Here is a 434,750-nt window from a genome sequence, read left to right as displayed (position 1 = left end):
TGGATGACGCCGGGGCCGTTCCAACCGTACCGGTTGGAACAGAATCCAGAACCCACCACTGGGACAGATCCTCATGGAGAAAATCGATCTGTGGTTACTAAGAGTTGACATGGTGGTACATAATCAAAGAACTCCAATCAATTCTGGGCACATAATAAAGATATACATATATGAATGTAGGTACACACACACATACACACACACACACACCACACACACTTCCATCTTTCAGGATTTTACTCCATGCAGTTGATGAATGGGACTGTACCTGCAAACATTTGTACCTTAATAAATGAGTTAGCTTTTAAACTGCCATAAAATTCTTTGTTACCTTTTCCGGATAATTTGTTCCTCATGAAACAATACGCATAAGGCTGCCTTCTAAATGTTATCCTCTATCTCTTTCCATTAATTTAAATGTGAAACAGCCTCATTTCTGTTCATTTCAAATTTAGCAGTCTCAATGGATCATACATCAAGGTAAAACGTAATGTGGTTTATCTGGTTTGGGTTAAATGTCACCCAGTCTTTTGCAGCTTATTCAAAAACCATGATTAAATTGAATTAGTATATGTGACTACATACGCAGTTCATCTGTCATTAGAAAATTATGTGTTTCAATACTAGAAGACTTAATTTTTAATAAGCCATAAGTACCTGAAAATATAATGGATGTTGAAAATTTAGTAATGGATGTTAAAAGTGTTTGTGAGGTGATGCAAATATATGACTCACAAGTGTAGATAGATTTTTAGGTGACTAAATACAACTGCAGATTTGTTCTTATTTGATTAAATTACAAGTTAGTGTTTCAGTTCTTTCAGTGATTCCATTCTAGTACTTTCAGAAATAGCAGTGTTCCAATATCTCAGGGTTTGCCACAAAGAAGAGGGAGTCAAACTATTTTCCAAGGTACCTGAGGGTAGAACAAGAAGCAATGGGTGGAAACTAATCAAGGAGAGAAGCAACTTAGAACTGAGGAGAAATTTCCTGACAGTTAGAACAATTAATCAGTAGAACAGCTTGCCTCCAGAAGTTGTGAATGCCCCAATACTGGAAGTCTTTAAGAAGATGTTGGATAGCCATTTGTCTGAAATGGTAAAGGGTTTCCTGCCTAGGCAGGGGGATGGACTAGAAGACCTCCAAGGTCCCTTCCAACTCTGCTATTGTATTGTATCTAAATGTAGGGGAATTTCTAAAAATATGGTAAATAAAGATAGAGATTGATTTCTGGGATACTGTGGTGCAGGGGTATCAAACTCAATTTCATTGAAGGCCACATCAGGGTTGTGTTTGACCTCTGGGAGCCAGGGTGGGTGTGGCCAAGGTGGGCATCACCAGCTTGACATCACTTGTGTCAGGATTGCCTATGGCGGTCCAAGTGCTCTGCAAGCGAAAATGGGCTCCCGAGCTCCGTTTTCAGCTGCCACAGCCTCCTGCAACCCTCTTTCAGCAAAAATGGAGCTCCGGAGGACCACACGTGGCCCTCCCAAGTTCCATTTTTGATGGCTGAAGCATCGTGGGCCGGTCCTTTGCTGTTTCCAGGGTGACCCGCGAGCCAGGTATAAATATTCTGCGGGCCAGATCTGGCCCCCGGCCCTTCAGTCTGACACCCTTGCTGTAATGCATAAATGTTGCAGGGAAATACATTTTTTGAGGGGACCCCTAGTGATAAAGCTAATAAGTTTCACCTTGTGGCAATTCTAGTTTGGGTTTATTACAAAACAGTTTACAGAGGCAAGATTTTAAAAAATTGTACATTTACCGCTACATTTATGTAGCTTTAACATACATGATTGCTCTTGATGGGAAGTTCCAAGCTCAAGGAATGTAAATAAATGTGAGAATTATTGTGCATCAAAGTAATGTAAATACGTTATATCAGGTTATTTATTCAGTGGTTTAAATAGAATAATACTAACATGCTTAGGAATAATGCTGTGAAAAACATAATTGTATATGTGCTTGTGTATCCTGTACTAAGCTTCCATTATGAAATAATGCCACATTAATTTTACAGAGTCCAAACACAACTCTAGTTTTAACTTTCCTATACTTTTGCAATTTGTGTGTTTTTTTTTTAATTTCAAGGGGGAAAAGGATAAAAACTTCTTATTGGTACTAGAAACTATTTACATAGAAGTAGCTACTTAAGAAAAAGAACTACCCATGTGTAACCACTGTTTGAAAGAGGAACAGACTTTAGGTCTAGTTTTTATAGCAGGGATAAAGGAAAGCATGTCCTTTGGAGAAGGAAACCACAAACCCTTGAGGAAGTAATAAAATCATTTTAATTTCCTCTCAATCATCTGATAAGTACTGCTATTAGCACTAATAACAGTTTTTCTAGTTCATAGTCTTGTTCTTCTATAACAAGATTTCCAAACATTTACAAGCTAAAAATTCAACGTTATTAATGTGTAACTGTTGGTGGGCCAATTTATAAATAGAGTTCATATGATATGCTATGATAGAATATGCAGTTAATTAATTTGTACCATCTTATCCCACAGAGTTGATTTATTATTTGTCCAAATGTGGAATAGTGGCCATTAGATTCATTTAATAAAACACTACAATTTAATCAAGACATCTGATTATTGTCTTAAAATCAATTGTTTAAAACTCTGTATACAACATTCATGTCACACCTGTATGGTGTATTGTTTAGCCTACTACATGACATTGCAGTCTCCTTCTCTGAGGACACTTAACAAGAGACTGCTAACTCATGAAAGGAACTAGCCTCCAGGCCCCCAAAGGTTTTCCCTCTGATCACTTGGCTGGGAACATCAAAGGTTTCTGTGTCCTATTTCATTTCTTTATTATCTCAAGCTGAGAACAGCAGGGCTGGTGACAACCCTATTTCCTTTACAGGCTTGCAACTAGGGAAGAGGCAATAAAGATTATAACCCTTGTTCATGTTTTCACAAAATACTTACCATGTAGTAAATGGCCTTTGTTACTTAGGGAGTTCACATGCTGCTTTGGAAAACGGCAGAATAAAGGGTCATTTGCTTACAAATTTGTAATATTTCTTTTTCTGTTATCAAGTGTAGATGAACAGAGTTTTACTTATTCATTTATTAAATATATATCCCATGGTAATAACAGAACTAGGATACAGTTGTTTATTTTAATGTTCAGTCTAAGGATTGTCATTCCCCGTTGGGAAAAAAGCAATTAGTATTATGTGTCATTATTTTAGATTTGCTGTACTATAAACAAAAACAAATCACATAATCAATATGATTATCTAATAAATTATTGGCTCTTTAATCTTTTCTTATCTTTATCAAAGTGGAAAAGTTGGGTTCACTGCTTGGCGGGGGGGGAATCTTCCAGTGAAATAGATACAGTTAGTGGAGAAGAAGTAGTGAAATATTATCTCTGATTGCTATTAGCTATATTATATTTAAAAAGTCAAATATTCAGCAAGGAAATATTTTGAATTCTATGTAAAGAGGAGAAATGGGCTTTTGATCTCAGAGCAATTGATGTAAAGGCCTTTCTTACAAAGGTAGTATGTACTGTAGAAGGAAAGGTGGCCGAAAGCAGGAGTTTCATTTTTTCAGCCCATGGAACCTGCTAATGGAAAAACATTCCTAGAAACCCTCATCAAGAGACAAAGCTGTACTGACCAAAAAATGGCTTTGTGGGAGTATACTTTTCCTTGTCCTTGGAGTCTAAAAGGTTTCCTACTCGTCCAAAAAACTTCTACAGTTTCTTTAAGTTTCTTCAAGAACTGAAGAAACTTCTTGGATGAGAAGCAAAACATTTTCAAATAAAAACCCAAGAAAATCCAGTTGCCTTTTGGAAAGGAACACCTTTGGGTTTCCCCTTATTTCTTTCACTCAGCTGCATCAAGTTCTTACAGAATTGTATGGTTCCATGGAACACAGTTTGAAGAACTCTGGTCCAAGGCAGCTTCTGCTATTCAAATTGTTCAGTTGGACTATACTGCAGTAACCTTTAGCCATAGTCATCCTGCCCATTCTGTTGTATTTGATAATAATGAGAAGTAAAATCTCTGTGTTTAAAGAACTTTAGAGTTTCAAAGGCACTTTGGTCAACTCTGTGTTTTGTAAGATCTATTAATTTTCATTCATATTAGTTTTGTCCTCAGATATGTCTGTCTTGGATTGGAATACACTAAGCCGGATGATGGTAATTCTATATAAGCATTCTGTTCTCTAAGCCAGATAATTTAATGCAATTTGCTACTATGGTTAATTTTTTTCTCTTTCAAGAGACAAATCATTCACTCTGAAAGTAAAAATTTCTTGAAAAATCTATGATTTTCATTCCAACATTTTAATTCAATGGATGACAGTTATTTGTTCTCTTAGAATGTTTTAGTAACAGAAGTCATCAATAATGCTTTTGTTTCCATCTTCCACTGTAATGCCGTGTTGAAATAGGTGTAAGAGTGCAACGAAAGGGTGAAATTAAAGTCAATGCTTCACAAGCCAAAGTCTTGATTCCTCTTCCTTCCAGAACACTACAATTTAGAATTTCACACTAATATGTCAAAAACTTGGAAATTACTGTTGAATCCCTTTACTTCTCTTTCACATAATAAAGAACAAATGTACACTATCCTTAGTTAGATCTTATAAAATGTAAATAGGAAATAAGGGCATTTTGTAAGCTGAAGTTTCTTTTTCCAGAGTTTTTTTTTAAAGGGATTTATGAAGACATTGAGTTTGCTAAAGGTAAGAAGAACCTGTTAAATTTTTCTCACGTATATAAGGGTTATAGATGGTTAAATGCCAATTATACAGTATATCATTTGGAAGTTCTGTGCTGCGGTTAGGAAACTATCAATGATTGTGGAAATCTATAGCTGCAATGAAAATAAAGGATACACAACTCAAACATTTAAAAAGGACTTCCAGTTAATGGGCTTTAGACAAATACAAACCATTTCTTCCCTTGCCAAGAAAACTACAGGGATTTGTCTAGTCAGTCTCCAAGAATTTAGAATTGCAGCCAGTGAGAAGAGACAGACAAATGACCTAGAGCCAAAGGACTGTTCACTAATTCAGAATAATCAGACACATCTTGGACTGGTTTGAGTTATAGCAGGAGGTGGATTTTGTCAAATGTTTTAATCCTGCACTATATAGTGTTATTCCAGCTGCTATTGAATATGTAGTTATGCTTAACTGCATTTTTATTTCTAATTGCTGAACTCAAAATAGTGACATGAACTTGGTTTTTCTACAAACATATATGTTGTTTGCATGAAAAAATGAACCCCAAATCAGTCAGCTACATTGTATATGTGTCTACTGTATATACAGTGTATACAGATAATAGTGTATATCCTAGTATATTTTGCAAACTGAATCCTTGTAATTAACTTATAGTTTAGGGCAGTAATGGCAATTATTTCAGGCACGGCAGTTAGGAAAATGCCTAACTTAATTTGGCTGGCATATCAACTTCCCACCAAACAAGAGAAACAATTTTCTATCTTATCCCAAAGGTACTTTTTTCCAGAGGCAACTGGACTTTCTGGGGTTTTTTTGAAGATGTTTTACTTCTCATCCAAGAAGCTCCCTCAACTCTGGATGAGAAGCGAAACGTCTTCAAAGCAAAATCAGAAAGTCCAGTTGCCTCTGGAAAAAAGTACCTTTGGGACAGGGGTGGGTTTCTCGCCCCGTTCCAACCGGTTTGGTTGAAACGGGGCCGGCGGCATCCTCGTGCACGCGCGCGGCGCATGCATGCGTACTAGCGTCTGTGCGATGCTCCAGCTGCTCCTGGAGGATCGCGCAGGCGCTGTATGCGTCCTGCGCATGCGTGGAAGCGCAGAACTCGTCAAAACCGGGTAAGGAGCGTGGGCGGGCGGGTGGGCCAGTCGCCGTTCCTGGAAGTTACTTACTTCCGGGTTCGCCGACCAACCGGTTCGCAGGGACCGCCGTGAGCCGGTTGAAACCCACCCCTGCTTTGGGACAGCCATGACATGGATGACTGAGAATCTCCCTAGGCAATGTTATATCTTCCTGCCATCAAGGCCACTTGGAACAGTGGCACTCGGTAGCAGCACTGAGGCTGGGCCTGAAGTTGAGGACTAGACCTTGATTTCAGCCCAAGTGCCATCATCAGGTACTTGGGGAATGGTGCAAATGACCCCATGGCCCAGCGGTCCCCAGGTTATGCTGTGCTCCACTGATCTTCAGGCAGCGTGCTCTTAAATTGTGGAAAGCATGCTCTGTTCCCATGAGATTTTCAGAGGTTCCGGGGTCCAGAGAACAAGGCCCTCACATACAACTTCTGGAGGCTGCGTGAGAGCATACCCCATTCTTGTGCAACCTCCAATGAAAAAGGGGCATACTATCAAGAATAGTTGTTGGGTGTTTGTGAATACTGGTGTATCACCAAAAAGGTTGCGGCTTGTGACCTTTGACATGCATGTCATAGGTTTGCCATCACTAGTTTAGTGTTTCATATGTACTAAAATAATTCTTCCATTAAGATTTATCTAAAATCATAGACCTAAAAATCTTGAAATAATCCATATATTTTACTCATCTAAAACAAACAGATAATTCTTGGATTATTTCATTGTTTTTGCTAAGTATCTTTGGTATTTGCTAATACAGCAAAAGCATTTATTTTCTGCATTTTGTATGCATTGTTGCTTTCAGTATAATCCCAACCTATCTTACTACTCCCTTCTGTATTTGCAAAATGCATGTTTCTACTGTTTCCTTTTCCATTCCTGTTAGATCATCATTTAAACAAATGCATTTTCTCTGAAATACCTGATTAGTCTCTGAAAGGCCCCTGAGCATTTTTAAATATTGCACTTCTAAAAGTTTTTTAAATTGTATTTTAAAAATAAAACTTTGCTGTTTTGCTGTAAATGGCAAAATGATCAGGGTTTATTAAATCCATGTTATACCACAGCCAGATAAGCAGAGGATACTTTATCACCAAAGAATTATAGATATTGCTGATTTATAGCTGCACAGTATTAAATTAATTAAATGAAAGTGATAGAATATGTACTAATTTCTGCAACTGTGAATATCTGTATAATACAACTAAAATTAAGTTATAGTTTCTAAAAATATAAAACATGTTCATTTACACTGAGGGAAGTACCATAAATTGAATTTGAAGCCTTATGGAGTGGGAAGTTACACAGATCAGTGGCTACTGTATATGGATTATGCCGGTAGATGAATAGAAGATATAGTACATTTTATCATCCTTGATGACAGAAAGAGTTCCACTATATCTAGTTAGATCTCATCTGATTTCCACTAGAGATATGTAAGAAGTCAAGAGACATTCTAAGTAGTTTTCAGAAATATAGCCATTTAAAAAGACAGTTACAATATAAAATCTGTGTTCCTGTTCCAAACATCATTTGTTCTTTATATAACAACTATTTCTGTACTTTAAAAAATAGACTGTGAAGTCTAGTCTACTGACTTTGAACCTGCCACGTCTCTTAGATCAACCCACCTCATAGGGTTGTTATGGGGGAAAGAAGAGAAAGAAGGTGTATTATGTATATTACCTCTCTTATTTATAAAGGTGAGATAAAAATCTAATAACATCAGATGCCATGTAACTCAATAAGAAGCATCAGAGGGGTTTGAGCTAGATTTTATTTCATAATTGCTCTGTGCTATTTATCCTCCTTCAGAGAAGACAGCAACTTTCTTGGTCATAAAATCAACCAATCACAATAGTGCAATGTAACAATGCAGCCAATTATAACTTCCAATAAATATATGGCTCACTCAATGGGCACCTTGCAAAATGATGGGATGCTTTTAGATATGGCCTTTATTTTGCAATTACCTTGTTCATTAAGAGAATAAAAAGAAGTCTAGGGTCCATATAATCAAGTTTTTCATTGATAAGTGTCCTAAATCTTTTCACTGTAGCTTCCATTTACTTCTATTAATAGAAAAATGTATATGAAGGAGGGAAAAATGAAAGCAGTAATCAGTCTAGAAGCATCCATGGATACAATTCCAGTTGGTAGTGAGGTCACAGAGGGACAGGTGTTATACCACTCTTGAAAAACAGAAGAGGATTTCTCTGATCTCTAATTCTCAGATCTTCTCTTCAGGGGGGATTGTTCCTGGGAGGGGCTTTGTAGGATATATTCAAATCAACCCAGTTAAGAAAGGCTGAAATTATTCCACATCAAGCTGGAACAGAGGTGATTAAAAGTATCTCATATACATGGTTAAAGATATAGCGTCTTGCCCAGAAATTAAATTCTCTCTCTAAGTAAGTAAAACTATGAGCTATGCCCCCATCCAGCTACAGACTGACATTCCAAATTCATTTCCAGAAGAATTCAGAATGTTTGAAATACCAGATGTGGATTGCTGAACAGTTGCAATTTCTGATACATTCTGACTCAACACCGCATAGACAAATTTCAAAGTCAATGAAGCAGATATCCATCGATTCTTCCAGTGCCAGCTCCCTCCAGGACCATTAGAAAGCCATACTATTTTTCCATGGTCTTGTTTCCCCCCGTTTCTGAACTCATAGGAGGGAACACAATTCCTTAATGCCCTCAAGGAAAAGGAATGGGTCATCAGGTCAGTTCTAGAGTAAGTTGGGAAGTGCATTTGTCTCCTTCAGGCTAGAACTGTCATCTAAACTGAATTCACTGGATTACAAACTTGTCAGAAATCCATGATGCTTTCAGTCTGTTTTCCGGATAAACCATATCTCATTGCGACGATTAGGTATACTAGGGTTCTGATATGCTGCCACCAAGTACATTTCACGGAGCACATTATCTGTCGAGCCCAGTAACTCCCAAAGAAAGTGAATCTCTCGCAGGATTGTCTCCTCAGTAGTTGGCCCATAAAACTCCCTTTACAAAAAGTTAACAACAAAACAATAACAACAAAACATAAATATATTGTATTTAATGTCTTGCTCCCTTCCCCTCTATCCACCAATCACCACCCACCTACCTACCCATCAAATCAATGCATGGTTCATAATCTTTTTTTTAAATATGGGGAAAACTGGCCTAAGAAAGAACCAGTCTCTCCACAAGATCCTTTCCCTTTTCTATTATATAACCAGAGGCATATTTTCTTTTACTTAGAAACTATTTTCCCAGGCATGCATACTTTCTTTCCTACCTAAGAATAAAAAGCAAATTGATTCCTGCTCTACTTAAAAGGCTGTTCGGATCTAAAGCATAGCCCAAGTCCATCAGGACTCACCTGGTGATAACCTGAAGTGGTGATCTTTCTAGGATTTGGATTTCTGGATCTATGGGGAGAGGAGGATTAAGCTGAAATTCCTGAGGAAGATAATAAGCGGTGATGACTTCTGGGACCAATTCAGTATTCTCCTTATTCAGGTGGATCTCATTAATCACTGGTACTGTCATCCCCAAGTGCTGGCCTGGATAAAAATATAGGTAGAAATACTAGTTACGAAAGGTAAACCTAGGTAAATCCATTCCTTGTTTTTCCAAACCCCATTAATCCTGTCATGTAAACTTCTACATCTCCCCATGCAGAATAGAGTAGAGTAGAGTAGAGTAGAGTAAAATTGAATAGAGTAGAATAGAATAGTTGGAAGGGACCTTGGAGGTCTTCTAGTCCAATCCCCTGATTAGGCAGGAAACCACTTCAGACAAATGGTTATCTAATCTCTTCTTAAAAACTTCCAGTGTTGGAGCATTTACAACTTCTGGAGGCAAGTTGTTCCACTGATTAATTGTTCTAATTAATCTGATTAACTAGTTTGTACATACCTAGGGAATTCTCTTTGCAGATGTATCTTATAAGTTTCATGAAACCCAATGAGGTACTCTGCTCATACTTGGGTTCTCCTTTGGTAATGCATGCCCATTTCCCAGCAGGGTATAAGCGTTCCTCATATGTTGTTTCCTCGCACTGAACCAAGAAGGAAGAGAAGTGATTTACTGCCCGGGGAAGAAATATCAACAGTATAACAAGGTTTATGAGTTTTAAAATCTAGATAATTACATTATTGGAGTCAAATTTGATATCTTTACAAGTGATATAATTTTTTTAGGAAATGTTGATGTTATGTGAATAAAATCTGCTTTTTCACATTTTTTAAAAAATAAATACAAATTTGGAGAAATATTTATATGTAATGTTACTATTCCAATACACATAACTGATGTAAATGGTTTAAGTAAAATCTGTGTGTGTTTGTGTGCATGCATGTTTGCATCTATGTGTGTATCTATTTTATTGTGCAAATTAAATGCAAAACATATCTTTCCTAATACTTCATTTTAATTTTTATCAGTATAAGCTGAAATTTCAAAGCATCTAAAAGCAGAGACTGCTTATTTTTTGTTTTTCATTAGTCCCTTTTAAAATGTTTTTGAGGGGTTCATGCTTGGCCATAATCTACACTGCACATTTGGTCCAGAAGAATCCCAAAAGGCACCATGTGTTCTTAATATAAACAGACTGAAACAAAGTTAACACAGGCTACAAATATAACTGGTTTAAAAACATTGCCATCATTAAAATTGAAATAGTAAACAGTAAAAAAAGTGGATTTCTGGGAAAGAGATCATCTTTTGGGCTCCAATCCTAATAAATCTTTCCAAATGGTCAAACAAACTGTCAGGATTTGAATTCTGAAAATTATTAGGCTATCTTACTCTGGAATAATTTGCATGGTAGGTTATTTAGGCTGTAGTTCTCTATTGTTTTACTGCAGGTGATGAGGTTTACTTTTGAGCAGAAATATAATAGGATGTATCCTCAGACAAATTTGGTAGAAACTTAATGATGGCTAAAACTAGTTTGGGTGAAATCATGGACACTTAAGGAAACCAGGAACATTGTATGATTTTATTCAACAATTCTTCCTCTTTATATCCAAAAATATGACAGTCGGCTGTATACATATGTTACATTATTCAGAAACAGCAGTTTATGCCTGTTAGGTAATAAATATTTACATGAATATGATTGCTTACTTTCTCATGCTGTGATAAAATAGTGTAGGGCACAGGCTCTCGCACTTGGTTGTGGTGAGTCATCTGTACTATTGGAGCTGCCATGTCTATTGAAACAGAGAAAATTGGGAAAAGTTAACAACTGCATTTCCAAATAATCTTCGACTGTACTTTTATTTATTAAGGGTACTCCACTGTGAAAAGTAATGCACAGGTGGCGGTTCCTATTTGTGGCCCTCCATTTGTTATGCCTCCAACCATGCATAACGAAGTGGTTGAGACTTTAGAGGCTCTGGGAATTGGGGGGAAGGGGCAGTGCTAAATTATGGAGGCAGAAAAATTGCTTTAAAAAAACCTGTGGGGCAGAGTAGAAATAAGCATGCTGGACTTTGTCTATCTCACATTGTCCATTTTTCTTTACCTGGAGTGGCAACAGCGAAAGTCAAAATAAAGAAACATTGAAGTTCCTTTATTCCATTCTAGAGTTCACAGCACTATTTCTCTTGGTCTTTGGTCTGCCGCAACAAAAATCAATTTTTTCTTCTTCAAGGTAATTAAAGAATAGTAGTAGTAAAATAGAAGTAGTAATTTTTAGTGTCTACAGTCTTTAGTGCTTATAGCTAAACACAATACAGGTAAATAATCTTGTATAGGATTGTTTAGCACCAATGATGTTTTCTGATGACAACTCCACAGCTGTGCTGATAGCTATAATTACCATTTCAAAGTAGCTGACTTATTCATAATGGTGTCGCAAAGCAGCCTGCATTTGCCTTTTGAACTGATGTTGTTGCTCAGCAGGGAATCAAGTTCAAGCACCCTGTCACTAAGGCATGCCACAGCTGCAGGATCTTAAACTTGCTTTGAAGGATAAGATCTCTTACAATTCTTCCTCTATCAGCTGCTCCTAATAGAATTAAAGGAATTCTTCCAAGTTTGTGCTTTAAAGTTTTAATTCCACTAGAAATCCACGCATGGTTGGATATCCTCTGCAATTTATTTGATTTTCACAAATAAAATTGAGGAAACAACTAGAGAAGATGAATAGATGACTACCTACAATGCAGTTGCAAAATGGAGCTCCTCCAGCATTTGCTGATGTTTAGGCATTACTGGGTTTTTAAAATTATTTAATTATTTCATAGATTATAATGAGATTAACAAACAAAAATTAATAGTAATATAATGAACATTTGTATAAACATGAAAGAGGGAAAAATAAAAAGGTAAAACCATATAGGATATTGTATTAATAATGAGCTCAGTACTATAAGAAAAAATGTACTGATATCTTCTAATTTTACAATGTATTTCAAAAATCAACACAGAATACATTGTTTTAATCTTGAAACCAGAAGATAACTGTAACAAAATAGGATCAAATCATATAAGCCAGTCCTCAAATTCTTTAAAAAAAGGGGGGGGGGTGAATGCAGTGGAATAAAGAGCTGGTGTTAGTGGAGAGGCTCTGAAGACTTCAAAGACTGGCTCTTCATAATTCCTCTCAGGACAAAGAGAGGACTTAAGATCACCCACAAGTGTTCCATACAACTGCTCCTTGCAAGGAGACTCCTCAGCAGGTTCAGACCTCTAGGAGACAAGGGAATAGCTATCTTTTTGCTCAAATTGTGGTTGGCACTTTTATAGGTCAGTGAATTTATTACTGTACTTCTTTTTATTATGACTTTCAGAAAATGTTATGTTTTTCAGTTACTATGAAGTTTTGGATTAACAAGTTTTACAGAATTGAATTCCCTTCAATCCTTACAAAACAAGTTTTAAATTTAAATGTTAAGTACTTCAAAATATTTTGAAATAAACAGCAAAAGGCTGATTAAAATTTTGATTCTGGTAAGTTATGAATGAATTTGAAATAAGATTTTGCAATTATTTAATTAATATCATGAGAAATCTTTTGTTCGAAATTTTCTTTAAAAAAAAAGTAGATTGAAGCTGAAGACATTAGAGGAAACCAGAAGGAACTAAACACATTAGAATTAAAGGATAAGAATATTTAAAGTTGATTAATACAGAATGGAGAAAATTATTTTAACATATCTAACTGGACATGTTGAAGGATATTTTGAACAGTTAACTTTCAACTCTTTAATTTTAAGAGTGTCTATCTCTATAGATATACTGTGTTTAAAAGATGGAAGATGTTTATTGGACAAGTCTGAGACTCATCTGAAAGTGGATTTAAAAATGACAGACTACAAGAATGACATGAAAAATAATGCTGCACTAGATATACAAAAGAAACTAGCTGATGACAATAATTAAAACGTATACGAAAAACAAATCAAAAGAGTGATCTGAATAATTTTCCTATATTGGATTTACAAAAAATTGTAAAGCTTTTATAAGTACTATGGTTGTTTTTAAAATTTTGAAGAATTTTATGAGAAGGGATGAAGAAAAAAATAAAATAAAGTTCTAAGACACTCTTAGAACAGACTAAAGATAGAATTGTTAATAGTTAAAAGAAAGAATATAAAGTTGGTTGATTTGGTCAAAGTTAAAATATGTTATTTTCTATTAAATTATATTAAAATATGTTATTTCTGGTAACCCTTAATGGACTTTTGCTGACCAGATCCAAATGATGAGACTTTAGGGATTTGTTTATAGATGAGAGGTAGGACATGGTTAAACAAGATCATTTGTTGTATAAGAGGTGATAAGTTACTAAAATTGTTTAATTCTTATTGTAATGAAGGGGAATTCATTTCTTTATATATTTCTTTTCTTTACTAAATTTATATAAATTCTTTATTTTCTATTTTTTTATTTTTTCTGCATTTTCTATTTGCTTACTTTCTTGGTATCCATTAGGGAATGGGACTTTTCATGGGTTATTCCTATTTTGTGGATTTTTTTTTGCACCCTATGTTTATCTTTTCAAGTTTAATGTCATTACTTGGTTTTCCCCCAGTCTATTTTTGTAATTGATTCTCAAAGCTTTCGATTAATGTCTTAAATCAGCAGTTCTTAACCTGTGGTCTGAGGACGGGGAGGGGGGAAATGCAATGTTGTCATAGGAGGTCTGCAAAGGCATGAAGAAATGTTATGCCCTGTAGGTGAAAAATTTCTACCTTCTCTCTACTTTGCAAGTAAAGTATATCAATATGCAGTTACTAAAAAGTTAAGTCATTTTTTTGCCTTGAGGAAGTATCACTTGATGAGTGTTGGCTACTGTTTCCCACATAGAAAACAGCCTGTTTTGTTCTGTTTCATCTTGTTCTTGTTCTTCATCCTGGATCTCATCATCCATTTCATTTAGTTCTTCAAGTGTAATACGAGCCATATTAACACCTCAGCTTCTGCACACACACAAAAAATACAAATTGTATTCTCTTAATTGTTCATGCTAGCAAAGCAATGGTTTCATATCATTTGTAGAGAAAACACAGTATGGAGGGCAACTTCCTGCTTGCTTGTGAGATTGGTAGGTGCTATAAAGATATTGGAACATGGGGATTAATACAGAAATACTTTTCAAAAAATAAAAAAAGGAACTAGTATAAATGTCAAATAGTAGGAAACCTAAGGTACATAGGCTAAATGAATGTTTTCAAAATCTTAGGAACCCAGACAGCCTTCTACTCAATCTTCTTACAGAGCCGAGGTGGCGCAGTGGTTAAATGGAGCACTGCAGGCTACTTCAGCTGACTGCAGTTCTGCAGTTCAAATCTCACCGGCTCAGGGTTGACTCAGCCTTCCATCCTTCTGAGGTGGGTAAAATGAGGACCCGGATTGTTGTTGGGGGCAATATACTGACTCTGTAAACCGCTTAGAGAGGGCTGAAAGCCCTATGAAGCGGTATATAAGTCTAACTGCTATTGCTATTGCTGTTCTTGTTAAATCTAAACCCAAAGTGAAAGATATGTGCCTCTCCTTTTTCTAGATATCAATTATTGTACAATTATTTATAAATGATTTGAGACAAAAATATATTATTTAATTTGCACAGATAGAATAACAATCTTTGAGGATAATTTAATAATCTGAAGGTCTATGTATTATGGACCTGTTTTATTTTATTTATTTTTTTATAAGATGATTTTAGTCTGGACTGTCTGATTTATTGTTTTATGTTTTATATATTTTCCAGTTTTGTACAAACCCAGAATCAATTGGAATTGGGCAGCAAATAAATTGAGATTGGATGGATGGATGGATAATCAATCCTGGTGTGAAATAGTTGGGACACTGGGTAAATTTAGCCAGGAAAAGACAAGTGTAGACACATGATACAGTAATTGTTTTCAAGTGTCTGAGGTGCTCTAAGACTGAACAGAATTGCTCGAGTTGTTGAATGAGTTGTTTGAGAAGTCAGGACAAGAAACAGTGAGTTAAATTGTTCTCACAGTTAGGAAAATTCTCCTTAGTTCTAGATGGCTTCTCTCCTTGATTAGTTTCCATCCATTGTTTCTTGTCTTGCCTTCTGAAGCTTTAGAAAATAAGTTGACCCCCTCTTCTTTGTGGCAGCTCCTCAAATTTAGTTTGCTTAATTTGATTAATTATCTCTGATTAGATTATTATTTCTTATGCTTTGGAAAATCAAGTTATAGACTTCTCATTAGACTTACAATCTTAGGCTATGCTCCAGTGACTCTAACTATAATAGCAATAGCAGTAATAGCACTTAGATTATATATTGCTTCACTGTGCTTTACAGCCCTCTCTAAGCGATTTACCCCCCAAAAATCTGGTCCTTATTTTACCGATCTTGGAAGAATGGAAGGCTAAGTCGAGCCGGTGATATTCAAACTGCTGAAGTGCTGGTAGTTGGCAGTCAGAAGAATTAACCTGCAATACTGCATTGTAACCACTGCACCACCACAGTTTAACAATTATAAATTAGCCAATTCTAGATGGCATTAAATCAGTGGTGACATTCAAATTGTTTTACTACCAGTTCTGTGGGCGTGGTTTGCTGGGCATGGCAGGGGGAGAATAGTGCAAAATCTCCATTCACTCTGGGGCCAGCCAGAGGGTATTTGTTGTTTCTCAGAACTACTCAAAATTTCCGCTACCAGTTCTTCAGAACCTGTCAGAACGGGCTGAATTTCATCCCTGCATTAAATATTTTAATATTTCTCTCTAAAGAGATTTTCTTTTTGTGAAATATATTAAGAAGGAAATCTATTCTTTCCTTGAAATAACTCAGGGCTCTACTAATACATTAACTCTCTGGGATGCATTTAAGATAACCATTATGAATTCTATAAGTGCTTTTGCCTCAGCAAAAGAGAAACTCAAGAGTCTATAATTTTATATAGTTACAGAAGGTAGTTAAAGATCCACAATTATTAATACCACTAATGAATTATATCAAGCATTTACAGCAGCAAACCTAAATTGGAGCTCAACACAGAATAGTTTGAATACTTTGAAAAACATTAATCAGAAAATATTGAAATGAAAGCTAAAAAGGTTATTGCGTTGTCATCTGAAACACACACGAAATTCAGGCCAATGATGGACAGAATCTCGGTTTTAGGATTTTTATATTCAGTTAATGAAGGACTCATGTAACTGAATTATTAATCTTCTGATACCGCATAAAAAGGTCACTGACATGACACATTGCCGTCTATGAAACTAGTCAAGCCCAAAGAACCAAGAAGGTTACAAGGAGTTACTTCCAAGAATTTTATTCATTGTTGCCCATCTGTAGTTAGAAATCTTGCCAGACTAAGGAATCTATCTGCATAACTACCACATATAGGCTGTGAACAGCTAGAGGGAGTCTGTCTTTGTTCATTCTGCATACCAAAGATTCCAACTTCTTTGTCTCTATGCTAATAATCCATCCTGTGATTCTGACCTTTATTCCACCATAGGCACAGAACTTTTACTGACTTATTAGCACCCATATTGTTAGAATCATTTAATTTTTCCATTTTTTTTAATTTCACAAAGCTTTATATTATAGTTATGCTAAAGCCTCAGAAAAATCTCACAAGCTGTAGATTTTGTGCTTTCTTCTGTTACTATGGGTGCAAAAGTATTAATTGCGGTAATAGCCAGGAAGCTACAGTACAGAAAATAATACCATCTATAATTCAGTATTTCAATCTGGATGTGTTAAATAGACGAACATTTAACAGTATCTACCTGGTGATGAATGTTATGACTATTATATATGAATATTACATCTAATTAATGTATCTTGTAAGAGGGATTCCAATCATAACTCCTATTATATAATTAAATAAAACAAAAAATATCTGAAAATAGTTTATTTTCCACATTTATTTTGAAGCAATATTGTTTTACCTTTTAATTGTACTGCATAAATGGGCATGTGTATATAATTAAGTGAATGTGCAAATACTCTTAAGAAGCAAGCACCATTAACTTGCTCACAATTTATTTTCATTTTGCTTGTGAAAGAACAAGCTGCTGCAAAATGGTCAGCATCCTGGGCTGCTGGTGTCCTGTCCCTTTAAGACCTCTCTCTAGCCAGCCCAGAAACCGGTGGATATAAAAGCTGAGCAGAGAGGGAGCTGGGGATGGTGGTTTATGTTCCTGTGAGAAATTAAAACAAGCAGCCTAAGGCAAATGGAAGAGTGACTGTTCTCCAGAAGTAGGACTCACAAAGAGGAGTACAGGTAATCCTTGACGTATGGCCACAACTGAGTCTAAAATTTCCAATGCTGAGGAAGACACTGGTTAAGTGAATTTTGCCACATTTTACAACCTTTCTTACAACATTTTTTAAAGTGAATCACTGAAGTTGTTGTTAGTAACACAGTGGTTAAATGAATCTGAGTTCCCCATTGACTTAAGTGGTTAGAAAGTCACAAAAGAGGATAAATTGACCTGGGATACTGCAACCATCATAAATACATGATAGTTGCCAACGGTCAATTGCCAATTCTGATCGTGTGCCCATGAGGATGCGGCAATGGGTGTAAGTGTGTAAAATGGTCATAAATCATTTTTTTCAGTGCTGATCTAATTTTTAATCATCAAATGACCATTGAGCTGCAATGGTTAGAGTGCAGTACTGCAGGTTACTTCTGCTGCTTGCCAGCTGCCATCAGTTTGGCAGATCGAATCTCACCAGGCTCAAAGCTGACTCAGCCTTCCATCCTTCCGAGATTGGTAAAATGAGATTGTTGGGGGTAATATGCTGACTCTATAAACCGCTTAGAGAGGGCTGTAAAGCACTGTGAAACAATATATAAGTCTAAGTGCTATTGCTATTAAATATATGGCTGTGAGTTGAAGACTGTCTGTAGTAGAGGAACAGGAACTGTGGTAGAATTGGGGAAGAGCAATATAGTAAACAGTGAGTACTAGCCTTTGAGTACTTGTGGATATGTTGTCTCAAGGCCAGATGTGCTTGTGTTGGCCCTCAGGGTTTTGGAGTCCACTAACCTGAGTGTACATAAAAGAAGCAGCAACATTTTTTATTTTTCATTTCATAAGAGGGAAACACATACACTATGTATAATATGAACAAATAACTTATTTACTGATAAATTATACATCTGTACTCTTTCTAGTAATATCAAAATACTTACAGTGTACTGAATATCAAATACACTAAGCATGTTTCTGAATTTCAGTTGGTCAACTTCCCAAGTAAGCATGCCCTGAATTCCAGCCTTAACTGTTTCAGAATATTTTACATATGTGTACATAATAAGAAATATCTACCTTAGATATTCAGCATATACAACTTCATATAGCACTTACTAATTCTGTATTGATTTTTAATCTAAAACCAAAACTACTATATAGCTGAGTGTATATATAAATGTGTATCTGTGTGTGTTTGTATATATTGTATATGTTTTCTAAAAACATAAATGCATACTAATTGAAGAGAATATTGTACTTTTAAAATCTATCAATACATGAGCCATCAGTATTCATGAACTGGTTAGGAATTAAAACTTTTCATTGGATCTAGTCCAACTAACTCTTGCCATACAAATGCTAGCTAGATTTCTCTGACAAGTTGAGCAGAACATGAAGACAATAGGTACGACAAACTGTTGTACCATATAAATAATTTTCAGAAAAAAGTTGCAGTTGATTCTGAAATTGTATTTACTCATCCTGAGTACTAAATATTGTACATTATTTTAAACTCAAAATTATTACAGCATACGTACAATTGCTACTCTCCTGCTGTTCACTTGCTTTGAGAAAAACCTTATTGCTAATTCATGTCAAACAAATATTTTAGGCTCAATTTTAGCAAAGATGTTTGAAGAATCTTTTTTGAAATTTCCTATTTCATGTTACTTTGTAATTTCCTATCCTACTGACCTAAGAATAAACTTTTTGTTGTTAATTATTTAAGATCATTTCCAAATGAATTGTTTTAAAATATTTTTATATAAACAAATGTTTTGGAAAATTGGGAAGACCTTAAAAATTCTAATAGTGAAATAGACAACATTGTTATATATAGTTCTTTCTGTATAGTAAAATAATATTTATAATTGTAATTTAAAAATTCATCTAATTATAACTATTACCAACTATTAATTTACCTTTTACAGTTCTTTTTTTATGTGCCCTTAGAAATTATTGCAGTGGGCCTGCTTGATTCAGCTTTGTAGCATATCCTCCTATTTATATAGTATATTTAGATCAGAGGGGTCAGGCATAGGTAAATGGTTATAACTAAGGTAAGACATAGGTAAATACTGTAACTAAACTTCAAACTTTCTGCCATACTGTTCTTTTTTTTAAGCCACATTTTTAATGTTCTCTGAAACCTAGATTTCTACTTCAAGTAACAGAATGAATGAAATCTCAACTAGCAGGAACCGAGACTCCTTTATGGAGTAAAGAATCTATCTCATTGGCATTTGGGAATACTATGGTGACATGTGCAAGATTTTTTTAAAATTACCTTTTTCCCCCCCTTCTAACCAATTACCTCCTGTGTTAACAGGCAGTTTCAACAGGTAAAGGGGCTAAGCAGATTTGAGTAATGGGGAAGCTACGCCTGGGGTGAATTGGCTCCTGACGGCTTGCGCAGGAAAAGAGAGGGGTCGGTAAGCTTTTCTTTTAAGCCACAGCTCCTCGGCCGAGGTGACAAGACGGTCCGTTCCGACAACCGGGGCTGGAACGGCAGAAGCACAAGCACCTTTAATCGCGGGGGCAAGGAGGGGGAAGCTTGGCGAAGCACCGGTCGATCCCCTCGAAAGGGCAGAGCCAGGCGCGAGCACGGCGAGGCCCCGATGCAGAGCCGAGAAAAAGTCAACCACGATAAAACGCGACTTGGGATTGGAGGTGGGGGGGGGACACACCGGTAAGTCGGGCGCTGAGGGAATCCAACCCAAGACGAAGGTTACGACCGACCAGGGAGGGGAACTTGACACCAGGCCCCGCCCCGGCTCCGCCCAGAGAGGGAGCGCGCCCAACGCCAAAGGGGAAAGGGGACGGGGTCCGCGCTCCACTCCTCTTTATGGGGAGGGGGTGTAGAGAAAGGCGGAGGAAAAGAGGGTTACCTGGCACTTCCGGTACCTTTTCCGACCCGGAATGGATTCCGCCTGCTCGGCGGGGGCGGCGGGGGGGGGAGGGGAGCGGCGGAAGACCAAGCAGAAAAGGCTCGGAAAGGGATGACGTCACGGCCGGGTGGATTGAAGTTTGGGCCTTCCGCCAATGGTTCTTGTTTCGGTCAGTGGGGCAAGTCGTGGTTCCGATCGAAGCCTCCCAGGGCAGGGTCCCCTCCCAGGGCTGAAGCGATAGAAAGGGTCGACCCAGAAGGGCAGCCGTGTTAGTTTCTTGAATCAAAATCTACGAAGAATTTAAGGAATTAACTGGAACGCAAGTGTGTGTTCTAGATTTCTTTGGGTAACGGAACAGTGTTTTCAAGTAAGCATAGTATCTAAACTATAGATATAGAACTTTATAGACTATAAAGTTTAGGGGAAAAGAAGAGCAATGTGGTTTTTTTTTTTAAAAAAATAGATAATCTGGTATAATTCCCCGAAGGTGCTTTTTGGTACTTCAAAACAAGCAGTAAAATCAAATGGATCTGTAGTCCATAATAGGACTTGGGCCACCAAAATTTCACCGCTATCTTACAAAAATGTTAATAACTGCTTAGATTTTGGTGCTTTCCATATTCTCTATTTCATTATAAAGGGATAAAAATTCAGTTGATACACCTGATTGGTATCTAATCATTAAATAGTAATGCCTACCTCATTTTTTATTTGGTTGTAGGGACTTTTCTTAATCACAACTCTGCAAAACAGTGCAAAGCAAGACCTGTCTCGATAGTACTCTTTGGCAGTAGGCAAGGCCCAAAGTTGTGGCAGAAACCATGACTAATTTGTGTTAGCCACCTCATAAAACTCACAATGAATCACGGCCACATTTTAAAATTGGTTAACCAATTTAACTTATGTCTGGATTGTCTGTAGAGATTCTCAGTCATCCAAGTCATGGTTGTCCCAAAGGTGCTTTTTTCAAGAGGCGACTGGACTTTCTGGTTTTTCTTGGAAGACTTTCACTTCTCATTCAGCTCAGAGCTGAAGAAGCTTCTTGGATGAGAAGTGAAATATCTTCAAAGAAAAACCAGAAAGTCCTGTTGCCTCCTGAAAAAAAGCACCTTTGGGATGGTATGTCTGGATTGCAAGAATTCAGTTAACTGCTACTGTAGATGGCACAATGCAATAGAGAAAACCCTAACTCATTGCTGCGCCCTACTAGTCATTTATACTTTTATGACTTAGATAAGATAGCTTTAGCCAGGGTGAGATTATTTTTATATTCAACAGTATGAAATCACAGGTGCATATTCTTTAGCTAGTGTTAGCCTTTATATGCATGAAGTTCTTCCCAAGAAGTTAAGATGCTGTAATATATCATGGCCTTTTGTAATTGACAGATGGAAAGTTTGTCAATGTACAAATTTTCTAAGTGCGGCCCAAGTTCTTTTGATATGGCACCTAAATCAATAACTACTAGGATCATTGCAGTTGATTTATATCATTGATCTTCAACTTCGATTTTCAGATGCTTTGTGATCTTGATACTTTGTGATCTTTTCCAATTCTTTGTCTTCTATTCCCTGGTATTGCTACATCAACTACACACCTTCTTTTCAACAATTAAATCTGGCGTTATATACCAAGATTTAATAAGTTTGTATTTAGAAGTTCCATAGTATTTTAATCTGCTCATTTTTTATAAGTTTTTCAACTCTGCCTTCCAAATTATTCATTAATAGCAGATAATTTTTATAGCTGTATCAGTGAATCATTTTGGCAACACTTATGTGGTTTATAATCAGTTTGTGCAATCTTCTTGCACTAGCTGAGTGTATGACTACTATTTCTTCTGCTTCTTCGAACAGATTAGATTAGATTAGATTGCTTTTATTTATAGGCCGCCCTTTTCCCTGAGGGGACTCAGGGCGGCTTACAACCTATAGGGAGGGGGTACACGTAATGACATATACAGACAATACACAATTAAAAATAGAAGCAACATTCATTCATCATTCGGGTGGGGACGGATCCCAATCTTTAACCCCAGGCCTGGCGGGATAGCCAGATCTTAAGGGCTGTGCGGAAGGTCTGGAGGGTGGTGAGGGTACGAATCTCCACGGGGAGGTCGTTCCAAAGGGTCGGAGCTACTACTGAAAAGGCTCTCCTCCGCGTAGTTGCCAGTCGGCACTGGCTGGCAGATGGAACTCGGAGGAGGCCTAATCTGTGTGATCTAATCGGTTCGCTCGATCGAACAATCTACATTTTGAATCGTTTGATGATTTTTAAGTTTTGGCTTTGATTGCATTAATTCAAATAGCTGGCCCTTGAGCAGCCAAAATCAAGGTGCCATTTTTTCAAGTAATTTTTCAGTTGTAAGTCATTGTTTTAACTTCATCAATTTTCCCTTTGATTTTTTTGTAGAAACAGACATATGTTTTTCCTTGCCAGCAATTTATTCATATTTTTATTATGTTATTTCATTATTTATGTTTTGTTTCCTGCACATTTAGTAAATTCCAATTTTTAACTTACATCAGTGCTTGTTCTTAGGTGTTTTTATATAATCAACCAATGCATGCATTTCTTCAACAGTTTGACTTGAAAGTAAACCTCTACCTCCAGTTCTGCATGGAAAGTATAATCTATCAAAATCACTAGAGATATAATGCATAGTGAATAGTCATTTGCTTTCTTGTTTTTCAGTCCTAATTATCCAACTCTGCTTGTGTGCAATTAATAATTCCAGCAGAGTATCATATCCAGATATGACCCAGGTATTAATGACACTATTGTTTTCCACCATTCACTTTTGCTTTAGAAATTTTCTCTTTAGATGTATTGTTTACTAATCACATTTTTAATTTGTCCATCCTTGATGTTATCCAACTGTAGAAAGCCCTAAAGAGGCTTTAAAATGATGGCTCCTGATAGCTTGTCCATTTGGCATTTAAATTCTATTACTATTCATGTTTTACCCTGGTTTATTGCACATATCTCTACAGCAAATTCCGTTGCTATTTCTGTGCTAAAAATTCTTATAGTATTTGTCAATGGCCATATTTCAATTTCTGTTTTTTCCATAAAACTTCAGTGTATCATTATTATTATGTATGTAAAATATGAAATCATGGCTTCTCATTCTTTAACTGATGCTGACTTTCATTTGCACTTAGTTCTTCCTCAGGGCCTAAGGTACTCTCTTGGTGTAATATATACTCAGAGTAGCCTTTTGTAATTGATAGATAAAAATTTTGTGAATGCAGAGTTATATGTGTTATTATCATTAGATTTTTATCTTACCTTTTAAATATGCATTTTGGTCAGATCAAGGCAATAAACATGCCTCATAATCCTGCATCCTGTTTTCCCCACAACATTCCTAAGAGATGGGTTGTACTGAGAGTGTGACTGGCCAAAAGTCACTCTCTCATATAGGTGTAATTATGACTTGTGTTCAACAGTGCAATGTTTGTTCTTACTCTTCTTAAGAAAATGGTAAAGTACCCCCACTTTTTCTGCTACAATTATGACCATTTTTGTCTGCTCTTTCTCTTGTTCTATTGTCATAGCTGTTATTCAGTGAAGATAGAAGTTCAAGACAAATGAAATGAATTGGAAACATTTGGCAAGTTTGTTTCTTGTGATCATTTCTTGTGATCATTTCTTGTGATCATTTTATTAAATTAAAACAACAACAATCAGAAGTGAATCAAGGGCAACGTATGTCCATTGTTCATTTGAAGACAGACATCACTAATGAGTCAAAATGCAGACAGGCTTGTAGAAAGGAGAGTGAACATATACTTAACCTCTGTAGAATCTACATGCCTCTTCATACTTCGACTTTATCCCTTACATAAAGTAATTACCCACAAAACTGAACAAGCCAACTTCCTGCCTGCTTCAGAAATTCAGGAGCAACTATTTTGATTTGGAAAGGTTTTCATCATAAAAGGCTGCAGGATGAAGATAAGGGTCATTAGAGTGCAAACATAAATTCAACTAAATCCTATCAAAGTCAAGCCTAGAGGTAGGCACTGAAGGAATAGGTCAGGCATTAGAATCCAGCTGGAGATATACTTCTCCCAGCAGTACTGTGTAGTGGAAATGCAGCTCTTCTTAAGGGAGAGCTATGTCTTTGCACTTCAGAGAGCCAATACTTACAATATGTAAGAGCTCTTGGAGCACACTCTGTGCAATCATCAAAATACAACTTGGAAAGTGCATTCAGCCAGGGTGCAAAGTCCATGACAAATTACTGAAGAGAGCTTCCTTATCTCATCTGGCAGTGGCTCCACATTAGTTAGTGCCATCCAGGGTGAGAGCTCTGTCAACACATAGCTACTCATCAACATGAGAAAATGGTAACTTGTGAGGAGGTTGCAACTGACATATCCAAATAATAAGTGAAGCAGGTAATATCTGAGATGGCAACAGGGTAGACTCAGTTAGAGGTGTGAGAGGAAAGATCCACACTGCTTGCACTGAAGCCTCTACTCTCCGCTCGAAGATGTTGAGAACCCTGAAAAACAAATTAAAAATGATCTAGTGCATGCTCAGATTTATATCCAGAAAGAAGTATATTAGACTGTAAATCCTGTATTTCACAAACATGGTAAAGTGGGGGGGGGATCCTTGCTTCACAATGTCATATCACCCCAAATCATCACTCATCTAATACAACATAATCCTAGGTGACTATCAGCAGTAAAAACAATTTAAAAAATGGTAGGAAAAACAAACAAACCTAAAGCCTCCTAGTGTCCCCAACCACAACACATTTCCACATATCCACAAGGCATGTTTCTGGGTCCAGCCTCACACATTTGGAGAAAAACCCAAGTCTTTAAGGTTTTTCAGAAAGCTGGGCAAGTAGGAGTGGTCCGTTAGATCAGGGGTCTCCAACCTTGGCAACTTTAAGACTTGGGGACTTCAACTCCCAAAATTTCTAAGCCAGCAAAGCAGAAAAACTGGGTGAGGAATCTGGGAGTTGAAATCCACAAGTTGTAAAGTTGCCACTGTAAAGTTGCGTTAGATCTCAGGAGGGTGTTCCAAAGGACAGGGATGGCTATAAGAAGGCACATTGAACTAGATCCCCCCCCCCCCCCCGACATGGTAATATTTAAGGGAAAGGACTCTGATGGTCTTGCAAATAATTTGGCCTTGTATCATTCAGGGCTTTAAAAATTGTGATCAGCAACCTGAATTGCACTGTAAAGGAATAGCAGGGATTTAACATCCACGAAGCAACATTTCTGAATGTTCTTCAAGAGCAGCCCCATGTAAACCATGTTGCAATAAACCAAAAAGGATTTGAAAAGATTTGAACAAAAGATATGAATCTTTGAGACAAGTTCCTTTCTCCTCTTTCCCTGTCTTATGCATTCCCTGTCTTCATTTCCTATGTTTTATTTTATGTACTCCTCTAGCATTATGCCATATCTTTGCATAATCCAGAATACAACAGCGCTTTTGTGGAGGAGAATGACAGTTGTTCAAGCTACTTTGATTATCATCTCAGAAACAATCACTTGGAAATTTGTCCACAAATTCACTCATTTTGTAATTGTATCTTGAAAAGGGGAGCATCAAAACAAATTATATGAAGAAATGAAATACAAAGAAATGTTCACAACTAAAAACCACATCCAGCCCTTAACTGAACATGTCTCCCTTTTATATCCATTTTCTTCCCTATTCCTTCTCACTCTGGGGTTAGCAGGACAATAATGCAGAAAGTATTCATTGTTACTATTTAAGAAATAAGGCAAACGATGCTCTTACCTGGAAAGTATCCTCACTGGATTTATTCAGGTAGTTCAACGAAACAGCTCGTTTCATGCTAGTAAAGTAGGGAGAAAAAAAATATTTTTACTGTGCTGTCTCCAGATTTACTTTTGCTTTGATCCAGATTAATAAATAAGCAAAAAATCAAAACTTGTTTTAGTGAAAGGGAAAAAACAGAAGAGAATATTTAAGATTACATGTCTAAAGCTGAAAATTGATTTCTTGATTGAATCAATAAAAATTTGGAATGGCATCTTTATTAATACTTGAAATGAATGAATATATGATGATTTTAGAAGCTAGTATCATCTTGTCAGAAATGACTTTGAGAAATAGGAACTTCTCAATAGACATGCTGGGATAATCATGATGGTGGAAGCATTGTAATTTAATCCATCTAAAGAATATTAAGATTGGAAAAGGTACCTTAATGGCAAATGGGAACTAAGAATGGTGATGCCATTTTTCTATAGAATGGTATCCCCATTGTAAAAAAACAAAACATTGGATCTATGTGGTTCATAGTCTCATCATGTCATGTCTTTAAGCAAGGACACATTGAGAAGTCTCAGAAATGTGCCTTTGCTTAATAAATCTAAAACATTCTAGTACAGCATAAAAGTTAAAGCACTGCAATCAGCCTATCATCCATTATGACATGATGAGACATAGGCCATCTAGAATTGTTAGATTATGTGTGTCACAAATACATTAAGTAGAAACTAAAATTGTTTTTATTTTCAATTAAAGATGAGTTATGCAGTCTATGGTAAGGAAAGGGGCAGGTCTGACAGGCAACAGATACATATGAGCCCAAGAAGTGCCTCCTACTTAGTACTACGTGGGTCTAATGGGCCATTCCCTTGAAGTTTCTTCACCAGAATTTCACTGCTTCTTCTTAGCACATCTCGAATCTTTCCTAGTGAACCAGTGCGTTGAAGAGCACCAGTACCATCCTGGAAAGGAAGATAAAAATATGACAAGAGATGGTGGATGAAGCCTTCATATTCCAGAATACAGAATTCCAAGTTAGACTGTAGTAATAGCAATATACTGATAGTTTTGCCATTTAAAAAAAATAGGAAGCAATCCTACCAAACAAATATAGGTATACATCTCCGTTTTTATTAAACTCTAAATTAGTTTATACACTAAAGCTTGATTATACCAGGTGTTTAAGTAGGAAATGCACTTTTCAGTGCTTGCTTTCTCATAAAAAGTCCTTCCACTTAAAACCAATGGGGAAAGCAAGCAATCCTTTTTTTCTCCTTTTTTCTTTGTGTTGAAATTTTCTTCTTTTTGAGGACAATATTTTTTTTTAAATGTGATTTCTTCCAATAACCTGAAATATAATTCGCTAAAGATTTTCTCCCTTGACTCTACTGATGGATAATGTGGTCTTCAGATTTGCATACCACATACTGGTAATACTGGGATGCTTTTTTAAAGAGACCTTCCTCCCACATACATCTATAGAAGAATGATACGTTTATATGCTTCTATTAATATAAATATATTCTGGGGGAAGGGGAAATGGAGATAGCTTTAAGGTCAGTCAAGAAATTTATGTTTATATATGTATGTGTATATGAGTTTTCTAAAAGTAAAAACCAGGTCACAAAAATTTAAGGCTATCTATACTGCTATGTGAGATTAAATTTGTATCTCTCCAGAAATATGATTTTCAATCACCCAGATTCCTAGTGAGATGCTACAACCAGCAAGTTTTAACTGAAACCAAACAGGTGTAATCTAGGTATCTATAAGTCTGTGGAGATTCTCAGTCATAGTTGTCCCAAAGGTGTTTTTTCAGGAGGCAACTGGACTTTCTTGCTTTTTCTTTGAAGACATGTCACTTCGCATCCAAGAAGCTTCTTCAGCTCTGACTGGATGGTGGGGAATGGAAGGATTTATATTGCTTGCAGATAGCTGGTCATTTGCATTCTTTTAAAGAGTCATTGAGGCCACTTGGAGGTTTATCTGTGTCCTCAGGGACGCATGAGTAGTGCAAATGGGTGTGGAGCCTTCTTGGCTGCAGAAAGTTTTCTGCCCTGTGTCCCTTCACTGTTGAAGACAGGCGCAGGCTGTCTTGGCTTGAATGAGAAACGAAATGTCTTTAAAGAAAAAACAAGAAAGTCCAGTTGCCTCCTGAAAAAGCACCTTTGGGACAAGGTCTCTGTAGTCTTTTCATTGGTTACAACTACTACTGTGAGAATGTAATTTAAAAAGAAAAAGCAATCTGGAAGCCTCTTATTGGCTCCAAATTATTCAAAAAACTATTTCAATTATTAGTTTGTTTTTCTGGCATCTAATGGTTGATACAAAATATGACAACACTTCCTACAAAAAGAATAAGCTGTCTTTAGTGAGTTTTTTGAAAGGGATTTACCAGAGAATAAGGTGGTCAATAGCTATGAGTCATTATGTTGTATATTGCGATCATTGGGTAACATTAGTTGCTAGGGAACACCATCAACAGGAAGCAGTTGGGCTCATGCCCCAAATCTTTCTTAGTATTAGATAACCAGGAATGTTAAGAAATAGGATGCAAGACTAGATTTTGTCAGTTCCAACATGGTTTTCACTTTATATTACTTTTCTACATTTTCTACAATATTTTATATTACTTTTTGATACCATATATTATACATTTTGTTTGACTTTTTCTCTGTGGTTTCATGAAGGTTGAACATAAATCTTGTAGTGGAAAAGACAGGAAGTATTATGGATTTTTAGATCTAGTAATTAGATTTCCAACTGAGAGAAGATGAAGTTTCTATTCTTTCCCAAAAGATTCCTTACACCTCATGTCAAGAGTGAGCAGCGATCTCATTTCTATGAATACCAATCTGTACAGTGTATGGATTTCTCAGTGTATGGAAACCTATGAGGTTTCTGGTCCCATTTGATTTTTAATTAAAATTACAAGAGTTAAAAGATGCAAAACACGGGCTTTCAGCTAAAACTTTATTTCCAAGAATGCCTCTGAACACATAGGTTCTTTTTTTCAGGACAGTAAAAAAATCACAGTATGCATAAGTCCACTCCAGACAAAAACAAAATGTAAACTCTGTGATAAGAAGCATGGAAGACAAGATAAGAGAGAAGGGGAGCACATTCACTTGCTAGCTTTTTCTAGATAGATAGCTGTGGCAGACATATTTTGTGAAAACTCAAATACAAAGGACACATGCTTTCAAAATGCTGTGTGCCCATCAGCCCTATAAGACAGTCCACTTCTGCATAGTGGAGAGATTCCAATATTGCATCCCTATTAAGCTAAATCAACCACATCTTCCAAGTCCTGAAGTGGAAACAGTAAGAATTCTCAATATAAAAACCCCTGTTCAGAATGAAAAAATTCTGTACAACTATCACCTTCCAGAATACCAGAGGAAGTGAAATGCTTCTAAAACAGGTTTCTCTCTTTTGAATTTTAAAAAGCAAAACATGCCACATCAGTCCTATTCTTGGTGTTTGTCTTGATTACACAGAAGGCTAAAGGGCTGGAGATAGATTCAGGCCACTATTCTTTTCCAGTTAAGCTTTTTAAACACTGTGTTCTCAGTGTGGGAAAAACATAAATTCGTAGTCATGAGCTGAAATGTTGAAGAATTATGCTGTATATTCTAGAACTCATGCCCATGTCATACTATGGTATGAGTCAAGCATAAGGAATGCTAAGAGTTGTAGTTCAACATCTAAAAGGCCAGCAATTCCCTGTGTGCTTTGCAGTATACAATGCAAGAGTTAATACATTATACAGCCGGGTGGCAATTTCAGTGTGAAGGCCATTTGGACTCCAGTAGGCTTACATGAGGATGATGGGGCATCAATAATCTATTCTTTAAGGGTTTTTTTATCCCACCTTTGCTACGTTTATAAGTAACTCAAGATGGTAAAACATAACTAATACTACTCCTCCCCTTTTCCCCACAACAACTCAGTGAGGTGAGGTGAGCTGAGAGACACTGGTCCAAAGTCACCCAAATGGCTTTCATGCCTAAGGCAGGACTAGAACTCAGTTTCCTGCTTTCTATCCTAGTGCTTTAATTATTAGGCCAGACTGGCTCTCGTGGTAATTATTGCCCAGAATACTGGAATCTTTTCAATTTGATACACTCTTCAAACCCATGATTATTCTAATAGTCCAGAATGTGGGAAAAGCACCAAGTTACAAATGACTGCTGTTCTGGTAGGAATGGATCCTAATGGATCCTAGTTGCTCATGTTGGATCCTGTTGGAATTATAGCAGCAGCTGTGAATAGGCTTAAACTAATTTGTACAGTTACCCATTCAAATCAGAAGCTCCTGAGAGAGATGAGATTGGCTAGGTCACATATGTCTAAATATGTGAGCCCAGTCCATGGTTTATTCAACCAAGCAAGGTTTAGCACAGTGTAAAAACTTGGCCATGGAATTCACAGTGTGATCTACCGTATTTAATCTGTGTTGTTTCATTTAAAAAGGCATCCCAATACTTGAGCTTTTGAAGCACATGCCACTTAAGAAATATCAGTTGTGCAGAATTATTGTTTGTGCTTGGAGAGGTGTTACATGAAGAAAATACCATTACAGATATTCCATTCAGTTTATAGACTACCAAATGCATTCAATACAAAATAATTCTTCATGGCTAAATGTTGATGCTTTGATGAAGCAACTATGTAACTGTATAATTAATCATAACTAAGCTGCATGGTTTAGATGATGTCTTTATTTTTCAACAATTTATTGCATTGGAAGAATTCAAATATTTTTTGTGTGCCACCCAGAGCCATGTGCAATGGACGGCTATGTAAATTGTACAAATACATTTCTACATTTTAGCAGATTCAGTATTTCACATCAACTATGCATCTCTTAAAAATATGTTTTATATTTTTATATCCCAGATGTGACATGTGAAACAAAAAATGGAGTTGTGAAAATCCCTTTTCTTCTGAAAATATTGGTTTGTTTCTGTTGAATTAATGTGGATAGCAACAGGCATTCTACAATATTTGGGAAAATGTTCTAAAGCAGAGGTGTCAAACTGGTGGCCTGCGTGTGGAATGCATCACACGCAGGCCACGTCTACCCCAGCTCCAGAAAGGCAAAAACATGGTACATTACGATACATCATGTGATGCAATCGAGTTCGGCACCCGTGTTCTACAGAGATGAGCAGTAGCTTTAGAGGACAAAGCCTGAGTACTGTATAGCTTTTAATGACTCTAGTGTCAAAATACTGTTTCTTAAATGCTCCCCATTGTTTGGAATGCAAAGGAGCATCGTAGAGGGGGGAAAAGATGCTAGCAAAATTAATTCTACACAACAATGTGTTCATATGAGAGCCCTGTGAATCAAGGTTCATTTTTAGGGTATCTTTACCTTTTTACCTGCCATGGAATTTTTTTTTGTTTTTGCTCCCGTATGCATACAGATCTAGAGAACCAGTTTTGTATAATGGTTAAGGCACCATGCTAGGGTGAGTTCTAGTTCTGCCTGGGTGACCTTGGGTCAGTCTCTCTCTGTTCTAGGAAGGAGGCAAACCACTGCTGAAAACCTTGCCAAGCCCATGTAGTCACCAGGAGTAAAAAACTGACCTGAATCCTTAAAAAAAATACACAAAGACTAATCAAATGGACCAGATAATGAAAGGCTACAGGAGACAAAAAAATTAGGATTCCCTTTTATTTTGACTGATTTCATCCTCTGCAGTTGAAATATCGTAGATGATGTTCTTAATATACCAGCATGACAATACAGTTGGTACATATCTAGACATAAACATTTTGGCAAGTAGGACTTTCAAGGAAAAAGCAAGGTGTTTTACTGCATGGGGAAAATGCTTTATTCAGAATAAGAGACTTCTGAAACCTTGACCACTCTCTTAATAAAATTAACCTAGGTGTAGCTTTCACAGGAAAGCTACTTGTTTTGAGATAAGACTGTGAAGAAAGTCATGGAAATAGCATTTGTGTTTTGATCTTTTCAACTTGTTTCCAACACTAATCATCATACAAAGATTACATAAGTGATCTTAGGTAGTGATGTGTTGATAAAAATTCAATAGCAATAGCAACAGCAATAGCAGTTAAGACTTATATACCGCTTCATAGGGCTTTCAGCCCTCTCTAAGCGGTTTACAGAGTCAGCATATCGCCCCCACAGTCTGGGTCCTCATTTCACCCACCTCGGAAGGATGGAAGTCTGAGTCAACCTTGAGCCGGTGAGATTAGAACCGCTGAACTGCAGATAACAGTCAGCTGAAGTGGCCAGCAGTACTGCACCCTAACTACTGCGCCACCTCGGCTCATTTCAAGTGGTTCAAGTGGTTTTTTTAATCATATTTTTAGCAACTGCAATGATCGGTCTAAAGTAATCATGGGTGTAAAGGCAACAAAGTTGTATAGCTATTATATTCCTAAAATAAGATGTAGATTAGTTCTAAAAAACACTGATCGATTAAAAGTGGTCGGTTCACACAAAATACAGGTGGTAGTCCTCGACCTCGACCACAATTGAACCCACAATTTCTTTTGTTAAGTGAGAATTTGTTAAGTGAATTTTGCCCTATTTTACCACCATTCTTGCCACAATTGTTAAGTGAATCATTGCAGTTGTTAAGTTAGTAACCTGGTTGTTAAGTGAGTCTGGCTTCCCCATTGACTTTGCTTGTCAAATTGTTGTAAAAAGTAATCACATGCTCAAGACACAGGAATGGTCATAAGTATGAACCAGTTGCCAACCACCCGAATTTTGATCTCATGATCGTGGGGATGCTACAAAGGTTGTAGCTGTGAAAAGTGGTCATAAATCACTTTTTTCCAGTTTTTTCCATTGTAACTTTGAACGGTCACTAAAGGAACTATTGTAAGACGAGGACTACCTGTAATTCAAGGACAACCTTCCCAACTTTGTATTTTTCAGATGTATTACTACATATTCCAAATCCATCAAAATAGCCAAATAAGATAGTGATTATAATAGTACACTCCATGAAGAAACCACACCAAAAAAAGCTCAGTTATGGTAAATGACTGCAAATGTTTGACCAATTCCTTTCTTTGCTTGATACCATTAGATAAATGCTTAAAATTTCTCTCATACAATTAGGTGACTGCTTGAAATTTATTTCAACAGACTCCTACAACCAACCTTAAAAGTTATATTAGTTCTACTGGTGACTGCTATAGTTACCATTTAATAAATAAGACTATGCATACATAAATACATCAGACAAACCAGTTCCACTATTCCTTTTAGAGTAAGCAACGTCATGTAGATAGCAGAAAAGGAGTAAGAAATAGGATGCCAAAGCAAAAATTAGAAAATTAAACAATTCAAACTTGTTTATACAACCAGCATCCACTATGCTTTTCCATATTGTTCTATCCTTGCAAACAGTCCTTGCTTCTATCACATCAATAACCAATTCCTGCACTGCTTTTTATTCATTAAAATTCTCATCTCTCCCTTTTTCAAGATCTCAAATCATTCTGGAGCTTGGTGGCGCTTAAAAAAATTAACAACTCCGTACAATCACTAATTCCTTGGACTACCTCCCATTTTTCTTAGCCCACTTCCTTCCCATATTTGATTTGTAACTCAATACTCATTTTCCACATGAACTACTGAACTATCTCAATATACTATTTTCATACTGGTTACTCACTGTTAGAAAGGGAATCCACATCCCTTCACATTCATTGACTTTTCTTGTTTTACAGCAGACAGCTGTAAAAGTACAACTATTTCTACTATAATCAACTCATAGGTTTCTCCAGGATACCTAACTCACTTCCATATAATGAAGGGGCAGAAACACATTGTTATACACAATTCTTTTTGCTCCTTTCAGCAAACCTTCATTCCTTGAAACAAAGTACACACTATCTACTACTCTTCTAAATGTATTTACGTGTCTTAAAATTTCTCCACTTATTTTTCCATCTTAATAACAAGTATAACAAAGTGTAAAAGTTCATCTACTTGTTCTAGTTTTCCACCACCTATGTTTAACTTCACTGTTACAAATCTTAGGTTTGTAGAAAACTGCACTTTACATTTTAGAAGGAATTAGACATTTTGCAAGAAAAAGATGCATCTGGCTTTTATATACAAATCTCTTAATTATAAAAATTAGGTGTGCAGTTGTAGTTTTACATAATTTTCCAATTATAAATGCATTTCAATTACACAGCTAGGAGAAAATAAACATTAGCCTGTGCATTATTGCTAAGATTTGGTTTGCTGGGGGAAGAAGCAGAACAAGAAATTTGGAGATACAATGTAATCAACTTTCCGATTCTGATACCCTCCAAATGTATTGGATATAAACTTCCACAAGCCGTAGCAAGCAGAATCACCGATTACCTAAGTATCTGGGAACTCAAAGTCCAACATATCTGGACTTTAGGAAGGCAAAATGGATATGTAGAAAAAGGGACGTGATTTATGTTATTGTCTCTTGAAGGGCTGTTTAGCAGCATTTTCTCCTAGAAGACTAGAATCGCAGACCCTAAAAACTTCCTTCACAGACACAGCTTTCAAGACACATCTTTTTAAACTTTCTGTGTTTCCTTTCAGTTTAGAGAGTTATTAAAATTTAAGCTACTCTATATAAACAATGACTTTCTTCTAAGGGCGTTTCATTTCTGCACCATTGCCATACAAAGCATTCATATTTTAAATACAAACACACATGCACACCTGTTTTCTGATTTTCTAGGGAACCAAAAAGGAAAACACCCAGATGATTTGTAGTGTATACTAATGTAAATATTTGTGTTTGATGAAAATAAATTGGTTCAAAAAAAAAAAAAAGACAGCATATGAAAAAGAGGCACAAGGAAGCAAAGATTCAGGTCCTTCTGCCTTTAATCAGAGGTAAACGAGTTCACAGCGACAAGGAAAGTACCATGTAGGTCTCAAAGGCAGAGAGTAGAACACAGAATTTCAGCCCCTTCTAGACAGTGTGATAAAAAGACTTGCAGATAGGCCATTTCAACATAGAAAGTCGTGCGGGAATGAGAGAGCTGGTCGTATTTTATGAGGAAAATGCAAGAGCAGCGTGTGGATTCACCTCCGGGGCTTCTTCCTTGGAACCTCTGACACTTTTCCTTCTTGGGCAAGGCAGAGTCATAACAGCCAATGAAAGTGGGGGAGGATTTTCAATAACAGATCACAAATATTGCCCACCTCAGCCATAGGGCAAGAGAGAAGCTGCCCTGATTCAGGTATACTTGAACATTCTTTCCTGAAGGACATAGCCAAAAGCAAAGGTTTCATCACAGCTCCACAAAATTTCCCAAAGGAGTTGCATAAAAAATATTTCAAATTGCCTGGGGCAAAACTCCACCTGAGTACAACCCTCCTGGGTTGAATGAATAGTCTGGTTTGTTGCAAGAGGCAGGCAGTGGGTACTTCAAAAAGCCACACAAAATCATCATGCCATACTTTTATTATTCAGTTCCATTTTCCAGCACTCACAGCTTCAAAAACTTTTTCTTATCTAATGCCTAGCCTAATTTGTAAACTCAGCTAATCTTTTCTTATTTTTAGAAACCAGCTGTATTCACAACTATATTAACCTACATTAACCCCCTCCCCATCACATGCATACAGCCTAAAACTATGGTATGATCAGCAGATAGGCTGAAAAAAGTCTTCCCTCACATATGCTTGTCCTGGTGATGGATTAAAGCATCAGGCTATCCTGTCAGAAATGAAACCCCACCACCATATTTAGCACCAGTGTAAATATTAAAAAAACCTCACTATCTTAGAAACTAGATTCATAGCCTAAAAATCTTAACGTCCACTTTTCTCTGGGTGAAAGAAAAGGCTTCTTTCAATATATCCCCAGATCTCTAAAATGGTTGCTTTCCTATTTTGCTATATAAAACATGTCACTACTTTGTTCCGATTAGAATATTATCAGGGGTTTTTTTTCCTCCCTTTCTCAACAATTTTAGATCAATGCATCCTGTTTGTATTTTGGAGTCATATCTCCACCCTATAAAAATATTATAGCCTAATTCCTGAGGGAATCAGCCTTTTTTTTCCTGCCCAGAACACCTGTCTTAACTCACTCTATGGCAACATGCTCATTCAAGGAGAACTTCTACCAGGATGATAATCCCAGACCTGGGAGGAAACAGAATTAAATGTAGTTGATTTATTTGTAAGAAAATACAAACAGGAAGGCACTGTCTACTGAAAATCCATTTCTACCAGAGCCTTTCTTCGTCTGTAAAATTCCTCCAGAGCTCAATCTCAGTGGGACAACCTATTCCCACTTTAAAACATCTGCCTTCTATTGTCTCTGTTCCTTCTTCTTGCATGCAAGATTCCTTGCTCATCATTCTCTTACAAGACGTGCAAATTGCTACTTTCTTTTCTGCTCACTTGACATGCTTATAAATAAGCAGCAGCTATAGGCTACATTACCATTTAACACACCAATCTTCTATGACGGGCTTGCTTTGTGGCATTTGGCTGAGACCACATGCAATGCATTGTTAAAAATTTACATTAATGAGAATTAATTTGGAGATGAAACTCCATCAACTATCCCACCCCTCTTGCTCTGTGGGCAGAAGAGTAAGGAAAAAGTGACAGTCTGGCCATCTTTTTCAGCAATTACTATTCCTACTATGAGAAAGGAACTGTGGGAGAAAAAAATATTCCCAAGGTTGTGATATTAGAAAAGCCTTTTCTTGTGAAATGCTAGCATTCTGAAGTGTAACAGGCAAAGCAAGTGCAGACTGGGATTAATCAGTCAAAGACTTAATGTTAGCTCTCTGAATGCCACCGTCTGCTGTTGTTGTCTTTCCATTTCTAATGCCTTTGTTTATATTATTTTCATTTCTGTGAAAGCAAGATTTTAGAGAAGGCACAGCACAAGCTTTTGTCTCTTTTCACATCTTGAAGCTAAAGGGCCTCAGATACTAGAGAATACAGATGAACTGTTTATTATCTTTCTTTAAGGGTCTCTGGACTTAAACACTGCTGAAGGTAGAAACCAGGCTTGTACAATAGCAGCAATGGGCATTCAAACCATTTTACCATCAATTAAGAGCATGATTTATTCAGCCCATTTATCCTTATCTACAATTTAAAGATGGGATGGGGAGAGATATTAGAGTATTTGTTTCTATCTCTTAATTCTGTACTTTGTGCCATGGAAGCAAGAGGAAGAAAAGGGAAGCAGCATGAAAGATCAGGAACGGGCATATTGTTCAAATGAAAGCAGCAAAATGGAAAGGCAAGTTATAGGAAAATGGGCAAATGTGAATGTAGTGTCCCCAGAGTAGGGAACAAGGTCATTCTCAAACATCAACCTCTTCCCCCCTGATTAAGGTACAGGAAAGAGAACAAAGGAAGCCACAGAGAATCCTGGAAAAGTTCTGTTTGGTGGACAAAGGAAGTGGGGAGAGGCCACCTCGTAGAGTTTCTTCCTGTTCTCTTGCTGATTGATGCTGTAGTAGAGCCGTGTGCAGCCAGTTGAATATTCTTCTGCTGTGTTCCTTGGTGCTGACTTTGGATGGAAGGTTGGTTTGGGACGGGTGTGGAGTCCTTGACGTGGAAAGCAGGAACAGTGGAAGGAGGGGAATGGTTTGGAAGAAAAAGTCGAAAGAAGCTGCACAAGCATCCAGATGATTGTGTTGGAAGGGAGGGGGGAGGTCTCAGGAGGCACTTAAGCCTAGTGCACAGAGAGGAGAAAGACACAATGTACAAGGCCACGGTGAGGATGCATAGTATCCTGAAGAGTGACAGCGAGGGAATAGTGCTATATGCTAACAGTATAGACGAGGTCAAAGAATTATGGAGGGGTAGAAAGTCTTATAGAAGATCTTAACAGAGGATTTACAAATTCCTTTAACTAATGTGAAAAATGCTTTGAAAATTTCAAAATACAAACTTTGTTTAGTCATGCTTTTGTGTAGAAGCACCACTATTTGACCAGCACAATTTTGGGTAAGAATTAGATCTATTTAATTACAAGGTCCAATGCACAGTATGGCCATGTAAGGGAAGGCTCCTTCATCTATTCCATGGTCCCACTGCTTCAACCAATCTAATATGGTGTGGAAGAGGTAGAAGAGAAAAGAAAGAAAATTAGTGGCAAACAATAAAAGGATAAAATGTATCCCATCTCCACAATCTCAGCAACTAAAATGGATAATTTGGCATAGGGAAAAATGTATTCAAGTAAGAAAAAGAAACCAGGCATACTCTACACAAGCAGCATTATGAAAAAGCATGATGCTGCTTCAGACAACAAAAATTATACCAAAACTGGTAGAATTAGACTTTCAAATTCCAGGAAGAAGAAAAAAATTAGTCAAGGAATAAAAAGAAAATCTCTCCACACCAGCAGCCTGAAAGAGTCCTATATAGTCTTGATGCATGTGTAGTGTATGCCTTAAGTTAGTTCTCAAAAATTTATTTATTTTATTATTTATTTTATTATTTATTTATTTATTTATATTTATTTATTTATTTAGTAGATTTATAGGCCGCCCAATCCCGGAGGACTCCGGGCGGCTTACAAAGCGAAAAGAAGAGTAACTAATAAAAAATAAAGGTAAACAATTTAAAACATCACCCATGCACCCCATCTGATTGGGGCTGGACCTCAGCAATGAGGTCAACAGCCCCAGGCCTGCCGGAATAGCCAGGTTTTAACAGCTTTTCGGAAGGCCATGAGAGTGGGCAAGGTCCGGATCTCTGGGGGTAGTTCGTTCCAAAGGGTCGGAGCAACCACAGAGAAGGCCCTCCTCCGGGGAGCCGCCAGCTGACACTGTCTGACGGCATCTGAAGGAGGCACACCCTGTGGGATCTCACCGGCCGTTGGAGGTATGTCGCAGTAGGCGATCTCGCAGGTATCCTGGTCCTAAGCCATGTAGGGCTTTAAAGGTAATAACCAGCACCTTGAATTGCGTCCGGAGACCAATAGGAAGCCAGTGCAGCTCGCGGAGGATAGATGTAACATGTGTGTATCTTGGTACACCCAATATCACTCGCGCGGCTGCGTTCTGGACTAGTTGCAGTCTCTAATACAATCTAGACTGAGGTCACCTTAAAATACTAGTGAAATATGAGTTGTGTGGTTTCCCATATTCAAATAAGAATACAGCACAGGAGAAGAATGTTAATTAACATTTTCCCTTGGAACGATTCCTAAATAAAAATAATTTTCCAGAGCAGTTATTGAGAGACAATTATTTCCCACTGCTGCAGTTCCAATCCAGGATCTGGAGAAACAACTGTTTCCTAACATGTTAATTCAAATATACATGAAAACTGGAAAAATGCAGTGCATGAAAAGTGGATTATTAACATAAACGTTTAATGAGTTTAATGGTTAAGGTCACAGAATTTATTTGTTTCCCTCTTTTATGTTCTGCTTATTTTATGGGAAGATATTTTTTAACAACACAATAGAACCTTTCTCCTAGTCACAGTGGGCCAATTTGTAGGTTGTGAGACTTGCTTTTTTCTTCCTGAAAGAGCATCTTACTCCCAAACAAAACAAAACAGGGAAAAAACCCTCCAATAGTAAGTATTCATTAGCAAAATGAAGCTGGAGATGGTAAATTGGCAATAATACATAACAGCTTGCTTCTTGGCAAATGGCAACTTCATTAAGCATAATAGGATCTTTCATGGGCAAGCTGTCAGAATAGGGCAAGGGGAGCTATTTGCATACATGAAATGGCATAATATTAAATTGTTATATTATTATATTGTTTTACCTAGCTCATAGCTATCTGGTTCCAGATTTCAGCTATTTAAGAATATTTTACTGAATACATTGAGAGTTGGGCCCTATACTTTCATGCATTAAAATCTTCCTCAGACTGTTGGAAAATATAGGCAAGGGTTGGTAAGATTCAACAGTTTTAGCTGGGGACTTTTAAAATCTGAGAGTATCAATGAAATTTGAACCAGCTGGGAAAAGAGAATAAGATGCCAATATAAGAGCTCTATAAGTAGATTTAACTGTACAGGGAACAGACAGGACAAACAAGTGAGAGATTAAGATTAAATTGAAATCTACAGCCTGAGGTTCAAGCTAATGTCTTTATACTTTAAATATCATGGGCTTATGGGAAAAGTAAGTCAGGATTTAAGAATTCCTATAATTAAAACGGTACTGAGCTGTAATGATAGAGAGCCATTTGTCCACGCTGAGTCATGGCCACACTATAATTTCTGCTGGTGCTGAACATTCTGAGAAATACTCAATTTACTGGGGGAAATGCTATAGGATCTCAGCATTTTGCTATTCCAGTTAAAAGTGTGATTACAGGAAATGCATTTTAGGGGTGACTGGAAAGAGTGAGAAAGATTTTTTTGGGGTAATTTTCTTATCTCTGTGTAGAATCTTGACAAACTTAAAAAAAAACAGGTTTTCTAAACACGGTTTGAAAATAATTGGATTAGAGGCAGATACATGGCAGATACATAGAAGGAACTTTTTTAATTCCTCTTGAAGACTTGGGAGAGTCTGGAACAGTTTAAACTCACATTTGTGCATTGTATGGATAAGATAACAGGTCATTTTTAGATGTTGCAGGCCATAATATAGCATAGATAGCTCTCATATTGCTGTTACCCTTTCATATGAGGGAATGTTCTAGCATATCCATAGCCTTATCATCCTTTGAGCTCAATCTAAACAAGAAGCTTTGAAATGAGGATTCCTGGAACAAGATTATAGCCTGCAGTAAATAAAGTGGCCAAGAACATGGGATGTAGTATGGACACTACATCAATTGAAGAGGAAATTATCTTAAATTACTTGCTTTTTTTAAACTAGGGATCATATCTACCCTGAATCCTGAAAAAAGCAAACTATATAAGATGGATGCAGATAATCCTTCTTTATTCACGCATAGAATAACTAAGATGAATGACACTAATTAAAGCAGATAAGGGACACTAATCAAAGATTCAAGAAATGAAACATTTAAAAGAAGAGAGTAGTTGAAAACTGTTATCTCTACATTATATGTAAATTGTATATTTTGTGTATCTTGGGGCAAATAAAATACTGTTTTTTCAGTTTGAAAACTACTAATAGATATGGCTTTGTCAGTACTTCCTATTTATTTATTTTATTTATCAAATTTAGAAACCACTCTTTTCCTCACACTTTTATCAGAAAAAGAAGAAAATATTATATACTTGCATTTAAATGTTTTTCAAAGATCTTAGAATAAGGGAAAGCTAAAACTGGTTCATTCATCTGGGTAATATATATCATTTAGGTTTTCAGTCTAATTTGAAAGTACCCTTTATGAAGGAAGCAAAGGATAAATCCTTAGGGTCTGGAATGTCATATATTGCTGTTTTGCATAATTCTAGGAGCTCAGGTATTCTTTATAGCAAGTTTTTAGAATGTGTTTCTGCTAGGTACAATCCACAATCAAGACTGCAAGACACCTAGATGCTGATTGGCTGTCATGGCAATTTGCTTATGATAGATGGAGAATGGAGAAGCACATGCAGGTAAGGGATCAGTAGAGTAGAGGGTGAAGAGTTAAGGAGAAATCAAGCAAGTGTTTGTTAGTATGACCAAAGAACAGAAACAATGGATGGCCCCTTACCACCATCCCTCCCAAAATTATTTGAGACCAAATTATTTGCTGCTCAATCTATTTTAGAATAATACCTAGAAAAAACATATCACAGGTGTTAACATGTGGTTAATGCCTACTCTTTCCTCCCAAATCAGGTTTTTGGTTCCAAAATGTTAATCAAAACATCCATCTCTGAATTTGAAGGGCTGAACAGACTTTGGGGGGAGAGAAAAGTAGTAAACAAATGTAGTTTTTCATCCAAAATCTAAATTTATACAGATTGATTTTTCCCCAATCAAAATCTGGCTTCCTCATTTATGAACTGGGTGTAATGTTACGACACTGGAAATGAGACAATTATTTTTCAAGGACTGAAAACTTTATTGAAATATTCTGAGCCAGCTCTATAATAGTCTTCCTTACTCAGTTTTGCAACATTTTGCTGTAATGAAAGAAGCTAATCATCACACTAGAAAGGGCAGCAAAGAAGCGTAAAGGAGAGTGACATCTACTTTAGCAACTGTTCTCCTGTAACAAATGCAGAAAAGTGTTTCTCCATGTGTATAACGTATGTATCAATGAGTATATGAATAAGATACAGGTAGCCATTTACTATTTTGAAAAAAAAAATTCACCCATTCATTCCACCCCTTCTCAATATCCTTCAATCATTCATGCATACATCTACAGACACTTCTGTCCCTACCCTTGTACTAATTTCCTAAAGTATCACTCTGTCACACTAAAGTATCACCCTATCTGTAATCCAGGTCATGCTATAAGTACTTCCTCAGACTTTAAAACGATCTCTATTACTTCTTTCACTTTCCCTCCCCATTCCCTACTGTGAAACCATAGTACAGAAGATCAAACTGCCTAAGATTAGTTGCTTTTTGTTCTTTCATTGTCATCATCATCTTCTAAATATTCAGCACTTCTGAATTATTGGGGGAAAAAACCACAGAGAAACTAGGCAGGACATTTCCTGATTCTACCTAAGTGACAATAAGAGGAATGGGCAGAGATCATGCAGAAGAATGAATGAAGGTGGGCATGCCACGACAGGCTATCAGCTCCCTGAGATGCCAGAGGGAAGCACAGAATTCAGGGAGTTACTGCCCCCTGCTTCTCTTGGCTGGATTAGGTGGCTCTTGATGGTGGACTTGTACTTACCCCATTCCATTCCACGCCCATACTCACTTCCTCATTACCATCTGTGGTATTCTCATATTTGATGCTGGCCACCAGGCTATCTCGGCTCCTCCTCCTCTCAGAGCCATCGCCCTCTTTGAGAATTTCCACCACTTTAGTCTGGTTAATGGGGTCAATACCCTGCAAAGGGGGGGGGAACAATAAGAAATCAATAATACTCTGGATATGATTTTGGCAAGAAAACAAAGAATATTTTCTGAGAGTTTCGAGAGAACAAAGAGAGCCAATTTGATCTTTGATGGGCAGGATTGCGACAGTTAAGACACATGTACTACCGAATTATTATTTTTTTGTTTCAAACGTCACCAACTAAATTGGACAAAGAAATTTTTAAATCCTTGGAGACAATAGTGGCTCGATTTATATGGCAAGGCAAGAAAGCATGAATCAAAGCCCAAATGTTGCAAAAACGTAAAGAACTGGGAGGCTTCGGAGTACCCAACTGGGAAGCATATTATAATGCAGCAATTATGACATGGGTGAAGGATTGGGTGACGTTCAGTAGAAGGTGCCTATTGGCTATAGAGGGACACGACCTCCCCCAGGGATGGCACGCCTCCCTCTGGCAAGAAAGAGATACCCCCCATAGGTACTTCATGGGACATTAGATTTGGAAGATTTTGAAGGGGGTCTGGGAAAAGATGAGGAAAAAATACTATCTTAGGGTTCCGTGCTGGTTGGCACCGTTAGAGGCCTTAACGCATCCCAGTGTATTTAATTGGACAAGAAACATAACATATAAAGACATTATGACAGAAGATGGCAACATGAAAACCAAGATGGAATTAGAGCAGCAGGGCAGGAATCTGGAATGGTGGGAATATTTACAGATTAGAAATAGGTTTAAAAGCGATAAGGTACGGTTTGGGATCTACCCAAACCCTCAGGGGCTAGATAAGATTTTGTTTGGTGGAAATAAGAAAATGTTATCGAAGATTTATCAGTTTTTGACCTGTCAAGATGCTAAAGAAGAGATGGATAAAAGCCTTCTAATAACATGGGAGAGAAACTTTGGTTATGAGATTGAAAGGGGCAAATGGTGTGATCTATGGAGTAAGTCTATTAAACTTACAATATCTACAGCATTTAAAGAAAACATATACAAGATGGCTTATAGTCCTGGGTTATCTCCACTGTGTTGGAAATGTGGAAGAAAGGATGGCACATTCTACCATATTTGGTGGTCCTGTACTGAGGCCACGAAATACTGGAGAAGGATTCAAAAATGGCTAAAAGAGGTTACCGGGGCAAGCATGGAATGGAAACCCGAGAATCTTCTACTAAGCATTAAACCAGAAAACATGAGCAATTCAATATGGCATTTGAGCCTACATATAATTGTGGCCGCAAGAATAACTTATGCTCAATTTTGGAAATCCACTACCATACCGTCGGAAGATGCTATAATTAAAAAGATCTATGAATGTGCAGAAATGGACAGAATGACGGGTTGGCTGAGGGACAAAGGAGAAACGGAACATTATCTTAGCTTATCTTAGCTGGAACCTATGATATATGTGGGCGACAAGGAGAACAGCAGGGACTTAAAACGGGGAAAGTTAAATAGCAGTTGTTAACAATGGGAACTAAAAGTGAACATGGGTATTGTAATAGATCCCTGAATTTTGTAATGAGAAGATGTGGTTTAGAGACCTAACAATGAGGAAGGAAAAAAAAAGTTGGTCTGTGAATGACTGTCACCACGGGGGTGGGGGGATTTGTAAGTTTAAAATTGTATTTGTATTTGTATGTTTTACTCTTTAAAAAATGTATAACTAATAAAGATTACTTTAAAAAAAAAGATGGCTTATAGATGGCACCTCCCCCCAACGAGGTTAGCCAAAATGTTTCCTGGGTTATCTCCACTGTGTTGGAAATGTGGAAGAAGGGATGGCACATTCTACCATATTTGGTGGTCTTGTACTGAGGCCACGAAATACTGGAGAAGGATTCAAAAATGGTTAAAAGAGATTACTGGGGCAAGCATGGAATGGAAACCTGAGAATTTTTTACTAAGCATACAACCAGAAAACATGAGTAAATCTATACGGTATTTGAGCCTACATATAATTGTGGCTGCAAGAATAACCTATGCACAATTTTGGAAATCTACTACCAGAAGATGCCATAATTAAGGGACAAAGGAGAAACAGGACATTATCTTAGCTGGAACCTATGGTATATGTGGGTGACAAGGAGAACAGCAGGGACTTAAAATGGGGAAAGTTAAATAGCAGTTGTTAACAATGGGAACTAAAAGTGAACATGGGTATTGTAATAGATCCCTGAACTTTGTAAAGATAAGATGTTGCTTAGAGACTAAACAATGAGGAAGAAAAAAAAAGTTGGGCTGTGAATGACTGTCACCGCGGGGGAAGAGGGGGGGGCTGTATGTTTAAAACTGTATTTGTATTTGTATGTTTTATCCTTAAAAAAATGTATAACTAATAAAGACTATTAAAAAAAAAGAGAGAGCCAATTTGGAAAGAAGCCAAACCAGTTGGGTGTGACTGTGTCTGGTCACTTTTTCCTTAGTGTGAGGGGGGAGGCAATGGCAAATCACTTCTAAAAAACTTTGCCAAGAAAACTACAGGGACTTGTCCAGGCAGTCTATGAAAATCACATCTGAATGAATGAATGAATGAAAGAAGAAGAAGAAAAAAGAGAGAACATCCAGTTATCTGCACTTGTGTATGCTACTTTAATCTTGTTCTAACATTTTCTTTTTTAAAGCTGTAGTCATTACTTACTGTTATGTCCAAAACTGTGAAATAAGAATAGCTTCTAAAAAAGGGATACTGGAAAACATGGTTTAAAATTAAGTTGTTTCCTGGCTTGTTTTGAAAGTCATTAACAGTTATTATGATGTTAATTGATGTTTCTTTTCCCATGTAGAAAAGAAATGAAGCTAAAAGAAAGGGGCAGTTTTTGGTTATATTTGAAACTTGTACATATCTGGGCTTAATAAGCCTATTTGGGCTCTTAGCCTATTTAATCCATTAAGACATGAACACAATGTGTGGAAATTGTTATAATCATTTCGGTATCTAGAAATTTTCTTAAAATAGAGTTTGCTTTGAAAAAATAAAAATAAGAAAAATCATAATATTAAGAATTCCAATTCAGAAAATCTCCCTTGAAATATATAGAAATCATCTGATATCCTGGAAATATAGGAAATGACTATCAAGAAGAAGAGTAGGCAGTATCTAACTAGCTGCAGAAAAACATTACAGCATCAATGAGGTTCTTCATCTCATATCCACTACAGAGATTTCTTATTTTGATGCGCTGAGGACCTTAGAGTTTTATTTTGAGGTTCTTAATTGTTTTTGCAGTTTTTAGCTTTATGAAAGTTAGAAGATTCCCTATTTTGTAGTGTTTTATGCTATTATTTTACATTTTATCACTATTTATTATAAATTGTTCAAAGTTTGGAGACAAGGGTAGAAAACAGAGAAAGGTGGTTTCTCTCAATATTAGTTATACCAGTTAGCAGGCTAAATCTTTGCCAGCTGGCTTCTTTCAAACCAGCCAAAAAACAAAACAAAACAAAATCATTGAGCAAACAACTTTGTCTAGGCTCTGTGATTTTTGCTGACTCAAGGGAAGAACTGCTTTTAAGTTAAGCAGTTGCAACTTTCCAGAAAAAAGATCACACTAAGTACATTTAACCACACCACTGTGGTTATTATCAAGAAAATCTCTAATAGCATTTTACAGTTACAATTTCACCAGCATTTCAGGCTCTTTCAAGATGCTTTGAAGCTACCATTAAAATCTGAATTATTCAGCCTGTCTGTCTGCCTGCCTTCCTCTTTCCCTCCCTCACCTGCTGGATTCTCACACGATCTTTGATAGCTTCACAAGATTACAAACAAATAATAAAATATCCAAGATTCAATAAGATTTTTTTTTTAATTCACAAAAGAATAGGAAAAATCAACCCAGAAAAGCAGGCACTAAGTCCCAAATGCTCAACAGTAAAAATGGTTTTCAACTGCTATGAAAGGTGGCAACAATTAGAGCTAATCTAATTTCCATGTTTGATTCAAGATTATACATATAAATGCAACTTTTATTTTCTCTGGAATTTCTATTAAATGGAGTATAAAATAACTTTTATTTGAAAGGCTACCTGTTCTCTACTTTACACAATGCCAGCATTTTTTTCTGGGTCACTAGAGTAAGGTTCTACATTTAGACAAGAAAAACGAAATGCACAGGTACAGTATAGGTGGTACCTTCCTCAATAGTAGTAACTGTGAGAGGTATCTTGGAGTCCTAGTGGACAACCATTTAAATATGAACAAGCAGTGTGCAGCAGCTGCCAAAAAAGCCAACACAGTTCTAGGCTGCATAAACAGAGGGATAGAATCAAGTTCACGTGAAGTGTTAATACCACTTTATAATGCCTTGGTAAGGCCACCCTTGGAATACTGCATTCAATTTTGGTCACCCACAATGTAGAAAAGATGTGGAGACTCTAGAAAGAGTGCAGAGAAGAGCAACAAAGATGATTAGGGGACTGGAGACTAAAACATATGAAGAACGGTTGCAGGAACTGGGTATGTCTAGTTTAATAGAAAGAAGGACTAGGGGAGACATGATAGCAGTGTTCCAATATCTCAGGGGTTGCCACAAAGAAGAGGGAGCCAAACTATTCTCCAAAGCACCTGAGGGTAGAACATGAAGCAATGGGTGGAAACTAATCAAGGAGAGAAACAACTTAGAACTGAGGAGAAATTTCCTGACAGAACAATTAATCAGTGGAATAGCTTGCCTCCAGAAGTTGTGAATGCCCCAACACTGGAAGTCTTTAAGAAGATGTTGGATAGCCATTTGTCTGAAATGGTATAGGGTTTCCTGCCTAGGCAGGGGATTGGACTAGAAGATCTCCAAGGTCCCTTCCAACTCTGCTATTGTATTATATATCTTGACTCTAAGATGTACAAGACAATGATCCCACCTGTTGCACTATTGGCCTTACCTGTCTCCTAGAACGCAGTGCACACTCTTCTAAAGTTTCTGCAGCCTCCAGTTTGCCCTGACGCCTGTATAACGCACCCAGGTTCCGCAGAGTGGTATTCACTGTAGGGCTGAGGGGCATTCAAGAAAAAGTGCAAAACTGAAATTAACAATCATTCTTTACCTTTGGAGTAACTTGATCACTAAAGCCCAAGTTATCTTTGATGAAAGAATATGCCAGTCTATAGCGTTTCTACAATTATATTATTTTTATTGCAGACAAAATGTAATACAGAATGCATGTGAGCTTATACATATTGAGGATTCTATAAGAACAGCATCTTTCCCTGTACCCAATAGCTACCCAGGTAATCACTTTTGTTTCGTAGAACCAAGATGTGAAGTTGAGGTTTGCAAAAATTAAGAATTACTGTGATAATTTCATTTAAGGAACTTGATACAACTCCATTACATCCCCAGCCTACAGTGGGGATATGGTTCATGAAGTGGACAGGAGGGGATCTACTGAGCTCCCACTGACTACTTAAGATTACTGTGGTCACCCTGCCCCATAGCTTAGGTACTAGACATTCATTTCAGCATGGGCTGCAAGAGGCACTAAGCACGTGGCATTCATAGAGCAGGCCTGTCATAGTTTATTTTTTTGGTCAGCCCGTCACAAACAATCTGACCTATTTGGAGGTCATAGAAAGTGTGTAAGGGAAGACGTTGGAAGGAGCTCCATCTCAAATGATTTTTTATTTATTTTTTAATGCCTAAGAGAGCAACAGTCCTATATTTTTTTAAAAACACCCCTCCCAATATCAGTATAATATAGAGGAGGCATGACATAAAGTAGAATGAAGAAGAATTCATGCAGCCTATCCTAAGGGTTTTTTTTTTACATTCCTTTTGAACTCAGGATTCTCTGATTCAAATGGCCTTACAAAGCAGTTCATCCCCACCCCCAGCTCTGAATCAGGATTTAAACCCATGCATGCATGTCAGAGAGGATATATCAGACAGGCAGCACCTGAAAGGGGAGGGAGTGGGGTGAGGACAAAGGCTGCTCTATAAAGCAGCTTTACTAGGCACCCTTTGTCATCCCCCCCCCACCTTTCAGTCATTTGCGGACAAATGAAATAGAGCATTCCCATCTTCGTAAGCCTGTAAATATTTTTCCCCACCTTCACATTCCTTGTCACTTTTGCACATTCCTTTGGTGAACTAATGTGGAGCTCACAAAGGATTCTGTAACCTCTACAAGAACCATAAATTGAATAACATGAAAAGATTTAGTAATATAAGCAAACACCACGCCTTACCTGCTGACCTTGCAGGCCTTGTACCAGCCACCATACTCTGCATAGGAGATGTTTTCTCCATGTTTACTCTGGAAAAGAATTTGGCAAGAGGGAAAGATTTCTTAGAACAATCGAAGCAAGAGTTTCTGTTTCTGTTAGCATGCATGAGAGAAATAAAAAACAATAATGCACTTGTTTAACACTTGGCAGAAATATAGGTTCCTCTAACTTCCCAACTATAAGGAGAAGTCTTTCATTTTCTAGAGCCCTCTGCTGTGCTAGACTTCACCTGTCATAATCCAAAGCCAGTGTGGGTGGCAATTATGGGAATTGAGATCTAACACATATGAAAGAAATCAGGTTGAGGATCATGCTAATAGATTCGTACAAGCATGATGGTATAAATATGCCCCAAGGATGGGCTCCATCTTGACCTCATAAGAAAAAAGTCATCTGCAGGTTAGTTTTCCTATGATTTGATCAAGTAGATAAGGAACATCTTCCTGACATACTTAGTGCTCCACAGCAAGAGTTCCTCGGCATCTTAATGCCAAATAGTATAAAAGCATTCTCCATTCTTCAGAGGTCAGTATGGCAGGATATAAATTTCTCCCCAGATTTCCTATGAGATACTACAAATATTGATTTGTAGCAAAGTTCCAATTATGAAAACGGACATGCAAAGTTAAAAATAGGTGTGGCAAAGAATTTGATCAATAAGCTCATGTATTATAGGAATGCATTTGAGAGCAGATACTGCCTAACAAGTTCCCCGGCCTTAAATTAGAAGATTGTGTGGCATAAATTGATATTTAAAACAAAGATAGTTCTCTTAGCTTCTGCATATAAAACATTTATCAGACACTTATGCAGTTGGTTGAGAAACTTGTGGGATTATAAGCTAAAGACACAGCTTCATGTAAGTGAACTCTGGGCATAAGAATCCTATCATGCAACTTTCCACTGAAATTATGCCTGAATCACTGAGTGTTTTTTGGTGCCCTTAGCATTTTCTGAAAGGACTCCAATTCAGTCATAAATTCCATAGCTTACAACTTTGATTTTTAAAATGCCCTCAGGCAAGGTGATTTCCTAATAACTGGATGGTTCTTAGCCTGTTAAGAGTAACACTGAAATGTCAAGTATTGGGCAGATAAGTTAGAAACACAGGCAGTTGCCATATAGATCTATCTAATAGTTATTTACTACAGTTGTTCAGGGTGTCCTGTATGGAGTTGCTAGGGACTGGATTTGGGAAGTTATGTAATATATCTACTCTGAAATACATGTATTATGAAAATGTAATCAGGTTTTGTCAGGAAGCCAACATGTAAGATTCCATTTTTGAACCCTGCTTCAAACCCAATAGTAACAGGACCCAGGTAGTTCATAATATGTCCTCCCACTTGCTGGGACAATAATAATAATAATGAAGAGTGGACGCTACCTTTATTGTGTCATGTTTTATTCTCATTGGAAGCCTGCAATTAACTCTATATATGTTTCACTTTGCTGCTTTCTGAGTCTTCAGGACAAGCAACATCTTTCATCCAGAATCTAATATTTTATTTTGATGATGTATAATATATTAACATTTTTATGTACACACAATTTAAATAAGTTCTCACATCCTTCCCTCATAAAGTAACTTGATGTTCAGCCATCCTCTGTAGGCCAAGCAGTATAGTGGCAAAGGCAGATCAGTGCCTATATATTTCTACACAGCACACCAAAATATATTTGCAGCTCTATATGTGTTATTTAAAAATTTCCAGAATAGATTGGAAGGAAAGGTATTTGAGGGGGAAAAAACTATGGTTATCAACAATACTCAGCCTTATTCATTGCGGATTTGGGACACAAGGTCAGAACATTGCACAGAGAGGGCAAGGAGTTGACACCCATTATATATTTGCAATACAGGTAATTTTTCTCCTCAAGTTGATTTCTGTTGTCCATCTTAGTAGCTTCCCAATACCAACAATCTTCCAAGATTATAAATGTAATAATTACAGTTATCTCCCCAAAAATTTTTTATGTATGACTCAGAACCAGAGTGAATTAAAGACTGTATGATTAAATGGATGCAGAATCTAGACAGAGTAATTCATATGTAACAATGGAAATTCCAGTGGGGAAAAAGTACTATAAGTTTACTGAATAATATACTTAAGAGAAATTAGTTTAGGGCATTTTATCTTGATACACAATTCTAATCTCAATAACTAAAATGGATAGTTCCTTCTTTAGAAATTATTGGAAATTTAACAGCCAGGTCAGATCACTTTTTCATATTGGGTGGTTATGTTGTAAAGCACAACAATTTTGGTGAATAATTTATACCAGAATGAAACAAATTCTAAAACATGAATTTCCTTTCAATCTATTTTACATTTTTAAAATCAAATATCATTAATCTTATATTTCCAAAATATTCAGAAGTTGCATTGTACATGTAAGTGCTGCAAAAATACTCTCTACTCCAACTAAAAAATACAATTTCCTCTGCAGAATGGCTAATTAAATTGTGAGAGTATGCTTCAATGTCCAAATAACTTTGTAATTTCAAAAATAAATCTCTGAATTTCACTCAAATTGGAAACTGCTCTAAGTATAATTCTATATATGGGTCTGTGCCATATCTGAAATTAGAGTTTCTCTTAACAGAGCATTCAAATTGTAACTCTAAGTTCTTAAACTAGAACAGATCTTCAGTAGCTTAGATAAAAGTTTATTGTGATTTTTTATTTTAATTTTAATTTTATACTGTGTTGACCACTGCTGTTGATATTTATACACTGTTAAGATTATAAAATGACTTATTTTCCAAACAACATATTCCATTATTTAAAGCCAGTAAATGACATTTTAAAAAAGATAACCTAATTCTACAATACTTGTAAATTCTATGTTTATTCACTATATATTTACTCCTCTTAAAAAAGCTGAATAAAATGTAATTCGAAAAACCCACCAGGTCTATTTATGCTATTGAAGATCATTCCAACAGGAATGGTAGCTAGCAATTCTGAATCTATTTTTACAATCTCCATATTTCCTATAGGAATGAAATGAACAGAAGTCCAATCTTTTCGCACTTATTCCATAAGTGTAAATTCCATATGTTTGATGGAATGTGGTTGTTTGGAACTGCATCATATTTATAACATTACTTAAGCTATATAGATTAAATGTGACAAAAGCAATGCTCTAGTAAAATGGTTTTTATGCCCTTTAATAGTATGAAATAAACAAAAAAAATCAGATAGTCTAGTGGGAGAAGACATTTAAGACAATGGAAACTGAATAAATACATTACTAAAATAATTCCCTATTATTCCAATAACAACATATAATCTAATTTCTTTCCACTGCTTGGAAATACACTATATTGCCAAAAGTATTCGCTCACCCATCCACATAATCAAAATCAGTTGTGAGTGAATACTTTTGGCAATATAGTGTATCTTTTGTGATGTCAAGCTGAAGTGCTCTGGCTCACTTCTGTGTTTAAGAAAAAGTGATATAACTTAGCTGTTAAGAGTTATTAGGTGGAAAGTTCATTGTTTGCATCACATAGGGGTTCTGATTTACATAGACAAATGGATGAATATTAAACACTGAATATTTTGCATTTCTTTGTCTAGGTTTTCCTAAATATTTCTCAGAAATATTTTCTAGCAAGATAAATACTTGAAAATCATAAATCTAACTGGCGTTGTTCCTCTAATTGCTAAATATTTTTCATCTGCCACCTTCTTCCCAAGGATTGATTCATTTGGCATTAAGCTTCAACAAATGAGAACCTAAATTCACTTTTGACAATCGGTGAGTCTGCCTTTTGCATTGATAACTGCCTTGCCTTTTCCTCTCCTTATTAAATTATCCAATTTGCTTTCTGGATGACATACAATTGCAAATCCCATTAGCTGTATTCAGGAAGAAGTTGTCAATATCACGTTTCATGTAGGCATCTTTTTCCATGTGTTTGAAAAATATGACATGAAAGTTTGGTAGAAGCAAAAGTACCCAAGTACCTTAAAACGATTAGAAGATAAACTGATGGTTGCTAGTATAAAACAACAAATGTATAAAATCACACAACACAAAAGAGTCCAAACCAATCCCTTGAACTTAGAAGGCTTCTGATTTAATGCTGTCATTTTTTTTTTTGTATCAAGAAAATTCTCACATGCTATAAATGCAGAGATTTTTTTCAAGGGAAAAATTCAGGGTTCAAAACTAGTTCAAAACTAACAGTCTTTCATGAAGAGTTCTTAATTCAGAGACTTCTCAGCATGATCGTATGGGTACAGGTCATTTTTTGTATCCAAGTCAGCAGATGGGATATATCCAAGTTAACAAATGTAACCAGTGAGTAGTTACAATGCACTGCTAGGCAAAAATTAAGAACAGCTGACACATGTTAACTAGTACCTCTTCGCACATGTATGCACATTCATGTCCTTTTCACCCCTTTTAAACCAGCTATTTGACAGAAAAGCATTGTGCATGAAGACGTATGGATAGCAATAAGATAAACAGTGCTAATTCCTTTTAGCAGCGATAGCAATGAATTGGGAATCTAAGTACTGTAAAGTGCTAAAATCCAGGAAATAGATATCTATTTTTATCTACTACTGGAAGCAGCTATCAATCACCAGATTAGATGAACCAAAAAAAAATTCCAATAGCTTTCGCAAGACAAAAACAGAATGAAGCCATCCTGCTTGAGAACTCCTATGATGCGTTCAGTACTTTAGCCCAAAATGTCCCGGAAGTTTACCAAATTTCTATTCTTAGTAATGTTTCATAGATTGTACAGATTTTTTCAAAAGAGTGAGGTGCAGAAGTTCAAAGCCAAGGACTTTGGATTTGTTGTAGTTCTAGTATGCAGAGACTTTTCAACTTAACTCTCTCTCCTCCCAATTTAGGGAAATATTAATAATTAACTTTGCTAAATCTGAGAGGTTTAAACATGGCCCTTTAAAACAGCAAACTTTAGCATTCTGGTTCTGAAATGTCTGTGGCCCAGAACCTGCTGAAATCTCTCCATTGTCCATTTTCTAGTACGTCCTAAAGCAGGGGTCAGCAACCTGCGGCTCTGGAGCCGCATGTGGCTCTTCCATCCCTCTGCTGCAGTTCCCTGTTGCTGGTCGGCTCCACAATTGATAGGGCTTTCCGTTAGGACAGGTAGAGGAGAAAGGACACCGCACTAGGAGGAGACTCTATGATGGAATCAGACTTTCGGTCGGGGGGCTTCCAGTTAGGACCCTTGCGGCTCTTTGAGTGTTTAAGGTTGCCGACCCCTGTCCTAAGGAATCCACTATAACAAAGAAAAAATATGCAAGGCATGGGAAGAATAGGACAAACGTTTCCAGTTCACACTGTAGAACCTTGAAAAACATAGGATCTTCATTCAGATCGAAGGCTTGTATAGCACAGCATTTAGTTCCCACAATCTGATGCCTATGAGAATACCTTCACAAAAGGGAAAGAAGAATACTATTTTTATCATTTGCTTACCAAGAACTGGTTCTTGGCCCTGATCCTGATGTTAACTTATATCCATTATTATTAACAGTTACATTATCTATGAATTTGTACAACCTTCTCAAAAACCATCCTATTTGCTGATTTGCTGATACTCTATTTTATGACACTTATATTTAATTATTAAATATACATTTTACACATTTTAAAAAATATATATAATGTTGAGACCTTTTTCAAAGAAAAACAAAAATCATAGGTCCTCCTACTCATCAGGCAGTACATTCCAACGACCTGGAATAAATTTAGCCATCAAATACACAATTCAACAATTGATGAATTATTTTTTTTGAAGGATAAGGAATCCTGTAAAAAAGAAGTATTCTCCCCAATAACCTAGACCCAAGCAATAAAGGTCGAGAAACAACTGGCATTTCATGTTTCACTTGGAAATAAACTGACAAGACTGTGCAACACTTCAGACACAAGGGTAACATGCAATCTTGGAAAGGTCTTTCATAGATCAATTTGACTGCTGAGCTAGTTTTCCCCCCAGGAAGGGATGCAGTTGCCATATCAACTAAAACTGACAAAAGGCATACATGTGACCCAATTTAGAAGAGAAAGTTCTACAGTCCCACTAGAATAGAGACTCTTAACAGCAAGGTTACCTAAGCACAATGGAAAGGAAAGTGATTATTTTTATCTGTCTTGTACCTAATTCAGTTTACCTGGATAACCCTGGGCTCCTGTGTGTTTTGAGAGGGTTTTTGTCTCTCTCTACATTATACATCATTTAGATTGTGTCCCTCTTTTCAGTTAGTTTTTTTTCTAATCTATAATTATTCCCAAATATCATTCAGAAGTTCCTTCAGCTACTTGATGGTTTAGGATGGCACTGCAATGCCTGTGAGAGCACTGATCTCATCCTCACCTTGCTCATTTTCTCCCTTTCTTCTGCATGCATCCATATAGGCTTGTGTTCATCTGTAGAGAAAAGATAAGAGGAGGGGGAAAAGGTCTCTGTATACATTATAATGGTATTTTTAGAGGAACCTCTAATATATTGGCTTTCAGATCCCTTTCCCCTTGTTCATAGATAAATAAGCAAACACTTGATAAGCAAGCTACAAGAGATTAGACAATGTAAACTTCACCGCTAATGAAAAGTCTTTACAGATTGTGTATCATTTACTTATCAAAATGTGGCCAATGGAAAAATAGGCTCTTTTCCACACATATCTGTCCTAACAATATGGAATGTTCGAGAAACCTTCACAATTAACATGCAAGAGTTTCGATCTCCTTCTAAGGCCTGGTCTCTTTCCGCATGTTGCCTCCTCCTTCTTTGATGTACATACCATCAACAGTGCCAAATTCTTTCACATGGGCACGGGTGAGAATTTCCTTGTAGAGGGTCTCGGCATCCTTGTATTTGGCTTGTTTCAGGTAGCAAGAAGCCTAGCAGAGTACAAGGGACATTGTTATAAAAGTATGAAAAAAAAAACATTCCATAGCCAGTCACCCCTCAGCTCAGATAATCATTTGTCTCCATAGTTCTCATATCAACAAATAGACCCACCAGATTGTTCTTTGTTTTAGCAACATTTGGATCATCAGGCCCTAGGCGGGATTCGTAGATCTCCAGTGCTCGGCGATAGTAATATTCTACTTCTTCATACTTGCCCTGATTCTGGCATAGTAAAGCCAAGTTATTTAACTGTTTGGCCACATCTGGGTGATCTTTGCCAAGAACCTGAAAATGAAGCAGGTAAGAATAATTTATAAAATTCTGGGAATTCTGCAATTTATAAAATACTGGGAACTTTTCTTTCCCTGGGAAAACTGCATCATAAATACCATTAAAACTTGAATTTTGTACATACATAGGTTCATATTATATGCATATTAGCCTCATTATTGATATAGTTCATCCAAAATATATTTCTCTTCCGAAATAGGCTTCTATTGTAGGAATCGCAAGCAGCAGACTTGGTTGTCACAAACTGTAACTACCGATTCGCCCAGAACCAAAAATATGTGCGGGACTGCTGTCCATGCATGCACACGGCATTGAAAAAAATGGTGATTATATAGGATATGATAGCGCCAGGGTGGGTGGGTGGGCCCAGCTGCTTATTGGAACTACCGGTTTGCCCAAATTGGTTCAAACTGGCAGCAGCCCACCTCTGGCAAGCAGTGAAATTTGTTGTATAGACTCAGTAATGAGTGGCCCCATAGCCTAAACCTTCTTCTTTCAAGCTTCTGAAAGAAAAATACCTTTTCCCGGATTTCCAGTGCCCTCTTGCATAATGGTTCTGCCTCCTTGTATTTCCCTCTTTTGCCATACAGAACAGCTAGATTGTTTAGGGTTGCAGCAACCTGCAGAGAGATGTGGAAACAACTGCATGAGAACTAAGGAAAAATCGATACACACACACACACACACACAAACAAAAATACTGGGCATTAAAAATGATACTCCATAGAGAGCCCATTTGTTATAACTGGCAACATTAACAGTAACTGGATATTTGAAACAGGGCCCAAATTGTGTCACCATTTCTCAGCAGGATACGATTTCAAGAAATCACATTGTTCTATTCAGTCACATATTTCTTTTGCCAACAATCTGTAAAGCAACATATGTATTGATATTCTAAGTATTAAATAAAGCAATTACTGTATATATGAATGTGGGCCCAAATGTCACTACCATAATCACATGCTTAGATTTCCTTACAAAGCTACCTGCCCAATGTTGCCTCACTGCTTAGGAAACAAAGGCGTGGACAGGTAGACTTTTGATTCAGATTGCTCTATCTCAGTGAAAAGTCAAAGATATTTCTTCATTTGTCCTGCTTTCTTTCTTAATGCTGTGCTTTTTCATTAATGCCTCTTATAGGGATATATACTCCATTAGTGGTTGGTCAGATTCCCTTCCTTGTGGTTTATTTATTAGGTTTATTTTGTGTGTGTGTTTGTGTGTAGAAGAAGCTTTCTTCAATCTGGTGCCCTCCAGATACATCGTTTTGATCATCCTCAATTACCACAACTAAAATATGGATTAGCCTGGGAATCAGAAGAATTGATCAGGCAATGACCCAATTACTTTTCAGTTACTATATATTTGGATCCTCCTTCTTGAAGTGAAAGAAATAATAGCCACTTACTGCAGGGTGATCTTTGCCAAGAGTTTTCTCTCTAATAGACAATGCATCATTTAACAGGTGAGCGGCTTCTTTATATTTATTTTGATCCCTGTAACAAAACGTTAGATGCAGAACTGTTTAAAAATATAACAATTTATATAAACATAACAGAAACATAGAGATTACATTGCACAGACATAACATCCCGCCTTAATAGAGGTTGCCACAATAGGGATTGACTACACCACCCTCCCTCATGCGCCCTCTTTCATTTCTGTTCCTGACATGCTGTTCCATCTCCACAAGCAGGTACCTTCTATCTCTCTATTCCTCACCTATATACTAAGGCCAAGATGTTGAGCATGGTGGCTACATCAGGGTGATCGTGTCCTGAAGTCTTCTCCAAGTCCTCCAGGGCCTGCTTGCAAAGAGGCACAGCCACCTCATAACGTCCCTGTGATGCATACTGGATCACCAGATTATGTAGTGTACGCAAGCGTGCTGGGATCTCATAACCACCTTGCTGAGCAGCTGCTACAGCACTGCTGTGTTGATGAGGCACTGCAAATACATATCACATCAATAAATAAAGAAGCACAGCATGCAATGCTATATTATGGTTTATTCATACAAGTAAGAATTGTCACTCCTTTGTGTCTTTAATTTTTCAATCAGATGGAATATTTGGAGGCTGTCAAGTTCAACAGCACTTCATACAGTATTTGTGTCTGGTCTCCCCATAAGAAGAATGAAAGAATGAAACTTACACCCTGGCCCCTGATCCTCTTCCTCATTTGGAAACAAGTCATCCAAAGAATCCTTTGTGGAATCACCTTCCTTCTCCTCCTGAAATTTTAATATAGAAAAGCACCAACAGAAATGGGTAGAAAGAGATAATTATGTATTAGTACTGCAAGGTTTTTATGCCCAACACTGATGCAAATGATAAAATGTTATTTTTCTCAGGAAGATAATTCAAGATAGTAATTACAAGGGTAGGTTACCTGTGCCTGTTATAGATAGTAGAGACAAACTGAAAGTATTAGATAGGAACTCTGAGAAAGCTATTACTAGCTTATTTTGGATGCAGAATCTTCCAGTAAGCACAGATGCTCTACACCAGTGGTTCTCAACCTGTGGGTCGGGACCCCTTTGGGGGTCGAACGACCCTTTCACAGGGATTGCCTAAGACCATTGGAAAACACTTATTTTTGAAAAAATACAGAAAACATAAAATAATTTTATGGTTGGGGGTTACCACAACATGAGGAACTGTATTAAAGGGTCGCAGCATTAGGAAGGTTGAGACCCACTGCTCTACACTATAGATTCTCACCGTTGGGGATACATCTTCATCATATTTCTTCAGCTGGTTCATGAATTCCAAGTGTTTTTTTTCTTCCTCAAGCTGTGCCACAGTTTGTTCACTGCGCTGCAACTTCTGCTGAGTGTTTGCTAGTTCATCTCGTAGCCACTGATTCTCCTGGCATAGCCTGCGCACCTGGGCCCGCAATTTCTGCTTTTCGGACTCCACAGCATTCAGGTGGTTTGACAGAGCCATCATGACCTGGTCCAAGAGAAAAAAGGAGAAATATCTGTCTTGAGAAATGACTCTTTTATCAAACTTCCCAATCTTAAAGGAAAAGAGAACATATACATCACCAAACAGAATTCCAAGACTTGTCAGAAAATTAGCATATTTCTTATGGTCTTGGAACAAGCCAAGGACAGAACTGAACAAAGAACTGGTTTTTAAGCACTACAAAATAACGAAAGTTTGGACTATAAATCAGTGTTGTGTAACATAAATTATCTTAGATGCTTGTTCCATTTTTTTTTGGGGGGGGGGTTGGAAAAAGAGAGAAGAACCACATTGCCAGGAAGGAGGAAAAGGAACAACAAATATAATTGGCTACGCCATCTCAATCTTATCAGCTTTGTAAGTCCTGCATTGTACATGGGTGGCTAAAGGTGTGTCATCTACATTTGCAAACCCTGATATACTGATGTCCTTAATTTGAAGATACATATATTTGCTATTCTGAACACTTAATCTCATTTTTCCTCAATCAAAAGAAAAAACTGTGACTGTGTTTGGTTGCTTTTTTTGATTCCTATACAAAACTGCAGCTGACCTGAGCTTCTCCAAGTCCCAACTCAATCATTTCCACTGATTTGCGCAGCAGGTTGGCTTTCTCGTGTACTAGATTGGCTTCTTCATCCTTCTTCAGACACTTGATAGTCTCCAGTAGGCTGTGCAAGATCGAGTTATGCTCATTTTTAAGGGCCTCCAGCCCTTGCATCACCAGCTTAGTGTTGGAAATAATCTCTTCTTGGGTTAGCTTGTCCATTTTCTCTTCCCTGGGGTACACCATAGTGGACATAATCTTTCAGTATTACCTCCATTTAAAGAAGAAAAAACAAAAAGGTTAGTACACGCCACAAGTTACTTAAACAATAGATTCTGAAAGTTAAAACCAAGGAAGTGATATTAGGAATAAAGATCTTATTCCTATTTTCATTTGTAAAGTGGGCATGAAGGAAATTCCCACCATATTTGAACACTGTACATCCTTGTAAAAATGACAATATGGTGCACAGCATGTTACTGGAAAGAGCAGATGGAGATAAAAATGGCAGTTACATCAAAATTGACATTCTCTTATTGCCCCCGTAACCCTAGGAATCTAGAAGGCTGATTTAACTGTCATTTAAAAACCACAAGAAAAACTATAAGGAATTAAGACTTCCTTAGGGATCCAGAATGAACAAACAGGAATAGGAATGTATGTTTCCAGTAAAGTAATAGAAAGTAGAGGGATTTTTTTCTCTTTTGTTTACAATCTCTACATTAGAGAGCCTTTCTGAGATTAAATAAATAGAAGTACAATTTAGGGGGGGAAAGGGAAGGCGAGAAGTAGCAGCCAAAAACAAGCAGGAATATTACTCACTGAGGAGCAGACGATTTGGAGGCAAATCCTTAACATTAAGATTTGTGATAGTTAATTGTTCAACATGCTTAAAAATATAAGGATCCTGCTTGCAATCTAGACTCTGTCATTAACAGGCATCTTTATGAACATCTTTGAAAAACATAATTGCTAGCTCTTACTACAAAATAACAGGGTTTTAAAAAGTATTATCCATGTGAAAGCATATTTAACTCTATTTATATATGCCTGAAATCTAAAGCAAGCTTTGAAGAGAGTGACGCAAGGAAAACAAGCCGGAAATATATCATTCAGCAAATAAAAACTGGTAAACTTTCACAAACACATCTAATACAACATATGAAACGTATGTGCAAATAAAGTTTGCAAATGAAGATTCAAAGGAAAGAATTACAGCCACTGCAAGCCTTATTCAGTCTCACCAAGCCTTCTATTCTTTGTTATTAAAATCACAAACAAATCAGACTGCTTTTCCACTGCCAATCCATTGCCGGTTCAGTGACAAAGACACAGCAATTATCCAACTCAAACCCCAGGCTGACCGATTCATCCACACCCCAAAGAAAAGACACTCCAACACACAAAGCACCTACATGTTTTAGCAAGGAACTTACCTCATAACAGCGGTGCAACCTGCCCTGTTGCTGCAGATACAAAGGGGACAAGTTGGGCCACGTGATCCGTTGGCAGCAGGCCAAGCTATTACTGGGAGCAGCCGGACCAGTAAGGAGGAGAAAAAGAGAAGAAAGAGGAAGATATCAGCAGATCTGCCTTTGTTCTCCGGTAGTCCCACCTCTGTGTATTCAGGGTTCTTTGCTAGGCAACAGCCACCGCCCCCTCATGGGAGGGACCAACAGAAAATCCCCCTCAACAATAACAAACCCAACCCACTTAAGGATAATTGGAGCCCCCTTAGCACAGAAGCTGCTCAGAAGAGGCCAGAGCAATTCTATAAGGAAGTGGATGGAGGTGCTCTGGGTATTTTGTTTTGCCCCAAGAGGAAGAAAGGTGTGTGTGTATTTCTGTGTGTGTACTCATGAAAATGAACCTGGATGACATTTTGAGGAAAGGGGAAAAAAAAAACCCTTTCTTTGGTGAAAGTGGAGTACTGATGGGATTCATGCAAGCAACCAAAGTAGATTAAAATGTAATTAAAATTAAATTTTAATTAAAAACTAAGCAATCATATTAAGCCTTCATATGATTTATTTGTTTAGAAACAGCTTGTTGAGTACAGTAACCATAGATCAGTGTTTCTCAACCTTGGTGACTTTAAGTCCTGTGGACTTCAACTCCCAGAATTCCCCAGTCAGCTGGCTGGGGGATTCTGGGAGTTGAAGTCCACAGGACTTAAAGTCGCCAAGGTTGAGAAACACTGCCATAGATTGTTAGCCTGGTGGTTCTGGGTTCAGAATTCTGCATGTACACAGCCAATAGGCGGTACTGTAAGTTCCCTGGGAATCTTCCATGTACAACACCGAACAACATTCAAATTAACAGCTGAATTTGTTATTTGAGAACAATGACACCCAATCTTAATTGGGCTACTGTGGATACATTTGCATTATGAGGATATGGCACTTTCCTAAATTAGCTGTCATTGGACTGATGGAGGAGGGATTTGTACATTCCAAAAGTGCATGCCACAGTGGCCATGGATAATCACAAAACAGACATCTGCCAGAAGGCAAACTGCTGAGGTTTTATTTCTCAATATCCCATCTGGCTGCTCTTCCTGCAGAATGCTTTCTAACACTCCAGCTTACTTTATATATGTATTTTAGAATCAAACACAACAGTGGGTGTTAGTCACCCACCATGTTTATGTTCCAAGAATACTTAAGGGTCCCTATAGGCAGCCTATTCTTGGAACTGAAAATTACGCTGGGTGTTATTTTGTGACGACCTTTAGAAGCTGACTACCTTTACAATAAATTAGAAATTCTAAACAAGTTAGGAAAAACATGCAGAGCATGGCTTCTGGAAACCTCTCCAACCCCTTAAGACAAGCTCTATCTATTCTGGGTCACATTACAAGAAGAGAACAGTGTTTAAGAATGGAGCAATCAGATGCCTTGCAAGTTATTGCCTAAATGCCTCTTCCTTAGGGACGCATTGGGAATTTTTTTCTGATTTTTTTTCCTCCCCAGATCCTGATTGGATCCAGCTCAATTTCAAATTCAAGCTTTCTTTTGCTGGTTTCTCCTGTCACACCAGATTTGGTCCCATTCTATCAGGTTTGACAGTTTCCTGCTGATGAGCAGCCAGATGGGCAGAGGCCTGACGCCCTTTGCATAATTTATTTTCAATGTTCCATTTGGGTAGGAAACAGTAAAAAAAAGGCACAAACTTTTGACCTAATGCCAATGCAGGTATCCATGCATTATCCATATATTTCCATCTCATATTCTAAAAAATAGGAAATCAGCCATTGTAGATTTTTCTCTTCCTCCTAGCATTTATTGGGAGGCTCCTAAAAGCAAGCTGAATGTATTCTAGCAGAACCTAATATGAATGTCTGCAAAATGTCTGCAATCTGCTCTTACATCTTGCTTTAAATACAGAGACATCAATATGTGCACTTTTTCTACTTCCCCTCCTAACATTTAATTTATCATCAGTTCTCATGAGATATGGAAATCTGGAAATGTTTCCAGATTTTGGTAACTTTTGGATCTGCCTTAGAAAAGGCAATAAAAGTGGCCAGAGCAAGAAACTTTGCAACAGAAGGTAGGATTATCAGAAAATAATAGGGAAAAACCTGAATGCTGCAAAATGGATATTCACAAAAGAAGAAGAAATAGAAGATTATCTTCCTAAATTCATGTGAAGATCGATCCAAATGTTTGTACAGACGTAATAGATTTTCAGAAGCATTCTTTAATATAACTTTCCCTACTATGGGTATTCCAACACGTTTGGCAGCTCCTTTTCAAGGCTGGGCTCAAATAAAATAGGCACAAAATAATTCAGGAATGTCGGATAAGTAATTTATCTAATCTATTTATTTATTTTCTACAGCACTTAAATTCCAGCCATTGTATATCAAGAGCAAGATTCAAGCCTAGCCCAAGAACAACATAGAAAAATTCAGCCAAAGTTCAGTTTTTTATTTGTTGATACCAAATATACAGAATTTTGCCAGATTAAATCTGTACTATTCTCACCCAGTTGGATATACCCTGAGGTGTTCTGGGAAGTGGTTGTTCTTTCTTCTTCTGTCTTATATCCAACTCCAGACTGAGTTGCCTCTTGTCTTGTCCCCCTCCTAGGAATGTGTTCCCTTCTTTCTGGGAAACTACTACTTCTCTGAGGTCTATCACACCACCTCCTCCTCTATAGGCACTATCCCTCATATCAGGAAGCATTTACAGTAAAATCAAACTCCTCCTGCCTGAGCTATCTAAATTGGTAAGAGCAGCAGTCCCCAACCTTTCCAGTTTGGCAACCCAGCCTGGCCCGTGTGTGTGTGTGTGTGTGTGTGTGTGTGTGTGTGTGATGTGAGTGACAGGCACACAGCTCCATGTGTACAAGCAGTGGGTATGCGTGCCCTCCACTCGTGCGGAGCTTCGCCTGCAAGCAAGTTAGAAGACTTGTGCTCATAAGTGAAGCTCCACTTGCCTGAGAGGCAGTCACTTTTGCACTCATGTGTGAAGCTCTGCTTGCTTGAAGCTCCGCTCATGTGAGCACCCTCCAATCGTGTGAGCGGAACTTCATGCGCATGCACTTGCCTATCTCTCCCATGGCCCGGCTTCGAATAGGCCATGGTCCAGTAGTGGGCCGTGACCTGGTGGTTGGGGACCCCTATGTTATAGTACTCTCTATGGGTGGGAGGCCTAAGTTCTATTTATATATTTAAAGATAGATTTGACATTAGATTTCTTTCCTCTAACCGTTTGAGAACTATTGGACAACATAAGATCATAAACCTGCCTTATGTGTAGTTCTTTTGAGACTTTGAGTCAATTTTGACTCCTAATGAATGTCTGAACAAGTGCTTATAGTTTTCTTGACAAGGTTTGGCAAGAAGTGATTTTGCTCCTGCCTTCTTCCTAAGGCTGAGAGAAAATTCTATTGAATCCAAAATTCTATTGAAAGTATGATTCAGGAGCGATTGTAGGCAAAATGTTAATTCCATTCACTATCAAACCTAAGAGATGCCCCCTACATAAAGGTAAAGGTTCCCCTCGCACATAAGTGTTAGTTGTTCCCGACTTTAGGGAATGGTGCTCATCTCTGTTTCAAAGCCGAAGAGCCAGCGCTGTCCAAAGACGTCTCCGCGGTCATGTGGCCGGCATGACTAAATGCCGAAGGCGCACGGAATGCTATTACTTCCCATCAAAGGTGGTCCCTATTTTTCTACTTGCATTTTTACATGCTTTCAAACTGCTAAGTTGGCAGAAGCTGGGACAAGTAATGGGAGCTCACTGTATTACACAGCACTAGGGATTTAAACCGCCAAACTGCCTACCTTTCTGATCAACAAGCTCAGCGTCTTAGCCACTGAGCCACCGCGTCCCTGCCACCTACATATAACTGCTTAAAGTGTAAGAAATATTCACAGCAAGCTGAACTGAAAATGTTTTCCACGACTGCTTGTAAAGTGTTCTACTATATATTAGACTGGAGATAGCAAATCGGTATTTTGTATTATGCATGGTACAAGCTTCTTGGTTAGAATTTGATCTCCAAACATTAAAAAAATATAAATGGCAAGTAAAACATTGTCTTGACTTTAAAAACTATTTTACTTCATTGCATGGTTTTAAAAGTTAAGTTAGCAAGCCAGCTTGGTGTAGTGATTAAGGCATCAGGCTAGAAACTGAAAGACTGAATTCTGTTCCTATCAGTGGTGAGTTCATATCAGTTCAGACTGGTTTGGCTGAACCGGAAGTGTTTTGGTGGCCTGGGTCGCTGCGAACTGGTTCCCCGGGCAGCACCGTCAGCTTCTTTTTTAGTTCTGTGTATGCGCAGAACAATTTTAATTGTACTGGGCATGCACTTGCAATTATTAACTCTCTTAATAAATTGGAACTTTGAACAATACTTTGCCTTGGACTCTGATTTAATTTTGGATGTTATTTGGAACCTTGACATGGAGGTATGCCTGCCAGAACCCACCCCTGACTCCTACCTTTGACAAAAAGCCAGCTAAGTGACCCTGGGCCAGTCTTTTCTCTCAGCCCTAAAAAGGGGACAATGCAAAACTATTTCTAAAAAATCTTGCAAAGAAAACTGCAGGGACATATCCAAGACATGATTGAAGGTGGGGGGGAATCTTATAGTTTTATTACTATAACTAATTGGAATGTATTTATTTTTAAAGTCTCTTCTTGAAGGCTTACTGATACTCTGAATGATCTGGATCAGTGGTGGGTTATGACCGGTTTGCCCCAGTACGGGCGTATCGGTGCCTGCTGAGAGCACCAGATCCGGTACGGTGCTCCGGAGGGCCCACCCACCATCCTTACCTCTATTTGAGCCGACTGGGACATTTGCGCAGGCACACACGGAATGTATGGCACCTATGCGATGCTCCGCTAAACAGCTGGAGCGGGCAGTGGATACACATGCACATGGTGGACGCCTGACCCCGTTGCAGCATACCGCTTGCAACAGGATCCAGAACCCACCGTTGATCTGGATTCATATGACATTCATTTTTTCTTAATACTCAATGAATCATATTAAAATAGGCTTATTATATAATGTTGCACAATCCAGTCAAACAAAATGTTTATGGATCCTTCCTTTTTAAATAATAAACTAGTCTATACAAGTTTCAATAAAGGTTATTTGAATTCCAATTTAGTTCTGCACCCTTGGGCTATCAATTCCTATGATTAAAGCATAGGTATGGAAAGGGGAAAAGACATGTTCACATTTTGTAAAGCAGGTCTATAAAATATATGTCCTCCATCCTTATTTCTGTAGATACGTTGGCTAGGGAAGAATCATCAAGATAAAATAGAGAAGTAGTAATGTATACAATTTAATTAGTGTGCAAAGTTTTTGAGATTCCCTCATCATCATATATATGGGAATTACCATCTCAAAATATAGGAAAGCCCCTGTCTTAAGTTTATTTTCAAGCTCAGCCAACTGTTGTCCAGAAACTCCATCACTTTGTGACAGATCCTGGTGGTGGCTCTGAACATTGTTGCTATCCCCCTGGCAAACCAGATCTTCAACCTGAGAGTCCCCTTGGATTCAAACTCTTGCTGGATAAGAAGGTGGTGTTAGGAAGTTAGCATCCACGCCTCTCCTATAAGAATGAAATATCCTAGGTCTAGGAAATATTAAAAAGGCAGAATATTATATTTCCATGAGTGTGAAAATGGAGAAACATGTTTTTAAAGACAAAGTAGCTCCCTGCAGCTTCCTGCTGCTGCCCCCCCCCGCCCTTGTCAATAAGACATTGGGGCCTGGACCAGTCTATTCTATATAACAAATGTAGGATTAGCCTTCTACCCATCTCACCTGGGAGGACTGCATCAGCCAGCAGGACAAACAGGCTTGGGTCTCAGGATAGCCTACAAAGTTGCCCCTGCACCACCCCCTGGGAGTCTCACCACCAATCAGAATGCATTTCTTACACAGGAACGGGAAGCTCTGGGGTGGGGCCCAACAGAGGGCATAAAACCAGGCACTTTCAGCATCTCTGCCTCCTTTTCTTCTTCACCCAACATCTTGAAGCATGTGATCCTGTTCAGGAACTCAAGCCATGTGATCCTATCCACCATGTGATCCTGTCCACCATTAAACCATCTTTCCAAGCAGCCTCCGTGTTTCCAGTGTCTTTTTCCCCACTTGGAACTGAACCCAGGACATTTCTTCCAACAGTGGAAACCATGATCTGGAGGCCCTTTCCTGCTGGTGAGCCAGTTGCAGTTCTATTTGAAGCCTCAGTAACTATAATTCACACCCTGATTGCCACATGTTTAGAATCTTGGAATGCACTTTACATGGAGAGATACTTCTGAAAATGAATTAGAATTTATAGTCGGTAAGAATGTGGTAGCCAACATGCTAACAGGTTAAGATGTACTATGTAAGCATAAATTGATTCTCTAGTGATTATTGAATGCTGGTAGACCTTGAAGTCCAAGCAAGTGCTGATTTTGACCTATAAAGCTCATTTCCAGGGTGCTTTAGAGCAGTTTCCCAACCTTTCTAGCTTTGCGGACTGCTTGGGAAGGGGGGCACTCTGTGTGAGAAGCGGGTAAGCGCATGCCCGGGCAGCTCCATTTGCGCAAGTGGCGGACATATGTGCCTTCATCAGAAGCTGATATTATAGTCCCAGTGAAACACAACACTCACAAAATTGTAACAAGTTGTATTGTTCCAGGGAGATAAGCAAAGTGGCCACCATAAGTGGACTCGTACTTTAAAGCAGATATTATATAGCAAACAGATAATGCAAGACCATTTTCTACCATTGTTAGTCATGTCTATGCATCCTAATGCAAAGCACCTTTTGCCTCTTACCAATTTGTTTGTTTTTACAGCAACTGCTCCCTTTTGCTTGCCTTGGGGTACTATTAGTGCAACTACATCCTTATTTACTAATGAAGCGACTAAGGGAATCTGAACTTTGTTTAGTCTATTCCAGCTTAATATTTGAAGTTGTGAAAAAACTAGTCTGATCATGCATACTTTTCTGCCACCATTAGCTGTTCCACCTTTTGATTCCTGCAAAGTGCTCCATTTATTTTCCCTGTAAAAGTAAGTTAAGCCCTCTAGGTACTTTGTCAAAAAGAATGGACAGCCTCTTATTTTTAATCCAACAGCTCTCAGTGCTGACATATCCACCCAAGAGCATCTCACTGTATATCAGACTTGATTTCCATAAAAATATCCTTGAACAAATTGATGCTTCAGGAACTGCAAGGTAAATAAATATTTATAGAAAAGAGGAAAAACAACAGGGCAGCAATCTGTGTTCCTTCCCCATCAGAGACAGAATTACTATCCACAGGGTGATTCACCTCTACAGCACTAATAGCAGCAGGAAAAATATGAAAATAGACTGCCAAGAAACAATGGATGTTCTCCTATATGCCCAAATAAATACTGGTACTAATCTCTATAATAGCAAGGAAAACTAAGGAGCAGAAATCAGCATCCTTTCAGGCTGCTAATCCTGTATCTACCATCAAGTTCATCCTTGCCTCTTCAAAGCTATCTTCCTTTCTTCCGGAAGAGGCCATTTATAGTTCTTCAAAGCCCATTTCAGTATGTTATTCAACGCTCCATTCATCAAAAATCTCATTGCAAAGCAAGTACTTTGAGCAAAACAACAACCTTTCAGGGATCTATTTGGGATTGTAATCAGTCTTTGTTTATAGCAGAGTCCCCTGCATGATGCCTTTCACCCATTGTTTGGATACTCAGCATAATTGTTTATCCCTTGATGTATAGATACTAATAGATACTAATACATCTAACCACAAGCCTTGGCAATATCTAATATCTTTTTTCTAATATGATGCTTTTGCCTCTTTCTCATCCCTGTGTTAGTAACATTTATCCAAGGCAGCATAATTTGCTTTATCATCTATTATCTTGGGGGGGAAAGAGGTGAGTACAGTGACTTGAAACAAAGAAAACAAAAAGAGGATAATGATCAGCAACCAGAACAGTAATCGTCATCCCTGGAAATTGTATATTTTCTTTTCTTTCTTTCAGTTCAAAGATTGCTGGATTCAACTTCCAACTAAGCTTTGTGGGGGGTGGGGGGATTCATCAATCATCCAAAGATCTAAACTTAAATCCTTCATGCAATACAAGACCACAGAAAATTTCTTAATGGGGCAATACTCATGAAGGAATCTAAACACTTTAATTTCTATTTGATATGTACAAATGATCATTCCTCATTATACCCTATTCCTGATCACAGGCTTAAAATTTCTGGTACACTGTTTATGAATATATTTTTATTATGACTCAGTTGCCCAAACTGGCTATTTTGCAAAATGCCAACGACTGCTAATTTAAGAAACTGATCACAGAAGCCATTTTGCTCATTAGAGAAAAGATGGGGTATATAAATTACCAGTAAGAAGATGGGCACAGAGTCTTGAAATCTATTGTTCAATCCTGTACAAAAATACCCATTGCTCAACTAAAATGAGAAAGGGGACCTACTAGCTAATGCAGCATTAATAAGACATATCACATTTCCAGTTCCAAATGCACATAAATGAAAGTAATTTCATGGAATCTGATTTAAAGAACCTGAAGATTGTTGTGGGAATTAGTTTGCAAACAAAATCAGCTTTTGGTCAATATCTAAAAACTAAAAAAGAGGCAAAAAAGAGAAATTCTGTAAAACATGTTTGGATATTTTGAATTCAGATGAATATCTTGTTCCTTGGACCTCTGAGATTTGAAAAAAGGAACAGGCTTTGGGGCATAATGTCCTTGCAAGAATTATGTTGGCAGAACGATTCCCACAAGACTCTTTGCTGCTAATCTGTCATGCTTGGGATAGAAGACATGCTATTACTCCTAGAATAGTTAAACTGTAGTCCTACTATTTATTTTATGTGATATTTTAATTATTTTATCAGTTACTCTGCTAAGTTCCTTGTGGTTCTGTGAGAAGATTATTTGCAGTCTTCCAGATGTTACAGTAATGTCTTTTTAATTGCAATGCAATCTAGACCTGCCTCTGGTCATTGTTCTATCTCTGTCTACCGTGAGAAGAACTTCCATCTTCTTATAAAGCAAGATCTCATCATCCCTTATTTTTCTTGATACAATCATGAACTAAAAAGAAATCCATGAAGCCTCAGCCTCAAATCTGAAGGCATGACAAGACCAACACACACATATGTCAGTCTTCTACTGCTGTCACTTTCTAACATATAAACACATCTTCAGGTGATAAGCAGGGTTATGATATATTTTGATGAAATATAGGCACAACCAAAGCTTTAAGAAGTTGAAGGCAGAGCTAGACTTTGCTCCAAGTAGTAGATTGGTTACTATAACATCCAAGTATAAGGAAGCCTTGTTTGTTGGTTATATGAATTGAGTGGAAATGTTAAGACTTCTATTCTATTGCTGGGTATATATTAACTCTGCCCTCTCATATCAAAGATGGCTTAGTTCCAACCACACCCAACTGCTAATGCATTTTTGCTTTCTCTAGCTAGCTGCATGCTGAACTGCAGGAGGTTATATTAATGGATATTAAAATTTAAATGTGGGCTGAGAGCAAAGGGAGAAGGAAAGCTAATGTTGCACGTAAGTGCAAGCTGGCCAAAGCTATCTATATACTATTAAAACTCTCCTGTCTATTTGTAATCCTCAGTTAATGGGGCATCACAGCACAATTTTTAAAAAATTCAAGTACCTCAAATCTGTTAAAGAAAGTGTACAAATCCAGGACCCAATACTCCCGTGTTATTGACATTTCCAGGATCTTCATAACAGTTGCATTCAGAAAATTGTGGCTGCTGCAACATTGCTGCGGTTATCCGCAGTCATGTGATTGTGATTTCTGATGCTCTCTGCCGATTTTTAATGAGCAAAGTCAATGGGAAGTTGGCAGAAAGTGGGAAGTTGCTTTCACTCCGCATTTTTGCCACCTGACCATCCAAAGGAAACATTTCTGAAAGAATGACCTAATGGGTTGTGGGTTGTTTAGTATTCCTCTAATCACTAGCCTCCAGAAGTTATGGGTGCTCCAACACTGGAGGTTTTTAAGAAGACACTGGACAACTATTTGACTGAAATGGTATAGCAGGGGTTTGAGCAGGGAGTTATTTAGAAGACTTCCAAGTTTCCTTTCAACTCTGTTACTCTTTTATTCTGTTACCATTACTAAGTTTTCTCCAGTTAATATCCATAGGATCAATCAGAAAATGCAGTAACCATCTTTTTTAGTATAAAGATAAGTACTATTTTAATAACCTACTTTTCAGATAAATGGACTCAAGTTATTTATAACAATTAACATTTATTACATAAATACTAAACAGGGCTGCATAGAAATCTGGGTTCAAAGGGCCAAATGGGATTTGGAACACATGTGTGTGCACAACACAGCAATTAGGAACACCTTAAAGAAGACAGACCTTTTCTTTGGACTGAAGAACATATCCCCAAAACTGGCAAGCAATTTTGGGAAAAGACATTTGGTTAAAGGGTTCCTGCAGATTATGCATCCACACAAATATATATATATACTCCAAATAACACTTTGCCCTTTGAATCTGAATCCTGCCCAGCCCTGCTATTAAGAATGTTTGATAAGAATGGAAGTAGGAGGTGAACTAGCATAAAAGAAAGTTATATATTGTTTGTGACATTTATGTTAATATTTCATTGTTCTTCTTGACAATACATTTCATGACAAGCATAATATCAAATTGAGGTAAGGAATGGATCAACTCAGCTGTTATGTCATCTTTTCCTGAATAGTTAAAAGCTAAGGTGCACATTTTCCCTTACCACAGTAACTGAAAACTACTATTTGCAAGTCACGTGCTTATTATCAAATTCCAGTTGCAGTTAAGAACACGATTCTCAAGAAGAAAGGTGATCTCTAGTAGTGAGGCACCTTACATGGGCTATGTCTAAGACAGCTTGCTACCATATATGGTGGACTTGGAAAAGAAATGAAACAAATACATGTGATTACAGAATTTAGAAGATAAATACTGAGATGAGACCAGAACTTTTTAAATAGATACTTATGGGTAATCAAATAGAAAATAATATGGAAGATTGATTTTATACATGGTAACTGCAGCAAGGTTATTAAATGCACAAAGGTGGAAAAATACTGAAATAGTCACAATGGAGGAATGGACTGCAAAGATATGCAGAACTAGGAAAGATGATAAATCTGACCTGCCTGGTCAGAGACAAGATAATAAGTACTTTTATAAAAGACTGGGAACTGGACTTTCTGCTGTAAATGGGGGAAAAGTAAAAGGGTGATTTTTGGATTTGATGATTGAAAAAATATTAAATAAAGTGCTGAAGTGATTATTGTAATGTTAAAGAGAAAGATGAAATGATGATGCTTTTAATTCTGTATAGAAGAATGAAAGTCACTTCTTCAACTATTTTTTTCTTTTTTCCCTTTTCTTTAACTCTAGTTTTTTTGCACCTTTTCTTTTGCATGTATATGTGACTGTATTTATTTATTTACTTATTTCTGTGTTTAATTTTGAGCTATGAACATGAAACGAAACAAAACAAAAGAAATGGAAGAAAAGGGGAGTGTGGGTAGAAAAATTCCTGTATGAATCTTCTATGTGAAAATAAGAAAATAAACACCTAATAGAATAAATGAAAAATGGCTCTATGTGGAAATATTTAGACACTGATATAAAGAATTATGTTATAAGGTGCCAAAGAAGCTTGTGAAATTAGATTAACACAAGGTATGAAAAAGGACACTTAAGGACATAGTAATCAGTATGTAGGATAGGCAGAGTGAACTCTGGGCGAAAGACACAATGAAACCTCCTTAATCTCACAACACATGAACAGATTCAGCCAGTCTCAAGTGGGAAATTGTGAGCATTCTGGACCAAGCCAAATACAAAAATGCTAGGAAATTCTTGGCGTCATTAATAGATGCATAGAAATAAAACACATTTACACACCATTCTAAAGAGACAACAAAACATTAAGAAAGAAATTTAAAAAAAAGACCACATGCTGTCCTACACCCACACCCACATAAGTGGGGATTAACACCAGACAAACAATCAAACAGAAAACAATGACATAATCAAGAACTACCAAGGAGGAAACTACAGCTCATCAATATTAGCCAGGCAAACTATTGTATATAAATAGAGAGCAAAGTCCACATTCACTAGTGCTGATGATGTTACCTATTCAGGTAAAGAACAAGCAAACAACCAAGCTCAGAGAGAACCAAGAACTCCATAAGAGAATAACTACTGGGGGGGGGGGGGGAATAAAAGAATGACATAGAAATGTGCATAGTGTGGGGGGAAAACAGTTGGAGAGAAAATGGGTCAAAAACAGAAATAAACATAAAGTAGTCTGTCTACTTGAAAGAAAATGTAGGGTAATTTTGATACATTTTTTTAAAAAAAATGGAAAGGTAAAAAAGACTTAGTGAGGAGTCAGTCATCAGCAGAATGAATAGAATTAAAAGTATTAAAAATAATTGGGATCAAACTGAAAGAAGTAAAAAAGGGGAAAGGGATAGAAATGGTTTAGAGATTTGTATGGAAAGAAAAGTAATATGCTGTAATAAAATTGAAACAAACCTTTTAACTATTAGTGTCAAAGGAGGAAAAATCAATTTTTTACAGCAATTATAAGACCAATTGTAAATGCACCTCTTTAATGACTCATGTTCTTTTAATAATCTATCCCCGTGATGGCGAACCTATAGCACGTGTGCCACAGGTGGCATGCAGAGCCCTCTCTGCAAGCATGTGAGCCATTGCCCCAACTCAGCTCCACCGCGCATGTACATGCGCCTCCCGCTGGCCAGCTGATTTTTGGGTCTATGTCATGCATGCATGAGGAAGTATTCTGTCTGATTTAATGCCTTGAATGGATTCAGGATCAGATGCAATGATAAATGATAAACTGTCTGTTCCTCTCAAGTTTTGTCTACTATTGCATTGTGCTAGGCTTTCATCTGCCATCTGCCTTAAATATGTAGCATGATATATTTCCAGGCCATCTGCACTTTCAAAAGCCCAAATGATGCTCTGTTATCTTAGAGAGATAACATGTGCAAACCACATTTATTCCTCAACCAAGCAACATGGTGCTCCCCATAGAACAAAGATTTGTTTTCCTCCTGTCCCTGTTACAAACTCAGTTGCCATACAAGATGGAGAAAGTGTTTCTCAACTTTGGCAGCTTTAAGATGTGAGAATCTCAATGCCCAGAATTCCCCAGCCAGCTATGGAACACTGAGATAGCCTGAAATTAGAGTGGGTAGGCAATCTTAAGATGCTTTTATGCAAGGAAAAAGCCTAAATTGCTCTTTTAAATCTTGCCAGACAAGTTCAGAACAGGGGAGACTGTTCCAATAAGTCTGGGAAATCTCTCAAAAGTACAAAGAGGATATTTTATTGTTATTGTTTATGTTGCCCATTTTCCACACAAAACTTATTCATGCTGACCATACAGATCTCCACAGCTTGATACAGAAGAAATGCCTCTAATCTACACAGAACAATAGTAGCTCTGTTGTTAGGCCGGAATAGGCACCCACATGCTGTCAGCACCAAACCAACCTGCATCAACAATTCCTATTAAAACATGGGAAATACTGCAATCCTTTGGCTGTGAAGTAGTTATGCCACTGGGAAAACAGTTTTAACAGTAATCTGGGAAAATGTTATTCAGATAAACAAAGATATGCTCAATCAACTATGCAATGCAAAAAAATGAAAAGCCAAAATACACCACAAGATTACTGCACAATGATCCATTCATGGCACCCTGCAGCAAGTTGGAACAGCCAGTATCACATGAAAGGGAACCAGTGGTTTAGCCACACTTTGTACCTATACCGAGGTAGGTCTCATTTAAATTGCCTGTTTCTCCTCCAAGCTAGTTAAATAATAGACCACAGAAACTCTAGAGAGTCACTGTATACATTCTAAAAGACAAACCAACTGCTGCAGTTTGGCATTAGCCATATGAAATACCAAGAATAAGGAAGAACAGAAATTACCCCTAATTGCATCAGCAATGGGAGATGAGTTAGGTGATACTGCTGAAGAAGAGCCATGAGGAAATTATTCTACCACCTGCCTGGATATGGATATGCTACCACTATCGGGGAATGGCCAGCAAGATAAAATGGAAATATAAGCTAATTAAGTTGTCAACCATAATAGATACAGCAATCTGAGCATCTTCAAATACTACTATCATCCAATGAAACCGCTATCAGTCATCAGTCAGCAATTTTCTTTCACCCTTTTTTAATTCTACCAGCTTATGTCACTCACTCACTCTCTCTCTCACACACCCACACACAAATATTAAGTGCTATGTCGCCTTGAGTACTGCCCATCAAAAATAATCCAACTTCTTTATAAATTAGTTGGAGACATCCTTCCAACAACACAAACTTGTCATTTAGTCAGTATTTCTAGCAAGTCTCCCTGTCTCTCTATAATCCAGCAGGAAATGGTTACTCCTCCTTCTGGTTGTTCAGAATTTAAGGAAAAATTCTAAATTTGTGTACACTACCAAATCACCTTTGCTTCAATGTTATTGCTTCAATGTTGCTTCAATGTTATAAAAGATACTAAATAAATAGTTTCGTAGCTGTTTTAGAATCTAAAAACAGAAGGATAGCACAGGGCAAACCAATCTGCAAATTGTAAAAATTCTCAAAATATAGCCTCTATTTTTTGACAACTGTTATGTTGAAATATTTGGATGATAAATTATTTCTAAAAATAACATTTGAATGGAAGAAAAAAGGTCATAACCATTTGCAAATTCTTAATGTGAATTGTAATCAAATTGATTTTGCATATATGGGTATTGCTTTATAATACAAAGACTAATTATTACCCTTACAGTATTAATTTTTTTAAATGCCTAAAATTTAAAACCTAGAAATGTGCATCTAAAATCAAGTATTTCACAAATCTCTTGGAATTGTGTGCTATAATGTCATTTGATAATAGTGTCTCTTGAAATCTAATTCAGTAAATGATTGTCAATCTGCTGTCTTCGTTCTAATTCCAATAAAGAAATTACAATGGATTGAATGGTAGAATATAAAGCAATGCTTAAATCAATTGAATACTTTGAATTCTTTCTTTTATATAGGCAGCTTTTGTTTTATAACAGAAATTCTCAGGATTAAAAAAAAATCTCAGGAGAAAACACTGGGGAAACATTCGATCAGTGTGCTTGACTTGCAAATTAAAGCATTAATGACCCCTCTTGCTCTCATCTTAAATAAGAATCTTCTGTACAAAGACCATGAGTACAAATACACTTTTTCACAAACAATTTACTATTTATTTGGTAGTACACTAAAACCTTGAGAAAGTTTGAGATTTTCTAATGTTTCCTCCTCCCCCGCCCATTTCCTATTGTAAGATCTCTTATTTAATCTCATTTTGGCCTTTCTATAGTAATTATTCAAAGCTCCTTGGGAAGGTTGGCCCCTGAGCTTTTGGAAACATGAATTTACAGGAGTCCAAACGCTTTGTGCTTGTGCGCCAATTTAACTAGCAGACTAGTTCCTTTTATGAATCTGGGCTTATCTTACATTAAACAACCTGGGTATCATATTCTAGAAGATATCAGAGGAGATTGATATGTGCCACAGAGTTTGTTTTATTCCTCCTAAACTATCCTAAAGTATAGTACAGTACATTAACTCATCAACATTGAAGAATAGTATTTTTCCCCTTCTGTTCAATTATGTCCAATTCTTACAGACTGCTTGAACAGGTTGTTGCAATTTCCTTGACAGGGTTTTTCAAAAGTGGTTTACCACATTGTTCTTGAAGTAATATTGATACAGAGAAACCTCCAAGTGCTTCAACTACCCACTAAAAGGATGCAAATTACCAGCTTTCTGCAAGGAATATAAATCCTTCCATTCCCCACTATGCTGTCAGAGCTGAAGAAGCTTCTTGGATGACAAGCAAAACTAAGGACTGCAACCTTGGTAATAATCAATATTTTGAAATATTAATGTTTATTTTAAAATTCAAATCTTATCTTTCTTTCCTTTGAAGCAAGCTAAAATAAGTAATGCTTAGTAATCTAACTTATATGTTTATTTCTTCAAATAGAGGATAAAACATATGATAAGTGATATATTTAAAAGTATATATATTTATCCAAGTTCATCTCTTTATCCTTTTTGTAGGCCAATATACCTGAAAGTCAATTTCTATAAGTGCAGGAAATAACACCATGATACCAATATAGAACCTATACAGAAAAAGAGTCATAGTAATCACTTTGTGGAGAGATTGGTGGCAAACAAATGTAATAAATAATAAATGTGGCAGAAGCATCTAGCCAGCTGGAGTTGGGAGACAATTCTTGCTTAGATGGCAAAACTGATCATCATTGCCACTTCCATCTTCTGTTAAATGTAACAAAAAGTTACACTGAAGATCAAACAGAAGTATGTTTTGTTTTGATATCTCATTAAAAAAAGACTTTAAAAAGATGAAAACTTTCATTATATGTAATATAAACTGCACACATCTAATTCTGAATATAACTACATCTGAAAGTAATTATTTTTAAAAGGCTGCCTAAAGTTTTAGAAATGAAAGAATCCATTAAACTTCCATTCTTCAGGATGGCACAGCCCACAGCTACCGAAATGCAATAGCATCATGATTATATATATAGAAAGTGCCACATACACATGGAACCTTGTAATTAAGCATGCCAGCTCCTCCCAAAACTGGTTTCAAAGATCAAAAATTTCAGCCATCAGACTGATTAATAAAAGAGTGAACTGTAACAGAAGTCCATACAAAAGATTATCACATAGCCCTGAATTATGTATATAAAGGAAATAAAAAATGATAATAGAGTTATAAAAATATTACATCACAGGATTCACTTTACCACATTGTAGCTATAGAAAATATAGCAGATACATTAAAGGATTGTCTTGCATCAAAGAAGGGAATGGGGAAGGGAAACGCCTAAACAAGAACTTGTAGTTATTACTTCCAGAGTAATGATCTCTAACCCATCATTTTATCCCTGGTTCTAAATACTTCAACTTTTACAGTGCAAATTTGATGGGAAATATTGCAACAACAACAAAACAAAAACAAAAAATACAGATCAGACTGATTCTAAACTCATTCACTGGTAGAGTTCAGACGTGATAATATTCCAAAAGGATAAAGGTCTGTGATATTAGAAGGTACATCACCCTTATCCAACATCCCTAAAGGAATCCAAAACCTAGCCTAGTAGCAGCTGTTTTGAATCATTTTCTTAGACAGTAGAGAAGACAGCCGGATCGGCTCCTCCTATCTCACAAATTAGGCAACCGCTGTCAGCAAAGGAGCAGCACCTGCCCCATAGCCCGGAGACCTGCCTTTTGCTGTGCCAGCAGTGCAGAGACACACCCTTCCAGAAGGAAACACAATGACAACTGAAGCACAAATAAGGAGTTGGCCACAGGGATTGTGCGCATGTGGGGTGGTGGCGGCGGTGGTGAGTAGAAAAGGCAGGATTTGAGACATGATTCTCAATGTCTAATCATGTGCCTCCAGGCTAAATGTACGGCCGGATTCACTCTAAGCACCCAATTGAATCTGCAACGGCAAAAAAAATCAGGGTCCTCCTAATTCCCCCATATAGGAATGAAAAGGAGGGTTTTCAAATGCAGATGGATTAGCCTGATCGCTTAAATTGTATTTACTTCCATAAAATATGTCTATGGAGATTCTCTTCCACAAAACATCCAACGCCAGGGTAAAATTACACAAACGCCTATGGAAAAACCGCTATTTTCAGCCAGTTATTGCAGCTCACCCGCCTCTGCCCGGGGGTACTCTGGGGCCATCCCCCATCTACCACCACAGTCTCCCTAACCGACGTTAAGCTCGTCTGTCAGACAGGCTAGCCGCTAGCTGCTTCTCGGGCCAAGATGAGCGCTTTCCACGAGGATAACTCACCATGTCCCCGCCTCCGTAAGAGAGAAAGAGGCACGGAGAAGCTCCTACCTGGGCCTCCTTCGGGTCTCTTAAGAAAAAGAGTCAGAGGATGGAGGAGAAAGCGCGCATGCGCTTAATAGACTCCCGATCTCCCGAAGCCGCTCCGGCCGCCCCTGAAAGAAGAAAAACAGTTCCCACTCTGGCTCCTCCCCATTTTGCCGCAGCCCCTTTAAGTCCAATATGGCCGCCAGGCGATAGCCAGACGCGTCCCGAAATGCATCTGGATCGCTGATTTTTCCCTTTAAGGGTGGAGACAGGGGGAGAGGGGACGGAACGGTACGTCATGTAATTAATACGCTTAGTTGAGTGATTTTTGAGCTGTGGCAATTTTAATAGCCACACTTTTTAAAATTGCCAAAGTTGAAAAACACCGAGCTAGGCTTTGATTAATTGTCCCAAAGGGGCTTTTTTTCAGGAGGAAACTGGACTTTGGATTTTCTTTTGAAGACGTTTCGCTTCTCATTCAAGAAGCTTCTTCAGCCAAGAAGCTTCTTCATTCAGCTTGGATGAGAAGCGAAACGTCTTCAGAAGAAAAAAAAAAGTCCAGTTGCCTCCTGAAAAAAGCACCTTTGGGACAACCATGACCTGGATGACTGAGAATCTCTACAGGCTTTTAGCTATACAATTTGAGATGAACACCCTTTGAATGGTGTAGGAGTAGGAATAGATTTCCAGATGAAAAATTGCAGACTACAGTAACCAGGAGCACTACTCAAGTGACCCTGATGACACAGATAAACCTCCAAGTGCTTCAACGACCCTCTGAAAGGATACAGATTATCAGCTGTCTGCAAGGAATATAAATCCTTCCATTCCCTACTATTCTGTCAGTGCTGAAGAAGCTTCTTGGATGAGAAGTGAAAGGAAAAAAACAAGGATGTCCAGTTGCCTCTGGAAAAAAAGCACCTTTGGGACAACAGACCTGGATGACTCTACAGACTTTGATTAATTGATTGTGTGCCATTAATTCGCTGTCTACTCTTCGCGATCACACGATAGACTTCGAACCTGTCCTTTATCAAGGTTGGTAACGTGGTCTGTGATTCCAATTACTGGCTCCGGGCTGCAAAACTCCGTACAGCTCGTAGAGCGTAGCAATGCGCTGGGATTTGGCAAATGGATTTGCCGCTATCTAGCGTTTGCGAGGACTTTTGCAACTCATCTTCGGTAGCGCCCTACTCCTGCCGTTAAAAGTTGGTTTAGGGGGGAAAAGAATTGGCTACTTTTGGGGGGCGTGGGGGGGCATGAACTGTACTGCCAAAGGAGCCAGAGCGGGCTCAATGAAGCCTAGCCTCGATTGAAGATCATATTGTCAAGCGACTATCTACCAAGGAGAATCTATCGAATGGATTACGATGTTTTTTAATTGCAACAAATTAAAGCCAGGCTGTTTCCGATCTAGATCGGAAACTTCACTTCCGAAAATCCTGTCCGCCAAACTTTTAAAGGCAGAGGAACTCTACGCCGGAGAACAACAAACAACAAACATCAAAGCAAATAAGGTTTAATAAACCGAATAGTTCTGGGTAGATCGCCAGAAGATTATGCCGCTGTTTTTTCTTTCCCAAACAAGCATGTTTGAACAAGAAAAGACCCAACCCATTTTGAATCGAGATTCTACATTTCTTGAACGTGCATTTTGAGGGGGAGGGTGGCAAGTTGTGACTCTTGTGTATAGTAACGGAAAAGATTAAGCAGCTCCTCTCTAAGTGGGACTTTAGTTCCCACCATTCCGACTATTGCTTTCATGGCAGGGACGATGAGAACTGCAACCCAGCCGCATCTGGGAATCGAGCTGATGAAAGCCAGATCCCTTCTACATGAAAACCAGGGATGTCCTCAACGCTTTCCGCTTTCTTCATATTGTACTTCCGGCTCAGAATGCGCATGCTCCGGTTTGGGGTGGCGGAACGAGATCGCGATATGGCTACGCTGTGAAGTGTAATTGTGAGTAGGTGCAGGCGGATCGGGACACACTTCGTTCCTCCAACGAAAAATATTATTACCGGAATATCCCTTCTGTATGCCAAAGGAGACTCTGTAACATTTTCAAGTTATAAAAACAGCCTCGCTCAATTCATTCTGTGTGTGATCTTAGGGGAGAGGGAGAAATTAATACTAAGTCAGTGGGACTCAAATGATCTATGACTATAAAGAGAAATCATGTCCCCTGATTTCAGCTAAATAAAGTGAGAAAGATGGCAGCGAAATGTGTTTTTGCAAATATGACCGAGATCCTCTGCAAAGGATTAAGGATAAGCCTGTTATTTCAAATCTGCCTTTTACAGTACAATGCAGTTCCATCCTCTGCAATTGGGCTGCAGGGCAATCTGTCAAACAGAAATATTATAAATATAAGATATATTTCCCCTGCTTATGCACTAATAATACAATTCTTTGGGAATTCATTCATTAACAACCCTGTCTGCTAGTTCCAGCTGCCTATGTGTTCTGTATCAAACTAAGAGAAAGGGGGAAGACTGTGATAGACTTGAATAAAAGTAGTCTGATCATGTAAAGACCATGAATATATGGGAGGAATTGAAGATGTAGATTTGCTTATGAAAGAAAGGGTTAAGATGTATGTGTTAACTCTAATGGTCATTGTCTTATTTCTGTCTACAGCAGAAAGCAAGTAGTTATTCCTAATGGCAATATCAAACTTGATCCAGAAATTTGGTTCCCTGCTGCTGTCTTCAAGTCATCATCTTCCACAGGTATATTTACTTTGCTGTTTTGGCCAAATGGATTATAAATTATCCAGGATTCTGGATCTTTTTGTAGTAGTGTTCTTCCAAGCAAATATCTCTGATATAATTTGTATATGAGCTCAAAGCACCTATATAAATTGATAGAGAAAAAAAATGGATAGGAACATAATACTATCTTTTTATTCTGCTTTTATTCTTTCTGAGTAGAATTATTTAGTGGACTTAACCATCTTAATTATTTTTCTGCTATATTAAGGCCTGAACCTTTAACTTTCAAGGCCCAGTCTTTCAGTGAGATCCATATTTTAGAGATTCTGTTTACCTAACAGTGTGTGTAATTATTTCTAGACATTTGTAGATGCCTTTCCTCCTCTAATGTAAAATAAATGCTCCCGATTCAAACATGTAAATAGGGTGAGCATCTTAATTAATGTTAATGATTTTAATAATCAGGTATCTATTTTGATTGCAACATTTTTAGTTTTGAATATTCTTACTTATTATATGCCATTAATTTTTAGATGAAGCAGCTTGTCTTTCACAGGAAACCTGCAAAAATGGCTTCATATTTAACATGTAATAGCAAAATGTTTTAAAACTGCTAAATGTTTTAGCAGTTTTTGCTGCTAAATTGTCACTGTATTTGAAGGTATGTTTTCTAAAACATTAAATAACAAAGATGAAAACTTTTTATTCATGTTATATCCAGTTATACCCCTGCAGTTAAAATTTTACCATTCATATCCTATTGTTTGCTTGTTTTGCCTTTACTAGATCTCTGCATCTTTCCAACCGCTTTATCTGGTTAGCCAACTTGGTGCATCCCGTGAAATCAGTACTTCTACCTGGGTCTTAACTAGTGATCCTTTGTGGAAATGCAGGACAAAGTATACCATTAAGCCCATTCCCAAACCAAAGACAGGAGGTCGCGATCACACAGGTACATTCTGAACTGCAATTCTGTCCTGTAAGGTTTTTTCACTTCATCAGATACAGAGGAGTGACTAGATTGTAGGATTTAAACTGGGAGAAGGGAAAGGAGAAGAGGGCAGAAGAAAGGATGGTTATGCTGATGCCAGTTACATTGGAAAAAGTATTGTATCAATTAATTATAATATATTAAAAATTCATTGTTTGTTGAAACATTTTAAGATGTCCTGAAACTTCCTGTTGTATGTGAACAATCTTTTGCTTGATTGAACTTGTGAAATTTTTTGTATCCAAAATGAGTACTTTGATATTTGGAATGGAATGTCTAAAAGTTTGAAACGCCCAACTATTACTTTGTTCCTATTTTGATGTCTTGAGTATTATTTTGTGCAAAGCATTGCTTGTTTGGTCCTATATTGAATCCAGAAGGGCACTGCAAATAATGGTATTTATTACACTAGAAGACAAGCATGTGAAGGAGTCTCTTATGTATGTGAAGTTGGTGGGATTTATGATTTATGGTAATGCTGGGGGCAAAATAGATATCTTGATTTGTTGCAAGATCTTGTTCTTTGTTAGTATCATTATGCTATTTCTTGTTCCATTGAGAATTTGCTGCAGGTTTGGTGGTTATCTGTATGTATGGGCTTGACATCTAATGTCTGACAAAATACAGTCTCTTTGCCAAGTATTGGTTATAGCTGCTTAATAATGTGTGTGACTTTAGCTATGAACTCTAGATAGCACACAATGGAATTTCTGGGGAGATTTGTAAATCCTCCATAAGAATTGATCCAAGTCTGTTGATTTATCTGTTGATCTCAATAGGTGGATAGTTCAGCCTAATTTAATTCTATCAGTTGAGCATTTCTGGCGTTCTATGGAGTTATGTTTGTATCAGTGTGCCACTGATTTGCAAGCATATGTTATGAGTGAGTTACAAAAACCATGGCCAGGAGTGCTATGTGAACATAAGTGACAATGTTCTTGATGACTTAAAATCCCTCTTTACAAGGGATGTTGTGTGTAGTGCCATAGTGCCACGACATTCACAATATGGTATGTTTAGAATTAATATACTACAGTACTATATGTTCTATGAGTATTCTATAGAAACCCTCATGGAATGCCATCTATAGGTCCTCCAAATTAATTAATTAAAAGTGAAATGCTAAATTCTTGTAAAATCGCCAAATGTTGTGAAATTAAAATTCTTGCTTGAATATCTTATGAGAGCTCAGTGATAACAATGAATTCCCATTTCATGCACTTTTGAGATTTGTAACATTTTTAAAAAAATCTTGCAGTTGGAATATAGTTTCAGTGCAATACATGATGGTTTAAAAGTACTATTTCCACCATAAGGTCGTGTCCGTGTGAATGGAATTGGAGGAGGAAATAAACAATGCTACCGTATGATTGATTTCCAAAGACTGCGTTATTCAAATGAAGCAGAGCCTAGTCCATTTGAGGAAAAAGTGCTTTTGGTCCGATATGATCCATGTAGGTAAGTAATAGGCAACTGAGTTGACAAGCAGATTGAAGGTTTGTTGAGTTTCAATTTCATCTTAGTTTTGTAAATACTATTGCTTGACAGCAACTTAAGGGAAATATCCGCAGATTCGGAGCAACTTGATAGTCTTAAAAACACCATATACAGAATTCTTAGTATGAAAAAGTCCTGGAGAAAAGATAATTCCCTGAAAAGAATGCTATCAAGATTGAGTTCGTTAAGTAACATTGGAAAAGTAACTGATCACTATAAGAAAAACAAATTACTATAGAAACACTAATGAAATGGAGTATTAGGAAAAGACAGCTGGTGGAAGACGACATGCAGTTTTAAAAGCTCTTTTGTCTAAATAGATCATTCTCTGGTTCACATCAAGAAGCTATTTTTCACTTTGCATCTATTGTCTAAATAGGTCTTTCCATGGTTCATATCAAGAAGTTATTTTTCATTGTGTTCAGGGAATGGAAGTCAGAGCAGCCTATATAAATGAAAGGTCTTGATATAACGGATTGGGTAGCAGCTGTCTCTCCAAAATCCCACTGAGAAGCAAGCAATTTTCATGATTAACTCAGAATGCTGATAGATTTCTATCTTTGAACAGTTGTACAAAAATGTTTTGACATTATCTTTCTTGCCCCAGCTGGTTTACTTTTTATTCTGAGTAAAGCCAATCCTTTGAACTGTTCATCTTTTATTGATTTATTTTGTTCCCTTTGAAGATCAGGTCATATAGCTCTAGTGGCTGGAGACAAACGGAAACGCTGGATCATTGCAACTGAAAACATGGCGGTTGGTGACATCATCAAAACTTCAGGAAAAATAGAAAGGATGGCAGGTAATGTTTGAAATGCTACTTAAGCTACTAAAGATGTAAATGGCTAGATTTCAAGATGTATTACTTCCTCCAAACCTAAAGCTAAGCAAAGAAGAATTTTGAGGCAGACTTTTTGCATCATATCGCAAGCTGATTATTAGTATTAATATTAAAGACTACACTTTTCTAAGGAATGATGTAGGCAAATAGAAAAAAAATTACGTAACTTAGGGTTGTGTGTGCTGCAGTGATGCCATGTAGTCATAACAGTCTTTTTGTAGTTTCTGACATGTTTATAAAGTGTTATCCTTTTTATAGTTTGTGTTGGTTGTGCTATATTGGGTTGAGTGTTCAGGCACTTTTTGATAAACTTTCATGGTTTTGCATTTATTTGAAGATATTGTGTAGACATCTTTATAGATGGTCTAATTCCAATTGCTGGTATTCTGGGTTGCTGCATTATGTTTGTCCTTGTTTGAATAATGTTTTTCCACAGCACCTCTTGTGAGAGTGTGGGTTCTTATGTTGGTAATGGAGCATTAATGTGGATTGTGTTTGATAAGATTTGAATTTCTAATTTGCTATCATTTCCTTTGCTGAGGATATGTAGAAAAAATTGTGTGCTTTTTTGTCATATTTCTTTGAAGATGTTGTTGATTGTCTCATGTTGTTCCTTTGTTATTATGACAAAGTATTGTCTACATATTAGATCCATAATTTTGGTTTTGTGTGTGAGAGTGCTGTAATTTCTAAATGCTACATTACGGTCTATGCCAAGGGTCACCAAACTTTCAGACCTCAGGGACTACTAAATTCATAATTTTAAATCCTGTGGACCACTAATATAATTTTTAAAAAAAGATAAATAGTATTTAGTGCAATATAAAAAATGCAAATAATTTTTCTCACGGACCACCAGTTGGTGACCACTGATCTACGCTATGAATTTTGAGAATGGTAATTCTACTGGGCTTCCTGAGAGTTGTTGGTATATTTGCCTATCAAATTGAAAATACATTGTGAGGCAGAGGTTGATGGGTTCCATGAGTCTGGATATTTCAATCATAGTGTATTTGTCTAGGCCAGGGTGTTGTGTAGCACTGCTGTAATGGATTCTTTGGTTAGTTCTGGATTTAGGAATGGATATGTTGGGCTTGTATAAATTTATTAAATTTATATGCATCAATAAGGTGAATCTGGATAGCTTACAAATCAGAAAAATAAAAATAAAAAAGCAATTTAAAATTATGCACATTAAAAATGTAAAAGTATGCAAAAAAGCAGAACCAAGAAGACAAATGGCAATGAGATGAAGTCTTATTATCCCATCAACTACCTCCAATGGCAAGCAGCCAATAAACAAATCCAGGTTTTAATATCCTTCCAAAATATCCTGCCACTGTTCTTTGGTGATTTGACATTTCTTGGTTAAGTTATCCAGTTTCTGGATTGAGTTGGTGTTTATGGGATGTAGGTTTATTTGTCCTCCAGTAGTTCTTTGGCTTTCTATAAGTATTGTGTTCTGTCAACGATAACCTTAGTATGGCCTTTGTCTGATGAGAGGATGATGATGGTTTTGGTCATTCTGTACATTTTTGAGTGCTGCTTTGTCCTGCCTCAAAGTGCTGTTTTGAGTTAATTCTGATTCTGTTTTCTTCTGGTCTGTAGTATGATGTTTTCCATATGTTTTCTTACTGAGAATATTTGTAGCTCAGAGTTGAACTGTGGAGTTCTTGGTGCTTTCTGAACTTGGTTATTTTCTTGCAGATGTTTCATTATCAAACTAGGTAGCATCACCAGTGCTAGATGTTTTCTTAAATCATTATGGCAAGTCCTTCCCAGGCTGCAAAGAATTCTAACTGATTGACATCCTCTGTCTTATAGTTCAGATATTTCTGGAGTATATTGGGTTCTGTGGTGGATATTGGGTGGCTGAACATGTTAATTACCAAACTCTGCTTCTGGCATTTAGCTTCCTCAATTTGGTTTGGAGTTTTGTTTTCCTTTTGTCAACTTGTCTTAGAGGTGTAGTTTTGATAAAGGTGTTGTCAGAATCTTTCTGTGTTCTAGGAGAAACTATATAATCAGGGAGCAAACCTACACTTACTTGCACTGAGTTAGATAATGAAATGTCTGCACACAAAAACCAAACTCAGAAATCATGAAGGACTCCATTGTAAGCCCAAAATATTTATTTGAGAGTATTGTGACTTTTAAAAAAAATAAGTGGTTCTGTCTTATTCTTAAGGTTGTCTATTTGAGCCTAAACTATGCATCTCTCCTTAAAAATGTGCATGAATGGATACACATTTGGATGCAGCACCCTTCTCCCCCTTCTGCTAGTACTTAGCTCCTACACGAGAGCTAAGTTCATTTCTTCCTCTCAATGTTTTTGCAGAGATTTTATTTATTTTCCCGTGGTATACTACTTTTTACTAGCCACGTTTATTTGTTGTATTTATGTTCAATGTCCTTATTTTTTTTGTCTTTCAGTCTCTGCTAATGATGGGGATGCATATCCAGTTGGAGCTCTACCACTTGGAACCCTCATAAATAACTTGGAGAGTCATCCTGGGAAAGGAGCACAGTATATCCGAGCAGCAGGTCAGGATCTAGTAGAAGCCAGAAACAGTTTGGAAGGATGAAGCAAATCTGGATAGTCAGAAGCAAAGCAGTTTGGGAGTCCTTGGCTTCTTTCCAGCCCAATTTACCAAAATTTTTGATGTTTTTGTGTTTTGAGTCCATTTCTCAAAGTTGCATACAATGTCTCCTTCCCTGTTTTGACTTCCCTGTTTTAGAAGGTATTCTGAAGGTCGTTCAATAGAATTGTACTTTTGTACATTGATTTTGAAATCTGCAACAGAATACTAACAGTTTCTTAAGAGTTATATTATTCTCCCTATTTAGCAATTTATGTTTAAATAATATTTACTCGTACTGTGTTGGCTGTTGAGCAATTATGTTTGACGAAAGCAAACAAAACTGCATCTGGTAAGTGTTAGATGGTAAAATGAAACCTAGGGTAGTTAAAGGTCCCTTCAACCACACTTCCTTAGCTTAACTCATGCTTAGATGCCTAATAAAAAGTGGTAAAAAATACCGCATATTCCAGAATGGGATCGGATAAACTCTCGTAGATAGATCAGCATGAATCCTTCCTAAATCATTTTGTTCAATTAATGTGGAATCTTCACACAGTCAGCAAATAAGTTACAATCAGGACTCATGCTAGTCATTCTAATTATGTTAATTAAAAAGATGAACTATCTCCAGCATTAGGTATTGTAGAACATTATCTTCAGAATATGTTTTAGATTGTAAATCTATGCTGATGATAATGCTGGAAACCAAGAGATGATGTTTAATAGAGGTCCAATGCAGGCAGCAAGAGTATTAATTTGATGCTTTGTTCAGTCTAGTTTCAGATTATCATCCAAATGTATTCATAGTCAACACAATGGACTGGATTCAAAAAATTAAGTAATGACTCCAAATGCTAAGGGGTTGATGCCAGATACTAACTTTGTATAATGGCTGCCAACGCAGCTTTAGGATATCACATTAGGCAAAACTGGCCTATAGCAGATCCTGGATTTATGTTTCTATTGGAACAGGCTGAAAATGTTTGTGGTTGGATGATTTCTGTTGGCCTAATTCAGTATTTGGTCAGAATATTGCAGTCTTGCTGACACTTTCTTTTTTAGGCACCTGTGGGGTAATACTGAGGAAAATGAGTGGAACAGCCATTATACAGTTGCCCTCCAAGAGGCAAATACAGGTAAGCCCTTTAGAGATCAGGAGTATTAGTGAAGATAAAAGGCAAGGCTCCTTTAACACCTAGAATTGTCTTGATGGGGAAGAGCATCATCTATTTTGTTTTTTGTTTTTCATCAGTGCTTCCCTACAAGCAATGCCTCTTTTGGGATATGCCAACACATATAGAAAAGGGATTGGCGCGAGGGGGAGGGGGGGCTTGTATGGTGATCCTGCAGTGTTGCTTGTATCACTCTGCCTCCCTCGCTCCATTGCTGATGCCTCTAGTGAGGAGATTTATGTGGGGTCATCATTTGAATATTTCTGTGTTGAATCAAATTGTTCAGAACTTGCTTTCAAAACTGAAGAGGTTGATGCTATGATTATATAAAACTAGGTTTCTTCTCATAGGGAGGATGGTAATAAATGGCACTTGGTTAGAAGGGGATAGTTCAGTTGGAGTGGGCCTCAAGGCAGTCGTCTTCTCTCTCTCCTATGATCTTGAACATTTAAAAGCTATTGAAAGCACAAAAAATATAATTGTGTCTGGTGCCTGCAAATATCTGGAATATTTTGCTTCCTCTTTTACTCTTATAGGTGCTGGAAACATGCATGGCTACAGTGGGACGAGTTTCCAATGTTGAGCATAACCAACGCGACCTTGGGAAAGCTGGTCGGAACCGGTGGCTGGGAAAGCGACCAGATAGCGGCTTATGGCAGCGGAAAGGGGGATGGGCTGGACGCAAGATCAGGCCCCTCCCAGCGATAAAAAGTTATGTGAACCTGCCGGTGCCAGCCTCATAAGGCTGACATTAGTAGCACTTTAGAATTCTGTTAAATAAAGTGTATTTTCGCCTACAACCTGCAAAGCTGCTGTTTTTTTTCCTTTTATTTGTATTAATGAATTCTCTTGAGAAAACCGCTTACTTAGTATGAAGCTGGTACAGTTATAGTCCAACTCTACTTAGAGTTAGTGGGCTTTTACATTGTTTTTAGACTTCTTAAAAGTTCTCTAGGAAGATGCCCCTTAGTCTGATGTCTAACATAGTTTCAGAGAAATTCTTTCAATTTGATAACGGGACCACTATCTTAATATGATCCTAAAGAGTTAATCCTTTCCAGTTATTGAGAAACAATGTAACTCTATTACTATACACAAAGGGAGTTTCTGAATGTCCTAAAACAGATTGCCCTTGTTTTGTAGTCCATTTTAGAAAAATTGTTCTGTTTTATGGCTTTTTGTATTTTCTCATTAAACTGGCTATACATTGTCAAACTCACGAAGAAAACAACTGTCAAACAGATATAACAGTAAATATATTTTATATAGAATAATAGAACAGAAGAACAGAGTTGGAAAAGACCTTAGACGCATTTTAGTTCAACCCCCTGCTCAAGCAGGAAACCCTATACTATGTTAGACAAATGGTTGTCCAATCTTTTCTTTAAAACCTCCAATGTAAGAGCACTCTGGAAGCTATGGGGGGGGGCCATTGGATCTTCCAGCCTGCCAAATTTAGTGCTGTGGAAAATAGGGAGGGGGGATTATATGGAGCTGGGGAGATATATAGTCATAATAACATTCCTTTCTGAGACTCAAGGACATTCTGCCCTGCACCTTGAGGGGTGCAACTGGGAAGCATCTCCAGTTGGGATGGTGCTTTGATTGGGCCATGTGATGGACATGTGGGGACTGGGTAGGGGCTTGGACTTCCTATTGGGTGGGGAAAACCTGGAAGCTTTCAGATTCGGTTTTTCCCAGTTGTGCCAATCTGACATCTCTAATAAAATGGAAGTTTGAGGAACTTCAAGCCTTGGAGACTTCTTTCGTTGGGTGCTGAACTGTCAAAATTTAGAACAAAATTTTAGAACACAGAACATAGAATAACAAAGTTCGGTGCCTTGGAAGTCATTTAGTCCAACCCCTTGCTTAAGCAGGATACCTACATTCCAGACAAGTGGGTGTCCAATCTCTTCTTAAAAGCTTCTAGCCATGGGGCACCCACAACTTCTGAAGGCAAAGCATTCCACTGGTTAATTGTTCTCACCATGAGAAATTTCTCCTTAGTTCTAGGTTGCTTCTCTCCTTGTTTCCACCCATTGTTTCATGTCTTCTAGTTCTTTGATAAAAGTATATTAACATCATTACCGTAGCACATCAGCATGCAGTAAATGCAAATTGGTGAACTTGGGGGGGGGGAGATAATGCATAACCGGTGGGGGGGGGGAAATGATTCCACACTCCCAGAAAGTATTCGACGTTCGTTCCTAAAGAAGAATACGGAAACACCTAATCTCTTTCCAAGAATTTGGGTTTAACAGCCCGATTTGAAAAACGATTATAGCATAATTCTGTCCTGTCTGAGGACCCGTAACTATTTTAATAATAAGCAGCATGCGCAGAACAAGCGGATGAGACAGCGACTGGGCAGGGTAAATAAATGGCAGTTGTTAAGCAAGGCTTGCCGGCGGTTTGCTGCTTTGACTACTAAGTTTTGGAGCCGCGTTTAAGGTAAGGCTGAAGCTCGAGACTTTCAGGCCCTGCTACCATTGCACGGAGGCCTCCCGTTCCGGGTGGGAGAGAATCCCGCAGGGTGCCTTGTTCATTCCAAGGAAGGGCGACGCGCCCTAAGCTCCGCCCCCAGGACTTGCCTTCCTCGGTTTCCGATAGGCTCGAGCCGGTGCGCAATTCTGGGAGCTCTTTTGGGCGTGAGGCGGCTGGAGCCTCGAACAGGTGGGGAACTGTGGCCCCTTTATGACTTGTGGACTTCAACTCCCAGAATTCCTGAGCCAGCATGGCTGGCTCAGGAATTATGGAACTTGAAGTCCACAAGTCATAAAGGGGGGTAGTGGTTCCCTGGTCCTAAAAAAGAAAAAAAAAATCAATTCAAGAGGAAACGGGGCGAGCAATAGCGCCTTCCCCCCTTTATAATCACACCTCATGCATAAAAGACTGGCGTTTGGTTACTTGAGACTATGTGCACTTTTCATCAGGCCACCACCTCTGCCTGCGGCTGCAACCATTATTTTAGCGTAGCTACCGTGTTGTGTGAACTCAGCATTAAGAATTTTAAAGACCCCATAAAATCTGAAGTAAAAACATGTTAATGCTGCACAGATAAATATGGCCACCGCTCAGGACATTACACGTTTTCATGCTTCTTGACTAAAAACTGTCTTGGGACTAAACTAGACTGGTGTCCTCTAACATCTCATTATGGACGATAAAAATAGCAGTCCCTCAAGCCTGGACAGAATTAATAGAATAGAACAGAATTCTTTATTGGTCAAGTGTGATTGGACACACAAGGGATTTGTCTTTGGAGCATATGCTCTCAGTGTACATAAAAGAAAAGATACATTTGTCATGAATCATAGGATACAAATAAGCAATCAAATCAGGAAACTAGGAAACAATCAATATAAATCGTAAGGATGCAAGCAACAAGTTACAGTCATAGAGTCGCTAGTGGGAGGAGATGGATGATAGGAATTATGAGAAGATTAATAGTAATAGTAATGCAGCCTTAGTGAATAGTTTGACAGTGTTGAGGGAATTATTTGTTTAGCAGAGTGATGGCGTTTGGGAAAAACTGTCCTTGTGTCTCGTTGTTCTGGTGTGCAGTGGTCTATAGTGTCGTTTTGAGAGTAGGAGTTGAAATAGTTTATGTCCAGGATGTGAGGGGTCTGTAAATATTTTCACAACCCCACACTAAATTGTTTCTTGCATTGTATCATAATGTGAAGTGCTCATAACTATTCAGATGCTGCCCTTTCTGGTTAAAATTAGATATAGGGATTGTATAAATAGCATCAGATACGCATTGTTGAATCTTAGAAAAAATGCCTTGTGTCCATTTTTCATGTTACTGCACGTCATAATTTTTCCAGAAATGTTTTTAAAAAATAATAATTTATATAGTCCTTTAAACCTACCAGAGCTACAGTTACCAATATTGAAGGTGCTCTTTTTTGATTATGTGTATCCATTCTTTTTGTATCTAGATGCACAATTTCTTTATAATAAATGTGGTACTATAAAAAATAATAATCTGTCATCTAGAGTAAAGAAAGCTGTTTTCTGCCAAAGTTCTCTCTTTAATGGAACACCAAGCTTTTACCTTATATTTGTACATCCTTTTATGACATCTGTTTTAAGCAACTTTAAAAGTGATGTTACTTATTAAAAAGCATCAAATAAGTAAAATTTATTCATTTAGTCTTTATGTTTAAAAAGAATACTGGCCCTAAGTTGCTTGCCTATTGACCTAATGGATAAGTCTATTCTGATTCCAACAGAAATAATTACTTGATGAACTTTCTCTTAACTGGGCAAGTTTTCTTATAGCAATCTATAGTTATGCCAAAGTAAGTATTCCTGCACTTTTCTTCTCAGGGCTCCTAGACTGAAAGCCTTTTTGGTTTTTCTTCATGACATAATCTGCCTTTTATCACACCAGCAGATACATTCCCTGTCATGAGGATTAAAAGGCAAAATGGGGATGTGCTGGTGCAACTTGGACCCAAATGTCAAGCCTATCCTGAGGAGTTAATTCGGCAACGTCGTGGTCACAATGGGTGTAGTGAGTACTTGATCCGCTGGAACATCCTTTGCTTGGATAATGATACAGAAAACAGTGTCGAAGCTTCTTCAGTTGAAGGTAAAAAACAGACAATCTTGATGTGGATGTCGTCAGAGGATATATATGCCAACTGTCCAACATTACTAGGCAAGAGGAAGCCCAAGGAACAAGTGATAGAACAGAATGTATCTAACTTATTCCCTCCTGAAGACACTTTAGATGAAGCTTCTCTTACAGAGATGAAAGCTGATGTCAGGAACCTGGTGCAGCGAGCTTCCTGGCAACTAGCAAGCATCCCTGTTCCACAGTCATCTATACTGAATACCATCCATATACTTAGTGCTTATGCCAGTATTGGCAAATTGATGACTATCTTCAAGGAGACCGGGGCCCTTACTCTTCTGATGAAGATGCTGTGTAATGAGGAAAAGCATATCCGTTGTAGTGCTGGGAAGATGCTGAGAGCTTTGGCTTGTCATGATGCAGGTATGACATCCTAGGAGATGCCCACAACTAATATAACATTTCTGCCTGAGGTATTAGAAGTATTTAGATATGCTTACTTGAAAGTCACATTTGGTAATACAGAAAGTCAGTGCTAACCCATTATTCTTACTGATTTGAATAGACCTTCAATCCCATCCTTAATAGAATTAGAAATATTAACTAGTTAGATGTTGATAAATACTTCAAAGTGATGATTGAGCCATTGGGGCAAATTTTTAGTAACTCTTGCCTATTAAAAGTTAATTTATAGTTGATGAACATACACCAAAGTTTTCAGTTATGTCCCTCCCCTCCCCCACACTTCATTTTTACTTCTAGAATGAAGTTGATAGTCAATTCAGATTAAAATTCTACAAATCGTAGTTTGTTTTAATTTTAAAAGAACCGCTTCTGTTTGGTTCAGAGCAAGTAAAGCATTCTTAATTGTTATAAAGAGGGCATGAGATTACTAAGTCTCTGTGCAGCCAAATTGATCAGAAGCATCTTCCCAAAGAATCAATAGCATTGACCCTAACAGCTTCTTGATTTTGCAGAAGGGGTGGATAAGTGTCTCCATTGCTTGAACAGAATTACTAAAACTCTATGCCGATAAAGATATGTCAGTGACTGAAGTGCTGATTTATAATCCCAATGGTACCAATGGGGTCTTGGAGTCCTAGTGGACAATCAGTTAAATATGAGCCAGCAGTGTGCTTCAGCTGCCAAAAAGCCAACATAGTCCTAGACTGCATTAACAAATGGATAGAATCAAGATCTCATGAAGTGTTAGTACCACTTTATAATGCCTTGGTAAGAGCACACTTGGAATATTGCATCCAGGTTCCGTTTCCACAATATTAAAAAAGTTGTTGAGAGTTTAGAAAGAGTGCAGAGAAGAGTAACTAAAATAATTAGGGGGCTGAAAGCTAAAAAGTATGAAGAATGGTTGCAGGAATTGGGTATGTCAAAATTAATGAAAAGAAGGACTTTGGGAAGACATGATTGCAGTGTTCCAATATCTCAGGGGCTGCCACAAAGATGAGTGGGTCAAGCTATTCCACAAAGCACCTGAAGGCAGAACAAGAAGCAATGGGTGGAAACTAATCAAAGAAAAAACCAAACTACAAATATGTCCCAAAGGTGCTTTGTAAAAAGGTGCTTTGCCAGTTGTAAAAAGCACCTTTGAGACAACCATGACCTGGATGACTGAAAATCTCCATAGCAAACTAGAAATAAGCAGAAATTTCCCTACAGAACAATCAATAATTGGAATGACTTGCCTTCAGAAGTTCAATGGAAGTTTATAAGAACAGATTAGATAACCATTTGTCTCAAATGGTATGAGGTTTCCTGCTTGATCAGGGGGTTGGACTAGAAGACTTCCAAAGCCCCTTCAACTTTATTATTCTGTTATTCTGTCCTAAATTGCAAGTCACCCTGTTTAAATTTGTTTATAGTGTGAGGCTTTGTTCATGGATTAATTGATACCTCTCTGTGAGCTAAAAAAAAGTTGCTTCTACCCTGTTATAGGATTAGATTTTTAAGACTGTTGGAGAGCAAGTAAGTAAGGAGCTATGTAAGTTTTTCTTTTTTAGGAAGCAGAGCCTATGTTCTTCTGTCCCTGAGCCAGCAAGATGGTATTGAACAACACATGGACTTTGATAGTCGCTATACCCTCCTTGAGCTGTTTGCAGAAACAACATCCTCTGAAGAGCATTACATATCTTTTGAAGGGATTCCTCTTCCTCAGGTACTAACTGACAAAATATTTTGGCAAAGGAGTGCTGCTCTCTTTATTGATGAGGCATTTTCAGTTTAAAACCTGAATTATAAAGGATTCTGAGTCAGCTGTGAAGAGAATGTAATCTTCAGCATCTGGTGATAAATTTAGAAGCTGTGCTTATCTTACCTTTCAATTGGCAAGCTTAATGTGGCTACCTAAATCAGTTTTGATAAAGAAATGACACAATTTTATCTCTGAATTTTCATTACCTATAATGAGTGGTATCCATTCTCTGATTGAAAATAAATGGCCGGCACTTACTTCTGCTGCTAGCATCTTGTTGATGTCAAAAAGTACTGATAAATGACATTTAATTAGAAAGCTACTGGAACTCAATAAAGTGTCAGATACATATTAAAAAGTAAGAGTTTTTATGGAGTGAGCTATAAGCTATGCTGCCTTGAGTCAATAGCAGAATTATTGGCAGTGGACAGATATGGTCTTCTTGTTTCAGATTCCAGGAAAACTGCTGTTTTCTCTAGTAAAGCGTTATCTATGTGCTACCTCTCTCATGGACAAACTCAACAACATCACAGAGTGGGGAGATGAACAGGACCATTGCATGCCCTCCAGTACAGATTCAAAGAGAAAGAAGAGAATGCAATGTGAATTTGACTTCAGCATGGCTATGGCCCACTTCATTTCAGAGTTAATCCAGGTTATGGGATGGAATCAGAATCAAGAGCTTCACTCACACAGACAAAAGAAACGATGTCAGTCAATCTTCCAGCCCCAAATTCCAACCATCCCATCAGCTGCAGAGATTCCCCAGAAAGAAAACTGTGCTTTCAAGTTGTCCTCAGCCTTTCCTAGTCGTAAGAGCTATGTGGAATATGTGCGAGATACATTGGTACGTGGCATGCATGTGCGTATGCTGGAAAATTATGAGAAAGTCTCTGCAGGAGATGAAGGCGAGTTTCTTCAGAGCAATAATGGCACACCACCTGTACAGGTACTACAGTTGGGGGGAGGGGAGGGATATCCTGCTGATGATATGATGGTAAAGGAGTGATATAAACATTTGATTTTTAGGAATCCTATTGAGTTCCTCAAACTATTGTGCTTCCTAGATTGGCACAAGAAGTGCATCTATATTCAAAGAAAGCTTGTGGCTTGGTTGATAATTGTTGTATAAGGCATTTGGCATATTAGCCCTTGTTTATAGGAGAAGAATTTTTGTGTATTGTGGAGTTTATGATTCTAGATCGGATCATAAAGGAAGTGATCTGTAAGCACACTGAAAACAATTCAGTTGTTTCCAGATTTGTGGCATTTTATAACTCTATAATTTTCCAGGTTCATTGGGAGTCTCTGGGCCGCACGTACTGGGTTCCTTGGCACATGGTTGAGATTGTTGGTTCATCAAGAAATGTAGAGCAGAAAGCCCAGGAAAAGGTATCAACTCTTAGAGAGCTTCTGAGACAAAACACAGGTAAGATTCTGCTGGGCTTTTAGATACCCTTTCACTCCGTTGCTAAGTTACTTTAGGGGTGTTCAATGCTTCTGAGCTTCAGTTTTGTTATTTAGGCCAAGCTTGTAGACTGATTTCAGTTTTCTCCATGCTTACTTTCCTGTTTAAGTAGATGAAATGCTGAAATATTGTTTCTTGTCAGTCTCCCATTATTGGGAGGAATCATGGTTTAGTGATAGAACATGTGTTTTGCATGTAACAAGTGCAGCATATATGTGCAAATTAAAAAGAGAGTAGGTTACAGATGATAGTGGCAGAGTTTTCCCATCACATCTATCTGGGCTTCTTACTTGGAGATGTATGATGAGGTTTCAGCTTTTCCTTGGGAAATAGACCAAATTTAAAATAAATGAATAACAGCAAAACAGAATCCTTTAAACAGAATTTTCAATGTCATAAAGATAAAAACAATGGGTCTTACACAGCACCATGCATCATAAATTAAAATTCTACAGCTAGACATTTAGGCTAGGGTATTTATCTGTTTCTTCCCAAAACAACAGGCTTTCTGAAGCAAAAATATATATTTTCCTTTTCTTTCTGGTTTTCCCTTTTTTCCTGGAAATGCCACTTTTACCTGAAGCTATGAGGAAGTCAATTATCTTCTCAGCCTCCATTCCCTGCTGAGATGAGAAAATGTATTTTCTTTGTTTGAGCTGACATAGTAAAATTAATTAATTTTACTTTCTGGCCAGAAAGTTAACGGCACAATATTAATAACTTTGGGAAGTAGTTTAGACTTAGTTATTAAGTTCAATGAACTTATCTAATATAGACAAAGTTCTGTTTGGTGGCACCATTTAACTTGAGTGCCTCAAGAAACCATATATAGCATCTTAGTAATTTTGTGTTTATTTCCAGTTAACCAGCCAAGATATTGCCAACCGCTCAAAGAATTATATACTTTACCAAGCCTTACGGATCATTTGAATAAAGACTGTGGTACTCTAAGTCAAGCTGAATGGTGGGAGCTACTTTTCTTCATTAACAAGCTAGAACTCCATAAGCATCAAGAAGTTGTTCATTTCATCCAGCAGAATCAGAAGGTAAAGCACAGAGAAGAATCAGTCCAACCAGAAAGGGTTTTCAGGCTAATTCCCAGTTGCTTAATTTGATGTGAGACAGTGCTTAATATACTGTCTAGGCTGCATTGTTCGTTAAAAAAACAATTGCATTACAAGATCAGATGCATCTTATCTGAAAAGTATTTCTGTGTCCCTGGATTACATTATGTAATCAGAAAGATAGTTACGGGACTCTAAATCTTTAATATTCAAGATAAGCCCTAAAACAAACTGGATCTGTGTGGATAGATCCAGAGTCAGTGAAGTTAAATTAAGAAACCAGCTCCAAATTATTTGCATACAGTTTTGAATTTTGTAAAGGTTCAGTTTTCAGACAATTGCTTGAGAATGTAGGAATTGAAGTTCAAAATAATTGCTGATATTAGGTTGCCTACCTCCAAATGTAATCCAAATTGGAAAATCATATATAACCTTGGTGCTGTAGACTCAGGGGCAAATTTCCAAGCTGGATTAGTGAACTCTCCCAATCTGATTTTGTGGGCTTTTGGTGTGGTTCTAGGTAACTCTGGTAATAAACTGCAAAAGGAACACTGTGCTTTTATTCTCTCTGCATTTCAAGCTATCAAGACTAAATGAAGAGGATCTGATCCAGATGTGTGTTTCAGTAGAGTTGGCTCAGAAAATACTGCAGCTCCTGAACAAGCATTGTCAGGGCACCACTCAAATTGATCTGCAGAACTCCCATGTCTATTTCAAATATTTCTTTAGCAAGGGAGGTACAGAGCAGAACTGCCCAAATGCAGAAATGCTCTCTGCAAATTACGGTGACCTTTCTGAAGCCCTGAAGCCCAAAAAAACAAAAGAAGATACACTGCCTGATAGAGTGTCTTCTCCAACTCCATTTGCAGCAAAGGAAAGTGACAGACGGCTGAGTAACACATTTCCCAAACTAGAAGGGCTCTTATTTCCAGACACATTGGATGAGAAAGTCAAAGGTAAGTGTCAGGCAGTATCACTCATATTAATTGATTAGAGGAACATCAGAACTTAACTGCACTAAGAATCCCTAACTGTCTCTCTCTCATATACTGTATCTATGCTTTGAACTTGAAAATGAAATGATTCAGCATATAGATTTCCATTTTATAGCCAAGTTTGCTGTTAGAAGTTGATTTGATATATCAGGACTCATGGCTATTAGCAGCCAATGAAACATGTTTTGTACAATATTCTGTACTTCCGACTTCTGCTCCACATTATTGGCTGCAAGTAACAAAAAGTAACAATGATTGATATCAGATTTCTCTTGTGGTAAGATAGTCAGCAAGCAAAATTATAAATGAAATAAAATCAATAAAAAATGTTATCCCACTACAAAATAACTATTATTAGATTTATGGAGTTAGAGAGATCCTAAATAAACTTCAGTTTGTTTCCTGTAATGCAAGGGTGCCCAACCCCCAGTCTGTGGACCAGGTCTGATCTGTGACATTGCCAGATACCGCTGAGCAAACAAGTGAAGCCTCCGCTGTGGAATGCAGGCAGCATGCAAAACCACGTCCCTTTCAATCCATGGAAAAACCTTTCTCCACGGAACCAGTCCCTGGTGCCCCAAAGCCATTGTTGTAGTGTGTGCATAGTTTTAGAGCAGACTGAAAATGTGCAACAATTACTTTAAAGCACATTTAAAATTTTGAGAACATGTTATGAGCTGTCAAGCAAATTCTCTGCTGGGGCTGAGCTTCCCACTTCACAAAATGTCTGACATACCTGATTTAGCCAGTTATGAAGCCCCATTTATCATAATGGTGCTTCAAGCTTTCTTGAGACCTCCCTCCATCCCATGGCCATTAGAGAGTCATGTGGGGCATGGACTATAGTAGAAGGAAAGAAGGTGTCCTTAGGCATACTGGCATTCCCTCAGTGCTGATTCAGATTGCAGTTTTAGAAACTCCATTAATAACCACAACAATAACGTATTAAATGTATAGCCATCCGAGTCCTAGCAATTCTGGATGATTTACAAATTATTAAAAACATTTAAAAACAAGGAACAATATAAACAAACTCAAGATGGCAGAGGAAACAAACATTGCAGGAAAAGCAATAGGTTGGTGAAGTAAATTAGGAAGTGTTATTTAATTAGCAGTAAGAAATGCTATGACTACAAAATACAAACTGTCCTGCTGTAAATACTGTTTGCGTATTTCAAGAAGGTGACGTAGCATTTATATCTGTTTGAAGATCAGTAATAATATTGTTTTAAATAATAGAGATCTCAATGGGGTGCATGTTAAATCTAGTTTTTGTCTCGGGACAATTGCAGTGTGTTATGATGTTGAAAGGCATTGCCATCAGTTCATTGCCATGGGCAGGTCATTCTGGTTGCTCTTTGGCTTACTGGCACATATGTGGGAAGATAATTTTTGTTACATTGGCCCACCTCAGGTGTCTGTTGGGCTTATTTAAGTTCCAGAGAAAGCTTTGGGTTTTCCCTGAAGGTCTGTCAGGCAGTTCAGTTGAAGCTTTAATTGCAGCCTGGATTAGGCAGGTGACAGGATCTGGACTGGATTGCTTCTATTCAGCCTCTCTCTGTGCACCGATTCCTTGGTCCTTCAAGGAGCTCCAGAAGGTGAAGGGAAAGAAGTGTGCCTAGAGTGTCTGAAGAAAGACAAAGAGTGAATCCAACCAAACATGAGTGAGAGCCCATTTGTGGACCTATAATCATGGCAAGAAAGGCGGTAAAATGTGATTATTCCACTGCACTTATTGAATTATACCAGTAGCTGCTCAGTGGTCCTGTCCAGAATAACATGCTCCCTGTTTGGTGGAGGGGAGAGCTGCAGGATCATCTACGGAACCATGGTGATGAATATTCATGCTGTCTGGTGGCTAAAGTCACTCAGATTTGCTTGGATTTGAACTCTAGCTGGACAAGTCCATCTGAGTTGCCCATGGTACAGTCTTGTGAGGTTACTTGAGAGACCGCCTGCTGCCAATTACCTCCCAAAGACCCATTAGATCACACAGAGTAGGCCTCCTCCGGGTTCCGTCTACCAGCCAATGTCATCTGGCCACTACCCGGGGGAGGGCCTTCTCTGTGGCGGCTCTGGCCCTATGAAACGAACTCCCCCAGAGATTCGGACCCTCACCTCTCTCCAGGCCTTCTGAAAAGCCGTTAAAACCTGGCTGTGTCGGCAGGCCTGGGGTCGATGAGTTCCCTTCCCCTCTCGAATCGTGTGGTGGTTGGTTGTTTTTTAAATGCCCTGTACTTTTGTAGTTTTTGTGTTTTTCCCTTCCCCTCCTTGGGTTTGTGCGCCGCCCTGAGTCCCGCCGGGAATAGGGCGGCATATAAATAAAATGAAACTCGAAACTCGAAACTTATCCAGACTGAGTCTGATTCTGTGTCGCACAAGGAAATGGACAAAATTCTCCAGTCTGTTAGTACAGCCACTAGTCTGTTAAATCCTGCCCCTCTTGAGTTGTTAAGGTGACTCAGGAGGCAACCAAGGGATGGATCCATCCGGTGGGATCTGCCTCTTTGAGAGAAGAGATGATCCTACCAACTTTGAAATGAGTGGTAATACACCCCTCCTCAAGAGGTCATCACCTAATTATTAAATTAACTTTTGAAATTGGAAGGATTTGTTTGGCATTCAGACCTATTGTCTTATAGTATTCCTCGTTGATACTTGAGTGAATGTTGAGAGAGATACAAAGTTTTGGTTCTTGCACTTCTTATTGCTTCAACCATTTTGTTATTTGATGCTGCTGCAGCTTGTCTTTGATGTTGTCTTTCCATCATCTTCTGGATCTACCCCGTGCAATTTAACCTTCTCTTTTTACAGTATGTATGCCTCATATGGTATGAAATCCCCAGAGATTCTATCCAGATATCCAGTATACAGAAAAGGTTGCTAAGAAAAGGCTAACATACCTGTATTGGGATTTGTATTATGGTTGACTGGGTGAATAGCAAGTAGATATGAGGAGGCTACTTTTGGGAAACTGATGGCAAAATTGTGCTGATATATCTGTTGCTCAGCTTTCTGCAGTGTGAAGGTGGCCAGAAAGAAAAGCACCCTGGAGCAGCTGGAGGATACCATGGAGATGATCCAGAAGTCCAGCTGTGACATTGAGCTAAAGCTGGCAGGTCTTAAATTTATCATTACGATTTTGGAGGAAGAAGAGGAATCTGGGCAAGGGAGACAGATTGCCACAGCAGAGAGTGAATTTGCCATTAGGTTAGCTTTTTTTCATTAGATCCTGTTATTGTTATGGCATGTTTTGAACAACAGAAGGAATATCGAAGAATGGTTTTAAGTAGCCTTTAAGTAAATTCTTATTACAATAGCATGCCAAACCAAAATACGTATGTGGGCTTGGACTAAAACACCTCCAAGGTCCCTTTCAACACTGCTATTCTGTTATATGTCAAAAAGAAGATACACACCCATTTGTCTTCTTGAAAGATCAGAATGAATTGAATTCTAAATAAATAAAATGTAAAACCTGTGGTGGTGATGCTGTGTATGCAAACACAGATATCAGCATGTTTTCATTTAGAGCGTTTTGCTTCCACTGATCCTTAGATATTGCTTGGCACATTTTTGTTCAAGCTTACAATGTTCTATAGACAAGAGATTACAATTATATAACTTTTGAAACTTTTTTTTCTTTTTAAATAACACTAGAATTTTTGGAAAAGTTGAAATAATTTTTGGAACAACTTTTACAAATTTTTGAAACATCTTTTAAAAAACCTTTTACATCTTTTGCATTATGTATGATTTGGTTTGTTCATAGTTGAAACATTTTATAGTTGATAGGTGATCATAGTTGAAATATTATGTTTAAAATGTGATTGAATCCTAAATTTCCATATTTAGCTAGATGGATGGTTTTGCACCAAAAATTCAATTAACAGGAATGAAATCATAATTCATATTTTAATGGAAATAAGTCAATTATATAAATTAAACATTGTAATTCAGAACTTTCTATCCAATATATATATTTCCCCAAAAAAACCTCTATATGCAATTTTTTATTTTGTAAAATCTTTGCACTTACAACACATATAATTTAATAGATAACATTTCTAAAAAAATTTAAAATTTTGGTAGGGTAGTTGGTGTTTAAGTCTTTCACTGATGATGAAAACTTTCTAAACTATGGAAGTTCACTGAATCCAAGTGGGCAGATTGTTTCGTATTCTGATCCCCATAGCATCATTGTCCTGCACCATTATGAATTGAACATCAGCAATCTCTAGATCAGTGGTTCTCAACCTGTGGGTCAGGACCCCTTTGGACGTTGAACGACCCTTTCATGGGGGTCGCCTAAGACCATCGGAAAACACATATTTTCGATGGTCTTAGGAACCAAGACAGCAATTTTATGGTTGGGAGTCACCACAACATGAGGAACTGTATTAAAGGGTCACGGCATTGGAAAGGTTGAGAACCACTGCCCTAGATCATTCTTTTAAAATGATCTTTCCGAAAGAAAATGTTTTACAATCCAGTAGTTTACTATTTTTCTCTGAAAGGACTTGGAAAAGTAATAGAGTGCGGTGGATAAATATGTTTCCCCCCGCCTAAATTTTTCCAGTTTATTTCCTGGGATGAGATGCCTTCACATCTCTAGTCTTATGTGATTTGTCAGCTAATCATCTTCAATGGCCCTCAAGGTGTGGTCTTGCCTCTTTTCTACCTGCAGGGAGAGAATTGTGAAGATACTGATGGACCTGCTGAGCCACCATGTAAAGGAAAACCTGCTTACAGTATTGGGGTTCCAAGTGCTATATCTGCTCATGGCAGAATATGATTGGCAGATGCTCATTGCAACCAAAGGGGGGCTGCATCGTGTGCTGCACTGCATGAAGGAGAACTCCACATCTGTGCTGGTTCAGCAGGCTGGTCTAGCAGTAAGTAGAATATAGAGATTCCTTGGAATCACATTGCTGGGGAATGCTTGTTTATTTCTTTAAAAAAAAACATTTCTACTTTTTTCAGAATAACATAGTCACAAGGCAATTTACAATCAGAAGTTTAAAACAATGTAATTAAATAAGTGATTTAAAACTGAGCAGCAATCAAAATAAGAAGCATAAAATACTAAAAGGATAAACAAAGCTTATTGTTTTGTTTTATTGAAAACCACACTTGAGATATTTGAACCAAAGCTCCAGAGAGGGATTTTTAGATATGGGCCATTTTCTGAAGAAAAAAAACGCTATCCCTTGTAGAGTTGCAAGGCCTGCTTCACAGTCCAGATCCAAGCTGCAAAGATATCTAACTGCAGTGGGTAATCAGCAGTCATTGCTTCATTTTTATTTTTATTTTTTGCCTTGAGGAAACCCGAAACAGCATCTTTCCTTCCATCTTTCAGATTTGATAGGGCCATTATCAGAAGCTAATAACTTCCAAGTATATGAGTATAAAGGGTGAAATATTACCTGTATCTACTTTGCTTTTTGTGAATGAAGAGAACTGTTGGAGATTTTGATCCCAATCTACATCTTGTCCTGTTTTCTTTCTTGTTTTTGAGCTGCTGTATTTGACTCTCAGGTACTGAAGATCCTGTTGGATGTGGAGAACTATAAGTTACCAAGGGCCTGTGGGAAGCTCCAACCTTTGGACAACTCAGGATTCCAGACAATGCAACAGGTCTTGGTCAGCACTGATTCTGCTTCTAGCAAGGACATTGGCAACTTACTATGTGTCATTCCTGCTGCACTTGAGAAGATGTTGGGCACACCTGGGTAAGCTCAAGTGAGAATCTTAGTGAAACAAAGAGTTATAACTCTATGGCAGCTAAAGGCCACAAAGCACTATGGAGAAAATGTTTTTGAGCTTTGGAGGCAAGGATTTCAATTCCTCTTTTGTTAAAAAAAAATCACTCTAGCAAATTCTGTATTGACTGCTATCTAATAATTAGCCTTCATTGCCTGGAAAATGAATTTTACTATACTCTCTTCTGCTTTCTGTTCCTCTCAGCACAGGCTGATTTAAGATCAAGTGTTAATCCTTACCCTTCTTACCCAGAGCCTCAGCAGCAGTTCAGGATGGGCTTCTAGTGCTCAGCAAGTTGCTTGATTATGATAAGACCCTGGCACAGAAACTAGAAAACGCTACTCTTCGTAGTGCCCTTTGGAACTTCTGTCACTCGGGCCAAAGCTCAGACACAGCCATGGCTCACAAGATGCTCACCCGTCTGCCTGAACATAAGCCGCCCCTGAATAAACAGGATGCAGGTATGAAACATCCCAGTCTTTAGCGCAAATCCTTCTCGGTAACTATGAATATTGTGATATCTGAACACTCCTTTGCATTCTAAAGACCATTGTGATTGGCAAGTTGTCATTTCCCTTTTCACAGATGTAGTGCAATTCTTTAGAAGGTCTAACAAATATCACTAGTACTTTGGGGGGTACTTTGAGAAGTGAATGAGATTCCCCCCTTCCCAATATTTTCTAAAATAAAGTTTCTAGACCAGGAAGCATTTCATTCCTTCCAATGTTTTACCTCCCCAACCAGACTCTGCAGCCTTCTTTAATCTTCATGATACGAACATCACAAAGCTACTGAGTAGTATGCAGACAAACAGTGTTTGGAAGGAGATGGCAGTGATGCTGCAGTGCTTCCTCTCTGACAAAGATACCTTTTTTGAGGAAACCAGCCATGAATTTCAGGCAAATGTGCCAATTCAGAAAGACTTGACAAAGCAGGATTCTGAAAAAGAAATACAACTGGGAATGTTAAGGTAAGGCTACTACATTTCAGTAATAGTGTATATGTTTTAAGTGTATATGTTGGAATTCAAGCAGCATAGCCAATGATAAAAGATTATGGAAGTGATAATCTAACAACAATTGTACTGTAGTACAATTATAGCAATCAGATTAATTACAGATATCAGTACAGGGTATCTTAGATTCCAACTAGTTTAGTGTTCTTACCCTGGCAGTTTTCTTCAGAAAGGGAGGTGACTTGTTGCCTTGCAGATGTTGGACTATAACTCCCACACCTTTGGCTATGCTGATTGAAATTGAAGACTGGGATATTAGGATTGTTGAGATATAAGCAGGGGTGGGTTCCTGCCAGTTCTAACCTCTTCTTTAGAAGAAGTTCCACAAATCTACAGTGCCATTTAGAACCGGTTCCAGCTCCCTCCCCCCGCCCGTCCGCACATCATCAAGATGAAGAGTGAGAGGAGAAATTCTGGGAGTTGAAGTCCACAAGTCTTAAAGCTGTCAAGTTTGAACACCCCTGGGGTTTTTTTTCTAAAGGGTTAGGGGTGCAAGGGTCTTGTAACTTGATAGCTTTAAGACTTGCGTGCTTCAAATGCCAGTTTCTGAGCCAACATTTTGGTTGCTAAGCAAGAGCGTTGTTAAGTGAGTTTCACCACATTTTACAAGTTGGCCACGCCCACCCAGTCACAAGGCTGGCAAGCCACTCCCATCTGGTCACGTGGCCGGCAAGCCACTCCCACAAAGCAGGCCACACCCACAGAAGAGGTTCTAAAAATTTTTGAAACCCACCACCGGACATAAGGTATGTTCATTTGCTAGTAAGCACATTTAGAATTATGTTACTCAGTAAATTAATGTATCATGAGAGTTTTTCAAATGAACTGGCAGTTCTCTGATTTAGGCTGCAATTTAAATCTACAGAAGGAATAATAGTAATAGCATTTAGACTTATATATTGCTTCACAGTGCTTTAACAGCCCTTTCAGCATATTGCCTCCAACTATCTGGGTCTTCATTTTACTAGTCTTGGAAGGATGGAAGGTTGAGTCAACCTTGAGCCGGTGAGAATCGAACTGTTGGCAGGCAGCAGAATTAGCTTGCAGTACTTCATTCTAATGTACTGTAGCATTATGGTTCTAATCAAGTTCTTTCCTATGGACTTGCCTCCAGACATTGTGGGTGCTCCAACCCTGGACATTTTTAAGAAGAGATTGGACAACCATTTGTCTGAAATGGTATAGGGTTTCCTGCCTGAGAAAGGGGTTGAAGACCTCCAAGGTCCCTTCCAACTCTGTTATTCTATATTTATCAGGAAAGCTTCCATCATGCAAATATGGTGAGAATGACTTTTACAAAATGCAAACCATTTTAGAGCATGAATAAAGGAAATTAATCTTTTGGAACAATCTGGAAACCAACAAAAAAAGGGGGGAAGCCCATCCAACCAATGTAAATTTGGCTGAATTTTGCTTTTCCCACCTTTTGCAATTCTAAAGAGCAGTGCAAAAATGCCCAGATGTGTCAAAACGTCTGGAGACAGAAAAATGCTTTTTAGTGGCTACAAGACTACTTGCACATTTCAGTTAGATTATAAGGTGATTAGTATAACTATCAGTCACTTTTGTTGTATGTATGTATGTATGTATGTATGTATGTATGTATGTATGTATGTATGTATGTATGTATGTATGTATGTATGTATTTTCAAAGTTCTTTTTCTGAAAGAAGCTACTTTTCTTTTTTGATCCAGGCTTTTGAGCAAGTGTTTGGATAGTTCATGGAAGGATGTAGTTTCCTGGCATAAGTGCATTGAGCCTTGCTTGTCTTCCATAAATAGCCACATAAATGATCGAGAGGTGAGACAGTGGAAAACTAGGCGTACCAACCAGAATCCACATATATTATATGGTCTCATAGCTGGACCATTATCTGCTAGTTTTTCCAAGCATTTGAATGCATGTCTTTTTCACCAAAGAAGAGGTGCATCATGCATTTTCTTTGTCCTTGTTCCAATCTTTTGCAAACAGTGGGAGTGTTTTTTTATGTGCTGAAAACTAATACTCTTTGCTTGCTTTTATTGTATTTATTGCTGAAGTTGCTTTTCTGCTTGTTTTGCTCCTGCAGTTTTTTTTCTTTTATATTTTAAATGGGTTTTTGTTAAGGTTCATAATTGCCAGTTCTACAGCACATACATTCCATCCCCCAAGAATGGGTTGGGGAAAGAGGCACTAAAGCCACAAAGAAAACCTTCATGCTTTTGTGTTTGCAGATTGTTCAAGAGTTCATTAAATTCTTATACCGTCTGGCCTTCGTCAACAAAGACTGTGCTGTTGTAATGTGCTCTTCCGGCATTAAGGAAGCCTTGAGCAAAGCTGTGGAGAAACACAGCTCCAACCTTTCTCAAGTGACAGAACTGAAGGACCTCATGAGTAACTGTGAGAAGCCTGCTAGCCTCTATCAGAAGTTGACAGCCACCATCCTGGCTGGTTGCATCCAGGTAAAAAAAATTTCTTCTTCGGCAGATAATGTCTAACTTCAGGGAGCAGGCTGAGGATCAGAGTTTCTTGGTAAAATGGTGCTCAGATGTACTTTTATCCGAAGGAAATCTAAAACAATCTCACAGTGCCTTCAGATACCCTTATTCAACTGGATACTCTTCATATAAATCAGATTACAGGGAATGATGGGCTGTGAAGTCCAATATTTCTGAAAGTCCAACAATCCAGAAAGCATCGCCTTTTAGTCTAAATAGGGGATTCTTTTTTCTGTGCTGTATTGTTTAGCCAACCTAACTCTTTACCTTAGCTTTATTTTGTTTTGTCTCCTCTCCAACATACTTTACAGATGGTTCTAAATCAGATAGAAGAACACAGGCATAGCCATCAGCCAATCAACGTTCCATTTTTTGATGCATTTCTGCATTATCTTTGTCATGGTGAGCATATTGTTAGTATTGGAGTTTTAGATAACTCATTCCTTCAGAGGCTCTTCCAGCTTCTCCCCCGCTTGGATTTCTTCAATGTTTTTTTTCTGTATAGGCTGCAGCAATGAAGTAAAGGAAGACAAGTGTTGGGAAAGAGTAGAAGTCTCCTCCAATTCTCAACTGGCCGATAAGTTAGTGGATGGAAATGTCAAAACCTACTGGGAGTCAGATGGCATCACTGGATCCCACTACATCAATGTTTATATGCATCAGGGTGTCATAATCCAGTGAGTGTATGCATGAACCAGAAAGAAGGCTTTGAAGCAAGGAGATTTGGGTAATGGGTTTTTTTCTGCCCCTGAACTGTACTTTGTGGGCATAATAAGAAAAATCATTTCTGTGATATTGCCTATATCCTTTAAGAGGAAAGAGTACACCAAAAGTGAACTAAAAGTGAAATATCTAATAGGTCCTGGATCTCAAAAATATCATGATGGCTCAGATGCCAAATGGAATTATGGTTTTCCTGTTTAGCCAAACCTGGGCAAATGGGTGGCTCACATAGCATAAGAAAGGTGTGCCTTTAAATTGTGAGAAAGATGGGCTTTTCAGCTGGGGTTTGGTTCTTAACTCTGAAACTGTTATTCTTCGCTTGTGCAGGCAGATGTCACTACTGGTGGCCAGCGAGGATTCGAGCTACATGCCCGCCCGGATTACAGTTATGGCAGGAGAGAGCAGTTCCAGCATCAACACCAAGCTCAATATGGTCAGTCCTGTGGACTTCTCCAATAACCTAGGCTTCCGCATGAAGCTATTCAGCCTGCCTTGTAAGGATTCCCACTATGAAGAATACTTTTCAGGAGAAAGGCTGTAGTTTTGCATGAAACTTGCAGAAAGGTCCTGATTCATTCATTCATTCATTATATCGATATCCCATATAGCTTGTATTATCATTATATCATTTTATATCTTGAGTATTTGAGGGACAGCCAATCTGTTCATCACTTCTACCTACCTGGTAAGAGCTAGCAGAATTGGGTGCTATGGATACTTTCAATTAAACAATATCATTTATTGGGGCACAAGCCATCTCTCTCATGGCATCTGCGCTCTGGAATGAGATCCTCAGAGATTCATGTGACTCCCATTCTGATGGTGTTTCCAAAAGCTTTGAAAACCTGGTTGTTTTTATGGGTCTTGTGTAGAGCCAAATCAGATGGGCTTTTGGATTTAGAGTGTGTTGTCTGGATGGCTGATGTTCTTTGGAATATTTTCTATGCAACATTTTGTATATTATTGTTTATTTTAAATTGTGAACCACCAGAATCATGTTCAGGCATCTAATCTAAATGTCCAAGATGGAAGGTATAACTCTGTAACAGTGTAAATTACTTGTAATAATTTGTCAACGATTGAAAATAATGCAGAGATCTGGACCTTCCCAGATTCAGACTAAGCTACCAATCGTTTAACAGGAACAAATAGCAGTTTGATGGAGGACCATTGCCTGATAAAAGATTTGTAGTGTTTTTGTCTCATGACCATAGCTGACATTTTCTAAAAATGCTAAAAACTACAAAATGACTGCCAGGATTATGTAACCACTTATAACACTTACGCTGTCTTTATTTGTGATGCTGTGCTCTAGTATGATTCACTTAGGTTTGCCTTTATTTTTGTACAGCTCCAGGTAGTATTGCAACCATGATTCATTCTTTAAGCAATGTATAAATTCATTTACTAAAGCTTGGTCAAAAAACTATGATTAAAGCTATCAACTCACCTAAAATATAAGTTTCCCAGAAGGAAGGAGAAGTAAATAGAATATATATATGTAAGTGAAGTGAGAATACATTTTCTTCTGAACATTCAAGTATAAAATGTTGATTTCTCTATCTCTGTATGTGGGGAACAGAGAAAGTTGTGAGAAATGCTCCTACTATTTCTCCAGGTGGACTTCCATACCCCCCAGCTGCTTTTCATGGGGCAGCTTGTTTTTTTCTCTTCTGCAAGCTAGTGATTACTGTTATTCATTGTTGCTCATGGAAAAAGAACCTTGACTTTGGCAGTGAGGCTCAATGGCAAAAATTGAATCTGTTTAGTTGCTTTAAATACACCTTGAGAGATTAGCAGGAAGTGTGAACAGAGTCCCTCTGGATCAGGCATAGACCTACCTTTTCCCAAATGGCCAGCTGACTGCCAGAAGAAAGCTGACAAGCAGAGTATGAAAGCCTAGCATCTTTCAGTTCATGTTTCCCAGCAACTGGTAAAAAGCAAATTGCTACTGCCTTTGTTAATGGTAACTATGGATAGCTTTATCCTCTGTAGGTTTGTCTAATCCCCCTTCAAAATAATCAGGCAGTAGCAATTTATTATGTGATTTCTCCCTGTTATCTGTGCTGAGTCATTTGGAACATTGATCCTGAGTTTGAGTATATTTGTTGTCTCCATTTTTGTCCTTAACCTACTATCTTTTTATAGGTTGTTCCCTTCCTTCCTGGTTTATTTATTTTAATTAACCTTTGTGTCTTATACCCTTTGGAGGGATACAATCAGAGCAGTTAAATTATGCATTTATGGGGAGACTATATATTGACACTCCTAGTTTTGATTATGTCCAGCACAAAAGTTTTGCTTTTATGTGTCTTGAATTGATACTGCCAATAAACTGCTCACCATAACTTATGATGCCATTAACCACTCTCTCAGATATCATCAGTAGCTGTACACAGCTAGAATGTTCAGCCGTCATTCCACAGATGAGGTGAGAGAAAGCAAGAACCAGCCATTTCCAGATATAGAGAACCAGTCTTTAAAACAGTTTGGCTGTCTCCCAAGTCCAGCTATACCACAACCAAATATCCTTTAATTTTTGAGGGCAAGGAAAGCATTCTACAGGTTAAACGCTGGAACGCAATCATATAGATACGCTATGAAGATTCTCAATCATCCAGGTCATCATTTTTCCCTCAGAAAAATCAGCCCAGTTGCCTTTTCAAAATAAAAGCCACTTTTGATATAAATAAGCTCTGATTTCCTTGCAGAAGGCAAATCATGTTGTATATAATATTTATTCCAGTCTGTGGGGTAGATTTTAATTTAGTCAAATCCAGATGGAGAATCTTCTCCCAAAATAAACAACCTGTTCACTAGCAGCTTGTGTTTGAAGAGCTGGGATTCACTGCTCTGCCCTAGTGTGAAGTCTGACGAATGGAATCACATTTAGTTTTTTAAAACCCGTGCTCTAAGTTTGAGGAGACTGGAGTTTGGAGTTCTGTTCCTTTCGATAAAATAATTTGATATCTTCAGTAAAGTTATCCATCTCACTGCTTATTTAACTTCAGATGTAATTCATTTAAATACAATTGATGATCAGTCAGCTTGCATTTCTATGACCTTTTATTTTTATTTAATCAGCCTTTGGGGGATATTGAGATACTCAAAATGCTCAAAATGTTGTGTTTGTAGAAATGTCCCTGATGCCATATCTACAACTTCAGATTTTTGAAGTTCTTCTTCAGTCAAAGAAAGTGGCTTTTTGTTTTTACTCTGAAAGTCCTGTTTGTTAAAGGCTTTTGTGAATGGACATTTTGTTCATATATTTCAGTCAAGAGTTCTTTCTTTTCTACCTGAAGAATAGGAATTTTCATCATATCATCAAAGTTTCATTAACATAGTTGACATTCTTTCTCTTTTCTCCACAAAGGTAAATGTCCCACCTTTATCTACCAGAGTGATCCTGTTGGAGAACATGACCCGCTTCTGGCCTATCATACAGATCAAGATTAAGCGTTGCCTACAGGTAGGTAGGTGTGCTTTCCTTCTGTTTCAACAGTGAGAGCAACTGTCTAGTTGGGAAGGAAGCAGACATGATGCACGAGGAGTGTACCAGGTTGGAAGTCTGATTTAGAGCAGTACTGTGTGTTATCCACAGGGTGGCATTGACACACGTGTGCGTGGCATCGAAGTGATGGGCCCCAAGCCCACCTTCTGGCCCATCTTCAGGGAGCAGCTGTGCCAGCGCACACACCTCTTCTATGCTACCAAAGCACACACTTGGTATCAAGAAATTTCAGCAGACCAGATGCAGTTGCTGCAACTTTTTAACAGGTCAGGCTTTTCCTAATGGAATATTTTTGTCCTTTGGAGGTGGGGACTTGGCCTGGGGCAGAAGGGGGGGGGTGCTCAGCAAAGAGTCTGTCTCAAAGCACATTTCCTAGATCACAAACTTTCTATGGCCTTGAATTTTTATTTAACCAGCCTGCTGGGGTATTCAGATACATTGGAACATGCTCAAAGTGTTGCGTTTGTACAAATGCCTCTGATACCATATCATTCTACAAACTCAGATTTTTTATGGTCTCTTCAAATTTCTGTCATAGAAACTGATAGAAGTGACTAGTGGGAGAGCATCACTATTCTCAGGATATCTTTTTCTTTCCTTATCCTGTTTATTAATATCCCTCATATTGTCCAAACTCCATCTTCTCCCTTTACTTGCTTTATTGAATCTATATGTACCCATTCTTGGTTGTCGTCCCCCCCACCAAATAAAAAGCTCAGTCTGTACCCGCTTCCGAATGCAGGTTGAACAGTGCCTTGTGTCACGAGCAAGTATTTGCCGATCGCTTCCTTCCTGATGACGAGGCTGCCCAGTTTCTAGGCAAGACCTGTTGGGAGGCCCTAATCACTCCCTTGGTGCAGAGAATCACTTCTCCAGGTATGGGCTCCCTCTCCTCTCACAAGTCTTGGCAGCCTTTCCTCTTTCTCAGCAATCTTATGGATTGTTCTCTCTCCCCCACTCCCCTCTGTTTTTCCAGGCCCCGATGGTACCAGCCCCCTGACTTGGCTCCTAAGCCAATACTTGGAAAACCTGGAGGCAGCCACAAGCCAGAATATTTCCTTTAATTCCCGTGTTCGACGTTTGAGCCATCTGCTGGTACATGTAGATCCCAGGGGCCCTGAGCCCGAAGAACTGATGTCTCCTATTCAATGCAGTGAGTCCTCTTCCATGGAACAAATAGAAGTATGAAATGGGCTGATGATCCTCACAAAGCTAAGAGAGGGATGATGACAAATATGGGAATTCCATGAATATGTTGTGCAGTCATACTGGCAAAGCAAGAACAGGAAGCAGAATAAAGTGGGAAAGGACTGTGGTGGGATGGAGGAGTAGCAAGCCATTCTTGATCAGAGGAAAACTTTAAAGGACTCAGAAAATTGGAGAGTATTACTTGGCCCTTTATTCTCTGTCCCAGAAGCCTTCCTAAATGCTGTATAAATTTCCTTTTGCAGATAGGAAGAATACCAAGTATAAGGAGTTCAGGTCAGCAACTCTAAAGGTGACCGTGAAAAAATCCACCAGTTTGATAAGCATCACACAGTGCTGGAAAGATGTTGTGCAGCAGCAGGTAAGGTGGCTGAAAGTTGATCTTCTTCAGCAACAAAAACAGAACAGAGCAGAATAACAGACTTGTAAGGGACCTTAGAGGTCTTCTAATCCAACCCCCTGCTTAGACAGGAAGCCCTATACCATTTCAGACAAATGGTTGTCCAATCTCTTCTTAAAAACATCCAGTGTTGGAGCATTCACAACTTCTGGAGGCAAGTTGTTCCACTGATTGTTCTGTCAGAAAATATCTCCTTAGTTCTAGGTTGCTTCTCTCTCTGATTAGTTTCCATCCATTGCTTCTTGTTCTACGCTCAGGTGCCTTGGAGAATAGTTTGACTCCCTCTTCTTTGTGGCAACCCCTGAGATATTGGAACACTGCTATCGTGTCTCCCCTAGTCCTTCTTTTCATAAGACTAGACATATCCAGTTCCTTCTTTATGTTTTAGCCTCTAGTCGCCTAATCATCGTTGTTGCTCTTCTCTGCACTCTTTCTAGAGTCTCAATTCAGCAAGTTCTGACCAGTTCTGGAGAACCAGTAAATATCACCTCTGACTGGCCCCGCCCCCATCTATTCTCTGCCTCCCGAGTCCCAGCTGATTGGGAGGGAATGGAGATTTTACAGTATCCTTCCCCTGCTTTGCCCACCAAGCCATGGCCACAGAACCGGTAGTAAAAAAAATTGAATCCCACCACTGGTCTCAACATCTTTTTTACATCGTGGTGACCAAAACTGGATGCAATACTCCAAGTGTGGCCTTACCAAGCGTGGTCTCATAGATGGTGATTCTATGTATCAAGAAGGATGATGTGATACAGGGCTTTTGTGCCTACTGAGGCAAACTGGGCTTTGCATGACATTATACAGTCAAGCAATTGATGTATATTTAATGTTTATTTATAGTGCATGTGTGTGTGTGCTGTTGAAAGTGAAGAACTTCTTAGGTCTCTACATCAGAATCCAGAGACTTCTAAGAAAGGCTGGTTGAACACCAAATTTTCAGAGAAAAAGTGTGTGTCTGCTTTAGGCTCTGTCATCTACTAAGTTAGGTGGTTTTATTTTTATTGTGAAATGAAAACCCAGTGAATTCCTTAGGCCTTTGGGTTTATAGAAATATAGAAAATTAGACATGTTGGTAAAACAGCAGTCAGCTGTAAAAAAAAAATCATTTGTGCGTGAAAAAAAGATTTGGCACTGCAAAAGGCTACCTTAACTTTGGTTCTATTGAACCGGATACAAAAGTTATGATTTTAAAATACTACATATGTTTCGGTTCCAGGTGAAACAGTTCTTGAAGTCCTTTTGGAAGGCCCCTGACTTTGTGGAGCGATACCGTAACATCTACCAGCACCTCCGTACAGCCATGGAGGAGTTGTTTGGGCAGAAGATGTCCTTCTTGTTGGCCTTGCGCAATGGCTTCTCTGAAGGATTGGTACAGCTGCCCTTCTCGTCAGCTGCCCATGTGAGTAAGGGATGAATGGTTGGGAACTAAGGTGTCTCCCTAGAATGGAGGTAGGAAACCTGAGGCCCAAGGCCAGATCTGCTCCCTGAAAAGAATTACAGAGTATATTTTGGATTTTAAATAAACCTTCCTGAACAGCTGTGTATCTCTGCCATTTTAAATACAACTGTTTACCTTTAACATAAACTGTGAGACAGGATGATTGACTGAAACACAATTCTATTATATGTTAAAATGGAGAAAAATAATTTCAGAAATGTATAAAGTTTATTTTGAATGTACCATGCTCGTATATAACCAGTGTGGTTTTTTTAAATAAGGAATATAAATTATTTACTGTAACTCTAAACCACACACGAACAAGGAGGAGTTGAGGAAAACTCATTTAGGAAAACAAGGTAGCTTGTTCTTATTTCTATTTTACAGTCTTCCCAATCTCATAATGACTAAACTGTTCATATCTCATCCTTGACAAACCTTTACGAATGGATAGCTTGAGATAGCATCATTTTCTTTCAAATTCTTATATAAAAATATTTATCAGTTTAATTTTTTTTTCCTGAGACAATTTTATATAGGGAAGATGACAATCCCAGTATCTGTTCACTGTCTTTCTTAACAGCTTTCTGCCTATTTTAAGAATCAAACATTTTTGTACTTTTAACAAACCACATTTTATAGGTCTTCCTTGCTCCATGTTCCATTGATACAAGATATCAGTTATACTCAGTGTATGGTATGTTCTGTAAAATTAGCTATCAGATGCTGCTTTTAAGAATTGTGTGACAAAAAGCTTTTTCTTGAAGTTTTTTTTATATCGGTTTGCCTACAAATGAAATGATACAGGTGATGCTTTTCTTATCAAATTTAAATTGTAACTTTTAATGTGACCCAAAGAAAACTATGGTAATTCTTGACTTATGACCTGATGGTACAAAGTTAGAAAAAGTCACTTACAACCTATCCGTGAAGTTGCAACCATGACACCAGCCCCTGGTCACATGATCACAATTTGGGTGCTTGCCAACTTACGATAGTTTTAGCATCTTGCGATAAAATGATCACAATGGGCTACTTCCCAGTCTGCTTCTGATAGGCAAAGCCAATTGGACAAGCCAGAATTGCTTAATGACTGCATGGTTCACTTAGTGACCATATGAATTGCTTAATGACTGTGATAAAAATTGTTGTAAAATTGGGTCTAGTCATGTGTGACTTATTTAATAGCTACATTACTTAGCGACCGATACTTGGCACCTCCTTTTCTATGACTTCAGGTGAGCAAGAAGTTTGCCCAATACATTGACCAATGGATCCGAGACAGCTGGACAGACTCAACTAACACAGAAAATGTGCAGCGTCTGCAACAGAGCCTTGAGCCCATCAGTTTCCTGGCAGAATTGGAATTGGCCAACATTTTTGAACACTTCTATCGGTGAGGGAAAGGAAAGGAAAGAGGAGTTTGCTGCACCTGCAAACAAAGGAGATTGATCTCATGCTGCAAGCTCCTTGCCAGTAGTGGTTAAGCACTTTAGTCTACATGAAACCATTCTCAGTACTAGATTTTGTTCTGAGGGTTAATGGGGCCAGATGGGCAGATTAGTCTGAACAGAATGGGAATGACCAGCTGTCTGCAAGGAGTATCTTCCATTCCCCCCCATCCAGTCGGAGCTGAAAAAGCTTCTTGGATGAGAAGCGAAACGTCTTCAAAGAAAAAATAAGAAGGTCTAGTTGCTTCCTGAAAAAGCACCTTTGGGACAACCATGAACTGGATTACTGAGAATCTCCATAGACATATAGATAAGCCTATATCTCAGAAGCAAGGTGTCAGTAGGGGCACGGGAATGAGTGTAGGCTGATGGGAGAGCTCTAGGTTTTTGTTTTTTTTAATTTCACCCAGATTTCCTTGTCTCTTCAGTTTCTATCTAGGAGATCGTCTTCTGTCTCAAGGGAAGACGTGGCTGGAATCTGCTGTAGTGGAGCAAATTGGACTCTGCTTCCCCAGCCGTTACCCTCAGCAGATGCTGAAGAACTTGAGTGAGCTGGAGCAGCAGCAGCAGGAGTTCCACCTTTTTCAGCTCCAGCAGCTTGACAAACAATTTCTGGAAGTTGATCAGCAAGGAAGATTGAAAGAAGAGGGAGATAGAGAGGTGAGCTGGATAGGAATGCTTCTTCTAGGGCTAAAATCTCCAAAGTCAAGGCATTTTTCCCTCTCACATTTTTTTCCCCAGTTGTAAATTACTAGAATGTTCTGCTGTCCTTCAGAAACCATAAACCTGATACTAGATATGTTTTGCTCACAAACAATGCAGGAGAAGTCATTCTCACTGGAGGAAGAAGCAGAGGTGAAGGTATTGCTCTTATCTTCCTTCTGCTGGACCATCCCTCCACTGTGCTACCTGAAAGACCCTATTAGGTTTTTCCCCTCGTCTCTCAGTCAGCACCTGAGGAAGTTTGCAGATTTCTACATCCAGAGTGAGTATGACACTGTCTTCAGCCCAGATTTTGTTCAGTCCCTTCTATTTCTTTCTGGCTTAGTTGATAGTAAGCAAATCAATATCACTTTACCCAAAGATGAAAAGACCGAGTTGGGGCAGATTTTTAGAGATCCAAGCAAACATCAGTGTGCCATAGATTTGCCATCACGGGCCTAGTCCCCAATTCCCAGTATATCAAATCAATGTAGGGTGTTGGTATGCCTGCCAGCACATTCCCTCTACTGAATTCTGTGCCCTAATCTCTTTTTAAAAATTGTTCTTAATTAAAGAAAAGGAAAGTACGTACATTACGTAGACTTTTATTTCAAACTACATCTCTGGGTAATACAATATAATATGCCATGTAGTAGAAGTCTACTGTTCTTAGAAGATCAAGTGGAGGCTGGCTGTAATTTATTGCTTTACTTTCCATGTTGTGAGAGGGTTTATAATATGGACTCAACATTCTGAACGTTCCAATTGAGTCAAAAGGTTGGGAACTCCTGAACTAACTCTTTGATTACCTGAAAGCTGCACATGTGGATGAAATTGCCCAGCTGTTATGAAACTATTTAAATGTCCCAGAGATGCTTTTTCAAGAGGCAACTGGACTTTCTGGACTTTTTTGAAGACATTTTGCTTCTCATCCAAGAAGCTTCTTCAGTTCTCCCAGAGCCGAAGAAGCTTCCTGGAGGAGAAGCGAAACGTCTTCAAAGAAAAACCAGAAAGTCCAGTTGTCTCTTGAAAAAGAACCTTTGGGACAAGCATGACATGGATGATTGAGAATCTCTATAGACATTTTAAAGGTTAGGCTTCTGTCCTTGATGAGCCATTTCAGTATGCTTGAGATTGATATTGCCGACCTTGCTGGTGTATCTTGGTCACTAATTCCCTCATCTCTTGCAGGTCAGAGCTGCTTCGGGTTGGAGCATACAAAGCCACCACGCTTACAGTGGACTTGGTTGGGCCATGCAGAGCTGGATTACCAAGGCTGTATCCTGCAGGTGTCCACCCTGCAAATGTACATTCTTCTGTGTTTCAATAGTGCTCAGGTCCTGACTAATGTTCCCTCTTAATTTTTCACTTTGCATGTGTAGGGAAAAAAATGTTTTATGCAGCTTTTCTCAAACCAAGTAGAAATGCACCACAATATGAGTATAGAAATAAATTCCAAATTCATGAGTTAAATGCCACCTTAGGTGTGAAACCACCTGGATGACCTTGGGCCAGTCAACTTCTCTCAGCTGTAGGAAGAAGGTGATGGCAAACCAAATGTTGCCAAGAAAACTGCAAGGGACTAGTGCAAGCAACCACCAGGAGTTACACACACAAAGGAAGCAGTTGTAAATTGGTTCCGAATTGTACTCCAATTTGAGGGAATTTCTGTATTATGTATAGTTTCTCCTTTTTATAAGCGAAGAAAGTTCTGTCCCTAATGATGAGAAGTAACTTGTATTTGACCAGATGATTTGCTTGAGTCTTATTTTATAGCTGTTCCCCAAATTAATTGAAAATGTTTAGATTCACAAAACCAATTTTATTGAGAGTTTGTCTATTCTGAGACAATTAAGAATCCTGAAATGTTCTACTATCTTAACCATCTCGGCATGATCTGCAGTTTGAGGTTTAAAAGTGTTAATCTGAATTGTATATTATTTTTTAAAATCTTGGCTGTGTTGGGAATCCTTTTGTCAGGATTTACTGCACTAATCAGTCTTGAAAGTGGGAATTTCATTGCACTTACAATCTCTCTCAGAATAGACTTAAAGACTACATGTCACAGCATTCTCCTATCTCTTTCTGCATACTCAACTATTTTTTCTTCTATTGGTTTCAGGAAGTTTCTGTGGAGACACTATTAGAAGTCACAGGTCTCTCCCGTGTCTTCCTAGGTCATGCACTGAAACCCCTGACAAAGAAGAATGGGATCCTCTCCCAGAGACAGAGTAAGTGGGGAGGAATATTCTGTAAGAAGGAGAGGATTTTGTCCTTTTGGAAGATTAACTCTAGTATGTTGGGTGGAAATCTTGACTTTGGGCTGCACCTATGGAGCATTTGGTTTACCAGCTTCTGTTATGAAACCAGAGAGCTTTCTGGCTAGTTATTCTGCTCCTCTAAGGCTGAGTCTTCTTTGCTAGGTATTTTAAGACTGAATGAGGAGGTACTAGGCCACATGTCTGGTCAGCGCCTGTGCCTCTTGCCCAAAACGATGTACCTGAATGTGGAAGAAAAAGTATGCCCTGCTTTGGAGGAAAAAAGGAACTTCATCTGCTGCCTCCTCAACCAGATCCTGAAGGAGGAGAAGGAGATGCATATCAACAGCCTGGTATTCAAGGTATAGATTGCAAGGATTCCACCCTTTTAGTCATCCCAGCTGGTAATCCAAAGATACACTATAACCGGCAACTGAGTTTGGAATTTTCATTGCAAAGTGATATGTTGATAAAGTGCAGTGTCACATGACATTGCTTAGTGATGGCAATGGCAGCAATTCCGGTTGCCAATGTAACCCCAGGCCAGGGGTGGGTTTCAACCGGTTCGCGGCGGTCCCTGCGAACCGGTTGGTCGCTGAACCCGAAAGTAAGTAACTTCCGGGAACGGCGAAGGGTGCGCCCGCCCGCGGTCCTTACCCGGTTTTGACGAGTTCTGCGCTTCCACGCATGCGCATGACGCATACAGCGCCTGCGCGATCGTCCAGGAGCAGCTGGAGCATCGCGCAGACGCTAGTACGCATGCGTGCACCGCGCGCGTGCACAAGGACGCCACCAGCCCCGTTCCAACCGAACCGGTTGGAACAGGGCGAGAAACCCACCCCTGCCCCAGGCCCTTGCAGGATGTTAACTGAGGACCTCATGTGATCGCAACATGGGAAGAGGTGGGAATCCTAGGCAAGCGGGCCAGGGTGGGAGTTGCTGGCAGCGGAGGAGGGGCCGTGGGCAGGTGCTGTAGGAGGCAGAGTGGGTGCCAAGGGTAGGTGTACTATGGAGTGCTGGTGGGCAGTTGAAAAAGGGGCGAGAGCAACTTGCAACCTCCTGCCAGCTTTTCCCTCGACTTTGCTTGTGGGAAGCCAGGAGGGGTAGTTGGAAATGGTGGATCATGTGATTGCAGGATGTTACACAATTGTTGTAATTGTGAGCTGGTTGCCAAGCACCTAATTCACTTAACATTTGATTATGAGAACATTGCAACAGCTGCAGTTCGTGTTCAGTCACCCTGGTTCAAAGCCATCATAATTTTGAATGTCGCTAAGTGAGTGGTCATAACCCAACGATTACCTGTAATTCCATTCATGCTTTTTGCCTCTTCCAGGTAATCGATGCCTTCCACAAACAGAGGCATGGATCACCTCCAGACTTCTCGGGAAACGTCTGCAGCAGTGCGGATGTCCTCGCTTGTATCTTGTATTTGCTAAATCAGGGCTTTGTCCAGCGCCAAGAAAATTTCCCACAATTTTTACAATATGTATGTGTGGATAGTCCAACCCCAGCGGTGCCAAAGAACCAGCCTCAAGTAGTATTTCAGACTGTGCAAATCAAAAAAGTGCCCAGTATGCCTTGTATGGAGAAGAAACAGACATTTTCTACATTTAGATAAAATTGGTGTGGGTGTGTGACAAGCTAAGAAGGTAAGCCTAAAAGCTGTTCGTAAAAGCACTGGTTTGTGGTTAATACGGCTGTAGGGAGTGTCTTGTGTTTTGTCCTTCCTGCTGGTTTTCCACATGTAGAACTGAATGCTCCAACATTAAAAGCTGGGGGAAAAAACTGAACCAAGTGTTGCACAGAGACGTTTTCCAGTAATAATTTTTCCCCTCTTCCTGAAAAGAACTAGCTCTGTTCTTCCACTGCCTGGCTGCAGTTGGGGGACATGACCTCAGGAATAATTCAACACATATATTTTCTCTACAGCTTGAGCAAGGTGGCTCCATTCTAAAGCCAGACAGTTCAAAACATTCTCCCCCTCCACCACCCACCCATGTGTATCTGCCTATTTTCAGACTGCCACAGGACGTAGTTGAAACCTCCTTCTGATATACGATGGATGGTTGGTATCCATCCATCCTCTTTATAGAGTCATTAATGCATGACTCTTACTTTAAGGCAGGGGTGTCAAACTCAAGGCCCCAGAATTGTGCATCCGGCCTGCGGGATACTTAGATGTGGCCTGCGTGGCCGCCCTGGAAACAGCAAAGGACTGGTCCACGGTGCTTCTGCCAGCAAAAATGGGCCCCCGAGCTCTGTTTTCGGCTGCCACAGCCTCCTGCAACCCTCTGGCAGTCCTCCCGAGCTCTGTTTTTACTGCCAGAGATTGCAGGAGGCTGTGGCAGCTGAAAATGGAGCTCTGGAGCATATTTTCGCTGGCATAGTGCTTGGGCCACCATGGGTGCCCCTGACAGGAGTGACATTGAACTGGCCACACCCACTCTCGCCCCACGAGGTCAAACACAATTCTGATGCGGCCCTCAATGAAATCAAATTTGACACCCCTGCCTTAAGGCAGCAAACTTTTTCTATTTATTTGCAGTCCTTCTCTACTTTACAACACCGAGTGTGTTTTTGTAACCCATGTTCATTTACCTAGAAAAAACACTCTTCGGTCCTTAGTAAAGAATAAGCTTTTGGCATTTTTATTATCACCTGGGTTTCTTATTTAGACCCTTGCATCCCTGCCCAATAATAGTTGATAAAGATTGGGTGAAAGGAAGTTTTAGATCCAAGTAAAAAATGATGTACCTGTTCCATTTCCTTAACCTTGAAGTTAAGAAAATTATTCATTTTTTATTATTTTATTTGAGGCATACAATTTCAGATGATTTACCTACTTGCATTTTGCACATTATGAGCAAGTAGTTGCTTATTTCACTATGGCAACTGATTGGTTGGGGACTCTTTATTTTCCCCCCTATAGCAGTAGATTGCTTGAGATGTAAAAATGAGAAATGCAAGTTCCTGCTCAGCAATATTTCTGATGCTAACATTTCCATGGTTTATATTTTGAGCTACCTAGTTACCTAACGCAGCTGCCTTCCACTTCAATTCTTTTCTATATCTTATCCAAAATCTTGGAAGAGCATCAATTGCCAAATTCCAAATAAAGACAAATTTGGCAATATACAGAATGTGGCTTTTTGAATTACAGCCAGAATTGTGCATGAAATAGCATAAACTAGTGGCTCTGGCTCACAAACCCAACAGCCCCACTCCCACCTTCAATAAATTAAAAACAATAGGATCTGCTTTACTTTGTATGCTCTGGGAAACCTTTTGCACATATTCCCATTTTCCACAATCACAGAATAGAAAGAGAATTCTTTAGTTGGTAGAAGAACTGTAAGTATTTAACATTTATGAAAAGCAACTTTTAGCTGTGCATATATGGTTAATTCTTTTATGGCCAACAGACCTTTTTCATTTTGTATCTTCCCACTCAAGTTGTTCTTTTCTTGACATACTTTTCTTTCCTTTGCAAATATTTTTTAGTAATATGCAGTTCCACCACAGAATAGGATTGGGCTAAGAGGAAGCAAAAAGGGACTACAGGTGATTGAATTGGAGAGTATGATGATTTAGTGTAAAAGACCAAACCTCTGGCCTTGGTGACCAACCCAGATTGGATCCTGCAACATTATTATATTTGCCTTCATTTGTAATGCAAAATCCTCCAGGATTTAATTTTAAAAAGAAAATACTGTAGGCTTTCCTTCAAAACATTTCCTACCTCCCTTGCCACACAAATCATATTCTGTGTGCAAGGGGTGAAATTTAAATATCAGATATGTGTTTTAATTACCTTGTATTTTTACATCAATAAAGATAGCAGAAATAGGCTGCATTTTTCCCCAAGAAGGACTGCATTCATTTGGCAACAGAATCATAATTGTGCAGGCAATGTGCAATCAAAAGATTGGAACATCCTGCTCCATCCTTCTTTCTTCCCTTTCTCTCTTTCTCTCCTCCCTGCCCAGATAGATAGACTGCTATCCCAACAGTTTGAGGACAGTCAATTATGAAAGGAGGCGAATATATCTCCATAGTCACCGATTGTCTACAATTGATGCAATGATTTCATTATGCTTTTCACTATTGTGCAAAACTTAAGATTATTATTATTCATGAAAGTTATACGCTGATTCCTAGTGATGCTCGATGATTTTATAGAGCTACAATTGTATGTAAGCCTGAATCTACTGAGCTTCATAAAAAGGTTTTTCTTTAGCTCTTAAGAGTCCATTCAAAAATGTTGAATTGTAATTTTAAAGGTAAAGAATATTCATTAAAACATGGGAAGCAGCCACATTAATTGTAATTCTTATCCTGATCTTGCCATGTCTTGGCAAAGAGTTCAAGACTAAATGCCCTCAAAAAGATCATGTCATCTTGGTTCATAAACAAGCAGACAAGGAAATATAATGGGGTAAATATAGTCATTCACTTCTGTCAAGAGCTGCTAGGATAACTGGCCATATTTTTACTGTGTTCCCAGTCAATGAATAGGGATGCCAACATAGGCACAGTAGGTGGACAGTAGAGTTGCTTAACTGCACACAAAAGACCTGAAGCTGCCAGTTGAATTGTGCTGTTTTCTTCTGGTTGACACCCCCACCCCTTTCATGTCTGTTTCTTAAGTTCACCATACTTTTAAAGATTATTTCAGGTGGGGCGAGGGAGCCTCAAGTATTCAAGCCAATCCAAAACTAAGAACCTCTTAACTTGTGAAATCCTTTGACTGGTGCTTTGCGCCTCTAAATCACAAAGAAGATGCAATTCCAAGCAGAATAAAATCAAGTTGATGCTCTCAGTCACAATGGTACCAGCATTAATTTATTAAAATTAATCCAGAAAGCAACCTTACATTAACAAAAATAGAATCTTGTAAAAAATGGGATTTACCCACCATCCCTGCTCTCCTAACCACGAGCAGCTGCATTCGCCAGGCAGGCGCAATACCACAGTTTAGGTCTCTTAAGTTCGGTAGGACACACTTTCAAGGCAGGGGACGTTGGTTTGGCAGTTCTAGTGACACAAGCTCCAGGAAGGTAGAGGTCCTGGCCTTCGGAGCCTGCATGATTTAGGGATAAGAGAATGGATGGGGACATTTGTGAATCCAGTTAGGGAAGGAAAGGAGGCACTAGTAGCTGCCTTCTGACACTTACTGTGTTTTTCCAAACTTGCTTGTTCGATCTCCCCTGATCAATCTAAGCATTTCTAAAGGTCTGTGACTATCCCCCACACCCCTGCATATCCTTGCACCTGACCTTGCCAGTGGATCTCATACTTGCCAGCTTCATCAGTCTACCAGTGCCACAGATCTATTACAACAACACAGCAAAGGTGGAACTGGATACAACTTGTGGATGTAGTAACTACCCTGAGACCTGTCCAGGCAAAGTGCTGATCTGGGGAAAGGGGGAAGGGAGCACTCTTACTGGCTACAAATGGAGTGTGTTTGATTCATAAGCCGGTTCCATCACACGAGAGCACCTTTTTCTTCGTCTGAATAGAGGTGGGAGGGGCCCAGCTTGCCCCACCACTTCCATGAGCTTTAGATATTAGTACTTGACCTTACCTATACAGCAGGGCACAGCAGTGTGGTACAGGCAAAGAAAACAAATATGCAACATTTACGCAGAGCTAAAATACTTCTGGGGAGAAAATGGCCTAATCTCCTCCCTCGAGATACATTTCCTTACTCTGAAGAAGGACTTAAGCCTCCCTGCCCCATTCCCTCTTCCCCTCCCCAATACTGCTTAGCAAAGGTTTTTCTCCTCTATTTTATTGAAAGGGTGTTCATTCAGAATCTATTCTACGATTCTTCCCTTTACTTGGCTGGAAAAAGAATACTCTTGCCTGATGGTTCATGGCACAGGCTGGACCATTTTCTCCTTGCAGCTTTGTGCCATCTCTTTCTGTTGTGCTCACAGCTGATGAATGGAGGAAAGAGTTCCTCTAGCTGCTTCCTTGAAAACAGTTTGAGCAAGGGAAGTACAACACAAAATGGCTCGTATACCACCTCCTGTTAAGCAGCCTCTGGAGCAGATGCAGAAATCATGCTCGTCTTCAGTTGTCAACCCCTTAGTCTTGTGTTAGATACTCTGCTCTACACATTCCGATTGTGTGAGAAGTCAAGCGATGCCAGCTCCACTCCAAATAAGAGGAGAGACAGGGAAAAGTGGCTTCATGTTAAAAAGAAACTGCAAGATGCCGTAGCCCTCGGTGAATTCTGAGACAGAGGACTGCCAATTGGCACTTGTGGGCAGAGGTCAACTGGTCCAGGACATTTTTGGGCAAGCCTGGCTAAGCAATTCTAGGAAAAGGGTCTTAACACACATTTTTCCCCATTAGAGATTTACAAGGTAGCAGCAAGTTAAAAGAAGACCTGCCTTCCCATTTCTTGCCCAAGCCAGCTAGACAAGGCATGGAAAGGAACTCTGTCCCACCTTCCACAAGCAACTTGGGAAGCTAGTCAACCCTGCTCAGCCTCTTTCATTCCTGATGTCACCTGAACAGAGAAGACAGGCCTGATATTCTAGTCTCAAGAGTCTGTGGTGAAAAGCCATTTCTCTCTTGTGTTTTTGTGTGTGCACCTGTCTTCCTTCCCTTTCCTACAACCCAAGTTCACGTTAAACTAAAAAACTCATGGGTGAGACATAAAGCAAATCGGGATGCTCCCTGCACGGAACAAATGGAGCAAGTAGAGCCCTTGACAGAGTCGGCTCTGTATGGGCAGTCAGTCTTCAGAAGCAAAGGAATGCTCCTCCTCCTCCTGGTCTATCTGGCAGAGCCCGGACTCTTCCATACGGCTTGTTTCATATCAAACACTCTTTGAGTAGCCAAAGATGCCAATTGGAAAATGTTTGACGTGCGTTGGCCACTGTGCAGCCAGCTGGAAAAACTTCACATCATTCCACTCCACACCATCAATACAAACTGTAAGAAAGATGACAGACCACGATCATTCTAGGAGCGGTAAAGGCAGGATAAATATCTAGGTCAAACTCTGGGGCATGTGTGAAGGGAGAAAAGAGCCATATTATATAAACACACTGCATGATGGTGCTGGTGAAGGATTTCAATCCGAGCTTTTTTGTGAAGTATCTTCCTCAAACTGAGAGATAGATATATGGAGACTGGAATCCATCTGGAGGTCACCAGATTGGGGAAACCAGGGGAAAAAACTTGGCAGAGCCACATGGAGACCTGTTCTCTGACCTTGTCAAGTAGAAGGAGAACTCTGCCATGATAGGTCCCAATCTGGAAAACTTTGAGCTGACCCACTTACCACGCAACATGGTGTTTTGATGCTTGGCTGTGCAGATCAAGCGGGTGATCCCTTCGATCACTTGGCTTTTGGGTTCCAAATCCTTCTCCTTAGGTTTCTTGCTCAGGAACATCACTGCCAAGAAAAGATGATGACTCAACAGAGCTGCCGAATTTTTCGGAGTATAAGACGCACCTTTTCCCCTCAAAAAAAAAAAAAAGGCTGAAAATCTGAGTCTTATACACTGAATGCAGCATTTTTTGCCTCCCAAAACCCCACCCCCTTCACCAAAATGGCCGTGCAGAGCCTGTAGAAGGCTTTCAGAGAGCTCCTGGGGGCCAGAGAGGGCAGAAATGAGTGAAAAGCAGGCCATTTTTTGCTCAATTTTGCCCCCCCAGCCCCCAGCAGTAATTTAATTTAATTAATTTAATTTAATTTATTAGATTTATAGGCTGCCCAATCCCGGAGGACTCCGAGCGGCTTACACAGAACAAGAAAAGAAAAACAAAAATAAAAATTTAAAAATTCTCCAACACGCATACGTTCAGATTGGGGCTGGACCCCTACATAATAAGGTCAACAGCCCCAGGCCTGCCGGAACAGCCAGGGTTTAACAGTTTTTCTGAAGGCCATGAGGGTGGGTGAGGTCCGGACCTCTGGGGGTAGCTGATTCCACAGGGTCGGAGCAGCCACAGAGAAGACCCTCCTCCGAGGCCCTGCCAGCCGACACTGTCCGGCTGACGGCGCCCTAAGGTGGCCCACCCTGTGGGATCTTATTGGCCATTGGGAGGTATGTGGCAGTAGGCGGTCTCGCAAATACGCTGGTCCTGAGCCATGTAGGGCTTTAAAGGTAATGACCAACCTTGAATTGCGTTCGGAGACCAATTGGCAGCCAGTGCAGCTCGCGGACGATAGGTGTGATATGGGTGTATGTTGGTACACCCAATATCGCTCGCACGGCTGCATTCTGGACTAGCTGTAGTCTCCGAACGCTTTTCAGGGGTAGCCCCATGTAGAGCGCATTGCAATAATCCAGCCTTGAGGTGACAAGGGCGTGAGTGACTGTTTGAAGTGCATCCCGATCCAAGTAGGGCCGCAATTGATGCACCAGGCGAACCTGGGCAAAGGCCCCCCTGGTCACAGCCGACAAGTGGTGTTCCAGTGTCAGCTGTGAATCCAGGAGGACCCCCAAATTGCGGCTTTCTAAAGGCTATGCATGCAAGTTTTTTTGACAAAAACGGGCCCATATTCTTGAAAAACAAGCTGTTTTTTGCTCGTTTTGGGGGGAGCACCTCCCAGGAGCACTCTGCAAGCCCCCTAAAGGCTATTAATGCCTTTGGGGGGGGGAAATGGGCCAATTTTCCCGAAAAACAGACCATTTTGGGGAGGTTTGCAGAATACAAAAACTTCGCCTCTTCAAAACCTTGGTGCATCTTATACTCTGAAAAATACGGTAAGTCCAAACATAGTTAGTAATTTAGTAATTTAATAAATTTATATGCCACCCAATCCCATAGGACTCCGGGATTGTTAAACCACTAATGGGCAAAGTAGCTAATCCCTGAGTCTACGTCCAACCACAAACATTTTTTGTTTATGAATTATGTTAATTTATACCCATAGGGCACTCAGTGTGACTAAAGGCAAACAATGTGAGACAACCCGAGGGGGGGGGGGGAAATGTTCCTTAGGTGATTTGGTTACCTTTTTTGTTTTTTTCCTTGGTGACCACAGTCATGGCCATGGTGTTAGGTGGGGTGAGCTCTCCTGGACTAGGGATGCGGCTGACCTGCAGGGAGCGGAAGTTGCTTTTCAGGGTGTTCTTGATGCCTATTTCCCGCTTTTCAGCCTCTTTTCTCTTCTCTGTCCCCTGGGCTGTCCAGTAGTCCACCTGCAGACCCATCACCTCCACACCAGGGCTCAAATTGCTGAAAGAAAAGAAAAAGAAAACCCATCTGAATGAAGTTGTGCCCTCCGCAGGAATAGATGGCACTGAACCACTCCAGCCTATAATAGAAGAAGAGATCAACATGCTATCATTTAGCTAAATTCTGAGGTGTTCTGATCTCTCATGCGCTGTTAATGTTGCTTTTTCACTTTTATTGGACAGTGTTTTTCTGTTGAGCAAAAAGGCTGCTATTCGTGTACCTTTATAAATCAAATGACTTGCCCCCATTTATTCAAGTCATTGTTTTACAGTCCAGTGTCACTGTAAAGTCTTTGACATGATCACATGCCTTTAATGGTCTCCAGTCGTTCAATAGTTGAATTTTCTTGATAGATATTCTTTTCTCATGGAGCCACATTCCTGTGCCAATATTGTTACGGTCCCCAAACAAAGAATTCTGGCAATACCTCCAGCATTTCTACAGTAAGAATCAACTCACTGGATAAGTACATTCTTTTGCTCATCTGTTCCTGTCATGACTCCTTGAAATCATTCAATCTTCTCAGGAGAACTGAATTAGCTCAGAGGTGCAAAACATGGGCTCATATCCTTTTGAAATCTCTTGAGCCTCCTTAAGAATGGTGGAATTGAGTTTGCTCTTCTCCTCTGTCCTTCCCTCACCCCCCACCCCGTTTATGCTGGGGGTGGTGGTGTTCCAAGAAAGATTATGGAGTGCAATGGTGCTTTAAGCATTGTAAAGGCTAACACCTCTTTATGCCCTCACCAAAATGGGAATCTGGTAGTGTAACACTACACAAGCCCTGGGGCAGTCTGCTAGCCAAAGTAATCACGCCAACCTAAACATGTTAAACGCAAGGCCTCTATCCAGTTAATATTATCACAAAACACCCATAAGTAAATTGATAAGTGCTTACCCGGTTCCTGAGAGCCCACTGCTGACAGAGGGAGAGGGCGGAGGGGTTCCTATAGCTTCCTTGGTATAAGGGATCCCTCCACCAGATGGAGACGATGAGCTCAGCAGTGAGGTGGAGCAGATGGTAGCATCATCAGAATCAACTAGGGAAAATTGTGAGAAAGCACCTGATTATATGTCTTGTTTGTCCAGAGCACTTGCTTGGGGAGGGGGCGGGGGGGACGGCGACGTGGCTGTCTGGAATGAAGTGCAAAAGGAGATTTCTATCTGCTATCAGAACTGGGCTGTTTCCATACGGCTTGCCCTTCCGAACTTACCAAGGTAGTTACTATGGAAGGAACAAGGAAAGGACAGAGGCACTAGCTGGATTTGCACACAAGATACATCACAATGTGATTTCAGCTTAGTCCATTGTGTCAACCCAACCACTGTGGTTTGAAAACAGTTTTTCAACAGTTATGTGGGTAAGTTTCCCAGACAATTCAGCAAAAGAAACCATGGCATGGGGTTGGCAGTTTGCTTTTCCCCACATTGGAACCAAAACAGCCTTGTGTCTTGAGACTCCTGATTGCCCTGCTGTCTACTAGCTAGCTTGAAGCATTTTCTGTAGTTTCAGTACATAGGACTCCAGTGAATCTCTTCCTGCTTGAAACCCCCACCCCCACCCAAATATTCTTCCACTTTCTATGCTTCGTTTTCAGTCTTTTTTTCTGTCTGGTCTATCAAGATACGAACTACTGAATGCGCTATTATTATTAGACATGATTGATGTACATGATTTATTTTATGCTTAATTACACTTGGTATTTTCCAAATGAACTGTAATTGAATTCATGCAACTGGGCACATTTGATATAGTGATATTTATATTTGAACAAGTATTTTCAGCACAATATCTTGGTAAAAAATGTGCTGCACAGATAAATTGGCTGCACCTCTGCCCTAGAGCCACAATAGCTACCAAGTGTTATTATTTGATTCCTATTCCATTATCAGAAAGAAGGGAGGGAGAATGCAGGGAGAGGCATTTAATTTTACTCGGTAACAATACACACTTGCTCTTTTCGGTCTTCTCAAAGACAAATGTCAAAACAACACTTTTTCTCCCATAGTACGACACCTCTTCTCTTGATCTATACTTCACACAAGTCACAAGACAATCTCTTTTAAAACAAAAACTGTAGTCTCTGTAATGGCAACCTGGAATTCCATTGTATTTTAAGGAGTCGAGCGACATGTTTTGATTTCTTATTAAGAAAAGTTTAAAAGTTTAGAGCTCATTTTGAGCTAACCTATTTGCTTTACACTCCTGCTGAATAAAGCAGTGGGGGAGCGTCTTCATATGACTGCAAAGCTTTCCTTATCTATGAAAATTCCAGACTCCTCAATTTGAAATCTTAATGGCATCAGGAAAATGTTGAAAAGGAAGCTGTTTCTGCATGCAGTAACTAGGTGTGGATGAACGCTTCTCTTGGAGGGCATTTGATGTTCAGGTGTTGGCTTGAACACCCAAAAATAAGATAGAGGAACACCAGCCTATCTACATTTCTCTCCCCAACCTCCTTGTCTATCCTCAGTGTTACATGATGGGTTTAGTAAGGAAGGAGAGATGTAATCAGTCATCTGAAGACTGTAGCTTTCGGCAGACTCAAAAAACAAATGAAACAACAGATGCAGCCATAACAACTCCCCTCCAGACCTCCGGGCTAAATGGATGGTGGTTGAGGAGTGAGATTGACAGAATGTGAGGACAAAGGGAGAAGGGTCCCAACTCTCCTCAATTTGAAATCTTAATGGCATCAGGAAAACTTTGAAAAGGACAAGTGGGCTTAAAGAGGAGAGTCCCAAATTTCAATAGAATCAAAGATGAGAAATGCCATGATTCTACTGAAGTATGATCAGGTCTGGATTCATTTTGCATGCTGGTTTTTGTTGTCCTCAAAAGCCTCAGCCTCACTGATGTGCAAAACCAGGAGAGGTTATAGTTGAGGCAGGTTGCCACAGCATGACTTCATCTCTCCGGCCCATAACTACCCCACGTTTTCCCTGGTCTGCAGGGGCACAAAACAGGAGTAAAAACAGAGCAAGGCTGCTGCCTCAAGGACCCAACTGTTACCACCAACCGTGCCCATCTCTCACCTGAAGTGCTGAAGGACTGCTCCACAAGTCCCACTTTCACCACCTGTGTGGGAGGAAAAATTGCTCAAAGCCAAGAAATTGCAACAGGCAATATTCCACCACCCTGACAGAGAGATCTGGGAGGGTGTGTTTACGGAGATCCACAGTGTGGGGTTCAAAAAGTCACAGAAACTGTCTGGTTTGTTTGTTTTTAATGTGCACCGCAGATGGAAATTTAATTGCTCCATTGTGTCTGCCATCTTGACTTTTTTGGCCACACCCTGAGAACCTCCCGGATGGGCCCACCCACACCTTCACAGCAACAATTTAAAAAAAACAACTTGCAACAGACCACTTCATGCAAGGCATATACACTCAATTTCTCCCGCAGGCATCTCTCCAGAAGCAAAGAAAACGGCTGGGGAATTCTGGAAGTTGAAGTCCACACATTTTAAAGTTCCCAAGGTTGGAAAACTGCTCTAACAATTACTGGCCAATGCACTCCAACGCACTTACCCCAACAAACGGCACAAATTTCTGGCAGGAATCCTCATCCGGGCTGTAAAAACGGAACAGAGGCAATTACAAATAGCAAGCCCCTGCAGAGTTCTCTACCTGCAAAGGCCACCTGTGAAGTGGAGCTCACCCAAAGCTTTGCCTCCCATCGTCCTTCGCTGGTCACGTTACCAACCGCTGTCAAATAGCTCTGGCCCCTCCCCTTGCAGTGCCGTTGGACACAAGCAGAAAGGGCAGCTCTGGGAGAAATGGACTGACTCCAGGACTTGGCCAGGCAACCCCAGCAAAAGCCTGATGTAATAAACAAGCAGCTATCGCAGAGGCAAGCAATGGTGTCTCTTTCTTGGGAAGGTGGAAGGAAGCGGGATGGTTCCCTCGCTCTCACGTAGCATAGCAAACTCCGCCCTCCCTCCCTCCCCGGCACAACCCCAATGCTGAGCACAGGATCACAGTGCGCGGGAAAGATGGGAAGGCAAAGGGACAAACGCAGAAGAGACTCGAGAGGAAGGCAGACAGGCCAGCTTCCTTCTCTGCAACTTCCACAGGCGGGAGTTCTCACATGCAACCAGGGACAGCCAGCAGCCTGGCCTCAGGCAAAGACAGGCAGGGAAGCACTCATTCTGTTCCTAGACAAAGAGATGAGACGGATGGACACAGAAGAGAAAGGCAACACTGCAGCAAGCCACAGTCCAATACCTGATATAAAAATCAAAATAGAGGCTTCTTTTCCTTGAATGCCAAAAACCAAGAAGAGGGACAGGAGTCAGCACCCCTTGAATACAAGCCGTTAGACACTGGCGCTGGGAGACAACACACAGTGCCTATCTCACTTGGCAAGGCTGAGCCATCAGTGCTATATTGTACTCAATGTGTGGAAGGGAGAGAAGAAAGGCCCAGTGCCTCATGGCCCTTGAATGAGTGGTTAGAGAGTGGTTACATTTAGAATAGAATAACAGAGTTGGAAGGGACCTTGGAGGTCTTCTAGTCCAACCCTCTGCCTAGGTAGGAAGCCCTACACCACTTCAGACAAATGGTTATCCAACATCTTCTTAAAAACATCCAGTGTTGGAGCATTCACAACTTCTGGTGGCAAGTTGTTCCACTGATTAATTGTTCTAACTGTCAGGAAATGTCTCCTTAGTTCTAAGTTGCTTCTCTCCTTGATTAGTTTCTTGTCCTACCCTCAGGTGCCTTGGAGAATAGCTTGACTCCCTCTTCTTTGTGGCAACCCCTGCGATATTGGTACACTGCTATCATGTCTCCCCTAGTCTTTCTTTTCATTAAACTAGACATATCCAGTTCTAGCAACCGTTCTTTATATGTTTTAGCCTCCAGTCCCCTAATCACCTTTGTTGCTCTTCTCTGCACTCTTTCTAGCGTCTCCACATCTTTTTTACATTGTGGCGACCAAAACTGAATACAGTATTCCAAGTGTGGCCTTACCAAGGCATTATAAAGTGGTATTAACACTTCACGTGATCTTGATTCTATCCCTCTGTTTATGTAGCCTAGAACTGTGTTGGCTTTTTTGTCAGCTGCTGCACACTGCTGGCTCATATTTAAATGGTTGTCCACTAGGACTCCAAGATCCCTCTCACAGTTACTACTATTGAGCAAGGTACCACCTATACTGTACCTGTGCATCTCGTTTTTCTTGCCTAAATGTAGAACCTTACTCTTTTCACCATTGAATTTCATTTTGTTAGATAGAGCCCAATATTCAAGTTTGTCAAGATCCTTCTGTATCTTAAGCGTATCTTCTGGAGTGTTGGCTATTCCTGCTAGCTTGGTGTCATCTGCAAATTTGATGAGTTCCCCATTTATCCCCATGTCCAAATCATTGATGAAGATGTTGAAGATGTTGAAGAGTACTGGGCCTAAAACAGAGCCTTGGGGTACTCCACTGCATACTTCCCTAGGCCACCCTTCCAAGGTGTTCCTGGTTAGCTTTCAGCAAAAGACAACTAAAATTCCACAAAGAGGATCAGGAAGATTTCAAATGTTTTCAACAATTTCCCACTTAACATACTTACCGGGCTTCGCATTATTGATGTTGCAGGTGCTCACAACATGTCTCAGAGAAAGAGGGAGCTGCCCTACAAAACATTGGTACTAGCACTGGCTCCAAATCTGGTGGAGCCTTGGATATGATAGCCTGGGTGCATCACCTGCCCTGTCACCTGGCCCATATGCCTGCCCTTTCCCAGAGGCCCAAAAGCCAGTTCTTTTTGGATGTTATAAGTCACAATCAGAACGCAAAGAGAATGTAAAATCTGGCAGAATTCAAACAAGGCAGAAATAGAGAATGATAATAAGAGAAAAAGAGAGAGAGAAGCGAAAGGGAGAGTTTGCTGGGATACAGGAGTGAGGATACCAAACTAGCAGAAGTGAAGAAGAGGCCAATCCCTTTAAAGATTAAAAACAGACTATTCCATTCAAATAAACCTATTGCCACCAGGGAATTAAACAGAATGACTTCTTTAAAAATGTGTTTTCTGCCCAAGAGAGGCCTTTTTTGTCATCCACAACAGATCTCCTGCCTGGCATAGACCACAGCCAAAGAGGGACATGTCAACTTCTTCATTAATTTTGCGTGGTTGTAGTGTTGATGCCCTCACATACCTAGCCATCTTCATTTGGCGTGAATGCTCATGTCCTCTCCATTCAGAAAGCAAACATGAAAAAAGTGCAAATCATTGCCACTGCTCTTACATTATTTTTAACTGTTTTTCCTCACAACAAGAGAGTATCTGAAGTGACCTGGAACTCCATGCATTGCAAACAATTCACCAGAGGCACCACTAGTGCCTTCTCTGCTCAACTGGGATGTTGTCTGGGTTCTGTCCCCACACATTTACTGAATGTGCATCCAATGCCACACCCCACGTCTCCCTATGGCTCTGCATTATGAGGTGAGATGTGCTAACACAGCTGGCTGGGGAATTCTGGGAGTTGAAGTGCACAGGACTTAAAGTCGCCAAGGTTGAGAAAAACTGTGCTAACAGAATACATGCACTCTCTGAGGAACGGGTGTCAAAGAAGTCCCAGAAGAAATACAAATGTATGAATGGTATACTAAGGCCAAAGACAGGTTCTCTCCACCTGCTATGTACTTTGGAGTATTGGAAAGACCCCATTCTGTTTTTTAGAACATTTAGGGGGGAAAAGATAGACACAATTTATTCAAAGCTCTTTAGTATTAGAAAATGCCAACATTTCATCATTTTAGCTTTTGACTTGAATACCAGTGTACTTTAATAATGGAGAATATTTTAAAATACATATGTAGGCTTTGTCCCCCTGCCCATAGTTCGATTTCTTTGCCTTTGGTTATCTGAGTAGTGAATTCCTTGAATTACACAGCACCATCTCCCCGCCACCTATTCCTCTCTTTGACAGTTAAAGCCATCGGGGACACAGAGTGACAACGAGGGAGAGAATTTTAATAGCCTTTTTTTAAAAACGTAAAATAGGTGCATTCCAATCTACTAGAAGCTTAAAGCACCTCTTTTGTTGCTTTCTATAATTAAAAAATGATATTGTATAAACTGACAGTTCATAGCTAAATTTCAATGACACATTATTGGGATCTCCAAGAGTCCCCCAAAAAGAGATTCAGGGCCATTTTTAGGCAGCAGGCTTCCTTCTTCGCAGTAACTTCAGATTCTGCAATGCCAAGGACTTGCTCAACTCCAGACTGATTTTTAATGCTGGAATTTCTAGATCTATTTACACAACAATAAGCAACGTAGTCATTCTGGGGAATGTGTGTGCGTGTTATGCTGCAGCTGGCGGGTGGCAAGCTAGGTGAAGACACGTCACCTACATGCAGTCCAGGTGCTCTGGGCAGAAGCCACCACTGCAAACGCCTACGAAGCATTTCCAGAAGACAAGTCCTGTACGTGGCAATAGGGGCAGGGCAGGAAGCCACCTCATCAAAGTCTTGTACTCACAACTGTCATCTCTCCAGATAACTACCGTATTTTTTTGGAGTATAAGATGCACCGGAGTATAAGATGAACCAAGATTTTGAAGAGGTAAATTTTTAAAAAAAGTTTTTGCACTCTGCAGGCCTCCCAAACCCTCTGCATGGCTCATTTTTTGTGAAAAATGCAGAGAGTTTGAAAGGCCTGCAAAGTGTTCCTGGGTGCTGGGGAGGCAAAAATGAGCAAAAAACGGCCTATTTTTTTGCCAAAAAAGGGCATGCATAGCCTTTAGGAGACTTGTAGAGTGCTCCTGGGGGCTGGGGGGAGGGGGGCAAAAACAAGCAAAAGTGTAGCCCATTTTTTGCTCATTTTTGCCCTCTCCAGCCTCCAGGAGCACTTTGCAGGCCTCCCAAACCCTCTGCACAGCCATTTTTGTGAAGGGGTGGGATTTCAAGAAGCCCAAAATGCTGTATTCAGCGTATAAGACGCACCCAGATTGTCACCCTCTTTTGGGGGGCAAAAGATGCGTCTTATACTCCAAAAAATATGGTAAGTCAGTTTTTTATGACCTACAGCCCTGCCCCACCCTTCTCCCACCCACTCACAGAGCCACTGGGAAGGTTTCTTCTCCTGGCACATGCTCTGCTATAGTGGGGCTTTAGCACAGAGTTGCTCTTCAGGGCAAATCAGAAGAGGTTAAATTACAGCAAGGCACCCTCAGCGTCTGGAGACTGGAGGGAAAACTTTAACAGAGAATCTGTTAGAGAGAAAACATCACCAGGAAGCAAACCGGTGAGGTTGTCCCCTGCTACCTTCTCTAGCCTCCCAGGACACCCTCTGCCTTTTTTTCTGGGCAAACCTAAAATGAAGGTCTGCATTGGTGGTCTGTGAAAACATCTGTGGGTCCTATGTGGAAGCTGAAGGCATCTTTGGAAATAGAGGTGATTTTGAAGGCCGGTGCTTTGCTTTGAGACATGCAACTTTCTTTCTAATAGTGTTTAAAATGGCTCATAGAAATGAAAACATCACCGAGTCTCCAATTCAATAACAAGTCTGTTTGGGGAGGACACAGCTTCCCTCAGTCCAGGAATGTCCCAGCAAAAAGCAGAGTCCTTTCGCGAATTCCCCCAGAAGCCTCTCCTCCCTTTGAGTACAGCAAGCCAAAGCTGTACATACTGTGTGTCAGTCTCCCTTGGCTGCAGGGAAACGCAGAGAACAGTGAGGCCTGATGTACCCCACACACTTGAACTGTGGTGGGAGGAAAGACACAAACAGCACTGGCAAATCCCAAAATGACTGTCCAGGCCAGCCTTTATCCTGGGGCAAAAGCAGAAAAAACGGCCCATCTATTCTGCTTTCTCCTGGCTGCCCTGTCCTTTAAGAGCTGTATGAGGGTCACACAGCAAAACCTGATTGTGTTCCCTGGAAACACACGGAAAAAAGATCATGTGAAGTAGAAACAACAACTGCCTGGTGCTCCCAGAAGGATATTATTTGGAGGGAGGGGGAGGCAGGGAGATATCGGCTCATAATGGGTAGGCTAACAATGTCAAGTAGATAAGAGCTGTGTCACACATCTGGGCACGTACAGTTTTTTTTTTCTGGTTTGGCAGCATCCCAGAGATTATCCTGTTTTTAAACATCTAAGGCCTATTTTAGAGCATTCACTACAGTATGTTTTGCGTGCGTGTGTCTTATCTCAACCTGGCAGAAAACAAACCAATGCTTTCCTCCTCTTTTCAGTCCTCACTGACCAGCCCAGTGTACCACCTCCCACACACCAAGAGATATGGGGATGCAGCCCTGCACCACGAAAGACGGACTCTCTGTTGTGTGGGCTCAAATCAGTCATTCTGTTACTGAGTGAGGCCTGTAAGAGAACGAAAGGAAGGAGAGATGAAATGAAAGAAGGAAGGCTGCAAGCTGTCCTACCTCTTCTGTTTGTAGGTCAACATGGCCTCTGAAATGGGTAGCTGGTGAGATACATTGGCACCTGTAATGAACTGAGCAACTCGGCCAGGGATGTCCACAGTATCTGGAAAGAGATGGAGAGAAGGGGTTGGGAAGAGGCGCGCAGAGCACCAGTGAGGTCCAACAGCTCCTTAAGATCAGATATCCCATTACTGGTCTGCATTGCTTCAGCCAATTCTAGCTCTTACCTGTACTAGGGGCTTCAACTCTGCTAAAGAGCTCTCTCCAGGCAGCATCCAGAAACAGAGTGCTGTATCTATTATCAACTGAACCGAGATACTTGGCCAGCGGGTGAGAGCCTGGGAAGGATACAGAGCATTGAAACAGAGGGAAGAAAAAGCGGAGGACAGAAACAGAATAATTTCCTCATCCTCTCCTTACAAAGTTGAGCCAAAGGTCTGAACAAATTGCCTCACCTCCATATTTCTCTAGCCCATGTTTCCTTTTCCTGGTTGGCATAGCTGCTTTGGCATGCTTAACAAAAAGGAAGGAAGGCTCCCCTGGTTTAGAATACGCCACAGCTTTTCAGAACAGGCGCCAGCGGGCAAGACTCTTACCCAAGGGCACCACGAGAAAACGGAGGTAGTTCAGCCAATCAGGAGTCTTGCTGGCTAGCTGCTCCACAAAAAAGCGCAGGACGATGCTCAGGTAGCTCTGGTCCCCTGCCACAGCCACTTTCACTGGGGGAGGCATGTGGGAGTTACAGTTACAGCTGCGGAGGAAGAGAAATTCTGAGAGGCTGCAGGTCCAGGAGAGCAACAACAAACCTCCCCCCATTACCTCCTGCTAGCACTCCCTCTAGTTTAAAGGTAAAGGTTCCCCTCACACATATGTGCTAGTCATTCCTGACTCTAGGGGACAGTGCTCATCTCTGTTTCAAAGCCAAAGAGCCAGCACTGCCCGAAGACGTCTCTGTGGTCAGGTGGCCAGCATGACTAAACGCCAAAAGTGCATGGAACACTGTTAGCTTCCCACAAAAGGTGGTCCCTATTTTTCTACTTGCATTTTTACATGCTTTCGAACTGCTAGGTTGGCAGAAGCTGGGACAAGTAACGGGAGCTCACTCCGTTATGTGGTGCTAGAGATTCAAACCGCTGATCTGCCGACCTTCTGATTGACAAGCTCAGTGTCTTAGCCACTGAGTCACTGCGTCCCTCTAGTTTAATACCCCCACCCCACCCCAATTGGAAGGTCCTAGCCTTCCTAACTAGCCAACAGTCTTTCAGTTGGAGATAATGGGAAGCTGTGCCTCGTTGCCTTGGAAAGCAGTGGGCCGTGGAAAGCTGGACCAAAAGAAAAGGAACCCCCATCTCTGAAGCTACAACCAGGGTGGCTTCATGGCCCACTTAGCCAAATACCAAAGTTCTCAGGCACATGGATAACTTGGGAAACCAAGTCGGCTGACTATACTCACAATCTCTGAATACGAGAAACAATTGTGTTGAAGGCAGCCTGGACATCTGCCATGGAGCAGGTGGAGACCATGGGTTGCTTGTGTTCTTGGAGCTGATCACACAGGTACTGCCAACATAAAACAGGAAACATAGAGAAAAGCAGCTAAAACAAACACGCAGCATCTCCGGTGTTTCCAAAGTTCTCCTCCTATTCTTGGCTCTGTGGTTTGAATGGGAGGAGACCTGTTCCTGAGCTAACAAGAAGGACGTATTTGGGATTCCACTTTAAATCTGGTATGATGCTTTTCAAGGCAAAATTGTGCCGAGGAAAGTCATATTGAATTTACACGAATGTTTGGCACATTTAGATCAGTGACGTGCGGTGAGGTTGATACCTGGTGAGGCTCAGCAGGGCAGCGGTCGGCCTCCGTGGGGGGAATTTGCATCGCGGGAGCAACCAAGCGCCCGGGTCTGCAGCAAAGGCGCTTGGTGGCTCCCGCGATGCAAAGTGCCCCGCTGCCCCCCCGCTGTCCCGGCCTGCGTCCGCTGCTTCTCCAAGCTCCGCCGCTGGAAGTCCCGGATCGCCTCTGGGGGAAGGCTGAGTGAAAAACGGAGCGAAGCTTCTCTGCGGCTTCCCGGCGCTGCCCAGAGGCTCTTGCAGGAGCACGTGTCAGCGGCCGGCGGCCTGGAGCGGCCCTGGCTGTGAGACAAGGGAGCACTTAAAGTAGCCGCTGCCGCTGCCGCCACCACCGCCCCACCGGGCGAAGGAGGGGCGGTGGCGGCGGCGGCTGCTTTAAGTGCTCCCTTGTCTCACAGCCGGGGCCGCTCCAGGCCGCCAGCCGCTGACACGTGCTCCTGCAAGAGCCTCTGGGCAGCGCCGGGAGGCCGCAGAGAAGCTTTGCTCCGCTTCTCACCCAGCCTTCCCCCAGAGGCGATCCGGGACTTCCAGCGGCGGAGCCTGGAGAAGCAGGCCGGGGCAGAGGGCGGCAGCATCGGGGATGGTGGGGCACTTTGCATCGCAGGAGCCGCCAAGCGCCCAGGTCTGCAGCAAAGAGGCAGCCTCCTCCTTCTCACCCACTCCTCTCTCCTCTGAAGCACGCCCCGCCCAACGTAAGCATGCTCAAGAAGACACGATTGGCTGCTTCCAAATCAGGAGGCGGGAGAATTAGTGCCTCTTTTCCATCTGAACTTCTTTGCCTTTTAACTCTTTATTAACTTTTAGAAGGCGAAAAATTCCTTATGGAAAAGAGGCCCCGAATTCTCTCGCCTCCTGCTTTGGTTAACACTAAGCAGACACCAAGCCACTGTGAGCTGGAATCTGGTAGCAACTATCTTGGCTTTAATTATTTAAAAAAATATATTTAAATTTCTTTCTTTTTCCTGAGGAGACTGGTGAGGCTCCGCCCCCCCTTGCCTCTAGTGACTGCACGTCCCTTATTTAGATTATTACATTGCCTTACTCTTACACTCATTTGATACCATATAATTCCTTAATCTGCAGAGTTATTTATACATATGATCTGGTATACTCCTCTGTAGATTTAATTGTTTTAATGTACATTTAATTGTTTTAAATGCTTTGCCCCCCCCTTTTTTTGGGGGGGGAGCAATGTGCTCTGTAAAGCCATGAACTGCTTTTCACAAGTTTCCCTTCACTTTCAGAGCGGTGGGTTTAGTTAAACGCAACCCTTGTGCAAACAGTCACCTTCAGGGCTTCCTCACCTGGCCTTGCCACTCTGTGATGTTCACCAGGATGATGCTCTCAGGCAACTGCTCATCTGAAACCAGGATCTGGTTGAGCTGATCATACACCGATTTCCGGGGCACCTGCAGCAGCAATGGAAAAACACTTTCAGGACAAACGTCTATGGAGATTCTCAGTCATCCAAGTCATGGTTGTCCCAAAGGTGCTTTTTTTTAAAGAGGCAACTGGACTTTCTGGTTTTTCTTTGAAGATGTTTCAATCAGACTCTTGGAGGAAAAGTGAAATGTCTTGAAAGAAAAATCAGAAAGTCCAATTGCCTCTTGAAAAAGCCCCCTTGGGGAAGATATGGAACCCAGATGACACACCATTAAGTAGAAAAGTGGGGGGGGATAGGGAAGAAAATAACAATATATAAGTATATATTCAAAAGTAAGGTACAAAGGGGAGGGGGACCATAATCAGGATAGATTTGAGAAGGAAAGGGAACAAGAAATGATATTTAATTATTTTTGGGGTTGCAGAAATACCACGCCAAGAAAATAAAAATTAAGAGCTGGAAGAGACACCTACAACAATAGAAAAAGAAAGGACGAGAGGAGGAGAGGAGAGGAGGAAGAGGGAAGGAAGGTAGAGGTGAGGAGAGGAAGATGGAAGGGAAAAGGAGAGAAGGAGAGAGGGTAGGAAGGGGAAGAGGAAGAGAGGAGTAGGGGAGAGGTAAGGGAAGAAGGAAGGGAAAGGAGAGAGGTAAGGGAAGAAGGAAGGGAAAGGAGAGAGGAAGGAAGAAAGTAGAGAATGGAGGGAGGGAGAAAATAAAGGAAAAAGAAGGTGGTGTCAAAACAGGCGAGGGATGGTAAACAAAGCAAACCAAATGGTAAGCTATAACCCTGTAAATGGAATGACAAATGTATAAGAACGATGAATGTAAAAAAGAATAACAACTATGTGAATGTATACCTATAATTGTATATAGAGAAGAAAAATAAAAATAAAAACTTTTCAAAAGAGAAAAAGCCCCCTTGGGACAACCACGTCAAGGACAGTTCCCATCCCTGCATCTTCAAAGACCAGAAAGGTAGCAGAGACTTTGGCTGTCTTGGGAAAGCTCCAAATGTCTCTATTGCTTTGATTTTGTTTCTCCACTCCCCATTTAAGGCATTTCTCTCCCTCTCCCTCCCTTCCCATCCCGGTGGCAAGAAAGAGCCTTTCTCGCACCACCAGCCAGCACCCCGCTCACCACTGCCTCACCTGGCTGTTCTGCCGGGAATCTGGGGAGCCCTCACTGTCCAGGCTACCGGTTCGGTCACTGTGGCCCTTCGAGTTTTGCCGATCCTTGACTGACATACTGCGAGGTCGCCAGAGCTGCTTGTTCTCAGCTTTGCTGAAAGACAAACAGCAGGCGATCAGCACAGGTTGGGGAAGGACAGCCAGGCCTCAGGTGCCCAAAGGAAGTCCCTGCGGCGCTACTGAGCAAATGCCGTGAGCAGCCAGAGCTTCTAAGTCATCAATGGCTGTCAAGACCCAAAGGTAAAGACTGAAGAGGGGGAGGGGAGGCTAAGAGGTTCACACTTGCAACAGGAATTAATTGGACATTATAAACAACAATACTGTTTGTCAAAGTCTATAAAAATCTGACCAAGTGTACCACCACCTATGCTTTGATTATTTATATGCGATGCCAATTTAGAGTTGAAAGGGTTATCTGGGAAAGCATCTTAGGTTTTTGAAGTATTTATTGATTCAATTGCCTCAAGAAATCTTAGGCCAAGAATCCATGCCTGAGCCACAGCAGACTTAGGGGGTGTCTCTACTTGAATATTGGACCCAGGGGGGGGAAGAACCTTTTTTATACTCTTAAAAACCTCCTCTGCATGGGCAACATAGCTGCTACCTAGGCAAGATCAGCTGCCCGTTGCCGACGAGACCTTTCTTACCTGGGGGAAACAGTGGCTGGGAACTCCGGCTTGCTTACATTGCTCAGTTGGGCAAGCCTGTCCATGCTGCTCTCCTTCAACACCGTCTCAGCTGCTCCTCCTGGACAGGAATCGTTTGCCTCCAGCTCCTGAGATCATGTGGTGATTATATTTCCAACATGCCCAATAACCAAAGAAATGACGATGCACAGAAAGCATTGGAAAGTTTGTTTGTGGATGTGTTTTGCTTTGGAGCCCCAGAAGAATGTCAAATGGAATGGCTTGATTGGCATGCCTCTTACCCACCGGTTACAACCTCTTCCTACACCTCAATTCACTAGTCCACATTTCTATTCCCACTGCTACTACATCATTACGGCCATCTCTGTAGCTCACCCCAGCCAAACAGACAGAAGCAGAAAGAATGCTAACAGGAAGGTTGAATTATGAGTTGTTCCATAACTTTCAAAAAAGAGCCAAATTTAATTTCCATGATTCTAGAACACTGTTTCTCAACCTTGGCGACTTTAAGTCCTGTGGACTTCAACTCCCAGAATTCCCCAGCCAGGCTAGGGGAATTCTGCCAAGGTTGCCAAGGTTGAGAAACACTGTTCTAGAAGGTGGGGAGAAAATCCTCGACTGTGCCTGCAAAGCTGCAAGTAGTCCTTGACTTAACAACCGCAACGGTTAACCAGAATCTTAGTTGTTGAGCAAAGCGGTTGTCAAAGTGAGATGTCACCTGACTGCTTCACTCAATGACCACAATTCTGGCGTTCCCGAGTGAGGTCGCTAAGCAATCTCACAGATCATAAAGCAGAGGGAATCCCATATAAGGAGCACAGGGTGTCTCGGAGGAGGGGAGACCTTGGGCGTCCTGGCATCTCTCTGCTCAGGAACTGAAAATCCTCCTTGCCAAAAATCAAGCAGGATTTTCAGCCCCTGAGCAGAGAGATGCTCACATGCAGCTTTACCATGTCTCTAAAGGCCTTCCTCCCTCGGCCCTTATGCTCCTTACGTTACTGCACTTCCTCTCTGTTCAGGGGCTGAAATCCCTACTTGGATTTTGGTTCCCTTTGTCTCTGGGGGCTGGTTGAAAGAGCTCCCTGCAGAAGGATTTCAAGTCCATGTCTGCTTGGATTTCAGTAGAGTCTCCCTTTGGATTTGGATGTGGATTTCAACAATCCAAGCAAACATGGAGCTGAAATCCTTTGGCAGCAAACGTGGAGCTGAAATCCTTTGGCAGGGAGCTCTTTCAGCCAATCCTCAGAGATGAGAAAGAGTCCTCTTAGCAGGCTTGCAGGTTTTCCCGCACTGACTTTCTGGGGAAGACTGCAAATGGCAGTCATAGGATTCTTTGTAAGTGCAAACTGGTTGTTGAGAAGCCAGATGACTCTCACGAGACTGGTAGCGCAATATTCTGCAAAAGTGCTTTACAGGCCACACGGCACCCTTTCCAAAACCATCATTAATTCAAACCATCATTAAGCAAGCGGTCGTAAGTCAAGGACTACCTGTACAAATAAAGAATATGTGATTCCACTGTGCATTGAGATGGTGGGATGAATCAAGCACTGAACTGGCCAGCAGAATGTAGCCCTTGAGAACACAGCATCAACCCAACAGAGCTATGGACAACCGTTGTGTTTTCAAAACTCCCTTCATCATGGCGCTTCCTCAATTCCCCTCATTCCACCCACCACTACTCCAGTAGGTAGAAATGCCAGCAAGAGCTACAAAGATTTCAGTACCCACAGAGACTGTGGATGCTTACAGAGTAGAAGAAAGCACAGGGTACTCTTCTTCATGCGAATGCAGTATTGGGAGTAGTACCCAGAATTTACAGAGTGGGTGACTAGTGGATCTAGCACTGATAAAGGAAGATTAATGCTAGAATTTCCCCAAAGATTGCCAATGTATCTCAAGGGCTCCTTGAGTCATTTTCTCCCACCACCTCTAAAGCTGCTGCTCACACAGACATTAGAACAGATTGAAGCAGGAAGATGCTCAGACCAACCACTTACAAACGCTTCGTTTATGGAAGATCTCAGTTTACTGCTCTAAAAATTCCCCAAATAGTTTGTATAGTCCCCATACATGTGGTTCCTCATGAGAAGCAATATAACAAATCACCCAGAGGAAGCATCTCTTTGTTGTGAGCTAATGAGCTTGATGGGTCAAAGCAAAAAAAAATCACTGCTGTTGTGGGACCACAGGCAGAAGGGCCCCATGAGTATAAGTGGCAACGGTCGGGCACATCTACACAGCGAGTGCCAACCAGAATCCCTGCAGCAGGAGAGATGGCAAGTTTGTTTTATCTTACCGTGTTTTCCCGAAAATAAGACAGGGTCTTATTTTCTCTTGACCCCCAAAATAAGCATTTGGCCTTATTTTCGGGGAGGTCTTGTTATTTTTGAGGTACAGAAGGCGGCGAGCGTGGTCACCTCACGGCTGCTGCTGTGTTGCAATATTTTTGGGGAGGGCTTATTTTAGTTCATGCGCTCAAAAGCCCAATTGGGCTTATTATCCAGGGAGGTCTTACTTTCAGGGAAACAGGATAGGAACACTCAACTGTACAATATTTGGAAATCTGGACCCAAAGACTGTTCTGTTCCCAATGGGAATAGGTATCATTTGCCCAGATTCAGTGTCAAACCGATGGCCATTGACAATCGGAATCAGATGAGCAACGTGTAGTCAACCATTTGCTAATTTGGATGAACTGCCAGATCAGATGGGAGGGTGGCAGAAACGTCATAAAACAGCCAGGAAAGGAGAGGACTCACCATAGCTGCATTTTCCACAGCAGCCTCATCTTGGGTGCGTGGGACACCCACTTTCCACTTCTCTGCTTCTCCCTAGGAGAGTGGGCAGAGAGCAAGCAGGCATGGGGGAGGGAAGAAGAAGACGGATGAGTAGTGACAACTTTGGATCCATGAAATCTTAGGAAAGGAGCAGAAGCAGGGCTATTCCAGACGTAGGAAGAACAAGCACACATCAAAATACAGGGTGCTTTCTCATTGTCCAGGATATTGGAAAGAAAAGAAGTCGGAGAGGAAAATAGCCACCCTCCCTTTCAATTGGCCACTGCAGGAACCCTGGGGGCCCAGCTAAGTAAGTCTGGTTGGCTTGCTCCTATCCTACTTCTTCTACATTGGGGGGGAAAAGAAGCTCATTAAGGAAGACAGAAGAAAGAAAAGCAAATGTGTGTAGCAGGAATTGTTATTAAAGCACAGAGTTTCTGGAGGAGCAAACTGGAAAGTCGGGGGAAGGAAGGAAGGATGGAGAAAGGAAGGAAGGTAGGAAGGAGGGAGGGAGGGAGGGAGGGAGGGAAGGAAGGAAGGAAGGAAGGAAGGAAGGAAGGAAGGAAGGAAGGAAGGAAGGAAGGAAGGAAGGAAAAACAACTCACAGGGCTGCCCGACTCTCGCTCCTGCCCTTTTTGGCTGTGCAGACTGCTGATCTCAGTCTGGGAACCAGAGTGAGAGACGCCCTCAAAGAAGCGCCTGCAGAAGAAACAGACAGACAGACAGACAGACAGAGAGACAGACAGAAAGAGAAATGAGGGAGAAGTGAAGTCACCATAACCCAAGCTTGAATTCCACCCCATTCTCTATCCCCACTGAGCACCACAAGCAAACCCATCACCAAAGCCCTGGCCTTTCAGCAACACAAAAAGATAGTGGATCGGAGGGCCCCCGATCCTTGTGAGCAAAGGGGTTTTGAAGTATCACTTTCAACAGAGAAGGAATCAAATAGAGCAAAGCACTTCTACTTCCAGCTAGAACAAGTATACTCTCCCCAACCAACTAGATTCTCTCAAGTAACTGAACCTACAGAAGAAAACCTATTGTTAGGATTGAAATGGCTGAGGGGGGAAATCAAAAGCAAAACTGAAAGGTAACTGTTACTTATGATTTCTATTCTAGGAAGAGAAACTAAGTGAGTCTGCTTTGGCTCAAGCTTGCTACTTTATTTTGTAAGAAATATGCCCCAGCAGCACAGCTAAAGGATAAGATATCTACATTACAGGATGGTCTAACTCCTGGCTATTGCTCAGCATTAAAACATATTGCTGGGTTCAGGTAAGACTGAGTTGCATGATTTCTATCGGAAGACAAATAAGAGTTGGGAGATACGGAGATTTACTCAAATCTACCTGCAAGAACTCAGATTACACGATTCTTTGTAAAGATCTTGCATTTCCAAGATCTGAAAAGGAGCAGTATAAAGTGTCTGTTGAACACAGGGTCTGCTTCCACAAAGTGGAATCACCCACTTTGAGCTAAGATTTTTTCCCCCCAGATTTCACATGATACAAATCAATAATGATTAAAATGTAAAAGGAGATGAGTTCCTTACAAAAGTCAGACTTTTGCAAAAAAACTTGTCTCCTTTTACATTTTAACCTTTATATTTTGTTTCTATGTTTTAATAATTTACTGTAAACTGCCCAGAGTTTCTCTGTGATGGGGATGGCAAAATGTGATAAATAAATAAAAATAAAACGAATAGCAATAGCACTTTAGACTTATATATCACTTTACGGTGCTTTACAGCTCTCTCTAAGCGATTTACAGAATCAGCATTTTGCCCCAAACAGTCTGGGTCCTCATTTTACCGACCTCGGAAGGATGGACGGCTGATTCAACCTTGAGCCTAGTGGGATTTGAACTGCCAAATTGCAGCCAGCCGGCAGATAGCATAAGTAGCCTGCAATACTGCACTCTAATCACTGCGGCTCTAATGGGATGTGCATGTTTATGCATGTATGTCTGCATAACCCCTCTACAATACTATGCAATGTCAGGGAATACCTGCAAAGGACCATAACCTCAAGGCAAGCTCTACTGAAAGACCAATCTTAGTGTAAAACAGAAGAAAGCTATTCCCATATGCTTCTAACTACCCTAACATTAACTCACTCAGATCAGACCGACGGTTCTTCAAAGATGGAAACATCCATCTGGGCAAATAGATTTCTGATGGAGCTAATTTCAAGGATATTGTCTTAAAAGTGTCATCTCAAGTACACAAAAGCCAATCTTGGGGCTTATAAAAAAAAGCATTACTATATCACTAAATGTACTGAACAGAGAATTTTTCTCAATGGAAAATACCTTCCCCCTTTTCTCAAGTCACGGATGAACTGCAGAACATTCTCAAACTTACAGGACAAACACAACCTTCTTTGTGGATTAATCTCCAAGGCCATTTTCCTGGAGATTTGAGGTGTTCATTATGTACCTCCATTATCTATGCTTCAAATGTGATACAGATAAGAATATTCCTAGCGATTTATCTACCATTAATGAAATAAATTTACAGGAAGTTGTGCAGATATGACCTTCAGGAACGAGGATAACCTTTTCTAAAATGTTTGCTGCCTTGGAAGAAACAGGCATGGCACAACTGGAGTGTTGTGGCCAGTGGCCAGTGGCCAGTGGAGCTGGCAGCAAATTCAGACAGTGAGGAGGTTGGGGAGGAACATGGGCTAGTCCTGGGGTCTGGGGAAGGCTCTGATGAGGGCTCTGTGTCGGAGGCAGAGAGGGGGCCAGTTATCAGCTGTTGTCAGAGTCAGACAGCATTGAGGCAGATGAACAGCTGGAGCCTGTTCCCAGTGTGCGCATGCACAGAGTTGCCAGACGAAGGGAACAGCTAAAGAACAGGGGTTGACTTGGGAGTAAGGCCATAGGTGGACGATGAATAGCCCCTCCCAGAGGAAATAAAAGAGGAGCAGAAGGGGAGTTGAGTTTGCAGGAGACAATTAGTTCGTTTAATTGGTTCATGGCTCTCCCAGACTCCTTGCCAAGTTTTGCAGATATCGGCCTGGCAGCTCTCCAAGCCAGATAAGGTCTGTGATTGTAAATCCTCCCTTGAAAGACTTTGTTAAATGTGAATGAGAAGAATTCACAGTAAATTAATAAAAGGGTTTTTTGTCTCGACAAGGAGTTTGCTTTATGCTCTTGGGAAGCCTAGGTTAGAATATGGAGAAGCTCCAAGGAAGGAATAGCCCCGTTTCCTGTTTTGTAAGCAACCAGTCAGATATTCCCCCAAAGTTTTTTCTACCATAAAAAAAATATAGATTGAGCATTGTCCTCTGACTGTGCTGGACTACAATTCCCAAGCACCAGAGTTACAGCTGAACCCATCTGTAGATCACCTGGTCAGAAAACTCTGCTTATCCTTTTCAGTAAGAAAATATTCCAGTCCATCTAGGCTCTGATTGTCCACTGCACTGTTCCCAATAGTTCCCAACTAAGAGATACAGATTAACTGTAGACCTATTCCATCTCTCAGATTATCACTAAATCCTCCTCATGATTAATAAAGTTGGACGCCTGTCCCCATGAAAGAAAAACCATGTGAAAACACTGAAAGAGATAGTCCACTGCTTCCTCAGGCAAGCACTAAAATACAAAATTCACCCCCAGTCTCTCTCTCTCTCTCTCTCTCTCCCTCTCTCTTCTACCCTCTCATTTGCAAGGCAGACTCAGCATAATTGCCCCAGGGGAGCTTGGCTACTTCATCAATCCCTGCTGGTCTGTTGTGGCTTACGCAGGGCTCTTTTATTAGCCTGTCACATTTAAGGTCAGCCTCAAACTATCCCCATCTATCACCAAATTACTTTATGATCCCAAGTCTCCCTTTTCCCGGCAAATGAATCACAAATGCGGAAACTGTGTCTTGCAAGTCATCAGCCCAGCTGCATTGAGGTGGAAGGAAAATCAGGGCTGCCGTCCCAAATACGGCTCTCTGGGATTGACCCTCAACTCGGGCTTGCTTTGGAGTAGACGTGCAAAGGATTCCTGGCTGGGCGTGGAGTTACTTGAATTTTGGAGACAATGTTGAGAGGCTGAAATCCAAAGGAAAGCTTTGCAGGACAAATATTTCCTGCTACAGTTCATCAAGCCAGACTCAGTGGCTTTTCATCTGAGCTCTTACCTCAAAGTTGGCTTAGGTGTGCTATGAACACTTTCATTATCTTCAATCTCAGGGCCGCTGTCACTGTTGTTGCAGTCCTCAAGGCTGTCATAGAGCAGGCCCAGATCTTCCTCCACTTCTTGGGTCTGATCCACTGGGTCAGAATCCAAAACCTGGAAATCACAAACGACAGTGAGGAAGAAAATGATACTGCAACACAAAGTACTAATTTCATCCATTACTTCATGGTTTCTTTTTTTCCTGTTTTTATTACATATAAAAAGCCATACCCAAAATTAAAATTCTCCTTGCCACTGCAGTAGCGTAAATGGGCCATCTTCAGGCTGGTGTTTTCGGCTTCGCATTTGTGTGAGAAAAGCGTGGTCAGAGCTACCGTCTTTCTATAAATCTTGGTGGGGGGCTGTGGAGTGCTGGCTTTGTTTCAGTAAGTGGATTGATTGGCTGTGTAGTTGTATCATGATTGGTAGATTGGTGCTGATTGGTGCTGGCTGTGTGTCGGTTGTTGTTTTGTGTTGTAACGGCCTGGGTGGTGGGTGGGGCTTGTTTGTTGACTAGGGATGGTTTCCAGATGTCTGGTAGGCGGGAGGTATTATCACATTTATTTTTGTTGTGGGGGTGTTTCTCTATTTAGATAGCTTCCATAATTATTCTCTTGTTGAAGTGTTCAGTTTTGGAGATTAATTTGGTTCCTTCAAAATTAATTTCATGTCCTGTAGCTTTAAGGTGCTGGAAAAGTGAGGAAGTTTTTTTCTTACTGCGTTCTTGTGTTCTGTGATGTGTGCATTTATTCTCCTGTTCGTTTGTCCTATGTATGTTGCAGGGCAGGTTTTGCATGGTATTTCGTAGACTCCTTGGCTTTCCAGCTGGATTTTATCTTTGGAGTTTCTTTTTTTTTTCTCACACAAACATGAAGCTGAAAACACCAGCCTGAAGATGGTGAGTGAGACTTCGCCAAAACGTTGACAAGACAATCTCATTCTTACACGGGAAAACACCCGAATACAACAAGACCAGCATGCCTACACCTGTTAAATATATCACTATGAAGTCATTTTTTAAAACAAAATTAGAGTGTATTCAGGTTTTTATAACAACACTAACTAATAACCCAGCGTTGCCCGGGTATTTATTTATGAGAGGGGGAGGGGTGAATGTCTGGACCAAATGTAATTTCTAATGTTGGATTTTCCCCCTTACCAGCAGGAACCCCTCTTGTGGAGTACTGTGAAGCCTTTACCATGGCAACTCCACTGTGCTGTACAGTAGAAGCCATTTTACGGCAGTACAATAGAAGTCATTTTAAGGCACATCAGGCTGTCTCTCAACAGAACACACACCCCAAGGGGTGTTAGGGGCATCTTACCCCCCACAGTATTTTTTTTTCCAGAGAGTAAAGTCATCTGTGTACCAAATTTGGTTAAAATTGCTCGAGGCATTCCAGAGTTATGCTGGAACATACGCACTACACACACAGCCATTTATACATATATAGATTTGTAATTCAGGGCTTACATATATTTATCCATTTCAAGTAATGGGGCATTTATCCTATGTCACATGAGGGTATAGTAGTCTAGAGATGAATGTGTGTTGGAGGAAAAAAAGAGAAAGAGACTCTTAATTTTAGAGTCATCTGAATACTTTTTGAGTCTCTCACATTAATAATCATAAAGCAGGAATGGACAATTTTTAAAAAACTGTGGTCCACAAACCATAACTTAGTTTCCTGATCATTCAGAGGTTATAGCAAGCCACTTATGAAGGGATAGACTTTTTTTTTTTACACGTTTGGGAAATTACGGCAGAAATGGGAACAGGCCTCTGCAGAGCAACTAATGTAGTGGACTATGATTTATAAAAGCTCACGAGAAAAATCTTTAAAGTGCCCAGAATTCTTTGTTGGTTTTGCTGAAAAAGTCTAACATAACTATAGCTCTCTAGAAGCTCTTAAAAGAAAAAGGAAGAAATAGTTTGTTCTCTAAGTGTATGAATCTTAGACACTCTATATTTTGAAAGTGTTACTGATCAATCCTATAGTGGTTAACATAAGCTTTTATGCCAGGGGTCTCCAACCTTGGCAACTTCAAGCCTGGAGGACTTGAACTCAACTTCAAAGCTAGCTGGGGAATTCTGGGAGTTGAAGTCCTCCAGGCTTAGAGTTACCAAGGTTGGAGACCCCTGCTTTATGCTATACAATAAAACACCTCTGATCCTGAAGGAGCCCCCCCCCCTCCCAAAGCTACCCAGCTCAACATCCTCTGCTTAGCACTTCACCGTGGAAGGATTTATAAAATAGAGACACAGCGAGAGTAATTGCATGCAGAAGCTTAAACCAGGCCATCAGGTTGGGGGGAAAAGCGTGCTCCCTCCTCCTGAAAAACTTGGAAATTAAGTCCTACGGGATCAAAGTTTTATCTCGATGACCAAAGCAGAGGATTTGCTTTACAGTCTGCAGCATCAGGCAAAACTAAATTAATTAAAGCCAAATTACAGAATCACTAATAAGCAAATAATTCTGGGAGAATGTTTTTCTACTCTCCTGAGATGGTGTATATACTAGTGTACATAGAGCATGTCTCCTAATGCTCTGGGATCAAAGGAGCACTTTTAAGTAACTCAGAACCAGATTACGCTGCATGCTTTCCCTTTCCTGGGTTGCAACCTATACCCAAGTGCTGCCAGCTGTTATGAAATAAATGAAATGCAGGGGAAGGGGGCTGCCCCCCCCACATCTGTCAACATTTTTAGTCAATCAAACCTTTCAAATTTTGATGACCTAAGGCCAGCCCTGGAACCAAAGCGGAAAGGATAATAAATACTATAATAAGGAGTAGCACTTTGGCTATTGGATGGTTTGCACCCAATTTTGTGGGGAGGTCTGCTGGAGAAGGCATTAAAACAGCATGTTAATGGCACTGATTTCTATTACTGCTGCGGCAAGCTGTGAATGTGAAATGAAGACAGTAAAAAAATATTAACCTGGGGGGAAGGGGGGGATCATAAGTGGAAATAGCAAGCAATATATCATCCTTCAAGGATGGGAGGAGACTTAATCCTCTCGTGCATGAAAAATGAAGTAGAAACTAGTGCACTGAAAAATCCTTACAGTACATTCAGAAAGGGGTGGAGAAATCTGTGGCCCTCCAGAACTTATCAGATTCCAATTTGCATCAGCACCCGTCACCATGATCAAAGATGGGAGCTGCAGACTGCAGCATCTGAAGGCCACAGGAGTCTTCCCATCTACTGCACTGGCTGCTGCATTTGATGCAATGAAAGCACATTGAATTAGAGCAAGCAAATGCAGGGATCTCTTTGGTGGGATTCTACTGCATTTCTGGTGTGGCCATGCAAGCACCTTGGCCATAAGAGCCAGTTTCATTTTCTGCAGCAGATACTCCTACAAGAAATTAATTGCAGGGTAATTTCTACTAAATATGATTAACTAAAAATAAACTATATTTCTACAAACTATATCAAACTAAGCTTTGTCCATGCTAACAGTTGCTAAGATACCCAATGCTCTGCTCTGAGACATACATGCACTTCATTCATTAGAATAACAAATTATGTTGTAGTGGTATTTTAGTCGGTCTAAAATAACCTTTTACATTTATGGTGTAAATAGCCCAGGTAAGCTAGAAATAAATAAATAAATAAAAACATCTTGGGGGGAAAATGAATCTGCCACAGAACTGAATATAAGATGGAGAACATTATTTTTTTTAAAGATTCTACTTACAGACTCCATCCAAAAGTTGGGTTTCTCTTAGCATAAAATATTAACATGTAAATAATGGATTAGACTATAATGTTTCACTTTAAGTTATATTTCATATTGTGCTTATCACTGACACTAATATTCGTTTCTCAGCCTTCTGGCTAAGATCAAGTGTGATTTAATTAATCTTATGATGGATGTAAATCTCTTATTTGCTTGCTTTGTGCTTCTCCTTCTGTTTAGGTTTATGATTTTCCTCTTTTAAAATGTTCAGCAAAAATGTTCAAAAAATATTGAGTGAAGAAGGAAAATAGTCTGCCTCCACATCTATCGGAAATCAATTTCCTTCTTTTTTTTGTTTTTTGTTTTCTTTTTTTTTTAATTTTTCCCTCCCTCCCCCACCCCCTTTCCTCCTCCCCCTCCCTCCCGCGCGCCTATGACTCAGTGGAAATCAATTTCCTTACCTCATCTGTCACTTTAAACCTCTTCAGCAAGGCAACAAATTTCTGCTTGAAGTTGGGTTGCTAAAATATAATAAAAGAGGAAACAGATTTAGTAAAAAAGGGAGAGTCTTCCTTTGCTACCTCCCTTTAGCTGAACTACAACACATTCTGTAATTGGCCCACCTTGCCATTTCTTCCCTAGCAGAACTAAAACATTGAGCCGAGGTGGCGCAGTGGTTAGGGTGCAGGCCACTTCAGCTGACTGTTATCTGCAGTTCAGCGGTTCTAATCTCACCGGCTCAAGGTTGACTCAGCCTTCCATCCTTCCGAGGTGGGTGAAATGAGGACCCAGACTGTGGGGGTGATATGCTGACTCTGTAAATTGCTTAGAGAGGGCTGAAAGCCCTATGAAGCGGTATATAAGTTGAACTGCTATTGCTATTGCTATTGTCCAAACACTGAAGCCAAAATGATCTATCAGCAGCCCAATTTCCCCCAATTTCCCAAGGGAGAGGATGAGCAACCCCTTGTGAATAGCAACATCAGTGTCAGCTTCTTTCTCAGGAGCTAACCTCTCCTGATTCCCAAGGCAGAGATGGTCAGCATCTTCCATTCATTTGTCTAATCATTTGTGGATTTAATCAGGAGCAGCAGGAGCGGCGGAACTTAAGATGAAAAAGGAAAGAGCAGTAGTTGGAGTCACTGCGCTGCAAAGGGGGAACCCCAGCTATTGCTGCCAACTGCTGAATGTGGATGCCTCTTAGGTATGGTCTTTTCATCCCAACAGCTTCCTATTTAGAAGTTACTGCTCTTATGCATGTTGTAACACATATTCACGGAATCACAGAACTGTAGAATTGGAAGGAACTTTGAACATCTCATCCAGGGGTCTTCAATCTTGGCAACTTTAAGACATGTGGACTTCAACTCAACTTCAACTTCAAAGCTGGCTGGAGAATTCTGGGAGTTGAAGTCCACAAGTCCTAAAGTTGCCAAGTTTGGGGACCCCTGATCTAGTCCAACCTCTACTTCTATAGGAATGGACTACAATGACTTTTCATCCAACATAAATGTGAAGTCCACCACATTTGGAGGCAGTCTACTCCCATGTCAAATAGCCCTTACCATTAAGACATTTTTCCTGATGTCCAGTTGAAATCTACTTCCTTGTAATTTAAACCTATTGTTTCTTATCATGTATTATGAAACAAATCAAACCCATCTTCTATGTGATAGCTTTAGTAATAGTAATATCAGATGAAATGCATGTGGATATCCTGAGCATGAATATAGCTTTCATAGCAAAACCCAGAAAATATCACTATATTCTTTTTTTTAAAAAGAAGCTGAATCCAAAAAGAAGCCTATAACACACCTAACTCTGAAATCTATGCTGATGGAAGACTACATGAAATTCTCTCTTCCCCTCCCTCTCTCCCCCTCTCTGAATTTATTTAAGGATGGCACCTAGATTCCCTTGGGCGAAGAAAGGGGAAAAGTGAAGTGGGACTTGGAATCATGGTTTATTACGGAGGGCCTTTATTCCTGATCCCAGCTAAAGCCCACAGAAATCCACCCCCAGGAAAAAAGGGCTGACTTTACTCGGGTCATTGAAGTAGTTCGGATCATTTTCCGCCTGGCTTTCTTTGGCTTCCTCATTTCGTCCTCTTCATCATATAAATCCTGAATAGAAAGAGAGGGCAATGCACTGTCATGACCATCTGGTTTCGGAGGGAGGCCTGTTAAATGAACTCTGTGATTCCTTGGATATTTATTAGAGAGTTTTAGAGAACAACAAATAGAGATTACATGGCTGATGATCAATTGAGGTGGGGAAGGTTGAGGTGGGGAATCTTCTCAGAAGGTATGTTTTAAAAGTCAGCTTATTCTGGGTCAAAATAATGTGTGCAATCCATTAGAACTATTTTAATAGTATCATTCCAGATACTTATTGGTTGTTCTCTGATAAATATCTCAATAGGTTTAACACTGTTGCTAGAAACCTCTTTTTCTCTCTTAATAGCTTTTGTTTCTCCCATAAGCATCCATCCACAGTGAAAAAAACCCTGCTATTTCTGGTAAGTGAAGGAGAAAAAAACCTTAATCACTTATTACATGTGTTTGAATTGCAGGACAAAAATCCACTGCATCTCAATTCTCAGAATGGGGCTTTCTTGTACTTTATCATCTACTAAACATCCTTTTAATCAATTGTATCTCTCCCTCTCCCCCCCCCCTTTCTTCTCTCCCTCTCCCTCCCCTAAGCCATTCTATAAACTGGGTACAGATTAGCTGCTGAAGTGGGAGGAAAGAGACTAGCAACTGATACTGGGACTTAGTACTAAAATATACTCCTTCCTTGACAGCTGGAAGGGTGACTCAAAAAGGTGTACTCTTCCTAATCTATTTTAATAAGGATGGGTAATCAATCTTGTTGTCCAAGTTTTATCATCCTCAAGGACTGAGGTTTTTGTAACTCAAATACGCTTGAAAAATACCCAGCTTATGAATTCATGTCTTACAGGAAAGGTAGTAGAAAGGCACATATGTAGATACGTACCTGGCCCTGTACTGCATCATCACTGGCTTCCTGCTCAGAGGAAAAGCTGTCATCCTCTTCTTCAGAATAGTTATCAATATCTGGAGAGCGATCTAGAATAGAAAAAGATAGTTACCATGGCCACTCATGAATTGATACAGAAGAATGGAAGAAAATAGTGCTTTTCTAACGGAAGGCTACACATGAATGGAAGGAAGTAACTGCAAGGTTCATAAGAAAAGTGACAAAGCACAACAGAATATAATGCCAATTCATCTCAGAAGGGAACAAATTTTGAAAGTTTAATCCCATTACAACTTGAGGTGTTTTTATTAAACATCACTAAACCATGCACTTCTTCAAAACATACTGAACTGATATTATATTTAAGGATTTTATATGCTCTTGAATGGAAAAGATCTCTGATCTCCTCTATGTGTGAATGGTGAATTAAACTGGGGGATTATGCCTCAAGGTCTAGAATAACTCCGTATCTAAAAAGTAAATGTGATCTACAATTTAATCTCATTTGGAAGCCATTTCTTGGCAACATTTTTATCTGTAGAATTGTGCTACATTTGAAATGTGTCTTTTACGGTTCTTATTTTAATCTGAGATACAGTCTACACCAGTGGTAGTCAACCTGGTCCCTACCGCCCACTAGTGGGCGTTCCAGCTTTCATGGTGGGCAGTAGGGATTTGCTATAACTCTGCTTTATAAATTTTATAAAGTAAAGTTACTTTCCTACTTTATAAATCACCATTACTGTGGAACCGGTGGGCAGTTAGAAAATTTTACTACTAACAGAGATACAAAAGTGGGCGGTAGGTATAAAAAGGTTGACTACCCCGGTCTACACATTCTTTAGTTTTTCAATGAAGTGTTTGGCTCTCTCCCTTCTGGTTGTGTTCCCAAGCGCATACTACTGAAATGCTTCCTGCCTCAGGTAACAGAGGTAACCTATAGTTACAATTTGTGGAATTCCACTTTGAAGGTATCCAAACTGGGGCCAATTACAATGATTTTGGAGAGTGTATGCCAGTATTTAGCCACACGTTAGAAGAAGGATCACTAACGTTATTGTGGAGAAGTAGGAAAAAATACTTCAGGGTGGAATAACAATATAATTCAGACCTGACCAAAGGATTTGGGGCAAACTTCAACTAAACCCTGCAGGCTGAAGCTTTATAAACAAAACCTTACCAGATGCCTTGATTTTGGGACCAGAGGGGACATTTCCATCTTCATGATCAATAGGTTGACTAGAAAGTGAGTAGATGCTGATTTCAGCCACCCGGATGCTCACATCCTTGATGTTGCTGTGAAGGCCCAAAACCTGCCCTCCATCTGTGGGGTGTTGCATGACCTGAGTAGAGAATACAATACAAAAGGCCTCTAGCAGAGACTAATACCATTCCCTGCTTTTCTTGGACAATGTGCAAAGCAACCAGTATTACATTCTGGTCCTAAATCTACACCCTAAATAAGCATCCTCTTCCCCACCAGTTCCCGGATAGCTGTGCTACAATCTTTCTCCGGTTCCATTTACCTCAGCCATGTTAATGATGCCCACTGCCAAAGTCTTGTAGCCCAGAATAGTTCTATTCTTATACCGCTTTCTGCGCTGCAGCATGATCTGGAGCTTGTTACCATCTCTTTTCAGGAAATGTGGATACTGTAAAGAAAGAGTATTCACATGAAATACCATTTTTAAGATGCTTCTGGTGAAACATTCACAGAGAGGTAAAGAAGGAATATACCAGATCTCTCAAGCAGCCTCCATATTCCTTCATTTACGCTTCATTTTATAACCAGAGCACAAATGTGATTGGAAAATAGCCTCAAGCTGTGCTCAGAATAAACTAATTATGAAAATAAGATCCTTTGAACACTGTGGGCTTATTTCAGAATAAATATAGCAAGAATTATGCTTTAAGAATATCGATCATAGGTTACAAATAGAAGACAAACACTGTTTAACAATTCATAATATAGTTACTTGAAGTGCTATTTTTAAATACATTCGTTCAAAATAGACAAAGAAAGCTTTTACTGAGGCACAATTCTTTATTTCTGCCCAAGAAAGTTAAAGTTACCTGCAGTGAAAATGTTAACTCCAGATCAGTCTCCATCAAGCCTCCAGGCGGTAAAACATATTCATTGGATCTTAAGACTCTTTTTGAGCCCTGTAAAAGTCCAGGAACAATCACTGCATCATTACTTCAATTCAGCTATCATAAAGAACAGGCACATACATACATACATACATACATACATACATACATACATACATACATACATACCAGTAGATAGATCAGTTATCTCTAAATCTCTATTTATGTGTTATACACACATGGATTACATACATCACACAAATACTAACCCATTCAACATGCATTACATATGATATTTAATAAGTCTCTTATTGGGAGCTGCAATTATTCACAAAGGCTAAGTAACTTGCTAACAATTAGAAGCCGAGAATTAAATACAAAATCACAGGCATAGTTTAGAAGTCTTTAATTTCCCTCTCTTTTTCAAAAACTCCCTCTCCAAATAGAGAACCACTGTCTTGTTTCCATATTTCTGTGCTAAGGTTTCTCTCACCCATCTTGCTGTTCACAGACACCATCTCCAGGATACATCCCAGTTCCATTCCTCCACTCCCAAATTGGGTTGCCTCCTAGGCCATCCCATCTCAAACCAGTTTCTCCATTTCCTCTTCCCATTATTCTGGCAAAGGGGCCCACCACTCTTTTTTTTAAAAAAAATCAGATTATCTCCCTGCTATATCTAATTCCCATGGAATTTCTCTGGAGAATAAAGATGCCAAGTGTCTAAACAGTAGCTCACTTTATTTAATTATTTAATCAAATCATCTAGCCTCTTATCTCACAGTTGCAACTTTAAAAGGCTTCTGACTGAACAATTTTGTCAAAGTGGGCATTCTGCAGGCACAGCAGGATGCTGGATATATAAAAGATCACAGATAAACCCGCATATAAAAATGCAAGTTTTGTGAGATGTAGCACTAAAAAACAAATCACTCCAACAGATCAATAATGGCACATTGGTACCCAGAAGTAATCTATTATGTCAGACCTAGAAGAAATGTGACGAAATGTAATTTGTTGCTATCCAAAGCTTCCATTTAAAATTAGAGAAAAACAAGCAGACTTCCCTCTTCAAATCGGTAGACTTCTTGTTGTCACCAAACTACTCTCTTAGCCTAAAACCACTACAGATTACAAGATTATCAGATTACAAAATAAAGACCCCCCCCACCTACCACAGGACTTCCTCCCATAATTGGGGCTTACCAGGGGTTGTAAAAATCATATATATATATATATATATATATATATATATATATATATATATATATATATATATATATATATATATATATATATATATATATATATATATATATATATATATATATATATATATATATATATAAACCCACGGTATATATAACAACCCACTGTATGCCTAAATATGGGAGGAAGATCATTCGCTGTCCTTCGGCTCATCACAAGAGATTTATTTATCAGCACAAATACAACATATATATATATATATATATATATATATATATATATATATATATATATATATATATATATATATATATATATATATATATGATTTTTATTACAACCTTTAAACAAGATTAACACAAACTGATATAAGGTAAGGAAGAAGAAAAGAAAAAGAAATCAAAGAAAAAGCAAAAAGTGGAAGAAAAGAAAAGAAAAACGTTGAAGGAAAAGAGAAAACAAAAAAGGTATAAAGAAATGGCTTCTGAAATTCTTCACAGCAGTTAAAATTACAAATATATATTTAATCTCTCTTTCTAAAGTTCCATCATATTGCTTTTCTCATCATAACCTATTATGTTTAATTATCAAAACATAGATCACAAATACATTTTTTTTTCATTTTTACACAAAAAGGCCACCAGTCACTAAGAAATTTAGATAATAGCTTTTCTCTAATCAAAGAGGTCAATTTATCCATTTCAGCAATATCTATTAACTTCACCAACCATTCCTCCATTTTGGGTAGTGTCCAATCTTTCCATCTCTGTGCATATAGTAATCTCGCCACGGTAATCATATACTGAAATAATCTTCCATGGCTTTTTTCTAACTGTTTATCCATTAATCCTAAAAAGAAAAGTTCTAGCTTCAATTGAATATTGGTGTCATCACTGTCTGCATCAAAGTATGTATTTGAATTCAACATTTTTCAGCTATTTTAATGTCCACCAAGAATGATAAAATGTCCTTTCATGTTGTTTACATTTCCAAAATACATTTGGAGTGCTTTTATACATTCTATAAAATTTCTCTGGCAGCACTACAAGATGTAATAACATCAGCACCAATATCAAAGTTATGTTAATAGTTAATCCTCCAGTGCAACATGCCCTCAACTGCATTCTGCTTTTAACATCAAATTATTATTATTTAGACAAAAAAATAGACACATACAGATCCAACAGCAGAAATGGCAACATTCCAAATAAAGTGGGAAAATATTTGAACTTTCCAAGAAAACTGCTACTGCCATTAAAGTGATATTTGGAAGATTTAAAAAAATGAAAAACTGGCTCCACAACTAAATCACTGAATCACAACTAATCAAGAAATCTGATTCTATCATAAGCGACCTGAACCAAATTAATGACCCTTTATTCCACTGCAGGAATTAATTAACCTTCTATTGCCATAATGTTTACATTATTAAGACTGCTTTATGAATAGAGACTATATTTGTTTTACATTATTTGGGTTTGTAATTGCTGTCACCTACTTTCCATTAATGTTAATGATCACTAGCGATGATCATTAGTGAAAATTAATGCTAAATAAATCATCAGAATAGAGCTGGAAGGGACCTTGGAGGTCTTCTAGTCCAACCCCCTGCTCAAGCAGGAGACCCTATACCATATCAGACAAGTGACTGTCCAATCTCTTTTTAAAAATCTCCAGTGATGAACATGGGTGAAGATGTTGAATAGCCACTTGTCTGAAACAGTATAGGGTTTCCTGCCTATGCAGGGGGTTGGACTAGAAGACCTCCAAGATCCCTCTCAACGCTGCTATTGTATTGTATTTGACGGCAAGCTGTTCTACTGATTATTATTCTCACTGTTAGGAAGTTTCTCCTTAGTTCCATGTTGCTTCTCTCCTTGATTAGTTTCCATCCATTATTTCTTGTCCTACCTACAGTTGACCCCCTCCTCTTTGTAGCAACCTCTCAAATATTAGAATACTGCTACCGGTATCATGTCACCCCTAGTCCTGCTAGACTGCTTTCACCTGCTTCCCCTATTAATATTATTGATTGTGTGACTTTAACTATAATCATTGGTTCCCAATCCTCCACATTCTCTACTGCCATGTGCATTCTGATAATAATGGACAGAAACAAAGGCAAGATGCTTGTCTTATGCTTAGGACTATCTCGTAAAAAAGGATAGAGAATGTGTGGCTCTCTACAAGTTGCTGGACTCCAACTTCTATCATTCCCCCACCAGAATGAACAACAATTAGTAATGATGGAATCTGTAGTACAGTATTCATTTATTCATGTCTCATGATGTTCTATGGGCTTAATCTGGAATTTAGAGGGGATCATGAGAAAGAAAAGAAAGTTTGACTAGTATTTATATACTACCCTACTACTTTGGCTGGCAAGATGCTCTCAAGAATAGCAATAAGCATCAAACCAGATAACATAAGCAGTTCAATATGGCATTTGAGCCTGCATATAATTGTGGCCGCAAGAATAACCTATGCACAATTTTGGAAATCCACCACTATACCGCCGGAAGATGCATTAATTAAAAAGATCTACGAATGTGCAGAAATGGACAGAATGACGGGTTGGCTGAGGGACAAAGGAGAAACAGAACATTATCTTAGCTGGAACCTATGGTATATGTGGGCGACTAGGAGAACAGCAGGGACTTAAAATGGGGAAAGTTAACATAGGTACTGTAATAGATCCCTGAATCTTGCAATGAGAAGATGTGGCTTAGAGATCTAATAACGAGGAAAGAAAGAAAAACTGGGCTGTGAATGACTGTCACCGTGGGGGGGGGAGGGGGGGTTGTATGTCTAAAACGGCATTTGTATCTGTATGTTTTACTTTATATTATTATGTATGATTTGTCTTGCTTATGTCGTTGTATTTATGTCGCTGTATTGTTTTTTTCTGTTTTTTAAAGGTAATAATGTTTAATAAAAATTATATTTTTTAAAAAAAAGAATAGCAATAGCATTTAGACTTGCTGTATTTTTGGAGTATAAAATGCACCCTTTCCTCTCAAAACAGAGGCTGAAAATCTGGGTGGGTCTTTTACACTGAATACAGCGTTTTTGCCTCCCAAAACTCCGCCCCCTTCATCAAAATGTCCGTGCATAGCTTGCAGGAAGCTTTTAGAGAGCGCCTGGGGGCTGGGGAGGGCAGAAATGAGCAAAAAAATGGACCATTTTTTGCTCAATTGTGCGCCCCCCACAGGAGCACTCTATAAGCTTCCTAAAGACTATCCATGCTGTTTTTTAAAAATTAAAAACAGGCCCATTTTCATGAAAAACGGGCTGTTTTTTGCTCCCCCCCCCCCAGGAGCACTCTGCAAGACCCCTAAAGGCTGTTCATGCCTTTTTTGGGAGGGGAAACTGGCCCATTTTCACGAAAAACAGGCCTTTTTTTGCTCATTCCCCCCTCCGAGCATTCTGCAAGATCCCTAAAGGCTATTCATGCCATTGGGGGGGGGGAATGGGCCCGTTTTCGCGAAATTTTTTAATTTGCCTCTTCAAAACCTTGGTGCGTCTTATACTCCAGTGCGTCTTATACTCTGAAAAATATGGTATATACAGCTTCACAGTGCTTTACAGCCCTCTCTAAGTGGTTAACAGAGTCAGCCTATTGCCCCCAACAATTTGGGTCCTCATTTTACCGACCTCAGAAGGATGGAAGGCTGAGTTTGTTTGTTTGTTTATTGGATTTATATGCTGCCCTTCTCCCAAAGGACTAAGGGTAGCGTACAACATAAAAAAAAAAACATATTACAAGTGTTAAAAAGGAAATTAAATAAAGTATCCAAAAACAAACCCAATTAATATTAACAATAAAATTTTAAAAATTAGATTAAAATTAACAAATAAATTAATCGTTTATTTTATTCTGTTCAGGCCAGGCCGGCTTGCTGGAAAAGCCAACTTTTTAGGGCGTGTCAAAAGGACCAGAGGTCGGGGATTATGCAAAGCTCCGGGGGAAGCTCATTCCAGAGGGAAGGTGCTCCCACAGAGAAGGCGCTCCCCCTGGGGGTCACTAGCCGACACTGTCTGGCCGACGGCACCCTGAGGAGGCCAACTCTGTGGTATCGCACTGGACAGTGGGAGGCTACTGGTCAACCTTGATCAGATGGACTTGGACTGCCAAACTACTGACAATTAGTAGTCAGCAGAAGTAGCCTGTAGTACTGCACCCTAACTACTTCGCCACCACATCGCAAGAAACCATTTCACGATCTCCTTCAATAGATCCAGAAAAAACTTTTCCATACTATACTGCAGAAAAGTTACCTTTCCGACCAATTATTAAGTTAGGCAAAAGTAGTGAGGCCCCATCACTTGTTAACCTTACTTCATTAAATTACATAGAAATAAACTTGATCCAGACACAGATATTATTTGATGAGAGGCTCAATTCAGCAGGATTAACCAGGATTAGCCCACCTCAGAGAAAGAAAAGGATTAACCACCCCAAGGTTTCCAGATGGTTTTAATAACTCTTGCACGTGTTCACTAAGACTCTGAGAGCTATACTGATGACACCTTTTTGATCAGTTTCAAAATATTAATTTACTGAGCGAGATCAAAACCAGTACCCAAAATATATTATATTTCAAAGCTGGAAACATCACAGAAGAAAAGAAAAAAAGAATGCTAGTGAATATAAAATACTTTTTTAAAAAGGCCATCCAAGATTGTAATTAGCCCAACCCACTGTCTTTGTTTGTTTGTGGCTTTTTAACACGTGGAACAGTTTTAACCTAATGTTTAAAAGAAACATTTTCACCTCAAGTATTCTGGGCAACCATGCAGATATACTCCATGCGGTCCTCAGTCAAGGAGATGTCATCCTCTCCTTAACACCTCCCAGGCATATTTTTTTTGACTGCCAAAAAATCATAGTGCTGCTTTGGCTCACTTTGAATTAGAGCAACATATTCAGAAAAAGCACACCGCACAGCACATGGAGAGTACTAACTCAGCACAAAGATGGGGGGAAACTGCCTGCACAGGTTTAGGCCCTCAATGTAGAGCACATGACATAGCAAAGCACGCCTCTCCCTATAATGAAATCAGTATGGGGTGGTGGTTGCATTACAGTACAGTAGTTTTGGTATAATTAAATTGCTATGTATGGATAGACATCCATCTGGTATCTAGTAAACTTTTAAGGAAATGCCAGATGTGCATTTGGACTCTGAAAATCTGAAGGTTTCTTACATGTAGAACAGAGGTGGTATTCAGCAGGTTCTGACCAGTTCTGGAGAACCGGTAGTGGAAATTTTGAGTAGTTTAGAGAACCGGTAAATACCAGCTCTGACTGGCCCCGCCCCCATCTATCCTCTGCCTCCTGAGTCCCAGCTGATCGGGAGGAAATTGGGATTTTGCAGTAACCTTCCCCTGGAGTAGGGGAGGGAATGGAGATTTTACAATATCCTTCTCCTGCCACGCCCACCAAACCATACACGACCAAGCCACGCCATGCCCACCAAGCCACACCCATAGAACTGGTAATAAAAAAAAATTGAATCCCACTACTGATGTAGAAATATACATATGAATATAAAATTTGTATGTATACTTCCATCTAAAATGATGAAGTCCAGTTTGAAAAAATCTGGACAACTATTACAGGTGATCCTCGAGTTATAAAAGTTCATTTAAATGACTGTTTAAAGCAGGGGTAGTCAACCTTTTTATACCTACCGCCCACTTTTGTATCTCTGTTAGTAATAAACTTTTCTAACCACCCACCGGTTCCACAGTAATGGTGATTTATAAAGTAGGGAAGTAACTTTACTTTATAAAATTTATAAAGCAGAGTTACAGCAAACCCCTACCGCCCACCATGAAAGCTGGAACACCCACTAGTGGGCGGTAGGGACCAGGTTGACTACCACTGGTTTAAAGTTACAACAGCACTGAAAAAAGTGACTTACAACATGGTTGCATGATCAAAATTCAGATGCCTGACAACTGGTTCACATATATTTATGATGGCTTCAGTGTCCTGGGATCAGAGCCGAGGTGGCGCAGTGGTTAAATGCAGCACTGCAGGCTACTTCAGCTGACTGCAGTTCTGCAGTTCGGCTGTTCAAATCTCACCGGCTCAGGGTTGACTCAGCCTTCCATCCTTCCGAGGTGGGTAAAATGAGGACCCGGATTGTTGTTGGGGGCAATATGCTGACTCTGTAAACCGCTTAGAGAGGGCTGAAAGCCCTATGAAGCGGTATATAAGTCTAACTGCTATCATGTGATCCCCTTTTGTGACCTGCTGAAGAGCAAAGTCAACAGGGAAAGCCAGATTTACCTAACAATCGTGTTAGCAATTTAACAACTGCAGTGATTCATTTAACAAATGTGGCACAAAAGTCATAAAATGAGGCAAAGCTCAAAAAGTTTTCACTTAGCAACATAAATTCGTGACTCACTTGTTGTTGTAAATCGAGGACTGTATATGGCAGAAAAGCTAGAGATCTCAAAGCTTCTCTCCCCACAATCTCCTGGGTTTACACACCCTACCCTCTTCTCAGTGGAGAAGAGCTTAAATGCTGGGAAAGATTGAGGGCAAAAGAAGAAGGGGACGACAGAGAATGTGGGGGCTGGATGGAGTCACTGAGCTTAAATGGACTCTGGAGGATGGTAGAGGACAGGAAGGCCTGGAGGAACATTGTTCATGGAATCATGATGGGTCGGACACGACTTCATAACTAACAACAATAACAATCTTGCTCTGATGAAGCCACTTGACAGATTTTGCTGCCGATAAAGGAAAATATTTGCAGCTCAGGGTTGAAATGAGAGTCCTTGGTGCTCTTTGAGTTTGGTTGTTTTCTAGTCAATGATGATGTTACCTAGTTTGGGTAATTAAATGTCTGCAAGAAAACAACCAAGGACAGAAAACACCAAGGACACGGACCCACCAGAGGTGGGTTGCTCCCGGTTTTACTACTGGTTCACTTCATGCACAGGCCAGACGTGTGCTATGCGTGCATATGCAGTTCAATGTAAATTGTTCTTTGCATATGCACATAACAATTTACAGTGAACTGTGCATGTACCCGCACTACTAAACAATATGCCGGCAATGGCAGCGGCAACCGGGGAACCGGTTCAGGGGCATGGCCAGCCTGGGTCTCTGCCGGTTCTGTGATCTAGGTCAAATACCACTACCAGTTTGATTGAACTGGGAGCAATCCACCTCTCCCTCCTTCCCTCCCCCCCCCCCCCCGTCTCTCTCACACACACACGAGATATTGCTGCTTCCACTTAACTTCCTGGAGAATCCTAGGATACTCTCCCCAGTCCCAGCATATGAGGCAGATAAGAATTCCACAGTCTGTGGCCTTACTGGCAAATACAAAGGAAGTAAAAGTGATAAAAAATGAATTAAATTCTTCAGTGCTACCTCCTGGTCTTTATAGTGTTAAAGCAGCTCCATCCGACAACTGATAATTGAAATTACTATATATATTTTTTTTTAAAGGAAAGGAGAAGATGCAAAAATCCCTGTTCAGCATTAAGTTATCGCTGGTAAAAAGCATTCTATGGCAAGGAGATAAAAGTAAAGTGCTATTTAAACCAGTTAGCATGTTAAAGAAATCTCCCACATAAAACTGCAAAAGGGAAGATAAGATAAAGGTGATATATCTTCTAATAATATAAAGCGACTTCATTGCAAAGAGATACCAGGTTGCATATATCTTATCCAGGACAAGATATATCAGACATCATAAAGCTTAAATAATTGCATATATTCCAAAGTAAAATTACTGTTATAAAATATTACCAGCTAGACCTTTATATTTATCCTTCCCAATGTAATGCTCTTTATCTCAGTTATTCCCAGATCACTCAATCAGATGATCTCTGAGGATTTTAGTCAAGTACAGTAATTTCTGAAACTGCTCTCTTCAGCCTTGGTCCTAAACTTGTCCTTTTCTGTAGATGTCTCTCATCTCTCCTTCTCTTTACTGGCACTTGGATTTTAAAATGATAAAATCTTTCCTCTCCTCAAAGGGGAGCTGTGGAGACCTTGTTTGAGGTCTCCATGCAGTGAGCATAATCTCCCTCGCCTGAGGCCAAGATGTATATCCAGAATGTTTGGAGCTTACACTACACACAGCTGATAGCCTGGAGCACTGTGTGAAAGGGGAAACCCTCAACAAAATGTCCCATTTCCTGAGCTTAATTCTAGTTAGACTAAACTATTCCAATAAAATATGTGTGTAGCAAATTCCAGGTGATAAATAATGTCTCATTGCTTCTATTACGCAAACAAGCCAAGGCTTCTCCAAAATCTTACAAAGTTTATAGAATAAGCTAAGCAGAAATATATAGGTCTTAAATTTTGGTATGAGCAGCATCCTCTGATACACATTGTGCATAATCCAGATAAAAACTAAGCCAAAAGGAAAAAAAGGAAAAACAACAGATATTCACCTGAAGACTAATTTGAATGAACTAACAGTCTTAACATGCAACAATGCTGAACTAGATAAACAGAAGAAATAGCCTGCCAGAAAACATGAGAGAGAAGTGTGTCTGGCAAGCCAGTGCTGAAAGAGAGAAGAGTTTTATCTGCTTCTACAAGGCCTACAATAGTGTATTGCTACGTATCTTGTAAATTAACAGCAAATTTCTGGCTGAGGTGTTAGATCAAGATCCAGAAAAGATGTATTTAAAAGTCAATCTATTAAAAAGCTGCTGCGCAGCCCTACACCATCAACCTTTCTTCTATCTCCGTTTGCATATGGAAGACTGATACACTATTTCAAAGATTGCTTCCAAGCAGAAATGAGAGGGATATGTGAATACCTGATACCTTGATAACTCTGCTATACTATAGAACTATAGAACTCAGAACTCTTGAAGATAGAACAATGTTTGATGATGCACATTTCTTAATATGGATCCTTTGATTTTCATTTCATTTCTAAGAATTACTGTATATACTCGAGTATAAGCCTAGTTTTTCAGCCCACTTTTTGGGCTGAAAAAAGCCGCCTCGGCTTATACTCAAGTCAGTGAAAAATTTGCCCGAAATGGAGGAGAAAAAGGGGCGGGGCCATGCCGCTGGGTGACACTCGTGAATGGCCCAGTGCCCCTGTGAGTTTCCCCTCCCTCTGTGTCAGTTTGCCGCGCAGCGCGCACCGCACCATCCCCCCTCCTCACGTTCTAATGTAATGCAGGGCTGTCTTACGATTCCCCTTCCTCCCCCTCCTGCCGCTCTGCAACGATGTCCCACCTCCTCCTTGTTATGGCAAGCAGCCACATAGCGATGTCCCACCTCCTCTGGTACAGTGATCCAATGATAGGAATCACTGTGCCGTGTGTCATAGGAGGCGGGACATCGCTCCCGCGGCTGCACGGGACATCAGCATCACAGCGGGACATCAGCATCATGAGGTGAGTGAAGTATTTCATTGAATACACCGCTAGTTTACTGTTTTTCTTTGAAATAAATATTCAAAAACATTATTGGTATCTATTTTTATTTTTGAAATTTACCGGTAGCTGCTGCATTTCCCACCCTAGGCTTATACTCGAGTCAATAACTTTTCCAGTTTTTTGTGGTAAAATTAGGTGCCTCGGCTTATATTCGGGTCGGCCTATACTCAAGTATATACGGTATTGTTAGTGGATTGATGCAAGATGGCGGCGGCGGCGGCTGCCTCAGTGAAATCCTCTCTAATGTTTTCTTTATTTTTTATTATTCTCTGTGATTCTCTATTCTTGATGAATGTATCTTCCCTTTTTATATACACTGAGAGCATATGCACCAAAGACAAATTCCTTGTGTGTCCAATCACACTTGGCCAATAAAGAATTCTCTTCTCTTCTCTTTTATTCTATTCTTTTATACAAATCAAATGTCTTCGTTACTTTGCCACTAAAGAAGGGCAACAAGTTGTGAAACTCTGTTCCTCAATGACTTAATAAATTATAGATTCCTTTGACAGGCAAAAGGGTGACTGTTATTTTAAATAATTTACCATTACTTATGTCCTAATATTTTGCAGATTGAAGTCTGCTTTAAATTTCGAACTTTGCTGACTGCAATTTCCTTTAGGGCCAATGTACATACATTCTCTGAAAAGGAGGGAAAGAGAATTTTTCTGAATCTCATGGTGTTCTTTGACCTTAAAAAAAACCCCTTCTGCAACAAGCAAGGAAGAAAACTACTTGTTTCTAGGAAAGGGAACAAATTAGTCCTTCCTGGCTGGACGGGTTGATTAAGCAACCATTAAAGTAATCCTAATAAGATGCAGGAAATGGCAAGCATGTAGACAGGGACCATTGAACCAAGTTCTGGCTGGAGATTTTTCCAGTAACTGAGGGAGTGATATTATGTGAGCAGTTACTAAAGCTATTAGTGAGTTATTCAAGAGAAAACAATTAGCATGTTTATCTTCTAAGAACATCAACCTGGAGGACTGGATGTCCATCATTACATCTAGTTTTGGGTTTTGTTTCAATTTTCTGATTCCATGACCACACAGCTTTAACAATCATCTTCAGACCTTCAGAGTGATTCTAGATTTTATAAACATTCTCTCTCTCTCTCTCTCTCTCTTTGCCCCACTTCGGCAAATAAAAAAGGTTTTGTGAATATAGATATAAAAAGTAAGCTATTCCATAAAACATACATTAGAAAAAATTAACAAGAAACAGCAATTCAGCTGGGCTCACAGCTTGAATTACTGCCAAGAAGTGAGGAGCAACATGGCAAGGCCACAATGTTTTTCCTTCATAAAAGCAATCAGTGGCGTAGCCTAACTTCCAGAGGGAGGTGCTCTACCAACATCAATGAAAGCTGTTATTTGCAAACAGCTTTTACAAAAAATAATGTAAAGAATATTTGGTTTTCTTTATGTTGACTGCACTGTATTTCAGGAAGAAAATGAGCATTAATCTAACTGAAGGGTCCCATTATGTTTGGGTAGCAATAAGCTTCTAACAGACTTGTCACAGATCTAGGAGCCTTGATAAGTGATTACTTTTATTTTTATCCTGACACCTGCAGAGAAGAAGAATCCAGCTTCAGAAAGCAATTTGTCACCCCAGATTTAGCACTGATAAAAGTAAAAAATAGCCTGCTGGCTGTCATTATAAATATGGATTATTTATCCTCTTAAGAATATGACAAAACACACACACACACACACACAGGGAGGGAGGGAGGGAGAAAGAGAAAGAGAGGGAGGGAGGGAGTGAAGGGAGAGAGAGAGAGACAGAGAGAGAGGGGGAAAAAAACAAGATCCAGTAAAATATTATCTAAGTTTCTCAATTTTTAATATTGACTTCCTTATTTCTCTTAATTTTATTCTCCAAATATATGCGATTTCCTGCAATACTGTCCATCAAAATATTAAGATCACAATCTGGATTAATGAAATTCCTGGTAGAATTCATGCCAGAATAAGTTAGATAACAGTTACTAAAAATATTACAGTACAGATAAGCATGATGTGATCTATAACCAAAAGGTTGAACCACCATAATCCCATGAAATATTTTAGTAGTTTGTCCATTCCTCAGACAACTATGCAAAAATAGACATTTCATGTTTTGGTTGACAGTAATAAAGGACTTGTTCTTAAAAAGGAAAATGTAACGTTCTTTTTTTCTATGTTTTTATTTTATTCAAAAGAAAGTTAAAATACAAATCTCCCCAAAAAATTTAAAAAAATTAAAAACAAAAAAATACAAAACAATCAAGAAAAAAGTGTACTGAAAAGAAATAAAATACATATACACATGTTATCATCCCTAATTGAATACTGATTAATACATTATTATATTGGTTCTCCCCCCTTGTGAAACAGGCTCCAAAATTTTTACACTAGTAAATCTATTTGCAAATTATTGACGTACCTTATATATAGCATGTTAATGACAAAATAGTTAAGAGGAACAACAACAACAACAACAATAATAATAATAATAATGACAAGGGTAAGGTTTCAAAACTCTCTGTTAATGAACTGTTATTATAATCCACTCATAGAAAATTTGCCATCACATCTTATCTATCCTAAATCACCCCAAAAGTTAAGAATAATCAAATATCCATGTTCTTAATACCATCTATTATTAATTGTGGTCTAATTAAATATAATTAATTAAGTCTACTTGGTGTCTCAATCTTCCAAAAAAAAAATCCATATAAAAGTGATTCTATATGGGCCCTCAGTCTCTTAAGAAAGAAAAATTTCTCACTTCCCCATTCAGTCATACTTTTAGTATTGTAAAGAAATGCAGGCTTGAACTTCAAAGAGGCGCATAAGATCAGCTCAGTTAGCTCTCTGGCTATGGAGTACATATCTTTTTGGTCTGCAACTTTCATATCAGAGTCCTTTTGTGAATCTAACTTATCCAAAACTACATGCCTCTGCATAATTTCCATGGCCATTATAATCCCATAAACTTTTTTTTTTAAAAACCTAAAAGTTGCATGTTACCAAAAAGTTTTTTCTGTAGATTTCAACTACCCTTGTTAGTCTGTAACCTGATACATTTGTTACTCTATGAAAGTTGATCAGCGAACATAGAACAGTGAAGCAGAAGGAAACAGGTAAGATATTTTTGGGGCACTTCGATCCAAATAAAAATACAAAAGAAATAAACAAAAGAAATAAATGTTTTGCAAATACAAAAAATACAAAAATCCTGTAGTGAGAGTCCAATAATAATAATGTAAATTAAATGAAGGCACTTCAACATCCAAAAGGATGAAATGTGAGAAGGAGGGTTATTCAAAACAACTACATAAATCAAAGGAAAAGGAAAAGGAAAAAAAACAGCTAACGTCCAACAGAGGGTTGAAATAAATTAGCATTCAAGTATCTGATCAACTTTTAAAGATAAAAAGCAGAGTAAAACAATAAATTCAAAAGTGAAAGTTAAAACCCAGGCCTGCTTAGAAAACAAAAATGCTGACAGGAAGATGGATTTGTTCAATGACTTTCTGACTGCTCCCAGAGGGAAGTGGTATCTTCAGGACTCCCCTTCCCAGGTAGGTCCACAACTGTCCAAAAGTCATCTTGGGTCATTCCTAAGTGCTCCCATACAATTCCAGGGAGCAGCACTACCAGAGAATCAGCTTTGGCAGCAAAAACAGCAGATTGTCGGCAAGAAAAATAAAAGAGACTGGGAAAATGCAACATACCGAAGCATCAATTTTTAACCGGCTTCAGCAACATTGGAACAGAAAGGAAAAAAACAGAAAGGTGACAACCAATCTAGCTGTATGAAAGAATTTTTTGGGAGCTTCCATTAATAATAGTAAAGTCACATCTAACCATTAAAAAAGACCAGTCTGTGAATGCATAAGTACTGTATATAACCATTAATTTGGCCTTGCCAAACATCAATAGAAAGGCTGAAATTAATACCTTGCCAAAATATTTAATGTGCTTACAGAAGAAGATTGTCCTATGAGAAATTTCCCACGAAGATTACAATCTGTTGAAATTTCTGTTAGGAAAAGGATTGCTATCTTTTATTTGTGGCAGTTTCATGGTTTCTCATAGTTAAATGCTTCTCAGTATAACCCAATATAACCCAAGGTCACCCTGCTGACTAAAGCAGGAGTAAATAGAACTCATGGTCTTCTGATTTCTAGCCTGATGCCTTAACCATTACATCAAATTGATTTTCAATATAATATACACCAGAGGTGGTATTCAGCCGGTTCTCTCTGGTTCGGGCGAACCAGTAGTGGCAGCTGCGGGAGGTTCTGGCCACCCACCCCAATATCATGTCCAAGCACTGCGCATGCGCAGACATAGTGTGTGTGAGCATAGAGAGAGAGAGAGAGAACGCTCACATTTGCGAACCAGTAGGGAAAGTAAGTGAATCCCACTGCTGATATACACACGTTAAACAATACAGATCTAACTACAAACACTGATCCGATCAAATATGTTTCAAATCAAAAATCAAAAGCAACGTATTTATAGCTTTCATAACATAATTCTAATTATGTTAGAATGAAAGCCAATGCTTCCCAGGAGTGATTTTTTTAAAAAGCTTTTAGAGGTAAAGGACAGATTTGCTATAAACCTAAAAACCTCACTACAAACCACCACAGATGTTAAAAAGCATCATCCAGAGCTACAGAAATATTTCAGGTTATTTTCAGAGCTATGATAGATACATGCTGGCTGGCAAGAAACATGTCCATGAGGCCTTGCAGTGTGCAACATTACATATCTGATCTGATTAGGTGAATTGGTATTTGGAACGTCAGTGTTTTCGCATGAGTCCTGTTACATAACATGGGCAATGTCAGGTTTCTCAGCATGAATTAGATACTCATTTTGAGCAAAGTAGCGCATGTTAATTTCCTGCCTCCCTCTCCTTTTTTAAGTTCTTCCTTTATTTCCTGGGTGTTATTATCTCATCTTTTTAACAGCTGGTTATAACACCTAAATAATCTCCCACAAATTGAATTAATAATTGTTTTTGTTCTAAGGCCTCTATAATTATTCATGTCAGGAAGCACTGTTTGCTGTGGAACCGGTAAATGAGCCTGGACTAGACTTGGCTTCTGCTATCTTCTTTTGCTATTTCCCCTCATTGCAAGAAAGCTGAATTCCTTCTTTCCTTCCTTTTTTATTGAATTTATGCCCTCCCTTTCTCTTTATTTCAATATTTCAAAAGCTTAAAATACAAGCATATGAAACATAATGGCTTTATTCCACTTAAAAACCAACATTAAAAAAAAACCTTATAATGAATGTATAAGAAATATTTTCTCGTTACTGAAAAAGTGAGAGCTAAATGTATATCCTTAGGGCACACATCATAGTTGTGTGCTACACAGAAGGCAGCCTTTTCTCATATACTCCATAGTCAAGTTTCCTGCAACGGGGCATGTATGAATGAAGAAGACCTTTCCTGCTCAGCCAAGTAACCAAATAGTTTCATAGCAAGACAGATGATCTTAAGCTGTTTGGAGTTTAGATCAACACCAGCTTCTTAAACTGTGGCTGAAAGGAAACTGAACTGTCAAAATATGCTTTAATGGTTCCTACTCCTTGCACTTGTCAGCAGCCTGGCCAATTACAATTTCTGGATACTTTTCAAGCACAATCACACATACTACACACTGCAGCAGTTGGGATGGACTGTAACCAAGTGTGGAAAACAGTTGTTCAATCTTTCCCAACGTTGGGGCACTAACCAGAGGTGGTATTCAGTAGGTTCTGACCAGTTCTGGAGACGGAAATTTTGAGTAGTTCAGAGAACCAGTAAATATAATCTCTTACTGACCCCACCTCCATCTATTCTCTGCCTCTGGAGTCCCAGCTGATTGTGAGGAAATAGGGATTTTGCAGCAACCTTCCCCTGGAGTGGGGAGGGAATGGAGATTTTACAATATCCTTCCCTGCCACGCCCACCAAGCCATGCCACGCCCACTAAGCCACACCCATAGAACTGTTAGTAAAAATAATTGAATCCCACTAGCAATAGCAATAGCAGTGGACTTATATACCGCTTCATAGGCCTTTCAGGCCTCTCTAAGCGGTTTACAGAGAGTCAGCATATTGCCCCCAACAATCTGGGTCCTCATTTTACCCACCTCGGAAGGATGGAAGGCTGAGTCAACCCTGAGCCGGTGAGATTTGAACCGCTGACCTGCTGATCTAGCAGTAGCCTGCAGTGCTGCATTTAACCACTGCGCCACCTTGGCTCTACTGGCACTAACCATAGTGGTGCAAATGTTCCAATTGCAATGTTGCTGAATGGTTCTTACATTTTTTTCTTGATGTACAATCTCTGTCATTCAGCCTATTGTTGAGTTTATGCTTCAAGGGTACTGATCACTTACTTGAGGTTTGAGTTAGGTGTCATCAACACACTGATGACACCTCTCTCCAAAGCCCCTAATAATCTCCTCTAGCAGTTTGAGCATATGTTTCAGCTTTCACAATAAGACAGAATCCTGAGGATCATCATAAAATAATGAATTTCAGCCCTATAAAGTAGACCAGGCTAAGAAACAATTTCATATAGATTTTAAATTACTTCCATTGGAAAATCAATTGTGAAACACAGAAAGCTCTCGTTTTGTTTTCTTTCCATCCCTGGGGTCCAGATACATCTGGATAAGTTTGATTTTCTAGGCCCAGAGGGCAAAAATATTCCCCTTTCCAAGCTTAAGTAAACCCAGACAATCATCCAGGTATATGTCTTTGTTTTCTGCATTAAACACAAAAACTGTTGCACTCTAGGATGAAAATGCCGTAAGCAACTCACATAAAAACCTGAATTTAACGACTGAAAAATTAGACTCCAGAGATGAAAATGAAACGAGAGCCTCCTGAGTTTCACAAGAAAGCCAATGCTCGTTTGAAAGAATGAGAATCCAAGCCGTATGAGGCTACATATCAATCACACTGGCTGTTTCCTCAGTTGTTCTAATGGGATTGGAGGGGAGGGGAACGGAAGAGAAGAAATACACAGCTACAACAGTTACTTCAGAGATTAGCTGATTTGTTCTGAATTAAAATCTCAAAATTCAATGTTGTAGATAATAGCGTCTTCTTAGACTGCTCTTTGATTTAAACACTGCTGGTCTGCACAATTAAAATATTATATTTGCAGGTGCAATCTTCCTATATTGTTTAAATACCATTTCTCATTCTCAGCATAAACTAAGCTTTCTTAGGTTGCCTGGAAACTGCAGAAAATAACACAGAAATGGGGTCATAACTGTGTATTACACAGCTCCTCCCAACATCTTGCCACCTCAGTATTGGGATTTTACTACTGCCATGGGATGAGTATGGCTGAGGAACTAGATAGAGACCACAAACATCCCCTTGTGGCTCCTATCCTCCTCTTCCCCCAAATGGTTTGGTGCAATGGGCTGTAAAAAAAAATACATGAGGAAAAGCTGCAGCCTAGACAATGATCAAAATCAAAGAATCTCACCCCAAAGAAGGAATGGGGGCATGGAGGCATTTTGGAAGAGCCCCCCCCCCTCCTCTGGAAAGCAAAGGTAAGGGAACATGAGTAGTGCTTTCAGACTCATAACCTTACAATAAGGATAGAGCCAGTATTCTCTCTCTCTCTCTCTCTCTCTCTCTCTCTCTCTCTCTCTCTCTCTCTCTCTCTCTCTCTCTCTCTCTCCCTCCCTCCCTCCCTCCCTCCCTCTCTCTCTCTGCTTCAGAGAGAGGGGGGAGGGAGGAAGAGAGAGAGTATCTCTCCTTCCTTCAGCCCAACACTCTCGCTGGCATCCCAGCCAGATGAGAGGGACTGCAGAGGATCTCCTCGAGCCTAGGGCAACGAGTCATTCGATGGGAAACTTGTCTCTTGGAAGGAATGACCCAGCTTGGCTCCTGCTTTCGATCTGCCGCCCAACGACCGAACGGAGAAGGGAAGAGGCAGGAGAGACGAGGCAGGAGAGACGAAGCGGGAGCCAAGCTGGGTCATTCCTTCCAAGAGGCAACTTTCCCATCGAATGACTCGCTGCCCTAGACTCGAGAAGACCCTCTGCAATCCCTCTTGTCTGGCCGGGATACCAACGACAGTGTTGGGCTGAAGGAAGGAGGGATACACACGCTCACACTCTCCCTTCCTCTCCTTCCCTCCGTCCCTCCCTCTCTCTCATAGTCTTGGTCAAACCACTTCTGAAATGTAGTGCCTGTAATGCAATGCAGCTTGTGGTGGTGCTCCAACTGATAGGCATTGTGCTACCTGCTGTAGAGAGTGAGGGTCCTACAGATATCACCAAAGTAAGGAATGTCAAGTAATGTAAAATGAGAGGAATCCCAAATATCCTCCCCCCAGTCCAAGTCTGATTCATCTTTGGATTTAGTTAGTTTCCATTCTACCACCACCCAATGTGTGCCAAGCTCAGAATAAGGCTTATTCTGACAGAAAAAAATTCCATTTTAAGCCAAAGCAATTTGGTGTCTGATATTTTACACCTTCCAGCAGAGCAGCCTTTCCCAACTTAGTACCCTCCAAGTATATTGGACAATAACCTCTTTAATTTCCAGGCAATATGAGGGCTACAACTTAGTACCCAGACAACTAGGAGGAGCTGAATTGGGGAAGATTACAATGGACTTTAGAATAGTAACTCATCGGGCTGCACTTTACCATCAGCTGGTGTCAGAGTACAGATACTCCTCAACTTACACAGCTGAGTCCAACATTTCCATCACACTGCATCACACTCATGTTGGAAGCACTAAGGCACTTCCAGGTTGAAAGGAGTAGCCGGTGGGTGACAGCACTGTTGCCTGGGGGATGACCAGTTGGGGGCTCCTTTCATGTCCTTGGCAGGAGTTGGGAGTGAAGAATGGGAGCTCACCGTGTCCTATGGCAGCCCTGGGGCCTCAAATATGGGCTTGCTGCTTGTCAACTCAGCGTCGTAACCATACGAGCCACCGTACTCCCCAACATTTCTACTGCTAAGCAGGACAGTTCACTGCAGCTGTTAAGTGAATCATGCATTTGATAAGGGAATCTGGGTTCCCTGATTGATTTTGCTTGCCAGAAGCCAACCGGGGAGGTCACAAATGGTGATCACAGGATCCTGGGACAATGCAACGATCATAAATATATGCCAGTTGGCAAGTGCCAGTTGATCAGGTGACGAGAGGGGTGCTGCAACAGTGATAAGGATGCAAACTAGTCATAGGTCACTTTTTTCAGTGCCATTGTAACCTCGAGAGGTCACTAAATGAATGATCGTAAGCCGAAGATTGCAAGCCCTGTAAGGAAAGCTTTCCAAGAATCTATACTATGTTAAAGAATTTCGGGAAACGGCACCATTTTTGTCCATCAAGTTAGGGGAAACCTCATGGGCTACAGTTCAGTGCATCTTGTTGTTGTCTATCTTGCACTGTGTAGATCACCCCTGATACGCTTTCAAAAAGCAACTTTAAAAACAGCAGCTTCAATTCTTAATCCTGGATTTAAATCCTAATGGCTGCCTAGAGGGAATGCAAAGCTCTCTGCCTCTTCCCCAGCCTGCTTTTAGTGGCATCAGCAGCTTTTCCAACAGCTGAACAGGGCACAGGAAGGGCAATACCTCTCTAGGTTCGCTTTTTCCACCTAGAGAGCCTCCGTGAAACAAATGGTTTAAATACCTTAATTAGTAGAAAGAACATTGTTTTCCAAAGAAAAATACTATTCTGATTTTTAAAGACATTTTATCTATATATACATCATAATCAGTGATGGGATTCAACCGGTGTAACAATCGGTCTGCTTAGCGCGTGTTTTGCACTTGCACGCATAAACGCAGTGCATTTGAAAACAGCTCTAAAACTTACCTTCTACTGCAGCCCATGAGTAAAACAGCTGAGGCCCAGCCGCGCCTATCAGCTGGGCTTCAAACAAATGAAATATAGGACAGACTAGCGCAGGTGTGCATGGGCAGGGCCAACTGATTGCCAGAACTGCTGGTTCACCTGAACCGGTCCAAATTGGCTGAATCCCAACCCTGATCATAATCCATGGGAACCAGTAAATTCTATCCTCCATTCTCAGTACAAATTATTGGATTAGAAAGGCCCTTTATGAAATTCGTCACTCCTCACCCTGACTCTCTTCAATTTTAGACAAACACATGCCCCGCTAATAATTTTTTTAGAAATAGTAGCCAATGAGCCATCTTTTTAGACAAAGCAGTTAGGCGCTTCAAACCACTCTGCAATTCATGTATTAAACAACAAATAAACACTCAATAGTACATGGCAACCAATTATGGTCTTTTTTGTATGGTGTGTGCATTTTTAGCCATGTTTGCACACTCATGCAATTAAATTTTAAATTGAATAGTTCCAGTTTTTTTTAATAGTCACATTTAGAAATGTTATAATTAAAAGCCTTTTACAAAAAAAGGATATATCCCAATAGTATTCTTCTTATCCCATTGTGCTGAAACTATCAAAGACTCCTAACGCGCTGCTAGCATTGGGATGGTTAGCGGCACAACTGTATTCATACATTATTTTAATGTGCATCAAGATTTTTTTAATACTCAGAATGTTATGATTCCTCAAGGAAAGAAAAAAAGCATATTTGGATACTTTCTATAGAAAATATAGAAAAGTATAGAAAACCCCTTAAGTATCCTGAAGTTTTGAATGCCCCTGACAATATTTTTAAAAGTTCTCACTTAATCGGTAAATGTTTTATTTAAAATCATCAGCAGTTTAATTTATGGCACCAAATCTTGACAATGTAACAGTCTCCTAATAAACTATTGAGGCAAGTACAAAAGAGGGTAACGGCATTTTGGAGTTGTTATCAGAAAGACAAGCTCAATTCTTACGGTCCAGCAAGAAAACCATATACAGGTAGTTCTCAACTTACAACTGTTCATTTAGTGACTGTTCAAAGTTACAACGGCACTGAAAAAAAATGACATGACCGTTCTTCACACGTATGACCATAGCAGCATCCCTATGGGCACATGATTTTCGTTTGGATTCTTGACAACTGATTCATATTTATAACGGTTGTAGTATCCCGGGGTCATGTGACCATTTTTTGCGACCTTCTGACAAGCAAAGTCAATGGAAACCTCAGATTCACTTAACAACTGTGCTACTAATGTGACAAGAAAAGTCGTAAAATGGGACAAAAACTCACTTAACAAAATTCTCACTTAGCAACATATATTCTGAGATCAATTGTGGTCAAAAGTTGAGGACTACCTGTAGACTGCATTTCAGAATGAACAATCCCAATAGAAGAAATATTTGTAAATCAGGATTGAACCATGGGGTCCTTGGTGCTCTCTGATCTTAGTCATTTGCTTGCAGACATTTCATGATTCAATTAGGGAATGTCACCAATGCTAGTGGATGTGGGATTTGCTCCCTGTTTATGTACAGTAGCTTGCTTGCCAGTGTTGGTGGGGGCATGGTTTTCTTCTTGAGAGCTCCTTGATTAGGGTATTGTTTTCTGCTTGATTGTTTCTCTAGTGTTAATTCCTGCTTATCTGGCTGGTGGCTGCTGGAGAGGATGTGTTAGGGACTTTTTATTTCCTTCTTAGCTTTTTTTTTTTTGTCTCTTGAATAGTATATAAATGTGGTTTATCTCAATTTGTCTATTGATGGGTGATTTGTCTGAATGCCAATCATCCAATAATTTCCTAGCATTTTTTGGCTTTAGCTTGATCTAGGATGCTCACCTTTTCACATCTGAAATTATAGTTGAGTCTGTACCTGGGTTGTGAGATTAAGGAGTTTTCAACATGTCTTCTGGCTGTATGAGTTTCCACTGTATATTGTACGTGACTTCTGTTTCTTTTTTCTTCTTAGTTACTGGATCTTTCAGTTTACTTAAGATGTTTCTGTGGGCTTTGGTAGATTTGCATGCTACTGTGGTGCCATGTGGTTATAATATCTCATTAGTAATTTCTGAGATATTTTTGAAGTATGGCACCCAAAGGATGTATGTGTGGATTGAGTGGTGATACGTTTTTTTTAATGAAGTGGTATAGGTACCCATTTTGTAGAAATATGTTTTATATGTGGTCTAATTCCTTTTTCTAGTGTTCCAGGTTACTCTACTGACTAAATAATGTTCTTAAACAGCACCTCTTGCAGGAATTTGGGTTTTCAAGTTTGGTAATGGGATTCTTTGTTAGGGTGGGTTACGTTTTGATAGGCTTGAGTTTCTAATTTGCATTGTTTCCTCTGCAGATGAGGATATCCAGGAAAGATAGTGTTTACTTCTTCCTTGTGAATTGTGTTCCTTTGAAGTTATTGTTGAATGTCTCATGTATCTTCTCTAGTTGTTCCTTTTTTTATTATGACAAAGATATCATTTATATACTGGATCCATACTTTTGGTTTTATGCATGAGAGTGCTATAGTTTCTAGACACTATATTATGGTCTCTGCTATGAGTTCTGAGAATAGTAATCCCATGGGTATTCCTCTGATTTCGTGGTATATTTGTCAATCAAACTGAAAGTATATAGTGTGGCAGAGCTTGCTAAGTTCCATGATACTGGATATTTTTATTTTAATGTTATTTGATTAGGTCAGGTGTGTTGGATATGCTGCCATGAATCTTTTGCTAGTTCTCAATCTTTGGCTATGACATTGAATGAAACCATAATTTCATCTTCTTCTATTTTTAAGTCTCTGATTTTTCTGGAGGCACTGTAATGGAGAGCTAATAGAATATTTGTTTCCCTCTGTGAGTTATCTAAGCTTTTCTGTATGCTCTATGTTGTATGTTGGGGTTTATAGTAACGATACAGTTGGATGTAAAGGTATGTCAGGCTTGTATGTTTTTGAATGTCCACAAAAGCACTGGGGGATGGCTACACTGCTTTTCATTTGCCATTATTCTTCTTTTGTGATTTGACCTTTCAAGGTTAGTTATGGGTTCACGATGAGATTGTCTAGTTTCTGTACTGGTTTGGCATTTACTAGAATGTAGGGGTTTTTGTCCTTCAGTATTCTTTGGCTTTTTGAATATATTATGTTCTGTCCATGACAGCTGTAGTTTGACCTTTGTCTGCTGAGAGCAAGTTGGTGGTTTGTTTCTCCTTTAGATTTTTGAGAGCTGCTTTGAGTTGGTTCTTATTCTATGTTGTTTTGATCTGTGGTATAATTATATTTTGTTGGGTCTCGGCAAGCTCTGTGGTTTTAAATGTTGCTTCTTCTAAGACTGCAATGAATTCTAACTGATTAGCATTGTCTATATTGTATTTCTTTCCTTTTCTATTTTTCGGTCTGTTTTAGAGATGTGGTCTTGATGGTAGTCAGCATTTTTGTGTGTTCTGAGGTCATGGTTTGCTCCAGTTGTTTCTTAAAATTATCTATGATGTGCTGGTATTTGTTTAGTCTGAGAATGGAGGTGAGAATGGAAAATCCTAATCTAAGTTCAGAAACAGATATTGCTTGCACAGATCTGCCTGTTTATATTTCTGCTGTATTTAATAATTAGTCTTATTTGTCAGAAGCCTGAGAAAGAAAATCGGACTTCCTCTAATTAAACAAATTACAAAATGGCAAAGTATACTCTTAGAATCCAACTAACTAGGATTATTTCAGTAAACCATGGTTAAAAAAACATGACCTAATACAATATGTATCCCAGACCATATCTTTACTAGGGATGGTTGATCATTACTCATGAGGAAAAGGCCTTGGACCTTCCTCCTCCTTCTCCAAGTTCATACTCAGGACAAAAGCACATGGCCTTCACTAAGATCTTTTTTATATTTATATTTAGCAATTATGTAAAACTATTGTCAAGTTTATAATCTAAATGTGAACATTCCTATATATAAACCTAGTCCCATTCCTGTGTAATATTACTATCATATAGCAATATACATTTCTACACATCAAATGGCTACCCTTTAAAGAGCAAGAAGCTTTGCAGAGACAGTAAAGGTGGTTCCTCAACAGCAGTTTGTAGAAAAGGCAAACATGCGACAATAATAAGACTATAACAATGACACAGTGAAGTAAGCATCTCTGAGGAGGACCCAGTAGACCTTCCCAAAGACAGGTGAATACAGTAGAGAAGATCAGCGGCTTACCTGGATCTTCACAGCAATGAGCACAGAGCTAAGCTCCTTGTCTAGTTCCCGCAGCACCGTCAGCTTTTTCAGGCGAAGGCTGCACAGCCTGTAAGACAGAGAGAATGGGATACATTCAGGCACCACCATCCCAGGGCCCCTGCCGCATGATACAAGAGGCTCCGGAGGTTGCCTGGGATATTGCTGACCACGGCGGGGCCTGAGTTGCTCCTCTAGCTCAGGAACTCCTGAATTCATGCAGCAGAGAGAAAGCGGATCAGAAAAAGAGGAAAGGAGGAAAATTAATAGAGCTAAAGCAGGATTAAGAAGATTATGCTATGACAGGAAGTTGCAAAGCACACAGAGGAGAAATCCCTTCCCGAAAGGAAACCAGTGCCAGCTCTGTACAGAGACACTTCAATGATTAGGGGAATTTCCTTATAATTATTGCAGTATGGTAGCCTTAATGTAACCCAAAGAATTTTTTTTCCTTGTTTGTTTTCTATTTGGATAGTAAACAACGGACAAATAATACTTAAAGTATAAGTTGCGCAACAGCAGATACAGTAAGATTGAGTTAAATCTCTGTACATCAAATCATCCTATTCAGTGAATCCTATTACTTCCCATTTGGTCCCCTCAGCCTTGTTTCTGAATTACCTTACTAGCACTGAGTACAGCCTGGTGTTTAAACAACCGTTACTCATTCAACCAGGAGTTCTAAGGAGAGGAATGGGGAGGGAGACACACAAACCCCGCTTTCTCAGTCTGTCTGTTTTATGGGACATTAACAGGGATTGGAAGACGACTTTTTACTATGAATATTCAGTGTTCTAAAAAGCTAGAATCTTGCATTTCACATGCCATGAAGATGAGCACTTCCCCTCCTTTACAATTAGCAGGAAAACACATCCAATTCTCTAAGCAGTCTAGTAAAAAAAATTCTGATAACTACCTTTTGTAGTTTATATTAACAAAACAGTTCTTTGTGGCCCAGTTTCCTCCTGATCCACCCACATTACATGAAGTCAGGAATGAGACATTACAGAGATTGTCAATATTTGTCTGAGGTTCCAACCCTCATCAATCATCCATCCTAGGCCCCTCAATTATGGGGTGCTGCAGGGGTCGGTCCTGTCCCCCCTCCTATTTAACATCTACATGAAGCCACTGGGTGAGATCATCCACCGGCACGGGATTAAATACCACCAGTATACGGACGATACTCAGTTGTATCTGTCCGCCCCGTGCCAACTCAGTGAAGCGGTGGAAGTGATGTGCCAGTGCCTGGAAGCTGTTAGGGTCTGGATGGGAGTGAACAAACTTGCACTCAATCCTGACAAGACCGAATGGCTGTGGATGTTGCCCCCTAAGGACAGTCCATCCAGTCCATCCTTAACCCTAGGGGGAGAAAAATTGCCCCCCTCAGAGAGGGTTCGCAATTTGGGGGTCCTCCTGGATTCGCAGCTGACCTTGGAACACCACCTGTTGGCTGTGACCAGAGGGGCCTTTGCCCAGGTTCGCCTGGTGCACCAATTGCGGCCCTATTTGGACTGGGACAGTCATTCAGACAGTCACTCATGCCCTCGTTATCTCAAGACTGGATTACTGTAATGCGCTCTACTTGGGGCTGCCCCTGAAAAGTGTTCACAGACTGCAATTAGTCCAGAATGCAGCCACGCGAGCGATTCTGGGTGTGCCAAGGTACACCCATATCACACCTATCCTCCGCGAGCTGCACTGGGTGCCCATTGGTCTCCGAGCACGATTCAAGGTGCTGGTCGTCACATTTAAAGCCCTACATGGCCTAGGACCCGGGTATCTGTGAGACCGTCTTCTGCCACATACCTCCCTCAGACTAATAAGATAGCACAGGATGGGCCTTCTCCGGGTGCCGTCAGCGGGACAATGCCGACTGGCAACACCTAGGAGTAGGGCCTTCTCTGTTGCTGCTCCGGCCCTGTGGAATGAGCTGCCCCCTGAGATCCAGGCCCTACCCACTCTCATGGCCTTTCGCAAAGCCATTAAAACCTGGCTTTTCCAGCAGGCTTGGGGCTGTTGACCCCTTGATTGAGGTCCAGCCCCCTCCTGATTGGGTGTTTGTTGTGCTTCCCTTTTTAACCTTGTTGTGTCCAATTGTTTTTAATAATTCTTTTTAATCTTTTTTCATTTCTGTAAACCGCCCGGAGTCCTCCAGGATTGGGCGGCATAGAAATTTAATAAATGAAATGAAATGAATGAAATCCAGTCAAATAACAGAAGTAATTCAGCAAATTCAGTTTACAATAGATATTTCCAAGAAATTCCTTCAGCATCATTGTTTTGGGGACAAAAATGGAGCACCTTTTTCATCGAAAAACACCATTTTACTTTTAGACCAAAGTTTATGAAGTGATTTTTTTTCCCTCCAGAAAAAGGATCACACACAACTGATAATTCATCAAAAAGATTTATATTCAGACCTCAGCATGGAGGGTACAATTTGCTATTTTTCTCCCTTCACAAGCCCAGCAGAAACATTTCTGAACATATGCAGTATGCATCATTCATAAACCTCCCGAAATGCAAACCTTTGTACAAAATTTGGGTCAGCCTTGACTCAATTTTTTTTCAGTTGCAGTGGCGGCACGTATATTAACTATTTTCCTGTGCTGGCTTTGTGAATCTTCCACCACTATTGAAAAAAGACTGCGGGGATATGGGAGAGAGGCAGATAGTTTAATTGTATGTCATAAAAAGCCAAGCTATCTATGCAGATATAACAGCTGATCAAAAAAGGTGTGCAAGTTTTTAGAATGCAAATTACTTCAAGCAGTCCTACACTTTGCTGAGGCAGATCTGGGGTTACTGCTATGGATTACATGGAATTCTTTATCGTTTGTGTCCCCCTATCTCTCTGTCCCTGTCATCATGGCCTGCCACTAGGACATATTTGGACTGAGGTGCTAAATACTAGAACCAAGCACTTGTCCTTAATTCTACACTGTAGATGTTCTCAGATGATTTATTATTATTATTATTCAACTACATCATGATGTTCTTCACATAAGAAGGCTGTCAGTGTCCTTTGGTTCAGAATGTGAAAAATAGAAAATGAAAGTTTTCTCCTGCTAGCTAATTATGCAGCAGAATGGCAACCATTCAGTAAAAACATCTGGTTTTCTATACTAAATTTTCAAGGAAAAGGAATCTTCATTCTTTGTACCTCCTTAATGGAATAGCCACTAAATACCTTTTTGATTCTTTAGAGCCATCATGGCAAACCTATGGCACACGGAGCCCTCTCTGTGGACACATGAGGCATTGTCCAGATGAGTTCCACTGCACATGCGCGCGCTTCCCTCCAGACAGCTGATTTTTGGGTTTCTGCCACACATGCAGAAGATGCATGTGCATGCACAGAGGGGTGTCACATGTACATGTGCGGGGGTGGGGGAGTGCGGGAGGGTAGCATCATCCCCCCCCGTCCCATTTTTGGGTTTAGGAGACTTCAGGAGGCCTGCTAGGCCAAAATGGGCTGCGGGGAGGGGTGCGGGGGGGAGTGCATGCGCTTTTGGCATGTGAGGACGAAAAGCTTACCCATCACTAGTTTAGAGGACACTTGCCATTGAAGCATTCCAAGAATTCAGTAGGCTCATTGTTAAAGATGCCGCAACATATTCTATGCATTTACAGTTTTCCAAACATTCACCTTCTAGAGAAAAATCCAGCAGGTGGCAACATCTAGCTGAACCATGGCTAATTTCTGAAGCACAGCAGATTTAGCCCTGTTTAAGGATTAGATCTGGGTGTTGATCTACTTTCAGGAATACAGATTAGACTGGATACTCCACGCCACTTCTGAAACATGCATATAGTCATCAACACTGTTCCCTCTAAGGTGCGCGGCCGCGCGGCCGCGCACATGGCAAGAAACCCCCGCGCAGAGGTTTCTAACTCCCGCGCAGAGGTTTCTTTCAAAGCAAACGTGGGGGAGTCCTTTGCAGGCGGCTAGAACTGGCCGCCCGCAAAGGACCTTCCCAAACTTGTTTCAGCGGCAGCTCTCAGCCTGGCGGCAGCGTCACTCAGACTGTGGAAGGAGGGGGAGGAGGAGGGAACTAAAGAGAGCTTTTACCGAGTCTGCGCCCCACAGCCAGGACTGTCCTTGCGCCCCTCAAGCTGCGTTTCTTCCCCGCAAAGCCCTTCGGGCAACCCGAGAGTTCCGCTTGACGCCAGAAGGGCTTTGCAGGAAGAAACGCCGCGTTTCTTCCTGCAAAGCCCTTCTGGCGCCAAAAGGAACTCTCGGGTTGCCCGAAGGGCTTTGCGGGGAAGAAACGCGGCTGGAGGCGCCAGGACGGTCCTGGCTGTGGGGCGCAGACTCGGTAAAAGCCTCTCTTTGGTTCCCTCCTCCTCCTCCTCCTCCTCCTCCTCCTTCTTTCTGGAGCCCCTTCCTCAAAGATTTGGTACCAAAGCAATGGCGGTGAGGAAGTTGTGTCTTTTGGATTTTGCACTGTTGTCTTTTCAATGGTTCTCAGACTGGTTGAACCTTTAGCAGCTGGGGTGATATTCTTTACTGTTAAGGTTACAATTGGATGTGTTGGACAAATCTTAAAAGATGAAACTTTTATTAAAACGTTTGACTTAACTAAAAACGTCTTCCTTTTTCTTCTTCTTCTTAAATATGATTTATTTATTTATTTTTACTTCAGAAGTTTGATGACCATTGTACAAACTAATCCAACCTAAATGTAGAGGAGGAGAAGAAGGGGGGGGGATTTAAAAAGAGCAGAGGAAAAAGAAAAGAAAGCATGAAGAAAACATAAAGAAAGGGATGGGAGGGAGGGAAGGAAGGAAGGCACTTTATGTTGAAACAGAAAATATTATATAAGGAAGAAAATGGAAATAACTTAGGAAGGAAGGAAGGAATTGCACTTAATATTGAAGGAAAAGAGAATGAAGGAAAAAGTATTGGAAGGATTGAAAGAAGGAAGGAGGAACAAAGAATTACACTTAATATTGAAATGGAAAAGAAAATATAATGAATGAAAGAAGAAGTATAGGAAGGGAAGGAAGGAAGAAAGAAAGAAACAAAGACTGTTGAAACAGAAAAGATAATATAAGGAAGAAAATGGAAAGACGTATAGGAAGGAAGGAAGGAAAAAAGGAAGACAATGTTGAAATGGAAAAGAATATAAGGAAGAAAATGGAAAAAAGTATAGGAAGAAAGGAAGAAATGTACTTAATATTGAAACAGACAAGGGAATGAAGGAAAAAATATTGGAAGGATTGAAAGAAGGAAGAAAGAATGGAAGGAACAAAGACAATGTTGAAATGGAAAAGAATATAAGGGAAAAAATGGAAAAATGTTAGGAAGGAAGAATTACACTTAATATTGAAACAATTGAATATAATGAAGGAAAAGGAAACAGGAATAAGGGAGAGACGGAGGACTTCAGCTCCCAGAATTTCCCTGGCTGAAGAATTCTGGGAACTGAAGTCCACCCCTCGTAAAGTGACCAAGGCTGGGAAAAGAATCCACACTAGTAGGGACAATGCAAGCTATGCTTCACCCCACCCCGTCAGTCCATCTTAGCGTGCAAGAAAGACATCAGACAACGCCATAGTTGCTATGGTAGCATTTGGCTATGCGCAGCGATGCTCTCCTGGTCTTTATGGGTGGGAGGGGGGCAGTTGAGCTATGATGCTAATCCCCTCGTGGGAACACAGAGGGTGGGAGAAGAGAACCAAAGAACTTCAAACTCCAAGGTTCTGGAGTGGAGAATAAGGGGATCAACTTTGTCTAAATGATATTGACATATAAAGAACGGTTGTAGGAACTGGGTATGTCCAGTTTGATGAAAAGAAGGACTAGGGGAGACATGATAGCAGTCTTCCAATATCTCAGGGCCCAGGGTTGCTCCAAAGAAGAGGGAGTCAAACTATTCTCCAAGGCACCTGAAGGCTGGACAAGAAGCAATGGATGGAAACTAATCAAGGAGAGAAGCAACCTAGAACTAAGGATAAATTTCCTGACAGTGAGAACAATTAACCAATGGACCAACTTGCCTCCAGAAGTTGGGAATGCTCCAACACTGGAAGTTTTAAAGAAGATTTTGGATAACCGTTTGTCTTAAGTAGTGTAGGGTTTCCTGCCTAGGCAGGGGGTTGGACTAGAAGACCTCCAAGGTCCCTTCCAATTCTATTTCTATTGTATTCTCTATATTCTATTCTTTCTCTGTTCTATTCTAATCTCTTCTGAACTAAATGTTTATCTAGAACTCAAATAAATAGCTGCTTTTTGGTTTTATTTTTTTTAATATTTATCAGTCTCTCTTTTATTCCATACTTCTGGTTGAAAGACTATTCTATGTCATGCTAAACAAATGCATATTCTAGTGGCGGCGGGAGCTCGTTGGCATCTTCAGCAGCAGCCCTGCCTCCTGTGAAAAAACCGAAGATGGAGCAGATCCACGCAGATGACGTTGCTGCAACATGACTGGAGGAGGAATTCTGGGAGTTGAAGTCCACAAGGCTTAAAGCTGTCAGGTTTGAAGACCCCTGGGGTTTTTTTCCTAAAGGGTTAGGGGTGCGAGGGTCTTGTAACTTGACAGCTTTAAGACTTGCACGCTTCAATGCCAGAGTTTCTGAGCCAACATTTTGGTTGCTAAGCAGGACCGTTGTTAAGTGATACTGATATTATATAACACTTTTAATTAAGCGGGTACCTTGAATAAACATAACTTTGAGTTTCAAATAATACTGATTTCGTTGTTGTCTTAGGTGACATCTGTGAAAAAAATTCAGGTGCTCAGGCATGAAAATGTGCCGCTCAAACACTATACTTTTCCGCTCACACTGAAAAAAAATTAGAGGGAACATTGGTCATCAAGTCTTGACCTCAACCTGAAGGGTAGCCTTACATTATATAATATCTATGTATTGTCGTCAGTGCTACAGAATTTGCTATAGATGTTCTTTATGATTTCTTGTATGATCTGCAAATAGTGCTCTCCCCTCAAACGTAAATGAGGATATATATCTGATGAGACACAGCAGCAAATTGTTTTACACAGAACACATCATACCTTTGTCACAGAGTATTAAATTTAATTGGTCTCCAACTGACCACAATAAATTAGTCCTGATGCTAGCTACATATCCCTAAAGAAAAAGTTTGATTCCCTATGAAGTCACCAGTATTTACAGCTATCTAAATGTACGCAAACACATCTGCGCACATCAGTTCCCAAGACTCTGCCAACTCTTTTTCCACTGCTTAATATCTGCAGGGAAAAAAGAGAGAAGCCAACAAGAAATATCTTTTTGTTAGATTACTATGTTATTTTTATTAAGCCCAGGACAATTTAACTTGCTAGCTACTAGCATGCATGTTCCATAACGAAGGGCATCACAGGAAGTAGAAAAACTAAGACCCCGTTTCTGTAATTTAAACATGTCATTGATAATACCTCAGAACCATCTATAGCATTTCTATTACAATAGGCTCACAAGAAAATTCTGTTCAAGGCACAATTTACAAAACCCCCCACATTTAAATAAAAATTTGTCATATGTTTTCCCTTCTTCCCATTACTCGTGTAACAGAAACAGAACAGAATAACAGAGTTGGGACCTTGGAGGTCTTCTAGTTCAACCCCCCTGCCTAGGCAGGAAACCCTACACCATTTCAGATAAATGGTATCCAATCTCTTCTTAAAAACTTCCAGTGTTGGAGCATTCACACCTTCTGGAGACAAGTTGTTCCACTGACTAATTGTTCTGTCAGGAAATTTCTCCTTAGTTCTAGGTTGCTTCTCTCCTTGATTAGTTTCTATCCATCTACCCTCTTGTCCTGCTTTCAGGTGCTTTGGAGAAGGGGCGTTGGTCTTACCTAATATGCTTCTTCTCATGCGGTGGAGATAGCATCCATGAATGGTTTGACCTCATCTGTTTAGCTGATTGGACTGAGTCTGTCAGAGCTGTGAGGACACGTCTCCTTTGCTAGGGCTCCCCAGCTTTTGGTGAAGACAAAGTGACAGACTCAACGTGTCTAACTCCAATATCTTCCCCTTATGGACCAAGGACCAGACGATCTTCAGGGTAGGGCTGGATCCTATCTCCACTGCATGAGAAGGACTGTATCAGGTAAGACCAACGCCTCTTCTCCATCATGGTGGAGATAGCATCCAAGAATGGGACATACTAAAACTGGCTTGTCCTTATGGGTGGGCAACAGTCTGGTCTGAAGTCCCCTGATCCCTGTGGACACTCTGCAGTACCCTCCTGCCAAAGGCTGTCTCAGCCGAGGCGAAGATATCCAGTTTATAATGTTTGATAAAGGGGGAGAGAGAGGATCACATAGCTGCTCGACAGACCTCTTCTAAGGAGGCCTGTGTTGCCAATGCCGCCGCCATGCCTGTGCTCCTGGTGGAGTGTGCAGTGACCTGTCCAGATACCTGTCCAGGCCACCGACCTATTGTTGAGGAAGTTACTTTCCTGCCCAGAGATGATGGCTGGAAAGACAGGAAGTAGGAAGTCCGCTTAATATATATGCGGAGAACCGTCCTGATATCCAAGTTGTGCCACTTTTTCTCCAGGGCATGAGTTGGGCCTAGTAGAAGTTTGGCAGGATCAGTTCCTGTGCCCTGTGGAACCAGGTGCACACCTTGGGGACAAAGGAGGGGTCCAGCCATACAACCACCCTGTCAGGGTGGCAAATACATAGGTCCTCCCTCACAGAGAGGACCGCTAATTTTAAAATCCTCCTGGCTGATGTAATTGCCAACATGAATGCCACCTTAAGCGTAAGGAAATGCAGTGAGACAAACCTCAATGGCTCAAAGGGCCCCCCGGTGAGCAAGTGCAATACCTTGGACAGGTCCCAGGTGGGGTATCTGTGCACCACCATGGGTCTCAGGTTGGCCGTGCCCCTTAGGAATCAGCGCACAGTGGGATGCTGGACCAGGAGCTGTAGTTTCCCACATGTGAGCATCGAGGATAGTGCTGCCACATGCCTCCTAATGGTATTGGGTGCTAGCCCTCTATCTAGTCCATCCTGAAGGAACTCCAGGATCTGGGCTGCTGTCACCTCTGTGGGAGGAAGACCTGTTCTATCACATCAGGTGCAAAAGGCCTTCCTTTTGTATATGCAGTCAGTGGAAGCCCTCCTAGACACTTGTATTCTTGATGATCCTGGAAGAAAAATTGTTCTTCCTCAGAACACTGAGCTCAAGTGCTAGGTGGTCAGCTGGAGCTACTGTGGCTCCTGATGGATCAAGCTCCCCTGGCTGAGGGAAATCTTGTCCTGAGGGATCCTCCAGGACTGACAGGTTTACCAGATCGGCAAACCAAGGCCTTCTGGGCCAGTGGGGGAGCAAGGAGTAGGCTCTCTGCCTTCTCTTCCAGGACCTTCCTTATCACCTTGGGAACAAGGGGAAGGGGAGAGAAGGCATACAGCAGTCCTGGAGGCCAAGGACAGTGGAGAGCATCGACCTTCCCCCGCCCCCTGGTGCCAGAAACCTGGGGTAAAATCTCAGTAGTTGAGAATTGTCTGGGGTGGCAAATAGATCCACACTGGGAGGCCGAAATGATATGTGAGCTCCCGGAATAGTGACGGATGCAGGCACCATTCAGTGTGGTCAATTGAGGCTCTGCTGAGCTAGCCTGCTTGCACGTTTGTTACCCTGCGATCCACCATGATGGATCGCAGGTGCCTCTCCGCCCAGAGGCCCAGCCATTTGGCCTCCTGCATGAGGGACGTGTGTATATGCTATGAATGAAGAATCAGGAAAGGTTGCTGGAAGGAATTTTGATATGTCTGTCCTAGCTGAGGGACTGAATCGAAAGCTGGGGAGCTCTAGCAACAGAGGTGTGTTCTCACAGCTCTGACAAACTCAGTCCAATCAGCTAAGCAGACGAGGTCAACCCATTTCTGGATGCTATCTCCACCACTATGGAGATGCCCTTAGTTCTAGGTTGCTTCTCTCCTTGATTAGTTTCTACTCATTGCTTCCTGTCCTGCCCTCAGGTGCTTTGGAGAATAGTTTGACTCCCTCTTCTTTGTGACAGACCCTAAAATAAATACAATGAACCTAAAACAGATATATACAACATTTAAAATTGCAGCAGCAAAAGCTATTACAACAGGAAGTTTGTTATACATATTAATGATAATAGTATCTTATCTACAAGATGAAGCACTACCTTATATAATTATATGTTACATAAACATGCAGCTATTCCAAAATTGTATTTCTTCAAATGGGTTAACTTTTTTCAGATGCTCAACATAAAATTACTGTAATAGTTTTCATCTATTTGTTCTTATACCCATGAGCAACTTTTGCACATATTTTATTTTGTTAAGTCTGATTGGAATGCAATAAAATATGGGGCAACCTCTCTTAATGTTTCCACAACATAATTTATTGAAGTCATTTAAATCAAAATTTTAAAAGCTGGCTCACTACAGTCATATCATAATAAGCCAATAGCATTTTGCTTTTATTCACCCAATTGTCAGGGGAAGGAAATAATTTCAGTAGTGAAGCTCAGAAAATGCAGCTCAACTGCTTACATATTTGGTTACTTTCTCTTTTCTTTATTTTTGTAACTACCGGTATATCTTTATCAAAAACCTTTTTTTACCAATTTTAATATACAATTAACACAGAGTTACTAATCAAACCTGTTATAGAAGACTTCTTTGATAAATCTTAACATTTTGAAATGCTAGGAGATGCATAAAATCCAAGCTGACATAATTATTCTAGTTATACTTATTCACTTATCTGCTGCATAATATTGTATTGGTAATAGGACATTCCTATTCATGCTTGAATGTTATAGCATGTTACAGAACACTTAAGCTGGCTTTGCATATTGTATTAAATGAGGGGTATCAAACTCAATTTTATTGAGGGCCGCATCAGGACTATATATGACTTGGGGGGGGGGGCGTGGTTAGCTTGACGTCACTCATGTCAGGGGCGCTTGTGGCAGCCCAAGCACTCTGTCAGTGAAAACTGGCTCCTGAGCTGTTTTCAGCTGCGACAGCTTCCTGCAACCCTCTGTCAGCAAAAACGGAGCTCGGGAGGGCTGCCTGTAGCCCTCCCAAGCTCCATTTTCACTGTCAGGGGCACTGCGGGCCTGTTCTATGCTGTTTCCAGGGCGGCACCACAGGCCACATCTAAGCACCTCATGGGCCGGATTAAACAATGGTTTGTATAAGTATGATTTGAATCAATCACAATTAGTTGCATTCATACAACTTTCTATGCCAAAAGTAAATAAATAATGCAGGACTTAACATGTGAGGACTGCAGGAACCCATTGCAGACACTTTAGTGGTATTGTTGGTCTTATGGATTAAATGAATCTATAAAAATAGATGCCATGATACTTTTAGCAGCCTTTAAAGATATCAACCATTTAAATTGTTTAACCACTAAAGCTATACCCAGCAACCTATTGTTATGAACCCTTACTGCCAACAATTTTCATGCAATATAGATCTACATCAGAGTAAAATAGAGAGAAAAGGCAAACGCTAACTGATATGAGATATAAGAACCTGCCTTAGATCACTGATCCATCTCACATTGTTTTAGAGAAAGATCATAAAATACATACTAAGGAAAACATTTTGCAGAAAAAGTTACAGTATTACAAAACATGCCATAGATCAGGGCTGTCAAATTCCTGGCCCATGGGCTGGATGCATCACGCACTGACCACGCCCACACCCGGTTGAGCGAAGGGGCAGAAAGTCCTGATACGTCATGTGATGCCACCATGAGGATACAAGTTTGACACCCCTGTCATAGATTAAACCAAAGGCTGAGCAATGAAATGTACTCAGAAGAAGAATTAGGAGACCAATGTAGGTAGAGATGAAGATATTGATCTAGGATACGGGAGATCTAGGTTCAAATCCACCCTCAGAAGTAAAAAGTCATTGGAAAACTTCAGGCTTATTATTTTCTCTCAGTTCTACATACTAAGAAGGATTGTTGTTGTGAAGACAAAATGAAGGGAGACATCTTGAACTCCTGAAAAAATTAGCAGGCCATTTAAAGTGATAACCTTCCTTCAGTGCTGTTGCTTAGCAATTCGTGTTTAACACAAGCTACTTTGGATTCTGGAGGTAGTACAAGCATTACAACTATTATTTATTTCGTCTTCTTATATGGTTACCTATCTCACAGACATCGTATCATAATTTTTCATGCACCTTCAACAAGAAATTCTGCATATTAATATGAACATGTGATAGTACAAGTATATCTGAATAATGAAAAATCTAAGTTGGCAACTGACCTGTTGTTGACTGCAATAAAAAGGTGACAAATTTGAGCATCTCTCATACAGAAATTGTTTATTCTAATCCAGACTTCCCCAAATTGGCTAATTGTTTCCACTATCACCAAGTATAACTAGCGACCAGGCAATCTAACTCAGGGTTTCTCAATCTTAGCATTCTTAAAAGGTGTGGACTTTAACTCCCAGAATTCTGCAGCCAGCATGCTAGCTAGGGAATTCTGAAAGCTGAAATTTACACATCTTAAAACTGCTAAGTGGAAAACACTGATCTAACTGCTTCCACAGCTTCCATCACCCCACTCCATCGCCCCAAGGCTTTGTTTAGCTCCAATGGGTATCAAACCCATTTTGATAGCTTGCAATGTCCTCTAGGTGGCACCAGTTTCCTGACTTTAGCCATTTCATATCTCACTAAATGGTAGAAAAGAATTGACAGTCAATAAGAGTCAGCACTTCTCAAAATCTGTGTGTCAGGTGTTCTGTGTCTTTCACTGTACTATCCCTCTAAAAAAAGACCACTTTACTGATAACAGACAAGGTATATAACTAGTAAACAATATGAAATCTGGAAAAAAACTTGTAACAAATTCTATATAAACTCCAGCAGATCCTGAAAGAGTGAAAAAGTACATTGCTAAGTGACGGTTGAATAGAGCTAAGCCGAATCTGGCATTCAAGGTTCTGCACTCAGCCACCTCTCTCCCCACCCTTCTTTACTGCTATACTGTAGCCCTAATTGTGACTGTGCACAACACCCGCTTCCTGAAATCCAAGCTAACTACTTCCAGAATACTAGAAGTACCTAAATTCTAAGGAACCAGCAGATTTCCTGGCAGTACTCCCAGGACTAGCCATCCTGAAAGCAAGCAAGAAAGAAAACGGAGCCCCAAGACAAAATCTCCCAAGTAATCAGCCCATCCGGCTTTCTCATCGGCAGCCTGAATTCCCCTTAGTGGAAATAACCAAAAGGTTTAAAATAGGCTCACAAAAGAAACTGGCTAAGCTTCTAAGCATCCCTGAAGTTCGACTGAGGCAGTGATGGCTCCAGTTACATTTCCTTAAAGCCATGTCAGCTTGTCTAGGCATTTCCAAGAACCGAATGGTTCTGCCTGACTCCCAAGATTGCACGCAGCCCTGCCCTTTAGTCCCTCTCCATCATTGGCTTCCACATTCCGCCTCCTTTCGAGTTCTTCTGCTTTTGACTTTTGACTTTCCAAAGGCTGACCAGAAGGAATGCCCAGGGAAAGAGGGCCTGGGGGTGGAAGGGGGCGGAGAGTGAGAATGAGAGTGAGAAGAAGAAAGGAAGGAAGGAGGGAGGGAGAGAGGACAGCAACCACCCTGAATGGCAGCACTCAGTGACAAAATTACAAAAAAAACCTCAGAAACTGACTATATCTCACATTTACCCCATCCCTGAAAAAAGTTTCAGATTTTTATGGGGTTTAAAGCCCCAAATTTGAATATGAGCACCCTGCAAGATCAAAATAAAAGTATATTTTAGTTATCTCGCCAACATGTCTTTGGAAAGTCCAGAAGCAGAATATTAAATAATTGAATCCTCACCCTCATCTTCCCTCTGCATTTGCCTGGCATTATTCCCAATATGTCTCTGAGGCCTATTTAGAGATTCCATATTATTTTTCCTTTCAATCACAACAACTACAACATAAACTTAGTCAGCACTCCAAATTAATAAGTGAACGATGTCGTATTGAAACCTGTGCTTTCCCCAACTTGTAAAATGTACCAAATATATTTATATTACCAGAAATAGAGGACACATTTCCTTTTATATGAAAGGTGATGCTGGATAAAACTAAATGAAATAGATGTGTTTGCTCTAGCTCTTACATGAATTAGAAGCATTCGATGTTCAGTGAAAATTGGTAGTGGAGAAATTCAGGTTAAAAATTAGCAATGGGCATATGGTAGGTATGACTTTGAAAATTAATTATTCAGGACTATTTCCCTAAAATCCACTATATGGACTACTCAATAGCATTAATCTAGTTGGCTATTGTGAAAAATGAATGCTGAGTAACAGAGAACTTTAATCTAAACCTCTTGGGCTGTTCAGATATTATTAAATGGAGAAAGGGCTATATCCAGTTCAAATATCAAATCAGATGTGATAATCTGTAAATACACATCTCTGATTTGGAGTGTCCCTTAGCCACATTACAGATGAAACAGGTTGGGGAAAAATAATGCAAGAGTTAGAGCAGGAAACTGATGAAGGCAACTTGTTCAAGTCAGTAACTTCTAACCTTTTTTTATTTTCAACACTGAAGTTTTCTGCTGAGGTATGTCGATTCTCAATCAATCAGAATAGAGCTGGAAGGGATTTTGAGGTGTTCTAGTCCAACCCCCTGCTCAAATGGGAGACCCTATCCATTTCAGAGACTGTCCAGCCTCGTATTAAAAATCTCCAGCGATGAAGCACCCACAACTTCTGACTGCAAACTGTTCCACTAGTCAATTATTCTCACTGTCAGGAAGTTTCTCCTTAATTCTAGGTTGCTTCTCTGCTTTATTAGTTTCCACCCATGGTTTCTTGTCCTGCCCTCTGGTGCTTTAGAAAATAAGTTGACCCCCTCCTCTTTGTGGCAACCTCTCAATGCAAAGGATTTGGAACTCATGTTCAATTGCATACTGATAGATTCATAAGCATAGAGATTATTTTCGCTTTCCTATCTCTCAATCCCTCCCTCTCTGAGAAAATGTGCCCCTGCATGGAACAGAATCCTGTGTAATGATCTGGCTGGAACATGATAGCAGCAATAAATAAGCCCTTTGGAACTGTTTGCTATTACTGGTTTTCAGGAATTCTGATCAGCTCCAAAGAAATTTAAGAGTTCCCCAGAAAGCAATCTGACAACTAACACGCTAAGTAATTAGAGTTAAGACTGACAATGATAATTTCTATTTAATTTCTATTCAATTATAATTTCTATTTAATTTGACACAGTCTGAACAGAATGTCATCTGGTTATAGACAGGTTTCAAGAGAGAGAACATCTGCCCAGACAAGAATGATTAAAATTGGACTTCTCTAACTTGAAATAAAAATACAAGCCACCATTGGTGTGGAAAATCAGGAGATGGAACCATGGCAGCTCCTAATCTTTGTTATGGTTTTATAATATGATGATGGTCACAGGAGCATTTTTAAACTAAAAGTACACTAAAGATTCTTGTAGCCAAGAAACAAATAGGAGTTGTATAAGAATATTAGTGTTTTATACATATTTACACAAACCCAAAGGTGCACTTCAGTGCCTGGATATTACTTCTTACCTTATTGCCAGAACTCCTCACAGCCTTAAGAATACCAAGTTAATCATTTACATAAAATTAATTATCTAGACGTGTATTCAATATTATGAACCAATCATGGAATAGAGCGACAATAACCAGTAGCCAACTGAACGCATTTGTCTCATACTCTCAAACCACTGGGTAGGTTAACTAGTTAATTGGAGCTGAAGTCCAAGGCAGGAACATCTGGACAGCCGAAGAATCTTGCTTTATAATTTGACCTCCTTTTTCCTCCCAAAATTTTCAAGTTTTTCTTTTTCTCTCTCCAACATTCTTGAAAGTGTTTCAAGATTATTTTATAGTCCAGTGCAAAAATGCCACTTCACGAGTTTGTATTCCTTCTTTCCTCCATTCATCTGTCTGAAAGAATTCCCCCCCCCACTTTCCTGTTGCAGAAAGGGCCCCACCCAGAGAGAAAAGATTTAATCTGCCTCTCTCCTCCATGACAGTTCTCTAAAAATCAAGTTCTCAGCCATAATCCTATACTAAAAACAAAGCAATTAAAAAACATTAAGAATTAATTTAGTGCTCCAACCTGGATTGAAGGAATAATAAAAAATGGAATTCATATGAAATAATTCCTAATGCAAGCCTTTTTTTTTCTTAGAAATATAGGATAAGAACTTGAGAGTTAAATATTAAGGCATACATATTATGTATCCTGATATTTGGCAACTTTTCCTAAAAAGGAAACGTGGCTTTTTTTCCTGTTCTTCTAAAATAAGATTAGGTGAAACTCTGCTCGATCAGAGCAAGACTATATTAGTGGCCTACACAGGCCTCCAGGAAAGCCACAAGTATAACACAAAAGCATAATAGCTTTCTATTCATGTTCCTTAGCAACTAAGATTCAGATATATTTGGTTGATAATACTAGACGCAATACATGACAAGAGGCCATTAATAGTATTAAGTATTATTCTCTGTAAATTTGAAAAACACTTTTTAAAGTAGTTGAGTGGATGGCCTTTAGTACACATTGTAATAAAAAAACGAATCCACATCAATAACATATATTCTATGTAGAGTTCTTGTTATCTGTCCTTTTGCCTCATTATTAAGCTTCACCAGAGAACCTCTGTTCTAGCAAATACAGCTTAAAAAAAAGAATGGAGAATACTAGAACCTGGATTTTCCATAAACTTCTCAATCTATCTCTTGAGATAAGTTTAAAAGAGTGTAATTTATCGGTAAAATCTATCACAGCACAAAGTGAATAAAAATAATAACGATCAGTATTGTATGGCATGAAAAATAACACAGTTAAAGCAGATTTTCCTTGGTAGCATGCATATATCAAATTATTTTACATTGTTTTATACAATGTTCAGAAAATAAATTGTTATCAGGCATGCTCCCATTTTTAAACAAAGCAATGGAATCTATAAATTCCAATTCATGTTAGTTTTATTGCCAGCTTCTAAATTACATATTAATCAGTATTAGAATGTACCAGAGGTATCAAAACATTTAAGTTTGTAGCGCAGAATGGTGTGAATTTACACCATTTACAGAGTTAAGCCTGCATTTGAGGTTTAACAATACTCAAATGATGATAACATTTATATATAAAAGATTACAGTCTTTTAAAACATTGTATTTCAGCAGTGGAACTCTTCGTATTTTTAAAAAATTAATAATTTATTTGTTAAAACATTTAAGGAGCAGAATAAGTACTGTAGCTAACTAAAAAAGACACCTAGATAAAGAAAAGAATATCAATAAATAATGAATTTACAATTATTATCACTATATTAAAATTTTCTTATTTCATTAATGAATGAATGAATGTTGTTATCAAGTGTGACCTTTGAAGTAAACTGCTGCAAATTTGGATACTCTGTAATGTGGGATTTATTGATCCAGAAGCAACATATATTTTTTACTAAATAAATTAAGGAGTGTAGATATAATATTAATCTTCTGTAATTGTGAGTTTATCTTCCTATAAATACAAGATCCTAATCGGTGGTGGGTTGCTAACCGTTTAGCTCAAGCCCGCTTGCGCAATGGGTGGGTGGGTGGAGCCTCCTACTGCCACCACCACCGAACCGGGCTAAACTCACAACAACCCACCCACCTCTGATCCTAATGCTGGATCAACACTAAAACATGTTTCCTCATCCTAGAGATCTTTCTTGATTCTGATATATAAAAATCCCATCAAGCCACATCTTCAAACAGTTAAGAGAAAATGGGGCTGAATTAAAAATAACTGATTGCTTCCATGTTGAATAAAGCCTTCCATGACAAATAGGCTTCCAATAAGCTGCCAGTTTACTGCCAGACATCCATTAATTTGTCTGTTTAAAATACATTCAGGCCATTAATAATTTCAATGACTGTAGTGGAGGGTTCCATCAATTAATTATACATTATGTTCCCTGCCAATCAATGTATTTGGGTGACCTCTTCTTCTAATACTAAAAGGCAAAGAACCCAGGATTCTTCTCTGTCCACAGAGAACATAATTTTATAAATCTGTAGCATTTGCCTCTTTCGTGGTTCTGGGAAAAATGTAAGCAAAACTGTGGCTTGTGTTGTTTGGTAGCAAATTTGTACAGATAGTGTTTTAGAAAACACTATCCAAGCAGCATAGGAAATATTGTTCAACTACTAAAAAGCATTTTTGTGAAAAACTGATTTGATGTAACAAAATGTAAGTGGAATGTGATGAGTAATAGCTAGATTAAGAAGCAGACTATCTTTTTAAAAAACCTTCAGTGAAAAAGATAAAATTGATACGAAAGAGTAAAATGGCACTGACTTCATGACTAGCGACTCCTTATGCACCATGCAAATAGAAAAGAACTGACATATAACTTTAGCTTCTCAACTGGAAGATGGGAACAGATGGGAAGAAGCACTACTCTCAGAGTTTATACCAGAGTTCAACCATCAATCTCAATTCTCTAGATACTTAACACTTAATTCACTTTTGGTTAGACTTGACTCTCAGACATGATTTGGTTAGACTTTACTGCAAACAAGAATGAAGCTTTAAACATTAAATTTGACTGTCCACTGTGGTATAACTGTCACAACCTGGCTTCAGAGCTGAAACTGCAGGCTTTCTGCTTTCCAAGCTTCTGATTTAATGGATATTCTTAAAGTGCTGGTAATAAAGCCCCCTACAGCAGGGATGTCAAACTCTATTTCATTGAGTGCTGCATCAAGATTGTGTTTGACTTGGGGGGGGGGGGAGGCAGGGTGGGTGTGGCCAACTCGACATCATTCATGTCAGGTAGGGCTGGGGGGAGATCCTCCTGCAGCCCTCTGCTAGCAAAAATGGAGCCCAGGAGGGCAGGGTGGCACCACAGGCCAGATCTAAGAACCCCGTGAGCTGGATCCAGCCCTCAGGCCTTGAGTTTGACACTCCTGCTCTACCGCATGAGCTTAGGTTATTTCAAGGACCACTTTTCCCTGGTTACATCTACCCTTCCCATCAAGACCAGCAGGAGGGGCATATTACAGGTCCCATCCACTAAGGAGCGCCATCTGACAGCAGGAGAGCCTTTTCCGCCATGATATTTGCCTTTTGGAACAACATCTTCACTGACGTAAGGCTGGCCCCTAATCTATTGACTTTCTGGAAGGCCCTGAAGATATGGCTTTGCTATCTGGCCTAGGATCTGGTGGTGGTGTGGAAATTCTTTACATTGTTTATAAGATGGATGGCACTCTCCTGAAGATGTTTTTATGGTTTCTATGGTTTAAAAAAAATTAATGCATTTTAATGGTTTTTGTGTTATTGGTTTAGTTATTTATTTGTATCGATATTTGTATTTTGTGTTTTTAAATTTTGTGTAGGTCCTGCAGAGTCATGTACGTTAGTTCGGTGACTATACAAATTGAATGAATCAATGAATTGATATATTAATGAATGAATACTTGGCCAGTCTCTTGAAGCCCTTGGTAGCAGCTTTTATATAAGATTTCCTCTAACTTTTGGATGACTAATTCCTGCCTTGCCAATCACAGCCATTCAGACTATAGCTAACTAAATCAACTAAACCTAGAATATACCAACCCAATTCATTGTATCTTTCTGCCCTTGCAAACCATTGTTGCTTTTATCACTTCCATACATTGAGTTTGAATTACCTTGTGTTCTTCAAATTGTTATGCTCTCTTTTTTTGAGAATCTCTTTAGTTCCATACAACCCTTATTTTTGGGTTGTTCTGTTCAACTCATTCACTCTTCAATGCTCATTTTTTCATATAACATTTGCAGACAATAATTTGGTTCTCAGCCAACAATATTTCATCAGCTGTACAGTACAGTGCACACATAATTACATACCCAACCAGCACACCTGTAATTGATATCACAAGCTTTTAATCATAAATACATGGGGGAGGGGGACAAAGAGATGCATGTTGTGAAAGCTGAGAAATTCTGCATCACAGATCAGAAACTATATTAATTCTGCTATCTTCTATAATTGTTACACTCCTATGTACAATGCACACATTACAAATGTTTTGCCTAAAAAGCATATAAATTATAGGATTTAAGACATGGGATAAGATGCAGTATCAGAGTTATCTGTCTCAAGATACTTGTAATAATAAGAAACACTATCTCTTTTATTGTATTGATTTATTAATTACATTGATTTACAGTGCATTCAGAAAGTATGCAGATCTCCTTCACTTTTTTCCACTTTCTTATGCTGCAGCCTGATTCTACAGTTGTTGAACTTCATTTTTTTCCCCTCATTAATCTACACTCAGTACCCTATAATGACAAAGGGAAAAGAGAATCTTAGAATGTTCGTCTGTCTCTTTATTTAAAAAAAAAAATGAAATATCACATTGGCATAAGTATTCAGACCGTTTACAACCACACTTGAAATTCAGGTGCCTCGCAATTCTCTTGATAGTTGCTGACATGTTTCTACACCTTGATTGGAATCGACTGTGCAAAATTAAATTGATTGGATTTGATTTGGAAAGGCACACATCTCTCTATAGAAGGCCTCACAGCTGACAATGCAATACTGTAGCAGCGCAAAAGCTATGAAGTCAAAGGAACTGCCTGCAATGCTCAGAACAGGATTATTGCAAAGGCATAGATCTGGGGACGGCTACAATAAAATTTCTGCTACACTGAAGGTTCCTCAGAGTACCGCAGCCTCAATAATTCTCATATGAAATTTGGCAAGAGCTAGTCACCTGGTCAAACTGAGCAATTGGGGAAGAAGGGCCTTAGTAACAGAGGTGATCAAGAACCTGAGGGTCACTCTGACTGGGCTCTAGAGATCCTGTGTGGAGATGGGACAGGTTGCAGAAAGACAATCACCACTGCAGCCCTCCACCAATCTGGGCTTTAAGGCAGAGTGGCTAGACAAAAGCCTCTCCTCAGGGCAAAACACATGAAAGCCTGCTTTGAATTGTCAAAAAAGCACCTGAAGGACTCTCAGACTGTGAGGAACAAGGTTTAGGTTTAGGTTTTATTTGACTTGTATGCCCGGAAGACTCAGGGCGGCTAACAATCAGAAGGGGAAGGGGTACAAAAATAAAAATAGAAAACAGAAATTTAAAATACAACAACAGTCATAACCTCAAAGGGGGCTGGATAGTTCAACAGCCCAAGGCCTGCCGGAAGAGCCAGGTCTTAGTTGCTTTGCGGAAGGCTGGAAGGGTGGTAAGGGTTCTTCTGGACACATTTCAGTGAGGGGGACTCCTCCCTCCGGGCCCAGCCAGGTTTCAGTAATACATGCCAGGTCTGCCCCCTCGTCTAATATTAGGTCCCGGACGAGGGGAGCCTTGTGAACCACAGACCTGGCATTTAACAACAACAGCCTGAGACCAGGGCCCTGAAAACTCTCGCCATCTGGTCCTGGAGTGGAACTAGTAGGGCCGGAAGGAGGGATCGCTGTGACGTAGCGAACCCTCCTTCCCCGGTAATGGCTAGCCCTGAAGTTCCCGCTGTACCTGCCCCTCCCCGTAATGACCGTAATGCTCTGGCCCACCCTTGTACCCGTAGACCCCATTCCCCCTCCCGTAGCCTCCGCTCTCTCCGGCAGGCCATTTATATCATTCATTCTAGGACGAGAGGTGGTTCCAGGCCCCATCCACTTCTGCTTGTGCACTCAGTGGTGGGGGCTCCGGGCCGCACTCTCAGTCCCCCCATCCATACAAGCCAAGCACTCTGCGCATACATACCCCACTAATTAAAATACAATAATACAATAAAATAGCTAAGTAAAAAATTCACTAAATTAAAAGCTGTGGGATCATTCAATCAAACACATACATACCACATGCACGAGATTCTCTGGCCTGAGGAAACCAAGACTGAACAGTTTGGCCTAAATTCTAAATATTATGTCTGGAGGAAACCATGCACCTGCCCAATATCATCCCAACAGTGAAGCATGGTGGTGGCAGCATCATGCTGTGGGGGTATTTTTCAGCAGCGGGGACTGGGAGATTGGTCAGGGTTGAGAGAAAGCTGCAGAAAGTACAGGGATATCTTCAATAAAAACTTGCTCAGGATCGCAGTCTGAGCCGAAGGTTCACTTTCCAACATGACAGCGATCCTAAGCATACAGCCAAGACAAGACAGGAGTGGCTTAGAGACAACTCTTTGAATGTCCTAGAGTGGCCCAAACAGAGCCCTGACCACTGTTCCCTTTAAGGTGTGCGGGTGCGCGGCCGCGCACTTGGCAAGAAAACCCTGCACAGCAGTTTCTAACTGCCGCGCAGGGGCCTCAGAAAATCTAGGGTTAGCACGGCCATGGGGATGACAGCAGGAGTTTACGCGGCACAGCTGGTCTCCTAGGACCTCCTAGGCACCAGCTGCACCGCTCATTACCGTCAGTCACCCCGTGTTCTGCAAAGCAAACGCGGGGAAGTCCTTTGCAGGCGGCTAGAACTGGCCGCCCACAAAGGACCTCCCCAGACTTGTTTTGATGAGCACAGAGTGACTGACGGTAGTTTGCACCGAGCCCGGCCTCTCAAACTAGCATCAGTCGCCCCGTGTTCAGCAAAGCAAACCCAGGGAGGTCCTTTGTGGGCGGCCAATCCTAGCCGCTTGCACCGGTTCTGTGGCTGAAGTGAACCCCCAAGGCCCCTGCCGCCACCAGAATATCTGTTGCCACCTCCTCCTCCTCCAACAACACTGCAGGATTTGCCGCCCGACGCTGCGGCTGAGGTGAAGCCGCCAAAGCTCCCGTCAGCACCCCCGCCCATGGCAGTAGTTTCTCTCCCTCCACGTGGAGCACCTGAGCCGGCCCCCGCATTATCCCTCCCCCTTCCTCCTCTGCCGTGCTTTTGAGGAGCCATGAGACCGCGGGAGCTAATAGGAAGGCGGCGGAAATGGAGGCGGCAGCAGGGATAACCCAGAGCCCAGCTCAGGTGCTCCGAGCCAAGGGGGAGGCATCACCGCTGCCATGGGCGGGGGCACCAGCGGGAGTTTTGGTGGCTTCACCTCAGCTGCAGCACTGGGCGGCAAATGTGGTGGTGCAGTTGGAGGAGGAGGAGGAGGCGGCAGCAGTTATTCTAGTGGCGGCGGGGACTTGTCGGCATCTTTAGTGGCAGACCTGCCCCCTGTGGAAAAAAAATGAACATGGAGCAGATCCACGCAGATGACGTCGCCGCAACATGACTGGAGGAGGAATTCTGGGAGTTGAAGTCCACAAGTCTTAAAGCTGTCACGTTTGAAAACCCCTGGGATTTTTTTCTAAAGGGTTGGGGTGCAAGGATCTTGTAACAACAGCTTTAAGACTTGCGTGCTTCAAATGCCAGACTTTCTGAGCCAACAATTTGGTTGCTAAGCAGGAGCGTTGTTAAGTGATACTTATATTATATAACACTTTTAATTAAGCTGGTACCTTGAATAAACATAACTTTGAGTTTCAAATAATACTGATTTCGCTGTTGTCTTAGGTGACATCTGTGAAAAAAATTCAGGTGCTCAGGCATGAAAATATGCCGCTCAAACACTATACTTTTCTGCTCACACTGAAAAAAAATTAGAGGGAACATTGGCCCTGACTTGGACCCTATTGATCATCTCTGGAGAGACCTGAAAATGGCTGTCCACTGACGGTCTCCATCCAACCGACTGAGCTTGAAAGGATTTGCAAAGAAGAATAGCAGAAAATCCCCCAATCCAGGTGTGCAAAGCTTGTGATGTCATACCCCAAAAGACTCAAGGCTGTAATTGCTGCCAAAGGTGCTTCAACAAACTACTCACTGAGGGGTCTGAATATTTATGCCAATGTGACCTTTCAGTTTTTTCTTTTTGATAAATTTACAAACATTTCTAAAATTCTGTTTTCACTTTGTCATCATGGAGTACTGAGTGCAGATTAATGAGAAAAAAATGAATTTCAACAACTCTAGAATCGGGCTACAGCATAGCAAAATTGACAAAAGTGAATACTTCCTGAATGCACTGTACATAGCTGCCCATTTCATAGTTGCCTGTTCAATGTCTTTCATCCTCTAAATTTTGCTTCTTGCACATGTAACTGGGAAAAGGGAAAGATCGCATTTGCCAAGCTCTGAACTGATTATCTGTAGAAAACTTCAAATTAGACCATGACACTGTTCAATTTATAGATTGAAAGTAAGGATTATTAATCATTTGAACCTAGCTATGTAATTTACAATATATGTTAAAGTATTCAATAAAAAGTTGCTTGTTAATTCCTATGGTGGAAAGTTTTAGGAATGAGAAATTAGGAAATAGGATTAGATTCGTCTGATGGCAAGATGCATTGCATATAAATGCAATAAATAAATAATATACATTGAAAATGACTGCATACAAAATTGCAGATATGTTTCTTGATTTGGGGAATCAAAGAATCACTATAACACTTATACTACTGATGCAGTATTTTCTTACAATGTAACAATTTTATAAATAATACACATTCATGTCCTTGTGAGTCCTGAAGAACTGTGAAAATAATGTAGCCACCATGAAAATAAATTCAATACTTGGTCAGCTCCAAGTTAATAAGAATATTTATGTACAACAATGGATGTTTTTGAATAATTACAGAAGAGAATGAATAATAAAGTACTTTAAACTCCATTAATATATCTTCACCCATTCCCTTCATTAATTATTTTTACACAAAGAATAGGTGGAAGATAAAAAAAAGTTAGAACACACCTAGACTTACACAAATGTGCTTTAAAATCAATTTATGGCTGGCAAATAAGAAGTCTGGCAAACTCTTGCCCAAGAATTCAGTTTAAGATCATGTTTTCCTTTTCTTACCGCATTTCAGAGGTGGGTTCCTACCAGTTCACACCTATTCGGTAGAACCGGTTCGTCAAATCTACCGAACCGGTTAGAAGAGATTCCACCAGTGGACCCGGAAAGCAGGCCACACCTACAGAAGACGTTCCAAAAATTTTTGAAACCCACCACTGCCGCATTTATATTATTTCCCTTGTAAATAATATCTCGCTTCATTTGTAACCAAGTCTAGAGATTGCACATTGCTCCTAAAAACAGAACCATATGGCAATCATAGAGAAATACTTGAATAATAATGGAATCCCAACAGCCATGTGTTCCTTAGTTGCATTTATATTCAGAAAGATTGACACTTGTCTAAAATGGCCTGGAAACGGTTCCAAAAATGCCAACACAGCAAAATAAATGGTCCTTTGGTTCAAAGGATTTGCATTAAAATGGGTGGTCCATAACAAAGCCTGGTTGATTATGACACAGATTGGTTCCAAAAACAGACAAAACTAAATTTACAAATAATATCAGTCTGCCACACTTTGCAGTGAAGTGCAGTTCAATTTGTCATCCCAATATGAGATGAAATACATTGTTTAATCAGTTTTCTCTTGATGGCATTCTAAAAATGGAACAGCTTTCTTTAAGAAATGCAAGACGCACTACCAGCACTTTGGGGTATTTAAAAACAATTTAGTGCCTTTCTCTATTTTATGGTTCCATCAGTTCTTGCTTGCAAGCAAATGGTATTACTGGCAGATCTTTCAATGCACCAATGTTGCTACTTTGTCAGGCTGTTGTTTGTAGTCAATCTGCAATTTCTTGTAGCAGTTAATCAGATGGTCCACTATTTCTTCAACTTCTTTGCAGAGGCAACACTTGCTATCTGTTGCTGTCTTCTCAATTCTGGCTTTATATGCATTTGTTCTTAAGGCTTGGTCTTGTGCAGCCAGAATTAGCTCCTCTATCACTTTCTTAAACTTTCCTCTTCTTAGTCATTGCTTTGTCTACTTTTTTAAAAATATACTGACCGTGTAATACTTTGTCTTCTCATTACTTTTTTCTGTTCTTCATTTCATCTTTCCTGTAAGCCAATTTGGTCACTCCAGTACTTAGCAAGCCTACTAGCTTCAGTGCATCATCTTCACTGTCCTTCAGATATTCTTCCAATGCCCTTTTTAATTCTTTAATTGTCCAATATACTTGCAACATTCCACACCAACCTATTTTCCTGGTAAAGAGAACCTGTCAACATCACTGCATTTTTCTGATGTTCCTATCCAGGGCCTTCAGTTCTGCTTGAGTCCAGTTCACTATTCCAACTGTGCATCTAATAAATGGATTTGCCCAGGTGTTCATTGCCTTGATGGTATTCTCCTCATTGATTTTGGACTTTGAGCTCTTCTTCACTCTCTTGATGTATTCAGTTCTAACCTTTTTCTTATTTCAGTGTGCTTGATGTTGTCAGCTTGAAGGATGCCTAGGTATTTTTAATGATTGCCTTTGTCCAGACTCTTGACGTTATTTCTATAGGGCATCTTGATTCCTTCAGTTCTCACTATTTTTCCATGTTGAATGGCAAGTACAGTACATCTGCCTTGTCAAACTCCACTGCAATATCTTGGCCATGTTGAGCAGCGATTCTTGTATCAGATAGTGTTTTTCCATACAGCTTTAGATCATCCATGTAAAGAAGATGGGATAATCTGGCAGATGGTTTTTTTTATGTCTGAGAGTTATTCCGTATTATTGACATATACAATGACAAACGTGATGAAAGTGAGTCTTGTTGAAAGATTCCTCTTTTGATAGTAACCTCTCCCAGTTTATCACCATTGACCAGTTTTCCATTGATCCTTGCATAAAGCTTCTGATGTTTCTACTAATTCCTATTATTTCTAGGCACTTGATTATGTAATCATGTGGCAGGGAGTTAAATGCCTTTTTAAATCAATGCTACAAGAGGTAGAACAAATCAAACTCATTTAATCACTTGTGGAAAATCATTGTTCCTAATCTTATAATCTAATGGGTTTCTCTAAATAATCACTAAATGATTTTACTATGTTCACATCCACAAATTGATCCTGAGATTGCTAACTGAGAAACTGCCCTACTGAACCCAATGGAACAACCTGAAGTAAATAATTACGTACAATGTCGACCTTGATTGCATTTATATATATAAAACCTTTATTGTCATTGTACAAAATAAATACAACGAAATTTGAAAATGAATATTGAGAAAATTAGTAATTGAATACTAATGTAGAAAGCATACATTAATCAATATGTAAAATAGATATTCTCCTTTCATATAGTGTTTAAGGTATTATCACATGAAGAAAACAGAGTCTTTAAAAAATCCCGTGTTCAAAAAATATTAAAAACATAGCAAAACATGGCTTATATCAGTGATGGCTAACCTTTTTGGTCTTGTGTGCTGAAAGAGTGCGCATGTGTGCCAACACCCACAATGCAATGCACATGCGACACCCCCACATGCCCCGCCCCCCTGCGCATGTGAGCGCATCTCCCACATGCATGGCAGAGACCCCAAAATCAGCTGGCCGGCGGGAGGCACATGCGCAGTGGAGCTGAGCTGGGCAACAGCTTGCGTGCCTGCAGAGAGGATTCCGTGTACCACTTGTGGCACGCATACCATAGGTTCGCCATCTCAGGCTTATATAGACATGACTGAAATCATTCATCTTTAAATAACTGGCTGAATAATCTTACTAAACTGCCCTTCTAAAATTAGCGGGACATAAATATAAAAAATACACATAAACAGAAGAAAGGGAAAGACATGGCTAGGATAAAGCAGGAAAGAAATAATTTTAATTATATTTCTTTCATCTTGTTATAAGAGATTAAGATTAAAAATCTAATTTCACATACATTTTATTCATGAAGATTTGCAGTATTATTATTTTTTTACTGTGTACTATCTTTCCAAAATTATATCCTCCAATACGTACTTCATACCCAGTTACTGGGATCAACCTGTGTACCCATTTAATGAATTGTTACTATTATTATTGTGAATTTTTATATATTATCTGATAGGACACGGCTGTTAAACTAGCGGCCTGTGGGCCAGATGCATCACGCGCTGGCCATGCCCATGCCCAGTTTAGCAAAGGAGAAAAAAGTCGTGATATGTCATGTGACGCCGCCATGACGAAGCGAATTTGTCACCCCTGTAATAGAACTGTATCTCAAAATTTAAAAAGCAGAACAGATTACTATATTTTGTTTTGAATTTAGAAAATATTAATGTTGTTAGTTTCTAGGCATATACAAACCAAACAAATGTCTTCCCTTAATCAAATTTATTGTATTGTGTTTTTAAATTTTCTTTTATATTTCAGCTTCCTGTGTTAAAAAAAAAACATTTTTCAGGCAACGAGAGTTTTGTCCAAGATGACAGAATCCCCAAGGTGCTTAAGGCGCCAACTAGTCTACAAAGGTGGTACAGATGCAGCAAAGACAATCAGCATTAAAGCCAATATTCTGTACCGTCCACTGGGAGAAATTAAATTATTTATTACCAAGGTCTTACAGCTTCACTTGTCAGAAACATTTCATGTCATCAAGTTTGGTCATGTCCCCACATGAACAGAGGTAATTATCTCCAGGGAGAAAATGTGTTTTAGCTAGAACCCTTGCAGAAATTAAAGATGGCAGCCTCCCTACTGGGAACAACTTTGAATTGAAGTGATACAAATGACTGCTGGTTAAGCAGTCTTCGTGATCATATCTAATAAGCACTCTGAGCTGATTCAGCTTTTACCAAGTCTAATGGAACCACTTTGTGTCATAGCTTGACCTACCAACACACACACACACACACACACACACACACACACACACACACACACAGAGTGAACATAGACCCTTCTGATCAGAAGCCAAAGTTCTGGCACACAGTGACCATTTTTCATACACCTGAGTGCTCAAGAACAAAGTTTATTTCTCATTATTTTCAACTTGTGCATTAGGAGAAAAAACTGGTATATTAAATTGAAGGGGATCCTGCTGTTTCTATAATGCCATCAGTGTCACTGAGGAAGCAATTCTGATAGAGATGTTTTCACTCTCCTCTTAAAAAAAACACCAGAAAACTTTGCCTCCTTTGCTAGGCTTACACCTATGAAGGGCCAGATAAGAATTAGGGAGGGTGCAAGGGAAATGTTCCAGAGGATCAATGTTTTAGGGAAGCAAGAAAGAGAGATGAGCTTAAAATGTAATGATTCTTTGCCCTAAGGCAGGGGTGGGCCACTATTGTCTTTCTAAGACCCATGGACTTCAACTCCCAGAATTCCTGAGCCAGCACAGAAGTTGGAAATGGAATTCTGGGAGTTGAAGTCCACAGGTCATAAATGGGCCATAGTTGCCTACCCCTACCCTAAGGAAACCCTCAATCTCATATGTTGAACTAAAGGTATATGTTAATACCAACACAACTTTTAGGTTCTAAAAGCTCATCTGAAAACTTCATTTCAGTCTATTCTCTGAGACATTTTTTAGCCAAAGTGGCAAACAAGCATCCAACTGAGCTGCAGGGTATAACCCCACTCATGATGCTTTTCACAGATACAAAGTAACAAAAACTAACATTTAAACACTCTTGAATATATTCATGAGGCTCACTAGATTTAGTGAGTAAGCCGTGGTGGAAAGAGGAGGGCAGCAGAAGGCTAACTGAAGTATAGTGGGCTAGGAAGCATATCAGCAAGCACAGAAATAATGAGGACAGAACAATGCATGGAGCTACAGTCCTGCTCTCAGTGTAAAATCATGCTCTCAAAAAGCAAATGGATTGCATGAAGAATAGTTCAAAATATAGCTCTGGGAGAATGTCAACTGAATCAGAAAGAATAAAAAAAATCTTTTATGCCCTTTAGAACGCAACTTGTTTGTCTAGCCTATGAATGAGAAATTTCAAATGTGAAAAGTGTTATATGACAATTTTTTAAAAGCCTAATTCCAAATGCGATTTGCACAACCCTATTCAAAACACCAGAAGCTCAAGTGTTTTGATGTTTTCATTTAACCTTGCAATGATGGGAGAGAAAAAAATTTTAAAGGGAAAAATGCTGAAAGTATAACTGGCTATGCTAATAAGAAAAGGGGTCAGGAGGTGGGACTGAGCCCATATACTGGTTATCAATTTGTGATTGGTGGATCTGTTTTTACCCCAGTATGCTGTGTTTAATTCTCTTTTTTTAATGTGTTTACAGTTTAATATTGTTAGCTGCCCAGAGTCATGGATTTCAGATGGGTGGCCATACAACAGGAAGGAAGGGAGGGAGGGAGGGATTTCTGACACCACAGTCAGTTATTTGGATAATGGAGTACTACATACCAAACAATTAGTAGCCCTTCAAAAGGACAGATAAAAATGGGTTTTATTAATTCATGGCAAATTCAATCAGGAGTACTTTAAATTGAATCTTATGGAGGACCAGAGAGAAAAGCCCAGAGGCACCTCAAATAAAACATTCTGCACAAAAGAAGAATATGGGGTTGTTATAATAACATGGCCTCTTAATCTATGCATGGAAAAAATCAGGGGGAAAAATGGCTTGTAAAATTCACAGTCTTCATTGTCTATATAACAACACTCAAAGAATAGGAAATGAACAAGATAAACAAGATAAATGAGACAACAATGATTTTATAGCTTTAGCTGAGACCTGGTTAGAATACAAAGTTTGGACTTGTCAAACTTTGCATTGAAATTGACAGATACAACTTTAGATTGATCACTATGTTTTAAAAATTCATACCTTTTGGTTGTTCCTGTCTAATATTTTGAATCTATGGAGTCATCATAAATTTTGAATTTGGATATGAATGGTTCACTGAAAGAACTGTTGCACAGTACTAGGAGAAATTTAGCATATTTTTCGGACTATAAGACGCACCTAGATTTCGAAGAAGAAAACCAAAAGAAAAATAGTTTTTGGCCTCCGCGTGTCCAGTTTTTGCCCCCCCCCCCCCGCAGCCACCGGGAGCAGTGTGTAGACCTCCCAAACCCTCTGTGCATCCTATTTTTTCAAAAAACAGGCCCGTTTTTGGCCTCCTGAACTCCCATGTGTCCCATTTTTGCCTCCTGAACTCCCACACATCCCAGCCCCCAGGAGAACTCTGCAGTCCTCCCAAACCCCCTGTGGGTCCCATTTTTGCCAAAAGTAGGCCCATTTTTGTGAAAAATGGCCCCATTTTTGTGAAAAGCGGGCCCATTTGTGGCCTTCCAAACCACCCCATGAATCCCATTTTTACCTTCCCCAACCCCCAGGAGCACTCTGCAGGCCTCAAAATCCCTTCACACATCCCGTTTTCTCCAAAAATGGGACAGACGGGGGAGTTCGGGAGGCCAAAACTGGATGCACAGACATTTCCACCCATTTTTGGGGAGGGGGAGAAATTGTGTCTTATTGTCCAAAAAATACAGTACAATTAAATTGATAAATGTAGTTTATCTTTTAAATCAAATTATTAATTAAGAGTTAGGGAGTTCATGGGAAAATAAAAATAACATTTCTGCAGAGTTTACACACACTATGCCAGTTTCCAATTAACAAAAAAGAAAAATGCAAATACTAAAATATGGATACATATCTAAAAATCTATTAATTTTTTATTATTATTATGTGGTTAATCTTTGGTGAGATTCACAGCCTTTGGGGCTGGTTGGTAGCTCAACAGCTCAAGTCTAACCAAGGACCTAGGAACTGTTAAGGTAACGTCGGAGGATATAAGTTGTTCCAAGTAGGATGGTTTTTTGTAGAGTCAGAATGTTCAAGTCAGGTAAATTTAGAATTTTCAAATAGGAAGGTAGCCCTTTAGGTATTGCTCCAAGGGCTCCAATTACAATCGGGACAACAAACGATTTCTTTTTCCACAGTCGCTCAATTTCAATTTGCAGGTCCTGTTACTTTGCATTTTTTTCTTGCTGTTTATCTTCAATTCGTGCATCTCCAGGTATTGCAATGTCAATGAACAATACTTTTTTCTTTTCAACTATTGTTATGTCAGGTGTGTTGTGGGCCAAGTGCCTGTCAGTCTGAATTCTGAAGTCCCACAAGATCTTGACTTTCTCATTCTCTAAAACCTTCTGAACCTGATGTTCCCAGTGGTTTTTGCTGTACTCAAATCCAAATTTTTGGCACAATTTCCAGTGAATGATCTTAGCAACATGGTCATGGCGTTGTAGGTAGTCAGTTTGTGAAATTTTGCTGTACCCACTGATCAAGTGGTCAACTGTCTTGTCTTTCTCATTACAACAGCGACATTTGCTATAGAAACCTATGTTCAAAAAACACTTACAAATAGCTATTGGGAAACTGAGGCACAATAAGAACATTTTTCAAGTTTGTTGACAGTGGAGCCTTTATTCACAACCGAGAAGGCTATTTTGCAGAAAAAGAACAGATCCCATTATTCTATTGCTTTGAGGACTGGAATCTTAGCTGACCAACACACTGTTCTTGACTCAGATATATTCCTATGCAGTTGTCAGTTTTAACTATTGAAGCCGTGGAAATAATAATCAGGCGCATTTTCAGCAATGGTGGATTTGACTAGATTATCAAAGTCCCACTGCTTTTCCATGCATCATGCAAACTGCACTCATTTGCAACAGATGGATTGCACCAACCAATGATCATCATAGGAAAATAAAAATAACAACCCAGAACAACTACAGTTCAGCTTAACAGCAAGGCAGAAATAGTCATACTAACTTTGAAAATACTTGCATTTTACAAAAAAAAACACCACCACTATTTCTTTTTTCAGAACAAAAGAGCCAAAGATTTACCAATATTATTCTGAATACTGCTGATGGAAGCTTATGTTGATGCCTATATTGGCATCTGTCCAATATATAGGTCAGTGGTGGGTTTGTACCGGTTTTACTACTGGTTCGTTTATGCACGTGTGTGACCCGGGCAGGTGGGGGGAGCCTCCCGCCATTGCCACTACCAGTTCAGCTGAACTGGGAACAGCCCACCTCTGATACAGGTAATCCTCAACTTACAAAAGTTCATTTAGCGACCGTTCGGCACTGAAAAAAGTGACTTGTGACCAATTTTCACACATGATCATTGCAGCATCCCCATGGTCACATGATCAAAATTCAAACACTTGGCACCTGAGTCATATTTAGGATGGTGGTCATGTCCTTGGTAATGTGATCACCTTTTCTGACCTTCTGACAAGCAAAATCAATGGGGAATCACTTAACAACCTTGTTACTAACTTAACAACTGTGGCAAAGAAAGGTTGTAAGATGAGGCAAAACTCCCTTAACAACGTCTCACTTAACAACATAAATTTTGGGCTCAATTGTAGATGTAAGTCAAGGACTACCTGTATGCAACTTAGCATCTTATTCTCATTAGCTTTGTCACCAGAAGGAAACACCCAAGGAATTCTTTTTTTAAAACCAATTTAGGTGTCCACCAAATGCATTGAGACTTCCAGAATTCTAGGCTGACAATTTGGCTAGTTGGTTGAGATGTTAGGCTCAGGACTGAGGATATCAAGTTCAAACCACAGCAATGTCTGCTGGACTATATATGGAAGAGGGCACCATAATTTTGATTAAGTCAGATGACAGATATTCATAGTTCACAAGCCTAATAGCAGTTTTCTCTAAACAAATGTTCTCGGGAACAACTCCATTTAGCATGTACCTGGGATCTTTTGCATGCAATACATGAGCTATACAATTGAACAATGGTGGGTTTTTTTTCTCTTGGAGAAATACCACTTCCACTTTAACTTAAATTGCAAAAGGGTCACAAGGACAAAATAAAGATTAGAGCATGCTATCTTAAGCTCCTTAGGGGGAAAAAAAGTAGGGTATACAAATGTATCAAATAAATAAATGAAGGATGACTAGCACTTTTGTCGTATCTACCAGTGAGAATATCGATTTGCTTTAAAAGAAAAGATGGAGTGGAGAAGATGCAATCATGAGGTGATTTCCAAATCAAAGTCTTCCTCTTGAAGCCTTATGGCTGGATCCAGAATTTACTAGACTTGCTTCTGCTACTAAAATACTACCTCAACTAATAAGCAAATCAGAAATCAAGAAAAGGAACTTGATAGAAGATTTCCACAATTAGAAAAGCAAATGGGATTGATTTCATGCCTTGAAAAAACAAAACAAAGCACCAATCCGTATTTCTGCCTCCCAATAAAAAATGGGCACCACAGCCCATCATGTTTTAGCAAGCAAGTTTGAAAATAGACAAGAGGCTGCATTCTTTACAAGCAATTACAATGGATTCTTTACAAGCAACTGTGCATTCTGGGTGTGTGCACCCACAATGCTGGCTATTCATCAAGAATGATAATCTTTTTCATCAGCTCACTCTCAGTCCTGCTTTGACCCTCTCAGCTATGGTTTCATTACAGACATTCGTTACAGAGCAAAACAAAATACACTTTTTAAACCCTTCCTATTTAATCCTTACTGCTGTACATTAATCATCTCCAGAGCAATTCTTGTACCACTAGCAGGGCAAAATTAAATGGTACTTGATTTCATAACATTGTGATTCCAACCTACAACCTCGCTAATGTTGCCCTATGTCAGCTCCAGTGTGCATGCATGTGCTGACCAGCTGATTTTCAGCCTTCCTGAGGGCAGGGGGAGGCCGTTTTTTGCCCCTCCCAGGCTTCAAGAAAACTTCCGGAGCCTATGGATGCCAAAAAACGGGCACAACGGGCCTGGTTTCCAGAGGCTTTCTTGAAGCCTGGATAGGGCGAAAAATGGCCTAATGGGCCTACTAGAAGTCCGGAGGCTTCAGTGAGGCTTGCATGCATGCGCAGGGGGTGTTTTGTGCATATGCACAGAGATGTTTTGCGCACATGTGCAGGGGGTGTTTTGCGCACATGCGCAGGGGTTATGTGCACATGCACAGGGGAGGGCATGGCATTATGGGTGTGGGCATGCACATACGCGCTATCGTGTTCATGCGCACCCTTTTGGCACCCGAGCAGAAAAATGTTCACCATCACTGGTCTAGGACAATTAAAGAAAGAATCATCTTTGAAGGGAAACCATGTTTAATCTTATCTGACATTTCAGGAGAGAGGGGACTGACATAATTCAATAGGTAGCCTGGAGACCCTCCATTAGAATTTGAGGGATTAATAAACATTGTTAATATCTCAAGGAACAGGAGAGCTATTCTGCACCGGGGGGGGGGAGACGGGGACAGGATAAAATTCTGTCTCCTAGGAAGTGTATCCAAGGATTCTGACGTTTGACTCCAAGTAATGATGTACTTGGACACTTTTAAAAGTCCTGATGAACAGATCCAAATTACTGATTCCTGGTTTTAAACTGTTATATTATCACAGACATACAGTGTGCATCGTAGGGAAAGCACTAGATCTAGAGTTCTGAATTCCAATCCAAAGCATCCTGGGTGGTTTTTAACAATATATCACCCCAGCTTCATATTGTTGCTGCTTTCTAAAATGGGAGTAATAACTTCACTGCTAAAAAAATAAGATTGTTAAGTTTTCCCACTTTTAAAAACTTCAACTAAAATAAACCCTTATTGGAATACTTGGAACTATGTTTAGCTCAAGCATTCCAATAGGGTGTGAAACATGGCCTGGACACTTTAGCTGCCTCTGAGACATCGGGGGATTTTTGTTTATTCCACACATACAGCTCTTAACAGAAACCAACCATTCAGTTTTATAAGGTATTAAAAGGAGAAATGAAAGTATCAATTACACATTTGAAGAAATAAAGCCTGGTTTTCTTAGTCATACATAACTGGAAACAAAGTCATTTCCCAGATTTTTATTTATTTATTTTGATTTAAGAAATGATCTAGACCGATATGGCTTTGTTATTTATGTTTGAAAAGTGTGGGTGTTTTAAAAATGAGAAAATTGTACGTTGTTATTTGGTTTTTATTTCATGATAAGATTAATCAATTCTGCGTAGGTATTTTCTATTTAATTTTTGGTTCAGAGGAGCTACATTTAATTCATTTAATCACTATAACATATTCAAGATTTTTTTTCTTCACTATGTATTAACTTTTTAGTCTACTCTTATCTTTCGTATTTCACTATCTTAACAAATAAAATTAAAACAACACAAAAAACAAATCATTAATGCTGAAAATCAAAAATGTAATTTCTGGACCCCCTCAAAATGGCAATGAAGAAGGATAAACAACTAAGCATTACCAGAGGCTGAGTTTCAAAGCATGACTCTTAATTAACATTAATGATATTGATCATCACTCAAACAACACAGAGAAATTAGTGAAAGCTATGGTTGCTTTCTAAAAGGAAAATAAGAGAGGCAGTCAATTCCTCTGGGAAACTAGGTCAAATTTTCTCCAATTATATAGCATTGCATTTGACTTTAAATTAATCTCATAATCTCTGTGCTCCTGCTCTTCTAATCTACAGATATCTCAGAAATACTTTATGTTTTGCCACAGTGTTGTCAACTGTTATTCATTAAGCCAACGGGGATCTTCAAATGCAACCTTAAATGTATTGCTCAAATAGAAGATAAAAGATATATTTCCTTTCATATTTCTGCAGGAAAGCAAGCAGTATATTCGTGATCATGGACAATTTATCCAACAAAAATAGGCCAAATTTTATAGGAATCGAGAATGATGGGAGGTGTTCCCATTAAGGCACATAAAGTCCCAGTGAAAGCCCCTTCCCTAACCTTTATCCTCAGAGAAAGAGAGGGAGGGGGGGAGAGATAGGCAGGCAGGCAGGCAGGCAGGCATGCAGGCAGGCAGGCAGGCAGGCAGGCAGGCAGGCAGGGGTTTGGGAGTCACACCCTCAAAAAAAATTTGGAAGGCTCTTAAAAAGCAGTTTCCTTAGAATTCTTTTGTCTTTCATCAATTGGAAACTAAATAGGAAGGGAAATCCTGTAGACCAGGAATTTTCATTGCCTTCTAAAAAAAACGACCAAGTGCAAAGAAAAGCAATACAGTCAACTAGTAATTTAAAATGAGAACATCTTCCTGGATTACAGTATCAGATCACCATTTCCTAATCAGTTGCACAGTAGGAGAAAGTTGAAAATTAAAATCTCACCACTCCAAAGTCTTTCTAATAGCATTCTTTGACAAAATGACAAAATTAGTGGACCAGAGGAATGCTATCAATATAATTTACTTGGACTTCAGTAAGGCATCTGATAAAGTAGACCATAACCTACTACTAAATAAAGTAGAAAAATGTGGGTTAGACAGTATCAACACCATATGGATTCGTAACTGGCTGACCAACTGCACTCAATGTGTAGTCCTCAATGGAACTGTATGTACATGGAGGGAAGTATGCAGTGGAGTACCCCAAGGCTCTATTTTAGGCCCAGTACTCTTCAACATCTTCTTCAATGATTTGAACAAGGGGATAGATGGGGAACTCATCAAATTTGTAGATGACACCAAGCTGGCAGGAATAGCCAACACTCCAGAAGATAGGCTTAAGATACAGAAGGATCTTGACAGACATGAACATTGGGTGCTATCTAATAAAATGAAATTCAATGGTGAAAAGAGTAAGGTTATATATTTAGGCAAGAAAAACGAAATGCACAGGTACAGCATATAGGGTACCTTGCTCAACAGTAATAACTGTGAAAGGGATCTTGGAGTCCTAGTGGACAACCATTTAAATATGAGCCAGCAGTGTGCACCAGCTGCCAAAAAAGCCAACATAGTTCTAGGCTGCATAAACAGAAGGATAGAATCAAGATCATATGAAGTGTTAATACCACTTTATAATGCCTTGATAAGGCCACACATGGAATACTGCATTTAGTTTTGGTCACCATGATGTAGAAAAGATGTGGAGACTCTAGAAAGAGTGCAGAGGAGCGCAACAAAGATGATTAGGGGACGGGAGATTAAAACATATGAAGAACGGTTGCAGGAACTGGGTATGTCTAGTTTAATAGAAAGAAGGACTAGGGGAGACATGATAGCAGTGTTCCAATATCTCAGGGGTTGCCACAAAGAAGAGGGAGTCAAACTATTCTCCAATGCACCTGAGGGTAGAACAAGAAGCAATGGGTGGAAACTAATCAAGGAGAGAAGAAACTTAGAACTGAGGAGAAATTGAATTGAATTGAATTGAATTTTATTATTTGTATGCCGCCCTTCTCCGGGAAGGACTCAGAGCGGCGAACAATTCAATAGGGGAGAAAGGGGAACATAAAACGACATACAAACAGTTAAAATAAGCAAGAGTCACGCAGCCATACAAGTCGAGAGGGGAGGGAACTCATCAACCCCAGGCATGCCGGCAAAGCCAGGTTTTGACGGCTTTTCGGAAGGCCTGGAGAGAGGTGAGGGTCCGAATCCCTGCGGGGAGTTCGTTCCAGAGGGCCGGAGCTGCCACAGAGAAGGCCCTCCCCCGGGTAGTAGCCAGATGGCATTGGCTAGTAGATGGAACCCGAAGGAGGCCAACCCTGTGAGATCTAATGGGTCTGTGGGAGGTAATTGGCAGCAGGCGGTCTCTCAATTTCCTGACAGTTAGAACAATTAATCAGTGGAACGGTAAGTTGCTTCTCTCCTTGGCTTTTTTGGCAGCTGCTGCACACTGCTGGCTCATATTTAAATGGTTGTCCACTAGGATTCCAACATCCCTCTCACAGTTACTACTGTTGAACAAGGTACCACATATACTGTACCTGGGCATTTTGTTTTTGTTGCCTAAGTTTAGAACCTTACTCTTTTCAGCATTGAATTTCATTTTATTAGATAGCACCCAATGTTCATGTTGTGGTGATGCTGTCTAACCCACCTTCTTCTACTTTATCTAGTAGTAGGCTATGGTCTACCTTATCAAATGCCTTACTGAAGTCCAAGTAAATTATATCGATGGCATTCCTCTGGTCCACTACTTTTGTCACTTTGTCAAAGAATGCAATAAGATTAGTTGTCTCAGATTGTAAGTATTCTCTGTCATTTTGTTAATGTAGACAGATTTCTTTATTACCAGTTTTAAAGCCAAGGTTTTAAATACTTAGATAGTCATTAGCATATTTTATCTTTTGAAATGATTTATCATTGTTAGTCCAGATGATTTATCGTTGTTATGGCCCAGTGTTGTTGTCAAAATAATTCTTTTCAGAAATTGAAAAAAAATAGACATATTCCTAATATTAAAGACTGGATTCAAGAGAAGCACAACTTAGGTGATTTTGAAATTTTATCTACTAGTCCAAAAATGCCTCAATATGTTTTTTCTCTGGCATAGATTTTATATTTTGTAACACTATACTGTAGAATCATTTTTTTCTCTAAGGTAAATTCAGAAATCTGATTTTGATTAAAATGTGAGTTTCCCCCTTTTCTGTTTTTTTTCTTTGTTTTGTTTTAAAATGGCTAGCTGTATTTTTGTAGTTTTTCATTTATTTTATTTTATCACATTTTTGATCCCATCTTTATTACTTTATAAATATCTAAAAGCAGCTAACATACATAATATTCCTTCCTCCTTTTTTTTCCTAACAGCAACAACCCTGCAAAGTGAATTGAACTAAAAGAGATTGATGGGCTCAAGTCACACAGCTGGCTTTCATTCATAAGGCAGGACTAAATCTCACCATATTCTGGTTTCTAAGCCAGTACTTTAACTACTACAGCATATTAGCCTGTGATTTTTATATTTGGTATTTTTCTATTTCTTTATGCACAGTGGGTTAGTACAGTGGTCTCCAACCTTGGCAACTTTAAGACCTGTGGACTTCAACTCCTAGAGTTCCTCAGCCAGCTTTGCTGGCTGAGGAACTCTGGGAGTTGAAGTCCACAAGTCTTAAAGTTGCCAAGGTTGGAGACCACTGAGTTAGTAGATAATTTTTTGTTAAAAATCAGAAGTACAATGACTTCTGATGTATATGGGCCTTAATATTTAAATACAAATATATAAATAATAATACCTATAAAATCTAGGATCTTCTAGAGATGTATATTTTCACTAGCATAAATTGCAGAAAGCATCCAACAAATATTTTCCCTGCATGAAAGTAAAATATACTTAGCTGGCAGGAAAGATCTTATGATCATAAAAGAAAGACAGATAGATGTCAATGTGTTTAGTTAGATCTAATAAAGGAATGTGCATATGTTCAGATAGTCCACGTTATTATACATCACACCAAAAATGAAATATTTAACAGTCTATTTTTTAAAAAAATACGGACACTGTAATCTGTTGACGTTTTTGCTTACTCATTTGAAAGATGGATTTAATACAAAAGGGCCATTTCTGCACAGCATGGAAGAAGGTTGTTAAAATGTTCTTTGGCATAAAACTGGAGCAATTTCAAAAATGAAAGCCAGGTAAGTTTGAATAGGTCCTAAAATCAATCCAGTGGATGCTAAGGAAAGCAACTGGGCATTACATTAGAATCATGGTATATATAATGCAAACTGTTTATAGTTCCTTTCCTCAAACCAGCAGTCAAGTCGCAAAGAAGCGTTTAATCTCCAAGGCTTACTGGAACCTTGTAGTGCCTGAAAATTAGATTTGCTGCAGCTCACTGAGTTTTTATTCCTACCAGTTCCTTCTACCTTCAGACTTTGAACTCTTATGTTTTTCAGCACTATATAATTACTTTTGGTACAATGAAATGTTTATTAGTTTCTCAAGGATTTAAAAGCTATAAACACATGCTTTTAATATTTTGTGGGAAATATTATTAAAGGATGGCAAAAAAAATGTTTTTTACAGAAAGTTATTTCAGAATATTCGTAAATCAGAACTACAGAACCTGTAATACTCCAGATGCTATTGGAGTACAACTATCATCAAAAGCCACAAACATGTTCCATATTTAATGATTAACGGGAATTCCAGTCCATCAATTTTGAAAGGACCACAGATTTCCTCTTTAAACTTTTGTACTCATACTTCAGGATGCCACAGAAGAAAAAAGAGGAGCTTTCAGAGATATACACAGCCCATGTCCACATATTCTAATCTGAAGAAGAGCAATTGCTGCATGTTATAGCATTTGTTTTCCATTCTGTCACTTACAGATTCAGTTCCCACAACCTGAGGATGCAGGGTGTTTTTCCTTAGATACCATAGTAAAAATTGAAGTAGGGGCAGCCCGCGGGTTGGATGAGTCATGTGCAGGCCAATGCCTACCCCAGCTCTGCAGAGGGGAAAAATGTAATACGTCACTTGATGGCAACGTGACACTGTGAGTTTGACACCCATTAATCAGACCAACCAAAGGACTAATCAAACAAAACAATTATGCTACCTCTCAGGGAACAGAACTGGGAAGTTTGCATAGACAATAATGTATCAGTGTGTATCCCCCTGCTCTCTCCACTTGCTTTTAAAGCATCTGTGACTTTCACAAACAAATGGACAGTAGATATGTTGACTGTGCTCTAACCTTCATCAAATCCACCCCCACTAGCCAGTTTTCCTGACAGGCAGACCTATTTCCCTGACCTACTTTGCCAAAAGAAAACTACACCATGTGAATTCTAATAAGCTTCCCTATAGTCTACCTCTACTGGGAGAAGAGCCTACACAACTCAATACTGACTAGGAATAAAAACAGAAATACTGAAGTAGGTTGCTTGCAGCCTTCCCATGAATGCTCAATGTACAAATACAGAATCATTGGCTTTGACCATTTTCCAATGGATATTTCTAGCACCAACTAAAACAGAATTAAAGACAGTAGTTGGTAAGGCCCCTTAAAAATTTAAAAACAAAGAACATTTATTTCTTTTAAAACATATCATTAGATCAGTCTAGGGATATAATATTCTGATTCACAAATTGTCCTTAGCACCAGAACAAATGTGCACCAAGTATAATCATTAATGTAATTACAACAGGCAATAAGAGAGAGGCCAATTGTTAAATCCTTTCTCTTGTACTCACTTAACCACAGCAAGGCTTTAAGCTACAGAGCATGTCTGCACATAAATGAAGTTAGAATTTAGAAAAAAAGAGATTTATAGGCATGTAAATATGTGGACAACCCCATCAATATTATATTCAGAGGCCATATTAGTAGTCTCTTGAACCCAGGCCCTAAGAACATGGCAGATTTTATTACTTAACATAATGAGCAGAACAAAATCATCATATTTAAGAGAAGTTATGTATCTCAAATGGAATTTATTTGAATTTTTTGGAATAGGAAAAAAACAAAAACACTGAGATCGCTGTTTATTCAGAACAGACAAAGGCTTCTAAGCTATGTACATACTGCTGCTCTGGCTAGATCTGGATACTTTAGAATTTGGATTTCACCTGCTCTGGTTACCTGATGATGTCAATAGCACTCTTACAGCATTTAAAGCCCCATAAAAGATTGAAGGCATGGCCTTGGAAATCAAGGTGTTGGTTTTTTTTTTTGCTGTGGAGTAACTTGTTATATTTGTCTGTCCCCATTCCATAGATTACATACTGAATTTGATGCAGTTTTGTGCTAGTTCCCTAGTCTCATTACATTAATACAGCTTCAATATTCATTCACAAAATTCATCATTAGTCCAGGATTTATGAATTGAATACTGTATCATTTTCCCCCGCTTGGTAATTCTTTCCCAATCACTCACCCAAGACCTTAGAGCAGTCATGGCGAACCTTTTTTTAAAGGGGTGCCAAAATTGTGTGTGCGCATCCCCACGCTCACAATGCAATGCACACACCCACAAAAGCCCACCACCTGTGCATGTGTGCACAACCCCCCTGTGAATGCCCGCATGACCTACCCACCCCCATGGGGGGGGAGTTTTCATCCTCCCCAGGCTCTGGAAGCTTTTATGAAGCCTGGGGAGGGCAAAAATGGCCTCCCCTGGGCCCCCAGAGGCCCTCCAGAAGCCAGAAATGGATTGTTTGCGAACTTCCAGTTGGCCCGTTGGCCAGATTTTCTCCCTCCCCAGGCTCCAGAGGTTTTCCTGAAACCTGGGGAGGGTGGGAATGGCCTCCCCTGGCCCTTCTGAAGGCCAAAAATCAGCTGGCTGGTGCACGCATGTGCATTGGAACTGACGGCTCGTGTGCCATAGGTGCACTACCAGGGCCTTAGAGACAATACTTCATGTTAGGGAACACAGGCATTATCAATTATGAATAGCCAAGGCAGAGCCCACGTATAGTCAAAGCAAAGCACAAGTATCTTCAAATTTATATATGGCCGGAAATCAAAAATAAAATTCTGTGGCCGATATAACAAATAATAAGATGTGTTAGCTTTCTGAAACCATAAACATGCATCTTTAGAAAAAAAGACAGGAATTAAAAGTATGATTTGAATATCTTTATTTTCACCATGATAAAGAAAAAAAAATGTGTCTCCAACTGTGCAAAGGGAAAATTAAGCTGCCTAGAAAAAGGAAAGAGCAGTGTAAATCTTTCAGAGATTTCTGCGCAAACCACTTCAGAGAACAGCTGACACTTAAAAGTAATTTCCCTTAAGGCTAGAATAGAGAAATGGTTAGTTGGGGTTTTCTATGCCTAGCAAACTTCTAATGAATTTCTCAGCCAATCACGCTCAGAAAAGCTCAGAAAGAACAACTGTGTGTTACCTTTCCAGCAGTTGGAAATTATATAATGATATAAAAATGAGGCACATCTTCACTTGTCTTCTTCTGTGAAGTTTGCTACAATATCCATGATGAATTGGTGGATCCCTACTTGTAGAACCAGAGGGTCAGAAGAATCCAGCATGATCCTCCTAGCCACTTCAATACTTGTCGCACCTATTTAATATTTTAGTATTTACATGCATCTAAGAACATAATACAATTAAATAAGTCAATTGCATTATGTGCAATCCTCAAATGATTATTTCTGTGATTTAACAGCTCTTGATGGCAGTGAGGAGACTGCTCTAGGAGGGAAAGCCAAGAAAGAATCATTCAAATTTAATGTATGTAAGTTGACAAGTTTATAAAGATTGAATAGAGGAAAAATGATTTTTCTTTGGATAACAACACATAAACCTGTTGCAGCATCCCTATGGTCACGTGACCAGATGCTTGTCAATTGGTTTATATTTATGACGGTTAGTTTCCTGGGATCATGTGATTATCTTTTGCAACATTTTCACAAGTAAAATCAATGAGAAAGTCAGATTCACTTAACAACCGTATTATTAACTTAACTATAGCGATTCGCTTAATAACTGTTGCAAGAAAGGATGCAAAGTGGGACCAAATTCATTTAACAACTGTCTCCCTTAGCAACAGAAATATTGGGTTCCATTGTGATTTTACATTGAGGACTACTTGTATATATCTATAGATAACTATCTGTAAAATACTGGCTAAATTCAATTTACATGCACAGCTCCTACAAATATCAGCAATTAATAAATGTCACATAGTAAGTAAGGAATACACAATAGCAATTTTGAAAAACAGCATGAGATCCGAAGTGGAACTGCAGATTTCAAAGGTTTATAATTAAAACCCAAGACTTTGAATAATAATGCAAGTAGGCCTGTAGTAAAACCAAGTTTTTTTTTGCTAATCCTGGTCCCTAGTGCCCAATCTAAACCATAGCCTGGAGTCATTTTATATGGCTGAAATCGCTGGTGTGGGGCAACTGATCACTAGCACGCTTGCAAATTCCACCCTTGGCACCTGCATGCTCTCTGCCGTTCCTTGCTTTAATTTTTAATAAAAGCCTTTAATTAAAAAAAAGTAAGTGGAGATGCTACAAAACCTGTGGAATTATTTTTATTTCCAAGGATGGTTGGATCCCTGTAGGTATTCTTAGCACATAAAAAATTTAGATGAATGCAACATAACATACTGTTTTGAAATGAGCCCTCCTGCCCAGAGGAAAGCCAAAAGCCAATAATAGGTTTAGAGCAGTGGTTCTCAACCTGTGGGTCAGGACCCTTTCACAGGGGTCGCCTAACACATATTTTCGAAAAAATACGGAAAACATAAAATAATTTTATGGTTGGGGGTTACCACAACATGAGGAACTGTATTAAGGGGTCGCGGCATTAGGTAGGTTGAGACCCACTGGTTTAGAGGAAGAAATGAGATCCGGAATGTTGAAATGGGTAGCAAGGAACAACCTCAGAAGTTGGTTTTCTATTAAACAGGTTTTAAGTGTTGGAGGCTACCATTTTGGAAAGAGTCACACATGCACACTATGACTGACATGTAGATTCCCAACTATGTTCTGAAAATTCCATATATGTCATCTGGCCCCTAAAAGCTGGTAATCTCTGTTATAAGAGCCAAGGTGGCGCAGTGGTTAAATGCAGCACTGCAGGCTACTGCTAGATCAGCAGGTCAGCGGTTCAAATCTCACCGGCTCAGGGTTGACTCAGCCTTCCATCCTTCCGAGGTGGGTAAAATGAGGACCCAGATTGTTGGGGGCAATATGCTGACTCTCTGTAAACCGCTTAGAGAGGCCTGAAAGGCCTATGAAGCGGTATATAAGTCTACTGCTATTGCTATTGCTATTGCTATATTACCAGACAGTATGAGGAAGGAATTAAATGTCACTGTTACATTTGTCACAGTATTATTTATACACTGCAATGAACTGAGACTGATATGGCTGCAACTCTCCATTTAGAAACAACCCCACCCATCCATCAGCAGGATACTATATTAATCCTTTCCCCAATTTAGGTGAACCTATCCAGGGAAACAGCCAGCCAGACAAAAGCCAGAATTCCTTATATCCAAACAAATCTCAAGGAAATAAGAGCAGGGATACCACATAAAAGTCTTGGATTGAGTTGCATTTAACTGAGACGGCCTGCTAGAGAACCTAGTGGTTCTGTTAAGGAATCTGTATCCTATAGATTCTTGCAAGATATTTCTCTTTGAAATATACAATCAGCCCACAAGTAAAGGAAATGCCACTTCTCAGGACTCAGAAGATCTGTTTTGTTTTGTTTTTTGCAGAAGACTTCCATCTGACAGAATTTGCCAAAATTTTAAAAAATTCACGTACTGTTTTTATAATTTGAGGTTCTCAACAGTGATTCCTCATTTTATTACACATCTGCATTGCTGACTGTTTCATTCTTTTATCAAGCCAAAAACAATTATTTTCATGATGCTTTTCACAGTTTTGATATTGTATCTTATCCTTTTCACTTTCCGTCCCTTGTAAAAGAATCTCATCATTAGATTGCCAAATATATTATAAGTAACACAATAACAAGAGTTGGGAAAGAGCTTGGAGATCTTCTAGTCCAACCCACTGCCCAAGCAGGAGATCCTATATACCATATTTTTCAGAGTATAAGACGCACCGGAGTATAAGACGCACCAAGGTTTTGAAGTGGCAAATTTAAAAAATGGGGGTTTTTGCACTCTGCAGACCTCCCAAAAACGCAGTTTCTTTCACGGAAATGGGCCCGTTTCCCCCCCCCAAAAAAGGACATGAATAGCCTTTAGGAGGCTTGTAGAGTGCTCCTACGGTGGGCCCCCCCAAAACAAGCAAAAAATGGCCCATTTTTCGCAAAAACAGGCCCGTTTTTTAATCAAAAGAAGGGCATGCATATTTAGAAGGCTTATAGAGTGCTCCTGGGAGGGCAAAATTGAGCAAAAAATGGCCCATTTTTGCTCATTTCTGCCTTCCCCAGCTCCCAGGAGCACTCTGCAAGGCTCCTAAAGGCTATGCATGGCCATTTTGGTGAAGGGGGCAGGGTTTCAGGAAGTAAAAATTGCTGTATTCACTGTATAAGACACACCCAGATTTTCAGCCTCTTTTTTGAGGGAAAAAGGTGCATCTTATACTCCGAAAAATACAGTATTCTTGAAAAATTACTGTCCAATGTCCTCTTAAAGACTTTCATAAAATATAGCATGCTTGTTGGAAGAAAAAAAACTGGATGTGTGTGTTGTTGCTTGCTGTTAACATTTTGTGAAAACAGAGAGATATTTGATCTGTAGGGAAGCTCTTGGGTAATAATAATCTGAAACTGCTTTAAGCAGAAAGCAAATGCATCAAATGAAGTCAAGTTTATGATACTTCCTATACTCATAAAGGTTGTCTAATAATCAATAGAACTACTTAGAAGTAACAGAAAGCAATGAGTCAGAGAGAGATCCCACCTGGAAATATGAAGAAATTTCCTGATAGTGAGAATGATTAATCAATGGAACAGCTACCTTTCCAGAGTTGTGGGTGCTCCATCGCTAGAGGTTTTCAAGAAAAAATTGGACAACCATTTGCCTGGGATGTTATAAGATTCCTGCCTTGGTCAGAAGGGAGTTGGACTAGAAGACCTCCCAGAACCCATTCCAGTCCTATGATTCTATGTAAACTGTAGAATAAGGGCCTGAAACTGAAAGCACTAGAAAAAACAAGATGAAACTTCAAATACTTCATATCAACCTGATGCCATCTGTTTGTCAATCAAATGCTTCTTAAGACTCTTCTGTTATAACAGATTTCCAGTTCATTTCACTGTATTTATTTCTTTTTAAATATACAGACACACTCATTCTCTTTCTTAAGTGATGGGTGTATAATGTACAGAAAATAAAACAAAACCATATTAAAGAATTGATGCAATAGTGCAAAAGAAATATAATAAATAGTGCAAAAGAAAATAGACCTAGTAAACCTACTGGATTTCTTTCCTTATTAGGTCATAAGGTATGAAAGTGAAATTGCTATAAATCGTGGCAAGAATTTAATAACTATCCAGATCACAAAGAATCAAGATCACATCACAGACCAAGACAATGCACACAAAGTTGTTAAGACTACCATTAAACTTTGGCAAAATGGTCACACTTTCTACGTAGCTGCTCCACAATATTTTGCCTATTCCATTTCTGAATCAGCTCTGCTGCATAGTAGAAAAGGGCAGATGGACGGAGAGGATGATAAGGTTAAAGGTTGTTCCTAGTTCAATGTGGAAAGGTAGCTTTGCAAGACAATCCTACCACAAAACAATTTTATACATTAAATACTTCAAATGACAAAATAAAGAAAGCCCACCCACAAGGTGTAAAGAACTGAATGTATAAAGATCCAATTTTCATTTCTTTTTGTTACTGAATTATTCACAGATCTAGATAATCAAATGCTTTTTTACAATTCTCTATATCTTAGCCTCATCTCTTTTCTCTTCTGATTTGCATTTCTCCATTCCAATCTTCACACTTATTTCCCCATATACTGAATCCCGAGCACCCGCCGCAAGTATCTACTATTAGAAGTCAGCAGCAAAGGACATCTTCCTTCTTCTTTTTCATGTTTTATTTTCTGACAATTGAAAGCAAAGCATAGGGTTCAACTCTCCCCCCCTCACCCCCCCGAAATCTTTAGCTCTATTTTTTTTAATCATGAAGTATGTGTCTGTTGGGAATGGGAAACCAAGGATTTCTGGATTTTGTTCAAAGAGAATCAAAGTTCTTGTTTGTTTCTCTGTTTGGCCAGAGTTTTATGGTTTTTAAGTTAGTCTCTTGAGTTCAGAAGAGTTAACATTTGGCAGAGAGTTCAATGGGTTCCAATAGGACCTAACTAATGGAAATAGGGGGAGAGGGAATCAGTTGTCATTTTTAGAAAGAACATATTTAAAAGCTATAGATTGAAGCATCCACTGATGCCACAGCATAGCTGTGGAAAAGTCATTTTCCCATCTATATAATCCAGATTTGCCTGCGCCACTATGTTTTGCTTCAGTTGTAGGACAATCCCCTATAATATAACATAAAGTTATCACCAAGCAGTTCCATGAATGTTACATTTAAAGCCCTTGCAGCTAGCCCTCGACTTATAACCACACCTGGGACCAGAATTTGTGTTTCTAAGCAAAGCAATTGTTAAGTCAAACTCACATTTACCTGTTTTGTCACAGTTTTAAGTGAATCACTGGAGTTGTTAAGTGAATTGTGCAGTTGTTAAGCGAATCTGCCTTCCCCCATTACTTTGCTTATTGAAAGCTGGCTGGGAAGATCACAAATGGTAACATTGCAGTTTCCAAACACCTGAATTTTGATCACATGACTGTGGGGATGCTATGACAATCATAAGGACCGATCACAAGTCCTTTTTTGGTGCCATTGTTAACTTTGGCCACTGAATGAATGGTTGTAAATCAAGGACTACCTGTAATTTTACATTCAGTATTTGTATTATTATTATTAGATCAATCTGTGAGGAAGATTAGACACAGAGATGAAGATTGGTCCTATTCTGGACTGTGACTATGTAATAAGATATTCTGATGACTGATCCTAATATATCGAATAAAGCTTTGAAAAGTATTTGAAAGCAGGATCTTCCCAATTCACAATGAATGTTTTCATATTTTATCTTATAGATATCTTACCTATAGAATTATAAAACATATTTGCATTAACTGAAATGTCTACGTAGACTTTGATTTTTTTAAGCCTTAGATATCAGTGACAACTCTTCACAAAAAAAAATTGTTAATGAGGACACTGCATAGAGTCTCACTGATTCATTTGGGATCCACTAGCTCCTAATTTTACTTAATGTTTCTTTGCTCTTGCATTAATGGCAGACTGTAAAAAAGTGCTCCCAATTTGTCTTCTCGATGCTATTCTTGCGTTAAACACTCATGCCTATTAGCTTTCTCTAATTTGAACAATTCCACTGCACAGAATAGCTTATTTGGATTTTCATCATTTTGTTGCCCTTTCAAAACAATGAGGAAAGAAACTGGCTATTACAGATTTGGCAAATTCTTATTGACCCTGAGCACTTGGAAGATACCAGCAAAGGTCAATACATTCATAAAACTAAGCTATTTTCTTCCTATCTCGTTCTCTTGGCAAGAAATATATAGCTAAATAATGTGATACTGTATATTAAATCACCTACAAGAATATCTGAATATTTATTCTAAAATCGTTTAAAATAAAATATTATACATTATTACAATATATGACCATACATAAGCAATTCAAAAGATCTATCATTAATAGATCTACATTAAAGTGATTTTATTTGCGTTCAAGTATTTTGTACCATTATTGAGACCCTATGCAGCTATTAGCCAGCTTTTCCCCTTTTTTATAGATAAATTTTATTGAGATTAAAATACAAGGTGATAAGAGAAATGTGAAAGGAAAAGTAATAAGAAAGAAAACTGTAGGGTAACAGGAAAGAGAGGAAAAAACCCAACTTCCAACTTTTTTTAGGGCAGTAACATGCAAAATAGAAATATAGTCTCAATTTTTTACTTTTACATATTTATTTAAGTACTAATTTATAACAACAAATTCATGTAATGAGCAAAGCCCAAAGTAAAATTTTCATTTTTTCTGGTTTGAAGACTAAATCTAAAAGCGCTTTTCGTGTAGAAACAAAATTAGATGTATTCTTTTCTCTGTTAATTTTTATACTGTTAAACAGTTAATTTTGCTATTCTGCTGACTCCATCACTTTTTCCATCCATCCTCTAATTATGGGGATTAATGTATCTTTCCATTTTTACAAATTCTTGCTGCAGCCAACATATATAGTAACAAAATTCCATTTTTTTTTCTCTAAGATTCTTCTGCAGTACATTCCAAAAGTAAAACTTCTAGTTTGAATTTTATATTTATTTAAAAATATTTTCAATTAAAACATATATCTGACCCCAATAATTCTTTGCTTTATCACAAGTCCACCAAAGATAGTAAAAAGTTCCTTCTTTACAATTGCATTTCCAACATTTGACACATCCTTATTATGTATCTTTGACAATTTGTCAGGTGTTAGATACCAATGATACATTGCTTTATAAAAAGTTTCTTTCAAATTATAATTCAGTTCAAAGTTTAAACCATTTATTCACACATTTTCCTATTGCTCAAACAGATTATACCCCAATTTTTTTGCCCACTGAATCATAAAATATTTCATATATTCATTTTCCAGATTCAGTTTCAACACTAGCACATTATACAATTTAAATTTCATTTTTTTACAGATTCAAACCCTTAACTCTTGTCTAAATTAAAATCTTTCCTTCAGTTGTAAGTATGTAAGCTAGTGATAAACACATCCTTCTGACTCGAATTCCACTTTTGACTTGAGGTTAGGTTCACCTTGATTAAAATATACTACTTGACCTTAAATCCACCAGTTTGCTCTTACCATCATTTCTTTCTGAAAAATGCTTCCTGAGGTGACACCCAAATAGGTACCTTCGGAGAGAGCCTTATCTTATATTTATTCCAAATATTTAGGATGGCAACCAGAAGATTCCTAAAGCCAGCATTTATTTTAATCTTGTCACATCATAGGGAGGGACGTCATCCAAATCTTAGTTAATGGCCCTGCAATTAAAGTAGCCATTTATTTTTGAGGATAGTACCGTCTTTCAAAACAGTAACATAAAATGCAAAAATAATATTGATAGATAAAGCAATAAAATTATCCAGAAGAGAATTAAGGATTATAAACTTCTCTAATAGAACCATGTCAAATGTTTTATATGATGTTGAAATGATATATATATATATATATATATATCTCAACATCAACTGACATGGCACACACACAACAAATCATAATCCTTCTCAAAGAGATGTGAATAAGTTAAATAAGGAAAGTTTTCCCTTGGTCATTTTCCCTTGGTGCTTATAGTTCTTTGGTCTCTTCAACCATCAATATAATCTCCTCCTCCTTCTCTGCCAATTAATCTGAAATATAAACCTGCCTATTAAACTAAGGAAAAATAAGCAAATAAATGCCAATCTGATCCCTGAAGAATATCTTCATTTTGCAAGGCCGGTATTCTTTGGGGGCCAGTAAGGACGTTTGAAATTTTCAGAATGTGTTTTGTTCACATGAGTTTGATTTCATATAATAGATATGGTCAGTCATGGTAACCTCCCATTTCATTTATCAGAAGGCAAACATCTGAAGTTGCTCCTTGCTACTCCCTCCAGCCCTTCAGGATGTTTCCTCCCCACATGCAGAATAATAGAATAATTAACGGAATAAGAGAGTTCTGCTCAAGACAAATTGTTATCCAATCTCTTCTTCAAAACTTCCAGTTTTGGAATTTTCACAACATCTAGAGAGACAAGTTGTTGGTTAACTTCTGGAGGTAACTATCAGAACATTTCTCCTTAGTTCTAGGTTAATATAACAGTTCATATCATTTCCTAGCAAGTAGCACTGTACATTCAACTGTTTCTAATTTATAACAGTACTTCAGTAAATAAAAAGTTATAGGTTTTCTTACTGCTTTGCTTTGCACATACCCATTTCCATTTCTAGTTTTTTTTTTTTAAAGTAGCTCTGTTATGCCACCTTATCAGGCAGGATATTTTAGTTGTACATTGCCCCAAATCCCTCTGTGATGGAGATGGGCAGTTTCTAAATTTGATTAAATAATCAAGCAAATGAAATATTTCTGGGAGGGATGAGTGAAGAACATTGGAAGTATCAAAAGAATATATTCTCAGCAGGGACACTCCAAGTGTAAAGGTTATTCTAGTTGTTCAGTTAAAGTAAAACATGCAGGTACCTGTTGTGGCCCAGCAGGTGCTGTTGGAGCTGCCACCAAACTCCAACAGCGAGGGACCCTCTGAGTCGGCTCTGGAGGAGGTGGAGGACCCTGGACAGGGTTCCGACTCTGAGCAGGGTGCATAGAGACTGGTTGGCCACCAGGTGGCGCCTGAGCCTTGGACCAGTGTGGAGGAGACAAGGGAGAGTGATCCAGAAGCCAACAGTGAGTTGTTCCTGGATGCATGCCATCGAAGAGCTACTCAGCGTCAATAGCAATTACACAATTACAGGAGGTAATTGCGCTCAGCTGATGGTCATTAGGCTCCTCTCCAGACTATAAAAAAGACTGCTTGTGACACGCCCTTCTTGCAGAAGTCAACGCACTGACTAAAGAGAACGTAACTAACGTAACTAACTTGGCAGGCTGGATTGCTGCCAAGGTTTGTCTGATTTGCTGCTAAGGTTTATCGGACTTGCTGCCAAGTCTGTTTGTTTGCTTGGCTTTCAGCCACCGAGATTCTAGTCTTGTTATTAAAGGACATTCTAATTAAGCTCATGTCGGCTTTCGTTACTGGACGGAGGAGGGGGTCAGAACAGATACCTATATTGGACTACCACCACAGAAGATGCTAAGGCAAATGGTCACTTTAGTGACAATAGCAATTGATATTACATAGAAGAAGGCAATGTTAAATCACTTCCACATTTTAACACAAAAACCCCATGGGTAGACAATGAAAAGTGATTTATGATATAATGCCAAATGATGGACTTTTCAAATGGGTGGAATTTAAGAGCAGAAGATCTTTCAGAATACGATGGTGTTTATGAGGTAGCTAGAGTAAAGATTTCAGGACAGTCAGTTGCTGTTGTTACAGTACAGGAAAAAAACTTCTGGAGCTGTAAAAACAGAATTATAGCAGGAACATGAAATGTACAAACACGAACACGAATCAATTTCACTCTGATGTTTCAGGCGTTGGCAAATTGAAATACCCCTGATAGTAGTAACCGTCATTTTAAAAATAACTAAGATTGTGTGAGAACTCCAAATCTGCAAAGATTTCAGTGCTGTTAGTCTATAATCTGTTAGTCTATAACCTTCCGCAAAGCCCTCAAAACTTGGTTGTTCCGACAGGCCTGGGGCTAAAGAGCTGTTGCCCCCGTCTCGAATGGTATGACTGTTGTGAGTTTTAAATTATATATTGTGATGTTGTTGTTTTTAAATCTTTTGTCTGTATCCCCCTCCCTGGTTCGAGTTGTGAGCCGCCCTGAGTCCCCTTTGGGGGAAAAGGGCGGCATAGAAATTTAATTAACTGAAACTGAACTGAACTTAATAACTCTGAAAGAATCACTGTATTGCAAATGTTTAAAAAGCTTACAAAAATATCCTTTCTTCATTTTTTTCCCTTTCACACAATAAAAACACACGGCTAAATCCCGAAACTTGTAAAAGAACCCCAGGCATCTCTTATTAAAAATTCTTTCAAATGCAACAATTTTACCTTTATTTATTAGCTTTTAATTTTAGCTTTTAATTATTAAGAGCTCTTTCAAATACAATGATGGATGCAAGAATTAGGATAATTATTTTTATATTGTGGAGCTATCACCAGGAAGTCTTATATTAGATAAGCCTCTGTCTCACTTTTGAAAATGGGGGCAGGTAAAGATCAGCTTAGGATACTCAGTAAACTAATGAGAGGATATTATCCTTATAGCACCCTGACTATAATCCACTTACATTTTTTGTAAGTCAATACTAGCACTTGGAATTGTATCCAAAAGCAGAGAGAACTGCTAAACAAGCCAGATTGATTTTAGAAGGCAGAAGCAACAGCATACATTGCTTTGCAAAATGCCACACCATATCCCTAAGAACAACAAGTTTTATCACATCCAAACATGGAGAATTCGCTTTAAAGTTTTTCGGACAGGATTTAAGAAACAGACTCTGGACGGGTATCCTTAAATCTGACATCTCCAAAAGGAACTGATCCCTGTGATAGTGTGTGTGTGTGTGTGTGTGTGTGTGTGTGTGTGTGTGTGTGTGTGTGTGTGTGTGTATGTATGTATGTATGTATGTATGTATGTATGTATGTATGTATGTATGATCTGCCCTAATCTGAAGGGATTTGGGATCCTTTCAGCAATACTGGAGTTACACTCTAAAGGGTATGAGAAAGAAAAATAGGTTATTGTAATACTTTTATATGAACCTCATAAAGATATAGATTTCCCAAAATTTGAATATGACAGAGAAATCCCAAAAGAAAATAACAATCCACATAGTTCAACAATATAGCAGTGAATCTCCAGGATTTAAAGCAAAAAACAATAGATCTTTTCCAATTATATTAACCCTATGGTTTTAAAATGCAACGTGTGGGCAATACAGGAGCAGGTCCAAGATATATCAAGAAAACGGAATGCTATTCCATAAGAAGGCACATCTTTCTAACAATTCAGGAGATTTATGATTCTTAGAAACTGTCTAAAAGACACTATTCCATTAGACCACAATGACTGGGTAAAAACAGCATTCCATCTCAAGAAGCTATAGTTTATGGCGCATTTGCCCTCTCAATATATTATCATTTCTTCATGGAATCACACCAGAGCCCCAGAAAACAAATATCTCCACTGCAATCTTTTGACATCTGTCACCATTCTTTCTCTCACGGAAACATATGCTCCTGTCAGTGTTTGGGTAAAAAGCTGCTGCCTCTGTGGTCATTTCTAGTTGACAGAATACACCAACATTGCAAATGGCTCACATGTGCGTTCATCATGGCCTCCTGCAAATCAGTGCAGCAACTCTGTCAAAGAGCAGCTCTCCATTGTCAAGTTCATTTTGTGTTTCCCCTGCAGTTAACATTAGTAGCAGATTAGTGTCAGTAGTTCAAGAAACCAGCATAAAACAATACATTTAAAAAAACCATCACAGACAGGCAAGTCAATAAATATCTCTTAAGAACATTTAATACCAAAGACTATCCTTTTCTAACCAAGAGAACTATGATGATCTACTATGCCAACTCAGCCAAGAGATGGCTTAATTCCTTATCTGCAGTAGCTTCTTGGGTAAGGAAAACTCTTATGTCACCTGGACTGGCTCTTCACCAATAGCAAAACATGACACTAAATAGTGTACTTTATAAAATATTGCACAAAACCTCAGCCTTCAGCTTTCCAGGACCAAATCACAAAAACAGAATATAGCCTCAAATGACGCTAATGGTTATATGACAACTGAGGAGGAGGGAGGCAGTATTTTCAAACAAATTAAAACCATCCATATGATTCATAGGGATGAAAGGACATCAATACCACAGAGCATTTGTAGTTCTAACTCTTCAGGAAGGCTTAGCAAGCATTTCCTAAGAAATGTCCTTTCTACACATAAATGGAGCCTCAGATTTCCTATCAAATATTGTTTGAAGCCAAACACAGCATCAAGGAATTACAACCAAACTTCCCTGAATAGTACGAACTAACAAAACATACACAGATTAAATTTATGTTCTATTTTTGGTGTACACCTAACATCTGATGCGCAAGCCCAAAATAACAGTAACTATGTGGCACTATGATGCCTGCCTCACTATTGCTTGCAGAATTTTATGAAGTGGGGCCAATGTGTTCTGAGTTTTGCATGCATAATGGCTACTCAGCTAGATAATGATCTAATGAATACTTGATTTGCAAATACTCCATAATTGAAGGTTTCCATTATATAGAGATGAATATTTCCATCTTTTAGGTGTGGGAAATTACGAGGTTTCCAATAGCAGAAAAATTAAAAATCATCTACTCTGCCCTGAAAAACAAAATCAAAAGGAATTAAATGAGAAAGATTGGACATGAGACCATGCATCCTTCCTCAATATGGCTCTGTAAATGCACTAGTCTACAATTCCCAAAATCCTGTGCTAACATGTTCACTGGAGATGATAATATTCCAAAACTTCTACAGTCAATACCTCAGATACATTGGATGAAACAAGATAAAATTTATGAAATAGAAAAGTCATCATAATGGTGTATCTTGTCTTGGTCCAGGATTCAGGAGAGAACAGTTATGCTTCCTCTACTAAACAAAGATACAGGAAAAACATAAGAAAAATTATCTGAAGTAGCCTCCTCAGATTTTACACAACAGTCATCAATAAATAAAATTCATTCTAGCCAATTCAGTCAAAATTCCATTGAAGTAATTGTAACAAATGTAGTAAAAGGGGGAAAAACATGTTAGCTACAGGCCATAGTTAAATCTTAAAGAACTGCTACAGATATTAATAATTGGGTAAGGAACACAGCTAGATTTTACTGAATTCAACAAGTGTGACACGCTAATGTTTCCCAAATAGACATGTGAAAACGTAAGTACACACCCTGTAATTTTTTTTAACATATGTGGATTTGCCAATAATTTATTTTAAACAGAATAAAGGAGATATATCTGAATTTAAAAAAAATCTAAAATTGTCTTTACAGTCATTTATTCAACAAAAACGTAAGAAATGATCCCATTTCCTTCTGTAGAAAAAGTACACCTTTGGCTCTAATACCTGGTATTGTCCCTTTTGGCCGAAATAACCTCATGTAAGTATTTTGTATAACTGTCTATAAGCCTCTGAGAGTAATTCGAAAAAAAAATTTTCCTACACTCCATGCAGATTTTTTTCCAGCTGTCTGGTGTTTGATTTCTTTCATGCACATCTCTTTTCAAACTACACCATAGATTTATTAAAATGTTTAAGGTCACTGTTAATGCTGCAATGTTCACTTTCAGCTGAGCTTCAATCCTTAATCAGATGGTTCAAAACTTCCTTAAGAATCTGGTACACTGAAGAAGTCATAGTGGGTTCTAGGATGGTGCACTGCTCAGGCCTGCTGAGTCAGCAAAGCAGTCTCAAACCATGACAATGGTTGGTATCAGGTTCTGGTAAAATGTTGTCTTGAGTTTTTCCCCATGTTTTCTGGTACTATGACCATAATTCTATATTTGCCTTGTTTGTCCAGAACCCCAGGTCTTTTCCTAGGTGTTCACGTGCAAATGTTAATCTTGCCCTGATGTTCTTTCTGGACACCGGATTTTTTTCCCCTGGTAACCTGCCATGTAGATCTAATTTGTGCACATTCTTTCTAATTGTTAACCCATATAATTTGACATCAGTAGTAGTGAGAGATAATTGTAGGCAACATGATGAAATTCTGAGGTTCTTAGAGACTTTTTCAACTTCTTGCATTCTGATCTTAGGCTGAACTTGCTGGAATGGTCTGGTCTGAGCAAGTTGGCTGTTGTTTAAAAACTTCTCCACCTGTAGATCTTCTAAACAGTGGAATGTGTCAAATTGTTTGACAAACTTTTCAAATCCCTTCCAGACTCATAGGCATTTTTAGCCTTCTTTCTGAAGGCCTCAAAGAGAGAGAGGGTAATACCACACACTTCAACAACAAAAAACAAATCAAATGAAATGCCTAAGGTTTCAATAAAACAGATTCTTCCCAGATCTTCTCTAATGTTCTAATCATTTGCACCTGATCTGGGACACCTGATTCTAATTTTACGAATTTGAGGTAGTGATAAATGTAAGACTATACTTATTTTTTTCCACTAGCAAAATTTGCATTTATATTTTTAAATTTTAAAAATGTAAGGGGTGCATGATATTTGTTAGATCCCTTTTCTCTATCAATATTGTTGAAATAAAGATCAAATATCAACATGTTGAAAACACCAAAATTTTCAACAGGATATAGATTTACTTTTTCACATGATTGTAGAGATATAATGCGATCTGAAATATCCTATGCAATGTCACTGAATAGGGCAAATCACATAGATATGTCTCAAAATTATTGAACATTTCCTCAGGCTCTCAGTTACAAAACTGTTATTACTAAATCCATTTTATTACCAAGACATGCAGGCATACATTTTAGAGACATTTCCAAATAAGCCTTTATTATTATATCCCATTCATGGAATTTTACAGGTTGTCCAGGCTTGGTATCAACTTTCATTTCGAACAATCCTGTGCTTTCATACCAATTCTTCCTCTTTCCCCACCCCCTTAGCAGAGAACATCTGTTGAGGGGGAAATATGGAAAAAACTATGCAGTGTGTTTGGCCCAATAACAGTAAGGATTACCATTGAAAATCTTCTGAGATTTCAGTGAATAGAAACATAAAACAGCTGCCGGAGGTGCCTTCATGTTGAATTAAGAAATTCAGATTTACTTCAAACAGGGGTGCGTTCTTTAAAAGCCCCATATGCAAGCACGCCTTCCCCTCTTTCCACCCCAAACCACACACACAAATCTTTTAGAAAATATGTCACTTTTGTTATATCAGTTTTCTATTACCATAATATTAAAAATATAATTATTAAAAAATACATTTAACAACAACAGTAAAAACAATGTAAATATCTACAACAATGACAATAAAATAAGTCTCTATTTCAATTCTTGTCGCTCTGCAAAAGCCTAGTGAGTGATGGTGACAAATTCCGAATTCTCCTATGTGGGTCATTGAGATGAGTCTATCAATACAGGGATGGGAAGAGAGAAGTGGGATTTTTACCTTGGAGGACAGAAGTAACTGAAAAAGTTCTACAATATGTAATCTCAGTTCATGAAGAGATACAAATACACCAGCAATGTATTTTCAATCAATGTGGCTAGAATAATATAGCGTTTCCTGCTTGGTAGTGGTAGGGAAGTAGGGAAGTCTGGGGGAGGAGAAAGATGTACAAAGATTTAAGCAGATTATACCCATTTCATGTTTCGAACTTTAAGTTCAGAGTCATCATAATTTAAGATTTTTCCAATCTGCCCACAACTTTTAATAATCATGGCCTCAGTAAAACATAAAATTCCTCCATATCTGCATTTTATAAAACAGTTAAGAAGCTGCACAGAAAAACTAAACCGCAACCTAATTATCTGTAAAAGGTACTTTAAGGGCACCACAGACCTAACCAATTTAATAGTAACTCAGTTGCCCTAGAACAGTGTTTTTCAACCTTTTTTGTGCAAAGGCACACTTTTTTCATGAAAAAAATCACGAGGCACACCACCATTAGAAAATGTAAAAAATTTTTAACTCTGTGCCTATATTGACTATATATAAGGTGTTTTTCCCACGGCACACCTTACACTATGTCACGGCACAATAGTGTGCCACGGCACAGTGGTTGAAAAACACTGCCCTAGAAGAGTATTCTAGAGCCACAATTCTACATTGGGTATGTATGTGTGTCAGGCCTTTAGCACACAATAATCAGCATCTCCCCTAATTTCTAATCTCTAAATAGTACTGTATCAATAGACATTTGTGGTGGCAGGAAATTCTCCAACATTGTTACGCAGTTACTTTTCCATTCCGTGTATTTTGATTATACCTTCAAGTTGGTGTTGATTCTTAGCAACCAGTCACTTTCTTCAGAATGATCCATCTTCAGCCTGATTCTTCAGGACTTCTAACGGTGCAATCCATCACTAATGTAACTGGACTACCTGCCCTGCTGCTGGTCATCCTCTTCTTCAATCCCTTCCACCTTTCCTAGCATAAGGGGATTCTCAAGGGAGCTGAGTCTTGGTATAATGTACCCAAAATAGACCCAAATTGGTATAATTTGAACCTGGTCATTTGTGACTTAGGTGAGACCTCTCGATTAATTCCTTTTGTGATCCCTTTGTTCGTTTCTGTGCCTATTCATAATTGCCCATTAAAATTCACACAGCACAAGTGAAAAGGCAAAGTCTCATACTACAGACAGACATGGATCCCAAGATTTTCTACATCTTAATAAAAAAAACACTTTTTAAAAATGCTGAGGGTAGCATAATGGATTCCCAAATTTTAAAAAATGGTTGCAAAATATTTGGTATGTAGAACAAATGATTGTAGACCAAGTCCAGAATAATTTTTCTTTTAATTGTGGAAGATTTGGGATAGGCAGGTTGGCCAGTGGTTATAGAAAAGAGTATGATTCCTCCCCCCCACTTCTTTTTCAAAAACCAACTCATCTAAAATCAATTTCAGAATACATACAGGAAGATTACTTTTTATTTTTGTACAATTAGGTCTAGTTGTTCTAGTTATCAGATCTATGATATCTAAGGCAATCAGGGTACACAGGGCTAGGACAACATAATAAAATGCTTTAAAACACATATAAATATTTATGTTATGCATAATAATGACCAAATGGAAATATTTGTACATGTTCTGAATCATTCCTCAGCACGGCTGGAATACCATATTGCAGATTTGCATAATTACATTTTATACAGAAATTCACCGTGTTCTAAAAGATACCATAGAAATAATCTCTTCTACGTTTATGGTCTATCTTTCAGTGTACTGCACATAAAAATAACTAAATAATTAAACCTCTAGAAACCTAATTCATACAACTTTAATAGTTTTACCAGTGGGTCACATGGTAGGAAGGCAACATTATTCCAAGTTGTTCACCAGCGAGCTGTATATCCTTTTTAAAAAATCATACGATGTCTTAAGGTGCCCCTACGAATTCTTTATTTTGAATAAAATCTGAATGGAGATTCATAGCATGTTTTCCATTTGTAGGTCAAAAGCAACACTGTAAGCAAATTCCAAAACCTGCATACTAACTAAAACAATTGTTGGCTGAACAGTTAGATGGTCTTTGCTTAGCAACAGCATTGTATGCAGAAAATATCAGCATACAATTATTGAAAGCTTTAGCTAAAAAGAAATCAGATAACATCTCTGGAAAAATTCTGTGGTAGGGATGGGAAATTTATTGGAGTTACTGCCAGTTACATATCATATTTTTCGGACTATAAGACGCAGTGTATAAGACGCACCAATATTTCGAAGAGGTAAGTAAGAAAAAAAGGTTTTTGTCCTCCCCGGCCCCCAGGAGCACTCTGCAGGCTTCAGCAGGACTGGGGAAAGACAAAAATGCCCCTGTTTTTGAGAAAAATGGACCATTTTTCACAAAAATGAGATCTGGGGGCAGAGCTTCGGGAGGCCAAAAATGGCTGTATTCAGTTTATAAGACACACCAACATTTCCACACTCTTTTAGGGGGTGTATAAGTGTGTCTTATACTCCGAAAAATACGGTAATAATATTTTAAAAAATAAAATAAAAGAACCTAAGAAGACAATTCAAGTCCAGTGAACATAATCTTGATAAGCCCCCAAGAGAGGTATTGCAGTTACCTTAAGTGTGTGTATGGACACAATATTTACCTAACCTTTAGATTCATTCCTTGACAGGACCATTCTGAAACATTTTGCATTGCCTAAGACAAGAGAGAGGATGATTGCACCGATAGCAATGCTACAAAACTTAGCTGGATTAGCAAAATCAAGAGAAATTGAGTGCCTTAGAAGAAAAGCAGTGAGTGTGATTTGCAGGAGTGACCTGTGGCCATCCCTGCCAGCGTCTTCATTTCTTTGCTTATAGGTTACAAATGACAATCATATGATTTCAGGACCTTGCATCTGACCCTCATAAGGGTCAGATGGTTACCAAGCACCCAAATCACAATCATGTGATTGCAGGGATACAGCAATGGTCCAAACTTCAAGGAATTGTTGTAAGTACCACTTGTTCAGGGCCATCATAACTTTGAATGATTGCTGAGCGACTGATCATAACCCAAGAACTATTAATTTTAATCAAATGGCATTCCCACAAACGCAATAATTATAGCATCTAACTATAACTATAGCATCTAACAATCTGACTGATTTTACCTTCAACCTTTCGTAAACGTATTTATAATAGGCTACTGAGGTACTAGTAAGTAAACTATGCCAGGAAGCAAAAGAATGAACATAACATGCACTATGGGTCTTGCCTCTGAAACAAGAGACATCAGTGCTCTTCACCGATATCTGACAATGAAATTTCTGAATGGCACTTGTTAATGAATATAATATTAAATTATATGCCAGGGTGTAGTGCTGCAACTACACGAGTAATGTTTTAAAATTAGATGAGTGAAGCTCTAGCATTTTCTTAGAGGAGCTGGTACCATTTATTGCTTTGTATTGTCCCAGTATGAGCCAATCTGGTGGAGTGGATAAGGCGTCAAGCCAGAAATCTGGAGATTGTGAGTTCAAGTGTCGCCTTAGGCACATATCCAGCGGGGTGACCTTGGGCCAGTCACACAGTCTCTGCCCTAGGAAAGGGGCAATGGCACACTACTCTCCAAATTGTGCCACGAAAACTGCAAGGACCTATCTAGGCAGCCACTGGGAATCAACATTGACTCAAAGGCACAAAACAAACACTTGGTATAACATCAGGAATGGGAAGGGATTGTAAACTGTCAGTTAGCATACACATCCACAACACAGTTCTATGCTATTTTATCCAAAAGAGGGCTACTCTACAGCAGTTTATTCTGTTCATCCATGGGAACTATTTCACTTTCTGCCACTTACTTCACCAGAGAGAAATTCCCATGTGCTTTATTTCTAATGTTTCTAGAGACTCTAGGGTAGCCCTGTGTGTACCATCTCGTTATTCCTTGCCCCTTATTCTCCTCATTGGCAGCTTCAAAAGCAGCAGGACTTCTTAGCAAGTTTTCTTCTCCTTTTCAAACCATATGCTCTCCTGCTTTCCATTTCCACCAAAAAGCATTCTCTGTTTCTCAGTATTTGGACCTAAAAGTGATGGCATCTCTCTTCTATCTCCTCCATCATCATTTGAGCATAGCTTTTTCCTCTTGTCTTGCCTGGCAACCTCCGTATCCACTTACCTTAAATCAATGTGATTTACACCTAAGTAACTTTTTGCTTGAATTCACTGACAGCCTTGAGCGAGAGCCAGAAAATAAAGAAGATGTTACCTGGAAGAGATTTAGAGGAAGAAATCCATTTTTTTTCCTTTAAAAAATTAATTAGGAAGGGGAAGGACAAGACTAAGTTCCCTCCTCTATTTCACTGAGCAAGGAAGAAAGTGAAGAAAGTCCTTCTGTAGGAGAAGGAAAGCTGCCAAGAGTGACTGATTAAATGCTGCCCTCAACCCTAAATCACATTTCAGAAGCTCTGGATGAGTCACTGAGGCACTGCTTTTTTGTTTTTCCATCCAGCTTTTGGGATAGCAAACAAACTCATCTTGCACAGCTTCATAGAACTACTTTTCCAAATAGGTTAATATAAGTGTATAGATAATTATAGCCTGTAGATTTTGCAGGTGCATTAAAATAGTGTTCATATATTTATCAAGTAGCTGAGCATCCATCCAGGTCAACAGTCGACAGATGAAAGACATCCACCCCACCCCCCTTTTTTTTGGCAAAGCTGTTCTTACGCTTTCCAAGGTGAAGAAAGGTTACCAGACCAGTTATGTAGGCTGAAGCAATTTCGCTGGCACTGATCAAAATAACACACTGCTTATCCATAAAAATATCACTAACCCAGAGAAAACAGTTTAAAATAGCCAAAACAAGGGAGATGCGGAACAAAATACCAGAATAAAGAGTCTAAAGTTGTGCAAGACTCCTTGGTGAGAGTTTCATGTGGTACAAGGGGAGGGGGGCAGGATAAGAATAAATTGGCCTCAGCACAGAACAAGACTAAAAGGAAATAGAGCTTGGACATTTAGTGTTTTAAGCCATTCATTTTGCTATGTCAGAAGGGGAAGTTTGGAAAATCAGTATAAGCTTCATCAGCATTCCACTCACTTCTCCAGCCTCTCCCATATTCTGATCCTTCCACCCATCCGCAAGTCTTGCCAAAATTGTAGGAGGGATCTGGGGGGGAAACACTATTCTACTCTGTTTTCACACCAAGGTGCCCTTGGTCAGTTTGCCAATTTTCTAACTTTGCAATTGAACTCCAAGCTTCTGTTATTCCCAATGTAACAGTCCAAAAGCCACAAAAACAGTACATATTTAATGTTTACACACAAACTGGGGCATCCTGTTCAGGTCACTACATGACTGCAGAGACTGTCAGCAGGAAAGATCTCCAAGGATACTGCTTGCCTAAGGAAGACACCACATGGATTTGCTATTTAGAAGTGAAGAGTGACTCCTCCAAATACTGCTCATATCTGCAGCTAAGGTTACCGCAGGCTAGAGTTTGCAGGCCTAGAAATATTTCTTCAACGCTCCCCACCACTCTTCCTGCTTTTCCCCCCTGATATATGCTGATGAAACCATGTGAACTTTTATTTAAAATAATAGATGTGTGATTAGTGTTGTTGGAGAAACTTTTTCCTTAACAAGCAGAAAGCTGCAGGATTACATCATACTTTAAACTGTTGGTGCTCCAAAATAGCCAATCAACTTCAACAGATTCTCCCTGCAATCATTTTCTATCTCAGTATAACTGATCTTTAAATAATCTTGCTTCTCATTGCTTGGACTGTTTTAAGCCAATGCTGTTCATATAGCGTAGATATTTTGATACCCCAGGTAAGTTACCCTTTATGCACAGGCACAGTTGCTGAGCAACTGCTTTTTTTACAAAGCAAATTCTAGGCAGTTTAAGGATTGAACATAAAAAAGGAATCACATGTTCCTGTTTCCCATTAAATGCGGTCCACCCTGGAAGGGAAGATACTGCTGACTGTGTTAGAAAGGTCAAACAATCTGTCCCAATCTCATTAGTATCTCTCAGCTTCCACACATAATCCCCAGATATTGTATAGAGCACACTGTGGCACAATGGAACTCGCGGCATCTGCTTTTTCTGCTGAAAATAATTAGCTACGTATTGAAAAGGAGGAAGGCTCTTACGGTCATTACATTCACTGATGAGAAGCAGAGTAAAGTAAGTGTTGAAAAGAAAGACCTGAGCAGTAAATGAAAATGGCTGCAGGCATCACTGCTGCAGTCTGGTTGCCTCTGAAGATTTGCCTTGCTTCTTTCCTTGCCCCATCCTGATTTTTCTTTCTTTCTAATTCTGCTAAAAAAAGGGAAGGGAACTTGCCTTTGTGTGTACATGTTGAGTGTGTGAGTGTGTGGTATGTATTTGCATTTCTATGTGAGAGAGTGGTTAGTGTGAGAAAGAGAATAGTTGGTACACATAGATGGGACAGCACAAAACTGGGATTATTTGATCAAAAGTGACATAGTTTCTTTTCAAAGGTTGGACGGGGTGGGTGGGAGGGTTATTTAGGGGTTGGATAGGAATCAGCTACCTTGACTGACAGGATGATGGGCACTAGCACATTTTTCTCTTTAGATTCCTCCCCCCCCCCAATCTACTCTAGGGGAAGAGATCAATCCTAAACGTAAGGCTGCCTTTCTTTCAAGTAAGCATGATAGGCTTCATTTAAAGACTTTTAAAGGAGAAATCCAATACATATTATGGGGTAGTATATTTGTTCATTTATTCAATTACTTAATTCAAGGAGCTGGTGCCTAGTGTTAAAATTCTTGATGGTTATGGATCCCAAAACTTGACGCATCATCTCTCCTACTTCCATTTCCCCATGTTCTAAATCTAAGTAGACAATATTGTGCTGACTTCTTTATCAGGGAAAAACTAATCAGATCTTTGCTGTGTTGGCTGCTTATCACTGATGGATCTTTCCCTTTGAAGTTAACTTGTGCCAAGGATCCCAACAGCTTTTGGCACTAGGTTAAACTGCAGTGACAAAACGAATAGGCTATAAAATTGTATTACCTGCCTGATGGTTTATTAATAGGCAACAACATCATTAGGGGTGGGCAGGGGTGAGAATTTTTGAAGTAGGGAAGAATTTGTAGGTTGATGGAGGGCCACATATGATTACCCAGCAGGTTCAATGTGGCAACTGTTCAATAAAAATGATGCGTCAAAACTGAGCTCACCAATTCAACTACTCGTATATGCAGGGGTGGGCTTCAAAAATTTTAGCAAGGGGTTCTCTGCCCAGTTGCTAGGTGGGCATGGCCATGTTTTTATAGGCCCCAGAGGCCCTCTGGAGGCAAGAAACAGAACCCGTTTCCAGCCTTCCTGAACTTCCGGTAGGCCCATTTTTCATCCTCCCCAATCCTCCACACATGCCCTGCACTTACCTGCATCCAAAAAGGGACCCGTGGGGACTCCTGAGGACGGCGGGGGACAGCCAGGAGTGGGATTTGGGGGTTCTCCGAACTGCACAGAATCTTAGCTAGAGGTTCTCCTGAACTCCTGTGCACCCCCAGCACCCCCAGCAGCCTACCCCTGCATATATGTATAACAATATAGAAAAAAGTAATTTAAAAAATGCCATCAATGAAGTCAGATTTTATCTTTTTGACAAATTAAGGATGGAATCACTGTAAAAACTAGTACCTTATTTTAACCTAAAGAGAATTTAAGTCTGTATCTCTCTATATGTACATATATATGGAATAGAAACAACAGAATTCAGTCAATTACATATACCGCTATTTCCCACTACACCAGTGCTTTTCAATCCTGGCAAATTTGATGTGTGGATCTCAACTCTCAGAATTCACCAGGCAGCATCTTAACGTCTTAAAGTTCCCTAGTATAAAAAAAATACTGCAGTACACATTTCATTCCTCTTCTCATTTGCTTCTACCATCCCTTTGCATATTATACTGTGTACATTCAGCTGTTTTGAAGCTTCTTTGACATTAATATGGATTCTAAAAATCCATTGTTCCTCTACCAAATCTGCTCTCTTTCCTGCACAAATGGCACCATTTACAGGATAAGCATGATGGTAGCAATTTATAAATCTAATCAAAGGACTGGTTCCCATGTATAATATTACGAGCTTTTGCAAAGGCAAAAGTCTTAGGCACATTGTTTCTATTTAGCTTAGCTTTATCTAACTATATCTAAGGAAGTAATTTTAATAGTGTAACCTAGTATATACAAAGCAAATATATTACTTGACTCATAGGTGTAACCCTGATAAGTCTTAGCAGATAAGCTCAGATTGTAAAAGTTAGGTAGGTTTTATTAAACAATACTGTCAAATAGCTTTCCCAACTTTAGCATTTTGGTAAGGGAAAATGGGGTTTGCAGTTCACTACATGTACAGAATAGAAGATACCAGTGAAGCCCTTGGTGCTCTCTAAGTACCAAGCACTTGGTAGTTTGCTTGCACACATTTAGTTATCCGATTAGGTAACATCTTCAATGATGGAAGGGAGTGGCAATTGGTCTCAGTTTATACAGAGCAGCTTCCCCTGCTCAGTATTGATAGGAGTATTATTTTCTCCTTGGCAGTTCCTTCATTAGGCTGTTGCCTACTGGTTGGTGGTTTCTTGATTAGGGTATTGTTTACTGCTTGGGTGTTTGTCTGGTGTTAATCCTGGTGTAAATGCCTGTTTATTTGGGTGTTGCTTGCTGGTGAGGGTGTGCTTACTTCTGTTCTTTTTTCAGCCTTTTAATTTTTTTATTCTTCTTAAATGCTATGTAAATATTGTTGTACCTTTTAACTCTGTTAAATCTCTTTATTGAATGCAATGTAAATATTGTTGTGTCTGTTGGAAGGCTGATTTGTTGAGAGTGCTTCAACACCCCCTCAAATCATTACCCCTGAAACCCCCCACCCACTAAACTCTGTTGCTTTACACAAACATCTTAGCACAGCAGTTCCAAATAGAATCTTCAACTAACAAAATACCTCCATTACTCCCAGGATATGCCCAAATTACCCTTAGTGATAAATACTCCCCCTTTGAAAAACTACTAAACTACAAAAGGAACACTACAGGTGTTAACTGGTTTGTCTGCAAGCAAACAATCAAGCTCTGAGAGCACCAAGGACTTCACAGCTAAATCTTGAGCTACATATATTCTTTTCTATTGGAACTAACAATGAAGATTTGTTTCCCCAATCTGTTTTTTCGGATCTTCCAATAGTGCACTTATTGTCACTATTGGAGTCCATCCACCTTTATTAACCACCAATCTTGTAAACTGGAGCTTGTGAATGGCAACCAACAATACATTAAAGCAGTAAAACATGAGCAATAAAACATGAGCAAAACATAAAAATCCAATATTGTCACCAAGGATGAACCCAATAAAATAATAGACAGAAACTTCTCAGTGGGCCATTTAATTTACCAACTCCCAGGCCCTGGAGCACATCCAGAGTCAGAACCTGGAGGGGGGGGAGGTATAACATGTTCCAATGGCAGGCGGTATGGGTTAAAGACCACTTTCTTTAACCAAAGAAACCCAAAGTATGCCCCTCTTGTTGGATCTAGTATTGTTAAAAGTGCCCCCATGGTTTTATCCCACTAGTTTTGACTAACTATAAGGGGCAGTGCTCATCTCCGTTTCTTAAGCCAAAGAGTCAGGGTTGTCTGGAGAGGTTTCCATGGTCATACGGCTGGCATGACATTACACTCCAGTACAGAACATCAGGACGCTGTTACAATGCGGGCTGGCGACCCCACGGGGGAGAGCCTTCTCTGTTGCTGCTCCGGCCCTCTGGAACGAGCTCCCCGTGGAGATCCGGACCCTTACTACCCTCCCGGCCTTCCGTAAAGCTACTAAGTCCTGGCTGTTCCGGCAGGCTGGGGGCTGTTAAAGCACCCAGCCCCGTCTTAATTGTGACTGTTGTGGATTTTAAAATTGTTGCATTGTCTTATTTATTCCCTCCCCTGTTTATTGTGAGCCGCCCGGAGTCCTTCGGGAGTGGGCGGCATACAAAACCAATAAACCTAAACCTAACCTAAACCTTATATGCGGTGCCTATTCATCTACTTGCATTTGCATGCTAGGTTGGCAGGAGCTGAATGATAACTCACTCTATCTCATGGCATTTGGGTCTCAAACTGCCAAGCCATAGACTTTAACGGTCTAAGAGTCAGCATCACCACTGCCTGCATGATTCTGATCTCTGTAGGCATAGATATGTTGCAACATCTGATTATCCTTTACAAGAACTTTGGTGCTACTCTATAAGTGCTAGTCTATGGCTTACTTCTTGACTGGTGGATCCTCTACTATTGATAGTTGAACCTAAAAAGTAGCAGCTATCCAGCTTTTCAATTGCTTCACTGCCAAATTCTACAGCCGGTCACTATACCTGCTGTTATTAGTTTTGTCTTCTTTACAGTTAATCTTAACCTTTCTGTCAGACAATATTATCTTATTGGATCCTGGATCTGTGTCTTTTCAGTGGCAGCACCTGCCCTATGGAAGAGCATCCCTCTGGAGATTTGGATGGCCCATCCCTTTAGCATTTTGTAAGTCAGCATCAACCTGGTTGTTTTTTTCAGGCATTTGAGTCAGGTGATTAGATGAGCTCTGCTCTTGTTCGTTGAGCAGGTTGCATTGGGCGAAGTTATTATTTATTCTTGGCACCAAAGATTTTGAGTTGTTATTTTTTTAATCCTTAATCCTATATACTATTCCAGAGTAAAAAGTAAACTCCAACAAAGCCCTGAAAGAAACAGTCCCAACCACAAGGCATTACTGCCTTGACTATGCAGCAACTTTACCACTGGAGGAAATTAAAAAGTGTAAATATCAGCTTGTAAGAAGTGCCTCTGGAAAATCAAACAAATGTAACAGGCATCTCACATCTCCTCTCGTACGCTGTGTTAAATTATTTCCTTGTCAGTAATCCTCTCAGTTTGACATAACTCCCGCAAATCAGAATGAGAACCAATGCTGACCACAATCAAGAAACAGAAGCAACAGTGAACTGCAAATATTGAAGTCAAAGTGTAGCCCTCAAATTTAAGAAATGCAGCTATACATTATAACAGAGGAAGGAATTAATGAGCTTGTGATTAATTTTTGGAGCTGCAGTAAAGAATTGCCTCAGATGAACACTAAACACTGTTAGTGGCCTTGGCCTAGGCTCCATATGCAGCTGCAAGCCAATATTCTTGAATGTTATGTTTTTGGAAACTTCAGAAATCTCCAAATCTTTCCAGAGGTGCATGTCAGATATATATCTAAGACCCAGGAAAACACACTGATGGTTTCAAGCAGAGAATGTTTAGCTATTCTGCACCTGTCATATAAGTTTATTCAACAATGCACATGGAAAGCATGTCAATGTAAGCTATGTCTGAGCTAAAATAACCCCAGCAAACAACTATTTTCAAATATAGACTTGGATGAATGCAGGATGGGCCACAGGGATGGGTTTCAGCAGGTACACACCGGTATGGGCATACCAGTTGGTGAAATTTAGCGTGCCTTCCCGTACCTGATCTTCCAGAGGCCCCGTACCGGAATGCTCCCTCCCCTGGCATGCCCCCCCTCGCTCCCCCTGCCCACCCAGTCGCCACTCACTCGCTTGCCCTGCCCGTACACACCATGCTTGCCTCGCCCACCCATTTCCTGTGCCTGCCCAGCCGAGGCGCTGAGGCTCCGAGGCTGCAGGTGGCCGGGGAGGTGGGGGGAATGCTGCCCGTCTGCCTGCACCCTCCAAAAGCAACCGGGCGGGCCCTGGGACAGTCAACAGTCCACACACCACTGCCATGTGACTGCTCTGGGGCGCAGCACCTGCCCGGATTCAGGGGAAGCCGGCAACAGGACACGAAGGAGAGGCCACCCAGCAGAGTGCTGCGAGGTCAGTGGGTTGGCGGGGAGGTTGTGCAGGACTGGAGGCGTCAAGGAGGCGGGACATCCCATTGCAGGCACCCTGGGTGTCTGCATGGGACACAGCAAGCGCTGGGTGGCTGCTCCTTTGTGCCCCGTTGCCAGCAGCAGTTGGCTTTCTCCTGCCGATCCTTCCTCTCCAGGCATCAGGGTGGCCCCTGGGTTGGTCAGCAGCCTGCGCACCACCACCATGTGACCCCTCTGGGGGTGCAGCAAAATCCAGCATGAACTGACTGCCTGGGATTGTGCTTCAGCCGCCGCTGTGAAAATGTCTGTTTTGCCAGCCACAGGAGGGAAGGAAAGAAGCCAGTCTTTGGAAAGTACCTTCCCTCCCGCTCCAGAAGGCCCATGCCTGGAGAGAGGAGGAGGCAGGCTGGTTTGAATGCAAGTGACTGGGCAGTTTGGGGCAGGTGGAGAAAGAAAGGTGCACGATAAAGCACCCCCACCACCAAGGGCGAAGGGGAGCGCCTTCGCCCTCGGCTATCGCATACCTCCTTTCTTTCTCTGCCTGCCCGAACGAGAGAAGAAGGTGGGCCACTAAACCACCCACTCGCCCACATTCAAACCAGCCTGCCTCTTCTTTTTCAGCATGGACTCTCTGGAAGGGGAGGGAAAATCCCTCCCAAGACTTCGCTTGTCCTGGTGGCACCCCAGCGATAGCAGCTGAGAGAGGAAAGGAGAAATTCTGGGAGTTGGAGTCCACAACTGGACTTCCTTCCTGAAGCCTGGAACTGACTGCCTGGGATTGTTTTTCAGCCACCACAGCCACTTCTGCTGCAGCCACCAGAGACTCCTTCCTCCCCGCCACTTTGTTTCAGGCTGAGAAGCGGGGGAAAAGAGCAGCTCCCCTCTCCCCTGTCACTTTCCTCAGCCTATGTGTTATTCGGGGAGTGGGGGAAAGTGCCTGTCGGCTGCCCCTCCAGGAGGACCACCGTGTATCCTCCACAGATGGGAGGTTGAAGGGGTGACCGCAGGTGAAAGGCGCCGAGGGGTTTTGGCAGTGTGAGAGAAAGACTTCAAAGTCAGTGGAGGAGGTGTGTGGCTTGTGTGCCGTTTCAACTTTCCCCGGGTGCAAAATGCTTTAAAAAATAAAGTATTAGCTTTTGGGGGGGGGGGGCTTGTGAAGGGTTAGGGATGCAAGGGTCTTGTAACTTGACAGCGTTAAGACTTGCACATTTCAAATGCCAGAATTCCTCAGCCAACATTTTGGTTGCTAAGCAAGAGTGTTGTTAAGTGAGTTTCACCACATTTTACAAGTTGGCCACACCCACCTGGTCACATGACTGCCAAGCCACTCCCACAAAACAGGCCACATCTACAGAATAGGTTCTAAAAATATTGAAATTCACCACTGATGGGCCAACTGGTGGACCCCTTTGGACCTCTCATTGTCAATGAATCACTGTTTGAGAATCAGTGCACAATGCACTTGGTATAAGGTCCTTTCAGCATCAGAAAAGATCTACCACATTTATATACTAATAATATTCCAGCATTTTAAAAGTAAATATTTCTATTAAGACTCAGAAATATTTAAATTCTGCTTATTTCTTGCACTAACAATCTGACAATATTACTTTAATTCAGCTGCAAAGCTTTCTGTTACATTTTATATTTGATTTTATGGCTTTAATTTGTATGCTAATATTTTATTACTGCAAACAACAGGAATTTTATAACTGGGCAGTGTCTAAATGCTCCAAGTACATAAATAATATATAATCATCTATTACTAATGTAGTCACACTGATAATTTGACATATTGCGCAAAATTGTCACAAGATTGTAGTTCATACATTCAGTTGCTGTTTAACCTTATTGCTTAATCAAGTTCTCCTACATCAATGTATGGTTGAACAACAACTAGATTGCTGAATCTGATTTAAGAAAGTTTATTCCATAATGAATTTTCTAATCATTATGTATGACACAAATTCTTTTTTGCTATGGCCTAAATGAAACTTTAAATCCAAACATATATGCCGATCTTGTACTGAATTAAAACCTGGAACACCACTACTTTTCAGACTGGATTGGCCTCTTGATTCAATTCCAAAAATAGGCAGTTTTAATGTTGCCAAATTCACACAGTCACCATTGCTAAACTGGAATGGAAGAATGGTAAACAAATGAAACACAATACTGATCAACACACAGAATGCAGAAGGTAAAAAGGATAAATTGATGGTATAAAATGCTGTCAAACTAATTAAAATCTGCAGTGCGCTGATACCCATGACCTTGATTTAGGCCATAAGCAATAGCACTAGTGCCCTGATAAACTTTGTACAGCACTTTCATGTTGGAGACTCCCATTGATGTTTTTAAGAAGAGTGGCTACAGATATTGAAATACAGATTCCAGTCCACGATGGCTTATAGCAGTGATGGCAAACCTTTTTTGGCTCACATGCCAAAAGTGGGGGAAGCGCAAGGGGTCATGCATGGGTGTGCCACGCCCATAATGCAATGTGCACGATGCCAGCACACATGTGCGCATGACCAGCGCTCCGCCCCCATTTTGGCATGCTTTTTTCGCCCTCCTCAGGCTCCAGAGGCTTTATATAAGCCTGGGGAGGGCAAAAACAGCCTCCTCCCCCGGGAGGCCCTCCGGAGGCTTCAGGAGCTTCCCTGAAGCCTCCGGAGTGCAAAAAACCAGCCCTACGGGCAAATCAGAAGTTCAGGAATGGACTTCCAGTTTGCTTGTAGGGCCAGTTTTAGTCCTCCAGAGCCTTCAGGGACCTTCAGGAGGCTTCCCTGAAGGCTCCGGAGGACAAAAAATGGCCCTACACACAAACCGGGACTTCCGGTTTCACTTCACTTCACCTCGGCCTTCCGGAGGCTTCAGGAGCTTCCCTAAAGCCTCCAGAGCGCAAAAAATCAGTGGTAAACCAGAAGTTCAGGAACGGATTTCCGGTTTGCTCATAGGGTCGTTTGTTGCCCTCCAGAGCCTTCAGGGAAGCCTCCGGAAGGCCCCTGAAGCCTCCGGAGGGCTAAAACAGCTGACAGAGCAATGCCTCGTGTGCCCTGACAAATGGCTCTACATGTCCACCTGTGGCACGCGTACCATAGGTTCGCCATCCCGGGCTTATGGTATAATAGTTTTTAAGGTACCACCATTCTATTCTATGTTGTCTTGCTATAAGCATGGTGGCTATCCTTCAGGAAACAAAATATTTCCTGCATCAAACATTTTTATCTACTTTTGTTGGGACTAATGGACAGACATCTAAAAAAGATTTACGGAAGACTGTTTTTGTACATACTAACTACAATGAGATTATTATATGTACGAAGATGGGAAAATTCTGAAATACCCACAATGGAAAAATAATTGGTAAAGATTTCAGAATTTGCAGAGATGGTAAAATTTGACTTGTTTGGTTAGGGAAAAGGCAATAATTACATCTGCACTCACTGCTCTTTATTGACCTTTTTTTTTTTTGCTGAAAACAGAAAAAAATAAATTTGTGATTTATGGGTTGATTATTAGAAAGGTTGGACTATGGAAAGAAGGGAGCCATGATGAAACCTTAAAGAACGAGCAAAATATAAATACATTTATGATTGCTGTAAAGAAGATCCGAAATTACTATTTTGTATCTTCTTTTCCTTTCCTTTTCTGCCCTTTGTCTTTATTTTCTTACTGCTTTTCTCTACTTTTCATTTTTAAACTGTGTATTCTTTAGTCTGTAATAAAAATTAATTTCAATTTTTTTTAGATTTACTTAGAGCAGTGTTTCTCAACCTTGGTGACTTTAAGTCCTGTGGACTTCAACTCCCAGAATTCCCCAGACAGCATAGCTGACAGGACTTAAAGTCGCCAAGGTTGAGAAACATTGACTTAGAGCAAGGGTGAGCTAAAGGGAGGATGGGATCCAAAGGTAGGATGACGTTCATGAAAACAACGGCTTCTTAATTTCTAAAAGTCTATTCATTTACATCTCTGAGTAACTAAATAAAGAAATCTGGGGTAGAGAAATAAAAAATTGATGTGTAAAATGTACTGTAATTATTGAAAGCTTGGTCTTTAAATAAAAACCAATTTCCTGAGCAAACCCTTTGCTCAGAGATATTTACCCTTACCCTTTAAAATGCTAAGTACTGCAACTGACCTGACCCACCGAGCCATAATAAAATTCCTTGGGATCAGTCAACATATCTTGAAGTGCTAATGAAACATATAGTACAGAAACCTCAAGTCTGCCCACACTTGAATTACAAACATTAGCCATTATTGTCCCATGAGATTAAACCAACACCAAAGTACAGATACTAAAAGTAACATAGACATTGATTTCAGAATAAAAGCTGCTGTGGGTGATAAGAAGCAGCTTAAAACATCCCAAGGAAAATTACGATAAAAATATAATAGATATGTCTTCCTACATCAGCAATTGAAGACATGCATAAGCACAAATGCATATTTTTAAAAACAATCAGGAATCCAAAAGAGAGACCCCTAAGAATATCAAAGTTTAAGCCCAAGGTATTTGCATATGACTTGCAGATTCTAATTAGAACTAACTGCAGGCTGGCAATCACAGGAAAGATTACTCAGCAATTTGTTTTTACTCAGCAATTTTTTTTCCAAGGACTATATGTTTTTATGCAAAGCTTTTCTCAGTAACTGTTCGGGAAGAAAAGTGGACTCTCCACATTTTTGGGGTGGGTGGGTGGGGATAAAGTTCTTTATTCTCCATCCTGTGTTTATTATAAGGTGACCAGATTTTCAGATTGGTAAAGAGGGACACCTTTGACTGCGGGGGGGGGGGGGGCTTGATTAAAAAATTTATACGGAGCAACAAAAATAGTATTGTGATATTTTTTTTATTTCAACATAACTACAATTTACAAATATAAATTGTAACTGTTGGCAAACATCAAAATTTTGATCATGTGACCATGAGAATGCTGCAATGGTCCCTAAGTGTGAAAATGGTCGCTAAGTGTGAAAAATGGTCATCAGTCACTTTTTTCAATGCCATTGTAACTTTGGTCACTAAGCCCATTATACCATCTTTCTTGCCACAGTTCTTAAGTGAATAACTGCAGCTGATAAGTTAGTAACATAAGTGAATCTGGTTTCCCCATTTGACTTTGTCAAAAGGTCACAAAAAGCAATTACATGACCCCAGGACACTGAAACCATCATAAATACGAATCTGTTGCCGAACATCAAAATTTTGATCGCGTGACCATGAGGATGCTGCAACAGTTGCTAAATGTGAAAATGGTTGCTAAGTGTGAAAAGTGGTCATCAGTCACTTTTTTCAATGCCATTGTAACTTTGGTCACTAAACAGCCATGTTCCTGACTTAACAACCACCATGATTCACTTAACGTGGCAATAAAAGGTCGCAAAATGAGGCAAAAATCATTTAACAAACGTCTCCCTTAGCAACAGAAATTGGGGGATCAATCCTGGTCGTAAGTCGAGGATTACCGGTAGCCAATTGCAAAAGGCAACTTTACTTGGAACAGGTGAGATTGTGCCCGGATCCCTTTAATGCCAACATCCCATCCTGTCCATGGGGAGAACTCCACAGGCGGACAAAAGCCCCCAATCCCCTATGCCCCCTATGGAGGGCATATACTGGTCATCTCAAGCGGAGCTCCCCCCCCCCCGCCTAGCTGCGTTGCGCACACGCGCGGGGATTCAAGGAATCTGGCCGGATTCCTTGAATGCCCGCGCATGTGTGCCACGCAGCTAGGCGCGGGGAGCTCCGGGTCGTGCACGTTTGGGATGACCCGGCCAGGGAGGGGCAGCGGCAGCGAGCCGGGCGGGCAACCCGCTTGCTGTTGAAGATATGCTGGACGCGGCAGGGCAGGGCCCGCGGCCGGGAGCGGCTTCTGGCGGCTCCCGGGCGGCGATCCCATCACCATCCGCTTGCGGCTCTTCCCGCCTGGATGCCCAAAGCCTCCCAGCCGCCCGGGGCGAGTCAGCTGCAGTGCAGCCGGTGGTGGGCAGGAAGGCTTCTGGCGGCTCCCGGGCGGCAATCCCACCACCATCCGCCCGCTCACTCGCTACGCTACCCTGCCCATGCGAGCGCAGCGGATGGGCGGGGGAGTGAGCCATCGAAGAGGGTGCCAAAATTAAGCGGGATCTTTTGGGAACAGCCAGGGACGCGGGAAAAATTATGAGAAAGCGTGCCTGTCCCGCCAAATGCGGGACGTCTGGTCACCCTAGTTTATTACCATATTCATTTTCAAACCTACAAGGCTAACATTCAGCTCCTTTATCTATTTTTAAATCCCATGCCCTCATGAGTTTTACTTTCTAAAGGAAAATTCAGCAAAATTGATTATTTGGCAGAGATTTGCATGACTCAATAAGTAACTTGCCCTTTCCCCAGTGTAGTCAATTGCATGAGGGGCCTAGAGTGATGTTTGCCAGCTTTGAGTGCTAACCTGCTGTGATGAGACACCATTTGCTAAATAACTCAGCCATTGTTTCCATATGCAAAGCAAAATGTGCCAATGAGCTAACATGACCAAGAAGCACAAATGTTTGAAATTCTCTGTACCACTTTTCAGTTCTCTTGAAAGAAGAACAAGGCTTCTGGGGCGACAACAGCTGCTTCTCAGCATTCTATTTTGTTTTTTTTTGAAATTCCTCTAGAAATAGGTTAAAATGCTTATCACAAAATAGTTACAATCTGTCCATTTTCTGGTAATTTATTTTTTTAATAGAACAAGAAAAATAGGAGTCACTAAAAATTTCCATCCAAAAAGTGATGGCACATTAAACAGTTAATAAAAAATAAATAAGCTTCCTCTCCTTACCAACTCTTGTTATTTTTTTTATATTTATTTTGTATAGTAAACACTATTTTTGACCCTATGGCACCTTTATTTCCTTCAAACCATCATCTGTGTTTGAAATTATTTATTTATTTGTGTTCTGACCCCTCCTCCGTCCAGTAACGAAAGCCAAGACACGCTTAATGAGAATGCCCTTTAATAGCAAGTCCAGACTCTCGGTGGCTGAAAGCCAAGCAAACAAACAGATAAGGATCTTGGCAGCAAGTCCGACAAACCTTGGCAGCAATTCAGACAAACTCTGGCAGCAATCCAGCCTGCCAAGTTAGGTTCTCTTTAGTCAAAGCGTTGACTTCTGCAAGAAGGGTGTGGCACAAGCAGTCTTTTTTATAGTCTGGAGAGGAGCCTAATGACCATCAGCTGAGCGTAATTACCTCCTGTAACTACATAATTGTTCTTGATGCCGAGTAGCTCTTCGACGGCGTACATCCCGGAATAACTCACTGTTGGTTTCTGGATCACTCTCCCTTGTCTCCTCCCCACTGATCCAAGGCTTAGGCGCCACTTGGTGGCCAACCAGTCTCTCTGCACCTTGCTCGAAGTCGGAACCCTGTCCAGGGTCCTCTACATCCTCCAGGGCCAACTCATTGGGTTCCCTCGCTGTCAGAGTGTGGTAGCAGCTCCAACGGCTCGTGCTGGGCCACAACAGATTTGTATCCCACCTTTATTATTTTCTTTAGTGTAAAGGTAATTGTAGACCACCTACATCATAAAGAAATATTTATTATTATATGTTCTCAAAAATATGAAGTCAAAGTTGCCAATCCTTTAGCTGGGGTTTTGACCTTCACACGCATCAGGTACTTCACAAGAACCTATAATGTCATAATGTTTTGGCGTTGTATATGCGCAAATCCAAGCACTGTATCATTTTCCAATTGACAGATGGAAATTGTGGGAATGCTCACATTTCTTAAATGCCATCCAATATTTTTTGGTATGCCGGTAACCAGTTGATCCAGTTTATGCCATTATTTTTTAACTTCAGTTTTCAGATTTTGATGCTTTGTCTTCTGGTCTATTTTTTTCTACTATTCTACTATCTCTTGGTATTTCCACATCAATTATTCACACTTTCTTATTTTCAGCCACAGTTCAATCTGATGTGTTATGAGATAAGACTTAATTATTTTGTATATGAAAATCCTGTAAGATTTTAACCTGTTCATTTTTTATCATTTTTTTCAACTCTATATTCCCACCAATTTTTCATTAGCATAGATATTCTAATCTACTGATTCATTTTGGCAACTGGGTTATGTCTTTGCTTATTACCAGTTTATGCAACCTTCTTGCATAAGCTGAATATATGATTCTACTGGTTTTTTTTCCTGCTTTTTTGCATAATCTGCACTTTGAATTATTTGATGGTTTTTCTATTTTGGCCTTGATTGCACTAATTTGAATATCTTGTTCTTCATAGCCTAAATCAATCTTTCAAGTTTTTTAAAAAATATTTTTAAAAATAAGTCATTGCCAGGTTTTATCTTTATCCACTTTCCCCTTGATCTTTTGTAAAAATTGACCCTGTAATGCTTTTCCTTGCCAGCATTCTGTTCGTGTTTTTATTACATTATTTTGATATTCATGCTTTGTTTCCTGTACATTCAGTAAGTTTCAATTTTTAACTTGCCTCAATGCTTGTTCTTGGCTATCTTTTACATAATCAGACAATGCATGCTTTTCTTCAGCTGTTTGTTTGACCTGAAGTTAGTTCTGCTTCCATTTTTGTGGGACAGGTATAATTTATCAATATCATTATGAGGATGTAATGCTCTTTCTTTTTTTTAAACTTATTCAAAATTTATTGCATTTTCTTTGCCTTTTCTTTTAAATTCATTGTTATTGTATGAAATGTAAAAATTTATAAAAGCTTTGCTTGCATCCAAAACCATTTTTTCTTTTGTCCCTTTATTGAAGATTATTCTTTAAAAAAAAAACACTTTTAAATTCTTTTTCCACTACTGTTTCCAACATCTCATTCAATCTCCATCTAAAAGACCCATTTTCCTTTTAAAAGTTAAAATCAATGGATTGTGGTTTGAGAGCCATTGGTAATAGTTTCTTTTTATGAATATGAGTAGCCAAAGTCTTAAGAAATGCAAAATCTATTCTTTAAAAAGATTTATTTCTTTCAAAAAAATAAGCTTGTTCTTTTAAATTACCATTTTTATATCTCCATATAGCAACAAGAACAGACATGGTGACTCAGTGGCTAAGATGCTGAGCTTGTCAATCAGAAGGTCAACATTTCAGCGGTTCGAATCCCTAGTGCCGCGTAACAGAGTGAGTTCCCATTACTTGTCCCAGCTTCTGCCAAGCTAGCACTTCAAAAGCATGTAAAAATGCAAGTAGAAAAATAGGAACCACCTTTGGTGGGAAGGTAACAGCATTCCATAAGCCTTTGGCATTTAGTCATACCAGCTACATGACCACGGAGATGTCTTCAGACAGCACTGCTCTTTGGCTTTGAAATTGAGATGAGCATCGCCCCCTAGAGTCGGGAATGACTAGCACATAGGTGTGAGGGGAATTTTTACCTATTTTTCACCTTATATCAACAATCTCATATTGTTTGGTAGTTTGTCTTGTATCAAATAAATATTCTAATTTGATATTATTAATAATATTTTTATTTTTTTTCTTAGAGATTCTATATTTTTGTGGGGAAACCATTTTATTCCATTCTCCCAGAAAACCTCTATTTTCATACCAAAAAAATCCAATAGTTTATCCATATGTCCTTTATAAAATGCTATTTAATCTTCATTTGGGGCATAAATTCCCAATATTAAAGTTAATATTCTAAAACCCGTAGACTTATTTTCACTCAACATATCTGCCATATTCATCAGTCAATATAAATTTAGGATATGTTTAATAATTTATATATAAAACAATTCCATTCCTTTTTTTTTCAATCCTGCTAAAATAAATTATTCACCCACATTTTTTTGATTCAAATATTTTATGTTTTTTCCTAATATGTGTTTCTTTTAAGCAAATCATATCTTGTTTTAGCTTTTTCTTTTTTGAGGAGCATTTTACTGTATTTATATCCCATGTTAAGCATTTATAAACCATAGTTAGACCAAGATTTTTGAAAACTTGATATTCTAAAGTGCCCAGTGTGGGTAGCATCTTCAGCATCCTATTGTATCTGTTTAATCACATTTGTTTAATCACATCTGTCATTGTCACTTCCATTTGCATGTCCTCCAATTCTTGTTTGAATTTTCCCAGGAAATACCTTGCTTTCTTCACAGAGTTCAGTTAAAAACCTCTACTGTTTAAAAGTAAAAAATAACTCATTCCAACATATCCCAACTAAAAAGAACCATCTTCTGTTTAAGTCTGTCAGACAGAAATATTTCTTTCTCTCATATAGTATTCTAATTGGCATTTTCTTAAGTACCATTACATCTATATTATCAATCCTCAATGTAGTATTAAATATTGCCTCAAAACTTGACATCTAATTTTCTTCCTAACAAAGGGCATAAGGACATCTCTTGGAACATTACTTAATTTTGTAAATTGTGTATTGAACCTATAAACCTCATCACTATAGGTCTTTGTGTCAACTTCATCCAAATAGAAAAAGTTATGCAGAGATTTAACAATCTTTTCTCTGATATGTTTCCTTGGCCTTCTCGAATTGCTCTAAATCTTAAACAAAATTATTTTTCCTCTCAGTTCCAGTAATGCCAAGTTAGTCAAATCTTTCTCCATCTCTGTATTTATAACTTCTGGCTTACTTTACAAAACTTTCACTTTGTCATTAATTTATTTTACATCTCCAGCCAACTGTCCTACCGATTTTTAATTTCTTTAACTTCTTCTTTTATATACACTTTTATCCCTGTAAATCCTTCTACTATTTCCTTTTTAAAGGCATTCAAACTCTTGACAACTATTGCATCTTCTTGCCAAGTTCCTCAAACATTTTCTGTAATAAATCTAATAAGAAATGCCCATTATCTGTAAATTGTTCTAGTAAACTTCTCCTTCCTTCTCCTATTTTTGCTTATAGTTGACATTATGATAAAGTATGTCAACTACTAGGGTCAAAATAAAAATAAAAAGCAATATTTTTTGCCCCAATTTCCTTTTTTTTTCTGTCTAAGACATCCCAATTAGCTCTCTATAGCTACAATTACACAATCTTATCCATTACAAACTTTCACGCATCACAGTCTTGTTAAGCTTTTTGCTTTTAAGTCAACATCTTTTAAGTTAAATTTTTTTCCCTTTCTTAATTCTGAAAAGGTGACTCACCAAATGTGTTTGTTCTTTCTTGTCATTTGGAAGATCTCCCTTAAGTTGTAAATTACAGCTGTGTGAAAAAGTCCTGCACACTTTGCGGTTTATGACCTTTTTTGGCTAGGCCATTAATTTTATGATATTTTATGCTAACTGCTATGCAAATGTTATATTTAAATAAATACTGGTGAAAAGCATAAGCTTTATGCAATTTGGTGCTGTTTGGATGAGGATTGTGAATTTTCTTGCATGCTTACAATGCATGCTTACAATGACTATGAAAACAGATTACCTGATGCATAACCAGTGGCATATATTTTGCAATTACTAAGGCTGATGCTAGTGTTTCGTTAACATTTTTATTGTGTGGCCCTGAAAAGGACCGTTTAGGTAACCAAACATGGTTACTAATGTGAAATTGGCCAGCCCTTATTGCTTATCACCAGGCGGCATCGCTTCGGCATAGACTGTATAAGCCTTTGCACGTGATCTTTGGTGACAATGTGGTGCTAGGCTGCAATAATGGATTCAATCAGCTCCTGCTTGGTCTTCAGATGCTTCCTGCTTATTTCGTAACCAATCTTGGCCCACAAATTCTCAATTGGGTTCAAATCCGGGCTCTGAGCTGGCCAATCCAGGAGTCGAACACTATGCTTCTTCATCCACTGCTGGATGGACTTGGCTCGATGACAAGGACCGTTGTCATCCTGGAAGTAAAAGTCCTTCCCTACAGGTTGCTGAGCTGAAGGAAGCATGGTCTTTTCTAGGACTTCAACATATTATTTGGAATTCATGATTCCCTGCACAATTTGTATCCAACCAATACCAGAAGCAGCAATACAGCTCTAGATCATCATGTGCAATGGATGCTTCACAGTTAGATTCAGGCAGCACACCCTAAATCCTTCAGCTGGAAATCTTCTGACATGCTTATTGCACTGATTCCCAGTCAAGTAGAAATTGCTCTCGTCACTGAAGATGACCTTGGCCCACTGTTTGTTGGTCCAATTGACATTCTTCTTGGCCCACGCATGTCGACGAGAGCGGTGAGCGTCTGTGAGCAAAAGTTTACTTCAAGCCCTGAAGCCTTTCAGCCTTCTGGCAAGCAGTCGGCAGCACACTGTGCTTGTGCACACTTTTACATCACATGTTTCACTCCAAAATTCTTGTAATCTGAGGTGAGGTGAGGTGAGCTTCCTGTCCGAAATGCGTTGCAGAGCCCGATCTTGCTGTTTTGTCGACTTTCTTGGTCTTCCAGAGCGAAGCCTGTCATCAACTGAACCAGTTATTTGGTATTTTTCAACCACTCTGCTCACTGTGGTGCAATGGCATTTCACTCTCTTGGCTATTTCTGTACAGGAGTAACCCTCCTCATGAAGCACAATGAGGCGATGCCGCTGCTCAGTACTGGTGAAAGCAAAGGCCTTCATTCTTGTCCGCAGCCAGAGTTAAATTAAATTTCTTGATGCTTTTCATGCCTATTTATAGTCAGAGAGTATGACAACATTGATTGGCTCATAGATTTAGCCTCTGTGCATTTTGATTGGTCAGCCAAAGCTCGCTGCTGATTGGCTACTTTCGATCCTAACATTCTCGAAAATTCAAGTTGTGTTTGTTTTAGTACATAAACTCACTCAAAACCTTAAAAAGACTTTGGTTATATTAATAAAAATTATGCATCTCAATCCGACTATAGAAATTTTCATCAAAGTACTAATTTTGCGTTTCTATAAGTGAATAGTTGATTAAACATGGAAATACAGCTTAAAACTGAAAGTGTGCAGGACTTTTTCACACAGCTGTATTTGCATACAAAAAGTATTTAAGAAATGGGGTTTTGCATAAAAGCTACATAGTAGGTTTTGAGTGTGGTGTTATTTCCTCAGCTACCAAGTTGCTCAGTTTACAATCAACCACAAGCAATTCAATCCTTGTAGTCTCCTTGTGAGAAGCAGCTATCCAGAGCACAACTAGATGATCTAGCAATTTCTCCATTTCCAGAGAAAATGTCAGCAGTCACAACTTGTTGCCTGAACCTTGACCTTCGCTGGAGTGCTATTCATGCTTATGGAGATTATGACATCTAAACTGCCATATGTCCTTACCCAGGTTCAAAAGAAACCTTATTATGGCCAAGAATGAAGACAACACATTATTCAAGCTCACAGAAACTAAAAGAAATGCAAACCATGAAGAAAGTTATCTCCAAAATGGGCAAGTCAGCCTCATAACATCTAACAAATATATATATATATATATTCTAACCGCTATGACTGTGTATAAATGAGCCCTAAATAGTTCCATTATGAATTCACATATTTAATATTCCCAATAAACTTCATTAAATAAAGATATAAATTTTGGGGCAAAACTAGATATGGGTCAGATGGATTATTATCATTAAGTAGCTGACATACAGTCCTCAAAAGCTTCTGGCATTTGTTCCCTAGTTAGGCCAAACAAAGAGCTACATGTTCGTTTCTTGCATTTGTGCCTGATCGCAGTCTAGATTAATAACATGAAAAATTTACATATAAACAATTTCAAAAGATAACCCTGTTTTCACAGTTTGCAAAAGAAAACTATTTAATAAATACGTGCATCTTTCCTCATTTTCTAAATTTTCTAAATTTCTGACTATGTACCATTTCTCTAGGAACTTTCATCAAGAAAAATGGAAGCCATAATTGGATTGGAATCCTTCCTTTGCTTATAATCTAACAACATTCAACTCATTTAATTTTTTTTGGTAACTTCAAATATATAATTTAGACATTACTAATATAAATGTAATACTTTACATATACTACTAGGGAAAATATTTCCCCTTAAAATCATTCTTTAAAAACACCTGAACCATTTTCTGTTGCAGTATATTTAAAAAGCCACCAGAAACACTCATCCAGAAAAATAAACTGGAAGATTCTTATAACAAAAAATGTTATGCAAATAATGATGAAGTTCTGCTCACAGTTTCATCTATAATTAAGATAATCAATGAAACTGACTTTTGGTAATCAGTAGCTTGTTAGGAATCAACCTTAGCTACACATCTATCTTCCAACTACAAGAATAATTCTAAAAACCTGCTGATGCTCAATAACTAGTCTTAAACCAACCTTTGGTAGCTTCTTCACCAGGACCTACATGGACAGCATGGAGCCCACAAGTCCTCCTTCTCCTATAACTTTGTTAAACTCCTGAAAGTCTCTCTAACAACACTGTCTAATTTTGCCTCCAGAGATCACTGACAGTTTCCCACTGTCTTTAGGTAGAAAAAGTAGTAATACTCTTCCCTAATTCCTAGAATTTGCTAGGAAAAAGGGAAAAGTACCCATCAAAACCCAACCTTGAAGAGGAACAGAGAGAACATTTCATGTGCATTCCATTTCTGCCCAATTTGGCCTGCCACTTCTACTCCTTCTGGGTCATTCTCTCTCAGTTGTCTAAAGGCCACAGTTATGTGACTGAGATGTAGCAATAGCATTTAGACTTATATACCGTGCTTTACAGCCCTCTCTAAGCGGTTTGAGAGCCAGCATATTGTCCCCAACAATTTGAGTCCTAATTTTACCCACGTCGGAAGGATGGAAGGCTGAGTTAACCTTGAGCCTGGTGAGATATGAACTGCTAAATTGCAGGCAGCAGGCAGTCAGCATAAGTAGCCTGCAGTATTGCCCTCTAGCCACTGCACCATACTTGTTGATGTTAAGTGCACCAAAAAAGTAGCCTACATTTTAAGTCACACAGTAGCTAGATAGGAAATATTTGCATTAAACAGTTGTACCATAATTGTGATACCCTTTTAAACTGTGAACTAGAAACTAAAAATGTGGACCCTGCAGATAAGATATATTTCCTCTGGCACTAATGTTATTTTCATATTCGTGCTCATATCATCTTTGGATTTATCCAATAATACTGAACTTCATTTAACATTAGAAGAAAACCAAAAGTAATTTTAAAATGTAGATAGATCCCATTGACAGAGTGGGTATTTCTGAGCATGTATGCTTTCGGTAAATAAATGTATTGTGACAGCGGTTATTTCTTGAGATCATCCAAGACATGTTGTTACAAGTATATTAGCAGCAGCAATATTTCTAATGCACTCAGCATCCATAATTCCCTAAGTATATTATAAAGCTTTTAAAAACATTCAAAGCAATAGTAAAAGTAATCATGAAAAACAATTAATAGATGTATAAGTAGTACAGGAAAAATAAAAACATAAATACCACCAATAAAATGAGGGGGGAAGAGGATGTCTTAACGACATTAAAAAGACATCACAAAGTATTAAAAAGCCTTGCTAGGGAAAGCATGTCATAAAGAAAGCTCCATAATTTTAAGCACACTCCCTCATGGCTGTCTACCTACCATCAGAAAGAAAGAATACTAAGAGGATGGCTTCAGAAGATAACCAAAATTCCTGGGCAGGTAAAAATAGAATATTCTGGGTCAAAGATATTCATCACTAACAACTCATTTGAGTCTGGAAACAGACTCGCAGCCTGATGATGATGATAATTTAAAAGCAGATAAAATGAGGAGAAACTCTACAGTATCTGCAATTATTTTTAACATATACATAGTCCTTGACTTATGACCTCAATTGAGCTCAACATTTCTGCCCCATTTTTATGATTTTTCTTGCCAGGGTCGTTAGGTGAATCACTGCAGTTGATAAGCTAGTAACCTGGTTGTTAAGTGAATCTGGCTTCCCCATTGACTTTGCTTGTCAGAAAGTGGCAAAAGGTGATCGCATGATCTTGGGACCCAGCAATGTTCCTAATACAAAGCAGTTGCCAAGCGTCTGAATTTTGATCACATCATCATGGGGATGCTGGAAATGTCGTAACTGTGAAAAACGCTCATAAGTCACTTCTTTCAGTGCCATTGTAGCTTTGAACGGTCACTAAGCAAATTCTTGTAAGTCAAATAGTCCTCGACTTATTGAGCCAAACAATTGAGCCCAATATTTCTGTTGCTAAGTGAGACGTTTATTAAGTGAATTTGCTCCATTTTGTGACCTTTCTTGCTACAATTGTTAAGTGACTCTCTGCAGTTGTTAAGGTAGTAACACAGTTGTTAAGTGAATTTGGCTTCCACATTGACCTTATTTCTCAGAAGGTCGTAAAAGGTTATCACATGACCCCAGGACATTGCAGTGATTGTAAATATGAGTCAATTGCCTAGTATCCAAATTCTGATCACTTGAATGGGCTGGAATTGTGATAGGATATTTGCATGAGGCTTTTGGACTGCCCCTTTGGTCTATATGTAATCCATTTTATGGCTGTAATTCATAAGAAACTAAGATGATACATCCATTCTATATCCAAAAGGTCAGATTATTGGCCAAATTTGCTGATTGGAAGGTGTTTTAGCAATATTTGAAAGGTCTCAGATGACCTATTTTGTCCAAGCAGGACAATACGAAAAGAAACTGCATGCAGCTCCTTCATCTTTGTCTTCTACATAATTGCTGGTTTTTAATACAAGGAAACAAAACAAGCTATTATGGATTCAGTTCCTATAATCCAATGTCACTGGCTATGCTTGCTGGGACTAATAAAATGTTTTCGCTGAGAGCGGATTTTCAAAATATCTGGAAGGCACTACGTTATCTTAGTTATCTTCCTTGGACAATAGTATGTACATAAACTGAAGATAATGATAATTTTGATTTAACCTTGCATGTTATTGTCAACAGCAACTAGCATGCTTCTGAAATGCTCTAAAACTGGCCATAAGTGAAGGCAACCATCCAAATGTTTCACCGCACAGATTGGAAAAATAAAATGCATCCTAATTTATTGTTATTTACTATGGCTTATATACAGCTCAGTTCCCAACAGCTGTGAGAGGCTTACATCAAACAACAAAATGAAAAACAGAACCATAATGATCTAATCATAAAATATTTCCTAAATGCAATCCAACTGGAGTACATTAATTCTCATTGTCCTCAAATGATTTCCTGAAGCGTCGTATCTTGAAAGCTCTTCAGAAGCTCCAGGAAATAGGGTAGTTTGGATATCAAGAGAAATTGTTTCATGGAAGGGGTGCTATCATGAGAAGGCTCCTCTATGGAGCCCCAGTCAATGGCACTCCTTTAGAGAAGAGATCATTAGCAGATCTCAGCTCTTTTTGGAATCCCAGAGCAGGTACTTTCAAAGGTATCCAGGCCCTGGGTCAAGTATGGTTTTAATGATGACAACTGGCACTGGAATTGTATCTAGAAGTGGATTGACAGTTAATACACCTATAAAGAATGTAGTGGCTCAGTGGCTAAGATGCTGAGCTTGTCAATCAGAAAGGTCAGCAGTTCGGTGGTTTGAATCCCTAGCGCCGCATAACGGAGTGAGCTCCCATTACTATTTTTTTTCTTCCTTTTCTTATCTCTTTTTCTTACTGTGTTTGGGATATGTTAGGAGTATGTATGAGATTGAATGAATGATCCCACTTTTTATCATTATTATTGTTGTATTTTTGTGTTTTAATCACCATGTGGGGACTGTTTGAGTGAGCGAATGAGTATGTATGATTCGGAGGACCTGGTGGGATTTGCGGGGGCCACCGGGGTGGTTGGGGGAACTACATCCACGGGAGAGGGTCGGAGCATTGCGGTCATAACAGGGAGAGGCAGATACGGCGGGGACTTTAGGGCTGGCCATTACCGGGGAAGGAGGGCTCGCTATATCACAGAGATCCCTCCTTCCGGCCCTATGAGTCCCACTCCAAGGTCAGATGGCGCGAGTAGTCAGGACCCTGGTCTCAGGCTGCTGTCGCTAAATGCCAGGTCTGTTGTTCACAAGGCTCCCCTCGTCCGGGACTTGATAACAGACGAGGGCGCAGACCTGGCATGTATTACTGAGACATGGCTGGGCACGGAGGGAGGAGTCCCCCTCGTAGAGATGTGCCCAGATGGATTTCAGGTGCTTCATCAGCCGAGAGCCCAGGGAAGGGGTGGCGGTGTGGCTATTGTAATCCGGGAGTCTTTAGTACCTCGTAGGATCCCTGCTCCGGAGCTTGTCGGGTGTGAGTCCCTACTGGTGAAGCTGGACCTCAAGGGTCAAGTGGGTTTGCTGCTTACGTACCTGCCTCCCAATTGCGTTGCAGCAGCCCTCCCCTCGCTCCTCGAGTCAGTAGCCGAGCTGGCAGTTGAGTTCCCTAGGCTTATGGTTCTGGGGGACTTCAATTTGCCTTCGCTCGGTGAACACTCTGATGGAGCGCAGGAGTTCATGGCTTCCATGACAGCCATGGGCTTGACCCAGGTAATTCGAGGCCCAACCCACTCAGCGGGTCACACGCTCGACTTCGTATTCCTCTCGGAGCAGTGGAGTTATGATCTTGGTCTGAGGGGAAATGAGACCATTCCCCTGTCGTGGTCAGACCACTGCCTACTGAGGCTAGACTTCCGGAGGCCAAACCCCCACCGTAGGGAGGAGGAACCGACCAGGTGGTTCCGCCCCAGGCGACTTATGGACCCAGTAAGGTTCCAGACGGAGCTTGGGGTTATTCCAGATGCTCTCGCCCACAGTTCGGCGGAGACTCTTGCTGCGGCCTGGCACTTGGCAGCATCAGAGTCTCTGGACCGGATTGCGCCACTACGGCCCCTCCGGGTCAGCGGCCCACGGAGGCCTCCTTGGTTCACCGAGGAGCTCCGTGAGATAAAGCGCCGGAGGAGACGCCTAGAGCACCTGTGGAGGTCCGATAGGTCCGAGTCGAGCCGGGCACTGTTGACAGCTTGCACCAAGGAGTACATTCGGGCTCTAAGAACAGCCAAAAGATCACACATTGCCTCCTTGGTAGCGTCCGCCGAGTCCCGCCCAGCCGCCCTGTTTAGGATAACCCGCTCCATCCTAAATAGGAGGGAGGCGGAGAACCCCTTACAGGGTAAGGCTGAGGAGTATGTACAGTTCTTGGCGGACAAAGTTGCTCGGTTTCGATCGGACCTGGACTCCACTCCTGCAGATCCAGCCGAGACACAAGGGAATGATTTGGCAGACCATCTCTGGGTTGAGTTTCAGGATGTTGCCTCCGGGGATGTGGACAAGGCTATGCGAGCTGTGAGCGCCTCCACCTGTATACTGGACCCGTGTCCCTCCTGGCTGGTTGCCAACAGCAGTGAGGTGACACGAGGCTGGATCCAGGCGGTTGTTACCGCCTCTCTTCGGGAGGGGCACCTCCCCACCGCGCTGAAGGCGGCGGTGGTGAGACCCCTCCTGAAGAAACCGTCCTTGGATCCAGCAGTTCTTAATAACTACCGTCCAGTCTCCAACCTCCCCTTTGTGGGGAAGGTTGTTGAGAAGGTGGTGGCCTTCCAGCTTCAGCATACCTTGGAGGAAGCTAACTATCTTGACCCCTTCCAGTCTGGCTTCAGGCCCGGTTACAGCACAGAAACCGCTTTGGTCGCATTGACCGATGATCTCTGGAGAGCCAGAGATGGAGGCCATGCGTCCATCCTGGTTCTCCTTGACCTCTCAGTGGCTTTCGATACCATCGACCATGGTATCCTTCTGCGACGACTGCGGGAGGTGGGGGTGGGCGGCACTGTTTTGCAGTGGTTCTCCTCCTACCTCTCGGACAGGTCGCAGTCGGTGTTGGTGGGGGGGGCAGAGATCGTCCCCGAGGCCCCTTACTTATGGGGTGCCGCAGGGCTCGGTCTTATCCCCCCTACTATTTAACATATACATGAAACCGCTGGGCGAGATCATTCGGAGGCACGGGATAAAATACCATCAATATGCGGACGATACACAGTTGTATCTGTCTGCCCCGTGCCAACTCAATGAAGCGGTGGAAGTGATGAACCGGGGCCTTGAGGCTGTTAAAGACTGGATGAGAGCTAACAAACTGGTGCTCAACCCGGAAAAGACCGAGTGGCTGTTGTGTTTTCCTCCCAATAATTTGGCTAATGTCCCATCAATCAGGCTGGGGGGACAAAATTTATACCCCTCAGACAGGGTCCGCAACTTGGGAGTCCTCCTGGACCCACAGCTGAGTTTTGACCATCATTTGTCAGCTGTGACCAGGGGGGCATTTGCTCAGATTCGCCTGATGCGCCAGTTGCGGCCCTACCTGAACCGGGAGGCCCTCACAACAGTCACTCGAGCCCTTGTGATCTCTAGGCTGGAATACTGCAATGTGCTCTACATGGGGCTGCCCTTGAAGAGCATCCGGCGACTTCAGCTAGTCCAGAATGCGGCCGCGCGAGTGATCGTGGGCGCACCACGGTTCGCCCATATAACACCGATCCTCCGTGAGCTGCGCTGGCTACCTGTTGATCTCCGGGTGCACTTCAAGGTCCTACTTACCACCCACAAAGCGCTCCATGGTAGTGGATCTGGCTATTTGAGAGACCGCCTTCTGCCAATTACCTCCCTGCGTCCCATCAGATCGCACAGGGTAGGCCTCCTCCGAATTCCATCCGCCAGTCAGTGCTGACTGGCGACTACGCGGAGGAGAGCCTTCTCAGTCGCAGCTCCGACGCTATGGAACAATCTCCCCGTGGAGATCCGCACCCTCACCACCGCCCAGGCCTTCCGCACGGCCCTTAAGATCTGGCTATCCCGTCAGGCCTGGGGATAAAAATCTTAGTTTGTCCCCTCCCGAATGATGAATGAATGTTGTGCTCTATTTTTAATATTATGTATTGTCTTATGTTTTTTTTGTCTTTGTACCCCCCTCCTCGTGTTTTGTAAGCCGCCCTGAGTCCCCTCAGGGAAAAGGGCGGCCTATAAATTATAATAAACACTCCAAACACTCTAAACACTTGTCCCAGCTTCTACCAACCTAGCAGTTCGAAAGCATATACAAATGCAAGTAGAAAAATAGGAAACTGCTTTGGAGGGAAGGTAACTGCGTTCTGTGCCCTTGGCATTTAGTCATGCCAGCCACATGACTATGGAGACTTCTTCGGACAGCACTGGCTTTTCGGGTTTGAAACAGAGATGAGCACCACCCCCTAGAGTCAAGAGCGACTAGCACATATGCGCGAGGGGAACCTTTACCTTATAATGTTACATAGGTTAATCGAGGCATACCTCTAGCTATCTGGACTGCTGCATGCTACATACAGCAAATGTTTCAGATGATTTTCAAGAGCTGCCCCATCTGGACAAATCCTGAACTAGAACATTGCATTATTATTTTTGTTTACCTATCAAATTTTGAAGCCACACAACTCTTTGATGGCTCTGAGTGACTAATAAATAGAAAGAAAGTAGCGCATATAAAAAAGATATAATCAATCAGAAAAACAGTATACCAACTATAATTTATGAATTAGTTACAGCTCAAGTCATAAACTGAATTTCTCTATCATCAAAAATGTATTTGCATTTTTTTTTAGCATTTCTATATTCACCAAATGAGCAGTACTGAAAAACTCAGTATTTAACCTATAATTTGCTCTTAGCAATTCTATTATTAAGGACATGATTTCTTGCCTGGATTCATGAATCCTATAATTTATTTATTACTAAATTAAACAGCAAGTACTTTACAATCATCACTGTTGAAGCACTTCCAAGGAATAGTAGCTTTCACATTGTTTTTTCTCACTTCCTCACTGTTCCACTCCTGGAAACCCCTAACTCCAAGAATTTAAATTTTACAGCTTTTAATTAGGGCTATATTGTAGTTTTACAGGAGGTGTGATAGCAGTTCTATAATTAAAGATAGAGTTCATCGTTTCTTTCCTTATTCTAAAACAAACATCTAGACATTTAGGAGTTTTTACCACCCAAGTTTATTGCATGGGGCTCAGTTCAGATTGTCAATCAATTCTGCCAATTACTTTTATGATTAATTTTTAAAGTCAACACTTGAAATTTTTTGCCCCCCTCATTTTTCAGAGTTAACATAAAATATTAATGCATCAAAACCATAATTGCCAGTGCTGTGCGCTGGGACATAATAGGAAGAGGAGCTGAGTCAGCTTATCCCAGTCTGGAGATCTCCTGAGGTTCTGAACTTCAATTCCCCAAATTGCAAGTCAGAGATGCTTAACACCACTGTGGAAGGCTGCTTGAAACAACTGACTTGCACAGAAGAGGAAAAGCAACAACAGGCCACACCATCTCCATTTGTTGCTGTTTCGACCAGTTAGGTTGCCTTATAAAGAAGAACAAGAAACTATCTCCTCAAGAGGTAATGCTAGTTTCATTCACTAGTAGTCTCGTTGCTCTTACTTGCAATGTCCAGATTGGTGAGAAGTTATTTCCAACGTTTTAGTAGTTCTAAGTTATCTCAGTGATGGACCATTTATATAACATGGGGGTCTTCAAATCATGATCTATAGCGATTGGAAACACTCTAAAGTAGCCCCAACAACTTGATAAATTAAAAATAATTGCAGGCCCCAAAAGGAATAGCCTTTCTTAAAGTAAGGGAATCAGCTAAAGATCTGTTCACTATGTGAGGAAGGGAGTTGCTGTTATGTAGCCTGTTTAATTACACAACGAAAAATTGTGGCCTTAGTCAACACTAATTTTATTTTTCTGCTGCTGCATTTCTCTTGCAATCCCAGAAAAAACAACAGTGGAAAATAACATACAGCAATATCTTAAATTAGCAAAACTGTAAAACAGAGCCATCTCCCAACAACAAGATCTAACCATTAAGGGCTCTCCTGAACAGCATCATTTACACTGCCTGCTTAAATAGTGGGAGAGCTATTTCACAGGACAGGGGCTGCCATAGAAAATTACTGACTTCTGCTGCTGGAGTATAAGATGCACCAAGGTTTTGAAGAGGCAATCTTTTTTAAAAAGTAGGTAGATAGATAGAGGGATAGGCAGGGAGAGAAAGAAATACAGTAAGTAAGTAGGGAGAGAGAGAGAGAGTAGTTAGGTAGGTAGATAAAGGGATATAGAAAGAGAAATAGAGAACGATAGAGAGGTAGGTAGGTAGAGGGATAGGGAGGTAGAGGGAGGTAGGTAGGTAGAGGGATAGGGAGAGAGAAATAGAAAGAGAGAGAGAGAGAGAGAGAGAGAGAGAGAGAGAGAGAGAGAGAGAGAGAGAAATACAGTAACTAGGTAGGGAGAGAGAGAGAGTGTGTAGGTAGGTAGGTAGGTAGGTAGCAGTGGTGGGTTTCAAAAAAAATTGGAACCTCTTCTGTAGGTGTGGCCTGCTTTCCGGGTCCACTGGTGGAACCTCTTCTAATCGGTTCGGTAGATTTGACGAACCGGTTCTACCGAATAGGTGTGAACTGGTAGGAACCCACCTCTGGTAGGTAGATGGATAGAGAGAGAGAAATAGAGACAGACAGAAATACAGTAGATAGGTAGGTGTTTCTGCTGGCACAGCACTTGATAAATGTAATTCTCATCAATCAGTTAAAGAGCTTTCCAAAAGGAAAAAAAAAGTTTTTGCACTCTGCAAACCTCCCGAAAATGGTCTGTTTTTCACAAAAACGGGCACTTTTTTTCAAAAAAAGACATGAATAGCCTTGGGGAAGGTTTGCAGAGTGCTCCTGGGTGGGCAAAAATGAGCAAAAACAGGCCCATTTTTCGCGAAAACAGGCCCATTTTTCGTCAAAACAAATTACATGCATAGCCTTATGGAGGCTTATAGAGTGCTCCTGGGGGCTGGGGCGGCAAAATTGAGCAAAAAACGGCCTTTTTTTGCTCATTTCTGCCCTCCCCAGCCCCCAGGAGCTCTCTGAAAGCCTCCTTAAGGGTATGCACAGCCATTTTGGTGAAGGGGCAGGGCTTCGGGAAGCAAAAAATGTTGTAATCAGTGTATAAGACGCACCCAGATTTCCAGCCTCTTTTTTGAGGGAAAAAGGTGTGTCTTATACTCCAAAAATACAGCAGTTATATGATGCCTTGCAAAACCAAACAGCACTTGTAATAATAATGGAGAAGACTTTAATTGACCCAATATCTATGAAATAAACTCTGCAAAACATGATTTTCTCAGGGAATTCCTGATTTGCTTTGCCAATGCTTTTATCCATCAGAGAGTGAAAAGAGGCACAAGAAAACCATTTATTTTTCACTTAATACAGTCCACCAGAAAAGACCTAGTTGATAAAATGGAAGTAGTAAAAAAATAAACTAGGAGAAAATGACCACGTAACGCTGAGGAAAAGATCAGTGGAGTCAAATATAAATCTTAAGACTTTAAAAGATGTTAATATCCTCACAGCAATAAGTAGGACACCACCAATGGAGACAAGAGAAGCTAATGAGCAAAGGAGCTCAAGCTGAGTTATAGCATCTAAAACTTGAAAAAACTAAAAGCATGATTGCCAACAATCTACTGAGGAAAAAAAAATAAAAGTAGGAAAATAAATTCACATATAGAGCATAAAAAGAGGGTTACCACAAAGTCTGTGTGTGTGCGTGCGCATGTGCATGTGTGCATTCACGCATATTAGTACATATCTAGGTTGAATTATAGAGGAAACATCAGCAATGTTAAAACCCACAATGGTGCAGAATGACAAGAAAAAAAGGCTTCTTCAGATATGTATAAAAGATGAAAAGAAGCCATGTACCAGCTGCTCAAACGCAAAAAAAATTATAACAGCAAATTTAATTCCCGTTTCATCTCAGTCATCTCCAATAATATATACACTTGTGAAGAACAGAATAAAACAAAGAAAAAAAATTGAAGCTTGGAACTGACAGAAACATGCAGTCAGGGAAGATTTAATTACTTTGAACAAGTTTCTATCTCCAGGCCAAACAAACTGTATCCTACTATCTTGAAGACACAACCTACCAGTAATGGTCTATCATTTCTTAGAAAACTTGGAGAACAGATTAAATGCCAGATGACTAGAGGAAGACAAACCATATCCTTCATCTTCTAAAAGAAGTACAAAAGAAGCCCTTCAACATTAGAGAATACTTGGTCTGAAATTAATATTTAGAAACACTCTGCAGCAGATTATACAGTAATCAAATTCTGAAAAAAATGCCAAGATTCCCAGAAAATAGCATGTATTTGTCAAGAGCAAATCTTGCCAGGCTAATCTGATCTTAATTTTTGATTGGACAACTTATTTAATACATTGTGGAAATGATATTTACATAATATATCTTGATTTCTGTAACACATGGGGAATTTTTTGCAATTGTCAAGTTAATGTGGGCTGGAGAACATGACAATTAAATAGCATATCATATAGAGATTTAGGGGAGCCCAAGAGGGTGGATCAAATGCAACATCAGTCTGGAGTCCCTATCCAATCCCCCTTGAAGTCTGATAACTTTTATCTGGCGCCAATTTGCCCTGACTGTTAGTAGAGCAGAATCTTATATACACGTTGCATGGAATAAACTTGCAGTGCTTTTGAACTCTATCCTGGCTCTTGATTTCTTACAACTGACAGAAGGCTCAGAAACTGCACTTATCAATAGAGGGCTCATTGTAGATCTTCATCAAACTGAAGGGAGGTATCCAATGAGGTGCGACAAACCTTAGTCCTGGCCGGTACTCTTCAACATTTCAATTAACAATGAGGAAAAGGTAAAAGGTATCTAATTTATACATGACATAAAACACTGATTTTGACAGGCTAGACTAGAGAATAGGCTGAAGATAACAAAATGAAATGAAGTGTCCAATACATAATTTAATGCTCCCCTTCACTGGATGTATGCAACTAAAGGGGAGACAATGGCCTGGCAGGCATGCTTTAATTTTCAGAGAAAGGAAAAAAACACAAGATACAAAATACAAAAATGCATACATAATAAAAAAGAAAATAAGCAAAAAATACAACAGAAAAAACAAAATATAAATTATATGTCATTACAGTAAATTCTATATTTTTAATGGAAACATTTTGTATGTATAGGTAAAGGTAAAGGATCTCGTCACGCATATGTGTTAGTCATTCCTGACTCTAGGGGATGGTGCTCATCTCCATTTCAAAGCCGAAGAGCCAGCGCTATCCGAAGATGTCTCCATGGTCATGTGGCTGGTATGACTAAATGCCAAAGGCGCACGGAACACTGTTACCTTCCCATCAAAGGTGGTTCCTATTTTTTCTACTTGCATTTTTATGTGCTTTCGAACTGCTAGATTGGCAGAAGCTGGGATAAGTAACGGGAGCTCACTCAGTTACACAGCGCTATGGATTCGAACTGCCAACCTTTGTGATCGACAAGCTCAGCATCTTAGCCACTGAGCCACCGCACCCGTGTAAGTATGTATAGATATCTATATATGTGTGTATACTCATTTGTAGTACAATTATATATTATCATATATGTATTTTTGTGTTCTTGGTCTTTTGTTTTTCTCTTTTTATTATTTTAAAAAGCAGTTAAAGATGTATGTTTTAATTTTCATTCCTAAAGCAGATAGTTGGGCTCAGTGGTGAAGAACGGAAACTTCTATGATTCTAAAGTCAAGAACTCTATCTCAGTTTTTTAGGAAGGCCAAGCTATTTTTCAGGGGCCTGTTTCAGAACTGTGAACAATGTAATTCTTTCTTAGCTAGTTATAATAACCTTAAAATTAAATATTTGTCTTCAAGTTTCCTTTTACTATTTCTTTTTCCTCTTGTGCTGAGTATTGGAAGTCTGTGGTTCCAGTAGTTCATGCTTATTAATCTACAAAGCTGCTTTGAAGAGCTTTTCAAGTTGAATAGCAGAATAAATATAAATGCATATTAAATTATGTTGGCTTCATCTACAGTTTTTGTCTTTCAGAATAAACATAAACTCTCCTATGAGATCAAGCCAAATGCTCACTTGGTCCAGAATTCTTTACCACACATAGTATTTGGGAAGCTCATAAAGAGCAACAAGAGGATAATAGATCTCCCCAGCAGCTGGTATTTAAAATATGCTGCCTGTGGTTCAGGAAGTAATTTAGCTGGTGGAGGTAAAGAGTAACTGGGGCTAGAATCACATCCTTCCCGAGATCCACTGGCCTGAAGTGGGAAGAGAAATAACATTCGTGCTGGATATTTGAACTGACCATTCACACACTACACTGAACAAGACAAGTGCTTTATGTGGTCCAAGATTACATAACTTGTCCATTTCTGCTTTTAAATAAAATTAAATAAACCTCAGTTTTCCATTAAAAAGACAAAAAAAGCATGGGAGAATCAGTCTATCTACTGAAAAAGGGCTGGGAATCTTCAGAATCTTTTCCAGGCTGAGTCAGTCCACTAAAGTTGGAGAAAAGTCCTCACAGATGTTATCCCCACACATTTGTGTGAGAGCAAGGGCCCTTTCAAACTATAGGCACTGTAAAAATTCGACAAGCAGCTCTTTTTGACTAGTTGCATTTGCAAGCGAAGGCTTACATTTAATGACTGAGATGCAATGATTAGTTCACAAATACACACCCTGTGCAGTCCTGGAATGGATGAGATAACTGACCTTTTCCAAGAGGGCAACTCCCAGCTCTTCAGGGCCTCTAGGGGTGAAACTGCACTTCCTTTTAAAGCACCATGCGCAAAAACTGCAGTCTGACATAACAAGTGTAAAATCTGGCATTCGGACAAGCATAAAAGTGGATGAGGCTTTCTTCTTCCCTTTTAAGTGAAGATGGAGACAAAAATGGAGGGGAATAGGACTTCTTTGGAAGGGCTCATGCCACATTAATGCTATGCATATTGAAGACAAATGCACCTTTCTCCTTCAGAATGAAAGTGAGAACTAGATGCACCTTTGAAGGAAACTAAGCTGTGCCTTTGAAGGAGAAATCGGCTGCCAAAAGGCATAAATTGGCTTTTCTCCCTTAAGTTATTAAAAAGGTTCTTCCTCCCATGTAATTAGAGTAGATCTTTAAAAATAGGTATTGCCAAAACTAATTAATAGATGATTAATTATTAAAAATATACATGTTATTTTTGCAGGGAATAAAGCTGAATTAAATATGAGCGAAGTGATAAAACTATTAGCAAAACCAGATTCCACATTCAAGTATATATAACTGTCGATCGCATTGCAATATGAGGAAGCAGTTGCGTTCACGAGGATTCCGAGAAACCTATTAAGATTTCTGTATTTATAATGGAACTCCTTTGCATTTGCTAGATTTGTAATGTTGAATTATTGGCAAATTTTACACTACAAAAGCAAACTGTCTTTTAAAGAATGTCTTCTAATGTGTTAACACCTTCATGCTGTGAAAATGTACTTGAATCAAAATACTACAGAGAGAAAATTCAAATTGGGCTGCCAAGGAGACATTTGCAAGTATTCATAGCTATAGTGCACAATCCAAGATTCATTAGCTAAGATCACACGTTACATTATGTCATTTTGTGATTTTCATTTAGTTAGAAATGTTGTATGAACTTGCTATTGTGGTATGTAAATCATGATTTATGACTTAACATTATATATGAATTTGGCCAGGGGCCTATTTACCAAAAAATGTCATAAAGCAAAATATAAACCTAGTAATACAGTAACTTGTATAAGAAGTTAGCTTCCACCTCTCTTCATCTGAATGACCCTGAGAGAATTACAAGATTGCTAAAAACATTTTAATCCCCCCATGAAAACAATTCTACGCTAAGGCAATTTTTGAGAATGGATTTAAAAGCAGCATCAAATCAAAATGGTAGTTTTATCGTATTGGCAATCTTGATTAGCTTCACAATTCCCTTCTGAACTAATTTCTACACATATGCAAGGATCGCAGTAATGCAATTGAGAGCTCGCCAAAGCATGTACAACAGGCTATATCAGTCTAGTTATCCCTACTCTGAAATATACTGATATTCTGTTGCTGCTAGTATATCAAGTTGATAAAAATATAGTCTTAGTCACCAAGGCTTCATGTCTCCTATGTCAGTGATGGGTACAGAAGTAAACAAGATTGCAGGTCTTTCAAGATAAGTGTAGTTTTTCAAGAATACTACTTATCTGGACTGTTTCATTTTTTCTTCAATTTTTTTGGCTGTTTCCAACTCTTATGTATTCAAACCTTGGATACCCATTGCTTCATTTAATGAAAAGGACGGATAAATTTCATCCTCCTATTGATGACTATTCAGCACATGAACATATACCACTGATGGCGAACCTTTTCAGCACCAAGTTCCAAAAAGGTCATGCAGAAATGTTGCCCACGTGTGCCCGCGCTCCTTGGAAACGCGCTCCGGAAAAGCCAAACTTCCAGGTTCTAACATGCCTGCACGCCCGATGATCAGCTGCTGGCAAGCATGCACAGGCCGGTTTACTGTCATACGCGAAAGGACAGCTGATCATCGTGTGCACATGCGCACCAGAAACCTGGAAGACAAATAGGCAAGGTCGTGTATGCCGGGCGACATGGCTTCACATGCCACTTTGTCATAGGCTCGCCATCACAGTCCTATACAATTCCCATTAGAGGCCCATTTTTTTATCAAAAAAAGAGCATGCATAATCTTTAGGAGGCTTACAGAGTGCGCCTAGGGGCCGGGGGGGGGGGGAATTGAGCAAAAACTCACCAGTTTTTTGCTCATTTCTCTCCTCCCCAGCCCCCAGGAGCATTCTGAAAGCCTCCTAAAGGCTATGCACAGCCATTTTGGTGAAGGGGGCGGTGTTTTGGGAGGCAAAAAATGCTGTATTCAGTGTACAGATTTTCAGCCTCTTTTTTGAGGGAAAACGATGCGTCTCATTTTTCAGAAAAATACGGTACTTTTACAAACAAAATCAATAGGAGTAAAATCCTTATTCTTTTGAATATTCTCAGATTGTAAAGATCAAGAGCCAGTTTGGTCCAGTGGCTAAGGCACCAGGCTAGAAACCAGGAGACTATAAGCTCTAGTACAGCCTTAGCTGAGTGACTTGGGCCAATCACTTTCTCTCTGGACAGACAATTTTGTTGCAACCAATAGATCAACACTTAGCTGATCTGAAAAAAAGATCATTTGCCGAGTTGTGGGGAGAGGAGGAGGAGAAGGAAGAGGAGGAGGAAGAGGAAGAGGAGGAGGAGGAGGAGGAGGAGAAGGAGGAGGAGGAGGAAGAGGAGGAGGAGAAGGAGGAGGAGAAGGAGGAGGAAGAGGAGGAGGAGGAGGAGGAGGAGGAGAAGGAGGAGGAAGAGGAGGAGGAGGAGGAGGAGAAGGAGGAGGAAGAGGAGGAGGAGGAGGAGGAGGAGGAAAAAGGAAAAGAAGGACAAAATTCTCAGATCTTCTGTTGCTATATGATTCAATTAAGAGAGAAAAAAATGTTCTTTAAATATATATCTCTAATAAATCCTCTAATGCAATACATTCTTTAGACTGAAGATACATTTTGTATTTATTTTTTTCCAATATTCTTCATTTAAAATGTAACATTGCTTTGTAAATAACTCCACATACCACCAAGCTTGCATAGTTGTCAACTTCTTGTTTGCTTCTTTTGATTAGCTTGGTTTGTAGGCTTCTTTTTCATACTGGCCATGAAGAAAAATGCAAGACAGTTTTACCGAAGACAATATTAAGATACTAGATGCTAGCTGTGTAAGAAAGTTTAAAAGGGATGGGAGGGATACCAAGGGAGTGTTCAGGAAGATGGAAGTTCTGGTGTGTGTTTTGTGCTGCAGAGTGGAGCAAAACAAAAAACAAAAAACCAACCCAAAACAAAACAAAACAAAACATCCCAAACCTGCTTATATAAGCAAGAGAAATGTTGATTCAAAGGCATTCTTTCTCTTTTGGATCTGACTCCAGTTCTGCTCTTTGTTCAGGGTTTTTGTCCAGAGTAATGATATGCTTTCTACTATTATTCTTTTTCTATGAAATGAGTATTGAGTATTTTGCAAGTGACCGCAGGTGCCACAACAGCTATTTTGTAAATTAGCATTATCCCATGGCATCACTTTGCAGTGGCTCTCGATTGTTTCTCAAAACTCCAAATTTGTTGATTGGGCCCAAAAATTGGAGTCTTGTGGGTTAACCTGGGAGACTGAAAACTTTTGTGGGATGGGCACCTCTAGACAGACTGAAGGAGAAATACGGAAAGTAGGGGTAGTCCCCGACTTACAACAGTTCGCTTAGTAACCATTAGAAGTTACAACAGCACTGATAAAAGGGGCTTCTGACCATTTTTCACACTTATGACCATTGCAGCATCCTCATGGTTATGTGATTTGCATTCAGATGGTTGACCCACATTTATGACAGTTGCCGTAGCCCAGAGCCAGGTCATCCCCTTTTGCTACCTTCTGCCAAGCAAAGTCAATGGGGAAACCAGATTTACTTAACAATCATGTTGTCAGATATTTGGAACGCTGACACATGTTACTAATTTAACAACTGCAGTGATTCACTTAACCAATACGACAAGAAACTCTGTCAAATGGGGCAAAATTCACTTAAAAATTTCTCACTTAGCAACATAAATTGTGGGCTCAATTGTGACCATGTTGAGGACTACCTGTATAAGGTTAGATGGGATTTTAGTCCATTTTTAAAAAAACCTAAGACATTCTAAAGAAGGGGTTGATTCATATGATAAAAAAAAATTCACACAGATTCATAGTTTCCTGGCATCCACCAACCCTTCTTCCTTTGTGCCCATTTCTGAATACAAAGTTTTTAATGCCTTTAACAAGAATAGAGCTCAATGTAACAATGAAGTCATGTTAATGTAATCCCCCTCATCTTTTAAATGATTCTCAACATTCCCTCCCACCCATTAGCACTGTTAAAAGGAACCAAAGACAATTTCTGCTTTTCAACTCCACAGTCAGCAGAACTTTCTGTTTATGGTCACAGTACATCCTTACAGCTTTCTGTTCTCTACTTCCTAATTTCTGAAATATTTATTTTTGCGACTTAACTTTCTGTACTAAAATATGGCATCTCACAGTTTTTAAGAGTGTTGAGTTTTGTGTCTAGTGAGGGTTTTGTTCATTTCTACAAATGTGTCAACCTAATCTACCGGTACTTACACCTACCATGCATACTACTTTGAATGAGAGCGGGCGGGGGAGAGGAGAAAATAATGGAGGAATGCAAGCATGTTTGAGAAAGATGGCATTTCTCCAAGTGCCTTTCCCAGCAGTATATTTTTTAACACACTCGGATCCAGTGGATTTTAAAATATTTTAAAAACAACTTCTAAAAACCTCAGGATGAAATCCCTCTTTCCCTTCAAAATAATGCTGCAAATCTTTTGGGTTACTCAAAGATTGAAAATTGCATCTAAGTCAACCAATCTCACTGGAGTGAGAGGACTCACTGGAGAAGAGCCTAATGCTGAGAAAGTTTGAGGGCAAAGGAAGAAAGGGACGACAGAGGTGGCTGGATGGAGTCACAAAAGCAGTAGGCGTAAGGATGGTAGAGGACAGGAAGGCCTGGAGGAACATTGTCCATGGAGTCACAATGGGTCAGACACGACTTCACAACTAAGAACAACAACAACCACCACTCCAGTTTGTAGCCACACTAACATTCATGTTCTTTGAATAATTTTCTGAAATTAAGGATAATATCCTTTGGTGTAAGGAAAGATATCACAATGGTGTTTCTTATATCCATTCCTCAGTATATTTAATGATACTCCACCTGGAAAATGACCATACAAAATATGAGAATCATAATTTTCCAAAAAGACCAACTATATTTCTTAGCCTATGAGTTTTCTTCAACATAGGTAGTCCTCGACTTACGACTACAATTGAGCCCAACATTTTTGTTGTTAAGTGAGATTTGTTAAGTGAATTTTGCCCCATTTTATGACTTTTCTTGCCTTAGTTGTTAAATGAATCTGGCTTCCCCACTGATTTTGCCTGTCAGAAAGGCGCAAAGGGGGATCACATGATCACGACCTTGGGACACAGCAACGGTCAGAAATATGAACCACTTGCCAAGCATATGAATTTTGATCACATGAACAAGAGGATATTGCAAATGTCATAACTGTGAAAAATGGTCATTAGTCATTATTCTCAGTGCTGTTGTAACTTTGAACGGTCACTAAATGAACTGTTGTAAGGCAAGGACTACCTGTATAGGGTATACCAGCTAGTGGCGTGTGACTGTGTGTGATAGCTAATTAAAATACAATAGGTTTTTAATAGTCCTCTACCTCTGAATATTATTTATACTTTATCTGTCCATCAATCCCTGATCCACATCTGATGTGTTAATGTGTGGTCACAGGTAAAATAACTGGCTTGTAGCAAGCTTTAACATTGAACTAAGTTTCTCTGTCATGAGATGCTTACTTTAATATTCACTCCTTATATTCTGAACAGGATGAGAAGAAAATGAAGGACTAGAAACAATAAATACCAGAAACACCAGGAACTGAAAAAGGGATATGGGGGAAGAGCCAGACAGAAAACTACATTGCAATTTAGTGGATCTGAAACTGATACATCAGCCAATAATAGTATTTAACTATACTATCTATCATTTTTACCCAGAAAGTAGAGAATCTAGAATTTAGGAAATCTCCCCAAGTAAAGAAGAGTTTTTAAAAAGGGGGGGGGATACAAGCAAAGCAATACATGCATTTAACTCTCTCTTTCCAGCAGAAATGGCAACAAAAAATAATAAAAGGAAGCAAATGCTGAAATAGGAAAAGAAGCTCTGCTTAAACATTACAATAAGAATTACATTCACCAGGTAAATAGCCTCTTCCAAGCAGCAGTAAATAGTCTTAATCTTCAAAGGCATCCAACCCTAAGATGACACCATCCATTTGCAATTCACAAGTTGCTTCACTTTCAATAGTTTTTTTTAATTTGCTATGTTCTTAGCAAATGTACCGTATTTTTTGTAGTATAACACGCACCTTTTTTTCCTCAAAAAAGAGGTTGAAAATCTGGACGTGTCTTATACACTGAATACAGCATTTTTTTGTCCCAACAAACCCCGCCCCTTCACAAAAATGGCCATCCAGAGCCTTATGGAGGCTTTCACAGAGCTCCTGGGGGCTGGGGAGGGCAGAAATGAGCAAAAAACAGGCCATTTTTTGCTCAATTTTGCCGCCCCAGTCCCCAGGAGCAACTCTATAAGCCTCCATAAGGCTATGCATTCAATTTTTTTGACAAAGAACAGGCCTTTTTTTGCTCATTTTTGCCCATCCCCACTCCCCAGGAGCACTCTGCAAGCCCCCCTCCAAGGCTACTCATATCTTTTTGGAGGGGAAACAGCCCCTTTTTGGGAGGTTTGCAGAGTGCAAAAACTCCCTCCCCTTTCGGAAAGCTCGTTAATTGATTGATGAGAATTAACATTGATCAAATGCTGTGCCAGTAGAAACAAAGTCTTAGGTGCTGCAGATTGTCAGCGATTTCCTTCTCCAGCACATGAATAAATACACCTGGAAACTTCTACCTACCTACCTACTCTCTCTCCCTACCTACCTACTGTATTTGTTTCTCTCTCTCTCTCTCTCTCTCTCTCTCCCTCCCTCCCTCCCTCTACCTATCAACCTACCTACTCTCTCTCTCTCTCCCTACCTATCTACTGTATTTCTCTCTCTACCTCTCTCTATCCCTCTACCTACCTGGCTACCTACACACTCTCTCTCCCTCCCTACCTTCTCTCCCTCTCTATTCCTCTACCTACCTACCTACTTTTAAAAAAAAAAAAGTCTCTTCAAAACCTTGGTGCGTCTTATACTCCAGTGCATCTTATACTCCGAAAAATACACTGTGGCTAAGCTGACCCTTTCCTTCACCGAGAATTGTTTGGAGAAAAATCTGGATGCATTTAATAAAAGGCCTATGAACGATCTTGAAAGACAAATGCCAAGGTTTTGTAACAACATTGATGAATTCAAGTCAGTTGACAGTTGATTTTTTCCAGAGCAACACATTAAGCATGGCTTGTTTGATTGCAATATGTTGAACAAATTAGAAACCTGCCTAAGTCAGTTTTGTAGGCAAGCAAAGTATTCATGGATTACTTGCTAATTCCTAGTTTGTTTCCCTTCTTTTGTTTAGGTTGTCTTAAATCTGAAATTCTGAAACTCCTCAGGATCTTTGGCAGAATATTAAAAAACAAAGCAGAATAAGCCAGAAAATCAAAGAAGGATTAGGTTCTGTGCACATAATACCAAGTCAACAGTTTAATTAAAGTATGATTACTTCCCTAAAAAGGTAATAGTTTATTCACTGTCCAATCATGTAAAAATGAGATTGCTACACTGCAGTTTAGTACAACCCAGTCAAGAAAATACAGTAAATTGAAATATATCAAATGTTATCATCTGAACATTCTTTCCATTAATTGGCAACAGTGATATACGGTAAGCATTTAGATAAGGACCATATAGTATTTGGTAATGTTGGATATTGGAATTATAGTTCTATAAACAGTGCTAAATTCTGGTCAAACACCTTCCTTCTATCTACACTTAAGACATTCAGGTGAGCTGAATATTTATGCTCCCCAAAATTCACTTACAGGCAGAGCTTGGAATGAGTTATATTTTTAAAAATATCATAAGAGAGCTTACAAACAAAGGAATTCCAACAATATAGTGTTCAGGACAAAATTGTTGTAGCAGCAAAAAAGAAGTCACCAGATTCAGAAAAAAAATGAGAAAACCAATTACAGCCACCTGGCCACTCATTGCCCATATTTAAGCAAAATGACTGATTATTTTTTTTAAAATCTTCCTCAGGAGTACTTACTATTCAAATAAACGGAGATATACCTCTCTTACCTGTTGCCACCAGAAAATTATTCAATGCTGAAAATCAAGAGAAGATTCTATCAAAACTGCTGAGGACTATAATCTGAAATATGAAAGACACACTTACATATATATCATTCTATTCCTTTTTGGGATAAGCAATATGCATAGCACAGAAAAGGAATAATAAATAATAATTAAACTTGTATGTCTCCCAACTCTCAAGGACTCTGGGCTAAATACTAAATCTAAGAAATCAAAGGCACAATTTTTTTTTTAAAAAAGATAAAACTAGTTTAGTACACTTTTCGTTGTACCTCAGCATTTCTGTATTAGAAAAGTACTTTTTTCTTTCACAATATTCACACACTGCTTCATTTATGGCTGCCTGTCCTTTCTGGGGATTTCATCATGTGCATCCAGCATAATGCTTTCAACTGCCATTCTGTTTGCATTTATTCAGCATCCATTCATTCTGAAACATACATCATGTTTTACCACAGACACATAAGTATCTCATCCCTATGGCATTTAACTTTAATATTCCTCTGGACATATACAACTCTCATGTATTACACTCACAATGTCTCAATGGATATGAGGAAGAACAAAAACAAAATACAGGCTGTTTTCTCCAATTTTTCCCATTTCTTGTACTCTTTCCACAAGAAGCTTGCCAAACACCTTCCTAGGCATACTTAAGAAACTAACCCCACTGTAATTATTGCATTCATTCTTGCTGACTTTAAATTGTGTACGGGGAACAATAATGGCATTCTTCAACTTCAACAGATTCAATGTTCTCACACACTGAACAAATTTCATGGCTACCCTATAGGAAAACTATATCCTAGTTTTAGAATTTCTTCAGTTAAACCACCTGCACCTGTAGCATTACCATTTTCATAGCATTTAATCAGTATCTTCATGGCATTCATTTCAATTCTTTTTAAAATATCACAACATTCCAATACAGAGGTCTACAACACTCCTTCCAGCATTCCTTCACTTCAATTTCATCCAAAATTATATACTTATCTTTATTCATGTTTCCCCTCACAAGAGAATCATTTATCCAGTAATTTTTTTCCATCAAAATCAGAGTGTAATCTTAACTATTCCTTGCTTTGACTATATTCTTTGAAACTATATTTTGGCTATATATTAGCCAACATATTTTGTTCACCTTTTCTTCAGCAATAATTTTATGCCTTTTTCATCACTCCATGAAGCATCCTTTTATATATTTCCAATTAGCATAACGCAACACAATCTGTGACACTATTACATAATTATTTTCCCCTTTCCCAGGCATTTTCCACATTCCATTTTTTATTTATTCTCTAATTTTTCATGATTAAACTATCAAATCAATCATGCATTTGGATTTATATTCATTCCTGTCATGTGCACATATTAATAGATCTGTGTTTAAACCATATATTTGAGAGAATCCTTTTTCTAAGCAGATATTTACCAACGTTCATTCTAATTAATTTTTGAGTCTTCATAGAGTTTAATCATGTTCCCTGTACTATTCTCATCTTATTATCAACCATCTATTCATGTACCCCAGTATTTGCTCAAAATATTGATTGCTTTTCCCAAAAAATCTTTCTATTACACTATTCACCTGAGCATAACATACAGCTAACCCACACTTTTGATTTCCCAAGTTCATATGCATAGTTAATCTAGGTTATCTATCAATCCTTAGTTTCTGATAATATTTCAGTTTTTCATTCATAATTAAATGTACATCTTGACTTTTCATAAATTCATCAACTCCACTCAAGAGCAGAGCACCTTAATTATTAATCCTTTTCTTATTTTCATAGATTCAGAACATACCTTTTTTCTTTCATTTCATTCATTAAGTTATGCTTTTCATATATTACCTTAGCTTTGGTCACAAAATTGTAGTTTTTACACATTTATCATAATATAAAGTATTTCCCCATGCAATTTTTCTAATATCTATTAGTAGTTGTAGTTTTGATATTCCTTTTGCAAATGTGTGGTACTTTTACCATAAGGATTTTGTGCACTTTTTCTCCTGGAAAAGTGTACCATGAAATGCAGAAATATACTAAAATGTGATGGATAATTGTGCTATAGCTTGCTAGTTGGAGATAAATGAATTGGATAACTTTATGTTCAAGTGACAATTGAATAAACTTATCCACATTCCTACAAACAATATATACTGCTTTCTATATTAAGCTAAAAAATAGCTTGAAATTTCAGCACTTGCTCATCTATCTTTCTATAAAAGAACTTTAGAGTAATATTTTGGAACCTTCACTAGTAATAGTCATTAAATATTATTCTACATCCAATGATCTTTTTGAGTAGCTATGTATCATATGAGCTACAGACAAAAAATGGAATTAAATTAGGTCCTCATTTTGAAAGCATACTAATGTAACCCACACATTCCTAACTATGCATAGTAGAACACAATTATCCTAACAATTCAACATTTCTCCGAATGACGTGTTGCAGTTTTCAGCTTTATACATTAATGTCTTTGAACTGTCAGAGATTTTATTAAAAAAATAAAAAATGCAGATTAATACAGGAAGAGGGCTAATGAAAGAAGACACGGAAAACTCACATAGATCATAAATGACCATCTCCATCCATCCATAACTCTGGATCATTCCACAACAAGAAAATGCCCATGTTGAATAAAAGACTCAGGAAAGTCTCCAAACTGTCCAGATGAAGGATTGGATAACAAGATGCTGGGAAATTCCAGCATTATATAATGCCAGACTGGATTAACAGTATCACATACTTTGTGGACAACCTCAAAACAATTGACCCTTCCCCACAAGTTCCTTTCATTCATGTTCCCAAAATTTTATTAGTCTACATACTTATGTGTCCCACAATCTAAAGAGGATTTCTGACTACATCTCCATTTTCATTCTCAATATAACTCTGACCTCTTCTGAATGTCTCTGCAAAAGTTTAAGTAATGATTCCAATACTGAGCTTTTAGAGAGAAGGAAATGGTAGAAGGATGTGCTTTCATGTTATGCAAGGATGAATAAAGATGTTTTCCTCCATGGTGTTTGGATCATCTCAACAGGCCACTTAATATTGGCTTTTGTCTTGGACTGCAGAAAAGATTGCCTTCTCTGAAAAAAAAATATGACACTCCCTACTCTTTCTTGATCTTCTTTTTTTCCTGTTTCTAAGCAACCTGAAGTGCTCCAATATATCTGTATTTCAAACATCACAGTTTGTGTTAATTCAAGCACTGAAATAGCACCTGATAAAACAAAACAAACAAATGTAATTTGATCACAAAAGATTGGACAGAAAGGACCAACAAAGCCAAGAAAAGACTCATTTACCAACCACGATAAAAAGGAATCTGTTCTCATGTACAATTCAAAGCAACTTATCATTGTATCTTTCAACAACAACAAGAAAGAGGACACATTGTAAGAAGTCAGCTGCTTAGGCATCAGCTTAGTGGTAAACAATGTCTTCAATCTTCTGCAAAAAGCAGACCCAGTTCTCAAACTTGGATTTCTCTCTGGTAACATCTAGGTTTCCTGTGATCCCAATATATTTGGAGGATAACAGTTTAGAGAAATCTCCTATTGTTCCAAATATTGGGACAAGACAGTAAGCATACAGATTTATGTTGTGACACATGTTTTACCTGCCAAACAGGTCAACTGCTGCAGAAATGGGAACAGCTATTTCACCAAGTATAGACTGTTCACTGAAACTACAGCAATGAGGCTCAAACATGCACTTTTCAGATCCATTAATGAAAGCACAAATTATAAATACCATAACCAAATAATAATCAAATATTTATAAAGTACATGCATGTAAATAAATTGCTTGTCCAAAACTGGGCTAAATTAATCTACAAGGGCCTCACATCTTTCCCAGAAGCTTGAGAAGTTTAAAGAAGCTGGAGCAGTGTTGAATAACGAAGCTTTTAGACAGATATCTTCTTGGGGTTTTTTTTCTACTTTTCATGACTTTAATTCTCTTAACAAAGACAGTAACAAAGCAAACAACATATTAATAAAAAGAAAGAAAAAAGTATCTATTTCCTTTGTAAAAAAAGGAAATTGCAAAACTGGCTGAAAAGCAAGTCAAAAGTATAACAATTCACACTGCTATTACAAGCAGGATTCCAAGTCATGATTTCTTTTGCTTAGAGACAGTTGCCATCAGTTGCCATGGAATGACACGGAGCCCATGGATACACAAACCCTTTCAGCAGCAGCTTGCCTTAGTAGTCTTCTGCATGTACATGAGCACTTGTTTACCCACTTAGTCCTTTCTCACTCATCTCCGTCTCATCAAATTTGTTGTTGTTGTTGTTGTTGTTGTTGTTGTTGTTGTTGTTGTTGGTATTATTACTATATAAAACATTCTTTGTCACTTGTTTCCTCCAAAAATGTGTCTAGTTAATACCAAACAATATGGAAGAAGAAAACTTCTTCTGTGTATCATTAAGAATAGCCAACTTGCATATACCTATCCAAGAGAAACACAAGATTCCACTTTTTCAACAGATTTATACAGGCTACTTCCTCTAAAATCAGGTGCACCTTGTCCAGTTTGCGACTCTTTTACAACAAATATAGTACAGCTATGGACAACTCAAGCAGACTTGTAGCTATGCTTTAATATAATGAAATAATGCTAAATCATCCAAATAAATCCCTGATGTGCATATAGCTGATCTCAGAACAGCCACAACAGTTGCTGTCTCTCAAGCTAATAGCCAAGCAACCTGACAACCCTAGTTCCCCAATGCAGACTTAGGTGTGTCTAAAGCGTTTTATGTTAACACATGCTGAGGTAAACCTCATTCTGTTGAAACCTCTTTGGAGAAAGCCAACAGAGATGTCATTTTTTTCTCTTTCTGGCAAACTGAACCAATTAACATTTATGAAAACATTTTCTCCTGTAAGCAGCCAACTTTATTGATATGAGGGCCCACTTCATATCAATAAGGAAGCACAAGTAGGTGTGAATAAATCCCAGTAACCAATACAAAAATAGAATATGCTGGGCAAAATTAACTGTATGAACATGTGAGAATTGTTGCAGTGATATCATCTCCCTCACCCTACATACTTTACATTGATGTTTATTAGCAGCATGTGTTCCTTGGGCAAGAATATCTAAGACTGTAGTCTTGCATAAAAGTTAGGAAAAGGCAATTTAAAGCAGATTATTAGGGAATCATAAGGAAAATGGAATGGAGTTAAGATCAATACTGAATATAAGAGACATTTTCAAAATGCTTCTATATTCAAATCAAGGTTTTTGTACCCTAACCCTTAAAATGTTATTGTCTGCGACCAGATTTTTTGGACAGCTGCTCTGACAAAGAGCTGAGAAATATAAGCCAAGATTGAATGGACTATCACAAAGCCCAACTGCTCATCCACACTGTTGTTTTGTCTTTGAAATAATTCCGGGCCAAATATCACCACTCAGTCTATTTAGAGTCAGGATTCTCTCACATTCACTGGAATCCAAGGCAGGAATCCATGAACTCTCTTCGAGACAAAGCAACTGATTAAAAATACCCAAACTATTCACTTCTCACATAGAGTTCCCACATGGTGCTCTTCCCAGATATGTTCAACTGCACTTCCCATCATCTATAGAAGGGGGAGTCTAGAGTATATAAAAGACACTAAGCTCTGAAGAAGGCTATACCAAACCAGGGTGCTGTCTTCCTACCTAGACAGAGACCCATCCCTACCCAAACTTCCTGAAGGACCTCAAGAAATCAGAAGGAAGCTTCAGCTTTCCATTGGGCAGATACAACGTGCACATTCTTTTTCCCGGTGGGGTGTGTATGTGTGAGTGTATGTGTGTTAAAGGAAAAGCCCTGGAGGCGTGCCCCCGGAGTTCACACCTAATATCTACCCCACCCAATCCACGTCTGCTGCATCTCTGCTTCCCACTTATCCCACGGAGATGATGCTCTTCCCATTTCTCCTCCACCCGCTTTCCAGCACCCCGTTATGTCAGCGCCGCACCGCGCCACGCCTCCATAGCATGTCCATATCCCCTCGTGAAGCCCGCCACGGCCCGGCTTCTCCTCTGCATCCATCCCCTTCCCGGACCCCGCGCCGCACATCCCTTCCTCCCCTGATGCGAGGACCCCCGCCCGATCCCGCCCATCTTACCTGGGCACGCAGCTGGGCGCTGAGCGATCGATTTCCCAGGTGGCGAAGAGGTTCATGGGCACCGGGACCGGCCCGAGCCCCCCAGAGACCCCCGATGCCGCCGCGCAAGTGCCCATCGGGGGGAAAGCATTACTGGCCGCCCCCCCGGGCCCTGACCCGGACCCCAGCGAGCCCGCTGTCGTCGCCGCCGCCGCCGCCATCGCGCCGCTACCCTGGAACCTAAACTGGGTGCGGTGGGAGGGAAGGTAGGGGGGCGGCCGGGACCCTCGGCCCAGCCCCGATCCACTCCTCACGGCGCGATCGGGGCGGAGCCTCTAACGAGGCAGCCAATCGGGAACGACGGAGGCAAACCTTGCCGCGCCGGTAGGCCAACCAGCGTGCAGGGGAGAAACTGTTTCCACAGCATCCGCCAATTCCGACGCGAGAGGCAGGCTTTGAAAAGGGGAAGGCTTGAACGAGGCGTGGCCTGGGGAAAGAAGAGTTTAAATAGGGAGGGGAAATAGACTTTAAGGATTGGAAAGAACTTGAGTGACACGTAGTTTACCCAATAAAGAAAGAGATACTAATAAAAAGCATTCTTCATGTTTCTGTCTCTGTTGTGACTATGTTATCTATTTTTTTAAATAGTATTGATGTGTATTGTGGGATTTTCAATTCAATAAACAAACGTGTACGGAATCGGTGAAGTCATATGGTACTATGGCCAGAATAACCCTGGTCACAAATTGTACATGGGAAGAAGGTCAATTGAGCTGCTGGACCAAAATTTCCTCATGATCTCCAAAGATGTGGGGGGAAATTCCCCAAAGTTAGAGAAAGGGCTGACAAGCATGCACCCCCACAGTTATGCAATGGGAGCACATGGGCTAGTCCTGGAGATGAAATCTAGAGCTCTATAACTTAGCAGGTATCTAAAATACCCTTTCAGGGTATGGCAGGTAATGGGCAAATGAAAGCAGGCCCAGTACCAATGAAGGCTATCCAAGCAGTGTTTCTCACCCATAGCTGCTTTAAGATGTGCGGGCTTCAACTCCCAGAATGCTGGTTGGAGGCTGCAAAAATATCTCTTTTGCTGCCAATCTCTGGTCATCCAGATTTCTGTTGCCTGGATCCCTTAACCCTATAACCAGTATCAGCATAGAGAAAAGCTAGGGCTTGACACTGCATTTTAGCAATGTCTCTATGTTCAGTAAGCTAACTCCAGACTTATTTCCAAAGTAAGTGTGGAAAGCTGGCCATATATTTACCTTTGAATGGTATTCTTGTTAATTGCCATCCATATATATGGCCATATATTTACCTTTGAATGGTATTCTTGTTAATTGCCATCCAGTATTGATTGGTGTCAGTGGCGGATTAAGGCTCACTGGTGCCCTAAGCACTCACAAATCTTAGTGTCCCTCCTTTGTACATACTGTACAAATCTTCATTGTTGTTTTTTTCTTTCTTTCTCAACTTTGTGGTGCCCTCCTTGGGCCTGGTGCCCTAAACACATGCTTAGTCTGCTTAATGGTTAATACACCACTGATTGGTGTTGATTCTTAGTGACTCCACAGATTTTCTTCTACACAATCTGTTCCAACACAGTCTTTCAAGTCTTCTAGCCGTGCACCCATTGCCACTGTAACTGAATCCATCCAACTTTCTGCTAGGCGTTCTCTTTTTTTTTTCTTCTTGTTCCTTCTATCTTTCCCAGTATTATTGTGTTTTTTTTGTTATGATTTATTTATTAAACTATTTAAAGGACCAAAATAAATAGGTACATTAAAAAGAGACATTGTGCATAAGGAAAATACATAATTAAATAAAAAGGTAAATAAAATATTTACAATTATCATAACTTTTTAATTAATTAATTAAATGACTAGAACTAAGTTCATTATTTCTACTCATTTAATTAATTAATTAAAAAGTTATGATAGTAAGTTCATTATTTAGGGACGCAGTGGCTCAGTGGCTAAGATGCTGAGCTTGTTGATCAGAAAGGTCGGCAGTTCGGGGGTTCAAATCCCTAGTGCCGTGTAACGGAGTGAGCTCCCATTACTTGAAAGCGCGTAAAAAATGCAAGTAGAAAAATAGGGACCACCTTTCGTGGGAAGGTAACAGTGCTCCATGCACCTTCAGCATTTAGTCATGACCATGGAGACCTCTTCAGACAGCGCTGGCTCTTTGGCTTTGAAATGGAGATGAGCACCGCCCCCTAGAGTTGGGAATGACTAGCACATATGTGCAAGGGGAAGCTATACTTACCTTAAGTTCATTATGTTATCTGAAGAAAGAACTTGAAATCTCTATAAAACTGTATTATATTAATATATTATTTTATATTGTATTAGAGTTAACATTGACATCCCCACTATATGCACCCACTACATGTACATAATTATGCCAAATAATTAAAAAATGGTTGTGGGGTTAAAAAAAAATTAAAAAATTTAAAAGAGAATGATCAGTAAACAATATTGGCAAACTATGCAATTTTAAATTTCCTCCCATTGTAGCCAACTGGTGATTGTTTCAGTACTTTCATAAACACTGAATTTTTTGCTAATTGTGGTCAATTAAAAACCACACACTGATATCCTAGTTTGGATTGTTATGTGACATGTGATACATGAGGGAGTTATTCTTGTTTAAACTTAGTCCAGTTTATGTTCTGAATGCATAATTTTGCCATTGCTAGATGTTCCTCAAGTGTGGTTCCACTGTCTGATATTGTCAAATATTGATACTGCCAGCAAAATATTCAGCCAAATTTTTCCTCATGACCATCAGTATATTTTTTTTTAAATGTTCTTATTTATTTATTCTTTTAGGAACAATTTGTAGTAGAAATCAAGGTTTTAATTCAAACTTTGTTTATTTTTTTAAAATAATGTTTTATTTCTTTCAAGCACTTCTGAACTGTTGACCACCATGCTTGATAAAATGTTCCTTCTATATCTCAATATTTCCAATATTTTTAGGATATAATTTATCTATTTTTAATGTATGTTCCACCTGTAAAATTTCCTGTCTGGACGGTTGCTTTATGATTAAGTTTTATATGAGGACTGTAAGATGTTCCGGGATCCCATCTTTCTAAGGATATCCCATAGTTTCACATGGTTGACCTAACTGAAAGCCTTTCTCTAATCAGTGAAGCATATTTTGACTTACAGGGTCTGGTCTTGGTTGGATAAGTCTTAGCATTATTTATTTCACTAGTGTGTGATGTTAGGAATATTGTGTTAAGTCTTCTTTCTTTGATATGTAAAATGACCTCTTCCAATCTATTGGCTCTTATGTATTGTTCTCCTTTGATGGTGTAGCATGGTTAGAACCATCACTGATTCTTCTTCTGTTGCTTGCCATATTTCTATAGATATTCCATCAATCTCTTTAACTTGGTAATAGCTGGAGTGATCTCATATACTAATACTAAAGGTTCCTGTAAATATTATTTTCTAGGGTATCTTGGATGTTGACATCCATATTGTAGAGAATTTCACTATATGTGAAGGAAATCCTGCCATGCTTGACCCTGACTACTTTAAAGGAGTGACAATAATCTTGAAATCCTGTAAGAGTTTTTCTCCATATTATATCAAAAAAGTCTAATGAATGTTATTTGATCACCAACTGCATTGTAGCCTTTGCTACATTCTTTCTGACTATTAAAATGACACTATCCCCTTTTTTATATCCTGAGTAGTAAATAGTATGATTGAAAGTATCAAATTCTCTTTCAATTCATTGATGCCTAAGATATCAATATGTAGTTGACTCATCTTTAGCTACACTGAGTTTTTCCATATTCATGCTTCTTACATTATATGTTCCACATGAGACTCTGCATCTTTGGAAATCCCCCCCCCCTTTTGCATGGCAACATCAGTTACTAGATGCCCTAAAGGGCTTGAACTAGCTGCACAATCTATCACCATTAATAGCCAATTTGGTATAGTTATTAAAAGTATTGCCCAGGTGACTGATCTAGTCCTACTGGAGGCACAAAACCAGCTGGATGACTTTCAGCAAATCACCTCTTTCATCCTAGGAAGAAACAATAACAAATTAATCCTGCAAATGTTGCCAAGTAAACTGTATAGCCTTGTCATGTTGTTGCCAGGAGTCAAGACTGATTTGAGGGCACAGGAATAATAACAAACAATATTAGTACACCCAAAGTTGTTCAGCTTTTCCATTCAATCTGAATCGGGCATCATCTGGCACTATATCTTTGTTTCCTAGGAACATCCCATTGCATTATAATGAGCTAGCAAACCAGGACAGAATATTAATCCATCAATAGTCTCAATCCCAAGATGTCTATATAGCCATCTGAATGTCTTGCCCCAATCATATAAATACATAATTTTTAAAAAAACCTCCTATTTGCAAACATTACCAATCGTGGCTGAGCGGCAATGACACCTACTCAATCATCTCTAGGGAGGAGGGGGAGCAGTGGATTTGGAGAAAAACATGCATGTCCAACATCCTTTCCTGCATCTCAACCTGCAAAACATGCATGTGATGGAAATGAAACCCTTCATCTTCAAGGCCCAGTAGCTCAGTCAATCTTCACCTGTCAGGTTTTAATCCCCTTATATTATGTGTGCATTTGTGTGCCCTGCTGAATCACAAACTAATCAGTCACACTTTTAGCCTGGCATATTCTACAAATTCAATGGCACATGATCAGTTTATGGTTTATAGTAATTTTATGGTTTATAGTTCAGTGAGTTCTGCAATGCCACAAATATTGAGGTACTTGGATAAAGATAGCCATGGGAACACAGTCATAAAATATGCTAACTCAGCCATCAAATGAAAAGGAAGTGGTTCTATACAACACAACACAATATGTGCACATATGTATTTCTCTATAATTACAATGTGTATCAGAAATGTAGTGGGTATTACTGATTGAGATTCTTAACAAAAAAAAAGATATAGCAAAAGAACTTTAAAACTTTAACTTTTATTAAAAAATCTCAAAGCCTTATTTTAATCAATATCTAAGTTAATCATTATCCAAAGTATTATTCATTGCAAAATTGTACAGATTTTGACTACTGTAAATACCACAATTAGTCACACTTCTGAATCCTCAAGATTGTTTTACTCCAGTAATGTATAAATACATATCATCAAATGCCAATATGTTCCTTTACAAAGTTTGCTGCAGATTGAAAAAAGGAGGCTAAACTAAAAATAATTATTTGGACTGCTGGGAAAACAAAGTGATAATTAAAACAAAATATATGGGAGAAATGATCAAAAACAAAAGTAGTCTTTGATATAATCTGATTTTTCCTCATTTCACTACAATCTTATAAATGGAAGGTTGGGGCAAAAATATGTAGCACTACTATGTATGTCTCTCTTCTAGCTTTATTTTTGATACTTTTTGCTAAGTATAAATATTCACCTCTTTTAAAAGAGCCTTGCTACTTTTAATGAATTTGCTACCTATGAGGTTAAACTCAATCTATGAAGTTAAATCAAGATATCTTTTACTGCTTATTTGCTCCCATGCTCAAAAGAAGCTACCTATGTCAGTCAAAAACGTTTGGTTCCTGGGGAGGCATGTTTAGAAGTAGATACTTTATCAATTCTTAAAATGTAGTAGAGTGTACTGGTGACAATTAGATGATGGCATATCTTGCCTCAAAAGAGAAGAGAAGGAAAACCAGCAGCAATGTGGGTGGACTCAGTTACATTGGTGATGAGTGCACTATTAGGAGACTTCAAAGAAAGATTAGGAATAGATTATCCTATAGAAAATCTGTGTACCCCACTAGGGATCAAAAACAACTTGATGGTATATACTCAATTAATTAACATCTTGCCTCACCTTTCCATAGTGACATTAACTCTTCAATGGGATAGTAAGTAATAGTAGCCAGAAACTCCCTCAAAGCAGTCTGAAGTCCCCCAGATTCTATAAGTTGATGAGTTTTGTGTTGCTTTTATCTTGATCCCCTTTGTCTGCCTTAGACCTTGCTAAGCTAATGTTTCTATGGATCATGAAGTGATTCTGCAGTTGATGTGGAATGTAGAGCTAGTTCTCCCAATCTGAAGTCTAGCATGATTTACTATGTAGTAATTGCTTTCAGCAAGCTTTTGAAAATATGAAACTACCTTATCAGTTGTAATTCAATAAAAGGATACTTGTCTACTGCAGAAATATTGCACCTGTAGCAAATTGCCCATACAAACTTTAAACAGGAATAATTTCTAAACTGCATTAGAGGAGAGTTGATCAGGGCTTTGGAGACCAGCATTTGTACAACAAGCAATTATCATGAAATAAGGAGCAGATTCTGGGACCTATAGAATCTATGCACCTCATACATCAATAATTTGCTGAAATGGCAGAAACCAAGAAGGGTTATTGAAGATTTAATTTTGTTGGCAGATTCAACCCCACAGATGCTGTAACCCAATTATTATATAGAAAATGACAGTTATTTTAATATATTTATTTTTGCAGTGATGCTTTATCATTTCTAGTTCTTAGGTTTTTATGCAATGATTATAAGAAAATATTTTTAAATGCTTCCAATACTCCTTACTTTTAAAAAACAGCAAACTTAGAGTCCTACCAATTAACCAAAAAATTAATTTGATGACCTCATTTTCTTTTGAGTAGTTTCTTTGGTGCTGCTAATGATATATGTTTCCCCCCTCATTTTGTCCACTATCATTTTTTTTCTACATTGTGTGCCTATGTCTCCTATAAGGTAAGCATACTTGCTGTGATTTTGGCCAGATTGTGGTAAGAAATGGCCTTGTAAGAATTTAGCCATAAAATGATAATGTTCCTTTAGTTGAGAATCCCTGTCCAAACTCTGTAATGAGGTACCAATAAACAATCAACGTCTGTTCAGTTTGGTGCCCTTCAGCTATAAAAGAGGATCAAAGAAGCAATTTGGAGCCAGCTTATAGTTTAAATCCTGGGAAAAGCAAGGGAATATAGAGCTTTGGAATTGTGAATTCAAAAGGGTACAGTCAATTACATGCAAAGTTAGTGGACTTGCTACTTTTCCAGGAATTCCCTCAAAAGCAACAAAAGTCAATACACCATTAAATCTTCAGCTGAAACCTACAGTAAATGAAGGACTTATAGCTGAATATCAAATCAATATTTTAGAAATCTATATACTACTAAAACCCTTGTGTCTGATTGTTTGTAACCTTCAGTTGGGTGAAATAGTTCATCCTAGGCAACAATTTTTAAATCAATATATCTCAAATGGGCTTATAGAATATATCCAAAATCCAAGACCCATGACTCCCATGAGACAGAATTTTGACAAAGTTGTGACCATTTCAATATTGCTGCACTGTAATACTGCAATGCTGCTAAAATCACCCATGGTCTGCTCACCGGATCATCATTTGCAATACTCCCTGCTGGCTTCCTACAAGGAAAGTCAGTGGAGAAGCTAGTGGGAAGTCAGAGGTTTCTGTTCCCAGTGATTTTTTGCCTGCCTGTGATCACTCTGTTTCTCTGTTTAGGTAGGGAAATATATCTGAAACAATGACCCAGAGGGTCATGGGTTGTCTATAATATTAAGCTTCTAATTATTTCCCCTTGGTATTTACTTCTGTGGAGGAAAACCAGGAGAAAATCAAGATTTTTCATAATTATATCAACCCTTTTAATAGCTGCTTGGGATAACTTCCATCACCTCAACAAGACACATTTCATGAATTTCTCCTTTTTATTAAAGTCTGCATAGCAGTTAAGATAAAGGTGTCACATATTAGCAAGATTTATATTGTTTCATATGTATTATATATGTGCGTGTTTAAGCACATAAAATTTTGAAATAAGTAATGAAAAAAGCTCAGTTAACCAGGGAACAAATGGCAGATTCCTATTATAAGTAATCTGTTTTGACAGTTGAAAAAGATCAGGGCAGCTGAACCTCTGTATCAGATAAGATCCTAAATTTCCAATAGCAAATAACCTCTGGCATATTATGATGCATAGAAGAAAAGGGGAGCTTTAATTAATTCTTTAGGGACTTCCCCTCCATACAGCCAAGAAGGGAATTAACTGCTCTACATTAGAAATAGAATTTGTTATTGGGTAGTGGCTTTGTTTTCAAATTCATCAATATACAGGTACTCCACTTTACACTTGTCAGTTTACCTTGCCAATTGAAAAAAAGAAATAATAAAACCAGGCCTTCCTTATGGATCAATAAAGATTAGCTTCTAATATAATGTGCTATTATATATTGGCAAGAAAAACTGTCTTGCATTTAATAAAAATGAATATTTTACATGATGCATGTAGGGGAGGGATTAAAGATATTTAAGTAGTCCTTGATTTACAATCACAATATGGACCAGAATTTGCATTGCTAAGCAGGGTAGTTATTAAGTAAATCATGCTCAATTTTAGGACCTTTTTGACAGAGTAGTTAAGCAAATAACTGCAGTTATTAAGTGAATCTCATGGTTGTTAAGTGAACCCGGCTTCCCCCATTGACTTTGTTTATCGGAAGCCAGCTAGGAAGGTCACAAATGACAATCGTATGACTGTAAGGTTCTGCAATCATCATAAATATATGCTGGTTGTCAAGCACCCAAATTTTGATCATCTGACCATAAGGATGCTGTGAAAGTCTTAAGTGCAAGACATGGTCGTAAGTAACTTTTTTAGTGCTGTTGTAACTTTACTTCACTTTGTTGTGATTGTATGTATATAGACAGTTTACACATACAACGAAATTCACACAACACCCAAAACCAGCCCAATGCATATAACAATCCCCAAACACATCACCACCCACCAAAAAAATTCCCTGCCCCTAAACCACCCAAGCATCCACACAACAGACCAAGTAGTGCTGTCCAATAGGTCACTTAGTTCATTGTTGAGTGCAATTATAGCTCTGGGATAAAAGCTATTCAGAAGACGAGTGGTCTGAGTTTTAATTGTTCTGTGTCTTCTGCCAGAAGGCAACAGCCTAAAAAGATTGTAAGCAGGATGGGAAGAATCTCTGCAAATGTTATGCAACTTCCTCAAACAGCGAGATGTGAAGATGTCATCCACGGCTGGTAGCTGGAGCCCGATGATCATTGAATGATTCTAACAATCAAAAAAGGGTTTAAGTCAAGGATTACCTGTATTATTCTGTCCTGGGTGATTACAGGTTACTTAATGGCTGTCAACTGAGCTATCCGCCTCTGAATCCCAGTAAGGTAGTCCTTGACTTACAACCATTCATTTAGTGACTGTTCAACATTTACAAAGGCACTGAAAAAAAGTGACTTATGACTCTTCTATAACTTACGATCGTGGCAGCATCCCCATGATCAAAATTCAGTTGCTTGGCACCCGACTCATAGTTGCGGTGTCCCGGGATCGTGTGATCACCTTTTGCAAACTTCTGACAAGCAAAGTTAATGAGGAAACCAGATTCACTTAACAACTGTGTTACAAACTTAACAACTGCAGTGATTCACTTAACACCTGTGGCAAGAAAGATCATAAAATGGGGCACTTAAGAAATATCTCACGGCAACAGAAATTTTGTACTCAATTGTGGTCGTAAGTCGAGGACTAGCTGTAGTTGGAACGATAGCTTCTGTGTTCTGACTGTGATTGGCCAAAGTAAAATACAGAACACTGACAAACTACTTGGTGTAAGCCAGCAAGCCTCACCATATGTTCCTATTAAACACAGATTGGAAATCCTTCAAAATAAGTCTCACCAGTGGGAAACACCAGGCAGTGCATTCCAGCATGCTTAAATGTCCATGTGTTTTCGCATACTCATTTGTATATTATAGATACAACTAGGGTGGCTATGTGTCTTATTTAAGAGTCTTCTATTTGAAGGGCTTTCAGAGGACAGTTCCCTATTTTATTTTAAGATATCCTATTTCAGCCTTCCCCAATATAGTTTTCTTCTAATGTACTAGAATTTCCAGTCGATCTGGCAGAAAGGAATTCTGAGAGTTGTAGTTCCAACTTACCGGTATATAGAAGGCAGTAGATGACAGAAGACTATCCTTTTTAAAAAGCTTTCTAGTCCATGCCCAAATGTAAAAAATTAAAACTATAAGAAGAAGGAAAAGCAGGTGCTTGAAATTGATAAAAAAAACATAGATAGCAGACTAAGCAGACACGGAAGTTAACCTTGTGATAGTTGTTAGCACGACAATAATTCATACTGTGGTTCTGTTTCATCAAGAAATTCCAGGATTATTGGCTAAACTGAGAAGTTTGGTGGGGGGGAATCAAGCAGAAACCAGTGGCAAACTGCTTCCATATCATTAGCCTAATTATTTAAAGATTTGGAACTTAGATGTAAGCATTTATGTATGTGTAAACATACATGCACCCACATACGTCATGTATGTAAGCTGTGTTTTTTAATTCCTTCATGAGGGGGTTAATCTTAATGCCACAAACGGCCAGTAAGATTTCACCCTCAAATACATCCTGAGAATGGAAGAATGGATAGATGTACCAATAACATTAAAAACATTTTTGCAGGAGGAGAAAGTAGCAGCCGATGGGGAGTAAAAAAAAAGGAAAGTATTTATTAGGGACATTTATGGCATGCAAGCACTAACAGTTAAGGTTATTAATTCCAAACAGATATGATTAATGGATACAAAGCAATGTAGCAGCAGTTTTAAAAATAGTTTGGAATTATTCATCGAAGTAACCTAAATGTTTCCCAATTTATTTTTTGTGTAAATTTTCAACTACTGTAGACTTATAAAGATGTGGGGGCGAAAATAGGTCATATAGGATTTATTTAGGATTACCTCAAGAAAGCCCCCTCCCATTCTATGTACAAGAGCTGATCAGTCTACCCTCTTAATTTTACTTCCAGATGAGGAATTGGCCAGGAATCAGAAATGCACCTGAGGGCAGAAGCCTTGCTTAGATGGCACAGAGCTTGATTCTCGAACCTCCAAGACAGCAGATGGGCCTCAGAAGGAAGTTCAATAGGAACATCCAAGGATGGCCTGATACTGCCTCCTCTCCACCCGCTCCCTTGTGTGAGGCAGCCATCTCATTCTGCCCAAGGACATGTCTGATTTCCCCTGAGAGACAATTCCTGAGGGACAATGCCATAGAAAAATAGTCCTGTTCTTTCTAACTACCAGCTGAGACCTCTAATATTTATTCCAAACAGGGACTCATAAGGATTGTTTTAATATTAGATATCCTACATTAGATATCCCAGATTTTTCAATATTTTATTGCTATATGGGACATACTGTATGTGCATGTGCATCAGGGGTGGATTCCTGCCAGTTCTAACCTCTTCTATAGAAGAGGTTCCACAAATCTACCATGCCGTTTAGAACCAGTTCCAGCTCCCTCCCCCCGCCCATCCGCATCATGCTTGCCCCGCCCGCCACTCACTGATTAGCTGGCTCACCAATCGCCCCACCCACCTCTAAGAGTCCTATCTAAAGTTGCCAAGTTTGAACACCCCTGGGGTTAGGGGTGCAAGGGTCTTGTAACTTGACAGCTTTAAGACTTGCACACTTCAATGCCAGAGTTCCTGAGCCAACATGACTGGAGGAGGAATTCTGGTAGTTGAAGTCCACAAGTCTTAAAGCTATCAAGTTTGAACACCCCTGGGGTTTTTTCTTCTAAAGGGTTAGGGGTGCAAGGGTCTTGTAACTTGACAGCTTTAAGACTTGCACACTTCAATGCCAGAGTTCCTGAGCCAACATGACTGGAGGAGGAATTCTGGTAGTTGAAGTCCACAAGTCTTAAAGCTATCAAGTTTGAACACCCCTGGGGTTTTTTCTTCTAAAGGGTTAGGGGTGCAAGGGTCTTGTAACTTGACAGCTTTAAGACTTGCGTGCTTCAAATGCCAGAGTTTCTGAGCCAACATTTTGGTTGCTAAGCAAGAGTGTTGTTAAGTGAGTTTCACTACATTTTACAAGTTGGCCACTCCCACTCAGTCACATGGCTGGCAAGCCACTCCCATCCAGTCACATGGCTGGCAAGACACTCCCACAAAGCAGGCCACACCTACAGAAGAGGTTCTAAAAATTTTTTGAAACCCACCACTGATGTGCATAAACATTTGTACAAATTAAAAGTAGCAGGATCTTGGTCCCCTCTTTTCTCTCACATCTGATGAGAAACTATATTTATCCAAGCAGGTCTTTTCTGAAATATTTTTTTTCCAAATGAGGAAGCATATGGGTCCTTAAAGAATTCCCATTCTATGTCACCCCAAAATATGTTGAGGCATCAAACTCCCAAAGCACTAACCTCAGCATTAGAAACAACTTCATGTTCTACTTCTAGCAAGGAATGCTTTGTTGGTTACATCAGTTTTTCTCAACATCAAAACTTGAAGATTTGTGAAATTCCACTTCCAGGATTTCCTAGCTGGCATATGGAATTCTAGGAATTGAAGTTCATATATTTAAAACTTGCTGGATTTGTGAAAAACTGGTCATATTACTAATCAGGTAACTCTACTTCTCATCAGGGGCTCAAGCCTAGAAGAGTTTTATTGTATTTCTCTAATCAACAGCAGAGATTGTCAGAATATCCATGGCAAAGAAGCCCTTATCTATGGGACTTGACCGTGATGGCGAACCTATAGCATGCATGCCACAGGTGTTACACGGAGCCCTCTCTACGGGCATGTAAGCCATTACCCAGCTCAGCTCCACTGCACATGCGCGCATGTACCTCCCGATGGCCAGCTGATTTTCAGGTTTCTGCCGGGCATGCGGGAGACATGCATGCATGTGGGGGAGGACAGGAGAGAGCATGAGGGGGCAGCACCCCCATGCCCCGTTTTTGGTTTCAGGGGGTTACAGGGAGGCCTGCTAGGCCCAAAGTGGGCACAGGGGGAGTTGTTTGCGCATGCACGGTGGGGCGGGGCCATGGAGGAGTGTCACATGTGCATTGCTTTATGGGTGTGGGCATGCACATGCGAGCTGTCGCAAGCATGCACACACTTTTGGCACGCAAGGACAAAAAGGTTAGCCATCACTGGACTAGACATTCAAATAACACCTATTATTCTCTATTGAATTGCAATTGAGTCAATGGAAATTTTTCCAACTAAGGATACTCTGAGAACCTTCACAATATGGAGCTACATTTAATTTAGAACAATTAAAATCATATAATAATAGTGGTTCAAGTCAATGGAAAAAAAATCTGGATTGTGAGCATAAAAAAATGGATGTTTCCATTATCTTAAGAGAACAGAAATGAGTAAAAATGGCACAGCCTGAGATTTACGTCAAAAACGTATGTATCACAAAATCTACCCAATTCTAATTTAATGCTCAACAGTCTGCTGGACCACCTCCTAAATTCCTTGTCAGTATAATTGCATTGGCTTATAGCTGTTTAAATCCTTCATTTCAGAAAGGCTGTAGTAGATTATCAAAAGATCATCAGATCCTTGCAACACCATGTTGTTTCCAGATCCAGATCTTACTTAGAATTGAAACATTAACTCCAATAACTTAGAATAAACATATTGAATTCAGTGCATTGTTTTTTGGGCAAAAAAATCTCTCCCACAACCGGAAGTCTTCTCATCTCTGATTTGATTTTATCTTTATTGTATACAGTATTGCCTTTTGCCAATATTCTGATTTTAAAATTCAAAGGAAGAATGGACCCAAGTGACAAAGTCAAAATAATACAATTATCTCAGCTCACGTTGTGATTCTTTCAGAAATTGATCCTGCAAGGTGGGGGATTATAGGGCTCAGCTAATCCTCTTGAGCCTCTAGGGATCTCTAGTCTAAATTCTCGTCTATCTTCACTATGCTTGATATGCTCTCCAAAAGCTTCCTTTGTGTTATGTTATTGTGCTTGTATGACTGCCCTTTAATCTTAGGACAAAATAAATGAATTTATGGGGAAATCCACTTTCAATGAATTGCTTGAACAATGCATTTGATGTTCTAGAAAGAAAGACTGCAATTCTTGAAATATGTAAGAGATAACTAACAGTGCATTGGATAGCTTGCTAAAGTATAGCACTGTGGAGAAAAAAATAATGCTTTTTTGTTAAGGTTCTCTCTCCTGTACAGCTACTAAAGATAATTGATACCTTTTCTACAGCTTTACCACCAATATTTGGGCATTTCCTTTCACTTGTATGAATAAAAGATCATCAGAATTCCACAGCTCTTGCAGTATATAAAATAGAAATAGCAGTAGAGAGAAAGTACATGTTTGATTCATAAAGTTGCAACAGCTCAAATAGCAAGAACCAATTGATCTGGTTATATATCTTCCTTAGCCTCTCTAAGCCATATTTTTCTCCAACAAATAAAATAATGCATGTCAGCAAAGAGTCCTGGATTTTTAGTCTCTCCCAAATGTCACTAGTGACTTTCTTGTTAGATCCATGGCTATGATTTTGCTAAGCAAATATTTTATTGACTGGAAAGCTTTATAAATTAGATTGTGTTCAAATAAGATAAGATGTACAAGTGAACAACAATCTTATCTCTTCTTTTTCCTCTCCCATCAGAAATGCTCTCTGCGTCAAAACAACGTACCAAAGATTTGAAAGAAAGGCCAGAAGTCATGGAGATGTCCGTGGATGGCTATTCCTTGGGGAGTTTTTCAGATGGGGGCACAAGCCAGGCAAGAAATGGATTTCAGGACGTGCAGTATCTCTTTCCTGCCCCCAAGTACACCCTCGTTCTACAGCCTGTCTGTAGAGACTCAGTGACACCCAGTGGCCACTTTGGTTGAGGCTTTCTGTTAATCTGTGACACACACTGCCTGAATTTGGATGGGAACATGACAAAGAGAATCTTCTCCTAGCCTTATCATCATCTATTGTACAGCGCAGATAGTGCCTGCTTCTGTCAGCAATTTTCAGATGTCATTAAAGGACAGCCAAATTGCCATTTATTTCATGCATCACTAACTTTTAAAACAGTTTACAGAAATGTAATTGCATTAGGCAACAAAAATGGATACAAAAACATAGACAATATATATTATGAGAATATAGCCATCCACACAATATGCCATATGCATATATTTCCCAAATGCTTCTGAGAAAATAAATTGATTGGTCTTCAAAGGTGCAATAAGATAGTTTGTGTATATATATATATATATATATATATATATATATATATATATATATATATATATATATATATATATATATATATATATATATATATATATATATGTTTCTAATTGTTTGAAATCAGTTGTTTAAATTCTGGTTTGAATTATTTAGATCTGCTGAGTCAGGTGCTGGTCCTGTTCTGCATGGCATAAGCTCGTATTGCCCAGGGAAAGCTGTGTGACTTGCCAAGAAAGGTTTTTTGGATTATACTTAGCATCAACCTGCAACTTCCTTGGTCAGATATCAGCTCCTGTATAGTATTTATTGTTGTACTTAATTGCCTTTCCAGCATGATTCTGCAGTATCTTAGATAGGGGGCATTACCAGAGGTGGTATTCAGGCGGTTCAGACCAGTTCAGGCGAACCAGTAGCGGAAGTTTTGAGTAGTTCAGAGAACCGGCAAATACCACCTCTGGCTGGCCCCACCCTCCCACTCCCGTTGTTCCCTGTCCTATATTCACTTGTTTTTTTAGTTTAGCTGATTCGTGTGGCAAAGCAGATTTCCGCACCTCAGCTGAGCTAAAAAATAGCTCAGCTCACCAGCACTGACATTGAGAGTGGTCTTTGAGTGCTGTGCACGTGTGCAAAGCACTCTCTCATAGAACCGGTAAGAAAAGATTTGGAATCCCATCACTGGGCATTACGATCACTCAGCACTCCTTGCAGTTAACACTGTTGCTATCTGCTATTAGGTATGGATTAAATATGGATATGAGTTGTATACCTTCTGGAATTGATCTGGTCTAACCCCAAATCATAGTAGAACTTTATGGGACCACTAATAAAAAAAAACACGTATGTTCTCAAATGAAACTAATCATAAAGGGTAGGCCTGCTTCAAGCCGCAGCCGAAGCAAAAAACTGCAGAAAAGAGAGCTTTCCGAGTACTTTTTGATGGACTTCTTGGCAACCAAAGACTTTGGATGACTGAAATGAAGGATTTGTCTCCTTTCTCTTTTTCCATTACGCAGCTACGAAGCAGCAGCAGGAGAGCATCTTTCAAGGCTATCTGGCAGCCTCATTTAGGTAACAGACACAGCTCCATCTTCTAACAGCTCATAAATGGTGCAGGTTGAGTCTGCTGCTTAATCCTAGACCCAGCCCAGAAATGAATGCAATGAGTAGAAGGACATTTAGAGACTAATTGGGCAGAAGTAAAATGTGTCCAAAGTTTTTTATTTGCATTACAGTTATCCTCAGCAAATATTAAATCAGGCTATTATCTTCATGCTGGTTTAGAAGTCAGAAGCCTGGCAGGTAAGAATTTATTTCGATTCTGCCTTTTCAAAGTCCTTTGTCCCAGCATCCATGTTACCACCCATGTTACCATAGGAGGATATATTTCCTTAGGTATTTAGTGCCATTTATAGTCTCATTATTTTAATATGCCAGGATGATGATGCTTATCTAACCTGTACTGAGTGTGTTACAAGAATAAATATATAGGTGGCCTTGAAATGCAATTTTGGTGCAATTTATATTAGATATCAGCCTTCACTCAGGTTTTCTGAATACTATATAGGATTAAATGTACTGGGCAGGAGGATACACATGGTATCTTTAGCACATGACTATCATTATACAGGAAATTTTTATCATGTTCTCATGAATGAAAGAATAGCTCTCCTGCACAACATCTCACTGAAAAGATCAGAGAACATGGATAGGGAAATATTGGGTTAGAGCCAGCATGCTAAGCTGCATGCCTGAGACCAGTGGACACATGTGGACTCTGAAGAGCATGTCACATAGGCACTATTACAAAACTGCTACCATAGAGGACATGGCCAGACAAAAAATCCATTAACCAGGAAGCAAACTAGTGAATCCTCTATCCATCCTACTGCTTCCATCATGCCTTCTAACACTTCATTTTATCTTTTGCCTTTTTAGTGGACTTGGTGACACTCCCAACCAAATTATTGGACTGTAGCCATTCACCATTTCTTTCACATCTAAACACGTTATTTTATTACTTTGAAAAGAAACTATACTCAGCCTCCTCTGATCCTAGTATGTCTCTGTTCATTCCCATGTTTTGTGAAATCTGGTCCCTGAAATCTGAAATCGACTACCAATTTTGTTTTTGGATACGTACCTCTTTCTATACTTAAAATGAAAAATGTGTAGCCAAATACAGACCTGCTACTCCACAAGCCATTGGGATTGTAAGCGGTCCCAGAAGATAAACACAGTAGATTGATGTATCATATGGATTGCTAAATGGACAATGGAGATATGAAAGGAGTCACCTTCCCTAACAGAGAAGCAAATAGCAAGAAACACATAAAAGATATGTAAGCAGAAATGATGATTATGGACCAAGTCAGTGCTGACTTTTAGTGACCCCATAGATAGATTTTTCTTGTTCTTCAAACCTTCCACCAGTGCATTCTAAGCCATACTATAGTCCCCCTTGTTGTAATCATCTTCTTTTTTGCTTTCCTTCTGTCTTCCCCAGAGTAATAAACTTCTCAAAATTTCAAGGTCTTTGCATAATATTCCAAATATGATGAGCCTATCACTTGTGGCTCAATTGAGAATTCTAGGTTTAATTTTACTAAAAATCAGCATGGAAGGACAATATAAAGGAGATACTGAGGCAAAAAGCAAATTTATTTATTTGTAAAATTTATTGGCCACCCATCTTACTCCTTTGTAAAGAACATCAAGAATCGAGTGCTGTTTAGGAATTTACTGTATATCATTGGTCCTTCACTGTGCTTGATACAAAGGGACATCAAAAATGTAGGTGTCTGGTATATTGCCATCAGATAGTATACATCAGGGTAAAAATGCTTCATTTTTACATATGAAGTGCTGTCAAGGTCTTTCATATTTATGGAATTTGATATCTTTTCCCCTGAGTTTAGAGTATAAATAAATTTTGACTGGCTAAAAGATGAAAGGGAAAGAGGAAAGGGAAGGGTGTGTGTGCATATACTCATCCACCCACAAACACACATGCGATATATAGCTATATATGTGCATCTCACACCACACACACATATATATTTCTGCTTCTTCCCAGTTGCAGATGAAAAATAAATGATTAATCCAAGCCAGCATAGTCTGAAATATACAAACCAGACATAATGCAGCAGATAAGCCACATAGAAATTCTGGCGACTTTTCAACTATTTCCTATTTTCCAATAAAGGAGAATATTTGTAGCTCAGGGTCAAAACGAGAGGTCCTTGGTGCTCTCTGCGCTTGGTTGTTTTCTTGCAGATGCTTCACTGATTGGCACTGGTGATGTTAACTAGTTTGGGTAATGAAATGTCTGCCAAAAAAACAACCAAGCTCAGAGAGCATCAAGGACCCCTCATCTCCATGTTTCTTTAGCCTTCACCCTGATAGTAGAAACAGGTGGAGCCACTGTTTAAGATTAGTAGTCATTTTTCAGCTTGATAAAGCATACTTTTCACTAGTTAAGAGTTAACCCTGAAGTTTAATAAAATGCAGGAAGGTGAAAGCTGGAGGGCAATTTGAATAAGAATGTCACTTCAATAGCTATTCTGGGAAGGAATTTCAGATATAATTTTACACACACACACAGAGCACAAGCTTCAAGAAAACAACCTATTGTCTCTATATGTAATAACACCAAAGAATGTTTTAAATCATGAGCAAGTGGTTGATATGCACAAACAAGCTAAAAATGGGAAATTTATATTAAGCCACCAGGATCTAATCACTTGTGAGGGAATTTATATATTCCCATACTAATAATTTGATAATTATTTAAATCATTTCTGTAGGTCATCGTTGTGATTAATTTTGGCTGAAAACAACAAATATAGTCAATAATGGCTTGTTTAACAGTCATGATTAGTGCAATGTTCAAACTCCCATCACTGAGTATTAATGCTTGTCTTGGAAATTGATGATGCTACCTTATTAATAGAAAGGATTCCATCTTCTTTCATTTAATAGTAGCTAAATTTGTACTATCTAGATGATAGGTTACCTACAAACCTATCATTCTTGAGCAGCAATGGCAAAGTCACTATTTCTTCCAAAAATAAATGCCATATTACTTGGGTTCTTTTATATCACTTGTCAAAAATTCCACAGGAGCAGTATTTCAATTTTAAAGTACAAAATAATATTTCTTTATATCATATATAAATCAATTATATAAAACTTGTATCTTTATATTCTTTTCTGATAGAAATACTTGTTTTACTTGGCTTAGTAAATTGCTTTGTTGTTTATTTATTTATATAACACATTTATATGGCTGCACAACTACTGTAACACACAGTGATTCCTGGCAGCTTACACCATTAACATTCAGCAATATGAAAAAACAACAACAATGCCCTCCATAATATACTTGTGTTTATTGGGGTAAGTTAAATAAAGTTTTAAAAGAAAGATTTTTATTTTGAAAAAGATTTTTAAAGATTCTTTTCTTAAAGGATTAGTAGTGTGATATTTTTCTTAGTGGCACAGTGTCACTAAGTGCTTAACCTCCAGTAGCCTATATAAGAAAGCAATGATTAAATCCTATTACTTGGCATTATCTCTCTGTCTGCATTCATTCACCTTTCTCTCCTCCAACAGAGCTGTTAAGACTGCAATGCCAATCTTGGAATTTTGGAGCTGGGCAGAACAATCTTTCTGAAAATCTTGCCTGTTAGGGTGTTTTGGGGTTGTTGTTTTTTTGTATCCATTATGTTATAAAACAATTTGAAGGCAGAAAAGAGTTTTAAAATATATTAACTACAGCTGGAGAAATACCTGCTTATGTATATTTGTGCATGTGTGTGTCAGTGTGTGTCCCTGCCTCCGCATGGGAGAGGACAATTATACAAGGCCTTAAGATACGTTCCTCTCAAAAATTAGCAGCACATCCTTTGATTTGCGTATTTTCTGGCTTTTGCTGGCAAAGGATTTACATAGGAGGAGAATGTGGGATGTGGATCACTTTCTGGGAAGAGAATAAAGGAGCAAGAGCGCACCGGGGCGGACTCACATTGTATACATAGATGGCTGCCCTCGTCTGGAATTAAAACATCTGGAATTTAACAAAACAGGATGTTTGGCACAACAGCAAGGACCAGCACATCCCCCGGGACCGTCCCGGCGTAGCCTCCCCCTCCCGTAAGACTCCCCAATTAGACAACCACTCCATTATCCCCTCCGCTCCTTCCTGCCTCCGTCCGTCTCGCTCTCTGGAGGGAGCGGCCATGCTGCCAACCTGCCGCCTGACTAACTCACTTTAATTCACTGCTTCGCTCAGCTCAGCACAGAAGCGCGCTTGGTCTCAGCAGCAGCGCTCCCAGCCTCGCCGAGCCAGGCGCTTGCCAGACTGCAGAAGCCGCCGCCACCGCCGCACGCTGCTCAGCCAGGGGCAGGGAGCTCCCGCCCTCAACCGCAGCTCGTGTGGCTGGACCCCGGGGTCGGGGGGGGGGGGAAGGAGCGGCTTCCCGCTCGCCATCCGAGGCGGGCAAGAGGCAAAGCAGGGCGAAGGCCAGGCTGGAGCGGAGTCAAAAGTCCCGCTTTCCTCAGGCACCTCGAGGACTTTTGCGCGCCGGTGTGTGTTCGGCGTGCGCCGCTTTTGCCCAGTTCTCACCCGCGCCGCCCCCCTGCCCTAACGTTCCGCGCTCCTGGGTGGAGGGACTGCAAAACCCGTGAGCCACCGCCGCTTGCGAGAATCGCTCTTGACCTTCGCTTCCCGCGGGAAGGAGAGGCTGCTGCTTGCCCGGGTCGCATCGCGGGGGATGGTGCTGCTGGGCTCCGGGCCAACGGCTGCTCGTCACCTACACCGGAGAGGAAGGCATTCGCGGGGAGAAAGAGGCGAGCCGAGCGGCGTAGGGCGCTCCCGCCGTCGGTCTCCAGTACCCTAAAACAGCCGGAAGGGAGCCCCCTGGAGCGGCGGGAAACGAGCGGCGTGCGGGACTTCAAGGAGCGAGCCAATCGGGGCGCGGAGGGAGAAATTCGGCCCTAACCGTAGCGATTAGCACGCCGGGGGTCCCTTGCAAGAGAGCAGCCTGAGCAGCTCCGGCCGTGAAAGGCGGGGAGGGCGGCGGTGCGGCTGCCTCTCCAGGACTGGGAGCTGTTAACCAGGCTGAAATCCACGCGCAGAACTTGCTGAGCATTCATTGGCTGCGAAGGGCGGCCTCCCTCTGCCGGGGATCTCGCTCTCGTCCTAACTCAGTTGATTAACTGACTGGATCGCTTCAAGATCCGTCCGTCTTTCAGCCCTAAACCATCCCTGTTGAGAGCCGGCGAAAAGTCCCGGGGCTTTCAAAGACCAGCACTAGGTAATATTGTACTACTGTTACTATTAATTATTGTTATTATTATTGTTGTCTAAAATAATCCTTCATTAAAAGAGCTTTGGTTTTGTTTTTGCTCTTGGATTTCTTTGGAAAGCAGCCAAAGAACAAATTGATGCTGCAGTGAACGGATGGCTGGGTTTGAATATGTGAGGGGGGGAAAGTGTGAATCTTAAGAAAACGTGTCATTTGCTCATGAATCTTTAGGATCCTGGGCAAATGTACTGCCCTACGGAAAACTTGGGCACTCTTCTGAATGTTGGCAATCATTGAGATGTAGTTGTATGTTTCCCAGAGGTGGGGAAAATATGATTGTGTGCATGTGTAGACTCCAAGGAGTGACAAAATTATCCTGAGATTGCCAACGTTCTCATGTGAATACTGACAATCAGTATTATTATTCACTATAGAATATGGTCACTGAATTGTTTATGATCTAACTGTAATTGGTAAGAAATTTGACCAAAATTGATTTAATAGACATCAGCTCTGGGCGGGAAGAACAATCTGGATGAGGCTAAGTGCCTTTTCCCTTCTATTTCTCTTCCCTACCCAGATAGATTCTGCCATCTAGCCTACATCTCTCTGGGATAAAATAAGAAGGCATGAAAGAACCAGGCACAGATTTTCTATATCGGTACCTTTTATCCCTGAATAGCACTAATTATAATATTTCTGTGTGGATAGGCATCTCTCATGCATGCAAACTCAATGTGGTTAATGTGGTGTGCTGGAAAAGATAGATTGTATAAAGCACTTTTCTCAAACAGCACTTTCCCAATGTGCTACCATATAAATGCCATTTATTGTAGCCAGGAAGCCCCCTGTGGAAAAAAATGCAGCAATCCTATTCTTTTTGCACATGACCCAAAAACCAGCCAACCTGTTTAACTTTCTTCTCTGCTGCAGATAGACAGATAGCAGCTTCTCTGCCATGTGCAAATCTGAGGCTGATACACCCCTTTTTTCGATACTCTTTCACAAGCGCTCCACCCAACCTCCAAAATCTCAAGTTAGGATTGAACAACAAAAGGAGATCCATGCTTAGCAGATAGACCACACAGCCATAATTCTTATGAAGAGTCAGCTGCGGCTCAACAAACGTCATGAATGAGTTATGGTAGATAGAAGACTGAGGAGTGTGTGTGTGTGTGTGTGTGTGTGTGTGTGTGTGTGGTGTGCACATGCTGCTGGCCATTGAAAGAAGAAGTGAGATCTATATCAAAAAATGGAGTACTTGTCCTTTGCTTGCAACATTGCCTTTTTGCTTGGACTCAATTAAAAGAGCACTGACATTAAGTCCTTCAATTACGCCTCATCTTAACACCCAAAAATTAAGAAGAAAAAGATGAGGAAGTACCTACTTTGTTTGGAGCAGTGGTTCTCAACCTGTGGGTCGGGACCCCTTTGGGGGTCGAACGACCCTTTCACAGGGGTCACCTAAGACCATCAGAAAACACATATTTTCGATGGTCTTAGGAACCGAGAAACCAATTTTATGGTTGGGGGTCACCACAACATGAGGAACTATATTAAAGGGTCGTGGCATTGGGAAGGTTGAGAACCAGTGGTTTAGAGTATTATTGACATGAATCAGGGTAGGAAATATTGTAATCTTTTAGTGGATCCCATTCTGTGGCTGACGTTTTGCCATCCAGTTTACAATTAAGCATATTTAAGCAGTTGCAAAAGAACTTGTGAGTGAAACTCCTTTCTGCTCTGTTGGGTAGAAGGTAGACTGGCATTCTGCATGGAAATTCTGGGCAGGCATCAGGTGAGAGAAAGCTGATAAATCTTGATTAGTTTGGAGGAATTATAAGTCAGACAGCTGAAGGAGGGAGTAGTATATTGCCTTAAGGCATATCGTGTGAAGCGTCCCTGTTTCCTGTGAGTTAAGCTAGAACTAATATGTGTGTAGAGATTTATTTTATTTATATCCTGCCTTTCTGCCCACAGGGCAATCAAGGCAGCTAACAATACAAAACATAACTAGAGTTAAAACGTCATTGAAACAATTATAACTGGTATGAAAGCAAACTCGGATTACAAAGGCATAGCTGAACAAAAAAGACTTACTTCCTTTATCTCACAGTTGTACCAATCACGATTTCCCATTGACAACATTTTCTATCAGTTCCATTATGACGTGCATGATATCACTTTCCCCCTTGTCCCCTCCAGGTGTCCATGGATGTGAGCCATATAGAAGAAACTCTTCTCCTATATGTCCAACAAACAGAGCTCAGAAAGTGAGACCCTCTGCACCTAATGCCCAGGCAAGTTCATTTTGAAATATGGGGTCCTTCAGAAGATCAAATGCTAAACTGTTAATGGGCTTTAAAGGTTGAAATGAATACTTTGCCAGGGAAAAACTGACAGGCATTTTTTTTTATATGCTTAGTGTATTGCTTGGTAGAATTCATTGCATGGATTGGCTCTTGATCAAGTGTATTATTCAAGTGTATTATTCACATGGGAGAGTGGAAATTTGGCTTTAAATATTGATCCCTGTAGTGATGTCATAATGTTCAGCCCAGCTTCTGGGTAATTTTCTGCTCTGCAGTTGTGTTCGTTTGACCCTAATGTAGGAATCCAGACAGAATTGTTTGTAGATTGAGTTTTATAATTTGAGTTCTGTGGACTCAACCAATTTTGGTTCATTTAATAAATTGTGGTAAAGCAAACTATGGTTTTTCATGCTGGGTGATCATAGTCAAAAGAAGACTTTTTGATAAAAATGTAGGAAAGAAACACTTAAAAATAGGGGGGGAAACCCTACTTATTGACTGCGCACTTCTTAATGTTTAATAAATTAGAAAGTAGTTTAATAAATCCAGAAACTAGATTTATCATCAGATGGACTATATGAAAGCCTATATTCCAGCTTATATGTAGGAAAGAAATGCTTAAAAATATAAGAATGTCTACTTGCTAGTACATGTTTCGTATAGATGCTGCTTTAATAAATTAGAAATTAGTTTAATAAATCCAATATCTAGATATACCATCAAATGGACTATATGAAACTGCTTATATTCAGCACCTACAAAGTTACCCATGACAAGAGAGAAGTGCTGACAATTTGGGAGAAATATTTTTAGAGTGACTGTTCTACATTAACATTCCACACATTCTTAGTTCCATGCAGTATATTATGTATTTATTTGTTTATCTATCAAATTTATATGTCTTCCTATCTCACAAAAAATGACTTTGAGTGGTGTATAATAAATATGAGTTCGCAATCCTGATGTTTAGTCTAATGATTATGGATCTGGATTTGCCCCATAGATAGAGAAACCTCATTTTACATGAAAAACCTTTACCAAATGATGACACTATATTTTGGACCCATCTTCTTTTGTTGGATGCTCAATTTTCTCTTGGCTCTGGACTTCTTTGGAATCCAGACAGTCTGACATTAGATTTAAGACACCTATAAACATTATGTCCCATTATGTTTGATCAAAAGTCTTCATCCTATTTAAAAATCCAAGGAGCTTCTGGAATTCTACATTAATGCCTTAGACCCATCTTTTTTAAGATGGTCTCTTTTCTATCTTGGCATAAATTATGGTTCCAAAGTTTAAATTTTAATCAAAGTCTTTTGGTTTTAAATTGCATGATTTCTTCTGCCTCTTCCTTCTAAACCAAAGAAAGTCAGGTTGTTTTTTTCAATAAAAAAGCAAAAGTCTTGCTTTGTAGTTTATAATATAGCTCATTGTGTTAAATCATATACTAAAATAGCCCTTGTGAAGCCAAAGCAAAATGATTTACTTTCAAGACTAAAAGAGAGCATTCTTCCAGAGCCTGTATTTTGTGACTTCCAAATGCCTTTCCCTTCTTTTTTGCGTTAGCTATCTAACCTAGCAAAGTGTGTGTGTATGTGTGTGTGTGTGTATAATGATACATTTTTGTTTCTTTTACTTCCTTAGAAGCTTATTCGTTTCTGAATAAATGATTCTCTTTCACATAATCCTGTCCTAGATACTCCACCATTAGAGCAGATTAGGGAACAGTGGGGCCTGTCAAGGAGATTCAAGAAAGGCAAAAGGGCAGCTGAAACTGTGTGAAGCAGTGGCCTTTTTTTGTGGGATGCTTTGGAGAACCCCTGGATAATATGAGTAATATTTAACCTCTATTCCAGTTCCAAACCATCTTAACCTGTTTCTAAATAAATGGGGCAATGTTAGCCTACATTTCTCCATTACAACTAATTAACCCAGGCTTGTCTCTGAACTAGAGAAGTGTATTAGTTCAGCTACATAAGGTCAAGGCCTGCGATAGTATTTCACTACTTCCTACTTAATGTTGTGGTACAGTATTACCTAACAAGTTGCTCTTAAAAACCAGTTACACATGAAAGAAGCATAAATTCTTGCTTTTCTTTAGGCTTCTGGCAACTTTCTCCATGGATTTATATAAACAGCAGCGAGGATTAATCATAGGAAAGATCAGTGGACAGACTAGGAAAATAAAATTTATATTCATATTTGCATGTATTTTTCTTGCGCAGAAAAACCTGGATGAAAAACACCACATTGTAAGCCAGTCTTTTTTCATTGGCTTTTCTGACATTTTTGTCCCCAGTCAGGCTTCCTAGCGGCTTCAATCTTAGTTCTGTTTGTATGAGCTGTCTTCTGCCATTGTCTGTAGTCTCAGCTGCATCTTTTCTTTTTCCTTTTTTCCTCCTTCTTTTTGTTAGTTCTCACAGCTTCCCACATCTGCAGTTTTGAATCCCATAAGCAATCTTATGATGTGTGACACTGAGCAATTCCTCAATTCTGCCTTCAAAGACCGTAACCCAATTGCTAACTATGAGTCCTGAGAGCTGGCACTACTTAGTAATCAATAGGCTCAGCCTATATAAGTATACTCAGGCATAAAGTTCCTTATCTCCCATGGGCTATCCCCAACCATATATAACTCCCTAACCATATATAAATTGCACTGCGGGAGACTGTTAATTTAACTATACTGGAGGAATCAGAGAGCATCCTTAAGCAAGGCTTAACACATCACACTTAACATGCCTGACCATTTCTGCACAATTTCTCTATTGGAAATGCAATTCCCAGAATCCCAAGGCAATATGGTCAGTTCTGAGAATTTTGTCCCAATGCTGGCAGACCCCAGCTTGTCAAAAGTAGTGCTAAGTCATGGATTACTTAAGTGAGTTCCTGATGTAAGTTAAAAAAAAATCCATAATTAGCTGGGTTCGTATATTGCACTGAACTATAAACGTAATTGATTCCATTCACAAAACATTCCAAGCCAAAACTAACCATGGGGGAAGCAGAACATATGTACAATGTTTCTTTTGCCTTCTTTGTTCTTTATTTAAATGATTTAATTTTGTTCTGGTTTTGAAAGTTATGTACATATTTATTATAAGCTCAGAATATCTTTTTTTATAAAATAAAAGAAGGGTTTTTTGAATTACTGATAAATCACTGTATAAATAGAATGCAGTAACATTTCCTAGAGTAACTTGGTTTTTGCAAAAGAGTTCACAAAACAATTCTAATACATATACTAAAATTGCCTCTCTGTGTAATGTGTAGACAAGAGATATAGCAACCTCATTTTTATGGTTGTATGTCATCCACATGTAGATGGACTGTATGTAGTCAATGAAGCACTTATAAAACTTTCCCTTGAAAATAAAAAAAAAGATTTATTAAAATATGATTAGGAGACTGGAGGCTAAAACATATGAAGAACGGGTGCAGGAACTGGGTATGTCTAGTTTAACGAAAAGAAGGACTAGGGGAGACGATAGCAGTGTTCCAATATCTCAGGGGTTGCCACAAAGAAGAGGGAGTCAAACTATTCTCCAAAGCACCTGAGTGTAGAACAGTGAGCAATGGGTGGAAACTAATCAAGGAGAGAAGCAACTTAGAACTAAGGAGAAATTTCCTAACAGAACAATTAACCAATGGAACAACTTGCCTCCAGAAGTTGTGAGTGCTCCAACACTGGACATTTTTAAGAAGATGTTGGGTAACCATTTGTCTGAAGTGGTATAGGATTTCCTGCCTAAGCAGGGGTTTGGACTAGAAGACCTCCAAGGTCCCTTCCAACTCTGTTATTCTATTGTAAAAGTGCTGAATACTGGTTAGATCACAGGCGTCAAACTCGCTGCGTCCCTGTAGATGTCACGTGACGTGACTTTTTTCCCTTTGCAGAGATGGGGGTGGGCGTGGCCTGCACATTATGCATCTGGCCTGTGGACTGCCAGTTTGACACCCCCGGGTTAAATCATTCACTCATTTTTATCCAGTATTTACTGACTTACCCTTCATGTTTTCATATATTGATAAATGGATTCCAGTAACTATTATTATCCATTCTTGACCTTTACAAATCTAATTCTATTGTATCACTGAGTCAGTAGAATAAATATGTCAGTTTAGATTTGTAAGGAAGTGTGTGCAAGGCATATGCTTCAAACCCTAGGTCACTTCACAGTAATGAGATGGAGTGGTGTTGCTTAAAATGTGATGCTATTCTACCTAAAAAAAACAGCTGTCTAATGGCCAAACAGATCACACCACAGCCCCAGTCCAACCATCTCTAAATTAGAATGAATGAGCTCTCTTCTTTTCACTGGAGGTGAGCAATGCCTGTTCCCATCTCTAGGGCTGGCTCTGGAGTTCCTCCAAAAGTAATATAATTCTGAAGGTGACAGGATGAAAAAGCTATTAAACAGAGAGGGATAATTTAAGTGTACTGAATTTAATTTAATTCAGTTTAAGTTTAAATAACATTACACTTAAATAGCGTTACAATCCATAAGTAGAGTGCAGATACTTTTAAAAAAACAAATAAGGACTCGTTAAGTGATAATAACTTAAAATAATTAAAAGAAAAACAAAACTCTAAAAAGCATGTTAGGTATCTTCAATTGTTTTCAAAAACTCTTAAACAAGGGATGGAGGTACCAGACCAGACATGGAAAGCAACATTAGTTTAAATTGAAGGTTAAAAGGCTTCATGCCAACTCTAATGGAACCAGGAGGCATCTTCCATGACCAGGGCATCTTGTCCTGAGCATTTTCATTTGGGTCACCACACTGCAAATTTCCAGCAGATGCAGCAGCCTTAAGAGAGTGTCTTTTCCTAGATCTTAAGTTTCCCCACACACATATGTGCTAGTCATTCCCGACTCTAGGGGGCGGTGCTCATCTCCATTTCAAAGCCGAAGGGCCAGAACTGTCTGAAGATGTCTCCATGATCATGTGGCTGGCATGATTAAACACTGAAGGTGCACGGAAGGCTGTTACCTTCCTACCAAAGGTCGCTCCTATTTTTTCTATTTGCATTTTTACATGCTTTTGAACTGCTAGGTTGACAGGAGCTGGGACAAGTAACAGGAGCTCACTCCGTTACGCGACACTTGGGATTTGAACCGCCAAACTGCCAACCTTTCTGATCCACAAGGTCAGACTTTTAGTCACTGAGCCACCTTTCCTAGATTTTAGCCAACAGATAATTACACTGTAGCAGCAGGTGGGATGTGGTGGAATGTAATAGGTTAGATTCCCAGGAGGAAGGAAGTGCCTTCAAGAGGAACAACTCAATCCAGATATATTTGTGTTGCGAGAAAGAGGTTGAAGACAGCTCCTCCCTAATAGTTTTCAGAGTACAGGTAGTCCTCAATTTACAACAGTTCATTCAGTGACTGCTCCAAGTTGCAATGGCACTGAAAAAAGTGACTTATGACCCTTTCTCACACTTAATGACCTTTGAAGCATCCTCATGGTCACATGATTTAGATTCAGATGCTTGACAACTGACTTATATTTATGACAATTGCAGCATTCCGGAATCATGTAATCCTGCTTGACAAGCAAAGTCAGTGGGGAAACCAGATTCACTTAACAACCGTGTTACTAATTTAAGAACTGCAGTGATTCACTTAAGTGTCACAAGACTAGTTATTTTTTTTTTTCATTTTTTTTTTTTCATTTGATTTTATTTGTAGGCCGCCCTTTTCCCTGAGGGGACTCAGGGCGGCTCACAGAAAACCAGGGAGGGGGGAATACAACACTAAGACGACAACACATAATAAAATAATAAGCAACATGCATAAAATGTTATAAAATGGAACAAACTCACTTAATACATTTATCACTTAACAACATAAATTTGGGCTTAATAGTGGTCGTAAATTGAAAACTATCTGTATATGGTAGGTTCAGATAGTAGAGTGGTTAGTTTGGCAAGATTCTGTTCTATGGATGTAGAAACAATGAAGAACTCCACTTAGAAGAATCACCATATGTCATTCTTGGGTTTGGGGCCTGGCATGGGTGCCTATATAGAGTTTGTGCAGTTTAGAGATCTGTACGGTATTACAAGCAGAGGTGGTATTCAGCCACTTCTGACAGGTTCTGGAGAACTGGTAGCGGAAATTTTGAGTAGTTTGGAGAATCAGCAAATAGGCCCCGTCCCCCATTGCATCCCAGCTGATCTTCTTTTGTTCCCCTGAACAGGAGAACAGAGCTGGAAAACAGGTTAGTGGGGTGGGGAGGGGGTGGGGAGTATCCTTCTCCTGTCACACCCATCAAACCATGCCCACCAAGCCACACCCACAGAACCGGTAGTAAAAAAATTTGAATCCCATCACTGATTACAAGTAACTGAATTCTCTTTAATGAGAAAGCAAAATGACAGCAAGACAAGTGTTCAGAATATAAGTAACGGTCTTATCAGCAAAACAGCTTGGGCGGAGGGTGGGTCAGATGGAAGGATAATGGGTTCCCAATCTCTTGTCAATTGCATTGGAAGAACTCAGGACCACCCAAGGTTATAGAAGAAGCTGCAAGTTGAGCTATCTTGTTATAGCCTTGTTTTTAAATCTGCAGTCCTCATCCATGTTTATTTCAGTTGAAATATCTGGTCTTCCTCATTCCCCCCTTTTTTCCATTCAGTGGCCTCTCATTCCCCGCTCAGGTGGTCATCATTATGATATTTCCCTCTTCCTGTTGATGTTACTTTGACAAGAGTGTCTCAAAGCAGCAAAAGCTTGCAAACCTTTTGAAAATTACTTGGCACAAGCCTGCCTAATTGTTCCAGCATTGCCAATAGTGTATGAAATCAATAAGCATGTGAGTGGTAGACCCCCCAGGAAAAGCAGCTACTGCCTGGGTGGTCATGGGAATATACATGCAGAGCAAACTGTCTTTAAATTTATCTCCATTCTGAAGTCATTTAGCTCAGGGACTGGATCTGTGCTTTGTTTAAACACGATTTTAAGACAGAGACAGTGGTGTTTGAACTACAGCATCTGAGTTAACACACTATACTAATCCAAAACCAAACAAATCACATTATGATTTAACACATTCACATTCTATATGAACTTTAGAACAAGACTGGTCATTTTTTTTATGGCTAAATGACACTATTGGCTACTTTGGTTTATATCAGGAGATCATTCTTATTGAATTCTTACTGGATTTTGATAATCACAAGATTTTGCCATTGATATCACTGGAATTCATAGCAATACCAATAGTACTTAGACTTATATACTGCTCCATAGGGCTTTAGAGTGCTCTCTGAATGGTTTCGCTCTGGAAAATATCAGCATATTGCCCCCAACACTGTGGGTCCTCATTTTACAGACCTCAGAATGATGGAAGGCTGAGTCAACCTTGAGCCAGGATCGAACTCCTGGTGTGTGAACAGAGTTAGCCTATAGTACTGCATTCCAAGTGCTTCAACGACCCTCAAAAAGCATCCAGCTGTCTGCAAAGAATATAAATCTTTCCATTCCCCACTGTCCTGTCAGAGCCGAAGAAGCTTCTTTGATGAGAAGTGAAACGCCCTCGAAGAAAAACAAGAAAGTCCAGTTGCCTCCTGAAAAAAGCACCTTTGGAACAACCATGACCTGGATGACTGAGAATCTCTAGAGCTTACCCCATTCTAACCACTGTGTTACTATGGCTTAGGTGGTTCTTTCCAAAATTTCCAGTTTGAATCACGACCGCATATGCTATAGTGAAAAAGAACAAGGGAATGGTTCAGTTATAGGTTGGGCATGTAGCTTACCTGGGAATTCTGGAAGACCTAACTCAGCCCTTTTGCAGAGCGGTTAGGAAGGGCTGTTCCTGAGTTTGATCTAGTTTAAAGCTGTTGGACTTCTTCCTGGCCTTTAAGTCATTTTCAATCTCTTTCCGATATTTGGATACAGTGCTCACACACACGATGGTAGAAATATGTGGGATTAATCAGAAGTTGCCACAACCACAGTTTAATTTATGACCACAATTAGGACTAGAATTTTGGTTGCTAAGTGATGTGGTCATTGATTGAATCACTCATGTGACTGGACCTGATTTTACAACCATTTTTGCCCTGGTCATTAAGCATCCCCCTATTGACTTTCCTGGTTGGAAGCTGACTGGAAAGGTTGCTAATTGTAACTGCAAGATGCTGCAATCCTTGTAAATGCAAGCTGGTTACCAAGAGCCCAATCACATGGGGATGGTGTGATGTTTGTTCTGACCTAAGCTTCCCAAGAGCATGAAGCAAACTCCTTGTCCTGACAAACCCCCCTTTTAGTAATTTACAGTGAATTCTGCTCATTCACATCCAACGAAATCTTTCAAGGGAGGATTTACAGTCACAGACCTTATCTGGCTTGGAGAGCTGACAGGCCAATATCTGCAAAACTTGACAAGGAGTCTCAGAGAGTCATGAACCAATTAAGAGAACTAATTGTCTCCTGCAAACTCCCCTCCCCTTTCTCTCCTCTTTTTATTTCCTCTGGGAGGGCCATTCATTGTCAACCTGTGGCCTTGCTCCCAAGTCGACTCCTGTTCTTTAGCTGTTCCCTTCGTCTGGCAACTTTGCACATGCACACACCGGGAATAGGCTCCAACTGTTTGTCTGCCTCACTGATGTCTGACTCTGAAGGCGGCTGATAACTGGCATACGGCTCTGCCCCCCTCTCTGCCTCCGACACAGAGCTCTCATCAGAGGCTTCCCCAGATTCCAGGACTGGCCCATGTTCCTCCCCAACCTCCTCACTGTCTGAATCTGCTGCCAGCTCCACTGGCCGCTGGTGGACCACAACAATGGTCTTAACTTAACAAGTCACTTTTTCTGAGACAGTCGTAACTTTGAACTATCATTAAATGAACTGTTGTAAGTTGAGGACTGCCTGTAAAGAGGAAACAAGCATATTAACAGGGAGGACAAAAAGCCAGAAATCTTGTCTACAAGGTCCTTTACAGGAGTAAATAAGAAGGAAGCAAATTGTTAAGAGAACAAAGGGAACAAATGTCACCTGAACCAGACAAAGGAAGCTGGGCTTGAACACATGGAAGGGGGTCCCCATCCATCCCAGCTAGTCAATAAGCAAAAATCCTTGGGGTCAAAAAGAGGTCCACAAGTCCACCCACTCCTTGAGAATGTTTTGGGAACCAAATTTGGCTGTTTCCATCCCTCTTGGCTAATGCCTGGCAGCCTAGTTGAGAAGGATGTTAGGTAAGCATGAGTGAATGTATGTGCGTGTGAGAAAGAATGTGCGTAGCGTGTAACCAATAAAGTTTTGCTGTTACTTTAAATTCACCGGGTCTCAGTGTAATCCAAAGAACCTGATTTGCCATAATGTTTGGTTGAAAGAGATTGATATTTGTCCCTAGTTATTTCCAAGCTGTTGACAGGGGAGTTGTATCTTGTCCACTCTCATTGCATCCATTTGGAGAATCCAAGTAGAAAGCAAGGGGAAGACAACAGTGGCCACCAACCTTTTGGGCATCAGGGATCGGTTTCATGAAGAAAGGGTTTTCTGTGGACCGTAGGGAGCATGGTTTTGCATGCTGCCTACATCCCATGGATGGGGCTTCGCTTGTTTGCATGAACCAGTTGCTGGCATGCCATGGACCAGTGCCGGTCCACAGACAGGGGGCTGGGGACCCCAGGATTACAAGATCTGTGTGCCTGACAGGCTGTGAAAGAAGGACTATAAACTGAACCTGTGAGCACATGTAACATAAGAACTTGAATTTTATCCATAATCTGTTCTGTAAGGCAAATTTCTGAGGCCACAAGAGAATTACCAACGTGTGCTGGCAACTTGAGAATTGGATGGCATTGATTCTGCAAAACATCTCCATAAAATATAATATCAATCAGGGAGCCATCCCCATTAGAATATATTTTTATTTAAAATCAAAGATTTGGATCACCATTAAAGCTTTACATAAGGGAGTGACCTCTCAGTGAAACTCAAGTTTGGATGGTGGCTATAAAAGAGATCAGACCATTTTCACTGATAGCTTCTCCCCATGGAATTCCCAAAGTTTGTTCAGATGGATGGAAGGCCTTTGGGGAGGCAGTGATAGAAGGAAAATCAGTGATATCCATGTTTTTTCCCCATGTTGCACAGAGGGAAAAAGAAGCTTGTAATAAATACTTTCCAAGTACTGAAAGCATTGTATTATTACGCTCGTATTTGAAATTTTTACACAGAATATGCGCTAGTACAGTCATCACGGCTTGAATTAAAGGTCCCTATTCAGTTTCCATTGCTTGAATGTTATCGCTGTACAGTTTCTTAGGGAATTAATAAGATATTATAAGGTGTGTTATTCAACTGTAGGGATATTAGATGAAGAGGTACAGTTGGTCAACACCCCACACATGCCAAACCTATAGCAAGCACAGTACTAACAATGAGCTTCCATTGCTGCACAGAAATTCTGTTGGACTAATAATGTGTGTTCTTTGTTTCAGAATGGTTCCTCCCCCTCCTATTAACAAGTCCCATGTTTGCCTATCCACTACACTCATCATGAGCAGCATGGTGCTGATGGATGCTTATCTAGTGGAACAGAACCAGGGTTCTAGGAAATTGGCTATTTGCATCATGGTCTCAGTTGGAGACATTTGCTTCCTGGTGATACTCAGGTATGTTGCTGTTTGGGTTGGGGCTGAAGTGAGGACTGCTAAGCGAGGCTATGCCATGATTCTTTGGTTCCTGTATGTCTTTGTGCTGGAAATCAAAGTCTACTTCGTTTATCAGAACTATAAGGCTGACAGGAAAAGTTTGGACCTCATAGCCCGCAAAGCATTGACCCTTCTACTGTCAATCTGCATCCCAGCCCTCTATGTGCTTTTGGTGGCTACAGAGCATATGGAGTACGTCAGGACGTTCAAGAAAAAGGAGGACCTTCGCAATCGTCTCTTCTGGGTCATTGTCGACATGCTGGATGTCCTGGACATTCAGGCCAATCTCTGGGAACCTCAGAAGAAAGGGTTACCCATCTGGGCTGAAGGCCTGATGTTCTTCTACTGCTATATCCTCCTCTTGATTCTGCCTTGTGTGTCGCTGTGTGAAATTAGTATGCAAGGAATCAGCATTGTGCCGCACCGCATGATGTTGTACCCAATTCTGAGCATGCTTACAATCAATATCACCACCATCTTCATCAGGGGAAGCAATATGTTATTCTTCCGGGACATTCGTGTCTCTGGTATCTTCATGGGGAAGAACGTGCTGGCCATTGTTCTAAAGATATGCATGTTTGTGCAGTACAAGAAACATTTGTATCACACATCAGCAGGACATGGCACAGTAGAACCGCAGCATAATCTTCCTTCCCAACCACAGCCTGTCATGCATCTACTAAAGCCCCAGAATCAGATTCCCTGCCCTGAGGAATTGGCCCAGGAAAACACATGACATGCAGCACATCCACATGCCATGTGGCAAGGAACATCTTATGTCTATGATCATTAAGATCAAAAGCAAAGTGGAACCAAATGTATCAGGCCCCACCAAGCCAGTGCTGGTCCATCTTGAAAGTTTATCAGTGAGTGCTCCCTCCCCTTCCTTTCTTACACAGATGTACTGCTAACAGTGACCTCAGTTGAAATAAGGTCATTTCAGGAATGAGCCAGAACAAAACCTAGCCCTACTGCCAAGGAGCAAGCTAGAAAGCCGTAGAAACTGATGGGCAGATCTTTGGGAAAGTATGGGCCACTGAATCAATAATCTGCCAGTGGACGGGAGTCAGCAGCAAGTGATTAATTCCCTCCTGTGCCTTTCCTGTAGTCAATCATTCTGTAATGAAAGCTGTTTGGGCATATGGCCAACTCTGTTGCATAGAATACATCTGTGAATATGAGGAAAGCATCTTTTCACCTACCGGGCACATACATTCAAAATGTGACCTTCCTTTCTGGGATGGTTGAAAGACTCTGCATCTGTGCCTGCCTGCCTGCCTATTTAATTTTCTGGGAGTGGGATGCCCAGGTTTGTAATGGTTCCAGGACCATTGTTCTCTTTCCTGTGGAAACATGCTGGCTTGTGATCCTTTTCCCATGCTTGTTTTTCATGGATATTTTTCTCTTTCAATAAAATGAAGACAAAGCTTGAAGGTTTGTCCCATTTCCCTGTGCAGGTACCTTGCAACATCTTTCAGTGATCAGGTTAGCGTTTATGCTTCATACTGTCCTGAAGGATAAGGAGATTATGAGTGACTGCAAGAAACCAAGAGGAGAGAGACATACAAAACACTACCCACTTGGTTTCTCAGGTCAAGGAGTTGTTTAACTCCTTTTAAAATCCACCTAAGGTACGCTTTCAAACTATACATTGAAAATTGGTTAGGATTGGCATTGAAAATGTTTTCTTACTGGATCATGGAGCTACAGGTGCAGCTATGCTTGTCAAACAATATTGTCACCCTGACAGTAATTGTGTAGAGACAGCCCTAGACGTGCCAGACAGGAAGAATAAAGAGAAAATGTCCAGGCCCATCTCCTTTTCCAGATGCAAGAGTATTCCACTTTATTGCATCCATGGCGAGGCGGTGGACAGACATTCTTGTTTTTGTGCTGTATCAGGCTCCTGTAGAATTTTATTTACAAGGCAAATTCTCTGAATATTTAGGGTTTTATATATTTATATCAAAAATTCACAATTGGCCTCTTTCTACATTATAGACCCACTGTAATAACTTCCTACCTGCCTCTAGGCCAGGAATCCTTTTAATTGTGGAATAGGAGAGAATGTTGACAGATACAATTTCCTCACTCGTCTACAAGGTGAGCTGCCTTTATTCAAATGGCCTTTCCACAAAGGTTTAAGGACTCACCTTCTCCATTGGTGACAACTTTTGTGTTACAAAAACCTGAACACCCAGAAGATTGCCCTGTGGTGGCCCCGTCACATGCTCGGGGGAAGTAGGACAGAAGGATAAGCAGCAGGGGTGGGTTCCTGCCAGTTCTAACCTCTTCTATAGAAGAGGTTCCACAAATCTACAGTGCCGTTTAGAACCGGTTCCAGCTCCCTCCCGCCCCACCCATCCACACATCATCAAGATGAAGAGCGAGAGGAGGAATTCTGGAAGTTGAAGTCCACAAGTCTTAAAGCTGTCAAGTTTGAACACCCCTGGTTTTTTTTTTCCTAAAGGGTTAGAGGTGCAAGGGTCTTGTAACTTGACAGCTTTAAGACTTGTGTGCTTCAAATGCCAGAGTTTCTGAGCCAACGTTTTGGTTGCTTATCAAGAGCGTTGCTAAGTGAGTTTCACTACATTTTACAAGTTGGCCACTCCCACCCAGTCACATGGCCGGCAAGCCACTCTTACCCGGTCACATGGCCGGCAAGCCACTCCCACAAAGCAGGCTATACCTACAGAAGAGGTTCTAAAATTTTTTGAAACCCACCACTGATAAGCGGGCAGGTTCAGAGTCAAGAGCTCACACCTTCTCTTGTGGGTCTAGGATAACTTGCCACAACCATTTCACTGCAGCCACCTCACCCTGTCCAACTCGCCATGGCCATCTTGCCGTGACCAGTCCGGTACAGCCATTTTTACCACAGCCAACTCACCAATTCACCACAAAGAAGAAGGAGTCAAGCTATTCTCCAAAGGATAGAACAAGACACAATGAGTGGAAACTATTCAAGGAAAAAGGCAACCTAGAACTAAGGATAAATTTCCTGACAGTTAGAGCAATTAATCAGTAGAACAGCTTGCCTGCAGAGATTGTGAATGCTCCAACACTGGATGTTTTTAAGAAGAGGTTGGATAACCACTTGTCTGAAGTGGTGTTGGGTTTCCTGCCTAAGCAGGAAGTTGGACTAGAAGGCCTCCAAGATCCCTTCCAACTCTGTTATTCTATTCTATTTGCTCTGGAAAAACTTCCATGTGAGATAACTTAATGCGATAAGTGTTATCCACCATTGTTTCTTCTGCATTCTTTCCATTTTTGTCAATGGAAATAATGTTGAACAAACAGTGGTGGATAATATTTATCGTGTTGAGTTATCCCACATGGAATTGTCCCATGGCAACTTGTCCGTGGTGAGATGGTTATGCCGGATTGGCCACCGTGAGTGGTCCCGTTCCTTTCTCTGGGGCACATCTTTATCTTCTTCTAAGCTCTCCCCACACCTTTTCTCTCCCTTACTGAATAGACTGCCAAAAAAACTCGTGTAACCTTTTGGAAATGTGTACTTTCTGCCAAATGAGGGCTCTTTGCAGAAATTAAAGTTGCCAAGCTGCTTTTGTTTTTATAATACAAAGCAGAGAAGAGACCAAGAATTGCAGCTGCTTCCTGCTCTGGGGAAGAGCCTTTTCTCTTCCTTAAGTAAAGCGAGAAGATGAGCATGGCTGTTTGTTAATTACCTGGATTTAAATACACCACAAGGAAAGTTAAACTAAAGCATTGGAAAAAGAACATTTGGGGTAAGGCACAGAGTCTCCAACTTTACAGCACCACATTCCCCTAAAATCTTGAATTATCTAATACTGCCCTCCTGAATGTTACTTCTCTGTGTGTGCAAGCAAACCTTGAATCACAGTTAAAATACATTCCAGGATCAGGGGTATCCTTTGACACACATTGTGCAAGGGCCATTGAAGGAGAACTCCAGGACCTGAATGACCTGTGTAACTTAGATTAATCTACTCAGCACCAGCAGAACAGTGAAGGCCGCCTGTGTCCAGGTATAGTGGTGCAAATGCAATTCCCCTCAAATATAATGAATGTCCAGGAAGGGGGCCCCTCTAGTACAGGGGTCCCCAACCCCTGGTCCATGAGCTAGCATCAGTCCGTGGTATGCCAGAAACCAGGCCATACAGACAAGCAAAGCCCCCTCTGTGGGATGTAGGCAGCACGCAACACCCCCCCTCTCCAGTCTGTGGAAAGATTTACACAGAACTGGTTCCTGGTGCCCAAAAGGTTGGGGGCCGATGCTCTAGTACCTACATTTTAGTCACTCCTGGACTAAGAAGTAAGGTAAAGGTTACCCTGCACATGCCTGCTAGTCGTTTCTGCCTCTAGGGGCAGTGCTCATTGCTGTTTCTAAGCCGAAGAGTATCTGTGGTCATGTGGCCGGTATGACTAAACACCGAAGGTGCACAGTGTTACCTTCCCATCAAAGTGGTCCCTATTTTTCTACTTTATGTGTTTTCGAATTGCTAGGTTGGCAGAAACTGGAAGAAGTAATGGGAGCTCACTCTGTTCTGCGGTGCTAGGGATTTGAACTGCCGACCTTCTAATTGACAAGCTCAGCATCTTAGCCACTGCGTCCCTTTAAGAAGTCAGAGAAGGAATTAATTATCTTCATTTTTGCTCATTTAAGCCAAAGGAAAGATATTTGATTTATTTGCAAAGCAAAATTTGAACAAGTATTTCCAGTGCTACCGTTGTGTCAACCTGTGTTATAGGTAAATATAAATAAATAAAGAGAGACCGGAAACCAAAGGACTCTGTATCCTTGATTTCTTCAATAGAATTCTTAATGCAGTCTTGCCATTCCTCTTCAAAAAAAAAAAAAAAGTCCAGCAGAGTTCAATAAAATCATGTGCAGCTTACATTTTGACACAAGAAACTTGCTTTGCAGCTGATAAGAGGCTTTCTGTTCAGAAACACTCTCTCTGACTTGCAGCATACTCTTAAGAAACTCCCACTCAGATCAGTGGCATTTACTCCCACATATGTATTTCACAGGATCAGAAGTTTAATTAACCGGAATACAGCTCATTCTCTTTTCCTTATCATTACAGATCTTTACTCAGTTTTTTAATTGGTTTGGAACCATTTTCAGTGTCACCTGCCAAAATCAGAAATTATAAATAAAAGGAAAATTCAGAGACTATATGTAAATTCTCCAGGAGAAAAAGTTGGTGTAAACTTTTTAATAAACTTGTATTTAATAAATACAAATGCACACCTAAATTAGGAAATTTGCAATTAGGAGATCCAGTTTATGAAACCAAACTTCATACACAAACTGTTAGATTTTTCCATTAACTTTTTGTGAGTGTATGTGTTCTGGAGAAAACACATACATGCTTCCCTTCAGAGGAAATTTTGAACTGGCCAGCCAAAATCTGCAGTATTTCTCTCCACATTTTTCGGATTCATATTATAAGTTTATTATCTATGCTTTTAATTAAACTACATATTTGAAAGAAAGAAAAACAGTCACATCTTAAAAATCAGTAAAAGAAAAAGAGTAAAAAGTAAATTTATCAACTGGATTGTGGAGCTCCAGAATAGCAATAGCAATAGCAGTTAGACTTATATACCGCTTCATAGGGCTTTCAGCCCTCTCTAAGCGGTTTACAGAGTCAGCATATCGCCCCCAACAACAATCCAGGTCCTCATTTTACCCACCTCGGAAGGATGGAAGGCTGAGTCAACCCTGAGCCGGTGAGATTTGAACAACTGAACTGCAGAACTGCAGTCAGCTGGAGTAGCCTGCAGTGCTGCATTTAACCACTGCGCCACCTCGGCTCAGAAGACTATTAGATGGCAACAAAGACTAAAATTTGCTGCCATATAGTAATTTTCTAGAGCAGGGGTTGTCAACTAGTGTGCCACAACACATTTATGTGTCATAAAAGGTCCACAGGTATTCAGGTGTTTCATCAGCTGGATGTCCCACCTATGAGATGTATGCCATGATATAAAAAATGTTGAAAAACCATAATTAACCATGTCAATGTAGTGCCTGAATGGTGTCAAGGTAGCACCTCACTAGGGTCCAAGGTATTTATGAAACATTCATCTACCTGACAATGCTGGGTGGCTCACAACAATCAAATAAATCACAATTACATTGATAAAATTTTTAAGAACAGACCATTCAGAATGGAACAGAGGTTTTCTTTTTGGTCAAAGAGCCTGAGTTAAAAGCCAGATCTTCAAGACTTTTCTGAACAACAACAGAATGGGGGACATCCATATTTCAGTGGGAGCCTAGTTCCAAAGGGCAGATGCTGCTACAAAGGTGGCACATTGGATGGCGTTGTTTAATCAAAGTAACCCAGTACCAACCCTGCAAGATTGAAGTCACCAGGGAGATGCAATGGGAGACCAAGCAATAAGGGTCACTGAAGATCCAATTACCAGTCTCTTAGGGTACAAGCCAAGGACTAGACAATGGTACTGCTTTCAAGCAGCAGGCCCAGTGTCCCCATCTCAGATTTCTGCCAAATCACCTTCTCCCCATCGCTATCAAGATAACCCTCCCTGCTTCAGTGCTTCCTTCCCAGGTACAGGTACACATATCCCATCCCTTCATCCTTTTTCTCTTTCTTTCACACACACAGGGAGAGAGAGAGATACTACAAGACAATCCACCAGGAACGTGGTCAACTCTATTATAAGTAATTAAGTATTGTAAGGCTGCAAAGGATCTTGGGATCATGTTGGAACCCTTGCTGTGAAGTTAATCCTGAAAGCTTAAGAAATCTAAGGCAGTGATGGCTAACCTTTTTGTCATTGCGTGCTGAAAGCAATGCATGCACAACTCCCGTGCTCCCCCTGTGCATGCGCACATAACCCCTGTGCTCTCCCCACTCTCAGTGCATGGGCGTGTGACCCCCCATGCTTCCCTCCGTATGCGCGTGTGGCTCCCGCATGCCCCCTGCACATGCGCAGCAGAGAACCAAAAACCAGCTGACCAGCGGGAGTCGCACACGCATGTGCGGTGGAGCTGAGCTGGGCGACAGCTCGCATGCCCGCAGAGAGGACTCTGCATGCCACCTGTGGCATGTGTGCCATAGGTTCGCCATCATGGATTTAAGGTCATTGGAAACAGAAAGTAATTAAGAAAATGACAAGTATTTTCAATATTTTTTTGAGTTAGATATCATAACTTCAGACACCAAAAATAAGGTTTTGTGTTTATGACTCATGCCTTTGAGGAATCAGTAATTCCTGATCATGAAACACTTATTGCTGCACACTGCCTACTATTTATATTAAACTTCTATTGCATGTAAGAGTCAAATGCAAAGAAAAGTGAATCATGTACTTTGGCTCCTTTTGTGCAAGAAACATCCATTTTGAGAAAATGCATTTCGAATATTAAAACATTACTTTTCCTAAGGCAATTGTCCTTTCATATTTCTTGACTAAGATAATATTCTTTTTGAGTGATTTCTGAAGGGTGCCAAATATAGCTTGTGAAAGTAAAATGTGGATTTTTATCAAAACCAGATCATTGGTCCAGATTTCTCTATTTTGATATCTTTCAGATCACATCATCTCCAGCCAGCATGGCTTATGGCTAATGTTATAAATGGCTACTGATATAATGTTAACAAATAATACCACGTAGTTCATTTGGAAGATTGGGAAAGTCATGGTGGTGTCATGGTCTCCACCAAGAGAGGGTTCACCGACAAATGCGCGCTCGACAAAAGTGCGCCGACGAAACCGCGGCGAGAAAACCGTGCGTTCTAAATCACGCCGATGAATGAGTGCAAAAGCGCGCCTTCAACAAACAAGTAACCGCAAGTTCTAAACCTAACCCTAAACCTAACCCTAAACCTAACCCTAAACCTAACCCTAAACCTAACCCTAAACCTAACCCTTACCTTAACTGAAATCCCTAAACCTAACCCTGAACCTAACCCTTACCTTAACTGAAATTGCGCTTTTGTGGGTGCAGTTTTGTTGGTGTGTTGTTGTGGGCGTGTTTATGATGTCACGGTTTTCTCACCACGGTTTCATCGGCGCGCTTTTGTCGTGCGCGCATTTGTTGGGTCATGTCAAGAGAGATAGGGTCTCCATGTCTCAGGCAAAAACCATTTGCAGGCCTGTTTGCCTGCTTGCCAAGTTCTTTCTAGACTGGGGACAAAGCACAGATGCTCTCAGATGCAGCTGTTCCACCATGGATGGAATACCTGCTTGTTGGACCATGGATATATTAAATGATCACATCTGCTGCAACTGCTCCACCTCAATCTTCCTTCTTTTATCATAACAATGTAGCATTTTACAAATTATAGAAGTACTGTATAAATTTCCAACCTGAGAAATTGCATTATAAATGTTTAATGGCTAAGAGCTCAGAAGATTGTCAAACTCATGAAATATTGGCATCTCCATTTATGTGTGACAGAATTTTGTCACGCTTAGCAATCTTAACAAATTTGAAGTTTTTATTTTAGCACTTGCACCAGGGACTCCTGACACATCCTCATGGACGACTAATAATATTGGGATTGTAGGCTAGGGTCAATTGGCTTAGCGGGTTGCATAAACTTAGTCAGTACATGTTTACTGTAAATTTAAGAAGAGGAAAGAAGAAAGAATGTGCAAACAAAAAAAAGGAGATGATTGATGCAGATTCTTATTTCCGTTCATTTGATAGGTAGTCCCAAATTTTATGGATTGTTGCCAGTAACTAGGGCCAATGAGCCTAAATCTTATCTTCAACATACCCCTTTCTCCTTTTGCAGTTAACAACCAGAGAATAACTCAGAGATTGCTAGGACTCCAGAAGAATTCCTGAATGATACACTTGATGTAATAGATGCTCCACAGAACTACAAATGACTCCGTCCAGTCATCTCAGCTTAGTATGTTAATGTAAGGCTGGAGATGGACGGACAATTTAGGTATCTCCAGAAATCGAGGGTTACAGCTCTCTTGTTTGTTGCTGGGGCTAATGGGAACTGAAGTCCAAAACTTCTGGAGGACACCCAGTTGTCCACTTTTGGCTAGAACGTATTGTCACTGGCTCTATTTAGTGAACAGCTGCTAGAGCTTAACTGTTCACTGGTCTGATAAACACACAAACATGAATCAACATTCATGCAAATTAACTTCTCTTCCCTCTAGTAAAACATTTACATTGCAGTCAATGATTTGTTTTTCAATGCTAAAATGTATCTCATGAACATTCCTCCATTTCCCCGAAAATAAGCCTTCCCTGAAAATATTGCAACCCAGCAGCAGCCATGAGGTGACCACGCTCGCTGCCTCCTGCACCTCGAAAATAATAAGACCTCCCCGAAAATAAGGCCAAGTGCTTATTTCAGGGATCAAAAGAAAATAAGATCCTGTCTTATTTTGGGGGCAACATGGTATAAAAAGACATTCCTATATTTGTCAAATTTTTAAAACTACCTGTCTTCTTCAGGGACACTAGCAATTACTTTCAAAACATTTTAACAGCACCTCTTTGTTGTCACTGGGAATAACCTTTTTTTATTGGTTTGCTCTTCAGTCTCTTCCTTCTCCCAACTGAGGGACACTTTATCTCAGCCTGACAAAACACTATGATTTCATTAATAGCCTGACAAGTCCAGAGTACAGTACCCATATTGGCTTCTTTCAAAGAAACCCTATGTCCCCAGACAGCTGCCAACCTTGAATCCCTCTCCTACCAAAGGGGCCCAGAAAATCACCCTCCTCCCTTCTAGTGATACCACTGGGCCTCCTGCAGCCCTTTGAAGATTGGGAGGGAGTCTCGCACCTCTGCTCCTCAAATTGTCTCAAAGGACAATATATAATTTCCATTGGTAAAAAAGGTCATTTTATCTCCAGCAATACTTTGCAGAGTGTTCTGACCAATGCTTATCCAGAACATGTTCCATTGTTGTTGGAGGTTTTTGGGGGGGGAGGGGGAGTGTTACTGACATCTCTTAATGAGTGTCAGAAAATCTTGCATACAAATTTTAAGGACAGACTGCGAAAGTCGATAACCTAAGGATCCAGACCTCTCCTCAGGTGGCTAGTAAATATTTGGGGGCTTCCGAAACCCCTTTCTCCAGATTTGTGGAAAATTAGCCCTGTGATTTCTAATCAAGAATTCATTGTAAATCTTAAAATAGGTTAGGCCTCTCGCAAAGTGCCCCCTCAAAATAGACAAAAAGGAGTTCCACATATATGGTATTATTATTCTACCTGAGAGCCGAGGTAATGCTTTGGTTAGAGTGCAGCACTTCAGGCTACTTCAGCTGACTGCTAGCTGCAGATCGGCAGTTCAAATCTCACTGGCTCAAGGTTGACTCGGCCTCCCATCCTTCCAAGGTGGGTAAAATGAGGACCCAGATTGTTGGGGGCAATAGGCTGACTCTGTAAACCGCTTAGAGCGGGATGTAAAAGCACTGTGAAGTGGTATATAAGTCTTAAGTGCTATTGCTATTGCTACCCACAGAAGATCCAGATGTTAAAGACATCAGCTGCCAGGAAAAGTTGACCTCCCTAAGTGCTGAAATTCTAACACCACTGGTTTCAGTTAGCAGGGAACGAACTTTAAAAGAACACTTGTGCATTGAGTCCTTGCGCTCTCTGAGCTTGGTGGTTTGCTTGCAGACATTTCATTATCAACTAAGTAACTGGTCCACAGGACACTGATGATGTTATCTAGTCAGGTAATGAAATGTCTGCAGACAAATAACCACACTCAGAGAGCACTAAGGACTCCACACTTCAAATCTGAGCTATAGATACTCCCATCTATTGACATCAATAGCAGTTAAGATTTCAAAAAAAACCAAGAAGATGCTTCTTTACTAGTTTCACCCCCATCTTTTACAGAAAAAAAAATCAAGCTTTTCAGACAGCACCCCCTAACAGGCTGCTCCAGTCCCAGTTTCCCAACTATTCAATTTGAGTTCTTATACTGGCACATTTTTCAATCCTCCACTGATAGCCAAGTATCACGACGTGTGAAAGATAAATTAAGAAGAGGCACACAGAAAGATACGGATGCCGACACTGGGGACAATAACAAGCCTAGAATTGGCTCTGATATACCACTGCAAACTCTTCCTTCTAATATTAAATTAGGGATTAGATTAGCTTTCCCTAACATGGATCAAAAGGATGCAATCCCCAGAATTTACTGGCAATTATGGCAGATGCGGAAAATACCAGGATGTGGACAGCTGTACCTGGATGGACAACTGCTGAGAAGGAGATTATTCACTCTGGAGATTTAATATTACAGCTAAATTGCAGAAAGGATAAGCCCAATGTGTGGGGACTAGAGAAATCATGCTATCAGGCAATTATGGTGTACATTTCTGTAGCTGGAATGTAAAACTCTAGGAACTGTCATTGTAAAAACGCCATCCTGTGCTGGTCAATGATGCCGAAATCTGAACTGCTCTTCATTCACTTGCTGCATTTTTAATTCCTGTTGCTGGCTGTGTGAGCAGATGCCACTGAAAAGCAATGCACCAGGGCCAACAAAGGTTACATTCAAGTCCTAGTGTCTTCCTGCATGAATTAATCAAACCAGCAATACAAGAAGAAAATGCCAAGCCCCATTCAGGTCATTCAAACTGATGTGTCTTCCCAGCATTCCACCTACTCTTTAATAAAACTTTGTATTCAGAGAGGTGTAGCTCCTCATGTTTAACCCCAATAAAGTCAAGTTCTGGTTCTTTAAACTAGTGTCAGGCAGCTGAGGTGAAGTGAATATAGAAAACTTAAATCTAAGCCTTTTCCATTACAGCTATGGCTCAAGCTGCACCCACCAGCAAATATATACATGCCCTGTCATCTCCATGGGGTAAACTAGATCAGAACCATGAAATGAGCTAATTTTACTTTATTTTAAAACTACATTGACAGAACTTTGCAAGTCTGAAAGTACAATTTTGCCCCTTCCCCCGGCAGCCTCTTTAACAGCCTGAGAAACAAGCATTGCCACATCCACTGTCCAGTTGATGTCTGTTATCTGGCCATTCACTTGATGGTGTCTCTTTGCTCAGTCTCCCAAGGTCTTTTCCCACATACTGTTATATGTCCCAAGGTCAGATATTGTTAAGCCTAAACCTCCAATGGCACCATTGCAAAACACAGCAAGGCACTTGAACTGTTTTCAAGGCTGGCAGGAAAGCGAATCCAGCATCTGTTATGACAAGGGTCATAGATTCAATCAGGGGGTTGGCTTTGAAATTACATGATGAAAATAGAAGTATGAAACCTATTCCCAAGGAAATATCCTTTGGTGTAAACTGACATCTCTTGAGTGAATTTTGTGATTGCTCAGCCCCTCTTGCTAATACTTGCATTGGGAAAGCACAATTGGTTTCTCCTAGAACACAGCAGGAGACAGAATGGCCTGGAGAATGCTTGTTTTCATTATGAAAGCTCAGTGTAGGCACATCCATTTGTCAGTTTAGAAACACTTCTTTGTTTAAGAGACTGACTGTTTCACAGTTCCTTCATCAGGTGCTTGTAAGAGCTGCACAGAAGTCAATATTTTATCTTCGGATCCCTTTTCCCATTACAGAGCCATGATGGACTTGAAGCTATTCATAATGGAACTCTTACTTCTCCAACCCAGTTTATAATGCTTAGTGGGACTGAAGCTCTCTCCAAACACACACACTTAGCAAACCTTGTGCATCTGTCTGTGCATGGATAAATATGTATTTACATACTTTACATACTTTTTACAAACAATTAATGTAAAAAGCTCATGGGTGAAACTGGAAAGGAGATCATTAAGAGTGAATTCCAAAGTGCAGGTTCTAAAATAAATATTTTATTTTAGAATAACTTTCAGATATCCTTATATGCCCAATTCCCATTCTCTATCTGAAACATTATTTAAGAACAACAAAAACGAGGATACGGAGAAATTTGAATTGCACTGATAATTTAAAAATCGACAGAAGAAAGTTTGTAAAAAATATATGAATAAGAATTTACAAAAATCATTATTTGACAATGGCTTGCCAAATTGCTTAATTGAAAGCATCTGTACAAATTCTCATTTTGGTTATTTAAAATGGCAACCTGTTGCAGAAATGTGCAAAATAAAGTCAAAGTTAGAAAAATAGAGACATAACCAATACTATTAACAGCTTCCTAATCTGAAGGATTCCTGATTCCTTTGAATAGCTTAGAATATCTATCCACCACTTGATTTCATGCCTCTCCAAAAAGAGGCAATGTATCCTATAAAAGAACTGCAAGCTTTAATGGATAGATTCATTAACTATGGCTTCAGTAATGGATAAAGGCATTTTAAAAAGATAAATTGCTGGACAAGATAAGGGCACAGTTGCTGATCTGAAGGGAAAAGATTATTTGATGCTAATTCTGACAACGAATGAGAGCATTAAACATGTCTAATATCTGAATGTGGCAGCATTTGTTAATTAAATTGTAAAACCTGTTTCTTTTTGTATTACAAAATGACATTATTTGTCCATTTTATTGAAAGATAATTATTGCATGATTCAATGGCTCAGTGAACAGGCTGATTTAAAATAAAAAACCCTTTATGCACAGCTTTAAAGACTTGCCCTTACACAAAGATTTGGGGTTCATTTACACTCTAACCATACACCAGTTTTAATACTGGAATAATTGTTGTTTCCCGATAGTGTTTCTTGCTTGCCTCACTGAATTCCAATTTCCAGGGTTTCTTGATGGTAGTGGTAGGAAATTACATAGTTAGGCTTCAGTTCTAGCTGCAGATACCAGGAGTCAGACTTTTGCTGGCACTCTTGACAATCCCAGAACGAAAGCACATCCCCTTTCATGAGCTGCACAGATGGCTCATATTTGTTTCTCCCTTCAACTTCTGCTGTGTATACAACACATATAACACGAGGTTTTGTGGTATGTGCAACCTACAGCAATAGGACTCCTGGAGCTGTTGGCCTAATTTCACAGACTCTTTGGACTAACTTCAAAACTCCTCTGCAACAACCTGTTCAGACTTCTGGCAAACATGATTGGTCCTCCTTGCAGTAACCTACTGGGTGGGGAGGAAGAGAAAAAAAGGGGAGGGCGGGAAGAGAAAGGGATGGCAGAGAGAATGTGTAAGAGAAAGGAAAGAGAGTATTCTCATCATGCTATGAAATCCTGTTTCACTATCATACTGTCTCTTATTCAAGGTAAATTCTATGCTTTCTCTATTATCAACCTTTTTCACTTTTTCAAAATTGCCTCAATTTGAATGTGGGCTGTCAGTTTCCATTTATCAGTGATCTTAACCCTCTTGCAGGATTCTCAAACGTCTAACTGGAAGCTGGATCTCAGTTCTTGTACACTGTCGTGTAAAATGCAGGCTTATCAATGCAAAGAACATGAGAAGCAGCCAATTTGACCATTTCACACTGCAGCAGCTGAAAAACATTTTGATGTTCACTACATAGAGCATGGCAGGGATGTTTTCAGGGAGGAGGATGACATCCATCAAGTGGGAGAAAAAACATGCACTTGGCTTCAAAAAATCAGTAGAAGCCAGATGACATTTAGAATAAACAGGATTGAAAGGTGAAGTATAATGTTTGACAGCAGGCAATTTGTGAATGGTTGGGCTCTGGTTTGAGATGGTAAGTATTTAGGCATATGCATCCTATTCTTGTGTGAAAGAATGTATGAGGATGACACTGGGGGTCTTCCCCAGAATCTATTCTGCATACTGTGTCTTCTTCCTAGGAGACTTTTGCCACTCCTCATTGAAGTAGCACAAAAGGAATCCCTGTGGAATCGCTGCTGTAAAACCACTGCTGGCTGCCTTCCAGAGAACAGGGCAAAGAGCTGCCTGCAGACACGAGTCAGATGACAAGCAAAATAATTTATGGAGTACTCTCTCCTTTGTATGGCCAGGGTTAATGCACAATGGTAAATTACTGCAGGCGTTTGATGCTACTAGTTCTCTGTAATGACTGGCTGCACAGAAGCATGGTGTCAGTGAGATCACTCCGTGCAGTCCAGATTCCTCCAGCACAGGACAGCATCTAGCATCCCTTTCTGGCTCCGCAGAGTCCTGGCCTACCTTCTTGACAGGGGAGTAGACCCAGTACCTTTGAGTGATGAGGAATGAGAAAAGCTTAAAATCAAGGCTCAATGAAAGTACTGGAATTGGGAAGCCAAGGAAGATTGGAATTGATGGTTCCCTGGTTGGGAGACCCAGATGTTTGGGCTGTGTATGGGAAGAATAGGGGGGAAATGAAACCAAGGTTTGATCATTCTATTTTAAACAAATGGTACCAGAAAGGACATATTTAAACTCTATAGCACAGTATTGAGATCCACCATTTTCCCCCCTCGCCCCCAACTTTTGTAGCATAGAAATGCATATACAGTAGGAAAAGCAGTGACAGAATAGCATAAGACTATATTTCAGATTAAAAATAAAAAGCATAGTGTAGTAAAGGTAAATATTTCCCTCGCACATATGTGCTAGTCGTTCCCGACTCTAGGGGGCGGTGCTCATCTCCATTTCAAAGCCGAAGAGCCAGCGTTGTCCAAAGACGTCTCTGTGGTCATGTGGCTGGCATGACTAAACGCCAAAGGTGCACGGAATGCAGTTACCTTCCCACCAAAGGTGGTTCCTATTTTTCTGCTTGCATTTTTACATGCTTTCGAACTGCAAGATTGGCAGAAGCTGGGACAAGTAACAGGAGCTCATTCCGTTACACGGCGCTAGGGATTCAAACTGCTGAACTGCCAATCTTTCTGATCGACAAGCTCAGCATCTTAGCAACTGAGCTACTGCGTTCGTATAGTGTAGTAAGCAGCATCACAACTGTGAGGAAAATTCACTAGTTAAATTGTCAGATGCTCACACACACATTCGTCCAATCAAAGCTCAATTCCAAATGCTGCAATCAGAACATCCTACTTTGCGGGGGAGGGGGAAAATAAACCTGAATGGCTACTTTCCTAGTTCCCTGAAAGAGGGAGTGGAACCCGTGTGACAATATCACTTTAAAAGAACAAATTCCCCAAAGGGCTGCAAGGAATAAGATAGATCCTCTTCAGGATATGTTCAAGTGGAGTGCTAACATAGACATTAGCAGAACCTCAGGCTGATAAAATATAGAAGAACATCTGCCAGGTAATTTCAATGGCCTATGTTATACTCCTGGAGAATATGCACATCTGCAAAAATAAGAGATGGATATGTGGCTAAAGCTCTGCAATTCCTTGTTCATGCAAGCCAAATTTTGTCTCACTTTTTGGAAGATAAATAGAAGAAGACATCTCTTAAGTAAAGTCTTCACTATGCCAATAAGATGGTGAAAAGTGGATAGTGAGAACTATTGGATCAAAGACACATATTTGTGAGATCCCATATGCATTTAGATGGATAAATAGTATGTTTGTTTTCTGGCCCATATATGCTTAACTCCTGCACAGACAGAACTTTTGAAGCAGTATCAGCTACCACAAATGTGTTACTGTCAAGTACTTCTGAGCCACTTGTACTTAAACTATTACAATTAGACCAGAAAGGTTAACTGCTCTCAGTTGAACTACAATGCACCCCAACGTATACTTACTGGTCTGGAAGGCACATAATTCTTTTGGCGTTGTAACTGTTCTCAGGAAGTTGGCATTGGCTTAAAAAGTGCTACCCTACTTTACAGTGTTGTAAAGATTATTGGGTTAATTTCCATTCTGAAACTTTCCAGGCACTTGCACTGTATCTCTCAATTATCTCCACTTTTTTTTACTTGCTGGCTGGAGATAAGCTTGTAGATCATCACCCTAGTGAGGTATTGCCGAGGTGTGGTTGTGGGCCTTATGTGCTCTGGGGAAGATGGGAGCTATGTCAGAGGTTCAATCAAAGGTGCCAGATGAAGAGAGTCTTTATCATAAAGAATATGGTGAGACATAATTTTGGAAAATTATTGGATCAGTCACTGCCCAAGTGAAAAAGGATCACACTCGGGGTTGGAGTTCCTGGACATCTGATGGTAAGTAGGCTATACTAGGATTCAGGACTGAGCCGAGGTGGCGCAGTGGTTAGGGTGCAGTACTGCAGGCCACTTCAGCTGACTGTTATCTGCAGTTCAGCGGTTCTAATCCCACCGGCTCAAGGTTGACTCAGCCTTCCATCCTTCCGAGGTGGGTAAAATGAGGACCCGGATTGTTGGGGGCGATATGCTGACTCTGTAAACCGCTTAGAGAGGGCTGAAAGCCCTATGAAGCGGTATATAAGTCTAACTGCTATTGCTATTGCTATTGATGCCAGAACAGCCAGGTCCAGCAGCTGCACATCTACTGTAAGAAAAGTTGCTTTCCCAAATATAAAAGTCTTAAAACAAAGAAATAGTAATTCGCTATTAGACATCAAGTCCAATGAGAAGTGGAAATCTGAAAATAAATGTACCACTCCTGGAAAGAACAACATCCGCAATCAGATAAAACAGAACATAAGCTAAAAGATTGATGGCAATTTGTAACATGAAATAAAGTATTTACAGAAGTAGAATAGGGAGAACTTCCAAGGTCTACCCGGGGCAAAGAAATTGAAGCCTTGCCAGCAGAAACAAAATAAGGGGACTCAGTAGTAGAGGAAGCCAGCATCACTACTGAACCAGGGGTGGATTCCTACCAGCGTTGGTACCGATTCTCTGTGCATGCGCAGTTCACTGTAAATTGTTCTGTGAATAAGTGAAGACCATGAAAAACTAATAATACACATGCCAGCAACGGCAGTGAGAAACCGCTTCGGGGGCGTGGCCAGCCTGGGTCGCTGCCAGTTCTGCGACCCAGGCCAAATTACCACTACCGGTTCGCCCGAACCGATGTGAACTGGTAGAAACCCATCTCTGTAGTTAACTATTTTCATTCCCAGACACCCTCTCCTCTACCTTCTCTTCAGAAACAATAAAGTTGTCTAATTGCAAAATGAGAGGAACTAAAACAAAGAGTAATTGAACATCTAGAACAGTAGAAAAACAACAGGATAAGGTTGCCTGCATTGAAGCTCATTGCAAAAAAGTATTAGGAGATGCAAATAGTGCAATATCAAATGTAAACAAGAAACAAACCATAGAGCACAGCTGCAATTGTAACTGTAGATTTTGAATGAAAAATTAACAAACAAGAAAAAAAAGCTACAAGTGCATCACCAAAATGGAAGATCAGCATGCTAAGATCAGACCCAAGCCAATTAGTACCGATGAAAGAAAAGCTGAAGAACAAGAACAATACCTGATGAAGAAATGTCACCTAGAAACAAGGAAGAAAGGAAGTACAAGAAATAATAAAGCAGCAAATAACAGCTGCAGTCAAGAAGATCAGCAGATATGATGCTCAAATTGCATATTATAGGTAGAATCTCCAATTTTGGTCCAATCCATGGAGAGAATGCAATGCAGTCAATGCAGCAAAGAAGAAGCAGTACAGTTCTAGGTGTAGATATGGGACAAGTGAAAGAAATACAACAAAAATGTGGTTTACATAAGTAGGTGGAGAAGGGGAAAAAGCAGAAGGGAAAAAAAAGCTGCATTAAAAGAACTGTTAGTACAACAGCAGAAATAGTGGAGAAAAGGGCAAGATAGATTAAGAATTGGTCAGCACAAGTAGAGATGAAGTGCATCATTTTTGGCTGAAATCCACTTATTGCCAAGCAGTTTAATAATATTCTGCAAAGAGGGTGGAACTGAAGATCTACACCTTTATCAAAACCCACCTAAAAACTAAAGATTCAACAAAAGGAGCAGCAGCACCAGGCAACTACAGGCCAATTACCTGCTTCCCATTAACTTTCAGATTGCTAGCTGGTGTGGTAGCTGTTGCAGTCCAACAACATCTTGTTGAAAACAAACTCTTTCTGTATGAGCAGAAACCGAACTGCCCAAACAGCAGAGGAACAAAGCATCAGCTCCTAATTTTGAAAAATTGTAAAAGAAGGAAGACCAACTTGAGTGTAGCTTGGATTGATTACATGAACGCATTCAACTCCCTTCCATATGATTGAATAATCAAGTGTCTAGAAATAACAGGAACATCAGAAGCTTTCTGCAAGGATCAATGGCAAAATGCAAGTCACAAGTGCTGGTCAATGGTGATAAATTGGGAGAAGGGTTAATATCAAGAGAGGAAGCTTTCAGGAGATTCACTATCACCTTTACTGTTTATCATTGTACTGATTCCCTTGCTAATAATACTGAACATGATAGGCCAGGGCTAATAGACATCAAAAATAAGTGATAGGCTATTCCACTTCCTTTACATGGAGAGTCTGAAGCTGTATGGAAAAACCATCTGAAATGAAATCATTGCTCAAATATACAACCAAGATATTGCAATGGAGTTTGGATGGATAAATGTGCACATCATATTTAACAGGGAAAACTGAAGGAATCAAGTTGTCTTATAGCCGTGGTGGCGAAACTATGACATGCTTGCCGGAAGTGGCACACAGAACCATTCTGCACGGGATGCATGGCCTCACTGGCTCCTCTTCCATGTTCCTGTGCACACACGTGCGCTGGTCAGCTGGCCTTCATGCATGTGCGAGCGCCGAAACCCCTAAGAGCAGCATTCTGGCAGGCATGTGCGTGCCACTACCCAAACTTCCAGGATTCCATTGCGTGCCCACATTGGAAACTGAGAGTTCAGATGTGTGCTGGAACACTGATCTTCCGGGTTTTGGCGCTCCTGCATGTGTGAAGGCCAGCAAGGCCGCGCAGTCCAGGTGAGATGGTTTTGTGTGCCATTTCTGGCACGCAGGTCGGCACACGGTCATGTAAAAGGTTAGCCATCACTGCCCTATAAAAATAACCTCAGAAGATAAATACCTGGGCATCTTTCAGGCTGACAACATTAAGCACACTGAAGTTTCCTTGAAGAAAGTTAGAGTAGTATCCTCCATCATCTAGGATTAAAAGCCTGTCCTGCCCTCCCTCCCTTCCCCAACAACCTCCTTCCCACCTGCAGGAACACATTAGGCCCTAGATTTTTCTGTTAATTCATATTTCGGACTGTTGTGGAGAAACAGGAGCCTGATTTTGCTGCTTCAGAACTGTCAAATACATCCAGAGAGGAAATTGTTGAGCAGCAATATGAAGAGTGCAGCCTTCTTAGATGCTTTTGTATTTCCTGCTTTAATGCCAATGTTTATTTGAAATCTTTTGTTCTCGTTGAGTTGATTCAAAGCTGCCAGGCAAATGTCATTCCTATCCTTTAATCTTGTTACCAAATCAGTCATCTATTGCTTTGAGTGGATTAAGTCTTCTTGCTGCCATCCATTGCCAATATATTTCTCTCTAGAGCTTCTTCTACGTGCACATCTCCTGCCAAAACAATCACCAGGAGGACCACACTTTCATCCAAACGTTGGATGGGTTTAAACAATATTAATTCCTCCCCATAGCTGAAGAATAAAGGATTTGGGAGGGGGGAGCAATCCTGAATCATTCCAGCCTCAGCCCGGAGGAGAGGAGCTGATAATCAACTGATGAATTCTTCTCATCTGCTTTGATGCAAGAGCGTTACTGCTTATCTCAGGGATGGATGGGATGGTTTACACTGGAAAACTGTCCAAGCAGCTTCTGGATCAGGAAGGTAGATATTTCCTACCTCCTCCTCAAATTCTGACCTTCAAAATATCCATTTCCTGAACCATATACCACATATATTCATTACAATACCAATAGCAATAGCAGTTAGACTTATATACCGCTTCATAGGGCTTTCAGCCCTCTCTAAGCGGTTTACAGAGTCAGCATATTGCCCCCAACAACAATCCGGGTCCTCATTTTACCCACCTCGGAAGGATGGAAGGCTGAGTCAACCCTGAGCCGGCGAGATTTGAACAGCCGACCTGCAGAACTGCAGTCAGCTGAAGTAGCCTGCAGTGCTGCATTTAACCACTGCGCCACCTCGGCTCTACAAACAACAGTTATTTCTTATCTTAAAACAGTAAAATTTCCCTGTATTTATATTTCTGATGCCCAATACCAACAGACTCTATAGAACATTCTCTGTGGCCACAGATGCCCAAGTAACTGGAATATCTCCCCCCCGCCCACACTTCACCATCCTATTCATGATTCAGGTCCATGATCAGCCATCAGCCATCAAGTCTGCCTCTAGAAAATTATAATTCTAATAGCCTTAACATGGGACAAGCTCTGAAACTAGAACCCTGGCTTCATTTCAATTGTGTATAAAGATAATTTATGCAAGGCAGGAATGCAGAAGTCTAGGAAGCTACAAAAATTTGGAGGCCAAATTTTCCTCTTCTAAAGGTTGCCACCAAATTGTCATTTTATGGTGACAAAAGAGAAAAATCACCCACTGTAGAAACCATACTGCCTGCATTTAACTTTTAAATTTCTTTGTGAGAGTGAAGCTCTTCCAGTTCTTCAAACTAATCTAACAAGATCTGATCCAAGACCTAACTGGCCCAAGAAAGTTGTGTATCCAAGTCCTCTGATTGTTCTGGGTGATGACTAACACATTTATCACAGGACAAGTGAGGGGAGAAAGAGGCATTAATTTGCATATTAATTAACTTAGATGCAGTCTTCAGGTTTTTCCAATAATTAATATTTGAAACCAAGACAGGAAAAATAGTAAATTCGTGTCAATTTATCTATATTAAAAATTGCCTTTTGAAAAATGAGCATTGCTCTGCTCAGCACATTAGTGGCCCATTTAACTCATCCCACCAACAATGATTACAGGGGTTCAAACAATATTCTTTCCCAGCTATACTTGGAAAGGGCTAGAATTAAAAGCCTGTGTGTGTGTGGAGGGGGAGGGGGGAGAATCTATACTAAAGCTATCACCCTTCTTCAATGGCCAAGAAAAATATATGCTCCGTCCCTAAAATATCTTGACTAAAACCCAATCATATGCAAGTCACACACCTGATTGAAGCCCTACTCTTTGTGGGTTTATATGGACATGCTTTGGACTGCACTATAGCACAGGAGGGTGGCTTTTGTATCTTTGGTGTGTGAAGGATCCACCACATAATTGTAAGAATTTAGAACTTTGACATCAGTGCCAGCACATTTGTCATTGGAAACTGTTTTGCACCTTTCAGCTCGCAATCATGCACTGAGTACCTGAGTAATATCCCTGCATTTTTATGAACCACATTCAACCTTGTAAATAAATTTCAGCGGGTTGAGAACGAACCTGTAGCTGTGCTTTAATATATATAGCCTGTACCCTCAATTGCCTTTCAAGCTGAGGGGAGACTCATAAATATTTGACAAAACAGCATTTGAAAAATGGCCTACAAATTCTTTTTCTTACTTCAAAATTCCTGAATCACAACCTCCCAGGGGGTTTCCATGGGTATCCCGTTGCCCGGCAGGCTAAACGAATCTTTAAAAAATATATATAGCCATCTATTCTAACGGGATGGAGATTCTTACCTTTAACAGGATCTGACCTGCCTCAAGATTGAGGCCACGGTAGCACAAATGATTGATTTATGGGGTAATTCCTTTTCATTAGCTGCCATTGCTGCTCAAGACTAGCACAGAAAAGAAAAGGCAGCCCGGCCCGAGCAACAGGTGCTAAGGGCCCAGACACATGAGACTCGTCTTGCCAATTAGCACCCCTCCCACCCCCTTCACCCTTCCCATGCTACTCCAAGCTCCTGAGCCGAATGCAAAGCATGGTGTCCGCCTTCCCAAGGCAGCTAGTCATTAAACTCTGACAAAGCAATGAGAAAGCTGATTAGCTAATGAAGAATCCCATCCCCGCTAATCACAGCCCTGTCAATCACTATTCTCTGGACCAGCCTAGCTGCAGAGTTGTTGCCAAGTTGCTGGGAAGGGCAGAAAAAAAAGCAGCAGAAAACCGTTTGCTGCAGTTTGCGTTGTGGGGGCCTCCTTTTCCCTGTGTGAATCATGTGTGCACAAAATAGCTATATCTGGTTAATTGGTTATTGAAATTGCTCTTTATTAATCACCCCAGTTGTTATATTTGCAGCTGAAGGAAGACTAGCCTTTTGGGTGTTTTGTTTTTTTAAAGTGGCTTGCAGCAAGACAAAAGCACCAAGTCTGAGAAAATTCCGGCATTAAAAGAAAAAAGCTTCTAGGTAGAATTGACAGATGAATGCTTGTTTCCTTTTTAAGGGCTCTAACCAAGATGGGATGCCTTCAATATTATCTGTCTTTTTTACTGAGACTATTCTATATCATCCGCTCCTCTATTTTTACTATTCTATATCCATAATCTTGCCCACCATTCTATGCCCACCATTCTATCCCATTACATACCACTGGTCTTTCTTCAATAGTACTGTATGTTTTTCAAATAGTAAATTAAGATAGCAATAGCACTTAGACTTATATACCGCTTCATAGTGCTTTACAGCCCTAAGGGATTTACAGACTCCAACAATCTGGGTCCTCATTTTATCCACCTCAGAAGGATGGAAGGCTGAGTCAACCTTGAGCCTGGTGAGATTCGATCTGCTAAACTGCAGGCAGCCGAGGTAGCCTGCAGTACTGTACTCTAAACACTGCGCCACCATGACTGAAGATGCATGAACTTCAACTCCCAGAAATCATCTATCAGCATGCTTGATTGAAATCAGCATATCTTAAAGTTGTCAAGTTTTGAAAAACACTGGAATAATTTGATGGGGAACACATAATTCTCAGGTGGTGTCCTGCCCAAATAGACCTACCTGCATCATGTATACTCAGAGCAAGTTCCTTCACAATTGTTTGCTCCATCTTAGCTTGTTAGCATTTATAGAGTCTATATTAGAGCAACATTTTTCTGTAGAGATAGTATAATATGGGAAATCTACAACCAGATCTGAAATTGTACAATTGCTAATTTTTCAAATAATACTATCAAGTTTGTTTGGGAAGGCAGTTCTTCATACTGTATGCCACCACATACTGTTATATTGCTCACACATGATATCAAGCCAATCCAGATCACTTAGCATAATCTGCATTACATCTAACACAAAGCAGGACCTAAAAGAATTGGCAGAATTTGACAGAGGAGCACAATCAAACTACACATTAAATTGTATAGATGAGATAGATAGAAAGAAAGAAAGAAAGAAAGAAAGAAAGATAGATGATAGATAGATAGATAGATAGATAGATAGATAGATAGATAGATAGATAGATAGATAGAAACAATATGAAAGAAATAAACATGCACCCATTTAACAGGCATGTAACCCTACACATTCGCAGCAAGGAACGGAAAAATCACACATTAGGTAAATGTATTGTACTTCTGTGCTTTTTGAAATATTCCAGGGGCTGTTGAAATTTGTCTCCAGTAGTGGCTGCAGTGATTTTAATTGTTGTTCAGTTTCCTAATTGACCTCAATTATTTTCTCTTGGCTTGGAGATGGGGGCTAAAGCACACAGGTGGTGATATGCAGCAATGGGAGCTTACATAGAGAAGGTAGAAAGAAGTTGGGATTAGCTGGCCAACCATCAATTTAATTTGAGGAGGTCAGGTACCTTAGCCTGACTGGTCTCAAAGCCATCTTGCTCTGTGACTTCACTTGTCATGCTAAAAAGATCTGTTTTGCCTACTCCTTTTTGCTGCTGCTCTGTAATGTTTGATGGTCAGCAGAACCAGCAGAAGGTGCTGCAGAGGGCAGAATCCACTGTTTGCCTGGGTAGTGCAAGCATCACAGCTAGCAAGGTAATAAAAAAAGAAAAACCTTCATCAGCTGTCCACCTAACTGTCAAGGTTCTGACTGAGGAAGCCAACCAAGTCAGCACTAGCTTTGTGAAGTTCTCTCCCTTGGTCAAGTGGTTTAACATGTCCATCATTAGGGAAATAAATGGAGTGGGCATCAGTCATAACCTTGACACTAGCAGCCATTGAGGAAGCTGATCCTTTGCCTCCTAATTGCACTAAAATTATCCCCTTTTTCTTGAAAGATGGTGGCACATTTAGGAGTCTTGTTCATATTCTTTCTGCATGGTAAGTATAATCTGAGGTGGGGGCCTTATCTCTCAACACAGAGAAGTGGGTACAGCCCACAAAGCCCGAGAACTTGGGATTTGTTGGGGACACAATCAGTTTTTAGACTGACTGGTCTTGGGCTTCTCTGTTTCATCTACAGCAGTGGTAGTCAACCTGGTCCCTACCGCCCACTACTGGGTGTTCCAGCTTTCATGGTGGGCGGTAGGGATTTTGTCTGATACTGAAGCACTTTCTTTTTTTAAAATTTAATTGACTTTAAAAAAAAAAACCTAGCATTATTTAAAAACATTTTCATTAGGTTTTCATAAAATCACCATTACGGTGGAACCGGTGGGCGGTTAGAAAATTTTATTACTAGCAGAGATACAAAAGTGGGTGGTAGGTATAAAAAGGTTGACTACCCCTGATCTACAGCCTACTTCTGTGATGGCAAACCTATGGCATGCGCGACACAGGTGGCACCCGGAGCCCTATCTGTGGGCACTCGAGCTGTTGCCCCAGCTCAGCAGCACTGCGCTTCCCACCCACCAGCTGATTTTCAGGTCTCTGCCGCACATATGGGAAGCATGCGCACATGTGCAGGAGGGTGCGCAGTGGGTGTAGTGCACCCCCAGTGTGCCCTGTTTTTGGTCCCAGGAGCCTGCAGGAAGGACTGCTAGGCCCAAAATGAGGTGCAGGGGGTTGCGCACCATGCACAGGGGGTATTGCATTTTGGATGTGGGCGTGACCTAGTTCAGGGATCAGAGATTCAGTGTTGATAACTTCTGTCTAATCAGGCATTAGGGGGTGGCTTTTGGTACTCTATACATAAATGAAAGTCTTATTGTGAATTATTGGATCAGGCAGACATGCCCAGGCAGTGATTGTGACTTGTTGGACTGTCATACTGACAGTACCAAACACAGAACAAACCTTCAGTCCACAGAGGGACTCACAGACAGAGCTCAAAATGTCAGGCCAGTGGCAGGGAGGAAGTTTCCTTCTAGACAGAGTAGAACCACTTCATCTCTAAGGGCAGGCATACTGGCTTGGGAATTCTTGGAATTGAAGTCCACACACCATAAAAGTGACCAAAGTTTGAAAATCTTGTGTTAAAGTATGCAAAGAACCTTTCTGCGCATTGAGAAGAACTATTTCAGTGAATTACAATTTCATCAACTTCATCAGGTAGTAGAGCAAAACTAAAGCAAAGTAGTGTGGCTGCGTTATTTCAGAGCAGTATTGTGAATCTCCCAGCAAGGGCCGTTTTAGCAAACGTTTGTGAAGCCAGGGTTATGTAAGCATTTAATCTAAGAACATGTTTGTTTTTAAGTAAAATCATACCATTTGAGCATCACTAAGTGTTGAAAGAAAACGGAGCATAAGCTGAAAAGTTCTGACAGCATTGATAAAATGGTTTGACTCCAGGCTTAAAAGGATAGAAAAGTGGGGTAAAATAAGAATAAGACACACTTAATGTTAACTTGAGCGGCAGTAGGACCACTGTATTTCGGCAGTGGATGCAAAAAGATATACGTACTTCAAGAGTACCACGAGAGTCCATTGATAGAAATCAAGTGTACTTTTACTAATTATAAATGATTAGAAGTGTAGCAAAGCGAAGACTGATTATTTAGGCGCGAAAGCGATTGATATATAAAATAACCCATTCCCCACCCCTTGGGTTCCCAGTTACAGTCCAATCATAATTCTCCTAAGTGTCAGGTGTGAGATAACTTTGAAAGGCATCACCAAGATGGAATGTCGGTGCCGTTGGCCTTGGCGGGAACCTCCTCCGCATGCGTAGTCCGACAGGCAGCAGAACTCCAGAATCTTCCTCCAGCACAATTAGTAACCCCTCCCAAATACCATGCCCTCCCTCCCCATTTCAATGGCAGCTGAAGCAGCAGCAAAGCAAAGGCTGACAGGGATAATATGAAGCAATGCACACAGACAAGCTTGTGGAGTTTAAGCCTTCAGGCAGGAAGATTTCACACCAGTGTCTTGATTGCTAGGGGACAAAGAGTCCTGCATAACAGAACAAACTTACCTGGACACCATAAAATGCCCAGAATGTTTTAGCCATTGTCCATGCTGCCTGGGGTTTCCAACAATTATTACATTTATTAGGGCACCCAGATTTTCAATAATATTCTCTAATTTTTACATTCCATATGAATTACCATTATGAGAAAAACCTTTTAATTAACTTTGCCGTGCTTCTTATAAGAAAGCCATAACTTAGACCTGGGTGTGAAGAAAGAAAAAAACATTCAAATGAGAAATATTGGAGAATAAAATTCCTGTCTTTTATCTAATGTAGCTGGCCTAACGGCCTATATTTTCCCTTACAAAATACTGTATATTGTTTATCACGTATCTTCCATGAATACAGGCAGACCTTCACACATCAATGTGCAATAGGAGATCAGAGTTTGTACTTCTTATAGTTACCCTTCCTGGACTTCTAGAAACCACAATGACCCCATTCCCTGAAAGGTTTTTTTGTAGGTTCTCATCTTACTGTTTCAAATGTCAAAATTCCACCTCAAGAGGTATTCCATATACAAGCTCTATGGGTGACATGTGATTGATGGATCCAAGTCTTCATTCAACCCGGTCTCCTAATTTTATAAATTAATATTTTCTCCTTATTAGACTGCCTATTGTGTAAACATAAACCTTGTTTCATTTAATGCAGGTAGTCCTCGACTTACGACACAATTGATCCCAAAATTTCTGTTGAGACACATTTATTCAGTGAGTTTTGCCCCATTTGCCACAGTTCTTAAGTAAGTTAATAAACCAGTTGTTAAGTGAATCTGGCCTCCCCATTGACTTTGCTTGTCAGGTCACAAAAGGGGATCACCTGACACCAGGACACAGCAACGGTCATAACTATGAACCAGTTCCCAAGCATCCAAATTTTGATCACATAATCATAGAGATTCTGCAAAGGTCTTAACTTTGAAAAACGGTCATAAATCACATTTTTCAGTGCCATTGTAACTTTGAACGATCACTAAATGAAGTGCTGTAAGTCAAGAACTACCTGTGAACCATAAGACTCCTTTAAGTTGACTTCAACTTCTGATGACTTCAAGGAATGTTTGTGCAGCTTCTTAGCATTTGTTTGCCATTTTCTTCCAGGATGATTTTTGACTTCACAATCTAGCCTATTCTCTTAGTATTTCTTGTGGCTCCTATCCAAGTACTAAACAGGATTTGCCCTGTTCAGTTTCTGAAGATCAAGCAAGGATGGGTGTGTACTGCCATCTAGCTAGGATCCTTTGAGTTTCAAAATTGCATAATTTATTTAGACCAAGGGTAGGCATAGACTTTTTTTAAAAGGTTGGAGCCTGTAGGGGATGGGGAATTGACAAGGTGATCCAATGTATGTGGGCAGGAGCAGGGTTTTAAAGTTTGTGAGATTAGTGAATGAACAAACTTAAAAGAAGACCTACAAACACATCCCAAAATGGAGTGATGGAGAATTACTCTTCCTTTTGGTTTGCTACTTTGGACATTTTTTCTTCAATTAAAAAAATGGTGGGGAGATGGAGACAGGTTAGGGGTCTTCTCTACTTTCTTTGTATGCTGTCTCCTATGCTATTATTTCTATGTCCTTCTCCTAATTTTAATAAGACTCCTTAATTTGGAACTTGGAACATGAGAGCAGACTTTTGACAATCTAAGGATTTTTCTCTTTCTATATAACTACTGGTATGATGAAGCAGAGACATGAGAATATAGATGAAATTCAGTCAACGTGACTGGGAATTTAACCCAATAAATTGTTCTCTTCCAGATGGAAATATAACTTCTTCCGGTTCCTCATCCTTAGACGCTAGTGAACTGAATAATGGTCACAAATGTATATTCTAGCATCACAAGCTGAAACTCTTGCACTTTTATTTTACATTGTAAAATGTATAGTTTGCATTTATTCCTTTCCTGGCCTCCAGACTAGGAGTCAGTGAAGTTTGTCACTGATTTGTGTTTTTTCAGTGGGTTAAAATGGTTTAATTGAGTGCTTTGTGGCATTCATTTTATTGCTTAAATTTCTCAAGTTTTCCCCAAAGGGCCCTAGGCTATTCATTTTTGGCGTATGATCTTGCTATATTATACTAAGCATGGCATGATGCTCAAACCACAATAATTATACAGTTGTGACATAGCACATGTCTATGTAGCTTTGCAAGTGTATATTCTGCCAGCAAACTTGAAATCTCCTCCAAGCTGGTGGCCTCTATATTCTTGGCACTAAAATCTTAAATAATCTTCTTTTACAGCTATGAAGAAAATTTGCAGGTATTTTCCTAACTGGTGCATCTTATATAGTTCAGCTTTTCCTCAATCTGGCACACCTCAAGGTAATGGGAGTGGCAGAATTCCCACCTCCTAGAAAATGACCAGGCTGGCTTAGGAATTCTGAACTCTGTACTGCTCATACATTTGGAGGGCACCAAGTTGAAGAAAGCTGTGCTGTGACAATTCTTTCATCCTGGGCAAAATGAGGCATGTAAGAATTAGCACATTCATGGGGTATGACAGTATGTAAGCCTTTGCCAACAGCAATGAAGCCCTATCTATTAAAAGGATGACTTTTGCTTTCCCTAAGAATCTGAAGGATTCTTATTTATTACATTTTTGGAAGACCATGAGCAACTGGCTGTCCCCCCCAGATATTGGGCTAGGATGGGAATTCAGCTGTGAGGTTGTTTGGTCTGGTGCCCGCAGGAAGGGTGATTTTGCTTTTATCCTTGTTTTTATTTATTGTTGTGAGCTGCCTAGGATCAGTATACAAGTTAGACAATCATGTAGATTCTGAAAATAAGTGAATAAAGGATATAGTTTAGGCTGCAATCCCTCAGACACCTAAGATTACACTCCAATAATCTCGATACGTGCCTTTACCCAACACATTACCTCATAAACTTTCCTGATAAATATTAGCCCTAGTCAGAAACCTTTGTTTCTAAAATTTCTTCACCCAAAGTTCGCTCAATAGAATCCAAGACATTGGGTCTCAACCCTCATCTAAAATGTAAAAACAAGTTTTACTGAAGCAAGGACTATCACAACTTCCCTAAAGTTAGTGCCTTATAGGGATGTTTGGCTGTAACCTCTATAATTTCCAACCAGAACTGCTACTGTATATAATTGATATAGGTTATAGTCCAATAGACCAAAAGCAATAATTCCCAACCTGTAATAGGGAGTAATACAGATGGACCTGGTTACAATATATAAAATGGGACAATTGTAAATATTTGAGCCAAATATCCAATGGTTTGTTTTCACACAAAGAAGTTTTATTTCTCTATTTCTTTATTTAATATTCATATTATATTGTAAATTCTTACTGTAATTTACACAGATTCTTTGGAAACAGACAACAGCAGAAAAAGACCCAATGGTATTTCCACTTGTCTCTCTAGAGAATGAACAAAACAACTAAAACCGTATGAGGGATGGTCTTCATTATAATGATCTTTCAAATGTCCTTTGACAGGTACTTTTTAGAGAAATACAAACGCTTTTAAAATAACTATGATTTTTAAGATTTTTAAACTTTTTTTGTTGCTGTTTTCTGTTTTCTTTAATATTTAAGGTACTGGTATTTTGATGATTTCTACAGGTTTCATTTAATAAAAATTGGATGGTATCCTGAGAGCCATTAGTTATAAAGTGACAAATATTTGAAATAAATCAATTTGCAGAGGACTTATGAAGTTGCTTTTTACAACAAATGGAGAAAGGCTTGCCTCATTTTCAAACTATTGGCTGTTTAAGCTTCCATCTGAAGCCTTTCGTTCATCTCTAAGAGATTGAAATAGCATCCACTCAAGAGTCATTGACAAACTTGGAAGTTTTTTTTTTATTAAGGGTTAATCTCAGCATCCAGCTAGAATGGAATCAAGTTTGAATCTCTATATTTAATTTACTGCACTACTGATTCCCTTTTGCTTGCAACATGTAGCAGGTATATTTAGTTCTCTTCCTAACTATCTCTTCTCCTTGGGCACAAAGGTTTTCATTGCTTTTTATAGTTCCCAATAGTTGCTTTAATCACAGATGTTTTTCACTGCAGAAATTTTCTTATCTGTATCTGGGTCATTCATTTTCATGAGCGCATACCAAAACAGCTAATTTTATTATAGCATAGTCAGCCTACTATGTAAAACTCCTCAGGAAGTTTCCAAATAAACCCAAAAGAGAAATCTGGTTGTGGAAAGGAAAATACTCTAGAAACCAACCAACCTGGCACTTCTGCATTTCTTTTAAGGATGCATTAGATGGTACCTATAAGGATTATTCTGTTTTAGTGGTTTAGTTGATCAAATGCATTTCAGTCAATCTATAAGATGGAGAATCCTTTGTCTGAATGACTGTTAATCAAACAAAGCTTATAACATGCCTCCATTATGTAATGCAGGAGATGAACTTTATACTCTAAACCAGTGTTTTTCAACCACTGTGCCGCGGCACACTAGTGTGCCGTGACATAGTGTAAGGTGTGCCGTGGGAAAATTACTTTATATATAGTCAATATAGGCACAGTTAAATTTTTTAAACATTTTCTAATGGTGGTGTGCCTCGTGATTTTTTTCATGAAAAAAGTGTGCCTTTGCACAAAAAAGGTTGAAAAACACTGCTCTAAACATCAAAATTGGTTCAAGAAAGAGAGACAGCATGTACCATGTCTAACCACACCTAGAACATTCAAAAATTAGAAAACTTTTATTTGATTATGAGGTTTTGCTAAGATGACTAATCTATATTCTATACCAACAAATAAAGTATTTACTTTATAAAAATAACAAATTTATTTTTAAATCAGCCCAGTGAAACAGTGATGTTAATAATTAGTGATTCAGCAAACTCAGTCAAAATGTAAATTGCCAGTGTTGTACTGTAGTAACACTCTATATGTTTACATATATATTTGTGCACATACAAATTTTCTAAACACCTGCTAAAAACATGGACTGCTAATTGTCCACTTCAGCAGTAAAAGTAAATGCAGTCATATTACAAACAACAACAACAACCCAGTTCTCCCTAACCAAAGTTTAAGAAGCTGGAATATATATCTGAGGGCACACAAGATGTTACTCTATGTCAGTTCCAGACTGCATATACATGCTGGCCAAATGATTTTTGGACTTCTGGAGGATGGGGGGAGGCAGTTTTTACCCTCCCCAAGCTTCAAGAAAGCCTCTGGATGGTGAAAAATGGCCCAATGGGCCTACCCAAAATCCGAAGGTTTCAGTGAGGCCTGCGTGCATGCGTGAGGGAAGCAGGGGGGGGGGGGTTGTGCACGCATGCGCAGGGAGAGGGCATTGCATTATGGCTATGGCGCGCACCGTTTTGGCACCCGTGCAGAAAAACGTTCACCATCACTGCATTATATTGTTTGTGATCCTTCCATTAACAATACTGCAAATAGTGCTTTATTGAAAATTCTACCTTGTTCAGGGCTAGTGTTCACTGGGAAGTTTGTTAAGCATCAGTTATTGTTATTCTGTTAAGCTCTGCAAATAAAACAGCTGGAACCACAATCAAGCAGGACTAATGGGTAGCTGCAGGAAGGTAAAAGAGTGCTCTCCAGGAAGGCAATTCGGAAAAACGGTAGGTGGATGCCAAGCCTACACACAGTAGAAAAAATAGACTGGAAGGAGGAAGATCAGTTTTGGGAAAAGCAAGAGGGAACCGAAATCAGATTGCTAGGGATCTATTACTTCTCGCCCTGGAAGGAAAAGAAGAGCAAGCAGCAGGGAATTTAATCACCAGAAATATTCCTTTTGCAAAGTTTAAGAGGTGCTTGTGAAATTGAAACAACATAATTTTGCACAACAATCTTTTTCCCCCCCAGAAAACATAAATGACTTGGCAGAGTATCTTGAACTGTGGGATGATTCCTGGCTATTTGGCTTCACTGCCTGGCTTAAAGCTCAAGAGGTCATCTTTCCTAGATTTGCCTGTACAACTGACAAAGTATGAATCTGTGAGTGAAGTCTTTGTTTGGGGAGGGGAGTTTGGGTGCGGGGTAGCCAGACATTAGTTATCCTTCCGAAAAGGGAGTCTCCTTTTATCCTTAGCAGCATTCCTTTTCCTCTTCTTGTTCAGGAAACTCTCCAGCTTCCCACTTTTCTTCAGATCTTTGTATTTCTCAGCAAGTTCCAATTTCTGCATTTCAGCTGTAGATGTCAAGAAGGGATGGAGGTTTTAATTCAAGCCATAAGTGTTCATAATACCCCAAGCAATTATTTTCTATAATCTACTCTTTTTGCTTGCCAACATCATCTTTCAACTTGGTCCTATAAATCATGTGATGCAGTTTGGTAACTAATTGCTATGAAAATAACAGGTAAAAACTCATTCAAATACTGGCAGTGGCTATCCTAAACCACTCCTCATTCAATACTTTTGAGAATAATTCAATAATTTAGAAAATGATTCAATAATTTAGAAAATGATTCAATAATTTAGAAAATGATTCAATAATTTACAGAAAGTAAATGCTGCTGGTGCAGGCATGTTGGATGCCACACTCATACACACTGTTTGCAGCAGAAACAGTGCTACCAATCGATCCAACCTTTGTAACAGATGCCACCAAGGGCTCCACTGATTTGGTGATGAAGACGAAGATACACACAAATAAATTCCTTATTCTTCAATCTGTACAAATCAACTAGCCGAAACAGGTCTTCTAATATTTACTATTAATACAGGAAGGGGATCATATTAAGGTTAAGGCCAGTAGAGCAGCTATTATCTTAAAGTGGGAAAAGCTTACATTTCTTTAGGAAGAAAGGCTTCTTTCCTTGCTTGGCCAACTCTCTTTGCTGTCTCTTGAATACCAGGGAATTTTCTCTCTTCTTCTGGCATTTTCTCTGTGCTTCTTCCTGTTGTGTCTAAGGAACAAAGAGGGGAAAGAAACAAAGATGTTGCATTTTTCCTCTCCCCAATTTGCCTCATGGCTTTATGATCAATGCTCTCTACAGCTTTGTTTCAGCTAGTTGCCTGTACTTCAGAAGGGTAAACAGGCTGTTTAAATTCTCTTTGGCACCAACTCACCATTCGCTTAAGGAGCTGCTGCAATTTGTTCTGCTCTTCTACATTTTGGCTTTTCTTCAGTTGCTTCTGAATAACCTGCAAAAGAGGAAAGCACCAACTCTCTAGGGATACCTGTTTTCATTCTGAAGGAAGAAACACAGGACACTGTTACATTATTACCTCTTTCTCTTTCTTCCTCACATCATTTAAGAAACTATATGTTTTTTCAAATACTTCTGGTTTATATTCCCCAGAGAGGTCATCAAAACGAGGATCTCTGGACACCTGTGGAGGAGGAAATGGGATCAATACTAGCATCTCAGCAATGTCAGAAAATATTTGTATGTTCTAGAAAGTCCATGCTAAGGGAGCAAAATACCAGTCTAACCATATTCTTTTCTCTCATTTCATCCTCTTCAGCATTTTGCTTTTGAAATTAAGAGACTTCTCAAATATTGAAACCAAAATTATTCATTTCTTCCAAATAAGTTTCATGCTCAAATATTTCCCCCAGTATTTTTATCACTCGTTCTTTTCTTTTTTTTAACAACAAAGATCTGTTCTGTGTGTTCCAACACAAGAATACCCACCTTTTTCTTAACGGGCACGACTTGCCGCAAAAAAGGTACTGGCAGTTTGGCTGAAGTTTCCAAAGGCCTGCAGAACAGAAAAATAAACACAACCCCTTTGGTGGAAAAAAAAAGATTCATAGAATTTTACATATTTTGTGGCTTCATTCTTAAAATATTTCTCTGAATACAATAAATAAATATCAATGGGCATCAGGACACAAAATATATGCTTGGAATTGTTTTTGTGAGCCAAATGTCTTTCATTCACTAGGCTTTAGAAGGACTGAATAACCACAGTATACAGGCTTCTCTAAGAATGTGTTTCACAGAGGCAGCTTTGTATTGATCAGATAAGAATTGTTCTGTTAGTCAGTGGCCTGGTGTAACCTAATAGCCCAGACAGCTTCCTCCAAGCTCACACAGCTGTGCTTTGCAAAGAAGTTTCTAGCTTAAGCAAAGCTGGCAAGACTCTGTGACTAATAAAGGAAATCTAACTATATCCTTCAATATGCTTTTAGGATTTGCTGCATCCATACTACTGAAATCACTTTTCATCAACTAAGCCTATCCTCTCCTTCATAAAGAACTTTGAAACGAATTCCCCTATAAGGGATCTAGTCCATGGGGTTGTCAGCTGGAATTACCTGAACCTTGCAGAGAGGAGACACTTGCAAAATCCAGTAATATCTCAGAATTTAAGACTGCATTGCAAGTCATAAAACTAACAACTTCTGGCTACAGCCATTTCCAGGAAGACTGGCTTTTCAAGGTTACTTTTGAAAAAAATGATAAGTCTAATTTTTTGAAGTGTGAGCTGTCCTCTTCCTTTTCTGGTAGCCATTATAAGAACTTCAAAATTTCATTTTTCTTCAACCCAATCCTTTAAAATTTAAGTTTAAAAGCAGGGTTGCCTTGTTTTTGGTGATCCAGGGTCCTATTTATTAAAGAGCAGGACAAATGTATTTTAAATAAATAAAATCTAGCTTTAAGGGAAGAAAATGCCCAACCCCTTAAAACTCTTAAAAGGGGAGATTAAAGAGAAAACACCATTAATGTAAGTCTGGCTTTAATATCTTAAAGTACAGTTGACATCAAGAGCCTCACTAGCTTCAGAAGATATCATCTGTTACAATTACAACTGTTAATAATTCTCTTAAAATAGCTATATATTCAATTAGTGTGTATCATTTTTCTAAACCTCTTGCTACATATTATCAGCGTATAGAATTTCAGTTGATAAATGGCCTTCCTTTTAACTAATTATTGATTAATCATTAGATTCAAATGCATGGCAATCTACGAAAATCTCAAAACTTTTTTGAGGTGATAGAGGAAATGCAATCTGCCTGCTAAATTTTAATTTGTCTGTCATTGTCAAAAGGGAATTCTTTAATGATTTAATTTTCCTTTTTTATTCATAATGCAAGCCTATATTGTCTTGAGGAATAAGGACACGGATCCCTAATTTTTCATTATTGATTGAAATTACATTCACCACATAAATTACACATGTCAAGTTAAGCATGTGTTCTATATAGTAAATTCTAGTGAGCTTTACAAACTTACTATATAGTAAACTTACAAGCCCTCCAAATTTACAGTATAGTAAACTCCAAACACTTTTACAACCCAAACAATGCAATAAATTTCCCTGACAGTTTTTTTAGGCCTTGGATGGGACACTGCAAAATTGGTAACAGGATTAGGATTTCATTTCATTTTGATTCAGATTTAATTAAATATAATGAATGTGATTCCTCCCTATTTTCACTTTATGATGTACTAAAATAGAATTTGATAACAGCTTTTCGAAACCGCTGGGTGTCCCACCTAAGTTTTGAGGAGGTCAAATGCCAACCTGAAGCACCAGATTATGCAACTGTGATTTAAAGCATACTTCAGAGGGGAAAATGAACTCAGAAGACCAATGCACCCCATAAAATCAAATCAAAATCTTCTAGTGCTCCCTATCAAAGTAATGAGAAAGCAAAGGGAACCCCTATGCCCGGGATGGCAAACCTATGGCAGGTGTTGCCCTGTCAGCAGGCCAGATTAATTCAGCCATTTTTAAAGCCATTTTTTGCCCTCCCCAGGCTCCATAGGCTTTATAGGAGCCTGGGGAGGGCGAAAAGAGTCCCCTGCCCCCCGGAGGCCCTCCAGAGGCTTCGGGAGCTTCCCTGAAGCCTCTGGAGCGCAAACAACCGGCCCTACAGGCAAACTGGAAGTTTGGGAACAGACTTCCGGTTTGCTCATAGAGCTGGTTTAAGCCCTCCGGAGCTTCAGAAGCCTTCTCTGAAGGCTCCGGAGGACGAAAAACGACCCACGGACAAACCAGAAGTCACTTCCGGTTTGGTCATAGGGCTCTTTATAGTCCTCCAGAACCTTCAGGGAAGCCTCCTGAAGGTCCCGGAGTGCAAAAAACAGGCCCTATGGGCAAACCGGAAGTCCGTTCTTAAACTTCCAGTTTGCCCGTAGGGCCCGTTTTTTGCGCTCCAGAGGCTTCAGGGAAGGTCCTGAAGCCTCCCCCACCCCCTCTGGAGGGCCTCCAGGGGGGTGGGGGAGGCTGTTTTCACCCTCCCCCGGCTCTTATAAAGCCTCTGGAGCCTGGGGAGTGTGGAAAAAGCAGGCAAAAAAATGGGGGGTCATGCCTGTCATGCGCGCATGCACGCTGGTATGTGTGTGTTGGGCATTGCATTATGGGTGCGGCAGAACCGCGCATGCCCCCTGCGCTCACCCCGCTTATGGCACGCGAGCCAAAAAAGGTTCGCCATCACTGCCCTATGCTGTCCTTAGCTAAGTAAGTTTCATAGTCAGATACTACCTTTCCCTGGAAGCATATACAAACCATATATATCTGATCCTTGGCAATTATCTCCTTGGGCATTCAAGGTAATTGAGAGACTGAAGCAAAGAATCATTTCAACTCTATTAATTTCCTATGGGGACAGGTTTATAGATACTACAGACTAATTCTTGATCTTGCCCTATTGTTTTAGATACAACTGCCTAACAATTCTTTTATTGTTCTGTTAATATAAGAATAATAGTGAATAAATATGAAAATTGAAGAAAGTATTTTAATTCTATTGGCATAGTTAGATTCTAATAGACTGATTGTATTTCAGTAATTCCGCTCTCTGTGGCAAATTAATTAATACAATCAGAGTATTGAGCAGACAAAAACACTAATAAAAAGCATTCAGACTGTGAATCTAATTACACGCTTTTATTGTTCCGTTTCCTTTCTACCTGCATTATCTCTAGAGAAGATTTCATTTTTCTTAGACGTGAAAAGGCAAAATCTGTAACTCATTATGGGGATACTACTCAATATTGACAAGGGATGAAAATTTCAAACATACGTGACTCCTCTGATTGAAGGTGCATTTTCATATTTAGCGAGAATCTTATTTAACGTGACTCCCTAGGAAGCATGTTTAGATCAGAATTTATATTCATTTAAGTAATTTTTTTTCAGGAAACATTACACTAAAATGACAGAATTTGAGAGTTATATAAACTGCACTCAAGATTAAGAAAAAAGTAAGTGTGGCTTCCATACATTTAGGAGGAAAGCTTTTGCACTGATAAAATGTTTGTAGTACCTGCTTCCAAATCTTTAACGAAACCAGAACATCTCCTGAGCTTGCACAGTCTCAGGAAAATATGCATTGGGGAAGCCTCTTAATGCCTTAGAGGGCATTAGGTCATAAAGGATAGTAGCACATAGGACTTTGTGCGAAATCCATTCTTAACAGCAGAGAATATAGGCATCCTCTGAGGATTTAAACTGGGTTCTACAGCATCCTAGAGTTCTATAAGGCCTTGAGTGGGTTCCGGGAAGGACTAAGCGGGAAAAGAACTCTCAAATTCAGTGATGCTGGACACACCCAAACATCTGCTCTTTTCCTCTCATTGGCTGCATGTCATCAGTATTTGCCTACCCTACCATTCGTAAGTGATCTGTGAAGCAAGTTCTGGCTGCCTTTCCTTCATTCCACTTTTCTCTCTTCCCACATGCACGAGCATACAACTGAACTTCTTGCCTGACTCCAAACTTCAACAAATAATTTTCTCATCAGCCCATGTTTTCTAAAGGACAGCTGAAAACAGAGCTAGAGATCCAGGTGTTTCTTGTAACTTGACCCAAGAGCAATTTTTGTGTCTCTCTTCTTCGTTTCCCATTTTGCAAACCGTATTTGTGTATCTCTAAAGGAGAATATTTGTAGCTCAGGGTTAAAATGAGGGGTCCTTTAAGCTGGCCTCTTGCAGACACACACATGCATGTACAAATAGTGGGGGGTGGGTGTCCTTGGTGCTCTCTGGGCTTGTTTTCTTGCAGACATTTCATTACCCTAACTAGGTAACATCATCAGTGTTAGTAAGGAGCAGTGATGATGTTGCCTAGTTAGGGTAATGAAACGTCTGCAAGAAAACAAGCAAACTCAGAGAGCACCAAGGACACCCCCCCACACACACACTATTTGTGTATGCATGTGTGTGTCTGCAAAAGGCCAGCTTAATCATCAAGGTGACATCCTGTGCACACCAACTTAAAATTAAACCCAACTGAGCCACATAGGAATTAATAAAGAATGTTTGGTTAAATTCAAGGGTTTGTTATTTTGTTTGTGAAAGCAAATATTAATTTTGCATTTTATAATAAACACTTTACTTTTCATTTTGTTGCCAATTTTCTATCACTCATGCCTTGCCTCTTGATTAAGCGTTTTAAGATATGATCTATTTTTTTTAACCAACATGTTTTGAAAAACCTTTGTTCTAGCGTTATCTCTCTCCCATTCGCTCCAGAAGCAGGGCTTAGATTCGGTGTTGTTTCTCTAGGGAGATATAGCTCAAGTCATAAAGAAAACTATGACAAAGATATCTAAAAGGTATAAACAAATGAATTAACTGTGAACTATATATGCTTTGCCATAGGTATCTTTACTCCCTTTTCAAAATAATAATGGGTGGCCAGCATCCTCTGCCTCTACTGTAGAAAATAAATCTTTATGGTAAGTCTAATGCAGGCAGTGCTTGACTTATTATCACAATTGAGCCCAACATTTCTGTTGTTAAGTGAAACATTTGTTAAATGAAATTTGCTCCAGTTTACAAGAGTTCTTGCCACAGCTGTTAAGTAGATCACTGCAGTTGATAAGTTAGTAACAGGATTGTTAAGCGAATTTGGCTTCCCCATTGACTTTGCTTATCAGAAGGTCACAAAAGGTGATCACATCATCCCAGGACACTGCAATTGTCATAAATATGAACCAGTTGCCAAGCATCCACATTTTGAGCACATGACCATGGGGATGCAGGAAAGGCTGTAACTGTGAAAAATGGTCGTAAGTCACTTCTTTCAATGCTGTTATAACTTTAAACAGTGACTAAACGAACTGTTGCAAGTCAAGGATATTCCTTTTCTGCCATGGCATCCTATAATAGGACATACTAAAGTTATCCATGAACATGGGACTACAGGTTTAGATGGGTACCATTTCTTCTTAAGAACCATTTTTAAGCATATTCCTGCTGAAGGATGTTTGTCTTTGGAATATGAGTTCAGTATTCAGGAAGGAAGGCAAAGCTAACTACCGTATTTTTTGGAGTATAAGACGCACCGTTTTCCCTCAGAAAAAAAGGTGAAAATCTGGGTGTGTCTTTTACGCTGAATACAGCATTTTTGGCCTCCCAAAACCCCGTGCCCTTTCCAAAAATGGCCATGCATAGCCTTTAGGAGGCTTGCAGAGTGCTCCTGGGGGCTGGGGAGGCCAAAAATGAGCAAAAAAACAGGCTGTTTTTTGCTCATTTTTGCGGGCCCCCCCCCAGCTTCCAGGAGCACTCTACAAGTGTCCTATGCAGGCCTTTTTTTTTTTTAAACAAAAAACGGGCCCATTTTTACAAAAAACTGCAGAGTGCAAAAACCTTTTTTAAAAATTTGCCTCTTCAAAATCTTGCTGCATCTTGTACTCCAGTGCGTCTTATACTCCGAAAAATACGGTATATCTCTTAAGAAATTGTCAGCATGAAAAAACAATAAGGCGGCTGTGCTTGTGGTGGAATGGGGCAAAATGATGGCAGAAATACATGTAACTTCCCCTGCCTAGAATCTCCCTGAGGGAAACTCCTCAGCATCAGTGAATTTGCAACGCATCTGCTGGCCCTTTAGACAGTTAGATTCCAAGGAGAGGGAACGTCCAATGGAAGGGACAAAAATGCATTGTTGCCCATGATACCGAGGCTAAACAGATTATCTTTTAGCTCTCTACTACCAAAAAACATGAGATTCAAATGGCTGATTTGAAGAACTGATATAGCTGGCTGCTCTATGATCTGTTTTCTCTCCTTTGCAGGAAGATTAAACCTTTTAAAACCTGTTGCCAATAACAGGGACCAAGTAGTGTATTTGCTGATTGAAGAACATTCTATGTTGATCAAAAAGGCCAGCTCCTTGAAATGTCCTCACCAGGATCTGGGCATCCTTTGAATAATCAAAGATAATTTTATCAACAGGTTGGTTATGAAGATAGGAATATATGTGTATTTACAGGAATCTGAGCTACAACAGTCACCATAATCTTTGCAAATACTCTGGAAGCTGAAACAGGCTGAATAGAAACACCTTGAAAAGATAGGGTGTCCTAACAGTTACATCTCAGAAACATACTGTGGGATGAATTGACTCTGTATGTATAAGTCCAGAGCACTTTTTTTCTGGAAACACTGTGTTTATCTCAGGGTTTTCAACTGGCATTTGTGCTATTTGGTTTAGTTCGTGCCCAAGATCTTGTGCCATTATGTGTTCCCCTTGTGGATATTAGATATTTGAAGTTAGATGGCATTTGGTCCTTTTGGACTTGGAAGATTGAGTGACGTAATCTAGGACTGGTGAATTCTATGGTGTAGCCTCTTTAACTTCCATGCATTTCATATGAAAGGGGCCTACTGATGGGTTAATTACATTAGACTCCCATGCATATGGAGTTGTTTGCACCTCCCATCTTGCAATGAGAAAAGGTTTTCCCCCAGCATTGGGATTAAGACTGTTGAAATTGTTTAGGGTTCCACCAACTTGAGCTGTATTCCTTGTGGCTCAATTATTTTTCTTTGAAAGAAATTGAGAGAAATGTTTGGAATAGTCTGATTCCTGCTGTTTTTGGCTTCCTATTTTTGTGTTGGTTAGAATAGCTTTCTTTTAATCTATTTCCTTTGTCTCAATTAGGACATTATCTAGGGCCTGTCTGAATAGTTTGCCACCCTTGAATGGGCCTGATATGAAGACTGATTTTAATTTAGAGTACTTTCCAGTTCATCAGCTACAGCTGTCTTAAACTGTTATGTTAACTGTAGTGCCTTTGGCCAAGAACTGCACACTGTGTTCGCCAGCATCTGCCATCAAGGCAGAGACTTTGCTAGCTTGTTCATGCCTTACATGGGCTCCCTATCTTCTAGAGGGATTAATTGGAATAGCTGTTTGCCCCACAGGGTTGAAGCTTAGTGAAAATGAACATGGAAAGCCCCCGTGGCCTTAGCTGAAACCCTCGTGTACTTTGTTCCAGAATCTCTGTCTCCAGGCTTGTCTGGGTCCAGGTTATCTTCCCTGTCTTCATTTACTATTACTCCCAAGACCAGAGTTGCCAGGTGAGTATCTGCTAAGAAGTCTTAATTAGGTCTAGGGCTACCTATGAAAAGCTATTGAGAAAGGAGATGGAAGAATTTTCGTTTTCTCATTGCCCTGAGAAACTTCTACTCTGCTCTGAGGATTTTGTTAAAGGTGTTAGGGAATAGAAGCCATCAGACAGTAAATAACTACAGGTAATCTTTGACTTACAATCATTTGTTTAGTGACCCTTCAAAGTTACAACAGCCCTGAAAAAAGTGAGAAGCAAACTTCTCAATCATCTTCCGTCAAGCAAAACCAATGGGAGAAGTTGGATTTGCTTGGCGACAGCACAGTTCACTTATATACAGCTATTTGTTTAATAACAGTCCAAAAAAGTCTGTAAAAATTGGATGTGACTCACTTAACCACCACCTTGCTTAGCACTGGAAATTCTGGTCCCAGTTGTGATTGTAAGTTGGAGACTACCTGTACTGGGAAACCACTGCTAATACTGGGTCCAACAAGGACTTTGTTAGGCTCAGGCATTCCAGTTCTTTCTGTCCTGAGGTCTTGCAGACTTTCTTAAGCAGCTGGGGAATTCTGCTTTAGGGAAAAAGCCTGATAGATTTGAGATTTGGTTTTGGACTTTATTCTCATCTAGGGAAAATCCCCCTCCTCCCTATTTGACTGGTCTTGGAAGGAAAGCATTTGAACCATACGTAATATGTACATCTCATCCTAGGAGTAGGTGCCGTTCCTTGCTTGATTGGTGGTTTGATTCCCACCCCCCCACTCCGTGATAGTGGCCTTAACATTGACCTCTGTTGCAAATATCATGTAGCTTATTAGCCACTTATCTGACAATCTAGTCTCATGAGGAGAGCATGGTAATGAGACAAGAGGGCATATTAATGTGCCATTCAAGGTTAGTCACTTGGCTCACTTCCAGCCATAAAAGAGGATATATTAATGGACAGCTGTCCATGACCCTGCTAGGTCTGTTTTCCCTAGCCTATGCTTGTGTAGAAGATACAAGAGGAAAAAAACCCTTGGAGATCCACCTAGACTTAGGGAGTCCCTGGCAGAGTAAATAGACTTTCACGTAGCTGTTTTCTCTCTTTGGAAGCAATGTTAGTTCTAATCTAAGCCCTACCTCTGGAGTAAGTGAAGAGAAGCTTATTAGAGGATGCTCTGCCTCCACTGAAAAAAAAAAACCCAGAGGTTTCAGTTTGAAATTTGGAAATGGATGAGACAGAACTGATGAAAGTATCAGATCACATCATCTTGGAAATATTTACATTGATTGATACCTGTCTTCAGAGCTATGAGCAAAGGCTAATAATGACACATAGCAAATGTGCAGATATTTGGGCTGATGTTCAAAGATGCACCAAACGTTCCATTTCCATACTTGGGTGCTTTAATGTCTAAATTACTCTTCAGATAAAAAATATTTACAAAATGCACCAAAGCATAAGGAGCTATGATACAATAGAAGCCAACCAGCCACATAAAAAAGTCCAGAGCTGTTCATAAATAAGAGGAAACATGGCTAGATCAAGACAGAAAAAGCAGACTGCCAGATGGATACTGAAGCTTTTAGATCTTTACAGGTTCCACCCAGCTGAGGAAGCTAACCACCATCCTTGTACACTCCTTTCTAGGCTGAATGCATTACACATGTATAGTTCCTGAAAGGTAAACTTACAATTCCTATGCTCTGCACTGTGGAAACATGACATACAATCTCAAGCGTGTTCAACATGTACAGTATTATGGACTTCATACCATGTTTTCCTGAAAAAGACCATTGGTCTTACCTCTGTGCACTGAGGGAGATTCCATTCCCACTCTAAGGAAACGGGTCCAGCGTTCACATAGGATTCATCCTGCAATCAGCACGACATCCTTTTGATCTATGCCTTCAGTAAGAAACTGAAATTAGTCAAGTCAGGGAGGCATGTCCAAACAATTTAAGGGCGGGCGACAGGCTGGTCAAGGGTCCCTTCCGCTGAATGAACTCTTTGAAGCACACGTCATCCAAACACTGCCTCAGCCGAGGTGAACAAGTCCAGCTTGTAATGTTTGATAAAAGGCAATGGCGAAACCCAAGTTGCAGCCCTGCAGATCTCTTCCACCGACGCCTGTGCAGCCCAAGCGGCAGTGATGGCGGCTCTGCGAGTCGAATTCGCTGTGATGCTGTGCGGTACTGGTCTGGACTGCTATTCATATGCTATAGTTATGCAGGCCTTCAACCATCAACCAATTGTGGACGGTGATACCTTCTTACCCATGGACCCAGGTTGAAACGAGACAGAAGGACCTCAGCCCATCGGAAGAAGGCTGTCCTCTTTAAATACCTACAAACTGCCCATCTTACATCCAATTTATGCCATCTCTTTTCAGTTGGATGAGTGGCTCCAGGGAAAAAATCCAGTAAAAAGACCTCTTGGGATCTGTGAAACCATGAGTTCACTTCAGGCACAAAGGCCGGGTCAAGTCTGAGAATAACTCTGTCCGGACATATGATACACAAGTCCCTCCATACCGATAGTGCCACTAATTCGGAAATCCCCCTGGCCTAGGTAATGGCCATGAGGAAGGCCACCTTGAAGGTCAGTAGTCTGAGGCTTGTTGTTTTTAATGGCTTGAACAGTGGCAATGTAAGAGCCTGCAAGACAATAGATAGGTCCCATGATGGGTACCAATGCACCACTGGTGACCAGAGATTGGTTGCCCGTTTCAGAAAACTACGCACCCGTGGATGCTGCGAGAGAGAATTGGTGCCCTCACCCGATAGAATGATGGATAAGGCAGCTACCTGCCTCCGGAGGGTGTTGGGAAACAGGCCCCTGTTCAGTCCATGCTATAGAAAGTTCAGGACATGAGGAGTGAAAGCCGAGAGAGCGTTGATGTGCATCCTGGTACACCATTTGCTGAATGCAGCCCAGGTCGCATTGTAAATCCGGTTGGTAGGCGTTGGTCTGGATGCTTAAATAGTCTTAATAACAGCCTCGGAGAAGCTGCTCTTTTTCAGGAGGTCCCTCTCAAGTGCCAGATGGTTAACTGGAGCCACTGCAATTCTGGATGGTCCAGTACCCCCTGGCTGAGAGAGATCTTGTCTTCGGGTATTTTCCAGGGGCATGATCCGGATAGATTGATCAAGTCCGTGAACCAGGCGTGTCTCGGCCAATGAGGTACTATCAGGAGTACCTCCATCCTCTCTGTATTCAGCTTGCTGATGACTTGTGAGAGGAAAGGAAGAGGGGAAAAGGCGTACAAGAGGCCATGAAGCCAATGGCTGTGTAGGGTGTCAATGCCTTCTGCTCCTGGAGACTGGTACCTCGAGAAAAATCTCAATAGCTGAGCATTCTCCGGAGTGGCGAACAGGTCTACTAACGGTCGGCTGAACCTCTGGGAGATGTTCTGGAACAGATCCGGATGGAGGTGCCATTCCAAATAGTCGATTGTTGTCCTGCTCATCCAATCTGCTTGAACATTGGCTGTTCCAGATATATGTTCCGCTTGTATGAAGAGGATGTGACCTTCTGCCCAGAGGCCCAAGCATTTTGCTTTGTGCATCAGGGACCTGGAGTGGGTGCTGTCCTGACAGTTCACATGTGCCTTGGTGGCTACATTATCCGTCAGCAGGAAAACATGGTGACCAGATAGCTTCTCCTGGAAACGATGCAGGGCCAGATGGGCTGCCCTGAGTTCCAGCCAGTTGGCGTTGTTCTCTAGTTCATCCGATTGGATCAAGATGTTGTCCAGCTAACATTCCAGATGTATTGGACAGACCTGAGAGGGGCTGCAATCACTGCCAACAGTTTGGTGAAGTCCTGGGAGCCAATGAGAGGTTGAATGGAAGGGCCCTATACTGATAGTGATGGTCTGCATAACAGAACCCCAGGAATCTCCTGTGGGATGGGCAAATGGGAACATGCAAATATGCCACCTTGAGATCTATGGAAGTGAGGAAATCCTCTTCTCAAATGCAAGCGAGGATGGATCAGAGGAATTGCATTTTGAAGTGTTTGTACTCTATGTGTACATTCAGCCTCTTTAGGTCCAAAATTGCTTTCCACTCTCCCGAGTTCTTTGGGACAAGGAACAGAATTGAATAGAATACTGTCCTTTTGTGACCCCTTGGAACGGTTCTATCACCGTGATATCCAATAGGTGATGAATTTCTGCCACAATGAGGTCCCCTTTGAATGGTCTCCTTGGGGTAAGACACTGGATAAAGTGATGAGGGGGAAGGGAGGTAAAGTTTAAGGCAGTGATGGCACACCTTTTTTGCCTTGGGAGCCAGAAGCATGTGCATGCATTATCGCGTGCATTCGCATGCCCACCCCATAATTTAATGACCCCCACGCCGTGCCCATATGCATGTGCGCGTGAGCTGCCTAGCGCAGGGGCACGACTTTCTTGGAGCCTGGGGAGGGTGAAAATGCCTCCCCGCAGAGGCCGGAAACAGCCCCTTTTCCGACTTCCGATGGGTCCAGTAGGTCCGTTTTTCACCCTCCCCAGGCTCCAGAGGCTTTCTAGGAGCCTGGGGAGGGCGAAAATGGCCTGCCCCACACCCCAGAGGCCCTCTGGAACTCAGAAATGGCCCATTATCTGATTTCCGGTGGGCCCGGTAGGTCCGTTTTTTTCACAGTCCTCAGGCTCCAGAGGCTTTCTAGGAGTCTGGGGAAGGTGAAAAATTGCCCAACAGGCAAACCGGAAGTTCGGGAAAGGACTTCCAGGTTGCCCATTGGACTGATTTTCTCCCTCCAGAGGCTTCTGGTGGCTTCCCTGAAGCCTCCGGAGGGTGAAAAATAGCCAAACACGCAAACTGGAAGTTTGGGAACGGACGTCCGGGTTGCCCATTGGGTCATTTTTCTCCCTCTGGAGGCTCCCCTGAAGCCTCCAGAGGGCACAAAACAGCCTAACGCACACACCAGACGTCTGAACTTCCGGTTTGCGTGTTGGGTGGTTTTTCGCTCTACAGGGGCTTCAGGTTTTCCTAAAGCCTCAGGGGGACAAAAAAACTGTCCAATGCACAAACCAGAAGTTCGGAAACAGACTTCCAGGTTGCCCATTGGGCCGTTTTTCTCCCTCCGGAGTCTTCAGGAGGCAAAAAACAGCCCAATGTGCAACCGAAAGTCCTTCCCCAAACTTCCGATTTGCGGGTTGGGCTATTTTTCACCCTCTGGAGTCTTCAGGAGGTTTTACTGAAGCCTCCAGAGGGTAAAAAATAGCCCAACCCGCAAACCAGAGGTCCAGACGTCCGTTCCCGAATCCGGTTTGCGTGTTGGGTGGTTTTTCGCTTTCCAGAGGCTTCCCTGAACCTCCGGAGGGCAAAAATAGCCCAATGCGCAAACTGGAAGTCTGTTCCCAAACTTCCACTTTGTACATTGGGCTGTTTTTCATCCTCAGGAGGCTTCAGGGAAACCTCCTGAAGCCTCTGGAGAGCGATGAATGAATGTCTAATTGGGAGTCACTTGGATTTCTGAAAGGGTCGCTTACTAGCTCCTCAAAAGGGTCTTCTGGAGTAGGGCTATTGCCTGTCTCTATTCCGGAAGGAGCGCCTGTGCTGGGGACGGTTGGCTCCATTCCCGTCAGGGAATCCAGTGTCAGCAGACTGAAATCGCTGTCTGCGAGCATAAGGAGAAGATCTACGGTCCACTCTCCTATTGCTGGAAGGTAAGACTTTCTTTTTATATTTGTTCTCAATCAGTACTGGATCCAGAGCGTCACCGAACAGGTTGCCCCCCTTGAAGGGGGCTGACGCCAAATGCCATTTCGAAAGCATGTCAGCATCCCAGTGGCGAAGGCAAGCAATCCGACGAGATGTAACATTGGAGGCCAAGGCCCTAGAGGCAAACTTGGCAGCGTCTAAGGTGGCGTCGGCCGAATATTCAGTGGCTGTCACCAATTTGTTAATGTCCCAGCGAAGCCTACTGTCCTCTGGGGGAATCCTTTCTAATATTTGGCGGAGCCAAATTAGGGATGCCCTATTAAAGAAAGAGGCTGCTGTAGCAGCCCTAATAGCCCATGCGCAGGCCATGTGGGTTTTGCGGAAGGAAGCTTCTGCCTTTTTATCCTCTAGATTCAGGCTCTCCATGTAATCGGAGGCGGGAACGATGGATGGAGATGTAAGAGCTGCTACAGGGTCATCAATCTTGGGCCATTGAAGCAGCTTTTCCAATTCAGGAGCCACATTATAGAGACGCCAGTCAGAGCCACTAGGAGAAGTGACCAAACCCGGTTCAGACCATTGGTCCTGGATTGTATCCCTAAACAATGGTGGGGAAGGAATGCAATGTAGGTCAGCGGGTGGCCCAGTGAACATCCATTCAATAGGAATCGTACGAGGAGGTACGGAACCTTCCGCCCATCCCATGTTTGTCACAGACTTAGCTTTATGCAGGATAGTCTTAAACCGGGATGGATTAAACAGACCGGCGAAAGTGGGTTTGCTAGGTTCTAAGTCCTCATCTTCAGAGAATCCTATTTCATCAACCTCCTCTTCCCCTGATAGGTAGCAATCATTGGTAATGGAACGACAGGAACAATTATGTTCCTGCAGGCCTAGTTGATCCTTGGCTGTTGGATTGTGCTTGCTAGCTGGTGTTGGATCAGATGGGAATGCTGCCTTTATCCCTTGAATGATGACCTCAGATAGGTAGTTACACATTTCTTGAGTAACAGCAGAGCTTGGGGCCGCAGGAGGACAGAGACCCTCTGCTTGGGAGGTAGGTGCCGAGGTCATCGGTGTGCTGGATGGTTCCTCAGCGCTTTCCCCGGTTGTGTGAAAGCAATCAAATGGGGCAACGGTGTCTTCCAAGCAAGTCGCCTGTAATGCTGGGGGCTCAGGTAGTGCATCCAGAGAGAAGTCACGTCTCTCCTTACTTGGTGAAGGAGAGGAAACAGCAGCGGAAGTACTTGCTTGGTGCATTGAAGCCTTTTGGGCCTTGTCAAATTGTTTTTCCAATGCCTTCTGACATCTAGATAAATGGTTGTCAGGAGCAGTAGATGATCGTTTGTGAGATGTCTTGGCTTTAGCCTTGCTAGTGGTTGGTCTATTGTCATCCATATGGCAGCTGGAATGTGCCTCTAGGCGAGGGCGTGACCCCTTCAGATGTCGAATCTCCATGCTGAAATAAAGTTGAAGGGAGTGAATATTTTCTTTTGACCCCCGAAATAAGCGCTTAGCCTTATTTTCAGGGCGGTCTTATTATTTTTGAGATGTAGGAGGCAGCAAGCATGGTTGCTGCTGTGTTGCAGTATTTTTGGGGGAGGGCTTATTTTCAGGGGAGGGCTTATTTTAGCATATGTGCTCAAAAGCCCAATTGGGATTATTATATGGGGAGGTCTTATTTTCAGGGAAACAGGGTAGTAATGTACAGAATTTAGACATACATAGCAGAAGTTGTGTTTACCTGTTTTTGCTCAAACATGGTCTCTTCTTTGTTTTTGTGACATCTGTTGGCCTTTTCTTAGATGTCATTTGCTCATAAGCCTTCATCCCAACTTGGTTTCTCATTTGTAACAGCTTCTCAAAAGACATTGAAGATAATTCTGAAGGAAAAGAAAACACAAAGATATACAGATATACATCAAAGTATCTGAAATATTTACACCAGTCTTTGGCAATCCAAGCACTCTCAGATGTATTGATTTAACATGTGGAATTTTTTAGTAATGGACCATGTTGCCTCAGATACTCAAGTTAGGAAAGCTGATTGACATTTATTTTCTACACCACTGTAATCCAGAGGCTCTCAGCAGCTTACATAAAGAATAAAATCAAATCAACACATTTATATAAGACTAAAGCAACCTGCACAAAAACCATAAACAATAAAAACAAAAACTGAACATGGCTTGATAAAATCAGAAGCAGACATGTATTGAATGCTGTAATTCCTTAACAGAAAAAAAATGTTTCCTCCATGTTCTCCAAATACATAAGCAGATAGATATTTTTTTTCGGTCATTGATTGATAAAAGTACAATCAGTAAAATGACAATGTAAAACTATTCCCTAACAACAAGAACTATTAGCAACCATTTGTGGGCAAAGGTTACACATAAGGTAGTAAAATGTGTTACTTTTAGAGACATAAATATATATTTTATATTTAAAGATAGTGCAGATAAAAGCTATCAAAGTGCCATGCAAATATAAATAAAAGAAGGGTTATCAACTGGCAGTAAATGTCCCTTTAGTACTGCCTGTTTTAGTCACTAAAATTATTTGGAATTATATTGTGATTGAAAGTAGCAATCCTTGACCTTCTATATCTTTGTACTGTATCTAACTTGATTAATTTGAAGGTTAAGATGGCCTCATTGGCGAAACCATACAAATTCAGTGTCTTTTGAATCACTGTTTCCCAGGAAGGTGATTATTTTATCATTTATTTATTTAATTTTTATGCTGCCATCTCCGCCACAGGGTACACTGGGCCGCTGTTCATACTGTTACATAGTTATATATGAGTTCTGTGTAGCAACAGTGCTTGGGCTTTAGTTGCAAATAATTTAATTGCAGCAGGGATAAACTGCTCCTCTAGAAAAATAGTAACTTTTCATTGCTTTTCATTGCTGATGTAGATCTCTGTGAACAGTGGGATACATAGTCCACCTGGGCATTTCTGTTTGAAAAACTATTCCTAGTTACTCTTACATCAATGCACGCCTATCAGAGCTATTTTTTCCATACACATCAGAGCCAGAGCCAGGGCTGCAGTATTTAAACAATATAGCATCATAAGAGCTTGTAACACCTCAATAAAACGTTATGTGCCTTCTTGGCTAGAGAGCTCATCCCATAATTATATTTGCTTAACTTCATGCAAAACTTCTTATACCAAAAATATTTTCTTGGCTGCTATGATTTCCCTTTAGTACCCCTAGAAGGAAATAACTGTAGTGACTAGAAATCAGCAGGAAATTGAATCACAGTCTCAAGGCAGATTTTTCTTTAATTGAAAAGTGATTTTTTTTAAAAAAAAATTAAGTATGTGATGTTTGTGCCTTAGGTGCCAAATCAAGTATATTTGTTCACCTGGTCATTTAATAGCATTTAAAAGGTTTTTTTTTACACATCTTAAGCCTTCCCTATGATTTATCTTCCTGGCAACAGTAATTTATATTATTGTTATGAGATTTACATAATTTGTCCTAAAGATTCAAATAATGAGAAAGCTTTCTCTAAAACTAACACATTATTTCTATGATGATGTTTCAGAAGAAAATTTTACCTTATTTTTTCTAAGCTAAGTCCAATGCTTGTGATTTACTATTATGGCATCAATTAGATATGTCATGTTCCTGGCTAACCGTTGGTTAACTCTCTTTTAGATAAAGAAAAAAATGTTTATTAAGGTGACACACAATTTCTAATAATAACATTCATATATCCTGGTACATTACATAGCAGAGGTAAATTTTAAAAATATTTTCTGGGTTTCCTACTTTGATCAGAGTTGATTTGCTATCTACCCTGCCTCCACTCCTGAGTGAAGTTTTAACTCATATTTTCCAATTTTACTGTGAAATGTGAAATGGTAATTCTTAGTCAAGATCATGCAATATTCTGCTGAAATTAACCACTAGAGCTGATTATATACTTGTGATATAAGAATAAAGATTAATTACAATGAATCAAAATGCTGCCTGCTTTACCAAGTGCTATCTACATCAACTGGCAAATTTTTGTAGGATCAAAATAAATTTATTTCCCACCTCTTGCCATTCAAGATTATTTTGTGAACTAAATAAGAGTCAATGTGTGATCTTCCTCTGTGTAAGAATGCTGCTTCCTCTATATAAAACATACCTATGGCATTTCTCCACATCTAGATTGCAAATTGAATTTGCTTTTTAAAATACTGGTTTCTTTCTCCTTCAGCTGAAAGGGCTCTTGATAGCCATTTCATACTTGCAAATGAGGTATAATTAGTGTCTCTTTCCTATGACTTATGAGCAGCACTTTTCTTACAACAGAAAATTAAATAGAGAAAGAGACGCTGTAAGGTATATGCTCTATAATCATTGAAATCTTTTGGAATGTAAGCCCTTCTTTTTCCTTGCATTCACATGTACTAAGTAAATGGGTGCTGAAATCACCACAGGCCAGGCAATGAAAACCAAACATGTTCTCCATATTCACTATACTGTACTATACTGCAAGCATCTCCTTTCACTTGAAACTTCAGAGCAGAATTTTGAAGTTAGTGCTCTAATACGTCAAAGCTTTTTATATTTGACTACACTTCTGAATGATTACTTACCGTATTTTTCAGAGTATAAGACGCACCAAGATTTTGAAGAGGCAAATTTTTAAAAAAGTTTTTGCACTCTACAAACCTCCCCAAAACGGCCCATTTTTCATCAAAACAAAGGGCAATCATAACCTTTGGGAGGGTTATAGATTGCTCCTGGGGTCTGGGCGGAAAACAAGCACAAAACGGTCCATTTTTCGCTCATTTTTGCCCTCTTTAGCCCCCAGGAGCACTCTGGAAGCCTCCTAAAGGCTATGCATGGCCATTTTTGCAAAGGTGGGGTTTCAGGAGGCTACAAATGCTGTATTCTGTGTATAAGACATATCCAGATTTTCACCCTCTTTTTTGAAGGCAAAAAATGCGTCTTATACTCCGAAAAATATGGTAGTTCATATTTTTCACACTGCTATAGACTTTTGTATTACAGCTATATTCTAAGGGAATACTTTTCTTTTTATATATAAATGGAAATTAAAGTCCAAACTATTGTTGTAAAGCTTTAAGAACAATAAGAATACAACAAACTAAATTAGAGCAGGAAATATTTAAAAGAACAGAAAAAAATAAACGTGCAATAAGAAAATTTTAAAAAGAGCAAGACAGAAAGAAAAATATAAAGACGTAAACAGTGGCTTCTGATATACTTCACAGCAAAAACAATTATATTTTAACCCTTCTCTAAAACAGGGGTGTCAAACTCATGTCGTTAGGGCAGTGTCACGTGACATATTGGGACTATTTCCCCCCTTTGCAAAACCAGACGTGGGCATTGCCAGCGCATGACGCATCCGGGTCACAGGCTGCGAGTTTTACAGCACTACTCTAAAGTTATATCTCTATAACTTTTTTTAATTTTAAGCAAAATCTCCATAAGGGTTTCCAGTCAATGAATGTAGATACTGACTTTTTCTAATCAAAGAAGTTACTTTATCCATTAACAGCAAGATCTGTTAATTTTGTCAATTATTCCTCTACAATTGGTTCTGCCAAGTGTTTCCATATCTGCGCATGTAATATTCTTGCTGCAATAATCATGTATTGAAATATTCTTCCATGACTCTTCAAACTTTATATCATCAATTGCTTAAGAATGTGCTATTTAACATTTTTGCCATATGCTAAATAAATAAATAAATAAATCAACTAAAAAATGTTCTGGCTTCAATTGCATAAAGGTAAAGGCAAAGGTTTTCCCTGCTCAGTTGTGTTTGACTCAGTGGTATGCATCTGTTTCTTGGCTGAGGTAGCCAGTGCTGTCCGAAGACCCTTTGACGGTCATGTGACCAGCACAACTATATATAGAGGTACACAGAATATCTTATTCTTCAAAACCTTGTTTCAATATTACGTATTTGAATCAATTTTTAAAATTGTTTTTAACCTATCACCAAGCATATCTCTTGTTCACGTCTCCAATATATATTGGAAATGCCTTTACATATTCTAATTTCTCTGGCGTTGTGTACCAACTAAAGAAGTGTTTTTCAACCAACAGAACATAAAACTGGTTTAAATAGCAAATGACTCTTTTTTCTAAATGAGGAAAGGGCCCACATGAAAGAGCAGAGAAGGTCTGAACAGTGTTTCCAGCTTCATACACTGAGCAAGGGAGCTGAACATCTCAACACAACAATGCCTTAGATTTCATACTGTTTGGATGGTTTTTTTAAAAAAAATTAGGCTTTGTGGAAGACAGTTGCCGCAATGGAATACAGTATTTTAATATAATTAGCTCTCACTGATTATTCAGAAATAGTTTTTGATTTCAGCATAGGGGAAGATTGCTCCAGTGCCAAACATTTTTTAATTCCTCATAGTTCTCAATATTTTAGAATATGTTCAACTTTTTTGAACATTTTTTTTTCTGTATGCTATTAAAATTTACTGTAATTGGTTAATAAGACTGGTCAATTGTTCCAAAGCAAAAAGTGATAAAAGGATTTTTTAAAAATAAGTTAATATAATACATTAACAGATGAAGAAATAAGTCAATATGTAATTATCTCTAGCAATAGAATAAAAAACATTTATCCAATTGACAAGTAGGAATTCTATATTTATTCATTTTATTTTTTTAGAAAGCTCCACTGAACCATATCAAAGGCCTTGTCTGCAATCAAAGAGACCATCACTCCTTTTAAGTTTTCTGAATGTGCATCTAGAATACCAATTAGTAATTTAGTATTATAAAAGACCTCCAAGCATCCGATAAGCCAGATTGTGCAGGATGGATAATTGAATGTAGTATCAGTAGTCTACATGGCAGAGTTATTTTCAATATTTTTGCATCAATATTTAACAGCTTGATTGGATACTAGCTTATACAACTATCTAGTTCCTTCCCAACTTTCAAAATTAATTATACAAGTCTTGAAGGACACTGGAAAGACTTTATTTAAAAAGTATAATTATAGTCCTCCAGTTTGATTGAGCAAAGACTTCAATTTATATTTTATGCCTCTCAGTTGAATAACCATCTGTAAAAAAAATCATCCTATTTTCATAGATTTAATAACATTTTTTCTTGCAGAGATAAAGATATAATTAAGCAGCTAGTATATGTAATTAAAGAACTACTAAATTATATAAACATGTACTTTCTTCCTTAGTTGCATTGGACTATTACATCATTAGGAATATTTTTAAACCCATTGTTTTTATTAAGTAACAATAATTAAATATTGTAACTATATATTCTTAATAATAAATATGATTTACACTGTTGCTAGTGTTTCAGATGTGTGGTTGATAATTTATTAAGTTCTCATCTTGCTTCCAATATCATCTCTTTGTACAATTCAATTAATAGCTTGTTTCAACTGCAAAGAGAGTGTTGAAGTTTGTATTCAGCAGTCATAAATGCTTTTTTTATTGGGTTGTTGATGGTGAGGGTGACACATTTATCCAGTCTAAACTCTACTGAAATATCTTGGTTGAGGGTTGAGCATCTATTCTGTTTCAGATGTTTTTCTATAGTTTCAGTCCTCCATGTAAATATTATGGTTAGCCATGCAGGCAGTCAGATATTCAGACTAGATTTAGCATTTATGTCCATTTTTTTTTTTTTTATTTTCTTTTTTTTTTAGGTTTTTTTTATTTTTTTTTCTTTTAAAACTGTTTATTTCATTTTCATTTTATACAATCACTTATATAATGTGCATTTAAAAAAAAAAGGGAAAATCAATGAACACAACTCATCTTCCACCATAGAAAACCAACATAGCACTTCAATCCCCCATACACCCTTTCTTCTCCCCCTCCAACTTTCATTTCTCCCCTCCAACATTCCCCTCTTCTACTTCCCTTCCCCCTCAAACATTCCTTTCTCCCCTTCCCTCCATCTCACCCTCCTTACATTCCCCTCTCACTCCCTCTTTACTTCTCCCTCTTCTTTCCCTCTACTCCTCACTTTGGTGTATCTCTACAATTCATTAATCTATTCAGTTTATAAGAAAAATGAAAAGAAAAAAGAGAAAATTAAAAAAAAAGAAAAAAAAAGAAAAGAGAGCAACAGTATACAAGTGCATTCTTATTGTTCTGAAAATTGGGACTGTATTTCCACCCTCCCCCCTCCCCCCCTAAACCCGCCTCCCTAACCCCCTTTCGGCTTCCCAGGTCCCATACCCGGCATAACTTTTTATCAAGCACAGTCTGGAGTATATTAAAATCAAATAACTTTAGAATTAAAAGATAAAAGATAAATGAAAAACAAAAAAAAGGAAATAGTAAAAAAAGAAAAAAAACCACACACACACACAAAAAAAAGGAAAAACGGGAAAAGTCAACAAATTCTCTACATTAAACTCAGCTTCCCATCATTTTTAAATCTTAAACAATGTACCTCATTCCTAATTTCAGTTATTTTATTACTTGCAGGATTTCAAACTATATTGAAACCAAGTAAGTTAATTAAATGGAATTCCAGCGAAGGCCTTATCTCTTTATTTAAATATCCAAACCTTTGATTTATCTCTTTTACCTCCTTCTCTATTAAACCATTTAAACATTCAAATACTTCTCTCGGTTTCCTTTTCCAACTCCTCCCATCCTGCCTTTACCCGTGTCCATATATATATTTTATTTTCATCCGTACTCCTCTTATATTTGCTTCTCCTTCCTGCAGACTCTATAGGTATATCTTTCCAAACATTATATTCAAATAACAATTTATACAAAGATCAGCTTACTTTCTGTCTCAAAATAAACTCTACTTAAACCTTCACTACCCTCCCATCTACCCCACACTTCCCAGCTCCATTCAACCCAAACCACAATCCAAGAAGATCACGATCTCCGCTCTCCTCACCCTAAAAAATAAATCATGAACAATTAAGTAGAAATTCAAAGTTATCCATCGAATCCTGTTTAAATCCCATACAATATATATTCCAAAATCATCGCCACTTCTTTCAGTCTCTTTCAGTCTCAATGTCTCTTCGTCAGTATGCAGCTATACCGTTTTACCCAAGACAGAAATCACAAAGTATTATTCAGATTAAAAATTAAGCAAATGTTTTAGAAGCATAACTAAGTCTTTATTCTCTACTCTTCTGCCCTTCCGGAGGGGGAAAGCAATGCCTCTCGCCTTGTAGCCACGTGTTCCGCTGTTTCTCTTCTCCTTCTCCTTGTCTTTCTCCATGTCCGGGTAATTCAGGAAGTCCCGCCTTCAGAATATTGTAATAGAAATCTCGGGCTTCCCAAACAGAGTTGAGGCAATGTTTTTGGTTATCAAATGTAACAGTAATACCAAACGGCACTTCCCATCTGTATTGTATCTGAGAGTTTCTGAGTTCCTTAGTTAAGAAGGCATAGTCTCTTCTGGCTCTTAATATTTGAGGTGGTATTTCTTTGAAAACAATCAAGTCCTGTCCATCAATTCGCAGCCTATTATTGTAGAACTCCTGTATTATCGCGTTTCTGGATTCTCTTGTGGCAAAATATATAATTATGTCCCTCGGAAGTTGTCGCTGTTTTGCTACGTACGAATTATGGCGATAGATTTTTTGAATCTGCCAATCAAAGTTAAGTCCCGGACTTCCCACTGAACGACTAAAAGCCTCAAAAAAGGTCTGTTTCAAATTCTCCTGCTCATTTTCACGCAATCCCCTAACTCTTATTGCAGACTCAGTCTTCTTATAATTTATCATGACAAGTTGTTTTTGCGCAATTTGGATTTCCTGTTGTAATATTTCAATTTTAGATGTCAGGTTGGAATTAGCTTCTTCCAAAAGTTCCAATTTATCCTCCATTCCAGCAATATAATCTGTCATAACATTCATAACCTCGATCATATCCTCCTTTGTTTGAGCAATTTTGGCATCAAGTCTGTCATAAAAGTCTGAAATAAATTTTTGCATTTCCTCTCTGAACTCTTTAAGGATTTCAAAAAAAAATTCTTTCGTTAGGAAATCTCCAGTAGAGGGCGTAGAAGGCAAGGACAGCGGCTTTGTAACAAATGCCTGAGATGAGCGTCTGGGTTTCGATTTCGGTGCCATGATAAAAAGGGAAGCAAACAGAGTCTCTGCTCACGTTAATTTGAGATAAGGTAGTTTTAACAAACCCCTGGCAATCAATAAAAAGAAATCTTCGAGGGAACAGGGCTAATTAGTTTGTAATCCCTTAAGTCTGTCCAGGAGGTTGAAGATATATCGTTATAGCAAATGCGGAAGTTACAAAATCGCCATTTTTTTTTAAAGAAAAAAAAGGTTAAACAAAAGGAGTCTTTTATAAAATTGAAGCTGGTATTTTAAATAGAGAAAAAGGAAAAATTCACAGGTATGTTCACTGCCCGGATTGATCTTAAATAGGTTAATTACAAAGGCTTGTTCTGGGGGGGGAAGTAACTCGCCTAGAGCTGGAAAAAAAAACAGCTGAGAAGATCTGGCCGGAGTAAATGACTCAGCTTTCGTTGATTCACTCTCTTTCGTTCGCAGCCAAAAAGAAAAAAAAGGCTACGAACTTCAAAGAGGACTCTAACTGGCTGAGGGACCCTCCCTACTTTTTCCTTGCCTGGAAAAAGAGATATCTAAGATCTTAAATAGATATACGAACCAGAACTCTGAGGGCAGCTTCATTAAGCTGCCGACGGCGGCAAGAACCTCCCCCGGAAAGCCAGTTCACTGTCCATTTATGTCCATTTATTGAATCCTTCCCAAGAACCTGTGATAGGGAGATGTTGTTTGGTGATGTTAGAGGTATTGTCACAGGTTGCAAGCTGTTCGAAGTATAGGATCAATATTCTGCAATTGATTGATGGTGGTTTTGACAATGCTGATATTGTTCAAGTGGTCCTCCAGTTGTTTTGGGATGGCACCCAAGGCACTTATTACTATTAGTACTATTTTTGCTTTCTTTTCCACATTCTTCTTTTCACGGGTCTTTGTATTTTGTGATTTACTCCAGGTTTTTTTTCTATCCTGCTGCCTCTGGTATTGGTACATTTATTATCCAGACTTTTTTTATCTTTCTTATCAGTAATTGTTAGTTAGGTTTGTCACACAGCCAGATGTTCAGACTGCATTTGGTATATATCTTTATGTGTATATACACACACACACACACATCCCGTCTTGAACAATATTGGGATGGTTCATAAATTAACTTGGCTGGTATACAATGCCCTGAATTGATTAGACATTCTATCAAGGGATGGGAGGATGCCTAAAAGAGAACTGAAATTAAGTAATCTGAACAGAATAGGATTTTAATGTGGAATCACTTACCAGTCATCCACAGGTATATTGTGCACACAAATATATTTGGCTTTGTTTCAGGTGGATTGATGGCTAAAGCCCAGCTTTTGCAGAAAAGGGGAATTTTAGAAGAGCAAAAGGAGATTTGATTATAATTGGAATGAAGCTAAAAGTGTGTATTTCCCTTTCCTTGCTCCATCTATGTAGTTCCCTTAGTTTCTTTGTGAAATATGCTACATGAATATTACATAATTAAAGCAACAGAAATAGCACTAAGACTTGTACACTGCTTCACAGTGCTTTACAGTCTTCTCTAAATGGTTCACAGAGTCAGCATATTGTTCTCAACAATCTGGGTCCTCATTTTATCAACCTCGGAAGGATGAGTCAACCTTGAGCCGCTGAGAATCGAACTCCTGAAATGGGCAGTGAGTCAGCCCTGCAGTACTGCCTTCTAACCAATGCGCCACCAGGGCTCTTAAAGGCAGCAATAACACCAACTCCATCCTGGTATTTTCTCTACGTTTGCTCCAGAAAATTAAGAACAAAATGTATTCTTTGGTTGCAAAGTTACTGAAAATGCAAGGGAAATTATATATTTTATTTCAATCTCAACAAGGAATTTGCCATTTTGGCTCAAACCTATAACCAATCAAATCAACCATTCTGCTCAAGGAGGAAGGATTGAAGAGAAGAGAAAGAATATGTGTTACATTTCTTCCTGACAGAAGTTCCTTCTGTTTATCTTATTTTTAAATTTTTTAAAAAGTGTCAAAGGTTTGTCATTTACAACCTAAAATAAATCAATTTATTTTTATGCAGCTAACCAGTGAATGCCACTTGTCATCAACATGCTTGACTGAACATTTTTCTGTCCTCACGCTAAACAATAACCTCTCACAGTTCCCCTGGTTTTTGCTTCCCACGCCAAACCCAATTATTAATTTGAAGTTCTTGTTAGTATTGAATCAAGGTGAATACAATGGTAACAAAAAACAAAATAAAAGAGTTTGCTATTTAAAGGGAGACATATATATATATATATGTGTGTGTGTGTGTGTGTGTGTGTGTGTGTGTGTGTGTGTGTGTGTGTGTGGTGTGTGTGTGTGTGTGTGGTTTTTTTTTGTGTGCTGATAAAGGGAGACTAGTATAGATCTATTTCAAGCTATTTAGCTCTCATCAGCTAGCCTCCCTAAAGTCTCCCTTTATTTATTTATCAGCACAAATAAAAAAAACAAACACAAATATAACAAAGGCAACAGTAAAAATATTGGGTTTCTGTCGTGATGGACTCTTGTGACGAGCCGATTGACAGATGATGGAAGCAGTTAGCTTCCTCCCATAATTAGGGCTTACCAGGGGTTGTAAAAATCTAATAGATACCTTTCACCCTGGCTTCGCTGATAACGGATAAGAGCCTGTGGCCTAATGGCTAAGATCTCTGCCTGGTGTGCCTAGTATGCCATATAGCCCAGGTTCAAATCCCAGTAAGGGTATGGCTAGCTGATGAGAGCTAAATAGCTTGAAATAGATCTATACTAGTCTCCCTTTATTTATTTATCAGCACAAATTAAAAAAAACCCACACAAATATAACAAAGGCAACAGTAAAAATATTGGGTTTCTGTCGTGATGGACTCTTGTGACAAGCCGATTGACAGATGATGGAAGCAGTTAGCTTCCTCCCATAATTAGGTCTTACCATGGGTTGTAAAAATCTAATATATATATATATATATATATATATATATATATATATATATATATATATATATATATATATATATATATATACAAATAAAACACACACACACACACACACACACACACACACATATATAAATATATTTGTGTGTGTGTGTGTATGTGTATATGCATATGCATAGATAGATAGATAGATAGATAGATAGATAAATAGATAGATAGATATATATAGATATCAAATATATAAACGCCTACCAATTAATTTGGATGCTTTCAGTTATAGTCAGCCTAAGGTAAGTTATTTTTTATTTCTAAAATTAGAAAACATTACGAATTCTACTAGATTTATGACTATCAAACAAAAAAATGGAAAAGAAATAAGGAAAAGAAAAATGAAGTACATAGAGTATTGATTAGTTTACATGAAGCAAAGCATATTTTATTACGCACACTTTCTCTACCAGTTTAAATCTCTGAACTGAAAATGTTTTAAATGCTATGGGTAGAATATACAAGTCCTGGGTCATATATTCCCAATTTTGAGTCCCAGGTGATTTGGCTTACTTTAAAAAAAATCATACATGAAAATCGATAGTACTGACTGGGAGTGGTTGCTGTAAATTCCTGACTTTAAGACAGCTGATGAACAGGACTATTTGCATTTATCTTGCCTTCTCCCTATGAGGTAAATATACAAGGTTACTAAGACAAACTGTTATCGATCCATAAGTGCCAAGACTACCAAGATATAAAAATATTATACCTGTACAGGACTCTCCAAAAACATAATCTACAAATCAGAAGAAATGCCATAACGTAGCACTAATCTTTGCCAAAATATTTCAAAAATTCTGTAGGAGTAGTTTGCACATTGTTATGGGTGCTAATGATAACAATCTAGAGCAGCACATCTTGGTTCCTGTTTCTCTAAACAGCCCAAGAATTATTGATTACTTTTATACCTGAACATGTCGTGACCCGACAAAAGCGTGAACGTCATAAGCTAAAACTGCGATGTCAAAAGCGCGCCGACAACAGCACGCTGACAGAAGCGCGATTTAATTTAAGGTAAGGTTTACGGTTAGGTTTAGGGTTCCGTTACAGTGCGCTTCTGTCGGCGCGCTTTTGTCGGCGCGCTTTAGGCTAATTAGTCGCTCATTCGTCACGCGGTTTTCTCACCGCGGTTTTCTCACCGCGGTTTAGTCAGGCGCGCTTTTGTTGTGCGCACATTTGTGGTGGAACCGAACATGTAGAGCCCTGAGAAACACCAACGTTACATCAATCCCCAATTTCTACTTGAGCATAGGTTAGCTTATTCAGCATTTCTGGTATAAGGATACCCCAGTAAATTAACAGATAGATAAATGCCCCCTTATATTAATTGTATGTCTATCTTCTTCCCCTATCTATGTAGAATAATTTATATGAATATCTGTTAATATTAAACTCTAAAATACAACTATATTTATTCCCATTTCTTAGAGAGGAATCATGCAAAATGATTTATATTATACATTTTAAAGCTACAATAAATTCAACTAGGTGAAGTAGACTGAAAATACCAGATTGATTCTAAAGTTGCCAACTAAAAGTTATATAATGAAAACAATGCAATACTTACAAATATCATCCACTATGAAAGACATAATTTTGAACCATTTTGTACATAAGCTTCTCTTTTAACTACAAAATCTTAAGTGGCTGCAGCGTAAGATAACAGTAAGGATATACTAAAGGGGCTTTATTTCAGGTCTTATGTTATTCAACGTATTTTTAAACAACTTGGATGAGGAGTTCTTTCATGATTTTCAAAATTGCAGATAGCAAAATAAAAAAGAGAGGACAATAGTTTAGATGACAGTGTCAATGGGCCAGAAATTGATGATAAATTTCAATGGGAACAAATGCAAAATCCTACATATAGATAGGAAAAAGCATGTGTATAGGAGAGGGCAGCATGGCAAACCTTTTTTGGCTTGCATGTCATAAGTGAGGAGAGCGCAGGGGGGGTCTTGCGCGGGCATGCCGCACCCATAATACAATAAATGACACACCCCCAGTGTGCATGCGCACACTGCAGGCGTGACCCCCCCATTTTTTGCATCCTTTTTTCACCCTCCCCATGTTCCAGAGACTTTATAGGAGCCTGGGGAGGGGGGGAAAAAGCCTCCCCCCCCGGAGGCCCTCCAGAGGCTTCAGGGACCCTCAGGAGGCTTCAGGGAAGACTCTACGAGCAAGCCAGGGGTGGCATCCGGTTTACTTGGAGGGTCAGTTTGAGCACTCCGGAGGCTTCAGGGACCTTCACGAGGCTTCCCTGAGCACTTAAAATGGCCCTCTGAGCAAACCGGAAGTCTGTTCACAAACTTCGGTTTGCCCACAGGGCTGGGTTTTTTTGCGCTCTGGAGACTTCAGGGAAGCTCATGAAGCCTCCAGAGGGGCTCGGGGGTGTGTGTGGAGGCTCTTTCCGCCCTCCCCAGGCTCCTATAAAGCCTCTGGAGCCTGGGGAGGGCGAAAAATGGCTTTAAAAGGGGTGAACTCAGCTGGCCAGCACCTTGTGTACCCTGAGAAATGGCTCCGCGTGCCACCTGTCCCATAGGTTCGCCATCCTGGGGATAGGGGAAAACACTAGACAATACTTGTGAAACATAAAACAATAGTTTGATGTAGCTCCAAAGAAAACAAATTTAATTCTAAAATCTAAATTACTGTATATCAGAATAAAGACAGTGGGAGATCAAGAAAAGGCAATGTTCCTCAAACTCAGTGTACTTCAAGAAAAATATTAAAGGATATTTCTAGGCTGAAAAAGAGGTGTTAATGTGAATTTCTTTCATATTACTGTTATAAGTAGTATAGTTTATAATATACTTATATTATCAATAACTATGGCTGCTGTAAATAGATAATTATGTATAATGTTGCATCTTACATACATTTGGGTTCTGTATACATATACATGTCAATGGCCTACTCTGGCCTCTTACTTTCATGACTTTTAGTCTCCTACCATTTTCAAGAGAGGGAATTGTTGCCTTCTACAACTCTTTCTCTCTTATGTGCATGTATAGGGCTACAGATCACAAGAAATTAATTAACAGGAAGACATGGATAATTCTATGAAATCTATTATTTATTCCATTCTTAGATAGCAAACTATGGCCAAGAAATTTGCTTGGATGGATGGCTTCTACTATGATAAAAAGGGATTATTTCGTTACTTATTAAGTCATTTACAGCATTTTTATCTTGCCTTTATTATTTTTATAAATAATCTAAGTGGCAAGCATACCTAATGCTCCTTTCTCCTATTTTTACCACAACAGCAACCCTGTGAAATAAGTTGGGTTGAGGGAAGTGATTGATCCAAAGTCACACAACTGGTTTTCATGTCTAAGGCAGGACTAGAATTCACATTTCCTGGTTTGTATCATGGTGCCTTAATCACTAGAGCAAATTAGAATCATGCAGACCATGGTCATTCCCATGGTTCTCTATGGAAGTAAAAGCTGGACTTTGCAGAAGTTAGAAATAACTAATATATTTTGGAAATATCTGAAAATTCTTGAAACCACTATGAAAAGTTAAGAAATCAAAAGTCCCAAAGGACCAGGGAAACAGATCATCTTGGAGAGCTATCTATTTGGTCAATGAGAGTGGACATTAATTTGATAGTATATAATCAGTCAATCAAACCTCCAGATACAAGGAATGCTCATAGGAACTGAGCAAATGACTTGAATAGAAAATAGTATACTATATGAGAAATAATGTTGGCATATTCAGAATTATAAACAAAGAAAGAAAAATCTTAAACTGTGTAAAGTTAATAGATACTGAATTATCTGTGACAATTCAAGGAAAACATTAAGAGTTATTAAGAGTCCAGTTATACATTATTTTAATTTTCATAAAAAAGAAAAAGGAAAATAAAATCCTATGCCTTCATATAAACAAATGGTATGTTTCTCAATCTGATATTCTCTTCAATTTTCTCTGTTTAAAACTAATATAGAGGAAAAAGACAAATGATGACCATACGTAAGAATTGTTTAGGCTAGAGGTAATGAAAGTTTCACAAAATAAATGGAAGAAAGAGAAGATGTTGAGTGCTCCTATTTATTACAGCAGAACGCAAGTTCAGAAGAACCTGAACAAAATATTAGTTATGAATCATAAAAATCCCTTAGTAAAATCATTATCAGACCTATGAATAAATTGTGCACAGCAATAACTGCAATACTGGTATCACATCACTGTGTTCCTTTTATATTTATGAGTTGGATCAGTACAAGTGGTAGTAGGTGCTGTCTTTCCTATTCCTTCCTTTCTTGTGAGCCCTCTAAAAATCTTCCTCCCTGGTATGGTGGGCTACAACAAATAGGCTACAAGCCCCGCCTGCATCTCCTGAATGCCCGCCCACATTTTAATGTGAGCAGTTTTTCCCTTCAACCCATTCCCCCCCTCACTCTGAGATAAACACACCCTATTCTGAAACTTACACAGACCTTTAGGCAAAACCTTTTTTTGCCTAAAAACACAGAAATATAATACAGAGATATAAATTATTGCTCCCAATTTGCTGGAGGTAAAGCGAAATTCTTACGTCAGGTAATGATCCTTGAAATATTCAGATCCCAAGCTGTTTAGATTACATGCCAAACAATTCCCAAGAAGCTTTCAAACATGCCTAGAATATTTGTTTAAATCAATCTAACTGTGGAACTATTTCCAATATGTGCAGAACATACATACTTTGCACAATTAAAAAATACACAAATCTCTCCATCAATATTTATATCAATATCAAACTTTTGACATACACATCACTATAGGAAACCCCTAGCTTTGTTTCCTATTGAAAAAGGTCAGCAGTTATACTGTAATGGAACTTTGTTTCTTATTGCAAGTATGTGGATCAGAAAGGTTAGCATAAGCATTCTCTAACACAGAAATCATATATGAAATAGCCCTTAGGTGCACAAGAAAGGATAATACTCAGATGGCTTCTTAATCTGACTTGCTGTAACAGTTTCTAATGCATAGCAAGTTTATGCAAGCTATTAAGTTGCAGTCATCCGTGACACACTTTTTATTTTAATGTGTTTTATAAAAGAATGTAAACTATCTCATATTCTTCCTTGCTTCCATTCATTTTCCTTTCATTTTTTCTCCAAGAGAGGATTTCCTACAAACTATTTGACCTACGTTTTCACCTTCTTTTCATTTCCTTTTAATCTAAAGTCTTCCTTTCCTCCCACATTCTGCTTTTTACAAGTTCTCATGCTAGTACCAACTCCTTTCTTCTTTTACACCAAATCACTCAGCCTCAAAATTACTTTTCTTTTTGCTAATTAGTAATTTTAGCTCATTGTCACTCATTTCTTTCCCTGATATCTGCTTCAGTAGCAGGTTGATGTTTTCTCTCTTCAGGTTGAGCTGTTTTGTACTATCCAGTCTACATTAACTGCCAAGTGTTTCATAATTGACCTATATACTTAGGAAAATGAGAATAATGTTAGGTTATTCCCACCTAATCACATACTTAAAGGAGCGTACAAAATCATTTGGAGAGGATACTATCCCTCCAATTCACTACTACCCAAAGTACATTGTTTTCTAGAAGGCTCAGAGCAGCTAGCTCAAACATCTCCTTGTATCTGGACAGTTGGCAAGTAAAGTATCAATTTCAGCAGCACACATGGTGCTTAAGCATGGACAGGAGTGTCCAGGCAGCAAAAGGAGGCCCTTAAGGAAACTGCATTGAGGAACACAATGCTTCAGTGCTTTGCACAGTTGCGTTCAGAAAGTGTTTTTATGAAACACTCCTCCATATGGTTTGCACTGCCTTAGGAGATACAAAGATTTCAATGGGGACTCTACTCACTGATAGAAGAAAAACAAGATAAATAACTTTAAATAAAGAAATTCCTATTTGTTCACATTGATTTAAATTCTGGTTTTCATTCGATCAAGTCCGTTTAATGTGCAATATGGATTAAATAAGTTAATAATACATTAGAAAGAACTCCATGGGTGTCAGAACCAAATTATTCCAAAACATTCAGTTTTATACAAATGATAAATCCAGGCAATTTTGACAGCTCCAAAAGCCAAAATGAGGGTCATGATCCTGGCCTGGGTCTGATCCTGACCTAAAGGAAGGGAACTAAGAAGTGCCCATACCAAATTACAGAAATAAATACCAAATACAGTTGATATTGTGCACACTTTATTAGGAATATTCTGTTTATTTGCTTGGATATTGGAATGAACAGGCACCAAAATGCTGCCATAATAATTCCATTGCTTGGAAATATTATTTAATTACTTAAATTACACATAAAGCTGGATAACTTTGGGCCAGTCACTCGCTCAAAGTACCAGCTCACCTTACAGATTGTTGCTGCAGGAAAAACAGGAGGATCAAGAAGTATTACTGCATATGTTTCCCACCATGAATTATTTATAAAGTAATAAAGATGGAATAAAAATCTAATAAAAAATAAAAATAGGTTCCGAAAGAAATACTAATCTTTGTGCCAGGAAGTCAAATTTGTTTAATGGAAATGTTTACCTATCAAAATCTATGTTTCTCTTCCAGCACAAATAAATAAAAATGGAGGTCGTTAAAAATTGATTATTCAAATCAGGATTTCTCAGATTGTTAGCCAGTATGCTTTAATTTAAACCTATCCACATCAATTCTTGCCTCTTAGATTGGGGGAAATTCTCATCAGAAAACACCATACTGAATGTTTTTCATCATGCTTAGAAAATAGCATAGTGATTTCCATTTCATTCAAATTTAGAAAGATTTTTCTAATACAGAACAGAGTATGAATGGCAACTTCAGATTCAGTTTGAACTATAAATCAGAAGGAGTCTGAACCACACTATAGCTCTATGATGGCAAACCTATAGCATTTGTGTCATAGAGAGCCCACTCCGCGGGCATGCAAGTTGTTGCCCCAGCTCAGTTCTACCACGCATACGTGTGTGCCTCCCACCAGCCAGCTGATTTTCGGGTCTCTGCCGCATATGCATAGGGGCACATGTGGGGACACATTTGCAGGGTGTGTGTGCAGGGTCGTGCATGTATGCATGGTGCACACGGGGGGTATGCATGCATGTGCAGAGGGTGCACACAGGGAACGCGCTGCATTATAGATGTGTGCACATGCGTGCTTTCAGCACTCGGTACCAAAAAGATTAGCCATCACTGGTATAGCTTATGACTTTTAATAAAATGTTAGTCTGGACAGTGTTACCAGACAATTCTTGATTTTGATTACCATATAATAACACAACTTTCACTTTATAAAGTTTGGTTTTGAATAACATTCCAAAGGTGGTCTCAGTTGGCAATTTTATCCATTCTTCACTGCTTTAAACATTTTTGACAAATCATTGTAATGAATTAAGTTTTTATTTACTTTATAAGTCTATATTCCACACTTTTTCTTCTTTCTCAGCACTAACATTTGCCTTATACAGGCAAGTATATACTATTCAAACAGTCAATCTTCATCTAAATGAACAAATTACTATCTGTAACAAATAATCCTCAACTCAGGACTGTTCACTTAATGACAATTCTAATTTATAATCTTGGAAGAAATGATTTATAACTTGTACTTGCATTTACAACCATTGCACTATTCTCAATCATGATCATAATTTCAGTGCTTGGCAACCAGCCTGCATTTATAACCGGTTGCAGCATCCTTCAATTGCATAATTGCTATTTATTACTCTTTTTGCCAATTTCCATCAAAGATCACCCTTTGGGGAAACTGGATTTGCTTAACAACTTTGACAATTTGCTTAACAATGAGTGTAAAAGTTGTAAAATCAGATCCAATTCAATATGACACAATGAGAAATTCTGATCCCAATTGTGGCCATAAATTGAGGACTAGCTGTATATAAATTACAATTCTGAAGGATGGTAAACAGGAGACTGGGTACAAATTTGAATTATATCCATTTTCATGAACTAGTAAAACCAGAGATTATGTGAAGAAACAAGTTGGCTTTCAGTGAGAAATCATGGCAAACTAGATGTCCCTGAAGGAGTGAGGGTGGCATTGTAATTAAATTAGTGGCCAGAAAGCAAATTCTGGCTGGCAAAATCTCTTAGGAAAAAGGTGAGATTGTGAGATTACCCACTAGTCCTCTTGACAGTTACCCTCGGGAACAGACTGCAGGAACCGAGGATTTTGCAGTTAGCTTATGACTGGGAGTTGAGGAATTTCAATCAAGCTCACAGCTATAATGAAACCTGTAAGCCTTATTTCTTGAACTATTTTGGATGTCACTAATTTACAGCTACAGAGAGATTTTTCTGAGTGGCAGGATAAGAAAATTCCACTTGGTGAAATATTATTTTTTATGGATTAGAAAAGAATAAAGAAAAAATTCTTAAAAGACTTAAACGTTCTTGTTAAAAAGCTTAACAAAGAGTCGATGTAAGAAGGTTTAAAAAGGATAAAAGGGACAATTATTTGAAAAGTTGTGGGTTTTTTTTAATGAAAGTGCTTTTGAACAAACTGGAATTCAGTTAGACAAACCAATCAGTCTTCCATAGGAATGTTTTTTTGTTTAATATTTACTATCAGAGTCCAGACAATTGGTGAATTTTACAAAACAAAGGATAAAGGTAATATGAGCCAAATGTAATTCTGACTGTAACTATAAAGATGTTGATTATAATGCTGGCAGTACAACAGAGTGTCACATGAGACAAAAGTAGAATCCGCCAAAGCTGCCAGCAGTCCGCAGAACCAAAAAGGTTGTGAACCCCTGCTGTATATGAAAAAAATCTGCATTGTCCACAATGGAGGAATGGCTGGTGAAGGTGATGGAACTTATTGAGTTGGCTAAATTGACTTCTTTGATCAGAGAAAATTCAATATTGTTGTGGTCTGCCGGCGGCATGCAGAGCTGGCAGCAGAGTCGGACAGTGAGAAGGTTGGGGAGGAGCATGGGCCAGTCCTAGAGTCTGGAGAAGGCTTGGGCAAGGGCTCTGCGTCGGAGGCAGAGACGGGGCCAAGGCCATTTGGGAGTTATGTGCTGCCTCCAGAGCCAACACCAGCGAGGCAGAAGAACAGGCTCCCCCTGTGTCCCCAGTGCATGCATGCGCAGAGCTACCAGAAGGCAAGAACAGTTAAGACAGAAGGCAAGACTCGGGAGTAAGGCTTGGAGGTGATTGGCCCCTCCCATAGGACATAAAGGAGGAGCAAAGGCACATGAGCCTTTGCAGGAAGCAACTTGGTTCATGCTGGTCAGTTTACATTCAGAAGCTCTGTTTTGATTCTTTGCTCCGTGTAGCCTTGCCATGCTAATTGCCAATTAGGCCTTGCCAGCATTTCAAGGAAGATAAAGGTGGGTGCTTATCAGCCTTATCCTGAAGGATTGCGGCAGTTCACTGTCAGACTCTTTACAAACTATTTGTGATTCATTATGGGCTGTGAATGATAATATAATTCATAGCCTTTGAAATAAAAAGAGGGTATTGGGGACTAAGCGCATGCTTTTTACTGTATCAGGTAGCCTAGGTCAGAACAAATATTTATGTTTATTGCTAACTGGAAACCCTTTATAGACTTTTTGCATGAAACTAAACAAAAAATAACTTGCAAATTTATCTTAATAAAAAGAATTATTAAAAGTTTAATAAAATTATATTAAAACAAATGAAGAAGCAAGCTCACCCAAACATCCAACTACAATATTATATTTCATTGCTTCACTCCTCCAGTTTCAACATGTTAACTTCTAGTTTTTTCCTTCTTTCAAGACTTTTATAGACTCTGCTCTCACAGTTACAGAATGGTAAAATCTCAGTTTATTGAGTTCAGGATACTGATTTCTTTCATCTTTCTAGTCATATTTAAACACATATTAGAGGTGATAATGATATAGGGTGTTTACTAGCCCCTCTACTTTTTTCACTACTAAAAATTGCTTTTCACATACTTTGTATCAGTAACACAAATAAACAAAAGCATATGTTTTATATCAATCCATCATATAAACCTCTCACCAGACCTCTGATCTAAGTCTGAAACTAAATTATTTGTACTTATTTTGTTTCTAAATAATTTGCTGTATTACTTGCAACAGAATTTTCGCCATGGCCAGGTTCTGTGCCTCCTATAGCCACATATTACTATTACCCCCCCCCCCACCTTCTATTTTTCTTAGACTTTGCATATGTTGGCAAACTATCAGCATAAAAAGAATCTCAATTCTCATTTGAAAAGATTTTTGGGTTCTATAATAATTATGAATGTGTGGCTGCATAGCTCCAAAACAGTGAAAACAATATGGATCGATATCAAACATCATTTAAATATATTTAATGTCCATGTCTTCTCATTTAATCTCACTGCTTTGAAAGGCAGTCAGGTCAGATTCTGATCAGCCGGATTTTATCACTGCTTAATCTTTCTGGAAATCCAAACAAGAATTCAAATACCAACTTAAATCCTGCCTTAGGAAGACTCACCCAAGTACATTTATGAACACTTATCATATTGCTTTCTACATTTAGGAAATGTATATTCAAGATGGAAAAAGCATGCTTCATTTGTTCTTTATTAATGCTCCAGGCTGCTTCTTGCCGACAGTTTCACAATGCTCTAATAAGCTCATTCTGTGAAGGAGACCTTACACTAGTTTTGGCTGAAAGCTGAAGCATCTATTTATGACTCTACACTGCAGTTAATTCTCAACAGACCTGAAATGAAAATAACATCTACACAATTATCAAGAGGCAAAGTTTGCTTTTATGTGGTAGCTAAACTGATTTATTGTAAGGTTCAGATATTTAACTGCGGGAGTCAATATGACTCATGAAAAAATGCTCATTTCTAGCACCAATGCTCATTTCCCAATATTGTTTTATTCATTAGGCTTTAAATTTTCAACAAGCAATAATATTGGGAAAGGAGATTATCAGAGAGTGTCATATCTTTTCCTGTCTGTAACCAGGGGCATGTGATTTCATATAACTATGTCAATACAGAACAGATAAGTTCCAGAATAATACTTCAAAAAGGTATTAATTCTTATATGTTCTACCATTAATTTATTTTGCTTACTACTTCTTACTCTTTTTCTGCACTTTCTGCAAAGTTATTTACCTCACAAGGAATAACATGCTAGGTGTACATGTATGTAGACATTAATTCCTTTAATTTAACCTACTATCATAATAGTGGGGAAAAAATAAATTGCCCCATTTTCTATAATTCATTTGATTCAGGTTTAAGAAATTTCTCCCATATCATTATGAAAAAATGTTGAACATCTTTCTAAAGATAATCAGCATTATAACTGTAACACTGTTGCCTTTGCTTCACCTGAAAAGCAATGTACAGCAATGGTAAAGTATGTGAATCTAGAAATTTTCAGTTCAATTCTTCTCATTTTGCAAGAAACCTACTTAATTTTATTACATAAGTCATTATTTTCTAAATGTCTTTTCTTTTGTCTTCTAATTTGCAACAGAATAATATTGATAAGCTTTGCCGGGAATGCTGAATTTATTCCCGAAAAGAAGTCTGGACACTCTTATTATTCAACATATATACAACCATTTAAGCTAGTTGTTCCATATTTTTATGAGCCCTTATTATTTCATTCTGATTAAAACATTGAATTATAGTAATTGAAATTGAGGCTGTTGAATGGTTATTCCATTTTCTTGGCATCTTTGCAACATCATGTAGAGATGTTCAACATGTCAGTATGTCATGCAGAAAGGACACCCCTGCCAGCGCTAGCAAAATAAGTGACAGATATAACAAGATAGTTATATAACATAGCCAGTAATCAAGAGAATAGTTTGAGGACTACTAAATGAAGCAAATAGTGTATATTCACTAACATGATCCCAAGATTGTTTAGAAGAAAGAAATGCTCAGAACTGCTAATCAGTGACACAGAGATGCACAATTTATTGCATTTTTCTAAGCATCAATGTTTACCTTTTGTTAAATCAGGCCTTGAAGGCTGGCCTGCGGGTTCTTCAGGATCTTCATTACTACTTTCTGATGCCTCACTGACAGTTTCATCCCCATCATCTTCATCGCTCTCTGTAGTATCACTGGCATCATTATCACTCTCCACTCTCTCATAATCGCTGTCATCTGACTCCTCTTCAGATTCTTGGCTAGGTGAATTCACATCAGGCAAGAGCTTAGGTCTTTTGGCATCATCAGCACTTCCTGCAGCACCACCTTCCATGCTGTTGAAACCTTGTAGAGATCGTTTTTGGGCCAAGATCTGCCCACTGTCATCCGGAGTCTGTACTGTTGGCGTCTTACTGTCATTACTAGAAAAGGAGTTCTCCTTACGGGGCTGGCCCCCAGCTTTATTCTCATGCAGCTGTTTCATAAGGCTTCTGGTATTTTCGTATGCGTCAACTCACTAGTTCAAGTAAGAAAGAAATTTCTATTAGCCTTTCTTTCATTATAATTCAATAACAGAAAATGGGATTGGCTGTTTAATTATATTTCTCAATTTGAAATCACCTTATGTACATTCCCAGATGAAAAACAGCTACATTAAAATAATTAATGAACTAGGAGCTTATAAACTGGGAAGGAATTATGCCACTGTGCTCATTTGATAATATGCTTTGCTTGTGAAGTACCCTTCTGGATCTGCTCCTGAAACAGTAAGAAGCCACTATAGTTGTTCAAAGCATCACTGCAATTACTTAAGAAGTCCTTCCAAGATCTTCTGAGTTATTCATGTGCATGCCCAGAAGACACTTCCAGCAGAATAGCTAATGAAATAGCTGTTTTGAAGAGCAGATACAGAAGTTGCTTCATTTGTGGAAAAAAATATCTTGAATTATTTGCCCAGCCTCGTATATTTATTTCCTTATCTAAGAAAAGATCTGTGGTATTAAGATTCTTCAATCAAGAACACAGATATCTTTCTCTTTTAATCTATTATATATCATCACATCTAGCAGATTCCTATACATTATATTTCAAATATGGATGCCATCTGCTATTTGAAACATCACAAAACTGAAGAGATGAACAGTGCTCTCATTATGTTCCAAACTGAAAAGTTATATGAATATACCTTTTAAACGAAATAACCAAAGTGGGAGCTTGTTCAATTCTTCCAGAGTTCTGTTAACTGAGAGAACCTAAATTCAGTTCAATATTCACCAATTAATCTTACTAGCTAGAGCCAGAAAGAAATCTAACAATCTTGAGTAGGTAAGTTTTATACATATATGACACATGTATTTATACATGTATGAGACATTTTATACATGTATAATGTTCAGCTGTTTAAGAAAAAATGGTAGGAACCCAGAGTTCTTGCATTAAATGATTTAATAATTCCTTTTATCATTAATTTCAGTCAAATTAATTAAATTAAAATAAGGAGAGGAAAAAAGATCCAAAAAAGAAGACCTGTCCTTTCCTAGGTCCATGAATCCTTCCAAAGCTATTACCATATATTTCTCTAGGCAGGTTTCAAAGTCTAATTCATAATTAACACAAAAGCAATAATGTATTTCTCTCTATGGTATTGTAGAAAGAAAAACCTTCTTACCAAAGCTGCCATTTAGTAAAATTAAGCAAGCACAAAACTGTGCTCTGAACAAGAACTTTAGTTCTCCAAGGGAAAAAAAAATCTAATATGTAGAATCCAGTAGTTTATTTCTTGACCTGATTCCTTTGATTTGCTACTAAAAATACATTAATTGAGCAGTTTCAAACTAATTCAATGTTAATAGACAAATCTATGGCTAGTCTATTGATGTAAAAGGGTTTTGTCAATATTCAAGAGCAGGATACTGCCAATTATAAGATACAAGAGCTTATTAATGAAGATTAACAAATAATTGTGTTATACTTTAGAGTGCTTTAACAGAATGTTATAATTTGGTAAGTGGATTGGCTTTTTTTAAAACATGGTGTATTTCTGCATTTTAGCAAACCCCATTTAATATCAATGGCATTAATAATTGTATTTCCAAAGAAAAAAAATATTTTCTATATTGCTAGTTTTTCTTTTAGAGGCATACCCTTATATGAATTCCATTTGTTTCCTCTTTCTCTGCCCCCCCCCCCCCGGGTAACAACCTCTTTTTTGGATGCAGTGCAAGACGGATTCAAATTTCCCGCTATCCCCAATGCTGTTACATACTTTTACATCATTAAGCATCACTATTTTATCTCATCTTATGATTTTAACTATATAGTATTAGGTGTATTTCTGCCTTTTCCCTCCATTTTTTGGATTGGCTTTACTGTTCATGTATTGCTTCTGGGATGCTTCTGCAATATGCTGTAGGGCTGATTTTGATGGAGCTAAGGTGTATAAGCCAGGATCTTCTTTTTAATTGCTCAGATATGAAGTAGGATAGCAGGAGAACCCAGCCATTTACACTGATGTCTCATACCAGGTTCAGAGAGATATGCTTTAAGCAGGCAAAACAAGGCAAGCAGCTTGGCATCGTTCAGATCATTCAGATGGACTACAATTCTTTGCTAGCTAGAACTAAAGTCTAAAACATTTAGATGGCACAAAATTGCTTTCCCCATTATAACAAAAGAGGTGCCTTAAAATTTAAAGTGCTGTTTCTGTCAAACAGAATTAAATGTGCATATTTCAACACAAACATTAATTTTAAATGTTACTTGGGACTCTAGCATGCAAGGACTTAAAAGTTAGTGCCTAAAAAACATGACAGTTTGTCATTGAAGGAATTTTTCTAACATGTAGGAGCTATGATTACAAAAGCCCTCCTTTTCCTATTGTTCACATAATGTGGGAAACTGTAAAAGCACCAAGAAGAGATTGGATAATCTTTTGTCTGAAATGGTGTAGGGTTTCCAGCCTAAGCAAGGGGGTTGGACTAGAAGACTTCCAAGGTGCCTTCCAACTCTGTTATTCTATTCCATTCAACACTTGCTGTTGATTTCCTCTTTGTGATTCTAATCAGATGGATGGAGAAAATGAGTAGACAAGCCACTGCTTCACTAAAATTGTGATGGAACGTGTTATCAATGAACCCTAAAAAGACAAGTTTTGATTATTGATTTCATGCAGAGGAATTTTTAAAAATCAGTTAAGAACATGCTAGACATATAGAAAAAGTATCTACTGGAAGTTAAAAGTCTGGTTTAAATACATAAGGAGACATTTTAAAATATGTTGCTGTTTTACCCCTACCAGCAATCTGTTATTTCCCTATTATCCAAAATGCAAAGACATAAAGTATTGTCTCTGAACTTGGAAGCTTTAAGAGATCAAGAGTTGGAAGGGACCTTGTAGGTCATCTAGTCCAACCCTCTGCCCAAGCAGGTGAACCTACACCAGGGCTCCCCAAACTTGGCAACTTTAAGACTTGTGGATTTCAACTTCCAGAATTCTCCAGCCACAAGTCTTAAAGTTGCCAAGTTTGAAGACTTCTGCCCTACATCTTTACTGATGGCAGTCCAATCTCTTCTTGAAAGTATCCAGTGGTGGAAGTTGCTCCCACAACTTCCGAAGGCAAGCTTGTTCCATGGGTTGAAACGTCTCCTTATTTATAGGTTGAATCTCTCCTTTATCAGTTTCCATCCATTATTCCTTGCCTGGCCTTCAGGTGCCTTGTAAAATACTTTGACCCCTTCCTTTCTGGGGCAGCCTCTCAACTATTGGAAGGCTGCTATCATGTCTCTCCTGGTCTTTCTCTTCCCTAGACTAGCTTCATTGTATCGCCTTAGATTTGAGCTAAACAGCAATTTTACCAGTTCTGTGACGGGCAAAATAACGATCAATTCCCATTAGGCAGCCAATTGTGCGTAGGCCTCAAATGTTACCTTGTCCCACTTGCTAGTCGGTAACAAAATGGAGTCCTTGTAGACTCCTTGAAATGGAGCCTACAAGGTCCCTTTCAACTGTTAATCTGTTAAAGCTTCTGCGTGGCAGCCATTAGAGAGTTCAGGGTCATCCACCGGAAGAGGCAGTTTGTAGGAAAGGATATAGGAGAACAATCGGAGGGTGGGGGAGCTGTTAAACACGAGTTCTACCTGCCTGTGAGGGGCTGCCCACGCTGATGGTCACACGATCACACACTCCGACCCTCTCCCCGGCCTGCCTCCACGATCTTCCCCGGCCTGCCGTTAAGTCACGCAGCCACAGGTCCTTTCCGTATCCTGGCAACGGCACGACGGGAGTTGGGGGGAAAGCTGAGCTCGCGGTAGTCACAAAGAGCGGGGCCTGTGTGAGTCAGTCAGTTGCGCATGCGCGCCTGGAAACCACAATGCCGGATGGGGAGGGCCGGAGGAACTTTCCGAAGGGAGCCAGCCTACCCCGGGTCCGCCCCGCCTTCCTCTTGACGTCACCGCAATAAACAGAAAGAACTTGGGAAGGTTTTCCAATAACGGCTTTTATTTACAAACAAGTGGGCCAGCCCGCTTCCTCCCCCCGCCCCCGGCAAGAGAGCCCTGCAACAAGCTCCGCCATCGGCTATTTGCTCTCGGGAGTAGTTAGTCACAGTCATTTCGGTTTGCTCTCCGTAGCATCAGGAATAAAGAGCAAAGGAAATTCAGTTAGTTCAGCTATCAGCGGCTTGATTGGGTGCCAGTTCCCTCCTTTCCTTTCCTCGGGGCCAGGGAGCTCCGTTCCTCCTGAGTTGTGCGCCACGATCACTCCTGATTCATTCCTAATCACGCCAGCTGAAATCGGTGGGACCCAAGTCGTACTGGAAGGCGATTTGCAATCGCTGACATCCCGAAGGGTCAACAAAAGGGGGCGGCTTCCTCCGATCGGACCCCTGTGGAAGAAGAATAGGAAAAGGCCCCGCTTGTTCAGTGAGATGGCAGTCCACGGGGATTTCTTTCTTCCCCTTCGAACATGAGGTTGGGAACGTGATTGGGGTGGAATATAGGTAGTCCTTGACTTACGACCTCAATTGAGTCCAAAATATATGTTGATTAGTGAGACATTTGGATAAGTGTGTTACGACTTGTCTTGCCACATTTCTTAAGTGTATCACTTCGGTGGTTAACACTGTTGTTAAGTGAATCTGGCTTCCCCGTTGAGTGCTAGAAGGTCACAAAAGGGGATCACATGACCCCGGAACACTGCAACTCATAAATAGGAACCGGTTGTCAAGCATCCGAATGTAAATCACATGACCAGGGGAATGCTGCAATGTCACTAAATGAACTGTTGTAAGTTGACTACCTGTATTCCTATGAGTCCCTACCGTATTTTTTGGACTATAAGATGCACCTTTTTCCCTCAAAAAAGAGGCTGAAAATCTGGGTGCGTCTTATATACTGAATACAGCATATTTCGCCTCCCGAAGCCCCGCCCCTTCACCAAAATGGCCGTGCATAGCCTCTGGCAAGCTTTCAGGGCTGCTGGGGGCTGGGGAGGGCAGAAATGACCAAAAAATGGACCATTTTTTGCTCATTTTTGGCCCACCCCAACACCCTAGGTGCTCTCTACAAGCCATCTAAGGGCAAAAGAGCTGAGGTGGCGCAGTGGTTAGGGTGCAGTACTGCAGGCCACTTCAGCTGACTGTTATCTGCAGTTCAGCAGTTCTAATCTCACTGACTCAAGGTTGACTCAGCCTTCCATCCTTCCGAGGTGGGTGAAATGAGGAACCAGACTGTGGGGGTGATATGCTGATTCTCTAAACCGCTTAGAGAGGGCTGAAAGCCCTATGAAGCAGTATATAAGTCTTATTGCTATTGCTATTTATGCCCTTTTTTGGGGGGGAAATGGGCTTGTTTTCACAAAAAACGGGCCATTTTTGGAAAGTTTGCACAGTGCAAAAACTTTTTTAAAATTTGCCTCTTCAAAACCTTGGTGTGTCTTATACTCCAAAAAATATGGCAATTACTTCTCAAACATACCTTGGAGGCACTGTTTCAGTCAAATACCGAGTTCTCCTATTTCTAAAAATCAATCCTGCATGACCAAAGATACAACTTGCTTGCAACAAAGTCTTATAGGGAGAATATACTGGCAGAGCTTTAACCTGTCATAAATTCTTGTGCTTTTTGCTGTGGTGAGGTAACACGGCAAGCCCTCTCAATTGGGGTCTCGCTGTGTTCTTTCCAGAATTGTCATCTGACAAACCTAAGTAATATTTACCAGATTTTCAGACAAATGAAAGTGACAGGTTGCTGGGTGAGATAAATAATCCATTCAAGTTTTGCTTTATAAAAATCTCTGCAGAATTGTGATTTGTACAAAATAAACAGATATAGAATTCTGGGAGGGGAAATTTCAAGGTTTTGCTTGCTGATAAATTATATTAACCTTACTTTGGGCTTAAACTTTAGTGTTTGAATTTTATTCTGTAAAATGCCTGAAATGACACCAGGTTTTGGCAACTGTGTTCATACATTGTTCCAAGGAATGCAAAAGAAAAAGAAAAATGTTGGGGTGAACTCATGAGCTGCCTGCAACACTTGGCCTCAGGTTGCCCATTTCCGGAATTAAACCATGATTTAAGACACAGTGATTGTACAACATCCTAGATGTGCATTATTTATACTATATATCATGAGATGTGGACAACAGTATGTTCACTTGTAAGATAGTGTCTAGAATCGAGATCCCTTTTGCTTAAAGTAATATGAACATGTTTGTGCCAAATAGACCAAAATCATCTAATACTGTTTTATGGTATTATTACAGTATTATTATTACAGTATTATATTGACCATAGTATGCATGCGAATTCATAGGAGAAGGCAATGATGCTGGGAATAGTTAGTAGACAAAGAAGGGGCAAGGAAAGAACACGCTGGCTTAATAACATCAAATCTGATGCAAAACTAAACATACAATTGAAAGAAGTTGTGTTTGGTAGAAGAGCATGGAGAGTACTTGCCTATAGAGTCATCAAATGTCAGGCATGAGTAAATGATTACAAACAAACAAACAAACAAATAAACAAACAAACTGTTCTTACCATGCTCGGTGTGGAATGGGTATAATTAAGACTGGGAACTTAATCTGCACGTTATCTTATTAAAAGCATTATATGAAAGACTCTATTAACCAAGAGTCTATGATGGGCATGTAGAAATCAACATCTATGGGTCTACGTGGTGAAGACTATGGCATATGGAAGATTGTGATTTGGGATGTAAGAAAAATAAATGAGAAAGAGCATGAGTTAATGAAATGGAAAAAAAGATAGGCATACTGTGTTACTTGTGAAAGGGGAATGATGTAGTAATCTGAATGAAGATAACCTGAATTTGTAGAATGGAATTCCAGGAAAGTTTTGAAGTGATTAAGAATGAAAGCACTAGCATATAAAAAGTATGAACCAGTGTTACGACAATTGTTGAGAATGTGTAAAAATTTAGAAATCTTCACTGAATAGTAATAAGTTCTGTTCCCTGTTCTTTTTTTCCCCTATAGCTTTAATTTATTTGACTTACTATCACCATGATGGCGAACCTATGTCACACGTGCCACAGGTGGCACATGGAGCCATCTCTGCAGGCACGCAAGCTGTCTCCCAGGTCAGCTCCACTGTGCATGCGTGCACGCCTCCCGCCAGCCGATTTTCAGGTCTCTGCTGGGAGACACGTGTGCCTGCGTGGGAGTAGGGGCCCCACCTCGCATTTTAGTGCTAGCAGGCCTTCCTGAAGCCCCCTGGGACCAAAAAAAGGAGTGCGGGGGTGCGGTTTCAGGGAAGCCTGCTAGCACCAAAATGGGGGTCACACATACATGCGCAGGAGGCAAGGGGAGCATAGTGGGGGTCATGTGTGCATATGCGGGGTCGGGCCTGTGGGAGGGCATTGCATTATGGGTGTCGGCACACACACACTTTTGGCACCCGAGGAAAAAAAGGTTCGCCATCACTTACTACCACATATTTTTTTTCTTCATTTTTGCATAACATTGTTTACCCTAAAAGAAAATAGTATGGTGTGTGTGTGTCATTAAAAAAACAACCCAATCATATGCTACCCTAACTCAAACATGACAAAGTCTGTGCAGGATCATATTAACTTCAGTGGTTGTACTGTTTTTAAATGATACTACTGTGGTAACAGGGGAGCCTTACCTTGCTGATATATGTTATAGAATTTTCCATCCCACTGGGAATCAGGCAGATCGAACTCAGATGATACAGAGAAAGACAAAGGAGTTGTTTCTGGTACAAGAGTCTGGTACATAGAAAGTTGCAACTGGGTATCTGCTAAGTGAAAATGGCCTGTTGGTCTCTGTTCAAAACTGGTTTGGTTCTGGAAATCATGCTCTGAGAAATTGTTTAAAATATTGGTGATGGTTTCTTCATCCACTGATATTTCTTTTGAAAAGTCAGTGGCTCTGTTAGCCCCCAAGTCCTGTCTTGCCGCTAGAGGGGCAGCCTCAGCAGGTTGTCCAGGCCAGTGAACGCCAAGAGACTCCTGAGACCTTTGTTTGGTGTACTGAGAGAAGACTTCAGCCAGGGAATGGATTTGATCAGCTAGCATACCGATAGCCCATCTGTCTGAATCAGGACTCACATTCATTGCTGGGAACAATCCTATAGATGGCCTTTCTGCAAATGAAGAAGAGTCTACAGAAAAGCTGCTGTCAGAGGAAAATGTGTATTCTGGTGAGGGGAGACCACCAGGGTTACAAGAGATCAACCTATCTTCTCTTTCTGGGCATGAGAGACACTTCTGCCCTTCAGCAGAAAGAAAGGGAAATCGGGCTTCTTGAGACAGCTCCACACTGACGGCTTCAGTCTTCATGCTAGGGTCAGTCATACTGATTGGAAATGGAGATTGAAGAGGGGCAGGAAACATTTTTAAATCAGAAGTCTCTAGAAGTTGAGAAGAAGAATATTCAAGTGTCCCTTCCCTGGCTAGACCTGGCTCTTGATGGAAAAAGTTGACTTCATATGGCTTCAATGGCTGCAGTGTGTTTCCAGAACAATAGCTTTGTTTGGAGAAAGTTGGAGAAACACCTCTGCATGTGGAGTCTTGGTTCTGGATGTAGAGAGCTTCTTTGTCCCTGTGAAAATATAAACAGTTCCATGGAGTCCAGCATCGCTGGAAATCACTCACAGGCTTCGTTAGGCTAAATGTAGCTTTTATTTATCATATGTAAGAAAACTGAACTACAAGCTTCAGGGCATTTTCACAGCCCCAAATATCATTATGAACATTAATAATGCAGTATAGGAAGCAAAAGAAGCCATTTGTAAAACCAATGTAACACTGAGCTAATTCAGATTACAAACATAAGCAATGTGTCAGGAGAAAAATAAGGCGCCTGAAAATTAAATTCAAGCATCACTTGCAGAAAAGATTTTGATCTGATGTGACAGTTCCTTCGCAATTATAATTGTGTAGGGACAATTAACTGGGAGATTTAGAAACTCTAGTTTAAAAATGCCCGAGGAATATCAGGCTGAGAAAGCGTAGTCTACATTATTTAGAAAGCATTCCGATGGTTTGTATGAGACCTAGCAGAATCTGACTGATCGTAGAAAAACTAAATATGAGTAGATTTAGTTATAGGAAATCACCATGAAATTGCAGGGTTGTAACTAGTCTCTCTCTCTCTCTCCCTCCCTCCCTCCCTCCCTCCCTCCCTCCCTCCCTCTCTTCCTATATCACTCCCCCCCCCCCATATTTCTCCCAATATCTGTCTCTGCCTCTCTCTCCATGGAGTCATCACAGATCAAACTAGGTTCATAGGAATTTTTCAGTCAATTAATATAGGCAATGGAGTGACTGATAAAAATGGCCTTTTTGATATTAGATTCAATGAAGAATACGATTTGGAAAACTATGATACATAGAACTGCTTAATATGCTTATCTCTGATTTAAGTAGTGCTTGTCCTGTTTTTACAGACACTTGAGAAAAATCACTTCTTCTAGTTATTTTATCCAAGCTTTCCATATAAAAATCTTCCACACAAATAATGGTATTTGTGGTGGCATGTATTTCTGTGTTAGACTGAATGTCTCCAAATAGACATTTATGACTGCAGACCAGAAATCATAAATGTCTGCTTCCTTCAACAGAGCTATGGCTTATTTCACCCATTACTTCCATCAAGTACTATCCTATTTCTGCCTGATGCCTTCTTCCAGCAGAACTGAAAATGAAAAGAATCAGGAAAGGAGCAAATGCTTTAGTGGGAAATTTTTAGTAATCTATGACCTTATCATTCAATTATAGTCATCCTATACTTTGTCTAGAATGAGTCAAAACTAACATATTCAAACTTTATGCTCAATTCAAAACCATGATTTACAAATGGTGTGTAAATCTCTATATCTTGCTAAGCCATCATGTGGTTTATTTATGGCTTAGTGGTGTCAGCTACTGTGCTTTGTAAATCATGGTTGAAGACTTCACACAAATATATGAAACCAGTCAACTGTGGGTTATTCAGCAAACCATGGGGATTCACAGGATGACAAAGATTGCAGTAGTGGGTTCCTACCAGTTGAGACCAGTTTGCCTGAACTGGTAGTGCTGCCTACAGAGAGCAAACCGGTTCTCTCTTGGTTATACTTCAGAGGTGGGTTCCTAACGGTTGGGACCAGTTCGTCCGAGTAGTAACTCTGCTGGACGTGCGCCCGAAATGGTTTTATTCTTGCAGCCGCCATCTTGATTTTCTGTTCTGCACATGTGCAGAACAGTCTTCATTGAAAAAATGATTTTTTTGTTTCTTTTCTAATGTGTACATGCGCAGACCCTTTTAGTTGCAAATGTGCACACATGTGGAACCTGTAGTAATGCCGACAGGAACCCATCCGTTATATTTACCTTTATTCCAGCTTCTGAAGCCCAGCTGATCCGGGCTGCAGCTTGAATTGCCTCTCCTCAGCTGTTTTCCTTTTTTTCTGAGTAATTTTCATTCCATTGTGCACGGGCACTCAGCAAACCGGTAGTAACGCTGGTAGGAACCCCCCACTGAATGATTGGATATTATGATGCAGGTGATTGATGCAGCCATTTCACTCTAAACATCTAGTAGCAGTCCACATGGCATGTGTAACTCAACCACAAGTAGCTGAGTTTATGCAATATTCAACCCACAAATGAAACAAACACATTGTGGTTTAGCACAATTTGTGAACTCAGTCCTGGTTCTGAAGTACCTGTAAACATCACTTGAGCTGTCAATGTTTTTACCTGAGGATGTGGTTTGTGCAAGTGATCAGCTTCCCTTTTCCATTCTCCCTCAGTGCAGTGACTTGCACCCAGACCCAGCTCAGGTCCTTGCAGCGTAAACGTATGATTGCATTCTGTTTGTGTTTCCCAGTGCTCTGCCCTGAAACTACAAACATGAAAAATAAATATCCAGCTAAGCCATCTAAATGTAGCAAGATGAACCTAACATAACAGGAAGAAAGAAGAAAGCCTAGAGTCATATTTCTCAAACTTGGCAACTTTAAGATGTGGGGAATTCAGCTCTCAGTATTCTTTATCCAATTCCTCAGCCAGGCTACTGGGAGTTGAAGTCCTCACATCTTAACTTGCAACACGAGTGAGATTCGAACAGCTTGACACAATGGTCAGATATGGGAAATTCCATTCTATACCCTACAATGAGCGTCTCTGCATTTGTGGAGCAGCAGAAGACCTGGCTCACATCCTATTTGATTGTTACTTGTATAAGGGAATGAGAGATAGGTACCTTGGTCTATATACCAAACGAATGACCCATTGGGATCCCCATATCAAAACAACTTGCCTTATGTGTAGCCAGAACCGGAAAATAACATTTAAAACAGCACAGTAAACAAAATGGTTCAGTTGAGATCTGCATATGTGGAACTGATTGGGGTATTTTGCAGGGGTGACACCGAAATAGAATTTTATCATATTTTATCTATATCTTAAATTATTGTATTCTATTCCAATTCCATTTTAAACTGTATTTTATTTCAATTCCATTTTAAATCGTATTTTATTCCTATTCCATTTTAAATAATATTTTATCAAATTTCATTTTAAATTGCTTTTATCAAATTTTAGTAATAATTTGTTTCTGGAATTTTGCACTTTGATATGGCCCAAGGGCTAATCAATAAAGACTCAATGTCTTAAAATTTGCCAAGTTTGAGAAATATTAGCCAAGAGCAGTGATTCCCAATGTGGGGCCCATGCCCCACAGAAGGGCAATTTGATTTTTAAAGGGGCAATTTGAACTTTGTTTAAACCAAGTTAATGGCCTTTTAGGCTTCCTCTGTATGAGTAGAGTTCACTTTTTGAGTAAAGTGAGGATTATATGTCACGGGGTGGTGGTGTTAAAGATGCTTACGTGGTGCATGGCCAAAAAACGGTTGGGAACCACTGGCCTAGAGCAATTCTTCAGAATGTTGAGATTGAATTAAACTACCAAAAATCCTTGCCTGTATGGCTAACCATCCTGGCCATATATAATGGGAGTCCAATATACTTGAAGATAACTGCCTGAGAAAGATTGCTGGTTTTATTATGTACTATTGCACAGCTAGCTTTGTTTTGTTTTTATAGAACCCATTCTATTATCAGCATTTTATTGGTCTCATGTACATGCTTTTAATTTGTAACCCATTCAGAAATGCTATTATTTATTTGTAAGATTTGTGTTTCCTTGGTGGTTTACAAATGTAATGAACAGAATAAAGGGACATTGTCCAATAGTTAACAAAGAATATGTTATTGAATAACGGTTCCCGCTGTCTTCAGATAATATGATAAATTATTAGGAATAATGGGATTTTTAATGGCCCATGTAAAAACTGCTCTAAGTTGCTCATTGGAAATACTTATGATACAGCAGAAATGTGTAATCGTTTCTTTGCCAGACTCCAGTGAAGGCTATTAAGTCTGTCCCAGATGCAGTACTCACTCAGGTTTTTGTGCATCTTTGCCCCTCTTTCAGTATCTTCAGGATGCAGGAGACAATACCAAGACTGACCAATTAATTCTTCTTTCTTATAACCAAGGTGATAAATAACACTGAATTGAGAAAAGAAAACATATCACATAATTTAATAAATAATAGCCTTGTGATGTTTCTATTGTGAAATGGGCAATTACGATAGATAAACATCTAGCGTATATTTATTGTGGGAAAAGCTACTGCAGGTAGTCCTCGACGTATGACCACAATTGAGCCCAGAATTTATGTTGCTAAATTAGAAATTTGCTAAGTGGGTTTTGCCTCATTTTACAACTTTTCTTGTTAAGTGAATCACTGTAGTTGTTAAATTAGTAACATGGTTATTAAATGAATCTGGCTTCCTCATTGACTGCTTGTCAGAAGGGAATCATGTAACCCTGGGACACTGCTACTGTCATAAATAGGAACCAATTGCCAAACATCCGTATTTTGATCACATGACAATGGGGATGCTGCAACAATTGTAAGTGGGAAAAACAGTCATAAATCACTTGTTTCAGTGCTGTTGTAGCTACGAACGGTCACTAAACAAACTGTTGTAAGTCAAGGACTACCTGTATTCAGAATAGAATTTCGAAGTCTTTACATGTAGTCCTTGACTTATGACCAGTCACTTAACACCCCCGCCCGCCCCCCATGAAATCACATAACCACACTTTGGGTGTTCAGCAACCAACCCTCATTTATAGCAATAGCACTTAGACTTATATACCGCTTCATAGTGCTTCACAGCCCAATCTAAGCAGTTTAGAAAGTCAGTTTATTGCGCCCCAAAATCTGGGTCCTTGTTTTACCGACCTCAGAAGGATGGAAGGCTGAGTCAACCTTGAGTTGATGAGAATCAAACTGCTGGCAGTTGGCAGAATTAGCCTGCACTGTTGCATTTTAACCACTGTGCCACACTGGACCTTTATACCTATTTGCAGTGCCCCCCATCATATAACTGCAATTTTCAAAGTTTTTGCCATTTTACTTCCAGTCTCCAACAACAACAAAAAAGGGTTTGCTTAACAACTGCCATTAAATAGGTGATAAAATTGGGTGTGATCACATGCTGACCTACTTTATAACCATCACAACTTATGAGTGAAATTGTGGGCTCAATTACGTACATAAATCAAGGATTACCTGTACTATATTTAGCCTTGATTCTATGGGTTTTACACTTCGTAATCATCATGTATTACCAGGTCTTCATGCTACAGAAAACTTTACCTGCTAATGAATGCAAGGTAAAATATAGGCAGATTTCCCTTTTCTGGACATTTGGCAATTTTATTCATATCATTTCCAGACAGATGTACAAACAAAAGCTTTGGCCTTACTTATCAGTCATTTCAGCAATCTTCATGTCTAATGTATGCTGGCTCTCGAAGGTGGAGTTCTGGGACATGTTGTCTCCTTCTTCAACCCCATGAAGGATGGGAGCACAGAAAGCAACAAAAGTCAGAGCAGGAGAGGTGGACGTCAACTGTGTGTCAAGTGGGAGGAATCTGCCTCTTATGACTATTGGGCGGTTCCTTCCATACTTAATCCGAAAGGCTCTTGAGGTACGCATTTCAATGATGAATTCAATTTCTGCAGAATAAAATGAAGAATAATAACTTGAACAGATTGAAATTTGCAATGCCGGATAAAGTGTAATCATGAAAACTGTCTTGTGATTTGTTTTTGATTTTAATGTATTGCGTGAACTCAATCATAAGACCATTCAATAAACAAGTTACAACTTCGCATAAATTGTAAATGGAGCCTTTCCTCTCACATTCACGGTTGACAGCTTAAGAACGGGTTATGATATTTTTCTAATTAGCTTTAAATTTTACTATAATTCTATGCATCTCACTTTACTCACAATCTTTATAATTCTGGTTACTGAATTGCATACCTATATACAGTACACATTTTCCCAAGAAAAATGATACATTCAAAATCTTGGCCCAGATAAGAAAAAGTAATTACAGAAAGGTGTTGCTCCAAATTTTTGTTATTTTAAATTATTTACTATTCAAATTTATGTAGTCACCCATCTCATACAGTATATATGGCTCTGGATGAGATCATGCTGCAAATTAACACAACTTTTTAAGGAAGCAAAAACCTGAAACAGAGGCTTAATAGTTGTTAACTACAACACTAACTTAAGAGGAGAAACACTGCAAGTTATTTACAGGTCCCTTTTAACATTTTGCTTTTTCTATTATTGCTTGTATTATAATGCAGTACAAGGAAAAACATTTAAAATGCATTCTTATTGCTCCAGCTACAGTTGAAATCTCCCCTTTCTAACAGCATGACATTCTGATAGCCATAACGTTTTCTCTATAGAAAAATCTAAAAATAAAATTTCCGAATGGGAGAATACCTAAAATGGAGAAAATGTAGCAGATTTTTCCTCTTCCTTTGAACAAGACAACAACCCTAATTAATATTTGCCTCTCCTATAGACACCATGATTAAATATGGACCAGGTTTCTGCATTGGAAATAATACTGGTAGTTTAGCGTAGATGTGTTAACATACAATCATCAGAAGTTTTTTCAACTTGTAGGAAGAATATCCACCATTTTGCACACAGTAACAGGGCTGGGGCTGAGGAGATGATAATACAAGTAGAGATTTTGGTGCAATCTGTCTGTCAGATCTGTAAGTGCCCAACTGATAGGCAGTTTGCTCTAGAAAGGTCTAGGAGTCTAACACTTTCTCAAGCAATCTGGACACTGCTGCTCCTCTCCTGATGCCATATATAGCATAAACCAAAATGGTCTTGGAGTAGGAGAGAAATAGGTTTGTTCACAGTAACCAAAAGCTGTCAAAAGGAGCTGGGAAGATTCCAATCCTTTCATCACCCCGATTGCAGCATAAATAACATTGAACGTGCATAAAGCTATATTGGTTTTGGGAGAAGGTGGCCTATTTCCATATCACATCAGTAAAACCTCAACATAACTGTCTTCTGCTGTAGGCTGGGAAGAAGAGCAAGATGCATCTTTTAGATGTGTCTTTAAAGGATGAAGGCTCTTCAAGCAAAAATAGGGGTACAGTTTGTTGGACCAGAGTAATTTAATAACCCTCAGTTTGGATCCATACAGTACACTACAGGGTTCTCAAAACTCCTAATATGATAAATGAACTAATATCCCACACATTAGTGCTGGCTCAAGGATGTATGGCACTCCTAGACCATATCAACTTCCCTACCAGTGCAAAGACTTGCATTTTTAGAATGATTCAGAAGGAGAGGTGGCATTGGTTTTGGTGCCCAACAACTGCCCACTGTTGGCTATCCACTATGGCTTGTACTGGCAAACAAAGAGCAAAGCTTAGCTTTAACAGCACTTCAGCTTTGCCTATATAGGTAAGGCAGGAGCCCCATGAAAATATATTTCCACTTATTTTAGGCAAGGCTACCACTGTCTTACACAAGCAAAGAAGGAAGCAGGGTTCAGTGTGAGTTAGTGACTCATCTTTAAATTGCTTGCTGTTACCTAGAAATTAGGAATTCCAGTGCCAAGTCAAAATTATACATATTAGTGTAACATGCATATCAAGAACTGATGCAGTAGAAGCAGCATACGGATTGGCAATAGGCAATAAATGTTACGCCAGCATTGTTTTTTTGCCAGCTCTAGAATAGATGGAGAGCATTTGACTCAGTAATTAGGGAAAAATTCTATCAAAAAAAGATTCAGTTGCCCCCTAGCTGGAAAGATCTTTTGCCAACCCCTTCTTGTCCTCACCAGTGCCTGGATGCTGATGGGCAAAGGAGAGTTTTTCTTGCATGATCCGGCTTGCTGTGCTGTTCAAGAGGTCGAAGATGGAGTTGCCTTGTGCTAGGAGTTCTACCTAGAAAAAATATATTTGATAAAATACCTTATTTGCAATGATCTTTTGCTCTAAGAATGTCTTAGAAATAAATGCTATTTCAGTATGAAAATATGGTCCTGGAAGTTAGGTATTTTTAAAAGGATATTTGGATCCTGCAGGGTTCTAACAAAAGCTTCAGGGTTTTAAGCAAATGACGCTCTAACATTTAATAGTTGCTAAGAATAGCAAACGTAGTTTGCATTCTAAAAACTCAACCATTTGTGTTTAAAAGAATATTGAGCAGCTACGCTAGAAAGGTTTTTACATTCAGTCTTAAACTACTATTACACAAAATGGACTAGCAGCAGAATTGAAACTTCCATTATATTCCTGCCAAGTCTAATCTCTAAAGTCCATGCTGAGTACAAGGCATTTTGGGGTGCCTCACCTTCTGTAATATTGATGCTTACCACAGAAAACCCAAGGAAATATAGTACATTCTCAGAGACATAGGCCAATTTGCCCTTTGCAGTGAGAGCGAGAATGAACCCCGAAAGTGAGTGCACCAGTTCTGGATCTACAGCAGCAGCAGCAGCAAAAGGTGGTTCTTCGGATGTCATTTGATGTGAACCTGGGAAAACAAGAGAGAGGTACATGGGTTCTACACATCATTGAGTAAAATTCTATATAGAAAACAGTAACGATTTCCTGTTCTCATATGCATTCAGTTTCACAGCTACTACGATTGTTGGTTGAGCAGGGAAAAAATAGTCAGAAAAATGATTGAAGCCTGGGAATTGGGTCCCTTGTCAATCGATAGGAATGTTGATTTATTACCAGTTTATCAGGTACTTAGGAGTTGAGGGTGTGGCGCAGAGGTGGCTTGCAAATTCCGGTGCTATCGGTTTGCTTGTGCTTGTGCATGTGCCTGATACTTCTGTGCATTGCAGATGGGCAGGTGGGCGGAGCCTCCTCCTGCCGCCACTACTATTTCGCCCGATCTGGGTTGAATTGGGAGCAACCCACCTCTGGTATGGCGGAACAAGGAAACAACAATGAAAAACTTAATAGTCAACCATCAACATGCCAATTAACAAGCAAAAGCTACACACATCCAGGAATCATATAAATATGATGCATAGAACAGACCAGTTCACATATCCTTGAGAGAGAGAAGTTCCCTGATGATGGGTTCCAGCAGGAGCCCGAAAGCTTGTAAAAATAAACCTTTGGTCCTGGTGACTGATACAAATTGGATCCTGCAAAAAAAATTGGAATCAAGGAACCTGAAATCCTCTAACATAAATAAAGTGTACAAAATTCAGGATTCTTTACTCTGTGTAATTGAAATTTCAAAGATTTTCACACCAGGTGTTCATAAAGTTGTAGCCACTGCATTGTCACCATAGTTATCGTATGATCATGATTTCTGATGCTCCCCAAAAGCAAAATCAATGGGGAACCTAACAGAAAGTTGCAATTCATTCCTGCTCCTACTCCCCCCCCCCAAAATGGTCATTTTGTTTCTCTGTTTAGGAAGGAAATTTCCCTGAAAGGATGAGTCAATAGGTCATCAGCTGTCTAGTCAGTTTTACTAATTGAACTATTACAGTGAATTTTTCTCCCACAGGATCAGTGGTAATGAAGCAGATGCAATTCTGGCTTGTTTTCTGCCAGATGACCTCTTCCCTCATATTATACATAGGAAAAATCTTGTTTCAGGAGGTGCACTGAGCAAAACAGAGCCTGCTCATTTTTGAACATAATTGTGACAGACTATGAAGGTCATCATGCATTTCATTTTCTCTTTTTATCTAAGGATATTGCAAAAATACAGATACCAGAAGAATTCAAAATACAACCAAAGGAATGTTGGTTTATGCTCTGATCCTCAAAAGTAAAAAAAAAAAAATCATCAAAACAAAAGGGATAGAGAAAAAGCTCTGCAGGTGAAAGACACCTTTGGGGAAACAAGACATGATGGAAAATATGTAGGAGTTGATAATGCCAGCTGTTGCAGGCAGCATGGCTGCTTTTTATGCCCTATTCTATGCTTCCTTTAAGCACAAAGAAGGATGCAAATTATACACAATGCAGATCCATGTTTGAAATTCATTGAATTAAAAAAAACAACAATCCAGCACCAAACATTAGTAACACATGGAATCAGATCTTTTCTCTATTTTCATTTCCTGATCATATATACAGACATATTTAAATTGCAAGTGCAAACTTAGAGTAGGATGTGACTGACTTAAAACCATAAAAAAAAAATAATAATTAAAAAAAATCCCACAATATTGGAATAGCAATGCTGCTCTGAAAAATATGTATGAAAAGTTTTAAACCTTCCAAAGGATTATAGCAGGAACATTTTTACTAGCCAAATGTTGCAAGTCATTTGGTTTGGCAGCCAGAAATCTGCACTCAACTGTAAAAGTAGTTGGAACTATGATGTAAAAGTGGAGCAAAAATAATAATAGCATGTTAAAAAAAACTCTCCCTTTTAATTTTCTAGTCAGTGAAGCGTTTGAGGTATGGAATGGGTGAGGAATTCTCAGAGAATTGCTGAAGACTCAGTAGGCATACTTGCAATCCAGAGGCTACTAGTTGTTTCTCCCCAAGTCATATACATCCAATCCTAAGGTTAAAGTCTGGAATGAAGTATATTGTTTAAGTTAACCTCACATGTTGTAAGGAAAAGCCCATAGATAAGTGCAGATTGGAGGCTCCTTCGCAAAACAGATGTAGAGGATAGAAATGTCCATACGGAGACAGAGGAAGTACAGAGTCAAAACAGGCAAGAAGATGTTGTACAAGAAAAGGTTAGATCACAACACAATGTCTAATATCGTGTCAACTGGGAAAACCACCCTCCCTCTTCCCCCACTGCAAATGCCGCTGTTAAGTTTGCATAATGTCAGGTTAACTGTATTCTTTTATAGCAGTAGCAAAGCATAAAGGAAAGGGATTTGATTCCCAATGCAGTATTAATACAAATCTCCTCAGTTTACAATAGCTGCAGTTTTATACAACTGCTTCAGATATCAGTTATGATAAATGACAAGGAATCACAAGAAATCATAAGATTTAAAATGTTAGCATAGCTAGTGTGGATAGATATTGATCCCATCAGAGTAGTTAGATCCCAGGACATCTAATGTAGGCACGGTACTCTGGGATCTCTTTGGATCAGGTTGCATTCCCAGAAAACCTTATAAAATAGTAGTCAAGTGATTGTGCTACAGATTAGTCATAGCTATTACTATACTTGGGGCGATATGTGGCAGGCAGAAAAGATTAGTGTTCTAAAATAACATGCAGACTTACAGGCATTTGGGGGCAGAACGACCAAAGACATGGGGTGAAGTTTGAAGAAAATGCTTATCAAATTGTTGCTCCAAGAGAACTATAAAAGATGGTAGAATCAAGAAGCTAGATGATTTTGAAAGGATTTAGATGAAGTTTCAACTTGGATAAATGTGCATTCCTATATTTAAATATGCCCCCTCCCCCCAAAAACTTCACAAACACACCCAAAGTGGAAGGAAACCTGTCTAGGAAACAGAAATGAAAAGGAGTGGGTATTTTAGGCACCTTCCTTATGCAAGAACTGTGCAATCTGAGATAATGAGCCATGGTGGCACAATTGTTAGAATGCAGTGTAATTGTGGCTAACTCTGCTGAGTGCCAAAAGTTCAAGCCTAACCAGGTCAAATCTCACCCATCCTGCCATCCTTCCACAGTCAGTAAAATGAGAGTGAAACCCCCCTTATTTTACTGGATCTGTAAACCCCTTAGAGAGGACTGTAAAGCACTATGAAGTGGAATATAAGTCTAGGTCAGTGTTTCTCAACCTTGGCAACTTGAAGATGTCTGGACTTCAACTCCCAGAATTCCCCAGCCAGCATTAACTGGTCTAGGTGCTATTGCTACAGTGGTGGGTTCCTGCCAGTTCTAACCTCTTGTATAGAGGAGATTCCGCAAATCTACCGTGCTCTTTAGAACCGGTTCCAGTTCCCTCCCCCTGCCCATCTGCACCATGCTTGCCCCGCCCACCGCTCACTGATTCGCTGGCTCACCAATCGCCTCGCCCGCCTCTAAGAGTCCTATCTAAACCTTAAAGTCTTAAAGCTGTCAAGTTTGAACATCCCTGGGGTTTTTTTCTAAAGGGTTAGGGGTGCAAGGGTCTTGTAACTTGACAGCTTTAAGACTTGCATGCTTCAAATGCCAGAGTTTCTGAGCCAACATTTTGGTTGCTAAGCAAAAGCGTTGTTAAGTGAGTTTCACCACATTTTACAAGATGGTCAAGCCCACCCAGTCACATGACTGGCAAGCCACTCCCACTTGGTTGCATGACCAGCAAGCCACTCCCACAAAGCAGGCCACACCTACAGAAGAGGTTCTAAAAAAATTTGAAACCCACCACTGTATTGCTAGTGCAGATTACATTGTGTGAAGCCAAGAGAAAACCATGTACAGTTTAGGGAACCTATAAGGTACATGCAAACCAAATCTGAATTGGCCAGCAGAAGATTTGACTACAAATGTCTCTGAATTTTTCTGACTTTCTGTGTCTGCAGGGGAACATTTTCAAATATAGATCTAAATTCTGTGGGAAATGGGATAGATTGAGACTCTTAAACAGAAATGGGAGAACTTTCTATTTTCAGGAGCAATGATGACTTCTTTACTTACCTGTAATTCCTAAAGGACATTCACATTCATCATAGTCAGTACTCCCTTCCATTCCCACAAACAAAATCAACACATGCCATGAACCCTTCACAATCTTAGCTATGTTTCTAAATACAGACTGGTAAACTGCTTCTGTGATTACTAGTCACATCTCGATATATATCTCTATGTATGTGAAAAACTGTATAATATGACATGGTGTGTATTCCATTGAACATTCGTTTCTTCCTGCAATTTATCAAACTTTTATAGGAAAGTCAAATGATGTTTAGAGAAATGCAATTTGATCATGGGTAGTCAGCTGGCATTCATTAAACAAGTTACAGAAAGAGTTGGGATTTTTCTTTTACCAGAATTAAAAAGTTGAGTCTCTCGTATATGGAAGCAGACCAGAGCCATGGTGTGAAGGTATGAAAGTTGTTCCTTCTCTTGTTCTGAGATGGGCAGAAGAGACCGAAGAGTCTGCAGCTCCACATTGATCTGATCCCGACGAGCCTTGGAGGCACCTTTTGTTGACCTGCAAGAGTGCAAAGTATGAGCTATACACATTTGTTCCTCTCCTATTTCCAAACCTTTAAAATATGTTTCCTCATAGTAGATTAGAGAAACATTTCTTAATTTCAGAAGCTTTAAGATGTGTGGACTTCAATTCTCAGAATTCCAAATGCTGGCTGGGGAATTCAAGGAGTTAAAGTTCACAGATCTTATAATTACTAAGATTCAGTAATACTGGATTAGACAGAGGATCTGATTTACACATAGCCAACCTCTGCGGTTTTCACATTATGAACATGCACATAGTTCTAAAGTAAGAAGCATATTTATTTGAACATTATTCCATTCCTTTCTATGGATTTTGCTTTTTGGGATGATATGGTGATTAACTAATCTTATGACTGATACTTTGCCTGGTAACATAGGTCTCACATAACTATATTATTATGTGGAAATTAAGGGAGGAAATTCCAAACACATGTTTTCTATCTCAAAACTACATTGTCATCTTTCAGTGACACATGGTTTCTTTTTTGGAGGTGTGTGGGTAAGTTGAGTCATTAAAAAGAGACAGAAAAGATAATGGGAAAAGTGGAGTAACTGTGTGTACATAGATAGAGGCATGTACACGCAAATCTTCATGACTTGGGAAGAGCTTTCAAGAGAAATATCTATCTTTATTTGGATTTAGTAAGGCTTTTATTTACCCTTGTCCATTTGCAATCTTCCCATGTGTTCAGTTTCCTAGCTTTTCAGTATGATTGAACAAACACAACCCATTGCCTCAGAAAACAGCAGGCATATAATTACTCCTTGGCTGCTATCATCAGCTGCTTGAGTTGCCTGTGTCATTGTACCTAATGATAAAGGTAGGTAGTAATACTTAAAATGATCTTACCTTAGTTAATTTAATCAGAGTCAAACTGTAAATCAGAACAGAATCAGCATGCTAAGAATTTTCGCACATATCTGCCAAATAAACGGCCAGTGCTAGCTGAGGAGGAGGTTTGGGGAATACAAAATTTAGAATGGGGACCTGGGATCAAAATGTTGGAATGTGCCCAGCAGCTCTATGTAAGCAAGGCTCATTAGCTTCAGCTTGGATGGCCAATGAAACAATGACAACAATCATCCTAAAACCTTTGGGTTTTAAAGCTGCTTTAGAGATAGGCCATGCCCTTACCATGTGTTTCTGTCACCAGGTATTATGAAAGCTCTGCCCATTAACAGACCTACTCTGGTGGGAAACAGTTTTTAATGATTGTATCCACTGTAATTGCCACATGCAAAAAAGAGCTTTTCAACAGCATCCTCAAGGGACTCACTAACATTTGAAATGTTCCATAGTCGGAGAACCCCAAATACTACTTAGCTGCGATCAGTTTGCTTAAGGCATGGCCTTAAGCAAGTCATCCAGCTTTCACAAATGAAACCAGGATGTTAATTATAACTCCTATTCTTTAAGTGTTGAAAAGTCTTTCCTTAAAATAAATATTTATTCTGGTCACATCAAAGTGTGAAAGTCTTCTTTACCACTGTCCTAACAGCAGAATCTAATGCAGAAGTAACTCATTACATTAAATGGGACCTACTCTAAATTAAACATGTATCAAATTGCAGGTTCAGCACAGAGCTTTCAAAGCTTTTTTCTGTACCATCATAAAACATCTATTCTTGGAGGTGGACTTTTGCATGTGAAATGCCCTGTGCCCTAATTAAGCATTTCTAGCAAGCTCACAGTATGTCAGTGAAGTTTAGTGCTCATTGGTAAGTTTTTTTTTAATGGGGAGGGGAATGCTGTGATATGGGGAGAGTTTGAAGACTAGCAGTGCTGATCACTGGTTGCCATGAAGTCTTCGAAGGAACCACAGAGATGGAAATTATGAGTTGACAAAAGATAGTGAGGGAATTGCTGCCACAACATGTAGTTGTCGTAAAAAGGGATTCAATAAATTCATGAGAAAGACTGTCACTGGGTTTTAGTTGTGAGGTTTATTAGGGCTGTTTGTAAGGGTCTTCAGAGAGCAAATGCAGCACAAATAGTGCACATTTTTCCAGAATAAGGTTTCAGATTGGTTAGGGGACAGAGCGTGCCAGTTCACTTAATATAAGATTAGCTGGATTCATTAACACAATAAGCTGAGACCAAATAAAGCACCTTAGTATGATTCATAGACTCAAATCGTCTTTTCCCCAGGCAGTTGCTGCCATGGATGTGATGGCAAAGTTCTCCCATTACGATTCTTACTGACTGGTCTTGCGTGACATGCTCACGCTGAAGTTAACACAATTTACTCAATTTGCCCAATTTTCAGGGTTTTGTGCATTGAATTCATTGCCTTATTTATAGTTTAGCACATCATGTGGACACAGCTAATAAGCCATTCAGTCATTCTGGATTGACTGAAGAGCAGTCAGGGAAGAGCAGATGAAGATGAGTTCAATAGAAGAAAGAGAATAAGAGTTTTAAATTGCTTTCCTCTCTTGTGTCCACATAAAACTATACCAGCATGGATTTTTCTATCCCATTGTTGATCCCTATCCCGCCAAGTTTGGCTTTCTTACAATCATTGATCACTCCATCTATTGGAGGGATCTATTCTACTCTGTTATCTAGCTGTTCCTTCTATTCACCCCACTGTTGGTTTCTTGTTGTAGGCATCTGACTTCATTCCAAGTAATGATTGGCAGATGCTAACAGACGTACATCTTGAGGCTGTTGTCAAGGAACGGAAGAATAAAGGAAAAATGCTACTTTAACAGAAGCACAACAAAGAATGACACAGGACTATCTTACTCAGGCTGGGCCTAATGTAAAGGTAGCATTTATTATTATTGGATTTATACCTGCTGCAAACAGAAATATCCTCAGAGGTTTACAATATATCCATCAATATGCAGCAAAACAAAGTAAATTAAAAACAAAAAGGCAATTAAATCAACCCTTACTCACATATATCTATAAACTGATGGCATCCATGTCTCAAAGGCTTTTCAGAGTATCTCTATTTTTAATAGCTTGCCGAGTCAGCCAGCACCTTGGGGGCTGATCTAATTAGGTGGGGAGGGGGTGGCTAAAGTGCAGCTTTAAGAGAACACAGCAAAAAACAAACAAGCTCCAAAATGTTGCCAGGGCATTCTTGCTGTAGAGTGAGCTACAATAAAAAATATAGTTGGCTTAGTGTGATGTATGAAGCCAGGCAATTTGCCTGGTGTTCTTAAGGTTTTAGCAAATTAGGAATCAAGGCAGTGAGCACTACTGGATTTTCTTGGCGATGAGATCCAGTCATTTGCTGCACTTCATCTGAAAGCTGGAAAACTGGTAAAGCTGGAAACAGCAGCATGGCAGTTGATGTGAAAGGAGTCTGACAAAAGAGGGAACTAGGCACAAAGGAGCACAAAAGGAATCCCAAGCTTTTCATGAATGAGCTGGACAATTTGCAGCTTTCATACAGAGCTCAGAAAAAGGCCACCATCTGCTACCTACCTTTTATCTATATGCAGACTAAAAGCACAGGAGGCCTGCCTGTCTCTTATTGTCTAGTCATCCCCAATTCCATTGAGGAAACATTCCTCCAGGTGTAAGCTAGCCCTGGATTTTCAGAAAGCCAAATATTCATTATTTTCTCTACAAATTCTCTTCATAAGGGAACACTTTAAAAAAAAACCTTAGAAAATGGTGATTAATAAATAAATGACAGCAGCAAAGAATTTTGGAAACAAGAAAAGGAGCAGACTGATTTGAGAGGATTTGACGTTATCCAAAACAAGCCACTCTGGGAAAATTCAGTATGCAACACACCATTGTAGCTTATGTTCCCATGACAACCATCATGCAGCCATTAATTTGTGTAAAGAATTGAAGGTAAAGAACTTAAAGTATCAAAAGAACTTGTAAGGTTTAATAAGCTCAGCTTTACAGCCAGCTGCTTTTTGTTGTTGTTGTTAAATAAAAGATGTGGTGAGCCTAAGTCCAGTCGTATTTAATCCAAAGTGCTCATTGTGCATCACTAAATTAATCCAAGTCCTTGCTGGAGTCTGGGTCACACTGCAAATTATTATCATCATAAGCCTGAAGGCAAGTACCTCTACTCTGTCACAGATAACCAGAACTTCATGTATTTGAGGTGCTTTAAAAGTAATTGTTGATGATGCTAATACGTTACCAAAACTCAATTCCAATTAGTCAGTCAATTTTCTACCCTGAGGATATTTCCTTTAGTAGTCACTAGAGGTCTGACCAGTCCCATGTTTTTGCTTCCGAATTGACTATTTCCACCCATAACCTTTCCTCATGGCAACCCACAGCTTATAAAACAACTGCATTCTGCCAGTTTCATGGGTGGGAAATTCTGGGAGTTGAAGTCTACACATCTTAAAGTCACCAGACTGAGTAACACTGCCCTAAAAAGTGAAGCCATTATAACTGAAGTTTCTCTGCTCTTCATCTGGCATTCAGTGCTCGGCATGCCTCTGCCTTTCAGAAGAGGAAGCAATTGATTTGCAGAGGCTCTGGAACAGCTGTGCTAATCCTATAAAGCTGTTATGAGCCGTGTTTATTTAGTGGGCATAAAAATCTGGCCACTGAAGAAATCCTAGCAACAACAGTGGCTGGTTTAGTAAGAAGAGAATTTTCTACCATGATCCTATAAAGGTTTACTTTGAAGAAGGTCCTATTGCATTTAATGAGACTTACTGTCAAGGCTGCACCATAGCCTCTGATTGGTTGAGCTATTACATTTCCATACACCTGCCATACAACAACATATTAGATCCAATAGGCAAGAAATACGATATATGCAGGATTGATGAAGTGTACTTTATCTTCTAATTAGCATCAGAATTCTGTTTTCCTCACAGAGATTAGAATGCCTACTTTATGACAGTGTATGCTATTTGGGAATATATATCTATTTTCCGAAGTCCAGATTAGATTATTACAATGCTCTCAGGTAGAAAACACCCTTTTAAAAGTTCCCAAATATGACAGTAGGTACAGAATGGTAGGCTTCAAGATGCAGCAATTCTGGTCTCATTTCTCCTTCAGTTGCACTGAGTGCTAATGCACATTTTATAGAAGGTTGCTCTTTAAAGTCCTAAATAATTCTAATTGTTTTAAGTGTTTGCTGACCCTCTAGGAACCCGACTAGTCTTAATGAAAAGTATTGAAGCATTTCCATGCAGTCTGCATATTAATTTCCAGCAAAGTAATTCTTTGCTTGTGTTAATTGTGGTAATATTCAAAGTTATTGGTTTTCCAAAAGCATTAATTCTGTGCCTTTGATTCCCAGTTGAAGCAAAGTAAGAGAAAATTACCTCATATTCTGATTGTGGACAGATAAAGGCATCAAAGAAGTGGGTTTTGAGGAAACAGGATATGGCAGGATATCCTAAATAAGAAGCATTCTGAATATATTTTATTTTAAAAAGTTGTATGGTGGTTGACCCGCAGTTGTCCACCCAAAGTGGACAGATAATTGCATTTAACAAACTGATATAAACAAAAATTTAAATCTATAATTTATGACTCATTATAAGGACTGTCTATTCTATGTGGTCACTAAGAGCTGTCAGTAACCTGATAGCGTATAGCTAGTTTTTATGGTATTTAATTGTCTCCTGATAATATTCTATTATCCAAAAATAATGATAAAAATCAATTTAAAGAGAATGATATATCAAAGGTAATGGCAAATACGGAAAAAATAATAATAATAGAATTACAGCACCCCAAAATTAAGCAAATCTTTTTTTAAAAATCGAGATGCTACACTTAATAGAACTATTAAGAATAAAAGATCTAGGTAAATGAAAATATATTCACTTATATTTGAAATCACAGAGACTCTAAAAAACGAGTTAAAAAGTGAAATGAGAAGTAGGGTAATGAAACAACTGCTTGAAATATGGTACATGCATCTACTCCAACTTTGTGCCCTGTAAATGTGATGGAACTCAATTGGCTCATGATCTTGGCAAAAGAATAGTGTTGGGGAATATTCCACGAAGGCTGTTGCCATGATTGAAAAAGTTACCTTCTTCCAATTAAAAGGAGCAATAGAAACACTGAAGAGCAAGGCCTCTGACGATGATTTCAAGATATAGTTGAAAAAGACACTTCTCTGAGTAAATTGGTCTTGGAAACAATGGATGTCCTGTCTACTTAGCAACATAGCAGCTCTGTTTTAGACCAACTAATAGTAATAGAAGCATTGCAAACCATTGACCTTAGGAACAGTACATGACAATGGCACCAAGATTCACTATGTTCATACTGTTTCATTGTCTCCAAAATGTAATATTTGAACCCAATGGAGGATCTTGCAACAAGCATCTTTCCCCTCTTCTAAACCCCAGTGGAAAGAAAGGATTGCAAGATCATCTCACTGACCTGAAAGGCCTTGGAGTACAAATCTTCTTCCTAGGAACATATATAGGAACAGAAACCTTGCCTTCTCGCCTTCTGACTGGCTTGTTGCAGTTTTCACACAAGATGCTCATAGTTCTGCAAAAATACAGAAATTATTGAAGCAAATGAGAATAATTAGACTGCCCAAAAGAAAGCCACAATCTTCATGGTTGGAATATCATTTCAAATTATGTATGTACTCAGATGTTGAGCCTCCCCTAATTTGCAGTCTCACCCATCCATTGGTGTGATCACTAGTTAGGGAGGATTGCAACTGTTGTCCAGCACATCTGGGTAGTGGCAAATTAACAAAGATTATCCATCAAGATGTTCTGGAAAGATGGTAAAAAGTTGCCTCCCGAAAGAGCACAGAGAATAGCAACAGAGTTGAATAGGGAACTGGAGGCTAAAACATACAAAAAATGGTTGCAGGAATTGGGTATGTCTAGTTTAATGAAAAGAAGGACTAGTGGTGACATGGTAGCAGTTCCAATGTGTTCCAACAACTAAGGGGCTGTCACAAAGAAGAAGGGGTCAACATATTCTCCAAACCATCTGAAGGTAGGACAAGAAGCAATGGCTGGAACCTAATCAAAGAGAGAACTGACCTAGAACTAAGGAGAATTTTCCTAACAGTTAGAACAATTAATGAGTGGAATGACTTGCCTCCAGAAGTTGTGGGTGCTCCAACACTGGAGGTTTTTAAGAAAACAAATGGACAACCATTTTTCTGAAATGATATAGGGTTTCCTGCTTGAGCAGGGAGTTGGACTAGAAGACCTCCAAAGTCCCTTCCAACTCTTTTATTCTCTTATTCTTGGAAAATCAACAACAGTAGACAAGCAGAACAGGTGGTAGCTATCCACCCCCACCCCTGCTTTGCTCAACACATGTGGAAGAGTAAAGGATTTCCAGTGTCATAAAGACCCTGATTTTCTAGGATTCTGAATCACACAGATAAGTCCTACAGATTGCAGATTCTCTAGTATACTGAGTTGACCTTTACACCCAGAGTAACAGAGGGGAGAGGTCATGGTTAGTATGTGTCTCCTAACTCCCCCTTAACACAGAGACATTTTCTGCTAGTGTGATGAACATTGAAAAGGATATGAAGCAGAATTTAAATCAGTTTGAGTGGGAACAGTTTAGTAGTCAAGAAGAATATAAACTGTAAATCACCCATTATGATGGACAGATGTTCTCCAAATTATTAGTTAAATATACTCATCTGATTCAGAATCATGCCAGGAGAAAGATTTAGCATCATTTACAACTGATTCAAATTGAATATACTGTTTCGTCTTCATTTAATTTCCCCCATGGCAAGACTAAATTATCGGTTATAAATCCTGCTAGATTTAAGTTCATAGAGAGAGCCTTCTCCACCCTGTTGACTTGTAGGTGTACTGAGTTTATTACTAGGAAATGTGTAGCTTGGGATACTGGAAGTGAATCCAGACATCACAATCCCAACACAAGAGATTAATAAAGCCTCTTGTAAAATTACTCCACTTAATTTCAGTTCTTTTATTAGCAGTTTTGATAGGATATGAGGTTTCGTGTTTAACTGGTTTCGTTGTTTGGTTATCCTTTTGTACAGAGCAATGATTTGTATTTACTGGTAGCTGTTGATATTCTCATGTTTTAATTGCCTTTGAATTGGCTTCTGTTATGTACCTTGTTGAAAAGTGCACTGCTACAAATAAATATTATGGCTATTATTAAAACTACTGAAGTGCCATGTTTATTGTTATCGATTAAACCCTCTCCCTCAAGGGATAAATGCCAGCAGCAGGTGAGCAGTATTTG

The 434,750-nt window shown here is 39.6% G+C and overlaps 8 protein-coding genes and 1 long non-coding RNA gene across 31 annotated transcripts; 4 read left to right on the top strand and 5 right to left on the bottom strand.

Moving 5' to 3' along the window:
• Positions 1-2,315: 2,315 nt before the first annotated feature.
• LOC106539712 (heme-binding protein 1) lies at positions 2,316-20,497 on the bottom strand. 8 transcript variants are annotated; one of them, XM_014054567.2, is made up of 10 exons: positions 20,437-20,497; positions 19,836-20,048; positions 19,471-19,548; positions 18,267-18,343; positions 14,114-14,274; positions 10,973-11,058; positions 9,761-9,902; positions 9,222-9,405; positions 8,765-8,860; positions 2,317-4,501 (listed from the first exon to the last, which is right to left on the bottom strand). In XM_014054567.2, the coding sequence occupies exons 5-10, from the start codon at positions 14,256-14,258 to the stop codon at positions 4,372-4,374; spliced, it is 783 nt and encodes a 260-aa protein (XP_013910042.2). In that variant the 5' UTR covers positions 14,259-14,274; positions 18,267-18,343; positions 19,471-19,548; positions 19,836-20,048; positions 20,437-20,497; the 3' UTR covers positions 2,317-4,371. The 8 variants fall into 8 exon arrangements, with proteins under 8 accessions (XP_013910049.2, XP_087573789.1, XP_013910042.2 ...); XM_014054566.2 differs by lacking the exon at positions 19,471-19,548; XM_014054569.2 differs by lacking the exon at positions 19,471-19,548 and having other exon boundaries at positions 19,863-20,048.
• Positions 20,498-24,057: 3,560 nt separating this feature from the next.
• KLC4 (kinesin light chain 4) lies at positions 24,058-79,673 on the bottom strand. 7 transcript variants are annotated; one of them, XM_087717655.1, is made up of 17 exons: positions 79,530-79,672; positions 61,488-61,578; positions 60,058-60,322; positions 59,259-59,489; positions 58,690-58,768; positions 58,258-58,483; positions 57,944-58,031; positions 57,051-57,152; positions 56,353-56,526; positions 56,132-56,231; positions 55,705-55,757; positions 49,299-49,366; positions 47,996-48,104; positions 42,967-43,125; positions 27,046-27,170; positions 26,212-26,269; positions 24,058-24,949 (listed from the first exon to the last, which is right to left on the bottom strand). In XM_087717655.1, the coding sequence occupies exons 3-17, from the start codon at positions 60,304-60,306 to the stop codon at positions 24,872-24,874; spliced, it is 1,899 nt and encodes a 632-aa protein (XP_087573781.1). In that variant the 5' UTR covers positions 60,307-60,322; positions 61,488-61,578; positions 79,530-79,672; the 3' UTR covers positions 24,058-24,871. The 7 variants fall into 7 exon arrangements, with proteins under 7 accessions (XP_087573781.1, XP_087573784.1, XP_087573782.1 ...); XM_087717658.1 differs by having other exon boundaries at positions 42,994-43,125; XM_087717656.1 differs by having other exon boundaries at positions 79,578-79,596.
• A 64-nt stretch (positions 79,674-79,737) lies between these two features.
• Positions 79,738-90,150, top strand: MRPL2 (mitochondrial ribosomal protein L2). 3 transcript variants are annotated; one of them, XM_014052374.2, is made up of 9 exons: positions 79,753-79,844; positions 81,323-81,515; positions 82,194-82,285; positions 83,054-83,219; positions 84,575-84,716; positions 85,442-85,557; positions 88,030-88,140; positions 89,241-89,314; positions 89,887-90,150. In XM_014052374.2, the coding sequence occupies exons 3-9, from the start codon at positions 82,217-82,219 to the stop codon at positions 90,091-90,093; spliced, it is 885 nt and encodes a 294-aa protein (XP_013907849.2). In that variant the 5' UTR covers positions 79,753-79,844; positions 81,323-81,515; positions 82,194-82,216; the 3' UTR covers positions 90,094-90,150. The 3 variants fall into 3 exon arrangements, with proteins under 3 accessions (XP_013907853.2, XP_013907849.2, XP_013907850.2); XM_014052378.2 differs by lacking the exon at positions 81,323-81,515 and having other exon boundaries at positions 79,738-79,844; XM_014052375.2 differs by lacking the exon at positions 79,753-79,844 and having other exon boundaries at positions 80,804-81,515; positions 82,197-82,285.
• Positions 90,151-91,697: 1,547 nt separating this feature from the next.
• LOC106547728 (cullin-9) lies at positions 91,698-124,872 on the top strand. 3 transcript variants are annotated; one of them, XM_087717649.1, is made up of 31 exons: positions 91,698-91,801; positions 93,686-94,358; positions 95,954-96,108; positions 96,596-97,093; positions 97,438-97,573; positions 98,474-98,658; positions 99,257-99,632; positions 102,683-102,881; positions 104,359-104,566; positions 105,210-105,403; positions 105,687-105,895; positions 106,179-106,404; positions 108,144-108,249; positions 108,663-108,890; positions 109,238-109,328; positions 109,432-109,603; positions 109,977-110,082; positions 113,023-113,118; positions 113,251-113,426; positions 113,903-114,036; positions 114,137-114,313; positions 114,612-114,727; positions 115,986-116,168; positions 117,446-117,603; positions 118,087-118,318; positions 118,481-118,643; positions 119,552-119,697; positions 120,483-120,591; positions 120,784-120,980; positions 121,955-122,270; positions 124,123-124,872. In XM_087717649.1, exons 2-30 carry the CDS (start codon positions 93,767-93,769, stop codon positions 122,237-122,239), a joined length of 5,853 nt encoding a protein of 1,950 aa, XP_087573775.1. In that variant the 5' UTR covers positions 91,698-91,801; positions 93,686-93,766; the 3' UTR covers positions 122,240-122,270; positions 124,123-124,872. The 3 variants fall into 3 exon arrangements, with proteins under 3 accessions (XP_087573775.1, XP_087573774.1, XP_087573773.1); XM_087717648.1 differs by having other exon boundaries at positions 93,750-94,358; positions 121,955-124,872; XM_087717647.1 differs by having other exon boundaries at positions 121,955-124,872.
• Positions 124,873-125,441: 569 nt separating this feature from the next.
• LOC106547720 (phosphofurin acidic cluster sorting protein 2) lies at positions 125,442-297,667 on the bottom strand. 4 transcript variants are annotated; one of them, XM_087717650.1, is made up of 25 exons: positions 297,403-297,667; positions 184,756-184,843; positions 160,002-160,091; positions 159,455-159,580; positions 159,109-159,271; positions 157,926-158,017; positions 156,968-157,048; positions 155,387-155,446; positions 151,202-151,353; positions 147,669-147,762; positions 147,046-147,117; positions 144,284-144,411; positions 143,598-143,730; positions 142,370-142,474; positions 140,668-140,774; positions 139,811-139,965; positions 139,442-139,552; positions 139,215-139,317; positions 134,053-134,085; positions 133,357-133,399; positions 132,862-132,904; positions 130,724-130,865; positions 129,605-129,828; positions 127,922-128,035; positions 125,442-127,569 (listed from the first exon to the last, which is right to left on the bottom strand). In XM_087717650.1, exons 1-25 carry the CDS (start codon positions 297,600-297,602, stop codon positions 127,454-127,456), a joined length of 2,775 nt encoding a protein of 924 aa, XP_087573776.1. In that variant the 5' UTR covers positions 297,603-297,667; the 3' UTR covers positions 125,442-127,453. The 4 variants fall into 4 exon arrangements, with proteins under 4 accessions (XP_087573776.1, XP_087573778.1, XP_087573777.1 ...); XM_087717652.1 differs by lacking the exon at positions 147,046-147,117; XM_087717651.1 differs by lacking the exon at positions 134,053-134,085 and having other exon boundaries at positions 297,403-297,666.
• Positions 297,668-330,551: 32,884 nt separating this feature from the next.
• On the top strand, positions 330,552-333,186 carry LOC106537999 (transmembrane protein 121). The gene has a single exon (XM_014052337.2). It carries the CDS (start codon positions 331,434-331,436, stop codon positions 332,505-332,507), a length of 1,074 nt encoding a protein of 357 aa, XP_013907812.2. The 5' UTR covers positions 330,552-331,433; the 3' UTR covers positions 332,508-333,186.
• Positions 333,187-362,000: 28,814 nt separating this feature from the next.
• Positions 362,001-408,890, bottom strand: RRP36 (ribosomal RNA processing 36). Of its 3 annotated transcripts, XM_087717645.1 has the most exons (8): positions 408,682-408,868; positions 404,620-405,057; positions 381,382-381,520; positions 366,364-366,430; positions 365,954-366,058; positions 365,795-365,869; positions 365,514-365,631; positions 362,001-364,911 (listed from the first exon to the last, which is right to left on the bottom strand). In XM_087717645.1, the coding sequence occupies exons 2-8, from the start codon at positions 405,026-405,028 to the stop codon at positions 364,772-364,774; spliced, it is 1,053 nt and encodes a 350-aa protein (XP_087573771.1). In that variant the 5' UTR covers positions 405,029-405,057; positions 408,682-408,868; the 3' UTR covers positions 362,001-364,771. The 3 variants fall into 3 exon arrangements, 1 of the variants encoding a protein (XP_087573771.1); XR_015696930.1 differs by lacking the exons at positions 362,001-364,911; positions 365,514-365,631; positions 365,795-365,869 and adding an exon at positions 375,775-381,096 and having other exon boundaries at positions 365,987-366,058; positions 404,620-405,061; positions 408,682-408,890; XR_015696929.1 differs by lacking the exons at positions 362,001-364,911; positions 365,514-365,631; positions 365,795-365,869 and adding an exon at positions 375,775-381,096 and having other exon boundaries at positions 365,987-366,058; positions 408,682-408,889.
• Positions 362,091-369,958, top strand: LOC148044949 (uncharacterized). Its single transcript, XR_015696931.1, has 3 exons — positions 362,091-362,222; positions 369,615-369,726; positions 369,824-369,958. It is a non-coding gene; the product is annotated as an uncharacterized LOC148044949 (long non-coding RNA).
• A 207-nt stretch (positions 408,891-409,097) lies between the features above and the next one.
• On the bottom strand, positions 409,098-433,033 carry LOC148044948 (neuronal PAS domain-containing protein 4-like). Its single transcript, XM_087719109.1, has 9 exons — positions 432,924-433,033; positions 426,388-426,554; positions 421,810-421,970; positions 421,273-421,378; positions 418,858-419,110; positions 417,479-417,588; positions 415,774-415,912; positions 412,695-413,632; positions 409,098-409,427 (listed from the first exon to the last, which is right to left on the bottom strand). Exons 1-9 carry the CDS (start codon positions 433,031-433,033, stop codon positions 409,393-409,395), a joined length of 2,019 nt encoding a protein of 672 aa, XP_087575235.1. The 3' UTR covers positions 409,098-409,392.
• Positions 433,034-434,750: the final 1,717 nt, after the last annotated feature.

The sequence above is a fragment of the Thamnophis sirtalis genome, unplaced genomic scaffold (assembly GCF_051295495.1).
Source record: "Thamnophis sirtalis isolate CommonGarterSnake01/CBP01778 unplaced genomic scaffold, rThaSir2_p1.2 scaffold_6, whole genome shotgun sequence".
Classification (NCBI taxonomy): domain Eukaryota; kingdom Metazoa; phylum Chordata; class Lepidosauria; order Squamata; family Natricidae; genus Thamnophis; species Thamnophis sirtalis.
Note: the sequence above shows the minus strand (reverse complement) of the source record. Positions and strands in the feature narration are given on the sequence as shown.

Bases quoted from the DNA above. Each gene is read 5' to 3' on its own strand.
- LOC106539712 (XM_014054574.2), bottom strand. From the start codon at position 14,258: ATGGCTCGTATTACACTTGAAGAACTAAATGAAATGGATGATGAGATC. The intron at 11,059-14,113 runs GCAAAAAAATGA...CTGTTTCAATAG, and splicing joins TCAAGTGATACTTCCTCAAG to ACATGGCAGCTCCAATAGTA. The intron at 9,903-10,972 runs GTAAGCAATCAT...TTCTTGGTTCAG, and splicing joins TTTTATCACAGCATGAGAAA to TGCGAGGAAACAACATATGA.
- KLC4 (XM_087717655.1), bottom strand. From the start codon at position 60,306: ATGTCCACTATGGTGTACCCCAGGGAAGAGAAAATGGACAAGCTAACC. The intron at 56,527-57,050 runs GTATTTTTCTTT...CTTCATTTTCAG, and splicing joins CACTGGAAATCCGGGAAAAG to GTTCTTGGCAAAGATCACCC. The intron at 49,367-55,704 runs GTGAGGATGAGA...ATTCTTTTCCAG, and splicing joins AAAGGGAGAAAATGAGCAAG to AGTAAACATGGAGAAAACAT.
- MRPL2 (XM_014052378.2), top strand. From the start codon at position 82,217: ATGGCAATATCAAACTTGATCCAGAAATTTGGTTCCCTGCTGCTGTCT. The intron at 83,220-84,574 runs GTACATTCTGAA...TTCCACCATAAG, and splicing joins AGGAGGTCGCGATCACACAG to GTCGTGTCCGTGTGAATGGA. The intron at 89,315-89,886 runs GTAAGCCCTTTA...TTACTCTTATAG, and splicing joins CCTCCAAGAGGCAAATACAG to GTGCTGGAAACATGCATGGC.
- LOC106547728 (XM_087717648.1), top strand. From the start codon at position 93,767: ATGAGGATTAAAAGGCAAAATGGGGATGTGCTGGTGCAACTTGGACCC. The intron at 98,659-99,256 runs GTAAAGCACAGA...CTGCATTTCAAG, and splicing joins TCATCCAGCAGAATCAGAAG to CTATCAAGACTAAATGAAGA. The intron at 113,427-113,902 runs GTCAGGCTTTTC...TTCCGAATGCAG, and splicing joins TTGCTGCAACTTTTTAACAG to GTTGAACAGTGCCTTGTGTC.
- LOC106547720 (XM_087717650.1), bottom strand. From the start codon at position 297,602: ATGGCGGCGGCGGCGGCGACGACAGCGGGCTCGCTGGGGTCCGGGTCA. The intron at 160,092-184,755 runs GTAAGCCGCTGA...GGACTTTTACAG, and splicing joins TCATTGCTGTGAAGATCCAG to GGCTCAAAAAGAGTCTTAAG. The intron at 134,086-139,214 runs GTAGGACAGCTT...TTGGCATTCAAG, and splicing joins TTGACCTACAAACAGAAGAG to GAAAAGAAGCCTCTATTTTG.
- LOC106537999 (XM_014052337.2), top strand. From the start codon at position 331,434: ATGAAGAGGTACAGTTGGTCAACACCCCACACATGCCAAACCTATAGC.
- RRP36 (XM_087717645.1), bottom strand. From the start codon at position 405,028: ATGAAACAGCTGCATGAGAATAAAGCTGGGGGCCAGCCCCGTAAGGAG. The intron at 365,870-365,953 runs GTAATAATGTAA...CCTCTTTTGCAG, and splicing joins TGAGGAAGAAAGAGAAAGAG to GTTATTCAGAAGCAACTGAA. The intron at 365,632-365,794 runs GTGAGTTGGTGC...TTTGTTCCTTAG, and splicing joins AGCAGCTCCTTAAGCGAATG to ACACAACAGGAAGAAGCACA.
- LOC148044948 (XM_087719109.1), bottom strand. From the start codon at position 433,033: ATGAGCATCTTGTGTGAAAACTGCAACAAGCCAGTCAGAAGGCGAGAA. The intron at 421,379-421,809 runs GTAAGCATCAAT...TATTTTTTCTAG, and splicing joins ATTTCCTTGGGTTTTCTGTG to GTAGAACTCCTAGCACAAGG. The intron at 415,913-417,478 runs GTGAGTACTGCA...TTGTAGTTTCAG, and splicing joins AAAGATGCACAAAAACCTGA to GGCAGAGCACTGGGAAACAC.